Source organism: Chrysemys picta, chromosome 3 (genome assembly GCF_011386835.1).
Source record: "Chrysemys picta bellii isolate R12L10 chromosome 3, ASM1138683v2, whole genome shotgun sequence".
In the NCBI taxonomy this organism is placed as follows: Eukaryota; Metazoa; Chordata; order Testudines; family Emydidae; genus Chrysemys; species Chrysemys picta.
The window spans coordinates 138,503,321-139,080,036 of record NC_088793.1 but is presented as its reverse complement, the minus strand read 5'-3'; the positions used below and the strand labels follow the sequence as shown (position 1 = coordinate 139,080,036).

The 576,716-nt window shown below is 42.4% G+C and overlaps 2 protein-coding genes and 3 non-coding genes across 11 annotated transcripts; 2 read left to right on the top strand and 3 right to left on the bottom strand.

Moving 5' to 3' along the window:
* The first annotated feature begins 3,063 nt into the window (after nucleotides 1-3,063).
* On the top strand, nucleotides 3,064-4,737 carry LOC112059872 (taste receptor type 2 member 10-like). Its single transcript, XM_065589978.1, has one exon. The coding sequence runs from the start codon at nucleotides 3,064-3,066 to the stop codon at nucleotides 3,988-3,990; it is 927 nt and encodes a 308-aa protein (XP_065446050.1). The 3' UTR covers nucleotides 3,991-4,737.
* A 246,971-nt stretch (nucleotides 4,738-251,708) lies between these two features.
* On the top strand, nucleotides 251,709-513,018 carry PLD5 (phospholipase D family member 5). Of its 7 annotated transcripts, XM_042848386.2 has the most exons (11): nucleotides 251,709-251,849; nucleotides 252,710-252,895; nucleotides 358,414-358,550; nucleotides 403,816-403,984; nucleotides 420,843-420,957; nucleotides 453,761-453,888; nucleotides 487,706-487,903; nucleotides 493,640-493,779; nucleotides 496,224-496,389; nucleotides 504,475-504,589; nucleotides 512,659-513,018. In XM_042848386.2, the coding sequence occupies exons 2-11, from the start codon at nucleotides 252,710-252,712 to the stop codon at nucleotides 512,883-512,885; spliced, it is 1,581 nt and encodes a 526-aa protein (XP_042704320.1). In that variant the 5' UTR covers nucleotides 251,709-251,849; the 3' UTR covers nucleotides 512,886-513,018. The 7 variants fall into 7 exon arrangements, with proteins under 7 accessions (XP_042704320.1, XP_008168671.1, XP_008168674.1 ...); XM_008170449.4 differs by lacking the exon at nucleotides 251,709-251,849 and having other exon boundaries at nucleotides 252,293-252,895; XM_008170452.3 differs by lacking the exon at nucleotides 251,709-251,849 and having other exon boundaries at nucleotides 252,687-252,895; nucleotides 420,843-420,932.
* Nucleotides 513,019-558,197: 45,179 nt separating this feature from the next.
* On the bottom strand, nucleotides 558,198-558,280 carry TRNAL-UAG (transfer RNA leucine (anticodon UAG)). The gene has a single exon. It is a non-coding gene; the product is annotated as a tRNA-Leu (tRNA).
* A 664-nt stretch (nucleotides 558,281-558,944) lies between these two features.
* Nucleotides 558,945-559,027, bottom strand: TRNAL-UAG (transfer RNA leucine (anticodon UAG)). Its single transcript has one exon. It is a non-coding gene; the product is annotated as a tRNA-Leu (tRNA).
* Nucleotides 559,028-559,219: 192 nt separating this feature from the next.
* On the bottom strand, nucleotides 559,220-559,302 carry TRNAL-UAG (transfer RNA leucine (anticodon UAG)). Its single transcript has one exon. It is a non-coding gene; the product is annotated as a tRNA-Leu (tRNA).
* Between the last annotated feature and the right edge of the window lie 17,414 nt (nucleotides 559,303-576,716).

Here is a 576,716-nt window from a genome sequence, read left to right as displayed (position 1 = left end):
TGATCCACATTAGGATAGTTAATGTTGACATTGATGTGCCATCATTTGTGTTCAGAGCTGACACTCCAATGAGATTAACAGAGGGTAGGGGGAGTCCATATGTCTGAGCCATTGCTTCAGGGTGTCTTGCAGACTCAGAGAGACATCATGACCTCAGTTTACACTCAGTTTACGTTTGGAAAGTTCTCTCTGAAGCCATGTGAGCAAGAAACTTACTTTTTTCAAAATGAAGCTTAACTGCTGCATAACCTGATTATGTCTAAATATATATGTCATGGAGGTATGTTTGACACCCTTCCCCTACAGGGACCATATATATTTGATCGTTTCATTCTCTCTACCTTTTATAAATGGGTCATCCTAGAGTGTAGGATCTTTGCACTAGGGCATGTCTCTTCTTATAAGTTTATAGCATCTGGCTCAATAATGCTCTGATCCTCAACGAGGCGTCTGAGGGTCACCCATAAAATAAATATTCATTCATCAGACCAATAAGCGGAGTCTAGTCATGTACAATTTAAATCTCTAAATAATAAAACTGATGTGAACCTTTTGACCAACGGTGTGTTTTGTGGAGCAAGTTCTGATTCAGCTGGGCAAAGGCCTGTGGCAGTCACGTACTCTGTGTTGAGCCATTGCTGCAATCTGATTAGATTTAAAGGGCTGCTTGAAACAGCATGAACTGCCCAATCCAGAGTGAAAACAAAAGTGCAAATAATTAAAATAATTATTTTTTCAAAGCTGGAAAAGGAGAAATAAAAAACCCAAACTGAACATGATCACAGGCAGCAAGTTCACAGCAAAGTTGCTAGTGACATTGGCACATCCCCATATAATATAAATAAGAGACTGGAGTAGGTTATTACTGTAATGGAATCTTTGAGATTTGCATCCCAGGGCATGCAGCTGGGCCTAACATGATCCCCAGCTAAACATTTCACTATTTTTTTCAGCTGTGATATACAGGCAGAAGAAAAGGTTGTTTAGATATCAGCGCCTCAGCGTCACAGTGAGACATTTTGCTCTTGGAGCTTCACAAGGGGGGGCAGGGTTAGCAGACGATCGGTTCAGATGTATTTCCTGCACTTGATGAAATCTTTTTGATTATTTCAGCAGCTGAACTCATTGCATTGTTTGTAACAAATGGGTTGATAATAGGTGTGACTTGCACTGAGTGGCTCAAAACCAGAAAATTAACGTTGTGTGACATGATCTTGACTAACTTGAGCATCTTCAGTTTTTCCTACATTGTGCAATATTGATCAATAGTTTCCCCTTTACATTACATCAGATGGTGAGGAGTGCAGAGTGTGAATTATGGAGAGCCATCTTTATGATTTCGTTAGTAAATATTAACCTTTTTAGTCCTAAAAAGCCAGGCTGCACAAGAACAGCTCCTTGCTGGCAGATAGAAAATTGGAGGAAAGAGAAAAAGAAGAAAAGCAAAACAAGGAGTTAAAACAACAAATGGAAGAGGTAATTATTTTAAATACCTCCTTGTCTTGCCATTGGCTGGAGACAAGAAATAAAATTCAAGGATTTCAGGAACAAATTAGTCAGAAAGCTAAAGAGAAGCTATGATGGAAAAAACAGGCCAGGAATCTCAAAACAGGGAGTACAACAACAGGTTACAGAAGGACCAAGGCTGGAGAGGGGAAAAAAATTTGAAGGCACTGTTTGGATGTATCTAACTACTGCCAATCTCTGGGTTGCCACCTGGCTCAGTGTCTTTTACTGCATGAAGATTTCCAACTTCAACTGACCCCTCTTCTTCTGGCTGACGATAAGACTATCAGCTACTGATAGAGCTACTCGTGGTCTCCTTGCAGGCCCACTGAAGGGGGGTTGGGAAGGGGCAATTACCCAGGGGCTCTGAGCCCTGTGCTTTGGGGGGCCCTGCGGGCCAGCGTGATTGGCCAGTGTGGTCGGTCCCAGAACTGACAGGTCAGTCCTGGAAGTGACTGATTCGCCACTTCCGCCTCAGGCCCCACACCCACCTAGGGACGGCCCTGGCCTTGGGGCCCGGAATTGCTGTTTGTGGGCCTGTCTCCTTGCTGGTCTCTTGATCACTCTGTCCCTTCAGCAGGGTGTGTATATAGCCAATATTTACACAGATCAGTAAAAACTACCAGGAAACACCATAGTGGAATGTAGATACAAGGATACTTCCTCCGTTGGCCTCATTATTTCATCCATGCTTGGAACATACATACACTTCATTATATTTTTTTAATTCATCCATACAATTGTTAGTCACTTGTCTGTGCAAACATATCAAGAGGATGGGAAAAAAACACAAGGAGCTCCAGGGAGGCCAGCACTGAGGCTCACGACAGTGCTGTTACATCTCTGAGCTCTTTCCTTTTATTTTATATTGTTTATTTTGTGTCACGAGGTCTATTTCTTTTTAATCAAAAACATTTGCTGACGGCAGCCTTTAATTGATATGGTTCTGTTGAGTGATAATGGCTGCATATCCCTCTGGGCACTCTCTTATCCTGATTTTAGGCAATCTCAAGATGAAGAAAGCAGCAATGAGGGCTCTAAACCATGCCAAATGCAGGCTGACAGAGGAGACTCCATAAAATCTCCCATGACTAGAACCCAGAGAAAGAGAGCCATGGCTGTATTGTGCCATAGGAGCAACTTATGACTGGTATTCTGTGCTGCCTCAAAGAATGAATAGCAGTAGTCCAATCTGAAAATGAAGGCGCAATAATTAAAATCAATAATAATAATAAAAATCAGGAAAGAAGACCAATAGAAAAAAGTCTGTGAAGCTGGTCACAGACAGTCAATGCACAGAAATGAGGAAGTGGATATACAAATAAAAGGCAGGAGAAAGGAGTAGATCATCCCAAATGTAATGGAATCTTTCTGAGATTTGCATCCCAACAAACGCAGGTGAGTCTTCCAAGTTCAATAGCTGAAAACATCTGCGATCTCACTTTCGGCTGTGATACAATGGCAGGACAGCACAGGCCCTGATAAGATACCAGAAGCCTGGCACTTGAGTGGAGAGCTTCAGAAGCTGGACAAGCATTAGTGACCACAGGCAGAACCATGCTTCCTGTAATTATTATTTGTTTGATCATTTTAGGAATTGAATTCATTACAGGGATTATAGCAAACGGATTGATGATCATTGTGAATTGCAGTGAGTGGATCAGAAGCAGAAAACTGACCTGTTGTGACATGATCCTGACTAGCCTGGGCATCTCCAGATTTTTCCTACAGTGGACAATATTCATTAACAATATCCTCTTTGCATTATCTCCAGTGACGAATGGACTGTGTGACATACGGAGAAACCTCTATATTGTTTGGATGTATCTAAATATTCTCAGCCTCTGGTTTGCTACCTGGCTCAGTGTCTTCTACTGTGTGAAGATCGCCAACTTCAGCCAACCTCTCTTCCTCTGGCTGAAGCGGAGAATATCAGGGCTTGTGCCACTGCTACTCATGGGCTCCTTGCTGCTCTCCTTGGTCACCTGTCTCCCTTTAGTCAATTTCATAGAGAGAAAGTACATAAACAATTCAACAAATAATCTGTCAGGAGTGGACTGTAGACATAATATGAATTCATCTCCTGATCTTGTTATTTTGTACATGCTTGGATATTCTTTTCCTTTCTTTATATTTGTTGTTCCTGCTGTACTGTTAATCACTTCTCTGTGGAGACACACCAAGAGGATGGGGAAAAACACAAACATCTCCAGGGACACCATTACTGAGGCTCATGTCAGTGTAATTAAAGGTCTGATTGCTTTCATTTTCTTCTACATTTCTTATTTTGTGGCAATAGTGCTATTTTTATTAAAAATATTTGCCCACAGCAGTCGCTCTTTCATGTGGTTCTGTATAGTGGTAATGGCTGCTTATCCCTCCTGGCACTCTGTTATCCTGATTTTAGGCAATCCCAAGATGAAGAAAGCAGCAATGAGGGCTCTAAACCATGCCAAGTGCAGGCTGTGGGATGAGGCTTCATAAAACCACTCATGATCAAACTCCACAAAAACAGCCCCTTGCTCCCTTCTATTCATGAAATAATTTCCCCCTACCACAGCAAGCACTAAAATTAGAAGATTTCCCTCCAGAGCTTTGCTTCATGTGGATAGCAGTAGAGGACAATGTTAAACTTAGAGTGACATGATTCTTTTTATCTAAATGTCTGTGAATTAATAACTCATAGAAGTCGAGGGCAAACGCCTATAAATTATAAGCTATGTTGCCTGAGACTGAGAAGTGGAAGAATCCTTGAACTGGTGCACATATCCAGTCATGCCAGGGTCCTATGGTGAGAGATATTGACTGGACTGTCCATGGCCAAGCTATGAGATCTGCAGAATACCAGATGCTTGTAAGGACCTCTGATGAAGAACATCACGCTAACAAATGAAAAGATGACCTAGAGGATCTACCCTGTTGTTATGAAAAGTGCTAGAGGCTGCCACCAGGTAAGCCTTTGCTCCAAAGACAATGACAGGCCAAGTTAAAGTCAATGGGTGTGCCAAGCATTCTTTCAACCTCTACAGAAAGAGCATGTAAGTCCCTGTATGTAGTAGAGACAGCTACAAACAATGGAGAGCATGTCCAAGGCACATGGCTGGTCAGAGCTAAACTGCATAGACTGAAGGGCTTCCCGGATTGCAAACACAAGGGTTAGGATATTGGTTTATGTGCTAGGGACACAAAGCCAGGAGAGAGCCTGGAAAAGCAGTTGTGAATATGACCCTGGGAGGAAGCGGATGGACAGTGCTTCTGGGGCACAGCAGTTGGGGTGACAGATTTGGGGAATTTTGAGCCACAAAACTGCCTGAAGTTGTTTATTTCTACTGTGTTCAGGAATTTGTATAAACTTCTGTAAATAAACAAGGTTACACTGAAAAATATCACCCATCTCATATAATCAATTTCTCATTCTAATGGAAACAACCTGGCAAGGCCCTGAATATTGGCTAACTGCTTATGCCAATGGGGCAACACTGGTGTTAGTCGCAGGAGAGAGCTTCCAAAGAGAGAAATTGTGAGCTGGTATTCCTGCTGACCCCCATGGGAACAGATAATAAGGGTGCTCCCAGAAATCAAAGCAAATCAACAGCAAACTGGGATTTAACGTTGGCCAAAAGAAATGAAAACAAAAGCTGGAGATGTCCCAGCAGGAACTAAAAAGACTTAAAGGAAGAGCTAGAGACATTTCAAAAGTAATTAAAGCAACATTTGGAGGTTTCCTAGGAAGGACTGAGGAATAACCAGCAGTCTTCAATAATAAAACTTTGTTGGAACAGCAGCTAGAAGATTCCCAGTCTGGATGTAAGGAACAAAAAAGTAACCTAGGGAAGGAATTAAAAGTGTTGCAGACCCCTGTGGATGTCAGCTTCCTGGCTGAGGAATCAGGGCAGCCAGAGAACTTGGCTAAGACAGAACACTTTACAATACGTTCCCCCCCATTTGTAACCCACAGAGACCCAGCAGGGAGAGGTCAGCTTGTTCCAGCTCAAGTAATACAAATGTCCATTATCTTTGAGGGGGGAAATCCTGGGGGAAGGGGGGAGTTGGCTCAGTTGTACATCACAGCCTAAATGAATGGATGGAGAGATGAAGAGAGCGGCAGCTTTCTGGCAGCCAACTTGAGTGGCCAGCTCTGGTGCTGCAGAATTTACTCCAGAAAACAGACTGTATTGTTCAGATTTGGTACAAGCTCTTGACATGCAGTGTGGAGCCAGCCATCAGTCTGAGCTGGCCAGCTCTTGACAGTATAGAGAATCACAAATGCCTAGTGAAAGTCCTAGTTGACAAATGAGGGAACATCAAGCTGAAGGGGCAAAGCTTGAAGGTACAAGGATCAGCCCTATAGTCTTTGTTTACATCTTGGCAGTTAAACAACAGTAAAAGGAGTTTAGCTATTGAATGCTAAAAAGACCTAAATGGTCTCAAATAGAGACAGGGACTGAGGAACAGGCACCTGTCCAAAAATGGAGAAAACTGGGTTTGAAAAGTAGATCTCTGGAATTGGGCAAGAAGTCTGGGTAGCCAAGATAGCGAATGAGCGAATAAGTGGTTTGGATTCCATTATAGCCAATAACCGCATAAGAAATGCCAAAACAAAAAGTGTGGCCCAGGTGAAACAAATTATTTCTGGACAATGGATTTGCAGTGAACAAGTTATCCTCCTGCCTCCTGGACAACAGCTGCTTGCTGTTTTAGCTTTCCAGCAAGGGAAAGATGGGGAGTGGTTGAAACCCGCTTTGAGACCTAGAGTCTCAGGGGAATTTTAGTTGGTAAAGTTCTTGGGATTTCTGTCTGTTCGCTGAATGTTTCTAACAAACAGCAAATGGTAAAAGCAGGAATTTCAAGTGAAAAAATGGAAATTAGGCTGTGCAGAACTGGCCATCTCCCCAGACACTCACAGATGGGCAGAGTTTTGTGGGGGCTCTGCTGCTGTTATAGAGAGTTGATTTGTGAGTTCACCAATATCGGGAAACATTGCATAGTCTGAGAAACCAAAACCATTTCAGTGGTCGACAGAGTGTGATTTGGCATGTACAGAACTGAAAGGGATCCTTGTGACTGCTCCTCTCTTAGCCTGTTTGTATTTCAAAACCCCTTTCATATTTCACATGGATACTAGTGCTCACAGACTGGCAGTCGTATTGACACAAGAATATAAGGACCATCTGAGAAGGTGCCAGGGGAACAGAATTTCAGCTTGGCTGTCCCAGAGACTGAGAGTGTAGCTGTGGAAGTTGAGGCTGGGAGAATTGTGACACTAATGAATTCCCTATTAGGATAGAATAGGAGAAGTCTGTCACAATTTAGAGACTCCACAGAAATTCATGAAATGCTGAGTCTCCGTCAGGTAATCCATTTAATCTTGTTATTTGTAACCTAGAACTGCTTGTATCCATCTGCCTGCTAAACACTGGCCAGAGGCTTAAGAAAAAATAGTTGATCTGAAACTCCCTCTCATGTTCAGGGTTGTTAGTTGACTAGTTCTGGCTCATTGTATAGCACCTCAACACAGCAATAATTTCTGATCACATCATACTAGCATGGAAAATAGCTTATTTTGCCACTTCATGTAGTGTTTAGTTAGTGAAAGTTTTAATAACAGAACAGTGTTGTGGTTCTCAGAAGTGATGCAGCACATCACACTGATTAGGATTTCTACACAAGATGTTGCTTTATATCTGACATCTCCACTGGATAAGTCTGAATGATTTGCACAACTTAATATCGAAGAATATCAAGCACTTACTCACTCTAGTGACCAATAGTAACAATTGCAGGTTTCTCTTTATAGTGCAGATATTACATTGTGGATGAGACCAAATTTCTGCTCTCAGGTACACTAGTGTAAAGATGGAGTATCTCCACTGAAATCAGTGGAGTTATTCCAGATTTACGTTGATAACTGAAGCAGAATCTGGTTCAATGTCTTTAAACTGGGGACTTTACTGTACTGGTCAAAAGACTATGGTTAATGATTTCTGTATTCTATAACGCAGGAGTCTTCTGGGTACACGTCTGGCTCTGTTGATTTGTTTCTTTATTTCCTTGTGTGGGTATCGTAGTTTTGAGAATGCTTGGTGAAGATCTTGTAGGTGTTGGTCTCTGTCTGAGGGGTTGGAGCAGATGCGATTGTACCTCAGTGCTTGGCTGTAGACGATGGATCGTGTGGTGTGACCGGGGTGGAAGAATTCCACCATGCTTTCAACAGCTTCCACCCCACCATCAACCTCAGCCTGGACCAATCTACACGGGAGGTCCACTTCCTGGACACCACCGTACAAATAAGCGATGGCCACATTAACACCACCCTATACCGAAAACCCACCGACCGCTACGCCTACCTTCATGCCTCCAGCTTCCACCCCGGTCACACCACACGATCCATCGTCTACAGCCAAGCACTGAAGTACAATTGCATCTGCTCCAACCCCTCAGACAGAGACCAACACCTACAAGATCTTCACCAAGCATTCTCAAAACTACGATACCCACACAAGGAAATAAAGAAACAAATCAACAGAGCCAGACGTGTACCCAGAAGACTCCTGCTACAAGACAGGCCCAGAAGAGAAACCAACAGAACTCCACTGGCCATCACCTACAGTCCTCAGCTTAAACCTCTCCAACGCATCATCAGTGATCTACCACCCATCCTGGACAATGATCCCTCACTTTCACAGACCTTGGGAGGCAGGCCAGTCCTCGCCCACAGACAACCTGCCAACCTTAAGCATATTCTCACCAGCAACCACGCATCGCACCATAACAACTCTAACTCAGGAACCAACCCATGCAACAAACCTCGATGCCAACTCTGCCCACATATCTACACCAGCAACACCATCACTGGACCTAACCAGATCAGCTACAACACCACCGGCTCATTCACCTGCACATCCACCAATGTTATATATGCCATCATATGCCAGCAATGCCCCTCTGCTATGTACATTGGCCAAACTGGACAGTCACTACGCAAGAGGATAAATGGACACAAGTCAGATATCAGGAATGGCAATATACAAAAACCTGTAGGAGAACACTTCAACCTCCCTGGCCACACAATAGCAGATGTTAAGGTAGCCATCTTACAGCAAAAAAACTTCAGGACCAGACTCCAAAGAGAAACTGCTGAGCTTCAGTTCATCTGCAAATTTGACACCATCAGATCAGGATTAAACAAAGACTGTGAATGGCTATCCAACTACAGAAACAGTTTCTCCTCCCTTGGTGTTCACACCTCAACTGCTAGCAGAGCACCTCACCCTCCCTGATTGAACTAACCTCGTTATCTCCACACTGATATATACCTGCCTCTGGAGATTTCCATTACTTGCATCTGAAGAAGTGAGGTTCTGACCCACGAAAGCTTATGCTCCCAGTACTTCTGTTAGTCTCAAAGGTGCCACAGGACCCTCTGTTGCTTTTTACAGATTCAGACTAACACGGCTACCCCTCTGATCTGACAGGAAGGGAACTGCTTTATTTCTCCCCCCCCAAAAAAAAATTAATAAGGGGACTATGATTTCTCAGGAAGTTGGAGAACTCATTGACTCTGATGTCACTTCTGTAAGAAGATTGTTAGTATAGAAAAGCAGAAAGAGGAAAATCATTAAAGCTTGTATGATAGTTATATCTTTATCAGCCTTTAACTTCTGGAGGCTCATGCCAGCAGAGGGAGCAAGAAGAGAGCCTATTCTGGGAATAATTATCCATGTTGATGGAAATTCTTCTGGAAAATAGCCTGGAAATTCTGTGTTGCCAACACTCGTGATATTATTGTGAGTATTGCAATGTTGGGCCATTTCTGGGGGTGCTCACAATCTTGCAAACAACTACAGGCATCTCAGGAATTTTGCATGAGTGGGATGCACTTCCACACTTTGGCCTCTAGAGGATGCTGTTAGCACTTGTGCTTCAGTACCAGGGTGCCCCTGTACACTCTGAGCAGGGCAGAGCCACAGAGAAAGTGCAGCACATTAGAGGTGCCCCCCTCCTCAAGTTCATCATCAGCAGACTTGGCCCCTCCTGCCATGGTCCAGGAACCCCCGTGTCTCTGCAGGCTGGAGACAGGTGGCAGCTACAGGAGCCTTCCAGGAGGGAAAGGGGGCTGGGGAAGAGGGCGACTGCTGAGGTGGGGTTATGGGGGAGAGGCTGGGGAAGAGCCAGGGTGCCTGGAATGCTAGGGTGGGGGGAGCTGGGGAACAGACACACAGGGGATCGGGATGGGGTTAGGGAGCAGGGGGCTACATATTTGTACGTGCATGTTCATATGCATTTAGGTTTGAATTGTCACACACACACACGTGGGAAGGGGGATGTACAAAATCCAGACGACAGACTAAACCCACAATTTACTCGTAATTTATAACATCTCATGACTTCTAGGCCAATCTCAATTGTTTTCTGGACTGTGACTCCTGATCTTTGAACTACTCTTAGGATTGACAATACTGTGGGCTAATGGGATGGGAAAAAACAGGATAACTATGGGCCTCTTGGAATTATCATGGCTTCCTTCTCCAGACTCGCTTGGTCTGACGCTCTTATTGGGGACTGAGGCTGTTAGTTCTCCTGGAATTTATTATCCTGTTTTCTAGTTTCTCTGCTGCTGTTGACAAGCTTCTCCATGTGGGATTTTAAGCAGTTACTTCCAATAAAGCACACAACAGAGCTGCTCAAGAAGGCTCCTTCCCCCACATGGTGTTCAAGTCAGCTCCATTATCAGCTCACCAACTGATGTCAAAGTAGATAAAGTTACAGATTCTCCCTGATTCTCTATGAGAAAGAACAGGACTTTCCAGATTTGACGTTCCATGCCTGTGGGTTACACCCCATTCCATCTAATTCTCCATAAGCCTTTACAACTGGACCGGCAAGAAGAGAGAATATAAGATAGTTACATCAAACAATTGAATTTTGTTGAGACGTTAACTGCTTGCTGTGAAACTGTTGTTTGGCATTTTTCCTGGTTTCCAGATATATGTCACTTTCACCAAGAGGCATGATTGTTTCCATAAAGCTCATTAAGATTAATGTTAATTAAAAAAACAAATCTGACTCTCATCATGAATGTCAATTATTCAAGTAATAAAGAATGGTTATTAGTTGGGAAATTACCAAGGAGAATTAATTTAAATTAGTTTGTGACAAGCTTAATACACACCTATAAATAAGTACATCTGATCTCAACACTATAGTGCATGGCACAGTTGTTAAGTGTCTTAAATGTTCTCATGTAAGGCCTGGCTCTGAGAGGTTAAAAACACTCACCATTCCTATCAACTTCACTCAATGCTGTGGGTGCTTGGCACCTGTCAAGAACAAGCCATTAAGGACTCAAACAAGTCAATGTTTCAGTTTTGCTAGTAAATTAGGCAAAATTTTGAAAATCCAGAAGTCAACCATATCCCATTGCAGGAAGTATGAAGCTAGTGCATGAAAAAGAGTTCCAAGTGAACGCTGCTTAAATGTCCTGCATGCTGAAACCTCAGATAAATCTGAACCAGAGCGTGTTTTTGTAAACCTAAATTTGACTATCTGACCACTGCAGCTCACTCATTACTAGCAATGCTAGTTACTGAGGGATTACAGGGTTTTCTCCTCCGTAAGATACAATCACCAGCTATCCTGACAATGGGACTGATGGATCTGGCCTACTGGTGGAAGAAGCCTATAAAAATGGCTGTGGGCATATTGACTAATGAACTACAGCTGCCTTAAACCTGCCCATCCTGAGCCAGGATAAAATCAAGACGGAACATGATGCATGCTGGAATTTATCGTGTTGAGAATTGAATTGGTTGATTTATTACAGACTGTTCCAAGTTGTGTTATTTGATCTGATGTTGCAGCACGGGATGTGACAGGGGACTGTGAAGGCTCCACTGGTCAATATGATCAGGAGGGGTGAATAGGGAGGTGGCTAAATTCATATGTAACCAAAGGGGGGTTGGTAATTCCTCATCTGGATATACGTTAGTGGTCACCTGAGTTATTCAGGGAGGATGGGGTAGTCCTATCTGACAGTGAAGCAGATATATTTTTGTCTTATATTAAGGAAGCAATCAATAAATATCTAGGAACCCAGTGGTGTGGGGTGAGCGGTGGCAGCCAAGCTAAATTCCACGCTCCTTGTGGCAGATGTCCAGTGCAGTACCTGATAAGGCAGGAATATGGTTATTGGATAAAAGGGATTGGAAAAGGAGTTCCAGGATGGCATCCCTTAAGCCAGCTGAGGAAGGGGGTTTTGAGCTCCTATGACTAGTACAGTGGACTCTTTTTTCTAGCCTCCCTCTTAAGGGAGCAAAGGAAGTGGGGTTCAGGCTCCGACATTTGGTACAGCAGGAAGCTGATGCTCCTCTTTTTACTAGCCCCTCTTTAGGGGAGCAGAGGCAGTGGGATTCAGGGTACCCCTTTTATAGCCCCTTTAGCCTCATGCAAGAGGAGGATGCTGAGATTCTAGCAATGGGATGTCTGGGACCAAATTGGAGATTATGTGAAAATAATTATTAAATAATGATGACCTGCACTGTACAATTTATAGCTGGGGACTCCCAGATATTTTAGGTGAATAAAGTTGCGGTCTAATTAAACCACATCCATTGCCTGGCTGGACAATTGCATTGCTTGTTCCTTTTAGATCATTCTGCTGGGTTATCAGTCACTCACCTTTCACCAGCACTAAATTATCTACAAATAGGGTGACCAGACAGCAAGTGTGAAAAATCAGGATGGGGGTGGGGGGGGTAATAAGAGCCTATATAGGAAAAAGACCCAAAAATCGGGACTATCCCTATAAAATCAGGACATCTGGTACCCTATTTACAAAGAGTATAAAAATATTTGCTATAAGGTGGCTCATTTTCAGAGGTGCTGAGCACCCACAACTCCCACTGACTTTAATAGGTGCTGGAGGTAATTAGCACCACTGAAAATTGGCCAATCCTGTTAGATATGCAGATCTTGTGCTGCAGTTTTCCAATTCAAAGTGTTATGCTCTGAAAGGTTTGAACTAAACTTGTCAATTGCAGCTGTAGTATCAATATAAGCCCACATGTGTATTGAGCCTTGTACAAATATTTGTAAAGGTCATCCTGGTCTATTTACAGTGTATGGCCTCTTAGACAATTGCTTTCTTGTTCTCCTGATTCCTGGCAGAGACATTTTCTTGTCTCTCATCAATTCTCGGCACTGCTGATGTGTCCCAAAGCTGCAAGAGGCCGAGTCTTAAAATATTGTAACAGATGCTCAAGAATTCTGTCCTTGACTCTGTCTATTTCTGCTGTGCACAGGCTTTTTCTTCTAGAAACGTTTCCATCTAATTTCTGCACAAATAATTCTGTTTTGTTCACCTTTTATATATCACCAGATGGCAAAATAAGAAGTTTCTGTGTTGGGAAGATACACTCAAATCAATCGAGATTCTCTTAAACATTTGTACTGCTTGAAATGTGGAGAGAATTTTTTTTGCATTGCAAATATGTATAGTGTTTGAACTGTATGTTGAACTTACTGTATGTTGTTCCAAATGCTCCAGCTGTTTTCCTCTCTATTTATAAATTCCAAGGCCAGAAGGGACCATTGTGACCACCTAGTCTGACCTCCTGTATAACACAGCCATAGAACTTCCACAAAATAATTCTTAGAGCATCTCTTTTAGAAAAAACATCCAATCTTGATTTAAAAATTGACACTGATGGAGAATCCACCGTGACCCTTGGTAAATTGTTCCGGTGGTTAATAACTCTCACTGCTAAAAATGTATGCCTTAGTTCCAGTCTGAATTTGTCTAGCTTTGTCTTCCAAACACTGGATCATGTTTTACCTTTCTCTGCTAGACTGAAGAACCCATTACTAAATATTCTCAATGTAGATATTACAGACTGTAATCAAGTCACCCCTTAACCGTCTCTTTGTTAAGCTAACTAGATTGAGCTCCTTGACTCGATCACTATAAGGCATGTTTTCTAATTCTTTAATCAATCTTCTGGCTCGTCTCTGAACCCTCTCCACTTTATCAACATCCTTCTTGAACTGGACACAGTAGGTCAGCAACGGTGGACCAGTGCTAAATACAGAAGTAAAATAACCTCTCTACTCCTACTCAATTCTTGTTTTTGCAGCCTAGAATTGGATTAGCTCTTTTGGCCACAGCATCACGCTGGGAGCTCATGTTCAGCAGATTATTTCCCACAACCCCCAAATCTTATTCAGAGTCATTACCTTCCAGGAGAAAGTCCCCCATCCTATAAGTATGGCCTACATTCTTTGTTCCTAGATGTATACATTTACATTTAACTGTATTGGAATACATATTGTTTGCTTGCGCCAAGTTTACCAGGTGATTCAGATAGCTTTGAATCAGTGAGCTGTCCTCTTCATTATTTATCATTCTCCCAATTTTTGTGTTATCTGCGAACTTTATCAATGATAATATTATGTTTTCTTCCAGGTCACTGATAAAAATGTTAAATAGCATACGGTCAAGAATCGATCCCTGCAGGACTCCACTGAAAACACACCCGCTTGATGATATTTCCCTGTTTACAATGAGAAGGCTTGTACTTCAGTTACCAATTCAAAATGTTATGCTTTGAAGGGTTTGAATTGAACTAGTCAGTTTCAGCTACAATATCAATATTAGCCTACATTGAGCCTTCAACAAACATTTGTAAAGGTCATCCTGGTCAGCCAGTTTTGAATTAATTTAATGATGCCATGTTAATTTTATATCATTCTAGTTTTTTAATCAAAATGTTGTGTGGTATCAAGTCAAACGCCTAATAGAAGTATATTAGGTCAACACTGTAATCTCATAAAAATAAATCAAGTAAATTTGACAGGATCTATTTTCCATAAACCTATGTTGATTTGTATTAATTACATTACCCTCCTTTAATTCTTTATTAAGTAAGTACAAGATCAGCAGGTCCATTATTTTGCCTGGGATTGATATCAGGCTGACAGGCCAATAATTACCAGGTCATCCCGTTTATCCTTTTGAAAAATTAGCACAACATTAGCTTTCATCCAGTCTTCTGGAACTTCCCCAGTGCCCCAAGACGTACGGAAAATCAGCATTAATATTCCAGCTTGCTCTTCAGCAATCTTTTTGAAAAAACTCTTGTATGCACGTTTGCTGATTTAAAAAAGATCCAACTTTAGTAGTTTCTGTTTAATATCTACCAGAGATACTAGTGGAATGAAAAGTGTATTATCAGCACCATATGATGAGACTATATCATCTGTTTTCCCCCAAATATAGAACAGAAATATGTATTGAACTCTTCTACTTTTTGTTCATTATTAGTGATAATTCTACCATTTCTATCTACTAATGGACTAATATAATTGTTTCAGGTTTCTTTTGTTCATAACATCTTTTTTTTAAAAAAACAACCCTCCTTATTTTCCTTAACTCTGCTGGCCATAGATTCTCCTTGTGCCCTTTACTTCCTTTATCAATTTTCTATAATTCCTGACATCTGATTTATATTCATTACTATCAACTTCCCCTTTCTTCCATTTGTTATATATATAAAATCTGCCTTCATTTTCCCTCTAAACCAGGTCAGATTTTTAACTAGTACAACCTTTTCCCTTGATTGTGGGATGGTGGCTTTTTGGGCTTCCTAGTGAGGTGTTATTAAGTTATTTCCATTTATCAGTCACATTTTTCTGATTAACTTCTTCCTTCCTGCTGATTTGGCTCATCATTGTTTTCAGCTTTGTAAAATTGGCCCTACTAAAGCACTAAGTATATATATTACTGGTTTGGACTTTATTCCACTTGCACATTATAAATGTGTTCATATCATGATCACTTGTACCTAAGCTACCATTAATTTTTAGTTCTGTGATCAGTTCCTCTTTATCTGTTAAGACAAGATCTAATAAAGAATACCCCTGTGTTCGCTGTAACATTTTTTGAGTTAGGAAATTATCTATAATGTTTAGAATTCCAAAGATATTTAATAGTGGCAGCATGAGACCTCCGGCATATATCACTCAAATTGAAGTGTCCCATGATCATGCAAGCTTCCCCCCCCCCCCTGCTTTATAGATAGATGTGTAAGGAGGTGGTCATCCTGTTCCCTAGTATGATCTGGTGGTCTGTAGCAGACACCAAATAATACCCCATCTTGTGCTTTATCTGTGAGGAGATTGATCCATAAACATTCAAGATTATTTTCTTCTCAGTTATCGGTGACTCAGAAACAGCTAATGCCATTTTGACATAAGGTAGAACCTCAGAGTTATGAACATCAAAGTTATGAACTGACCAGTCAACCACATGCCTCATTTGGAACTGGCAGTATGCAATCAGGCAGCAGAGACAAAAGAAAGCAAATACTGTGCACATTTAACACAGTATAGTACTGTGTTAAACATAAACTACTAAAAAAATAAAGGGAAAGTTTTAAAAAAAAACAATTTCAGGCAAGAATGTATTGCAGATTCAACAATTATTGCTCTGGTGAGTGACCTCCTCTTTCACACGGTCAAGGTAAGTACTAACCTCTTGCAGAACTAAATGCTTAAGTCAATTCTTCAATTTATCTTGCCTTCATTAATTTCTGCACACTCTCTCTCTCACACATACACAAAATATACCTACACACACACATACAATCATAAATGAGCATTCTTGTAAACTAAACAAGTCATTTTACCTAACCGCCTGTAGCGCAGGAAGAGAGACAGCGATGACTATTGTCCTGTTTCTATTTTTAAATACTTGGGTGGTTCTTGAGGGAGACTATTTAATAACCAAGACAGATAATAAATGCATTTAGAATATTTAGAGAAAGCAAACACAAAAGGGGGACAAGCAAAGACAAAGCAAATTAATTTAAAATGAATAAAAAACAAGAATGCAGCATAGATATGTTTGTCAGCAATTTTATGGCCATAAGAGTGACAGCATTACTACTAGCACAGATGTCAATGTAAAGCCTAAATTCTTGAACCTAGGCCTGCAGAACTGCTAGGTAGCAAACTATGCTGCCACACAGCAGTAGCAATAACTAGCTTGCACTCCACTACCCATGACTTGGTGGACAAAGGCCATGAGAAGTCCCACCTCAAGGGGTATGATAGGCAGCAACCTCATTGCTGCTGATTGGCTCCCTGCCCTATTTAAAGCCAAGGGGCAGTTAAGAAAATGTTCAGGCAGCAGTATGGGTCTTCTGTAGCTGCCATAATCATTCCTGCTTGTGAACTCCTGCCTTTGTCCTTGCCTTGTTTGGGACATCACCGCCTGACCTAGACCCTGAAAGCTGACTTTGATTCTGATCTTTGGTATTGACACTGGCCTGGAACTTCTCCACTACTCAGCCTCAGGTTTGACTCTGCTCTGACCCTTGGCCCTGACTGCCCTTCTCAGGAACCTGACAGTCAAATTGTGAAACACATGGCCATAGACTCCAAAGCCTTTCCTGCATAATAAAAGCAGTGAGATCATGTCTCACTGAAAAGTACACCCAGGTGACAAGAGAAGATACTTTCAGTATTCAGTTTAAAATTGTGGGAAATCCTCCGGAGTTCCTGTACTTGGCTTCCAGGATCACTTGCATTGTCACAAGGTGGCATATTGGTCTAAGTTTTCAGAAAAAATGTTCACACAATTACCATGATTTTGCACACAGTCAAACTGCTCATGCAAATGGTTAGTTACACATGAAACTGGTCATTTGCTCATGTAATTACTGTAATTGTGAGTACAGTCATAGTAATTGACTTGTGTCCAAAAATTAGGTCTACAACTATACATGTATTTTTTGAAAATTTAGCTCCTTGTGTATAATACAGTGGATTGTCTAGTGTTTAGATACTGTGGGGATGGAAGCTATAGAAAAAAATCTAATATGGAGGGAGATGGAAGAGACAGAGAGTTGTCTATGTCTGTGCCAATGTTCCACACTATGAGTCCTTATACTTGAAGTAGGTGAAGGGCAGGATATATGCCTATATCCCAGTACCTTGTTGAACCTACTATCTGGTGCTCCAGAATCTCAGATTTCATTAAAAAACAAAGGAAGTCTCAAGTTGTTACAGTTGTGAAGAAACACTCAGTTTTGAATTTTGAGGTTAACTGACACAGAGACGTATGCTGATAGCCTGGAATGAGAAGTCTTAGAGTGTGAACTGCCCCATTCATCTCAGCAAGGTGTTAACTCAGATACCCAGTGTTGGTAATATTAATATATATGCCAACTTTGTTAAATTTCAAGAATGGAGAGTGTGGCTCACAGTTCCACACAACTCACTGTGTGAGAGATGTCTTATTTTGGTACCACAAATAGATGGTGTGTGGGAGATACCACCACTCATTTCCACACTCCCCCCATTAAGATAGAGCCAAGCCCTACGATCTTATTTTGGGGGAGAAATTTAGAAGAGTACCATGACCATACCCCCATCAATTTGATTCCTGGTGAGGAAAATTCATGAAAGAGACATTCAATAGCACAGTTGAGAAACACTAATCTCCTCCTCACTCATTTCCTTTCTGTTCTCTTTTTTGTTATACTTTTTCTTCATTCTGTGAGGAGGCTGTTGTATGCTGAGACAGTGCCTGGTCCACATTTGGGCAGCCACAGTATGACAGAGTGTACAAACCACACAACTGCCAGACAAGGATTAAGGAACTGCTCCGGGTGAGAGCAGTCCAACCCTGTTGCCCCTGAAAGGCATGTCAGGCCTGGAGGGAGGCTGTAACAAGAAGAAGCCCAGCTCAGTTGGTGGCAAACTGGAGGGAGAGAGCAGGGCTTCAGTCCTCAGCTCCTGGGGAGGACTTGGTAGAAGATAGGAACTGCTTGGGTGATTGCTGCCCATTGGCCCCTCTCCTGAGGGAAAGGAGACCTCCAGTGCTTTCACACTAGTAATAAAAACTTACTTTTGGGAATTGACAGGGCTACAGCCTGCCAGAGACTCCCTGGAGGAAGAGTCCTACCACAAACGTATGTGAGTTCACTTGTGTTTAACTGTGCTCTTGAGCTCTGACAACCCTGGAAGGACTGGGGGAAAGTGAAACAGTGTTGTTTTGAGTGCCATGGACAGCTGGCTCATGGTCTAGAATTCTAGGGATATGACCCATGGTAGAGAGAGGGCACTTGCTGTCCTATGGTGTTGAAAGACCTGCAACCAAGGACAAGCACTCAGAGGAGCTGCACCCTGGGGGAAGGGGGTGAAGTATTGTATGACCCTTCTGATAAAAAAAAAGGGGGGGGGGTGAACATAGCATAGACCTAGGAGAGCAGGTCTGGCCCAAAAAGGATTAAGGTCTCTTTTTTTAGCATAGTCATCTGTTTCATTTGGACTGTTTGATCTGGCTGGTGGGACAAATCACCTGACCAGCCTGAGGTAGACTGTTTAGTGGGTAAACTGAGGCAGCATCCACTACTGTCAGTGGAAAGGTAATCTGCCTTTTCGGTCTTGCATTTCTTGTGTTCCTCAATCTCTTACTGAAATCAGTGGGAGATTTGGGAAGGGGATCCAGGATAAGACATTAAGCTGCACTCTTTCAAATACCATGAAGATATGCAGCACATATTTTTTCTGGGGGTGAAGATTATTTATGGAGAGAGTGGCTATTTTAACTAAGGATTATATTTAACAGAAACCTACATCCTTAAAAATAGAAATCAAACCTGGAAAATGTGAAGGAAAGAAGAAAACTAGAAGCACAATAAAGAAAAAAACCTAATGCCATTATAGAAACTTAAGGTTGAAGAGTTTCTTACTCTTATTTCACACAGTATCTGCATGTTCAGACCTATGGAAGATCTAATCCCTATCTATTAGAGATACTTTAAAATATTGACTGCTTTTGGGGAATTAGTCTGATGTAGAAATAATTGTATAGCTTCACTCCAGTAATACTTATATTGTTGCAATAGTAATGGAAAAATTATTGATCGGCAGTAAAGGTAAATGGTTCTGCTTGAGTAAGACTATAGTGTATAATATCCACCCATCAGGAAGTATTATGCTGGTAGTAAACTCTTTTTTCTGGTTTGGGTAACATGAGCATAAATCATATTTGTTTCAAAAACACACGTCACTGTACTATATTCACTGTTGCCAACACACTCAATTATATTCTCCAGCTCCTGGAAATATGTTAAAAGGTGAGTTTCTCAGTTAGTAGTTTCTCTAAAAAATAAGTTTGTTAGTTCTTGTGTTATGGAGAAAAGCTTAAAAACATGACCCAAAAGCACCCTGAAGTCTCAATCGGGAAGGCAAATAAAAATAATCCAATTTCTTTAACATCTCATGGATTCTTAAGCTAAAAATCATTACTTTTTTTTTAGGGCCTGGCTCCTGATTTTTTTGAACACTTGTGGTTGGGAATGCTGCGTAGTTATATGAGTTATAGGCTGCTTTTTGATTTGGATCAATTGCGTCCAACCTTCTCAGTCTGAGTAGCCAACGTAATATGTCAAAAGGTGAAAGGGTCACAATCAATACTTCAGAGCAGATTTTCGCTCCTATTCCGCTCCTTTTGTGCTGTTCAGGTGGCGCAAAGGAAGTGGAGACTGATACAAGTCCCCTACTGGGGATTCTTCCACCTGGCATCCGCAGCGCCTCACAGCTCCCCACAGCTTGTGATGCAGGGGATATGATGGGTGTGGTCCCTGCTGCGGGCAATCTTGCAATGCTGCAAAAGATTCCAGCCTTCACACAGCTTGGGAGAGGGAGAATCTAGGCAGAAGAGGCATTAAACTGAAAGCCCAGAAACCATGAATTTTAGTCCCAGCTCTTTCACTGACAGTTGTTAGGGGCTGTTAAGCAAAGAAATATTCTGAAGCAAGGCCTCACACTGCAATCCCAGGGGGATGACGATGACTAGCCATTCACTAGCTAAGATAATTGAAAGCTGGCATGATGCCACTTTAGACAGAGCTGGGAATAGAACCTCAGTCTTTAATATACTAAAGCCGACTCTTATCTGCATTATCTCACAGGGGTTTTGTTTGTTTGTTTGTTTGTTTTTTGCAAGTAGCAGCTCAAATTAGGTGCTGCTGTGATTTACACTAAGAGTCTGGTGCTGCGTCACCCTCCAGTGGCTATTACAGACCACATATAATTGCCACTTCTTACATGATAAGGGATCAGGTTGTTTAGCTTGAGTGGTAGTAACTCATACACATTTAATCCCCAAAGGTCACAGGTTGAATCCCCACAAACAAGCCAGATGGGGGAGTTGTTATATTTGATGTCTGTAGCTTCTAGACTACGATCTGCTCCTGGAGCCAGGAAATGAATCAAAGATTCTTGATGCCCGGCATTCCATTACTGCCCCACAAATACTTGTGTAACCCACTAGCAAAGTGTGTGCAGTGTCTCCTGGTAGAGGTTTGTCCTATAACCGAAGTGGCAGAAGTTTGTATGGTGGATCTGCTGCTGATTGACCCATGTGGGGGCAAAAAAATATGTACGGTATGTACGTATAAGAACCCTAGAGTAATTGTTCAAACAATTTTGTAATCACAAAACATTGAACTGAGAGGTGATTTTGGACACTGTTAATATTTGCTTTACTGTTGCATTTTTCAGGTTTGCATTTTGGTTAATGGCAGCTACCCCTTTAAGACCAGGGGCAGACTGCGAATGTGTTTGGAGGATTTTGCCTACGTGTCCCGAGACTAGAAAGACTGCATGTGTCAGCTCCAAAGAGGCCAGAATTGATTTAATAAACCTTGTATCTCCAGAAAACAAGCCTAATTCTCAAAGATGTAACATTAGTGTTCATGGGGCCCGGATACTCCAAGACTGTGCTGATGAGCTTGAGAGCCTTCCAGCTGTAGGAAACCAGCTGAACTGGGCAGGATTAAAAGTTGGTTCCATCTAATGGGTATTTGGTATCTCGTGTATCTGAGTTTGGTGGATCTGTCACAAACTCACCACTACATTTTGCACCAGATTCTAAGTTTTCCAGGATGGATTTGGTACCTCTTATGTGTTTGTATGGTGCCTAGTGCAATGGGACCCCAGTCTTGGCTGGGCCCTCTAGCAAGTGCCAAAATCACCTTTCTAAAGACTTGTGACAATTGGCAACACTGGTCCGAGGAGTTCAGAATTCAGGAGACAGGCCAAAAATCATGATTTAATCTCTTAAATAAAACATCCCATGATTCTTTTCCAATCACGCAATCTTTGTGGGGGAGGTGGGAGGTCTGACCCATGACTTGTGAACTCTTGGGGCTGGTGATGTTGGGGCATATCAAGACAGAGAAATTCCTGGCTCTGACACTATACAAACATATAGTGAGGCACTGGGTTCCAGGTCCCTCTTTAGCCCTCTTTCAAGCTGATTTCTATGGAAGTTGTACTGCTAGGGGTGAGTCCTTTCTCTCAGATGGTAGAGATGGGTAGGTTAATGCTGACTCATGGATCAGTATTAACTTACCCACAGAGTTTCTCTGGCTTGGTGGGGGTATCATGCCATCTCTCTAGCCATTCATTTTAGCCCCATCACTGGCTTGTCTTTATCCACTCTTTCTCAAGTATGAATCTTTAACAATCTCTGCCCTTGCTAAGGCCTGGTGGAGAGAAGTGGAGGAAGAATATCATGCAGACATCTTTTTCCCATGCCCTCTTCCAAACCCATTGGGCTGGGATATGCTGGATTCCTGTATCAGCTGTTCATCGACGAGGAGGGTAAAATATGATCTAAACTCGTTGATTACATTACTAAGCATATATTTATGTGGACAGTGGTGCTGGAACTAGGGGTACTGGGGATGCTGCCATGCCCCCGGGCTTGAAGAAGAATAACAAACACTTTATACATGGTTTCCATCATCAACACCCCCACTATAAAAAAATTTCCAGCATCCCTGGTTATGAACAGCATTTGTTAGTTTCTTTTTACATATCTTTTGATCGACAACAAAATACAGAGAGGAAAGATGGACCGGTGATTAGAATTCTGGCCAGTGACTCAAGTTCAAGTCCCTGCTCCTCCAGACTTCCTGTGTGACCTTGGGCAAGTCACTTGTCTCTCTGTGCCTCAGTTCCCCATCTGTAAAATGGGTATAATAGCACTTCCTTGCCACTTAGGGGTGTTGTAACTTAAGGATCAATTAGTTAAAGATTGTGAAGTACTCTGAGATTATGGTAGTGGGGGGCCATATGTGTGTGTTTGACAGATATCAAAATATTAGAGTTTTTATGTAGAATGTTAAGAAACCATGATGCAGACATGTTTGTTATTGTTTATTCCTCAAATGTTATAAAATCCAAATGTACTATAGGCATTTTCAAGACCTGATTTACTGTAGTTACTCATTCTTGGTATGGACTTGTTAGGCCTGATTCTTTTTTCAGATCTGTTTTCACTGATGTAACTCCACTGGATTGAGAAGATTTACTCCTATCTTAATCTGGTGCAAAGGACTGGAAAATCAAGCCCTCTATCTCACATTAATTAATATGATTTTAAAGATATATTAAAAGTGCAGATGCTTGGGATAGATTTATTTTGCTTTTTAATATACGAATAAATCTAAACAAATAGATTCTTAGTGGACACACAGTCTGCAGTGGGAACCTTCTCCTAATCTCTTTAATAGCAGTAGGTAAGCAGCCTTCAACATTGTTGGCTGCCGGAGTTGACTTCCTGAAACCTCAGCTTCCATCACATCTGCCAAAAATTGGTATCTTCCTTTCTCAACTGAGAACAGCCTTGAATGTAATGGGCCCTTATGCGCATGCACAAAGGGACATCAACAAGGTTTAGGAGGGTGGGGAATGGTGGTGCTTTAATCTCCAGCTTCACAGACCCAAATGCAGAATCTCGGAATTCTCTCTTTGCTGCTCCCAGCGTAGTAGCAGGTTGTCTCTTCTCTGCTACATGAAGAAATGGATTACAAAAATGATTCTGGCCAGAACTCTGAAATGCTAGTTGCTTGATATCTTATCAAATTCACCCTGCTGCTCCACTGAAACAGAATGGAAGAATCTAGAAAAAGTGCCATATGCTGTGCCAGCAAGAATACCCAATTTAACTCCACATTGACAAAATAAGATGTAAAATACCGAAGAGATCTTCATTAACAGGTTTCTATGTTTCCTTTTCATTAATATGCAATGTTCTAAATACCATCCAGAGTCCAGAAAAAACCCTATTTCAGCATGGGTTCTCCATCAGTAGGCTGGTTATTCATTCACAAATGGGAAATGAGTCCCCTAAGGCCAGCCAGATTTTAAGTTTAGCACTATGCTACAATTATTTATTGATGCTCAGTTAAACAAAATTGCAGCGTCACAATATGACCTGCATTTTGTGACATTTTCGGTGACAGCTGATTTAGAAATACAGCTGCTCGGCCACACTTTAACTGCTGATGTTTGGATACAAAATTAATCTTGGCTTTGCTTTGGGCTGTTTGCTACCAGCCAGTCATTATTCACAGATAATGACTGACTTCCTGTGGGCTAATGCTTGAATGTATTCTCCTAAAATTACAAAATAATTTTGTGCTCAGACAAATTCCATATTTTTCACACAGTTGAAAATCAAATGAAAGCAGAGTGTAGAAGTGCACTGTTATTATAAGGCCACTGCTGATATAAGTTTGTTTAATGGCGTTGGCAACTGGAGTACATTAAAGTCCATTAACTGAAAATTTTGGTGCTAACATTCATCTGAGAGTTGCCAGACTACTGCTGTGAATGATTGCATAATTCCATTGGGGAATATTAGTGAAATGCTAGCACCAATCGCATCAAGAAATAACTGATTTGTATTTTAACACTAAGGAACGTGGCATTAAAAAACCCATTAATCCTCATTTAGCAACAAATAAGCCATGAATATTTTATCTATGTCTATATAACAGCGACATTCCATTAATCTTCACTGAACAAATGCAATTATGGCTGTAACAAAAAACAATGGCTATCTTAACCCTAGCCATGTAATCTGATAAGATGGCTTTGGACATACTGATTGCTGAGAGCCATTTGGTGATGATTAAGTTTGTTGATGATGGCGTGGCTCTGTTCAAATTCTCAACCAAGCAACTCTCGCAACTGAAAATTGCAAGAATATCATGATAACCGAAGGGTAACTCTAATTTACAAGGCAATAACTTGAGACAGCCACTCCCCAAAAAGTGATCAGATACAACTGCAGTCCCTGCATGCCCTTGAGCACAAGCACTGCTCCCTGTTAGTGCCCACCACTCCCTCCAGGGCACTAGCCACACCCAAGAAGACAGGGAAAATATAGGACCATGGCTAATCCTCCTTCCAGTGGCTAGCAGAGGCCAAGGCACCTCTGAAAATCAGTGTGTGGTGTGTGTGTTTTCAGATATAGGGTATCTAAGGTTAATATTCATAAAACTACAGAAAGAAGCAGATCTCAAGACTAGTCTATGTTGCAGACATCAAGAAAATTGTAATGGCACCGTGTATCAAAGCAAATCACAAGCTTACTCAGTAACTGGTAAGCGAGGGATTTCACAGGCACTCAAGCAGAATATCATTGGCCACCTGGATCACTTTTATTAATGGAAGCAGATTCTGATTAACCAAGTCAACTAAAATATCTATTGGTCTTAGAATATTAATTTAGTAACAAGGTTATCAAATGGGTCATCATTAGTATAAATATTAACATATAGGAAATATCTGCAATATAGTGCAAGATACAGAGGCAGTTATGATTATTTGGGACCAACTTTGCTTGATCTAAGGCATCTCAACAGCATATGATAGAGAGAGATGCCTGAATGGATTCTGATTTTGCTCAGAGCAGTTTTACGAAGGCGTTTGCTATGGCAAACCTTGAATTTACTGGTATTACACCTGGCTTATGCTCCGATGCAGCAAGGAACTTAAACACATGCCACGGGTCACTTGCTGGCTTGAACAAGAACATCCTTTGTTTTTCTGAGAGCAAGCAGTGCGGGGTTCCACTTCTGAATTCTGTGTTTGGGAATGTCTAGCCTGGAAACAAAATAAACCTAGTAATTGTTCCTGAAATGCAGTGCCAATGTGCTGGAGTTGTTTTGAGTGCTTTGTAATGTCATTTTCATTAGTCCCACAAGAGGCTACACTTCTTGTTGAATATCAATCAACAAACTGTGATGTTAACATTCTTGTCCAGTGGCTGATCTTGAATAATACTGGTTGAATGAATGAATGGCTAATTGTCAGGCTGAAAGCGCATTATGCATTGCAAAATTATTGGTATCTTATTAAGGGGGAGCCAGGACTTCTGTACTCTGATACAAATACTGGCTTGGGGAATTAAGAATAATGGCTTGCTCAGCATCAGTCTAAAATTCTGTTCCTTTCTCTTTTAGCCATACATATTAATACATGTAATCAAAGGGTCCAGTTATAAAAACAATGTTAAGTTTGAGTAAAGGAAATCATCATAGTAGAAAAACATTTTTATTAAGGATAATTCTGGGCTTAGCGCCCAGGGTTATTAAATTAATCAATAGAGTTTCTAGGAACAGCTGGGGAAATAACTGCATCAGGTACACAATTTTTGGAAAGCTTGTTATTTTGACACCACAATACAACATTATGTAAGTACTCAAACTCTCCATGCCCAGATTCTGAAGACAATGAAGATACTCTGGATTTATACCTTTTAGACGTGGTGTTGGAATTCGCCCTGGGAATCGTGCTCAAAGGAAATACTCCTTAGTTTTCAGAGAGATTGAACACCTCAGTTTCTACAATGTCTTCTTTCTAAGGCTGAGCAGGGATTCTAACTTGTACAATCAGCCAGTGTTTTATAGTCTTTCTGGCTCTGTGAGAAGTAGTAAAATGTCACCAAGAGATAAGGACACTTACATTCAGCTCCATCCTCCAGGACTCTCTTGTAGTTTTGGTTTGATTATTCAAGTTCGTACGTGCAGGAGGAAGTGTAGTAGTAGGATTTTATGTTTGTATTTTGTATATTTTAGAATGAAGAAAAAAAATAATGTAGCCTGCATTAAATATATTGATGTCTGATTTGACCACATCTGCCAGTCACCCTTTCTGAAAGCAGAAAGGAATGGCCTAGTGTGCCATCGGTAAAGATGCATCAGCCAGAATCTTGTGTCTGAAGCTGATTTCAAGGCAGTGACAGACCTTTAGGGTCACCACTTTGTTGTAGGTTTAACATTTTGAAATAAGTAAAAGAATGCAATGATTGTTTTCTCCTGCATTGCAATTTGATGTTCCTGTTCAAATGCTCTGTGTAAAGCAATCCTGTTTTGTGTGTGAATGAGGAATGTGTGTGTTAGAAGATAAGTGTGAAGGCCATCACCGGACCAGATGTTCTAGGGAGGAATTGAGGATGGATGTAAAGGCACCAGGAGATTGCAACACGCCCCTATTGAAATGTCAGAGGAGGACAGATTGATGACTTTAAAAGATGAGACAGGCACCAATCAGTGGGGACAAGATAGCTGTGATCAAAACCAGCATGGGGTAATTCCCTGAGAGACTGACGAAAGAACAAGATAAAGGATGAGAAGAACAATCTAAGAAAACAAGCACTCGTCAAACGGCAATTGATTACAGCATAATGGTGCAAAAATCATTGGTGCCAATGAAGGAAGATCACTATATAAACAGGGTGCTTTACCATGATACTTTGGGTTTGTCCTGCTAAGACTTTCCCGAGCACCCTGTTGCAACCAACAGAACCCGGCTCCTCTCTACCTGTGATCAACCTAGCTGGCCACTAGATTGATCTGAACTCTGGACTGGTAACTATAACATCGAATGGCGGGACAGTGTGTGTGTGTGTGTGTGTGTGTGATTGAATGCATATGCTAATTGTTGTATTTTCAGTAAATGCGGCATATTGCCTTTTCCCTTGAAAAAGATCCTGTATGCTTCTTATAAGCATAACAGAAAGGAGGAATCACTTCAGGGCAGTGCCACAATTAGGGACAAAACCATGTTATGCTCCTCCTCCCACCTATCTTCCCCCACATGTTTCCCTACTAGCAGCAATGTGAAATGAGGGTGTGGACAATGCTTAATTTGTGACAGGACTTGCCAGGGCTGAGCCCCGGCACCTCTAGGCTTGGCAGTTCATAGCCCCAGCACCTCTGGGTTTGCTGCATCAGTTATGAATGTAAAAAAAAATTGCTTGAGCCCTGGCACCTAATTACTTGAGCCCTGACACATCTTTCATTACAAATTAAGCAGTGTGTGTGTCAAACCCAACTATTGCCCTCCCTGCATCTTGGCACTGAAACTGTGCATCAGGATCAACATTTTAAACACATAGGAAATTTGTGTTTTGAAATTTTGTAAAGGAGTTTTTGAAGTTCATCTAGAATGCTGTCTCTGGGGGTTCTGTGGTGGTCAATCCTCAGTACGTCTACCCTGTCTTTCACTCTCTCTCGGACAGGGCCGGCTCTGGCTTTTTTGCCGCCCCGGCGGCCGGGGGGAGGGTGGCCGGAGCCCTGGGAAGAGGGCGGTGAGCCCCGACGGGGGCTCCGCTCTTCCCCCGGTGGCCAGAGCGCCGGGGGGAGGGCGGCGAGCCCGGCTGTGGCCCCGCTCTCCCCGCGGGCCAGAGCGCCGTGCCGCCCCCCTCCAGGTGCCGCCCCAAGCACAAGCTTGGTGGGCTGGTACCTGGAGCCGGCCCTGCTCTCGGACATTGAAAATCTTAACATATGTGTTTCCCCCATCCGAGGTAACTTGAGAACAAAAGCATGATGCCTTGAACTTATTCTGCAGGTTTGTGTGCAGCAACTGCTGTGCTTGGGGTACTGTAATATTGAAATTTCCAAAGTTTTAGCAATGCGCTCCTTGGCAGTTTCTTTAGATTCATTGCAACAGATTGGATACTACAGGTCAATACATTTTATTTCATGCTATTGAGATTATTGTATTTATTTTATTGCAGTAACACCTAGGGGCTCCAATCATGTATTAGAGCCCCATTGTGCTAGGTACTGTACAAACACATGACAAAAAGATGGTCCATATCCCAAAGAGTTTACAATATGAGTAAAAGTCAAGAAACAACAGCTGGATACAGCAAACAATCAGGGTATTACAATAGATGCTTTTGTCAGTAACTACACAGGCTAGAAAATTACTATTTTTAAATGAAAGCTGAGATACTCACATAGGATCATAGAAATGTAGGGCTGGAAGGGACCTTGATAGATTTTCTAGTCCAGTCCCCTGCATCAACGCAGGACTAAGTATTATAGACCATTCCTGACAGGTGTTTGTCTAACCTGTTCTTAAATCTCCAGTGATGGATATTCCACAACTTTCCTAGGTAATTTGTTCGAATGCTTAACTATCCTTGCAGGTAGGAAATTTGTCCTAATGCCCAACCTGAATCTCCCTTGCTGCAATTTACTTCTTGTCCTGTCCTCAGTGTATAAGGAGAACAATGTATCACCCTCCTCTTTATAACAATGCCAATGCTTGTAAAGCACACACAGGGAAAACCTGGTGACCAGGAGAGTTGACAGAAAAAATCAAAGTTTATACTCTCAAGCCCGAATACAACCCCTTGCTTAGATGTTTACACCAGTCCATTAAATCAGAATAGAAGCACTTAACATTTACTTTTCATTGGTGTAAATAACTACATAAAGTTCAAGGCAAAGATTAATTGGGTCTTCACTGTTCATCTCGAGAGTAAAAGCCTCCATATAAAACTGATGATGAATGAGGTTAGTGAGTGATCAGCAGTGGGCTTACAAAACTGCATGTTCACCAAAGTCTGATTCGGTTACTTACTTCAATCCTAAATTCCAGAGAAGCCAAAAATCTAAAGGGCATCATTTTTTATCCAGGGGCAATGCATTTTGATTTAGGTTACATTACATGCCTTCTGTGATGGAATAATTTCAAATGCTTGCTAAATTGTGGGGTTTCAGCGTCTTAATCAGCTGGGTACATTAAATGATGATCATGTTTGCATTGGGCTTTAGAGATGTGTGCTATCACTTTGCTTTCTGGCTTCACTCACTCCATATGGCCAAAGGCTATAGCAAGAGTCTGATTTTTCTCACTTATGGTCTGTTGTACCCAGTACAACAACATAGCTGTTAAGCAGTAAATCAAAGCAATGGTTGCTTTGTTCATCTCTTCCTATGATGTATATAGACTTTAGCTAACCCTTTGATTTCAGTGGCCATTTTTCTTCTTTTGAGTTCATTACCTTTTGAAAGGTGCTTTCTTGAGTTAAAATTGCATTATTTGGTGTGATGGTTCAACTGAAATAATAAACCATCTTTGTGAGCGAGGCTGTTGTTTGCTTATGTCAGTCCTAGGTAAAGCGCCTGCTGCCTCCCTCCCAGGAAAACCAAGACAGACATTAAATCTAGAACTAACTCTGCTTCAATATCGTGTTTGATTTTCTCTCTCTTCCCTCATTCTTTATTACTGTATACACACCCTGTATATGCAGGCAGGATGATCATTTCATAAGAGTTCATCTAATCCTCCAGGTTATTGCCCTCCTGAAGTCATAACCTTCTGTGCCGGGTTAGAGTGGTTGGAGAAGAAATTAGCAAAGTTGGAGATAAGCAATGGTTATTGCCAAATTCATATAAGGAGAACAAAGGCTTTGGTTTGCTATGACCATTTGCAGAGCTTGACTTGAGGGATGCTAACAGTGTATACATTTAACAAATAGTACCATTCGGAGGAGGAGAAAGTCAGAGTATAAAACATAAAGTTGCCAGGGAACTGGCAAGATGACCTCATATGATTTCTGGGGAAATAGAGAATGTTATTAGCATAAGTAATGTATCCGTTGCCATAGTTCTCAAACGGAGAGTCATGACCCTCTGGTAGCTCAGGAGAGGATCCTTAACAATATTTCTCAGAAACTGGAGACTAAAAAGCAGGTCTGGAGAACAGAAACATAATCCTAATTAAATTAAGTTGGGGCTGTGGTTAAAACATTACAGTGCAAAGCCACAGCACTTTGCTCCAAAGAGGGAGAAAAGGAGGGGCAGACACTGAAAAGGATAAAAAAGAGGTGGATGGACAGACATAGAATGAAGAAAGGGGAAAGATGGATGGACAACAGTGATTTAAGCAGCTTTCTCTGAAATCTGTATATTAACCACAACATGCTGTGATGCTGGCAGACCAAGTCATGTCAGAGTGTATTCAGGCCAATTCACTTGTGTATTAGTATAGATCAAAGTGATTGTTAAATGTATAAGTATACTGGGTGTTTAAACTATATAAAATTAATGGGATGTTATGTGCATTGTTTTTTCTTCCCGGCTTTCCTTGACTAAATTAATTAAACAGGTGGAGATGTTTCCTCATCTGCACAAGTTATGTTTACCGCCATCTCCCTTTCAAGGTAAGCTTTTAACCTATTGATATGCATTGTTCGCACAGCTCCCCTGACATTGTGTGGAATATTGAGAAGTTGTGACGGGATCCCTGGAGTGCAACCTGGAACTGGGGTATCACTCTTCCCCCTTAACTCTCCAGCCTGGACTGTCGCTCTCAATGCTTTGCTAGTGACAAGCAGCAACCCCCTCCAAGCACTGTTATCACTCAGCACAACAGCATGTGAAGTCCCACACCTAATTGCTCCCAGAGCCACTCACGAATTACACAGAGAAAGGCACCAGCCAATTCCCCCCACCCCCCCCAGCTCCCCAGCCTTGTACCCCAGAGCTATACAGTCTTGCCCTGGTCAGAAACCAGTTTGCCCCTCCCTCAATGTGCAGAGGACATACACAAGCCTTTGTAAACTGAGCTGAGATTTCCCAAGCACTTCAACCAAAACACACTGTTTTAGGTAAAATATAAAACAGATTTATTAACTACAGAAAGATAGATTTTAACAGATTATAAGTGGTAGGCATAAAAGGTCAGAGATAGTTACTAAAGAAAATAAAAGGTAAGCACACAGTCTAAATCTTAAACCTTATTAAACTAGGGAGGCAGTATTTGGATCAAACAGTTTTCTTACTCCACTGGATGTTGCAGTTCTTAATACATAGGCTTCTCTCTCAAGCCTGGGACCAGTCCCCTCAGTTGAAGTCTTTGTCTTTCCGGCATTCTTGATGCTTTCAGCATAAGTGGGGGAGGAGAAAGGCCAAGGCATGATGCCACTGTCCCTTATTTTATACCCTCAGTCCATGTGCCTGGAAAATACTAGCCCAGACATGTCCAGGTGGGCTTTGTGAGTCACAGAATTGAGCAAACCCTCTGATATGGTCTTGTGCAACAGAGTCATAGTGTTGAGCAGTCCCCATTGTGTGGTGCTTGCACAACTGTCATTGAATTGTAAATCCCTTGATTACAGCTTCCCTGCTGATTAATGGTCATTTAACACCCTTCTGGGAGTAGTTTGCCTTCTTTATATGTCACTAGCAAACTTACAACGTATTTCAGTAACAACCATACAGAAAAATCTCATAACTTGGATACACAATAATGATGTATGTATTTTGACAGAAGGGGTTTCAGCAGATCATGACCTTTCATATGATATCTTACATGGCATGCTTTGTACAAAATATATCATAATTATAGGATGGGCTGGATATGGGGGTTCCAGAGTGCTGCTTTGAGGTACAGAGTGCTACAGAAGTGCTAAGCAGACTTTTACCAGTAGATTTTGCTAGCAATTTATGTACTTGCTACAGTATAATTTCTAAACACTAAGCCCCTGCCTTGTAACATTCTTCCTTAATTAATTTCACATACTGCTGCGCAAGCACAGTTAAAATATTTCTTCCTTTTTATTTACAGTGTTTTTGTATGAGCATAGTATCAGATGTATCAAAGGAAGCAAAGTTCTAAGCAAAACTCATCTCATTTCAGCAAATTCAAACCCCATCTGCTTGTTCCCATAAATACTACAATGTTTGGAAAAAATATGAGCCTTTGCAGAATCGAAGGCCATATCTCTGTGTTAATCTTCCAGAAAACCATTCTTGAGAGGAATGCATTTGGGTTCACTAGAGGCTTTTATTAGTTATTTTTAACCTGACATCAGGAACACAGCAATAATTCTTGCTTTTGAATTTCCAAACGGCACCCTGGACCTCAACATAACTATTTCAGCTAATTCATTGGTGACCATGAAAAGTCTGTCTTCTTGAAACAAATGTTAGCCTGTCTTATGCATTTCTTGGTTTGATACACAAAGGTTGAGCTAAATCTTACTTGGAATCACTCACATTGGAAATAACATGTTAAATTATCTAATTATTTAATGGGGAAAATAGAAATATGATAAAAATAGTATTCTCATGAGCCCTGATCCTGCAAATACTTATGCATGTGCTTCACTTTATATGAGTAGTCCTACTGTCTTCAACAGGAATAACAAGCATAAAATTAAACACATGTATAAATTTGTGCAGGATTGGGGCCACAGACATCAGAGCTGGGTTTTGGTCCCATGAAACTGATGGATGCAGGGACTGCCTGATTTCTAGACTATGTAAATGCTACGGCTAATTTAACCTTTCATTTTTTTTTTTTTAAAAAAGAGGCTCTAAATTGAGAAACTGCTTAATCATGTGCTTAATTTTAAGCACCTGCTTCCATCCAATTGATTTCAGCTGTTTGGTTGGGATGAGAAATCTGATGATATGAGTCTGGTATATTTTTTGTTGTAATCTTATTTATTCATAAAAATGCACACAAAATCCAGTTTCCCTCAACATAGTGGAAACAAACAGCAGCTGGTTTCCTCGCTTGGAAATCCCCAAATGCATCATTCCAACCAGCCTCTGTGCCCAAGAAGCTATGCATCTTTTTTTCTTTTCAGGGTTGCACTCGCAGTTTCTTCTGCTTGCTTTTTTCCCCACACATGCAGGCTGAAACTAGTATCTTAGTCCTTGCATTTGTAACCCCAGAGAAACCTCTGTTAAGCCATAAGGCTTAGCTCCCCTGAGGACATGCACCCTAGTGTCTTAGGCAGTAGCCCCCTTTATCTGCAACTGTTTTTACTATGAAAAGGGGATTGATTGCTCCTTCTGTTGACCCTAAAAGAGTGCTTGGCGCACACATTGGATTTAATGATTGTGATTGTCTTTGGATCCAAGAACCCCTGATGGCAGCCATTAGCAAGTTTCTTCATAACAACAAATATAAATGAATCACTAGAATGTAATAACCCCCTTTAGTGACATAGACTCCTTCTATGTATTTTGGTAATGTATTCATCTGTACTGTGTTACTTTCCCTGTCTGTAATGTGAGGATCTAATACATATTTGCCTGTGACTTGGTACTGCACAGCATTTTGATGAAAAAACTAGAACAATGTAAAATTAACACGGCATCCATTAAATGGATTAAAATCTGGCTAACTGATATGTCTCACAATGTAATTGTAAAAGGGGAAACATCACTGAGCAGGTATGTTTCTCATGAGGTACCACAGGAATTGATTCTTGGCCCTATGCTAGTTAACACTTTTATGAATGACCTGGAAGAAATCATAAAATCATCACAGATAAAGTTTTCAAATGATCCAAAATTGGGGGAGTGGTAAATAATGGAAATGACTGGTCACTGATACAGAGTGATCTGGATCACTTGGTAAGCTGGGTGCAAGCAAACAATATGCATTTTAATATGCTAAATATAAATGTATATATCTAAGAACAAAGAATGAAGACCATTCTTACACATTGTGGGTCTCTCTCCTGGGAAGCCGTGACTCTGAAAAAGATTTGGGGGCATGGTGGATAATCAGCTGAACATGAGCTCTGTGTGTGATACTGTGGCCAAAAGAGCTAATGCGATCCTTGGATGTATAACCAGGGGACTCTCAAGCAGTATAAGTAGAGAAGCTAATTTACCTCTCTGTTTGGGACTGGTTTAACTGCTGCTGGAATACTGTGTCTAGCTTTGGTGTCTACAGTTCAAGAAGGATGTTGATAAATTGGAGAGGGCTCAAAGAAGAGCCACAAGAATGATTAAGGATTAGAAAACATGTCTTATAGAGATAAGGCACCCCATTTAGCTTAACAAAGAGAAAGTTAAGGGTGACTTGTTTACAGTCTATAAATACCTACATGGGGAATAAATATTGGATTATGGGCTTTTAAATTAAAAATTAAATTAAATTAATGGAGATATCCCATCTCCTAGAACTGGAAGGGACCTTGCAAGGTCATTGAGTCCAGCCCCCTGCCTTCACTAGCAGGACCAAGTACTGATTTTGCCCCAGATCCCTAAGTGGCCCCCTCAAGGATTGAACTCTCAACCCTGGGTTTAGCAGGCCAATGCTCAAACCACTGAGCTATCCCTCCCCCCAATCTATCAGAGGAAGATACGACATGATTCAATGGCTGGAAGTTGAAGCTAGACAAATTCAGTCTGGAAATAAGGTTTCAATTTTTGACTGAGGTTAATTAACCACTGGAACAATGAATCTATGCATCTCAAAGGAGGTGTTATAACAATTAACTAGCTGAGATTAGTGAAATATTATACAATGGTGGCTGTTAAAAATCTACCCAGTTGCTTGGATAACTGATTTAATACATGCAGTTAAATAACCTGATTATTTGTACAGTTGCCAGGATTAATATTGCAGATAGGTAATTGCATCTATTTATCTTGGGCATAACTGACAGGATATTTATGGGTTCCCATTGTAAGTATTACATATTGTTATTAGATAATCTGAGGAACAAAGAGAGAATAGAAGAAGAGGAGCAGGAGATAATTTATTGTGGGGCAGAGCAAGAGGTGGACATATTGTGGGTGCGGAGAAAATTAAGATATTCTGTTTTTTAGTGAAAGAAGAGTTGAGAAATGTGATTATAAAAGAGTAGACAAAGATGATTTTAAAAAAAGGAAGAGAAATTGGCTAGGGGGATGGATAGTCTGCTTTGGACATGGGAGGAGGGAAGAAGAATATCTGTTCAATTGCATGAGCTTATTTCTTACTAGAACGATATATAGCTAAGATGTAGTTTTACAGATGGTGCCAGAGAGCTCCTCATCCCTACTAGAGGAACCATTACACAGAAAAACAGGCACAATATGCAGGGGGGAAATGTATGCAGTAAGCAATATCACTACCTACTACAGCTGCTCAGAAATATTCCCCGGGAGGGGGAAATTTTTGATGAAAATGGGGAAAAAAAATCTGTTTTCATTGAAATTTTCTGTGGAAAATTTTGACTTTGTCAGAAAAAACAACATTTTTTCATTGTTTGGCTAGAAATTGGCAATTTCTCTGTTTTCAGGTCTTTCAACAAAAAGTCAAAATTTTCTGGTGAAAGCAGATGCTTCTTGTGAAAATTATGTCTTGTCATTAAAAAACTATCTTCTGACAAAAAATAGTTGGAATGATGGAAATTTTTTAATCTAATACCAGTGGTGAAAGGTAACCATACAGTTTAAAGGTTAAAACATTATATAAGGGCTTTGCAAACTTTTTCATAATGGACCACATTTTAATAGCTATCTCCATGGGCTACTTCCACTCTAATTTATCCCTGGCAGATGCTCTCTCTCTCTCTTACCTCCGCCCGCCCCCTCCCCCCCCCGGCCAAGTAAATAAATCTGGTAAGTTGGCTTTGCTCTCTTTAACATTTGTGATACATTACTTTTACTAGAAACTCTGGATTTGGTAAATGGAAAAAGTTCTAAATTCAACAAATACGGACACATGCCCTGGGTGGAAGAGGGCATTAGCAGCATCTTTCATGGACCCCGGCATAAGCAACAGAACCTTGCTTTTCCTACAATGGTGGAGGCTTGTGGCCAGAAGTTCCCCCTTTTTTATATAAAATTAATTAATTTTGGAAAGTGCTTCAAAAATCATCATGCTTGCCCACTGTATAATCCTAAAACAAGACCAATGAGCAGACACATGATCGAGGTAGACAGATAATTGGAAAATTTTGTTTAGTAGGCCATCCCCAAATTCTAAGATCTCTCCTAGATCATCAGCCGGCTATTTATATTCCCACAGCCTCTGGACTTGCTTGGTTTGTAACGCTGTAACCTCATCAGTAAGGGCTGCAGAATCAGGTGATTGGTGGCTAGGAAGTGTCAGGAGTATGTGAAGGCTGAGAGGGAGCCCAGTTACAGGAAGAGGAGAATTCTAGGTGAAGTCCCTCATGATTTCTTTAGTCAGGGCTCCATAGACTAGGATCAACAATGGCCCAAAGGTTCCATTTCATAGACTAGTTCCTGTATGTTTCTAAAAAAAGATAGAGATGCAGTTTTCCCAGTAATAAAGATAAGAATAAAATAATAAAACTCAACAGTAAAAATACAGTTCTTCACTCTACATTTCCTTTTGGTGACAGGTATGCAGAATTCTATACTAAATACTTATTCAAGGAATACACATTAATTTTCTAAGCCAGGGTACTGCAAACATCTGTCCATTGTTGACCATCTGCTTTAGACCTAAATATTGCCTTTGTGATGGGGTGTACCGACCCCATACTGGGCCCAAAGGGGTAAAAGGACAATGGGCTCAGGTCACCCCAACCGTCCAGACCTGCATGCTCCAGTCGGAGAGGAAGCTTAAAAGGTAGCAACTCATCTCAGAAGAAAGAGGCTGGGGAGAAAGACAGACCTACCCTGAGGGCTCCTGATCAAAGCTGCTGAAGAAGCCTCCATGTGAAGCTGCCTGCTGAGCTTGGTTGGGCCTGAAGGTTTAGTTGTCTTTTCTTTTGTTTCTTTTGTTTGACTTGGAGACATGGGGGAAATGGAAGTGAACCAGGGATGCAGTTCCAAGGCCAATTCAGAGTGCTGGACACTGTTGTTTCTCCTAGAGCCCTGGGTCAGAGCCCAGTAGAATGGGAGGGCCCAGGCTCCTCTATCAACTGCTCTTGTTGCAGCAGGGGGGCATACGCCTCACTTCCACCTCCACCCTCCTTAGTAAAGAGAGGATAAGGACGCTGAAAACCTTGAGGTGAAGATAAGACACATACAAGGCTTAGGAGTTGGATTGAAAGCCCTTTCCACTGGGAGGCATGAGACTAGAAAATGGGCATGCTACCCAATAGGCCTCCTGGCCCTCTGAGGACTGTTATATCCTTCACTCAGCCCAGCTGAGAACTACAGAAATTTTTTTTTTCCGGCCAAATTCATTGCTGGTATAACTTCAGTGGAGTAGGAAGGATGAATGTGGCCCAAACTGACTATAATGGCAAAAGACCATTCCTTGTGTTACTGGAATTGGTTCTGCTAGAGATAGAGATTGTTACTTAACAGACTGCTCTTTTTAAAACTCCTCAGGACAAGCATCGTGATAGTTGATAAGAGAACAGTGATAAGTGCAATACAATACAGTGTTCTGGATCGAAATGTACTCTGTGTCAATTACAAAGGGTGGAGGAGACAGGAAGCCTGGAATGTGGAAAAGCTTCACTTATACAATAAGTATTTGATTCATACAAACTCCCATAGTCCTGAGAGAGCCTGATCATTTTCAGCTGATTGGCTATTAAAGTGGAAAGCAGTTTGAAATCTCACTTAATGCCATGGAAAAGTGACTCATTCTGTTCATTTGTGCTAGAAGAAATCTAATGATAAAATGCAGGATACAGAGAAATGGGAATTCATATTTCTTTTGTGGTCAGTAACTTGGTTTTTGTTCTGTTATTGGCCAACCCCATCCAGTGGTAGGTTTTTCACACTGTACACAGAATAATTCCAGTTATTTAAATTCCAATTATCTAAAAATCCTAGTTATCTGAATCCACAGTGTGGTTAATCACTCACTAATAGTTTCTCAGTTAGCCTCTTAGTGCCTATTAGCGCTGTTGGTACCTACTCCTAGAAAACACATTGGCCTATTTCTATGAATGCTATGCCTGTGCGCCGGGCTCCAAAAAGAACACTGAGCACCTGACCTTATTAGCCTGTAGTAATGCCACAGGAGAACCTAAACTACCTCTTCTAGTCATCGGGAAATCTGCTAGCCCCTGCTGTTTTAAGCATGTTAATCTTACCTCCCTTCTTAGGATTTACAGAGCCCAAAGGAGTGCCGGGACAAAAGCTGTGATCTTCCATACCTGGTTTGTTAACTTTGTCTCTGCTGTGCAGTCTTTTCCTTGGTCAAAGGGATTACCCATTCATGGGATCCTTCTGTTCAATAATGCTGGGGCACATACAGACTATGAGTGCTTAGACCAGTTCAATTTTTGTTACTCATTAATGAAATATTATTATTATTATTTTATTAGTGAGGTATTAAGCATGTGTCAGCATTATTCCCTTCATTCCCCTGTATCAGCAAAAGTATCAGAGAGGTAACCATGTTAGTCTGTATCCACAAAAACAATGAGGAGTCGGGTGGTACTTTAAAGACTAACAGATTTATTTGGGCATAAGGTTTTGTCGATTAACCCCCCCCCACTTCTTCAGATGCACCACACAGATTATCCTCTCTCTCTGCTATAATTGAGCCCGTGAGGAGAGGAGAAGATGCCATTACCCTGTGGAGTAAGGGGAAGAAGGGATCCACAAATCTACATCCTGGTGCAGCTGCTTTTTTGCTGGGAGTGAAGATTTGTTCTTCCAGAGATGCATATGGCTGGTGACACCCCTAGTCACAAAGGGTTGAAGAGCAGCCCTGTCATGTCTCTTGCACCAAAATTGAAGGGGTATTTTGTCAGGAGGCAATAGGTGGCTATAGAGAAACTGGGTTTATGAGATGTTGCACTGTATAATGTCTCTTTCCTTGCATACATGCCTCATGGAACATTTGGCCAGGAAGGATGAAATGAGCTCCTGTCAAAGATAAAGAGACACAACTCCTGCATGTTCAACAGGTGATGACATGGAGCAACTGAGATTCAAGCTTCATCTAGGAGCTGAGGGCATAGCACTTCCATTTACAGGTATCCTATGAACAAGTGATGCTGAGGCACAACCCTAATCTCACTAGTTTATGACACCACCCTTCTGCTCTTCAGATGGAAAAATAAATTCATTAATATTCTTCACTTCTTTTTCTCTCAGTTTTAACTCTGTGATCATCAAGCTACTGTTTAATTCCCTTAAGGCCAGGGACTACAGTTGTCCCTGACCCTTGTGTATGAGTGCACATAGTGTGAAGTGGAAGTTTCCTTGTGCCACCTCTCTTCACATGGGCCCAGGACGACAGGTTAATCCCCCCTCTTTAGTGGCTAAAGCATGTGACCAGTGTTAATTTAATACAAGGATCATTTCCATAGCATAGCATGTACATAGTTAATGGGTGTTAAGTTCAACTCTACTGATCATCTGTGTTTGCTCTGACCATCTCCACTAAAAGGTATTGGAGCCTTCTCAGAGCCCTGTTTACTCTTAGAGCTGTGGGATTTTCTCATCTCATGGGTACTGGAAGAGACCTTTGTCTCTACAGTAGCGAGACTTGAGGACAAAATCTCTGAGGTTGTTGACCTGGTCAGAGAGTGAGGTCTTCTTGAGGTGGGTTCCTTAAGAGCGGAATTAGAGTTCTTCTTCTTAGGACCTTTAAGAGGAGGTCTCTGAGGCTTTCCCCATTCTATATGAGTGTTGAGCTGAGGTCAAAGTGGGGCTACAGAATCCTGGGGACTGAGGTATGGTGTGGGGGGTTCTTCTGACTAGGCTCTGAAGCAGGGTGAAGGGAATGCTCCATCATTACAGTTGTGGTTTGATTTTCTGGTTCTTTTGTGCCCTGGGTTTGAGGGCTAAGAAGTAGTTACGCTTCTGTGGGATGTGTGACTCCCCCAGGTAGTGAACGTGCTTAGACGGTCCATTGCTGAACAGGATAGCCTCTCTACACATGAGGCAACGTTTAAACTCTGGTGAACCAGGGAATCCCCCCACAGGGAGTATTTCCCCGGTGGAAATAAAATAATCTTCAATAACCAGTAACTAACTACTACTACTAACTAACTAAACTAAGTAGAACAAACTCAGCAAGTAGTTGTGGCATGCACAATGCAGATGCACTTAGGGTTACCATACGTCCTCTTTTTCCCGGACATGTCCGGCTTTTCGGCACTCAAACCCCCGTCCGGGGGGAATTACCAAAAAGCCGAACATGTCCGGGAAAATGGTGGCTCTGCTCCTCCCCTGACTCTTCGGCTCTGTTTAAGAGCCGAGCTGCCCGAGCGCTATGGGCTTCAGGCAGCCCCCAGCCGCCGGCCGGGCACTTCCCCTCCCAGGCTCCGGAGGCAAGGGGGCTGCCCGAAGCCCAAGCGCTACCGGCTTCACGGTTTGCTGGGCAGCCTCCAGACCCTGCGCCCCCGGCTGGGTGCTTCCCCTCCCGGGCTCCAGCTGCGCTGGGGAAGCGCCGGCCGGGGGCGCAGGGTCTGGGGGCTGCCCGGCAAACCGTGAAGCCGGTAGCGCTCGGGCAGCCCTTTCCGCGTGGCTGGGAGTGGGAGGGAGGAGGGGCGGAGTTAGGGCGGAGTTGGGGCGGGGCTGGGGGTGGGGAATTGGGCGGGGCCAGGGCCCGTGGAGGGTCCTCTTTTTTTATTTGTTAGATATGGTAACCCTAGATGCACTTAGCTCTGTCTCAGGCTGAGGCAATTGAGAAGGAACTGAGGGCAATTTGCCTGGGCAGCCTGATATAGCCTTGGGGCAGAGCACGTGGATATCAGCAGTGCATGCGCAGGCCAAATGGACCATGCTAATGAAAATTTCTCACCAAAGGTGCGTGGGATGCACATGCACCTGAAGTGGGGCACTCATAAGGACACTATTCAAAGAAGAAGTGTTATTTACCTTTTCCCACAATAGAAAAACCAGGAACCACCTGATGAAATTAATAGGAAACAGCTTTAATACAAACAAGAGGAAGCACTTTTTCACACACATACCACACAATTAACCTGTGGAACTCATCACCAGGGGATGTTATGATGGCCAAAAGTATAACTGGGTTCAAAAAAGATCTGGATAAGTTCATGGAGGATAGTTCCATCAGTGGCTATTAGCCAAAATGGTCAGGGATTCAACCCCATGCTTTGGGTGTCCCTAGTCTCCTGACTGCCAGAAGCTGGGAGTGGAAGACATGGGTGGATCACTCCAACTGCCCTGTTCTATACTCTCCCTCTGCAGCTCTGGTACTGGCCATTGTCAGAGACAGGATCCTGGGCTAGATGGACCATTGATCTGACCTAGTATGGCAGCTCTAATGTACTTACACTTTCGCATATCTTGCTATTAATTGGGCTTTTTTTGCATAACCCCTCTCTTCTGACCCTTTGGGATGAGGGTCTACCAATTTATACTCCTTTATATATTCAGAGCTGATATGTAAAGTGTGTGTGTGGGGGGGGGGGGGAGGGGGAAAGAAGGTGGACAACTGGGTGCCAGCTCTCCAGAAACCTTCACTCTTCTCATTAAAATTCTGCAGCTGCTGCTCAGAAAAGGAAATAATATTATCCACATCTTTCTCCTTCCTTTTTTCCCTTTTAGGTCTTCTCATTACTTTCTATTCTTTCTCTCATCTGTGATCTCTATCATTCACCATGAGCGAGTGGGGAGGGAAAGAATATGATTCCACAAAGGATTTTTTTTTAGCACTAGACAGGGACCCATGTAAGCAACTTAGAAGATGAGGCTGATAAATAGGCTTCTTTCACTGTCCAAATATCTGGAGACTGCTACTTGGAGTGCGGTATTTGTAAGCTTTCCCAGCTCAGCTTTCACAGGTGCCAAAAGGTTAACATACTCTTGAAACAAAAGATAGGTATACTCACATACCTGCATATATGCTCCACTACACCATTGCTTTTGTGGTTCATATAACACTTGTGTTGTTCCAAAACACTAACCATAGCATAATAAATCAGCAGTTCATACAGCACAACTAAGCAAGCTGGTATGATTTAGAGCGGTGATACTCAGTCTGAGCCTTGCGAGCCCATGAGTGGGTCTTTAATGTGTCTCCTGCGGCTCTTTGCAGCGCATGATATTAAAACACAGTGTGATTTAATTATTAACCAATCTAAGTTATTAACCAATCAGGATACTTTTACTATTAACCAATTGTAGTTGATAAAATAATAATACTTGGTCTGTCATTTTGCTGTGCGAATAATATATAGTAAATGAAACAATGAATTCCCAGTACTGTGGCTCTTTTGGATAATGATGATTGCTAATTTGAACCACTGAGGTCTGAGAATCGCTGGTTTAGAGGTTAAAGCATGGGTACTGAGAGTTTCTAGTCCACTAAGCCCGTTTTACCCCTTGTTCTCAGGTTCCACATCTGTAAATGGGGGGAATTTGTACCTACCCACTTCACAGAGAAGTTCTGAGAATGAATTGCTTTTTGTAAAGCACTTTGAGGTCTTCAAATTACAGGCAGAGCAGAAGTGCAAAATACTTTTTTTGAAAATCAGAAAGTAAGTCCTTGAGGAAATTAATACAAGATTTAAATTTGGATAGGAAAGGGATAAAATGAATGTAAAAATTGTCAAATTAGGTATAAAACACACCAAAAATCACCCCCAAAATTATTTTTGAAAGAAAAAGATGAATGTATTTTTAATAAGTAAATGGCTGACATTATTTCTGTTCAGAGAGCTCGCTCTTCTAAAACAATGTCAGACACCTCAGCATCTGCTCAGGTGCTGAGCAATCAGAGATGCTAAGCAATCAGAAACCCAGTCTCCAGCCAGAATGTCATGAATATATGAATATGTAATTAGACTCCGATGTGATCCCTGATCTGTTGTTTCCCAATGGAACTTAAAAGGGCTTAACAACCAATGACATTTTTGTGATAGGAAGATTTTTAAAAAGCAAAAACAAACCTAGAGTTGATTTACATGAACTTATTACATCAAATTCATCAGAGGGCCATGCAGACGATGATGCTTTCAACACCTGCATAAAGCAATGAAGTGATTAATGGATATGCATGTACTTTTGAATAATAAGAGTGCTTATATCGTGTGGCCCCAGTTAATACATACACGGTAGAAGGGAATGGTTTAATGAAAGCAAATAAGCAAAATTTTTGGCATGGTGGAATCTTGCCAAATGTCTGATCTTGCTAAACGTGACTGATCTGAACAAATTTAGATTTTGACCTAATTCGTTTCAAGAGTGATATTTGTGGGGTAGGACGAGGGAATAGTGTGTGTTTATTCCAAACATAAATACCATCAAATCGGTATCCAGACATCCCTCAGAGAAGTCCCAGATTGAACAGTAATGGAAATAGTTCTCTGCAAAAAGTAACTCCTCTAAGAGCCACAGTACGAGAACTGGAGACCCAGCTCTATGAATTTGCCAGTTGAATGTTGAAGGTATGTCCCAATCTAAAAGTGACTACCTAGCTTGCATTATGTGTGACAACACGATTGACATCCTTGCTCTGCTCTGCTTTGCAAGAAACACACATCTGCATTCCAGAAGGATCATGCCAGAATACCCTGATACAGGGTTATGGTGTAAACACGCTCCCCAAAGATGACACAGGGACACACTGACCCTTCGTAAGGATGAAGTCTGGATGACAGGGTGACGGACAGACACAGCCATCTGTGATTCCCTGATTGGCTGGCATGCCCCATATAAGCCAGGAAGCCTTTTCTGGGAGTTGTCTGAGCAATCAAGTTACCATGCCTTAGGCCTGGTCTACACTATGACTTTAATTCGGATTTAGCAGCGTTAAATCGAATTAACCCTGCACCCGTCCACACAACGAAGCCATTTATTTCGAAATAAAGGGCTCTTAAAATCGATTTCTGTAATCCACCCAGACGAGCAGAGTAGCGCCAAAATCGATTTTGTCATTTCGAATTAGGGTTAGTGTGGCCGCAATTCGATGGTATTGGCCTCCGGGAGCTATCCCACAGTGCACCATTGTGACTGCTCTGGACAGCAATCTGAACTCGGATGCACTGGCCAGGTAGACAGGAAAAGCCCCATGAACATTTGAATTTCATTTCCTGTTTGCCCAGCGTGGAGAGCACAGGTGACCACAGATAGCTCATCAGCACAGGTAACCATGCAGTCCGAGAATCGAAAAAGAGCACCAGCATGGACCGTACGGGAGGTACTGGATCTGATCGCTATATGGGGAGAGGATTCAGTGCTAGCAGAACTTTGTTCAAAAAGACGAAATGCCAAAACTTTAAAAAAAATCTCCAAGGGCATGATGGAGAGAGGCCACAATAGGGACTCAGATCAGTGCCGCGTGAAAATCAAGGAGCTCAGACAAGCCTATCAAAAAACAAAGGAGGCAAATGGTCGCTCCGGATCAGAGCCGCGGACATGCTGCTTCTACGCCGAGCTGCATGCAGTTTTAGGGGGGGCCGCCACCACTACCCCACCTCTGACCGTGGATTCCGAGGCGGGGATAATCTCATCAGCTACACCTGAGGAGTCTGCGGATGGGGAAGAGGAGGAGGAGGACGACGAGCTTGCAGAGAGCACCCAGCACTCCGTTCTCCCCAACAGCCAGGATCTTTTTCTCAGCCTGACTGAAGGACCCTCCCAACCCAGTATCCAAGACCACGACCCCATGGAAGGGACCTCAGGTGAGTTTACCTTTTAAAATATAAAACTTGTTTTAAAAGCAAGGGTTTTTAATGATTACTTTGCCCTGAGGACTTGGGATGCATTCGCGGCCAGTACAGCTACTGGAAAAGTCTGTTAACATGTCTGGGGATGGAGCGGAAATCCTCCAGGGACATCTCCATGAAGCTCTCCTGGAGGTACTCCAAAAGCCTTGCCACAAGGTTTCTGGGCAGTGCAGCCTTATTCCGTCCTCCATGGTAGGACACTTGACTGCGCCATGCTTGCAGCAAGTAATCTGGTATCATTGCCTGACAAAGCCTGGCAGCGTATGGTCCCGGTGTTTGCTGGCATTCAAGCAACATCCGTTCTTTATCTTGCTGTGTAATCCTCAGGAGAGTGATATTGCTCATGGTAACCTGGTTGAAATACGGGAATTTAATTAAGGGGACAGAGGTGGCTGTTCCTACTGGGCTGTTTGCCTGTGGCTGAAAAGAAATCCTTCACTGCAGTTAGCCAAGCGCATGGGGGAGGGGGGGAATTGGCCCAGAGCTTTTCGCGTTTGGCTAGCAGGGATCTTCCCTGATACCAGCCATACGGTGGGGGGAGGGGTAAAGCGATCATCCCAGAGAATTCATGGCGGGGTGGGGGTGTTAGTTTGGTTCCTGCAGGGATCTTCCCTGATACCAGCCACGTGGTGGGGGGATGGATAAAGCGATCATCCAGAGAATTGGATGGGGGGGGTGGTTAGTTTGTTTTCTGCTGCTGAAGGTTAACAGGAAAACTGCAGCACTCAATGGGCTTTGCTTGGTATGTGGGAAAGGAGGGCGCAGAAGCCAAAAGACAATGGCTTACCATGGCTGCATGCAAGCCGAATTCTGTTGCCCGGACCTGCGTCTGTGATCTCTAGCAGCAAAGCCACAGGCACTCAATATTAAGAGGCAAAATGCGACCTTGCACAGAATTCACATGTGCTATGTAATGTGAATAGTGTTGGTCACCGTGAAAGAGTATAAGCATTGTTCTGCAAAATGTATCTTTTTAAAAAATTCTCTCTTTTTTTCCCTCCCTACAGCAGCTGCAAATTCTTCAAGCCTCCCTCCTCCGTCCCAAAGGCTATTACAGATAAGGCGTCGGAAAAAGAAGACGCGAGACGATATGTTCGCAGAAATCATGGAATCCACCCGCAGTGACAGAGCTCATCTGAATGAGTGGAAGGACACGGTTTCAAAGTATAGGAAAGAAGCCAGTGAACATGAGGACAGGAGGGACCAACGTGAGGACAGGAGGGACCAACGTGAGGACAGGAGGGACGCTCGAGATGAGAGGTGGCGGCAGGAAGATCAGAGGAGGCAGGATGCAACACTGGGGCTGCTGCGTGAGCAAACAGACATGCTCCGGCGTCTGGTGGAGCTTCAGGAACGGCAGCAGGATAACAGAGTGCCGCTACAGCCCCTGTATAACCCCCCTTCCCCCTCACCATGTTCCATAGCCTCCTCACCCAGACGTGTAAGAACGTGGGGGAGGAGGCTCCGTACACCTTCCCATTCCACCCCAGTGGACAGCCCAAGCAAAAGGCTGTCATTTTTTTAACCTTTTTTTAGTGGCCTTTTCCTTCCCGCCAATCCTCCTCCCAACCCCCCCCCCAGGTTCCCTCCCTCTTTTTATAATCTATTAATAAAGAATAAATGATTTTTAAACAATAGTGACTTTATTTGGTTTGAAAGCAAGCTGGGGGAAGGGGGAGGGTGGGTTCCTTACAGAGAATGAGTCAATAAAGGGGGCGGGTTTTCATGAAGGAGAAACAAACAGATATTTCACACTGTAGCCTGGCCAGTCATGAAACTGGTTTTCAAAGCTTCTCTGATGCACAGCGCTTCCTGGTGTGCTCTTCTAATCGCCCTGGTGTCTGGCTGCGCGTAATCAGCAGCCAGGTGATTTGCCTCAGCCTCCCACCCCGCCATAAAGGTCTCCCCCTTACTTTCACAGAGATTGTGGAGCACGCAACAAGGAGAAACAACAATGGGGAGATTGGTTTGGCTGAGGTCTGAGTGAGTCAGTAACAATCGCCAGCGACCTTTTAAACGGCCAAATGCACATTCTACCACCATTCTGCACTTGCTCAGCCTGCAGTTGAACAGCTCCTGACTCCTGTCCAGGCTGCCTGTGTACGGCTTCATGAGCCATGGCATTAAGGGGTAGGCTGGGTCCCCAAGAATAACTCTTGGCATTTCAACATCCCCAACGGTTATTTTCTGGTCCGGAAAGTAAGTCCCTTGCTGCAGCCCTTTAAACAGAGTAGTGTTCCTGAAGACGCGAGCGTCATGAACCCTTCCCGGCCAGCCCACGTTGATGTTGGTGAAACGTCCCTTGTGATCCACAAGTGCTTGCAGCACCATTGAAAAGTACCCCTTGCGGTTTATGTACTGGGTACCCTGGTGCTCCAGTGCCAAGATAGGGATATGGGTTCCATCTATCGCCCTACCACAGTTAGGGAATCCCATTGCAGCAAAGCCATCCATTATGACCTGCACATTTCCCAGAGTCACTACCTTTCGTAGCAGCACCTGAGTGATTGCTTTGGCTACTTGCATCACAGCAGCCCCCACAGTAGATTTGCCCACTCCAAATTGATTCCTGACTGACTGGTAGCTGTCTGGCATTGCAAGCTTCCACAGGGCTATCGCCACTTGTTTCTCAACTGTGAGGGCTGCTCTCATCTTGGTATTCTGGCGTTTCAGGGCAGGGGACAGCAAGTCACAAAGTTCCATGAAAGTGCCCTTACGCATGCGAAAGTTCCGCAGCCTCTGGGAATCATCCCACACCTGCAACACTATGCGGTCCCACCAGTCTGTGCTTGTTTCCCTTGTCCAGAATCGGCGTTCCATGGATAGAACCTGCCCCATTAACAACATGATCTCCAAAGCAGCGGGGCCCGCGCTTTGAGAGAATTCTGTGTCCGTGTCCATGTCCTCATCACACTTGTCGCTGCACTGCCGCCGCCGCTGCCTCCTCACCTCGTTTTTCTGGTCCTGGCTCAGCATAAACTCCACGAGAACGTGCGAGGTGTTTACAATGTTCATGACTGCTGTCTTGAGCTGAGCGGGCTCCATGCTTGTCGTGGTATGGAGTCTGCAGTGTTCACCCAGGAAAAAAGGCGCGAAATGGTTGTCTGCCGTCCGTTGCTTTCATGCAGGGAGGGAGGGACGGGTGAGGCTGTACCCAGAACCACCTGCGACAATGTTTTTTGTTCCATCAGGCACTGGGATCTCAACCCAGAATTCCAATGGGCGGAGGAGACTGTGGGAACTATGGAATAGCTATGGGATAGCTACCCACAGTGCAACGCTCCAGAAATCGACGCTAGCCCCGGTACATGGACGCACACCGCCAAATTAATGTGCTTAGTGTGGCCGCATACATTCGACTTTATACAATCTGTTTCCCAAATTGGAATTATATAAATTCGGATTAATCCCATAGTGTAGACATACCCTTAGTTACTTTTCCTTGCTGTGACTTGCCTTGATCTCAGACTTCTGGCTCTCAGCTTAGGCTTAGCTCCTGACCTTGATCCTGGTTTACTGTCTCTGGCGTAAGACCATTGCTGATTCTGGTGAAAGACCTGGCCCTGCCAAGCCCTGTTCTCACCTCATTTGGTAATGGACTCTGATTCTGAGGTTTTGACTTGGCCTAGTCCTGGATTGATCTCTGACTTTTGGCCCCAATACTGAGCCACTCACTCTGTACCCCCAGGCTGCCCATGACCCAGCTCTGACACTTGAACCCATATCAAGTCCAATAAGAAGTGAATGAACCAATAATTACAGCAGGGATTAATTTATCCTATTGTTTCCTATCGATCTATACTGATGCAGGCAATGCACTCTAAATTAATGAGCACTGAGAGTACTAATACAATTGATATATCTTCTACTGATAGACTGCAATAATACTGTCCCATTTAGATTTATAACATCATTCAGATAAAGTTAACATTACTAAGCTGTCCTGTCCGAATATTGACAATAATTACTATTTAGGCTTTAGAAGAGATTTACTGGGATCAAAATTTCATAATATCTGAGCATACCTAGAGATTCATCATAAATAAAGCATTATAAGCACCTCTGTGGTAATAATGAAGCTATTTATTGGAAAATAAGAAAGGTCTTTAAATGGCAAATGGTAAAATTGCCATCTGCTACAGAGAAGTCTCAGTGAATTTGACTTCATTTACTAATATGCCATTCTTGTTATCCAGCTTATGCTAGAAGTAACATTTCTAAAAGTTCATATAAATGTCACCATTGTAATTTAAGCCTTCCATATAATGAAATTCAGGGGGATTTATATAAATAAAATCCAATATAAGTGATGATATAAAGGATGAAGAAACTGTAACTTTGTTATGCATTCTGAACTTTCATTCATCATCCTTTTTACTAGGAAGGAGCATTAGTTTCTGTTTGCATTAAAAGTTGGGACACTTCTACATTTTGCCACAAGAGGATGAGCTCCACAGTAATAATAGCAAATCATGTTAATTTGTGGCACAACGTGCGTGGCGTCACCACCATACGAGAACAGTCTATTACATAGTGACTGTTTCCTGGAAGAATGCCCTGTGCTGTACTGGGTGAGGTGGGCTGCTTGGAGTGAGGCTGCTCTTGCTGCCTCAGCTGGAAAAATCCTTTTAATAGAATCATAGAATATCAGGGTTGGAAGGGACCTCAGGAGGTCATCTAGTCCAACCCCCTGCTCAAAGCAGGACCAATCCCCAACTAAATCATCCCAGCCAGGGCTTTGTCAAGCCTGACCTTAAAAACCTCTAAGGAAGGAGATTCCACCACCTCCCTAGGTAACCCATTCCAGTGCGTCACCACCCTCCTAGTGAAAAAGATTTCCTAATGTCCAACCTAAACCTCCCCCACTGCAACTTGAGACCATTACTCCTTGTTCTGTCAACTGCTACCACTGAGAACAGTCTAGATCCATCCTCTTTGGAACACCCTTTCAGGTAGTTGAAAGCAGCTATCAAATCCCCCCTCATTCTTCTCTTCTGCAGACTAAATAATCCCAGTTCCCTAAGCCTCTCCTCATAAATCATGTGCTCCAGCCCCCTCATCATTTTTGTTGCCCTCCGCTGGACTCTTTCCAATTTTTCCACATCCTTCTTGTAGTGTGGGGGCCAAAACTGGACACAGTACTCCAGATGAGGCCTCACCAATGTCAAATAGAGGGGACTGATCACGTCCCTCGATCTGTTGGCAATGCCCGTACTTATACAGCCCAAAATGCCATTAGCCTTCTTGTCAACAAGGGCACTGTTGACTCATATCCAGCTTCTCATCCACTCTAACCCCTATGTCTTTTTCTGCAGAACTGCTGCCTAGCCATTCGGTCCCCAGTCTGTAGCAGTGCATGGGATTCTTCCATCCTAAGTGCAGGACTCAGCACTTGTCCTTGTTGAACCTCATCAGATTTCTTTTGGCCAAATCCTCTAATTTGTCTAGATCCCTCTGTATCCTATTCCTACCCTACAGCGTATCTACCACTCCTCCCAGTTTAGTGTCATCTGCAAACTTGCTGAGGGTGCAGTCCACACCATCCTCCAGATCGTTAATGAAGATATTGAACAAAACCGGCCCCAGGACCGAACATTGGGGCACTCCGCTTGATACCGGCTGCCAACTAGACATGGAGCCATTGATCACTACCCGTTGAGCCTGACGATCTAGCCAGCTTCCTATCCACCTTATAGTCCATTCACCCAGCCCATACTTCTTTAACTTGCCGGCAAGAATACTGTGGGAGACCGTATCAAAAGCTTTGCTAAAGTCAAGAAATAACACGTCCACTGCTTTCCCCTCATCCACAGAGCCAGTTATCTCATCATAAAAGGCAATTAAGTTAGTCAGGCATGACTTGCCCTTGGTGAGTCCATGCTGACTGTTCCTGATCACTTTCCTCTCCGCTAAGTGCTTCAGAATTGATTCCTTGAGGACCTGCTGCATGATTTTTCCAGGAACTGAGGTGAGGCTGACTGGCCTGTAGTTCCCCGGATCCTCCTCCTTCCCTTTTTTAAAGATGGGCACTACATTAACCTTTTTCCAGTCATCCGGGACCTCCCCCAATCGCCATGAGTTTTCAAAGATAATGGCCAATGGTTCTGCAATCACATCCACCAACTCCTTTAGCACCCTCGGTTGCAGCGCATCCGGCCCCATGGAGTTGTGTTCGTCCAGCTTTTCTAAATAGTCCTGAACCACTTCTTTCTCCACAGAGGTCTGGTCACCTCTTCCCCATGCTGTGCTGCCCAGTGCAGTAGTCTGGAAGCTGACCTTTTTTGTGAAGACAGAGGCAAAAAAAGCATGGAGTACATTAGCTTTTTCCACATCGTCTGTCACTAGGTTGCCTCCCTCATTCATCTCCTTGACTTTCTTCTTGTTGCTAACATACCTGAAGAAACCCATCTCTTGCTAGCTGCAACTCCAAGTGTGATTTGGCCTTCTTGATTTCACTCCTGCATGCCTGAGCAATATTTTTATACTCCTCCCTGGTCATTTGTCCAATCTTCCACTTCTTGTAAGCGTCTTTTTTTGTGTTTAAGATCAGCAAGGATTTCCCTGTTAAGCCAAGCTGGTCACTTGTCATATTTACTATTCTTTGTACACATCGGAATGGTTTGTTCCTGCAACCTCAATAAGGATTCTTTAAAATACAGCCAGCTCTCCTGGACTCCTTTCCCCCTCATGTTATTCTCCCAGGGGATCCTGCCCGTCAGTTCCCCGAGGGAGTCAAAGTCTGCTTTTCTGAAGTCCAGGGTCCATATTCTGCTGCTCTCCTTTCTTCCTTGTGTCAGGATCCTGAACTCGACCATCTCATGGTCACTGCCTTCCAGCTTCCCATCCACTTTTGCTTCCCCTACTAATTCTTCCCTGTTTGTGAGCAGCAGGTCAAGAAGAGCTCTGCATCTAGTTAGTTCCTCCAGCACTTGCACCAGGAAATTGTCCGCTCCACTTTCCAAAAACTTCCTGGATTGTCCGTGCACCACTGTATTGCTCTCCCAGCAGATATCAGGGTGATTGAAGTCTCCCATGAGAACCAGGGCCTGTGATCTAGTAACTTCTGTTAGTTGCCGGAAGAAAGCCTCGTCCACCTCATCCCCCTCGTCTGGTGGTCTATAGCAGACTCACGACATCACCCTTGTTGCTCACACTTCTAAACTTAATCCAGAGACTCTCAGGTTTTTCTGCAGTTTCACACCGGAGCTCTGAGCAGTCATACTGCTCTTACATACAATGCAACTCCCCCACCTTTTCTGCCCTGTCTGTCCTTCCTGAACAGTTTATATCCATCCATTTCTATTTCTCTGTATTTTATCTTGCTTTTCCTGCCCCTTTCTAATGCTGCTGCTGTGCTCGTTTGGAGGAATAAAGATGCAATAATGGCTGCTCACATTTAAAAAAATATTAAAATATTTTCATTTGTGCAATTGTTGAAGAGATTAATATAAGGCCATTGAGTTCAAAGGGAGTTTTCCACAGCAACGACTGCAGCATAAAGCTCAGACACACGGCCAAATTAGCTTCGTATCAGTAAGTGGTTGTGAGTGAGTCATTGGGCCTAGTTCTAAGGTCCAATAAGGCTGCTTTGTGCCAGGCTTTGTAGCACAAAACAGACTTCAGTGTAATTGTTCAGGGAGGTGGAGGATACCCTCAGGTTGAGGACTCTCTAGGTGGTGAGGCATTTCCATAGTGGTTCTTACTTCACCGAATTACTTCCCAGCCTTGGGGGACGGATCAAAGCTAAAAAGGGGGTAGTAGGGGCATGGTCAGGGCATCAGTGTATACTGATAATCCCTGATTGCTGGAGTGGCTGCTAGCATAATTTAGAACTGCACTGAGAATTGCTTTAAACTTCATCAAAGACGATACTATGATAGATATTGCCCAGGATCAAAGGTGAGGCCACACATAGTTCCCTTTTGCCTCCTATTCAGTTGCGCCCAGCATTCATTGAGTGCTAAGAAGAATCTGGCACTAAATCTGCCAACTTCATTTGCATAAACTCCATTTATTTCAGGGGAGTTTCAGTAAAGATGAGTTTGCCCAGTGAATATAAGGAGGATTAAGCTTGAGGGGCCAGTGGAAGGTGTCAGTTACAGTGATTTAGTCTCCCTTCGACTCAGCTCTGACCTTGGCCCATGACATACAATATAGTTGGGCAATAAAATAAAAATCAAATTAAAATTACAAATGGAAATATGTAAACATGAAGCATGTAAAGTCAAGAGACAAGGTTTAAGTGCTACTCCTGAAAAATTATAAATCTAAAATTGCCAAGAATATCATTATAAATTATGAAATAAGGACCAAAGTGAAGAAATCTCTCATTATACTACTATACTATGTAACATACAAGTAGGTCAAAATATTTCTACAGTGCAATCAATATTAATACAAATTGTCCACAAATAAAAATGAGAGAAAGGATAAAAATATTGATTTTTCAGTATTAAAGTTAAGCCCTGGAAGGAAGGAATTCTGAACTAGATCATCTAAAGGATCATTGATTTCAGCTTGTTTTTCTAGAATACACTCCTTTAGCTTCACTAATTTCCTCCTGCCCTAGTTTAGTCGGTAATGGATTCTATTTTCTGATTCTATTTCTCCTTATAGGCCCCAATCAAGCAAAACTCTTTGTGATGCAATGTATAAACCTCACACTGATTAACCAAGGGCTAACAGAGTTTAAGCCCAATTAGGCCACTGGGTGGCACCTGGAGTGGTGTTAGGCATAATTGGTGGTCAAACCCAAATGTAAAAACTGAAAGGTTTTTTACCTTTAACTCACAGGGGAAAAAACCTCTCAGATATCTCTCTCCTATGTCATTTCCCTTAGCTTCTTCCTTTATAAAGACCAAACACCACTATTGCTAGGATGGTGTTTGGTCTTTATAAAGGAAGAAGCTAAGGGAAATGACATAGGAGAGAGATATCTGAGAGGTTTTTTCCCCCTGTGAGTTAAAGGTAGAGAGATGCCTTAGATCAAAACCAGAGGATGCTGCATAAGGAGAAAATCTGGGAGGTTCGGTGAAAAGCCTAGTGCTAGAGGTGGGTTGTCCTGAGCCATAAGGAAGCTGGAAGCAGTATGGCCTAAGGGACATTTGGATTGTAGTCTGGAGCAGAAAGGGGTTGCAGGGAGAGAGGGCAAACTCTGCAGCAACTCTTGTGGTAGCAGAAAATGGAGAAAGCTGAGGGAAACAGGAAGGCCCCTGCAGAGTTGTCAGGAAGCCTGGTGTGTCAGGAGATCTGTGGAATCCACAGGATTGGAGCAAGCTCCTGTGGCTGACTGCGACATAAGGGTATGAACCAGACCTCCCAGGGTTTCTCTGCAGAGGTGTTGCTTGTTACAAATAGCCCATGAAGGGGCTGGGGGGAAAAGCCTGAAGAAAGCTAGAAGGGAGTCTAGGGACACAGCAGCAAGGTGTCTGACAGGCAGACATTGGCTGCGGGTTATAGGGTCTCTGGCTTGGAATTCAGTGTACAGGGTTCTAATGGGAAGGTGGGAGGAAGATGTAAAGGGATAAGAGCAATTTAAAGCCCTGAGAGGAGGGTGCGAGGACCAGGAGCCCAGAGGTGAGGACTGGACACCAGACATAAGGAGTTGGACTGCTATTTGTTTTATTAAGTGATCGCTCCTGTCATACACTCCTAGCTTCTAGCAGTCAGAGGTTTAGGGCAGGGCCGGCTCCAGGGTTTTGGCCGCCCCAAGCAGCCAAACAAACAAATAAACAAAGAAAAAGTCGCGAGCGCGATCTGCAGCGGCAATTTGGCGGGAGGTCCTTCGCTCCGAGCAGGAGTGAGGGGCCGTTCACCGAATTGCCGCTGAACAGCTGGATGTGCCACCCCTCTCCGAAGTGGCCGCCCCAAAGCACCTGCTTGGTAAGCTGGTGCCTGGAGCCGGCCCTGGTTTAGGGGCACCTTGAGCATGGGGTTGTATCCTGGACCATCTTGGCTAACAGCCATTCATGGACCTATTACCAATGAACTATCAAATTCTTTTTTTGAATACAGTTAGAACTTTTTTCAGAGTAGCAGCCGTGTTAGTCTGTATCCGCAAAAAGAAGAACAGGAGTACTTGTGGCACCTTAGAGACTAACAAATTTATTAGAGCATAAGCTTTCGTGGACTACAGCTTATGCTCTAATAAATTTGTTAGTCTCTAAGGTGCCACAAGTACTCCTGTTCTTCTTTTTAGTTAGAACTTTGGCCTTCATGACATTGCCTGACGAGTTCCACACATTGATGGCATTGTTTGAAGTACTTCCTTTTGTTTGTTTTTAAACATGCTGCCTATTAATTTCACCAGGTGACCCTGATTCATGTATTATGTGAAGATGTAAATAACACTTCCTTATTTACTTTCTCCACACCAGTCATGATTTTATAGACGTCTATCATATCCCCCCTCAGTCATCTCTTTTCCAAGATGAACAGATCCAGTCTTTTTAATCTATAGTCATGGAAGCTGCTCCATACCCCTAATGTTTGTTTTCCCTTGTCTATTCTTTTTCAGTTCTAATAACTTCTTTGAGATGGAGTGACCAAAACTGCATGTAGTATTCAAGGTGTGGGCATACCCTGTGTGATGGGTTCGGTCACAGAGACCCCCTTGGGATTATCACCTGATGTGCTGAAACTACCTGAGCCAGTTTTCTCTGATGGCTTGGGACTCCAGAGCCCTGTCTTGTTGAGCCAGATACGCTAGTCTGCTGCAACCCAGGCCCAAAAACTGCTCAGCAAGTCACCTATCTCCAGCACCCAGTTCCCAATGGGATCCAAACCCCAAATAAATTGGTTTTACTCTGTATAAAGCTTATACAGGGTAAACTCTTAAATTGTCTGCCCTATATAACACTGATAGCAAGAGACGCACAGCTGTTTGCTCCCCCAGATATTGAACACTTACTCTGGGTTTACTAATAAACAAAAGTGATTGAATTAAGTATAAAAGGTAGGATGGAAGTAATAACAGACAGAACAAAGTTAGTTAACAAACAAAACATGCAAGTCTAAGCCTAATACATTTAAGAAACTGAATACAGGTAAATCTTACCCTCAGAGATGTTCCAATAAGCTTCTTTTACAGACTAGACTTCTTCTTAGTTTGGGCCCAATCCTTTCCCCTGGTACAGTTCTTGTTAGTTCCAGCTCAGGTGGTAACTCGGGGATTTCTCATGACTGGCAGCACCCTTTGTTCTGTCCCACCCCTTTTATATCTTTGGCACAAGGAGGGAATCCTTTGTCTCTCTCTGGGTTCCCACCCTTCCTTCTAAATGGAAAAGCACCAAGTTTAAGATGGATTCCAGCATCATGTGACATGTTTACATGTCCTGTGAGACTTCATTACTCACTGGCTGGCACCCGCTATACAGGAAGGCTTACAAGTAAACAAAGCCATTTACAAACAATTGTTCTAGTTAATGGGAGCAATTAAGATTCCAAGCCACCATTAATGGCCCACACTTTGCATAGTTACAATAGGACTTCAGAGTAATACTTCATATTTCTAATTTTAGATACAATAATGATACATACATACAAATAGGATGAACCCACTCAGTACATTATAAGCTTTGTAATGATAGCTTACAAGAGAACTTTTGCATGAAGCATATTCCAGTTACATTATATTCACAAGCATTAGCATATTTTCATAAAACATATGGAGTGCAACATCACACCATAGATTTGTAGAGTGGGATTATATTTTTGGTCTTATTATCTATCCCTTTCCTAATGGTTCTTAATATCCTGTTAGCTTTTTTTTGGAGTGCTGCTGCACATTGAGCTGGTGTTTTCAGAGAACTAACCACAATGACTCCAAGATCTTTCTTGAATGGTAACAACTAGTTTAGACCCCATCATTTTGTACTTCTATATATATTATGTTCACAGCATGCAAACAGGAGTTAAGATAAATATAAAATACTTTCTGGAAGGCTGCAATGTAACACCTTTTATTCTTAGAACCCAGAACAATAAAACACAGTAACCAAAAACAGACACACAAAGCAGGCTGTTTCATAAGGTAGAAAGGCACAACTCACCCTATGTTGCTCCAGTTTGGTTCTTTCCAGACTGACTCTGATAGCACATTTCCCTGCAGAACCTCCTAGCCCATAAGCAGGATCAAGAAACATCCCCACTCTTAGGCTAGGTCTACACTACCCGCCTGAATCGGGTGGTTCACTGCTCCAGGCCAATTGGAGCTGCTGGAAGCGGTGCAGGCCGAGGGACGTACTGGCTGCCGCTTCCTGCAGCTCCCATTGGCCAGGAAATCTAACTCTTACAGAAAAGCATCTAGATGGCAAATGACTTCTTTCTTTCCTTCCTTCAAAAAATTGTGAAACTAACAAGGGTGTCCAAAGTGAGACTAAGTCCTCTTTGAAGTACTTGCTAAAGCTATTTCAATGTTTCAGTATGACACTGAAATGCCTAACTCCATCGAACTCCCACCTTTGTTGAAATATATTCTATAACAAAGTGAATTGTGTCTCTAAACATTGCTAAATCTTGTCATTGAAATGTACTGATAGTAAAATTGTTAAGAGGTCCTTGGCCTAAAGAACATAATCATGAAGCACAGGGTAATCACTAGCACCCAGCATGGATTTATTTAGAACAAATCATGCCAAACCAGCTTGAATTCCTTCTTTGACAGAGTAACTGGTTTGAAGGATAGGGAAAAATTGTGGACGTAATATACCTGGACTTCAGCAAGGCTTTTGACACAGTCCCACGTGACATTCCGATAAGTAAGCTGGAAAAACGTGGACTTGGCAGAACTACTACTAAGTGGATAGATAATTGGTTAAAAATCACAAACAAAGAGTAACTATTAATGGAATTATGTTAGATTGGAGGGAGGTCTCAAGTAGGGTTCCCCAGGGATCTGTCTGGGTCCAGTGTAGCTTAACATCTCTATTAATGACCTGTAGGTATATAGAGCATACTGATCAGATCTGCAGATGACACAAAGCTAGGGGAGGCTGCCAATACTGTGGAGGACAGAGCTAAAATTCAAAGGGATCTTGATAAATCCAAGAACTGGGCTATAGGCCTCAAAATGAAATTCAACAAAGACAAGTGTTGCACTTAGGGAAGAAAAACCAAATGCACAAATACAGAATGGGGATAACTGATTTGGCAGCAGCACTGCTGAGAAGGATCTGGGAGTTGTGGTGGATCACAACCTCAACACGAGTCAACAATGCAATGCAATGCTGTTGCAAAAAAAAGAAAAAGAAAAAAAGAAGCAAATGCAATGTTAGGTTACATTAACTCAGGCATAACATGCAAATCATGGGAGGTGATGGTACCGCTCTACTTGGCGCTGGTTAGGCCTCCACTGGAGAATTGTGTCCAGTTTTGGTCACCAATGTAAAGAAAGGATGTAGAGCAGTGTTTCCCAAACTTGGGACGCCGCTTGTGTAGGGAAAGCCCCTGGCGGGCCAGGCCAGTTTGTTTATCTGCCGCGTCTGCAGGTTCAGCCGATCATGGTTCCCACTGGCTGTGGTTCACTGCTCCAGGCCAATTGGAGCTGCTGGAAGCAGTGCAGGCCGAGGGACGTACTGGCCGCCACTTCCTGCAGCTCCCATTGGCCAGGAGCAGCGAACCGCGCCAGTGGGAGCCGCGATCGGCTGGACCTGCGGACATGGCAGGTAAACAAACCAGCCCAGCCCGCCAGGGGCTTTCCCTACACAAGTGGCGTCCCAAGTGTGGGAAACACTGATGTAGAGAAACCGAACCCTTTGGAAAGGATCCCGAGGTGATGGAATACCAATTTTCTTCAGCCTATTTCTTAGCAAAGAGTTAACAGGGGACTTGGTTAGACTGTATATACCTACATGTGGAACAAATATTCAATAATGGCTTCTTCAATATAGCTGAGAAAGGTATGACATGATCCAATGGATCGAAGCTGAAGCTAGACAAATTTAGACAGTGGGAGTAATTAATCCTTGGAGGAACAATTTACCAATGGTAGTGATGGGTTCTTCATTACAGGCAATTTTAAAATCAAGATTAGATGTTTTCTAAAAGATATTTTCTAAGAATAATTTCAATGAAGTTCTATGGCCTGTATTATACAGGAGGTCAGATTAGATGATCAGTGGTCCCTTCTAGCCTTGGAATCCATTAATCTATGCAGTACCTTCATGTCTGCTGATGCTTGCATGTTAATATCCGAGACTTCTTCATGCACCTGTGACCTCCTTTGTAAAAATGTCAATGCATAGACATACAGTGCATGTGGTCATCTAAAATTGCGTGAGTTGTTACAGCTTTTAGTACATACTTCTGGTATTTAAGTAATAATTAAATAAATGGGCCAGATTCAGGGCCTGGCATGCAACTGGTGACTAAAGATTAAGACTATGTGCATCTCAAAATAGCAATGAGGTTGCACAGTGAGTGGTATTCATTGATGTGACTTATGTGAAATGAGCTAGGCACAGCACTGATGCTTATAGAAGTGTGTGGGGCTTGATTTGTCTAGTCTGCTCAGGGACTGTTTCCTCAGTGTGATCCAGTGAACAAACACCAGTGCAAGAGCAGTGTGTTAGTAGGCTTGATTTTTATTTTGAAAGCTCAAAGACATAGGATTGTTTTGCAGGGTACTACACTGGACTTGTGGTGTCCCTCTCTGCCTAATGTGGGGTTACTGGGCACACTGTCAGTTTATTTTAAGAAAAATCTTCTTAAACCATATCATGCTTGTATCATGGTTGTTGAGAGAACAGTATTCTAATGTAGTCAGCTGCAGGTCCTGGTGTCTGAGTTAGTACAGATGCTACATACTGCATGGCAGTCACCACTACACTAGTGTTAAATTTAAGAGCTTGGGTGGTGGTGGGGGTACTCTAGATTTTTTTTGTGGTTGCTGAACCTTTCATCCATGTACACCACTGCTGGATAACTGTAGTTGTCAAATGTATATTCTCTTCTTTCTGCATCCCTCACTTGGCCTGTATTCTTCCCCATCCATTAGACTACATTTACGTGTGCAAATTATGTGCAAATTACAGTTCCATCTCATTTCCATGCCCCAAGTGAATATTTTGCTCATATCTTAACTCCTAGCCAATGAACTGAGCACAATCTTGTGAGATTCAGAAATCCCACACCAGGATTCTGGCTTGCTGCTAGTTCAGCACAGCATTAGAGCTGCCAAACTTTAAGAGTGGCTTTCTATCTATTTTTGGTGGCTGTTCAGGTGAAAATGTAAGTATTTATTGGGGGTTCTCTGACTTTACTATGGACTATTTAATTAAAGGAAGATCCTCTTGTATGTCACCTCACCTCCTAAAACCACAATCTTGCACTGTTAGCTTATCAAACTGCGTTTTTTTTCTATCTACTGTTGAATGCAGTATTGCCCCAGGATATTAGAGACAAGGAGGGTGAGGTAATATCTTTTATTGGACCAACTTTTCTTTGGTGAGAGAGACAAGCTGTCAAGTTTACAGAGAGCTCTTCTTTAGTTCTGGGAAATGTATTCATTGTCACAGTTAAATACAAGGTTTAGTATAAGGAGTTAACACACATTTTGAGGGACCCATTCAAGGTGAAGTGGCCTATTAACATCCCTCCTGTCATAGGGAGGAAAGGAAGTGTTGGGGAGGGTGGGAGAGGATTAGGCTTATTATAATAATCTATACATGCAGGGTATCAAACATCTACAACTCATACTCTATGGGGACTCCGTTCTGAAAGAAATCTTTCCTGAACCCCCATTTCTGGCCTTTTAAACAACCCCACAAGCTGATCATCAGAAGCAAGCTTCCCACAGACCAAAACACAAACTAACGCAGCATCAGACCCTGCCAGAACAACAGATGCAAAATCTGCAGACATATCTCCACTACTACAATGATCAACAGCCCCCCCCCCCCCCCAACACTCCTTCAAGATCCATGGGTCCTAAACATGCTTATCACAACACGTGGTATACCACATCGAGCACACTAAATGCCCTGATAGCAACTATTGTGGGTAAACCAGACAATCACTACACTCTCTTGAATGAACTTGTGCAGGAAAATAAGACTAATACCACATCACCTGTGGGTGAACACTTTTCACAAAGAGGGCAGATAGAGTGATCAATCAGTCCTCATCCTCAAAGGAAACCTGCACAACACTTTCAAAAGATGAGCCTGAGAGCTTACGTTCAAGACACTAAAACTCATGGACTGAATAGACCCACCGGATTTGTGGCTTATTACAACAATCTGTAACCCACTAACAACCTCCCCTCCCACTTGCTTTTCCCCTCCTTCCTTTCCTTCGTATGAGTGAGGGGGTATTAACGGGCCACTTCACCTTGAATGGGTCCCTCAAGGTGGGCAGTCAGGAAGGACTCTGAGAACCACTCGTGATCCTTGCACAATAGTTTAAGAAATTCTAAAGAAGGGAATAACTATAGTGTCTTGGCCAACTTGCTTTTCCTTCCCTACTAACACAGGCTTAATGTCATGTCCAAGTCTGTGTGTGAGTTATTGATGAACAATAATGGCTGCCACATTTGCCTACAAAGTTACTGCATTGCCAGTATCTCTTTCGTTGCCTTTGGGATACCTGGAAGTGAAAGATGTTACGTGAAAACACATTTTATTGTGGTTTGTTGGATTTTATTTTCACAAGGGCTTTGGCAAAGAAACTGAGATGATAGCTGGAGGCTCACTGCTTTGAGCAAAATGGTTGGTTAACTCATTCAGAAGGCAGTGTGTATAAAATCAATTCAATACGACTGTGGAAGCAAGAAAGGTCAGCGGCTTAGGAATCCACATAGACTTGCAGTCACAGATGAAAGCTGCTCTAAACACCAAAGAAAGCTGCATGTCCTGAGAGAGACTTCTTGTTTCCTCAGCAGTGCAGATCACTAATCTTTCTCTTTTGTTTGCATGTTCTGAAGCTGTTCAAATTATGATATGTAATTAAGTGGTATACAAGATGCTAGCAACTCAGTCTTCATAGCAATACAGGTCAATAATTGGATTGTCATAGTACAGCTATATTTTATCTTAGGTGCAGTACTGTTAGGATGTCTGTCAGTTTCTGAAGCTGTAGACCAAAATATAATCCTAAAACATCAGAATCAGCCCACACAGAATGTAGCTAAATGTAGCTGGTGCAATTTGTGTTTCTCACAATCCTTCTCCGAGGGAATCTGCTGTCCACCCACACACTTGCAATAATCTGACCAGTATTAAAGAAACTATTGCTTGACTCTAGAAATATTACAAACTGTTACCCAGTGTCTAATCTTCCTTTTTCGAAGCAATCTAATAGAGAAATTTAGTAAAAACAGTCTCCAGTGTCAGCTGCCAGGATCCCATGTTCCTCTCAGTCGGGCTTCAGGCCATGGTACAAAGGCGGCAGTTCCCTGGTGGATAACCTTTTTCTGCCCATAATAAAGAGCTTCTATGTTAATTGTGCTGGATCTCGCTGGGCATCTGATGCAGTTGCTCACTATATACTCCTTTCCTGCCACCTTACTGGGTGAATGGAAGCACCCTGAAATGTGAGTTCCCTACGGTTCAGTCTTCTCCCCTGTATTATTCAATCCCCTGAAGCCAAAGGGAGAGCTGGTGAGACAACTGTGGCAGCAGTATTCAGAAAAGCATCCAGCTCCTTATGACCTCATCTTTACGTCAAACATAAACAGCACCATCTCCTAGCTCGCTCCGTGATTAGCCAAAATCAGCAGTTGGGTGAAGAGCAGCTGACTAAAGCTGAACTCAGGCAAGACTAAAATCATATTGGATGACAAATCTTTGAAGAATTGCCTCCTCTTCAACACCCCCTCTAACCCCTCCCAACACCCCCGTTTAAGACCGATGCCCTCAAATTGTTAGATCCGCTGCCTACAGCCTTGTGGTCCCTTTGGATTTCTTTGCCTCTTTGGATGCCCAAATAGCCCAGAGCAGCAATACTGCCTATTTCCAGCTGTGACTGGTAAGAACATTCGATCCTATCCTCTTGAACACAGATCTGACTACCGTTGTTCATATATTTATGGCCTCCAGGCTTGATGATTACAACTCATTCTATATAGGAGTGAAATCATGTGTCCTGGAAAAACTACAACTGCTACAAAACACAGCCACCCATCTGCTTAACAGTACAGCTGTTGATCACAGCTGCCTGAACAGAATACCTCTTTCTCCATGTCCAGGACTTCATACAATGGCTACTTTCCATCTGAACAAAGGAACTGTCAGCCAGCATGGGGGACTCATAACTGTGAGAGAACACTTTCTCAATAGTTGGACCTTCTTTTTTATTGGCTTAAACAGTAGATGTCCAGGTCTAGGTTGGCAGTCCAACTGACTGCTTGGAGACAGGTGATGTAGAATGGAAGGCAGATACACCACTGAGATGATCATTTGGGACATTGGTTGATGAAGTGTTCCACACTTTTAAAAGTCTGTTTCTGCACTCACAAATAGAATAGTCTGCCTCTATCTATGCAGGAGGTAGGTGCATCTGTCATGTGATATGCAGATGCAATTCAAAGTGGACCTTATTTTCCATGGGAGTGAAAAGCCACTGGGATCTTCAGTTGGGTCCTTGATGAGGTGATTGTTTGGGACATGGATGTCCTTCCATCTTGTTTGCCATTGATCTTCGGGGCACAACCATGAGTCTGAGCTCTTGCGCTGCAAGCCAAAATTTTTCTGGATTTGAGTCAGAATCTCCATTACATTACTTAGGTCTTCATGTATTGGAAATTTCTTGTTCCTCTGAATACAGATGCCAAAGAATTCTCCAGATGAATATGGGGTGGGTATGTGTGTGCCAGTACAGGAAGCCACGGTTGTGGCACTGTGGTTTTTATTTTTTTAAATTTTACTCTGCCTATAATCTCCCAGGATAAGTTTAAACACTGACAAGTGGCATGTGGGGAGCTCTCCGTCCAGGTTGGTAACCAGTGTTCTATGGTAGCATAGACAAGGGCCAGTGAGGAGGTCTAGAGTTTTTTCACATCCGTAATTTCTGCCAGTTTCTGGATGAGATTTACACACACCTTTATTTTGTTGTGGATGTTTTTCAGGTGCTGGTGGTATGTGACATTCTGGTCTGTCACACCAAGGCACTTTGGGGTGGGATTGTCTTGTGTGCTGGCCACAAGTCCATGTGCAGTACTGCCCTAAACTTTTGACTGTTTATGTAGCAGGGGATTTGTCCTGCTGTAGTAGGGGAATATGTATATACACAGTACCCTGGCTGAACCAAGGGACAAAATGACCAAAGTCCCTGCCCTGGTTCACTCATGTTGGTACCTGGACAGCTTGACTTTCCTTCCCAGCCCTGCGTGAGCCTGATTTGTACCATACAGGGAGGACTGAGCCCAGGGGTTCCTGGGTGTTTAGCTCAGTCTCTCCATGGGCAACTGTGGGTAGGGACGAGGGTGCATCTACTCCACGATACCCCTAACTTGTTACCCATTAACCCGTAATCACTACAATTCACTTAAACATAGATACAATTTATTCACACCAAAACTTTCTGTGGGATCAAAGAACATGTCACAGCATCAGCACTGTGAGGAAATGGCTTGGGTGAGGTTCAATGCAGCAGTATTTAAAGTGCAATAAACTTCACAGTAACAACAAATTTACAAGTCCGGTGTCGTCTTTGTGGGCCTGGATGTGGAGATGATCCACTGCTGGTGTGGAACTCCCCAGGATGGGTTTGGACTCTGACAGAACCCATTCTCCACCCTCTTGACCTGTGACTTCCCTCTCTCGGTCTGGCACTTAATACCTCCTCAACAGACTTTGGAAAGGGGCCTGTCTCTCTTCCCCCTCTCCCTACACCAGTCACACAACCCTGCTGCAAGAGCGGGAGACTCAGCCTACCGCTTCTGCTCTGGCTTCTTGGCTCTGGCCTTCTGCTCTGGGTGCTGCACTTTCCCCGGCTCTGCCTTATTCTGCCCTGGCAGCCCCAACTCACATGGAGGCTGGGGCCTGGGCCATTAATTCCATCACTGGCCTGCTTGTCCACCCTATCAGCTGATAGAGTACTGGTCTCTCCCTGTTTGGTCCTGAGGACCTGCCAGAATCAGGTTCCTGATTCTTCTTTGGCCCTTCCCCATTCTCGTGGTGCTGGGAGAAGGCCAACCAACCCTCCTCTCCCCCCACCCCACAAGTTTCAGTGAGGGGCCAACAGCCCCCTTACATTTTAGATGAAATGCTGACACAACAGTCCTAGTTGGGTTTGGTTTTAGCTGCCAATATAAGAGCTATTCTTCCATAGTTAAGGTCTTTGGTTTGGCATTGTTCAATAGTACGTAAATCCCATGCCTGTGTAGTCAGACCACAAATAAATTGCCATGATGCTTGTCAGAGAAGGCTGCTGTTGTAGATATTTAAAAAGGATCGTGCAAGGACTGATCCCTGTGGTAGGCCATTGTTAAGAGTGCATGGCCTGCTGACTTGGTTACCAAGGAAAATGTGAAATGTATGGTCAAAACTGGGAAATATTTTATCTGGACCTTATGTTTGGGGCAGGGGAAAATCTTTTGGGACAATGTCCTGTGCCCAGTGGATGCATTGAGGCTAATTTAATCCCCAGTGTACCTCCATTAGCTTTAACAGAGTAACACCAAGAACGAATTTTGTCCCTGTAAACTTGGTAAGAAATTGGACCATCTAACAAATAAGAAATTAAACAATGCTTAAATATACCATGGACTACATCTATTTTTCTGGGATGCACAGAACCCTGATAATCTCTAACTTTTCCCGTTTCCAACACTCTCAAATACCCCAGGTTGCTTAATTATAAACATGAAGTCAGAATAGATTCCATAATGGCCCCTTCTGGGCAATCTGTGTGTATTTAATAAATGTAAAGTCTGTAGACCAGATTCTCAGCTGTTGTAAATCAACATAGCTATGTGAACCGTAGGTAAGCTATGCTGACTTACACCACCTCCTGGCCCTTGTCTTTATCAAGTAATGACTGCTAGATTTAAACAGGATGCATATTAAAGGCTTGATCCTGAAGTCAGTGGGAATTCTGTATGTAAGGAATTGCAGGATCTAGCCCTAGGTTAGGAGTTAAATATGCATTGATAGAAGTAACTACTCTTATGTCAACACAAATGTAATGTTTTGGACTCGATACTCCAATATTTTGAATGCGAATTAAGCTCATGTATAGATTAGCCAATCTTAACTGAGCTACACACTTGCTTTGTCAGCTAAAGTGCATTACTTGTGAAGGCTGTGGCGTTTTAGCGTATCCTGTGGCCACCTCCAATGTTAATACAGATGAAGTCTCAGATTAGAGTCCAGCATGCAACGTGGAGGCTGTTTTGGATCAAGATGGAACAATGTATGCAGAGACATGTCGTCATTTCTGTAGGTGATATTGAAAGCTGTGACTTTAGTCTCTGTGGGATGCAACTCCTTATTGAAGATGAGGGTGGCTGTATTCTGTGTCTACCAAGTAAATGCACCCTTCTGGCTGTTGTCAAATTGCCAATGGTTATCCAAAGATTGGATGCTTTTACTTTTTATGTAAATAGTCAACTTGATTTTTATCTATGCATTTGTAATGTTTAAAACATTAAGTACTGAGATCTAGAAGACTTTTGTACTGAACTTCCTTTACTCTTTAAATAACTAAAAATATAGTAGAAGGTCCATGGTGTGAGGGGGCAAGGGGTCCCTCAAAGCCCCTCCAGACTCCACTGCCAGTCATTTCTGTCATTTCCCTCCATTTGTAGCACATGAGGGGTTTTTAGTTAAACAAACAGATGAGAGGTCCTCTTTCCCTTGAGAGAGGATTCTGGATGGGGAAAAAAGGCAAAGGTGGCTTGTCTCTCAGGCAGTCTTTCTGGATTTAGAATAATACCTCTATTATTCCAGGTAATAGAGCTGGATCTATTACCCCTTAGTGGAGACTACCTTCAGCTCCTCTTCTTGGACTGTACTGCTTTGCAACTGGTCAGTGTAGCTTCAAGAGTGGAGGGGTCTGCGGCTGACTTAGTGTAGGTAGACACCCGGGAGTGTAGGGTTTAGGAGTTGGAGTTGGGTGGGTTAAAGGGGGTGGGGACTGCACCTTACCGGATCTGATCATGAGTCACAAAGTTAAAGTGCTGTGGGGCTGGTGCTCTTCTGTGCCATCGCCCCCACTCTGTGCTAGCACCCTCTGGCAGCTGGGCTGGGCCCTTCACTCAGGCCAGATACCTGGGACTGAGCCAGCCCAGCCCCAACCTGCACTGCCTATAGCATTACTAGTTGATGGCGGCAGTTTAGGCTCCTGGGTGGGGGCTGCACAGTAGTTTAAAAAAAAAAAAACTTGGTGTGGCAATATCATTCTCCATGCTACCATTGGCCTCTCCCCAAACTAGTGTCCCCAGAGCCAGTGGTTTGGCATCCCCTCTTCCCCCAGGGGCAGTGTGTAGGGAGTCCTGGAGAGGTGATGCTGCCCCCACCTGCCGGCAGCAGCCACTGCAGTTCTTTATGGGCAGGGTGAGGAGGCCTGCTGGCTCAGCAGAGTGCTTCCTCTGAGGCCGCGGCAGCACAAACAAAAGCGGGACAAATTTTTATTGAGCATATTGGGAGCGGGAAAGCACCCTTGTCCATCCCTTTGCCTCACGGTGCCCCTGGTTCCTAAACTGGCCAGTTCTGTAGGCTAGTGGGGTTGTGGAGACAGCACAATGTCTTCATCTCCTCCCCACTCTTCCCTGCCAGTGCTCTCTTTGGGTTGTCTTGGCTTAACTGAGTCTTAGTTGAACCTTAATTCATTAAGGTATGTAAGGCACTTTGAGATCCTCTCATGGAAAGTGGTATCCAAATGAAAAGTATGATAATTATTACTACTGGAATCTGACTTTTAGATGTCTATATTGCTGCTGTGGATTTACAGGGTAATTTTGCTTTCCCAGAGAAATATCTGTAAATAATATAGCCTAATTCAGAAAGCAAGTTGCTCAGCACATTGCTTTTAGAACTCAGGTGAATTATTGATACATGTCACATGTGGCAATGGAATGGGATGTGAAAGGTGGCCTGCATGTCACTATATATTGAGTTATTTTAGAAGCAGAATCTTTCTCTTGCAAACAAAAGCAGATTTGTGCAAGCTCAGGGTTTTCTGCAGCTCACATTTTTTTAAAAAGGAAGTTTAAATAGTTTTAAGAAAATCAACGTGCACTTAAAACATGGTTCTACTTTGAAAAGTGACTGTAAATATGGCACAATTTTTTACAGAGCATTTAAAAGCAATTTTAAGACATAGTGGTGAGGAATTGATAAAAACAGATGGCCTGAGTCAAGAAATTCAGATCTGGGTCTGGACCCACACTTTTGCAGACCTCAGGGAGAAAGGGATTCTGTTTGAGGATTCTGGTGTGGGCCAGAGATTTGCATCAGAATCCAGACTTTCCCAAAATTCAGGAGAGTTTGGATTTGGGATTCTGTTCTGAGGCCATCTCTACATAATATGCCAATACAACATATTAGCACTAAGGGCTTTTACATCTTGAAAGTGCTATACAAAGATTGGTTAAGGGGTAGCCCTTTCCTTATGTCCTTGTTTGTGCTTCTAAATTGCTCCCACTTGCATCCTAATTTCATTTGTAGTAATATTCCTCTTATTACGACTACATGGGTCTTCATGTTATAGGTCCGCTTCCTATCAGCTGTGTTCTCCTTAGGTTTACACCTAACTGTTCCGCTACAGCTCCAACGGAATCCACCTCTAAGGTTCAGCAGCAATAATCTGTAAGCAATCTTTGGTCTCATCACTCCATTGCCTTTGGCTCAACAAAGCCATTGGGGGGATTTCTGCAGGCATGCACATCAGTATCTGAGTACGTGTGTGCTTGGGGTAAGCAGTGCTCTTTACACACGGGGTGTGTGTGTGTGTGTGTGTGTGTGTGTGTGTGTGTGTGTGAAATAAAATGCCATTGCAGCACCATCTGAAGTTATTTTACTTGCATCCTTTTCCTATAAGGGGAATGCTTACTCCCAAGACTGGCTGTTCACTGTGTCACAACCATTTCACCCCCTCTACCTGCCAACACTACTATTAAAAAGCACGGGATCTAATTAATATATTATGGCCTCTGGGTATATTCCTCCATTATGTATTTCATTGCATTATTGTATTTCCAAGTGTTTCTGTGGAATAAGACTTTGGCCAAGACTTTTGAGTTGTTTTTAGAGATTCCCGATAAAATATTTATCAAGGTGGAATTCTCTGCACTGAGAATAGGTACTTTTGTTTCCTTGTGTCATTTTAAATAGGCCATTAGTCCAAGTGTTTCTAAAAGCATTTCCCCCCCAGGCTGGTTAAGGTATTGCTTATAGGTGAGTCTGCAACTGCAGTTCACTGTTTCCTTTATTATGGAGTCACGGCACACATAAAACCATAAGGAAAAAAACAGAACAAAATAGCTGAATTGTACACAGAAAAATCTTAGAAATAAGGTTTTCACTGTGTCCTATTAATACTAAATTCTGGGGATGCATATCAATCAAAACCTCAAATGGGTGGTTAATTGAAGGTGGCCTGGGGTAGTCTGCATAGGACCGAGGAAAAAATTCACCAAACAAAACTACATTTTGTAGGAAAAGTAGCCACTTTATGTATATAAAAGAGTTTAAAATGGGTTCCTTGCTGCAGGACAAAACTGAGTTTATAAAGCAGATCAATACAATTTCCTAGTTAAAGAACTTTCCAGTTGAACTCCATTAAGTCAGTTAGGAATGAATGAAATTAAATGGTTGAAGCCATAAAAGATGGAGACCAGAAACAAATACTTCACAGTTGTTCCCTTGATCGCACACAGGGTCCTCTTTAAAGCCAACCCAGATTGAAATAGGCTAGATGGAATCATAGAATATCAGGGTTGGAAGGGACCTCAGGAGGTCATCTAGTCCAACCCCCTGCTCAAAGCAGGACCAATCCCCAGACAGATTTTTGCCCCAGATCCCTAAATGGCCCCCTCAAGGATTGAACTCACAACCCTGGGTTTAGCAGGCCAATGCTCAAACCACTGAGCTATCCCTCCCCCCATGGCATGTGTCTGAACTGTAGGAAATCCTAACAGTGAAGGGACAGTGTTTTTAGCCTCATTAAAATGTCTTTTTAAAAACTGCTGTTTAACTTCTAAATTTCATGTAACAGCACTAGCAGTGGTCTCTGCATCAGCATAGGATTTGCAATGCCAAACACTATACTTCCTATGATATATAGCAAATGAGCTTACAGGGAGCAAAACCAAAATAATCAGATCAGAGACTGCATGCCAGACAGCGTAACTGGCTAAAATGTCTGATATTGGACTTTTTCTGGGTGTTGCATAGTAGATGGAGGGAACATGGGAGAAATGATGGTTTGTTGGTGAGGATATGATAGGAAAAAATTAAGATATTTTGTTTCTTCCCATCTTTACTCCATTGTACTTGGCAAACCTCAGAGTTTTGTGGGAATTTGAGTATTAGGACTCTTTCTGGAATATCATTACTTCTTAGTGGATCGTGCGTGTCTTTATACAGTACCCACTATAGTCAGTGAATACTGACCCATCATGTAACAAGGATCTGGGTTATGTGAGATTATTCTCCTCCATTATGACATCTGCAGCCATGAAAGTGATGTTGATTAGAATAAAAAAAGAATAGAGACATGACTTGCAATAGAATTGGGCCCTCTCCAGGCTAGTTCCAAAGAGAGTTCTTGAGATAAGTTATCATTTACATTCAAAGTAAGGAATTTTTTTCTGACTTTAATACTTACACTTTATTTGGAATATTTCTTCCAAATGGGGAAGTAAAACCAGGCCCGCAGCAAAAGGGAAAACCTGAGCCACCTTTGTTTCCCACAGTGGACAGGAAGCTCCCTATTTCTTTAGAATAACTTCCAACAAGCTAGGTAATCCTTTCCTTATCTCCTGTGTTCTGGATTTTCCCCTGTGGGAACAATTTCTCCTATCAGCACAATCCTGAAAAAATAACGTCAATTGATTATGTAACCACCAGTGCCAAAGATTGAAAAGAAAAGGATTTTATTATCCCATTATGACACTGACAGTAATAGCTTCTTCTGGGTTTTGTTCATTAGATGGAAAGTGTAAAACAAGGCAAGTGGTTATTCAAATAACTACAGAGAAGAGCGACTCCTTTTGGGGGCTGTTTCTGTCATTCTCTGCATGGAGATCCAAAGCCAACCAGTTCTGGCTGATTTGTTCCACACTTGGGTTGACAGCTCTAGTCCCTCTTTCCACCATCTTTTGTTTTGTATCTTTGTCTATTTATGGAACCTCCTTTTCTGACTGAAGTGTAATTTTATTTTCTCCAGTCTTGTTTTGGAGGCTTTTTTGACCAGAGTATCTCTTCCAACTTAAAATTAAGTGGGAGAAACAAACCCTTGTTGCAGAGGGTGAGCCTTATACTGAGGTTAAGTGGGACTTACGTGTTGCATAGGTCTTGTGCTAATTGCCTACAAAAGGATTAATTTCACTCGGTGTACAAACTCTCTAGGAAGTATCAGCCAAAATTCCTTTAGCTGCAAGGCATTCTCAGACCAGGTGAAACATTTTAAGAGGGAACACCAGTTTGCTTCCACTTCAGTCTCAATTTCTTTTTTCCCCTTTTAAAAAGACTTTCAGTAGTCTTTCAGCTTTACAGTACAAGTTCGTTCAGTCTGCACATGTGTTCACACTAGCATCACACTTCATCTGCTCCTGAGTTTGAAGCAGACATGCAGGGTATACAGAACACAAATTGGGGCATGGATGCATTCGTTTGACCTATACTGCACAACCATATGTGGGTTAACCCCTGTGGGGGGTGATCAGGTAAAGATAGTAGGGAAAGTTTATTTAGAATGTCTCGAGTCGGGGATGTTGTCTGAGTGTTTGCCTTTAAAGTACTTAGTTCCAAATATGTACCATCTAAAAATAATTCTTTCAATTTCACCACTTTGCACTGGTACAGCCCCATTTCAGTTTATGGGTCCAAGTGGCAGCAAAACTTGGCCATGTTATCTGAAATCATGGCCACCATAAAATAAGACTGTATAATTAGAATACAAACCTATAATGTAGCTGTGATGAGATACCAGGTGCCATAGTCTGGAAAGGGGCGACAGGTCTCTGGCCTGTCATGTGGCTGCTTGGGGTGGAGTATAAAAGGAAGCTTTTTCTTTTCCCTGACAAGTGAAAATATCTACTAACTTATAGTATCAACATGTGCATAATATTTTACACCGTTGACTAGTTCTTATTGTAGTACTACTAAACAGTTATTTTCATAGTACTGCTTACTGGAAGAAATTCCTGCAGGCTATACTATCCAGAGATATTAATGGAAAATTGGGCATCTGTGTTTGGGGAGTGGGAGGGAAACAGGAAAGAAGATCGTTAACAGTGAATTTCAAGGTCTCTCTCAATTCCTTTTTACTGAAAGAGTATCATGTTTGTATAATAAAGAAGAGTCATCTTTCTCCTACAACATATAGAATACCTTTTTAGGTTGGCTTATTCCTGTAGAGTCAAAATGTGATGTTCACAATGTTATATTAACCATTCTTGCATTCAGCAGCTAGTTTCATAGCTGATGGATGATTCTCCAGCAAGATTCTGTCTGACGGCAGCTTTGAGGGCGGCTCAGTGGTCTGGATTTAAATCTAATTTGTTTTCTGACTGCTATCCTTAAGTAGTTTGACTAATATTTCATTGGAATCTAGATGGTTAATTGACTTGGAAAATGCATGCTGCTCCGTCGTCATCGTCTTTTTAAGCTGGTTGCTACTACCAGGGCTGACAAATCTTCTGTTATTGAAGGAGTAAAACAGTTAGCTCAGCAATATTCAACTCCTCTCTTCAGCACTCATATTGTAACTAGGCCATCACCTACAGTGTAAGATTATTTCACCAGAAAGAATCAGCGCTTAGGCCAAGATGAGCTCAGTATAGCAAGGTTCTCGTACTCATCCATAGAGTGGACCACATCTCAGAGAGTGTACCTCATAGACCAACTCCTCACTCCTCTTCATAGAATTGTAGGACTGGAAGGGACCTTGAGAGGTCATCAAGTCCAGTCCCCGGCACTCATGGCAGGACTAAATATTATATAGACCATCCCTGACAAGTGTTTGTCTAACCTGCTCTTAAAAATCCAATGATGGAGATTCCACAACCTCCCTAGGCAACTTATTCCACTGCTTAACCCCCCTGACAGGAATTTTTTTCCCTATGTCCAACCTAAATCTTCCTTGTTGCAATTTAAGCCGATTGCGTCTTGTCCTATCCGCAGAGGTTAAGAACAATTTTTCTCCATCTTCCTTGTAACAACCTTTTATGTACTTGAAAACTGTTATCATGGCCCCTTTCTGTCTTCTCTTTTCCAGACTAAACAAACCCAGTTTTTTCAATCTTCCCTCATAGGTCATGTTTTCTAGACCTTTAATAATTTTTGTCGTTCATGACTACACAGACTGCTTTCCTTAGCAACCATAGATATCTATGGTTGCTAGATGGGCCGGGACACCATAGGACCTACGAACCTCAGTCTTTAATGTTTTTATTCTTACAACATCCCTGTAAGGGTATCAGAGGGGTAGCCGTGTTAGTCTGGATCTGTAAAAAGCAACAGAGAGTCCTGTGGCACCTTATAAACTAACAGATGTATTGGAGCATAAGCTTTCGTGGGTGAATACCCACTTCGTGAACGACTACTATGTCCATTTCACCGACGGGGAATTCTGGAATAGAGAAGTTGTGACTTGCCCAAGAACATAAAGGGAACTGACTCTAGATCCCTAGTCAATGGATCATCCTTCCCACCTAAAAATTTGTTGTGACAATTGTAATGGTAGCTTCAGTGGAAAAATATTAGGAAGGTATTTAGTGGCTGCTCAACACTTGAAAAAAACAGGTCGCTTATCTCATGAAAGTGGTGTTTCATTTAAAATTTTTTACTGTGGAGTAGTAGTGGACAGGTGGACATGCTGCTTCTTGTCTTCCCTCCAGCACTGAAATTCTTCAGATAGGACCCTCCAACTGTCTTGAGAACCAAAACAATTTGGTATTTGGTGCAACACAGAAAGTGAAATGGCATAATTTCACTTAGTTGTGCTGTTACTATTACTTTCAAAGTTATTGTTTTAGTCCATGTAAATTTCAGTAGACTCCAGCAGCACTAATTGAGTCCTGAAATACACAAGAGACAAGATTCTGTTTTTGTTTAGTGAGACTAATTAAATTCTTCACTTGAATAGCAAACTGGCAATTTACTGGATATTGGCTGAAATTAAAGTCTGGTTTTGATTTAAAACAAAACAAAACAAAACAAAAACAACCAACCCCTTAGCATTGTACTGCAGAAGGCCTAGTTTCCTCTTCCAAACAATCAACACTGATTTTTTTTTAAATCCTACAGAACTGCACATTTTGAAGTCTCTTCTTGGATATTTTTTGGGGCAGTTTGGCTTGGATGCACATGGCACATCTACAGTAGCTGAGTCAGCTGGCAGATGTTGCTGTGTTATAGGGTTTATCTCTGGAATTAGAATCCCACTCTACTATTCTATTCCAGTCTTGGCTTTTCCTTAACAGTCATTGCAGGCCATTGTCTTGGGGTTTTTTTGTTTTTTTGTTTTTTTGTTTTTTGTTTTTTGTTAGCTATGACAAAACGTCCCCTAGTTACAGAAATTAAAGACATTGGCAAAATAGTCTGAGACTACTCCTATGCACTGGGATTCGGACAAAGGGGTAAAAAAATCAGTCTACCCCACTCCTCGGTGTCTTTTCTTTTTTTTAAACAGGAATAAAAAGTAGTTTCATGAGAATTTTTTTAATCATGTCATTTGGTCCTTTCACTAGAGGTGCATAGAATGGAGTCAAATTCTAAATGTTGTGTGTCTTAGGATCTTGTGTGACATGTAATATTAAAGGATGCAGAGTAGTTTATTAACCTCTCTGTGTATTACTTCTCCTAGCCAGTGGAGGAAAGAGCACAGTATTCAGAGAGACATGGTCCCGAGTTCCAATTTTGGTTGTGCCACGTAGTTGCTGTTACCTTGGGCAATTCTCCTCCATCTCAATCTTCTCCAAAAGTAAAGAAATTAATACCAGCTACTTATTTCAGAGATACCCTGAGGATTGATTTAGGTAATGTCCGAACAGTATTTTGATAATGTACAGCACTAGTAATGGTATTGTCACTAAAATAGGGTTAATCCTATTTCATAAACCTCAAACTAGTCAAGTCTTCCTCCTGTCTAGATCACAGCTGAAGCAAAATGTTTTCTAGATGTCCTGAATGAGGTTTTTTCCCCTTTTATTGGATGTTTTACTCTGTACCACAGAGTTCAAATTTCATTGTATGTGGAGTTATATTATTACTAATCATGTTGATTACAGTAGCGCCTAAGAACCACCCAAGAGTGGGGCCAATTGTGCTAGGCACTGTACAAACAAAGTAGCAGATAGTCCCTGACCCATAGAGCTTACAGGCTAAATAGAGTAGACGCAGGGGTGCAGGAGTGACGGAAGCTCTCTAAAAGTGGGGGGCCACGGGTGCCTCTTTCCCCTTGGGTCCTGCCCCCCATCTTTCACCCTTACGGCCGGTAAAAAGTGATGGGGCTATGGCCATCTGCCCCCTCCCGTTCTGGCGCCCTTGCCAGGGTGGGGCGTGGGGGTAGAATGCATAAGCAGAGTGAACAGTGTGGTGACAGCAAATGTCATGTTTAGTTCCACTGTTTTTTGGGGGGGTTAATTAGGAAGGAATCTGCTAAATGGAAAGAAAAGGTACACTGAAGGGAGGGAGGGGTGAAGGGAATGGGGCAGGGGAGAAAAGGGGATGCGTGGGGGGATGGGTAGGGTCGCCCCCTCAGATTTGCTGCTTGGCTTGTACTGAGCATGCTCAGTACCACTGCTGAAGCTGCTGCCCTCATTCTGCGCCCCCCCCCCCCCCCCGCACACACTATCGGCTGGCATGGGTCGCTTGAACAAACTGCCGGTCAGCACAGGGCAGAGAATGTCAGTCAAAACAGTAGAAAGTTCCAAAGGCCCATGCTTTGGCTGCTTCTGCAGCTGCCCCTACGAGCAGGAGTCTCTGGCTGGTCACCCTTCACCTGAGCACAATTGCTATCACTTTCTAAAACATGCTGATTGTTCCAACTTGTTCACTCTCTTCCTTTCCTTCCCTTGCCTATGTTTACTGTTGCTTCCTCTTGCTACTGCCCATGATGCAGCACCAAGATGATAATCGGACAAAGGGAAAGCTGCCCATATTAAGGTAACTGATTTGTATACACTTTTAAACTTGGAAGTATTTAATCTTCAATACACACTTTTCTGGCCTGAGACCTCTAGTGCCTGATCCAATGCCTCTTATACTAGATGGGAGTTTGTCTATTGGCTTCAGTAGCTCATTGGCTTCAGTAATTCATTATTGAATCAGGCCGACAATGAGCCAAACACTTGACCTGAGGCACAGAGAACAATGTGCTAATCCAGGTTCAGGATCCAAGCAGGTTTATTTATTAGCTTTAAATGAGGCATTTGAGGAATAACTAAATCAGACCACTTTTTAAAAAAAGTTCTTCATAGCTCCAGGCAGGTAAAACTTTGAACTAGTGGCCTATCGCTTTCAGGGCACTCAAAGCTGATGGTGAAATATTGTAGCTATTTCTATTGCTGCACAGAATAAGATTCTCTAGCCTTATCAGGCAGATATTGCAATAGTCAGCTACTCTTACCATTCCATTTTTCCTTTTATGTTACAGAATTTAGTGGCATAACTGCTCTATCCATCTCAGGGATACTTTCTGACAAACATAACAAGCTTTAAGGGCAAATGGATCTTATGTTTATAAAAATTACTATTTTTATGCCAACTTCAGGTGTTCAGTACATGACATGCTACGTATGCAGCTGCTGAGTAGAGCTGAAAAACACTTTAAAATACACAAACGTAGAAAAAAAATACATGGCCATCATTAGTGATTCTTCTTAATGCTATAAGCTTATATTATGCCTTCTACCCCCAGAGAAACTGCAGGAGTGAAGTGCCTCTCCCTGCCCAGGCTTAGGCAGAGCCTGTAACACATGGCTGGAGAAATAGGGCAGAGGCTGTGTGGGATGTGTCTGAGGCAGCTGGGCTTGCTTAAGCTTTGAGAGGAGTGGTGATCTGTAGACAAGACCGAAGTGTGTGGATCTTGGGGGATTTACCCTTTCTGCAGCTTGCTGTGTACCCGAGCAAATGGACAATAGGTCTGTTTGGAAGGAACTGTTCTGAGTCACTTGAACTGGCCACTGGTCAGAGTTATCCAGAGTGGAGTGTCTTTCTGTATCAATTGCAGTCAGGCCTGTCATGCTTACACAGTAAGGAGGGTGCCATCCCAGGATCCGGTCTCAGTGGCAGAATCATGGGGCTCCACTCATATGCAAAGGAAGCAGAACCTGTCCCCTGAGGACTGCCCTCGTGAGGGAGTGCAAGGGGGTATATGGCATTGACTGCCCTGTAACCATGGCAGCATGGTGGGGTTAGAGGTTGGTTGTAGCCTGGTGACTCAGCCTAAAGTGGGGTGGAACATGGAGTTCCACTGTAGGAAGAATGCAAGTAGAAGCCTGTCACGTGGAAAAAGTCCATGGGAGAGACTGGGAAAAAGACCACAGGTGCCACTCATCCCAAGCCATCACAGGTTCTACACACAGCACTGTATGCAAATCTTTCCTAGATTAGCAGGAGTCAAATGCTTGCATGGGCTGTACATAAGGCTGATATCATCTAGCCTTGAGCATGGCTGAATATCAGTGTGTTGAAAAAGCACCATGGATGTGCACATTTGGGAGCGTTATACCTGTTTCTAGATGGCAGCCTGATTCTGGCCCAGCCCTACTTACTTCCAGACTTCTCCAAAGAGCAGAAATGCTCGTTCAGGGGAAAAAATAAAACAAACAAACAAACAAACAAAAACACCTCAAACTAAAGCATAGCATCTTTGTCATCTCAGTGAATGGGAATGTGGAGTTTTGTGCTACCACATGGTGCTGCGTGTGACTATATAGCACAACATTCCCAGGACCACTCCTGTGACTCCAGAGTAGGGTCCCCAGTTAGTAAGCAGGAACTGCTGGCTTCTGAATCTAAAGCAGACCAAGAACACTAGGGAAGCACTTCCCAAAGGTAAGTGTGCGCTCACACTTATAGAGTGGTGGGCAGAAAGAGAGGGGACTAACTCTGTAGTGTGTACTCTGAAGCTGTCTTCTCTGTCTGTATTGGGTCAGGAGGGTATCCACCATTATTACGCATGTGGGTTAACCCTTCAGTGTCTGATCCTCCCCTCCGGGGTTCATCTTCCTTAATGGAACATTGTGATGGAGCAATGTACTACTCTTGACAAATCTACAAGTATCCTTCTAAGACTTTCCTAAGAGACTGTAGGGCTTTTTGCTGCTGCTGAAAGCTCAGTGAGTTTTTATACTTAAAATCAAAGCATGAGGACTAAGCTTTTACCAAATGTAGTATTAACCTCTGCTTTTCCTGGCCCTTCTGAGCTACTTCTCTACTCAGGACCTAACATTTTTCCAGAGTTTTAGTCTGAGTGGCTATTTATATTATAGTAGCCTCTAATTCCTCAATCTGTGCCACACTGTCCTAAAGGGTGAGTGTGTGTATATATATGTATATACACATAATTAAGACAGTCCCTGTACCAGAAAGTTTCTAGTCTATACAACAGGTGGATAAAGTAAAAGGAAAGGGCAGATCAAGGTGAACAGTAACTCTCATAGTAAGTAGCAATTTCAGTATACCAATTGCCTAGCCATTGTCAATGTGTCAACCTCGCTCCCCATCTTAGTTTTACAAATCCCATCCTCCTCCTCATTCTCAGAAGACTGAAATTAGTGTTGGCAGCTTTTCTAACTGATTTATAGGTACATCTTAAATTTTACCTGGACACACACTTTTAGAGAGATCAAGTAACTGGTTTCATCAGGAGTGTGGGAAATCACATCACAGCAGAAGTCAAGACCTGCTTTGCATTGTCATTCATTTCAAATCCCAAGGAGAGCCCATTGTTAAAAGAATTTTATACTTTTTATTTGCAGATAACAACAATGTGACTCTCTCCTGTTTAACAAGTGCTATTAAGGATGCTTGACTTCAGCCCAACTTTTCTGCAAACAACAAAGGCACCTCACTACTCCCAGCATTATTTGTGTAATGCTGACTCAGAGGGATAAATATCTACTGAACTTCCCACTCCACTTCCTGGAAGTCTCCCATCTAGGTATTGACCCAATCTGACCTCGATAAATCTGTGGGATGAGAAGATCACAGCCCATGGTGGCATAGCTGCAAGCTGATCTATTTGTTATCTTCAGCATCTTCCAGGTCAGACTGAAGGAAGACAAAATCCCTGACTAGAGGATAGGTAACTGCTGTCTGTATTTCTTGCCGCTTTGCCAAACTGTGCCCAGGCTGTTTGTCTGCTGGTACTCCTGGTGGACCAGTAAATAATTTAGGCATATTCCATTCCATCTGCATGTTTGTTTGTTTGTTTGTAAGCCACAAGAGACTATTTACCCTTAAAAATAGCAAATAGTGTTCTAAAAGTGCCTCACTGTTGCATGTTGTCTCTGTTACTAAACAGATCCAAATGTCAGATGCATTTTTTGCTTTTGAGACACCATACTTGTATTAACCTACAGCAATTTATACGAGAGTTAATGTGATCGGGGTGAACTGTACAGCATTACCAAGCCTGGGATTTCAGCTTTTAATGACCAGTGGCTCGCTCTGGATTTATTCACAGCAGAATACAAATGAGGGTCTTGACAGATGCAGTCCCATTTCTGGTTTGCCAGAGAGACTATTTACCACTCTACTATAATCCCTGTGCCAGAGCATAAAATTATTCACTGTATTGCCCCAGGATTTAAATGTCTGCATGACTGAGTGGATTGCTGATATAACAAAGAATTGTACCTGATTCTCATGGATAACCTGACTTTTTTTATTCTTCTCACAATCTATGAATAAGAAGAACACTTTCTTTGCAAAAAATTTTTCCTGTGAATGATAAGAGGCTTCATATGGGTTGGGTTGCTTGACTTTTGTTTCTTTTACATGGTCTTAGACAGAAGAAACATCTTACTTGAATCCCAGTGTGTTAAATTTAGTATTTCCAGATTTCTAATGAACGACTCAGTGTTTTTTGCTGAGTTTGATTAGGCTCTTCATACTTCTGTCACATGGTGCTAAGAAATGGATCCTGCTACATAATATAATATACTACACAATGAGATGCAATGGAAATTGGAAAACAATCTGGATTTGACTGTTTTACCAATGAATGACTGAAAATATTCAGAGATACTTGATTCAGACTTCTTCCCAAGGTAGCCTTTCTAGCAGTGTCAAGTATCAGAGGGGTAGCCGTGTTAGTCTGAATCTGTAAAAAGCAACAGAGGGTCCTGTGGCACCTTGGAGACTAACAGAAGTATAGGGAGCATAAGCTTTCGTGGGTAAGAACCTCACTTCTTCAGATGCAAGTAATGGAAATCTCCAGAGGCAGGTATAAATCAGTGTGGAGATAACGAGGTTAGTTCAAATCAGGGAGGGTGAGGTGCTCTGCTAGCAGTTGAGGTGTGAACACCAAGGGAGGAGAAACTGCTTCTGTAGTTGGATAGCCATTCACAGTCTTTGTTTAATCCTGATCTGATGGTGTCAAATTTGCAAATGAACTGGAGCTCAGCAGTTTCTCTTTGGAGTCTGGTCCTGAAGTTTTTTTGCTGTAAGATGGCTACCTTTACATCTGCCATTGTGTGGCCAGGGAGGTTGAAGTGTTCTCCTACAGGTTTTTGTATATTGCCATTCCTGATATCTGACTTGTGTCCATTTATCCTCTTGCGTAGTGACTGTCCAGTTTGGCCAATGTACATAGCAGAGGGGCATTGCTGGCATATGATGGCATATATAACATTGGTGGACATGCAGGTGAATGAGCCGGTGATTTCGTAGCTGATCTGGTTAGGTCCAGTGATGGTGTTGCTGGTGTAGATATGTGGGCAGAGTTGGCATCGAAGTTTGTTGCATGGGTTGGTTCCTGAGTTAGAGTTGTTATGGTGCGGTGCGTGGTTGCTGGTGAGAATATGCTTAAGGTTGGCAGGTTGTCTGTGGGTGAGGACTGGCCTGCCTCCCAAGGTCTGTGAAAGTGAGGGATCATTGTCCAGCACCTGTTAGTCTCAAAGGTGCCACAGGACCCTCTGTTGCTTTTTTCTAGCAGTGGTGTATAATGCATCTCTTTATTGAATATCAATTTCTTCTGAGTGAATTTTATGTACTTGTTACTTAGTATTAATATGAGATTGGAGACCTTCTTCACCACAGCTCACTTACTCATTTGAGTCTTTGGTCATAATGCCATATGATTTCACAGTACTGTAATTAAGATGCAGCACGGCAAACCTGGGGTATGAGGAGACTAGAAACAACTTGGCAGTGAGGTTTTTGGGGCCAGATATTCCAAGGTGGGGTGTTGGGGTGTGTGTTTAAGCCCTCAGATAGCTACTATCTGACACTAAATCAGGTATCTGCATGTGTATAAGACGGTTAGCTGCCTGCTGGCCATAGTCATGTGCAAATACCGGATCTGGGCATATGCATAGGTTGGACGTATGCAAATGAATCCAAGTGCCACACTGTAAATCTGTTTTACATAATCTTCCTCTAGTCACTGGGCCTCACAGGTTTGAGTCTGTGTGGCCTTTGAGCTAACATTGGTCTTCTAGTGCAGTCAGTAGAGGATCATGTTTTTAGATTCCGAGGTTCCCAGCTTCAAACCCACCCAGGGGTTTCACACTACACATGCAATTGTGCATTCCTAAATCTGGTAACTTGACATCGATCTCCAGAAGGATTAGGTGGCAATCCATACAGTTTATAGTAACTTGCTCATATGCAACGTACACCAACATTTATTGTTGCTTTGTGGAAAGATACATACGCTTCCTTTAAAAATAAATGACTCACTTAGTACTCCTGGAAGTGCCCAAGAACAAGACCAGCAAGGGCAGAAGCAGTGCAAACTTTCCCTACATTGCCCCACTGATCTGCCATGACATAGATAGCCTCCCAAAATCCCTGTATATCTTAGTGCCCATGCCCTTCCAATACTTGGCCTCTCTTCTATGCTTGCCAACGTGGGGGCCAATCAATGTCAATTATGGGACTGTTTATGTGATGAGAATACCTGTCTATTAGAAACTGGACTAAGACCAACTCATTTCACATAGGTCACAGAACAGACCTAAGCCAGTGATCCAGCGATGAGAGGCATCATATCTCATGACTAATTTTCTGCTTGGGTTTGTTTTGTGGTGGCAGGTGGGTAAGAGGTAAATATGGGCAGAAAATAGCTAGCATTAGAAATGAGTCACTGTAATAGTTAGAGCTATATAGCTCATCCTGAATCAGTGCTTGGAAGAAGTATTGGGTAAGTATTATCTTGTTCAACCAATGTCTGCAAGTAAAATAAAAATTTATTTGCAATCTAGCCTAAAGCAAGGTTAATGAGGGGGAAAAATAGAAGACTGAACATCATTTTATAGAAGTGCTTAGGAAAACAAATGTACCTGACTTGGAGCTCCCTCTGTTGGTAAACTGAAGTCACCAGTGATCCTAAGGCTCTGTCTTTTGTCTGTGGTGACTAAACCCTGTAAAGGAGTGTTAGTGTATTATACCTGTGTGCTGAGCCATCATTCATACCTGTCTTTTCCCTATGCCCTATAATTGGTATCTTACAAGAAACATTTCCATTCTCGTTAGCTGCCCATGTATTGAGGCTTTCTTGTAACATTCACATTTTAGTTTAACCTCTTATGAACAAATTTGCCATCTCATGATTCCTTTGTGTAATCATTTGAGTAATATGCTATCTACAGTAGGTATTCTCTTTGACTATTGCCTCTGGCAACAGATGTGTAAAATTGTCATAATAACTGGAACATCTCTAATAGATCACATTAAAAATTAACCAGTAATTCAGTACTGCAATTGTTGATCTCTCATTACATGACTGAACAGGGCACCTCAGTGTCCTTTAATTTAGTGACAAGAATGAAATTTACCGGACAGCTCCTTGAAGGCGCTCTAGATTGATTAGTGACTGCTGGTGTCTGGTAGCCACAGATGAATGAGATGGAATGTAAATGCTCTTCTCCTCCTCCACAGAGAGGAGACCAAAATGCAGAATCAATGTAGCAGTGAAAATGTATTCAGCATTCCAAGGACTGCGGTAAGTGGAACATCTGAATCCCTCCAGCTGGCTGTGGTAAAACTCTTCTCCCAAATGCTTTTGAGTAAAGAGAGAGAAGTTGACTCACTCAGGCCTGTTGTGTGACCTTGGACAAGTCTCTTCACTACTGAGCCTCTGTTTCCTTAACTGCAAAATGAGGGTAACGATTACCTCCTTGTTCTCTACTGTTTTTTCTGCAGGGTACCATCTATAAACTAGACAAGACGTAGGCTTTTAATGGAAAAATCAAGGAGGAGAAAAGATTCTCTATGAAATACAAAATAAAAATGGCACAAACCCACTTTTTTTTCATGAAGGTCACCTTTAAAGTCTACATGTGCATGTTCTATCCATACCTGAATGCTAGTTGCATGTCCTAGTAGTAACTTGAGTCACGTTAGGTGGGGTGAGCGGGGAGAAGTGCTATTAACTGTATGCACAACCCAATTTACTGCGGGAGGGTGGGGGGGAAGGAGGGGTGTTCCCATAACCTAGGGTAAGTCTGCACAGCAGCTGGGAGGGTGTTTCCCAACCCAGGTAGACAGACATGCGCTAACTCTGCTCAAGCTAGAGAGCTAAAAATAGCAGTGTGGTGACAGGGACACAGGGGGCAGCTTGGGTTATCTGTCCAGGTACTATCCCGCCTGACCCCCTGGTTAAATACTAGGTGGCAAGCCTGAGTGCCAACTTCTACTTTTAGTGTGGTAGTTCGAGCAAAGCTAGTGTGTGGCTGTCTACATACACTGGGAAGTACCCTCCTGGCTGCTGTTGTAGACTTATTTATAGAGACTAAGTTGTACAGAAGCCCTTATGAGAATCTGATTTATGGGGGATGCATATCTCCCTTGGTGAGTTTGCATGGACCTGGCTGTGATCTTGCAACTGCTAGCAGAGGGGTGGATTATGAGGGCGGTGTGGAGTCCCACTGAAAACAGCAGAGTCCCGTGTGGGTGCCACAGTGCACCCACACACAATCAGTTGTAGGAGTGAGGCTTATTACATTAAAGCCTGTTTCTTGTTGCATAGTTTAGACTGTCATAGGTGAGCACAGTGCTTGGACTGAGTATTTAATCAACATCCCTTTGTTAAAGAATTGAAACAATACACAGCATGAAGTCTGAAGCTTCATTGCATGTAGAACTGTGTGTGAAATAAAACACCTTATTTTGTTTGAAGTTTTTAGCTTTTCTATTTCAGTTATTTTATAAGTAACGTTGCCTTGTAATTGCCTTCCAGATCAGCAGGGAGGTGTCCCTTAGCTAGATTCTCTCCTGTAAACAATTTTTTCTAGCTTTCCATTGAGACTCTGTGCAGATTGCTGCACAGTGGGTTCCCTTTATGTTGCATGGAACTACTCAGTACAGACTCTCTTACAAGGATGTTTATCACTTTTTTCCTAGCATGTAATTCTAGATGAGAGTTTCTCTGCTTTCTAAAGAAAAAAGACAGTTGATACAAACACATTCCCACTGACTTGAGTGGAAGTTATTCTGAAGATATTGGGCCCTTCAATCCTATAAAAATATGATATAGCCATTGAGGAATATTTTAAACCATCAATTTCAACAAGTCATGACTAGAGCTAACCTGGTCCCTCTCCGAGGGCGCCATCACTACTACTGGCTTCAGGCAGAGGTGAGGGTGCTCACGATCAAGCCCTGAGAGCTGATAAATCTGCTTACTGGAACTCTGTGGGTGGGGGGAGGCAAGTAAGCCCCTGAGCTCCAAACTTCCATTTTAGTCACTGACAAAAACTTTAACACAGCACAAGACAGCCTTAACTCTATCTTGTGCCCTTCCACAACATAGAACATAAGCAAAACATACGCTTTTGAAAACCAGGAAATTAAGAGTTAATGTAAATATCCATGCAACCTCAACTCTGCCCTTTCTCAGCCAGGCCCCAATATGTCCATAACACACTTGCGTTCTACCTTTGCATTGTACTCAACAGGCGCTACCTGCTCTGCACTCACTCACCTACTCCGTAGAAAGGATACCATATCTGCTAATTTTTACAACCCTTTCACCCATAGGCACACTTCCCTCTATACCATACCTTCCCTTACTCTTCATTAAACCCATAGATCACACTCATCTCACACCTAACTGCTGACAATCCCCATACCCAACTACTGACCCAACCTACACAATGCAGTGCTGAAATGAGGCATACTGGCTCTATCAAGGTACACATGCACCTTTTTATTTTGATCTCTCTCACGCACACGGGTGGTGGTGGTGGGGAATCAAGAGAAGGGCTGTCACACAGCCCCCAATCACCTCCTATCACATGCACAGCTCTGCCAAGCTGCTCCAACTAATCTCTATACCATTCAGTGCAGCTATATCGAATGCTGTGAATGCAGCTGGAGTGCATGTAGATAGTCCCAATGGCTATTGCTAGCTCCTGGAGGGCAGAGTTAAGGTCGTGTGGGTGTTTACTGTAACTCTCCATTTCTTGGTTGTCAGAAGCTTGTGTTTTGCTGAACACTATGTTCTGGAAGGGCACAAGATACTTCCAGGTAACCTTAACTCTGCATTAACTAAGTTAGTGAATTTCTATGGTGGGTTTTTTTTAACAGAAAGAGAAATGTGGTTGGAAGGAGTTGGTGGCCATTTAGGCAGTTGTAACTTATATGGATTTGCAGTTGAGGTGCTTCTGTAATCTTATACAGTGCTCTTACACAGTGCTTTTCATCAGTAGATCTCAGACCTTTAGCGAGGAGGGAAACAAGATTGTGTACATGAGGAAATTAAGCACAAAGAGATGAAGGCCAAGGTCACCCAGTAGGCCAGTGGCAGACCCCAGAATAAAGCCCATGGTTGCTATGTCATTCCTAAGTGCCTCCCCCATTATATTTGGTTAGCATGGAATCGGGGTAATCATGCTTTGAATTGTTTGGAGTGTATAGTGGCTAACAGGGCTGGTGAGAGAAATCTCAGACATGGGTCATGTCTCCAAAACTTGACAATTTTTATTACATGGCAATTACACTAACTTTAAGCACCTGAGAGATGACTGGATTGTTTCTCTCCTCCCCTCCATGCCATCCCCACAACCGATAGCCTGCACCACCACCACCACTATTTCTAACGCCTTCTCTCCTTCCCATCCCATTAAGCCACTAGCTCTTTAGAAGCAAGGTGTGCACACCAAAGTGAGTCAAAACTTTAACTTTAAGAAAAATTCTTTTTTCCAGCAGGCTGTATCTCAGGAACCCCTTGCTGAAATGACCCTAAACTTGTATAACCCTACCCAACACCGCTATGAGGCATACTAAATTTCAAGGCAATCTGAATAACCATGTGTATTTAGAGCACTTAGGGTGTTTCTACACTGCCCCACAGCTCGGATTACGGAGGTGTGAATAGCTGTGCACACCAATGTGCTGTTATATAACTACCCCGTTTGGATGCTGCCAGCACAAACTGAAAGTTTCCTAGTTCGCATTAATGAGGTAGGAACCTATTTGGTTTGCATGCACTCTAAGGAGATGTCTAGACAGCCTGCAGTTCACAACTCCTTAATCTAAGCTGTGCGGCTGTGTAGACATGCCCTTAGAGTGAGAGTCAACCTTCCAACGTGAAGGCACATTCTTAACCTTAACTATTGCAGAGCTGGTGCTCCACTATGATTGTAGTTCGTGGAAAGACTCCTATTGGGTTCAAAGTGACCTGGGATTGGCTCTAACCTTGGTTTTGTTTTACTGGTCTGTCTAAATGGCTAGCCGTTTCCTAACACAGATATATGAATATAATGTAGAAGAAATTTGGTCCAGCTAAGGAATGAGTGCACAGTGCAGCTGAGAATGGGGATGCAAATGCTGAATTTTTGCTCTCCTAGTCTTGAGCCTGCTGTGTGCCGGGTCAGCTCCCAGAGGGCTGCTCTAAGATACACTAGTTGTCAAGAGCTCAGAGAGGCTGATACAACTGGGGATCAGCAGGTTGTATGAGTGTCCCAGCCATGCCCATTTAGTTCTAGCCATACCCCTTTTTGCTGGCAGTAAGAAGGGGAAGAGGTAAGAGCTGTAACACCAAAGGATGCCTCTACACTGGGTGACTCCCAACTTGGGTTGCCAACTCTCCAGGATTGGCCGGAAGTCTCCAGGAATTAAAGATTTATTTTTAATTAAAGATTATGTCATGTGAGGAAATCTCCAGGAATACCGCTGACCAAAATTGGCAACCCTACTTCCAACTGTCAAACAGACCTTCTAGAAAGGCATCAAGTCTGTTTGTAGAGAGCAAGAGACTGAGGCTTGGTCTACAAACTTAGTTGATATAGTGACATAGTTATACTGACCTAACCCCCACGTAGACAGCGCTATGTGGACAGGAGGCTTCTCCCATCAACACAGGTACTGCCTCTTGGGGAGGTGGAGTACCTAGGTCAATGGGAGAAGCTCTCCTGTCGGCATAGGTAGCATCTTCGCTAAGTGCTACAGCAACAAAGCTGCGCTTCTGCAGGCTGTAAGTGTAGACAAGCCCTGAGAATCGACCGTTTTCCTTGGTAGTCTGTTTCAGTGATTAATCCCCCTCACTTAAAAAAAACCAAAAACCTTATTTCTAATTTGAATTGGGGTGGCTTCAGCTTCTGGCCATTGGTCCTTGTTATGCCTTTCTCTGCTAGATTAGACCCCTTTTAGTACCCAGTATTTTCTCCCTGTGAAGATGCTTACAGGCTTCTAATCAAGTCACCTCTCAAACTTCCTTTAGATAAGATTGTGCTTTTTAAGTCTCTTACTGTGTATTTTCTCCAGACCTTGAATAATCGTTGACTCTTTTCTTGCAATTGTCTCTTAGTAATCACATGTCTGAAGACATAACAATTCTGCTGTATGAAATAGTCTTTTTACTACAAATGAAAGGAGAAAAGCATAATAGGAAGACTTCCAGAATCATGAATCAGCCCAATGTTGTTCATCCTTGTGCCTCTTAACCAAGAAGTCCTAAGTTCTCATCACTCAAGTTTCATTTAACCAAAGTAACAAATATTGGTCCCAGTCCTCTGCCCATGGAACTCTTAGTGGAGTTAAATGGGGGCGGGGATGGTGGTCTGCAGGCCTATAGCACACAAGCAGATGTTTAAGATTTTTCCAAAGCTTCCTAGAGGATTTGGTTTCCATTTAAATTAATGGAAACTGGTATCTATATTCCTTGTGCAGTCGGGAAGTGTGACGGGTTCCCCCAGGGGTGCCACTTGGAACTGGGGTACCACTGAGCCTGCCTGACCCACCAGCCGGGGCTCCCTTTCACACTGTGGGGCTGTGATAAGTTGCCAAGCTCTCCAAGCTTGCTCTTTCACAGCATAAACACAGGTAGGGACACACACTTCACACACACATGCTGAGATCAGCTCTGCATGGGAAGGCTCAGCTAAGGCACCTCCCAGTTACTAAGGCATGCACCAACCTCTGGAGTGTAAACCCAAAATTATACCATCTTGCACTGCACAGAGAACTGTGCAGCGTAAGCTTATGAAATTTGCCCCCTCTCTCGATGTGGAGGAAGATATGCAACAACTTTTTGCCCCCCAGTTAGGATTTCCATGCACTAGTTTTTAGACCAAACAAACAAGTTTATTAACTTCAAAAGATAGATTTTAAGTGATTATAAGAGAGAGCAAACAGATCAAAGCAGATAAATAAACAAAACCACAAACTGACCGTAACACACTAGAAAGGTAGGATATAAATTAGCAAATACTCACCCTGAGTGATAAACAGGCTGGCAGATTCTTAAGGCACAAGTTGCCTTGGCTTCCCCAGGTTTTCATACACAGGCTAAAAATCCCTCTAGTCTGGGGCCATCACTTCCCACAGTTCAGTCCTTGCCCCTCAGGTGTTTCCAGGTGTGTTGTTGTAGGGAGAGTGAGGCACCATCATGATATCATTGTCCCACTTTTATGTCTTCTTCCCACTTGCTGGAAAGCTCTTTTGCTGTGATCTGGGTCAAACAATTCCCATTGACTAGTGCTATCTCTGAGCGGTTTCTATTGTACACAGTTCCTGGGGTAATCCTCGTGCTTGTGTGCATTTCCTCAATAAGCCATTAACGTTGTTTGGCATTTTTACCGTTGTACTTGAAAGGCTGCTTGTGGGTGTTTTCAACCTCACATGTTTCAGTAATACATACATAGCCAAACTTCATAACTTCACATATGATGATAACACCTACAATCCAACAAGATCTTACTGTCTAGCAGATCAAGACTTTTAGAATGATACCTCACAAGACATACTTCATACAAAACATATTCTAATTACATGACAGTGGTGAATACTGCCTCATACTGAGAAAGCAGGATGATCAATGAGTTATCTTAAGTGCCTATACGCAAATGCAAGAAGCCTGGGAAACAAGCAGGGAGAACAGGAAGTCCTGGCACAGTCAAGGAATTATGATGTGATTGGAATAACAGAGACTTGGTGGGATAACTCACATGACTCGAGTACTGTCATGGATGAATATAAACTGTTCAGGAAGGACAGACAGGGCAGAAAAGGTGGGGGGAGTTGCATTGTATGTAAGAGAGCGGTATGATTGCTCAGAGCTCTGGTATGAAACTGCAGAAAAACCTGAGAGTATCTGGATTAAGTTTAGAAGTGTGAGCAATGAGAATGATGTCGTGGTGGGAGTGCCGCCGAACCCCCCCAGCCTCCCGCGGAGCGCCGCGCCACCGAACCCCCCCCCACCGAACCTCCCAGCCCCCCGCAGAGTGCCGTGCCACCGAACCCCCCAGCCTCCTGCTGAGCGCTGCGCTGCCCCCCGCCACCACACACACCTCCCACCGAGTGCCGCCAAACACCCCCACCGCCGAGCTGCGCTGCCGAAGCCCCCCCCAGCGCCCCACGCGCGCCCAGCCGCCGAAACAAAAACAACCCACCCCACCCCCAGCGCCGCCCGACCGAACCCCCTCCCCCAAAAAAACCTGAGCGTCCCCCGCCCCCTCCAAGATTGGCCGTCCCTTACCAGGTGCCGCCCCAAGCACGTGCTTGGTCGGCTGGTGCCTGGAGCCGGCCCTGCTCAAGGAATCAATTCTGAAGCACTTAGAGGAGAGGAAAGTGATCAGGAACAGTCAGCATGGATTCACCAAGGGCAAGTCATGCCTGACTAACCTAATTGCCTTCTATGAAAAGATAACTGGCTCTGTGGATGAGGGGAAAGCAGTGGACGTGTTATTCCTTGACTTTAGCAAAGCTTTTGATACGGTCTCCCACAGTATTCTTGCCAGCAAGTTAAAGAAGTATGGGCTCAATGAATGGATTAAAGGTGGATAGAAAGCTGGCTAGATCGTTGGGCTCAACAGGTAGTGATCAATGGCTCCAGGTCTAGTTGGCAGCCGATATCAAGCGGAGTGCCCCAAGGGTCGGTTCTGGGGCCGGTTTTGTTCAATATCTTCATTAATGATGTGGAGGATGGTGTGGACTGCACCCTCAGCAAATTTGCAGATGACACTAAACTGGGAGGAGTGGTAGATATGCTGTAGGGTAGGAATAGGATACAGAGGGACCTAGGTAAATTAGAGGATTTGGCCAAAAGAAATCTGATGAGGTTCAACAAGGATAAGTGCAGAGTCCAGCACTTAGGATGGAAGAATCCCATGCACTGCTACAGACTAGGGACTGAATGGCTAGGCAGCAATTCTGCAGAAAATGACCTAGGGGTTAAAGTGGATGAGAAGCTGGATATGAGTCAACAGTGTGCCCTTGTTGCCAAGAAGGCTAACAGCATTTTGGGCTGTATAAGTAGGGGCATTGCCAGCAGATCGAGGGACGTGATCATTCCCCTCTATTCAACATTGGTGAGGCCTCATCTGGAGTACTGTGTCCAGTTTTGGGCTCCACACTACAAGAAGGATGTGGAAAAATTGGAAAGAGTCCAGCGGAGGGCAACAAAAATGATTAGGGTTCTGGAGCACATGACTTATGAGGAGAGGCTGAGGGGAACTGGAATGATTTAGTCTGCAGAAGAGAAGAATGGGGGGGGGGGATTTAATAGCTGCTTTCAACTACCTGAAGGTGGGTTCCAAAGAGGATGGATCTAGACCGTTCTCAGTGGTAGCAGATGACAGAACAAGGAGTAATGGTCTCAAGTTGTAGTGGGGAAGATTTAGGTTGCATATTAAGAAAAATGTTTTCATGAAGAGGGTGGTGAAGCACTGGAATGGGTTACCTAGGGAGGTGGTGGAATCTCCTTCCATAGAGGTTTTTAAGTTCAGGCTTGACAAAGCCCTGGCTGGGATGATTTAGTTGGGAATTGGTCCTGCTTTGAGCAGGGGGTTGGCCTAGATGACCTCCTGAGGTCCCTTCCAACCCTGATATTCTATGATTCTTGCCAGGGTCACAGGAAGCTTGCCCTTCATTTTTAAGTGTAAGCCATAAAATATATTCATGTGTTATTTACACACACAAGATTATCAGAACAATTAAAGCTTAAGCAATACCCCCAAAAGACTATCGAAAACATCTGAAAACGTTTAAAACTAAAGATACTTTGTTTTATTAGATATGCATTATTTAAATGGGCAAAAGGTCACCATCCTAAATGGTGGTTGGCAGCCCCAGCCTGTGCACCAGTGGCTGAATATGCCACCTCCATCCAAGAAGTGAGCCTGTTTGATCAGTTCTGAGACACGCTGGCGAGGAAACTCACACTGCAACTCCCTGTGTTTTATTCTGTAGGTAGAGGTTGTTAGTAAGTGGATGGCTGACAACCCTGGACATTATCAAAAATTGTCAATCTCACTTAGAGAAATGGCGGAGAATGGTTTTGCATCGATATTATTACAAGTTGGGTTTTTTAGGGGGAGGGGTAGTTGGATGGGGCAGAAATATTTTGGGTTAAAATTAGGGGAGTGAGCTAGAACTATGGACGTTCAGAGAATTTGATAGTGCACTATGGACGCACAAACTCGAGATCAGATGTGATGGGTTGTTACTATTGTAAACTGCCAAATGAGTCTCTACAAACTGAGTTATATTTAACAGGCTTGATCCAAAGCCCACAGAAATAACGTGAAAGATCCTCATTGAGTTCAGTGAGATTTGGATCATGGCCACAGATTAAAGTGAACCTATACCCCAGTTCTAATGAAACGGTCAGTTTTTGTATGGCATCCTTAGAACTTACTTACTTGGGACACCTGACGTATCTTGTATTTTCATGTTCACAATCAAAACATCTTTTTTCATAGAAAAATCTTTGTTAAAGACATATGGCTATGCCAAATAGAACTTGCTCTGTGTTTTGCCAGGAACAAACAGTCCTGTGGAACAAGTATTCATTGTGATGAACAATGTTTGGTGTGAAAAGTCAAGTAATTCAAGATACTATCAAAGCTGCTGTTCTTGCTAAAACCAAAATTTAATGATACTTGTTCAGTGTTTCATGATGAATTAATTCAGAACACTAAGTTCTAAGGGGAAAAAAAAAACTTCAGCTGTGAGAATATGACCACATCACTGCTGTGTCTGAAGCTGGCAGTATGGACACAGCACATTTCTAAGTGTACTTTTATATGACTATTTCATGATTAATGAATCTCATTGCAGTAATGTTCATTGATTTTGAAAATATGGTCATGTAAAGACACACTTTAATTCCTAGACTAGCATTGTAGTGAATACTATGGTGTACCTGATACATTGCTAAGCATTTGAAAATGAAACTGGGACAGAAGCCTTATGGATGTCAAAGAACTGCTTACAGGTAGATTTCTCTAACATTAAGTGACTCAGAAGCAGCCTGACTTGATGAAAAATCAAAAACATACAGAATGCATATTATTTTACACTTCATTTGTTGCACTAGACAGTTCAATTACAACCTGGAAGACTTATAGTCCAATAATTGCACTTATTGTCTGCTTGCTTCGTGGATTTATGCAAAACATCCCTTTTGTTCATAAACTTGTGTGAGAGGTTCTGGAATGTGGTAAAGAACCTTTCATGCCAAATTTTATTCCGTGTATAACTACTCTGACTCCAGTGGTAGTCTGGTCTTTTCTCTGGGTTGTATAATTGTTCCTTAGGATTAGGGTTACCAGATAGCAACTGTGAAAAAACTGGACGGGGGTGTGGAGTAATAGGCGCCTATATAAGAAAAAGTCCCCAAAACGGGACTGTCCCTTGAAAAATGGGACAGATGGTCACCCTACTTAGGATCTCATGAGTATAAAATCACATAACTAATGCTTTTTTTTTTTTTTCAGTGGGAGTAGGATTTTTGAAGCACAGAAGGTGGAAGGTAGGTTTTTAAATGGGTAAATACCCTCTTATAAGACAGCTTTTTTTCCCCTTCACACGCAGCATATCACATATAGGAAAGATCTATAGGGACAGCCCCTATCCATAAACCAGAGTATTCAGTTGTTTAAAATGAGAGGTTTAAACCTAAAAAATCTCTCAAAGGGGACTCAGCTCATCTTCTCTTCTGTATATTTGTTTTCGCTGATTTTGGTTTTGTCTCTTTACTTTGGTTTAGTTTCCTTTAGGTTATGGTTATTGAAACTGTTGAAGCTCAGGCTGTGGTGTTTCTTCAGTGTAGCCAACATATCATGTCTGGTCCAGGATTTAGTTCTCCCTGTTCAGTAGATGCTGGTTCTACTGGCTCCTGCCACTGGGAGAGTAGGGGAAATGTCATCACATTATGGGATTTCAGATGGATCAGAGACTGCCTACCTGAGGAAAGAGCCAAAACTTCAGCCTGAAGCTGACAAGTCACCACCCACGTGCCACTGGACCAGAAAAGGAGCATGTATTCTTTTTCTTTTTTGTTTCAATCCTGTGTGTGTCATGTTAGCTTGGGGAAAACATAAGAATGGCCATATTAGGTCATACGAATGGTCTTTCTTGCCCAGTGCCCTGTCTTCCAACAATGGCCAGTGCCAGATGCTTCAGAGGGAATGAACAGATCAGGTGATCCATCCCCTATCATCCACTCCCAGCTTCTGGTAGTCAGAGGTTATGGCCACCCAGAGCATGGGGTTGCATCCCTGACCACCTTGGCTAATAGCCACTGATGGATCTATCCTCCAGGAACTTATCTAATTCTTTTTGAACCCAGTTATACTATTGGCCTTCACAACATCCCCTGGCAACCAGTTCCACAGGTTGACTGTGCATTGTGTGAAGTACTTCCTTATGTTTGTTTTAAATCTGCTGCCTATTAATATCATTGGGTGATCCCCAGATCTATGTGAAGGGGTAAATAACACTTTCTACACAAAAAGAAGAACAGGAGTACTTGTGGCACCCCATTCATGACTTTACAGAATGCTATCCTATCCCCCTTAGTCATCTCTTTTTTTCCAAGCTGAAAAGTCTGTCTTTTTTTTAATCTCTCCCCCATATGAAAGCTGTTCCATACCCGTAATCATGTTTGTTGCCCTTCTCTCTACCTTTTCCAATACTAATATGTCTTTTTTGAGATGGAGTGACCAGAACTGCATGCAGTATTCAAGGTATGGGTGTACTATGCATTTATATAGTGGTAATATATTTTCTGCCTTATTATCTATTGCTTTCCTAATGGTTCCTAACATTGTTAGCTTTTTTGAGTGCCGCTGCACATTGAGCAGATGGTTTCAGAGAACTATCTACAATGACTCCAAGATCTCTTTCTTGACTGGTAACACCTAATATCAATCTCATTATTTTGTATGTACAATTGGGATTGTTTTCCAATATGCATTACTTTGCATTTATCAGCACTGAATTTCATCTGCAACCTTGTTACCCAATCATCCACTTTTGTGAGATCCCTTTGTAACTCTTTGCAGTCTGCTTTGAACGTAATTATCTTGAGTAATTTTGTATCACCTGGCAAACTTTGCCAGCTCACAGTTTACCCCGTTTTTCAGATCATTTATGAATACGGTCCTAGTTCAGATCCCTGGGGAGGACACCACTATTTACCTCTCTGAAACGGACTAGGCAAAACTTGCAGCTTTTGTAAGCAAGCTGAGAATGTTGACATTGTAGCATTAGAAACAGCACATCATTTAGGGAGGAAAAAGCTGGTTTTGTCAGTTGCAATTTTTCTTCATATTTAAGCTAATGAAACAGAAGGCTTAACATCCTGTGTAGTTATTGAGAAGATGAGCCTCAGATCACCCGAACACTGTGCTGAGCCAAAGAATTCTTAAGTAACAGCTAAATAAATCTGTCACCACAACAGGAGAACTCTGTCTGAGTTAAGGGTTAATAATACTTTCATTCACCGTAGCCTGCACCTGTTCCTTAAAGTCAGTAGAACAGATTCTGTTCTTTTTCTTACTAATAGTTTCTGACATGCAGTTGGCAGCCTTGCCTTTGATAATCTGTCTGTAGCGTTGAGCCAGTTTCAGTCTTGCTATTAATCTTATTTTATCTTTAAAGAAATTCCGTAAAACTTTTAACTTAATGAAATTTTCTCTTTCTAAAGCCAGCATTACAAAAGGTTAAGCACAATATTTGCTGTTTTCTTTTTATTAGGATCCCAAGCTTCTGGTGTCACTCTTCAGTAAGATGGCTGCCAAAAGTAACTGCCTCAAAAATGCCAACTTGAATTCAAAACTTGATTTTCAATTAGAATTCACAGTTTATAGCTGGCGAGACATGCCATTGCCTTTTGAACTTTGCGACCGCTCTGCATATGAAAAGTGAAGTATCGTTGCAGAAAGGTGTTCTCCCCAGAATGGCATTCAGAACTGGCACTGGGGTGGCAGCAAAATGCTGGGTAGTATTTGTGGTCCATGCAAGTTGGTCTTTATTTCACTGTGACTTTACTTTTGAAACTTGGTAGAACTAGAACATAAATTTCAGTAACTTTTTCCACAACTAACTATACAACTAGCATTCAGTCAACTGGGCTGCAATAGCCTCTGAATGTCAGCCAACGTAACTTTTACAGTGATGTCTGATAGATATAGCTTCTACCATACTATCTGTCCCGAGCATCTCGCTGGTAGCTTGTTTACACCTATCAGCTTTCACTGTCTGAGAAAGATAAATACACGATTCAAGAGACTTTCTCAACAGAGATGCTGGTTGGGCATTTAATTACACTCTGATTCACACGACCGTGTGATGTCTGAAAATGACCAATCTCACTATAGTGTTAAACCTGCCTACATTAAGAATTTAGAGGTGAAATGCAAGATAAAGTGTTTACTCCTCTTACTGTCATTTTTTAAATAGTATTTGTGGATTTTCAGCACTTCTGAAAATCAGGTCATCTATATTTAGGTGCCTACATTTTTATTTAATTAGCTTCACTTTAGGCACATACAAAACATTTTCAAAAGTGCCTTATAGCCGGGTTGTTATAAGTATTTAGGTGACTAAAGATGCAGATAGGCACCTTGTAGGATTTTCATATGAGATATGTGACTCATTAGGAGCCTAAATACCTTTAAAATATGTCTCTTAATTTCCTAAATTGACTTTGAAAACTTTACCTATGGACTTGAAAAGTTTAGCCCAAATATGTAGGAATCCCATTCCTCACAGAGATACAGCCACCTCTGGAGAGATGAGTGGCAGCCAATACACAATGTTAGGGAAGTGAAGAGCAATTTCTCCATCTGATGGGGGAATGGAATTGTTTTAAATTGGCTGAATACAATTACTTGAATTAGAATATGGTTTTAAGGCACCAGATTAGCAACCCTAAATCTTGCAGATGCTTTATGGTATCTCCAAGGACCATGAATGATTAGGAGCTCTTTATTGTTCCACAGACACTTTCGTGCTTGGCTGCTGCCATTGTTAGTTTGATTTCAAAATGGCGATTTATGCCCTTGAGACCACCAGATAAATTTATACTACAGTGGTAGACTTCAGCTTTCCTAATAAGAGATTCTGCAGATTCCAACAGAGATGAAATGCAGTTGCAAAGCTTCTCAAAATTGCTCAATATTCAAAGCATATTGCTCTAGTGGCCAAATGTTTCTACAGTCTTCCATTTCAAAGACTGTACTTCTTGCATATAAAGCTTTGGATGTTGTGTCCATTCTGTCTGGAATTACCTTTCTAAAAAAGCTACTATTTTCAATACAGACCCTATAACAGTATGCTGCATGAGCAAACAGGATAAAGTTTTCTGTTTCTCCCCTTAGTTGAATGGATATTGTCTCTTAAAGCATAGGTTGTCCTAAGGAACTCTGACTGTTGCTTATTTTGTATGGATTTTATTTTGTATGTCTCCTGTGGGGTGAGGGAAAACATGGTACGAGAAGCAGAAGTTAGCTTAAATTGGTGAGGGAATAGGATTTATGCAACATCTTGACCTTATAAAATGGAAATAGCAAAACCAGCAATTTTTTTCAAACAATACTGCAATCTATTTCTATTCTATTTTAGGAATAGCAATAACAGCTACGACATGGTATTCTGTTTCCTTTACTTTAGTATGCGCAAATAAATGTTATCACTGAGCAAATAAACCAGTAATCTTAGATAGCCTCTCATGCCACAATTAAAACAGTATTTTTGAGGGATATTTACTAAAGCAGTTATACTAATAGACTTGTAGGATACTTATACCAAACAAAGTCATGGCCCTATGGAGAGGCAGCCATTTACTGCCATTCAAGCATGATCCTATTACAAGGCTTTGTGATTCTCTCCTGTATTTATTTTCTATCAAAGGCATGTTGCAGATTCTAGGTTACAAAATACCTATATCTATCTCCATCGGCTTCTCAGAGCTTTTCAGGGTAGAGAATTTCTGCACTAGCATCTGCGTGATTAAAATCCTTTTTGATATCCTTTTATCCTTTTACTGTTTATCTTTCCTGTTGTTGTTAGGCTGAGGACTGAAAAAATAAGAAGGAATCCTTCTTTTGCCAAGTCTGTCTACTTATAGATGCCTCCAGCATCTACCCTGTCTTGCAGTGTAACAGCTATGGTGCTTTCTATTCTGGTTTGCTTCTGGATCTTCCTGGTTCCAGGAAGTTAACTCCTCACCTAGCACAGGTGCTTGGGGGAAAGTTTTGAGGATGGCTACTTGAGAGACAGAAGTGGGGAATTTAGGCAGAGAAAGGGAACACCTTTTCTTACCTTTGCTGAGTGAACTTAAGGTTGGGGAATCTATTATGTATATTTTCTCTTGTGGTAACCTGTCTTCAGTTGTGATGACAATCAGTAGAAGCAAATCCTTATTTCTTCTGAGTCACCCCAGCAGGTTAATGTGTTCAGCTGTAAACGGTAGGCAATCCAACTTTTGTGCTGAGGGCCTCGAGTTTTACATCGAGGGTATTTGGCAGCTAGCCCCTCCAGGAAGACTTAATTATGGTCCTATTGGGAAATGGTGCTTGAGAAGGGAAGGACCACTTCCCCTTGTTCTTTAAAGCATGCAGCAGGATGAAACTCTTCCAAACTTCTCATTTGCCCTGTTATACTGTCAGCTGACTTAACGTATTACTGGAACATAAAAAGCTTTAGAGTTTGTAGAAATAATACCCAAATAAGGCTGTCTTACAGATGGATGGTAGGATCTTTCTGGTAGTATATCCGTCCTAGCTGACTGCCAAGTCCCAGAATGACCTCTTTATTCCCTATTTGTCTAATTGTCTTCAAGTGGCTCTTATCTACTTTCCCAACCCCTTTTGGTTTATAGTTTATAAATGTTGTACCCCCTTCCACACCATGGCTGTAATTCTTCCCACTTGAGGTTTGTATTGCTGAGTTTGTCAGTTATTTTAAATCAAACCTACTTTAGCAATTTGATATAGGTTTTGGCTCATCAGAACAGAGAATGCTATAAAAGTTTTATATTGTATTGACTGCTTGTCAATATATATTAACTGAAGGATACTGGCACCTTTGGCGCCTCAAATAAAAATATTGGAACTGGCACTCAAAGATTAATGTTTGATCATGGGCTTTCATACAGAAGCCTGAAGGGAAGCCCTTTGGCTTGAAGACAAGGACCTGCTCAGGATTTTGATAATGTTAAAATGCTACTCTAGGATTTATTGGAGGCTTTCTTGGCTTGATTTAACAAGCCACTAATTTAGATTATTAGCAGAGTACTCATTTTGAAAGCCAACTTAAACCTTGTCCTTTGTCCCAGTGCAAATTGTTGTTTAAACTAACCAATTAGGTAATGTGAAATCAACAAGGATATCCTTTTTTTTAAAAGTACATTTGTGTGTGTTTTCCTTCCATTCTCAAACTAAAATTTCAAACACTTGCCCTATTTTTATTACTGTTTTTATAGTAGAGCTCAGGAGCCCTAGATGAAATGGAAGCCCCATTGTGCTAGGTACTCTGCAAACACATAATGAGATAGTCCCTGCCCTCAAGAGTTTACAATCTAAATGAGGAAGACAAAGAGTGGGAGGAAAGGAAGTATTATCCCCATTTTATAGATGAATTGAGGCATAGAGACATGAAATGATTTGTCCAAGGTCACACAAAGTCTGTAGCAGAGCTGGGAATTGATCTCAGGGTCTGGTTCAGTGCCTTAATCACAAGTTTCTACAACTTGCTGTGCACTCTTAGCATACTCCAGGGCCTTTTTTAGCATGTAAGAATGACACGGGGCAGAAAAATTGGCTGACAGAGGATTAGTATACAGTGGCTACCATTTGGAAAACTTAAAATCTACCAACAGTTACTACTTTGTTAAAACACGGTATTTCCCTATACTTAGAATATGAAATTACTAGAGCTAGGGGAATAGTAGGAGAAATATTCACAACAAACTTGTGTGTAGAATTTTGCTTTTCATTCACTTTTAGTGGAGATTCTTTAGAATTGTTGCTCATACAAGTTAATGGAAAGCAAATTTCAGGCCTGTTGCTGAGATTGGGTAATCCATTTACATGTCCCCCCCTCACCCCATGATTAAATTTTGTTTAAGAAGGAAGCAGTTATCTATTCAGAGCTTTATGGGCACTCCATAGGCTGAAATACAATTGCACAAGCATTCATCAAACAATTTTGAATAGTGAAATGATTAGTAACTGCTTTGCTCAGGCAACTCATAAACAGGAAAACGTTATATTTTCTGATTACATTGTTTATTTTTTCCCTAGCTCTAGAAGCAACTGTGGTCTCCCAGCTATGGTGACTACTGATAAATGTTAACTCTTTGTTGGCATTTGATGTCATGCTTTCCATGACTTGAGGTGTTCACTGATGCGTAACTGGACAAATTCTCATTCCTTGTTTGTGAAGCTGAAGAAAACTTTCCTCTACTGACATCTGTTTCACTGTAATCTTCATAAAAATCAAGGTGCTGTTTCTGGGTGTCTTGATCCTTGTGGAAATTACTGTACGAAAAGATGGAGTGTATTGGTGGTGGTGACATTTCTTTTGATGCATCAGAAGCTAATAGGAAGCATAATCCTCTTGCACGATAGTCCTTTATTGAGTACAGGGGTAGTACATTGTTGACTATACATCTGGTTTCTTTTCTGGTACAGCTACCTGGAAAGCAATGATGGATTGTGGCTGGCTTTTCTCCAAATGTCATTGAATCCTTACTGGAGAGAGATGGATGACTGTGGTATTGGTGCAAGGTGGGTGAGGTAATAGGTTTGATTGGATCAACTTCTGCTGGTGAAAGAGACAAGCTCTTGAGCTACACAGAACTCTTCTTCAGGTTAGTATTAGTGCAAGTCACTTAACTTCTCTCTCTTTGTTTAAAATAGGAATAATGTATACTTTATCTACCTCACAGGGGTATTCTGAATGTTCATTGATGGTTGAAAAGTGTAAAGTACCCTATAAGAATTAAGTGTTACTATTCTCTTCTCAGCAGCAGCACCTTTGGAAGTCTTGTTGCTGTTTTGCAAAGTAGATACTATTTTACAATGAGATCCTGATGTGGCTTTATTGCTGAGTTTTCTCTCTCCCGGTGATCTTTCAGGCAAATTCTGTATTTCATTTAACACTGATTTATACCAAAGGTTATATCTCCTAACTGGAGTATAAAAGCAGTTTGGTTCAAACTGATTATTTCTTAAACCCCACAAAAACATAAGTGCTTCACTATCTTTATCTTCGATCTCCTGAATCCTTCCAGTTGTCCCTTAGTGTTCCCAAGTATGCATCACACGTATTCACTACTGTTCTGCCAGTTACCATTAGACATCACATATGGTTTCTCTAGGCACCTGACCAACTCACAGGTTGTAATTGCAGAATGAGACAATATTAGTTGCTTCATTGGCAGCCATTGATCTAACCTCTATATTTGTCCTTAACTCTGACCATGTGAAACTGCATATTACCAGTTTTAACGTCTGCTGCCAAAGACTCAGTTATTGCAGATGTTCACCTACAGCGTGCTTTCCAGAGCAAAATGGGAAACCAGTCTTATTTTATTGAATTCTCCAGGTAGGATTCATATAATTTTGTATTTATTTTTTTAAAAACCACATTTCCAAACTTCTCCTCATTTATACAGTCAGCTGCCTTAATGTGTTCCTGGAACATAAAAAGCTTTAGAGTGTGTAGAAATAACCAAATAAGGCTGTCTTATAGATGGATGGTAGGAACTCTCTGGTAGTATATCCATCCTAGCTGACTGGCAAGTCCCAGAATGACCTCTTCATTCCCTATTTGCCTAACTGTCTTCAAGTGGCTCTTATCTACTTTTCCAACCCTTTTGGCTTTAAAGCTTATAAATTTATATCCCCTTCCCCAACATGGCTGTAATTCTTCCCAGTTGAGGTTTTTGAGCACTGTCAGTTATTTTAAATCAAACCTACTTTAGCAACTTGATTATAGGTTTTGGCTCATCAGCTCAGAGAAACTATAAAAGTTTTATGTTGTATTGGATTGACTGCTTGTCCTATATATTGCCAGTCCCTTGTAAAAGGCCCAGTTAATAGGGAAAATGAGCCCTTGATGGAAAAGCGACTCACCAAACACTCCTTATACCCTGGCTAGTGAGCCAGCCGTTGTTTATGTCCCCCAGGCCTTTCAAATAAATATGTGTTGGGTTTCTCATATCCACAGAACGTTCCTAAGCATGGGGGGCCTTTGCATTAATACATAAATTATCGCTGTCCGCTTAGTGGTGACACTTGAGGAGAGTGAAGCAATTTTTTTGTTCCAACTGAAGGGCAGAGAAATCTGTGTCTTGGAACTGACTTTTATGTAAGATGCGTCAGGATGTTAGAATCTGACTTATGAGCCTATTATGCTGAAACCATCCCTTTTCGAGCAACCAACTCCTTCTAGAGATCCATTTGCGCCAGTACAGAGCAGCAAAAATCTCTATTTTGAATCTGCAGATTTATGTGTTGGCGGCAGTGATGATAATCCTTCATTTCAGTCTCTTACCTTACATCCGTGCTGCAGACCTGATGGAAGGATTTAGCCCCTAGTGATTAAATAGAGAGAAAGAGAGATTGAACTGTAATTACACAAACAAATAACTCTCCCTTCCTAGCACCACTTATTGGCGATACTTTAATACGATCATCTCTCAATGTATTCCTTTTCTTCTAATAATGTCAGAATAAATTTTGCAGTTCCTAGCTGCTAACATTCTATTTCTGGTCTCCAATCAGTTGCTTTTCTGTACCCACATCTTTATTTAATGGTAACACTGCATCCTAACAGTTACATTCCTCTGGCTCTTCATTCCATGTTTGAGCAACTGTTTCCTTTGTCTAACACGGAGTTTCTGTTTTTATTGCAAGAAATGTCACTTTTCCAACAAGGGCTGATTTTCCCTATTAACTGAACCGTTCCAAGGGACAGGCACCGGTGGCAGAGGGAGTTAGGTATGCAGAGGGGCCCTGCTACAGTACAGGTGTTGGAAACATTTTGTTTGTGCAGGATGCTGGCAGGCAGAATGCCTCTGAGGGTGTTGAAGGAGACAGAGGCAATTCTCATTACTATCCTTCCAGAAACGTGATCACTCTGCCATTCCCTCTTCCATACCCCCTCCTTCTCTCCCCCAGACTCCAAGCAACAGTCTGCTAGTTGTATAGAGGAGAGAGAGAGGGGCATGGTCTTGTACCCCATCAACACTCTCTTTGTGCTCTTTGCACCCTTTTTCCACATCCTCCTGTGTACCTGTAAGATAGCAGTTGTGATCAAGTATTAGTATGTTGGGATCTATCCTCTCATCAGTATACAAGAGATTCACACAACAATGAACTGAAATAGTAATAGGAGTCCATTATATATATGAACTGTGAAAAATTTTGATGTGACAAGGATTTGAGCATTTCAGATCAAGTCACCCTGGTTGTTTTCTACAATATCTTATGCACAGACACCAAAAAGCACAGTCCCTCCTAGGCACAAATCCAGGAAACCCACATCAGCTGCTGCTTCTCATCTAGTAACTTAGACTCCATATTTTACTGCCTATTTTCTGAGAGTGAACAACCTATAAACCCTTAAGAGCAGTAGTACATTTCTCCAGAAAGTATAAAAGGAAAATTGTTAATGGTTCATAAGCAGTATAGTCTGTCAGTTCTGCTGTGGTATATAGCTTTCTAGAATGAGATTGCTTCTGCAATGGTTAAGATAACAAGAAAACAATGATACATCCTGTGAATGCTACACTTGTGAGGACAGCCATTTTTTTGATTTATTGTAGTGAGTTATGCCTGGAGCTGGTCAAATAATACATTTTGAAACTATTTATTTAAAATCACAAAATTAATTGAAATTATTCTACAAGGATTTGCTGCTACTATTCACCCAGGATAGGCATCTGGGCAAATCATTTGTGAATGCTTCTGCATATGTATATGCATTTTTTTGGGAAGAATTGTAAGTAAAATATTTACAAATAATGTTTGTCATACTATGTTTCCCCAGCTCGGATTAGCAAATTGTTACCAGTGTTCCAAAAATGATAGGTCCAAACCAAAACTTTGGCACCTCTTCCCCAAGTTTAGCTGGCAAATATTTTGTAGGGGACGCATGAGAGACAGGACACTCTGAAAGGAAGTTTTAACTCCTTAAACTAAATGGAAGAAGCCAAGGCTCAGCTCTGGTCTTGTAGTTGTCATATATACAAAACTCCAATTACAGTCTCTCCTACACTAAATAGGCTGATGCTTTATTTAGATACAAGCAAACAGACAGTAGCTGAAGTCACGAAGGGGTATTTTTTGTTTTTACATATTTCTAATCTTCAATCTGTTGCCTATTTTTGGCTTTCCCTCATTTTGAGTATACACCGTTACTGTATTGCATCAGTAGCATGTACATTTTAACAGCTGAAGAGAGACATAGGTAACTTGAAGTGTTTTTTAAAATGCCACAAAACAATTAGACTGAGGATAAAGAGAATTTGTTTTGGCAAATTTGTAATCAACAATTTTTGATTGGTTCTAGAGTTCAAAAATTAGAACCTCAAAAGTTTTGAATTATAACTTGCTTTGGCAAAAGGCAAGTTCTGACTGAGCTGCTTTTTTTAGTTTGTATTTTCTTGGGACAGCTGGACTCAAGGCATGCACCTGCCGGGGCTCAGGGCTTTAGCTGGAGTGGGGCTGAAACCCTGAGCCCCGGTCAGTGTGCCCCAACTCTTGAACTTGTGAAGATTGTCATATGTAACTCAGTGGGGCATTAAGATTGGCCACCCCATTATAGACAACGAGTAGGGGCCCAGTTCTGCACCATTGAAGTCAGTGGGAGTTTTGCCATTGACTTCAATGGGACGAGGCTCAGGCCTCAGGTGAGGGAAGGTATAAAACCCAGACTGACACTATTTATCCTGATGTCAATGAATTGCATTTTCAGGGAGAGGGACTGGATGATCTCATAGGTCATTTCCCATGTCTAACATCTAGGGCTTAACGAACAATAAATACTGTTTATATGTAATGTCCGGTCCCAGCTGTAATATATTACCCAAGGGCCATAAAAGTCTGAGACTGTGATATAATGCCAAAACCTTTCTCTGGAACATCAATATATCAAAATCAATGTAATTTTTCTATCCCGAGGACCATATTTTACATCACTATTGATCAAAGTATGTCTAGGATTTGGGTTTATGTATTTTTTAAAAAAATATATTTGAAAGCCTTTGGGGAGCCAGGAGCCATGCAGGACTGAAGCCCTAAGCCCCGGTGCTCCCCACAGGCAGAAGCCCTGAGCCCATGGGCAGAATTGGGGGGGCACAAAGGTGTTGGGGTACTTCAGGGCCTTACCCAGAGTGGGGAAGTCAGGGGCAGCGCCACCCCCCCACCTCCTCCTCTGCCCCAGCGCCTCTCAGGACCAGCCCTCTGGCCAGGTTGTAGGTGGGAAGCCAGAGACAGGTAGTGCAGGACAGCTGTTCCTCTGGCTGGTGGTGCCATGGAGTGGGGAGCTGTGGCTTCCCCCGTCTGCTGCTGGTCCTGCAGTTGTGGCTGCTCCCAGCCCTCTTTGACTGCTCACACAGCCGGTAAGAGCCGCCTGGGTGGGGGGACCAAGCTCTGGGGCCAGCAGAGTCCTCGGAGAGCAGCCACTGCAGGAGGAGCCTTCCTGGCACACAGCTGCTACCTATCTTTCTCCCTGCAACCTGAGCTACCTCCCATCCCGCACACAGCACCTAGCTACCCCCTGTCTGCACCCTGAGCTACTCCCCTGTCCACGCGTTCTCTAACTACCCCCTGCCTGCCCTGAGCTACCCTCTCCCTGCACACAGCCTCTAGCTATCCCCTCCCTGCACCCTGAGCTACACAATCACTTCTCAGCTCCTAGATATCCCCTGCCTGCACCCTGAGCAGTTTTAAAACTTTCTGAGATGAGTCCCCCCTTTGAGTTATTTTTTGGTTGTGGCCCTGCACAACGCAGACAGGCTAGGTGGCCTGCTGAGGTGAGTCAGGGGGTGGAGGTGGCGCTCCCTCCTTGGACCCCACTGTGCCCCCCCGCAAATAGAAGTCAAACTATGCCTATGCCCCAGGGTCCCTCCCCAGCCCGGAGCCCAGAGTCCTTCTCCCTCCTCCCCCACCTCCCACTTGGCCCTGGAATTTTTATAGCATGTTGAGGGGGCCTCAGCAAAAAAAAGGTTGATAACCCCTGATCTAGTTGACTAAATTGCACCATTTTTGTATGTCTTAAAGCTAGTAGGACTCCTGCTTTCAAGATGCATATTGACTTTTTTATTACCTTATAAGGCAAAAATGGGATATGCAAAGCCGAAGGTGATAAATATGCTACTGTATTACATTTCCCAGTGTGTATCACACATACCATCCAGCGATATGACCATGGTATGTCCTTCATGCTCTGCCTCTAGCTGCTGTCATAAATATTCCTGCTGAGTGCTAACAGTAAAGAAGCTTGAGAAGGCATCATTACATCTTCCCAGTCAAACAGAGCCAGGAATCTTCAAATTACAGCAATTCCAGTTAGTATCTTAAAACCTCCAGTGTATTTAGTGTAGATATTGTAAACTCTATGCCCAGCTTAGGGTATCAGCTGCATACAGTTAGCTGTGTGGACTCTTATAAACCCAACTAATGTTCAGTAATAATTGAAGACATAATAAAATCTTGCCTTCACTTTGTGAAAGTGCACATTGATTGAGAGCCCTATATAAGCCTGTTACTAGACAGGAAACAACATTTTAGATATTTATTTTTACTAGATGTAGAGCAAAACTGCATTGTCTGCCCACCAATGTTTAGCAAAGGAGAATTTTATTACAAAGTAAGGATGACGTCAACATAAGCAAAACAGGTCAGAATCAGGTCCTTAGATTTTGAACTTTTCAGGGACTGTCTGTTAAGTCTTTCTGCAGCACCTAGCACAGTGGGTCATTGATCCTGATTGGAGTTTCTGGCTGCTACTATGAGACAAGTGACAGCAAACAGCTAAGTGAGTGAGGCATGTCTGGACTCTTCTTTCAAGTCAAAAATTTGGCTGAAAAGATGAGTCATGTGTAACACATTCCTGCTTGGTGTGGCAGTCTGTTCCCCCAGTGGCACCTAAACCATCTAGAGATTGAATCTGCTACAGCCTTGGCTAGGAGCCATGTGGCTTTTAGCTCATGCAGTAGAGGCTCATACACCAGGCTTCAGAGATTCCCAGGTTCAATCCCGTCTGCCAACAACCGGGGTCTGTCGGCATTACATAGCACCATGCTCATGGGAGGGAGGAAGCTCCAAAGGGAGCAAATTCCACAAACCAGGACTATAAACTAAAAGCCCACAGCTTCCAATCTAAACGTCTGCACATAAGACCTGTTAGTTGAATTACCTCAGTTGATACCAACCTTCATGGTGTTGAAGAGTGAGACAGGTAGTCTCTGATGCAAGCAGGTCCCAAAACATTATAACCATATTTTTAACTTTGGCAGGGGAAGAACAACCAACACATTTCAGTTCAATTGGGCTCCTATTTTATGAGTGAGGTGAATGGGAGCAATCCCTATTAAAATACTGTGTAACCTAGGGAAAGATGCATTGAGCTACGAGTCACTAAATCATAAATTCAAATATTTTCTCTTCCATCAACTGCTGTTGATGTTTCCATGTACTTCATAGCCCTTGATGTTGAACAACAAGGTCCTTATGTTTGGCTACAATCCAGTATCAACCACTCCATCTTATAAGTAAGGTAAGAAGGCTGCACCTGCTTATTTCTAGAACTGTGAATATAACTTAGGTCTCTAATATGGCAGATGCTCGTCTTATCCAGTCAGCCATATTGCCTCTGAGAGACAGGCTCCAAAATCTATATGCATAACTATCCTATTGTTAACTACAAACAGTGTTCCAACCACTAGACACACTCCCCTCCCACAGCTGGAATAGAACCCAGGACTCCTGATTTGAAGCAGTCTACTGCTGTATAGCAAATAGTTGTGTGACCAGCTGAAAAAGGTATGTATTGTGTTCTCCCCTAGTGGCTGGTCCTCACAAAGGCTGTTATTCCCATACCTTATGTGGTAGAGGACCGGGGCTCAAACCCTGCTGATGACTGAAGGGTCCCTAGAGTTGCACTTAATTGGAAAAACAATTTTTTTCTTTCCTTTTTAAAAAATATCCTGGTTTATTTAATTCTCACTGTGAGAGGAAAAAATCCTTAACACTTTTGTGTGTGAGAAATCCTTATAATCTGTCAGTTATGGTGAGCCACACAACAAAGTGAAGGTTTGCCACATTTCAGTCATTTGTCATACGTTTTCATGGCTTATGTCAGACATTGGGAGGTACAAAGATTGAGAGGTATGAGGCGAAGACTTTTGTGAAATTTTGGACATCTTCCATGAGGGGCAACCTGAGCATTCAGTCTCAGAAACAATGGGAGATGGAGGCTCTCTTTACTATGGGCATCCTTGTTGCTAGTGATGCAGCGATTAGGTGTACCTCCTATTGACTTCAGTAGGGGCAGGATTTCCTCCATTATGTTTATAAAGGATATTAGCAGCTTCAATCCCAATGGGCAACTTCCATCTCATTGTATGTTGTGGGAAATGGTAGTAGGGTTGAGTAATGGAAAATTGTGAATATAATGGGAAAAATAGGAAAAGTAATTAGCAGCTTTGCAAAATTACTAAATTTGTTCAAATGTACATTGAAAGTAAGTTTAAAAAATGCTTTCAACTCAAACTAATAGATATAGTTGAAAATCCCCAGGAAATTCAATTCTACATGCAGATTTCATGGTGTCAGTTTGAGGAGGATATAATCTATACTTCACAGAAAACAGAGGATGAATCCCTTCTTTAAAGTTCAAATGTGAATCCAATCTTAATAATGGAGGCGGTGTTGCACCTGTTTATAATGAAAATGACGTGGAAAAACACCCACAATAGTTCTGATTCTGCCATTGTTTGTGCAAATTTAAACCTGGAACATCTTCAATGAGAGCAGGAGCTGGCCCAACATATTGGTCTTTCCAAATTTTCTACAAAGTTTGTGGAAATAAGGGAGATTGTATTGTAACACAGAAATAAATGTATAGAGAAATAATTTGAGGATGAAAGCAGAAAAGAAAGTTGAGTAGGGGGATAAGAAAGGAATATTTGCATCATTAGCTAATTATTGCCAAATTCTGTCATGAACTTCATTCCCAAATCTTCTAAAACACTTCCTTTAATGTGAAGAAAGTTGATTTAGAGCTTTGTGGCACATATGATAATGCTGCATCCTTTGTGGGAGTATGTAACACCTCTTAGTCACATCTTTTAATCGGGTTTCTTACTCCCTCCCCTGCTGTAGGTGCTAAACAGACCATCCCTACAGAGAGACATACGTAATACCCCATAAAATTTCTGAGGACTGTGCTAATTGCCACAGTGGAATGTACTTCTCTGGACTTGAAATCTGACACTCTATGAATTTGATGTATAGAATGAGGGCACGTTTCTTTTTGGAAGGAATGACAGAGTTAAGAGGAAGGATGTCTATCGTAATTTTCATTCGGTTATGCACATCAATCAACTTGCACAGTTAGAAGTTGTGAAATGGGAAGAACAGAATAAATCTATACTCTCACTACTGAGAACTTTTTCTCTTCCCAATTTCCAATTCTGCACTTCCTCCCATCCCTGTTTGCTTATAGCACAGCAGAGCATGGTGGTGGTGGTAACCAATGCTAACATGTTTGTAGCACTTTCCATTCAAGTGTCACAGGGTACTTAGCAAATATTAATGAATTTTCATGATCACTCTCACTTTTCAGACGAGAAAGATAAACTACAGAAAAAAGGTAATTTGCCCAGTGTCACACAGGAAATCCTGTGCAGAACTGGCAATTGAATCTTGCTCTTGAGAAACAATTTCTTCCATAGCATGATAATTTTGGGCTAATTAATCTTTGCTGTTATGCCACTGAAATGTGTCAGGGATTATTAATAATAATGTTTATTAAGCCTGCCAATAATGAGGCTCCATTGTGCTAGGCACTGTACAAACAGAGTAGTAGACAGTCCCTGCCCCAAAGAGCTTACAGATTAGACCAGACAGAAAGAGTAGGGACAGGGGAAGATGGGTGGTGGGTAGATAAGGGTTACTTAGGAGGGGTTCTGCTAAAAGGAAGGGAGAAGAGGTGAGGGAGACAGGGCAGGGAAAAAGGTAAGGGGGGAAGGTGTAGAGTGAAGCTGAGTTGATGATCCTGTGATGGCAGGGTAAGGTTGGAGCAAACAGCCAATCAAGATTGGACAGACTGTCTAGTAATGAGTATAGAAAGTTCTCTGCATGTTCAGAGGTCCCTGATTTTGTTGCTTCTGCCCCTCCTGGCTGGAGTCTCTGGCTGGCTCCTCAATGCAGTTTTCCCCCTAGACCACTTGGCAGGGTTAGGGAGGGCACCATCTGGGTCCTATTGTCCACAAAGTGGTGGTGGTGGGTTTCCTCTGCACAATTCTGGGATTGGGGATATGTGCGCTGGTGGATGGGGCAGCTTCAGTTGGGACTTTGACCTCTTCTCCCCCCCACCCCAGTGTAGCAGTCCTGCATTGGCTACTTATACACCTGCTTCAACTACTGAAAGTTTCTGGCTTCAGCCTTTAATGTTAAGTCCCATCCTGCCCCCCCACCTTATTTTAGTTGAAGTTTTGGCAAGATTTTACTGTATGTGTTTATACTATTGCTTTATTCCACTGGTTAAAAGTATTATCTGAACTATGGTTAAAATAGAAACCTTCTGTACCTCGGGTCTGAGGTTAGTCTGCCATGTTTCAAAGAAAGGAAAAATAGGGAAAAAGGTATTGCAAGCTAATTCAATTGTGAGGCGGTTACACAGTGCACACAGAAAGGGAGACTTAACAAGCATTTATAATCTAGGGAGGGATGTTGAGATTCAGTTACAAGTGAATTTCTGCCACAATCTAATTACTTCCCAAAAATCTTCCTCTCTCTATTTTTATGGCTTCAAGATTTGTAATTCAGAACCAGGGATAACTACAGTAGGTGTATGGATAGTGCACCTCCAGTAGTATTGGAAATAAGCCAGAGATTGTGTTCAAATTGCATCCAGAAACCAGCAGTGCTTCACCTGAGTTTTGTTAATGTTCATCAGTTTAAAAATTGTTTTGCATCTTTCTTTCCTTCTCAATCTGAGTACCCATGGACTTTATCAGGCAGCTGTGTCTTATGCATTCTGAGTGTGAAACTGGTTTCTTGGGTGAAGTCAATAGTATTCATCCTCTGTCCTTGATAGAGTATTTGAAATCAATTTAGCCTGAGGTATTGGTTCAGAGCAGCAGCAGCTTTTCTCCGTGGTTTTTTGAAAGAGGGAAAGAATGCATCTTAGGCTTAGCCTACGCTACAGAGAGAGGTCAGTGTACATGCTACATCCTTGGTCCCACTGATGTGAGTGCTGTACTACGCTGACATAATAACTCCACCTCCATGAGAGGCGATACGGTGTCTGTGTAGACCCTGCGGGTTGCTTACATTGGCTGTCATTCTGGTCAATTTCATGGCTCCCTGCTGAATGGTGGAATTGACAAGAAAGCCGGGGCAGGTGTGGGGCTCCAGCTAGAGACCCCTTCCCCAGGCTCCCCACTTCCCACGGGAGCCTGAATGCACTGAGGCTCCACAGGTAGGGAGCCAAGAGTCTGGGCTCTCAGCCCCCCACACTGCTCCTCATAAGTCAGTGGAAGCGCATATACTCACTGCTATTCTAAACCATCACCCCTTCGGGCTCATATAATGCTGTATTGTATGGTAGTTGATAGTACCTCACTGCAATTTCACAATTGAATTGCTTCCTATTTCATAATTGTCTCTCTAATCTTCAGTCTTCCTTTCATTGTCTCAGTTGCTCATGCACGGTGTAAGAACTCACTCATCTATAACAGCATTGATTATAGAAAAACATTAACAGAAAAGTTAACGAAGTACAACCTTACCCTAAGACAAGGTCTTCAGAAGGTCAAGCAGATAAGAAATCCAGTAAGATTCAAAGTCTTGTTAACAAGCAACATTCTAAACTAGCTAAGTGAGAGTTGGTCCCTGGTGCGTGAGAAATATGTTGACAATTATTGTCTGAGAATTAAATTTAACTGTGAGAAGGATAGTTTAATTTAAATGAGAAGGATAGTTTTGTGGCAGGCCTTCTCTCATTGAAATCAAGAACTACAACATAAAAAAAACCTGATAAAATGGCAACTCAAGAGAGCTCAATAACCTCTCCAAGAGGTTTCTTTTACATTTATCCCCTTAGATAGAGAGCCTTGCAAGCCTGAGTTGTCGTAGCATGCTCTGGAGGTCAACAGATTTGAAGTTTGTCAGACTAACAGGAGAAGTAAGCTCTGGAATGGAGAAACCTCTTCTAAGAGCTCTATCTCCCTAAAAGATGTAAGAATCTAGGCACTCTCAGTGACAGCATCTCAGACGATTTCAAGAAGAAAGACAGTTTCTAAAATACCTCAGCCTTAAATCACATAGTGCTTTACCAATCAAATGACATCACATTGAATTCTCTCAATCTGTTAGGGTTCTCTGTAGAATCTCTGATCACACTACATAAAAACCACACCTGGAAATGACAATGGGGGCTGATAGTCAGTGAAGTAGAGGGGTAATATGATCTGTGAGCAGCAACGTTAAGAGAGAAATAAGTGTTATAAGGAAGCTTAAATCCTTTAAAAACAAAAAGCAAAAACAAAAACAAAAAAACCACCTTGGCTTTAATTTTTATGTTTTCATACATGTTCAAAAGAATTTTTTTGTGTGCACAATAAGTGAAGTGGAGTACCCGGCACCAGGATCACAAACACAAATTACTGTTAACATTGTGACAGTAACAGTCCGGATAACTTAAACATTATAACAGTGTACAAACCCCAGTCTGATACTTGCAGTTACATTTACCTTCCTACAGGCACTGTGCATCTAGCAACTGTAGGGAAAATGAACATTAATTGCAGCCTCCTTATAAGGAAAGCTTGCATAGCTTTGGAAACTACATATACTGAAGATTACACAACTTCCTCACACATGTTTGTTTGAAGTATTTTAAATAATTTCACCTTAAAGATACTTAAATCCACACAGAGTCTATTGACTCTACCATTTAAATCAGGGGTTGGCAAACTTTTTGGCCCGAGGGCCACATCTGGGAATAGAGATTATATGAGGGCCATGAATGCTCACAGAGTTGGGGGAGGGGTGGGGCTCGGGATGAGGAGTTTGGGGTGTAGGAGGGTGCTTTGGGCTGGGACCGGGTGGTTTGGAGGGTGAGAAGGGGATCAGGACTGGGGCAGGGGGTTGGGGTGCAGGAAGGGGTGCAGGCTCCAGCTGGGGGTGCAGGCTCTGGGGATGAGGGGTTTGGGGTACAGGAGGGTACTCTGGGCTGGGATCAAGGGGTTCGGAGGGCAGGAGGGGGATCAGGGCTGGGGCAGGGGGTTGGGGAGAGGCTCAGGAGTGCAGGCTCCAGGTGGCGCTTACCTCAAACTGCTCCCAGAAGCAGCAGCGTGTCCCTTCTCTGGTTCCTATGCGGAGGCTCGGCCAGGCGGCTCTGCATACTGCCCCATCCGCAGGCACCGCCCCCGCAGCTCCCATTGGAGCGCATAGGAGCCAGAGTGGGGCCATGCCGCAAATTTCGAGAGCTGCGTGGAGCAGCCCCAACCCTGCTCCCCGGCTGGAGCGCCAGAGCAGGGCAAGCCTCAGATTCCCACCCACCATACTTTAAATGATTAATTTCTTTAACATCTTTGCTTTTTCTGTAATAGCATCACTGTTTGTTATAAGCCTTAGTGAGTATTTCCATTATAATCTCCCTATTTTCAGAGAGCTACACTTTAAACTTAAAATGTTTGCTAGGATTAGACAGAGCTCATTCCCCACAGTTCATGGCTTCAGTGAACAGTACTTGGTGTAATCCCATTGAGTTCAATGGAGTTAAACCAAGTGTGCATATAGGCCATTTATGCCTTTGTTTCATAATAACACAAAGCTGCTCTTTAAAATCTCTTAGTAGAGAGAAGCCTAATTTATCTAAATATGGGCTGTTTTCTCTATGCCAACATTTTCAAAAGTAGCCACAGATTTGGGTGCCTTTGGTTTTGGATGCCCAGTTCAAGACACTTTGGTCCTAATTTTTCAGCATTGAGCTTCTATAACTCTAGTTGAAATTAGTGTGCTCTGTTCACACTAGAGCTGGGTTAAGAATTTATTTTTTTGGGGTGGTGGCCAAACCCAAAATGAACGCTTTTCTGGATACTTTTTTTTTTTTGATCAACCAAAACCAGAAATTTTCTGGTTGGTCTTGCCAAAGCAAAAAATTGAAGAAAATTTAGTTTTTGGGTCCAACAAAATATTTTATTTGACCTGAAAGTAAACTTAGTTTTGGGGAGTTTTTTTACCCCTTTTAAAAAAAGGTTAAATCCTGATAAACCTTTAAATAAAACATTTCGAAACAGGAAGTCTGAAAAAAGTTAAAGAAACATTACGAATATTTTGATCCCACCCCCCATATTTATTTGGCCAAAGCTATTTGCTAGATTCAACTCAAATTTGTGAATGGTTTCAGCTGACCCAAAATTCCATTTTTCAGGGGGGGTGGGGCAGGAAGGGGAATAAATATTTGCCAAAAAAAAATCACTTATTTCTATTCAGCACCTGTATACCAAGCCCAAGGTGTCTCAAGCTGGGCTTCTAAAAATGGAAGCATCCCAAATCTCTGCCTGCTTTGGAAAATGTGGGTCTTAGTTGTTTGGTGGCTGTTTTGTTGTACAAAGAACAAAACAATGAAGGAATGCTGAGGACAAGTTAGAACACATGCTTTGGAAATAGACTGCAGCTCTGTTCAGGGAAGAAGAGATAGAGTATCTATAATAGGCAATCAATCTCTGTAATACAGAATAAAATGATGTAGCATACCTGGGGTGAAAAGTTATTCAGATCATCTGGAAGACATTTGTTTGTCTTCAGCTGAGAGCTCTCTAGAATGCTACGAGTTCTGATTTGACTGAAGGTTAAAGTTAATCTTTTATGGGAGTTTGTTCTGAAGACAGGAAAACCCTTAAAAAATAATACTTTGAATTAAGGTAGCAAATCAGCCCATTACACCATTTGGAAAACCTATCTAGCCTTTCACTTAAAAGAAGTTGTTACAGTATATGCCCTGGAGGCTTAGATTGAAACAAAGTACAGCCAGCATGCATTTTAGAGGCAAATAAAGACACAAATTCTACCTATTTCTGTGTGATTGCTGCAAGTGAAGTGTTCACTAACATACAGTTGGCATCACTAGCCTCAGACTGAAGTAGACCAGCTATTTGTGGATATCATTGGACTCACCAATTAAATGGCTTAAATTGCATTTTGATTCTCTTTCCCCATCTTAGAACTGTACTCTAGCCTTGCCCTTGAATGCTTTATGTACATAGGACTAGGATGAATTTCTAGTCTGCGTAAGTTTTAAAAGAGCAGATCTTTTAAATCCACGCATTTATTCTTGAGTACTTGTATTTGTGAGTATAATAGCATGTGGTTGATAGGAATAGGTTTGTATTTTTAACAAGATCTAGCTTTCTCTTCCTCTGAAACAAATATACCTGCTTTAACCTTCTTAAGTTTTAAAGAGAGTGAAAAGAACATGACAGCTATCTGGAGATGTGATGGCTATGAAAAGTCATATAAGAAAAGAAGTCTGCTATTTAAGAGAGACATCTGGTCTTGACTTGCACCTCTTGGATTTTGTGAGTTATGGCAGAATGTGGCTTTATAAAATCAAGTTAAATGAGACAAATTGGACCAAATTCATCCAGGGTATAAGTTGGCCTCTCCCATAGGGTTTATAAAGGTACATGTGGGAGCTCTGAATTAGGAAGAAGGAAACATAGCTATGTCTTAGTTAAAGCTTTTACAAGTACACCTCTACCCCGATATAACATGACCCGATATAACACAAATTCGGATATAACGTGGTAAAGCAGCATTCTGGGGGGGGGGCGGGGCTGCACACTCCGGAGGATCAAAGCAAGTTTGATATAACGCGGTTTCACCTATAACACGGTAAGATGTTTTGGCTCCCAAGGACAGCGTTATATTGAGATAGAGGTGTATCTTAAAAAGTCATCTATTGTATATTGTGTGGCAAGGCACCTCCTTAGTCTCGCCAGACCAAGCACTTCCCCCTCTGGTGATGGCAGGCTTGGGGTAAATCAGTCCCACCCCACTCTGGGCAGCCTATGTCCTTCCCCCTTCTGTGCTCCTTTGGCCGTATTTCCTGGATAGGCCTACAGGGTGATCCTCCACCAGCGGGGAGGGATAGCACAGTGGTTTGAGCACTGGCCTGCTAAAACCAGGGTTGTGAGTTCAATCCTTGAGGGGGCTACTTGGGGATCTGGGGCAAAAATCAGTACTTGGTCCTGCTAGTGAAGGCAGGGGGCTGGACTCGATGACCTTTCAAGGTCCCTTCCAGTTCTAGGAGATGGGATATCTCCATTAATTAATTAAAAAGGGGAATAGTCCCATAAACACAAAAACAAAGGGTGATACCTTCCCCTACCTCCTCGCTAGGTCTGGGTGTTGCCCTGTAGTTTGCCCCAGGGTGTCAGTCCTTCCCCTGGCAGATGCCTCCCCTCCTGGAGTAGCTTATTTCCTTATTGCTACTAGCCTGGTAACTACTTCTCTCTCTCCCTCCCTCCTGGTTTTAAAAGGTCTCAGGCAGCCCTTAACTGGATCCAGGTGTTCCTAATTGACCTGAGGTAACCCCTTCATATAGGGAAGAGGGCCTTTAACATTCTAGGACTAACATCTGCCTTCCTTCACTCTCTTGTAGCTGTCTGTCCTGACTTTTTCCACAATAGATATGTACATCTTCAAAGTGATGTGCATGCATAAACTAGCTAGTCCTTACATCAGTCTTGGGAGATGTGTAAGTAACCATTACTACATGAAGATTTAATGGTATGAGGTCTTTCTCTTTTTCACTGTGTCCACTGGTATTTTGCAGAGGGGAATCTGCTGTGTTTTTCTCAAGAGACTCAGTTATCCTAAAAAGAATAGTGAGTCTAAGATGGAAGGCAGAGCCCTGCAGTGGGACTGGGATCCTGCAGAACCCCCTGCTATAACAGTGGAAGTGAGAAAATGTACTTCGTTGCAGGTGGGATTGGGTGTACCAAAAAAAAAAGGAAAAAAAAAAAAAGACTGCAGTAATTTGCGGGAAAACACTTTAAAACTTTTAATACTTACATTTAAGCAAGAGATAAAGAGATTGAACTCCTTTTATATAATAGTAAAAATATTTTACATGGTTAAAGTAAGATTTCTTTTACTCCTTTAGTGGTTAAAAATTGTCTGAATTCTGTATGTATGGGTGTGGGTGTGTATTTCTATATATAATATAAACACAAAGTGACTTTTCCTGTTTTGTGTTTTGTTTTTTTAGTAGCAGGGGGGAATTTGTCTCTTGTGGGATCTAAGGTTTTTGCAGGTGGGAGTGGGATACAAATGTAAGAAACAATGCAGGAGTGGGTATTTTGGGGTGGGATGGGAACAGGATTAAAAAAAATAGTCCCACACAGGGTTCTAATGGACGGTAGTCAGGGAGAGTCACTTCTTCCAGTTTAAAATACAAGAGCTCAAGTCTGTTCTACAGATGTGAAAAATATTTCAGAGCTATTGTATATTGGGGAAAATCCTGTCACAGCAAAGGCATGCCAACAAGTCCTTGAAGGAAGGATCATCAATTTTAATAGGGGTGCTTCAATCTGTAAATGGATGAGACGCACAGGAGGCAAGATCCTCGGCTGTGATCCATTCACTTTGCACTGCTCTGGTGATACAAAGGGGCCAGAAAGCAGCTGGATCTCCCAAACTGGCTTGGGGGAGTCTCCAGCTTGCATTGAGCCAGCATAACTGTCTCTGACACCACCATCCCCTACAATCTCAACCTAGGGGATATACTGGGGATTCAGCTAGGGTTACTACCCATCCGGGTTTTACCCAGACAGTCTGGTTTTTGGCTTCTGTGTCAGAGTGCCATTTAGGGTTGCCAGGTGCCTGTTTTTTTAACAGAAATTCTGGTCAAAAGTCTGGTCAAAAAGTGGACCTGGCAGTGTCAGGTCAGATGTACTGACCAGACACCAAAAGTCTGGTGACGGTGAGGTGGGGGAAGGTGCTAGATCATTAACCTGTGCCTGCCCCTGCTTAGCCGGGGCTGCTTCCTACCTTCAGGCAGGCTTTTTTCAGGCTGCAGCAGCTCCCATCCCAGTCCTGGAGCAGAGGAAGTCCAACTTGGGGGGAGGGAGGTGGAGACGATCCAGTGAGTGACAGGGGGATGGGAGAAGAGGAGCAAATGATGGGAGTGGGGTCTTGGAAGAAGTGGGGCTGGGGGCGGGGCCTTGGAGGTCCAGTTACCAGCAATTAGAAAGTGGGGGCCTTAGATGCAGCTGAAGCAATATGGCAGTCCAATGATTCTTAGGTGATATAATGGCATAGTTTGTAGCAACCCCAAAGCTGCTCTAAGCTATATTAGGGCTTGGGACAATCAGGGCCGGCTCCAGCATTTCTGCCGCCCCAAGCAAAAAAAAAAAACCAAAAAACCGCAATCGGCGGCGGCAATTGGGAAAAAAAAAGAAGAAGCCGCGATCGACGGCAGCAGGTCCTTTGCTCCTAGAGGGAGTGAGGGACCTGCCGCCCCCGAATTGCCGCAGGTGCCGCCCCTCTCCCTTGGCCGCCCCAAGCACCTGCTTGTTAAGCTGGTGCCTGGAGCCGGCCCTGGGGACAATATAGAAGCAGCCCCAAAAGCTGGTAACAGCAACCAGCTCCTTTGTGGCTCATTTTCCCCTCAGCTTCACCCAAAAAATACTGGATGCAGCTGAGAATCTGGCCCGAGATATTTAGGTGTTTTGTTCCAGCTCCAAAGCACATGCTCCTTTTCGGTGGATATGCTCATAATATTAATATATTCAAATAAGAGGGAGGGGGAATTTGGTTACCTACATGATTCAGCAATGTGGCTGATGTCAAAATATCTCCTTATATATGGAGACTGGCAATATCACCAGTTTCCAATTACACAGATGTCTACTCAGAAGAGAAACTCTGAATCCCTCTGAGGGAGGAAATAGTTCACAGTCTACCAGCCTGTCATGTTCACAGGAACACCAGAAGAAAGACCAGTGATAATCTAGAGCAATTCCCCTTTACAGCACAGGGCTGAATTGTAATTGAAATTGTTTGAATTCTTGCCAGCGCTTGACTGCCTGTTTCACATCATCTTTTTGGTCCAAGATTTTGGTATTTGCCATTGATCATTTGACGCTTTGGGAAATAATGCACAATGAGATCTAGATGGGCTAAACAGGATATTCAGGGGAAGTGGGCACAGCTGAAAGACAAATCCATGACCTTGGTATAGAAGATTGCCAATCCAAGCTAGACTACTCTGAATAAGAGCTGGCAGGGCAGACATATGAGCCATCAACCGCTGCAAGGATGAATATATATTGGTTTCCTGCTACATGCCATGCTAGTTTAGAAACAACTCTGCAGTTTCCCATTGAATTGTAAATAAATCCCACACACAGTAGCAAATTTCACTGAATATCTAAAAGTGTAACACTCCTGCAGCTTTACTTCTTCCCAGTGACTGACGGGTCAGGTAGCCAAACACACCCTCACAGCTAATCAAACATTGACAAACACAGAGAAAGCTGCTATTATTGAAAAGGCACTGGGCCAAATTCTACTCTCCGTAACACCAGTTGAGATCTGAAATAATGTCCGTTGGCTGAGAGGAGCTACTCCAGACTGACAAGAATTAAAAGCAGAATTTTGCCCATTGATAGGGTTCAATACTGCTCCAATAGAAGTCCATGGTAAAGCTCCCTTTAGCTCTAGTGGGAGCAATATTTGGCCCTTAGCTTATATCAGGATTTTATGGAAACAAAACACTACTACTGGTTGCAAAGAGTAGAAATCATCCACCTGTTCATTGAAGAGCAGAAAAAAGCCTTACACTGTATGTCTGCATTGCAACCAGGGTAGGTAGACAGACTTGCACCAGCTCATCTAGAGCTAACATGCTAAAAGTAGTCATATGGATATTGCTGCTGTCAAGGCTGAATCCTCACTCTGTCACTTTGAGTACAGAAGGTGTGGGGGTGGGGCACAAGGATTTTAAACATTAATACTGGCCACTCCAGGCTTGTATTAAACTCCCAAGGTTACAGCTTTTCTCTCACCTTGGCTTGATAAATGCTGCCACCACCCAAGTACAAAAAACCACCTTGGACCCAGGATGGAGCACTTGGGAATTCCTCCCTGTGGGGTACCCTCAAGCCCTTTTGCCAACCTTACCCTCCCTCGGGGGAAGAGCTGAGAAAGAAAACCCAAGAAATTAGCTGTTGCTACCAGCTAATCAAACAAACTTCTTAGGACACCAAAAAATCCAATCCTGTTCTTAAAAAAGATAAATTTTATTAAAAACAAAAAGGAAGAAAATACATCTGGAACTTAGGCTTTTGCTAGATTTTAAAAGAGCAATTCCAAAAATTAAGCACCCAAAATATCTTTCTTGGGAGTTAGCTTAAATGTTACAAGCAAACAAAAGCATCCAGGGTTAGCACAGAGGAGTCCACAGGTCTTAAAAAATAAACAGAAATAAACCTAATCGTGTCTTTTTAGACATTCCCTAATTTTACATACATATCTGAGGCTTCAGATAAGTAGGTTCGAGGTATGAATTGATAATCTATAATCATATCTGGCTTAAAGCTACTTACAGCATTGCTGCACCGTGTCCCTGCAGCCCAGAGGGAAGAACAGACAAAGGGAAAGTTTCTTTCCCAATTTTAAAAAGTTTTACCTTCCCATTGGCTCTTTAGGTCAGGTGTTCACTTCCTTTTCTTTACGTGTGGGGACTTTTAACTCTTTACAGGTAAAGCAAGCAGAGAACAGCTACCAAGAGAGATTTTATGCCTGTCCATCAAAGGGAGCTACCCCCCCCAAACACTCTCTCTCTCTCTCTTCATTTATCACAGCTGCACAGGTGGAAGCTCAGGCTAGCTGCCTTCGTCCAAGCCTAGCTAGCTCCCTGGGGGTGAGCTTGGGTGGCTAGCCCAAGCAAGCACCTGTGCAGCAATGTTTGTGCTTCTATTTTTAGTGCATTAGCTCAAGCTGAGCTAGTATGAGATTATCTACCAGTCATAGGCGCTGACTCCATGGGTGCTCCCGGGCTCAAGCTCCGGAAAAAATATAGTGGGTGCTCAGTACCCAGGAGTCAGAGCTTGAATATGGAATGTGATGAGTTCTGTGCTGCTAACAACTTCTGCCCTTGGGGTCGGGAGTTTGTTTATAAACAGAGCCAACGTGATTAAGGTAACAAAAGACTTGTCATTAAGTTAAGGCTCCTTAGATGATCCTGAAAGCATTCCCAGGTACTCCAGTGAAAAGACAGGAAACAAAGCATAGGAATAAATGGTCCATTTTCAGATTTGAGAGAATCAAATAGTGTTGTCCCCCAAGGGGCTTGTACTGGTCCAGAAATCTCACAAAACTGGGTGACTTGGGATATTAAAAGTTACTACAGAGAAATTTTTCCAGAGGGTCTGGCTAGAGAATCTTGCCCGCATGCTCGGGGTTCAGCTGATCGCCATATTTGGGGTCGTGAAGGAATTTTCCTCCAGGGTAGATTGGCAGAGGCCTTGGAGGTTTTTCGCCTTCCTCCGCAGCATGGGGCAGGGGTCGCTTGCTGGAGGATTCTCAGCGATTTGAAGTCTTTAAATCATGATTTGGGGACTTCAACAGCTGAGTCAAGGGAGAGAATTCTTCCAGGATTGGGTGGGTCAGCTTTGTGGCCCGCATCATGCGGGAGGTCAGACTAGATGATCATAATGGTCCCTTCTGACCTTAGAGTCTATGAGTCTATGACTTGGCAACAAAATGGCAGATGAAATTAAATGTTAAATACAAAGTAGTGCACATGGCAAAATATAATCCCAACTATACATACAAAATGGTGGTGCCTAAATTAGTTGTTAGCCATGAAGAAAAAGATGTTGGAGTCATTTGCAGTATTCTGGAAGCACTATGTTTCCAGAGTACTGCAAATACATAAGAACCTTTCTGTGATGGGGCGCCTGCCCCACAATGGGCTCTAAGGAGTTAATAGAGCCCTAGGTAGGCTGCATGGGAGGCAGCCAATCAGAGAAGGGCTGAAGGGAGCAGCCAATCAGGGCCAAGCAGGCCCATTTAAAAAGGGAGCTGCAGGGCAGAGAAGGGCTATTCTCTGCTGGGTGCCTAGAGAGAAAGGACTGTGTCTTTGGAATGCTGGGAGAACTATCAGCACCCTGGACAGAGCAGTGCCGCTGGCAGGGACCTGGGACTGATCCTGGCTGGCTGCTGGGGTTTGTAGGCAGGGCAAAGAGGATGCTGGGCCACAAGGAAGTGGCCAGACAATTTGCTGTAGTAGCCACTAAGGGAAGTGGCTGAACAGCAGACCGCAGGTCCCCCAGCAAGGAGGAGCACAGTGTGCAGCACGGCCGGAGGACTATGTCGCTGAAGAGGATGCTGTGGTGCTTAAAGAGACATGGGTCCTAGAGCAGGAGTGATGGTGAGGTATCACCTGATGGGGGTACACTAACATGCAGAGCTAATTCCTATGACAACTGGCAGGAGATGACAGAGTGGTGAGTGAACCCTGTTACACCTTCTCAGTGTTCCTGTATCATTCTGAACTCCTTCTCCAGCTTCAGAAAATTTAAGTTATCTCTAGTTATCAATGGGATGCAACTGAATAATGTAGCTGTCCTTAACGTGTATCAAAACAATACCAGGGAACCTAGATATAAATAAGATTCACTGTAGCTTTCTGGATGAAACTATCAGCAGACATGTCATTAAAATGGGACATTAGTGAAGACAGCTTGTAGGTGATTGCAATGATTTTAATATACTGTAATTCATGATAATGTAATTATGTAGTTCATAACAATTGAATCATTATTAAAATAGCAAAGATACCAATAACTGACATGCAATAACTAAATATGAAAGAAGTGTATAAATAGGCTCCCCCCAAAACTGGCAGAGGGTGCCCCCTCAACACACACACACCTCTTCAAAAGCACCCACCGGCAAAAACAAGTCAGTGCCTATGATTCCAGTACTGAGAATCAAAGCTCCCAGCTGCAATGTAGACGTATCCACAGAGGCTTGAAAACCTTAAAAATAAACAACCGTGGCTAGCAACAGCAACATTCCAGTATGTGGGCCCATTACTGTGGAACAGTATCATTTGGGATTTGGTGGGGGGTTGGATGTGAAGGGGGAGTCCTGGTTTCTTGTTGCCAGGGATGAGAGCAGGAGAATGTTCAGATTCCCACTGTCCCAATTTGTACATTATCAATAGTACAAGAAAAGTTTTTAAAATCCACTTCCAATTCTGCTGAAAGCCATTACTTTTGTGCAGGAGTATAAAAAGCAGCTGCTGTTACATGCTTCAGGGAAGTGTGTGGGAGGGATGAGTTACTCTGCAGCTCCCTGATTACTGTTCTAGTTCCATCTTTTCAGAGTAAAGAGGACGACGACTAGCCATGCTGCACTACAGTTACAGTCCGGGGCTCAGAGTAACCTATGAGAACATAGGAATTACAAATGTTGATTATACAGCTTCCATTCTGAATGGTTTTTCCAGGCTTCATAGCTCATGCATAAACATTTACTCTGGGCTGAAACTCACCAGGTTAGATATCATCTCAGGAAGAATTGGGAGTTGGGGTTGCTTCTTTTTCTTTATGTTACAAATTGTTTGAAGATGTTTTATGTGTATGAAAACTTGTCTTCCCTCACCTTTTGTGTGTGACACTCAAGTCCCTTAAATTTAGCTGATGTAAGGCATTTTTTCACTGTATAAATAAGAAAATTGTCCAGTCACAGTAGAATATGGCTGAATTTGCTTCCACTGTTTTGGAGAAAATATTAAAACCAACATAATCAGGAGAGGGTTAGGACTGTAATATTGGGGTGCTGCACAGACACAAGTTGATATCAAAGTTACAAACCAGATTATAGTTAACTTTTATGTACATATGACTTAATTTTTCCTTTTTCTTGATTGAAAAGTCATATAGAAATGAATATGGTTATTTAGAAATTGAATAGAGTTCTACAGAAATTACTCTACAAACCTATAGTATTGAATAGACAATGAAAAACTCTCTAAGTTTTTGAATTTATATAGAATCGTATAGCAGGGGTATAATTCCATAGCATGGAAGAAAATAATCTCTAGAGAAGTTCTTTCTCTACTCAATTCCCCTGGAGGAATTGTTATAATCAAGGATGCTAAGTTATAATTATAGGTCGGTCTTTTCTTTAAACTGAGAACTTACATAGTCAATTGATGCCTGAAGTTAGTAAAGTTATGTCACCAGCTGAACTGTGTGGAGCTATTTGAATTTTAACTTTTTTAAGTATTAGAGGGGTAGCCGTGTTAGTCTGAATCTGTAAAAAGCAACAGAGGGCCCGATTAACCATTCCTACTTTGGGCTTAGGTATTGCAACCTGATGGCTGGATTGATACCCACTGAAAAATATTTAATTCTAGGGATCTGAGGGCAAAGAGGGCTATACAGAGTGAGCTTGAGTCATTGCTGATCTTGAAATTACCATTATTATTTATTATAGTTATTTTTATTGTGGTAATGTCCAGAGGACCCAACCAGAAACAAGGCCACATTATGCAAGAGGTTGTGCAACTACATAGTACTCGTCTATTCCTCTCCCCATCTACTCAAATGAGAGCTTGAGATGAGATCAGAAGTCTTCTAGGATTATAGTTACCCAGGGCCAAAGACAAACACAAGCCACAGGTGTAATTTAAGCCTCACTGAAGCCCTCAAACTGGGCTTAAATGGGCTTTATGTTATGTCTGGTTCTGGTGCTAGCTCTCTGAACAGGGGTGAATTTCATCTCTGGAGAGTGAGTTTCAAAAGAGAGAGAGTGTGAGAAGCTATAAACAGGTCTCTGAGCCCACAGATGCAGAGACTCAGTTTTGGAGCTGATCAGTCATAGCTGATGGCATGCCTGTTCCCCAGCAATAAAGCAGCGAAAATAAGCTTCTGGTCAACTGCATGTTGCCAGAGTCAATTGTCCTAATCCCTGGCTTTGGTATGGTCAGCTCCTTTCAGAATAGGGGTGTAAAAGTATTCTTTCAGCATGGGGGTGCTGCCCAGGCATTTGGGTGGCCCCAGCTTAAATTAGGTCAGCTGTAAGGAGTGGGTTAGTATAGTAGCTCTACACCACCTTGGTTTTTTAGGGCCACACTGCACTGGGAGGGCAGCATGAGATGGCATCTGGGTAGCTGAGGATCGGTGATCATATCTGATAGTTTGAAGGAATCCATGTGAGCTGGTGTTTCCTATTAGCTAGAATTCCTGGAAAGAGCCAGATGATAGGACATTACTTTGCAAAAAACTATCTGCACCATGTTTCATTAGTCAGTAGAAAACTGTCCAGAAGAGCAGGATGGCTAATGGGAATGAGGAGGATGCTGGCCTCTGTGCTTGTTAGACAAATGTTAAGAGCTTGAGGCACATTAAAATCTTTCTCCTTTTGGTTATATAATGGTTAGGCGTTTTGTTAGGAAAATACAAATAGCGGCTAACGGGGTACAATAATGTTACAAGAAATATGGAATATTTTTTGGATTTCTTTCAGACATGATTAGTCCACATTGTTTTACCATTAAATATGTTTTTATGATGCAAAGCTTTTATCAGTCTGAGAGAGAGACCATATTTACTGTCCTTGCGACAAATACTTTCACACTCACCCAAATTGTCTGACATTTAACATTTCATTTGACCAGTTTTATTATATTGTGGACAGGAGATAGAACCAAAGGACTTTTGCCAATAACATATTTTTTTATTGTTGACCCTACTTGCTGACCTCTGGCTATGCTGCCTGTGATGCTGTTTGATAAGACAAATGATGGAAAGTGAGGACTCACCTCAAGGGCTCTGTTCTCCTCTTGCTGTACACAAATAACATCCAATCATGCTGTTGAGAATTACACTTATGCTTCGAGTGACTAGTGGTGTCCTTAAGTTTTTAATTAACTGTTTCAGTATTTAATGCGCTAGAGCTTACAGCCTCCATCTGCCTAGGAAAAACAGACTGAAGGAAGCAGGTGTTGTATGTGCATATATGAGGGAGAATCTGGTCCAAATTAAACAGCTATTCACATATCAGCTTTCCAGAAGTGCAAGTTTGGGGTGCACTTCCAGCTTTTCCCAAACCCCAATAGTCGAAGGAATGAATTCTGCATTCTACACGCCCCACATTTGCTCACCCTCCAGCTCCGCAATTAATTCTGCATCTCACCAGCCCACCAATAAATTGTGCCCTCCACATTAACTTTGCACAACAGTTCTGCTGCCCCAGCCCCACATCTGTCCCTTCCCCTCAGTGCACCTCTGCTCCTCTTCCAGCTTCAGGGGTTCTTTTCCCCTTCCCTCAGGCCTGGGGGTGAGGATCTGCAGCAGGATCCCCTTACTTTCCTGCCCCCTGCTGGAATTCCAGAGTTATTCCCCTCCTTCTCCCTTCCCAGGCCTGGTTTTGCTGGGATTGAAAGAGGAGGAGCAGGGAGGAGACTGACCCATTGCTTATGGGAAGTGGGGGAGCAGGGAGCGGGGCTCTCACTGCTCCATTTCCTCTATCCCAAAACTGCTCAGACTCCTGAGGGGTGGTGTGGTAGAGGGGAGGAGGGAGAGGAAGAGCGCTGCCTGACTTGTGCCTCAGCTTTGATTGGCTGCTCTTCCCTAAGAGGTAGGACAGGCAGCCAATCAGAGAGGGTTTTCTCCCTGGCAGGGCCAAAAATAGGATGAGGGCTGGAGTTTCTCATCTCATGGCTAGAGTGACACCAGTGGAGGCTACAATCACATTATTCATGATTAAACACTGGTACTACTATAGGAGATGGGAATAGTCCTTGCCTCTCATCACAAGGAGGGAGTGGGAATATAAAGAGCCTGGAAACAGCAGAGATTCTCTCTGGGTGGCCTTGTGCCTCTAGTACCAAAAATAGGGCTTGCAGACTTTATTTCTACATAAATATCTTGTCCACCACTTCTGATGCAGGTGTAGAAGAGTGAAACTCCTACACTGACCTCAGCAAACCTATTTGAAACAACAGTTGGACACTGTAGTTCTCAATATCTTTTCACCGTGGCTGAAGATAGGCCCAAGCCTCAGCCTGTCATGATCTGACCTTTCCCGAAGCAGGGAGAGACTTTGGATTTAGTCTGTTATAGAACTTTTGTCTAATCACAAGATTGGGTCTGAATCTGAACTTTCCCAAAGTTCAGGGGTATCCACATCCAGGATTCTGGTTAATATAAGACTTAATCAGGAGAAATTTTCTCTTAATTTCCTTTACCCTCATTCAGAGGAGTTTGGAGTTTTCCATAGCGGGAGCCTATATCTCAGTATAATTTCTAAATCACCTCTCTTCCCTATTGCCATCTCACAGACCATCCCACTCCTGGTGCTTATCATATGATGTCTATGTGCCAATTATAGTAATTGCTTACATGGAAAAGTAGAAGGAAGTATTTAACAGAGATGGTCAATTTTTTTTAAAATGAACACTTCTTTAGTTGGAAAATGTCTCTTTCAGAATACTAATTTTAGGGGTTCAAGAACTGATGTTTTTAGGCTATTAAATTATAGCTAATTAAAACTCTGATCTGGTAAAACAGTCCCAGATGATTCCACATATAGGACTACATACTTGAATCTGTACAACAAAACTTCAATTTTAAATCAGGCATGAACTAGAAGGCACCATATTTTATACAGGTTTCAGAGTAACAGCCGTGTTAGTCTGTATCCGCAAAAAGAAGAACAGGAGTACTTGTGGCACCTTAGAGACTAACAAATTTATTAGAGCATAAGCTTTCGTGGACTACAGCCCACTTCTTCGGATGCATATAGAATGGAACATATATTGAGGAGATATATATACACACATACAGAGAGCATAAACAGGTGGGAGTTGTCTTACCAACTCTGAGAGGCCAATTAATTAAGAGAAAAAAAACTTTTGAAGTGATAATCAAGCTAGCCGAGTACAGACAGTTTGATAATAAGTGTGAGAGTACTTACAAGGGGAGATAGAGTCAATGTTTGTAATGGCTCAGCCATTCCCAGTCCTTATTCAAACCGGAGTTGATTGTGTCTAGTTTGCATATCAATTCTAGCTCACCAGTCTCTCTTTGGAGTCTGTTTTTGAAGTTTTTCTGTTGTAATATAGCCACCCGCAGGTCTGTCACTGAATGACCAGACAGGTTAAAGTGTTCTCCCACTGGTTTTTGAGTATTTTGATTCCTGATGTCAGATTTGTGTCCATTAATTCTTTTGCGTAGAGACTGTCCGGTTTGGCCAATGTACATGGCAGAGGGGCATTGCTGGCACATGATGGCATAAATCACATTGGTAGATGTGCAGGTGAACGAGCCCCTGATGGTATGGCTGATGTGATTAGGTCCTATGATGATGTCACTTGAATAGATATGTGGACAGAGTTGGCATCGGGGTTTGTTACAAGGATAGGTTCCTGGGTTAGTGGTTTTGTTCAGTGATGTGTGGTTGCTGGTGAGTATTTGCTTTAGGTTGGGGGGTTGTCTGTAAGCGAGGACAGGTCTGTCTCCCAAGATCTGTGAGAGTAAAGGATCATCTTTCAGGATAGGTTGTAGATCTCTGATGATGCGCTGGAGAGGTTTTAGTTGGGGGCTGAAAGTGATAGCTAGTGGTGTTCTGTTATTTTCTTTGTTGGGCCTGTCTTGTAGGAGGTGACTTCTGGGTACTCGTCTGGCTCTGTCAATCTGTTTTTTCACTTCAGCAGGTGGGTATTGTAGTTTTAAGAATGCTTGATAGAGATCTTGTAGGTGCTTGTCTCTATCCGAGGGATTGGAGCAAATGCGGTTATATCTTAGAGCTTGGCTGTAGACAATGGATCGTGTGGTGTGTCCTGGATGGAAGCTGGAGGCATGTAGGTAAGTGTAGCGGTCAGTAGGTTTCCGGTATAGGGTGGTATTGATGTGACCATCGCTTATTAGCACAGTAGTGTCCAGGAAATGGACCGCTTGTGTGGATTGATCTAGGCTGAGGTTGATGGTGGGATGGAAATTATTGAAATCATGGTGAAATTCCTCAAGGGCTTCTTTTCCATGGGTCCAGATGATGAAGATGTCATCAATGTAGCGCAAGTAGAGTAGGGGCGTTAGGGGACGAGAGCTAAGGAAGCGTTGTTCTAAGTCAGCCATAAAAATGTTGGCATATTGTGGGGCCATGCGGGTACCCATAGCAGTGCCACTGACTTGAAGGTATATATTGTCCCCAAATGTGAAATAGTTGTGGGTGAGGACAAAATCACAAAGTTCAGCCACCAGGTTAGCTGTGACATTATCAGGGATACTGTTCCTGATAGCTTGTAGTCCATCTTTGTGTGGAATATTGGTGTAGAGGGCTTCTACGTCCATAGTGGCCAGGATGGTGTTTTCTGGAAGATCACCGATGGATTGTAGTTTCCTCAGGAAGTCAGTGGTATCTCGAAGATAGCTGGGAGTGCTGGTAGCGTAGGGTCTGAGGACAGAGTCTACATAACCAGACAAGCCTGATGTTAGGGTGCCAATGCCTGAGATGATGGGGCGTCCAGGATATCCAGGTTTATGGATCTTGGGTAGCAAATAGAATACCCCTGGTCGGGGTTCTAGGCATGTGTCTGTACGGATTTGTTCCTGTGCTTTGTCAGGGAGTTTTTTTAGCAGATGGTGTAGTTTCTTTAGGTAATCCTCAGTGGGATCAGAGGATAATGGCCTGTAGAATGTGGTGTTAGAGAGCTGTCTAGCAGCCTCCTGGTCATCTACGCAAAAGAATTAATGGACACAAATCTGACATCAGGAATCAAAATACTCAAAAACCAGTGGGAGAACACTTTAACCTGTCTGGTCATTCAGTGACAGACCTGCGGGTGGCTATATTACAATAGAAAAACTTCAAAAACAGACTCCAAAGAGAGACTGGTGAGCTAGAATTGATATGCAAACTAGACACAATCAACTCCGGTTCGAATAAGGACTGGGAATGGCTGAGCCATTACAAACATTGACTCTATCTCCCCTTGTAAGTACTCTCACACTTATTATCAAACTGTCTGTACTCGGCTAGCTTGATTATCACTTCAAAAGTTTTTTTTCTCTTAATTAATTGGCCTCTCAGAGTTGGTAAGACAACTCCCACCTGTTTATGCTCTCTGTATGTGTGTATATATATCTCCTCAATATATGTTCCATTCTATATGCATCCGAAGAAGTGGGCTGTAGTCCACGAAAGCTTATGCTCTAATAAATTTGTTAGTCTCTAAGGTGCCACAAGTACTCCTGTTCTTCTTTTTGCATATTTTATACGTATCTCTGCATGACTGATACCCAAGGGTTCACTATTATAACTCTCTAGATAACTACATATAATCAGAGAGATGAATACATTTTAATCTATCAAATGAAATGACCAATCACAGAACACTTTCCACATGCTATCCTCTTTCTGGCCAGTTTTGGACAGGTGTTAGAATGCTTACACAGCTCTGAATCTCTTGAAGGAAAAGGCATTGCTAGAATGCCAAAGGTTGGAAAGAAGTAATCATTTTATTCCTCACCTAGAAGATTAACCTGATCTCTCTTTACTCTGGGATTACTTAAAGCAGCAGTTCTCAACCTGCAGATGTGCACTACCAGTGGTCTGTGGAGAACTTGCTAGGTCTGTGGAGAGTTGGCTAGTCACATAGTACTGACTGTCTTCCTAAACTGCAAATTGAAAACTGACCTAAAAATCCATTAAATATTAGAACTGGGTGAAAAATGGAAGACTTTTCACACACACAATAAAATAATTCCTGTTCCATATTTTTAAAAAAACAAGCAACCTTTATTTAACTGACTTCCCCCTCCCCTCCCCCCCCAAAAAACCAGAAAATTTGGGGCTGTTCACTTTCAGGGATTTACACCCTAAACTACCCTTTTTCTCTTTTCCTTTTTTCCATCTATTCCCTTTTTTTCCATTTTGCCAATGAAAAGAGAGGATGGGGAAAGAAGAAACTGGAGCAAAAGCAAAAAGCTGACCATTTTCAGGATAAAAAAATCTGAAAACATGAAGCTATTGATTTAGTCTGAATCATACAATTAAATTTAAAACTCTGCAAGCTTCAACGCTGATTACATTTTTCATTTACATAAAGGGGTCATGTAGTTCTTTGTAAAATGACATTTTACAATATCTGAGTACCAAAAGGAAATGTCTCCTCCGTCTAAGATTTTTTTTTTATTAAACTGGAACATCATTATCTTTGGGCAGGTCTACACTACAGCCAGGATCGACGCTCTGAGATTGATCCACCAGCAGCCAATTTAGCGGGTCTAGTAAAGACCCACCAAATCGACTGCAGATCACTCTCCAGTTGACCCCTGTACTCTACCCCCGATGAGAAGAGTAAGGTAAGTCTTCGGGAGATTTTCTCCTGTCAACCCCCAGCGGTGTAGACCCCACAGTAACTCGACCTAAGGTACGTCGACTCCAGCTACATTATTCACGTAGCTGGAGTTGCATAGCATAGGTTGGCTTTCTGCGGTAATGTAGACCTAGCCTTTGAGTGAGGAGAGGATAACTATCCATCTTAATAACAAATAGTACTTAAAGGTCCACTGAAACACACTTACACTCCCAATCCAATCTGGATGTGTGAAATATAAGTCAAAAGCAGGTGATTTGTAGATGTTAAAAGTGGATTTGATTTTTCAAATCAGTCAGATGAAGAGCAACTGGAGTGATAAAGTGTCAAGAGGATTTCTTCCTGGAAGGCACTCTGTTTATTTTGCTCAACTCCCTGGAGCAGTAGTTTCCTTAGCCAAGTATAAATGGTATATATAGAGGAAACTGATCTAGTGGATGAGAGTTGGATTGTATTCCTGATTCTGTCAATGACCTCTGGCAAGTATGGTCACCCTCTGTGCCTTAATTTCTTCAATGGTGGTGATTCATACCCATTGTTGCAAGTGCTTTGAGATGTAAGAATGAAAATGCTACTTGAGGTGTTTGTTACTATATTTATCATAAGTTGTATTTCACACATAGAGTTTTTGTTAATTCTCTTACTTTTCCTTACTTTGATAGAATATATTTTTTGTAATAGTTATTTCCATCAGGTCCATATCACAATGTTTCAGTCCTCAGAAGGGCACTGCGTTCATTAGTGTGCCAGACCCTAAATTGCAGAAAGCCTTTTCCCTCCTGACATCCCCAATTTATGTGGCAGTGCTGTACTCTGAATTATGTGGCAAACGGGGAATTATGCAGCAATGAAATCATAGAGTAGCCTTCACTTTTATTGAGAATTCTAAAATGCACCATCTTATGGAATGCCTCTAAATGCATCTGCCTGTCACAGAACATCCAAAAGAGAAAACAAAATATATATTTGCACCCAAAACTGAGAAAAATGAAATCAATTCATCCAATAACCTTTAGAGCTCATGAGGATTTACTACACACACCTGGACAGCTTGAGAGCTCCAGGTGGCAGCTGCCTCTCCGGTCCTGCCCAGTTCCTAATATGAGGCAGCCAGGGGCATACAGTAGAAGAAACAGCTGAAGCATTGTTTGGGGGACCCATCAGAGGTGGCTGCTATCTGTGGCTTCTGAGGAGTCTTGCACCTGAGGAGCTTGCATTTATCGCTCCTCCAAACCATCTGAGATAATGAAACTGTCAGGCTGGCCTTTTCTACCCAAACCAGAAAGGAATGAATAGGCCCATGTGGCGGGGCAAGTGCCCCACCCCCATGTGAGAGGGGGCTAGAGTAGGTCAGAGAGGCTGCACAGGCTGGCAGCCAATCAGGAAAGGGCTTACTGAGGGCCAATCAGGGCCAAGATTGGAGACAGCCAATCAGGGCTCAGCTTGGCCCTATATAAAGGCTGCCCAGAAGAGCAGCAAGCAGTCTGTCCCAGACCTTCATAGGGGAAGGTCTGTCTCTAGAGCAGGAGACCAGCACCTCGGCCAGAGCAGTGCTGGGCAGGCTCAGGGGGAGCATAGTAGGCTCTAGCCCAATAACTGCCAGACTGTGGGCCCTGAGAGAAAGGGCCTAGAGGGTGCGAGGGGCCAGAGGGGCAAGGGGAGAGAAGGAGGGCAGGGAGGCTGCTACTAGAGGGTCCCTGGGTTGGGACCCAGAGTAGTGGATGGGCCTGGGTCCCTCCCTTTCCCCCTTGTACTACACCTGGCCATGCAGTAGGGTGGCTGAGACAAACTGCAACTGGCCCTAGAGATAAGGGGCTAGACTTTGGAGGTTGTGGTTGGCCACTGAGGCCAGTGCAAGGACTGCTGAACAACCCCAACCCCGGAAGGGGGTGAGGATGGACTAGGGGGAACTGCCAGAGGGCAGTGGCCTGAAGAGGATGCCGCTGAGCGAGGAGCAATGTGGGTCCAGACAACAACAAAGGAGCAGAGGGCGGACGGGACACCACCAGTGGTGGGCGCCCAGCCAAGGACTGAGCTAATTCCCGGAGCAACCAGCGGGAGGCGCCACTGTGTGTGTCCCAACACCGTTACAGGCCACTTTTGGAAAAATAAAGGCATATATTTTAACTCCATAAGGCGGTTTGGAAGGATGACTTAAAAATTAATAAACCTATGATACCATCACCAACAGAAGAGAAATTTTCCCTCTTAAAAAGTGATGACAGACATATCTGAAGAAGAGCTTGGTGGTGCTCGAAGGCTTGTCTCTTTCATCAACAGAAGTTGTTCCCATAAAAGATGTTACTGTGATGGAATACACCCCTGTGTTCACACCGTACACGCTATGGTGGTAATCTTTGTACAAGGAATGCCTTATAAGGTATCATTTGAAAACTCAATTTTCTAGTCAGTATTGTCCTGATAAAATGCATGGCACGTTGTATATGAATTTATAAGAGTCCCCTGCATGGTGGTGTTAATACACATTCCAAACCCCATATTCTTGCCCGGGCAGAAGTCAGGTGTATCCTAAACAAAGGAAGGAACATGTGCTTGATTTAATTTGCATTTAAGCAATAAGCAGTGTCATCAAGCAGGGAGGGGTGGGGGAAGGAAATTCAAACAGCTGGGGAAAAATAGCAGGAAATATCCTGCCACATAGACTCTGTTTCCTGGTTCTCAGCTGGAAATGTTTTTCTAGAGAGGGACTGAAATTGTAAGAGGGAGGGACAAACACCCCAAGACACCCTTCTTTCTCTTCCTGTCCACCTCATTCTTTGCACCTGAGAAGACAAAATAAACCGCTGTTGGACTTGGGGGGGGAAAGGGGAAGGGGGAGAGGTGCTGACCTGGAGAGCTTTGCAAGTAGGATAGTTTAAGTAGATACTAGTAAGCATTTTATCTTGTAACCATTTCAGCCTTTTATGCCTCATTACTTGTACTCAATCTATCTGATGGTAGTTAATAAACTCATTTTACTGTTTTATCTAATCCAGTGTGTTTAAATTGAAGTGTCTGGGTAACGATTTAAGATAAACCAGGAAAAGGTATTCTTCAATGCAATATGTTTCCTTGTATGCAGGGGCACAACTTGTCCAAGCTGAGAGTCCTTGAATGGAGGGAGAGACTGGTTACTCTGGGATCTGTCCACGTTTTGCCATTTTGTCCATATTATACTTCCTCTCTTCCTGCTTTTCTAGGTCCTCTTTCTCTTTCAGCTCCATGGCTCGTTGGTGGGTAGCTTGCTGATTTTGATTCTCATCTGCTTGACACTTTTGGTGTTCACATCCTTTGCAAAGCTAGATATAACATCTGATAGTTTTTCCATGTATTTTCTAGGATATTCCAAATAACAATCTGGAAGATCTCAGTCCCATGATTTAAACCTTTTCCTGTTTGAAGTTCAGCAGACTGGAGATGCAGGATCAGGCCCAAGGTTTGACTTTTATAACTCTTTACCAGGCTGACCAGCCTCCTCACAGAAATTGACACAGCAGGGTTTTCCTCTAAGGGCACGTCTTCACTACCCGCCGGATTGGCGGGTAGTAATCGATCTATTGGGGATCAACTTAGTGAAGATGCGATAAAATCAACCCCTGCTGTTGACTCCAGAAATCCACCGCGGCAAGAGGCGGAGTCGACGGCGGCACGGCAGCCGTCCTCGCAGCCAGGTAAGTCGACCTAAAATACTCAACTTCAGCTACGCTATTCATGTAGCTGAAGTTGTGTATCTTAGGTCGACCCCTGCCACCCCCCGTAGTGTAGACCTAGCCTGAGAAAGAATAGGCCATGCAGGTCATTTGTTGACCTTTGCCTTGAAGTTAATCTTCTAGTTCCTATGAACGGACAGGTAAATTGCCTTATGTAAATGAGCAACTAATTAGCCAGTCCTCTATTATAACAAAGATCGAGAAGCTGAACACCATGTAGATGATAATGTTAGCGTCCTACATTATCTCACATCTTTGATCTTAAGGTTAACTGGACACAGTCCCATACATAATGTAAGGCAATTAAGAGATGAAAAGGCTTTAGCATCTAAAAGCTAATTTGGTTACATTGACAACTTCTAACAGGATATAGGTAGACATAGACAAATACACTTAGCATCTACCCTTGATTTCTATACCTACAAATGAATGGGTTAACAATTTGCTGGTCTTGTACATCTCTTTGAAATTCACATACAAGTGAATTGTCCTGATACAATTGTAATGGTTCTTGTTACATTGTTGTGTTATACACAGGTTGGCTGGTCTGCCAGTGTCACAGATGTCTTGAATAGAGCCTCAATCCCATATTAGGCTCCAAAATCTAGTCAACACACTAATTAGGTTCAAAATTCAGCCCCTTCTTGGGCTTCGGTTTTATTAAAAAGTTAATACAATACAAACAACAAACTCCAGCACAAGCCTTCTACCCAGATTTACCTATTCTGATGGTTCTTCCCTTAGTATACCCTATATTCCTCTGTTCAGATGGCTACATCCACCTTTCTTATATCCAGGGTGGATTTAACAAGCTACAGGCATCACAGTTAGTTATCAGAAAGTGGTTAGTATTTCCATACAGGGTTCCAATACCTGTTAATGGGGTGGGTCCATAGAAGAATCCAGCAAATTTGTTACAAAGAATTAAAGGAAGATATAAAGCCCCCATCAGAATGAAAAAGGTGCATTTAGAAAGCTGCTAACTGATGTGCAGTATGGCTCGCTCTTGTGGCTTTTCCTTCCTTTCCTTTTCTTTGAGTTTTATAATATTTGATGTTTTTGTTAAAGCCCCAGCTTCTAGAGACATGTAATAAAGTGAGGATCTCAGTTTCATTTATAAAAGGAGTAAGTTTCTAGCCCTCATGGTTATGGAGAAAAGCTATAAAAAAGATGATCCATTAAAGGGTCAAAAAGAGGAAAAATTTAAGAACCTTCTCATTGCTGGTGTGGGTTTTTTTTTGTTTGTTTTTAATTATCCCTTGGGGGGGCTTGACTCATTTTTCACTGTTTAAGGCTGGCAAATCTAGATAGATATTTTGGAGACCCAAAGTGAGCTAGATTCAAGGTGTGTGAGACAGTGAGCTACTTCTAAGCTATTTGTTGTCATGTACATCTTAAGGGTGGGCATGAGAAGGTCAAAAATCAAAGACCAAAATATATTTATCGTTTTACAAAGTTCATGAATTTTGGGCCAATGTAATGATTTTGGGGATCTAACATTTTGAACCTTCAGGTTGGCAATACATGGAACTCAAATCCAGTGATTGCACAGAGCACCAAAAGGGGAGGGGTATTCATGGGTTTTTAAAACTATGCAAGTCTACCACTCAGGTCCATTTCTGGCTCCTTGCTTTCAAGATGTTCACCATAATGATGATTTGAATTTCTATGTCTAATAGTGCTGTTATTAGTTATAATGTGTTGCTAAAGAAAACTGCAATAGTGCACTAGTAGTACAATTTTAAAAGCTCAGCGTTAGATAGGCAAAGCCTTGCAGCTCCTCTAAAAGCTTTAAAATAGCAACGATTTGCACTTTCTTGCCACTAATTCAATTTTATTAAGACACTGGGTAGTGAAGTTATAATATTCAAAGCAAAGGTAGCACAAGAGGATATCCTTGCTGTATACTACAGTTATATCTGCAACCAAACTCCATTTGCCTGATGAATGTATGCCTCTATATGTAAGTTTAGAAAAATGATACACTACAGGTTTTTAAGAAGCTCACTTTATCATTTTTCTAAATATCATCTAGAGAGCTGTTTTTATTTATCTCATTTGAGCTTTGCCTACAGTATAATCTCTGTGACCAAGAGTCCGTAATAAAATCTGTCTGATCAGAGTGGAACAGATGTTGTAAAGTTCCATTTGTTTTCACTGAATCATTTCCCACCACCTCCCATAGCTATTTTTAGCAGAACTGTTCATCAAGGAGATAAAGCTCATCAACCAACAGATTGAATATACAGAATTGTTTTAAGCAAACTCTAAATTATAACATGGTAGCCTGCATCTGGATATTCTTCTTTTTTTCAAAATGCGTGAACTGCTACATAACCACCCAAGATGATTTAGTAAGAATACTGAAAATAAAGCCAGTTCAAATAAAATAGCCTGCCTTGGCCAGGTGGAAAGTTCAGATAATTCACCAGTGGCCAAAGTGCAGTCAGTCTGTGGGCTGCATGTAGCCCTTCCAGCTTTCTAATGCAGCTCAGGTGCTGGTAGCAGTACTTTTTTTTTAATGACCTGTTTGCTGGTCCTTGACCCTTCCTGTCCTGTCTGGTTGATGTTCCAGTGAGCCTAGCTGAAAGTGGCTTAGCTGAACATGGTGTCTGCTGTCAATTAGGCACAGTGCTGCTTCATTCACTGCAGGTGGTGCTGCCTCAGTCTGGCTGACTTCTGTCAGCCTGGCTCATCAGTACATCAAACAGATGGGGAGCAGCAAGATAGGCGATGAATGCTGTTGGGGCGGGGGAACAGCAAGGGATTGTGGGGAAGAGGAAGAATAAAAAGGAATGGTGTGGGAAGGAGAAAAGCAAAAAAGGACAGACATCCACACAATCTATGGTTGACATTTTCAAAGTAATCTACAAGGTTTAGAGAGACCATGTGGGTGAAGTAATAGCTTTGAGAAAGACAAGCTTTCAAGCTGACTCAGATCTCTTCTTCAGGTCTTGAGTGTCACTGCTAAATAGAAGCTGGAACAGAAGGTTTAGCATAAGTAGTTAAAAGATATTGCATGAGACCATTCAAGGTGAAGTGGGCAGTTAACACATCTGCAGTCGTAGGACAAAAAAGGAGAGAATTAGTGGTTACAGATTGTTGTAAAGCCATAAATCCAGTATCAATACAGAGTCCATGATTTTTAGTGTCTAGCAAGTTATGGATTTAAGTTCCCAGGCTTGTCTTTTGAAGATGTTGTGCAGGTTTGTGTTGAGGATAAGGACTGAGAGGTCCGATATGGAAAGAGAAAAGTGTTTTTGTCCACAAGTGATATGGTGATTTGGTCTTTTACCATTTTCCTGTGAGTTCATTTGAGAGCATAGTGATGGTCTGGGTTCACCCCTATAATTGTTATTGGGGCATTTAGTGCACTGATGCGGTACACCACATGTTGTGATGGGCATGTGTAGGACCCAGGGATCTTGAAAGGTGTGTTTTTTGGGGGGGCGGTATTAATCATCATAATAGATGTCTACAGATTTCGTATTTGTTCTGTATTTTATACTATTGCAAGTTTGTGTTGTATGTATGAGCAAGAGATCTCTTGCTACCAAACTGCAAGGTAAAATGATGGGGTAAAATGCAGGTCTGAATTTGAATTTGTGAGACCACTTCACCTCATCTTGGGCTTGACCCTGCACAGTGCAGGGGAGGAGCACTACATGTATAAGCCCAAGTTAAAAAGAGACCACAAAAGAACTTGATTCTGCATGAAGGAGAGCACTGCTGCACAGTAGTCACATTACTCCTCTCTAGTAGTGGGGGAGTGTGGCCTAATAGGAAATGCATACCAAATCATTAAATCCACTCTGTGCCGTACGTGCTTCCACATCTGTGGGAGTACACCCACTGTGAACATCCTGCTTTGACTTGCGCTCGGGTAGGACAATGTTGGAAATTGTTGGCTTTCTCCCATTTCTGTTTGTGAAATAAGTTTGGTCCTCCATGGTGGAAGAATTTTAATTCTGTTTATCTTCTTAAGATTCTCATGGGAAAACTTATCTTTGTTAATCATGCAGGTTGCCAAAGGAAAAGAAATGGTAGAATCTGATATTTTGTTTGACGGGCCAGAAGAGGGCTATTTTGATCATCTAGTCTGACCTCCTGCATAACAAAGGCCATACCCATCATCCAGTAATTGAGCTCAAGGCCTAGGAGATATATTTTAGAAAGGCATCCATGCTTGATTTAAAGACTTAATTAGACTTTGTGACGTTGCTCTCCATATTATTCTATGAAAATATGCTAATGAGTGTGAATATAATGTAACTGGAATATGTTTCATGGAAAAAGGTCTCTTGTAAAATATCATTACAAGGCTTATCTACTGTGTGTGGTCATCCTAATTGTAGAATGTATATCATTCTTGTATCTGAAGCTAGAAATATGAAGTATAACTCTGAGGTCCTATTGTAATTGTGCGAAGTGTGGGCCATTAATGGTGGTTTGAAATCCTGATGGCTCCCATCAACTAGGACAATTGGTTGTAAATGGCTCTGTTTACTTGCAAGCCTTCCTGTGAGTCAGGCCAGGAAGAATGAAGGTTTGGGTCTCACAGGACATGTGACCATGTCACCTGGTACTGAAATCCATCTTAAACCTGGTGCTTTTCCATTTAGAAGGAGGGGTGGGGACCCAGAGAGACACAAGATTCCTGCCTTGTGCCAAAGCTATAAAAGGGGGTGGAACAGAACAAAGGAGGCTGCAGTCATGAGAAATCCCCTAGCTACCACCTGAGCTGGAACAAGGACTGTACTGGGGAAAGGATTTGGCCCAGACTAGAAAGGAGTCTAGTCAGTGAACGAAGCTTATTGAAACATCTCTGAGGGTGAGATTTATCTGTAATCAGTTTCTTAATGTATTAGGCTTAGACTTGCATGTTTTTGTTTTATTTTGCTTGGAAATTTACTTTGTCTGTTATTACTTGGAACCACTTAAATCCTACTTTTTATACGTAATAAAATCACTTTTGCTTATTAATTAACCCAGAGTAAGTAATTCCTGGGAGAGCAAACAGCTGTGCATCTCTCTATCAGTGTTATAGAGGGCGGACAATTTGAGTTTACCCTGTATAAGCTTTATACAGAGTAAAACAGATTTATTTGGGGTTTGGATCCCATTGGGAGCTGGGTGTCTGGGTGCTAGAGTCAGGAGCATTTCTTAAACTGTTTTCAGTTAATTCTGCAGTTTTGGGACATAGGTTCAGACCCTGGGTCTGTGTTGGAGCAGACTGGTGTGTCTGGCTCAACAAGGCAGGGTTCTGGAGGCCCAAACTGTCAGGAAAAAAAATAGGCTCAAAGGTAGCCTCAGCACATCAGGTGGCAGTCCCAAGGGGTCTCTGTGACCCAACCCATCACAGACTTCTTGAAAATATATTTCCCTCGGCTGTGAGGAAATGGATACATAAATACTAAATGGTAGCTTCTAGCTTCTGTTTATTTGCCATTATATCTTTCATTAATGAGTCAGTGCAATTTGAATGAGTTACAATCCCTTCTTGGTTTACTTAAAAACTTTTTACAGAAATGCTAATATCCAACAACGATGGTAGTAAATTATAGGAGACTGGATCAAAGTTGGATTCATAAATTAGCACAGTGGTAACCTCAGGTTCGTTTTTATATATGTACTGCCATGCCCCTTGGCGGGGGGGGGGGGGGTTTATAAGCAGCAGACACTGAACCTGTGATCTTGGGATCTTAACACATGAGCCACTACTGCTTGAGCTAGAAAAGTCACCTCTGTTACCAAAGCTTCAGTCAACTCATCAACCTCGATTTGTGGCCAGGCACCTCTAGAGAAGGACAGAGCACTATGCTGAATGGGTTACATATTATAGGATGGGTTGATAACCTTATTAATAGGTGGTGGTTTCTGACATTTCCCATTATAAGACCCTGTTTTCAGTTGCATATAACTTTGCCAGACATTAACAATTTGGGCTGAAATTTTCATGCCAGGTGTCTGCCTCATGCTGAAAAAGTGTGTGTGAGATAGATAGATATAAATTTTTTTTAGCCAAAATGGTTCAGCCATTACTGAGAATGAGATGGTGAATATTAGGTTGTTTGGTCCATGTTAAATTCTGGTGCAATTATGTATGTATATATTTTTGAGATGCTCTAGGGCACTATCCTTTGAAGCAGGGACTTAAAATTTGGCTGCAGGTGGCCTTTGTCATCCTTGTGAAAATTGTCCCAAATCTGGCCAAGTTTTAAATCTTTGAAAAGACTGGCTAGAGCTCTTCAGATAAGTTCCTTGACGAGTCCATCCATGCTGGCCATGGTCCAATCTAGGGCTGCAAGGGGGCAGAGCAGGACTCTCCCTGCAATTGCAGCTATAAGTTACTGGGGTCAGGCATGGAACTAAGAGCAGGGAGCCTCTCTTCTATGCTCTCAATGACCCTCCTCCCCTGCCATAGGGCACAGGCAGCATGGAGGAGGAAGCTGCATGATTCTAATGAAAAAGGGGATCAGAGCCGGATCTGTGTGTAGAGGAGGTGGGGAGGGAGGGAGTGGTAAGGGGTGGGAAGAGTAGATTAAGACCAGAAACCTGCAGGTAGGGGACAGACTTGGAGTGAGGGCTGGGACTGGCTGGGCAAGAAGACTGGAACCAGGAGCTGGGTAGGGAAGCAGGAAGGGGAGACTGGGAGCCACTGATTGGGTGCAGTGCAGACTGAAACTGGATGAGGAGCTGGGAGAATGGAGATTGGGACTGGCTGGGCAGGGTTGGGAGTGGAGACAGAACTGGTGAGGATCCGGGCTGTGGGGAATGACTAGCACTGCTGGAAAGGAGCCCAGATTGGGGTCAATGGATGAATGGGGGAAACCCTAAAATTAGATGAGGCCAGAGATGGAGACTGGGACTTGGAGCCTGTGGAACTATGGGGACAACTGGAGGCCAGAGGATGAGACAGACAGATCAGACAAAGAGCTGGCAGGAGAGAAACTGGGACCAGCTGGGCAAGGATGGGAGGGGAGTGGGTTGGGAATGGTTGGGTGGGGAGACTGGAGGGATGCGACTAGGATTTGCCTGGCAATGAGACTGGAATTGGGATGAGAAACCTGAGGAGGGTACACTGGGGCTGACCAGGTGAGAAGAATGGGACTAGAATGAGGAACCAGGGTAGGGAAGAGACATGACTAGAAGGAGGACAGGTTGGAGGAGATGGGGCAGAAGGAATCATGGTTGGGTGGCAGGGCAGAAGTATCTGTGCCCACTAAAGCGCACACTCCCCTCCAGAGTCTGGAATGTAACCCAAGATTCCTGAGTCTCACTATTCCTTTGATTTAAGCAAATATCTGTTCCATTCCCCTCCAGTGTGGGACAACATAGAGGAAAATGACCTATTACTTCCATCACTTACTACATTAGCTCAAGTGGCAGAGGTCTGTGTTGTGGATCTCAAGGTTCCAACCCTGCCGATGATCCATGTGGGTGTCAATGTGATGCCACATGATGGAACTGCTGTTTTTTCAGTTTGCTTTTTTAAAAACCTGGGAAATTACTTTCTCTCTCTCTCACACACACACACACACACACACACACACACACACACAGAGCGTAATATGTGACTCTAATGCATTCTCCCCCCTTCAACTTTTTGTGTGTGTGTGTGGGGGAGAACTAAGATTACACAGGCAACCTGCCAATCTTCCCTTTGGGAACTATGACCAGTGTATGAATATGGTGACTCAAAACAGCCTTTTCAAAACAAAATATTGTTTAATCTTAACAGCAGGAAGAAAGCATAACAAGAAAAAAGGATTCAAACACCACTAAAGATCTATACACACATCTGATAAACTAAGGTAGGCCTAGCTTATTCTGGATACCCCCACATCTGGGATGGTGGGGACAGTCTGTCCCCCTGCAGTCTGTCTGTATCTCGCTCTCTCTTTCTCATATTCTTTGAGAGTTGTCCTTTTATTCATCTGTGGTTTACTATTGTGTCAGCAACTTGTCAGGCCTGACACACTCACTACACCTAACTCACTGTTATAATCTATATCTCAAAAGTTGTCATGTAAGGTATCACTGGAAAATTAACTCCTAACTGAGAGAGTCAGCCATGGCTGTAAAGGAAAAGATTGGTAAGAAATCTATCTTGAACCAAGGCTGTAGCTTGTTAAGTGTTAGCCACTAGAAAACATATTTACTTTTGTTTGCTTGTAACCATTTTGTCTTTAGCCCTTGTACTTTTGTTAATATCCTATATCTTTTTTGTTTATAAATTTGTTCTACTTTTCATCTGAACAACCCAGTGCCATGCTGGAATTGAAGTGATTGTTCACACCAGTTAAGGCAACAAGCTGCTGTGCTTTTTGTCTCTTTAAAGAAACAATGGACCTTATTAGTCCTCTGAATGCTCCAACTGAGGGCTGAACACTTCAGGGCAGAGGGACGGGGCTGTGTTAGGGTCACTTGTCTAGTAGTAACTAAGGTTGGTGGAGACCAGAGTGTGGCTCCTGCATTGTAGGCAGGCTGCTGGGGTCCGAGTGCTGAACCAGGGCTGTACAGACTCAAGAAACTACATACTTGTCTGCTGGCCACTGGTTTCCAGGTTGAGAGTTACAGCAGCAGACCAGTTAAGGCACCCAGGGTTACAGGATGAGCAGGGACACAACCTCTCTTTGGTCTGGGTTGAACCTCAGAACATGGCACCATACCAAAGTCCTTTGTCTTCCCAGGGTGTCCTAGACCTTGTAAAACTGGATTATGCAGCCCACTTGTGGGTGCGGGGGGAGGTCAGGGACTTGCAAGCAGTTGGTTGTAAGCATTGTCTTTTAATTATCGGTAAACAGAAGCAACCAGAAATGTTTGACCTCTTTCCCATCTACATGCAGCCTTAACCCATGCCTGACTGAACCCTTTGTAATATAGGAAACAACCGCATAGCAAACAAAAATATGAGCATGTAATATTCACAAAACATTGCGAGCATCTCCCGTGACCTTCACAACACTCTCCAGCTATTTCTGAATATTCCTCTTACTTGGGTTTAGCCTTTTCCCTTCATGCTCCCTATATTCCCATAAGGTAAAAATGTTAAAAATCTAGTACATTAACACACCCAGAAAATCATCTAGATAAACTGTTTTTTGCTCACTTACAGTTAAAGAAGCTCTCTTTTTGAGGACATTTTTTTACATCGGTCTAACAGCACTTGGTTTCAGAGAGCTTCCTGCCTGTCTCAGAAGATCTTATATAAACGAGATACATTAACAGGCAGACAAGAGAATGAGGTTTTATGATTAGATTTATGCATTTCCACTTTTGGTTCATATATTCATGATCAATAAGCATACTCAGCCCTACCCTAGAAGTTCTTAGTCTTAATATCTGTTGTAATTATCTTGGTAAAAATCCATCATGATATATTTCAAACACATCGAAATAGGGAGTTATTCAAAACAGCGGCTCCCTGGCAGCCAGTTAATAGCAATATGTTCGAACTCAGAGTTTCCCATTGCTATATTTACTTGTAGGGGCTGTCGTCATAAGACTTTGTGTTGTATTCCAAACAATAGAAGTAGTTACTTTGATTCTACCTTTCTCATGTTTCACTTACCATTTGTTTGGTTTTTTTTTATTATAGTTAGGCTTGGCAGAGCTCTATTTTACATAATTTTGATGGATAATATCGGTGTTGATTTTTAAGCGTTTTAAAAATGTTATTGATTTAAATTTTCACAGTTGTGGGAAACTTATTGGGAGGGCCAGATAGGGAGTCAAACAATTTTGTTAATGACAGTAGAAGTTGAGATTCAAAAAGTTAAAGCCTTATAATCATTAAAACAGTCAACATCACGTCAAACTAAATATCCTTAAACCAAACTTTTATAAGTTCTGAAGAAGTATTTTTCTTACTTTGCCAATCTGTGAATTTTGACTATCAATGGAAGTATCTTTTGCTGGTTTGTGTGTGTGTACAGTGAAATTGAGGTTTACTGACATTTACCAATAAAAATCTAATCCTTCCAAGCCTAATTATAAGCTTTCCAAAGAAATCTATTCTAGTCTTACTGTGATTCAAACCATAAAAACGGAGTAGTACTTGCTCTTTGGTTTGTCAGTGCTAGCTGGAATTCCTAATGGAAAGAGAAGGAACATTTTAGTCCTTGTAGTACAATGGAATGCTCTATCATAGCTGGAAAGATCTGAGAGTTTGTTGGGATCTCTCAAGCATATATGATCAGAAAACAGTTTAAAGCATCTATTTTATATGTGAAAATATTGTAATTTTTAAAATATCTTCAGAAATATTAAGTTTGACTGGTAGCCTATATCACATGCAATCTCCATCACCCATTGTTTTCACTAGAAAAATACCAGGTTCGTATATGAACCCTTGAGATGCCATAATACATGCCTATTGCATTATTATGGGCCTATTTTTTCACACAGGTAAGATTACACAGGCAACACTTGCAAGGAAGGATGTAGGACCATAGCTCTAATAGTGGTGTGCACAGTGTTGAAACTGTAATAGAACTTAATAAATCTGAGACCTGAACACACCAGCAGGCCTGTTGAGGGAAATCTAGGGGCCCTGGTATATCATGTTCAGTTCCTACCCCCATTTCGCTTCATTTACAGACATTACATATGTTTTGGGGGGGACCCAGGGAGCTCAGGGCCCTGATACTCCCTCCGGTCCCCCTTAGTCAGGCCTGAGCACCCCAATGGGATATGCTGGCATGAGGTGTCCTCCTAAGTCTCATTCTGACCCGTGATTGGTCAGTTTTTGGTTGCAGTCTCCTGCACATTCCTCCGTCCTCCTTTGCAGCTATGCTAATAACCTCCCTCTGTCCCTGCTAGCAATCAGCGGAAGGTGCCTCAGTGTGGGTGGGATAATGAGACCTTGTCTCCTTTCCAGGTCTACTATCCTATCTCCATGACCTATCCCTGTTTGGGTCTGTTTGAGGGAGTAGAAAGGGAACCCAATTAGCTGGTAGTTACTGAGGCAAAAAGAGCCTGAAAGGAAGAGGCAGACTCTCCCAGAGAGTGGGGAAAATGTCTGAAGAAATTCCCCTTGTCCCAGTGATAATACAGATTGGGGGAAGCAGAGAGCTGCTCAACAACTGCCTGGTCTCAGTGAGAGAAGCTGCTGGTAGGGAGTGGGGGACAGAAACCCACTCAACAACCTCTCACCTTGCAATGGAAGGTGAGTTCTGGTAGAACTTTCTTTTGCCCATTTCCACCACTGTGGAAGAAAAATTAGCTGAGATTGGTCCTGGAGGCCTAAATCGATTCTCCCTTTATTACCAATGGAGATTTTATGAAAATGTAATCTGTGTGTAAATCTGGGTCCTGGTTGCTTTGCAAGATGTCCAAGGCGAGTTTGTGGTGTTTTTTGAAAGCATGACTCAAATCTAAAAGGGGACAGAGTTTGGAATTCCTAATATATAGTAGCTTTTGCAAAACAAATGACTTTGGCTCTCCCTGCTCCCCTGCCTCACGTGGGAGCATACAAAGCTTCCTGAAAGCACCCATGATATCTAAGAGGTCATTTTGAAAACAGGACATTTTTCAGGTAACTTTTCATCAAGGGATGAAGAAATTTCCATTTCAGAGACTTATTTTAGCCTCACAATAACCCCAGGCAATTCAAGGATTTTAACAAAGGATTTTTTTAAATTGAGCAGAGAATGAGGACCGCAGCAAAGAGATTGTTCTTAGAATTAATGACCTTTTTAATGGATAGTGCCTAAAATACATGATCTTGAATCATGCTTTTATAAGAGGGGGAAGTAAAATCCTTTTTGTGGGTGGAAGCTGCAGACATTTCAGCAGGAGTTGTACTTTACTATGTTCAACCCCAGCCAGAACATGTTACAACATCAATACAGATGAAAGGCACAAAGGTCAAGGGGTAAATTGGAGATGTATATAGTGTTCACCTACTCTTTTATCAGATTTTCATGAGTGGCTCTTTGAAACATGCGTGGTCTCACCATATCCCAAGCTGCAGAACATACATGCATGCATACTTGACATAAATGCAGGTACACCATTCTTTGGCAGCAAAGCCAGATGGACTTTCTTAAGGCTATATAGCAGCTAGGATGCACAGTCACTAGCATTTGCTAGGGAATGCTGCAAAGCATACCCTCTAGCCCCACCCTCTTCCCTGGAAACTTGCAGCAGCATCTGTGTCTGAATATCTATTCCAGCGTCTGAACAACTCAAGTAGTGAGAATTCCTTGTTTTGCTGTACAGCTGGTTAAATCATGGAAAATATTTTTCAGTGGAAAAATGTAAAAATTCACAATGACTATTGGCCAAAATGTATAAATGTGGATTCCTCAAGTTAGGATCCTACCTGTGTGATCTGACTTTTTTCCAGAGGTGCTGACTCTCTGCAGCACCCACTGAGTAAATATGCATTCAGGTGCTTGTGTGTTACCTTAGACTCTCACATTGGAAAACATTGGCCAATATTTGCATTGAATTATTCAAACAACTTTATTTCTGTGAAACTGGATATTCTACAACATTGCCAGCTGAATCACAACATGAGCCAAAATACGGGTGCTTTGGAGTATCTTCCCAGGTAATCGTTGGGACATATTTAATTCTGTTCTGCTTTAGGCATTGAGGCAGTTTGGGTAATTAATAGGTTTCCTGACTGGTGTAATGTATTTATTTTCCAGTTTCTATCTTATATCTGGTATTTATATACTACCAGATGTCGTCATTTCTATGCACTGTAGCTATTTAGAGACAATAAAAATGAATAACCTGAGCCCTGTATATAAATATTATCTGGCTTATTCTGTCTGCAAATGAAAATTGAAAATAGGTTGCAAAAGTAGGGCAGAAGTCAGTCAGACAATAATCATAGTTTGAAAATACATTTCTTTCATTAGATCTTTAAGGTACTATTACAGGAAATTTTATACAGAAATGTCATTGTTTTGGAATGGGAAGATGTCTTCATGGTACAGACTAATGTACATAAAACTATATAAGAAGCCAAATTTCACATTTAGTAACTTGAAGGCACTTCCTGTTTGAGGAATTACACAGGAAAGAGATCTCCGCCATCAACTGGAGGCAAGAAAAGCTATGATTATTGCCACCCAAACTTCAGCAAAAAGCTGACTGATGCTTGTATTAAATAACCAGTCAGGTTGCACTTTTAGATACCTACCTTGCTTTATACTTATGCTTAGCTATTCACTGTCATGCTCTCACGGTCCTCAGATATTAACATTTGCTAGACCCTCTAGACTTGTACACACAAACCCATCCCAGAAAATGTCTGTTCCCAGCACTGTTTATCCAACAGGTTAACAGAAAAAGAAATAACAGAGGAGATGGAGAAGTACAATGGTGGCCATTAAAAACATCTGCCAAAAGGCATCAGGGAGTGCTATCTGAATGTGACCATTTTTACCCCCTATGTTTAAAACAGCAGATGCATGTGGGAACTGTTGGGGTAACAGTTGGCAATGTGTTTTGTTTGTGTTTTTTTTTTTTTAAAAAGCTTCTACTGTAGGTCTCCAAATCCATTTACCCAGTGACGTGGCAATTCCCCACCCTACTTTAAGTAGTACTTGCTCATACCTTCTGTATGTAAATTACACCAACTTGAACTCCCTTACTCATAAGAGGAGTGTGACCGGGGTCCTGGGGAGCCAACCATGGTCACTCAATTAGGGTGAACTGCAAAGAATGGGGCAGACTATCCCCAAAGCTAGTGGATATTCCAATAGTTAGATTTACCAAGCCAGTACAAAACAGCTTCTATAATACCTCACTGATTACCCAATAACACAATTCTCTTAAAGTAACCAAGCCTTAGGCTGCCATCCAGACACCCAAGTCAAATATGATGAGGATTACTGAAAGTCTTATTCATCATATAAAAAAGTTCTACAAATCCCAAAGGATGGGACACATTACCTCCCAGGTTAATCAGTATTTCAGATCTTACCCAAATACATGCTTACAGTCAATTCTTATTAACTAAATTAAAATTTATTAAAAGAGAGGGAATATTGGTTAAAACATCAATGTGTATATATACAGACATGAGCACAATCTTGAGATTTAGTTTCATAGCAGAGATGGTGAGCTGCTTTGTTGCAAAGACTATAAGGTGGATAGAAAGCTGGCTAGATTGTCGGGCTCAACGGGTAGTGATCAATGGCTCCATGTCTAGTTGGCAGCCGAGTGCCCCAAGGGTTGGTCCTGGGGCTGGTTTTGTTCAATATCTTCATTAATGATCTGGAGGATGGCGTGGACTGCACTCTCAGCAAGTTTGCAGATGACACTAAACTGGAAGGAGTGGTAGATATGCTGGAGGGTAGGGATAGGATACAGCGGGACCTAAACAAATTAGAGGATTGGGCCAAAAGAAACCTGATGAGGTTCAACAAGGATAAGTGCAGAGTCCTGCACTTAGGATGGAAGAATCCCATTCACTGTTACAGACTAGGACCAAGTGGCTAGGCAGCAATTCTGCAGAAAAGGACCTCGGGGTTACAGTGGATGAGAAGCTGGATATGAGTCAACAGTGTGCCCTTGTTGCCAAGAAGGCTAACGGCATTTTGGGCTGTATAAGTTAGGGCATTGCCAGCAGATTGAGGGATGTAATCATTCCCCTCTATTCGACAATGGTGAGGCCTCACCTGGAGTACTGTGTGCAGTTTTGGGGCCCACACTACAAGAAGGATGTGGAAAAATTGGAAGGAGTCCAGTGGAGGGCAACAAAAATGATTAGGGGGCTGGAGCACATGACTTATGAGGAGAGGCTGAGGGAACTGGGATTGTTTAGTCTGCAGAAGAGAAGAATGAGGGGGGATTTGATAACTGCTTGGAACTACCTGAAAGGGGGTTCCAAAGCAGATGGATCTAGACTGTTCTCAGTGGTAGCAGATGACAGAACAAGGTGTAATGGTCTCAAGTTGCAGTGGGGGAGGTTTAGGTTGGATATTAGGAAACTTTTTCACTAGGAGGGTGGTGAAGCACTGGAATGGGTTACCTAGGGAGGTGGTGGAATCTCCTTCCTTAGAGGTTTTTAAGGTCAGGCTTGACAAAGCCCTGGCTGGGATGATTTAGTTGGGATTAGGTCCTGCTTTGAGCAGGGGGTTGGACTAGATGACCTCCTGAGGTCCCTTCCAACCCTCATATTCTATGAAAGAGTTCTTTCAGAAATAGTTCAAAGGTTATAATCCAATGTTTATATTCAGGGTGGTCTAGTCAGGACTGGGATCTCCGTCCTTATGGCTTAGGTTTCCCCTGCATGAAGCCTCAAGCAGACCTGCAATAAAAAGGATTGGGACTCATGGGTCTTTTATATAGTTTTCTAGCACCCACTTGACCATACAGTCGTGGGTGAACAATAGGCTTTTGATGTAACCTTCTCTTTCCCAAACATCACTGGTAATTAACTACATGGATTAACATAAAATAACGTATCCATTAGGCAGTCTATCACAAACTTTAAAGAGACATATAGACAATGACATTATTGCCATCGAGATTCATCTAAATGTTAATATTCCCTTTTGATCTCTGGATCAATAGCTATAGTGACACACAATTAGCATCACATCTAATTCTCTAACCATACAGGTTTGCACCTCAAAGTTGTAGCCTATCTAACATGGAATGGCCCTAATTACCATTCACATACTTGCTAACATGTCTTTAATAGTTGGCTTTGGATCATTTAGCCTGCAGGATGCTTAATCCTTTCTGGCCATGTGTTACATTTTTTTGTAGAAGATTCATTGCAATTATATAACAGTGGTAGCAACAATAGTTTGCATGGTTATATTTGAATTAGACCAGGGTAGGCAATCTGTGGCACGCAAGCTGATTTTCAGTGGCACTCACTGGCCGGGTCCTGGCCACCGGTCCGGGGGGCTCTGCATTTTAATTTAATTTTAAATGAAGCTTCTTAAACATTTTAAAAACCTTTATTTACTTTACATACAACAATAGTTTAGTTCTATATTATAGACTTATAGAAAGAGACTGCCTAAAAACGTTAATGTATTACTGGCATACGAAAACTTAAATCTGAGTGAATAAATGAAGACTCGGCACACCACTTCTGAAAGGTTGCCTACCCCTGAGTTAGACAATGTCCCAAGGAGTGAATGAAAGTCTAAGGGAATCTGGGCTGTATTCATTGCTCTGCACCTTATGTAGTCATTTACCTCAGTGTAAATAATAGTAATACTCCGCTCTTACATAGCACGGCTGTTGAACACTCTCATATCAGACTGGTTGCATTTCATACTCATTTTACACTCCTTTTCATATATTCCTAGATTTTTAAGGCAATAAGAGATCATTACAATCTGACCTTCTGCATAACACAGGCTATAGGACTTCCTATGTTAAAGCCCATAGCTTCTGGTTGAGCTAGACCATCAGTATCTTTTTAGAAAGCCATCTAATCTTCAAGTGACTGACAGAGAATCCACCCCATCCCTAAGTAAGTTGTTCCAATGGTTAATTACTCTCACTGTTTAAAAGTTACACCTTTTAGTCTGAATTTGTTTAGCTTCAGCTTGTAGCAATTGGATCTTGTTATGCCTTTGTCTGCTAGACTGAAGAACAACTCTACCATCAGATGGCTTCTCCTCATGTAGGTACTTATACAACATGATCAAGTCAGCTCTTCACTTTCCTTTGGATAAGCTAAACACATTTACCATGGTGAGTCTAAAAATACATACATTAATACATACAAAAGATACATTCTCTGCACTGGTGCAAATGACTACACAGGATTCAGGGCAATGGAGAATCAGGCCATGGCAACTGTAATTAAGGGCCTAAAATTAAAGGGAGTCTAGTTTACAACATCTGAGGCATCACTTCTGATTTTGATCCACAGATTAGTATTGTTTTCTCCTTTATTTAAAATAGGCAATAATATCACTCTATTGCTTGAGTACAACTTGTGATACTTATTGGCAAATGTTGCATTTTGAATTATACTATTATTTGGGGGGAGGGTGGAATCACATATGATGATCAGAGCTGTATGTGTTATGGCAACACCACCCTCAAACAAGGGGCTAATTCTAAATCTGAAACACAGGTCAGATTTCTCAAAAGGCTCATTGACCTTTGTGAAGCTTTTGGTGAAGGTGGGCCAAATTCTGAGCAACCTCAGATCAAATTTTAAACAAACATAGACCCATTTATAGCTAGAGGATGAAACCATTCTTTGCAGTTCATCCTAATTGAGTGACCTTGGTTGGCTCCCCATAGGGTGACCAGACAGCAAGTGTAAAAAATCGGGACAAGGGTGGGGGGTAATAGGCGCCTATATAAGAAAAAGCCCCCCCCAAATTAGGACTGTCCCTATAAAATCAGGACATTTGGTCACCCTAGCTCTCCAGGATCCTGGTCACACTCCTCAATGTAAAATTCAGTAGTCCTCAGAGTTTTTTTTTTTTTCTTGGCATGGAATCAAGCAAAAAACTTGGTAGCTCCACCTGCGTTTCACTTTGAAACTTTTAGTGATTTTAATTTAAACCTGGAACTCATACCAAAAATTGGGGTGCAAATCCATATGAACCAAAGCTAGACACAGTGTTCACACAAACTCCGGTGACCTGAAACTACCAAGTTTTGAATGGCTTGAGTGATGATATCAGAGTGATCCTCACTGTCCTTCAGGGGCGTCAAGAGATGGATTTGATCATTCAGGATCTTCCAAACACCAGCATCTATTGAAATTGACATGGTTGAATGTATGAGTTCCATGCTCAATGTAATACAGTATTTATGTACTGTTTTGTTTTAACTTGAAAATGTTTGAAGTCTTTTTATAGTTTAACTATTTTAACCAATGTTTAACAAAGCAGGCTGGAGAAACTTGGGTTTTAGGGCATTTTTCCCCATTTAAATGTAAACATATGTCATTTTATATCAATAGACCATATTGTGTCATCAGACTTCAAGTGGAACTTGAAATCAGTGGGGACCTTGCTTAAATGCTGATACAATATCACCTAGTGATACTTGTAGTTTATTTGACTAGCATGCCATATGTGTGTATAAAGACAGTACTTTATGATAGTATGGTAGCTGTAAAATATACCTGTGGCATGAATATTAACAATGAAGCAAGTAAATAGAGTGTCATATTACATTTGGAAACAGAGTTTGAAGCTAGTAAGTTTTACACAGTGATTGTAAAATGTGTAAACAGTGATAATCACACACAGCTCTGGATTCAGAGATTCCTAAATTCCAAGGCCAGAAGGGAGCACTGTGATGGTCTAGAATGACCTCCTGCTTAACACAGGAGCTCCCCCAAAATAATTCCTAGGCATATCTTTTAGAAAAACATCCAAACTTGATTTAAAAATGGTCAGTGATGAAGAATCCACCATGACAGTTGGTAAATTGTTTCATATAAAAAAAAATCTGTTAAGACATCTGTTTGTAAGAGCCAGTTTCACAGTTCTTAGTACAATTCCATTTCCTATATGGAAACCATTTTCAATGGTTAATCACCCTCATAATCTCATTGTTAAAAATGTACACCTTTTTTCTAATCTGAATTTGTCTAGCTTCAAACTTCCAGCCACTGGTTCATGTTATCTATCTTTGCAAGACTGAAGAGCGATCATCAAATAGTAGGTACCTATTGAGTATAATCAAGTCACCCCTTAAACTTCTCTTTGTTAAACTGAATAATTGAGCTCCTTGAGTCTTTCAGTATAAGGCATGTTTCCTAATCCTTTAATCATTTTCATAGCTCTTTCCTGAACCCTCTCCAATTTATCAATATCCTTCTTGAATTGTGAATGCCAGAACTGGATGCAGTATTCCGGCAGCAGCTGCACCAGTGCCAAGTGAAGAGATAAAATAACCTCTCTACTCTTATTATACATACATAGGCCACAGCATCGAACTGGGAAATCCTGTTCAGCTGATTATTCACCGTGCCCCCTAAATATTTTACAGAATCCGTTATCCTGTAAGTATTAGCTACGTTCTTTGTTCCCAGATGTACACATTTACATGTAGCCATAGTAAAATATATATCGTTTGCTTGCGCCCAGCTTACCAAGTGCTCCAGATCAGTGACCCGGACTATTCATTATTTACCACTCCTCCAAATTTTGTCATCTGCAAACTTAATCAGTGGTGATTTTATGTTTTCTTCCAGGTGATAGACAAAAAATGTAATTAACACAGGGCCAAGAACTGATCTTTGTGGAACCCTACTAGAAACACACCCATTCAATGATGATTCCCCGTTTAGGTTTTAAGTATGTGAAGGTGTGTATCCCAGACTTTTCCTTTAGAGCATATCCTGTGGTATCCGAGTGCCTGGCTGTAGATAACAGGGTTGAGGTGGAAATCGATGAGGGAGTTTAGTTTCTGTCCAGAAGATGAAAATATCATTAATGTAACAGCTTCATGGTGTATTTTCCCCAAAATTCTTCCTCTAGGTGGCTCATGAAGAGGTTGGCATACTGGGGAACTATCCTTGTACCCACGGCTGTTCCCAAGGTTTGGACAAAGCATTTGTTGTTATGGATGAGGATGAGTGGATGTGTTTATTAACTTTCCATTGTCCTACTACTGCAGAGGTGTTAATTGCCCCTTCATGTTTATTTTAAAAGGTCTCCTGCAACAGGTGTTAACCCCTTATGCTTAACAATTTGTTCCACCTCGTATTTAGCTAGGACTTTCTGGTTGCCTTCTCCAGACCTGAGGAAGAGCTCTGTGAAGCTTGAACACTTGTCCCTCCCACCAGCAAAAGTTGGTCCAATAAAGGATATTCTCACCTACCCTGTCTCTCAAGTGGATTTTGTATCATTCTAGTTCTTATCAAGTCAAACACCTTACAGATGTCTATTTGCATTTCAACAACACTATTACTTTTAGCAACCAGACTTGTTATCTCATTTTAAAAAAAAGAAAGATATCAAGTTAATTTGACAGGATCTATTTTCCATAAACCCATGGTGCTTTGGTATTGATTTGTTGACCAAACTGAACCAAAGTCCAGTAATGCTTTATGGATAGGCCAAAGGTGAAGTAGAAAAACCTTGCCTGAGAAGCTATAGTGCTGATGTAGCACTGACAGTTTCACCATATAGGAAATGGAATTGTACTAAGAACTGTGAAACTGGCTCTTGCAAACAGATGTATTAACCAAAATGTATACAATTACTTCATTGCTATAACTACAAGTGTGATTTGAAGGTGTATTGTGCAATTAAAATAAGATAGTAGCTAAGGGTAAACAAGGTATAGTCTATAGAATACTTTTATATCTATGGATTGTACTCTCAGAATTCTTTATACATTTTGCTGTGGAAACTTACTGGGAGATGAATTGTTGCAATCTCGATCCTGGGTACGTGAAGCTCTGTTTTTGTATATGTAAAATCTATTGGGAAATAAGATGGATATTCTGTTGGGCCTTGTGAAATCAGTCTATCAGGTACAGATGAATTGTATTTGAATATAGCTCTTCTCAGGATACTTTTTATTTATGTTAAGCTGTTTAACAAAGAGGAAATGTGAATTGTTTTAATTTCAGTGGTAAGTGTAGAGATATACCAGGATAAAATAAATGATCTGGTTGATGCTTGACCATCATGGAGGCTGTACCAAGATGCAGATGTCCCTATGTTTTTTCTAGCTTCTAAACTGTCATGTTGAAAATAAAGTGAGGAATTGTTAAGAACTCGTGTGTAAATCTTGGATAATGTTCCATCAATCGTAAACAACCACACTCTAAATATAAATAGGCTTGAATGCAAACCTTGGAAACAGGTCGTCAGTGTGAGGTACAACACTGCAGACTGCTTTCCAAAGAAGGTAGTGTATGACTTCTTTTCGTGTTGTGCTGTTTTGTCTTTGACTAATCAAAGTGATTGAGCCTGGTTAATCAACATCTCATGTTATTAACAAGCACTGAACCCTAACAGATTATTTTACCATTTTAATTCATCATTAATTGAGGGACCGATGTCACACTGACAGGCCTATAATTACCTGAGTCAGTCTGTTTACCCATTTTAAATGTTGGCACAACATTTGCTTTCTTCCAGTCTTTTGGAACTTCTCCAATGTTCCCAGACTTATTGAAAAGCAACATTAATGGTACAGTGAGCTTCTCAGCCAGTTCGTTTAAAATTCTTGGATACAGATTATCTGGTACTGCTGATTTAAAAATGTCTAACTTTAGTAGCTGATGTTTAACATCCTCCTGAGATACTAGTGGAGTGGAAAGAGTATTATCATCATCTGATCTTATGACAGACAACTATCTTTTTTTCCCCAGATACAGAACAAAAATATTTATTGAACACTTGTGCTTTTTTTGCATTATTATTGATAATTCTACCATTTCCATTTGCTAATGGACCAATATCATTGTTAGGATTCTTTTTTGTACCTAATGTTTTTAAAATTCCTCCTTATTCTCCTTAACTCAGTTGCCTTTGCTTCCCTTGCCAATTTTCTACAATTCCTAGCTTCTGATTTATATTCAATACTACCAACTTCCCCTTTTTGCCATTTGTTTTATATATTTTTGTATATCTGTCAAAAACAAGGAGATGCATCTGAAAAAGTGGGTTTTTTACCCATGAAAGCTTATGCCCAAATAAATCTTTTAGTCTTTAAGATGCTACCGAATGGCTCGTTGTTTTTGTGGATACAGACTAACACGGCTACCCCTCTGATACTTGTATATCTATCTCCACTTCACTTCCAAACCTGGTTGGTTTTTAAACCAACATGACCACTTTCCTTGACTGTGGCTTTTTGGGCATCTGGTAAAGTGTTGTTAAATAATTTCCAGTTATCATTCACATTTTTCTAATTAAATTCTTCCTCCCAGCTGATTTGGCTTGTAATTGTTTTCAGCTTTGTGTAATTTACACGTTCAAAGCACCAAGTATATATATTGCTGGTCTGGACTTTATTCTGTTTGCACATTGAGTCATGATCATTTGTACCTAAACTACCATTATCTTTTAGTTCTGTGATCAGTTCCTCTTTATCTGTCAAGAAGAGGTCTAATATAGAATTCCCCTGTGCTGAATGCAATACTTTTTGATTTAAGAAATTGTCATCCATAATATTTAGAAATGCCAAGAATGTTTTTAATACGGTCAGCAAGAGACCTCTGGCATATGTCACTCAAATTGAAATCCCCCATGATCATGCAGCTTTTCCCCCTACACTTTATAGACAGGATGACCAGCTCCTTACGCACCTATTTTTTAGTGTAACTTGGTTTTCTGTAGCAGACAATAGCTAATACTCCATCTTGTGCTTTCTGTTAGGACATTGATCCATAAGCATTCAAGATCATTTTCTTCTGAGTCATCAGTTACTCGGAAACAGATAATGTCATTTTTGATAGTGCCACTCCCCCACCCCTTTTGCTCACTTGAGCCTTCCTAAACAGGTTAAAACCATTGATTTTTAGCACTTCAATCATGCAAATCACCCCACCAGGTTTCAGTAATACCAACTAGATTGAATTTATGTTTCTAAATAAGCAATTCAAATTCCTCTTGTTTGTTACCCAGGCTTATAGTATTGGTGTACTGGCGATCAAAGAATTTCCTCTCTCCATGTCTTTTGGTTAATTTTGTTCTCAACATCTTGATTTTCTGCTAATGGAGTGTTCATATCTTCCCTTATTTTTACTTTCCCCTTTTGTTACTAGTTTAATGCTCTCCTGAATAGCCTAGCGAGCCTGTCCCAGAGGAGATTGGTCCCCCTTCTGCTGAGGCCATCCAAACTAGACAGCCCCCACTCCTCCTAGAAGGTGGGCCAATGTTGCAGAAAACCAAACCCCTTCACCCTCTACCATGTACCTTACCAGTGGTTAGGAGGATAGGTTTTGGTTTTATGGGGAGTTGCTGTCACCTTCATTCTTTAGTTGCATTCTTCTACAAATATAAAAAGCTTCATGTTATACCATGAATACTGAGTGTGTGTATATACATTCATGGAATGATCTTCATTAGCTGGACTTAAGGAAAAACAGGTTATATTTAAGGTTCAGTAGCTGGCGCTATAGAGATCTAACAAATACTGGAGCTAGCTTGGACATATATATATAATAACTTAGCACCTCCCAAAGTGTTTTACAAATGGAGAATGATAACAGTAGAAACTATACACACACATCTCTGTGGCCATGTCTGGGATGAATTGGGGCAACTCTTTAACAGCACACGCAACATTATATAACAGTTTAGGTCAGGAAATGAATATAATCCAATTGAAAACTGAAGGAGAAATTAGGTAAACTATAATTAGCTGAGTTGGAAACTGGTCACTGTGCTTTTTCATTTCGCTCTGCCAGATTATCTAAGAGTGATGTTGCATAATGTCAGGATGTCTTTCAAGATTTTCACATTTCTGAATTTTGCCTCCTGGCCTGCTATTTTTATTCTACATTATTGGGAGCTTGCCTTGAAAAACTTTCCATAAGTTTTTTATTAAAAATTGTCCTGGCTGGGGGCTTACCCTATTCAGTACTTAACTTCTCTCTGTTTAAATTCTTTGCCTTAGTAATTAGCTTTTTTAATTAGCTTCCTAAGGTAGAGTTTTTAGATGGATAAGTTAGCTATTGGCTGTAGTAAAATGTCCACTACCTTGAAAAGAGAAACATTATCAGTGAAAGTCTTCAGAACCTGTTTCAGGTAGATCAACATGGATCTAATCTGATCCGTAAATAAAGAACAATAATCACCCCTACCTTTTAGCAGTGCCTTTGCTCATTAGCTACAGATGGCAAACATCCAATTGAGTGAAAACTGTGCATGATTTTAAACACTGACGTTATATTCCATATCATTGCGAACTTCCAGTCTGTTCTTCACAACAGCATCATGACAGTGTTGTATGTTGTTGATGAAATATTTTGGGAATTAAATAATTCAACTGGGAGTTGTGATAGGCAAAATTCAGACACAGTGAATTGGTGTCAATAGGTACAACGCCATTGCAGTCAATGCAATTATACGAGGACTGAATATAGACAACTGTATTGAATATTTTAATTTCTTCCTCCATTCAATTCTTTTGAGTTTATTAACTACTAATGATATATACTCTACAGAATTTAAGAAGTAAAACACATTATTTATAGATTTTATTTGGCAAACCAATTTAGATAAAATAAAAACTGCCCTGGACCTTTGCTCAAACTGGAATTAAATAAAAGTTGGTGTAAACCTCTGCAGTTGTTGCTTTAGGCTGAGACTGGAAGTAGAAATAATAAAATAGTACACCAAGACTTTCATTAAATATTCCTAGGACATATTATGGAGCTGGAGGCTCCTTTAAAAAAACCTGCCCATTGAAAGATATGGTCAGGTGTGCAGGATTTTTTTAAGGTTGTTGTACTTTCTTGGGGCAAGAACCATCTCTTCTTATGTTTGTGAACTCTTATACAGACCTATATAAATAATAACTGGGGTGTCCTGAATCAGAGCTTCTCCTTTTTCTGATATTTCCTTTTAAGATTTTTCTCATAACTCAATGGATTCTTGTGAAATATAGACCATTTTTAGGATGCTATTTAGCCTGTAAGTGCCTGAGAGCAGACACTTTTTATTCTCTTCTCAAAAACTACGGACATCTAAGGCACTGTATAAAGATGTGAATTAATGAGGAGTAGGAGCATTGAGGGTTTCCACAATATCTCTGCTACAAAATAGAATGTTCTTTGCCCCTTCACTCTAGCATTATTACTTGATTCACAAATGCTTAAGGCCATGAAAGACCAATTTGATTATCTACTCTGATCTCCTGCATAACTGGGGCCCTACCAAATTCAGTCCATTTTGGTCAATTTCACGGTCTTAGGATTTTAAAAATCGTAAATTTTATGATTTCAGCTATTTAAATCTGAAATTTCACAGTGTTGTAATTGTAGGGGTCCTGACCCAAAAAGGAAATGAGTGTGTGTGTGTGTGTGTGTGGGGGGGGTTTGCAAGGTGGTTGCAGGGGGGGGGTTGCAGTACTGCTACCCTTACTTCTGCACTGCTGCTGGCAGTGGCGCTGCCTTCAGAGCTAGGGCAGCTAGACATTGGCGGCTGCTGGCAGGGAGCCCAGCTGTGAAGGTAGAGCCCCCACTAGCAGCAGCACAGAAGTAAGGGTGGCATGGTATGGTATCACCATCCTTACTTCTGCACTGCTGCTGGCAGGGCGATGCCTTCAGAGCTGGGTGCCCGGCCACCCGCTCTGAAGGCACCGCAGAAGTAAGGGTGGCAATACCGTGACCGCCTAAAATAATCTTGTGACACCCCGCCCCCCCCGCAACTCCCTTTTGGATCAGGACCCTCAGTTTGAGAAACGCTGGTCTCCCCCTTGAAATCTGTATAGTATAGGGTAAAAACGCACAAAAAACAGATTTCATGGGGGAAGACCAGATTTCATGGCTGTGATATTTGGTAGGGCCCTATGCAAAACACAGGTCCTAAAACCTCCTTCAATAATTTCTGCATCAAACCCAAAACCTCTGTATTTCAAGACTTAATCTGTGTGTGTGTTATGTAGGTGCTGATTTAAATGTACATGAGAGGTTTCTCCTGTGTAAAGACTGCTCTGGCTCATGAAGTGCAGAGCGAATTTACAACAGTCTCAAAGAAAGAATAGAAACAGTTGGAATATACACCATTCCTAGAGTGGCTCAGGTTTATGATTGGGTGAGTGTTCTCAGGCAACACTAATGGGATACAGCAAAATATTAAAAATCACCCTTCCTCCCCCGCGCCATCTATGCCAATTTTATGGCTTACAAGCTTAACCTTGTTCTTGCATATGCTTGTAAAATAAACAGAACTGTGTTGGGATTTCAGTGTTATGGGATCACTGTATTGCTATTTCTCCATGCCTGGGCTCCACAGACTGTACAGCATTCACTAGGAATCAAGCCTGTTCAATAGACTACTTTGAGTGATCCACATTGGGCAAGTAGATGAAGAAATGTCAGTGCATGCAAATCCACCTTGAAAGCGCTCGTCCAGTGTCTAAATGAGTTCGGCCAGCCACGAAGTAATCAATGCTTTGTTGAAGCAAATGGTTTACTGCAGCAAGTGCAAAAAAGTAGATTTTATTATATGACTTGTAGTTTTTGATCATCTGCTGTCATTCAAGTTGCTCACAAGGCACTGCAAGCCAAAAGGGCCACACTCTCCTCAGCAGCAAAAGTAGTTAGTAACCACTGCAACTTTGGAAATCTGAGAAATAAAAAATTATGGAACAGCATCTGTACCGTTGTCTTGCAAGAGGGCAAAAATGTTGGAAACTCGATTGTGGGAGAGGAAGACAAAAGTGTTTAGTGGCCAACAAAGAGTTTAAAACTGAGCAACTTTGTGTTGTACATGAGGTGTGGAGAGAGAGAACGCTTTCCAGATGAGCCACTTAACTGTAAGCAAAAGTGGTGCCAGCAACTCCCCCCGCCCCCCCCGCAGTTATTAATGCATTAACAAGGGAAATTAAAAAAGGTTTTCTGAGGAAACATTTGTGCTTGCCAAAGTGCAGATGCTGTTCTGGCTTGTGACCCTGTCACAGCTGACAAAGTGCTGGAAATATATGGGAAAATTATAGGAATCAATGCCAGTTTAGCAAAATCTGAAATGCAGATTGCATGTTCTGATATTGACTCTTGTAGAGATGATGTAACATTAGAAAATCTGAAATCCCACATGGAGCAGCCTTGGAATAGCCCAGTTTCTTTAAGCTGGTTAGCAATTATATTCCCTGTTGGCTTAGAAAAGCCTAAAATGTCCTTTGCAGCTATGCGTTCATTTAAAATGCACTTGAGAACATTGAACCAGGAAAGGTTTTTGGCTTTGGCTACTCTGATCTTTGAATATAACATCACCAAAGACATTGATTGTGCAGAATTTGTGAAAATTTGTGCTTCCAGGGCAAACAGACAACTTGTATTGGAATAAGAATATAAGAGCAAGGTTTTTATTATTCATATTCTTGCAAGCTGAATGTGTTTTACTACTGATTTAAGTGGACTAAAAAAAGATAAACAAATTACAGCTAGGGTACGGACAAATGCTGTAGGCAGTAAATCAAACTTTTTTTTTGTATTGTTATTTAGTAGCGGTCCCTTACTTTAATGTGCAGCTTGAATATATATGCTAATATATGCCATTGGTGATAAAACTACTGCTGTAACTATGAACTACACAATGCTGAACACCACATAATGTTCCTGACCATACTAGCTATTAAGTTTTACTGAGTCCTCCCCAAAGAATATTTTCACCCGCTGCCTATGGGTGCCAGTCCTGTACTACCACCCTTTGGAATTTCAATCCAACATGAAGGTAAAGAGGCAACGGAGGAGGTAAAGAACCCCACATCCAAAATGGAACCTTCAGTCTGACACTGATACATATGAAGAGGCCCCAATATCAAACAGAATTCTTAAGTTGTACAGACAGATTCCTCAAATCATCACAAGGGGAAGGGCAGGAGCCAAAGAAGGGGAAAGAATAGGAGTATTGGTGGTGAAAGAGCAATGGCAGGAAGAAGGGTACAATGGCAGGAACTGGGAACAGGAGCAGAGGAATGGGAATGGGGGCAGGAGCTAGAGGAGAAAGTCAGGAACTCGGGAGAGGGTCGATAGGAACAGAAGGGTTTGTAGAGACAAGAATACACTCCTTCCAGAACTTGGAGATAAACACATTATACCTACATTGTTTTGCTGCCCAAGAAATGGCTGTGAAACCCATTGGTAAAGTGTGTCTATTCCCACAGTGGAAGGTCCACACAGAAGTTAACATCTTTCTACTGCTACCAGTTACTGTTAACACAGTTAGTAGAGAGTTGTGCTGCAGAGCTGATGACTCTTGGTGGGGTGGGATGGGGTGTCAGTATGGTACCACAGACAGAATTTCTTGTTTCCAATTTTAAAATTTGTAAATTTTAAGGAAATTACATATAAAAAAATTGACATTAAAAGTTTAAGGTTGCGAAGTCAAGCACTCAAAAGTTAGTTAAAAGTTAATTGCCTATACAACTTTAATTTGCCCCCTCCTTGTGTGTGTGCATTATGATACACTCTTTAATTACATGATCACATAATACCTTTTTCCACAAGACCCCTTCTTCCTCCTTCTCTGCACAGGCTGTACCTGATCTGGGGAATGAATCAGGGCTGTCTAATGAATGAGATTGTTGTCTGTAAAACTCCCTCTTTGTTGCAGAAGCTGGAAGGTGTTTGGTGAACGGTGAGCCAGGGAACTGTACGAAGGATGGTCTCGAGTTTAAGGCAGTTGAATGCTGCCCTGGAAAACTGGATTCTATTCATGTCCCTGCCACAGAATTCCTATGTGATGCTGGGCAAGTCATGTAAATCAACATTTTCATAGGTGACCACTGTGTGCGCCTCATTTTCTGGGTGCACAACTTGAAACCCTGGGGTCTGATTTGCAGAAGTGCTGAGCCATCATAGCTGCAGCTGAAGACAATGGGAGCTCTGCTCTGAACAGGTAAAGTGACATAAAATGCAAAGTAACACGAAAGATGTGGTACTGGGCCTCTCAAATTGGGCACCCAAAATTAGTGAATATTTTTGACTTTAATCTCTCTGTGCCTCCATTCCCCAGCTGTAAAATGGAGATAATCTCACAGCGGCCTTGTGAAAATGAAATCATTAATATTTGTAAAGTGCTCATACACTGTAGTGACGAGCGGCACAGAAAGGCCCAGGAGGAAATTAATAATTCTGACTTCAGAGCAGGGTTTGACTAGTATGCAGTAAATAAGCCCTGGGGCCACACAGTGTACTGCCACATGCCGCTGCCAGTAATAGAGAACCACTGCTACGTTGTTCCTTCTCTTTCACTTCTGTGGTGCTCATTAGTCAATGAAGCCAATGAATCTTAGAATGCCCTAATAGATTACCTAATTGCATTTGGTTCTACTTTTTACAGAGCTGGCACAAAAGCTTCCTCTCAATGATGCCTCCTTCTCTCTTTACAATCCCCCTGCGTCTCCTACATCGGTTTCATCCTTCTGTTTTCTTCTGGATCACAGCTTGAGCGGTATCTTTTCTTCAGAGTTGTAATCCTTTGTTTAACTGCATGTCCTTGCCTTTGTTTCACTGTGTTTATTAAGAACACTATGTCTACGCTACGGACCTTGCAGCAGCATAGCTGTGCTGCTCTCCTGCCGCATTATTAAACCACCCCCGACGAGCAGCATTAGCTATGTCAGCAGGAGAGCCTCTCCTGCCAACATAGCACTGTCCGCACCAGCACTTTTGTCAGTGAAGCTGATGTTGGCCGGGGTGTGTGTTTTTATTCTAACTCCCTTTTAGTAGCCACCACCATTGCCACTCTTACCTGGCTGATCTTGGATCCTTCTCTGTTAATGGGACACACTAGAATAAACCACGGTTTTCAAAACTAGTTGAGGGTATTAGTGGAACCTGGCCACTCGGTCACTTGCAAATTTTCTTCATCACTATAGCATCCCTCCCTGGAATTTCATAAGTCAGTTGAGAATGACTGAAACAGAGGCAGTAACCAATATTAAAAACACTGTGCTTTGCTCTTTCCTGCCGTGACAATGCCTGTTTATTTTCCCAGCTGGCGCTGTGCTTACCATTGTTAGATGCTATTAAGTCAACACTCTGCACCAGACAATTTCCCTCAGATTGAACTGGCTCCTCTGTTAAATCTGGCAGTTCGTCCCCAGTGCAAAGTTTAGAATCAGAGAATGTTTTTTCAACTCGCTATCTGCTCATTGGAAGTTTTTATCTTCCCTTTGTTTAATATGCACCCTATGGATTCTCAACAAAGTGGTGAGCTTTCTGTAATTGAGGTGTGCTAGGTGGAGATGTAGACATGCTGAGAAGATTTCAAGGATCTCTGAACTCAGACATTTAGAAAATGGCTCTTCTTAGCCAATACAAACATTTTACTTCTATGAATCTGGAATAACTTACTGTAACAGGATAGTATATTGACATGATTGAAATGGCTACCCATGAGCATTTAATATACAAATTATAGGACAAAAAATATACATTTGGAAAAATTTGAGCATTTCAATGAAGAAATGACCAGCATAATACACACATTTTGTTCCATTAATTTTAAATAGTGGTAAGGTTTTTGGAGGTGAAGTCTGGTTTGGCGCACTCACAATTAGCTGAACACTCTTCTTTTTCGTATTTATTTGTATTACTGTGCTGCCAAGGAGTCCCAGTTATGGGCCAGAACCCCAGAGTGCTGGGCAGTGCACAAGCACAGAACAAAAGAGGTGGTCCTTGCTCCCGGGAGCTTACAATCTAAGTATAAGACAAGAGACAAGAGATGGAAACAGACAGACTGGGGAGTCCAAGGAAAGTACTGGACAGCATAATAAGTTGCTGGTGTGCAGAGGCCACTGCCCAACTGTTAAGTTTTTATGTAGGCATCACATCAAAGGAGAGTTTTGAGGAGGGATTTGAAGGTGGATAATTAGGTAGCTTTGCAGATGTTTTTGGAGAACACATTCCAAGGGTGTAGGGAAGCAAGGGAGAAAGCACAAAAGTGCTTGTTAGAATATTTAACAAGTGGGCAGTAGAGGTAAGCATTGACAGCCCGTAACTACTGAGAGATGTTAGGCTGGGTGGGGATTGACTATAAAGGAGTTTAAATACAAGCAGCTTAGGTATGATACAATAAGAAGAGTGGGAGTGAGTGGAGGGATTCAAAGAGAGGGATGACCTGGTCAAAATGACAGGCTAGGAAAATGATGTTCACAGCAGCATTCAGGATAGATATGAGTGGGGCAAGATGGCATTTGTCAAGGCCAGAGAGGAGAATGTTGCAGTAATTGAGGTGAGATGATGGGCTTGGATAAGAGCTTTAGCTGTGTGGATAGATAAGAGAGGCTGTATCTTACAGAGATCTCTTATCTACTATTAATAGTTTGTTTACCTCCCTTAATATATTTAGTTGTTTTGGGGTTTTTTTGGTGGCATAAGCAACAAATTTAGGTTTGTTTTGCCATGGACTTCAAAAGGGCCATGATTTCATCCTTGGTATCTCTGAAATGGGAAAATCTGACACTAAATAATATATTAAAAAATAATGCATGTATATTAGACACTGGCATATACACTACTGCAATAAGAGCCCTTTCGGGAAAAGACTATGGATTAATCAGTGGCTATTCTTGGTTAGTTTGGGCTATTCATTTTGCCTGATACTCTAATTCTGCTCTCTGCTACATCTGTGAAACTCTGATAGTGAGAATTTCACAGGTGTATCTGGGAGCAGAGTTTGGCTTCACATCTTTGTGTACATGAGCAATATCTTGTGTGCTGTTTTCCCTTTGTATTTATTTCTTGTGATGGAAGGAATGATAAAAATGACAGAAAAATATTCTTCCTTCAACCTGCAGTTGTCAACACCTGGTAGTATAGTATACAGTGTGACTTGAAAACTTTCCATCAATCCAAACACTTTTCAGGAATGTTGCTACAAATATTTGCCAAGTTACTTTTGTCACATTGTAAGGTGTCTGTGTGGGAGACAAATAGCAAAAGTCTAATCTGACTTTTAGCATGTTTTACAGTGAAAGGGAGAGTAATAAGCATCTCTGGGGAAAACAGCTGACTGAAGTGCATACTGTTTTCCTAACACTTCTTACATCTGCTTCATATAGTATTTCGTCTGTAAATATCAAGTTTAATGAAATTTACTCTGCCAGTTGGAAAGTATAATGAAGTGGGAATAACAATCATCCAAATTCTGACTGATGTGTTTACTATAATAAATGAGCTGGGTGAAAGAAATTTTCCACAGATAAAATCACTAATTCCAATAAATGCCACCTGAAAATTTATAGCCGTCCTGGAGATTCTTACAAATGAAAGGATGGCAATATTAGATCTTATATCTGTTTTAAGTGAATGGATCTAAACTACATAACGCAGAATTAGAGAACATATAATGACATACAATGAACTTTGAGGTATTATTTTACTGAGAGAGAGGTAAATGAGTAGACTGCCTTTCTAAGGTGAGGCATTGGAACTAAATCATATTAATGAGCTAAATCTATCTCTGTTGTAACTCTTCTGAAGTCAATAGTGTTACACAAGGTATTAACTTGATTAATGAATTAAAGTGAAAGTTGGGCAGCTGCAGGGAATTTAAATTAAAAAGATATTTGGTTTCTCCTTCAGAGCTAATACTCTTTCTCAGTCAGGAAGAACCTTTTTAAAATCATATATTTATTCCCCCTCCCCCCCACACAACGGATTGGTTGTTAATTTAGACTAGTTGCTTGCTTGTTATGGAGGGGGGTGTTCTTGCCCTTCCCTGGTACAAAAAGTTATTGTTCATACACTAAAACATTTTAAAGGTATGAAAATGTTTAAGTTGTTTAAAAGTTGAAAGCATTATAGGATAGTCATCATATGTCATGAAACTATTTTAAAAATGAAAGCCTGTGATCTATTTCTAGTCTGACGCTCTACCTAGAGTGAGGTAACAATTTTTTACCAACTAGCTCTTTTTATATATTATATTATATACATGTTATGCTATACAAAGCACACGGGATCTTTTCAGGGGAAATACAATAGTTAGCATATGCTTTTCAGTCTCTCTCTCTCTCTCTCTCTCTCTCCTGCCAGTTGATGTTTATAGTTACCAGTCTGTTGTAGCTGAAGTCAATCTAATAGCCAGTTAGATTGAGCACAATTGAGGAGCTGGGCTCTTGTCGGTTGCGATCCGATGCTCCAAGGCTTTGCAGGACTGAACCCAAAGTTCCAGGGCAAAACACCCCAGCTTTATAGTTATAAATTCCCATTTGAGTCCATGCATTTTGCAATGTCATCCTGTCCTTAAGTGGTGTTAATCTTGGGGTTTTCTTCTGTTATCATTTGATGGTTATTGTCGGGCTTCCCATCGTTATCTCCTATTTGTTGTCTCGCCTTCGGGGGTGCCTGCCTCACCTCTGAGGTTGTCATTGCTGCTAACATGTTTAGCATCGGATACAATGGATGTTTTCTGATTGTCTCCTGGTCTTTCCAAATCTCTCACTTTTTCTTCAAAAAGAAGAACAGGAGTACTTGTGGCACCTTAGAGACTAACAAATTTGTTAGTCTCTAAGGTGCCACAAGTACTCCTGTTCTTCTTTTTGCGGATACAGACTAACACGGCTGTTACTCTGAAACTTGTCACTTTTTCTTGACCATCTGGACATTTGTGATGGCTTTCACACCTTATCTTTTCCTGATGCATGCATTCCTCATTCACACAAACAATCTTTTACAGAAACCTTCAAAGGTATACAGACAGCAGTATTTTATTTTTAGCAGAATACATTGTAAATCAAGCCTTGCTAAATCTTATAACTGAAACAATTCACATTGGGGCTTCAGGCCCTCAGCGTTCCTCTAATCTCCTTAACATAGACACAATACAGGATCCTGTCTCTTACTTTCTAAACCTTAAAACAAAGAAATGTATATTTAACTAGAGTGCCTAATTTGTAATACATATAGGAAACCATAGTAGACATTATAACTTATCTTAAAACAAAAGGGTGACCATAATCAGTCATAAGGATTGTTCTGGTCCGTCATTCCTTTCTGCTATTCAAAAAGGGTGGCTGGCAGGATGAAATCAAATCATACATTAATTATCATAGTACAACTATAAAATCCTGCTCGCGCGCTCTCTCTCTCTCTCTCTCTCTCTCTCTCTCTCTCACACACACACACACTTTTAAAGTGAATTTTGCACTTGTGAAAGTGGCTTGATTGACAGCCGTGGAGGCTGAAGATTATAAATATTGTAGTAAAACCTATTATTGTTAAATTTTTAATTTTTTTTTTTTGTAGTTCAGTGCTAGTAGTGACAGGATAAAGCTGCATTAGGAATAAACCGCTCCTTATGCTTCTTAAACTGCATGTTTTTTCCCCCTCTCACTCTCTAAAGAAAATAATTTATGGAAAAGGTAGCTGCAAAAGAAGTGTTAGATAAAGCACATCTTTTGTTATATAAAACGGCTGCAGTGGGAACTGTATGATGGTGAATCAGAGTGGCTGAGATGAATCCTGTTTTCAGCATTTTTGATAGTGTAAAGTGTAAATTGAAGCCATTGGTGTGTTCTTTAGTCAGCACTGTATTAACTCGGGGAATAAATAATGCATGTGCTTTTCTCTTTAACATCAAACATGGTGGCTAAAAAGGGAAAAGTTCAAACTGTTCCAGGGGTTCTAACGTGTAGAGAATTCTGAATTCCAGTGTTTACTGCAGAAAGGATTTGTCAGCTATAAAGGCTATGGTACAGTAAACAGAGCAAGGAACGAAAATATAAAGATGGCTCTTGCTGATATTATCTTAATAGAACAGGGTGAGAGAAACTGGTACTGTGACAGACCCAGACCAGTGGGGTACAGGAGTCTGGTAGAGGGCAAATATACTGGTCACTGGATGAGTAGTTTTCTGTTCCCTGAGTGACCAGAGCAGGGGCTGCACTAGAGTAATCAGGAACCTGCTAGAACCAGTTAAGGCAGGCAGACTAATTAGGACACCTGGAGCCAATTAAGAAGAAGCTGCTAGAATCAATTAAGGCAGGCTAATCAGGGCACCTGGGTTTTAAAAAGGAGCTCACTTCAGTTTGTGGTGCAAGTGTGAGGAGCTGGGAGCAAGAGGCGCAAGGAGCTGAGAGTCAGAGGGTGTGCTGCTGGAGGACTGAGGAGCGCAAGCGTTATCAGACACCAGGAGGAAGGTCCTGTGGTGAGAATAAGGAACGTGTTTGGAGAGGCCATAGGGAAGTAGCCCAGGGAGTTGTAGCTGTCATGCAGCTGTTACAGGAGGCACTATAGACAGCTGCAGTCCACAGGGCCCTGGGCTGGAACCCGGAGTAGAGGGCAGGCCTGGGTTCCCCCCAAGCCTCCCAATTGACCTGGACTGTGGGTTCTTCCAGAGGGGAAGGTCTCTGGGCTGTTCTCCAACCCACATGGTGAATCTCTGAGGTAAGAAAATCCGCCAATAAGCACAGGACCCACCAAGATAGAGGAGGAACTTTGTCACACAGCATAAAGTGCAGTATCTCTGCTTCTTGTGAAGTAGAAAGAGGAGTGTTTGTTCTTATTCACGTAAATCCATTTTAAGAATAGGGGACATACACTCCAGGGTAGCAGCAATGAATAATAAGCCACATTTAGTTTTACTTCAGAAACTGGTAGACCCAATCCTGGGGCCTTTGAAGTCAATTGACTTCACAGAGAGCAAGTTCAGATGTACAGTATACAGATTAACCAGCAATAATTTTATTTGTTTACAAAAAAAAAATACTTGATGGTGTCTTTATATAACTGTGCATCATGTTATGCTACTTTACAGCAACTATGTGAGACAAAAAAGAGAACCACAGTGAAGTTTCCTTAGCTTCTCATTTCAGTGAATGGAAACCACAATCTCTTATTGTTCATGCTGTTGAATTTTCAGAGTAGTTTCCAAAGCTGATCTTTAAACTGAAGATTTAGGCCCCAATCCACCAAATCATTTAAACACATGCTTAATTTTAATCACATGAGTAGTTCCACTGATTTCACATGCTTAAAGGTAAGCACATACTTTAAGGCTAGCAAAGCACTTAGAGAGAAACCATGTCTCTTATAGGTACAAAAGAACCAGATTATCTCAATATGTGTATGATCCACATAGATTGTTTTGATAGATGACATTTAAAATGGGCACCTCCTTTGAATACTTGAGCATCTTTAGTTTCAGGCCCTGAGGCAAAATATTCAGTCACCTCAGGAGATAAGTAACAATGTGTTAATACTCCCCAAAAAGTATCTCAAGGCACCGAAAGCTATAATAATGTATACAATATATATTGTCATTATCAATATCTTTTTCCAACTAGCCAATTCAATTACTAAGTGTTATATATAAACAGAAAAAAAGTTGTTTGTTTGCTACTAATATTTGGGTATATAGATGTGAATGGGAATTAGTGCTTGAATAAAGAATGTAAGTTCAGGACCTTAAATGTAGTTTATTAATTTAATATTAGTGATTATAGATTTTTTTTTTAAACTGTAGCTCTGCAGAATGAATAAGGATAAAAAGCATATTTGTCACTAAATTAAGAAGATCTGACGCTACATGTTTATAGGGAGCATATCTGCTGAGTAAGGAGGATAAATTTTTATATAGTCTCTCTTCAGGTAAACACTACAAAGTGTACTTTTACTCTATCTATTTATGAGTGCATCCAGGCTGCCATCCAACTATTTTACAAGCCTTCACAGGATCTGATTTCCTTTTTAAAAACATGATGAATACAAATGCAGCTGGATATGTCGGTGTACAGTGTGTTGAAAAAAATGTAGTTGTTTGTAAAAAGAACGAGGAGTACTGGTGGCACCTTAGAGACTAACAAATTTATTTGAGCATAAGCTTTCATGGGCTAAAACCCACTTCATCGGATGCATGCAGTGGAAAATACAGTAGAAAGAGATATACACACAGAGAATATGAAAAAATGGGTGTTCTCATACCAACTGTAATGAGAGTAATCAATTAAAGTGGGCTATTATCAGCAGGAGGAAAAAAAATATTTGTAGTGATAATCAGGATGGCCAATTTCCAGCAGTTAACAAGAAGATGCGAGTAACAGTAGGGGAAATAATTAGAATGGGGAAATAGTTTTTACTTTATGTAATGACCCATCCACTCCCAGTCTTTATTCAAGCCTAATTTAATGGTGTCCAGTTTACCAAGAAACTGCAGAATTGGAATTAATTTGCAGTCTGGTTTTTTTGTTTGTTGGAGTATTGCGACTTTGAGATCTGTAATTGAGTGACCAGGGAGGTTGAAGTGTTCTCCGACTGGTTTTTGAATGTTATAATTCTTGACATCTGATTTGTGTCCATTAATTCTTTTGCGTAGAGACTGTCCGTTATGACCAATGTACATGGCAGAGGGGCATTGCTGGCACATGATGGCATATATCACATTGGTAGTTGTGCAGGTGAACGAGCCTCTGATAGTGTGGCTGATGTGATTAGGTCCTATGATGGTGTCTCCTGAATAGATATGTGGACAGAGTTGGCAACAGGCTTTATTGCAAGGATAGGTTCCTGGGTTAGTGTTTTTGTTGTGTGATTATTTGCTTCAGGTTTGGGGGCTGTCTGTAAGCAAGAACTGGCCTGTTTCCCAAGATCTGTGAGAGTGAGGGATCATCTTTCAGGATAGGTTGTAGATCTTTGATGCACTGGAGAGGTTTTAGTTGGGGGCTGAACGTGACGGCTAGTGGTGTTCTGTTACTTTCTTTGTTGGGCCTGTCCTGTAGTAGGTGACTTCTGGGTACTCTTCTGGCTCTGTCAATCTGTTTCTTCACTTCAGCAGGTGGGTACTGTAGTTGTAAGAATGCTTGATAGAGATCTTGTTAGGTGTTTGTCTCTATTTGAGGGGTTGAAGCAAATGCAATTGTATCTTAGAACTTGGCTGTAGACAACTGATCGAATCTGTTTATGACCCATAACAACTTAACGAAGAGGCATTGAAATGTAATCAAGACAATTTACTTGCATGTGAATTTCAAAGAGATGCACTAGACCAGCAATCCTTAACTCATTCATTTGTAGTAATAGAATTCAAGGCTAGATCCTAAGTGTATTTGTCTGTGTTTACCTATATCCTGTTAGAAGTTTAACAATGTAGCTTGTAGATGCTAATTCCCTTTCATGTCTTAGTCACATATGTAATTAAGGCAATTATGTCCAGTTAACCTTAAGATCAAAGATGTGAGAGATACTGCAGGACACTAATAATATTATCTACGTTGTCGTCAGCTTAACTAATTGCCTTATGTGAATAAATGCAGCTAGTTTACCTGGATATGCATAGGAAATAGAAGATTAGCTTCAAAGATCTATATTTGCCTATTCTTTCTGGGGAGAAGGCCCTACTGTGACAATTGCTATGAGGAGACTTGTCAGTCCCTAGAGAGTTATAATGGAAAGCCTCTGACCTGATCTTTTCATCTCAGGCCTGCTTAAAGTTTAACAGGGAAGGTCAAAGCCATAAAACTCAAGTCTCCAGGTTTACCCTGGATTACCCTGGAATTCTCATGGAAGAATTTGAACAGACTCTACGCCTGGACTGCCTATTGGACTATAACCCTTTAAATTGATTCCAGAAAGACTTTTACAAATCACCAGTCTCACTATCTCTGCTATGAAACTCTGCTAAAGACTTTACACATTTGTATGTATATTGATCTTTTAACCATTTGCAACTCTCCTTTCTTTTTCCTTTTATTATTAGCTCTTTAGTTTGTTACTAGAGGATTGGCATCAGTGTGATTATTGGGTAAGGTCTGAGACTCATATTGACCTGGAGATAAGTGTCTGGTCCTTGGGGATTGGTGAACCTCAAGTATGGTGAATCAAGTTTTTGGTACCACCTCACTATATTAGACTTGGTTGCCCAGATGGGAGCCATGAGCTGGAATGCTAAAGGGGTCTGTGTTTGGCTTCTTATTAACCAGTCTGGTATTGCAGAAACTGTTTTGGCTGGGTGAATCTAAGTATAGAATAAACGACCAGTTCTGGGGATAGTCTGCTCTATTTCTTGAAGTCTGCCCTGAGTGAGGCGTTCTCAGTGATCCATCCAGACACCTGATCACATTGTTTACTAGAAGTTTAGAGATATTAAAAAAAACCAACAACAACAAAAAAAAAAAACTATTGCACTCCAGTGACTCTGCAGTGTTGAGTATCAAGTTCCCTGCTTATACGTTGTCTTTTTCTTTAAATGCTGATCAAGCCTTAACGCTTCAAGCTTTTCAGTCCAACACTGTGGCCCTGACAGCGCTGAGGCACAGCCTTTGAAGCTAAAGATTACCAAAGGCACAGACCAAATCAATATTTTATCAATTCAGTAAGTATTCCCTATCTACAATATCAGAGAGCCTTTTTGTTTTTCATTAAAGGTTCTCAGTGCAAAATTAATCCCTCATTTAGGGTGGTTTTCTCACTGTAACAACTTAATCATTTGTTATGAGGCAGACTGAACTTTTGATTGGGGTGGCCTGGAGAGCAGAATATACCTTATTCTTGGAGAGAGACACTCTGACCCAGTTTTCAACTCAATGAAATTTTCATGCAAAAATAACAGAGGGATTGTGATTACATAACTCTTCATGTTTGTAGTTCTTCTTTTGTGATCCTGCTTTGCCATAGTGCATTCACGCACTCTCAGTATGACATTCAGATGTTCTGATACTCTTCTACATACTAGATTGCTGTTCTTCCCCTGTCCTTTTTTTTTTTTTTTTTTAAAGTATTGACCTCAACCCCCTAAATAAATAGAAATAGACACCTTATTAATGCCACTTAAAGATGAATACTGAGACTGGAAAAAGAAATGTACATTAAACATATTATATCAAAAGGAAGCTTGTGGCAGTCTTTGGTCTGGTGAAATAAGGCCCATCTCTCATAGGCACCAGTCTGTCTCAACTGACACTCAGATCCAAATGTGAACTGCAGAGCTCTGTCATGGACTGAGCCTGTCCTTTGTATTTCTATGGGGGTTTGAAGTTTGTATCTCTGGATGGACTGAACCAAAATCCTATGAATGCTCCTAAACTTTTTTTAAACAAGGGAGGAGGGGTGTTGAAATCCTCTAAACTTTCCAAAATTGTAGGTTGTTTGAATTCAGCTTATTACAGAGGGAGACTGGAACTGCAAACTTGGATTTGAACCCGGATCTGGTCTTTGGTCTATGAATCATTCCATTTGAGGGACGCTGGATAGTGACTAGCAGGGATATTCTAGCATGGACAGGAAAAGGGGTGTTGTGAATTAGGGTAATGGGGTGGTCAGCCAGTGGTCTTCCTATATATCCTCCTATAAAGGGAGGTATGTCACCTCCTCCAGACACCATGCTTATAGATGGAGGCAGAGGGGAGAGACCCTAGTCACATTCCTCAATGTTGCAAATTAACTCTATTAAGAAGTATTGTTTTCAGGATATTATCTAAAGAAGTCAGTCAGAAATCTGAATTCACTTTGTAATGTAGGCCTTCATCAATAGGAACGCAGGTGAGTGGGTGTTGATTATCCAATGGCGCTATGATCAGGTTTGGAAAGGTTATGGATGAAAATTGTTTTCTGTATAAGCATTGTTCTTGTTTGGTACTTTGCATATCACTTTGTTAGATTTTTGTGTTTGTTCCAGATGAGTGATGATAAACAGTGTAACTTTCCAATGATACAGCTTGGCAGTTGGTACCTGCTCCTGCAAACTCTTACACACAAGTAGTCCTGGAAACAGTTATTGGTTTCACAGGGGCTACTCACATGAATAAGAATTTGCAGGCTTGCATCCTTTATTTTGTTATCCAATTAATCATCACAACACTAATGTGAGAGATGCAACTGAGAAAATAGTTACCTAGCTGCAATTACTGAGACACAGAAAGCTTGTGTAAGTGACTTGTCCAAGACCACAACGGGAGTCAGTGTCAGAGACAGGACTAGTGTTCCTGATTTCCAATCCTGGTGCGCAGACTATTGGTTGCACCTATCTAATCACTTAAAACACACACATACTACACTTTTTAAATCTGCATTTTGTTCAGATCCTACCCTTGTTTGATGACTATACTATATGAGCACTGTGTGTTTACAAGCAAAATAGTCATGTTCTTTGTCAAGGGATTATTTTTTCTTACTTCTATGAATATTTAAACCTTATTTTTGTAAGACCTGAGCTGTCAGAGAATAAGTATAAATTTGCAACCAAAACTGTGTATTCTCAAGGGATTCCTTTTTCTATTTACCAGTGTTTAAATATTTGATTTTTTGTTTTGTTTTCCTTTAATAGACTTGAGGTAAAGAAAAACACAATTAAATTTTATTGTAAGATTCTTTTCTGATTTTTAAATTCAGATGACTTTCAGATTTAAACCGATAAAAATCTGTAATGAGTAAAGAGCCCATTTTAGGAGCACCCAAGAGTGTATTCCTGAATTACATAGTCGAAAAGCAAGTAGGTGCCTAAATATTGCTCTTTACTAAGTTATGTTGAAGTAGAGAAGAATATTATATTGGATTCTGAGAGACCGAACTTTTGAGTTTTAACCCTAATTCTGCCAATTATATTCTACATGGTCTTGGGCAACTCATTATCCTCTAGGTGTTGGGTTACTCCTCTGTAAAATGGGGATCATGATACTTAGCCAGCTTTGTAAAACTTTCTGTAGATGAAAAGTAGAATATAAGTGCAAAGTATTATAACAGAGAATTTTCTCCTCACTATCCAGTTTGACTTCTCTATTTGTCATGTTTTGAAGAAAAGTTGTTGCAAAGCTGAATGAAAATTGGAATTTCTGCTCCAGAGCAAATTCTGATATGTTAACATTTCTCAGGATGAAAAGTATGAAAAATATTGATTTCAGAAATGTTTAAACGTTTTATTTTGAGATTTTTTTTTTGACTGAAATGAAATGTTTTGACATTCTTGAAATGGAAGCATTTCCATTTGGAATCGAAAATGAATTGTAATGAGTCAGTCTGACATTAAACAGCATCTGTCTGTGGTGCCTCGTGGGAGTTGTAGTTTGGATGCCTCTTGCCCCCATTCTCCCATATATGCCAGGCTCGTTGGCCAGACTACAGCGCCTCTGGTACACCACATGCCTCAGTCAGATTTTGCAGAAACTGGATTTTCCACTGAAAAATCTCTGAGGTGGAAAATTCCCAACCAGCTTTAGTAACTGCATAGTTGAAATGAAAACTTCAGTCTTGGGGTACTTTAATGATAAGGGTTTCAGTCATCCGGGTGGTGCAGGATGTGGCAGCCTACTAATTAAGCAGTGTGGTGTTTTCCAAAGAAAACTTGTGCTACAGGATCTGCAGTTCTGCCTATTTTTCCCCCCAGGTGAAGTTTAAGATGTAGGTTTTGAGCTGTAAAGCCTCAATGACTTGGGCCCTGCCTGAAATTATACCACTCCCCATATCATATTATTGCAGTTGTGGTCAGAAGACCAACATAATCTGAAGACTCCTTGGTATAAAAGAGAGAATGCAGCCAGCGTTGCATTGTCCAGGAAAGGACTTCAAGCTTCCCTCTCCCCGTCTTCAATGGCCTGAATTAGCTCGGGTTTGTTGATTTCAGGGCATGCTGCTCTACTCACCTATTTACCTGGAATTTGGGGAAATAAGGAGCAGGGTGATATTAAACACTTGTATTACTGAAGCATCTACAGGTCAATGGAAGAGAGTGTGTTTTGTGTGGGGAGGGAAGTATTGTCAGGCCTGAATTTTACTATGGTTGATTGTCCATATTGCCAAAGGTGCCTAGAACGTAGGATCAGTGCTTTTGTGTGTGTCTCTATATAAAATTCTTGTAAAATAATACAATGCTTCTCTAGTTCGTGTCATTTTAAGTCACACTAAAACACATTGTCTTGTGGTGTGTGTGTATATAATATTTAATTGCACAGCAGGCAGGTCCAGTGAAGTGCTTCAATGCCGGAGTACAGTGTTAGTTTTCTGCAGCTGCTGACCTGAAACTAAAAGAGGAGACACCAGCAGATAAAGAACAGAGCGTTAGAAAGGAAGGGAAGGGAGAAAGATACAGAAACACACAAAGAATAGAGATCGGAGGACTCATATTTTCAATAAAATGCAGGCATTGAAAACCATTGTATTGTTCTAGACTGATGATGCTACTATAATGGAGGGTTTTTTGTGGCATATATTGGAAACTGACTGTATGTGGAATTTTATATACTGTAGCCAACTGGTTGGCAAAAGGAATGGATTCCTAGAATACAGACTCCCTTTATCTTTTTGATCCTGGTAAAGGTAATGGGTAATGAACTCTCTGTATACAAGGATTCTCAAACTTTCTCCACTAAAATTGCACCTTTTATTTCCTGCCAGGATCTATTCCAGAATACTTTGCATGTTTACTTCAGGATCCTTTATGCTGTTTCAATTAGGATGACCAGATAGCAAGTGGTAAAAAAATCGGGACAGGGAGTGGGGGAGTAATAGGAGCCTATATAAGAAAAAGACCCCAAAACCGGGATTGTCTCTATAAAATCGGGACATCTGGTCACCCTAGTTTCAATGTTAAAAACAACAACAAAAGACCCCACCCATTAAAATACTGGCAGGGGAGCCCCTACTTGCCTTAGTGGCTGTGCTGGCTGGCAGGTCGGTGATCCGTCCCTTGGGGCAGGCAGGCAAACCGACAGAGAGCTCCTGGCTCCTCCCTAATCAGCCCCCGACTGAGCCAGACTCCCTTCTTTTCTCCCCCTCCAGGCCCGGCATTGGCTGCAGGTATAGCAGGGCTGGGCTCGCTGAACCCGTTCTTTCTTTAACCCTTGCTGTGCCGGACAGCAGTTTCTCTGCTCCCTCACACACTCAAACAAAAATGCAGAGTTTGAAAAAGGCTATGATTGTATGTGTGCAGCAGGGCCCTTTATAGGCAGCTAGAGTGTCTTGCTCCATGGAGGGAAAAAAAGATATTTACATTCAGTACATAAAAATATGATGATTTCACAATTTAAAATATGCCAAAATATATAAGCGATACATTAACGTATTATTGGAAAGGATATAACATATACTAAATAATGCTATTCCATTAAATCATTAAGGTTTTTCTCCCAACCAGAAGGACTGGAACCCTGTTTTTAAATGAAAGCATAGATTATTTAGACAATTGTATGCCCCTAGAAAAAAGCTTGACACCCCACTTGGGGGACATGACCCAAAACTACAGTTAGCTCTATTCTCAGCTAGTTAATTCCCCCCAACACACACTTTGTCTCTCTGCTTAAGAGTAGGAAAGAAATAAAGAGGAAATCAGTAATGTACGTTGCCTCTTTTTCATGTTATTTCTTCGTGTCCTAAAACCTGGTTTCTGCTTGGTTTTAGTTCATTAATAAGCGATACAATGTTCCCACTTTATTTTAGCTCTAGGCTTGAGAGCTGAACAGATGACACAGACTGTATTGTGAATACAGTACGTTAATATTTCAAACACGGACTTGCTGATGAGCCATTCTGAGTTTGATTATGCTAGAAATACCCCGAGTAGCTGGCTGAATCAAGTCTCTCAGTGAATGAAACTCTGTGGCTGGCATAGTGTGCTTTAGTGCTACTCTAATTTCATTTTCAATTTGATTTTCCTCCAATATTGCAACCATCTCCAGGGCTCATATTTTATCCACTAGCAGATAGATGCTACAGCAAAACCTTCTCATCCTCCATCAGAGCCCAATGCTGTATTTAGCAGAGCAGAAGTAGGAGTTAACAGAAGAGCTCAAAGGGACTGAAATAACAATTTCAGAGTAGCAGCCGTGTGACTTCCAAAAGCCTCCGGCTGTATTCTCCGTCTCCTAATGATGTATTAATTGAGTAATGTTTGCCGAGAAGGTAGTATTAAATCCCATTGTATTTACTCTTAGCTCCCTTGTGTTACCTGTTTGAGCCATCCTCCACAGATTCCTGTGTGTAGCCAGATTACATGCTGGAGATGTGTGGATCTCTCCCTCTCCCCTCCCCAATCAAAGAGGAGGTGCCACTTTAACAACATGCTGTCTCTGCTAGGGATCTGCATATTTATATTCTGAGGATCTGGAGATGGTAGGGCAAGGTAATAGGTTAGTCTCTGCCAGATTCTCCCTGCAAACCAATGGGGGAAGCTGTTGTAAACCACTGTAGACAAAATCTGCATTAACTTTTATTGCTCCTTCCTATCCACCTTCTGGACTCCCCTCCCCAACATTCTTGAAGGGGCTTCTTGTCGGAGCCCCAGCAGCATGGCTCCAAAGGCAGCAGTGATCCCAGGGGAGATAAGGGCTGGGCGGCAGAGCAGAGGCAAAGGTCATCCCTTGCTTTTTGTGGATCCCCTGAGATCCATAGGTTTGGGATGGAGCCTCTGGCCTCTTCTGTTGAAGGCTTGGGGGAAGTGGGAGGACAAACCGCACCCACAGATAGAATTCCAGGGAAACTTCATGTTCGACTCAATTTCTACTTCCTACACGGGTTATTTCTACAGAGGTGGGAATAGCGACCTTGTTGTGTTGTCTGTGCTTTCAGAAGGAGCTTATTCTCTTTCCAGTGAAAATCTCTTAACACCGCTATATTTGCTCACCACTTCTTCAACCATTGTTGCTGTATCTTTAAGCTTACTAATTTCTCATGGGGCTAACTAAACACTAGCATATTTGGAGTTACTTGGCTATATCAGGTGCCCACACACACAGGTAGGGAGACAGGAGTTTTAAATGATCTACCTTCATTCATTTGCATTCCCCCTTTGGGGAGAAATAGGATTAAATAGGGAAACTGGATTGTTTAGGGGATTCATAATGGAAGTTTCATCTATATGTCACCAGTTAAATCAGCTGAGTTTGCTAGAGGTCAGAGTGGCCATTTTCTTAATAGTCTGAGTACACAGTTTCTAATGACAGGTGTTCATATTATAAAAATCAGCACCACAGTTGGCACTAATTAGCAAGAATATTGGCAGTCTCAGCAAAGATGCCAAGAATCAAGTGGATGTGAAAACTAAATTATCTCATCTGTTGTGCTGAGTTCAAGTACAGGATGCTGTAGGGAAACTTCTGCTGCTGTCTGTCCTATCTATTCTGTGGATAAATATCTGTCTTTGACAGCCCTGAAGCTCAATCTGGCAACTTTTGTGAGCCATAAATTCACTTAAATAAGAAGATTAAAGCAATAGGATAGGGATAGCCGGTAACTGTTAGAAATGAAGTGAAAATGCCAGTTTGCAAAACCCAGATACAGACTTGGCTCAGAAACTCTAACGTTCTTTATAACTGATGTGGGAGAACGAACAAACAACAAACAGTAAGGAAACCTTCTTACAGATATTCTTCCTACTCTTTTTCCTCTTTGGATGCATACAATTGGTGCTAGAATTAGCCTTTTTTCTGTCTGCAACTCTTTCATGAACTAAATCAGATTTCCACAAATGTATTGGTTATACATAAGTATTTGCTGAATAGTTTAGTGAACAAATTTCACCTGGTGGGTGGGACATGAACTGTTTGCTTTAACTAGCTAAGTAACTATTTCTTGTTTATTATTCGTGATTCGTCCCTTAAGTCACATGATAGAGTATCTGTTCCCCAGCTGGATTTTTTAAAGCAATAATTAATTCTGAATAGCAAATGTCAAATAATTAATGTGAATTTCCAACAAGCTGTTAGCTGAAGTAAGTGAAACTCTCATGCTTTGTGAACATTTTCAATTGCCTTTTAAAATTCCACCTCTTCAAGTGTTGTGTTGGTCTCCTGTACAACTATTATAACCTGTGTGATGCTGGTACACCATGTGCTAGCTCTTACCAAGGCTGTAGATGTCAGCTGGAAACAAATTCATAGCTGGAAACCAGACCACCTCACCAGTATGCTAGTATTCAAGATGCGTGTTAGATTTGTAAGGATGTGTTTAGACTCTCTAAAATGCTTGTAAGTTGCTGCATGCATTAATATTACTTGTAATATCTGTATCCCATGTGATACCAGACACCTCTGTGTTCCTGGGGAACCAGGGTGCAGTATCCAGCCGGACTCATGAAAGACACCCCCCCCCCCCCAAGCCTCTGCTTAAACCAAAACCCATCAGAAAAAGAAAACTTGCAGAGAGCAGTGAAGGGTGTTGGGAGACACACCTAGACCCCTCCTGACAAGGGTGACAAGATTAAGACATTTCCATTCTCCTACAGAATGGAGAGCAAAGACAACTCCCCTAGCCCGCATGAAAGATGGGACAGGAAGACATCTCAATTTACATACAGAATGGAGAACAGAGAACCACATTGAATTCTGGGACCAGAAAAAGCAGGGAAGCACTGCATCCTGGGAATCTCTGCTCCAGATGCTAATGAACCTATGCCTGCACACACACCCAGCTCAGCAGTTATCAGACCAATTCTAGTAATGAATCCTTAATTGATACCCAAATACTGAAGCAGCCTAGTTGCATTGTGAGTTCCCTGGAAGAAAACACCACCCATAGCCAAGAGTGATCAGATCCTATTGTCTAGTCTAAAGAAAACCCTTGTCATCAGTTTACCTATAAACAAATCTAGTGTTCTCCCTTGAACCATTGTATTTTCTCTACAAAAATCCCTACTCACCCTCTAGTCAGGGTTCTGATGCTTAGATCCAAACTATGCATCAGTTCCACTGGAACTCCATCTTCTGACTGATCGTGCTGGGGGCTCTGCCTGTCTCCATCATTCAGGACCCTCAGCTACCACCATCACCTGGGAACCACGACCAGTTCAAGCCTCAAGGAGTGGGTGAGATCCCTCCCCCCCCTCTGTTTTCCTTTCTACCTTAGGTATTAACCTTTTAATCATGTATGTTAGGTTGGTTTAGTCCTCCTTATGTAGTTATCACTATTATTCAATAAATAACTTCTATGGTTAAGTTGGTTGCTTCTCTCTCTTGCTGAACTTTACTCGTTTGTGTTTTTAGCTTCCCTCATTCACTCTACAGCAACGCTTCTTTTACCTAAGCTAAAGATCCCTGCAGTACCCAAAATACTGCGGGGTTTGCTCATTGAGTAGGTTACTGCCAGTACAATTGTGTTGGGGGAGTGAGGATAGGGACGTGCTGAATTTGGGACGCATAAGGGTAACAGCTTGAAAGTGCTGCTTCCTCCAGTCCAGTGAGTCCAGAGACATATAAGGGGTCTGCTTGACAGTGCTGATTGACCCGGTCTGCTCAGACTTGCTCTGTTAATGTATGTGTGGGTGTTCATCCGGTTCTGGGGTGGGAGTAACCCAGCCCTAGGGAGCCTAGGTCCTGCAAGAGAGCTCCATTGGGAGGGGACTTGCAGAAGGGAGAAGTAGAGCTCCATATGTAAACACAAGTGACACAAGCAGTACATTGATAGGATTACAGAACCCCCTTCCCCCCGAATAAATGAGCATACCCCAAAGTAATGGGCAAATCTGGTAACAAATGCTATAAGGCAAGGGTGGCCAAACTGCAGCTCGAGAGCTCTTTTACAGTTAAAGTGCAGCTCGTGGACTTCCCCCATTCCTCTCGCATTCTCCACCTACCAGACTGGAGGGGGGAGGCTCAGGGCTTCTATCCTGCGGTGGGGTGGTGGGGCTAGGGGCTTCTGCCAGAGACTGGTGCCTGCTGAGAGTGGGAAGCTCAATTGAAAGGTTCACCCCCCCCCCCCAACAGCTTGAGTTGTGCCTAGGGAGGGGCAGCAGCAAAGAGCTGGGAGCTGCAGGGAGGGGCCGCTGCTTTAGCTAGGGTTACCATACGTCCGGTTTTTCCCAGACATGTCCGGCTTTTCGGCAATCAAACCCCTATCCAGGGGGAATTGCCAAAAGCCAAACATGTCCGGGAAAAATAGCGGCTGGGCACTTCCCCTCCCGTGGCTGCTCTGCTCCTCCCCGGACTCTGACTTCAGCTCTGTTTAAGAGCGGAGCTGCCCGAGCCAGCGCTACCGGCTTCGGGCAGCCCCCGTGCCTCCGGACCCTGCGCCACCGGAGCAGAGCAGCTGGAGCCGGGGAGGAGAAGTGCCCGGCCGGGGGCGCAGGGTCCAGAGGCATAGGGGCTGCCCGAAGCCCGACTGCTACCGGCTTCATGGTTTGCTGGGCAGCCTCCAGACCCTGCGCCTCCGGCTGGGTGCTTCCCCTCCCGGGCTCCAGCTGTGCTGGGGAAGCGCCGGCCGGGGACGCAGGGTCTGGAGGCTGCCCGGCAAACCATGAAGCCGGTAGCGCTCGGGCAGCCCTTGTCGCGTGGCTGGGAGGGAGGAGGGGGAGTTAGGGCGGGGACTTTGGGGAAGGGGTGGGGAAAGGGCGGAATTGGGGCGGGGCCAGGGGTGGGAAAGGGGCGGGCCTAGGGCCCGTGGAGTGTCCTCTTATTTTTTATTTATTTATTTTTTAAATATGGTAACCGTTTAGGGTTACCATACGTCCTCTTTTTCCCGGACATGTCCGGCTTTTCAGCAATCAAACCCCCGTCCGGGGGGAATTGCTGAAAAGCCACACATGTCCGGGAAAATGGCCGGCACTTCCTCTCCCCCTGTGGCTCTGCTCCACTCCTCCTCTCTCAGATTTACAGAGCCAAGCTGCCCGAGCAAGCGCTACTGGCTTCGGGCAGCCCCCCCCCCCCCCCGCCTCCGGACCCCGAGCCCCCAGCCAGGCACTTCTCCTACCCGGCTCCAGCTGAGCTGCTCCCACGGTGCAAGGTCCAGAGGCAGGGGGGGGGCTGCCCAAAGCCGGTAACGCTGGCTCCTGCAGCTCTGCTCTGTAAGTCTGAGGGGGCGGAGCCGAGCAGCTCAGTTGGAGCCGGGGAAGGGACGTGTCCAGCCAGCTCTGGGTCCTGAGGTAGGGGAGGGCTGCCCGAAGCCAGCAGCTCAGCTCTTACAGTCTGAGCTGGGAGGAGCAGCTCAGCTGGAGCCCAGGTAGGAGAAGTGCCTGAAGCCGGTAGCACTAGGGCAGCTTGGCTCTTAAACAGAGCCGAAGAGTCAGGGAGCAGCAGCAGTCGCCAGAGCCTGCTCTAAGGTAAGCCAGGGATGCCAGCAAAGCTGGGAGTACCATGCGCCGCTGATTGCACAAGTGGGGGGCAGCGCTGGGGGAGCTGCTCCGGGGAGTCGCCAAAAAGCACTGACTGTGGTGGGGGAGGAGGGGAGGGCAGTGTGAAAAAGGCAGGAGTGTGCAGAGGGATCAGAGCTCTGGCTGCGATGGGCATCGGGCTGCCTTGCCTGCAAGTGGATCAGAGCTCCTGGGGCTGGGGTGTGCTGTATGGCACTCAGCTCCCCATTTGTGATGAGACACAGCAGTGTGGTGGATCACTGCGAAATACCTGCCCAATCAGAGCTGCGGGGGCAGGGCTTGCAGGGGCTGGCTCCGACAGCTCCCATTGGAGCTTTTCCCAGCCAATGGGAGCCTCTGAGCTTGGCTTGTGGCGGGCCCAGCACGTGGAGACCCTGGCTGCCCCTGATCCTAGGAGCAAACACAATGCCAAAACGAAAATACAAAGTTCACTACATATAAAGAATTACGTTTTAGAATTAAAGAATTAAATAGCTCAAAATGTCCGGGATTTTACCGGGCAGGGAGGAGAACTGGGTGCTCCAAGGCATCTGGGGAGCTGGGAAACAGAACAGTGTGAGCTGCGTGTCCTGACCGCTCCCAAAAACTGAGCGCCGGGGCAGATCCTCCACTGAGCAGCTTCATTAAAGTCATGGGAGTCTATACTAGTGGAGTGCCTGACTTTAGAATTGGTGCAGCTGTTTCGTGTGGCTGGGAGGGAGGAGGGGGAATGTGGGGTGCTCAGGGGAGGGGGCGGAGACTTTGGGGAAGGGGTTGGAATGGGGGCAGGGAAGGGGCGGAGTTGGGCGGGGCCGGGGGTGGGGAAAGGGGTGGGACCGGGGGAGGGGAAGGGGTGGAGTTGGGGCGGGGCCGGGGCCCCATGGAGTGTCCTCTTTTTTCAATATTCAAATATGGTAACCCTAATAAAGACCGCTGACATGAAAATTCATCATCTCCTTGCTGTTTGGACACTCCCAGGGCTGGAGTTAGGAAACAAAAGCAGAGATTCCCGGGGTCAACCTGCATTAGCCATAAAAGATTTTCAGTGCAGACAGATTACTACAACCCTGTCACCTTTTAGAACCATAGACTGCAACTCATTTGTGTATATATTTGCCTGCTTTAACCTGTAAATAACTCTGATTTCTTTTTCTTAGTTAATAAATACTTAGTTAATTTACTATAAAATTGGCTGCATGCATTGTCTTTGATGTGAGAGCTGAGGTACAAATTGACCCAAGGTAAGTGACTAGCAGTGCTTAATTTGTAATAAAAGAGGTGCCAGGTTGCAAGCATTTTTTTACGTTCATAATTGATGCAGAAAGCCCAGATGTGCCAGGGCCATGAACTGCCAAGCCTAGAGGTGCCGGGGTTCAGCTCTGGCATAAATTAAGGACTGGTGATAGGTCTCTTGGGGCTGGAAGCAACCTGAATCTTTTGTGATCTTTGGTCACCATGGCAACCATTATCAGTAAGCCCAGCTTACCTGGGTGGCAAGATGGACAGTCCCCTGGGGCATTCCAGTCTGTCGCTTCATAGTAAGACTGTTGAAGCGCTTCAGGAATTACACTTGTTACTGGGTTGGTGAAATCCAATTATAGAACATACAACTGGTTTGAGCTGTCTACGTGCTTTTTTTACATGGTTATGAACCACTCCAGACAGTGTGACAACCTGTACCTCAGATTTCAACCCCTAGTAGGAATATTGGCCTTCAGACTAAGAGCAAGCCAGGCCCCAATCACTGCCCTAGATTGGGCTAGGATGGATGGCTGGTGCCTGTGATGAGACACTCCCACTCCCTGCCCTGGCTTGCCATGCCCCTCTACGCTCCCATGAGCAGCTCAATCAGCTCAATACCATGATTTTTCCAGTAGTGGGGAGGCGTAAGCAGGGATGTCCATTTATGTCACCAAGCTGCTGGAAAGTTCACAATTTCTGTGCAACCTATGAAATTGTGATTTTTACATAAGGTCTTATGAATGAGAGATCAAAGACCAACTGCTGAGACAATAGTGACAGAGAAAGGAACCCCGTCCTCCACTGTGACAGAGGAAGGAGCATGCTCCTATTTCCACTGAATTCTAGTGACTGAAGGGCTGATAGTCTTCCCTCCCTCCCGGTTAATTATTTTGTTTTAAAACCCAATTGCTAGGGCAGCGGTTCTCAGACTGTGGGTTGGAATCCTAAAGATGGTCACAACCCTGTTTTTAATGGGGTCGGCGGGGTGGCATTAGACTTGCTGGGGTGGAAGCCAAAGCCCGAGCACTACCGCCCACGGCCCAAGCCCCACCACCCAGGGCCAAAGCCCAAGATCTTCAGACCTTGGGCGGGCTCAGGCTTCTGTCGCCCCTCCTGTAGTCGTGTAGTAATTTTTGTTGTCAGAAGGGGGTTGTGGTGCAATGAAATTTGAGAACCCCTGCCCTTGGATGAACCAGAAAGCATCTCTTTCTGTCAGGTTGCATCGTGCAATCTCTGTGGTTATACGATTATAACAACTCAGATGGGAAAACATAATTTGGGGCTAGTGAGATGAACTCACTGTCCCTCTGTGCCACTCAGCCCCCCAAAATTTGTTTGACTGTAGCCCATTTGAGCACCTTTAAAACCTTTTGTTTGCTGAAATGCTGTCTGTCAGCTTGTAAACAGAAACAAAACTTAATGCAGCTGGTTTTGAATGGGTGACAATAGCAGGCATGATCCAGCACAAAAATAAGTTATCAACATCCCAGATCTGGTCAGTAGCATAGACATGATGCAGGTCTTATTTTGAGGGAGAAAAGATTAATGTGCTGCCTTTTTCTGAATATATAAACCATATTTTCCCTTGTATAAAGCTGAACAAATTAAGCAGAAACAGAGAAGATACAGTGCACTGTAGCGTTACATAAAACTTTGTATCTAGCCTTTCCCTTTGAAACCTATCAGTGTCCACTCCCCATGACTGTATGCTGCATTTTAATAAATATACAGTATTTTGAAAGACCTTTAGCTTTAATACTTTTTCTGAATTATTTCCATCTTTTAAGAGGAAGCAGGAATTGTTTAAAGGGACACTGTCAATTTAAAATCTCAATTCTGTCTAAGTTTTAAAACTACTATAGTGCCAGGTAACACCTAATATTACTATAACTGGGATTTCAACAGGAATTTTTTTTAATTACTCTGTAAATGTAGCTGCCATTTGCATATAGCCAGTTTAATTGTTTCCCCTGGATAGTCCGTTTCCCTTGTTACTCTCTCCTTTGTTGGTGCATGAAAGACCCTCTCAAACATTTTTGAAAAAAATGTGTTTGTAAAACTGCAAGATTTGACAGGGGGACTCAGAGCAGCTGAAATGCTGAAACTTTTTAAACTAATTTTTAAAAAATTGAGTAGAATTGTAAATTAACGGTGCCCATTTTAAATGTGTAGAGCTGTTATTTATTTTGGAAATTACTAAGGCCACGATCCTGCAAACACTTACAGATGTGCCTAACTTTATGAATTTTAGGAATTCCATTGAAGTGAATGAGATCACTCACATGCATAAAGTTAAGCAAGTGTCTAAGGCCTTGTCTACACCAAAAAGTTGTAACAATTTAATTAAATTGGTTTAGAAACAAATGTAGTTGATTTAGTGCCACCTCCTTGTGTGAACACTTACGTCAGTTTAACAGTGTCTTATATCTATTAAGCTTAAAACCCCAATTTCATTAAATTAGTACATTTTTCCCACTTGGACAAGGCCTAAGGATTTGTCTACACTATCATTGTGGGATGTGATTGCAGCTTGTGTAGACATACCTGAACTAGTTTTAATCTAGCTAGCTCAGGTACTGATAGCAGTGAAGCTGTGGTAGCATGCACTTCAATGTGGGCTGTACAAACCTGTCTGGAACCTTCTGATTCCAGGAAGTCTGAGGAGTAATTTTAACCTGATTAATATTTCCAGAATTACACAGATGTGACAATATTGTATTAGGCCCCATTCCTGCAAATCCTTCGGGTATGTCTACATGAGCTGCAATCACGCCCGGGAAATCGGTGTAACCTTTTGGTCACTCCATCTTAAAGATATAGCAGAAATAGAAAGGATTCAAAGACTGAAGAAAATTGTTAGAAGCATTGAAAAGTCTTCTGTATTGGAACAGACCAAAAAGATTGGGACTACTTAGTTTAGAGATGAGATTAATAAGGGAAGCATGTTAAAGGAATTAAAAATGATGAATAGTATAGAGAAGGTGAATTATATGCTCCTATTTACTTGTTCTTATTCTGTGAATGTCCCCTTTTCCCCAATGAAATTGAAATACAAAATACTTAAAGTATTTTCTTTTATCACTTTTACCGCAGTGCACAATTAATATGTGGAATTCATTGCCCAAATTTATCATTGAGGCAACAGTTTAGTAGGATTAAAAAGAAATAGACATTTATATGGAAAAAGTGTATCCACAGTTAGATTATATAGGATATATGTTTTTAATGGGATATAAACCCTCTCACTTCTAGGCATAAGCCAACCACAAACTAACAGGAAATTGGATGATTAAATGCAGGTCTTTATTACCTGTCACCTCTGTCCAATCAACAGGGTTCTTTGGGGGTTTGCTCCAGCCCTGAAAGTAATTCTAAGTGACTAATTCCGTGGTTAGGTATAAGGCTCGGTGTGGCAACTGAAAGCAGCAACATAAGGTGAGGTGCAGTTCAAGTAAATAATCAGCTATTACCTAAAATTACACAGAGGTATATTGGTATGAACTGAAACACTTTACATTTATGTGGGCATGAATCTACTGTCCATGTCAGTACACAAAGGCACAGGTACCACGCTTAATAATTGTATTTATCGTCAGCTTTCTATAGCACAAAGAGAAAATAGGATTTCCAGATACTGAGAGGAAAGCCCTGCAACTTTCACATAACTTCTGCACCAAACAAATGAAACCTCCAACCATTTTAATGCCAGAGAGAGAGAATGTGTTCCTGGATAACCTCTGAAGATCTTTACTGTGTTTCTAGTGGTGATTCACTGCAGCTTTCCCACTCAAGTTTACAGGTTTATAGTTAGTATGAGTGAGAGTGGGCGAGTATGTGTATTGTGTTGGGAGATTTTGTGTTGATTTGTGTGAGGTGCAAAAGAGGGGTGTGTTGTGGTAGTGGGGTTACGTGTTTTTGACATACATTTTGTTACATGGCAAACTGGACCAAGTAATCCACCATCTCCACAGTCTCCCTCATACAACCAGTGAAACTGTTGCATGAAAACTAGCTGTGGAATAAGGATAGAGATTGGTTGAAATATGTCTCCTATCAAAATGGTCTAGGATCCTTGGCATGGCAAAGACCAAAGGTTCTCTAACTATGGGGTGTGCCTCCATGGGGAGGTGCAGGCATGCACCAGGAGAGGTGTCAGTTGCCTGTCTTTTGGCTATCAGTAGGGCCCTACCAGTTCATGGTCCATTTTGGTCAATTTCACAGTCATAGGATCCTGTAAGTGATGCCAGCATCAGGAAACAGGCCATCCTACCTTACCCAGTAGCGTAGTTAGTGGGTGCAGGGGAAGCAGCTGCTTCCCCTCAGCACGTTTTTAAAAAGCGGCATGCCTGCCGGCTGGCGCTGATCTCCTGCAGGCAAGGGCGGGCAGCACGGTTGAAGGAGCTATGGGGAGGGGGCAGCACGACCGGAGGAGTGAGGGGGGCGCAGCAGGGCGGCGGCCAATGGGGGGGGTGGCGGGAGAAGGCAGAGCGAGGGGGGGGGGAGGGGGAGAGGGGACGCAGCATGGCGGCCCGCACAGTGTGGCCAGCAACTGCGGCCAGAGGAGTGGTGGGAGGGGGGGGCGGAGCGCACCAGGGCGGCCGGCAACCGTGGCCGGAGGAGCAAGGGGGGGTGCAGCAGGGTGGCCCGGGCCCTGCGATCGGGGGAGGCGCAGCAGGGCCCCGCAGCCAATGGGCCGGGGCCACAGGCACGGCCCGAGGAGGCAGAGCGAGGAGGGGGGGCGGCGCAGCGAGGGGGGGCGGCGCAGCAAGGCGGCCCGGAGCACGGCCGGCAGCCGTGGACGGAGGAGCGGGGGGGCCCAGCAGGGCAGCCCGGGCCCCGCGGCCGGAGGAGCAAGGGGGGGGGGGGGTGCAGCAGGGCGGCTGGCAGCCAATGTGGGGGGTGTGGCACAGCTGGAGGAGCCAGCCAAGGGGGGATGCAGAGCAGCCAGAGGAGGAGCCAAGGGGAGGTGCCTTTTTTATGTTTGCTCCCCCTGCTCTTGGATCCTGGCTAGGCCACTGACCTTACCATCTATATCTGTTGTCTTTTTTTCAGAGGAAGTTGAATGAGTTAACAGAGCAAAAAAAAAAGATTGTTGAAGAATATAGTACTGTTCATGTGAAAGCTACTGAAGCTTCTTATCTTTGTTTCTTTGCAAATTGCCAAACCACACAACACAGATGAGAAATTACTCCTTCCCACCACAAAGAATCTGTGCTCAGCGATGCAGGGAGAGAAGGCAGCAGCACAGTGATCCCGCTTTCCAAGGACACACTGTCATGTCGTGTTGCAGATATGGCCACTGGTGTAAAAGAGAAGCTCATCCAAAGTTGTTCAGCAGAACTTGAACAATTTCATTCAGACTGATGAATCTGATCCATTGAATGCTGCACACCTACGGGTGTATATTGGTTATGTTCTTCTGAAGGAAGAATTTCTGTTTTGTGTTATACTCCCCACATGAGCAACTGGTGAATAGCTTTTTAAACTATTACATAATTTTGTCCATAACATGAGCTTTGATTGTGGATGTTATTTTGGAATTTGCAGAGATGGCACATGCTGTATGACAGGATGAATCATAGAATATCAGGGTTGGAAGGGACCTTAGGAGGTCATCTAGTCCAACCCCCTGCTCAAAGCAGGATCAGTCCCCAAATTAAATCATCCCAGCCAGGGTTTTGTCAAGCCTGACCTTAAAAATCTCTAAGGAAGGAGATTCCACCACCTACCTAGGTAACCATTCCAATGCTTCACCACCCTCCTAGTGAAAAGTTTTTCCTAATATCCAACCTAAACCTCCCCCACTGCAACTTGAGACCATTACTCCTTGTTCTGTCATCTGCTACCACTGAGAACAGTCTAGATCCATCCTCTTTGGAACCGCCTTTCAGGTAGTTGAAAGCAGCTATCAAATCCCCCCTCATTCTTCTCTTCTGCAGACTAAACAATTCCAGTTCCCTCAGCCTCTCCTCGTAAGTCATGTGCTCCAGCCCCCTAATCATTTTTGTTGCCCTCCGCTGGACTCTTTCCAATTTTTCCACATCCTTCTTGTAGTGTGGGGCCCAAAACTGGACACAGTACTCCAGATGAGGCCTCACCAATGTCAAATAGAGGGGAATGATCACGTCCCTCGATCTGCTTGCAATGCCCCTACTTATACAGCCCAAAATGCTATTAGTCTTCTTGGTAACAAGGACACACTTTCAACTTATATCCTTAGCATAGCAGGCAGGGTGCAGGCAGAGGCCGACGCAGCAGTCTGTAACCATTGTATGATCTCACAGATGTTGGCTGCCAAGAAGATGTCAGAGGAGCTCAGCAATGTCCTTTCTGATGCAGTGAAAACTGAACCTTATAAAGAGCTGGCCAGCTCAAGGGTTTTTGCCATTTTATGCAAATTGCTGGAGGTAGCCTTTACACAAGTGTTACATGCAGAAGTTTGTTGGCTGTCCAGGAAGAAGATACTGATAAAACTGAACTGCACAAGGAAGTCCATATTTCTCTTGCTGATCGTAACTCTCCATTTGTACAGCATTTCAGTGACACTCAACTTGCCTTGTTGGCATACCTAGAATCATAGAAATACTCTCACTGTGTCACTTCAGAGAGGAGATGGAAATATTTTAATTGTTAGCAACCTGAGAGAAGCATGCATGAACAAGCTAGAACTGTGTGCAGCAGGGATCTCCTTGCATGGTTCCAACACTGGAAGACATTGTGTGTCAGTGTAGTAATCGGTCAGTTGACAGTATCAAGGAAGTAATTGCTCAACAGCTCCATGGCCTGCAGGAGCATTTACACAAGTACATTCCTGAAGTTGGCTGGATCAGAAGCCCATTCAATTTTTAAGCCAAACCCTGCAAATAATTTGTCTCCGAAAGGCGAGGAAAGACTTGCTGACCTATCAAGCAACAAGAAACTGTATTTTCACAAATGCCAGTCACAGATTTTTGGTTCAATGGAATGTCAGTTTCTTAAGTTAACTCACTGAACTCTTAGGGTAGGTTTACATTGCAATAAAACACCTGCTGTTGGCCCATGTCAGCTGACTCGGGCTTGGGCTGCAGGGCTATAAAACTGCAGTGTAGACGTTCTAGGTTGGGTTGGAGCCAGGACTTTGAGACCCTCCCCCTTGCATACCCACAAAGTTCTCATTCCTTTTTCTTCACCCTACCTATGTGAATCAGGCCTTTCGGCTTTGGCCTCAATCAAAATTAAGTGTCACATCTGTCTTTCAGTGGAAAATGACTTACGTTTCTATTTTTCTACGCTGCAACCCTGAATTCCACTACTTTGTACATCTAGGAAACACTCACTCCTCCCACTGACAAGGAGGAATGGTGGATACTGCCAAAAGCGATAATTGTTACAAATTCGTAAAATATTATTGTAGTTTTATTTTAGCTGCTGCAATTTCTACTCTTTTTGGGTTGCTGGACTTAAGACCCTGAGCGGATAAGGACACTGCCAAACTTACTTTTGCTCATGGATTGTGTTATAAATCCTGTTTGTGGTGGTTCCCCAACATAATGCCACGTTGTTTCCTTCCTTTATTAAAAGGACTTTGCTACACTCAGACTCCGTGCTTGCGAGAGGGAAGGTATTGCCTCTTAGAGATGCCCAGGTATGTAATTGTCCCAGGTCATTGGGTGGGGGCTTGAGCTGGTTTTGCATTGTGTTTTTGAAACGGAACCCCTAGATACTAAACCCGGCCCTTGTGGCTGCCAACTCAGACGGACAGAAGGGTTACACATGAAAGGTGCTTTATGAAATAAAATTAGTACTTTTGACACATACTCTTATAACTATATTGATCAAAGCCACTCTACTTTATTACTCATATTCTTGCGAAGTATAGGATTTTCAGTTTTTTTGTATTGTAGTAAATTATGCGGAGGCAGAATTGTTTTGGGTTTTTTTCTTAGCTTAAGGAGGCTCACTATGCCAGTGTGAGAACCCCTGGCATAGATACCTGCTTTGCTGTAGCTATACACTGCACAAGTGTAATTTGTAAGGTCAAAATGGCTGAGAACTTTAAAAGGAGATGGTAACAGACCGCGAATGCCAGTGTTGATTGAACCTGGTGACATTCTGAACATCTGAAGATCCCTCAGCCATGCTTGTAGTTGTTTCCATCACACTGACTGAACAGACATTCTAGGCTTCAGAGTGACACACAGGCAGTGACAATCTTGGAATCTAGTGTATAGATATTTTAAGCATGCAACAGTGTGCTTACAAACAGCTGATAAGTTGCTTTAAGAGTCAAACAGTGTTAAGTGATTGCTATTTTAGCTGATAGGATATGCAATAATATGAACATTGGGTCTGATACTAACGTCTTTCCTCAGATAAAACTCCCAGCTGTGGAGTAGTGCCTACATACGTTTATTTACATCACTGTTTTATAATACACTTTTAAATTGCACATGTTAAGAGCTAGCAACAATGCTGTATAAACTGGAATATTGCTGGGATAACTTTTAAAAAACTGGTAGGTAAGAAGGAGCAGGCAGACAACATAATTGCAGGTATTGATGTGTTTTTATAATGCTTTTAATCAATAAGTCTTTTCTTTTCTGCCTAGCTTATTCTGTCATCCATCACAGATAGTGCCAGGTGAATGATCCATATCAAATAATGTATCCAGTGAATTGCCCCTCTTTTCCTATTTGTGAATTGTGCACAAACTGTCTTAAATGTATTGTTTGAAATTATTTGCTGAATAATTTCTGCAAATAATTCTTAGTCTGTTTATGAAAAGGTTAATGCATACATCATGGTAGAATCAGGTTTTCTAGTATATATACACGGCATCATAAATAAATGGGAACCCAACTCAAGGAAAAATAGATTCAAATTATTTTAGGCAGGATAGAAGGTTTACAATAGTTTATTGAAGAGCTGTCCCTTTGAACGTATGTATGTATCACACATGCAATAATGGAAATGTACTGCAGAAGAGAGAACTTATTTTCATACTAGTGTATCAGATTGCAGTGAAATGTTTGTATTCTTTACTGCATGTTGCCAGTCAAAGCTCTCATGTTCTTGCAGGTCCATTTACTCTTTTCTTTAACATGTGGGGTTTTGTTATCAGCCTTGATTATAAAGAGTGTTTCAGGGTAAGTATCTTGTCTCATCTGCAGTACAGGGAGGAGACGACCTGGTGGGGGTGCTTTTAAGTGGAGACAAAAGAGACAGGTTCTCAGGGGGCCCAGTTGGAAGTAGGCATTTGGGAGTCTGCTGTATTTGTGCCTCAGCTGAAGCCAAACCACAGGGTGAAGGCAGCCCTAATCAATACAGGGTTTTATTGCCTGTGATCTCAGCCAACAAGCAAATGATACTGCTCCATCTGGGGGATTACAGTTTTAAAAAAGGCATTAAACTAATCAAAATCATGTCCTTATTATGATGATCTTAATAAGCCAGGGGCTCGATTTAATTAATTAGCTTTAAATCATTTTCTAAAAAGGGATCTTGGGTTTAAATCAAGACCTGAGATGAACTTATTAGCTAATGTTTGCAAAGTGTGTTGAATACATAATGGGAAGGGTGGGCCTATAGTTCAGGTGCTGGACTGGGATTCACTCCTTGGGGAGTGTCGTCTTGTGGCTAGAGCAGGGAAAGTAGGAGTCAATACCCTGGGTTTTAGGCTTGCATCTAGGAGGTTAAAGTAGGGTACAAAGCACTAGAACTGCTTGGTTCTAATCCTGGCTGTGCCACTGACTTGCTGTGTGACCTTGGGCAAGTCTCTTCAGCTCAGTTTGTCCCTCTGTAAAATGGGGGTGTTTGCAAAGCTTACTCTGGGATCATGTGTAATTCCATGGGCAAATTAATGATAGAAAGGTAAGGGAGGTGTCATTTTCTTCATAAAATCCTACAGAATAATCATTTCAGTGGTATTGCCCTCTGTGGGTTGACAGGGGGAACTCACTGCCCTCCCAGGTCCTCTGATTAGTGGAAATTTTGATAATAAATTGTCATCGGAAATGGGTAGAGTTGGGTGTCATTTGAAAGACCTTTCTCCTAAGAATCTCTTTCAGGCCACCTGCAGGTGAATGGCCGTAGGTGTGTGGAGGTACATTATGATGACACATGAAGAACCTTGTGTGATGAAGGCTGGGACTTTGGTGAGATTTCAGGGGCATGGAATTGGCTGTGCTGTGGATCTCCTGTGTTGGCACAAGGAAAGTGGCTTAGTTAATCCACAACTGAGGAAAAATAACCCAGTCAGGCAGCATGGCGCTAGAGAACAGAAGAGTCAGTGAGAGCCTGGGTGTAGGCGGCAGGACAGCAGAAAGTAAAAGACAACAGGGAGGTTGCAAGTTTGGATGGTTGGGATGTCCCTGACATTAGGCAGCAGGAATTAACTTCAATGACTGTTGTTTTTGTCTCCTGTTGCCCCGGTCAATTCAAAAATTTCAGGGAGTGTTCTAGGTATGAATGGAGAGAACCATCATGATTTTGCTGAAAACAGGAAAAACCTGATTTCCACTAATCTCAGTGTTGTTATATAGGCTCTGGATATGGGGTGAGGCAGTCACCGCAGGGTTTGGATGCCAGAAAGTGTCCTCTGCCTGCCAGCAGTATATTGGCATTCTGTGGCTCTGACTTCAGGCTGCTGAAATCCTCTCAGCCTCCACAAACTGGCCAGCCTCCCCCAGCCAGGCCTGTCACCCAACGCTCCAGCCAGTCCCCTCTCCTGCCACAAACTGGGTGTACAACTTGGCCTACATACCAACAAAGAGTATGATCCTCTAATATAGATCGCAAAGGAGCAGAATCTGTCCTCCATGAATGACAGTTTAAAGCCTTGGGAGACCATGATTGTGGCCAGAGGGAATATACCAGAGTGGTGTGCTTAGGTAATGATAACATTTATAGCACACTGTGTAGGATATGTGCCTGGCACTTCATCTAGTGAGATTAAAAAAAAAAAAAAAATTCCTGAGCAATTTACAAGGTGATTCATCAGAATACAGAAGATTGAGAGGCACTGCTGGTGAAAATCAATAGGAAGGACTCCAGGAAGAAATCAATCTGAGGTGGGATTTGAATAAGGAAAGTGTGGGGGTTGCAGCACAGGCAGAGGTGGCTCCAGGCACCAGCGCACCAAGCGTGTGCCTGGGGCGGCAAGCCGCGGGGGAGCGGCCTGCCGGTCGCTGTGAGGGCGGCAGTCAGGCTGCCTTCGGCGGCATGCCTGGGGGAGGTCTGCCGGTCCTGCGGGCATGCCGCAGAATCCGCGTTACCAGCGGCGCTCCCGCAGGCATGCCGTCGAAGACTGACTGACTGCCATGCTTGGGGCGGCAAAATACATAGAGCCACCCCTGAGCACAGGGAAAAGGAGGGTTGCTTCTGATGTAAGAGGATCTATGAAAGATAGCAGGAAGCAGAGAGTTGGAGAAAGGACTGGGAAGAGCAGGGTACATAAAAGAGGGAGTAGGAGCGAATGAGAACAGAGGAGGAGGGGAAGCCAAAATTATTCAGAGCCTTAAAAATGTGAGGACCAGGATAAATAGAAATTTGAGAAGTATGAAACTTCCTCAGCTCTCAGTGGATGACGTGGCAGCTCTTGATAGGCAAATTGCTGCAGAGGATGTTGAAGATATAATTAAGAATTAAAATTCAATAAAACTTCCAGGTCCCAATGGGTTTTCTGGGGGGGGGAATTATAGAGCTTTAAAGTAATTGTTGGTAGTTTAACAGTATTGTTTAATGGTATATTGCAGGGGAATGAGATTCCAGATTCATGGAAAGAGGCAAAATTGTGGTCATTCCTAAAAAAGGAAATGATCTGACCAATTGTGCATCAGACCAATCTATTTATTTAATTAATGTGGATGCTAAAATTCATGCCAAGGTTCTAGCAAATAGATTGAGTCTGAAATCTGGATATGAGGCAGTTCTAGCTAGACCTTTATTCACATTTGAGGAGTTGATCTTGGGAGTAAGCTGGAACAAAAGGTTTGATTTCTAATATATACACAATTTTGATTGAAAAAGATGTTGACAAAAAAACAACTGAGATGAAACGATGGGAGAGGGATTTGGACAAAGAAATTGATCTTCATAAGTGAGTCTCTATATGGGAAAGGGGATAGACACCTTCAATTTGTGTAGCTTATAAAGAAATTTTTTAAAAATTACTTGGTAGGTAGCACTTGACTCCAGTTAAAATCCATCGTATTTTTGCTATTAGGGAATTGATCTTTTGGAAGGGTTGTGGAGAAAGTGGAAAATACTTGTACGTGTGGTGAGAATTAGTGTCTAATAGTTTCTTCTCAAAACTAACTCCTAAAGATTCATCTTATGACAAAATGCCAGCTTCCTACAGATCCCCTGATCTGCTTACTTGCTGTTCAAGAAAAGGATCTGCATTTTAAACAGGATGACAAATTAATTACTTTTTTATTGTTAGCAGCTAGAGTCTATATTGCACATTATTGGAAATGTATGATACCTCCTCCTATGGAATTGTGGTAATGTTTGAATTGTCCTTATGACAGAAAAGCTTTCACACCATGTATGTACACAAGAGAAGCACCAAAAAGAGGATAGATATTTAGAAATTTGATCCTCTAGATCCACAGCAGAGTTTGAAAACCAGTAGTCTAGAAAGAGACATCACGGAGTTGGCAGGTCTGGTCATTGTGTAGCTTTGAGACCATCAGTTTACTCTAGGCAGAGCTGGTAGTGTACCCCTAATAATTATGTTGTTTAACGCTTTATCAACCTTTTTCCAATTTGAAGAAATTTACATACCGCAAGAGTCCAAAAAGTGCCTTTTTTATGCCAGTGAAAGTCCCAGGATTGCATAATCCCAGTATTCCGATGTCATATGTCAAGTCCAAAAAATCATCAGATTGACTTAAGTCATGAGGTGTGTTTTTTTTTTTTTTTTTTTTTTTTAATCCATAGGTTTGGGGTTCTTTGTTTGGCTTCTGGTTTCTGAGCCATTGGTTGCATTCACTTCATGTTTTCAAGCTTTTCTCCACAATTCTGAGATCTAAAAGCTTATTTTAAAAAAAAAAAATGCAAGCTGAGATTCTCATACAATCTTCTGATTCCAGCAGCTAGGGTTTCTTAAGAAAAGTACCAAATATTGTGAGACTTACGATTAAAATCATGAGCGTTGGCAATAGTTAAATCCATGGATATAAAGTGGCCATCAACATGTTTAGGCTTGAAATTAGAGGAAGGTTTCTAACCGTCAGAAGAGTGGAGTTCTGGAACAGCGTTCCAAGGAGAGCAGTGGGTGCAAAAAACCTAACTGGCTTCAGAGAGTGAGCTTGATAAACTTATGGAAGGGATGGTATGATGAGACTGCCTACAATGGCATATAGCTGATCTGGGACTACAAGTAGCAAATATCCACAACGGCTGATGATGGGACACTAAGTGGGGAGGACTCTTACTACAGAGAATTCTTTCTCAGGTGTCTGGTTGTTGGCTCTTGTCAACATGTTCAGAGTCCAACTGACCACCATATTTGCATCTGGAAAGGAATTTTCCCCCAGGTCAGATTAGCAGAGACCCTGGAGATTTTTTGTCTTCCTCTGCAGCATGGGGAATGGGTCATTTCCAGGTTTAAACTAGAGTAAATGGTGGATTCTGTGTAACTGGAAGTCTTTAAATTGTGATTTGAGGACATTAGTAATTCAGCCAGAGGTTATGGGTCTCTTATAGGAGTGGGTGTGGTTTTGTGGCCTGTAATGTGCAGAAGGTCAGATTAGATTATTATGATGGTCCCTTCTGGCACTAAAGTCCGCGAGTCATTCTGAGTTGGCCAAGTTATAAGTAAGAGCGAATTTCGCAGATGTGTTCATACAGTTGTATATTCCATGCAACCTTTACTTCTGTGCTGCTGCTGGCAGCACTACCTTCAGAGCTGGACACTTGACCAGCAGCTGCCACTCTTCCACTGCCCAGCTCTGAAGGTAGTGCCACTGCCAGCCGCAGCACAGAAGTAAGGTGACATGGTATGGTATTGCCGCATTTACTTCTGCACATATTCATGGCATCTTCATCGTAAGGTTCAGAATCCCAGGCTCAATGCAGCCATGCCTTTCTAATTATAAAGATATGGGTTCTTGACTGTGACTACTGGCCAACAAAGCTTCTTCCCTGCTACGTTGAGTTAGAAGTAACCTCTCTCTGCAAATGGTTTAAATTGCAAACTACTGCTATTATAACTGCCTACAAGCAATTATGTCGATGAAGTTGGATGTTGAATCCTTCAAGAATTAAAACCATTGTTGACCTATACAAAAATAATACTAGGCAGCTCTGCCATACAAACTTAATAATAGCTCCTACATGGTCATGACTTCTGATTCCTCGGGTATCTTCACTTATGTTTATAAAACTGCATGGACCTGCATTTCGAGACTAGGACCTCACAAATTATGTTAATACTTGGTTATGCAGTCACCACTCAGCTGAGGATACCAAAACAAGAGTGGCTACACTGACTATGAGCAGTATCATGGACTCACTGTGGGAACTGTTGTGGTGCTTTAGTTTGGGTGAGTAGCTTTTTACTAAAAAGCACCAGAAGGTCCTGTGGCACCTTTAAGTCTAACAGAAGTATTGGGAGCATAAGCTTTCGTGGGTAAGAACCTCACTTCTTCAGATGCAAGAAGTGAGGTTCTTACCCACGAAAGCTTATGCTCCCAATACTTCTGTTAGTCTTAAAGGTGCCACAGGACCCTCTGGTGCTTTTTACAGATTCAGACTAACATGGCTACCCCTCTGATACTTAGCTTTTTACTGTTTCCTTTTAAAATACTATTATAGTCTGAATCCCCTTATCACGGACACATCATGTTTTCAAATTGAGAATCACACTTCTTTTCAAGCTAACCTCATTAAATCTTATGCATTGGTGCCAATCTACCTTTTTCCTAGAAGGTTAATAAGTGGCTGTAAAATATGAATAAAGTTCAAAACCAGTATAAAATACTCTTTTTGGAATCGTAAATGGCTTATTTGAAGTTTACAGAGAATATTAATGTTGTAAAAACGGTATTTTACGTGCCCCCCGTGGCCTTTTGATTAACTACATGTATGCTTTAGATGTGCCTTGCTACTTAGTTTATCGTTTGGCATGTGAAAGCTGAATTACATGTGTTTTATGTTGATACTATATGTGTATTTATTATTAATATGTGAAATCTCATTATTGCTGTTGTGCAGATTTTCAATTGGATAAAATTTTCTGGTAAAGTATTAGGTTTTGAATATGGATGCTTTCTCTTATGGTGAGATCACACATGAGAGATTTAGAAGATTATCTCACATATGTTAGAACTACTAACTTCAGATCGCTTCTATGGGGCTCCGGCACTATATAATTTAGCATTATATGTTATCACTGGTCCTTTCAACTTAAGCCCTAGGGATAATCCGTTATTATTGAAAGCTTCTCTGCTGACTGAACTCCTGTAGACTATTGATTACTACTTATATACCAAAACGTTTACTTTGATAATGAGATGAAAACTAGGAACAGCTAGCTATAGCTTTCATCTTAGTAAAGTTAGACGGTACTGAGGTAATAAAGTAATTACAAGCATGCTAAGTGTATGGAATGATTAAATCAGCTTAGCTACAGTTCCCAGAAAGATAATGAAGCAAATAATTTAAAAAAAAATCAATTTGTAAGCACCTGGAAGAAAATAGGTAATAAGAAACAGTCCACATGGATTTGTCAAGAATAAATCCTGTCAAACCAACCTAACTTTCTTCTTTGACAGGATAATAAGCCTTGTAGATAGGGGGAAGCAGGAGATCTGATACATCTCGACTTTAGTAAGGCTTTTGATACTGTCTCTCATAACCTTCTTATAAACAAACTAGAGAAATATAGCCTAGATCAGGGGTCCCCAATGTGGTGCCCGCGGGTGCCATGGCGTCTAAATGCACCCGCGTACTGGCTGGCGGAAGAGCATCCGTAGAAATGCCACCGACAAGCAGCATCATCCAGAGGCGTCGCCGCCGAAATGCCGCCGATTTTTGGCAGCCACGCCTCTGGATGACACTGCTTGTCGGTGGCGACACCTATTGACGTTGCCGCTTGTCCGCGGCATTTCGGCGGATGCTCGTCCGCCGCCATGGTCCTCCGTGGCTTGTCATCTGGCACCCGCCAGATGAAAAACGTTGGGGACCACTGGCCTAGATGAACCAAGGTGGGTGCACAACTGGCTGGAAAACCATACCTGAAGAGTAGTTATCCATTGTTCACAATCCAGCTGGAAGGGCATCCCACAGGAATCTGTCCTAAGTCTGATTCTATTCAATATCTTCATAAATGACTTGGATAATGACAGAGAGAGTAGACAAAGTTTGCAGACAGTATCAAGCTGGGAAGGGTTGCAAGCACTTTGGGGTACAGAATTAGATCTCAGAATGATCTTGACAAACTGGAGAAATGGTCTGAATGAAATAGGATGAAATTCAATAAGGACAATTGCAAAATATTACACATAGGAAGGAATAATCAAGTGCACAAATACAAAATGGTAAATGACTACCTAGGAAGCAGTACTGCAGAAATGGGTGTGTTATGAAGGAGAGACTCTTCATACACACAGACCAAAGAATGTAACATAAGCAAAAAAAGAGTGACAAGCCAAAAACTTCCCACTCTGCCTATCTTCCCAACTGCCAGAGCATGTGGAGGGAGCCCTTCCTTCTCCCAGACTTTCTCCTTCTTTCTCCTTATATTCCAGGGACTAGGTCAGAGGTGGGCAAACTGCGGCCCGCAGGCCACATCCAGCCCGTGGGAATGTCCTGCCCGAGCTCCTGGCCCGGGAGGCTCGCCCCTGGCCCCTCCCCTGCTGTTCCCCCTCCCTCGCAGCCTCAGCTCGCTCGCTCCTGCACAATGTTCTGGGCAGTGGGGCTGTGAGCTCCTGGGGCAGCACAGCTGCAAAGCCGGGCCTGACCCGGTGCTCTGAGCTGTGTGGTGGTGGCGGTGGCAGTGTGGCCCCACTGTTGCACTGCCAGCCACCAGCGCTCCAAGCAGCACGGTAAGGGAGCAGAGAGTAGGGAGGGCAGGGGAGTTCGGGTTGGTGGTTAGGGGACGGGGGTGTGGATAGGGGTCAGGGTGGTCGGGGCGGAACAGGGGGTTGAATGGGGACGGGGTCCCGGGGGGGCCATTAGGAATGAGAGGAGGGGTTGGATGGGGCAGCGAGGGTCCAGGGGCGGTCAGGGGTCAGGGAGCCGGGGTGCGTGGATGGGGCATTGGTTTCAGAGGTGCTGTCTGGGAACAGGTGGGGTTGGATGGGGCAGGAGTCCCGGAGGGAGCAGATAGGAGGTGGGGGCTGGGCCACAACTCTCTCCCCTAACCGACCCTCCATATAATTTATGAAACCCGATGCAGCCCTCGGGTCAAAAAGTTTGCCCGCCCTTGGACTAGGTAGAGTCCTTGCATATTGTCACATAGATGGCTTATATCCAATCCCTGTAAATTGGACCTTGCAGGGTGCAGATTGAGTATATTACACTACCAAACCCTTTGGGATGCATTCAGTTCTACCTACTATCCCACCCTTATGTCAATGCAGGATAGTCTTAGAATATTATTTTCTAGTGCCCCACATGTTGGACCGCTCTTGTGTTGCTGGGCGGGGGGCTTTCAATCCACAAGCAATATTGTTGCTACAGGTGTATATACTAGGATAACTGTTGTATGATATACAGGTATACCATACCTATGGTTGTATGGTATACAGCAAGTTAATGGGCCTGATTCTCTTTTCACACCAGTTTTACACCATTGTAAATCCATTGGCTTCAGTGGAGTTATTGCTGGCTTACAGTTCTGTAAGGGATCAGCCCCAATGTCTTTTAACACTTTGTCTTTATCCTAATATCACGACTCTCTACTATCAATTTGTTACCTATTTCCCTTAGGTTTAGGATTTTCTGGAAGTGCATCGAAAGGCTTTTATTATATAAGGATTTCGATGCACTTCCAGAAAATCCTAAACCTAAGGGAAATAGGTAACAAATTGATAGTAGAGAGTTGTGATATTAGGATAAAGACAAAGTGTTAAAAGACACAGTCCACAAGGCGTGCTGCATGTTAACCTTGAACTTTAATTTTTTAATTTTAATTGATTTCTAGGTGTTAGAGTTCCAGACAGATATTTTCATCTTGAAATGCACAATTTTTGTGCATATATTATAAACTCCCACCGTTAACATATTTACAGTATTAGTCTGACACTCAGGAAAGAATAATTTAATAAAATGGAAGTAATTAGCTAATATTTTAAATTTCTAGTATCAATTCTGTGAAGCCAACTCAAGACCATTCATCCCCACCAGGCTGCTCCAGTTTCAACCTTCTTGTTGCTTAAGGATTTCTTTAATTATCTTTCCTGTTTCATTCCGGATATGGGTATAACTTTACAGTTCCAGAACCATGGAACTCTTCTTGACTACATACGTGGGATGTGTTATGCCTTCTGCATACAATGGGAGGGATCCTCAGCCGGTGATGCTGGTACTAGTTTCTGAACAGACCTCTATCAAGTCCTCTTTCAGTTCATGCTATGTTTCTTTCATACTTAAAATAAACACAACAATATTCTCTTGGTCAGTTATCCTTACATTATATAAATATTTAAAGAGAGAGAGAATAAAATGCACAAAACTTCCATTTATTGTAGCTATTTACAACTATTTTGAAATGAAGAGAATAACTAAATCATTACATTTTCAATAACCAAAGCAGAGCTTCTTTAGAACCTCATCCAGTGAGATCTAGAGGAGCACTTTAGAACCAGGTTTTCAGATTTTTCACAGACACTCTTACATTAAAGAGTTTAATATCATTTTATATGGTAATTTATTTTGGTTTTGTGGAATGTGTAGCTATGTAACTGTTATGACTGTTTTCCTCTGTATTGGCCCTTTACATTTCTAAGTCTTCCTTTCTGTGAAGCCGGTTTTTATAGAGATGACATTATGTTCTCTGTTGAAGACTTAAGTTTTGTTCTTTCTTATTTTCCTTAATATAAGTCATTATAGACTGCAGGTCGGTTTATGTTTGCTCTTTGTATATGGAAAAACATAATAATTGCCTTTACTAATGTTAAAATAAAGAAGAGAGAGGATTGACTTTAATGATATGTCTGCACAGCCTGTGGAAGTGAGTCTCCCTGCTTGGGTTGGCAGACTTGGGCTAGCAGGGCTCATGCTAACACTTCTAAAAATAGCTATCTAGAAAGCACTTTGCAGTTGCAGCTCAGGCTCTGAAGCCTAGGGTGGGGGATGGATTTCAGAGCCTGACCTGCTGCAACTTCCAAGTACTGTTTATGTAGCTGTTTTTAGCGCGCTAGCGTGAACCCCGTTAGGCCAAGTGTGTTGACCCCATCTGGCTGTGAGGACATATCTTAACAGACAACAGTGAGGTTTTGTTAAACACTAATGATTTCAACAGAATCACTGGGTTTCATAAATTTCCTTTGAATTGATTTAGTTATTCTTGAACACTGAAACAGCCCAATGCTTTGCAGTATATGAAATATTGTGGTTCTTTCCATAAGATAGATATTACCTTACTGGTCTTCTGAGACTGTATTCAATCTATATTGGTTTGCTATAACATGTTTAAACAATTTTATTTCATAAGATTTTCTAAATTAGAAGACCACATTCTGTTCTGTTCACTCAAATAAATAGCCCAGTTGAAGTCAAAGGAATTACTCATTGAATAAGTTGTGCAGGAGTTAGCCCCTAAGCAGGCTTGGAACACAGTGTTTGCATTCAAAAATACATTTAATTTTAAGACCGGGACTGGGGATTTACTACAGCTGAAGGGCAGCCACAGAAGCATGAAAGGTTTATGTCTACAAAAAATACTAGCAAAGAGCTACATCATTGATGAAGATTACAAACCCCAAGAGTGCAAATAATTTGTATATCTAGGGTAGAATTTTTTGTGGGGGAGGAGTTCATATGAGGTCAGGAGATCATACATACTGTTTGTATTATAAGCCAAAATTTTGCTAAAAAAGTGGTTATGGTGTGTCTGTGGAGAGACTGATACTATTTTAGTCTTCTGTTGCCTAATGGCTCATGTCATACTCCCACATAGATTCTTTAATTTGCTTCTCTAGGATGCTTGCAAATATTTTCTCCCAAGAGGTACAATCACTGATACCATACTTTTTTTTCTCTAGATTATATGTGATGTTTTTCACAGGGTATTAGTTCAGGTGTGCCTGGCACAGCTCTGTAAGACAATCTGTTCTCTCTCAGAAGATCTTTGCAGCAACATATTAAAAATACCAGTAAGAAGCAAAACATAATTTCCATTTGACTTTTTGGGAGGAGAGCCAATTGCACTGGAAGTACTCAGAGGCACCAGGACAACTTTTATTCTTCAATTACTTTTTTTCAGTGCATCTTGGAAAAAGTGAGAAGACATGGTTTCAGATGTGTCCAAACTTCATCATAAAGTAGAGTCACAGATGTGGACGTGTTCTTAAGGATCATCAATATATCATCAGAATAATTGTTTACTATGTTTTCTTGCCAATATTTATACCTTCTGTGACATTCTGTACCTTGGGGGAGCATGCTGTAACCCCTATATTCCTCATTTTCATATAATCGTGATCTTACATATAAAGCATGCCTTGTACAGTATCAGGGGAAAGGTTATGATCTGCTGAAAGTCATTTCTCTATCCATATATGTATATCATGAATGCATATGAAGTTATGAGAATTGCGTTGTATGGTTGTCACTAAAACATGTTGTATGTTGGGGGAATCAGCCAGATATTAACTCCCTAGAGGCAACTGAAAGGAAAGTAACCAACGTCTGGGCAGGGTGTAAAACAGCCCATCAACAGCTATTGTCCAGCAAGGGAGCTACAATGCAATGACTGGGGGGAAGGATAGCTCAGTGGTCTGAGCAATGGCCTGCTAAACCCAGGGTTGTGAGTTCAATCCTTGAGGGGGACACTTAGGGATCTAGAGCAAAAATCAGTACTTGGTCCTGCTAGTGAAGGCAGGGGGCTGGACTTGATGACCTTTCAGGGTCCCTTCCAGTTCTATGAGATAGGTATAGCTCCATATATATGTGACTCACCTGCATGAGGCCCCACCAGGGGCATTGCTCAACCTCGCTGGGAGAGACTCATCAATGAAGACTTTGAAATGTGTCAGAGGGTCCCCTTAGGATACCAAGCCTGGTACATATCAATTTATCTGTTAAATTGACAAACTTATATAAGCTTGCAGCATCCAGCGGGCATAACTGGACACTGCAAGACAGAAGCTCCTGGGGTTGTGTCTGGGACCAGAGATATTGGCTAGCGTCATTTGCTTGCAAGTAGCTGGGAGCAGTTTACATGCCAGAGGCTGTGCGTGAACAGCCCAGGAGTGGGGGTTCTCACAGCAGAGCAGGGTAAGGCTGGCTCCCAGAGTCAAGGATTGGAGTGGCCTAGCAGATCACTGGTCCAAACACCACCAGAGGGGAATGTCACATCTTCTACATGAAGATTTTGTCTAATAAGCATAATCAAACACTCCAATGACAAATTAAATAGCAAGTACCTCTGCCAAACTGGAATGTAGTAGACATTAGTATATTTGCTAATACTGAAGTTAAGAGTGAATTAATAGAAATTTTATGCAGTTGGGTGAGGCTAATCCAAAACCAATTATATTCAAAACAGAAAATTAGGTAAAAGTCACTTAATCTTATCAAGTGGTGTCCATCTATCAATTGTAGTGTAATTCATCATTTGAGCTTGACTAAGGTGAACAGTTTCTCTAGTGTTGTCTGCTGTGAGTATCCCTTTCATGAGCACTATTTAACCTTTATGTGGACAGGTATGAGGTCATTAATATTATATTAAGATGTTGCGTTCTATTTTCAGCAAAGATATAGGGCAAGTCTTCACAAGCATGATATAGCTTATCTTTTTAATGTATTACATTATTCAAGGCTGTTCTCCGATGTAGGGGCATGATACCTTTCTAATGTTGTTTTGAAAAATCTCTTTTCAGGATCAGTGATATCTGTTTCTGAAACATTTTATAGAAAATCAGTTGGGAGAAACCTATCTGTTTCAGGGCTTTGCCATGTGCCAAGTCATGAACTGCCTTTTTTAATTCCTGAATTGTTATTGGGTTATAAATAATGTGAGCCTGGTCTGGCAGAAATGTAGTAACTGAGTCATGAATAGGCCAAAACCAGCTGAGTCAAAGTGTCCTTCTGAAGTATAAAGATCGTGATAAAGCTAACTGAATTGATATCTTCAGGATCTATAGAAATCTGGTTATCTCCAGGAGTTAGGGGGTTGGCAGCTTGTTTTTCTTTAATTCTATTTTGTCTGCTGTCTTGCTTTATCTCTCCATTTATAGCACTGTTGCTTAATTCTGAGAATAAATTCAATTTGGCTAAATACGCATTCAGCATTTATATTTAGAGTTGATAAGCAATTGCAGCAATTCCTTATTAGTTGGGTTGTCTTCGTCTCTTTTCCTTTTTCTTGTAACATGCAACTGGATACATCCTTCCAAACTGTAGCTTTCCTAACTTCCTTGCAGGTAGCTCCAGACTCAACTTAAACCATCATTTTCCTTCACAAAGCAAAGTATAATTGTTTCAATTTGAGTACAAAAAGCTGCATCCCTCATAAGAGAGGTTTTAGATTTTTAAATTTAGAAATTCTTGTATGTAGTCTCTAGGGTTAATAAGATTGGGGTATGATCAGAAATTAATGAATAGTCTATTTCGGCATTCAGTCATGAAGGAACTATGAATGTAGCACAAACCACATAACAGTCTGTTCTTGAATATGATGGATGCACATTTCACTAATAAGACTTACATGGTCATTGAGTCATCAAATGTCCTTTTAAATTGTTAAATGTCTTAACAACTTTGGTCCGGTTAAGATCTCTGCTGTTGTTGGATCTTGTAACCTTGGATTTGCCTGAATCCTTATCTGCAACCGAGTTCCATCTCCCTACTGGTGACACTTGGAAATCTTTTTCCAGGGATAAAATTTGAGAAATTTTCTTGACCACCTCAGATTTTGCCATGTGCCCAAAAGGAATTGTTTAGATTATATGGTACCTTTTAGTTATCATATACCTGTCCTCTGAATCATTCCAAGATTACATACATTGAATAGTACCATTTTGTGAATTAAACCAGTAAGATGCAAGGTTCGCCTATCCTACTCAGTTTTTTAAAAAATTCTGTTGGCATGATTTTTCATCAGGTGTGTTTCTTACAGCATTGCAGTTTTGACACTTCATAATTTGAGATATCATAAAACTTCTGCTTTCTGTGGTGGTTCATTAAGGCATGAATTTTCCAGGAATGGTATTTTTAATTAATATTATACTTTTGTGAGTAATATGGATTGAGGTCCTAGAATTGGCCGTTTATTCTGAAAACATAAGTAACTGCATATAACAACTCTATTGATCTGTGCTAGGTCTCCCTATTATACCTGTGACCCTACAGGTTTTAGTAAGAATACTATCTTGATACAAATAATTTTATCTTGAAACAAAAAAGAGAGAGAAAAAGTTTAGCGTAAAGGAATTCAGAGAGTTTGATAAGAGATTCCAACAACCCTTTTTCTCTCCCCAAGACATCTAGGAACATCATACCATACATAAACAAACACAGACTTCAGAATGAAGGCTAGTCAGAAGAACTTTGTAAAACATTCTAATATGAATTAATTATTCTTTAATGAAAAGTGTAGCAATTATATATGGTCTATCCCAGGGTTTCCAAAAGTGTGGAACAGTCCCACTCCCTCCACGCTGCTAAGGAGTTGAGGGACTGCCTAGGGGGCGGGAAGCATGGAAGATGTATCTGCCATGCAAGATGGGTCTGCCTTTAACGACAACATGGCAAAGATGTAAAGGAATGGAGGAGGGAATTCTGATTGCTTTCATTTTCCTGAACGGGGACTCAGCTTTCAAAGGTCTGAGAAATGCAGGTGGGGTCATTTTAATAAAAATTAACCATTCCCTAAAAAAAAAAAAAAAAACATTTATAGTATTTAGCTCTTCCAAAAGTTTTCAAAGAAATAATACTTTATTACCAAATTTTGTTATAAACATTTACATTAACACCAACTGCAAAAAAAAAAAAAAAAAATGGTGGGACACTAAATCATTTACCTCACCGGATAAAGACCAAATAGTTATGACTATATTTACAAACTATCTGTCAAACATATTTAACTGGGGGAACGCTGTTATTCTAATTCATAAATGAGAAATAGGATATCATAAAATGTCACCAGCAACATTTTTCTACTGAGGGGAAAACAAAGCAAGCAAAACTAAAGGCAGTCATCCATTTTAATTCTTACTGCCTGACCAGGGTTTAATTTAGGGAGGCACATGTTGTATTGCTTCTGGTTAATTCAGGACTATGTTTCTGGAATGTGCTTGTTACACTTCATTTGGAGTCTTAAAGGTTTTGGTAGAAAAAAGCCATATCCATGGTGCAGATTGCTGGGTATCTGAGACCAAAAATCAGAACCAGCTCCAGCCCCCTAAATACTGCCCCGTTTCCCCCCTGAGCTCTGCTGAAAAGACTGGAAAGATAGAAATCTTGATCCCATTTTCAAGCTGTGTTCATTATCAAAAACTTAACAGTTTGAGATCTGCTCATGAAAAGAGGTATATAAGAACTAAGTATTATTATTATCACCTGAAGTGCAGACATTCAAATGTTGGCCTTGCACTTAATATGTTCCTGCCTTTTTCACAGACTCCTCTCTCTCTCTCTCTCTCTCTCAGAGGGAAAAGAACAGGGGGGTAAGGTTGCCACCTCCAAGACAGAGGAAAAACCAGTCTCTGGTCATGCCCCCACCCCGTGCCTGACCCTCTTTTTTTCCCTCTCAGTTGCCCCTCCACACGCATCGGCATTTTGACCTCCTTCACCCCCTTCATGCAGGTGGCAGTGAAGGTTAGGGTGGGGGAGTGGTTCATAGCTTCTTTGTCTTTTACCTTTTGTGGCAGTCTGTACTCATAAGTTTACCCCTTTTGTAAGACTGTGTTAAATTTTGTACAAAGCATACTGTGTAAGTAAGATATCCTTTGAAAACTCATGATTTGCTGATCATTATTGTTCTGGAAAAATATGTATGGCAACATTGTATGTACATATATGAGTGCACTGTATGATATTAACAAGACGTGTTCCAACATGTTTTGGAGGGCAGTTGCACAGAAGTTCCCCAGAGACAAAAGGGTAGCCAATACCTCAGCAAGGTGACAATGAGATCAGATGGACCACCACCTGATTAAGTGGCCACTCTTCGGCAGGAGAGGAGGATACTGGCAAAAAAAATCGACATGTTCATAGAATCATAGGACTGGAAGGGACCTCAAGAAGTCATCTTGTCCAATCTCTTCTTTGACAAAGAAGCAGCTTAATGTTCCTGGCCGCACAGATTTTCTGTCTCCTGAACATCAGCTGGAAATGATTATTGCACAAGAGAAAGGAGGAGAATGCAGATGCACCAAATCATCTCTTCCTTGTTCTCTATCCATAGCATTATCAACCCCTGAAGAACAAAGGAAGCAGCACTAGGCTGGGGGAGAGATCCTGACTGAAAGGGTTTCAGCCAGTAAGACTGCTAGAACATGTGGTGAGTGAGACCTTTATTTTGTATTCACTTTGCTTGCTAAGTTAGGTGTTAGTTGCATTTTACCTTTTATTTCCTTGTAACCGATTCTGACTTGTATGCCTCATTACCTGTAATCACTTAAAATCTATCTTTCTGTAGTTAATAAATTTGTTTTGTTGTTTTTACCTAAACCAGTGTGTTTGTTTGGGAAGCTCCATTTGGGATAGCAAGATTTATGAATATCATTTTCTATTAATAAATGATGGACTTTATGAGCTTGTATTGTCCAGGAGGGTGCTGGGCAGTAGAAGACGCACATTTCTGGGGAAAAGTCTAGGACTGGGAGTTTGCTGGTGTTGCCTTGAAAAGCAATTCCTGAGTGGCTGGCTATAGCACTCATACAGTATAGCTGGGAGTGATTTACATGTTGGAGGCTGTGTGAGAGCAGACCAGGACTGGTTGCTGTCACAGAAAAGAGGTGTAAAAGGCAATCCAGGCTGGGAAATTGAAAGGGGACAGCTGTCCATCTGTCTGAATTGTACTCTGGGTAACGTCACACCTTCCCTACCTCCTCACCCCTGTCCATCCAGGGAGGAAGGTGGCTCAGGGCCCTTGTCAAATCCACAGTAGCTGGCAGGGAAGGTGGCCCCACAACAACAACCCTCCCCCCAGGCATTCCTCCTATCAAGATGTCAGCTAAAGAGTCCAGCCAACCCTGGAGTATGCCAGGAAGGAGGGGAAGGAAGCCAAAAAGTCCTTCATGGGAGGCCCAATTCTTAAAGGAATAACCTAATGAAAAGTCCCCACTGAACTTTTCCTCCCCCTTCACTCTCAAGATGGGGGAGCAGGGAGCGCCCCCCCTCCCCCGGTGCATTAAATTTTTTCACTGGCAACCAGTAAGGCAATACAAATGGCCAAAGTAGTTAAAAACCAGCAGTGGGCCTGACTTGGGGAGATTTGGGAGCATTGTCTGAAGAAAAGGGATGATATTTTTACCTTCCCAACCTTTTGTGGTGCTATATATAAAGATTGTTCTTTCTTGACCTGTTTCCCAGACTACATTCTCAGTGTAAAGGAAGTGATTTCCCCCTCTTTTCTTTTGTTTCAATGGCCACTTTCTGTAGATCGTTTTCTGCGCAAGACATTTGGAAACGGACATCAGAAACATGGTTTCTGAGGGAACATATGAATGTCTGTTAAATGTTGTCTAACTTTTCTGTTAGGGTTCCCCTCAGTTCTCTACATCCTATGCTAGGCCTTGCTGCTATGCTTCTGTCACAATGAGGTAAAGTCTGTTTTGGGAGAATTGGGCATCACTCTCTTATTATCTCTTTGTTTGCCATACAAATTAATCTTTTGATACAAAAGGCATCCAGAAAACTTATTTTTCTTATATTTGTGCCTAATGGGGAATTAAAATAGTGATGAATAAATGTATCAAATTTTGAGTTAAACTGCCACCTTTTTCTAGGTACCATGTGCCCACCCCTCCTGCTCAATCAACTCTTTGGATGTAATCTTTAGATGAAGAAACTAGTGTGACCTTCAATTATTATTTGATTAAAGCAAATATTTGTGAGGATTGCCAACCATGTAGCAGAATTAGCAACTACTCTATTACGTGCTCTCGAATCTAGCAGAGAAAGGTATTACACAATCCAATGGCTGGGTCAGATGGGAAATAAGGTGTAAATTTTTAACAGTGAGGGTAATTAACCATTGGAACAATCTACAAAAGGTTGTGGTGGATTCTCCATCACTGGCGATTTTCAAAATCAAGATTAGATTTTTTGCTAAACCGTATACTCTAGGATTATTGTTTTGGGGGAGTTCTATGGCCTGTGTTGTAAAAGGGGGGTCAGACGGGATGATGACAATGGTCCCTTCTGGTCTTGGAATCTATGAATCTCCATAGTCTATGGCTCCTCAGTGGATTTGTGTAGTGAATGCTTATTTATTGAATATATAACATCTCTCCTGTATCTGTAAATAAAATGTGTAGTTAGCAATCTTAATTTACAGTATTAAGAGAATTGTTTCAATTGTTTAGAAATGAATCCTGAAAAGGTCTAAATTAGCATCTGAAAGGGAGGATGTGTATTTAAAGTATTTAAGACATTGGACCAGCACCTCCTGTGTTTCAGGGCACATATTGTGAACAGTTGCCCTTTAGATTTTATCCGAATCTGCAAATCTATAGATATACACTTTTTTTTTATAGTGTGTGTGAATAGCATCTGATGGATGTTGGAAAAGAACATTAAAGCAACCAAGACTGGATATTTTATGAACTCCAGAGAACATCATCTGTCAGTGTTGTGACAGTGTAATGCATTACTTAAGGTAATTGAGGCAATTAACACATTTCAGCGTGATCTTTTCTACAAGGGTAAACTTGTAGAAAAAAAATCTAGAGAAATAGGGTCATTCTTGATGACAGAGAGGTGTTGGATTACACCAGTACTTTGAGGGTAAATAGGAAAAGGCAAGGCATCATTATCAAAGAGCCTGTAAACCTAGGGGTCAGTCTGATCTTTCTTAGTAAAACACAAATAGCTTGGAAATGTGGGTGCAACCCTGGATGCTGTGAGGTAGAACAGTTTACATCATATCATATCATGTCTTTGTGCTTCTGACAAAAATGGGGCCCAATAGAGTCCTAGCATTTAAGGCCAGAAGGGACCATCATCTAGTCTCACTTCCTTTATATCACAAACCACCAGTACCCCAAACTAACTAAAACTAAACTCAACAACTGAAACTAGACCAAAGTGTTATAGCCCACAGGAGACTAGACTATAGAGTTGCCAATCCTCCAGGATTGTCCCAGAGTCTCCAGGAATTAAAGATTAATCTTTAATTAAAGATTGTCATGTGATGAAATCTCCAGGATTATCTCCAGCCAAAATTTGGAAATCCTACTAGACTATTATGTGCCACAGGCTGATAATAGGAGGGATCGAGGTCCCCACGATGGCAGGGAAATGAGTAAGTGAGATATACCTAGATGAGCATGGCAAGTGACCTACACCCACATGAACAGAGAAAGGTGAAAAGACTTGCTATAGCAGTCACTTAGGCAAATTTCCTGTTGTAATCAGTTGACCCAAAATCATAGCTAGATTGTGGCTTTTATGAAAATGCAAGACATAGTAAATTCAGGCTGATTTGCAGAGAATGCTGTATGCACACAAAGACTTTGGTATGAACTAGGGTGGCACGCTTTGTTCAGACTCTGCATTCCTTATTTTCAAATTATTTTTCCATGTAATTCTCCATATATTGTTGCAGTCACTGAACAATAGAAAAGACCTCTGGTTAATGAGAACACCTGTAAATTTCCATGAATGCAACCAAAAACTCTGCAACTGAATGGATTAAATTGCTGTTTCATCATATTTCAAAAGGCATTAAAATTCTGTTAAGGTTATCCTTTTGTTCAAAATTTCTATGAGCTATTTTCCATTCATGCAATTACCAATTAATTAACACTTTTTAATATAGCAATGCTTTTAATTGAGCAAAAAAGGAGGCACAATACATTATACATAATTAATATTGCTGTTGTGAATACATTCACAGCTAGGTCTTAAAGTTCATTCAGATTATAGGAACTATGTAATCATTGCTCAGAATTCAGTCCTCCCGGGCATACATGGACTGCAACTGCATTTATAAATTGCTCCGTGTTGTTCCAGAGAACCTAGCATGTGTGTTAGGATTGGGTTGTGAAAAATGTTTTTCTTGTTCTATAAATGCTATAATACATAATATATAACAACTGTGACTCTATATTGGTGCTCTGTGAATGTCAAACAACAAGCATAACATGAACAATAAAACCTCTGAACAATAAAACAATACTATAAACTTTGGATAGCTCATAGCACATTCATTACCAAGATCAGCTTCAGTAATACAAAAAATAGCCATAGCGTATGCAGGCAAAACTCTGTAGACGTAAGTAGAATTCAGCATGCTTAGACCAGCGCTGAATTTGACCCGAAGTGATTTCCCCGCCCCATCTCTACTACACCAGTGTTGGTCATGCCTGGAAGGAAGCAGTTTTGATTTGCTGGAGGTCGTACAGTAACTGTGCAAACCACATAGGAGTCTATACAGGATGGAAGTTCACGAAGTGAACCACTACATGCTTCAATTTCACAAATGTACAGAAGTTCATTTCATTAATCATGTCTGAAGTTGTGAAATATGTATAGGAAATATAATATTCCTTCACCACCAAAACAAAAAGGGAAAAGAAACCACAAACAGTTAAAACTCAGCTTGGTGTCCAGTCAATCATAGTCATTGTACTCTGTTTTGGTCAATTTGTCAGTGTTCACTTTTGCAGATCCCTGTATGATTCATGCTTTATGAAATCATTCTGATTTGTCTGTATTGGTTAAATATTTTTGGTATTAAAACAATCAATACATGAAAGACTTTAAGAATAACATCTTGTTTTCATCTATCAGACAATTCAGTCCCTTGTGTAGTCCTGTTGTGTCTATTGGTATTGCAAAGACTAATGAAAAGTTGATGATTTAAAAAAAAATTAAAGATCAACCACTAAACTTATTCACCATTGTTTTATGTGGAAGATGTTTATCAGTCAGCCTGGCTCATCCCCTCTGAATTGTCCAATACCCAAACACAGAGATGTTTACAGGTCCAAAGGAAGCCAGTGTAAGCTTGTACTCACTCTATACCTCTGTAAATCAGAGCAAAAGCTTTCAGTAGGGCTAGTATTTAAAAGGGATGGTAGCAATGTAACATTTAATTTACATGATAAATGAGCCCAAATATTACCAGGGATATGGTTCTGCTGAGCTAAATAGTTCCTACAGTTATGGACAAAGGTACAGTCAGAAAATAATGAATTATAGTGTGTGTGTGTAAAAAAAAAAAAAAAAAAAAAAAAAAAAAAAAAAAAAAAAATCCCTGATCAGAGGGAACTGAGAATCATATCCACAATCCTTGGTAAATTGTTCCCCTATTTAATTATTCCCACTGTTAAAAATGTATGCCTTATTTCCAGTCTGAATTTCATGAAGGGATTATCTAGCTCCATGACTTCTGTTTGAGCTCTAGTATATCTTTTAGAAAGACATCCATATGACGGAGACTTTGCCACATTTCCTGATGATCTGTTCCAACGTTGTCACCATTAAAAATGTGTATCTTATTTCTGAGTTTTAACATTGATGACCTTAACTATCTATCTTTGGATTTTAGTAAATCCTTTCCTGTTCTTCTTAATGTTGTTGACCAGTATTAATTCATTGCACTTATGATGTGCCGGGAATAGTGAGAGGGATGATAGGGCCTGGTGGAACCTGAAGGAGACAAGTGCCAAGCTCTGGTGGCATGGTTCTGTCACACCTTTCTCCTTGGTCAATGAGACAAGGGTCTAAGTGAAGCCACAAAGCCTTTTCCTTTCCCACCCTGTGATAAGGGAATCCAGGGAGCAGTAATGGAGGCCTCCACAACCTCTTCCCTCGATGAAGTCAGCATTAACACTTTTAAAAAGTTGGCTAGGGTTTGTGGCATTTTGATACCGTAGAGTGCCAACTGACTCCCCCACAGCCCCTTTCTTCTCCCTCTTGTAGAGTAAACCATACTGCCCTTAGAGGGGTACTGTATCCTTTTCCATGCCCTCTGTCCCCTTGGATTTGTCAGGTTCTTGCTCTTCTGCCTGCAAGGCAAATGGAATGATATAACCCAGAATGCGCTTCTTTCTCTGTATAGGAAACATTATTTAATGGATTTAACCTCACAAATAACGGTGCACCATTGCTCGCTCATATCATGTCTGCTGTTGCTCATCTAATTGTATAAAAATCAGGCCCTAAAATCTGCAGTTTAGGTGGATTCTAATCCAAAGGATTTTTGTTTCCCTTTGTCTGGGTCTCATTTTAAAATGTGTCCTCTCAGGTTACTGATAATGTAGCATCACAAACACATTGCTTGGGGCTTGGCATTTTGTTCCAACATTTAAAAGCATTTAAACCTGAATGCTAATTCATGAGCTGGCCCAAGTTATGCTATTTTCCCATTATTTCTGTTCTGAATAATTCCTTGTGGCAGTTATAGTATGGTGCTGGGTGTTAGAGTGAAAAATGTGCCAATCTTGATTTAGGGGAAACATAAGCACAAGAAGCAATACTTGGATAAAAATTGGTATTGCATTAATGTTCCTGAGTATATTTCCTCAAAATACTATTTGCTAATGTAAAGTTCTTACAGCTAGAAAATAAGGTAGAAATGTTGTTGCCCTGAGGCTTTCTACAGGCTGTAAGAAAGAAGTAGGCCACGGTTTAGTTGCAATAAAAAGAGACAAATGAATCACTCTAGTCAAAAGGTGAAAACCAGAGGGCAATGTAAATGAAGAGAAGGATGGGATATGAGCAGATAAGAAACTTTTTGGTTTCCCAACATGCTTACTACATTGCACCTGTACAGTACATTATTGCCTATAGATTTCTATCATATCAGTTTTCAGAGTAGCAGCCGTGTTAGTCTGTATCCGTAAAAAGAACAGGAGTACTTGTGGCACCTTAGAGACTAACAGAAGTGGGCTGCAGTCCACGAAAGCTTATGCTCTAATAAATTTGTTAGTCTCTAAGGTGCCACAAGTACTTCTGTTCTTTTATCATATCAGTAGCTTCCCTCCCTTCTTGGTGCACCCTCTCCTGAAAAGAAAAACACAAAGTAATTTTCCCTTTTCATGATGGAGTTAAGAAAAATGGAAGCCCTTGTAGTAATTGTGCTCACTGTGACTCAGCTATCTTTGTGGTGCTGTTCTGTCCTCTCCTCTTCTTTGACTTTTGTTCTGATATGTGGTCCCTTTTTTAATGCTGTACCTCTGTTACGTTGGTGTGTGTGTAGCTTGGTTTCAGCATAATAGTCACTCAAAGCATCCAGATATCCTACTGTTTGCTGGTCTGTACGATGAATTAGGGGAGAAGGAAGATTGTGTCTGAGCTCAGATTTCAACGGTGAATTTGGACTTTTGACTTTTTAAGAGAATAACATATGTACACTTTAAAGATGTGGCAGCAGTGATAAAGGCAAAAGAGTCAGTATCAGTTAAAACCCCCGCTTATTCAGTCCTTAGCAATTGAAGATTACTTTTTATGTAAAGATTTCCTGTGATACCATCAAGGTCATTGAGACTCTGGGCTGCCTATCACCTGTGTACCCAATACATAAGTTATAACTTAAGCCTACTTCTGCTTTTTTTTCATTTTCTTGAGATTGTATTTGTGATGCTTTGCCTTTAGGATCCGCTTTGTTAAGGTAGTTGCTAGGTTGATGTTGAATGACCTATCAGAGGCACCCAAATAGTCCCTCCATATCATGTCTTATTAGTTCCATCTTGATAAATTACAAAAGAGACAAAATCACCAGCGCTTCATATGTGCACTACTTAAACACTCAGAACACCATAGGAAAAAGGAGTAGGCTGAGAAACTAAGCAGGAGGATTCATGGAGGTGAGGCCCTTCTAGAAGTGGAAGTAGATGTTCAATTCAAGTACCTATTCCTGCAGCATATATTAAAATTGGTAAATGCAGAGTCTTAGCTCAGCTATGCTAGGCTTGAATAGAGTCCCATGCAATTTCCTGGCCTGCTGAGTGAATTATATTGAATTACACTGATTTTTCTGAGGATGGGGTGGGGAAAGAAACTCAAAGCAGAACCCAAAAACAAATGAATAAAAATAACCCTCACTGCATTCCTGCAGGACAGATGGAATTTTAAGTCCATGTCTGTAGCTTCCAAAATAATTACTCCTGCATCAATTGGCCATATGCATAGAAAGACTCTTCCTCTAGCATCGACATTAGCAGTAAGTCTATAATGAATACACTGCACTGATAACCTGCAACCTCCAGTGTCACAAGGAACTTCATGTTCAGGCTGTGCTAACTCTTGAAGATCCATACTTGATATGTGTGGGCTATGTACCTCCAGACAAATAAGCTTTTCACAAGGAGAGGAGATTTTCAGCAGCTTCAGATACTGTGTTTAGTAATAGGCATGTCCATAGACTGAACAAAAGCTGCCATACAGTGAATGTCTTTTTCTTTAAAAAAAAAGTACGAGATGCCTTTCCATATCACCTACTTTGTTAGTTTCCCTTTCTTCTTCTTACACTTGTCTCATTCACTGATGATTCTGCCCCAACAAAATCCAGTCTTCTACTCAATACAGCTCCGATGAAAGGAGGTGGAGACAAAAGAGGAGTTGCTTTGCCTTTAGAGGACCTATTCATAGTGTATTGACTTGGAACCCACTTCCAGCATCCTGCTTTTCTTCTCCACTTTTACAAACAGCCACAGCACATTTGATCTTGGGTTCTCCAAGGTCAAGCCAGAGTTGACCGAGGAATGTGCCTCACTGGAGGAAGAGTCAGAGCTCACTGAAAGGCTCACTATTTCAGGAAGGCTGATGGTAGGGGGAATGCTCATTTACAAACTCCATGGTCACACTATAAAGATGCATCACAATCTCACCTGTGTTGCATTGTCGTTGTGTTACCATGGCCAGTTCTCTCCCCTCTCCTTTCTCATGAGGCATGAAGGGAATGAACCCTTCTCACCCTTAGTTTTTCAACTGAAAAATAAGTCTATATGGAAATCATTTGAGAGAATAAATATGTAAACCCAAAGAGCCATTTTCAGAATTACCTTTCTGTGAATAACAACTGCAGTTTAACAACTGCTCTTGTATGGAATCTTTTAGCTTTTAATAAGGAGAACTGATAACTTTTTTCTTCAGTTTTCTCTGCTTTCCTCCTTGCACCTTTTGTAGATGTGAATGGCTATAGTGATCAAAGCAGTTAGAGAAAGAAAAGGCTTTTTAAATCATAGTCTGAGAGACCTCTTCAAAAGCAGGAGATACTCCCCCAGACAGACTTTGTTCGATATTGCACTTACACTACACTTGACCATAGGCAAAAGGCCAAGAAGATGTATGTAATATTTCTGCAGCTTTTCCCAATATAGTAATGACAGCCTTAATTATCTTCCTCCTATTGCTTCCAAAGCACACAAAGAACAATAAGTTTAAAGTGTCAATATTTCTACTGACTCTGCAATTAAGGTAGGTTTGCAGGCTCAGGAGCGGAAATTAATTTTTAGTTTCTCTTTGGGTGATTCAGTAAATTAGTTCAGTAGACTTTCTTTTCAGGAAAAAGGGAGGGATAGCTCAGTGGTTTGGCCTACTAAACCCAGGGTTATGAGTTCAATCCTTGAGGGGGCCACTTAGGGATCTGGGGCAAAATCAGTACTTGGTCCTGCTAGTGAAGGCAGGGGGCTGGACTCGATGACCTTTCACGGTCCCTTCCAGTTCTAGGAGATAGGTATATCTCCATATATTAGGAGACCTAGGATTACATCCTGATTTGGAAAATCAGGAGGTCAAAACAACCAAGGAATAGTCATCCCCAAACCAGCAAATCCCAGCTCACAGGCACCAGAGGAACAGGATGAAGAAGCTAAAACTGCTTATTACTTAATCCAATGACTATTCACATATGTGGTGGTGTAAACTCTGATTTTATAGTGTCTCAAACTATTTGGAATATATTTTCTTACAGCTTCAGCTTCTGGAGTCATGTGAATACATGGGAAAATGAATTTTAATTAAAAATAATGTAAATTTCTAGCCTATGATTGTGGAGAAAAGCTTAAAAATATGACCCAACTCCACCATAAAGGTTCAAAACCCAGAAACAATCTCATGATTTTTGGATTCCTGATTCATGATTTTAGACCCCTTGGAGTTTGCAATACTTTGTATGTAAGAGTTGAAGGACTGGGTCTGTGATGGGTTGAGTACTCCACAAAGGCTCTGAATGGATTAATGTGGGCCTGAGAGGCCAGTTACCAGGCTGCATCTGAGAAGTGGACTGGCTTAATGAAAAGGACAATAAATAGAGGAAGTTCAGAGCAGAAGGTGATTGCAGGCCTGGGAAGAAAGGTTGGTTTTGGGATCCTTTCCTAAGTAGAGAAGTCTGGCAAGAGGCCAGGAGAGAAATGAAGCGGCAACTAGGAAGGCAGCGAGCTACATTGTTAAGCCCTGATAAAAGGTCAGGAACTGGATTTCCAGGGGAAAGTCTGGGAGACCTTTCAAAGGGATATAGAGTAAGAGGAAACTAAAAGGGGATAAAAATTCAAGCCCAGGGAGGGCAGGAGTTGGGTTTATGTTTACACTTTTAGTTTGGGATTTTGTTGGGGGATTTCAAGGGAGAGGCCTGAGAGAAAGTTGAACCTAGAAAGTTTGCAGGAGAGAAGGCCTGAGAAAGGCCATAGTAGGAAGAAGCCCAAGGCAGCAGCAGCAAGGAGTTGGACTGAGCAGACCTTGGATGCTGGTGATAGATTTTTGGGGGGTGGGGGGGGCCTGGAATCTGGTGTAGTCGGAGGTCCTGGGTTCCTCTACCAGCCACTGATATGGTGGCATGAGGCCAGAGAAAGGGGCAATGACAACAGAGAATCCTGAGAAAAGGGGGTGAGGACCACAGGGCCCAGAGTCAGGGCTGAAGACTTAATAAAACATCTTGGACACTGGTTTGTTGGACATTTTGTTACCCTGGAAGGGATGGACTTAAATTGTGACCTAGCAGAGAGATGAGTCACAGGAAGAGATGAACAATCAGAGGACCAGAGAGGCTGTCAACAGGAAGCAGCAGACCAGGAGAGAGCTGCTATGCTATGCCTGGCCACAGGAGGCACTCTAGTGGTGAGTCCCCACCTTTACAGGGTCCTTTGAGTTTGTACTGTAAAATATATTAATGGCTTAATAGATACAGATATCTTTTGAGGTACCTGAACACAAAAAAACATATTTGTAAGATTTGCGAGGCCTGATTATTGCCAGTTGTTGAACTGAGCCAATACAAATTGTAGCCCAGCAACTTATACAAAATTCATACTTCCATATAAACCCACAACTTTCCACCTATTATGGTCAGTTAATATTCAGAAGGCTTTCTTCACAATATTCCGCTCTTTTGCTCAGCCTGCAGATAGAAAAAATAGACTCAATATCTGTGACTACTGAAGTACCTCATACATTGTGTGTGTGCCATCTCTGAAGACTAACGATGCTACTTTAAATTCTCTCTTTCACTGTGGATCTTTTTGGCAGGATCATCCAGCTATGTTAGGACTGGAACTGGAGCTGGGATGAATTGCTACCATTCTTTTTCCAGAGTCTGACCCCCTGGTTATTGTTGTATGTGCTGGATTGACGCATGTACTACAGTTATTGCTATAAAGTGACTTATTTGTTGAAAAATAATCAAATAGTTTCTAAATGGAATCTTTCCCAGAAATGATTATTGAAACATCTGTCTTTGTAAACTGTTCTTGCTGCTTACATGCACAACTGTTGGAGATCACTTCAGATAGGCGTAGAAAGTCAATTCAGGATATTTTTTCTGTTATAGCAAGTGAAGTAAACAGTAGGCCAGATTTCACTGGCTCACATTAAAATGATTCCTGTGCATACTTAAAAGATAAGGGCAAACATTAAAAATCCATTCATTACCTTTTTGGCATCATTAATTGCTGCCCAGTACACTCGTACATCAATCTGTTCCACTATAACTTTGAGGAGTAATAATAGGAATATTTTGAAACAGATTCACTTCTGATAATGTGCCTCTGTACCTGTGGTTCAAGCAAAAATTATTGGGCCATATTCATCCTTGTTGCAACTACATTGAAGTCAATGGCATAACAGAGATGAAAAGTGGTGTATTGTCTTTTAGCCTTTATCACAGAGAGCAGTATTTAAGTGTTAATATTAAATGGTGGCATTCTTTAGAAATGCACATTATTGAACTGATTCAAGCTATTTCTCTGACTCTAACAATATTGATCAGCTTGGCTTAATGACAACATGCTCGTTTAAAATGGTTTAAGCTTCCTGTAAAGTTCACTAAGTGCATTTTAAAAGATCTCACTGCTTTAATGCTTATTTCACTGTTTATAATGGTATTCCCACTATTTGTATAGGGCCACGTAGATTGTGAGAAAAACTTCCTTGGCTGCACAAGGGCAGAAAGCCATGCAGGAAACTTCTCCACTCTTGCAAATGCTCAAGGGTCTCCCCTATAGCAGACCCTATTGCTTGCTCCTGCTTCTCCCCAGTGGAATAGGGGACAGAAAAGGGGTACGAGAGAAGACAGGGCTTTGGCTCCACCTGCATCTGCACCAGTCTGCAGAGTTTGGCTGGAGTCCAAGGGGAGCAATCATTAGGATGGAGCAGATAGCTCACCCTTCATGTGCAGAAAGGAACCCCAGAAAGATTGTGCTGCTCTGCTCCCTAGCATAAATGCCAGAATCTAACCCAGAGAGAATCTCTCAGACTAGTAGCATCTTTAAAAATGGTAATAATCACTTCCCACTGTATCTCCAAAATGATTACATTGCATATCCTTTTGACTGGTATGACAGTACTAGACTGATGGAGCTGTGGGCAATAATACAAGGGCACCATGGCTTTTATACTGTATTTAATATTACTTAAACCTGACAAAGAATTCAAGAAAGCAATGTTTCTCTGCTAAAGTATTTATTAATCTGTTCTTAGTTTCTTTACTGAGTGTCTATTACTCCTCTTAAATTGCTTGACACGAAAAATGTCCTTTTTAAATTTTGCCCAAGATGTCACCTGCAGATCTTTGCCTATGTGGAAATGTACACACACAAAGCTTTTTGATTTGGTGTAATGATTGTATTGTCTGACTTTTAAACAAAGAATTACATTGACACCTTAGTTATGTTTTCTCAATATTCTACAGTAACCTAGTTCAAGAACCAAATCATTGTTGTCCAATGTACTTCTAATAGTCTAATACAAAATCACTCTTCAGTGGTGGACAGAACCCCCGCAAGTTAAATTCTGGATTTTTGACATGAGGAAGGCTACCAGGGTGTCATGTTTCTGTAGCTTCCTTTTTAGCGAGGTACACACCAGATGTGTTCATCATGAGATCATTTTAATGCTCTGCCAGGTATGGTTGAGGTTAGCTTAATGAGGTATTTTACATGTATCGCCGCTTAGTGGCTGAATGGCATAATACACTTTAGTATTCCATTACATCTCCTGCTTTAAGTTCTACATTCCTACTGTTCACAAAATGTACAGTATCACTCTCTTTGAAGTTTAGTATGGATAAGTCTGTTAAGTGCCTTTGAATCATACAGGCTTTCTAATTACCTGACTCCAATGCATAACAACTTGGTCATCTCGATATCCATTAGTTGCAACAATTGGCTGTGGTCAGTTTAGAATCCTTGAGTTGTCATCATCTTGATCTATATCTGCCATCTGTAGACTACTTCATAGATTGTTCTTTCTGAGGAATAGACTTTGCTTTGTTGATTGATCTTTCTGAGGAACAAACTGTAGATGATGTTGGTTTCTGTTGAACTCTTCACTGTTGGTCTCAATCACACATGAACTGGGTGCTGAATTCTTTTTCTTTATGACAGCTGGAGTTCTCCATCCAGCTTGACATAAACATGGTCACAGATTCTAGCTCCAGCTGCTCCCTGACTGAGTGACATCGGTTGTAAAAGTGTTCGTAGGCTCGCTTAGCTTTTTTATCCACTTTGGCTATTCTCTTCAAGTTTGGCCACTATGGAGAATAGGTTATTTTCCAAAGTTGGAACCATGGTTCTGAGTTGTCTTCCCATCAGGAGCTGTGCTGGACTATATCCAGAAGCTGCTGCTGTTGTTGGTCTGTAGGCTCAGAAAAGCAAGAAATGGATCTTCCTGCTGTAGGATTTTCTTGGCTGTGTTTACAGCTTTCTCGGCCTCTCCATTTTCTTGTGAGTAATGTGGGCTGCTAGTAATATGATCAAAATCATTTATTCTGGAATGACTTAAATTCTGCTGCAGTGAATTGTGGTCTGTTGTCTGCCACTAGTTGTTCTGGAATATCAATTCAATTTATCGATAACACTGCAACCCACTATGTCTTTTAAGTACATTATTTCTATATACCCGTAAAAATAATCCACAATGACCAAAAATGATGTCCTTTGAATTCACATAAATCTGCAGCTAGTCTCTATAATGGTTTGTCTGGTAGAGGTGTTGTTATTAAAGGTTCTTTGTTGTGTTGGTTTGCTAGTTCTACAATATTCAAATGCAAATACTTTTTATTCTTATGTCCTTGCTGATGCTTGGCCACCATGATAACTGGTTGGCCCCTTCACAGCATTTAATCAATCTTTGATGTCCCTTCACGGTTGAGGTTTAGGATTTCTCCTCTGATTTAATTTTGAATTATGATGTAATTGCTTTTAACTAGCAGTCCATTTGACTCACTCAATTGTCCACACATCGCAAAGTAGTATCGTCACTTCCTTAATGTCTTTTAGATACTTTGGCCAGTCGCCCCTAATGTAACTTAGAACTTCCTGAAGTTGTGTGTCTGTCGTGGTTGCTTTTTGTAGCTGGAGTAGTCTCTTTTCTGACACTGATCTGTATGTGTTCACAGCGTCCATATATGCCTTTATGTCATTGTCAAGCTCCAGAATATCGTCAAGCAATGTTGGGCTCCATGACAGAGCATCTGCTACTATCAGATTTTCCCCAAAAATATATTTAGCAATTAGGTTAAATCACATTAACCTTATCAATGGATGTGGGCATCTCAGTGGTGCTTGATCCAGGTCTTTTCCACTGATGAAGGTTACAAGTGGTGTAAAGTCTGTTATGAGTTTAAATGAATCCAATCAATAAAAATATCTGTAAGAGTTCTCATGGGCCCATATGCTTGCCAGGCACTCCTTTTCAATCAATGCACATTGTTTTTCTGTTTCTGTGAAAGCAAAATGCAACTGTTGTTGCAACAATACACCCCTCAGGCCATAGCTGCTTGCATACACAATGACCATTATGGGTTTGTTCAGATCATAGTACTTGAGAACTGGAGTGGTGGGATCATTTATTTTGTCTTTTTGAAGGCAATTGCTTGATTTGGCCCCCATAGCCGAGATATGTTGAACTTTAACATTTCTTCATTCAGTGGTTTTGTCACTGTAGAAAAGCTTGTAGGTATCAACCAGGGTACTTTACCATCCTCAGAACATGTCTCATTTCTGATACGTTAGTTGATGTATTCAATTATCTAATTGCTTTTACTGTCTCGGAGCTAGGACTGATTCCATCTTTGTTTGTCATCTGTCCAAAAACTCGATTTGTGGTAGGTGTGGAAAATGCATCCTTGTTTAGCTTCAGTCCAGACTTGTGCGTGTAAGCTGGAATTTGTCCCTCTTAGCTTGGGAGTTCTTTCCTTGCCTCGGGGGTTTTATGATAATGACTTTTAACACTCAAATGTGTCCTAAGCTAATTTCAGGTTTTTCAAGTTGCTCCTGCCTTTTGTTCTCTTTCACTAGTTCGGACTGCTTTGCTTTCTGTATAAACTGTGGCTACAGTTAAGTTTGCCTTCCGTTGTGGTTGCTATGAAAGACTTGTATCTGTTAACCCAATAACCAGCCTGTCTCTGATATTTGTATATTTTGCATTCCCAAAATCACAGCTTTCCACCAATGTATGCAGAGCTCTTATAAAACATTCCAACACTTACCCTGGCTCTTGAATTCTCTGGTGAAAACAATACTCTTTCATACACTACATTTCTCTGAGGCATAAAGTGTGCATCACACTGCCAGAAACCTTTTACGGTCATATTTGTGATTGTCTTCAGTAAAGTCAAATGATTTAAAAATATGCTCTTCCTGCTTCCCCATAGCACAAATTAAAGAAGATACCTGTGTATATCTCCAGTTTACTTGTGGAGCTGTCTGCAATGTGAAATCTTGCAAAGTAGTGCTTCCAGCCTGTCCACTGTGAAGGTTTGTCAAAGCTGAAGGTCTCTGTGGCATTGAATACTGGCATGTTAATAAGATCCTGCAACCTTTGTTGCTGTTGTCCTTCTGTTTCTGTTCTCCTCTGGCACTAGTTTTCTTTTCTTTTGACATCATGTCATGTTCCTGTACCAAATATGGACTGACTACAGAGCTTTCTTCTTAGTGAGGTATACATGCGATCATTTCTTTTCAGCTCCTACCTACTTTATCAACTACTATCCTCTGCTCTTTATTAGGATATAGAAAATCCCCATTAATAGATCCTCCCCAAAGGGATGTCTCTTTCTGAACTATGTGCTCCTCCATATAAGTGGGCTTTCCCCCAGCCTTTAGTTTAAGAATTCCTCTACAACCTTTTTAATTTTACATGCCAGCAATCTGGTTTCATTTTGGTTTAAGTGGACCCCGTCCTTCCTGTATAGTCTTCTCTTTTCACAGAAGGTTCCCCAGTTCCAAATAAATCTAAATCTAAATAGTTTGGTAAGTTGGACCTAGTTTTAATTTAAAGTAAAGACATTTGTGTGTCCCCATAAAATAGGTTTTCCAGCCATTTTATTCTTTTCTATTGCTGAATCCTAATAATCCAATCTTGTTGGTCAGGGTTAGAGTCAAGTTTATTACAAGTCAGAGTTAATACACAGGTACTGTGATGACAATTGATAATAGTGCCATCATCTAAAATAACTACTATTCCACTTTACTGAATTTCTTCTTGCTCTTTATTTTTACTTGGTAACAAAGGTAAATGGAGACCTATTCAGAGATCTGGAACTGGATATGAAAATTGAGTACAGACATCCCTTTATTAATTCAAATAAGTTTTTGATATACCGTAATTGAGTGATTAACTTGAATGTATCTTGGCAATATTGCTTTGTTGGAGGAGCGAATGTGTATTTGATTACAACAAACCAAAGACATGCAGGAGATTTTTCCATATACAAATAATTACCAAAAATAATTATCCTAACCCCCATCAATTGATCTTGTTGGCTTAAGGCCATTAGCTCCTACCTACAAAAGTTATTGTACGTCTGACAAACACTCCTCTAATTTCTATTGCTTCATAAATGATGTTGTGGGTTGGATTTACAATATGCTCAGTGTATGGGGAGATGTATAGTTGTTCCAACCAAGGGAGCAGCGCCAGGAAGAAGTCTTACTTCAGAGGCACAATACCTTCCCTTCTTCCCCCTTGCTCCAGGGGTAAACATCTGCTACTGGCCCTTTGCAGAAGCTAACTCCTTTCCCCTCATGCCAGTTCAGCTATGTTTGTCAGTAAAGTAGGGGTGGAGACAAGTCTTTGCACATTCCCATTCTACATGTGTGTAGGGAAGCAGTAGGTGTGCAGACCCTGCTTACCTCTTCCCAGACCCAACTTCTGGGGTGTCTGCATGGGAACATGTGTATGTGGGGCTTCTCCTAGTCAGTTATGCCCCTGTGTAGTCTCACACTTGGGCCATGATCTCGCACTGTATTTTAGGAAATTACCTAAAAAGGCAATACACAGTAAGAAAGATAGACCCTAAGAACACACACACACACACACACACACACACACACACACACACACACACACACACACACACACACACACACACACACACACACACACACACACACACAATAATATAATTAGCCATATAGAAGAAAAACCTGGGCAGTAGGTTAGTGGCTTATTCAGATGAATATCCTATGAAGTCTACTTCAGACAAGGTTATATCTTTTTTTTTCCCCAGTTGGTATGATTAATTTGCAAGTCATCAAATGGCTGAGCCGAAATAGTTCCAAGGTTGTTCAAAGAAATGGTCCAATGGGTTCCCAAAAGTAGGAAAGTTGAGTAGATAATCCTTTTTTAGAGCACATCTTCTGAAATGTATGTTACTTAATGATGAAATCCAGAAGTTAATTGAAAATTTAGACCCATCCGTCCAGTAGTGCATAACTAATTTGAGACGTTATTACCAGAATGTCAATTATCCTTTTAGATATAGAAGGCAGTATGTTCATTTAAAACATTTAGAGTTGAGTGAAAAGACTAATTTTAACAGTATTCCTATCACTTTCTTTTTTTATTATAGAAATTACTTTCTGCTAATGTGGAAAGCAACTGACATTCATCAATCACGTCTTTGAACATTCTGAGAGATATATTTAAAAACCAGTATTATTGACTTCAATGGGAGCACGATTATGCCCGAATTCTACAGAAGGGATATCTGCTTTATGGAAATTGTTAAGAGTGCAACTTACCTAAATACGACATTAAAAGGGGGAAGTTTGGATATTTGATGCAGAATGAGATTTTCATATTTTCTTCCAACTGGTGTAATTTATTTTACTCTGTAAATAATTTACATTACTCTGTAGACTACTTTAGTGCAAACTAGGGACCTTTACATTTGTGCCTACAGCATCTCTATGGGGGAGTTACAGCGCAGCGCTTCAATGTGCACTTTGATGTGCACAGAAATGTGTGTGGAAGCAGAAGACTAAAGAGAAACATCTGTAATTTTTCTTTGTATTTAGTTATAACCCTGAATTTTGTGGGTTTTTTTATTGCTTTAACAAATGTTTCATTTATTTTAATCTAGAAGTGATTGGTTAGAATATTCCTAACCTTATTTGACTCAGGCAGTGGACATAATCTTCAACCAATGTCCTTCAGAAAAAAGAAACTATCAGAAAAAAAAAAGTTCCTGGCCTCTGACTCGATAGGGAGTGAAGACGGACACAGAGAGGAAGGGAATAGACTTGCATTGCACTGCAGGAGTGTCAGTATTCTATTATTGAGACTGGCTGGCTCTGGAGGCTTCACCTTACCCTTGCCCCAGAAAAGAGCAGAGGAGAAGTCCTCCAGGTAGCCTAGAGTGGCTGCAGGCGAGCAACCAATCAGAGAGGATCCTGTAGAGGCCAATCAGGAACCAGAAGGACCCTATAAAAAGGAAGCAGCAGTGGCAGAACAGTTAGTTGTTCCCTGGAGCTTGAAGAGGAAGCACTGGGTGCCTGGCTGGCTGGAAGAACAGCAGGACTGTGGAAAGGTCAGTGAGGGCAGGCTGAGCCCAGAACTTAGCTGGACCAGGCAAGGGTACTGTGATGGGCCCTGTTGGTCTGTTTGAAAATTGAGAGCAGGAAGTGCTGCTGAAAGGACACCAACTGGGGGTACTGAGATAAGCCCCTGTTGGGCTCTTAAAGAAGGCAGTGTCTCCAAGAAGGAAGCTTTGGTGCTCTGGCCCCAGACCAGGACCGTGAGAAAGAATTAGAGACTGTATACCCCAAAAGAATGCAGAACTGCAGAAGTCTCCATCAAGTGATTTTTATTGCTGTGGAGAATTCTGGTCCCTTCAACTTCCCTGTACCAAGCCTATTTACTTGGGTGTGCTGCAGGGACAAGCATTTGGCCCATAACATGGTGCCACAGAATGTAGTATACCATGTGTTTCATAAGAAAATTGTGTTGTGGTAAAGCATAACAAGTGCAGCTACAGAAACCCATTGTGCACAGCCAAAAACCTGGAGAAACAGGTTTGGGTGCCTGCATAGCACAGTGCTCCTACACATGTGCTGCAGCAATAGGTGTCTAGCTATATGTACACACAATAATGACTTAAAAATCCCTTTGCAGTGTAACTGAAAACCCATGAACCCAAAACATTTTCAAATGGCACCTGTGTGCTTAGATATCTGCTAGCACCGCTGAGCCACTTATATATGCAGGATTATGGTCCCTTTCTAGCATCTCAGCTTAATGTACACCCAGAGTCCTGTCTTTCAGAAAGCAATATTCAAAGAACCCTAGTAGCTCCTATATTTATAACACTTCCCCTTGCGCTCTGACTCAGCTCTCAGACTGACACAGAGAGATTCCTGCCCATGATGATGTCTCTCTCTACTGACTTCAAGGGGGACTACTAAGTAGGTTCTGTAAGTAGCTACCACACCCTTCTTCTCGATTATTCTGGCCATTTCTAGCTGTCTCCTGTTCTGCTCTTAGCACATGTACGGCAACACAGATCCCTAAAACCCATGACTCCGCCTTCATGCTGCTCTTCATTTCTCTGTTTTTTGTTTTTTTTAAATCCCACTTCATAAAAGCATGAGAGTTACATTTACCGATATTGGTAGCAAGCTGCTGCTGCCTGGGGCAGCAATAACTTCCAATGTATTTTATGTAGTAGTTACATTTTTATTTCCCAGGGTATCATACATAGTAATTTGACTTTTTCTTGGCTCCTTTCACTCTTCACAAACAGGCTGTTTGTGGTATTTGCTGATCCTTTATTGTTCTCCGTGATACCAATTTTCCTATTAATATCAAGTAGGAGATTGGCAAATGTTGGGCTTTTGAGACTTGCTTTGTGGCAAATGACTCTGTTTTTTGGTCACTCTGCACCAAACCATGGGAGCTGTAGTTATCTATTATAGTCAAGGTCATCCTAGTTGAGTTCTGAGGCCTGATAACAAACAGTTCTGATACTGTGAGTCTTGCTTCCAACGCAGATGCTATGGAGCTGAAGCTCATCACTAGAGCTGCTATCAATGGCTTGACTGAGACAAAAACAAGAAACTTACAATATTTGTCTATTTGGCTGGATAAGGATAATAATCTTGTGGAAATAATAGTATTGCCAGCCTCAAGTGTGCAAAGATCATGAGTCAGGTGCCAAGAAATTATGAGATGAGACTGAAAAATAATACTTTTGGGTTTCTTTCCATTTGAATTTTGGGTTTTGTACTTCTGGGTACTCTTGTGAAATTAAAGTGAAAATTTTCACATGACTCCAGGAGCTGTTTAAAAATATATATATATATATTGTGAGCTTCAAAATGTTCAGAGCTAGCAATAATGTAATAATGAATCAGATACCCATTGATTTCAAGAATTAATTAAAAACTACAATATCTTCTGTGGGATTTGGCTCCCAACTAATTACAAACACCCCAAATCCTGCTCACCTTTCTCATGGGAGAAGATAGTTGTGCTGTCTGAAGGAATAAGGCAAACAAGATTTGGTCCAAAAACAGATTTTGAAGGTTTGGGAATGGATGCACCAGACATGATGCGGCAGGTCTTCATTTAGAATCTGTTCCCACAGCCCTTGTTCAGGAAACAAATCTCCCATTTGCTTCATGGGGAGTTTTGCCCATGCATATACTTCAGGACTAAGCCATTAGTTGGCGTCTGTTATTCAACATACTCAAATGCACTTCTGATATTTTGGCAGAGTAACTGGGCTGGATTTCTGGAGCTTACAAAAATAACCAGACCTTAAATATTAATTACCTGCTTAATAATACTTAGTATTTTTGATGCTAAATAAAATCCCTTATAAATTAATCTCTGGAGTTGGGTTGGACATGGTGGCTGATGGTCTATTAGTAATAACCACCACAATTTCAGAATCTACACTGAGTGGTGGTGAAATAGGATAATATAACTTTACCTGTATCCTTCCCCTTGTCAAAAATCAATGTGATATCAACCACATTTATTGAATTGGGCAAAGTGCCCTAGAATTATTGTGCATGTTGAAGACCATGGGAGCTGATGTCAACAAATGAATAAAATGTTATCCCTAACACATTAAAACTGGTATCTTCATATTTTTTAATGACTAGGACTCTCTTCTCTTGAAAATATTTTTTAATTTGAAATGTTTGTCTAGGGCCCTAAACAAATTGGTCAACATTAAAATGTATCATTAGCCAAAAGTGGTATTTGTAATACATTTCCCTCCCCTTCTGCCCCCATACTTAGAATAGGTATTAATGATGGTACCTGTTGGCAAATATTGACCTGGTAAGTGTGGCCACTCTTCTAGAGATAGTCAGTTCACCTGAAATGTTCCTGCTCTAAGAATTGCCATTGCAGAGCCCCTTGAAGTCCTGACGGTGCTCATACTACGTTAGAAAAATGTCACTTTCTGCAAAAGACTGAACTTGATGGGGAAGGTGAATACAAAACAGTATTGAGCATTATGATTTTATTCTTTTTGTGGTTTTGTTGCATACTAATTACTCAACATTCCATACCAAAATCATTGTAATAGGTGTACTCTTTAAGATATCGACAATCAAACTCTCACACAATTGAATCATTCTTAATTGCTTCTTTGTTTATGTATTATGAATGATGTTTTAAGTGCTATAGTCCAGTATGAGAGAAGGAGCAGGTAGCACTGAAGCAGAGATTAATGATTGAAAATCAGCCAGAGGGAGGGGATTGAAGGAGATTGCTTGGTAAATGAGAAGAGGGAGGTTATTCCAGCCACAAGTGCCTTTAACAAAACCAGGAGAGGGACAAGAGAAAAGGAGTGGACCAAGCAAAAAGGGTACAAGGTGTGAGAATAAGAACACGGGACACAGCTGTGTTGAGCCTTGAAAATGTAGACCGGGTGTCAAATTCACATCTGATGTAAGCTGGTACTGCCAATGGAGTTGCAAAGTTTTAATGGATTTTACTGAAGTCTCTGGAGTCCTGCCAAATTATGCCAGAGATGAATTTGGTCCCTTGAGTTTAAATTGTGTATAAAAGCCAGTGAAGGGATATAAGTTGCAAAAAACGGGCTATGTTTCCTGCAGACTTTTGGATGTATTAGAGAAGACAGAAAGCAGAAGAGAAGGACAATACAGTAGTTGAGATCGTAAAACAATCAAGGAATGAACAATCTATAGCACTAAGAACACTGCCACTCATCCATGTGTGTTTAGCAAATCCCTTTACTTTCTGTGCTTCTGTTTATCCAGCTTAATATGGGGAGAGGGACATAATAATAGTCTTCTCTAAAAAGTGCTTAGACATGCCTACCTGAAACATGCTGTAAGTGGTGATTATTATTATTAATATAACCATGCTAATAATTATAGCAATAATTAAGGTATATTTGATACCTCCACAATTTTTAGTTGCTTAAAATATTTTTTTTTGTCTCAGTCCTGGAGTGTGTAACAACTTGTGGGATGAAGGGGGGAAAAAGGTATAGGTTGACAGCTTTATTAGATATACAAGTGTTTCATTATTAATAACCTAGTATCTGAAGAAATTATTCCATGAGAAATTGTTCAAGGTGGATTCATTTAATTTATTCATAAATATTAAAGCGTAACTTCACTATGTTGCAGGTTTAGAAGAGTAAATAAATTTCTAGAGAAAATTCTGTCCTTTGATTTCTCAGGATGAAGCTAAAAGCTACGAAAACTATATTTTGAAAGAGGCTGCTGTCTTCTACAAAAGAAAATGTAGAGAAGTGAGATATTTCTTACCCAGGGCCGGCTCCAGGGTTTTGGCCGCCCCCAAGCGGCGTGCAAAAAAAAAAAAAAAAAAAGCCGCGACTGCAATTCGGTGGGAGGTCCTTCGCTCCGAGCAGGAGTGAGGGACCGTCCGCCGAATTGCCGCCGAATAGCTGGACCTGCTGCCCCTCTCCAGAGTGGCTGCTGCAAGCACCTGCTTGGCAAGCTGGTGCCTGGCCCTATTCTTACCCCTCTCTGGCTCCTTTACACTAGGTAATGGAGCCCTAAAAGATCCCGCTGCACAGGTACTGTGGAAGACTGCCCTAGGCCCCCCTTGCAAAGCTTGGCCTAAGTAGGGTGGCCACTTCTACACCATGCAGAACATCCGGAACTGCGTAACCTGCCCCTGCCTGCATACCTCCCCACCCCCACATGAATGTGACCAAGTCACACTGCCCGGAGGATGCCATTTTGCAGAGTGCATTGCCCTGCTTCTGTGACCTCAGACGCATGGCATGGAGCAGGTTTATATCCGTACCAGACAAACCCTACAAAGAAAAAATTCATTAAAAATTCCAATTTTGTTGATTTTTTTGTTTGTTTGTTAATATGAACTGCTGAGACTCTATTGCTCCTAAAAGTTAATTTTAAAACAGTTATCATTGCCAGTTCCCTGGGATGCAGCACTTACGTGACAGGTTTTAAGTATACAGCATTTAACAGATCTATGAATAATAGATATGACAGATGATAACACCTAATAGGCCAGATTGTCCATCCCCCCACCCCTAATAGTGCAGGATTATTTTTTGCTGTACATTTTTCAGTGGTTTGATCAGTGTTGTTATTTATTTGGCACGTTTTACCTATTGTACAGAGCCATGAACATATATGGCACAATATAAGTAACAAAAAATATTTGAGCAATTGAACTTCCACTAAGTCTCTTGGGAGACCTGAGAATAGATCTATGAACTGATATCCTAGCACAACAGACACTCAGTAAAGGTATAGGGCCAAATTCTGATCTTACACTATGCACTCCCTTCTTCCTCTTCTACCCCCTCTTCCTTCCCCCCAAGCTTTGTCTATGGAAACTACAATTAGGAAAGTCTTTTCACGATTTCAGCTTACAAGAGAGCTGTATGGCACCCTAGACATGCTCAAACTTAAATTTCTTTTTGGTTTCAAAGCAATAGAGAATATATTGCAGGAAACATTGGTAGACAAATGGGTACCGAGAAGACTGAATAGGCTTTTCCATCTATAACTTCTATGATTCTGTGCTTCAGACATAAACACTATATTAAATAGCTTTGTATTAAAAGAGCATTTTGGTAGGGGCAGTCTCCATACCCAGATCTGACTCTTGTTTCAGAGCAAATGGCAGTACTGGTCCCGATAGGGCTAAAGAAAGTGGGACACTTGGGCTGCTCATTTCTGTGACATTTCCCAAGTACTCACCCAGCTTTTTCAGGACAAGGTTGGTATCTGTGTTCTGGGAACAAACTGAAAACCTTGAATGTGCTAATGAACTCTTATAGTTCTTTTCTGTGTAATTTGACTAAAAGTGGAAGGAAGGTGCTATCACATGAGTCCTCTGTCAGAAGGAGAATTAGTAAACCCCATTGTCTAGGGGTCTGATACATTGAGCCAAATTTATCCTTGATGTACCTTCACTGATGTCAAAAGATTTACATGGGGATGATTTTGGTCCAGTAAATGCATTTTGACTCCTTTCTTGGTAGTTGGATTGTGCTGCTCTGATTAGACAGCTGGTGAGAATTAATTCTCCCTCTGCATATCAGAAACATGTAAAGACCATTCATCATAATTGAATTTTGCTGGATGAGCAGCAGTTTCTGATCCAGTCATATTTCTCATTCTTTTCCTTTTATGGCCCCATTCTTTTATCTGTTCTTTCCCTTGTTCCCTAGTCTGTCTTGCCTTTTTATTTTCCCATTTCTTTCTGCAGGCCTTTAAGTCTTTGAAGGTATTTTTTTTAGCAGTCTTTTCTTTGAGGAAAAAAATGTTTTGGGGGTGCTACGCCTGAGAACTGCTCACTAGCTGCTGCTGTATCAACTCCTACAAATGCTGGCTCTGGATCATGCAGTGCTCTGTTAACACTACCCGACCGTGGTTCTTCACCGTCACTCTCAGTGGTAATGGCAGTTTCTGGATTGTGCTCAGATCTCCATGCTCACCACAGATGCCAGAGTAATGTGTGTTGTTTCAGCAAGCTAAGATGAATCCCCATTCACATCATGGCTTGCGTTATATAGCACGTCAGATTAGATGATGACAATGGTTGATTCTGGCTTTATAATCTGAATCCTTGCCACCACTCTCAGATTTCCCTCACTGGACATAAAGCAGAAAGAGCAGGTGTGTTCTGACTTAATAGTGTCCTGTGACTTAGCTCATGGGGTAGTCTTCAGGGATAAGGGTAAAACGCATTTGTTTAAGAAGGCTTACAAGTGAGCTTTGGGGTTTGTTTTTTTTAAGAAGAGAGGTGTGTCAATTAATAGCTCTAACTCATAACACTAGAGGTGATAGGACCTTGGTATACTGGATGGCAATATTTAATTGTTTTTTTTATATAACGTGCTCTCATGTTATAGAGCTAAATAAATACTATCGATGTAACCCTTCTGCCAGTCAGAGCAGGCAGCAACAAGGGCCAGGTTCAGTATCTAGGGGGTCCTTTTCAACAATACAACGCAAAACTGGCTCGAGCCCTCACCCAGTCACCTGGGACAATTACACAACACCCCCTGGATGCCTCTAAGAGGCAATACTTCCCCTTTCACAAGCACAGAGTCTGAGTGTAGCAAAAACTTTTAATAAAAGGAGGGGAGAAACTCAGCATTAATTTGGGAAAACACCGCAACTAGGGTTCATAAACATAAACCCTGAGCAAAAGACCCACCCCCAAGTAAGTTGGGCAGTGTTCTTTTCCCCTCAGGTTCTTAAGTCCAGCAACCAAAAAGTCCATTTAATGTGACAATCCCTTCTCTGCACCCCACTAACAGTTACTGTCCTTGGTCAGTGTAGCCCCAGAATTCAGAGGTTCATCTGCAGAGTTCACCTCCCAACCTGGGTGAAAGGGGGGTGGTAAGGAAGCACCTTACACGCTCTGCAGCTCAGGCACTCGCTCACCACCGTGCTGGCTGATTGCCTCTGTGGGGCTCTGCTCTGGCCCTCTCCACCAGCTGCCCTGCTGGCTGCTTGCCATGCTTCTCTGCCAGCCACCCTGCTGGCTGAGCCACTCACCACACCTCTCTGCCAGCTGCCCACTCACCAAGATGTCTTCAAGTGTGGGGGTGGTGTTATCCCCATCTTTCAGATAGGGAACTGTGGTACAGAGAAAAGGTCAATAGTGTAATTTTGGGTACTCAATTTCAGACACCTAGGGCCTAATTTTTCAAAGTACTTAACTTTATATAGCACTGTATATGTTCAAAGCATGGTTCCCTTTGCTTCAGTTGCAAGTGCTCAGCCCTTCTTTTCATCAGACCAACAGTCTCAAATCAGTTACCCAGAACTTGAGGAACACACAATTAGTAACCTGTAAAACCTGTAAAAAATTTTGGTTGAAATGACTTGCCAGCATCACATAGAAACTTGGTGGCAGAGTCAGGAATAGAATCCAATTGACCAAGGCAGCATTCAACTGCCTTCACTCTGAGACTGTTCTTTCTCTTCCTGCAATCCCCTGACTCATTCACTACACACCTACTCACTTCTGCAGAAATTGAAGCAGAGGTCCTGCAAACCCCAGTTTCCTTCACTGCACAACCCCTATTCCTTCCTAGAGTACAGTCCATTCTGTGCACTGAATGAAGAAAAGGTCCTGTGGGGGATAAATAGCATATGATCATGTAAACAAAGACTGTATCATAATGCATATATACACTAGTGGGGAGGAGGGAAAGGGGTGGGAGTGGGAAAGAAGATTGCACAGGCAACCTTAATTCTGGCATTTCCTAACTTTTTGAGTGCTTGACTTTGCAATGAGCAACAAGAGTCCTGTGGCACCTTAAAGACCAACAGATGTATTAGAACATAAGCTTTCGTGGGTGAATACCCACTTCGTCAGACGCATGTAATGGAAATTTCAGTCTGGAGATAACGAGATTAGTTTCAATCAGGGAGGATGAGGCCCTCTTCTAGCAGTTGAGGTGTGAACACCAAGGGAGGAGAAACTGCTTTTGTAGTTGGATAGCCATTCACAGTCTTTGTTTAATCCTGATCTGATGATGTCAAATTTGCAAATGAACTGAAGCTCAGCAGTTTATCTTTGAAGTCTGGTCCTGAAGTATTTTTGCTATAAGATGGCTACTTTTACATCTGCTATTGTGTGGCCAGGGAGTTTGAAGTGTTCTCCTACAGGTTTTTGTATATTGCCATTCCTAATATCTGACTTGTGTCCATTTATCCTTTTATGTATCCTTTTATGATATGTACGCCATCATGTGCCAGCAATGCCCCTCTGCTATGTACATCAGCCAAACTGGACAGTCCCTACGTAAAAGGATAAATGGACTCAAGTCAGATATTAGGAATGGCAATATACAAAAACCTGTAGGAGAACACTGTAAAGCATGGTGGTGCTAAAGTGTCTCAAAGAAATAGTCATAAGGATTTTTTAACATGGGCACAACATATTTTCCCCTAGCCTTGTTCTCAACTGTTGTGGCTGAAAGTTTCTAAAAATACTCAGTCAGAGGCAGACACTCAGCATGGAAAATTTCTGCTTTGGCAGAAATGCTTACAGTTTGGCAAAATTTTAAGCAACTGGAAACAGGGTCTTATCAGGGGAAGCGTTAGTAAACCTTAATAATAGTCCACGCTACCAACACCTTGGTTGAGAGGGCCTATTGGAATGCTCATTCTTGGTGGTGGAACAGTAAGGAGCAATGTATTGAGGTAACCTCTGAAAGACGTGACCAGAAATATGTATTTGAGACTTTGAAGGTCCTAACTGGATGTCCATTCTCATGGCTTCCGCCAGTTAAGGACAAAAATGGAAAATACAGCCAGGATACTGATGCACAACTCAATTATTTTTGTGAATTAATTAATAGATCCCCATCAAGCTGTAAAGTACAACTTAATCCAAAAATGAACCTAGCAGAAAACAGGGCATTGACATTAGAGGAAGTGATGCTTGGAGTCAAAAAGTTATGAAATGATAAAACACCTGGTCTTGACAATATTTCTTTAGAATTGGTAACGTGTGGAGGCACAGATTTGGTTCAGTGGCTTCACAGAGTTGTCTTAAGTTTGAGAAACCAATAACATTCCAAAAGATTGGCTGTATCACCCCCTTTTCAGAAAAGGAATGATAGACTTGCTCAAATTATAGGGGAATAACACTGCTGTCAGTCCCAGGGAAGATGTTTACAATCATACTAATGAACCAACCAAAACACTGTCTCAATCCAGAAATGAGAAACACCCTATGTTGTTTCTGTACACGTTGATCTACAATCCACGCTATATCTGCTCAGCAGAATGTTATTGGAAAAACAATTACAGTGATAAAAAGAAGTTAAGTGTGTTTATAGACTTTGAGACTTTTGACTCAGTGCATCAATCAGCAGTGCGGATATGGCTATGCCAGTATGGGTTGCCTGAGGATTTAGTATACCTAGTGGAGGAACTGTACTGTGGTATTTTTAGCTGTGTGAGGATCAATGATTGTATTACAGACTGGTTTTCAGTAGAATCAGGAGTACAGCAGGGATGCATTCTCCTCCTTACATCATTTAATGTTCTAATAGACTATCTGATGACAAAGCTGATTGAGGCCAAAGTAGGAGTTGTGAAATGTAAAGATTCATCTTTAGAAGATCTTGAGTATTTGGATCATGTTGTCTTATTTGGAGAGACTACTGACCATCTACAGCTAATGCTGGAAGATGTGTGGAAAAATTGTAGAATCTATGGGGCTGAAGATCAGTGATGCTAAAACCAAAGCTATGCATGCCTCTTTTAAAAATGGAAATGAATGGTCTGACAACACTGCATGTAGATGGAAAGACATTGAATGGGTGAATAGTTTTATCTATCTGGGCAGTCTGTTGACTTCCCTGACAGCAGGAGGTTCTATAACTGAAGAAGTCAAACCTTGGATCTGCGTTGTGGCAATGGCATGTCAGCATCTTCAGAGGCCTCTGTTTTTGGTGGTGGGATGTCTGTATGACAGCAAAGATCTGACTATTCAAAAAAGTAATGATGACAACCATGTTACATGGAGCAGAAATGTGGCTGTTAAAAACAGCTGAGGAGAGGAAACTAAACAGTTTTCAGTGTCCAAAAGTTAGTATATTTTTAACATCCATTTGTTCAATTTTTTTTTTCTCCCTCACAAATTAGATGATCACAGCAAAAGTTGTAGTCTTGTACGAGCTGAGAACAAGACAACTGCTATGGTGGGGTCACATTGAACGTGAAGAAGGTGATATGCTTTTACAGAAGGTTTATAGAGCTGAGGTTGAAGGACATAGAGCACAAGGCTGACCAGGAATGAGGTTGGAAGATGCAATTGAGGTAAGAAGCCTAAATCCTCCCACACTGACTCTTGCTAAAGTTAGAAGACTTGCAAGGGACCGTTGAAGATGGAAGTCCATTCTACCCAGCACCACAGGCACATCATAGTCCTGTGAATTTGATGCTGCTGTTGTTATCAAACCCACCTATAATAATTGTGCCAGAGCCACCAGTAGCTTGTCCATTTGCTATGGGCTCCAATATGGTTTCCGTGCTATTTCCAATATGCTTTTATATATTCCATTTTAAAGAAAATGATGTTTTATGGGCCAAATTTTCTGCTGGACTAATTCGATTGTCATTCAGTGGAGTTATCCCAGTAGAGAATTTGGCCTTGTGTTTTTAACATTACAAAATTTTTTGCACCCAGATTTGTAATAACTTTACACACACAATTCCTGCTGAAGCCAGCTAAGGCATTTTGAGTGTGGGTGAACTGTAGAAAGAGCATGATTGCTTTAGGTTTACTGAGTTCTATTGTTAATTTCACTTGTTTTATACATACTGAACATATCAATAGCAACATTTTCATAATAAAAAGGAATTAAACATTTTATGGAAAAGAAACAGGATATAATACAGTCATGGGGGTGGGGTGGGGATGAGAAATGTAGGAAATGTAGCTTATATGATACCTTTTCCCAAGGACCAACATAACTGCAAATATTTTCTGAATGAAAAGGTCTGACTGCCTGGATAAAGTGGTACATGTAGATTAGATGCCTGTCTCATAAATGCTGATTTTTAAATCAAGTTTATGCATCAGTGAACTACTTGATGCATACCTCCAGGTTTCATCTGAGTTCACCTCTGCATTTTAGAAAGAAACCATCTGTACCACAGTGTTTTTCAGAAGAGAATATTATAGTTTATCATGAACATCCACAAGCACTTCTAGGCATGCCTAATGAACAATAACCTGCTTTGGCAGAAGTTTATTAACTAGGATTTCATTATGTAGGTATTTATTCTGCTCTGCCTCCAAGGAAAGTTGTGATCTTTCTTTCTTTATAATAAAGTGGATTAGGCAGAGCAGGTAATGCAGTTAATCACTTGTCCTGATACATTAGACCTAATTTAAAAAGTAAAAATGAAAGTTTTCCAGTTTCCTAGGAGTTTTAATTCATACTTTTTCAGACACTCAGATTAGGCCAAGAAAAGGCCTCTTCGTGAAAATTAAGAGTTCCCTTGTGCTAAATGTAAGGAGGATTTTACTAAAGGGAAATGTGCGTGGCCCATGAAATTTACTCAGTTACTTAGCTGAGCAGAAACAAAACTGATGGTGGATTTTTCCTGTACTACATGCTGGATAATAACATGAGAGGACTCCATTTTTATTAAATAAAAATAGCTTTTTAATAAAGCAACTATTTACAGAGTGGTTTCAACTACAGCTTAACATTCTTAGCTATTTGCACAGAGACTGACTTCCTTGTGTCTTCTGAAAACGTTTCCCCTTTGCAATCCATGCTCTTACTTCCACACTCATTCCATGCTGGTTGCTGCTGGGGAAAGTGGCTGGTGGGCCTCTCCTTTTCCCTTCCCCTATGCTTCTGCTGCCTCTAAGTGGATGGGTATATGTATGTAGGCAAAATTCTGGTAGGGCTTTGTGCTTAGATGCCTTCTAGAAAACCCAAGCACAGCAGAAGGAGTGTAAGGAAGACATTTTCTTCCCAGCTGAAGGTGCACCAAAATGCAGGGCTAAGCCACTGCTATCTCTCCATGACAGGAATCAGAGACTGGTGCAAGACACATATTTTCCTCATGCTAATTTGAATTTCCCATATGTCCAAGCCATAGCCACCATGTGCACACAACTCCAAGAGGAATAATCTGTTTATAAAGCAGATTTGACCCAGCAGCATACTGCCATACTTTTGTAGCATGTGTGAATTTATTTGGGAGCCATTATAGTTGGCAGGCACTCCCTTACTATGGCGTATGGGGCTAGCTGTACATCTAGCCAGTATAGAGGAGGTTCTGCCACTGACTGGGAGCACACATGACACATGGCCATATGACACACAGATTGTGGCTGACCCAGCCGGGGATAGAGAGATTGCCCTTTACATGTTAAAAGATGTTGCAGCCTGCATACCTCTCCTGTGCTGCACCAGAGACTTGATGAGGCACAAGCTATCCATGGGAAAGGGCTGCTTCCCTCCATCCCAGCATAGGGCTGTGCCATTAAAAGCATACACTAGGCATTAAATATTTAATTGCATCACAGATGTTCATGGCTGTTTACAGGCACTTAAGACTATCTGCCCTCAGAAACTTACATAAGGCTTAATCCTACAAAGTGCTGTGTACTCTGGCCCTGATCCAGCAAAGCACATAAGCATATGCTTAAAAATTTTGCTTACTAAACAGAGAATTCTGAAAACATCAACACTGACATGGATTATAATCTTATGTTAAAAGGGGGGAAAAGAGAGGCGATGGAGAAAAAGAGACTACCATACGTTTATTTGTCCCTGATTGTGGGGACTTTTATCTGTGTTGTGAAATAACTCCTTCTATTTCTAAGGCTGTGACTCCTGCACCCAGGGCCAGCTCCAGGCACCAGCCCAGCAAGCAGGTGCTTGGGGCGGCCAAGGGGAAGGGATGGCACGTCGGGCTGTTCCGCAGCAATTCGGCGGCAGGTCCCTGTTGGAGGGAGGCACCTGCCGCCAATTCCCGCCGAAGAAGAAAGCGGTGCGGTGGAGCTGCCGCCGGAGTGCCGCCGATTGCAATTGCGATCGCGGCTTTCCCCCCCCCCCCCCGCTGCTTGGGGCAGCAAAAACCCTGGAGCCGGTCCTGCCTGCACCCTCACAGATGGGTGGAAAATGGGTTGGCAGGATATGTTTGGAGTCTTAATTCTGCTCCCTTAATACAGCAGCCAGCATAGGTGAGCCAACGGGAGTAAATGCATGAGGTAAAGTTCTTGAGCAACTTATTTCTTCGGTATTGCCAATGTGTGTGATTTTTATCATGCCTTTTGTGATATTGAGTGTTTTTCTTAAAGCCCCAGCTCTTGGATTACTATGTGAGAGTCTCAACTTTCATTTAAAAACAAAGTAAGTTTCCAGCGCTCATCATGTCATAGAACAGCTTGAGAACCTCACTGAGATGCACCTCAAAAGCACAGAAACCAAAAGACAAGTAAAGGGATCTGTGACGGTGCTGCCTGTGGGAGCCAGCTGAGGTCACTCAATCAGGGTGAACTTCAAACAAATTGGGGCAGACAAACCCCAAAAGCTGGTGGATATTCCAATACTAAGATTTACCAAGCCAGTACAGAACAGCTTCTATAGTACCTCACTGGTTACTTAGAAGTTCAAACAACACAGTTCCCTTAAAGTACCCAGCCTCAGGCCTTCATCCAGACACACCTGTCAGCTATGATGATGATTACTGAAAATCTTCTCTCTCATATAAAAGAAAAGGTTCTTCCAATCCCAAAGGATCAGCCACATACCATCTGAGGCCAAGTCTACACTATGGGCACTACAGCAGCATAACCTATGGTTCTGCAGCTGTGCTTCAGTTGCACCATTGTGTGTGTACACTTCCTACATTGACGGAGGATTTTTCTCTCAATGTAGTTAATCTGCATCTTTAATGGAGGAAGATGGAAATTGATGGAAGATTTTTTCTGTCGATCTAGACATGTCTACACTGGGGTTAGGCTGACCTAACTATGGCACTCAAGGGGGGGGGGGGGATTTTTCACAACCCTGAACAACATAGTGAGGGCTAAGAGTCTAATCTGCTACATAATTAAGCATGTGTTTACGGCCATATAAATCTGGCGACTCTCTCATCAATAGTCGGAGTTACTTGTTTTCTTAAGTGTTTTCTGGATCAAGGCCTAAGAGTGTAAAGCAGTTAAACTAAATCTCATTTCATCTTCCTTTAATCCTGTCGTACCAATAAACTTCTTTATTTGGGTAGTTCTCAGTCACATTAGTAATCTGACACCTATTGTAAAGCATGAAGCGTCTCTTTGGTGAACAAAACTGATACAGCTTTTGTGATGGAAATTGTTGCTTGCTTACTTTTCCTGAATGGAAATATTCTAGTAAATGAACAGTGACATTTTTGCCAGCACTTCTTTGGAAGCTGGTGGCTTGACTTTTACAAATATTTAGGTGTACAGTGTTTGAAGTCATCGTGATATAGTACATGGGAATGCACAAATCAAGATGAACAACTTATCCTTATAAGCTTTATTTTAATTAGAAAACAGTTTGTGTTAAAGCTCCAGATACTCTTACTTCTAAAAGCATGACTAAGCCTACTGATAGGTGTTGTTGAGTTAGTAGTTTTGAAGCAACTTCAGAAGGTCAGTTTGGGATCTTGTTTGTTTTTCAATGTATTCTATAACTATAAAATTAGGTAGGCTGTGTTGCCGGATAGTTTGGTGGTGCATATATTTCTGCACCAAGATCTCTTACAGATATTTCAAAATATGTACTTTTTTTATATTACAGAAGTAAGATCTTATTTAGAAAAACCTACTTGGTGAGCAAGCTCTTTAAAAATCTTTTTGGTCAAGTATTTTTAATTTTGCTAAAATAAGTTACAGCACAATAATAATAATGACCAATTTATAATAGAGTCAGAGAGTGTTGGTTATTTTTAAAAAAAGAAAAAATATCTCTCTGAGCTGTTGTTTGCTCTTTGAAATATGTGGTATCCCAGCTCAGTGCACCAAAGCACAGTGAGAATCTTGGTTTGCCTGGCTTTTTAGAATGAGACCTCTAAAACAAATGCTTTCCCATTTGACCCTACCAGCTACAAATAATGATTCCTGAACCTTTTTTATTTTTCTTGGATTGGTTACAGGTTTTTATTTATCTTCTTTGTTTACCGAACATCACCCATACAAGGCCATTTGTTTTTTGCCTCTCTCCTCCCTTTTTACACTTCACATCATATGACAGTAGGGCACAGGTCCTGTATCATGGGTCATAATTTATACATATATTTAAAATCTCCCTCTGTCTCTGAGATTCCCCACTGCACTGACATAGATCCCGCTTGCCCTCCCTGGTTTCAGTTCCAGTAAAGATACTTTACTGAAAAAAAGTCTTGTCTCTTACAGTGTTTTTTTTTTCTAGGCTGACTTTCACTCCTCTGAAACAATTTTAGCTGCTCCCTTCAGAGCAGGAGCATACCAGAGTGCTCAGATCTTGTCAGCAGTCTGTCTATTACACTGGGCTGAACCGGTTGGATAAACTCAGCACAAAGAAGCAAGGCTGAGATAGACACAGCCCTCACTGGTGACTAGAAAAGTGAGCTAGTGCTTCTCATGCAAGCCTAAAGAGTTTGAATGTTTCTGAGAGGCAGCTTTGCTGCAGATTCATTTAAAAAATATAGGCCAAATTTTGCTCGCAGTTAAACCCTTGCTACACAATTATCATCTCATTGGTCCACTGGGGGTACAGAGATGTAATGGAGGGCAGAATTTGACCCCAATAGTCTTTGCTACTAATTGGAGATATCCTATCTCCTAGAACTGGAAGGGACCTTGAAAGGTCATCAAGTCCCCTGTCTTCACTAGCAGGACCAATTACTGATTTTGCCCTGATCCCTAAGTGGACCCCTAAAGGATTGAACTTACAACCCTGGGCTTAGCGGGCCAATGCTCAAACCACTGAGCTATCCCTCCCTCCTGTTATTGAATGTTATTTGAAGATGCAAGATGGAAATTAATGAAGTCCAGATTTGAAACTGTACTTGGGCATCTTGAGGAGTGGGGGTGGGGAGAAATTAAAGATGATTTTGAGGAGGAAGCAAGATATGCCACATTTTCTGCTCAGGGCTTTTCGTCCAGCCTCTGGCAAAAGTTAATGTATCTCAGTCTGCTCTAACATATGCTCAGTTTCTCAGAGATCCAAAGGTCTGCCGCAGCATCTTAGAATAGTTGGAGTGCAGATTTAACCCAGGTACTCTCCCATGCCAGTAGCTGGGAGGGTGGGGATGGTAGCATGAAAAGCCAAAATCTTGACTGATAGCTCTAAAGTAATCTGAACACTTCATCATATTGGCAGGGTAATATCTGAGTTCAGATTATGAGATTCATTAGATGAATTTTTGGTCTTTTAAAAAAAAATCTATCTGACTCTATGCTCATTTTGAAACACCTAAAGAAGATTCTAAATTATGTAAAAAATGCTAAATTATTTATATCCAAATGACAGTCAGTGCAAGTACCCCAGCTGAGTTCTGACATCTCCTGCCTTACAGTGAAGATAGTTTGATTTCTGAAATGTGTGAAGCTGCTGCCTCTGTTTCCTGATTAACTTGTCTAATTTGTTGGTACTGATATTCTGTTTAATGGGCAATTCTTGCATAATACTAGTTATGCTATATATTGGCCCTGGACCTGAACCACATAGAATATATTTGCAACCTTCTATGTGTCACTCCAATTTTTCCCTTAGACTTTCTTCCACAAGTTGTGTTACAGTTCTAATACAACACATAGCAACTAGAGACATATGACATTCAGGTGGAAGAACTGGTTCTTTTGGTCCCCATTCTGTTTGGCATGCCCAAGTGATGCGGATGGGAGGAAGGGACAATAGGCTGTGTGAAGTATATAGCACATCTAAAAGTGCATGGAAAAGGAGCCAATGTACTGCCTCTTTCCCTTGTATGCTACCAGAGTTAGGGTTTTGCATGGGTTCATGGTGCAGGGAAAAGGAGAGTTCTGTAGGCTACATTGTAATCTCAAAAGATATCTCAGTATGTCTGGGTCATGGGATGAGCCAGTGATTAGGAGAAAATTGTAGGCAAGTGCATGTAAGCATCAACTAAATTATTCTATGACTTGTGACATGAATTCAGTGTTAATGACATTAGTACAATGCTTGTAATGTTAGTCATTTTTGTTGTAGCAGTCAGATGGACATAGATGTGAGGGGTCTTGGCAGGAGCAGATGTATGGGTAATTTTGAAAATTGTTTGAAAAGGAGAGGCAGCAGTTTAATTTGGCTCATACTGTGAACTGGAAATAGTGACCTACTGCAGAACTGATTGATTTAGTAGGAATTTGTCTCAGCTCTAAATTAGGCTGGGTTAGATGGTGGTAGTGGCCTGGACAAGTTAGTTTTCTGTATACAGCAGACTGGCAGTAAAATTAAATGGAGGGCCTGTGTCATAGCCTAGCAGGTCCCTTTAGGTTGGACTGGTGGTGCTTTGAGGGCCTTGTCTTAGTAGGAAAGAAGGTGTGTTCTTAGCTTGAGTGAGCTAACAAGGTAAGACTAGTGAAGACAGGCAGCTTGTAGTTTTCACACAAGTTAGTTGGCTGAGTAAAAGGACTAGACTCTCCCACTAAAAGCCTGTCCTGCCTTGGATTAGGAAGCAGTAACACTTTGTAAGGCCATCATGTATGAAATGTTAAAACTTCTGTTAATGTGTGTGTGTCATAGGAGCTATGTGCCACCATGCAGAAGTGGTAAAAGCAGCACAGGCACGTAAATTACAAATACAGCTAAAGCCTTAGTGCTATTAACACCGCCCCCCCTTTCAGATATTAAAAATCAGGAATAGGGGAAGGGGTGATATTAACATCAAATGAGGGGAAGACACAGAAGCTGGGGTGGAGGGTATCTGGAGGACAGGGGTGTGAAAGTTGGAGCAGGGGAGAATGGAGTGGAAGACGTGGCTGGGGGGGTTGAGACTGTCAGGCAGGGAAGGAAGCAGGAACAGACAGATCCTGTAGACTGGGGACCCAAAGTGTTTGCCAACAATCCAGCTGTTTGAACTGGCTGGAGGAAGGAACTGCAGCTGGCTGGTGAAAAGGGGTGGAGAGAGAAGGAGGCTATTGAGGGGAGAGGGGAGGAAGGAAAGGGAAACGACTGTACAGAAGTTGGCTATAAAGAGGGAGGTCTGAGTGATGTAATCCACTGAAGTACAGTAGCAAGCTGTTCCTGGCATGCCAGTAAAGGGTTTAAAAAGTAACTATGTTGTATGATCCCCATCAGATCACAACCCTGCACAGGTATGAAACAATACCCATGCAAAGATTAGAAGTTAGGGAAAAGCTGAAGTATTTGATATGATGCCTGGGAAACACCATGGAACTTCCTATAGAAAACACATCACAAGACAGGATTGCTGTAGGTAGCAATATAAACATATCAATAGCTGAAGCAGCTCTACCCACAACTAGTGTAGGAGTGTGGCATTTACATGGACCAAAAGGGGATTGGATTGATGGATTGAACAGCAGTGTGGACCAACATGTGTCCCTGTTATCCAGCTGCAGGCACACATGCTGGCCTATATAGGGTCTGCAAGTTTGAGCTTAGCCATACTAACTGTGCTGTGCCACATGTGTGCTGGTCAAAGGGTGTGCTGTGCCATACCCGTGATACGCCATGTATTTACATACTTTTTCATGGATTTCTGCTGCTCCTGGGCTGTCTTCCATGCAATGGCATTGTGTGGTCCTGAACCAATATGTTCCACTCATTATGATTCCATGGGGCCTGGGAGCGTGTGATGGCCAGCTGCTGCTGCATCTTGAAAATACCCACATTTACTGTATTGTCAGGAGAACAGACAGAGAAAGATATAGAGAAGTTCAAACTGTTGGGGAAAGTGGAAATCCTATAAACTTTTGAGTGAAAACGGTTCACCTTCAGCATCTGTATTTTTGGTTGTTACCCAAGTGTCGTCAAAAAAAAAAAAAAAAACACAACCAAACATTATCATGTAACTGTATTTTTGTTACTACTAGAACAAAACACTACATTTTTATATTGTCACCAAACCCCCTTGATATAAATAAAGCTCTGTGTTGTTCTGTGGGTACATCTTTATTTCTCTCTGTATTTCATAAACACTAAGAAAATTGGATCATTGCTTCATAGCTACTTCTATAGTTGGTTTTACTCTTTGAAGTCTTTCTTTCAAAGTTCTCTTTCAGACTGGCATCATCATGATTTAAATGCACCATTGACTTGATCTTACCACCATTGAAATGTACCTATTGACATTGATGGGAGCAGGATTGAGCCCATAGGCACAGTTAATATAGAACTTTTTTAAATGGTCTCATTGTCTAGTCTTACTACTTTTACTATTTGAAAGGGTAGCTTCAGTGAACCTCACAATATCATATTTTAGTTTAATGCCACCTTATTTGTAGAACTACATCAGTTTTAATTCTTTACCAAAACAACTTTTTTAAAGCTCTTCAAAAATGATCTGCCTGCAAACATTCATCAGAAACTGACATGCCATTCTGAGCTACAATCATTATTTCTTAGTGCTGTATGAGGGAGTTGGAATTTCTTGTCTGTGCTTAATATAGTATTGCAGAGTGTGGGCAATTAGTGAGCTGGTTCTGCACACTGACAAAGGAAATTCCTCTTAGTTTATTTCTGTTAAATACTGACATATTTCAACCTGTACTAAAAGAGAGGACAGTGGACAACAGCAAAGAGATCACAATCAAAACAAATGACTCATTTCCTCATAAAAGAACAACAGTACTGAGTATTCTTCACACAATGGCCCAGAACACTTTGGTAATGCCGTTGCAAGCTGTAGCGTTCGAGCCATTATTGTAGATTTCTGTCATGTTTTAAAGCAGTGTAGGTAGGACCTTATAAAGTAACAATGATTGTGTGATGAAGGCATAGGACCTTGAGTCCGAAAATCTGGGTTCTGTGCCTGACCCTGCAGCTGACTATCTGCACAACCTTCCTTAATCACTTAATTTTTGTCTCAGTTTCCCCATTTGTCAAACACGGGTAATAATAGTGATTTCGTTCAAGGGGCACTCTGAGGCTTAATCCATTGATGTCTGTAAACTCTTTGAATGGAAGTTGCTCTATAAACGCATTCCTCTATTGTTTGCATGCATTATTGTATTGTATTATTAGAGTTGTTGAAACAGCTATGAAAAAAACAGCATGCAGAACAAGCAGAAGATTTTCCTTTTTCCCTGAGATTCTTTACCAGCCTTTGTGTTTGTTTGTTTTGTCTTGAACCAGTGCTGCCAGCATGAATTCCTTAGGGTAGTGTCTAACAAAGATCATTCCCCTGGTGGCTCATTTGTCATCCTCTTGGCTACAGTAGGAAGCTTTAGCTCCCACAAAGCCTTGTTTCCCGTGTTCAAACAAAACTGTTTAGGTGCTGATTCTGCCAGCCTGGCCAAGAGTCCAGTCTGTGGAAGTTGGGAGGGGGGCGCCTCGAAGTGCACAGTACCTGAGTGAGTCCTGCTGGCATTCTAACCTGAATGCTGCAAAGAAAGCAGGAAGAAAGCAGAGGGAGAGAAAGCCAGTGACATGAGATGACCGCACCTCGTCCTGCATATAGGCGCGCGGGCTGGGAGAACGAGCTGAGCCCACCCCATAGTGAGTGACCATCCAAGCTCCTTCTCCCCCGCAGGGTGGTCCCAAGGGGGACGTGCGCGCTTGCTTCCCACAGGTGGATGCTCGTGCCGGTGCCTCTGACTCCCAGGTGCGGCAGACGGGGCTGGCGTGGCTCGGGAACTGGCTGGAGCAGGGGGACGCGCGTTCCCTGCTTGGGGAGCCGCTGAAGTTTGGCCAGCCAAGGAAAGGGCCGGTCACAAGGGGAGGGGCCGGGGGAGGTGTCTCCCTCCCGTTAGACAAGCTCGCCTGGATTCAGCAGCCAGCAGCTGTCACCTCCGCTCCTCTGGGGAAGCCGCCTGCACCCCAGGGAGGAGGCAGCGCGGCTCCTGTCCTAGAAGCCACCGTGGGGCTTGTTAAGTGTTCCCCAAAGGTGGCTGCTGGAGAGGAGGCGGAGCTGAACTAATGCCAGGGACCGTGGCGGCGGCGGCAGCAGCTCCAGCCCCTTCACTGCACCAACCTGCGGGCTGGCTGGAGAGAGAGCCCAGCCCCTCCCTCTTCAGCAGCAGCGGAGCAGCCGCCGCTACCACCTCCCCGCCCCGGCTCTCTCCGGCCCAGGGTCCCAGCCAGTGCCGCGAGAAAGCGCCTTGCGCTGCGCCCGCTCCGGACTGCAGCTGCCTGCCGGCGGGGGCAACAAGCCGCAGCTGCATCTTGGAGCATCTGCTGTCCTGAGTCCTCCTGCTCCCCTCCCAGCTCCCCCCTCCACACCTGCAGCTCTTCTTCCCCTCCCCCTCCCTTCTGAATTATTTCTCCTCCTCCCTCTTTTCCTCCCCCCCCACCACCTGGTGCCTCCTAATTCCTTGGTTTCCTCTGGTTTTCCTTGGACTCTGCCTTGTCATGTCAAGATGGAAGTCAGGCATGACTGGCTCGCCTCTTCCCCCCACGAGGGCTTCGAGCAGCTGAGGCTGAAGAGCCGCCCCAAAGAGCCATCCCCGAGCCTCCCCAGAGTAGGTGCCAACTTCTACAGCACTGTCAAGCAGCAGGACTTCAGTGCCAGTGTCTGGCTGAGGAGGAAAGACCAACTGGAGCATGTAAGCCAGCTTCTGATTCCCTTCTTTCCTTTCCCTGCTGGGTCTCCTCCAGCAAAGCCCAGGGAGGAGTGAGGTGTGAGCTTCAGTGATCTGTTGGCGAAATTCCCAAAGGGTAGAGGAGGAAAGAAACTAGCCAAAGGTCCCGAAGCGGCCCACCGAAGTAAACAGCCTGTTGGAATATATTCCCCAAACCGCTGTGTAAAATGTGAGTGGGAAAGTTATGTGGAGCCTGAGAAGTTATTAAACATCCTTGCATTATTTCCCAGCCTCCTACAAACTGAGCACTGAGAGTGGAGATGTATTGGGAAGGTGGCACTGGGGCTCACTGCTGTGTTGGCTTGTAATTGATCTAATATAGACCTAGGACTGTTTAAAAGAAAACATTAGTCTAGATGTGATTTTTCTCTTCCTACGTGGGGCTTTAAAATGTTAACTCTGTGTAGAGTCCAGGAGGTTTCCCTGAAGGATCAATTCCTGCAGCAGTATTATATGACTTAAGGATGTGTCTTTGGGGCCACAGCAGATCTGATGCTGGGGATGGCTGCAGTGAATATTTCATGAGGTTTTGAAGTGCTTGTAAGTAGTGCTGTGATTCATATGTTTTAAAGCAATGTTGTTGTTTTGCTTTATGTAACTTTTAAAAGCAAGGAACGGAGTTGAAATAAATGGCATGCTTTTTAGATGAAGCTCATAGTTAGTATGTAGTACAAGCAAAATAAGGAGATAGACGCATATAGATAGCGAAGCAAAAGAGACTGAATGGGTTTACATATTGCAACAGACTGTAAATTATTCACCAATGGAAAGGATGGGAGACAGTGACATACAGTTAAAAATGACTGAGATACATAGAAAAATATTACATTTGATGTAAGCCATGTTAGGGTTTATTTCAGGTAGAAATCCACTTATTAAAAGCATAACGGACCTATTGTTGCATGAAAATTATAGATAGTACATTAACACCTGTTTAAGATGAAACCTGAAAAACAACTAGTAGATAAGGTGTTAAATTTCCTTTCCACCAAATTGTATAATATAAAAATATTCCTTTTTAAGTACTTGTACCTGTTAATGAAATATTAAATATAGGTTGTGTTTACAATTCTACTAAAATCACAAGAACTGATGAATTGCTGGAAATAGAATTCAATATTTCTCAAAATATTTGAAATGTTCTGCATACCTTACTACACATCTCCCTGATTCTTCACACTAACAACAAGGCTTCACAGTAGTAAGCTAGTAAGCTGAGTGTTTTCCCATTCTGAGTCAAAAAGAAAGGTCATTGCTTTATCTCAGGAGGGCTGAGTGTTAATACATAAAAAGCACAGAAATCTAACTATTGGGTTTGTAACTGGTTTTACATGTAACTGGTTCTACGTGTTGATTGTCTTTTGCCAAGACGTAACACTACTACCCCATCTATAATCAAACAACACATAATTAGACACTGTTCTGGTATCTGAACATTAGCATGCCCAAATATATATAAAATACATTTAAAAAAAATTGTCCCATAGTATGGCCTAGGATGAGCTAAATAGACCTTACTTGTTTGAAAAGAACAAGTGGATAGCCCCCACCCCTTTTTTTGTGTGCTTATTTATTATAAAGTCTGAACTTGGCATAGTAATCTGAAATAGAGCTGCAACATCAATGTGAAAAGGTTTCCTGTAACCATACATATGAATGTATGTCCTTTGGGAGACTACATTCTCATTTGAGCCAGCTATTTCATTCCCAGAGCGCATTTGAACGATGTTAAGAAAAAATAATTGGAACATGGATATTCCTTGCACACAATGAAATATTTGAGTACACATTTAATGGCTATGTTTATTATGAATAGATTGCAGTATACTGTATGTACCAAGTGTATACATGTAAAGTACATACTTTATTTTTATGATTTAGGATAATTTTAACACTCATGAGTGGTGGACTAGAGACTAGGGTGACCAGATGTCCCGATTTTATAGGGACAGTCCCGATTTTTGGGTCTTTTTCTTATATAGGTTCCTATTACCCCCCCACCCCCATCCCGATTTTTCACACTTGCTGTCTGGTCACCCTACTAGAGACACAAATTGTTACATACCTCACCTCAATGAGTATTTAATCCCAAATTCATGTGTTTATTGTTTATAAAATACCTGGTGCCATGTAATTATTGTCTGTTTTTAAAGAGGTGGTTAGTGCTTACTTAGCCTTTTCTGCCCCCCCCTTTTTTTCTTTTTCTTTTTTTTTTTACAAAGGGTAATACTTTGAGTTGCATCATTTTTAATGGCCTGTTCACTCATGTAGTGATGTTTCTGATTGAGATAGGATACTGTAGGTATACATGCTGCATGATGTAGATGGAGAATATATGTAACATTTTAGTTTGCCACTTTCTTCTGATACAATCATGCTATTTAATCTGTGCTAAGAAAATCATTCCATTTAGGAATGAACATACTTATGTAAACCATCTATAGCTTAAAGCAAAATAGATATAAATAAAATTGATACATACAACAATGGCAGATGCAGGTAAAGGAAGATTATATAAACACAGATATGCACACACTCACTCTGGCGACATAACATTTATTTAAATAATGCTTCCAATAGAGTTATAACATTTATTTAAACTGATTTCAATGGAGTTAGGGCAGGGATGAAGTTGTATAATATGTTATACCTTACTTCTAGAAAAATTGCTGTAGATCCCAAGGATATTGTATATTGACTTCTTCGGGTTACCAGCAAGATTTATTGACCAGAGAAGTTTCATTGAAGTCAATATTTATCTTAAGAGGCAGAAAAACAACTTAATGGAATTATGAAGTAAATATATGTGTTACTCAGAAATACTTATAAAACTCTTATGGTTATCAATTTCAAAACTGTAAAAGTTTTTTCTTTTAAACTAAATTGTAAAGTTAGAGGTACAGAAAACAAAATACTATAAATATCCCAAGCTTTATATGGAACTCACGGCAACCCATCAGAAGGTACTCATTTACAGTTCATCTGATTTCTTAAGTGACTTCTTGTTCCATCTCTTACCACTACTGTCTGATCTCCAAGGAGATAAAGCTCTAGAAACATATTGCTGACTTGACTTCTTTTACATTAGTCTGGATTTCCTTCTTCCAAGCTGTAATGATATAGATTATGTTACTGTTAATTTGACAATTTTTCAAGTCACATCAGATTTTAAAACAAGTCACTCATATTCTGTTTCTTGGCTAATGACCAAGTACAGCAAGTACCTCAGCACATGCCTAAATTTAAGCAATTTAAGTCCTATTAAAGCTTAAAGTTAGACTCATGCTGAAGTACCTGGCTGAACTGCGGCCTAAATGCATCAATACACTGCATTTTAATGGGTCAAAATGACATAATGCTAGTTTATAGTTTAAAAGGGGGGATTTTTCCAAATGAAGACTATAATCAAAGAACCTTGTCTTATGGGACAAGGTTCTTAAATCCGTATTAGAGATATTTCAATTCAGAATCAGGGTGTAATGAAATCCCTCACATTCTAAGTATCTGGTTTAGTCATTTTCTAATGCCTCTTGTGAGATTATTGGCCTGGTAAGTGACACAACTGATTGAAGACTTGTCTGAAATCCTTAGATCTCTTCTTTGTATAAGTATTCTTTTTAATGGAAAAGGGTCCCCTTTGCCTCCATCCCCTATTTTATCTTTTCAGTGAGATTTGAGATGGAGTAGGGAGGGGAGGAAGATAAATGTTGTGGGTGACCTCTGAAAGTCCTTAGTTGTGCTGATAACTATCTGCTGTTGGGTTAAGTCATGGCAGTTCTTCATATTCTCTCAGCAACCTGGTTCCCTCGGTAACAACAACAGAATATATTTATGCAGCTCCCTCCATATGGGCATTGCAAGGTGCTTTAGAATAAAACCTGTTTAAAATGATCAATTTTTAAACCAGACAAGAGCAACTTGAAGGAAATGTTTCTTGAATGTTTTTTTAAAATGTGTAACAGATTAGAAACTGAAACTAGAAACGTAGTTCTACAGTTGTGAAGTATTATGGAGTCACCCTAATTAAGGGTGCATCAAGGTTTGCACTTAAAGCAGGGGTTCAACCTCATTGTTTTGTATGATAAATACAGTGTTTCCTTTTTTAAATATACACATGTAATGGTGAACAAAGACTGCATTTTCTAATGATTTAGAAATAAACTTGTTAATTATTTTTTGGGTTAAAATTTAATTAAAAATGGGCCTCAACAGTTTTTGTCTTCAGATTATAACTTTTTTGGGGGGGGCCTGGTAGCTAAAGAGCCATTGTCCCCAGGGAGCCAAAAATCCTCTCTTGCACACACATACATGCATTAACACTACAGCTCTTGATTAAGCTACAATAAAAAACAAAGAACACAAACAACAGCAAAACATTAGGTTGTAATTAAGCAAAGTTAATAACAATGGCTGTATCATCTTTCTACAGTTTTACTCAGAGCTAGATCAGTGGCTCAAGTCATTCTTAAGTTATGTAATTGTGACATCGGAGGTAACTTACCCAATCATCACTATTCCGTTAATTTGCATGCTGCAGTTTTATTGGCTGCAGGGAGGGAATTGTGTGGTAGGTGATGGGCTCAGAGTTCCAACTCGCTAACACTAAGCCTTCAGATGTTTTGCAACACTGTGGCTGAGACATACACACAGAGCTAAGAAACTAATATTTCTCTTAAGTTTCATGGCCATCACAAAATTTAAATACTTTACATTAGGCTACATTTCACCTCTATATTAGTTGAAATTTGACCTTGACAAATTAAATTTTAATGATTGTAAAACTATTTAAAATTTTCTTTTAAGCAACTGTTTGTGTCTAACATCTGTCATTACATAGCAAAGTACATGCAATGGAAAACTAGGCAATTCATAAGCAAACTACTTTGAGAGATCATTAAGATAACATCAACAACACTTATTAAAACACATTCAAATGAATAACAGCATTCTTCATCTAAGGGACCGATGACATATGCATAACAATAACACATCACATGTTAACACATAAGGGGAATGAAGGTCCTAACTCTGATTTCTGAGATATATCACATCACAAAGCAGGAAATTCAGAGCTACAGTAATCCACAATAACTGTGACTAGGACTCAAACAAAGTAAATTCAATACCCAACAATAGATTGTAAAGGTGTCAAAAGAATTCCATGGTTGGTAGTGACAGTGGCTGGAAGGCATAACAAAAGTAAGAATGGTAAAGATCCTGAATCAGCAGAATCCAATAAATCATTACACTCCTTCCCAAAGGAGCTTCTGTGCTGTGGTGAGCTCTACAACGTGACTTGTATTTTACATGAGTTAAATGGAACAAGATGAATTTGTATCAGAATGTAAATTACTTTTTCAAGCACTTTAGATTAAAAAAAATGAAGTGGAAATCAGGCAAATATTAGACAGTTGAGAAAGTTGCAACAAAGGAACTGTTAACGCTTGTATAAGGTTAGGTGGAATATTGCCAGGTTCCAAGGAAGAACTGACTCAGTTGAATAAATGGTATTCAACTAAGAGAGAATTCAGGAAGCTCGTAGACAGTTTTTCTCCCAATATTTGGAGCTTATTCATGAAACAATTGCAGCTCTTATATAGGGTTACCATATTTTGTGCCTCCAAATGGAGGACACTCCAAGGCCCACGGCCCCGCCCCTAGCCCCGCCCACACCCCTGCCCAACCCCGCCCCCTCCCCAAAGTCTCCGCCCCCTCCCCTGCTTCCCGCAAATATTTGATTCCCGGGAAGCCTGAAGCAGGTAAAGGGGGTGTGGGGGGAGGAGGCGCGGCCCAGGCTGGCCCCCCGGCGTTTCCAGCCTGGGTCAGCTCGGGCCCTGGGGTGCCGGCCCCGGCCGACCACCCCCGGCCCGCCCAGCACTGCCGGCCCCCGGCGGCCCGGCAAACCCCCGGCTCCCCGCGGGCCCGGCTGACCCCCGGCTCCCCGCCGGCCCGGCTCCCCGCGGGCCGGCTGATGCGGCTCCCCGCCGGCCGGGGTCCCCGCCGGCCCGGCCGACCCGGCTCCCCGCGGGCCCGGCTCCCCGCCGGCCCGGCCGACCCGGCTCCCCGCCGGCCGGGGTCCCCGCGGGCCCGGCCGACCCGGCTCCCCGCCGGCCCGGCAGACGCGGCTCCCCGCCGGCCGGGGTCCCCGCCGGCCCGGCCGACCCGGCTCCCCGCCGGCCGGGGTCCCCGCGGGCCCGGCCGACCCGGTTCCCCGCCGGCCCGGCCGACCCGGCTCCCCGCCGGCCGGGGTCCCCGCGGGCCCGGCCGACCTGGCTCCCCGCGGGCCCGGCCGACCTGGCTCCCCGCCGGCCCGGCCGACCCGGCTCCCCGCCGGCCGGGGTCCCCCCGGGCCCGGCCGACCCGGCTCCCCGCCGGCCGGGGTCCCCGCGGGCCCGGCCGACCCGGCTCCCCGCCGGCCCGGCCGACCCGGCTCCCCGCCGGCCGGGGTCCCCCCGGGCCCGGCCGACCCGGCTCCCCGCCGGCCGGGGTCCCCGCGGGCCCGGCCGACCCGGCTCCCCGCCGGCCCGGCAGACGCGGCTCCCCGCCGGCCGGGGTCCCCGCGGGCCCGGCCGACCCGGCTCCCCGCCGGCCCGGCAGACGCGGCTCCCCGCCGGCCGGGGTCCCCACGGGCCCGGCAGACGCGGCTCCCCGCCGGCCGGGGTCCCCCCGGGCCCGGCCGACCCGGCTCCCCGCCGGCCGGGGTCCCCCCGGGCCCGGCCGACCCGGCTCCCCGCCGGCCGGGGTCCCCGCGGGCCCGGCCGACCCGGCTCCCCGCCGGCCCGGCAGACGCGGCTCCCCGCCGGCCGGGGTCCCCCCGGGCCCGGCAGACGCGGCTCCCCGCCGGCCGGGGTCCCCCCGGGCCCGGCAGACGCGGCTCCCCGCCGGCCGGGGTCCCCCCGGGCCCGGCAGACGCGGCTCCCCGCCGGCCGGGGTCCCCCCGGGCCCGGCCGACCCGGCTCCCCGCCGGCCGGGGTCCCCGCGGGCCCGGCCGACCCGGCTCCCCGCGGGCCCGGCCGACCCGGCTCCCCGCCAGCCGGGGTCCCCGCGGGCCCGGCCGACCCGGTTCCCCGCCGGCCGGGGTCCCCCCGGGCCCGGCCGACCCGGCTCCCCGCCGGCCGGGGTCCCCCCGGGCCCGGCCGACCCGGCTCCCCGCCGGCCGGGGTCCCCGCGGGCCCGGCCGACCCGGCTCCCCGCCGGCCCGGCCGACGCGGCTCCCCGCCGGCCGGGGTCCCCGCGGGCCCGGCCGACCCGGCTCCCCGCCGGCCGGGGTCCCCCCGGGCCCGGCCGACCCGGCTCCCCGCCGGCCGGGGTCCCCCCGGGCCCGGCCGACCCGGCTCCCCGCCGGCCGGGGTCCCCCCGGGCCCGGCCGACCCGGCTCCCCGCCGGCCCGGCCGACCCGGCTCCCCGCCGGCCGGGGTCCCCGCCGGCCCGGCCGACCCGGCTCCCCGCCGGCCGGGGTCCCCGCCGGCCCGGCCGACCCGGCTCCCCGCCGGCCCGGCTGACCTCCCGATTTTCCGGACGTGCCCGGCTTTTGGGGATTTCCCCCCGGACGGGGATTTGAGCCCCCAAAAGCCGGACATGTCCGGGAAAATCCGGACGTATGGTAACCCTATCTTATAACAAATTTCCATTTAGCATAGGAGCCTGATCAAATGCCCATTGGACTCAGTTGAATGAATTCTATTGACTTCAGTGGGCTTCAGCTCTGCCCTAGAAGACTAGTGTTTTGAAAAAGGGTAATTTGGATGCACCTCTCTACAGCAGTGATACCGGAGAAAGATGCTACCCCTTGATGCTCTTCCCGAAGCAAAGCACATTTGTGCAGTTTTCATACTGCAAAAAGTCTGATTTTTTTAAATTGTTGAATGCTATTTTGCCTCAAGATATCACTCTCTTTGGAGACCACAAAACAGAGGTAACCAAGGAAAGTAATGATGCAGGGAAAAAGCCAAAGAACACAGAAGTATGGTAGCTGTTTAACAGTGCAAGGAAATACTACATAACCTTTTAAGATGGAAAATGGGAAAACTTCTTTATTCAGTTAAAATTGCAGAGCGAATTTAAAGTGATGTCCTTGGGGGGTGGGGGGGAAACGTACTCACTGGAGTAGTTGTTATTCATGCAAGTAGTCCCACTGTTTCAAGTAGTCAGAATATAATTAGCCCGGCTGTCATTTGGTTAGGTTATTCTCCTAGTCTTACAAAAAGTTCCCTGTGATCTTGAAATCACAGTAAAAAGCCTTTAATTTACAATTAAGGTACTACATTGAGATCTGTGGATGTAAAATAACATTGTTAAAATATTGTAGTTATAAAAACAGATGATGTGAGACAGAAAATTCAAAGCTAAAGTTAAACTGTTTGAAAGTCAAGTGATTGTAGTTGTATTTAAAGAAACCTACACATCAAACTGTTTCCAACACCAGCCTTTATTGTTTTCCCCTTTCTGTGGCTTATCCTGCACTTGCTAATGGTAGAACCCTACAAGTTGCCATATAGAAGAAACTTAAGTTCCTAAATTGTAATTAGGTTGTCTTAAAAAGATATCAATGCATAACCTTAATCAGTTATAACAAAGCTCTTAGAAATTAGAGAATTTTCATTCAAAGAAAAGAAAACTACAATTTCTAAAGTGGTGGTTCTATTTTTCCTAATACTAAATTTTTTTCTAACGTTTTTTTTAAAATTAATTTTCAGTATCAATTTTCTTGGAAAAAGTCGTCCGTATAAAGAAAAATCTTAATGCCTTTATTTAGAATGGTTGCCATTAAACAGTCAATATTTAAGTATCAGGGGGTAGCTGTGTTAGTCTGGATCTGTAAAAGCAGCAAAGAGTCCTGTGGCACCTAATAGACTAACAGACATATTGGAGCATAAGCTTTCGTGGGTGAATACCCGCTTCATCGGATGAAGAGGGTATTCACCCACGAAAGCTCATGCTCCAATACGTCTGTTAGTCTATAAGGTGCCACAGGACTCTTTGCTGCTTAGTCAATATTTAGCTACTGTTAACATGTAGTGGTATCTGACACAGTGAAATTATTTCCTATATTAAATAAGGGGGGAAACTGTGGGATCTTGTATCCCACTGTTTTGAAAAATGCTGATTTAAAAAAAAAAATTAACAGTAGTGTCTCTCAATTAATCCACAACTCAACCTGGATGTATTCAATAGCCAATAAAAATGTAAGTAGAATAGACTTACACATGAACATACATGGCTGTAGCAAACTGGAGCCCAAACACCAGGATGTAAAGATGAGCTGCTGGGGAGCATATGAAAAATATGTCATGGTTGCAAAGCTTAGAAGCTCCACTAAGCAGAAGTTCTGACAGCAACCCTGACCCTATAATAGAGTTTACAAACTCTGCAGGGGACTGAGCCTTGACTTTCTGCTTCTGCTCCCTTCTGCTTTTCATCTGATGCCCTTCAGTCAGCATACCAGGTACTAACTCCAGGGCAGAAACATGCTTAAGCAGTAAATTGAGATGAGTATTAACATCTCTGGCATAGTGGACATTAAGGCACTGATCCTGCAAGGGATTTTAGCATGTGCTTTGATCCTGTGAATAAGTAATCCCATTGAAGTTCAGTTAAACAATGTGCATACTGCTGATGTTTTCACAATGTCTTCTGGTCAGAAGTTTTATATGAAAACTCTGTTCCCTTAACTGGTCTTCATTGTATACTGATACAAATACCTTTTCATAGTGAGAGAGGCACAGACGGGGCACCAAGAGAATTTATCAAGAGCGATTACATCAAAGTACAGATGCAGGCTAAACCCTGTTTATGTTGAGCTGATAGGATCATTTCACAAGGTGGAATCACTGCAGGCATGCTAAAATATTTACATAACACTGTACAGAACATTTTGTGTGTTAGTAATGCTACGGAGTCCTAATCTTTTGATACAGTACAGTGTAGTATCATAATTTAGCTCTAGAGATAATACTTGAACAAGTATTTTAATAACATTTCAGTAGTTTACTGTATGTAGATTGATTGATTGATTCATTAATTCCCCTCTGGCAAAGTGTAATTTTATATTGCTGTGCAAAAACATAGCAGTTAGTACCTGAGTCTTTAATCAAAATATTACACCTGTGTTTGAGAATATATGGATTTTTGTCTTCTAAAACTTTAACACTCATTTAACCTCTTAAAGGTCACAATAAATACGCTCATGTTTTTTATACAACATGCAAAAAATTTAAATTCTGTATATGTAAAATATATATGTGTGTATATAGTACACACATGTGAAAGTGTAATGATATTATTTGCAGTGCTGTTATAGCCAGGTTGGTCCCAAGAAATTAAAGACAAGGTGGGTAGCAGTGGATATATGTCTGCAAGTTTTGCACCTTTGTTTTGGTGCCACTTTGAGTTGGTGTGTTCTGGTCTGTGGGGAATAGTGTTGCCAATTTTGGTTGGACTTATTCCTGGAGGTTTCATTACATGATAAACCTTTAATTCCTGGAGGATTGGCAATCCTAGTGGGGAGCTTGTTTTTGAAGATGAACTTGGAGATGTTAGGGGGTTGTCTGAAGGCCAGAAGAGGGGGTTTGGGAAATATTTCCTTCAGTATGTGGTCCCTGTTGAGCATGGTTTGTAATTGTTTAATGGTATCCCATATGGGTTCTAATGTGGGGAGGTAGGTGACAACAAGGGGTGTACAGTCGGACGTTTTTTCCCCCTGTATTGAAGCAGGTTCTCTTGGAGTAGTTAGGTGGCTGTTCCATGATGCAATCTACTTCTCTGGGGGGTGTCCTTGTAAGTGTGTTAAGGTGTATATTGCAGATTTTCTCCTTGGTACATAGTGTGTGGTATTTGAGTGCCTGGCTGTAGATAACTGAGTTCTTGGTGTGTTTGGGATGGTTACTGGACAATACTCAGATATGCCCACCCGCCAAAGTCATCATCAAGCTCGTTCATTTCATCCTCACCCATAAAAATTTTACAATGGGCACTAGGATGGCTCCCCAATATGCCAATCTCTTCATGGGCCACCTTGAGGAAGAATTTCTGGGCAAGTGCATCACAAAACCAGTGATATACCTGAGATACATTGGTTACATTTTCATCCTCTGGACTGACAACCTAAACTCCTTCATAGATTTCCACCACAACTTCAACCATCACCACCCATTCATCAAACAATTTCTAGAACACTCCCATGCCAGCATCAACTTCCTGTACACCACCATCAGCTTCAGCAATGGAAACCTACAGACAACTATACACAAGAAATCCATGGATCACCGCACCTGTCTTCACAGATCCATGGATCCTACACATGTCTGTCGCAACATGGGGTGAACCTCATCCAGTGCACTAAATATTCCAATAACTATGTGGGTGAAACAAGACAATCACTACATCTTCAAATGAATTCACACAGAAAAATTACACAAAACAAAAACACCATATCACCCAGGGGCAAACACTTTTCACAAAACAATCACTCCACATCTGACCTCTCAGTCCTCATCCACAGAGAAAACCCACACAACATCTTCTAAATTCATAATTCTGATAGACACCAAAAATCCTGGACTCAATAAAAACAGTCCTATGACTGCAGAGGTGTTAACTACCCACTTCGCCTTGAATGGTCTTTTGCAACATGTGTTAACTACTTATGGTAAAAAATCTCTTCCACCTTGTATTTAGCTGTTACATTGAGGACTTTTCCTAGATCTGAAGAACTCCATGTAAAACTCAAAAGCTTGTCTGTTTCACCAACAGAAGTTGGTTCAATAGAATTACCTCACCTACCTTGTCTCCCTAATAATATTATGTCTGTAAAGTGGAATATAAATGGACACTTAAATCAGTTGTGCAATTTCCTTGCTAAAAAGCACGAGTTGCAAATATGTTACGGAAGGCCTTATTTCTGGTTTCTGATTGAGCTAAGGCAATGTAATCAACAGCTTGTTTCCTTATTTATGTAGTTATTGTAGATCATAAATATCAATGATGCTATTCTAGTTTCTGTAGCTTTATGCATTTCACTATTTTTCTTTCTATTTACAATAAAAACATTTAATAGAATAATAAAAAACAAAGACTTGCTTCTAATAAGGTGAGGGCAATTCAATAACTTCCTGCCATTCTGATAAATTGGACATTCTGAATTTCTCAAAGGGGCTTTATACGCTATTCAGAGTGGAAATATTAACATATAGTGCTGGGAAGAGGACTGCAATATTAGCTAGTAATGAGTCGATCAGTAACTCGTTTCCTGCACTGATTTGATTTGACATATTTTATGTATCCTTAAATAGTAAGTGGACAGTGGGGGCCTGATCTTGGTTTGGGTCCAGAGGTGCTATGATAATACAAGCTAATAATAATGAACGAATGTGCATTTCTGTTTTTAATACGTGACAGACATACAGTGAATGAGTTAGACATCTCCGTCATCAACTCTTTTAATCATGGTAAAGCCTATCTTTGTAGCACTTTAAATTCATTGCACAGTCACAGGAATCATGCAGCTCTCGAATGGTCCCCCTAAATCTGCTTCTCCCCAAGCAGTATTATTTTGCTTGGGGAGAATGAGTCACTGGGGTCTCTGGTGAGCCATATCCTTTGGCACTTCCTACACTCAGCACTCTGGCCAGTTGCTGACCTGATAGAGCACTATAGAAGGGAGCAATTTGAGAGCAACCTTCCTCAGCTGCCCAGTCACTCATTTCTTGATCCTATACCCATTGAGGTCAAGTGGTGCAAGATTACATTTTCAGAACAGCCCCACAGGAGAAGAGAAGTAGTCATGTGTGCTCATTGAGGGTCTTAGTAGTTCAGCCACTACTGAACTGGGGTAAAGGATGTGGCTGCAGAGTCCAATTGCCTTGAACCAGTGTAAAAGGGATGGGGGAAGAATCCAGCTGACTGAAGTCCTCATCTCTGGCCCTGTTCGGTTCTAGCTTTCTGGACCATCAAGTCAACAACTAGAGTCAGTGGCTTGAGAAGACCTTCTATACCCCACTCCACTGCTTCAGCATTACAGCCTCTCCAGCAAATTATTGTAAGGGATGGGAAGGACCCTAATATGAGGAGCATCAGGTGTAAGTCTGGCAGGCAGGGGCAACATAGAAAATGGAATGGGAACCCAAACAAATTCAGAGGGAGAAGGACAGAGACTCAAATGTCAGGATGGGGGACAGAGAAGAAGGTGGTAGGGAGAAAACTGCTTTATTTTCAGATGGGTACATTTTCATTTCTTTCAGCTGCCATTGCAATTCGCTATCACTGGTAATTAAATTTGTAGCCAAACAAAGCTGAGAAATAAAACCTGACTTGACCATTTTTTTTCACTCCCTTCCCCCACTGAAAAAAAATAATTTCCTATTAGAAAGTGTATTTGGAGAAAAACCTCACCCACCAAAAATTAAATGGGGATTCTTTCTTTCTCTAATTGCTGAATTCTTCCATTTTCATGTTTGATGCTCTTTTAAGTGTAAATGTGCACCTGCTTAAATATTGCTTAAGCCAGAAATCCAAAACAAATAACAGATGCACTATTGTCTCTGGGGGTGAATCAGTTATGTGATCAAATTAAGGAATAAACCTGGATATAGGGGTTTGAATGTGAGTGATGTATTAAACAAAGCTAATGGTATTGCCAAAATCTGTAATTCCAAAAAGGGCAATGCTATAGCATCCCCTTAAGAAACACACTCCATATAGGGTATGTTGTTGGTATCCATTTGCTAAATTGCATTTATCATGTGCACCTCTGGCTGCTTTACCAGTACTCTGCCCATTAATCCATCTCTGCTGGGACTGCAATAATTCAGAGATTTCACACCCTGAGTAGCTTCAAACAGCCATCATACTCTTCTGTGGCAGGCTGAGCTTTTAAAAAAAAAAATTTTTTTTAAGGAAGTGTTGTTCTTTCTCTCAACTGTCTAGTTTCCTCTCTCACATCCAAAATTATATTTGTTCCAAGGCTCATGATAGACAATGGTCAGTCCCAGACCAGTTATGGATTTGAGGTACAATATCTCCTGACCCATGTGGTGCTGGAAATTCTATGGAAAGTCTTTCCAAGGGGAAACACAGCTCTTGCTTCTAGATTTGGTAAGTCATGAGCTCATGAAGTTAATATTTACAACACTGTAAGAGATTTAACTAAAAGTTTTAGAGGGTAATAAAATGTATTATTTTTCCTTTCTCTACCTAGGTCTAGGTTGACTGCATACATTTTCGTAGGAATAAAGGACAATTGTATAAATATCATGGGACAAAGTTCTTTAAACCCTGCAATCTTTTGTCTGTGGTTCCAAATCATCTGGATCAGAGTGTACCATCATGTGTATGATTTTTGCTGAAATATGGGACAAAGAGTGTCCTGTGCTGCTTTGTTACAGGATGCAAGTTATTGGGTACTAGATAAGGCATGTCCCTTAAATAAGACGTTCCTGGCTACCATGTCTGGTGCAGTTTGTAGCCAAAATTTGTGGTTGGGGAATTATAATTTAACAATTTAGCATGCAGGAGACTGAAAGGGTTTAGCCTCCAGATTAGTTACTATATTATGAGTGTTCTCAGGATAAGAGACCTGATAAGCACATGAGAACCAGTTTAGGCTAATCACATTTACTTTAATAATCTGATGAACCCTTGAATACTGCAATATGATGAGGAAAAGAAATATAATACAGAATGTCCAGCACTGGATCCTGAAATAAGTGGTATGACTGATGGTGGGTCAGCAGTCTTTCATGTTCCAGTGCAGGGCCGGCTTTAGGAAGTGCGGGGCCCAATTCAAACATTTTCGGCAGGGCCCCGGCAGGGATGACTAAAAAAAAACCATGTTAAAAAAAGCCTTTCATTTCTTAGCAACCGGTTCCCTATAAAAAGTTCTGATTTAAGGGATGTGCCACAGTATGTATTTTTTGTACCAATAGGGTTACCATACATCCGTATTTTCCCGGGAGGAATTACTGTCCACAGGCTGGGCTCACTCTGGAGCCCGCAGCAGCTGGTCTTGGAGGAGCCGGACCTGGTGATCGAAGTGTCCGGCCGGCGGATCCGAGTCCACAAGTCGGTGCTGGCGGACAACTCCCCGGACATCCTGCGGGTGAAGGGGGTGAGCTACGGGGCGCTGCGCTTGCTCATCGACAGGGCCGGCATGGGCGACATGCGCCAGGACAACCTGGCCGAGGTGGTGAGCGGCGCCCGCATGCTGCAGATGCCTGTGCTCTACACTGTGCGGCTGAGGCCATGCGGGCCCAGCTGCACTTCCACCACTGCTACCAGCCGCTGTGCTGCCCCTGGGAATGTGCCGCCCCAAGCAAGTGCTTGTTTTGCTGGTGCCTAGAGCCGGTCCTGGTTGGCAGGGCTGGAGACAGAAGAGGTGGGACTGGCTGGCTTCAGGCAGAGGGGTGCAGCAGGGGTTGGCCTGAGACAGGGCAGGGGGTGTGGGGCTGGCTGCAGGCAGGGCAGGGGATGCAGGGCTGGTGCGGACAGGAGGGGTGTGGGGCTGGTGTGAGCAGAGGGTGCGGATACAGCCCACCCTGTATGGTAAGTGCCCCCTCCTCCTCCCTCCCCCACCAGGGTAGCAGCAGCAGCCCGGGGCTTGGGGGGCTATTTAAAGGGCCCAGGACTTCCCTGCTTCCACCACCCCAGCCCTTCCAATAGCCGCGGGAGCCCTGGGAAAGCAGCGGGGCTCCAGTGTCTATTTAAAGGGCCGGGGCGGTAGAAGAAATGGGAGCCCCGGACTTTTTAAATAGCCCCCAGAGCCCTGCAGCCCTACCCCAGGGCTCCAGCAGTGGGGCTCTGGTGGCAATTTAAAGGGCCTGGGGCTTCAGCCCCTGATGGGAGCCCAAGGCCCTCTAAATTGCCCCCTGGGGAAGCTGGGCCACCCCGGTACGGTGCACCGGCTCTTGCCGGTACACCGTGCTTGGGCGCGGGGCCCTCTTAGGGGTGGGGCCTGATTCAGGGGAATTGATTGAATTGGCCTAAAGCCGGCCCTGTTCCAGTGTATGCTACATCATATAGGATGCCTCCTGTATTTTATGAATATTCCTATGTGTCTCCGCCTATCTTCTTATTTAAGGTTCTGCACTCTATCTTTTAGGGGTACACACTGTTAATTGGTTACTTGCGTATTTACCCCACTAGCATCTACATCAATTAGTTGCCATGGTATTTCTGTGGTTAATCATACTTCTTAAACTTATCCTAAAATATCAATAATGTGGTATTACTTTTTTGTGTTATCCAAGATTAAAGCAACAGTTAAATACAACTTACCCAGCAATTACCTACATCATTGTTGCCATGTTATTCTTATGTCAAGCTACTTAGGCCTAGATTAGCTAAGCAAATTACCTTACAGGTCATGGGCCTGTTTATTTGCATTGCAGCATTAATCAATACTTATCTTACCTATATCTGTTTATGACAGACTACAAGTTAGAGTGATGGTACTAAGGGAGCAGATGGAGGGATATAAAAATCTGCAGTGATAAAATTCTAATATAATCTTCCTGTATATTATATACAGAATCTGTGATGAGGTATGGTTTTATTGTTGCTTCTTTGACATGACTTCGTAAATTAGCTTATTGCACCAGTCCAGGAAAGAACCAGTGCCACACCCACGTCTTTTCAGGCCATTGCCTCAGGGTACAATTTATTGTTTGAACCCAAACTTGTGAGCAACTTAAAACAAAGCAATTCCCCTGACCAGATGTCCCGATTTTATAGGGACAGTCCTGATTTTTGGGTCTTTTTCTTATATAGGCTCCTATTACCCCCCACCCCTGTCCCGATTTTTCACACTTGCTGTCTGGTCACCCTAGCCTCTAGAGACATTTCCTGGGGATTGAGGCAAGGGAAAGAGGCTTCATGCTTTCTGTAAGTCCCCCGCTGAACCATGTGACACACAAGGAGCCCTTAATTCTTTCCTGGCAGTTTTACTGTGTCACACACTGTGTAATTCACTCTTAGTTTTGCTGCTAGTGAGTAATTCAGCCATACCAGTCATGCTGATAAAATTTTTATACCATGCCATGCTATCATGGATTTTCTATTTATGTGACATGTGGTCTTGAAACCCATAGAATTAAATTCCTTTGTTTCTACAGCATGTGATACCTTAGCAATTGGAACCAAAATGCCCTTCCTTTGGGAAATTCTGACTGGTTCTGAATGGACTCAAAAGCTGAGTTTTGACATTTCCTGCAAAATGAAAATTCAGAAGAACTTGATTTAGGAACATTAAAACAAAGGAATCCAATAACATCAAATTGTTTCAGTAATGTTGAAACATGTTGTTTCGAGAGTGTAAAAATGTGATGATTTGACTTTATCATTTTCATTAATTCTGTTTTTGCCCTTTATATTAAAATATTAAATATGATTGGCTGAGCAAAGTGAGGAGTGAGGCCTAACACTCAGCTTGATAGCATTTCTGTCTGTAACACAACTACTTTTGAAGAGCACACATGATCAATTCAAAAATTTCTAGGTGTCAGTGGGAAGAATCTATTGATTTTGGTGACAGTTGAAAATACAGAACACTTGGAAAAGCCTGATTTCCAAACAGTGCCCATTAGAAGCTGTATGCATAGGAGCACTGGCGGAGGCAACTCAGGGCTTGTCTACAAGTCTTCTTGTTGCCAAGAAGGCTAACGGCATTTTGGGCTGTATAAGTAGGGGCATTGCCAGCAGATTGAGGAACGTGATCGTTCCCCTTTATTCGACATTGGTGAGGCCTCATCTGGAATACTGTGTCCAGTTTTGGGCCCCACACTACAAGAAGGATGTGGAAAAATTGGAAAGAGTCCAACGGAGGGCAACAAAAATGATTAGGGGTCTGGAGCACATGACTTATGAGGAGAGGCTGAGGGAACTGGGATTGTTTAGTCTCCAGAAGAGAAGAATGAGGGGGGATTTGATAGCAGCCTTCAACTACCTGAAGGGGGGTTCCAAAGAGGATGGAGCTCGGCTGTTCTCAGTGGTGGCAGATGACAGAACAAGGAGCAATGGTCTCAAGTTGCAGTGGGGGAGGTCCAGGTTGAATATTAGGAAACACTATTTCATTAGGAGGGTGGTGAAACACTGGAATGCGTTACCTAGGGAGGTGGTGGAGTCTCCTTCCTTGGAGGTTTTTAAGGCCCGGCTTGACAAAGCCCTGGCTGGGATGATTTAGTTGGGAATTGGTCCTGCTTTGAGCAGGGGGTTGGACTAGATGACCTCTTGAGGTCCCTTCCAACCCTGATATTCTATGATTCTATGATACACTTGAAACACTACAGCTATGCTGCTGTGGTGCTTGAGTGTATATGCTACCTATGCCAATGGGAGGGGTTCTCCTGTTGGCGTATTCTTCCCTCAACCTAGCAGTAGAATTCTTCTCTCAACCTAGCACTGACTACAGCGGGGGGGATTTTTCACACCCTTGAATGACGTAGCTGGGTTGACCTAATTGTACAGTGTACTATCGACTCAGGGGTAGAGACTGTTTTCTTGTCCCTCCCATCACCTGCCAGCTTGGCCTACATATGCAATGAAGTATATGACCTGCTAGTATATTATAACATATTATAACATAAAAGTCTCATAGACTTTAAGGCCAGAAGGAGACAGCATGATCCTCCTGGACATTGCAGGCCACAGAACTTTGCCCACCCACTCCTGTAATAGACCCATAAGCTCTTGCTGGGTTACTGAAGTCCTCAAATCTTGATTTTAGCTCTACTGCATTTCCTATGTCTAGAAAATCGGTAAATGAAAAGTCTAAATGAAATTAATCAAAATGATAAAGTCAAAATGAAATATTTTTCCTTTATTGAAATTAATCTTGTTGACTATCAAAATGAAACGAGTCTAAGTGAATTTTCAACTTTTTCCCATTGACAATTTAATTGAAACTGACACATCTTATGAAATGTTTTGACTTTGACAAAATTGCAGTTTTAATCAGCTTTACTTGCAACGAGGAGATAACATATTTGTACCTTTTGTCCACTAATCCCATCTCAGATGAGATTATTGCTAACATTACAAACTTGTGAGCAGTTTCAAGTAGCTACTTCTTCAAAAAAAAAAAAATCTTTGTCACAAAAATATTTTCTTCCTTCTCCCCAAAAGTGAATAACATTTGCTGTCTTCATGCCTGGAGAGAGTTAAGGTCTAGAATTTTGTGAACCACCAGGGCTAGAAATTGTAGCCACATTTTTCAAAGCATGGTTACCTAAAGTTACACGCTGAAATCCCTACATAAACATGTAAATAGAAATGCTGCATGTCTGCTAATTAGACATCAATTAAACCTATACCTGTGTGTCTGTGCATTAGGGCTGGCCAGAAAAGAAGAATTTCGTTTCATGAGCATTTTCGAAGTTTCAACAGTTGGCTCTGTTCTGATACAGAATCAAACCAAGATAGTTCGAAATTTTCCATGGAAAAAATGAGACTCATTCCAGAATAGAATGCACTAGTCCAGTGGCATATTTATTAAACTGTGGGTTATTATTGGGCAACCTAAAGTATAACATGATTTTCATCCCTGCTATGATATGCACTAGGTAATGCATAAAATACCTCTAAATCAAATAGGTGAAATAGGGAGTCTTCACTGGAACTTCCAAGCAGCATGGAATATCTGCACTTGTTGGAGGAGGAGAGGCACAATTTCTTGCCTCAATATTCCTTGTTGAACAATAATACTGAATTGTTCTAATGTGACAATATAGCCATTTTCAGGGATAGAAATTAATTTGTTCTGTGATTTTTTTTTCGCCCTCCTGTTGCACTGGCACCCCTAGGGATTCAAAAGTCAAAACCTGGCCATGAAAATAATGAGATTTAAAAATAACAATAATAAATTTGGTATTCTGTTTATTTGCCTTCTGGTTTTTGAGTCTCTAAGGTAAAGTTAGGTCACATTTTCACACTTTTCATTGCAACCATGAGAGCTGGAACTGTACTTCTCCTTTTTAAACAAATGCTGAGATTCTCACCTAACAATGCATCTCCAGGAGATGGAACTTTAAGAAAAAAACCAAATATAGTAAAACTTGCAATAAAATCATAAGTGTTGTCAACACTGTAATAGAGGCTGCGAACATGACATTCCCTCAACCAAATAATACTACTGCACAGTGAGAGAGCTTCATCAGAGAATTTAATGGCCCACAGAACAGTTCAAAATCCTGGATTCTCTTCCATGCCATTTAGTTTTCCTTTCTCTCTGTTTCCCCTAGTGTCTCACTATCCCCCGCTTTCCCCCTATCCTGCCTCCCTCTCCCCTTTGTTTCCTCCACCCTTCCGCTATTACTTTTCATTCAGTCTCCTTTTCCTTTTCCTTCAGTTTCCTTTCTATCTCCCCCTTTCAAGCCTCTGCCTAGGTCACTGCATCTCCTTCTCCTTGCTTCTGTAGCCCACCATCCTCTTCTCTCTAGCTCTGCCCTTTCCTGTTCCTCTCTCCTTCTCTGATCTGTCACCCCCGCCAGGGCCGGCTCCAGGCACCAGCTTACCAAGCAGATGCTTGGGGCAGCCACTTCGGAGAGGGGTGGCACGTTCAGCTGTTTGGCGGCAATTTGGCGAACGGACCCTCACTCCTGCTTGGAGCGAAGGACCTCCCGTCAAATTGCCGCTGCAGATCGCGATCGTGGCTTTTTTTGTTTCGTTTTTTTGTTTGGCTGCTTGGGGCGGCCAAAACCCTGGAGCCGGCCCTGACCCCCGTGTTCCCGCCAAGCTCTCCACAGCTCTATAGAAGGGAATCTATAAGAAGTTTTGTGTCAAGAACGAAAGCCCACCTGCATGGAGAACTTTTCCTGCTGCTCTGACCCATAAGTGATAGTTTGAACCAGTGTTCCGCTGGCTGTGAAGCATTCTGTATGAGTCATAGGAGGAATGGGGAGCTGAGCACTGATCAGAACAAACTCCCTGGTGTTGGAGCAGCAGGGAGTATTCCCCTCTGTAGGGGAACCTTCTTTACTGCTGCAAGATGCTTCTGAAAGATGTATACAAACCAAAAGAACAGTTTGTTCAATTTCTGTGGCACTATGTGAGGAATAAATTACTTATTCAGTGTAAGAGTGTGGCAGTCTGGCCCAGGGATTATTGGGCCCTCTAAAGCACAAAGACTTTGAGAACCATTGCTCACCCTGTAATGGGGAGGACTGTGATCCTAATGGTCTTTCTTCTATTTAATGCCGTTTGGCACAGGGATAGTTTGAATTAGAGGAACTGGTTTGCAAAAGACAAGTGGAGTGCACAGGAGAACCTGTTCTAGATGACTTGACCAAATATATAAATAACATGCTGTTTTCTGTAGCAGCCCCTGGTATGTGAATCAATGCAATATTCAGTTTGAGGGAAACAAGGGATTAGAAAAGCAGTGCGGTAGAGATTAAAGATAAAGGTATGCAATGTCTGAGTGTCAATCACAGTGAAACATAAGCTTTTTCCCAGGATGACTTCAGGATGCACAGAACAATTCCTAGATTCATCTCTGGGGTTGTGTTGGGGTCATAAATGCAACACCTGTAGCTGTTGTCCTTAAAGGTATTGCTCCCCCAATCACTTTCAGGAACTCAAACACTTCTTCCAGCTCCCAAAATTTCTCCATGGAACCCCTCCCTTCATTCTGGCATGTGACTGGAAGCAGCCCAGGCCCAGCTCCTGACAGGTGAGCTGTCTGCCCAATGCTTTTTGTAATACGTCTGGATAACACTGTCATGCCCCCTGTTGCCAACTTTCCTGATATTTGTTGTTTTTCTTAAAGCCCCAGCTCTTAGCAAACTGATTATGTAAGAATCTCAGCTTACATTTTTAACCCCCTTTCCTACCCTGAAATTTCCAGCCCAGACATTGTTGTGGAGAAAAGCTTGAACTCATGACCGAGGTGTAACCAAAAGGCTAAAAAAAAAAAAAAGAAAGAAAAAGGGGGGAGGGGGGAAATGAACCAAATAACCACAAGGCAAGGTTATAACCTCAGTCACTTGGTCTGCCTGAATCCCACAGAGAGCAAGGCTGATTACACATGGGCTGACACACACTTGGATATCAGGGGCTGGGGGAATGAAGAGAGGTGATGGGGACCAAGAGGCCCTTTCCCACCTTATGTGTTCCTCCCTGCCTGGGTTGATTTCTCTCTCAGCCCTCCAGGGCTGGCTGCTCAGAGGAGGGCGAGAAAGCTGTGAGGAGAGATGTCTACCCGGCCTCTTTCCAGCCTAGTAAGGGGTGCAGTGCATCACATGGCATAAGCAGAGGCTGGGTAGCCTAGTCAGTAGCTGTGGCAGTAGGTTACTAGAGTGTATACCTGCTAGTCTGCATCCTTGATGGAAGGAGGTGGGGGGCAGAGAATGAAAAGTGTGGACCTTCTGCCCCATTATTAGCTGCTTGGCTCCCGAGTTCTGGGCTACCCTGACTGTGGGGAGATGCTGGAGTTCAAGCACAGATCCAGTAAACAATAAAGCAGGGACAAAGCTCCTGCCAGAAACCTCCTCTGGTTAGCATGCAGATAGGAATGGTTCAGAACAATCAAACTTACTACAGTTTGGCTGGTTTGTTTTTAAATCTATTTTCTTTTTAACTTGTTGTGCAAGGGAGGTTGGGTGGATCCTCCATGTGGCCAAACAATCTGTCATGAGAGGAAGGAAGGGCCAATAGTTAGGGTGCTAGCCTGGGACTCAGCTTGAGAATGTTTAAACATTGCAGAATCTTCAGGATATCAGATGAGCATGATCACATAAATCACTTCCTTGTTGGATCTAAATATCAAGAATATTCATAGAGACAAGGTGGGTGAGATAATATCTTGTATTGGACCAACTTCTGTTGATAGAAGAGACAGAGGCCTGGTCTACACTACAAAGTAGTGTTGATGTAAACTGCCTTGCATCCCTAGCTGGGCATATGTCTACACTTAAATTTGTCTCCCCCTGATGTAAGTGCTCCATTACAGCAATGCTGTAATACTACCTCCCTGAGCAGTGTAAAGCCAAGGTTGATGTACTGAGGTTTATGCAGGGCGAGCGTAGACATTTATCTTACTTTTATTGATCCTACCTGCCCTCCAGCAGTTGTCCCATAATAATGCCCAACACTGAGCACTCTGGTCACAATTTTGAACTCCACTACGCAGGGGTCACACAGACTGAAGGTCCCCCTCCCCTTTAAAGCCCTGTGAATTTTTGAAATGCCTTTTTCTGACTGTCCAGCTTGGTGAGCACACCTAGCAGCTCTCCTCTGTTGTGTGCAACTGCCCAGCTGACCATGCTGGTGACATGCTCCAGCTTGGAGTAGACAGAAGATATTGGATCTCCTGGGCCTGTGGGGAGAAGAGGCTTTGCAAGCACAGCTGTGGACCGGCTGTAGAAACATGAACCTCTATGAACAAATTGTGGGGGGAGGAGATGCAAGAGAAGGGATATGACAGGGACCAGCAGCAGTGCCATGTGAAAAGGAAGGAACTGAGTCAGGAATATCAGAAAGCCATGGAGGTGAAAAGTCAATCCAGTGACAAGCCGCTGACCTGCACCTTTACAAAGAGCTGCATACCATACTTGGTGGAGACCCCACTACCACCCTACAGACTACTGTGAATACCTCCGAGAAGCCCAAGTCACAGGCCCCTGGTGTAAATAGCATGGAGGACACGCGACTGGAGGGGGTCCAACTATGATGATAGCCAGAACCTGTTAGAGACTCCACTGCAGTCCTGGCAGTTGAGCGCGGGTGAGCCTGATGTAGGGGAAGGACCCTCAGGTAAGTGTGTAATTGGATTTTCCATTGCAATGATGTACTGGTGGCATCCCCCAACTTAACAGGACACAGCCAGTAGCGTAGCTAGTGGGGTGCAGGGGAAGCAGCCGCTTCCCCTTAGCACATTTTCCAAAAGCGGAGCCCATGCTCCACTCTGAAGCTTGGTCTGCCCGGTGGCACTGGGCTCCTGCAGGCAAGGGAGGGCAGCACGCCTGGAGGAGACATGGGGAGGGGGCGGCACGGCCGGAGGAGCGAGGGGGACGCAGCATGGCGGCCCGCAACTCCCCCTGCCCTGCAGACAACTTTGATGCACTGACTGGGTCCCGGGGCGCCACCGGGGCCGGGAGGGTCTCCCCCGCCTCCTCGCGGCAGCCACACCTGGCGAACCCGCGGCTGGTCACTCCCAGCAGGAGCCTCGGCGCCATCCTCGGCTCACCGGAATAAAGCTCCCCCGAGGAGGGGAGAGCGCTTCCTCCCTCCTGCCGCGGCCTGTCAGCGTGACCCGCCCACAGCCAGGCTCCGCCAGCAGCCCCAGGCAGGGGAGCGCCCCCGGGCTGAGCGGGCAAGCCGAGCTGCAGCTCACTCGGACCGCGCCTGGCGGGGCTCACTGCCTTCTGCCCCCACCCCCCAAGGGGTAGCGCCAGCGCTGAACCTAGGCTGGCGCTGCTTGCAGCGAGCCTCTCTGAGGCAGTGACAGCAGGGTTTGCTGCTCTCTGCTGCTGGCTGGGCCGGGCCTAGCGGCCGGGCCCCGGAAAGAAGCAGCGGAAGGGCAGGCAGTGGACTGCCAGGCTCTCCCGGTCCCGGGGGCAGCTCCAGCCCCCTCTGCACAGAGAGCCCCGGGGACCCCAGCCCACGGCACTCCCATCCCCGGTAACCCCTCCCCAAGCTCCATACCCCGTGTACCCCTCCTATGAACCCCGTGCCCCTGCCTTTGCCTCCCCTTCACCTCCCCTTGTACCCCCGTCCTCTGCCACCCTCCCTACATCCTCCCCTCAAACCCCCTGTCCCCTGCCACCCTCCCTCTACATCCCTCCCCTCCACCTTCCCTCAACCCCCCTGTCCTCTGCTAGCCTTCCTCTACAGCCGTGGGGGGGCAGTGCAGCCGGAGGAGCGAGGGGGGGGCGCAGCATGGCCACAGTGTGGCCGGAGGAGCCAGCCAAGGGGGGGGCACAGCATGGCCGGAGGAGCCAGGGGGCATGGCCAGAGGAGGAGCCAGCGGGGGCGCCTTTTTTATGTTTGCTCCCCCTGCTCTTAGAACCTGGCTACGCCACTGGACACAGCTATCAACTTTTCATTACTTTACTCGTACTAGAAGAGGTAGTTGTAAAACAAAGAAAGGTAGTGTTCTCTGCTTTTCATTTCCCTGCAGAGTTAGGTAAGGGGAGGGGCATGCAGAGCAGTTTGTTAATGTACACAGGGATGTCCCTTGAATCCTTCTAAGAGATCTCGTTTAAACTTTCATGCAGGCACTCTGCGCTCCTCTCCCTTATTTCTTTCTCTGCAGTAGGACACTTTCCCACACCAATCAGTGATAACTTCAGCAGGCCCATTGCAGTACACAGGCTAGCAGTGTATGGGCTTTGCGATGCCAGCAGCAGTTGTGTTCTCTGTGCCTTTGTTACCCTCAGGAGTGAGATATCTGCTAAAATCACCACTGCCTGTGGAAGGGGGTGCCAGTATTCAGTGCCATTGCCCTATACTCATGGTTTCCTGCAACTGAGCAATTCCCTCCTCATTTCCCTCACCCCAGCGGGCCATATGCACCATGGCTCATGCTGTGAGTGGCACTGTGCACAAGCACTGCAACACAGAAGTGTCAATAAACATGTCTTGTTTAAAACTTATGGGGAGCAATGAAAGGGGGAGTGCTGAATCTTAACTTTCTCTTGTGCCTATATTGACAGTGGCATCTGTGTGTTTTATCTGCAGCTGCTGCTGCCTTGAGGGGACTTCCCCTTCGTGCCCATGAAATGCTTGAGGACTCAGGATGACACATTCAATAAGATCATGCAAGCCAATGCTGCATCAGACTGTGAGGAAAGGTCCTGGAGGGTGAACATTGCAGGCAGCCTGGGGAAGAAAAGAGCGGACAAGAGAAAGGACTTGTGAGTCTAGCAAGAAAAGGAGAGGGAGATGCACCAGAACGTAATGGGGCTTCTCTGGCAGCAAACACAGATGCTGCAGGCTCCTGGGGACTTACAGGTTCAACAATAACAGGCTCACCTCCCTTTGCAGTCAATGAAGAATGCCATTACAACACTTCTCTACAAACCCCCTCAGCATGCCATGTGGTATCAGGGACTGCATCCCTACCCCTAGCATTCCATCCTGGGAGACATGGACAACCACAGCATCACATACCCTGATGTGTGAAAGCCATGGTTGCTGTATGTGTAGATTGAAATGGACATGAATGTTCTGTCCCCTTGTTAAGTTCTATTCCATTAATGTATTACTTTTTTAATATATTTGCTTTTCAATTGCATAGATTTTTCTTTGCACTGATTTTATTACTGAATAAAATTCTATTTGGAAAATAATTCATCTTTATCAATTCACAACATATGCTGCAGAGTGCCTTGCAGTTTTGAAAACAATTTGTTAATGCACAGTGTGACACACAAAGTGTAATAATAATAAATATACAACAAGCACCACAAAATTAATAGGTGCATTAATAGTGTTATTTTCATGGAAGTACTCCAAGCACCACACAATTGCTAACTGGCCCACAAACTGCAGGGCCAGTTAGAGCATAGTACACCATAACACATTACTGGCTCAATGTTAAAGTGCTCTTTTAAAGCCTCCATGTTGAGCTCTTCTAATAGTCCTTATTTCTGGCTGGTCAAAGTCAGAAGAGAGCTGCTCCAACTCTGCCCTCCACCCCAGCAGCAACTCTCCCCCCATGCATCTGACGAAGTGGGTATTCACCCACGAAAGCTTATGCTCCAATACATCTTTAAAGTTAGTCTTTATGGTGCCACTGGACTCTTCGTTGCTTTTTACAGATCCAAACTAACATGGCTACGCCTCTGATACCTCTCCCCCATTTGTTTCACAGATATTGTGCAGGACACTGCAGGCAGCTATGGCTGTTGGGATGGGTTTTTTTTCACTGAGGTCCAATTTTGTGAGTAAACAGCACCAGCATCCTTTCAATCTACCAAAAATGCATTCAACTGTTATTCTGTACCTGCTGAGCCAATAGTTGAATCTTTTCTTGGTGATGTTAAGGTGGTCATTGCCAAGCTTCATGAAACAGGGGAGCAAGGGCTAGGCTGAGTCCCCCAAGATCACTACTGACATTTCAACATTCTGAATGGTAATCTGCTGGTCAGAAAAGAAAGTCCCTGCTTGTAGCTTTCTGAACACTGTTCTTAAAGATGCAAGCATTGTGCATCTTCCCTGACCAGCCAACATTGATGTCAGTGAAGCATCCCCAGTGATCCACCAACTCTTGCATAACCATAGTAAAGTAGCTCTTTTGTTGATTTATTCTGTGGCAAGGTGTTGTGATGCCAAAATAGGGATATGCATGCCATCTATTGATTCACTGAAGTTTCAGAATTTCATTGCTGAAAATCCATATGCTACATCCTGCAGATTGCCAAGAGTCACAGTCCTGCATAGAAGAAATGACTAATGGCCCTGCATGCTTCCATGACAGTGGCCTCCATGGTAAATTTTCCAACTCTGAAATGTCTTCCCACTGACAGGTAGCAATCCAGCATTGCAAGTTTCCACAGTGTGACTGGCACTCAATTCTCAGCCGTTCATGCAGCTCTCATTCTGGTGTCTCTGCACTGAGTGTTGGGACGAGCTCAGCACACAGATCCAGGAATGTGGCCCTTCTCATCCAAAAGTTCTACAACTGCTCATTATCCCAAGGCTGCATTATGATGTGATCCCCACAGTCAGTGCTCGTTTCTTGTGCCCAGAAGGTGTGCTCCACCATCTGCAGCTGCTCCAGGAATGCCAACAATAACTTTGAACTGGTTCTCACAGCAATTCAAGAAATTGTCATGTTCTCTGCTGATTTGGTGGTTCTTATAGCTCTGAAAATATTGAAGGATTGTGCATCGCGTACTTGCAACGCTTATGACATTAGTGCAGAGCTATCAGGCTCCATGCTTCTGTCAGAGATGGCAGAGAGTAAGGAGGGCCTTGCAGGTTTGTAGGATTCTTGTAGACAAGGCTTTACTCTGCTGCTGGAAGTACTGTAATTTTCATTCCTATTAACTCTTGGGAATTGAGATACTCCTACATGCAACTTATTTAAAATAAATATAGTATTAAATTAGATGACAACACTTAATTTTTTCCTGATTTGAGTTCTGCAACTAATCAAGAAAGAAAAATATGGAATGAATTGATCCTGTTTCCAGTGACGCTCTGGACAGTATATGGTACAATAAAGCTGATCTGTTTTGGGAGGTGTCCCCTGCAGAGAACTTCTGAAGAAGTTTACCGATAAGGAGAAAAAGGGAAATGACCACATTCTGAAATGGAACTCTCTCTAGAAGATTAAACTGACTACTATGCTTTCACTCCTTGCACCCTGGAGTTCTGCCTCATCTATGGCATCGACTGCACCCTCAGCAAGTTTGCAGATGACACTAAACTTGGAGGAGTGGTAGATAGGCTGGAGGGTAGGTATAGGATACAGAAGGACCTAGACAAATTAGAGGATTGGGCCAAAAGAAATCTGATGCGGTTCAACAAGGACAAGTGCAGAATCCTGCACTTAGGACGGAAGAATCTCATGCACTGCTACAGACTAGGGACCAAGTGGCTAGGCAGCAGTTCTGCAGAAAAGGACCTCGGGGTTACAGTGGACGAGAAGCTGGATATGAGTCAACAGTGTGCCCTTGTTGCCAAGAAGGCTAACGGCATTTTGGGCTGTATAAATAGGGGCATTGCCAGCAGATCGAGGGACATGATCATTCCCCTCTATTTAACACTGGTGAGGCCTCATCTGGAGTACTGTGTCCAGTTTTGGGCCCCACACTACAAGAAGGATGTGGAAAAATTGGAAAGAGTCCAACGGAGGGCAACAAAAATGATTAGGGGGCTGGAGCACATGACTTATGAGGAGAGGCTGAGGGAACTGGAATTGTTTAGTCTGCAGAAGAGAAGAATGGGGGGAATTTGATAGCTGCTTTCAACTACCTGAAAGGGGGTTCCAAAGAGGATGGATCTAGACTGTTTTCAGTGGTAGCAGATGACAGAACAAGGAGTAATGGTCTCAAGTTGCAGTGGGGGAGGTTTAGGTTGGATATTAGGAAAAACTTTTTCGTGAGGAGGGTAGTGAAGCATTGGAATGGGTTACCTAGGGAGGTGGTGGAATCTCCTTCCTTAGAGATTTTTAAGGTCAGGCTTGACAAAGCCCTGGCTGGGATGATTTAGTTAGGGATTGGTCCTGCTTTGAGCAGGGGGTTGGACTAGATGACCTCCTGAGGTCCCTTCCAACCCTGATATTCTGTGGTTATAAGTGACTATCCTCCAGCCCACATCTGGAGTTCCGAAATCCTCCCAAGCTTTGTACATTCAGTAGGGCAGTGTCACAAGATCCATTTATAGAGGAGCCACACTGCCAATGCCTCTAATATGCTTTTGCCCTGGGATCACCCACCAGAGTGGCGAAATCTTTCAAAGTTCATGTTAACAAGTTGGTGTTAACTTATATTGGGAATCTCACAATGCCATTTCCCTTCCCACAAGATGAGAAGCTCCAGTGGGTCCCACAGCTGTCCCAGACCCTGCTGTTCAGGGTCCCTCTGCTTTAGTCAATATACAGAAGAGGGGAGCTCCAGAGTTTGAAAAGGATGTTTTCTTAGTCATTAGAGATAGGGAATATAGGAAAGAATAACTACTCAGCTCTAGTGTGAGTCAATCACTTTTGCCATCTGCTGGACTTTAGATGCAACTTCAGCATAAGTTGCAAGTGGATGTCTGAGACTTATTTTCTTCATATTAAATCACGTATTTGGTGAAAATGCTGAACATTATGTTGTAGCACATTAAAAATAGCAATTACCAAATCAGTGCAAATAGCTGACCAAAAACAGTATTAAAAAAAAAAATCACACCTGATGACATTAGTAGCTCTAATTAAGGAAAATATTTGAAACAAGCAATAACCTTTTGCAAATGTGGTTACTTACAACCTATAGCACATTTCTCCATAACTTTTAAATATTTTCAGCAGGTTACATGCAGAGATACTGAACTTTACAGTATTCTCACAAGGTGTACTTACACTGAACAAGAAATATGCACAGCAGTGAGACATATTTTAGTTGTTTTTTCTTCAGGATTTAAAGGATTGTTAAGAAACAGCTATGATTAAAAAAATACAACATGGACATGTATACTTTTCCTGTTAGTACTTACAAAAAAAGTATATTTAATAATTGAGTCACTGAAATCAGGCCCACATAATATTTAGCTCTGATTAATAAAGCAATATTTAACTATGGAACAAGTTACATATAGATTGTTAGACAAAAAGTAGAAGATGGGGGTTAGTGTACATTGGTGTTAAAGTACTTAGATCCCTGTGTGTGTGTGTGTATATATATACACACACACACACACACACACATAAGATCTAACTACTTTAACACCAATATACACTTATCTTCAATCTTCTTCTTTTTGTGTGATATATATACATTACACACCTCTATCCCAATATAATGTGGTCGTGGGGAGCCAAAAATCCCTACCGCGTTATGGTTGAAACCCCGTTATATCGGGGTAGAGGTGGCAGGGCTCCAGCGGTGATTTAAAGATCTCTGGGTTCCGGCCACTGCGGGGAGCCCGGGCCCTTTAAATTGCCGGCGAGCCCCGCTGCCGCAGCCCTGGGGTAGGGGCGGCAGGGCTCCAGCGGTGATTTAAAGGGCCCGGGCTCCTCGCAGCAGCCGGAGCCCCGGACCCTTTAAAGCACCGCCAGAGCCCCGCTGCTACCGCGCTAAATGCAAACCCGTGTTATATCGGGTCGCGTTATAGCGGGGTAGAGGGGTGTGTGTGTGTGTGTATTTATATATAGATATAGATATAGATATATATAATTTAAATCTTTCCCTTCCTATTGAATATGATTTATCTAGGTTTGTATTGTTACAATTCAATATTAATAATACAGTTCAAGAAACAAAACAGTATTATTTATTTTATGTACTTATAAGTTCCTGTGTATTACTAAGAAGTAACATTTTGCTTTTGATCATACTGGTTAGTCTGCAACTGAGTTAAAAAGTAAATAAAGAAAAGAAAAAGATGTGTCCCTTGCGCACACATGCATTAAAGAATGCAATAGAATAGTGTTAGGACTGTGAAACAAGGCCTATGTGTAAAATAAGTAGTCTGTCATAGAGCATATCATGCCTGCAGTGATTTTTAATATATGCAAATACACCTTTTGCTTCTGTTACCTTGTCTAACTTCCTTGCTTTGAGCTGACTTGGTGACCTAGTGGTAGGATTCAATATTGTGATAACTGTCTTGCTCTCTGTGTCTGCAAGGTTTTGGAGTGCTGCAGAGTAGGCAACAATAGCCTTTGTATGTGAGGAAAAGTTCACATCAGAACGTCCAAGGAACGCTTTTGATGGCCGCACTTTTTTCAGACAGCTAGTTCTGTATCCAGTCAGAAACGCCTCCCAGTAGGAGCAATTGCAGAAGCAGGTAAAGCAGGGACTGCTGCACTGGCAGATGTAAAATGGGGCTCAGCTGGGGCCACTCCTTTCCCCAACACCCCAGGAGCCAGAACTGTTCAGAGGAGAAACACCCCGCCCCATCTGGAGGTACTAGGATCCAGATGGTGCCTCCCCTCCCCCTGCCAGTGTGGCCTTTGGGAAAAAGTGCAGAGAAGAGCCAGGCTGAGACTCCAGCCTGTAAGGGCAGAAGCAGCCAAAGCAGGGACCTCTGGGCATTCAGAACTGGCTACAGTTCTGACTGGACTGTCTCTGCCCTGTGCTGATTGGCTGTTTCCTTGCACCCTTACCCCCAGACTATTCATTTTAGCTTCACTCCACACCTGCCCCTCTTACATTCCCCCAGTCCTTTCCTCTTTTCCCCCATTTAGCTGATCCCCTCCTAACTAACCCCTCCCCAAAATCTATATAAACATGGCACTAATATGAGGTTTCCTGCCGTCACACTGTTGGGCCGTAAACTCTTTGGGGTAGGGACTGTCTGTGACTCTGTACAGCGCCTAGCACCATGGGGCCCCATTCTTGATTGGCCCCTTGGCACTACTGTAAAACATGTATCAGTTGAGCATGTTTTTATCACATTCAGAGTAGCTTGGTCAAAATTTTCCAATAAGCTATGTGCTGAAAAAGCCACTAAGTTGGTAAAAATGGATTTTTACCTAAGGGCAGATATAAAAGAATGGTAGGTCTAACTCGTTAGTAGACTGGGGACTTAATTACCATGTTCTTGCATTCTACTTGCAGAATTGCAAGCTGTTCATTTTGGACAGTGTGTTTGCTATACAGACATAGTAGATTATCTCCCATAGTTATAAATTTTGGCTTAATATGACAGATGCCCAAAGGATAGAGTTACATGAATGTGGAGAAAACCAGGGAAACTGTATCATTAATACAAAGAGAGAGAGAGAGAGGTTGAAACTGCAATTTCAAATAACCATTTCAGCTCCACAGTGGAATACTAGCTAAAAAATCCCTTTGGGTCAGGAAATTAAAATAGCCACTCTAGATCTTAACATTTAATATTTGTGATCTATACTGTACTTTGAAGATGTAAAGCACAATACTGGAGATTATCTGCTGTAATCTCCACAATACCCTTATGAAATCAGTAAGTATTTGTACACTCCTTTGTTGTTGACGATTTTAAACAGATTAGGAAACTAAGAAGTTAAGTCACTTGCCCAAGAATACAGAGGAAGTTAGAGGGAGAGCTGAGATTAGAATTCAGGGTTCCCTAACTCTGGTTCCTAGGGAACTAGACTATGCTATATCCCCGCATGTTCTGGTGGTTTGTTTGTGAGTATTTAGGGAGTGCCCTAGAGTCCCCTACTCAGATCAGGGTCCCATGGTGCTAGGCACTGTACAAATGCAGAGACAGTTCCTGCCCTGAAGAGTTCACAGTCTAAATAGACAAGACCGATGAAGGGCAGGAGGGGAAACAGAGGCACAGAATGGTGAAATATCTTGCTCAAGTTTACACAGTAGGTCAGTAGTTTGGTTGGGAACTGAAACAGTTCTCCTGACTCCCATGTAAGTGCATTAGCCACTGTATTTCCATTTTTGGCCTGTCTTCTGATATGCTGAGTGTCTGTGAGAGGAGAACAGCTTGACACCAACATAGAACTCCTGAAAATACTCTTGTAGTTTAAACAAAGAGTGATGCTCATCAGAGTAACTAGGTAGGTCTAAAGTCTGGTATGCTTAATCCCACCATTGTATTTCATGGAGTTAATCCAGAAAGGGTATTTACAGTATATATAATCATTTTGGCAATGTTCCCTCAGTTCATGGCACTATGGTTGTAGCTTTTAATCTTTTTTTTTCTCACAGTGAGAATTTTCACCAATGTGTTCTGCCTTAATCTTGCCTAGAAATTTTCTAGCAGGTGTTTGTTTCCAGAAGATACGTGATCTCAACTGATGACGTTCTCTTAAATTAGCAAGAGACAATGGCAACTGCAACATTCTTTTTAGCAAAGGATTTTCTTACCTCTGTGAGAAATAAGAATCCAGATCAGGAATAAAAACATTTCATTTCCTTTTACTGTAGGTTTTGAAGGTCACAGGTCATGTCTCCAGTGTCCCCTAAAGCAGCAACAAATGTGCTTTCTGTTTTTTTGCTAATTATTCATTTGCACTGAGATCCAGTGGCCATGTCTCATTCACATATATGCTCCTCAGCCATGTTGCTGTTTAATAAGGATTTTGTGTTGAATCCAATCAGATCTATTCCTTCCACCCCTGCTGAGAATCCATAAATGAAAATGTCTTGGTCATAATTTAATTTTTAGTCATTTTAAGCTTCCAGTGATAGCTGTAAAATATTTAATCACACATACAGAGAAGGCTAGTGTTGCTCTTTTAGTTTCCTTCCCCAGATTCACCTTCAGTTCAGTTTTCTCTGGTTTAGTTTTTCACAAACCTCCTTTCTGTTCAGACCAACCCATTTTACAAAATAGATCAAAATGTATTCTTAAAGGACGACAGAGTCAGCTGCAGCTTGTCCAATATGCTATGCAGAGAGTCCAGTAAAGCTTTTAAAGTTGTCTAATGCCAACAGGCTGAGGAGACTCATGTGGGGAGCTGTCATGTGGCACTGGTGTCAGAAACCATAATGGGGATGGTCAGGCTTAGTGGTCAGAACTGGAATCAGGAGTCCAGAGTGGAGTTGGGGCGTGGCTGGAGTTAGAGCAAGGTTGGAGCAGGACTAGGAACAGGGTGGGAACAAGAGCAAGGCTGGAGCAGGCTGAGGTTTGGGGAATTTGTTGCCACTATCAGGATGGAGAGAGTTCCAAGCCTTGAAGTGACATTGAGCAGGCTGAGCTACTGTTCCACTTGTGAGGTTTGTATACCTGCCCTGAGAGTAACCAGTACAGTTCCTGGCTTATGGGTTGTCTGGAGAATAGCACAGGAGTGTCTCATCACCTTACAGTCAGTACCGTCCTCTTCTGATGCTCTGCTTGTCATGAAGAAAACAATTTTGTCTCTTTTATATTTGCTTTCAGGCATTTTTCACTGCAGTGGTGGAGACAAGTTTAGTGTCAGGCCCTGACTTTCAGTTCCTGGCCTTAAGAAAGCAAAGTTTACTTATTCAAAGGTTTAAGTCCCTTTGAACAGTAGCGGTCAATCTGTGGGACTTGGCCAAGGAGAAGGGTGTCAGAGGGACCTCTGTAGGTTGCACCCCACTGTCTGAGAGGGCATCAAACTTGTGGAATATAGAAGGTCACAATTGGTCACCCACAACTGTGACCAATTGCACCAGAGTTTGAGGGAAACGCAGCTGTTGGCACTACTGTTAGGCTCTACCTACAAATTCTTCAACATTGGATTTCTTTAAACACCGCAAAAATATTGCAAAAGTTGAATCTAGAAACAATTATTTTTTCACAGAACTGTTAAAGAATTTAGAGTGATACAACAAAATTCATGTCCCTGACTAAACTGAAAAAACAAATCCATATTTTCTACAGGTTTGTGTGACTCCAACTAAGTCCATGTCTACACTACAAAATTAAGTCGACCTAACTTATGCCAGCATACAGCTACTGAAGTAATTACATCGTTTGTGCATCTCTACACTTTCACCAGGAACTCTTGTATCAATTGTACTGTCAGTTTGGGGCATTGTGGGACAGCTCATGAATGCCAGTAACAATCAATGTAAGCAACGCAGGGTCTACACTGACAGTGCGTTAACCTCAGCACATTGGCATTGACTCTATGCCACTCATGGAGATAGAGTTATTAAGTCAGTGTAGCTGGGCAGTTACAACGGCGGGAGCGAAATATAAGCATAGACACTTCCATAGTTAGATTGAAGTAAGCTGCCTTGCGTTGACCTAACTCTGTAGTGTAGACAAGACCTAACACAAATGTGGGTCTGTTTCTCATTTGTGGTTAAACCATAGTTAGCAGTTTTTGAGCCTGTTACTGCTTCCAGGTTAGAGGCTCTACTGGCAGAGCTCCATACATCACCATTGCAGGTGTGACCTTGATGCTTTGTTTACAGATAGACACCAACGGGGCCTCACTAGCATGGGGAGCATTGGCTATATATTTTTAGAGGTGTTAAAAAGCACCATTATCTGGAGTCCTTCCCCCAGCACTCAAGAGGCATTATGTTTCACACAGGCATAATGCTTCCTTCCACAACAGTTGGGTGCTGAATTTGAGTCCCTTTTTACTCTTTATTCATAATTTAATCCTTTTTATAAAGTGAATCCATCTACCTAGTCAGGCTTATGCTTCTCAGTAGGCCAAGGGCCAAATTCTCTGCTATGTAAATGGGTGAAATTCCTTTGAAGCCAGTGGAGCTGCTCCCATTTCCACAAGCAGAGAATTTAGATCAGAAAGGATACCTATGGTTTGGACCATCTCCTGGGACTTATTCGAGACACTTCTAAATCACTGGATGATTAAATCATTAATGAACTTGAGCCATATTCTCAGTGGTGCTGAACCAGTGATTAGTTCATTAAGCTATTTGTTATCCTATCCAATATTAAACAACTGAACATTAGCTTTCAGCAACACTGCAAAGAATGTGGCTATTAATATAGTATGGTAAATGACTATGGTAGTCCAGTGCAATTATGCCATACATGCTACACATGAAGACAAAACTGAATTAAAACAACAAGGAGTCTGGTGGCACCTTAAAGACTAACAGATTTATTTGGGCATAAGCTTTCGTGAGTAAAAACCTCACTTTACTCACGAAAGCTTATGCCCAAATAAATCTGTTAGTCTTTAAGGTGCCACCAGACTCCTTGTTGTTTTTGTAGATACAGACTAACACGGCTACCCCCTGATACTTGACACAAAACTGAATTAGTTTCACAAGTCTGATGTTATTAGATGGAGAACCAAAGAATTTAGTAGTAATAGCTGTTTGTAAAAAATAAAAATAAAAAATGCCATTTTCCTTTCTACTGAATTTGTACATATTGTGACAAGCCAGACCAGACAGTTGTAAGAGTGGTCCTGTTAGGTTCAGGTATATCAGCCCTAGAATGGTAAAAAGACCCTTTTCCCCATGAGCTGAAAAGAGGTTACCTTAGGTCAACTAGAGACACCTGAGTGCAATTAAGCATTGCTTGTGACCTTTAACCCCTCAATTCCCCTCCCGCCCCCTTCTGGTGAGAGAGGGAAGAGAGACAAGCTGTAGCAGAGCTAGTGGCTACAGGGAGAAAAGATTTTGCCTGGATAGAACGCTGTTCTCCTCCCTACAGGGGAAACAACCAAGCTAACTGGCTGTTTGGGGAAGGACTGGCACCCCAGAGCCACCATAACAAGGCAACACCCCAGAGAGGGGACAGGGAAAGGTTATGATAATTTAATTTATTTGGTTTGGTTGAAGAGTGCTCCTGGTGCCTATCCTGAGGCCCACCTTGTAAAATAGTGAAAAATAAAACCCGAGTGAGGAAAAAAATTCTCCAGAGTGGGATTGATTTACTCCAGGCCCCCACTGCCCGAGGAGGAAATGCTGAGCCCGGTCAGGAGAAGGAGGTGCCTTCCCACAATATTAAATGCTTTATACATTTTTTAATAAAGAAGATTTTATCAAACAAAAAACAGGTTATTATACCAAATACTGCTTTTGAAAATGTGCAGAGAATAGCATGTTTTGTGGTTCTTTCCTGTGTTTTACCTTGGCTGAATAAACTTATTTCAAGTATTTGTTACAGCTAATCATATACTGCTACTTTTTATATTTACAGTACTGCTAAAGTTAAGAGGTGGGCCCTTGCAAAGATATAACCCCCCCCAGTGGTGAAAAATAGCTTTCATCTGTTTTTTTTTTTTTTTTTATCTGGTAAAACAACCTGAAAGAAAGCAGGGTGGGAGAGAATACAACAAAGGTTGTGCTAGATGATATTGATTTTTATCCCTTACTTTGCTATTCTGAATATAGATAAACTGACAGCCTTTAGGAATAATAGCTACTGGAGGAAGAACAATTGCTATCCATTTTTCTTTGCAATGAAACAAGGCATCCTAGCTGGTGTAGTAATACTTTGATTACATCTAGGTATTTTTTGTTCCCAGTCCTGCTCCCACTGATTTCAGTGGTAATATGCCTATTTATTTCGTTATCTGCAGGATCAGGCTCTTTGTGTTTGGCTTATTTACAGACTTATGTTGAATTATTTTTTCATGAAAAAGTACTTACATTAAATATTAGATATTTTGAACGTTGTAAAATGATGACATTTGAAGGGCCAGACCCTGCCCTTGTACATAGCAATAAGGGGCATGCCGGCTCTGTATTCAGGTAGAGGCGCTATGCACTGGCCTGACCATTCCTCAGCCTCATCTGGCTGGAGAAGAAGTGGGAGTAGAGTGGCTTCTCTCAGGGCTTCAGAGTAGCAGCCGTGTTAGTCTGTATCCGCAAAAAGAAGAACAGGAGGACTTGTGGCACCTTAGAGACTAACAAATTTATTAGAGCATAAGCTTTCGTGGACTACAGCCCACTTCTTCGGATGCATATAGCATCCGAAGAAGTGGGCTGTAGTCCACGAAAGCTTATGCTCTAATAAATTTGTTAGTCTCTAAGGTGCCACAAGTCCTCCTGTTCTTCTTTTTTCTCAGGGCTTGTTTACACTTGAAATGCTACAGTGGCACAGTGACACTGGTGTAGTGTTTCAGCGTAGGCACTAGCTACACCGAAGGGAAGGGTTTCATCCTGTCTCCATTTTGGAGCTGTCAGCTGGCTGTGATATTTGGAGATGCCTCGGATATTTAAGGATCTCTGTGCATGTGGTGCTGGGGAGATTCTGCCTATGTGTAAGTTCGTGTGGGTGGGGTCTAGTTGTTCTACCAGCTCCCGAAGAGAAGACTCCGGGGCTTCTAACTGAGTTACGCAGCTGATGAACAAAAGCTCTCTGCAAGCTGCAGAGCTCAGTGGGGTAGAACTTAATGCATTTTTTTTGCCATTGAAATATTTAACATAATGTTAGGGTTGGCTGATGGTATGTCATTCCTCCTGCAGAATGATGAGTTGAGCAAAACTCAAACTTCTTTATTGCACAGGTGTACAAAGGTTCAGACTTGAAACGTCAGTGGTGGGTTGTTCACCAGAGGCAATGGCATTGGAATATTCCCTCAAACTACCCAGGCAAGTATAAATTGGCTTCATTGAAACCCTTTCATGATTTTTTTTCTTTATTGGCATATGTGCATTGTAATCTTTCCAGACTGTACATATACACAAGCAAGGAAATGAACATTTTCTTAAAAACCATTCACAATCTGGGTCCCCAAAAGACTTCAGTGGGTGCCATGCACTGTTTTGGATAAAATTTGACCGATTTAGACTATTTTGATCTGCATCATATCAATAGTTTTCTCTCTAATTCTGTGCAAAAGGAAAAAACTCACCTAGAAACTTTTTGAAAAAATTATATTTTTCCAGGGCTTATAACTCTGTAACCAGTGGCTCAAATTACCTCAAATTTGGCTCACTAAACCTACTCAACACCCCTGGTAGGCATAGAAAATTTCAAGAAAATCCATGGCAGTGTGCAGGTTTCAGAGAACATGTAGAAGTGTTGTCCTTTTAGGAAGGATGATAGCATGAGTGTGGGAAAAGGCTCCTCTTCACATCCAGATGCAGCATAGCAGGCTCTGAAAGGTGTGAAGTGTACTCCTGAGGGAATTCTGCACCACTATACGTGCGCAGAGTTCATGTCCCCCGCAGATTTCTTGCATTCCCTGCAGAAAAATGACTTTCTGACGGGGAAGCAAAGGGAAACTGCAAGAGTAGTCATGCACCACTCCCTAGCTGTGCAGGTACATTATTTCAGGCATTCGGAGCAGCCAGCAGAGAGGTAAATCACCACAGGGCTGGGGACACCCCAGCCAGTGGTCCCTACCCTGAGCCGGGGTCAGCTGCTAGTCCCAGCTGGGTTGGAGGCAGGAGAGGACAGGACTTCCTCTTCCCCTACAAGGAGTGGCTGGGGCTGTATCAGAATCACCCTCAGAAACCTCCCTCAGCTGCAGGAAGCTCAGCATCCTCCCATGCTTCCTGCCCCCATAGCTCCTCAGCTGAGGAGGGGAGGGCTCACTGTACAGGGAGCTGCTCCCCCATCTGCCCAACCCCCATGCAGCTGGACCTCCCAGACCCAGACACCCCTGCCAAGCCTCACACCATACATCCAGAACCACCTACCCCTCCATACCCAAACCCCACCCCATTGAACCTCAACCTTTGCATCTGGAGCCCCCTGCATCCAGACCCCTTGCCTCAGGACTGCACCTCTGCACCTGGACCACCCCCACTGAGCTCCCTGCACTGAAACCCCCACCCTGATGAGCCCCCCCCCCGCACCACCCTGAGCCCCCACATCCAGACCTGCATGCCACTGACCCCCAACAAGCTGCACCCAGAACCCCACCCCACCAAGCCCCATGCCCCCAGCCCCCAGACCTCCCTGCTGAGACCTCTACACCCAGACCCCTGCGCTGAGCCCCAACCACTTTCACCTGCACAGTCCCATTGCCCCTATATCTGGAACCCCCACACCCAACAAGCCTCTGTGCAACTAGATCCCCCACACACCTAGACCCCCCACTGAGCTGCCTACACCCAGATTGTCCCACACAGAATCCTCTCACCCCACCCCTGGATCCCCCATACTGAGCTTCTCCACACTTGGATCCTGCCTGGTTGAGCCTGCCCATCCACACCTGGTGTGCCTGTGCAGAGGGGCAGGGCCTGGGTCCCCTAGTGTTTCTGGGGCAGGCCCAGGCCTTGTGCTGTGTCAGGGTTGGGTGCAGCCACACCATTGACTCTGTGTCCCGGGGTGGGGAGGCTGCAGGGCAATCTCCTATCTTTGTACAGCCAATGGCCTGTGCTCCTCACTGTTATGCTGGAGCCTCTGAATTTATTTATTGAGTAATACAACTTGCAGAATTTTAATATATTGTGCACAGAATATTTGGTGCAGAATTTTTAATTTTTTGACGCAGAATGCCCTCAGGAGTAGAAGTGGTCCATTCTTTTCAATGCCAAGTTCTCAGCTGAATGAGAACCCCCTTGAACATGAATACAATCTGAAGCAACAGTGATGAGACATGTGAACTGCTCCATTCATCTCAGTTGGTGGCCCCATCTAAACCTGTGATATGCATGAAATATGCCCATCCAAAGGGGCAGGACTTTCCCAGATCCTGGCTCACAGCAGGGAGGGGTCTTCAAACCTTTTGTAAAGCACAAGTCCCCCTGTCCCACAACCCAGCTCACATGAGGAAGGGTGTATGTGGGGTGGGGGGAGGTCCAGCCCCTGTAGATGGCTGTGGACCCCCCCAGATCCTGACACACACAAGGAGCAGCAAGAGGGGCTCATATGAGGAGGGGAACTCAGATCCTCCTGAGGGGCAAGAGCCCCCTAGATCTGCATGGGAGGGGAGAATGTGGGGTTGACAGAAACCCTCCACTCCCCCTAACTCCCATGCCTCCCTCACCTGAGTCTCTAACCTCTCTCCCCTCCCCATAACTCCCACCCTTCGCTGCAGTCTCAAACCTCTCTGCCCCACTGCTCCTCCCCTTAATATCCTTCTCTGCCCAGGAAACACTCACATGTCTAATTTTTTCCCTAAAGACTTTGATTACATTCCCCCCAAAATAAAATTTCCACACACAACTCTGAAATTATAGCAACCTCTGGCTACTCAGGCCAAAATTCCTTTTGTCTTAGGTGGGAATTTGTGATTAATCTAAATTATGTAGACTGAAGGGTGAGTTCACAGCAATCCATATCAATGATATCTGTGATTCATCTAGTCATTAGTACCTTTCAATTTAACACTAAAAGGCAACAGAAGGAAAGTGGTCTTTTGAGAGGTCTCCCCTGAAGCACGCCATATTTCAAAGCATTCCAAGTAATTGTTCAAATTTTCTTCTATCTTTAAAGCATAAAAAATGGTGAGAATGGAAACCCTCTAGACATTTTTCTGTACTAGTGCATGTGCCCTGTAAAAAAAAAAAAAAAGTATATTTTCTTAAATACCCTTCTCAATTTGGGGCCCCAATGATTTAGTGGGGCCATGCATTCCCTGGGTAAAACTCAGTCATTTTGACCCACATCAGAACAATAGTTTGATCTCTAGCCCTTAGGGGGAAAGCCTCCCCTCCCACCTAGAAACTTTTTTTGAAAACTAACTATTTTAAGGGTTTATCTGTCCACAACCCCTAACTCAAATGGCCCCAAATTTGGATGACTAACCCTATTGTGCACCTTCCTGAGCCACATCAAATTTCAAAGGAATCTGACTGAGCATGTCAATTTTAGAGGACTTATTAAGGTCGACCTTTAAACAGAAGTCATGACGCAGCCTTAACTATAGTGGCGCTGCTATGCCACTATAATTTCAGACACATCAGGTAGATGTGAGGGAGTTATCTTTCTCAATGTGATTTCATTTCTTTTTTAATCAGTTTTGCATTTAACTAATTGAAGGGATAATCTCACTGCAGGGTTTTGGGGGGGAAAATCTCCATGAGTCTTGTAGATGACTACAAGTCCCTGACAACTTAGTGGAATCAATTTCTTCTGTGCAGAGGGCCTAATTTCATGTTTAATTATGGTCGATGAGCTGGCATATTAATTATGATCGATGAGCTGGATAAGGCTGCATTCTACCCTCAGTTTACAACACACAGCTCACATATGTCAGTGGGAGGTTTGCTCAAAGACCAAGTATGATCTTTATGTAGTAACTACTTTTTTAGGGCCCCCCTCTTGTTCCTGTTGAGTAGTCTTACTCTGTAAATAGTCTGTTCCGTATAGGTTCTTATACCATGCTCATCACTGTAGTATCAGGGCAGGTCTTCACTACGGCGGCGGGGGGGTCGATTTAAGATACACAAATTCAGCTATTCAAATAGCGTAGCTGAATTCGACGTATCGCAGCCGACTTACCCCGCTGTAGGGACAGTGGCAAAATCGACCTCTGCGGCTTCCCGTCGACGGCGCTTACTCCCACCTCCGCTGGTGGAGTAAGAGCATTGATTCGGGGATCGATTGTCGCGTCCCGATGGGACGCGATAAATCGATCCCCGAGGGGTCGATTTCTACCCGCCGATTCAGGCGGGTAGTGTAGACCTAGCCTTAGAGTGCCTCTTAGTATCGGTGCATAGTCCCATTGATTTAAATAGGAATCCTTGCAGATGAATATTCTACTCAATATGAGAGAGGACTGACAGAATCTAATCCTGATTTCCTATAAAAATGACTCCCTTTCTTACAGAACAGGTGGAGATTTGAGGTTCCGTGGGTGCAGCTGCTTTTCACAACATGTAAGGCTAGACTCCTGAACTCTTACTCACATGGAGTAGTACCATACTCCTTGAGGAGTCTCATTGATTTTGATGTATGAATTGCCTGAGTAAGTATCAGGATGTGGCTCTTAGGTGAGATCTCAGTGGGACTACTTGCGAAGTAAAGTGCTGCTCAATGTAAAGGTGGCAGAATCTGGCCTTTAGTTATTATCATTATTTATTAGTTGCTAAATATTGTATTGTTATGTTCAGCATCACTCAATGGGAAAATATAGTTACAAATTTGGACCATTGCCCTCTACTTTCTCTTCCTTTCTCAGATTCCTTTACTTTGTCTTTGTTTCCCTGTCTTTGTGCCTCTCCCTGCTTCTTCCATCTGCAGTTCCATCTCTGCAGCCAGTTCCCTCTGTAGGCTTTGTTCTCTCTCCATCTCATCTGCTGAACAGATGAGCAATAAAATAGTAACGCTGACATTAAAGTGATGTTGGTAGATTATGGTGGGATTAGGAGTTCTCAGAGCCATTGTTTCAGGCTGTTTGTCTGTACACTCAGAAAGACAGCACTATCTAGATTTACACTTAGATCACATTTAGGAAAATTTCCTCACAACTATAAGGTATAGAGACTTAATTTTTTTAAAATTAAAGTCTAGATTCTACAGAATCTGATTATATCACACTGGCCAAATGAATACAGCAAGCAGTCTGGGTGCATGGGATAGCTTGCCTGAACTAATGCGTGTGGTGATCAATTTAAAGCAAAGAGGGAAAGTGATGTTCAAAAGGATCTTGACATTTATGATGTCAACACGATGTCACAGCAAAACAAAAGTAAGGCATAGCTATTTAGCGTACATAGTTCACTGGGTCCAGTTCTGGAAGTCTCAGATAGGCTTTCATTCAGGAAGGCAGGAATTAAACAAAAACTCACTTCTTTCTATTTCTCTGTGCATTACTGAATTTCCCATTTTGGGAGTTCACAGGACCATTTCCCAGTATGCTGTCCTGATAGCTGGCCCTTTTAAATCTGTAGACACAATTAGCTGTAGTCCTAAGAAGGTCATTTTGCACCCTGCCACAACTCCATCCCTTCCTGCTAGTAAGTATTTAGGGCCAAATTTTTAAAGGTGCTTGGGCATCAACAGATGCAGATAGATGTCTAGTAGGATTTTCAAAAGCATCTAGTTGCCTAAGATGCTTAGGCATTTTTTGAAGTCCTCCTAGATGCCTGTCTGCACTTGTAGGCACCCAAGTACCTTTAAAAATCTGCCCCTTACCTCCATTTGCCTTGTTTTCTGCTGGCTTTCACCTTCACTCATCCCTGAAGAGATGGAACATCCATGTAATGAAAAAATGCAATGGGTAAAATCCTGGCCCCACTGAAGGCAGTGGCAAAACCCCTGTTGACTTCAGCAGAGCCAGGATTTCACTCACTAAACTTACTGGGTGACAGTGAGACCCTGATGTAAGCAGGTGCATGCAGCTAGGATTTCATTGGAATTGCACCTACGTATACTAAGTCTGAATTTGATTGGTTATCTTTTAGCAAGAAATCATAATTCTTTTTTCTCTTTTACTCTTCAGTAATCATTTTATTGTTAAAGAAATGTGTTAGGCTGTTTATAAACACAGAGGAAAACACAATTTCTGCCCCAAAGAGCAAAATACAAATAGTTTAAATGTGTGTTTGATCCATAACTCAGTAAAATTTCCTGTGAATCAGCAAATCTGATCCCTACCCTGCTACACAAAGCCGTATTTTGGCCACTCCATCTGGCACTAAGAGCTATCTGATGATTGAAGGGGATGATGTGATGCAACTTACTACTTAGCTTTTGTGCTGAATCTGTACGAAAGAGGAGCATGTGACCCCTAAGGTGTTCAGGTGCTATGGATAAAATCCTAGCTATAGCGAGAGATGTAATAAATAAAATGTGAAGGGCCATATGATACTATGGGTTTAACCACCACTAGCTGAGATAAGAGGACTTGGGAAAACTCTGCAAGGTTCCCCTCACAGAGTTTCCACTCAATACCTCCCTTAAAGGGAACCAATGGAGCCCAAAAATGGATGGGGAAAAGAAGTTCCAAGCCCATGAATTCTGGATTACTTTGTTTAGAAGGCCTGACTCTCCGTGCAGCTCCTTGGACAGCACCTCCCACTGGTATCCGGTTTTGTAAGAAGCCATGCTGCCACTGGATACCTCTGCCAGTCCTTTGTCATATTCCCCTTCTGTGAGGAGTACACAGCTCATGATTTCTATTTTTTCTGGCGCAGAGCAGCTGCCTAGCTCCACACCATTCTGTCTGAATTCGGGCACTTAAGTGATCCACAGAGTCACAACTCTGCACAGATGTTTCCCTGAGGCTTCTGTTGCTTTCAAGGAAGAAACACTCCATGGAGATGGAACTGCCCCCTTTCAGTTCTGTTCAGGGCTCTCCTCCTTATAGTATTCCTCAGGGGAGAAGTGGTAGCTTGGGGCTAAAGTTATTTGGAAATTGTGATGTTTTCCTTTATACCAAGAGTTTATTGCTGCCTAAAGTTTCTATGGTGCTTTATCTTCCTGCAGCTGACCTCTTCATTAAGAGAAATGTATATTTAAATTAATGCTATAAGTAAAAGATGATGGTCTCATGCTTGTCTTAAGTGGGCATTTGTCTAGATCAAAAAACCATCATGCTGTTTGGCACAGTTAGGAGCCTTGGCTTAGGAAAGGTCCATGTTTGGAATAACAGGGTGTTGCAAGTCAGGATTCAGGTGCCTTGGCAGAGTTGTGTGTGTAATCTGGCATAGTGCCTGTCAGCATTATGCCTAGCTCTAGCTAGCGCTAAAGTTCCTTTTGTGAACAATATATGAATCCCATTTTGTAAGAGAGGAGGAAGAAAGAGGGAGCCCAAGATTTAATTATCATTTAGGAGCTATAAAAACAATGTAGTAGAGGCACAAATAGTTTTTGAACCATGCCATGTGAAAATTCTGAGACTTCTTGTTGCCAACCTCCCTTTTATTGCTTGGATTGGCTGATTTCCAAAGCATCAAGGCTAGCGATTGAGGGACTGAAATATAATCAGTGGTGATACATTTTTACCACATAAAACATTCTCTGCCTCCAAAGCCTCGGGTGTCTCTAGTAAGCAGTGCATCAGCAACAGCTCCTTGCTGCTGGACTTCAGAGGGAAAAAAATTGGATCAGAATGGTAAGAAGCTCTTCAGTTTTCGCCAGATCTAGATTATTACTTTTGAAAAGAATGTGTAGAAGCTGATGGTGAAAATAGTAGGGAGTAGTGTTAAAACCAAACAGCAAGTGACTAGAATGCAGTAGCACTATCAATATTTTGCTGGAAGAGATCAACAAAGCAAGTTGGTGACAAATATCTTTGGCACTGAATATATTGTGCAGCTTAAATAAAATCTTTTAAAATGGTGAATACTACTGACTAAAATTTGATATAGAATGACTGCTGCTGGTTTCAATACAGAAGGATGGGAGTGTGATCTTTTAATATAATTTTGGATTAGTGTAACCACTGAAATTTTTAAACATACAAATATAAACAATGTATACTTACCATATATACAATACATGAATCTATGTTTTCCCTTAGTTTTTAGGGAAAAAGAGAGAGAGATGCTCATTCATGTATATTAACATCTAATAGTCCAAAATCATATATACTTTTTTTTTCTGATTTTTGAATTTGTGTAGTCCAATTGTGTCCAGTATGCTTCTGTCCTGTAGTTGTTAGACTGGAAAAAAATAATTGTGAAAAACTTTTTGGTCAGTTTTTATTCTCCTTAAAAATTAAGTATTCTAAATTAATTAAAGAAAGCAAAGTAGACTATAAAATACATAAATGTAAACCTCTGCAATAATTATTACAAATCAATAACAATGCCTTTTAATACTTTAAAAAATCTTTGGAAATTTCATTTAAATGTTTTTATTTACAAATTAGTAGGCACTTAAACAATTACAAGGGGTGGGGGAGAAGAAGGAATGTCTTGCAAGCATTTACTGTATGCATTGTAGATAATAATCATTGTCAAGATAAAGCTTTCTTGTTGAAATATGCACCAAACCCAATCTCCTGTGTGGGAACTCAGCCATTCATTTAAGTGCATATCAGAGAAAAGGAATAAATTGATAATGAGATTACAGAACATCAGGGAGAAAAGAAAACAAATGCCTAAATAAACCTTGAGAGAAAAGCACTAAAATATGCTTATTTGACCCTTAGCTGATATGTGGAAAATTATTCTCTTTGTTATTCAAAGCAGAGAGGACAATTTAAAAGAATATCTGAGAGCATTTTCAAAAGTATTACAAGGAAACCTCAGAAATTAGAAACTAGGTCTGTTTTAATTTTTTTGATCTAATTTGAATTTTTTTATTGTTGATCTAGAGAAGAAAAACAAGGATATAAACATAAAGTATCAGCAGTGCTTTTTGATTTTTCCCCCCCATCCTAACTGGCTTCAGTTGAGGACAAGAAATGTGATACTGAAGGCAATTATGATAGTGAAGTAAGTTATGTTATCTCAGCCCATATATGCCAAATATCATTCTGAACACACAGAGTGATGCATTAAAGATTTAGACTTTCCTCTTCAATATGCAGCCTATGTAGAGAAATCAATAGCTCTAAAGAAACAAGGCTCTTAGTGTCTTGGAATATTGTTTTGACTGAATCGAGGCACCATGATATTTTCTCCTATACGCTTGGGGGGAAATGACCTATGTGCCGATTATCATGTAAATATTAGAGATTTCATTTTACTGTTGCTTCCTTGTCAGAAAACCATATGCTCACAGTTGGCTTTAACTTATATTTGGAATTATACTTAGTATATGAAAACTCACTGGGGGCAGGGACCTTGTCTTCTACTTCATATTGTACACCATTGAGCTTAACAAATAATAAATGATGATACATATATATCTGCAAGTGTATGAGGTTCCCTCAGTCCCCTGTAATTGCAGTGTAATTATATTTCTGTTACTGCAAATTAAGAAAACTATTGGCTTCTGGAAACACTAACATGTACACACTGTAACCACATGTCCAGTGTGATTAAAGTTTAAGACAAAGTAAACTTGCGAGTGGAGCCGCATAGATTAGATAGTTAGTGTGGGCATTTCACTGGATAGCCATTTCTGTTATTAGTTTGGAGGGTTTGACATGATTACCTTTTTATGATGTTGGAAAAAATAAAGTAGTAACCAGTTTGGTAATAAATACCAATTATTCCAATTATAACAGTCCTTAAGAAATGTAAGTAGTTCAGTGTCTTACAGTGGTCATCCCTAAAAACTAGCCAGGTGCTCAGATAACTAAGTTTCATTATTTCCAGGCTTCCCCCTAGTATATTTAGGGATACTTAGGCAATATTCAAAATAATGTGGTTACCTTACGCAGTTATCTAAGGCAAAATTGGAAATATATAAATGTGATCACTGCACATTAAATCTTAATGAAAGAAGACATCAGGTGTACTAAAATCTGTTTTAAGTGTTTTGCATGCTGATGAAGACAAATAAAAAATAATCCAATAATTGGATTTCAAACTCAGGTTATGTCTCAGGACATATTTACATTTATTACTCTTTTATCCCAATAGCAAAGTAAAAATTTGAATAGTCCAGTATAAAAATGTAATTCTGCATTTAAAGATACACAGTAAATATAAAAATAGTTAGGGGAAGAGATGAGAGGAATGTAGCTCTGTATGTGGTATAAGCTTAATTAAGGACTGGATAACGTGTGTCAAGACTTTGGTAATACTCTGTTGCAAAGATAAAGTTCAGTCCTGCAGCCCTTTCCCAATGAGTAGTTCCATTGGCTTTTCTGGTACTACTCGTGAACAAGGGTTGAAGGATCTGGCCCTTATTCTCCTAGATTTTCAAAGCATTATGAACGAATACAATACAATGTACATTATTTATTCAGAATGTGACTGGATGGTGTAGCAGTTTGAGGCATATGATATCAAAGGAGTACTGCACTGGTGAAATCATAGACGTGATTCACATGTTTTTCAGCTGTGACATTACATACCATGACGAGCTTTGGGCATGGTGTAGTCTAGGTGATATGCTACAGCTGAAAAGCTGGCGCACGACATGTTGAATCATGTATCATAAAGTTCTGCAACCCCCTTACACACTCCGCACATTGATTCTTTTCTATGGTGACCCCTCATACAGGACATCAAAATGAGTGTAAAGAAAACAGCTCCCATTTTGTTCTTCCCCAAAGCAACATATGTCAAAGGGTAGCATTACTTAATACATATTTCTGAGTTTGTTCATACACAAAAGTGCTTGGCTTTTGAAATGTCAGCATCCTGGTTTGTGGTGCTTTCGCTTAGCAAAGCATGACAAATAGAGGAGCAGGATTTATGCCTTTCCCAAACTAACATAATTATTGTATGGAATTAATTTCACCCAGCAGCATCCTTAATCCACACTGAGAGTCAAACTCTGCTCTCTCTCACACCCCTATAATCCCTTGAACTCAGTGCCAGAACCCTGGCAGTATACCATAAAACATGTTGCTTCTAGGAAATTATAAGTTATTTGCTGTGGTGTATATAATATATTAGCTTGCCTGCTACATCCATGCTCCAGAAAGCATTTTATTCCATGGCAGCCCCTCTTCCACATTGCAGATAATTAATGCAGCCATTAAAAAGAGGACATTTTTAGCACAAATTTACACACTAAATCAGATTAATTTCTCTTCTCACACAAACAAAAATGAAGGTTGGTTCAGGTGAAAAAATAAATCACATCTTTAGGTGAAATAAATAACGGCAGCAGCTCCCAGAAAGGTGGCACTACCAGGCTGGTGGCTGGATATATGCATTTTCACATATCTGGATAATGTTTATTTTGGGGCCTTTGTATTAGCTCTTCAAAATGTTGGGCAGAAATTCCATTTTCTCACCCATGTAACTTATGGTTACTATAGAAACATGAACTTGCCCTCACTGCACATACTGTACAACATGTTCAAATCAGTGATACCACAGAAATCTAAGGGTGAAATTTTCTGCCCCACTCTGGCTCCTTTATGATTCATAAAAGGGCCAGAGGGGCATAGAAGCACACTAAAAGCCCTATATCCAGCTGGTGGAGAATTCTCCCAAAGCAGGCATGGCAGAAGACAGTCATAGCTGTCTCCCAAAGACAATTCACAAGCCCTGACGTAGCAGGTGTGCCAGGAGCAGGGCTGGAGCTGAAGTGGTATGTTGGTGTCCGATCCACAGCATGCGTCATGGTAAAAATTCTGGGCAGCAGCATGCCCACAGAGAAGCCTTGGGAGGCTGTTCAGGCCCCCAGACCTGAATAATTTATAGTGGGGTCAGAGCAGCTGAGGGTCAGGAGAGTGCAAAGGTGGATTAAGCTTGGGTGGCGAGTTCAGGGCTGCTCTGTTAGAGGCTCAGGACAGAAGCTCACCCTAAGACTACCCTGAAAGGTACCTTTCTACCCTGAAAGGTGACTCTGTAAAAACAACATTGTGAGAGTTCCATGTTTATGGTCTCTCAGTAAATTCCAGACCAAATCTGAATAGTTTGCAAGTAAAAGGATGTTACTAACTGCCAATTCTAGAACCATGTGGCACCAGCATAATCCCAATGTCTTTATATTCTCCACTGAAATTACATCTGTTGCCCTCTCAATGGTGTCACATAGGTGGAAAGACAGAATTTGGTTCAGCAATTAGAATGTAGATAATAATTCTTATGTCTGAGCCAGAAAGGAATCTAGCTCACTCTCTTATAGCTGTATTGGCAATGCAATGCAAACAGGAGTAAAAGTAGTAAAAATGTATTGTTGCTATGAAAGTGAGCATATGTAACAGTAAATACACACAGGAACCAATCTGTTGAGAATTAAGATTCTGCACTTGATTATAATTTACACCATTCTAGTGTGTAAAAGGCCCCTTCTCCTGCCAGATTCACACTTTAACTTTCTAATTTTCTCTCTTTTGTGCATTTGAATTGATAACCTTAATGCTCCATTAATGTAATTTTTCATTTCTTGTAATAGAAAGTTTGTTATAGAGTACAGTAGAACACCCTGGGAATGGAGATTGTTCGTAATTCTGAAATGTTCATAACTCTGAAGAAAACATTATGGTTGTTCTTTCAGAAGAACAGCTGCACATTGACTTAATACAGCTTTGAAACTTTACTATGCAGAAGAAAAATACTGCTTTTAACCATCGTAATTTAAATGAAACAAGCACAGAAACTGTTTCCTTACCCTGTCAAATCTTTTTTAAAATTCCCTTTATATTTTTAGTAGTTTAGCACAGTACTGTACTGTATTTGCTTTTTTGTTTGTCTCTGCTGCTGCATGATTGCACAATTCCAGTTCCAAATGAGGTGCGTGGTTGACCGATCAGTTCTTAACTAGGGTTACCATTCGTCCGGATTTACCCGGACATGTCCTCCTTTTTGTGCTAAAAATAGCGTCCGGGGGGAATTTGTAAATCACTCAAAATGTCCGGGATTTCCCCCCTCCCCCGGCAGAGCGAGCGAGCGGCTGGGAGGGCTGCAGGAAAGTCACGGGCTGGACTCCGGAGCAGCTGTAGAGGAGTTCCTCCCCCCCCTCCCTGCATTCTGAGCCGGCAGCTCCTCCTCCCTTGCAGCCCAGTGTCCTGGTCCGGCAGCACTGTGCAGGGCCAGGGACCGGGTTTTGTTGTGCTGGGGAGCGCAGCCACGTGTCCGGCTCGCACAGAGCCCAACACCCTGTTCTGAGCAGCAGGGTAAGGGGGCCAGGGGGCAGGAGAAGGGGCAGGGAGGTTCTGGAGGGGGCAGTCAAGAAACGGGGGGGGGGTCGGGAGTTCAGGGGGGGGCTTTTTGGGGGGAGTGGAGAAAGTTTTGGGCAGTCAGAGTACAGGTAGGGGGTAGGGTCCTGGGGGGCAGTTGGGGGGGTCTTAGGAGGGGGCAGTTAGGGGACAAGGAACAGGGAGTCTTAGGTAGGGGGTGGGGTTCTGGAGGGCAGTTAGGAGCAGGGGTCCCAGGAGGGGGCAGTCAGGGGACAAGGAGCGGGGGGGGTGGGGGGCTGGGAGTTCTGGGGGGGAGCTGTCAGGGGGCAGGAGTGGGGAGAGGGATCGGAGCAGTCAGGGGACAGGGAGCAGAGGGGTTTAGATGGGTTGGGAGTTCTGGGGGGGGCTGTCAGGGGGTGGGGAGTGGTTGGATGGGGCGTGGGAGTCCCAGGGGTCTGTCTGGGGGTGGGGGGTGGATAAGGGTTGGGGCAGTCAGGGGACAAGAGGCAGGGAGGCTTAGATAGGGGGTGGAGTCCTGGGGGGCAGTTAGGGGCAGGGGTCCCAGGAGGGGGCAGTCAGGGGACAAGGAACAGGGGGAGGGTTGGAGGTTCTGGGGGGGCGGGAAGTGGGAGGGGCAGGGGTGGGGCTAGGGCGGGGCTCCTCCCGTCCTCTTTTTTGCTTGCTGAAATATGGTAACCCTATCTTAACTCTGGTGTTCGTAACGCTGCTGTTCTACTGGATAGGATTCAAAAATGTAGTACACTGTTTATCTTCTTGAATTTTGGATAGTTATTACCTTTAAACTTCCATTCCTGAATCACTTCACCATTCTCTTGGAAAACCAATATGTAGCCAAAACCCCTCAGTTCGGGAGCTGGCTTCATTAAACAAACAAATAAACATAAGGCTTAGCTCATTGCAGCAGCCAACCTGCTGAATCGGATGTAGTGTTCTCCCAAGGGTGAAATGTTTGGTTGGCCCAAATTACTTACCATAACTCAGTGACCTACTTTTATACTACAATGTCCAGTTCACTGTAAAATACAACCTATCAGGTTATCTCCAGGAAATTCTTCTGCTTGATTACTTAGTTTTCTACTCTTTTTCTTCAAAGAGGTAGAGTTCTGGTAACCTTCGCACTTAAGGGCCAAATTGTACACTCAAGGGAAAAATATACAAGAGGATTGGGAATGTGAATCATCCCATAAGCAGAAATGTGAAATAGGGCCCCAGCCTCCTTCTACACCTTGGGGGTGAAGGATTGTCGACTGCCCAACGCAGAGATGTTCTCAGATTTTGGGGGAAATCCAGCAGATCTTTGATCAGCTGCAGAGACTTGATAATATCTTGTGCTGAGTCCCACTATTCCTCAGGCCCCCATTCCTACAGCATGATGGCTTTCTCAGGAACCAGGTCCTAATTGTTTCTCTGACTTTTTTTTTTTTTTACTGGCCCCCATTGAGAGAGTGGAGTGAGAGACTGAATAAGCTGATGCTGTTTTTGTCAGCATTAGCTAATGTGGGCAAACTCTTGCAGATTTGAAGGGGAATCACTTGGCATTGCTCAGACATGCCCTTCCCTATCACTCTGAAACCACTGGCTACCAAATAACCAGAGAACAAGGCTGTAGGCTTACCAGTTCTTTGGGGGAGGAAGAAATGACGTTTCATTGACTCAACTCACCCCCCTCCAACAAAATTTGGGACAAATGAGATCTATTTCTGCTCCTACCATTCTCTGCACTGGAAAAATGTAAAGGACTATTTGGGTGGCTCATAGGAGAGTATGTTACTCCATGCTGAGATGTGGAATTAAGCACCTCCTTGCCTTTTCAGGACCTTTTCTAAGGGCTTGGCTACACTTGCAGCTGTACAGCGCTGTGAGGTAAACCTGTCTTGTACAGCTGAGTAGGGAAAGCGCTGCAGTCTGTCCACACTGACAGCTGCCAGTGCAGTGGCGTGGCCACACTTGCAACATTTGCAGCTGTGTTGGGAGCGGTGCATTATGGGCAGCTATCTCAGCATTCATGTGGCTGCAACGTGCTTTTCAAACCAGGGGGTGGTGGGGTGGAGTGTGACAGGGAGTGTGGGAGGAAAGAGAGTGCTTTTTGGAGCATGTCAGCACTTTATTTTGCAAGTTCTGAACTCCCGGCCCCCTGCTCATTCATTCACTCACTCAAAGCAAACAGCAAACTGTTTGCTTTCTCTCTGTGGTACGAGCTTTGAAACCGGCACTTCCGCATTCCTGCAGCCAGTCACAACAATGGAGAGGATTGGCCATTTGACAAGGTGATCAGTACAGCGCTGCAGGTTGATTCCTGGTACACACTCACAGGGGACAGTCGTAGCCACTCCGCTGTATATCTTATGCTTCTCGGGGAGGTGGAGTAACTGCAGCGGTGTACCCAGGGAGATACAGCGCTGTGAGTTCCCTGCCAGTGTAGCCGGTCAGTGAGTTACAGCGCTGTGGGCAGCTTTACAGCGCTGTAACTCGCAAGTGTAGCCAAAGTCTAATTGTGCTGAGCTAGCTGTGTGTACTACTGTTAATTGTCATTTTTTTTGGTTTTGTATGACAATCTGGTGTGATGGGCATATATTACAAAACTGCTTTATTTCAGTGATTGTTTCACTGTCCATCTCCAAAAGCTGAATTTGTAGCTAAAGCAGCTTTAACTTTCTGATACCCTGCATGTGCAAGGGAATGGTTGCAGTGGACTGGGGACACAATCCTCCTCCCAATGCAGAGGCCTGGTATATAGGGCACTTGCGCTGTCATGGGCTTGTTGCTACTACAGCGCATGCAAACTGATCTTTAAAATGCCTGTAGAATGCCTACTGCTTTCTCTTGTGCAAAGTTTGTTGCCTGTGATGCCCTGCAGTCCTCCAGAACTCTCTCCCCTGTACTCCCACTGCTGAGATTGAGAACTCTTCATGTATGACCTCTCTGTTTCCAAGTCTTTCACACAGCTGAACCATGATAGCTTTTGCTCAGTTTTGCCCCTTTAGTAGCTGTGGAAGGGCTTGGAAAATGGGCCTTAGAAGAATTTCTCATTCATTCTTGCACTGCTGCCAAATTTGAAGATTAAGGTGTAAAAGTTGGCAGTGAATTTCTTGATCTCTTGGTGCCAGGAAAGGGGCTAGATCAGTGTTTCTCAAACTGGGGTCGCCGCTTGTGTAGGGAAAGCCCCTTGCGGGCCAGGCCGGTTTGTTTACCTGCCCCGTCTGCAGGTCCAGCCGATTGCGGCTCCCACTGGCCACGGTTCACTGCTCCAGGCCAATGGGAGCTGCTGGAAGCGGCGGCCAGTACATCCCTCGGCCCGCGCCGCTTCCAAGAGCTCCCATTGGCCTAGAGCAACAAACCTGCGGATGGGGCAAACCGGCCTGCCAGGGGCTTTCCCTACACAAGCGGCGACCCCAGTTTGAGAAACACTGGGCTAGATATTCTTTTTGGAATAAGTGACTGTTGGGGAAAGAGCTACCAGGAAGATGGAAAAAGCACGACTTTGTATTATAGGAGCTCGCTCGCTCTCTGTGGCTGGATGTAAAATATGTGCTTTGGGGTGATGCCTGCGGCAATATCTCAGCTTCTCTGAGAACAGCTGGGAATCCTAGCAGTGCTATTGTAGGAAAGCTAAAGGGGGGTTGATCTTGCTCCCATAATGCAAGAGCTCCTATTGACGTCACTGGAAGCAGGATTAGTATTGAGGGTCCCAGTGCTCAAAGATTTATGTGCACGCTTAATTTTAAGCATGGGAGTAGTCCCATTGGCTTTAATGACACATTTGTATAGAGTTAAGCATGTGTGTAGAGTTAAGCACTTGCATAAATCTTTGCAGGACTGTATATTAGAGTAGGTGTTGGAGAAAGGAAAGATATTTAACAACAAATTAGGAAAATTATGAAGTTTTTTTGCTAAATAATTTCTGAAATGTTGGTGGGCGCAATGAATTGTAGTCAGTTGAAAGAAACTTATTTTTTATTTGCCAAAGAACATGCAACTTTTTGACTGAATTTATAGGAGGACGTTTACCACAGAATGCTCTAGGATTACATTTTTAAGCATAAGTGAGTTTGAGCTAGAGATTTATATAACTAATTTTTTGTTTCGATTGTGTATAAAAATATTTCTATACATGCTATCCACCTCGGTTATTGTTTTAATACTTAACTTTGTTACACTGTGGGTTAGAATTGTCTTTTTACAGAAGGAAGTGCTTTAATTTACTGTAAGAGAACCAGAGGGGTGATTAAAGGTTAAAAGATTGCTAATGGATGCAGATGTGGAATGACCCTAACAATAATACTATTTATGGCAGACATATGGACTGTCTGACTGTAAGCTAATAGAAGTTGTGCATTTTCATTGGATCACTGCAACAGTCCAAAGAGGGTGAAATGACTTGCTATGATCTGTTTCAGGGGTAGGCAACCTTTCAGAAGTGGTGTGCCAAGTCTTCATTTATTCACTTTAATTTAAGGTTTTGCGTGCCGGTAATACATTTTAACGTTTTTTAGAAGGTCTCTCTCTATAAGTCTATATTATATAACTAAACTATTGTTGTATGTAAAGTAAACAAGGTTTTCAAAATGTTTAAGAAGCTTCATTTAAAATTAAATTAAAATGCTGATCTTACGCCGCCAGCCTGCTCAGCCCACTTCCAGCCTGGGGTTCTGTTCACCTAGGCTGGCAGCGGGCTGAGCAGGGCCTGTGGCCGGGATGCCGGCTGGCAAGGGGCCGGCAGCTGGGACCCCAGACCTGGGGGGGCGGGTCAGGGCAGAGGGCAGTGGGGATGTGGGGGGTTCAGGGCAGAAGGCTGGGGGCGTGGGGGGGATTCAGGGGTCAAGGCAGAGGGCAGTGGAGATGTGGGAGAGTTCAGGGGTCAGGGCAGAGGGCTGGGGTGTGTGGGGGTGTAGGGCAGAAGGCTGGGGTGTGTGTGGAGGTTCAGGGCAGAAGGCTGGGTGTGTGGGGGGTCCAGGACAGAGGGCTGGGGGTGTGTGGGGGTGCAGGGCAGAAGGCTGGGTGTGGGGGGGAGTTCAGGGGTCAGGGCAGAGGGTTGGGATGTGTGTGGAGGTGCAGGGAAGAAGGCTGGGTGTGTGTGGGGGGGTCAGGGCAGAGGGCTGGGGTGCTCAGCTCCTGGGGGTGTTCCCAGCCCCCTGCCTTGAGCAGCTCATGGCAGGGGGCTGGAAGGGATATGCCCTGTTCCACCCCCTTCCCCAAGGCCCCGTCCCTACCTCTTCTCTGCCTGCTCTACAGAGCAGCGAGCACGCTGCCGCTCTGCTCCCCCTCCCCCTCCCAAGGGCCATCAGCTGATTGGCGCAGGGAGAGGGAGGGGGAGGGGCAGGAAAGCACCATGTTGGGGGAAGAAGCGGGGGAGGGGGGAAGCTTGCCTGTCACAGGACCAAGCTTCTGTCTCCTGCCCCTGCAGGGGAGAGCGGTGGGCGGGGGGGCTGAGTGGGGCTGGGGGCCGGGACCCCGCCTCACCTCTCTCCCCTGTGGGGGCAGGAGGCAGAAACTTGGTCCTGTGGCAGCCAAGCTTCCCCCTTCCCCCGCTTCTTCCCCCAGCATGGTGCTTTCCTGCCCCTCCTTCCCTCCTCCTCCTCCTCTCACCAGGCAGGCAGCGTGCCACTCAAAATCAGCTTGCGTGCCATGTTTGGCACGCATGCCATAGGTTGCCGACCCCTGATCTGTTTCAAGGGCAGAAAAAATAAAATAAACTTATATATTATGTCTCTCCAATCAAGGATGACGAGAGAGTAGGAGGATCATTCAGAGAAAGTATAACTTAATGGGTGCAGGGAAAAAGATACATGGAAAATACTTCTTGAGAAACCTTATCAGAAACGGATGCTTATAGGGGAAAATAGAACTTTTGTAAAATAAGAGGGTGCTTGATTCATTTTCTTGTGGTGTAAGGGCTGTCTGAAACAGTTTTTGTTTTCTACATTCAGAGCAGTGTGTGTTCTAATGATCCTTGTTTCTCCAGAAAGAAATTTAATTTTAGGTCATACTGTGTCACTGTCATGCACCACTAGAATTTTGATATCCGATTAATACTGTCAGTTGTTGGCAAGGTTTGCAGCATAAAATTCACTTGCCATTTGCAGAAGTTTAATTACTTACCAAAGTTTTAAGAACTTTATTGATAAACAGCTTTCTATTGGTCTATTTTATTTTTAAAATATATGGCATCGAGTCAAATCATACATAATTTTAAAAGTGGTCAAAATTTGACACAATACTAACCCACTGGACCTCCGGAAAGCAATCAGAAGAACAGGAAATGAAATGACAGTCCTAAGGCCAAATCCTGCAAACATTTACTGTTGGGTGTAGTGTTTTAGTGCCGTGATTGGCTTCAGTGGGACTAATCACAGCCGGAGCTGGTTGGAAAATGTTTTATTTTGTTTCTGTGGAACATTTCACCTTTTTGCCCAAAACCAGAAGAATTTTGGTTTTTGGTTGAAAAGCTTTCAGTGAAAACTCAAAATTATCTGTGGAAAGCCAACCGTACTCATGAAAAAAAAATTTTCAGTCAAGAGTTTTGATGGTAAAATTTTGGCTGTCCCTAGTCACAGCAGTAATCACTGCATACATCACTTAGGGTACGTCTATACTTACCCGCTGGTTCAGCGGCAAGCAATCGATCCCGGAAGTGCTCGCCGTCGACGCCGGTAATCCTGCTCCGCGAGAGGAGTAGGTGGAGTCGACGGGGGAGCCTGCCTGCCGCGTGTGGACCCACAGTAAGTACCTTTAAGTTCGAACTAAGATACTTCAAGTTCGAACTAAGTTGTGTATCTTAGTTCGAACTGGGGGCTTAGTGTGGACCAGCCCTTAGTGTTTAAAAGGCTCGATGTCTTAGTGCAGATCCATCTGGAAGAGGTTGCCCAAAAAAATGAACTGTGCACTATATGCGGAAAACTGCTAGTGGAAGCCTGTTCCATAATGGGGGATCTTCTCTGAGAATGGCCTGTGCACCCGTCCTCAAGAGTGCATAGTAAGAAACGGGGATGGTCAACAGAAGTGCCTCAGCTCATTTAATCTCCAAGATCCCAGACCAAAGCTTGCACTCTGATTTTTATTGGTGGATTTCTTGGCTCTCAGAGAGATCATTATGCTTTGTTTTGCCGCAGGCCTATTTGAAGGAGAACAGAGAGAAGCACTCAGTGAGAATTTACTGCCATAGCAGAATAAAGGGGCATTTATAAGATTTAACTAATGGTTTTGTTTACCTGTTAATATACTTTACAGTTATAAAAATTAATATTGAAATCAATGGGGTTACATTGGTTTACTGAGATCAGCATTGGGCCTATTGTTGTTCTCTATTTTAATGATAGATTTTTTTTTCTTTACTATAAAGCAGGGGGTGCTGAGAGCCATTGAACCCAACTGTAAACCGTGTATATAATGGAAACCACTTTAAGCCGGGGGTGCAGCACCTATGCTAAAAAGTCATTGTTTATTATTTAATGAGAATTGCCTTGGGCTACTTTAGTCATCTTCACTCTGAATACAAGAACATAATCATGTTAACTACAGCTTCAGGTACAATTTACTTAAAATGATCTTTGTCATGTTTTCTATTATAAAGTAAAATATGAAGGAGAAGAGTTTTTCTTGCTCCTGTTTCAATGTGATCGAACACTTAAGTCAAAGTGAAGGATGAAATGAGATGATGTTTAAATAGATAAATACATACTTCTAACTGAAAACCTAAAGAACCACCCTTCAGTGGGAGTTTTGCCTGGGCTAAGGAATGATAAAAAGGTTCTAGCAAAATACAAGAATTGGATTTCAATATTGTTATGCTTCTAAGAAGCACATGGGATTTTTTTCAGGGGAAAAGGCAATACACCATGTTTATTGAAGATACAACAATTGGCATATGCATTCAGTTACACTCTCTCTCTCTCTCTACACCAGTCAATGTTATAGTTACCAGTCCAGAGTCTGGATCAATCTAGTGATCAGCTAGATTGATCACAGGTAGGTAGGAGCTGGGTTCTGTTGGTCACGACACAATGCTCTGGGGAAGTCTTGGCTGGACGAAACAGCTTTGCACCATTAAGCTGTAATTAATTATTGTTTGATGAATGCTTGTTTTTTAAATTGTTTTTTAATTTTTAATTTTGTTTTTTTTTATTAAGTTTTTTAGGGAGTTATTTTATGCTGGTTTTGATTACAGCTATTTTGTTCCCATTGATGGGTGCCTGTTTTATTTTTAGAGTCATTAATTTGCCCTCCTCTGACATTTCAATAGGGGCGTGTTGCAGCCTCCTGGAGCCCTTGTGTTTGTTTTCGGTTCCTTCCTAGAACATCTGGTTGGGTGATGGCCTTCACACTCATCTTCTAACACACACATTCCTTATTCATACACAAAACAGAACTGAGTTACACAGAACATTTTGAACAGAAACATCAAATTGCAATGCAAAACAAAAACAATCATGGCATTCTTTTACTTATTTTAAAATGCTAAACCTACAACAAAGTGGTGACCCTAAAAGGTCTCTTACTGCCTTAAAATTAGCCAGACACAGAATTCTATCTGATGCATTTCTACCAATGGTTTATTAGGCCATTCCTTTTTTGCTATTTAAAAAGGGTGGCTGGCAGGATATGGTCAAATCATACATTAATACATTTAATACATTCTACATTATTATTTTTTATTCTTTACATTTTAAATTATACAAAATACAAACATAAAATCCTACAATTGCAATATTACCAGCATAATTCTCACTTACACTAAGGCCTCTTAATTCTGCAAAAGTGATACAAAGGAGCCTTCGTATAAATGTGACTGATGTCTCTCAAATTCAAGCATAATGTTTGTTTTCTTTTATTAATTTACATGCTAGGACTATAGGGGTCTGTTTCTCTCCTGCAATTTTTCATGAGATTGTAAACACTTAAAGCCACTGCCCAAAGCAGATGGTGGTGTAGCTGGTGATGTCATCCCCATAGTTCTCAGGGCAGCCAACTGAAGAGAGGGATAAATGAGAGAGGGAGGCAGAGGGGGAACGTTCCATCGTTCTATGCCCCAATTTTACAACTATCTACATGAATGTAAGAATTGCAACACCCTGTTCTGCAGTAGGTTTTGATAATGTCATCAAGTCTTCCATGAGAATCATATCAAGAAAGCTGTCAACTTTGGACTTGGGTCTTGGGAGAAAAAAAAATCAGTTTTCTTTAAAATTGTATTTGTTTTAGAGATGGACCTAGACCAAAACTGTGGAACTGAATATTTCCAGGTTTAGGAGTGTTCATAATCTCAACCTGGATACATATCTGACTTTTTAAAATACCCCTTCTTGTTTCAATTGATTGAATGTAGCCCTGATCCCAACACCAAACTTTCAGAATGTGCAAAATTTGTATCCAGATTTTGTCTCTTGGGCCCATATCTAACTAATTTGTAATTTTAATAATGATACATGCATTTTCTGTTAATGGCTTATGTTCATAAACAGCGTGTGTGTGTGTGTTTAAATATAAAGCCTTCTTTTTTACCTTTAAGAATTAAAAATGAATCCTAAACTATCAGAATCTTACAGACCACAATATTTTTTAGTTTCTTTCTAGCTTTATCTCCGGGGATATAGTGAGGAGCATATTATTTATTTTGTTGCATCTTATATCATAGATTCTAAAATAGTTATTTCCCGGAGGAGGGCTGGAATGTACACTGCTGTACCTGACAATTAATTAAAATTCAGTGTTGTTTGTTCTTGCTTAAATTAGTAGAGAATAGCTTCTAGGAAACACCACAGAGAATGTTCTGAAGATTTCAAATTATTTTGAAAGATAAAATTCCCATAGCTCTATCCCTGGAAGAGCTGAGACAGAATTCAGATGCATTTCTACCACCTGCACATTTTTCCATCTTTAGAGTGAGTGTTTTCTGCTGTCTTATAAATTAAAAAAATGACTATGATTATCAGAGAGTTGTTTCCTTATTTCACTAGAATGTTATTTATTGAACTCTACAGTATAAGAGCTGCATGCACACCTCTTTTGTGATAGCATTTTAACCCACAGACCAAATGCATCCTCAGTGTAACTCCAGTCACTATAATAGAGTTACAGTAGGAATCGTGTCATACAGGCTATAGGAAAGCACAGATAACAGGTTTTGTTGTTGTATTATAAGCAATGTAAAATCATCATTTAGCCAGTCAATATCTCTCTCTCTCACACACACACACAAATGCAAGAACCAGTATAAAAATAAGTAAGCATAACGCTATACTAATTAGTTCTCCAGATGTCAATCCTTGCTTTAGAAAACTGCACAAGCACTTATATGCTACTGAAATCAAAATTATTCAGAACAAAAAACTCTTTCATGATGCCCATCTGCCATCATGCATTTCACTTTTCATATGGTAAGTAAGATTTCAAAGTAATTCTTTTAATCATTGCAAGATGGTTTGCTACAAAGATTCTCATGTTTGCTACTAAGACTGACAACTGGAAGTGTAAAAAAAAAAAAAAGGCAAACCTCAGGAGGCGCCCAACCCTCAATTTGCAAGGCAGTATGTTCATTTTCATTGTGAGGAGGAATATTCAGCGGATTCATTCACAGACCCTTGGCTTGCACAATTCCCCATCTCCTCTGTGAAGGGCTGTAGGAATGTATGGAGAGCATCTCTGCAGCCTGGAGGGAGGGGTCAGAGCCCTGCTGTGTGGGGTCTGTGTCACTGCTTCTCCCTATGCAACTGAGATGTGCAGTTTTTAAACTGGCCTTCCACGGGCTGCTTCCAGATATGTCATGCTAGGGTCTCCCTAGATTCAGGGTTATCTTTATCTAGACAAATGTGTCTAATCTTAGTACCTTCATGGTTTTAGGGGGTTGACTTTCAGAGGATCTGAGCAGCCACAGCTCCTAATGACATCAGTGAGTTGTAAATGTTCAGTATTAAAACTGGGCAAATAATTGATTTTTTTTTTTGGTTCAGTGGCAGTTCTGAAATACTGGAAAAAAAATCAGCTTGGGTTGAGTCAAAAATTAAATTTTTTAGTGAATCAGAAAAGTCTACTTTGGCTCTGCTCCAAAGCAGAGTTTCAAACCCGAATCTTAACATTGGACTAATAGTTATAAAGTCTCTCTGCCCCTCCACCAGGAGCACTTCCTCCTCTGTTTCTTTTTCCACTGTTTGTGGACGTCACATTTGTGATTGTGAATAGTTTTGAGTTGGCTTAAACTGCATTTTTTACTGAATAAACTCTTTGAAAAAATTCACACAGCTTTATTCAGTACCTCTGAAAATCAGTGCCTTAGTATACCCAAGTCACAATTCAAAAGAGTGACTGCCTCAATCTAGGCACCAAAATACATGTTAAAGTTCCCAGATAAGTAACCTGTTTTTTTCAGAGGTGCAGTCAGTGGGTGTGTCAGGTTAGCAGGACATCTGGAAATCATGTAACATCTACTTAGGAGCCTAAGTGTAAATTTAGGACTGTAATTTTAAGCACCTAGGTTTGAAAACACTGTTGTTGGGTTCCTAGGAGCCAATTAATTACAGCGCCTTTACTTTAGAACTCTGTGTAAGCGGGGGAATGGTCCCGCTATTGTGGGGAACTTTCCTGGCTTCTGCACTACCCCGGTGAAGTGGGCTAGCGAAAGGATCCGAGTCCTCGCTCCCACTTCCTTTACCCAGAGGCCTCCCTGCCCTTGAGGACTCCCCTTCCACTCTCCTGTCTGGCAGAGTCCTCATAAACCCCGACAAGGCTGGGCCCAGGATTCCTGGGGGGCTCGACCCCCAACCCTGCGGTGGTCACCCAGGACAGGGGCTAGGGTGTCCCCACTCCGGGGTACTCTCTCTGCACTGGGCACCTCCCTGACCCACTGATCATTTCATACAATTTAAAGCAAATACAAGTTGTTTAATTAACAATTAATTTTAAAAAAGAATAAGGAAAAATGGGAAAGGTTAAAGGAAAACACATCACCCCGCTCTGTGGCAGGGAACATTACAAACAGTGTCTCTGGAACGTCAGGGCAGTTCAGTCTGTTCCTTGTAGGTCCCAGGCCTGCTTCTCAGGCCCTGTCTGTGCTGCAGGGACGCTGTGGGTTGGACACTTGCTCCGGTGGTGGCCACACGCTCTCAGGCTCTAGGTGGCAGGACCCTTCTTCCCAGCGTCGCCCCCGCCCGGTCAGGGTTATGATCCCCCTGCAAGTCTGGCTTGCAAGGCCTCTTGGCTGAGGCGTCTCCCTGTGCTGGGCCCACTGCCCAGGGTCCCCCTCACTCTCCCCAGCTGCTCACCGCACTCGGACTGCACACAGCTCCGGACTGCCCCAGCCCCAGCTCCGGACTGCTCCAGCCTCGGCTCCAGCTCCACTCTGCCTCAGCACGGCTGCTGCTGCTGCTGCTCTGCCTTCAGCTCCCTGGGCTGCTTTTCTGGCCTCTCTGGCTCTGGTTGCTGCAGCTCTGCCCCCAGCACAGCTCTGCTCTGCAGGCTGCTTCTGTGACTCTGCTCCCAGCTCTGACCTGCTTCCTGGCTGCTTGTCTGGCCCCTCTGGCTCTGCTTGCTACAGCTCTGTTCCCAGGGCAGCTCTGCTCTCTCTGGGCCGTGCTCTGGCTTTGGGGCCCCTGCTCTCTCCTTAGCTCGGCCCCCACTCTGTCTGACTCAGGCCATTCCAGTTCACACGGAGGACGGGACCCCCTCTGGCCTCCTGACTCTCTGATTAGCCTGCCCGCCCTGTCTATCAGGCTGATCTGGAGCATTGGCCTCTCCCCATTGCCCCTGGGGACTGTCAGTCTCAGGCTCCTGATTTGCCATCGACCCTTCCCCTTTCAGTGCTGGGAGCTAGCAACCAAAACACCCCACTGGATGTTAGTAAGGGGGCAACAGTCCCCTTACATCTGTATACAACTTTTTAAACATTTTAGGGGACGGGGGGAGTTGGGTGAATTTAGTGTTTGTGAAAAATGTTGGCTTAACAGTTCTGGTAGATGATGCCTGCCTGCCCACAGAATAGGTACAGCATAAACAGTGGCAGTTCAAGCTTCCTCATGCTGTTCTGTCAACATGCCACAACCCTGAAGGGGGCACAGGATGACTTGTGCCCATTCAGTCTTTGCCCAGTAAATCTGAAAACATTGTGTCATGAAAAGTGACTTGTGTTTTCCTTCAAGTGCACAAATTAACTCCACTGGAGAACAGGACAAGCCAAAGCCCCTAAACTCTTATCAGCAATGTTCAAACATATTCCAAGAACACAGTTTTGGGCCTACCGCCAGATCACATTTGGTAGTGATCACATAGATATTATATACTAAGCAGAGTTTGCCCTGGTCTGTACTGGGGATGAAAATCTCCCAGGGAGACTCTAGGTACTGCAGTTCCATTTCTGTGTCTGGGACTAAAAGATCAGGAAAGAAACCTGTAAAGCGGGGTTAATAATCTATCAATTTATTTTAAAACTTTAAAATCATAACCTCTCTTGCTTGGGTTTCCAGATGCTGATCAGAACAAACACAATACCTTTTTTCAGTCTTTCTTTGGTGCTGGTCTTTGAGAGCATTCATCCTGCTAGAAGTTAGCTTTGAATCAGGTAAAAGTCCTAGACAATCATTCAGAAACAGTCATTTCAACAGACAGCAGTGTAATTTTGCTTCTGAGTGGGAGAAAAAATTTGTTTGCAGTTCCTGCAGAGATCTAGTTCACCTATCTTGTAATGCAGAAATCGTTAAGGTTATTGAGGAAATCATTGTATTGTTCTTGAACTATCACTGGATTAGCAGATGTATTGGAACTGTATTTTGGTTGGCCGAAAGTAAAAAGGCAAATAAGAATAGAAGCTTTCCCTACTATTGCTTAGTTTAGTGAATCTGTGACTCATTATGGTTAGCATTGGAAGATAGTTTCCATTCTAAGTCCTAAATTCCATCAAACTTTTTTGGGGAAAAAAAATCTCTTTTTGACCGGAAATTTCTCATGTGTAGTTTCTGTTTAATTCAGTGTACAGTGGAGCTTTCTTGTTAAACTCAAAGTTTAATAGTACAATTTTTATGTGACTTGGAAAAAATTGGTTTTAATTTTTGAAAATTGTTCTAACTTGTTTTGACCATTTCCAGTTCAAAAGTGACTTAATATAAAGCCTTAAAACTTCTTTATGCATTAATCTTTATTGAGAAATAGATCAGAGGGCTAATTCTTTATCCAAATTGAAATGCAAAGAGTTAGTTATTAGAGGTTGAATTTTAAACACCTGACAAATCACAAGGGTTTCCACGCGTCTTACTTAATCTGAGAGGTCTAGCTAATGTTACAAATTTGCATTAAAAAAATCTTTCTGTGACGATAGATGCATATGTTTAAAGTTATCACTACGTTTGTTTGAGATCATTCCTGGTTATATTTTGGAACTATCATGATCCCACCCTCATTTCCATTCTCACCTGCCTCTGTTCTGCCGCCAGAATCTAGTAGATCTGCTATTAAGGAAGTAGGTAACTTGGTATGATGTTATGCAAAACAAAATAAATGCATTGTCCGCAGAGTTTTATATTGCTCATTCCAGTGTTCTTAGATTAAGTGCTGATTGCAAATGGTGCCCTATCCCCTCTGAGAGTGTGTATTGCCTAATCAGTCTCAGGAGTGGTGTGCTTTCACTGGGCAGGTGGGGGCAGGGAGCAGTAAGTCCACATTGTTTATGTACTGAGCAAACTCCACCCTAAATGTAGTTGTAAGGGAGTGTGTAACTATGTAATGTGCAACTCTGCAGATCAAGTGGCCTATTCCCTTCCCCTCTCCCAGGAGAGGAATGGTGGTGGGGAGGGAGAAGGATTCAGGAGATGCTGGTTGTGTTCCCGCCTTTCCCCTCCTCCAGCAATTAGAGAATCCCTTGAGTCAAGTTTGTTTGCGTGGGCTTGGCAAGGAGTCTGTGATTTGGCCTGTAAAAGGCAAGAATATTTACGAAGCATAAATTAAAATGACAGCATTACAATTATGGGAGAAGCTGATAGGAAGCAATGGAAGTTATTGTTTAAAGTCTGTTCTCTGGTAGCTAACTCAGATAGCTAAGGAGGCATGTCATTCTTTTAATACTATTTTGGGTCACTGAATCATTTTTCATAACTTGTTCTATCAGGTTTCACTTTGAAATTTATCCCTTGGGTTTCAAGAAAGAGTTGTAAATATCATTTCTTTCCTGCAGAATGTACAGTATGAAGAGACTTCAATTATTGGTGCCATAAACTATAAACCTCTTCAACACATCAAGTTCCATCTCGGCTTTTATCATCCCTCTAAGCAATTCACCATGCATTAATGTAATGGTAATTGCACTACAAACACCGCTTCTACATAGGTGGCATATCCTCTTTAATGGAAGAGAAGCAGAGGAAGTTCATATGCTTAATTCATCATGCATACTGGAATTTATCCTTCCTGTCGTCAGAATCAGTACTTTTGAAAGACAAGTAACCTTAAATTTTGGTTTCATGATGCAAATTAGAAGTGTTTTCATGTTTTAAAACAAATTATTTGGAAAAGTAATTTTAATGGGGTTATTGCATTTGATAAAGATACAGAACAAACTTTTCAAACTTTTCTATAGTTACGCACCTAATTCCAAATGTAGATATCAACATTAGTGGATTGACCCTCAGAGGCTGCTGATCACTACTGCAGCAGCACCCATGGATCTCACTATGGTTTTCTCTAAGTCAGGGGTCTCAAACTCAAATGACCACGAGGGCCACATGAGGTCTAGTGCATTGGCCTGAGGGCCGCATTACTGACACCTCCCGCCCTCGGCCCCGCCCCCACTCCACCCCTTCCATGAGGCCCCGTCCCTGCCCCACCTCTTCCCACCCCTTTCCTGCCCCCATTCCAACACCTTCCCCAAAATCCCCACCCCAACTCTGCCCCCTCCCTGCCCCCAGGAGGTGCAGGAGGAGTGTGGGGTGTGGCAGGGGCTCAGGGCAGGGGGTTGGGGTGCAAGAGGGGTGCGGCAGGGGGCTCAGGGCAGGGGGTCAGGGTGCAGGAGGGATGCAGGGTATGGCAGGGGGTCGGGGTGCAGGAGGGGTGCGGCAAGGGGCTCAGGGCAATGGGTTGGGATGCAGGAGGGGTTCGGGGGGCAGGATCTGGCCCGGCATGTACCGGGGGCAGGGCAGGCTCTCTGCCTGCCTGCCCTGCCCCCGTGTCGCTCCGCTCTGGGAAGATGCTGGAACGTAGGGAAGGGGCTGTGGAAGGCGGAGGGGCTGTGTGTTGCTGTTGCTTCAGGCACCGCCCCCAGCCTGCTCTGCCCCTGGTGCATGTCCGGCCGGAGCCGCTCTAGGTAAACACTGGGGGAGGGCGGGGGGGCTGCGAGGGGTTCGCGGGCTGCAGAAAATAGCCTCGCGGACAGTGTGTTTGAGACCCCGGTTTTAAGTGCTTTGTAAAGACCCTAGTTAGGGTTTAGATGAGAAGGACAAATGGTGCTGAAGCCTGCTAGTGTGAATTGCTGTTTTGTTGTTTATATTCCAGTGCTCTTGGTGCTTCCTGCCTAAATATATGAACACACAATCCTTTCTCCAACAATTAAAAAAAATCACTTGATACCTTTTTAGACTTTTCTCTTTTTTGGCATTTTGAGAGATCTTGAAACTCAAAGTATTTATTAGAATTGCTGTGTTCCCTTTAAGGCTGATCCTGCAGTATATACTCAGGAAAAACTCCTGTTGACTCCAGTGCTCTTAAATTTTCAAAACTGAAACCACAGAGTTGCCACTCACATTCCCAATTCTTGAGTCCCATATTTATCCCTGTGAGTCACCAATAAATCCTGACCACAAATTTGGATGGTTGAGAATTTTGTTAAACCCTCTGCAGGGTTTAACAAAATCCTTGTTTGTATTGTATTACCATAGTGTCTAGGAGTCCTAACTGTGGACCAGCACCACATTGTGTTAAGTGTTGTAGAAACACAGAACAAAAAGATAGTCCCTTATGGAGCTTCCAATCTAGGTGTCAGACAGGGGACAACAGAAGGATACAGATAGTCTCATAGGAGAGTACAAGGAAACAGTGAGATGCTATTTATCAGCATAATAGGCTGTGGTCTCAGCCCAGTAACAACCTAACCAGTGTTAAATTTTTGGTAGGCATCAGGGCAAAGGATAGCTATAAGGAGGGATTTGAAGGAGAACAATGAAGTAGTTTTCCTGAGGTTTACAGGGAGCTCCTCCCAGGCGTGAGGGGCATTGCAACATGATAATGAGGTATCACAATGTCTTGCATTGTGTTATAAGTGTGATGTTGCACCAGATAATGCAAGCATCATCATGTTGCAGTCAACAAATTTGTCCTAGAGGACAAACTGACTAAAAGTGACAAGTGAAAGCTATCAGGAACACAGTACAAACTTTGCAAGTTGGTGCTACCTCAAGTCTAATCTTATTCCACTAACTGCTAGTTCTCCTCCCAAAGCAAGTCATTTCAAGGTTATGTGATATTAGTTTTGATGTGGACAATGGAGTAAACATGAACATGACTGATGTTTGATTTACATGTGGAAGTGTTTGTATACATACACTGATATATAACTGTCTTAAAGAGCGCTGTTGACCAAATCACTTGCACTAGTGTAACACCGGCAAGACCCTGGTGGTTGGTGGGCAGGATCAAACTGGGGACCTCTGGAGCTTAGTGCATGAGCCTCTACAGCATGAGCTAAAAGCCAACTGCCTGTTAGCTAAGGCTGTAGAGCAGACTCATTTAATCTCTCTCTCTAAGTCAGAGGTGGCCACCCTGAGCCTGAGAAGGAGCCAGAATTTACCAATGTACATTGCCAAAGAGCCACAGTAATACTTCAGCAGTCCTCCATCAGCTCCATCCCCCGCTCCCAGTGCCTCCTGCTCACTGGCAGCCCCGCCAATCAGTGCCTCCCCCTCTTTCCCCGTACTTCCCAATCAGCTGTTTCGCGGCGTGCAGGAGGCTCTGGGGGAGAGGGGGAGGAGTAAGGGCATGGCAGGCTCAGGGTAGGGGGCGGGAAGAGGTAGAGTGGGGGCAGGGCCTGTGGCAGAGCCAGGGGTTGAGCAGTGAGCACTCCCTCCCCCCGGCACATTAGAAAGTTGTCGCCTGTAGCTACAGCCCCGGAGTTGGTGCCTATACAAGGAGCTGCATATTAACTTCTGAAGAGCCGCATGTGGCTCTGGAGCCACAGGTTGGCCACCTCTGCTCTAAGTGGTCTCAGTGCCATTAGAGGGACACAGTACCACACCCAGAAGGTGTGTGGGTTACACTAGCAAAACCAAAAACATGCTGATTTAAATTCACCATTACATAGCATGATTGCTGACTCTCTCTAGCATCATGGAAATGGTTTGAGTCTGCTCTAGGATTTTAATCTGAGGCAAATGCAATTGATAGTTTTCCTTAACTTTTTATGCATGTAGAGGCCAATGTACTCCTGGGTCTACACTGGAAGAAGTCAGAATAGATCCTGGCAGAAGGCCTCTGAGATGGGAAGCAGTGTTGTGATATAAAATGGCTGAAACATCCCTTGTGCCATGGGATTACCCAGAGTACCCAGCTCAAAAGTGAGTGGCACGTGCTGGGAGAACGACATGGTTTAGGGTGAGCTAGATTTATGGGGGGTGGAAATGCAAACCCTGTCTGCCATTCCTTGGAGCAAATCCCTCCTGAAGGTACCCTGGTGCTTTACTGTCTCAGGGTTGTGTGATTGACACCTCTCTATGCCAGCTTGAGTGACATCTCTGCGGTACTTTCTTGTGGGATCAAATGGCTTAAGAGATCAGTGGTTGGCACAGAAGGAAGAGTAAGCAAAAAAGGGTAAAGAACATGGGAAGTAGGAGGAGGAGCTTACATTATCAAATTAATTATCTCCAGAAGAGAGTGAATGTGAGTGATCTCTCCCATGCTTTAGTCTCTGACACTCTTGTAAGTCCACGTCTCCCTACCTTACCCTCTCCATTTTAACCAGTCATCACCTGCTTATTCCCCATCTGGGCCACACAACATAGTTGTTTTAAAGAAAAAAAGAGGTTAAACAGATGAGATTCCTGACACAGCTTTAATTTATCATTTTATTGACTACATAATTTTTTAATTGATAGTTTGTTTATTTTACTTGAATAACTCATTTATAAAAAGTACAGACGTGCTAATGTTCCTGGAAGGCTATTAACATCCTTGTGAAGTGTGGAGCTTATTTATCCACAGAAACGATACAGCACTGATGGTGCCAGGCTCCCCAAACTGCTGCCAGTTTGCCTCAGCCCTGAGTGTTCTAGAGAGTGGGGCCTTCTAAGGGACAAGAGAGTAGTTCAGTCTCCTTGGCCATTCAGCCCTTGGCTTCTCTATTGGGACTGCCAGGAAAAGTGGCCATTAGTTCCAGTTGCAATGGAAGATTTGTGTATAGTGACCCATGTCCAGAGACAGCCACTGACTCATTTCAGCTAGACCATTTAGTTATCAGAATATAAGGACTTCTGGTCATTACCAACATAGGCTAGTAAACCTCAGTATTCCAGAGGACAAATCCTGGCCATCTTGGGTCCGATCCAGCTCCCAGTGGCTCAGTGGGGTTCTTTCCATTGACTTTTATGAGGTTTCGTGAGAGTAGTCCCATTAGATTCAGTGGGACTTGCTTGCGTGAATGCGACAAACAGAATTTGGCTCTTTGTGTTGCTGAGACTAATGCAAGTCTTTGATACTTCCATGCAACCCAAGGAGATCAAAATATACTCTTTTAGTTATTTTGCAGTGATGATGAATATCCGTACTCTTTGTAAAAAACCCAAACCATCACCACAACAAAAATCTCCTTAAAAGTGAGCCTTCAAAATCAGGTAAAGCTGAGAGTATTCTATTCTGGGAATCAGGCCCCATTCTCAGTTGGCCCCTAGACACCACTGTAATAAACATGATAAATAATAATACACTTCCGATATTAACTGTGGAAAATAAACAGCATAACTTGCAAAAATACAGTGGCCTTTTGTGTATTCTGTAGCTCAGACTGATTTACATTATTTTATATGTATTGATTTTTCTTATACTGTGTATATTGATTTTTCTTAATACACATCATTCTTAAAAGCAAAATCAAGGGGGAAAAATCAAGTAGACAAGATAGAATTTATCCTCATGAATCTTGTTTCTTGGCTGCTGGTGAGATATGCCTTAACACACAAGGGACTGAGGAGCTCCAAGGTCTTATATTATAATGGGAAAAAAACCCATCCATCCGTGAAGACTGAGATCAATATATTTCTTGGTGGGTTTAGATTGCTGGATTAATTTTATGACAGATTGAATGTTGGATTGGGATGCTGTTTGTTTTATTGTAGATGGTGTTAATGCTAACATTTTTGCACTGCAGTCAGTTTTCTAAAGTTCTCTGAGCAGTGTTTTATATATTGCTGTTGCTGTTTTCATTGTGGTCATTAATTTGAATAAACCATAACAGTGTGAGCATTTTAATACTGCCATAAATCAAAATACCAGTGGCCCTAAATATTTAAAGTTTTTTCTGAAGGAGTGTTAGGTTCATTTATTTTTTTCATGTGCCATGCATAAGGGAAAAAAGCAAATATTACTAAACAATGTGAGGGATGAGATTCTCTTCACTAATATATCTGTTTTCTAATGGCTTCCAGATAAAAAATATAGAGAAATATTAATCCTCACGCACTCCTGCACCTCACACTTGAAAAAATCCTTTAGAATGGTATGTTCCACTAAAGGACCTGAGGCTGTTCTAATTTAGAAAGCTCAATTATGTTGGGGGCTGCTCCAGCCCTCAGAGCTGTCCAGGATCCAAAGGGCACAGTGGTGGTTTAAAGCCACCTTTGCCTTCCTCCCCTTAGGCAATGCATTTTGTGCTGTGTGGTCTCAGAGGCACAGCACAGAATCTCACCCAATTGTTTTTTTTTCCTTTGGCTATAAAACCATCCATGTTGGACATCTCCATACTCAGCAATTTTCTGTCTGAACATAGAATTTTTTAAATTCCTCATATCCTAAAAATGGCTGATCCAATTTTGCTTGATGTTAGAAACCAACCAACCAACCAAAAAAAAAAAAAAAAACCCCACACAAAAATGTCATCTTTATATTGAGAGCAAGGATGGAAATTTTCAGCCCCAAAAGGAACTTGTTTGAGAGAGAGAGGATCTAATGAAAAAGGTGAGGGTTAAAAAGGAAGTTATAGCACTCATTGCTTCCCTCATACTGTGTGCCAGGGTGCATCAGTATTGCATTTACAAAATAATAAAAGAGCCACAGTCATGTTTCTCCTGTGGTCTAACTCATAGAACTCAAATATGATCAGTGGTTAAAGTAGACTGAAACAGTAAGGGGTGCTATCCCTGCACCAGCCAAGGAGGGAAAGATCTCCTAATGCTCACTGAACAGACCCATGGAGTGAAGGGGAGGTCCCAAGGGGAACTCTCACTTTGCTTTCAGCAGAGCAGGGAGATCTTCACTCCATCCCTTACTGGGCTACTTTAACACTGGAATATAGTTGTTAAAGGCTCTACCAATATGGGTGAGGTGAGTTAAGATGTTTTGCTCAGTTTTCCATGTAGCGTCATGATGGATCAGTAAGTCATTCCTTAACTGCTAGAAGCAGTGATACACTGAAGATAGTGAGAGGAAGATTCAAAGGTCCACCAAAACTGAGGTGTGAGTGAACTATGAGTGCCGCGTGTCCTTTACAAAATACACTATCTACAGAAGCACAGAAAATAGATGCATGTTGCTTTTATTTTCAGCACTGTCCCATAATTCTGCAAGGACTTTGGTGTTGTCTGATACTGCTTTCTGCAGACAAAAGCTTTTGCAGAACGTACTGAGGCCTCTGTGGCATTGTAGCACATCGAACACCTCTGCTCAGAGAGTCTAAAGGTACCTTTGTTCTGTAGTGGAAAAATGTCTTTTTTTTTTCAAAGATGAATGCAGGAAACTTGCCAAAACAGAGAGAAGATCAGTCAGTGGTAGCAACAAGATATCACAGCTGCAGAGGAAGAAGAAATGAGAAATACAGTGTCAATGAAATAGAGAAAGCTTGTTTATTTTTCCTTGATATAGCAGACGTTCTGGCTTCTATGATGAAAAATAAATAAAACAAGAAAAAGTGCTTCTAAGAGACTTTCATTGTGATGTCTCAGAAAGGACTCCTGAATTTCAGACTCAGCTTGACAGATGATCTACTGTCCATACCCCTCCCCGGCCCCATGTAGAATGAACACAAGTTCTTCAGCTCCTACTGTATTCCTGAGGCAGTAGCTGTGGAGGAGGAGGAGAAGATCATTCTGTTCCTTTTGGCCCTGCAGGACCCAAACTTTTCTACTTGGGATTGCTGCTTGATTTGCCTCTAAATCAACACCTTTTCTGTGATTCAGTAATTCATTGATTAATACTTTAGCTCTGAACGGTTGAAAAGACAAATTCCCACATTCTACCTTTAATTACCTGAATTATTTAGCTTACTAAGTTATCAGCACTCAGTGTAGGGCTAAACTCCTGTTCTTTCAAGTCTTCCCCATCTCTCACTTTTCTCCAGCTGCATCTCCATCATTCTAGACTGTAGAAATGTTCTTCCTCATAGTGATTGAGAAGAAGCAATAAGATGGCAGCTAGGTGACCACGATCCTTTTTTCTATGGCTCTGTCTACCAGAGGGTTAGCAATGGTGGGAGCCCTAGTGTAGACAGCCTACCATTTTAATGCCAACTCCATTTTAATCTCCATGTTTTAAGTATGTCAAGATTGCAGTAGGGAAAGCTGGCTTTCAACCACTTTTGCAACCTCTTTATCCTTGGCCAGTTCAGCACAATCTCACCGCATGGATTAGAGCAGTCTGACAGCTCCTGCAAACTGTGGTGGCTGCCGACAGCCTCCAGGAGCTGTTCCAGTCTAGGGCAGAGGGCAGAACAGGCTAGGCTTCCTGTTCTCTTGCCATGCTCTTATACTAGGATGCTACAGCAACTCATGACTGTTGAAAGAGGAGTCAGCAATGATGATGCATATCTGATCAATAGTGAAAAATGTGGCATGGTTAATGAGTTTGTATAACTTGAAAGCACAATTAGTGCCCATGGCCAACTCCGTGAGGTGGTGGGAGCAAGAACTGGGAAGGCAAGTGGAGCTTTTTTGACTCTGGCAATAGTCTGGAAAAATTAGAAGATTCACGCAAGAATCAAGATAGTTATACAATGCCATTGTGATACCCACATTGTTACATGCTTCTGAAACGTGGCAAATGCTGGAAACCCACAACAGAAAATGTAACACATTCCATCAGAGATGCTCGCCAACAATACTTGGTGCCCATTGGTGGGATAAAGTAAGCAATGCTGATGTGTTACCAAAAAATGGCCATCAGGCTGGAGAGACAATGATTTGAGATAGAAGGCTGAAGTGGTTTGGACACGTTATACGGATGTTAAAAAAGTTTGCTAGACGAGCCCTTGATTAGATACCACCTGCTGGAAGATGAAAAAGAGGAGGACAACAGATGACAGAAGGAAACCATTAACAAAGATGCTGCTGTCATGGAAATAGACTACAGTACAGCAAGAAATCTGGCATTAGGCAGATGGAAGTGGAAAGACTGGGTTGCCTTGTGTCACAATGTACGAGAGCATCTAATAAATAATAAATAATATAGCAGCTCTATGCTACATAAGGGTTCTACACAGTTGGAATCCTTGATCGGCCAGTTCCATGGCTTTAGGGCAGCTCAGCTCAGGGATACTGGTACACAGTTACTCTAATGGACGGTAACATTGGACCCATCATTTTGTTTTCAGAAAATTACAATGTCCAAACCACAAGATGAAACTTTTAAGAACACTCTCACTGAAAATTGGGTACCTTGCTGCATTTATCTCAGCAAACATAGTTAGAAGTTGACAGTCATATCTTATCAATCCCCGTACATGATTTCTCTTAGGGTTAAAGTGATGTACCAAATAGTTCCATCTGTCTCCCAGGGTTACTATTGCTTTCCATTTGAGTCAAGAAGTATATTGGCATATGCTGTCTTTCTGATTGCCTAGAGGAGGACTGACCATTAGAACTACGCCCCAGCAACAGTTTTAGAGCTACAGAACTAGGTCACCATTTTTCAAAGGTCCCAAATAGGCTCTTAAAGCCTCTGCTCTCACTCTCATATGGTAGAGAGGCAAAGAAATCTGATAAGTTGTCACCTAGAAATTGGCTCGCACTTCTGCAAAACATTATGGGATGAATGTCTTCATTTGTGTAGCTGTTGTGATGGAGACCAAGTCCTCAGAGCAGTCATTGAAAACTGTTTTAAAATATATTTAATGACTTTGCTAAATGGCCTCCATCGATTTGGACTGGTGTTGCTGAAGATCTACACAGACATTTTTCCCCCTCCTATTTGTAAACTTTGTTTCTGTGCTTCGGTTACAGCAATCTGGAGAGCTATCTAAAATGACTAGTGTTCTGTAGTGGTGTTACCAAATAGTTGAGGCTTTTTAGCCTATTTGATAAGGTATTTTTGTCTGTGTGTAGAAAATAAGTAGTATGAAGTAGGGGACAGTGAGTGCAGTTTGTCCTGTCTTCTTTTTCTCTGTACTTCTGTTCTTTTTCTGTAAAGTGTACACTGACCGTTTCACAAGAAAATGAAACACTAGGAAAGGAATGGCTGGCACCTAGGCCTCTTCATCTTTGGGTGGTGCTTCAGCCTATTGATACATTTGGTGGAAGGTCACTTTCTCAGTCACAAGTAGCATAGCTAAAGTACAGAAACCAATGGATTTACACTGATGTAAATCTGAAGTAGTTCAATTAATTCAGTGGGAATATTCCGGATTTAGATTGGTGTGTATGAGTAGTATTTGGTCCCAAGCACGTAGAGAAGCAAAGATGCTATCTGTCTCTTTTGGGAGCAATGCTGGTTTAGTCCAGTTTATTATTCATTTTTTCTCGAGAGTGGGATTAAGTAATTAAGCACTGGACAGAAACAATTAAGGATTAAAAATTCCCAACCCAACCTTTTATCCAAAGTAGACAAAGTGTGGAGATTTACTCTTTTAAATTACCTCTAAAAGGACATAACAGTCATATAAAAAGATAGTCTGGAATCACTGAGAGTCTGGCTGTAGCAGGAGGGGTTTGTTATAAAGGTTAGCAGAAGCAAACAAGCCAAAGAAAACCATAATTCTCTTGAAGTATGTGAAAACAAAGCAAAACTTAAATGTCATATCTTCCTGGTAATATGTGGATTCTTACACGGCTTCAGATGCTTTGAATTATCTGTTAGATTTTGATCAATGCAGTGTAGTTGTAGCCATGTCAGCCCCAGGATATTGGAGACACAAGGTGGGTGAGGTAATATCTTCTATTGGAGCAACTTCTGTTGGGGAGAGAGACAAGCTTTTGAGCCACACAGAAGAAGAGCTATGTGTGGCTTGAAACCTTGTCTCTATCACCAAGAGAAGTTGCTCCAATAAAAGATATTATCTCTCCCATCTTATGTCTTGCTAAGATTTTGATCAAGGCATTTATTTAAATAAAAATCAAATTGATAATTTGTGCCATACCTAACTCATGGTAGAAATCACCTTATTTGCTTACAGGGTTGACCTAATGACCATGTTAAACTAGTGATGTGCCTGAGCCGGAAAGATACCATCGGGATGTGTATTCTGAACACCCCCAAAATCAATAGGGTGTTCAGATCCAGGGTTTTGCTTCAGTGGTAAAATCTGAATCTGAGTTCAGAGCATTGAGTCACATCTGGGTCTTGGCTTGGACCCATCTCTAGTTTTAACTTTCAAATTCTCTAGGAAAATGGAGTTCTCAAAGTCTGACAAATGAACACTGAAGAAAAGAAAAGGCTTTAATAGTTGAAGAACATTTTTCCTTGCAAAAGTTTTGCTGAGCAGGCCGCTGTTAGTGTTTCCTTACAAAGGAAAACTTATAGTTTGGCTATTTGAGAGAAGTTTGTCAAACTTTTACTCCAAGTAGATTCATAGTGCCTGGGGCAAGACAAGTACAATATAATGTATTATTTGAGAAGACGTACACAACCATATAATTAAGCACCGTACTGTAACATATGTCTGCAAGGGGGCAGAATTAAAGTGGTGTGTTCAGCCATAACTTGCATTCTGAGTGCATAACTGCATGTAATGTGGTTGCTGCTCTCTCCCTGACCACGCCCCCTCGCTACAATGCTTCTGGAGCAACTCAGTTCAGGGGGAAATTAGCCAACAGTTAATAGGCCCAAGCCTGCAGTCCAGGCCAGGCAGCAGTTGGATCTGTGAGCCCTGGTCCTCAGCCAGGACAGGGCAGCAAACAGTTAATGGCTCTGGCCTGCAGTCAGGCTGCGCAACACAGCAGTCTAGGGGGATCGGTTCTCTGGTGGGACAGACAGCAAACCGTCTGGCGTCCTAGCTCGGGTGGGTGACAGACCGATGCAGGCCTCTTGGCCTAAAGATGGGGTGGCAGGGAGTAGAGGAATGCAGGCCCACCTGACTCCACTGCATCCCAGCACAGGGCCCCAACAGTGGTGGAATGATCCATCAGTGGGGAAATCCGGCCGCAACATGCTGGACGGCTTGCAGTCAAGTAACACAGCCGTACCCTATTCAGCTTCCCTGGGCTCCTTCCTATACTCGCATTCAGGGCCTGCCTGGGTTCCAGGGTCATCATTAGTTTCGCTGGGATAAACGGCCAGTGGCAACCCCAACAGCTCCTCTGTGTTCCCAGTGCCTGGCAGCTCCCGCAGTTCCTCCGGGTCTTTGGCTCTGTAGCGGCCTCTTTCAGGTCCAAGCTCCAGCAGCAGGGGATAGATGTCCTGCTCCTCTGGCAACTGTCATCCAAGTGAGCTGGAAGGGCTGCCTTTTATATTCCGGTTCCTGTCCTGCCCCTCTGCTTTCAGTGGGGTGGTCACGGGTGTTCCAGCTCTGCCCACCAGAAGGCGGTCGCAACTCTCTCCCCATCTGTCAGGGAGGGAGACCATGCCTCCTTGCTACACACTGCACTGTGGGAAGAGAGCAGCCAGAGGACACAATGTGTAACAATGGTAGAGTGCAAGATGAGGTCTGACAGTGTTGGGAGTAACAAGACTTTAGGTTTAGAGAAGGGACAAACACAGTAGGAGCAGGTGCGATAATGTGCAGGTGGAAGATGAAGGCATCCAAAAACATTGGCTAAATTGCTTCAGTTATGTTCTATCTTCATCTTCTTCAGTGGGATACTGCATTATTGATGGTGTGGGTGAATTCCATCACAGAGGAATGAATGTCCCTTCAGGAGTGATTCATAATGGAAGCACTCTCTAAGTGAACTTATTCTGATGAAGACTCCTATAGAGGAAGGACCTGAAGCAAATGAAGGCACTTAGGGTCCAGTTGAAGAACCAGTTTTGCTATTTGTGCCTCGTTTGTCTTTTTGTTTATGTTAATAAATTAGAACTACTTGAGATGTTGAAGTCCTTGAGTCAGTGCAATTTATGTCAGGAATTCTGGGTATCTTGCTGACTCCGTGTTTCACAAACGATAAGCTAGATCAGTACATCGTGGTATTTGGAAACTAGATTCAGACAGTTCCAGCTACTGGAACCTTGAGGATAAAGCATGGAATCTTCAACAGGTTTAGGTTCTTTCTGCTTTTCTAGAAACTATCATAAAACAAAACCAAAGGGCCCACAGCAGAGGACTAAGATGAGTAGAAGTTCATGAGGTTCCCCATGATAGGTAGCATTTGTGGTGTGGCTGCAGGGAGTGGTAACTCAGAGTTGCTATACCTCCTGCCTAGATTTGTGTGCAAGGTAGGGGCTGGTGCTATGGGGAGTGGCACCTCATCTCTTCTGACCCTAAAGCACCAGGGATCTGACTTCATTTGTAATGCCAGCAGAGAGACATTGAAGTGAGGCAAGGGTAGGAAATGCTGCAAAGGCAGAACTCTTCCCCACATTCCGGATCAATCTAGTGACCAGCTATGTTGATCCCGGGTAGGGAGGAGCCGGGTTCCGTCAGTTGCAACATGATGCTACGGGGAAGTCTTGGCTGGACAAACCCAAAGTTATGGCAAGGCTCCCTGTTTATATAGTGATTTTTTTTTTTACTGGGACCAATGAGTTTTGCACCGTCATGCTGTAATTAATTGTTGTTTGATGAATGCTTGTTTTTTAAATTATTTTTTTATTTTTTTATATTTTTATTACGTTTTTCAGGGAGTTATTTTATGCTGGTTTTGATTACAGCTATTTTGTTTCCATTGATAGGTGCCTGTTTTATTTTTAGAATTGTTAATTTGCCCTTTTTTGACATTTTAATAGGGGGCGTGTTGCAGCCTTTTGCCGCCTTTGCCTTTGTTTTGGGGTTTGTTTGTTTTTTAGAACATTTGGTTCAGTGATGGCTTTTACATTTATTTTTTTAACACACACATTTTTTATTTACATACAAAACGGAACTGATTTACACAGAACGTTTTACACAGGAACATTAAGTTGCAACGCAAAAGAAAAACAGTCATTACATTCTTTTACTTATTTTAAAATGCTACGCCTACAACAAAGTGGTGACCTTAAAAGGTCTGTTCCTGCTTTGAAATCAGCCCAGACAGATTCCAGTTGATGTATTTTTACCAAATGGCCTATTAGGCCATTCCTTTTTGCTATTCAAAAAGGATGTCTGGCAGGATATGATCAAATCATACACCGATACATTTAATACATGCTACATTATTATTCTTTTAAAATGATATAAAATACAAACATAAAATCCTACTACTATATGTCCCCCTTTTGACCCCTCAATTCTTGAGTGGATCATATTTTATACAATTGTTTTATAGCAATATACTGAGAGGCAATTTGAGCTTGTGGTTATAATTTAATAAACATTTTTTTTTGTTTAACAGCACATACAACATATTTTTAGCAAGCAAACACACAGTAATGGGTGACACATAATAGACAATATGCTCTTAGAATTCGGGGACCAGCCTGTAAAAACGTTGTACCAGTGATAGGCGGTTAGGTTTTTTTTAGATTTAGCAATTTTTAGCATGTTTTTATTTGCATGTAATATTTGAATGACACACTTTTTTATATTTTTTTTGTGTTTGTTGTAAAAACTGAGTTATTTTGGTTTTTGACAATGAGTGATTAGTTAGATTGTGCTAATTTAGGCCAAGGGTAACAGAGAAATTAACCGGGGTGGCAATTATAGTGCTTTGTGCTTTTTTTATTTATATTTTATTTATATTGCTAGTATATAATACACAGGCATTACATTTACATTTCTTTATTGGGCGTTGGCTAATACTTGCATTTTTTTAAAAATATTGTTTTTTAGGATGTAACACGTACACATTGTTTGTTGTACAAAACACGTGTCACATTTTTTAGTTTGTTTTATGCACATGTTTTTAATGATGCTACATGGGTTTGTGGTGACAAGCACACCCATTTCTGAGGGCTTTACTTTGTGCACCTTTGGGTGTTTAATAAACCTCTTTTTTTTAGCTCACTGACTCATAACTTGGGGTAGCCAAAAGGATTCCATGGTTAATTTTGGGAGCAGGCTTATTTTTAATATTTTTGTTTTTATAGACTGTTGGTGAGCAATTTTAACAATAATTTTATTTAATAACAAATTAGGCTTAACTGTGATGGAAACATATTGCATTTATTTATATTTGTAGGTGTTAAACAAGGACCTTTTTTGTTGTTTTTTAGGCATACATATTGGTATTTTTTAAGGGTTTTAAGATTTGCCTAATATTTTTATTATACCATTTTAGGAGGATTACCGGATCACAGGTAGGAATTCATAATTGGTTGGTGGGGAGTGAATTATTTTTTAAATATTGGCTTATAAGGAAGGCTGTGGGGTTTTTTTTATGATTGCTCTAATTATTTGGGCACTAAAAGTTTCCAGAAGCAGGTAAAGCCAAACCTTACACTGGAGTTTTATTTTTTGTGGATTAAAATTGTGGTGGTTAAGCAGTGCCTTGTGCTCAAATTCTGGGATGTTCTTGTTTGCAAAGAATTTAAACATTATTATTTATGTAAACAATTTAATTTATGAAACATGTACCCATTTTAGTTTTTTAATATGGTATACCAGTGGGCTAAGGCGGTTCACTATGGAGTAAGGCCCTATTTATTTTTATTTTAGTGATTGACCCCTTTTTCCCATTTTAAGGTACATGACTTGGTCCCCTGTTTCCCACAGGGCTGCTTTTGCGGGCCTTTGTTTTTGAATTTTGTTGTTTATATGTTTGATGGCCTGATTAACCCTATACTGGAGAGTGGTTTTATTTTCTTGTAACTAGTTGAGCCATTGAAAATAATTATGCTGGGTTATATTAGAGCTTTATTTTGATCCTGTACCAGGTAACTAGGATTAATTATTAGGCGCATTGCATGTCCAAACAGAATTTGAAAGGGTTTAATTTTTGTTTATTACTGCTGCAGATAGCAGCCAAAACGAGAGGCAGTTAATTTGGCCAGGTTTTTTGTGTGTGATTTATTACTTTTTGGAGCGCTTCCTTAATAGTGCGATTCATGCGCTCTATTTGGCCTGAGGACTGAGGCCGGTATTGTATCTGGAGCTTTTGTTTAATTCCCAAGGCTAGTATTATTGTTAGAAAGATTTTTTTTTACAAAGGCTCCCCCATTGTTAGAATCTATTATTTCAGAGGTGCCATATTTACATATTACCTTATTAACAAATGTTTTTGCCATTACCCTAGTGCTATTATTTTTAGTAGGACATGCCTTCACTCATCCTGAAAAGGAATTAATTATTACCAATAAATACCGGAATTTTTTCTTACTACTTGGCAATTTATTAATCAAATTAATTTGAACCCTGTGCCATGGCCCAAGCCTTTGTTGGTGCATTATGGGTTGCCAGTGAGGAGGATAGCCTTGACCTGGGTGCACCGCACACAATTTCGCACCCATGTTTTAACATACTTTTTCAAACACTCCCATTTTGCTACTTGCTTTAGCCTTTTAGAAGTTTGTTTCCATTTCTTTATGCATAAACTGATGGGCTACATTAAGTAACTCTTGTCTTTTTATTTTTTTTGGAATTTGGTTAAGGTGGTCTGTAGTGCCATTTGTTGGCTTAGATGTGTCAGCACAGACATTCCTTTTTTGACTTTTGGTTACAACTGCTATGTCATGCTGTCAGGCTATTATATTTACCCGATTATTTTAGGTGGCCTTTATACCCATTTCTTTACTGTGTGCCTTTACATAGAGTCATAGACTTTAAAGTCAGAAGGCACCAATATGATCGTCTAGTCTGACCTCCAACACAACGCAGAATCTCACCCATCCACTCCCGCAACAAACCCCTAACCTATGTCTGAGCCATTGAAGTCCTCAAATCATGGTTTAAAGACTTCAAGGTGCAGAGAATCCTCCAGCAAGTAACCTGTGCCCCACGCTGCAGAGGAAAGCAAAAATAAGAACATAAGAATGGCCGTACCAGGTCAGACCAAAGGTCCATCTAGCCCAGTATCCTGTCTACCGACAGTGGCCAATGCCAGGTGCCCCACAGGGAGTGGACCAACAGGCAATGATCAAGTGATCTCTCTCCTACCATCCATCTCCATCCTCTGACAAACAGGGGCTAGAGACACCATTCCTTACCCATCCTGGCTAATAGCCATTAATGGACTTAACCACCATGAATTTATCCAGTTCTCTTTTAAATACCCCAGGGCCTTTGCCAATCTGCCTGGAGGAAAATTCCTTCCCAACCCCAAATATGGCGATCAGCTAAACCCTGAGCATGTGGGCAAGACTCAGCAGCCAGACACCCAGGAAAGAATTCTCTGTAGAAACTCAGATCCCACCCCATCTAACATCCCATCACAGACCATTGGGCATATTTACCGCTAATAGTCAAAGATCAATTAATTGCCAAAATTATGCTATCCCATCATACCATCCCCTCCAGAAACTTATCAAGCTTAGTCTTGAAGCCAGATATGTCTTTTGCCCCTACTGCTCCCCTTGGAAGGCTGTTCCAGAACTTCACTCCTCTGATGGTTAGAAACCTTCATCTAATTTCAAATCTAAACTTCCTGACGGTCAGTTTATATCCATTTGTTCTTGTGTCCACATTGGTACTGAGCTTAAATAATTCCTCTCCCTCCCTGGTATTTATCCCTCTGATATATTTATAGAGAACAATCATATCTCCCCTCAGCCTTCTTTTGGTTAGGCTAAACAAGCCAAGCTCTTTGAGTCTCCTTTCATAAGACAGGTTTTCCATTCTTTGGATCATCCTAGTAGCCCTTCTCTGTACCAGTTCCAGTTTGAATGAATCCTTCTTAAACATGGGAGACCAGAACTGCACACAGTATTCCACATGAGGTCTCACCAGTGCCTTGTATAACAGTACTAACACCTCCTTATCTCTACTGGAAATACCTCGCCTAATGCATCTCAAGACGGCATTAGCTTTTTTCACGGCCATATCACATTGGCAGCTCATAGTCATTTTGTGATCAACCAATACTCCAAGATCCTTCTCCTCCTCCGTTACTTCTAACTGATGAGCCCCCAGTTTATAACAAAAATTCTTATTAATCCCTAAATGCATGACAAATGGCACTACAGACCACCTTAACCAAATTCAAAAAAAAAAAAAAAAAAAAAAAGACAAGAGTTACTTTATGTTAGGTTAATACACTTTTCACTATTAAATTTCATCCTATTACTATTACTCCAGTTTACAAGGTCATCCAGATATTCCTATATGATATCCTGATCCTTCTCTGTATTGGCAATACCTCCCAGCTCCCATGTCGCATCTTTAACTCTTTAAGGTATTTTATTACCCACCGGTAAATTTATTTTCATTCCTTTGAATATGCAATATTTTTTTAATTTGCTGCTTTTTACCCATTTCTGTACAAATTATGTATTCAAAACTGTATCCCCTTTTACACAAAAATCACTGTTAGCATAAATATACATGGGCTGTGGGAAATTTTTATATTGCCTTAAAACCTGATAAATTCCGTGGAGCTCAGCATGCTGAGATGATCCATGGTCTAAATATCCCTGAATGACTTCCTCTTCTAAGTTAATGGCAGCGTATTTATAAATGTGTGCTTTAAGAAAATTGAATTTTCCTAGGAGATCTCTTAAAGAGTGGGCGTCGGTAGGGGCCGACATTTCTACCAGTGCCCTTACCATTCTTTGACTTACCTGGGTTGTTTTTTTTTTTTTTTTTTTTTTGTTCAGTGACTATGCTCAGGAATGTAACCTGAGGTAGCACCAACTGAGCCTTGTCTAAGGCTATTTTGAACCCCATTTCCTGAATTAGTGCCAAAACTTTTTTCATTAGTGTTTGCACTTGTGCTTTAGTTTCCCCAAATATAAAAATGTTATTTACATATGAAAACACAAAAGGCCTTTTTTGTGGGCTCAACTGATTTAGCATATCCACAAAATGCCAGTGGGCAATAGCTGGGCTGTTGTGATATTTTTGGGGCAACCAACAAGAGGTCCATTGTTGCTTAGGGTTACCATACGTCCGGATTTTCCCAGACATGTCCGGCTTTTGGGGGCTCAAATCCCCGTCCGGGGGGAAATCCCCAAAAGCCGGGCATGTCCGGGAAAATCGGGAGGGAGGGCTCGGCCGGGGCCTCTTTGGCCAGGGCCGGTGCGGTGACGGGCCGGGGTCGCGGGGCCGGGGGCATGGTGCCGGGCCGGGCGGGGAGCCGGGAGCGCGGTGCCGGGGTCGCGGGGGGGTGCGCGGGGCCGGGAGCCGGTCCGGGGTAGCGGGGGGTGCGCTGGGCCGCGGGGCCGGGAGCCGGTCCGGGCCGCCGGGGGGTGCGCTGGGCCGCGGGGCCGGGAGCCGGTCCGGGGTAGCGGGGGGGGGGGGGGGGTGCGCTGGGCCGTGGGGCCGCAGGGCCGCGAGCCGGTCCGGGCCGCCGGGGGGTGCGCTGGGCCGTGGGACCGGGAGCCGCGGGGCCGGGAGCCGGTCCGGGGTCGCGGGGCCGGGGTCGCGGGGCCGGGCCGCCGGGGGGTGCGCTGGGCCGCCGGGGGCCGGCAGTGCTGGGCGGGCCGGGGGTGGTCGGCCGGGGGCCGGGGCCGGCACCCCAGGGCCCGAGCCGACCCAGGCTGGAGCCGCCGGGGGGCCAGCCTGGGCCGCGCCTCCTCCCCCCACACTCCCCCTTACCTGCTTCAGGCTTCCTGCGAATTAAATGTTCGCGGGAAGCAGGGGAGGGGGCGGAGACTTTGGGGAGGGGCGGAGTTGGGGCGGGGGCGTGGGCGGGGCTGGGGGCGGGGCCGGGGCCCCGTGGAGTGTCCTCCATTTGGAGGCACAAAATATGGTAACCCTATTGTTGCTCCTTTATTGTAAAGGCAAACTGAGCTTGTGAGTCCGGATGGAGGGATATGGCAAAGAAACTGTTGGCCAAATCAATAACTGAGAAATATTTAGATGTGGCTTGCACTTTTTGTATGACCTGTGTCATATCAGCCACAATAGGAGCCATAGGAATGGTGCTCTTATTTATTCTTCTATAATTAATGGTTAAACTTCAGGGTTGGCCATTTGCCTTTAGCACTGGCTACACAGGGGAGTTAAAGGGAGTTAAAGGGTGAATACCTTAGTGGTATTTATTTATTATTTAAGAACAAAACAAAACAAAAAACAATTTAAAGAGTTTTATAAGCCAGGAGTTGGTTTAGGTTTTAAACACTTCACATATTTACACAGTATATTTATACACAGCTGAACGTAGATTACATTTGTATACATTTGGGAGCAGTTAAGTTTTAATAGAACCCCTTATGTTTTTTTTTTTTTTTAGCAAATTTGACTAAATTATGTATAGTCAAATGATTTAAATTAGATTTTTTTTTTTTGCCTGGCTTATTTACAGACTCTTTTTTTTTTTTTTTTTTTGGAAAAGGGCCCATTTTCCCTTCAGCATGGCTGCAAAGAAACCAAGAATTTTCTTTCTATAATACTTTTTTAAAAAAAAATAGTTTTACAACGTTTAACTGCTTATTTTTGTTCAGCCTTTGCAGAGTTAACTTTTTACTTTTTTTTTAAATTACTTGCTTATTTCCCAAAATGACACCTTCATTAACTCAGATATTACCATTCCAAGTAGTGTTTCAGGGATTTGAATTCCCCATGCCTGTACTTACTCCTTTCCTTAGTTTTGCCACTATGCCTTTAGGGCTCCCAACCTGTTTTTTAATCTCTGTTGCCTGCCTGCTTGTCTGGGCCCAATCCTGCTTTCCTCGCTGAACCATTCCTTCCACGGACACAGACTTTGTTCCACTACCAATTTAGCAAGGAGGGTGGGTGGGCTTCTTAACTAGCCCCCACACCTCCTGGTCCCTTTTTTTAAACATTTTTTTTTTTAATTGTGAAATCACAACAATATCCCACACTCCTATATCCTTCAGAGTGAGGTCTTACAGAAATCTTCTCCTTATTTGCCCACACTTGTTCTGGGACTTACAAAACACAAAAAGTCTATACACATTAAAAACTCTGCCTGACAGAGCAAGAGGGGGGAACACTAAACCCCCTACCTTGTGGGCTCGATTCTGCTACGATCGAGGGTATATTCACCTATGCAATTTTCCCCTGACAGACGGGTAGGAGCGAGGACTCTAATTCTCCCCCTTATGGCCCGGAAACTCTACGACCGGGAGTGTATATACCTAGACAGTTTGTATATATTTTATTTGTATAGTTTTTCCCGACAGATGGGTCAGAGCGAGGACTCTAATCCTCCCACTATTGCCCGGCACTTCTACGACGTGGGGTGTGCACACCTGAATGATCGATCACTTTATATGTATAGTATACCTTTTATTAGTATTTAGCAGTATTTTCAACAATTACAGTGCATGTCTTCCCCCTTTTGCAATTCTCCACCAAAAAATGTTAAGCTTATAAGAAGCACACGGGATCTTTCTCAGGGGAAAAGGCAATACGCCACGTTTATTGAAGATACTACAGTTAGCATATGCATCAGTCACACCTCTCTCTCTCTCTCTCTCTCTCTCTCTCTCTCTGTGTGTGTCCTGCCAGTTGATGTTATAGTTACCAGTCCAGATCAATCCAGTGGCCAGGTAGGTTGATCACGGGTAGGGAGGAGCCGGGTTCCGTTGGTCGCGACATGATGCTCTGGGAAAGTCTTGGCAGGACGAACCCAAAGTTTAATGGCAAGGCACCATGTTTATATAGTGATTTTCCTTCATTGGAACCAATGAGTTTTCCACCGTCACGCTGTAATTAATTGTTGTTTGACTAGTGCTTGGGTTTTTTTTATTTTTTTTTATTTCGTTTTTTTATTAAGTTTTCCATGCTGGTTTTGATTACAGCTATGTTGTCCCCTTTGATAGGTGCCTGTCTTATTTTTAGAGTAGTTAATTTGCCCTCCTCTAACATTTTAACAGGGACATGTTGCATCCTCCCCGGCGCCCTTGAATCTGTCTTCAGTTCCTCCCTAGAACATTTGGTTCAGTGATGGGTTTTACTTTTATTTTTAACACACACATTTTTTATTTACACACAAAACGGAACTGATTTACACAGAATGTTTTGAACAGGAACATTAAGTTGCAATGCAGAAGAAAAACAATCATTGCATTATTTTGATTATTTTAAAATGCTAAACCTACAACAAAATGGTAACCTTAAAAGGTCTGTTACTGCCTTGAAATCAGCCCAGACGCAGATTCCGGCTGATGTACTTTTACCAAATGGCCTATTAGGCCATTCTTTTTGCTGTTCAAAAAGGATGGCTGGCAGATTATGATCAAATCACACACCAATACATTTAATACATGCTACATTATTATTCTTTATTTTTCATTTTAAATTATATAAAATACAAACATAAAATCATACTACTACAGTAGTATCCAGCCCTTTATCCACTCAATGCTCACGGTAATACAAGATCTGTTGTCCCCAAGGGAAAGTGTATATACCGTCTTGAATAATTCAACTCAGGATTAGCTCCCTGTACAATACCACAGCCCTGTAATATAGTTACAGTGGAAACAATCATAAGTTTATCATCAAAGATCAAGATGCAAGAGTTAATGAATAAGGCTAATTGAAACAGGTTACATCCAAACCAAAATCATAACACAAGTCCTAGAGACTAGATTTAACAGACTGACCTCCTATCTAGATCAGATTTATCTCACCCAAAGCCTTTTGCAGCATTTCCAACCAAGGCTGGTTGTGATCCCATTATTATGAATGTAAACACACTGACCATTTAATTCCTATGTGCAGGATAACAGGGTGCTTTCCTTTCCCTCCCCCCAGTTAGCCTAGTAAACCTCTGAAGTGCACCCTCATATGAAGTTATTTCCCCCGGCTGTTCTTCTCTTCCTGTTAAATCTCACAGTCCTTCATCTGGATTTAGCTCAGATTGGCGATTGTAAAAAAGATGATATTCAATTTACATTTCAACAGCTAGATGGATAAACATCTTTTGGTCTTGCAGGAAACTAGTCTTTCACCTCTGCTGGGGATTTAATGCCTATATACAAACATATTTCCAATATGTCTATATACATAACTCTTTATAAGGATATTCATAACCATTGTGACACTCGCTTTCCTTTGACATCTGACATGATATTCTTTGAAAGAGGATGTACATACCAATTTCTAAAATGTACTATTTGTAATGCAGTAGCGCATTGGAGCCTCAGCCAGGACCAGGGTGCTGTTGTGCCACACACTCTACACATTCATAATAAAAAGATGGTCCTTTCTCTAAAGGGCCCACGGTCGAAGAGGAATACAACAAATATATGGGGGAGCGCAAGGTAACAATGAGACAACACGGGAGGTGTAATAAGGAATGGTCACAGCCTGGCAACTGCCTACCCATAAAAAACAAAACAGAAATGGGCATCTGTGCTCACTGTGTCCTATTTTTCTTGTCAGTCAGTGTATTATCTAACAAATTGAATAACTTTTAGATATAAAAATTACCAACAGTGCTAATTTAATTTTAAATACAAAATTTCATAAGATAAAATACATGGTTACTGAATTACCTCTCCGTTTTTTCTAGTGAAATAAAAGCACAGATCAGATATACATAATCACTATAATTATCTAGTTTACCTTTATTCCCTGGTTAGCTATGGAACAATAAGCTTCTCCTTATTTCCTTTATCTCTCTTTAAAGTAGAATATAATTCATACTGTGAATGTGACATTGGTTATGTTCTCTGTAACAATGGAATTAGATTTGCCACTTAGCCCAGCAAGCTATTATTTCTATGTGAACTCACAATATAGTTAGAAATTCAGTGAGCTAAAAATAAACACCCCATATCTTAGACTGTTTTCATTTCATGAACATGTATCAGTTTATAATCAGGCTAATATGACAGCTTTTCCCCCTTATTGTGCCCTATGTCATCAGGTGAAAAGCAAATAGGTTTTTGAATAATCTGAAAACTCCTTGGGTCCTTGAACTTTTTATACTCCACTATTAAACGGACACTAGCAATTTATAATGTCAATCTAAACAGTGAGTTAAAAGTAGTTGCAAGTACCGTTCTACACCTGCTTCTGAGTCTTCCTGCCAATTTTTATGGACTTGCAAGCACACTCTCATATTTTTAAAATATTTTTTCTTGTTGCTTTGAAAGATTCACATCATCAACAAAGAAAACTGGCTGGAAAAATCTTTAACTGACTCTACAATACTCCAGGCAAACTAAAAATAATGGAGAAAAGTATTATTTTCCCAAATTTCATTTAGTTATACCTAATATTACTAAAACTAACTATATTAGGGAAAATACTTCTGGATAGGAATGTATGAGGTGGGTTGTCAAGCCTGTTCTGCCCTCTGGCACTTCGAGTGCAGAAGGTGGGATCCTAAGGATTCTAAAAATTAATACTGGCCACTCCAGGCTTGTATTCAACTCTCAAGGTCACAGCTTTTCTCTGACCTTGGATGGGTAGATGCTGCCATCACCCAAGTGCAAAAAAACCCCTTTGGGAAACCAGGAAGGCGCACTTGGGAATTCCTTCCTGTGGAGTACCCTCAAGCCCTTTCACCCCCTGTCCGGGGAAGAGTTGAGAAAGAAAACAAAGGAAATCAGCTGTTGCCACCAGCTAATTAAACAACATATGTACAAACCTCTTAGGGACACAAAAATCCAATCCTGTTTTTAAAAAAGGTAAATTTTATTAAAAACAAAAAGAAAGAAAATACATCTGGAATTTAGGCTTTTTGCTAGGTTAAAAAAAACAATTACAAGGATTAAGCATTAAGATAGCTTCTTGAGGTCCAGCTTAAAGGTTACAAGCAAAACAAAAGCACCTTGGGTTAGCACAGCGGAGTCCACAAGCCATAAAGAAATAAGAGATAAACCTAATCGCGTCTTCCTAGACATTTCCTGATCTATTTACATATCTGGGGTTTCAAATGAGTGGTTTCTAGGTATGATCTGATGATTTTTATACTTGGCCCAAACTTTTTCAGCATAGTTCCAGCCCTGTCCCTGCTCTCTGGAAGAACAACACAGAACACAAAGGGGAAGTTTTTTCCCCCAATTTTAAAAAGTTCTAGCCTTCCCATTGGCACTTTTGGTCAGGTGCCCCTCCCTCCCTTTTACCTATGGACTTTTTAACCCTTTACAGGTAAAGCAAGTAGAGAATAGCTACTAACAGGGATTTTATAGCTGGCGGGCTGGGTGCCCATAAAAGGGAGCTATCCCCTCACCCCCTTCATTTATCACAGAAGTGGTTGTTTTTTATGTTGATGCTGTCCTTTTAGCAGGGTTCGTGAATTGTAAGTCTGTCTGTCTCTCTCTCTCTGTCACTTTAATTTAAGGAGGTTTTTCCCACTGTTAAGATGGCAACAAATTACAGTTACCTTTTTTTAAAAAAATAGAGCAGTGGCTTTGCCATATGTCAGTTAAAATTCAAGAGTATAAAATTAGTGTATTTCTCTACGGTTGTGCATAAATGTTGACTTTTTAATGGTGACCAGTCATATCATGCAGTTGTATCTGAGATATCAAGAATTTTCCCCTACTTTAGGAACACTGATACTACTCTGTGGTAATCATAGATTTATGTTTACTCTTAATAACTTCCATTAACTTCAGAAGGCGCAGCATTGTACCTTTGTTCATTATCTTTAACTTCCTTCACTGCTAATCCCACAAAGTAGTGGGCATCCTCTACTTCCACTGACTTCCCTGGGAATTCAGTGAACTGACTTCTGAAGGGATTGGGCCCTTTAGTGCACAAAGCATTCAGGGTCAGGCTTATACAAAGCAATGTAAATGTTGACATTTAGCAAAGAAAAATATCAATTGAAAACATTCCTGTGCCCAATATGGCAAAGCTATTGATCTGTTAAAAAACCTTTTGAATGCCCTGGCTCTTGTGTGTTTAATTTCTCACCCTTACCAAACAACACAAAAGCATAACCTTAGGTGGGGAGGGTCCACAAGTACTCAGTGATGGCTTTACTCTGCTCCTACTCCTCCAGTTCAGAGAAGAGCCATCAGATTGATTAAAGAATTAGAAAACTTGCCCTATAGTGATAGTCTCAAGGGGTTCAATCTACTTAGTTTAACAAAGAGATAGTTAAGGGTGTCTTGATTACAGTCTATAAGTATCTACATGGGGGACAACTATTTGATAATGGGCTCTTCAATCTAGCAGAGAAAGGTATAACTCAAGCCAGTGGCTGGAAGTTGAAGCTAGACAAATCGAGATAGGAAATAAGGCATAAATTTGTAATGGTGAGAGTAATTAATCACTGGAACAGTTTGCCAAGAGTTGTAGTGGATTCTCCATTACTGACAACTTTTAAATCAAGATGGGATATTTTTCTAAGACGTGCCTAGGAATTATTTTGGAAAAGTTCTATGGCCCGTGTTATAGAGGTCAGATTAGATTATCACAATGGTGTCTTCCAACGTTGGAATCTCTGAGTGTTGGACTTTTGAAAATCCCTCTGTAAAGGTGTTGAACGTTGTCTATATAGGTAAAAAGCAATGGAATTACACCAGGGTTTAATTTGGACTAAAGTGCTTAAATTGGCTCAGTGCTAAGGCTAATTTGAAGACTCTTACAACTAAAAGTTAATTATTTCATCCCATCAACAAAGCAGAATTTAGTCCTCTGTGCTCCAGCCTACTTCAGTAAACAGTGAAAACCAAATAGAAAAATAGTTCAGACATGTCTGCAAATATTTTAATTTAAAATATCTTAAATTTAAAACAACTGAACTGATCTAGTTCAAACCTAGGCTGTTTTTACTTCCTTAATGAAAAATTAAAAATGAGACATCTTTGAAATTTCTAGCTTCCCATTTCTGAGTTATGACTACATCTCATCCAGAACATTTGGGATATGTGTAACTGTTTGGGAAACATTTGGGAAATGTGCTCTGTAACTCAAAAATGGCCAGACTAGTTCAGTTTTTAAAAAAAATTCACCATTGGGCTTAAAGCAAACTTTACCTCAAATGTCTGGGCAACTGGAAAAATGAGGATTAAAATGGAAACTGAAACAATCTATGAAAACTATTGGTAGTGAGTTTTAACGTTTATGAAATTGAGATTATTAATCATTGGCAAGAGGCAGCCACAACATGAGAAAGTTACTGCACCAGATGCTAAATCCTGACTTGCAATATTTCTGGTATTCTAGTCTAGGTTTTCCTTAGGATCTAAGACCCTAAAACTCATTTAGTTAGTAACAAACAGAAGACAGATATATACCGGGTCTCTAGAAGAGCAGCATAGCAAGTTCATTTATTTATAACCTGTGATTCTTTCTAATGATACTGCTTGTGGAAAGAATTACTTATCCCCTGTAAGAAATTTTGTGAGCTGCTAACTGGAGATATTCAGCTGATTTTCTGGAAAACCTGAATTACATTTTTAATTAGGGTTAGTGGACCAGGTTTATAAAGCAGGGCTCTAATAAGAACTTTGATTCACAGTTAATAGCTAAGTGTGGCATTGATCATCATGGCGTGAACGGTTTGGTAGAACCATTTTTTAGCTCTGTTAGGTCAAAGTTATTTCTGCTTCTTGTATATCCCTTCACTCTGCATTTTCCTTTTTTTGTCTCCCTTTTGTCTTCTATTTTTTTAGTTCCATCTCTTATACTCTTTCTTTTATTTCTCTCTCACCTCTTCAGTCTTTCTCCCTTTTTTTATTCTTTGCTCTTTCCCTTTTGCTGCTGTTAGATTTTTTTTCCTTTTGTTTTCTTCTCGTTTAGTACCCTTTATCATGTTACCTACCTTTTCTGGTCTCTGCAAGGCAGCAGAAGTGCTTTTCACGGCATATAGTTAGTTCCTCTCAGCAGCCATTTCATGGAAAGCCCTGCTGCCCTCTGAGGAACTGTAACGATGCTGCCTTTGGTGGGACACAACTGAGAGTATCAATTGAGGACAAATTGCTTAGAGCAGAGCAGTTACAGCTGAAGACTGGGTTTCCTTTATTATTAAGGCACACCAAACCAGCCAGACAGAGAGGACTTCGGTCTCACCACGCTGGCTAACCATAAGTCATACAAACAATTCCCTTAGACACTCCAGTTTCCCACTATCACCACCAGTGCCACTCGTTATGGGGATGAATGGTTATGAAAACCAATACCGCAGTAAAAGAAAAACGGTTCTCCCGATCCCAAAGGACCAAGCCCCAGACCCAGGTCAATATACAAGTCAGATCTTACCCACAAATCACACTGTTGCCAATCCTTTAGAATCTAAAAACTAAAGGGTTAATCATAAAAAGAAAGCAATATAAATGACAGCTAAAATTGGTTAAATGGAATCAATTACATACAGTAATGGCAAAGTTCTTGGTTTAGGCTTGTAGCAGTGATGGAATAAACTGCAGGTTCAAATCAAGTCTCTGGAGTACATCCCCAGCTGGGATGGGTCATTCAGTCCTTTGTTCAGAACTTCAGTTTGTAGCAAGGGTCCTCCAGAGGTCAGAAGCAGGATTGAAGACAAAATAGAGATACTGCTGCTGCCTTCTATAGTCCTTTTGCCATGTGGCTTGTGCTTTCTTTGTTCCAACCACAAGCCACCCAGCACATGGCATGGAAAAAAACGTAGAGTTCTGTCCATAGGCATGTCCCTGCATGCCTTGATGAGTCACAAGGGGTATCTGCTTTCTCTCAATGGGTCAGTTGTATAGCTGATGGTCCTTAATGGGCCATCAAGCAGAGTAGGCAGTACTGATGCCACATAGTCTGGAGTGTCACCCAGAAGCATAGCACAAGTTTGAAATACAGACACTATAGAGCCAATACTTATAACTTTAAATACAAAAATGATACATGCATAGAGGTAGCATAATCATAGCCAGCAAATTATAAACTTTTCATAGACATCTCACACGACAACCTTTGTACAATATTTGCTGCAAATATATAACAGTGGTTGCAACAATGATCGATACGGTCACAGTTTATGTCAATAATGTCACAGGAACTTGAAGCTTTTTGTGTGTTCATAGCCAGATTCACTTTCCAGCAGGCTATTGTCTAAAGTGCTAGAATCTGGGGAGTTACTAATCCTCGCCACTTTCCCTTTTATCGTGTGAAGAAGCTCTCTGTCGAAAAGGGAAATTTACTGTAGCCTTTTGTCCTAACAATTGTTACCCTAAACAGTAAATTCCCATTGGGGTGGCTGAATTGATGTTATCACTGTTGAGAGCCCTAGTAGACAGCCTGCAGGATTAATTAATAAGTAGTAAAAATGGGTCTTGCTGTGGAAATCCTCTCTGCACTATGACTCCACTGGTGAGGAATTTGTAGAGTTATTGAGCATACGTATGCTCTAATAATGTGCAATACTAGACAATTGCCCTTTGCAGCAAATGCTGGGCCCGACTATGACCTTACTTCCACAGTGCAATGTGCAAAACACTGGCGTACCATCCAGGGCCTCTTTTGGTAGGGCCAAATTGCAGTAGAATCTTAAATGTAGGTGTATGCTGGATGAAAACATCAGTCTGGTTGGGAATTTAGGGCCCTAATCTAGAGTATACACTGTACCTGCTAAGACTATTCTCCTCCACATTAATTCTAGGTGAGACAGAGTTATGTTAGGGATTATTTTATGTGCTGAACTCCTTGATTTTCTTAATGGATTTTGAACTCTGAATGTTACTAGTTATTTGTAACATGATACATTTTTGTGGAGGAGAAGGTCTCATAACTAACCCTTATTGCCTTGGATGTCTTCCTAAAGAGTTTATTATTCTACTATTTATGGTAAATGTCAGCGTATTATGTGTCTGAACTGTTGGATCAAAGAATAAAGGGCAAGGCTTGGAGCATCAGCTCTGACTTTTTTTCTTCCAAGTGTTAACCATGGCCAAAAGTTACCATGAACCAACTATTTATAGCAGGACATTATTATTCAGATTAGCTCATCATATTAATTCCATAGTATCTGTTTGTTTGGGACTCAGAAGGGGATTACAAAATAATCAGGAATCAATAAATCCTAACTATCTCTCTTAGGTACTTCTCTGGCCCTTCCTACCATAATATCTGAGCACTTCACAATCTTTTAAGGCATTTGACCTCACAACACCCCTATCAGGTAGGGTGTACTCTTATCCCCATTTTATACATGGGGAACTGAGGCACAGAAAGGCTAAGCAACTTGCCTGAAGTCACACAGGAACCCTGTGGTAGAGCAGGCACTTGAAGCCAGGTACCTCATGACCTAGACTAGTACTTCTAACCCAGCACATCCCTGTGGCCCACCGCCTCCTGCAGCTCCCATTGGCTGGGAACGGCAAACCGTGGCCACTGGAAGCTGCAGGGGGCCGTGCCTGCGGACGGTCAACATCTGCAAAATGTCTCGCGGCCTGCAATTAGCTTACCCTAATAGGCGCCGTGCGGCCTGTGGGCCGCAGTTTGCCCACCACTGCCAATCAGTGCAATGAAATGACTCTTGTTTGTAACTTTGATGCTAATCTACATTAATCAACCTACAGGAAGTTTTAGTGCTGCAGCTAGAGAGTAAACTGGATGTAAAGCATCCCAATATTGGAGAATAGTTCTAGAATACTTCTTTTTTCTGTGACAAATGATGATAGAACATCCCCATGAGATCTTAATTTTCCTTTCTGTTCCCTATCTAACTTTAAAGACTTTAGATTGACTTTAGATTGTGTCATTAATATTTAAACAGAATACTTAGGTGTCTGTCTTCACCTCAGTATTCAGACATAACTCAGATGTGATGTAATCACACCCCTTCATGGTGGTGGTGGTGGGGGAAGCAGACTACTGAAGTACAGAAAATATGTTCTACCCATCTCTTATAGTTCTGCATGGCTCTGAGAAACAGATTTCCTTATTAGCATGTTGCATATCACCTCATTCTTTACTCTAGACACTAATATACAAATACAATTATATTTCAAAGTCACAACATATTTGATTACTCTAGGTTCAGTTTTCTCACAACTTTGAATTATACACAACTTTTAATTTCCTACTTCTTATTTACATGGGTGCATATCTATGTATTCCACAGATCACTTCAGAGAGTTCATTTTAAGAGAACTCTGAGTCTATTTTAGGGATAAGTCCTTTAAATTGGATGCATAAATGTTGTGTATAAAGACTAATTAATTGTGCCAGAAGGTTTAACTAATCAGTTATTTAGACTTTTAAAAATACATCCATCAAATATTTCTGGGTACAAGCACAAAATATATCTAATTAAATATTCAAATTGGAATTAATGTCAAAAATGTATTTAAATCTTCCTACGCCTACCAGATACTACCCATGCAATCTTCCGGTGCCTCGCCCCCAACAAAAAAAGCATTGATGTTGGATTAAGGGGGAGTAACTCCTCTAGTGAAAAGACTGTGTGACAGTCAGAAATGCCAATCTGTTGATGTAAGAGCATATGAGGTCTCTGTTAAGGTTTTGCATGACAGCATGAGGTTTTTTTTTGGTGGGGAGGGATACATACTGCTTTTGGTTATCCATTGGAGATGGAAGTGAAAGCCTTATGGAGTATTGTTATTGCCACTGTTATAGACAATATAAAGGTTGAAAAGAATACAGGAGACTCTTCCCTCAACTACTTCTTGCTATACCTTTAAGGTTTTACATGAGGGGGGTGGGTCTTGATGCAACCTTAACTGTCATTAGATGTACTTGTTTATTAATAACAAACTGACAAATACGGTTCTTGTCAGCAGACCATCCTCTCTTCTGATTGGTAGTGCGTTAAGTGACGTGACTCACATCTGTCATGAGTAGTTTGTTCTTTCTGTGGCCTTGGCTACACTGGCAATTCACAGCGCTGCACTTGCTGCGCTCAGGGGTGTAAAAAAACACACACCCCCTGAGCGCAGCGCTGTAAAGCACCTGTGTAATCAGCGCCTGCAGCGCTGCAAGCTATTCCCCTCGGAGAGGTGGAGTACTTGCAGCGCTGCGAGAGAGCTCTCGCAGCGCTGGCGGCGCGACTACGCTCGCGCTTCACAGCGCTGTGAATCCGCGAGTGTAGCCAAGGCCTCTGTCTCTAATCTTCTCCCCAGGGGGAGAACTTTATATGCTGTATGGTCTTTTTGTTTTGGTGGGCTTTTGGTTTTGGGGTTGTTTCTTAAAATGTACAAGCTACTATGAGTTTTAAGTTAGTGAAGGCAGGTTGAAGAAATGCGCCTTGCACTTACAGTGGAAGGTGGCAAGGTCTGTGGTGGTACTTAGATCCTAGGGGAGTTTGTTCCACAATATCAAATAGACCCCCAATAAAGCTCTATCCCCCACACAGGCAAGCTTTTACTCTTATGGTAGAAAGTTCCATTTAATCTGAAGAGCAGAGCTGTCAACCATGGTCCTTATCCCAGAGGATTAATCGATCTTCTGGATATTCTGTGCCAAGGCTATTGTATGCCTTGAAGGTAAGGACTGAGACCTTGAACTTGACTCAATATTCTATGGGAAGCCAGTGTAGCAAGAAGGCTGATATGCTTGTGGTAGCCCATGTTGCTGAAGAAACATGCTTCAGTGTTCTGAATTAGGTGGAGTTTCCTAAAGTCTGATGGCTCCAACCCTGAACTTTGTCTTTATAAATGAGCTGTTCCTACCCATGGACACAGGGATCAGAAGGTCCAAGCCACTACTTTCCCTCCATCCCCTTGGATCTGCATAGCCCTACCTCATGACAGCGTTACTCAACTTTCTTAACTAACCTAGCATTTTGGGACCTTTCCCAAGATCTCCCTCTCCCTTTCTGTGTGAGGGATAGCTCAGTGGTTTGAGCATTAACCTCCTAAACCCAGGATTATGAGTTCAATCCTTGAGGGGGCCACTTAGGGGTCTGGGGCAAAATCAGTACTTGGTCCTGCTAGTGAAGGCAGGGGGCTGGACTCAATGACCTTTCAAGGTCCCTTCCAGTTCTAGGAGATAAGATATCTCCATTCATTAAGTTAAAAAATTAACATGCATTTTTCTCCAGGCATGACCATGATGATCTCTGTGACCATGATAATGACATGAAAACTTAGGGCAGGGGTCGGCAACCTGCGGCACGTGTGCCAAAGACGGCACGCGAGCCAATTTTTGATGGCACGCTGCTGCCTGCCGGGGTCCCGGCCCCACTCAGCCTCCCTGCCCACCGATTTCTCCTGCGGGGGCAGGTGGCAGAAGCTTGGTCATGCTGGCAGCCAAGCTCCCTCCTCCCCCGCTTCTTACCCCAGCGTGGTGCTTTCCTGCCCCTCCCACTCCCTCTCCCTGCTGCCAATCAGCTGATCGCCCTTGCAAGGGGGCGGGAGAGCGGAGCGGAGCCAAGCTTCAGTGTGCTCGTTCCTCTGGGTAGGAAGCAGAGACGACGTAGGGACGGGGCCCAGGGGAAAGAGGTGGGAACGGGGCATATCCCCTCCAGCCCCCTGCCGTGAGAACCCCCAGGAGCCGAGCACCCCAGCCCTCTGCCCTGACCCATGAACCCCCCCCCCACCCAACCCTCTGCCCTGACCCCTGCAGGTGCGTCCCAGGTTCCTTGAAGGTACTGAGGCTCCAGTTCTCCAAATTCCCAGTTTTTAGCTGTTATGCTGTTCTTTTGTCCAGAGAGTTTTCTATGGTGGCCCTTGTTAAGGGCAAAGCTTGATTAATGGAGTGGAGGGTGAGACAAGGGATACACGTGTGCAGAAGGGATAGTCAGTTGTGGTTTCTTTGTTTGTAAGGGGCAGCAGGAGGACAGGAAGCAGCCTTTTCGTTGTGACCCTGGTCTGCCTGTGGTTTGCTACTGTGGTGATAATGCTTACTACTTTGAAGAAGTTGAGTGCAAACATCACAATTGTGTGATAACTAGCTGCCCTAGTGGTACTGAAGATGGGATGGAGCTAGCTGGCCCAGCTCAATAGATGGCAACTGAGCAACTCTATAGATTCTTGGACTAGGAAGTGAGAATATATGGGGCCAAAATCTGCTCTGTTGTACTGTTGTAAATCTGAAACAACTCCAATAATTTAGGGGAGAGACTCCAGATTTACACATGTGAAATGAAGTGTAGAATTAGGGCTATGATTTTTACACGGAGGGCCTCCCTTTAAAGTCAGGGTACCGTTTCCACTGAGCAGGTACTTCTAATTTTCAGATGTCACTGTGCATCTTAGAAAGACGTCAGTGTTCATACTTAATTGAACAAAAACAATGAAATCTATTTTAAATAAGAAAGCAGGGTTTTTATGTCTGTCCCACATCTGAATGACCGATTCATCATTGGGACCTGGGGCTCCCCTTTCCATCAATTCAGAGCCACTATTTAACAACATTTGTCTTTTAATTTCCAGCCAACATACAGCTGCTGCCTCTGGGCCTGGGGGCCAAAATGCAGCCATTATAAATTGTATTGCATAGATTCTCAGCATTCTTGGTATATTGTGTATAATGCATGGCAAACATATTTATAATATAAAACATAGACTTTAAATTTATGAAATTGCCCAGTGTTAATGATGTTTAAAATGTGTGTTGCTTAACACTGTGGGCCCAATATTGTCCTTGGTTGTGGTGGTTGTTGTATTACTTTTATTAATATAAATGACTGACTATGGAGAGAGAATGTACTACCTTTAGACTTGTGCCACAGCTTGTTCAGTTGCAAATATGAGATTACTACTCTTTAAGATTGCTTGATATAATAAATTCTGGTTTGGGTATTTTCTAGGTAAGAAATTACAGTTACAAGGTAATAACTGAAAATTAACAAAATCAGTAACTAGCAGCAGCAGTTTAGTTTTGTTTTCTTTTTCTCTCTATGTTGTGCAATTCTTTTACTGCTAGGAATACATGGTGAAGCTTTAAGGGTAGTGATATCCACATATCGCACATACCTGCACAATTCATTTGTGCAAATAAGATAATTTACACACTTCATTAATCTGTGTACAACACATGTTCATAGGTAACCTTTAAAAAGTTCACATTTACCCATAGTTACTGAACAGTCGTATCTGAGTTACTGCCACAGTATTTTTTACTCTAAGCTTAAGGAAATACACTTCAACATTTTAATTAGGGCTGCCAAACTACTAAAAAAAGTAATCATGAGATTACAAAGAAATCACGATTAATTGCCATTTTAATTGCACGGTTAAACAATAATAGAATAACATTTATTTAAATATTTTTGGATGTTCTCTACATTTTCAAATATATTGATTTAAATTACCACACAGAATACAAAGTGTACAGTGCTCACTTTATATGATTATTTTTATTACAAATATTTGCACTGTAAAAAAGATAAAAGAAATAGTATTTTCATTTCACCTCACAGAAGTACTGTAGTGCAATCTCTTTATCATGAAATGCAACTTACAAATGTAGAATTTTTTTAACATAACTGCACTCAAAAACAAAACAATGTAAAACTTTAGATCCTACAAGCCCACTCAGTCCTACTTCTTGTTCAACCAATCACTAAGACAAACAAGTTTGTTTACATTTAGTGCTGCTTGCTTCTTATTTACAATGTCACCTGAAAGTGAGAACAGGCATTCACATGCCACTGTTGTAGCTGACGTCGCAAGATATCTATGTGACAGATGTGCTAAAGAGTCATATGTCCCTTCATGCTTTGGCCACTATTTGAGAGGACATGCATCCATGCTGATGACAGGTTCTGCTCAATAATGATCCAAAGCAGTGTGAACTGATGCATGTTCATTTTCATCATCTGAGTCAGATGCCACCAACAGAAGGTTGATTTTCTTTTTTGGTGGTTCAGGTTCTATAGTTTCTGCATTGTAGAGTGACCATATTTTCCTATGCTGAATATGGGACACCTGGTAAAAAATTACTCTTGTTCTAGCGCAGGGGTCGGCAACCTTTCAGAAGTGGTGTGCCGAGTCTTCATTTATTCACTCTAATTTAAGGTTTCGCGTGCCAGTAATACATTTTAACATTTTTAGAAGGTCTCTTTCTATAAGTCTATAATATATAACTAACTTATTGTTGTATGCAAAGTAAATAACGTTTATAAAATGTTTAAGAAGCTTCATTTTAAATTAAATTAAAATGCAGAGCCCTTGGACCAGTGGCCAGGACCCGGGCAGTGTGAGTGCCACTGAAAATCAGCTCGCGTGCCGCCTTTGGCACTCGTGCCATAGGTTGCCTACCCCTGTTCTAACGAGTTCAATGGCAATCAATCAGAATTATGTAGTACAAACATTCAAATTAACATCAAGTTGACTGAGCCCCTGTTAGAAAGAAATAGTGTGTAATTGGATTCTTTTTATTTACCTTTTTATCTTTAAGGCTTTAGGGTTCACATGGGGAGGGGTGACACACACACGCCTACACCCCGCCCCAAAGATGGGGAGAGGTCACACACACACACACACACACCCTCTCTCTCTCTCTCTTTCTCTCTCTCTCCCGTACACCTCTCTCACATGAGAGGTGTGTGTGTGTGTGTGTGTGTGTGTGTGTGTGTGTGTGTGTGTGTGTGTGTGTGTGTGTGTGTGTGTGTGTGACTGATCTATCTGACCCTCCCTGCCCAGTACTCTCCACCCTTCATGCTGGGCTGGACCATCGAGGCAGACCTGCCTTTCCTGGTACCTGGCGCCACGTCTTCCAGAGGCAACACATTGGGGGCATGCAGAGTCACGTGCCCCTCTCCCAAGATTTCTGCTAGGGTTCAGACCAGATTGTTGGGGGGAAGGAATGACCTGGCCTGTGTCTTTGTAAAGTTGCTATGTTCTCCCCCCTTCCCCATGTACCTGGAAGCAGCTTGTCCCTTCCTGCCCGCAGAGTGTCGAAAGGCAGCTAACACCTCCAGGCTGCTGCTGGCCACCAGCATAACCCAGTAACCCAGCCTCCTCCTGTCCCCTGGCTACAGTGTGGGCAGGAAGGGTTAAGCTCTAAGGATTCATTCGCTGCAGGGGCTTCAGCGAACCTGGCCAGAGATATGGCTCAGCAGAGGAGGCTGCCTAGGGGACGGAGCAGCCCTGCACTCCCTGGGGACAGGACCCAGGGTGGTGAGGGGTCAGGTGAAGATGGGGCTAAATCACTCCCCCTCCCCCCACTCCAGAGCTTAGCAGATGGGCAGAGAGGCGTCTCCATGCCAGCGCTGTACAGGGCTTTGGCACATGCAGGGCTTTCCTTCTCCTGGTCAGCACCCCAGGCCTGAGGGTCTTGGACTTTCCCAGGGCACTGGCCCAGCCAGAGGCAGTGTGGGAAGGAAGGAGTCTGCCAGCCAGGCTGTTGGTGATCTGAATGCTCCGACCAGGGCTGGTTCTCCACACAGCGCTGGGAGCGAGATACGCCTTGCTGGGGGGAAAATGGAGGAGCAGTGGGGTAGGGGGGGTTGAAGGGGCAAAGCAGAGAGAGGACAGCGAGAAGGGGGGGCACGTAAAGGGCCAATGGGCAGATAGCAAAGGTGACACGCAACTGGCTGCTGCCTGGTGCCTGCCCACACTCACCAGCCACCGCAGCGCGCTGCCAGTGCCAGCCGGAAATGGGGCGGGGGAGGTGGGCCCCTGCTGGCCAAGAGCCAGCACGCAGCAGGGTCTGCACTGATGGACCAGCAGGGGGAACGGCTTGCCCCATGCACTCCATCTTCGCCCCGCCACCAGCCTTTCATACCCGTTCCCATTGTCGGCCACTGGACTCCCCCCACACACTTACTGCTGGTTGGTGGGAAACTGGCGAGCAGGGATCCAGCCAGCATCAGGACCTGCCAGTACTGATGGTGGGAGGAGACAGAAAATATGGGACACTTTGCCCATTTTTAGGAAAAAGTTGGACACCTGTAGGAGGGTTTAAATATGGGACTGTCCCTTTAAAAACAGCACATCTGTTCACCCTACTGCATTGGAGTGTTGCTTTTTTAAGACTTCTGACAGCATGTTTCACACCTCATCCCTCTCAGATTTTGGAAGGCACTTCAGATTCTTAAACCTTAGGTCGAGTCTTGTAGCTATCTTTAGAATTCTCACATTGGTATCTTATTTTCTTTTTGTCAAATATGTAGTGAAAGTGTTCTTAAATCAAACAACATATGCTGGGTCATCATCTGAGACTGCCATAACATGAAATATATGGCAGAAAGTGGGTAAAACCACAGAGTAGGAGACATACAATTCTCCCACAAGGAGTTCAGTAACAAATTTAATTACTGTTTCATTTTTTAAACGAGTTTCATCAGCATGGGAGCATGTCCTCTGGAATGGTGGCAGAAGCATGAACGGGCATACAAATGTTTAGCATATCTGGCATGTAAATACGTTACAATGCTGGCTACAAAAATGCCATGTGGATGCCTGTTCTCACTTTCAGGTGACATTGTAAATAAGAAGCAGACAGCATTATCTCCTGTAAATGTAAACAAACTTGTTTGTCTTAGTGGTTGGCTGAATAAGAAGTAGGACTGAGTGGACTTGTAGGCTCTAAAATTTTACATTGTTTTGTTTTTGAGTGCAGTTATGTAAAAAAAAAAAAACCCTACATTTGTAAGTTCCATTTCATGATAAAGAGAGTGCACTACAATACACCTCTACCCTGATATAACACTGTCCTTGGGAGCCAAAAAATCGTGTCGCGTTATAGGTGAAACCGTGTTATATTGAACTTGCTTTGATCTGCCGGAGTGCGCAGCCCCGCCCCCCCAGAGTGCTGCTTTAACGCGCTATATCCGAATTCATGTTATATTGGGGTAGAGGTGTATTTGTATGAGGTGAAATGAAAAAAATATGATTTCTTTTTTACAGTGCAAATATTTGTAATAAAAAATAATAATATAAAGTGAGCACTGTGCACTTTGTATTCTGTGTTGTAATTTAAATAAATATATTTGAAAATGTGGCAAAAAAGACAAAAATATTTATAATACATTTCAGTTAACCTTCTATTATTCTATTATTGTTTAATAGTGTGATTAAAACTATGATTAATCACGATTAAGTTTTTAAAATCTAGTTAAATTGTTTTGAGTTAATCATTTGAGTTAACTGCAATTAATTGACAGCACTAATTTTCATGTCAACTATCCATTTTGCTCTTCAGCCTTCTTGTGGTGACATGTTTGTTTTCAAGTAAATAAAGAAAAGCTCTCAAGACTTTTGCAATGCCAAACTGTCATATATATCAGATCTATGGTGCCTAATCAGAAATATGTAATTAATGCAGGAATGGCTATTTTATTGGATAATACATTCATCATGATATAAATGAAAACTAGTTCTATAATCCTAATGTTGTTTGTGACATGAATTATTTAACAATAACTTCTACATTTAATGTAAACTTGAAGATGATACTAAAGGATGGTTTGAAAGAATATTTTCATCCCAAAATGTGTTTCATGTTGACAGTTATGTGAGGAGTATATTCAAAATGGTTTTAGATCCTATTGAAAAGTGTTAGAATCTCTGTTCATTGACTAAACGATGCCCACTCCATGAAACTTTTTAAATATATTTATATATATATTTTAATCTTCTTATTCTTTTTCAGTCCCAGCAAAAATGCATTGTGATCTTTGCACTGGTGTGCTGCTTTGCGATTCTGGTTGCACTGATATTTTCTGCAGTGGATATAATGGGAGAAGATGAGGATGGACTCTCAGAAAAGAATTGTCAAAATAACTGTCGGTAAGAGGTAACAAACAAAACTTCTCTTTTGGGGCGGGTGAGGACATCAATGTGTTTATATAATGATGCTTAATAAAAAAGACATTCCCAGTGTGCTATGCTCTTTATTCTATGACATTAAGGTTGGTTTGTTAACTCTGAGGAAATAAAGCAGAATAAGAACTCCTGCAGCTTTCTCTTACCCCTCATACACAGGCAGAATGAATATGAGAGAGCCATAATGTTGTTCTGAAATAGATTATTCTCTTTGGTCATCATCATTGGCATTTTGCAGTTTTGCCATTGACACTATTGTCAGTTTCTCATAATTCTGCAGTGTACCAATCTGCATTATGTTGACTGTAACTATTTTAATGTTGCTTCTCTTGGAGACCCTTCTGGAAGCTAAATTTTATGCTGTGAAGATGTGACTCTTGGCTTTGAGAGTCAGTGGGTTGGCCAATCTGAGCCCATACCTGTGAAAGTTGAGAGAATAGGACACAGCTGCTAGATCTGCATATCCCTCTCCCCTGGACACTTTTGAGCAAGACCGACAACATTTTTGCAGCACTGTTGCCTTCAGTGTAACCGATTGCTGTTCATTACACTCACACCACTGTGCATAGGATTTTGGGGAGGGCAATTGAGATGGTTCTTTGTGATACACTCCAAGCACAGCTGACTCATATAATGAGAACAAGTGTGGTTGAGGGGGTGGTGGCTGTGATGTTTTCAGATCTCACTCAGACTTCTGTTGAAGTGCAGCCCAGTTTCAAATTCCTTTCAACCTGATGATTAGATTAGATAGACAGCTCTCTCTGAAGCCCTCCATTGGCTCCCCATTTTCCAACCCATCCATTTCATGCTTCTTGTCCTCCCCATCAAGGCCCTTCACAACTATCCCCTCTCTACTTATCCACTTTTGTCTTCAGTTGTCTTGCTCAGTGACTCTCCACGGTGACTGATGCCAGTATTTTCAAATCATAATCACCTGCTTCTTCCACAGCTGTCTCCACTCCTCCTTCCATACCCCATCTTACACACAGAACATCCTCTTGGTTCTTAAGAACACTTCCTTCCCCTCTTCAAAACCCCTACCCCGAGACCTACTTCTAACATGATGCCTATAGAAATTAGCCAACTGACAATGGCTAGCTACAGAGCCAGGGGAGGATAATTAATATGTATTTTAAAAATCGGCAAATAAAACATGGGAATATTTTACCCCTTATATCCAGATTTGCCTTTCTTTGCTGTCTTGGGTTGTGAGATCTGTGGGGCAAGGTAAGGTCTCTCTGGAAATGCCTAGCACAGACTGGTCACTGCCATGATATAAATAATAACTGAATTATTATTATTTAGATTGTTTGTTTTTTCACAGTTGTATTTTCAAACAAATGGTGCTAAAAATATACTTTGTGCTTAATCTCTCTTTGTGAATATATTGATCTATGTACTATTCTGTGTTAATTGGTACATACCACCCTTTCTTCCTTCCTGGTCAGAGGGCCAGATTCTAATCTTTGCTGGTGTAAATCCAGTTTAAACCCATTGACTCCTAATATGTTTAAAGTCAATGGGATTTCTCTGCATTTACAGAGATAAAATTGAAATCAGACTTTCTTTCACTGCGTGATCTAACTGCTATTACTTGGCCCAGAAAATGCACTGATGCTGTCTGTATAATTTGCCCAAGGTATTTCTAATCGCATCTGTCACTACAGTATCTAAAGTGCTGACCACCTGCTAACATAGATTGTGAGCCAATTCTCCTGGATGTGATGAAATTAGGCTCCCTTATGTATTTAACATATTGTAGACTTAACTAATGTGGTGCAAGATCAATCACTGTTCCATGGCATATCATTAGTATGTTGGGTAAGCACTTGGAAAAAGTAAGGCAAGAGTTCTTATATTTCAGCTGTCTGAGTACTTTTGCTGAGATTCAGGAGCTGCAGTTTACATGTGCAGGATGTGCTGATGCAAATTGGTGAAAAATCCAAAACTCCCTTTTATAGATGGAATTAATGTGCAGTGTAAGATTGTGTATGTTCTTTGACTCAAGTTTGTCTTTTAAATAGCTCAAGCATCCTAGAGATTGTGTAGGGGACATGTTGCTGTTGCTCAGATGAAAATCTCAAAGTTTTGTTTAAGGCTTGGAAGTCATCTTCAACTTTGAGGTTTTTAGCATAATTCGTCTCGAGAGAATTCTGGTCTTAAAAAAAAGCAAACAAACTCCTCATTCAAAAAAACAACAAAAAACAGCAAAATGAAAACAAAGATTTTTGCCCAGTTTTCTTGGTGTTCGTCTCCTTTTTATAACTACTGAGAGAGATCAGAATATTACCAGTCCCATTTAGGAATGTTTTGTACCATTTATAAATAAGAAGACTAATCAGATCTCTTCTGCAAAAAGCATTTCTATGTAACCTACATAAAATGGCTATTTGTGAATATAAATTCTCTATATAGGATGCTTCCTTCAACATCAGGCATGTCTTCTGTTAATCATTTCATTATTATTGTGCAAAGACATTGAGTACCTTGCCCAAATCGTCTCAGTCGTCACTGCTGTTTGCATTCTTGTTGGGAGTCTGTGTAACAAAACATATGTCAAGAGGGTGATGCAGTATGCTATTAATTTGGTATTTTTAAAGGAATACAGAACAGATTTTGTCCAGCATATTAAAAGGTCACAAAAGAAGCATTTTTGAATGAAACGTGAAATATATAAGACTAATCAGATCTCTTCTGCAAAAAACATTTCTATGTAACCTATATAAAATGGCTATTTGTGAATATAAATTCTCTATATAGGATGCTTCCTTCAACATCAGGCATGTCTTCTGTTAATCATTTCATTATTATTGTGCAAAGACATTGATATTTTTAAAGGAATACAGAACAGATTTTGTCCAACATATTAAAAGGTCACAAAAGAAGCATTTTTGAATGAAATGTGAAATATATATGAGCATATTATTATTTGCATTCTTTGAGCCACCCACTGATGACTGGGATCTTGCAGAAAGTGAGGTCATTCGTGACCCTAGCAACATAGGGTCAGATTGTTACGGGTTGCAAGCCAGTTTCCATTCTGCTGGTTTAGCAATTGGAAAAGGTTTAATGTGTGATATTTTAAAAAATATGTTTAATTTTTAAAACACAGAAGTTCATTTAATTGTTCCTTAATTTCCATACTTCTAAAATGGCCCATTTCTCAAGCCTCTGGATCCATTTGCATCTTTTAAAAAAAAACAGTTAATTAAAAAACACAAGCATCCTGATAACAATTAAGAGAAAAGAGACACTTGCCAAATTAATTACAAACCAGCATCATAAAGAGGAAAAATTGAAAATACCGTCTCCAACCAACTCCAAAATAGCCGTTTTCAGGCACTGTTAATTACAAAAATAAGTATATCCATTTTGCTAAGTGCAGCTTTCTGAAAGTGCTAAGAGAATAAGCACTTCTTGTTGGGCCAAATCCTAGAGATCCTGAGAGCCTGTATCTCCCACTGAAGTCAGTAGACACGAGCATGGAAAGGTGTATTTGGGCTAAGGCCCGATGAACAGATAGGCTATGCACCCTGATCTGAGGATCAATAAACTCAGGCTCTGGCAAACCAATAAAACCAGCTGATTCTGGGGTCATCAGAAATGCCCTGCTGTTGGCTTCAAAGTTTAGATCAGAACAGTTAACAAAAGAACTGCAGCTGAACTCAATTGATAGGTATAACTGTATTAAACCAGATGTAAGACATTCTTTTCCAGTCTCTTCCACTGACTCTCACACTGGCACAGATATACTCTTTATAATTAAAATGATTATTTTCAATTCAATTGGACCTGTTCCGAAGAGGTGCTGAGCACCCACGATTCCTGTTGACTTCAGTGGAAGATGTTGGCTTTCAGAATCTCTAGGATTTGACCCAATGAGACGTACTTGTTTCCTTATGAACTTTCAGGATGCCTTGCTTAGCAAAACAGATATAGTTGTCATTTTAAATCATTTTTATTGAAATTAATAACATGAATTTGCACTTTGAGAGTGGAAAAATAGAAGTCCATTAACAAAATCAGTCACATCAGGTTAGAAGGTTGTTGTAGTTTGCGTGTTGTTTTTGATTACAAATTTTTCTCCAGAGACACAAATGGGAATATCGTCGAGAGGCACTGACAGATGAAACTGGTTAAGAGGAGATGCTTAGCAGTCTGGGAACTCTGCCTATCTTGCTGTGGGTCCATTAAGCAGTGCATCTATAAAATTAGATTATTGTAATTTGAAGATCGTACTCTTTAATGTCAGAACCATAATTAATAAATCTTGGTTAGTTTGTGATGTGCTGTTAGCCAAGACATTACTGCCTTACTGAAACTGGCTGGTAATTCTACAGTAAAATTATCCAGGGGAAAGACAAAGGCAAATCATAATAGCAAAAAATGGTCTTTGTGTCTCAACTGTCTAAACTGAGGTGTCACAAGAAACCTCCATCCAGTCCCTACAGCATCATCTGTTAAATATGACTCATCTTCTCCTCTGTACTGGTGACAGGCTGCTGTGGGCTCCTGCAGGGCATGGGGCAACTTTATCTCTCCAGCAGCAGTTGGCTTAGGTGGCTGACTGCTCCCTTCAGTAGCTCTTTGTAAGCTGGAGGTACAGTTGTGTGGAAGAGAAATATAGTGGAAAATAAGCTATGTGGAGCCTTTGCCCATGTTTCTAAGGGCATGGTGAAGGGGTGTAGTGGTGAATTTTTTGGTTTGTTTGTTTTGAGAGCTCGCCTCTGTGTGTGGTGGGTGGAGGCAAGTGATTTTTGGAAATCTGCCTTTGCGTGGGGGTTTGGTGTGTGTATGTTTTGAAGGAAATTTGCCTCTGTGTTTGTGCTCAGGGGTAGTGCTTTTTAGGATATGTCTACACAGCAGATGGAAGAATGCTGCCCAGAGTGGCTACTGCACAGACACGTGCTAGCTCTGCTTGAGCTAGTGCACTAAAAATAGCAGTATGGCTGTGGTGGCATGGGCAATGGCTCAGGCTAGACACCCAAGCATGTACCTAAGTGGTCAGGCTGGTTTGTACTCAGGGAACTAACCTGAGCCATCATACATGCTGCCAACGCCTCTCTGCTATGGTGTGGTGTTTGAAGAAGATTACTACATTAATGCAAACTAGGAACCTTTTAGTTCACTCCGACACCATCCAGAAGGGGGAGTTTCAGTGATCACTCTGGTGTACACTGCCATTCACAGCCCTGTAGTACAAACTGCAGGGCAGTGTAGACATAGTCTAGGAAGGAGAGGATAGCCTCCTGCCATTTCTCACACTGGCTTTGAAAATTGATGGGCCCATCACTGCATGAGTATTTATATATCCTTTAAATGGTTTGTATCCTTTCAAATGTACCTGTGGATGCACTGAATCTTTGTTGGGATGCTGCTAGGTTCTAGGATTCAATAATATCCTGGAATAGTGAGGTCCATAGCTAAAGTAAAATATATATTGTTTTAAAATTTGATTAATTGTTCTCTTGTTCTTGTATTCTGAGAAGATAAATAGAAGTCCATGACTTGTTTGTCCTCTCTAATATAAACTAAAGCAAGGTTTTATGACATTAAGTGAGCAGAATGTAGTGCTTGCTTGCATGGCTTTGTTTTAAAACTGTTCTATCACCGATAGATTGGGATGATATGGGGAGGGGAATGAGATTTTCTCTAGCACTGCATGAGTTCTACCAGTTTTATGGGGGGGTTATTTATTGGTTTTAAGTTTAACAAACAAAATGTGACAGGCATAATAATAGACTGTCTAAACAGAACAGGGTGTTCATGATTTTGAAAACATGCATGTTAAAGAGCAACTCAAGATTTCTGTTTACCATACACTTAAGCCAATCAGCATAAAAATGCCTTCTCCCATTTTGGGGGATGAGTTGTAGAACTCCTTGTTTTAAAGATTACCCTTATGGCCTGTCATCATCTTTATTTTTGCCCCAGTAACAAAAAGAGTCCTATGGCTTGGATGCTGCAAAGAGCTGGGTGCCTCCTGCAAGCTGGTCAGCATCCCGAGCCCCTCTTGTACTCAAAGGGAGTTGAAGATGCCCAGCTCCTCAGTGGAGGTGGTTTAGAACCTTGCAGGAGTCGAGCAGCAAGCAGCTGCGTTTTTTTATTTTTAAGATGTATGAAAACAGAATGGCTATTGATATTAACGATAATCCTGTAACTTTAGAGTGTACATTGCTGTGTCTTCCCTAGCCATATAATCAAACTCAGGGTATAGGGGTTTCATTTTTCTAGTCCAATCCTATGCAAAAGGAGAAAATAAAAGTAAAAAAGTTTACCAAAGTGCCTGACTCAAGTCCTGATCCAACTCCCATTAATGTCAATAAAAAGACTATCATTGGTTCAATTGTGGGAGCAAGATTGGGCCTTAATTAGTTTTCTCTGAATTCATGAATCACTGTCATCCTCAGAGTCCTTGCTGAACCTAGTGGTCTCCCCTTGAGTTTATTAAGATGAAGTGCTGGTTTAGTGCCTTCCAAAGTGTAGGTTTTTCTTATTATTCAGCACACACCACTTGGCTGGGGACAAAAGGGAAATTTCCATGCTGTTTTCTTGGGACTCTGTTTAAAAAAAAAAAAAAAAAGTGTAAGCAAGATTTGAATGAGCTCTCCCCTGACAACTAGTGGTAAGCTGGGGGGAAAAGGCTTCAGGACCAGACTATATTTATACCTACTCTGCCTAGGTATGAGCAGACAGAGCTATATTGCCCAAGTGATCAATTTTGGCTGATTTGGGGTTACAAATCACTTTAGTGTATTGAATACAGGGGTAATGAAATGTTGTTTTCCTCCTGTGAGTAAAGGGCAACAGAACTATACTTAGCCTGTCCTGATTGAGGGGGGTCATCCTCAACTGACCTGCTGCGGGACAGTGTTTCTGTGGAAGAGATTGCCCAGCCTGTGAGATTCCCTCCCCAGTTGCTGAAATCACTGAGAGCAGGGTGGACCTTCAAGAGAGACCGACTTGCAGAGGCAGATGGCAGCAGGAGGTGATCACGCAGGGCCATTGGTGATGGAGCAGACAATGGGATGGTAGAGTGAACGGTGGCAGAGTGAATGCCGGTGCAGCGGAGGCAGCATGCAACCACGCAGAGTGAATGGCGGCAACCAGGAGCCAATTGCGGTAGCAGCAGTAGATGCATTGTTCAATTTTCCTTCCCCCCTGCCTTGCTGGGTGGGAGGTGAACTCACGTGAATGCACCTGTGAGCTCTGAGTCTTCACTGACCAAGGACAGCAGCTGTGAATGGAGTGTGGGGTGTTATAGGGACATTTGTTTGTTGGACTTTCACATCGCAAGGTGAGAAATGGAGGCAAAGGATACTGCCCAATGTACTCTGGGATGGGAGTTTTGCTCATGGTCAGATGTGTTCAAATCATGGTTGTGGTGTGTTCCCAAATTAATGCCAGGTTCCTTTCCTCTTTTTATTAAGTTTTTCTCTGCTACGCAAGACTCAGTGCATGCGAGTGGTCTAGACAGTATTTGGTCCTGCCATGCGGGCAGGGGACTGGACTCGATGACCTCTCGAGGTCCCTTCCAGTCCTATAATCTATGAAGTATTGCCCCTTAGAGGTGCCCAGGGGTGGTGTTTAATTTTCCCAGATTACTGGGTGGAGGCTCAAGCCAGTTTTGTGTTGTATTAAACTCAGCCCTTGTTGCAGCTGACTCCACCTGAATGAAGGGTTACAACAGTATTTGGTTCACATTCTCTGCTCTGCGTTTATGGACTCTGGGCAGGGGAAAGCTTGTCACCTTGAGAAAGCAGGTCCCTATCTCTTTGTAGATCATGTTCAGTTTATGGGGGTCTTTTTATCCTGCTTTGTGGCCAGTGACCCACTTGTCCATATTAAACTTCCTAGATAAATCTTCAGTATTGTTCTCTAAGGAAATGACATTAGTTGCATTTAAAATTTTGATTAGAATCTTTGAATTTTTGCTCTGCTCCTAGGTTCTTTGATTGTTCAACCAAGGCTTGTTCTTTGCCTATGATTCAAGGCACCATCTGTGCCAATGACACCATTTATTTTAATCACTTCTCCACCCTCAGAGCAATGAATCAAAGAGGCACTTGTCATAGTTTAGATTTAGCCTTGTTTATTGCTCATATAATGAGCTCTGAGTTAATTGTAGGGATAGGCTGTGTCTAATCCCATAATGCTTCCTGGCATTCCCCCTTGAGCAGTGTGCTCCTAAACTAAGCAGAGTTGGATGAAGACAATCCCAGGCCCTAGGCTCATGATGACACAGGGCCTCCTGTGACTGGCTCACTCATCACTTGGAGGGTGGTGCCAAGGGGCTGCCTTCCCAAAGGAGTAGAAGCAGTGTCATGGTGCCCTCCCCCTTCCCCCCCCCCCACCCCCAAAGACTGCTGCCAAAGTCAGAACTAGGAATAATCTAATCAGCAAATTAGCTGGTTTGACAAGGGGCGCAGGTGCACAGACACTTCGCACATCAGCTCTGGTGTTGTGCTATTCCTCAGTGGAATTTTGAGTGGTGTCGTTCACCTCACACTAAATTGGTCAATGTTGAATTGAACTCAACCATCATCGCAAGCATCCTCCATCCCACTCCTGTTCTATCAGCTACCAGATCTGAGCAACACATTCATCACAGGGAGTCTACAACCAGACTGATGGAAAAGTTACATGCCAATCCAGGTCTCCCACTGTACCTGGACACTTTCAGTCACCCCAGAGCACGACTTACATCGAGGCACCTATTGTGGTCTCAACTGCCAGATTGGAATCTGTCAGCAGCAACTCTATGGCGTGATGCGTGGCTGGCTAAAGATGTTTGGAATGGTTTCCTTGTCGCTGATCTGATGGTTCAGCCACCAGGATTTGACTTGCCATATCACCTTTGGACTCTGCTGAAAAGGTTCTGAACTTCTACCCAAGGGGTCTGTGTGATGGCCCACTTTGTCAGTGTGGTATCTGTCAGTCAATGGCACATGTTGTCGATGAATGACAACTAACCAGACTTCATGGTGGCCTTAGGGCCCTTCAATCTGCTGATGAAGTTGCTGTCGGGTGGTTTGGCAAGTACCGCAAATGCGAGAAGAAGACACATCTACTCCATGAGTAGCAGCAGAGTTCCCCTCTCCATTGGAGAGCAAGAATGGTGGCAGGGGGACTTCTATGAGTGATGGGATAAATCCTGGAACATGTATCTGCTTGGTTGGGTGAGCTGGATCCACTGTATCCAGCCTTATCTTCCTGCCACACACACATCCCTCTGTTGGGAGTCTTGGAGTTAACACTCCATTGAGATGCATGGGGCAGTTAGCCCCTCTCAGAGGTGTTGTGTCAGGCTGTCTGCAGATATTTCTGCTTCGGTTACACCCAGGTCACATTTTCAAGCTTTTCTTTGCAGCTATGAGCACTAGGAAATTTCTTTTCTCCCCTTAAATTAAAGTGTGGAATCTGATGTAATTGCCTGACTCCAGGTGCCAGGGCCATAAGCATTAAAGACCAGCACAAAGTACTTAGGAAGGAAAAATCAAATGCAAACTGGAGAATAACTGGCTAGGCGTAATATTGCTGAAAACGACCTAGGGGTTATAGCGGATCACAAATTAAACAAGGCAACAATATGATGCAATTGCAAAAAGGATTAGTACTCTGGGTTGTATTAACAGAAGTGTTGTATGTAAGACATGGGACATAATTGTCCCACTCTACCCCTCACTGGTGAGGCCTCAGATAGAGTACTGCATCCATTTTAAGAAAGATGTGTACAAATTGGAGAGAGTCCAGAGGAGAGCAACAAAAATGATAAAAGATTTAGAGAATCTGACCTATGAGGGAAGGCTAAATAAACTGGATATGTTTATCCTTGGGGAAAAAAAAACTGAGGGAGGACCTGATATTTCTTCAAATATGAGAGCGGCTCCTGTAAAGAGGATATAGTGATCAATTGTTCTCAATTGTCCACTGAAGGTAGGACAAGAGCTAATGGATATAATATGCAGCAAAAAAGATTCAGGTGAGATGTTAGGAAAAACTTTCTAATTGTAAGGATGGATAAACTCTGGAATAGGCTTCCAAGGGAGGTTGTGGCATCCCCATCACTGGAGGTTTTTAAGAACAGGTTAGACAAACACCTGTCAGGAATGGTCTAGGATTACCTGTTCCTGCCAGTGCAGGGGCTTGATTCGATGATCTCTAAAGGTTCCTTCCAGCCCTACATATCTAGGATGCAATGTTTAGTCTAGCCCGGGCACTACCCTCACCAGGGGGCTGTCCCTTAAAGGCATAATCTGGGTCTGCCATCTTGAATGGTTAAAACTCTTAGCCCCCACCTTCTTAAAGCATTTTAAACTAATACTTTTGTTAATTAAAGATAAATTTAGTTGCTACATTCAACCATGCCCTGACACCACTGATCCCTTCTTGTCTTGTCTGTGAAAAAAAGACCATTTAGAGGTCTTGGTCCACTATATTACCAAAACTGTTGTTTTTCCATTTCATCTGGAGCCATTTTTTCCCCCAAATGAAATCTCTTCCTGTCATCCTGACTTTAAAAATATCTTGGTGTTTGCTAGCTAGAATTTCCTATCTGGTGACCACCTCTTTTTTTCCCTCTGTCTAATGACATGTGCTTTCCTGAGATGCTTGGAGTGGCAAAGCTTATCTTTATTGACAACATCATCTCCGATTAGTGTAAAAGTTGGTTTCATTTCTGCACATAGTACTGAAATGGTTCTTCACAGGTCCATTGGTGATTTGACTAGCCTCCAAGAAGAAGGGGAGAACTTACCTTGCCTCTGAGGCTGGCTGTGTGATGGATGTTAAATGGCACTAGCTTGGACTTCTAGGGAAAAGAGCAAGATCTCTTTAACCCTTGCAACTCTCAGGATGAATACACTGCATTCCTATAGGAGCGCAGATGATACTTGGAGCTCTCTTGTCAGTTTGAGTAGACTCTGGCTGGAATGTAGCTAAACTCATCTATCATGTAGCTCGTCTATCTTGATCGATCACTCAGCATCATTCTTTATACTCACTGTTTAGAATTGCTTTACAATATTCTTTGTCACTTGGTGGGTATCTCCTCTTACTGTTTGACTTGAGTCAATGTCTAAAATGATAGGTTTGTTTTTACTGTTTGAGTGCGGGAGAAAAATATTTGAAAACTAATAGCTTAGACATACGAAACGTGCACAAATACTTGCCAAAAGTTTAAATGTAAAGTTATTTATTATAATAGCTAAATCAGAATGTATTATCTATAAATATGAACAATTTAAAGATTTTTGAAGACTCATTTTACACAAATCAGTGCTGTTTATATATACAGTGAACTCTGCCTTTTATGTAATCACTAAAAAGAATGACAAAACTCAGTGAACATGAGACTTGGGAGACCCAGATTCAAGTCCCTGCTTGGCCACAAACTCCCTGTGTGACCTTGGAATAATGTATCCAGTTCTTGTGTCAACAAGAAAGATGTTGATAAACTGGAGAGGGTTTGGAGAAGAGCCACAAGAATGATTAAAGGATTGGAAAAACATGCCTTATAGTCACTGAGCTCTTTGAGTCTATCTGGTTAGCTTAATAAAGAGAAGGTTAAGGGGTGACTTGATCACAGTCTGTAAGTACCTTCATGGGAAATGAGAACTTGATAATGGGCTCTTCAATCTAGCAGACAAAGCTATATCATGATCCCATGGCTGGAGGTTGAAGCTAGACAAATTCAGACTAGAAATAAGGCACACGTTTTTAACAGTGAGGGTAATTAACCAGTGGAGCAATTTACCAGGAGTTGTGGTCGATTCTCCATCACTGGAAATCTTTCAATCACAATTGGATTTTTTCTAAAAGATATGGTCTAGTTCGAACAGGAATTAATTCAGAGAAGTTCTATAGTGTGTGATAGAAAGGAGTCACACTAGATAATCACAGTGGTCTCTTCTGTCCTTAGTCTCCTTGTACCTCATTTTTTCATCTGTAAAATGGGGATGATAGGGAAGTAAGTACTGTTTAATGGGGGTTAGATGAGCATAAATAGCACTGATGTGGGCCATACAGATACCTAAGGTAGATAGAAAAATCAGTTCCATAACAGAGGTGAATGCCTAATAAAGACAGAGTAGAACTGTATTCCGTACATTTGAGGATATTTTTGGCACTGTCTCTAAAGTCAGGAGGTTCCCTGTTAAGATATTTTACAGGTTTCACTGTACAGAGCAGTTATTAGTATCTCAGTTAACATTATTTAATAGACTCTGAAAGAATATTACTGTCCAACTGCTTAGGGCTAAAATCTGGGCCAATAATAGGAATATTAATGATGCCTTTGCAGCATATAGATTATGTGCAACCCTTTAGGGGTGATCATATCACTCTCCCTGCATTGTCCAGAGTTTGACATTGATTCTCTCCTCTCCCTCTCAATTCTTAATGGCATCTAAATCAACATAGACTTGCCTTAATTAATTCCTAATTTTATGAAAAGCATCATTATAGATATTAACTCCTGTAGGTATCAGCACTCTTATGGGCATCAATGTTAGCACTCTTAGGGCATATTGGAGAATTTCCATCACGCTGTGTTTCCGTAATTTGAGTATGGCCTATATCTTTGGGGAATAGATGCTTTGAGAGTACATTATTCCTTTCATTTGTGGATTTTTATTACCATCTTTAGCTACAGTACGTCTGCTGAATCAGCAATGCAGCTTGCAAATAGCTGCTGTCAGAGCTTTTTACCTTTGAATTTTCCTTGATTGTTTTACAAAGTATCTTGTTTGATCTCTGCATGAAGGGCATTAAATTTAAGGGATTGCTGGATTGTATAAATGTTAGCAGCATATAGTGGCCCCTTTGATCCTGTTCTGTGTGGAGTTGGGGGTGGAGGGTTTCTTATTGCAAAGTCTCTCTTTTCGTTAATAGTAATAATAATACAAAAATGTGTGGCTTTCGAGAACAAAAACTATTATTTTTCTTCTTGACAGTGACTGATAGCAAATACAGCCATGTATCAGAGCTCCTACACAAACTGCATCAAGAAACAAAAGTAAATGGTTGAAAGATACATAGATCAAGAAAAGATGCATTAATAAATTGAAAGAAAAATAAATGAGAACATAGGTTGATGGCATGTGTTGTCAGACGCTACCGGTGTGGTGCTCTGCTCTATCCAATGCTGATAACAGTCAGCTGCGTGTGTGTGTTCCCTCAGTGTGCTGCCGTGGCTCTGCAGATCAATGGCACAGCAGACCCTGAGAGAACCCCCAATGACCACAGACTTTAGTAAGGTACGAAGGCACCTGGCCAGGTTTATTGTCGAAAAGAAACACAGTCTCTAGGTCGCCGGATTGGCATCGATGGGTCTGCTAGTACATATGTGCTCCCTGACAATGGACACAGCTCAGTCAGTGGTGAGACTTTCCACTGCCCCCTACACCGGACAAAGATGTCCACTCAGGGATGCATTCTCATACACAGGTACAAACAGGTTACGCATCATTAAACGTACTGAGGTACACCCTGTCTTGGTTGGTTGCTTTCTCACAGGTTGGTTCGAACAAATCTATCCATCATATTCTCTATCCATCATACTGTCTATCCATCGTATTGTCTATTCATCATTGTCTATCTATTATATTGTCCTTTTCTACTGTCTTTAGGCTGGGTCTGCCTGTTCCTTGTTATCTGTGTGGGATGTGTTCGTACCCAGCTGTTCTGGTGCCACTCTGGCACATGTTCATCTTATTAGTGCTTATATATTTAATACATGCTTCTAGCAGCCCTCTTCTTGCCAACTTTTGTGAGTGGGACTTGCCTCTGGCTCACAGCCTAGCTTTGCTTAACAATGTCTTGACTATTACTCTAGTTCAGACCTCAGGCCTCATACTGGGCCTCTGATACAAGATTTTATGTTTCAGGGTCTCATCTTACTACAGCATGATAACTACAATAGTCACATTTCTCATTGTACTGCTATCTGACCATTTATTCCATTAATATTAACTTTATTTATTACATATATTCAGCTAATACATTTTTTTCACATAACATGCTATGGCAAAAGATCATAAGCATATAAAATAGCCCATATGAGATGACAGAAAAATACATCCCAGTTTAAAAAAAAAAATCAACTAATTTTCCTCACTGTCTTGATACTGTATTTCTCAGCAACATTTAGTCCTCACTAAAAAAGTTCTTTGTGGGCTTATCTGAGCACCAATGAAATGTAGAAATAAAATGAAAACAACTAATGAAGTATCAGTTTTCCTATTTACATAATAATACCACTTACGTGGAGCTTTATGAACACTGATGAATCTTCTCAAATACCCAGTGAGATAGTTATGTTAAGATTACTATGTCAGTTTTACAGATGGGGAAACTGAGAATGTGCCTGAAGGATTGATTTTCAGCGGTGCTGGGCACACGCAACTTGGTTCAGAGGTGACTTGTCCAAGGCTTTACAGCGAGTCCCTGGCAAACCCAAGGTTGTAACTCATGAGTTCTAGGCTATCAGTCCCATATAAACATAGATAATGTTGCCTCCAGGAGATCAAGCCTCAAATGCTTTGTAAATTCAATGGAGGAATAGAATACGTACACTTAAAAACAAGAAAGCTGAAACAGTGGCATCAAGAGCTGTCAGAAGAAGCCCAGACAAAAGATATGGCATGGACAAAAAAAAAAAAAAAAGGCACCATTGACTTTTACCCCCACTGGCACTCAAGTACACTGTCTGAGATTGAAGTGTCCTTATGTTCCAGGGCCACCATTAGAAAGGAAGCAATTGTCAATGGATACCAGTTGGTATTTAACTTCCATATTATATATGGCATACCTCCAGGTGCCACTCTGTGGTACCTGTTGGCAAATGCTGACCCTCCAGTGGGAAAATGCTGTATATTTCTGTACCTAGAAAAATATTCTAATAATGTTTATAAGTAGGGCTCTCGATTAATCGCAGTTAATTCACATGATTAACTAAAAAAAAATTATCTCGATTAATCACCGTTTTAATTGCACTGTTAAACAATAGAATACCAATTTAAATTTATTAAATATTTTGGATGTTTTTCTACATTTTCAAATATATTGATTTCAATTACAACACAAGACAAAGTGTACAGTGCTCACTTTATATTATTATTTTTGATTACAAATATTTGCACTGTAAAAATAAACAAAAGAAGTAGTATTTTTCAATTCACCTCATACAAGCATTCACATGGCACTTTTGTAGTGGGCATTGCAAAGTATTTATGTGCCAGATATGCTAAACATTCATATGCACCTTCATGCTTCTGCCACCATTACAGAGGACATGCTTCCATCCTGATGACACTCATTAAAAAATGTGTTAATTTAATTTGTGACTGAACTCCTTGTAGGAGAATGTATGTCTCCTCTGTTTTACTCGCATTCTGCCATATATTTCATGTTATAGTGTCTCGGATGATGACTCAGCACATGTTCATTTTAAGAACACTTAAACTGCAGATCTGACCAAACACAAAGAAGGTACCAATGTGAGATTTCTAAAGGTAGCTACAGCACTCGAACCAAGGTTTAAGAATCTGAAGTGCCTTCCAAAATCTAAGAGGGACGAGGTGTGGAGCATGCTTTCAGGAGTCTTAAAAGAGTAACACTCCGATGCGGAAACTACAGAACCTGAACCACCTAAAAAGAAAATCAACCTTCTGCTGATGGCATCTGACTCAGATGATGAAAATGAACATGCATCAGTCTGCACTGCTTTGGATCTTTATCGAGCAGAACCCATCATCAGCATGGACACATGTCTTCTGGTATGGTGGTTGAAGCATGAAGGGGCATATGAGTCTTTAGAGCATCTGGCACATAAATACCTTGCGACTCTGGCTACAACAGTGCCATCTGAACGCCTCTTCTCACTTTCAGGTGACATTGTAAACAAGAAGCGGGCAGCATTATCTCCTGCAAAAGTAAACAAACTTGTTTGTCTTAGTGATTGGTTGAACAAGAAGTAGGACTGAATGGACTTGGAGGCTCTAAAGTTTTACATTGTTTTGTTTTTGAGTGCAGTTATGTTAAAAAAATTCTACATTTGTAAGTTGCATTTCATGATAAAGAGATTGCACTACAGTACTTGTATTAGGTGAACTGAAAAATACACAGTGCAAATATTTGTAATCATAAATAAAGAGAAGTGAGCACTGTACACTTAGTATTTTGGGTTGTAATTGAAATCAATATATTTGAAAATGTAGAAAACCTCCAAAAATATTTAAATAAATTGTATTCTATTATTTTTTAAAAGCACGATTAATCACACCATTCATTGAGATTAATTTTTAATAGCTTGATAGCCCCATTGATAAATAAATTGGTGAATTTTGAAACTAATATTTTAATTTGGCTCAAAATATAGAATTTGTAAATAGAAAACTAAGATCAGTAGACATAGACTTTTTTTTTAAATCCTGATTGAAACAATGCCAATAAATCACCATGATTAGGTGTATTATACACCTCTAGATAGACAGACAGAAACAAAGAAGCCCAAACACTATGTCAGTGGCCCAGAGGACGTTACATTAGCACTTTGCATTTGATTTAATAAACAGAGTATCAAGGTATACCTCATAGATTAAGTTTAATCAACTGAATTTGTCCATTTTTGTTTCTTTTCCAGCTGAAGCCTCATTTATCTTTGTTGCCTGATCTTTCTTGGTTTTATTAAAATCTCATAGCACGATCTGGAGAACTGAGCATAAAAATATGTTCCATGGAGTTTTCACTCTGAATAGCCATTTGGGACTTTGCCAGTATGTACTCAAAAGTAGATTTCTCAATGTCTAATTTAATCCAGCCTTCTCACCTTTTAATGTAATATCTGAGCACCTATCACTGCAAGGGAGTAAGGCATCCCCAGAAGATGAATGATTAGATCATTGTTTCTAAACTTCATGGGGTGGGCCCATTCTTTCCACTACCAAATACCCTTCAGACACAGGGATTCAGGTCGCTTCTTTTTTTGGTAAAGATTAGGGTGGTTTTCTTTTTTTTTTTTTTTTCTGGAACCATGTTTATCACCTTCGTTACAGGAGGGCCAGGAAAAAGCTAATCTTTATTTACTGATTCCAGTCCCATCTCCCATGATATGGCCTGAGGATTACAAAAGTACAATGCTCCTCTTACATAGCAAGGATCAGAATCTGCTGACTGCATTGAGTCCCAGTCCAGTGTTTTAGCCTTCCCCACTTCAACCTCCTGTTTTCTAGCTTTCCCAGTACAAACAGATGCACGCTCATACATCTAGGAACAAGGAATGTAAGTCACAGTTATCTGATGGGGGCCCTTATCCTGGAAAGGAGTAACTCTGAAAAGAATGTAGGGATTGATGGGCAACCAAAGCTGGAGATGTGATGTATCTGTATTTATGCTGGTTCAGTACAGCTGCACAACTAACTCTGTAACCATGGGGTTTTTTGTACATTTGAGGGCTTTCTGAGAGATTTTGTTCTAGCTGTTATATGTTGCAGGCAGACATCCTAGCTTTTTGGAAATCATTCTTTCCTAAAGTCTGCACAGCTCCCTGCCTCGTCCCTCCCAAATTTAGCCACCAATGCAAAACAAACAAACAAAACACACCCTGAACCCTGCTCAAATGTACATAGAGCCCTGCATCTGATTCTGGGGATTGCAGCGGGGATGCATGGTCGAACAGCCCTCTCTAACCCCCCACCTCACCCCCAGTACACGAAGTAGATTTGACTCTTACTCTGTGCAGGTTTTCCTTTTGCAAGGTAATAAGCCCAAGAATTCTCAGAAAGGCAGGATCAGGCTTGAACAAGTTATACAATACATTATGTGTGGGATGAGGCAATCACGTCCCTGGGTGTTTCTAGAGGCAATGTTACTGCTCTTTGGCCTTAATTCTCTCTTGGCCTGGATGCTCTAATGAGATTTTGCAAGAAGATGGAGTCTTTTGATTGCTCTCTCTTCCCATTTTCCTTTTCATTTATTTTCTTCCCTTCTTCCTTGATACACTTCTCTATCCTTGTTCTCGCTCTCTCTCCCCACCTTCACTTTCTTCTGTTTATGACTTTGTTCGCTCCAGCAGCACACTTGTATTTCATTTAGGATTTCACATGAAGGCTTTTCTGGGTCATATTTAATCAATGGCTTTGTTAGGGGTATAAAATATGGCATTTTTTTCAGAACCTCCAGGCTAAATTATCTTATCTTACACTCAAGAGGTAATGCTAATGCCACTGTTTACAGTCATGCAAATCTGGAATAACTCAATCGAAATCAATTTACATCAGTGTAACTGAAAGCAGAATTTGGCTCATTTACTTTACTGTATGTGTACAGGTGTTACTGAGAGGAGAATGCATCTTATGATGGGTTATCAGATAACTGTGCCTAAAGGATGTTATCTTTGACATAAACTTGGGGGTCATAGAACTTATGCTGTTACATTTCTAATAATGGTTCTTTGCTTGACTGCAGTTAGTGGATTTGATCAGTGGTTCAAGCAGGTTGAAACAGGAAGTGCAGCTCACCCTGCCCCAGCCCAGGAGCAGGGGGAGATGTGGGGAAATTTTGTTTAATGGAGACAAGGTGAGGAGTGATAGCTGTCCCTCTGCTCTAAGCAGAGGAGTGGGATCCATGTTTCCTTCTTCTTGCCTCTTGCTTTAACCCTGTGGCTTAATTTACTCGAGGCAGGCAGGGCCAGTGCTACCATTAAGGCAAACTAGGCAGTTGCCTAGAGTGCCAAGATTTGGGGGCGCCAAAAAGCGGTGCCCCCAATTTTTTTTACAGCGTTCCGGGGCTGGGCTGCCGGCGGTGTGCTGACACGTGTGGCTCAGACTCCCTCTCCCAGCGCAGCGGCCGCTCCATGCAATTATTGTCATTGCTGGTGGGGGCGGTGTACTCGAGGAGGGGGTGTAGCAGAGGTGAGCTGGGGTGGGGATCCCTGCGGCAGCTCCCCACCCCACCCTGAGGCACCCCCCCTGCGGCAGCTCCCCACCCTAGCTCATCTCTGCTACGCCCCCTCCCCGAGCGCGCGGTCGCCGTTCCACTTCTCCCGCCTCCCAGGCTTGCAGCGCCAATCAGCTGTTTGGCGCCACAAGCCTGGGAGGGGAGGAGAATTAGAGCGGGGGCGGCATGCTCAGGGGAGGAGGCGGAGCAGAGGTGAGCTGGGGTGGGGAGCTGCCACACAGCTCCCCGGGGGGGGGTTGCTGCCGCGGGGCGCCTCAGGGCAGGGGAGGGAGCTGCCGCGGGGCGGGGTGCCTCGGGGCGGGGGGGAGATGGGGAGCTGCCGCAGGGCTTGGGGGGGCGCAAGGTGGAAGTTTCGCCTAGGGCGCGAAACTTCCTTGCACCGGCCCTGGAGGCAGGATGTTCAAGCACAGACTCATTCCTTCAGGGAAGAATAGTCAGTGAGAACTCTACTGGGGAATGGTGGCTTTACACTCTGGCTGGGGCCCCATAGGAGCCCTGTGAGGCACTCTTTCTGGGAGATGTGCAGAACATCTCCCAGGCTTCCTGACATCTCTTCATCCCTGGGTGGCTAGCCCTGCTTACTTTGTAGGTTGTGCAACTATCTCCTGTCCCCTGATGGAATAGCAGTTGCAGGCAGCTTGCATTTTTGCAGCCTCCTCCAAAGTAGGCTTCCTGCTAATGTCAGGGTTCTGCCAGCTTCCACCAGTGGAGCTCGTGGAGTTTATTGGATCCAGTATTTCTACATTTTAAAAAGAATTTGCATCTATATTTAGAATATGGGAGATAAAGTTGAAATCGGTAATGCTTTCTCTTTTATACATTTCTGAAAAAGTTACTTCCCATTATTAAGATCAAGCAATGATAGGGATTTTTAATGTTCCTTGCTGCACAGAGCCTATTGGTCATGAAATCACATGTGCTGGTGTCTTTTAATAAAGATTAAATTGATCCACAGAATATTCCCTGGAGTGCAAAGTCTAGTCAGGTCAACTGCCTTCTCTTGACTCATCGACCTATATTCATTTCCAGCCCCCCTCAGCAACCTGCCGTAATAGTCCATTGACCATCTCTAAATCCTCCTTGCCCAGCTGAAAAGCCCATTCAAATATTTTAGTGCTGACAGGCAAAAATGCTGTAAAAATGCAAATTTCCTTCTGCTGAAGGGCAAGAAGCCAAGACATATTTTTAAAAATATTTCCCTGCTGCATGAGAGTTTTGGTGAGCTCTTACAGCTGGAATGCAGAGTTTTGAGCATTTCTGCCTTCTGTAAGATCACTGGTATTTTGATTCTCTGTATATCAGTACTTCATAATTTAGTGCAGAATACTCATTTTCTATACCTTTCCTGGATAATATAGGGCTTAAATGCTTCCCTCTGCTCTGCTGATGAACAAAGACTCCCCAGTGCTCAAGAAAGCACTAGGAGTGGTCCCTGCTACAACTTAGATACCATAGTCTTAGTAAAAAAAAAAAAATCCCTAAGACTGCAAACTAACTGAATACCATGTAAGCCCCACTCAGCAGGGCATGTTAATTGGTGACACCCATTGATTCTTTCCAGAGCATCAGTAAGGTGTAACCCAGATAACATCACACTGGGAGGGGTTGCTAGCACTCTGGAGGACAGGATTAGAATTCAAAACAACCTTGATAAATTGGAAAACTGGTCTGAAATCAAAAGTCTGAACTACACTCTGAAAGAAAAAAATCAACTACGAAATGGGGAATAACTATGTAGGTGGTAGTACTACTGAATAGGATCTAGAAGTTGTAGTGGATCACAAATTGAATATGAAGCAACTGTGTGCTGCTGTTGTGAAAAGGGTAGATGTCATTTTGTGGTGTATTAGTAGGCGTGTCATAGATAAGACACAGGGAGGTAATTGTTCTGCTGTACTTGAAACTGGTGATGCCTCAGCTGGAGTATTGTGTCCAGTTTTGGGCACCACGCTTTAAGAAAGATGTAGACAAACTGGGGAGAGTACAGAAGAGAGCAACAAAAATGATTAAAGGTCTAGAAAACATGACCAATGAAGAAAGATTGAAAAAATTGGGTTTGCTTAATTTGGAGTAGAGAAGACTTGCATGGGCGAGGACATAACAATATTCAAGTATATAAAAGGGTATGAGGAGGAAGGTGAACAATTGTTCTCGTTAACCTTTCAGGATAGGAAAAGAAGCGATAGGCTTAAATTGCAGCAAGGGAAGTTTAGGTTGGACATTAGAAAAACACTTCCTAACTTTCTGGGTAGTTAAACACTGCAACAAATTGCAGCAGAGGGAGGTTGTGGAATCTGTCAATGGAAGTTTTTAAGAACAAGTTAGACAAACACCTGTCAGGAATAATCTAGTTATGGCTTAATCCTGCCATGAGTGCAGAGCACTGGACTAGATGACCTATTGAGGTCCCTTCCAGCCCTACACTTCTATGTTTCTCTGGCCACTGAAGGTAGGACAAGAATAATGGCCTTAATTTGTAGCAATGGAGATTTATGTTAGATGTTAAGAAAAACTTTCTAACTACAAAGATATTTAAATTCTGGAATAGGTATTCAAGGGAGGTTGTAGAATCCCCATCCTTGGAACCGGTTAGACAAACACCTGTTAGTGTCAGGAATGGTCTAGATTTACCTGGTTCTGCCTCAGCACAGGGGGCTGGACTTGATGACCTCTCAAAGTCCCTTTCAGCCCTACATTTCTAGGATTCTAAGATAGCTTATTGCCTTTGGCTTTGCCAGTGGAATACTGGCTTGGTGAAGTTCTTGTGTTTTATTTTTCTTTAAAAGGTGGATGTAAAAAGTGAAATGATGTGAGGATTTTATTTCAAAGGGAATATAAAATTAGCATACTGCTCTGGTTTGGTATAGCCAGCCAAAATCAGAAAATAATACATGATTAAATAGTCATACTGATTTTCTTTTTATCTCTCAGTTCTATAGTTTGAAATAGCACAGTGGCTGTTTATTCGTTTATGCCCAAGACCGTTTCAAAGGATGTTCTACTCTCCCCAAAATCAGGAGTTGAAAAGTAAAGAAAAAAGTGATTGTACTAAACACTCATTCTGCCCCCCCACAATCCCATAATTTCCAACTCCTTGTGTCCACAACCCCAAAATTTCACTAGTTCCCAATCCCCTAAAATGGGACATCCTGCTCAGATATAAAGTGAAGATGACATGTTCTCCGAAGTGCTGTCCTTTACACTAGGTACAGTTAAAACAACATACTTCGTCTCCGCTTTCAGTGTGGATCTTAGACCTCATTTAAGAGATCACATGGGCTTTTGTCAGCTCAGCAAGATGTTACTTTTTCAGATGGCTGTCATCCTGGTTTCCAAAATATAAGCTGTTGTTTAAAAAATAAAGTGACTAGTCCCTATGTCTGAGTCTGCAGACACCCTGAAACAATAGCTCTGAGAAGTGTGAACTGCCTCATTGATCTCAGAGATATGTTAATATGGAAGGAATGAAAGAATGAATCAATTAATATCAACATTAACTACTTCACTTCCAGACAAAGCACACAACAAAGGAGAGGCACAATCATATTCTGAAGATCTGCACAATATACTTGAGTAGCATGTGAGCCACGGCCGGGGGGAGCGGGAAGATGGAGTATGCAGAGTTTAATGAGACATATAAGCAAATACCAATAGAAGCAAAACCCAAGGAATCCAACAGGGCATCCAAGCCCCAGGCAGGTGAACAAAGATTAAAGAGTCCAGTGGGGCATCTGATATCCACAGAGGGACTGCTGAGCCCGAGGAGGCCAGCACAGCATGCACGAGCATATTTTGAATATTTGTACGAGCCACTGTGAGTGTCTTCTCATTTTTTAATCTCAAATGGGTAGCACTTGGTTTGTGGGAAGGGCTTGGAAGTGTTCCACTATCTTTTTTTTAAACACCCAATTTACATCTGCCTCACTTACTACAAAGACAGATCTACAAGGAACCTCCTCCTGCCCCTTGTGTATGCCCACCAAACAGAAATCAGATTTGCCTAAATCTTAAATCACTTTTTTGATAGTGAAAATCTCTAACATCTCACCTTTTATTCTCAGAAACCACCATCAATTATCCACAGTCCTGCTGTAAAACAGAGAGCCCACTTAACCTCATCCACACTACAAAGTATACACACAATAGTAGTCCATTATACTACCTTTATTGTTTCTTAACCCAGAATTGAGAGACAGTACTGTGTGGGTAGATAGTTATTGTTAGGGCTGGTTCAGTAATGTATGATTAATATAGTATGTTTTGGCTTTTTAAATGTGTATATATTGAATGATTTTTCACAATATTTGTCCAGCTACACTTTTGCTGTACATTTGGTGAGCAATGTAATCTCTGATTTTCCACCAGTCCTTGTTATGTACCTTGTATGCCACAAGATAAATGAGCCATTACAGAAATACAGAGTCACAGTTAAAGTTTCGGAGGGGTAGCCGTGTTAGTCTGTTTCAGCAAAAACAACGTGGAGTCTTGTGGCACCTTAAAGACTAACAAATTTCTTCAGATGTATGGAGTGAAAATTACAGTAGGCAGGCATAAATATACAGCACAAGAAAAGATGGGCGTTGCCTTACGAACTGGGTGGTCAATGATTCAGTCAGGGTGGATGTGTCCCATTCCCAACAGTTGACAAGTGAATGTTAACAAAGTAAAAAATACTTTATGTAGTGCTAAGGATGCCAGTTCCATCAGGGTGGATGGCCCATATTCAACAGTTGATGGGAGATTACTTCTTGTAGTGACCCAGCCATTTCCAGTCTTTATTCAGACCTAATTTGAGGGTGTCAAGTTTGGAAATGAATTCCAGTTCTGCAGTTTCTCGTTGACGTCTGTTTTTGAAATTTTGTTGTTGAAGAATGGCCACTTTTAAGTCTGAAATTGAGTGCCCAGGGAGGTTAAAATGCTCTCCCACTGGTTTTTGAATGTTATAATTCTTGACGTCTGCTTTGTGTCCATTTATTCTTTTGCATAGAGATTGTCCAGTTTGGCCAATGTACATGGAAGAGGGGCATTGCTGGTAAATGATGGCATATATTACGTTAGTGAATGTGCAAGTGAACGAGCCCCTTATGGTGTGATTGATGTGGTTAGGTCCTGTGATGGTGTCACTTGAGTAGATATGTGGACAGAATTGGCAACGGGGTTTGTTGCAGGGGATGGTTCCTGGGTTGGTGTTTCTGTTGTGTGGTGTGTGGTTGCTGGTATTTGCCTCAGGTTGGGAGGCTGTCTGTAAGCGAGGACTGGTCTGCCTCCCAAGGTTTTTGAGAGGGAGGAATTGCCTTCCAGGATAGGTTGTAGATCCTTGATGATGTGTTGGAGAGGCTTTAGGTGGGGGCTCCAGGTGATGGCCAGTGGCCTTCTGTTACTTTCTTTGTTGGGCCTGTCCTGTATTAGGTGACTTCTGGGTACCCATCTGGCTCTGTCAATCTGTTTCTTCACTTCTCCAGGTGGGTATTGTAGTTTTAAGAATGCTTGAAAGAGATCCTGAAGGTGTCTGTCCCTGTCTAAGGGGTTGGAGCAAATGAGGTTGTATCTTAGGGTTTGGCTGTAGATGATGGATCATGTGGTGTGTTTTGGATGAAAGCTAGATGCATGTAAGTAAGTATAGTGGTCAGCAGGTTTCGGTATAGGGTAGTGTTTGTGTCCATCCCTTATTTCCACGGTAGTGTCCAGGAAATGGATCTCTTGTGTGGACTGGTCCAGGCTGAGGTTGATGGTGGGGTGGAAATTGTTGAAGTTAAAGTTGTTTGTGGAAACTTTTCTGTGAATTTCTATACTTTTTACAGTCTTGTTTTATTCTCAATTTCTCATCTGTAAATAGGAACAATAATGTCTGCAGATCTTTAAACTCAAAGTTTCCAAACTTTGGAACTTTATTTAAAAATAACATTGAAGTGTATGAACTAGGGTTTTGTTTTGTTTTGACTGACTTAGGGTCTGATTCAAAAGCCCACTGAAGACAATGGAAGACTTTCTATGGACATTTGGGCCTGATCCAAAGCCTGTTAGATGTCTTCACAAGCTAAAAACAAAGGGAGGGGGCTTGTTTTGGTTTTGTCTGGGAATAACTGACCATTTTATGCCCTCTACTTTTTGTTTAAACATTTATTTCACTATCAATTCCTTGACTCCCAGGAAATACACAGTGGTGATGGTGTGTGTAACTTTATTGGTCTTTAAATAAAAAGAAGTCCATTGAACTAATTGGCTAATACTCTGGTAATGAAGACAGATAATGGTTTGATTTATTTCAGCTTGTCTTAATATCTAACTTGCTCTCCTCTGATGCCATCCAGCTGAGACAGACATGAGTGTTAAGTAATAATTGTAGCACAGGGCACTTTCTGGGCATTAATTATGGGTTAGGAAAAGATTATGCCTTTAGCTATGCCTCAGGCTAATTAACTCTGGTTGGTTAAGACTCGTTAATCCCCAGGAAATGCCCTGTGTCTCTGTCATTATCTCTGTTATAAGATAAACAGAGGTAACAAAACTTTTCGAGTCTCCTTGTCCATAGTTTTTTGTTCCATTCTAAATGCACAGTGTGGGTGTTGTCCCATTGTTCGCTGAGTTCTTGAATATCAGTGCATGGTTTGTTAAATAATAAGATCATATTCATTGTTGGTCAGCATTATGCTTAGCTTTGGAGTTGTTTGAATGTAATGGAGTTTAATGTACTTGTAACAAAAATACTGGATCTCTATGTCAGAGACAAAGCAAAGCTCTTTACTGCTATTCATGAAGGTGGATTGTATTTCTGTTGCAAGTTAAAATGCAACTGTCAACACTTTCTTTCACAAAATGTATGAAATTATGACTATATGCCCCTTTCTGTTTAAGGAGCACAAAGTAAAATGCTTTTAGGCAAAGCAATATTCACCCCATTTGGGGGTTGTGTGATACTAACACGATACTGTTCTAAGATCTGATTGAACAGAATTGTACCACCTGAATTGGAACTCATAATTACTAAGAAAAATCATGAGCAGTAATCGTTGTTTACATCAACCATGGACCTTTTAAATTTAATAAAGCCTTTATATTCTATCCGGTAAAGCCACCATCTCCTCCTGAGAGTAACTTCTCAAAACATACCTTTTCCATAATGCATACAGTAAATGGAACCTGATAATGGCTAGGTAGGTGATGAGCTGTGGTTGCTGCTCTGACTAGCCTAAGAGTTGGGCACATCCTATTATTTTTGTTACCCTATCTCCATGCCACACCCCAAGATGCTTGGTTATTTAATTCACCTGTAATATCTTTTCTGTTTTAGACTGCAAGCTTTTGGGGGCAGGGATTATCATGTTTGCACAGTGCCTAGCACAATGGTGTCCCTAATTGGGTACCAGGCCCTACTGTAATATAAATATATAATAATACTGTTAGGAAGTTGACTGTTGAACTGAAGCACAGAGGAGAATCAGTATTAAAAGTTTATAAGCCCAGATCTGTATAATCTTCAGAGATCACTAATGAAGTATCATGTTAGAGCATAGATAGATTCACACCCAGGGCCAATGCAAGGATGTTTCGCGCCCTAGGCGAAACTTCCATCTTGCACCCTCCCCGAGCCCTGCGGTAGCTCCCCGCCCCACCCTGAGGCACTGCCCCCCCCCCGTGGCAGCTCCCCACCCCCACCGGCCCAGGGAGCAGTGCGGCAGCTCCCCACCCCAGCTCACCTCTGCTCCACCCCCTCCCCGAGCCCTGCGGCAGCTCCCCACCCTGAGGCACCTCCCCCGTAGCAGCTCCCCACCCCTCCCTCTGCCCAGAGGCGCCTCCCCCGTGGCAGCTCCCCCACCCACCCGGGGAGCCATGTGGCAGCTCCCCACCCCAGCTCACCTCTGCTCCGCCTCCTCCCCGAGCACGCTGTTGCTGCTCCACTTCTCCCGCCTCCCAGGCTTGCGGCGCCAATCAGCTGTTTGGTGCCGCAAGCCTGGGAGGGAGAGAAGCAGAGCGGGGCGGCGTGCTCAGGGGAGGAGGCGGAGCAGAGGTGAGCTGGGGTGGGGAGTTCCCCTGTGTGCTGCCCCCCCTTACGTGCTGCAGGCGGCACTCCCCGTGCCCTCCTGCCCCAGCTCCCTCCGCCTAAATGCCGGCAGCGACTGGGGCGGCCGAAGATCCGGCCGCTGCAGTCGCTGCCGAAGAAAATGCCGTCCCCCAAATCCTAGCGCCCTAGGCGACCACCTAGGTCGTCTAATAGGTTGCACCGGCCCTGTTCACACCTACTAAGACTCCCCCATTTGAAACGAATCTGAAGGTAGTTTTTCAAAGGATAGCCCTCTTAAAAAGGGGGTGTTGAACAAAACATTCAAGATATCACATAGATTTTTTTTGTTTTCCAAATCTGCCTCATTTGAATTGTGCAGCGTGATTGTCCTGCAAATGACCGGGATTGAGGTGAGTGAATAACTGGGCAGCAAGAGTAGCTCAACAGCAATAAAACGTCTGTGTTCATTGAATCATTGTTTGTTGCCCAAACAAGAAAGGCTACTTTACCCTAGTGTGGTGTTTGGTGTGAGAAATATTCACAACAAATGATAACTCAGATTTCAAGGAGTCACTTTGGCATTCAGTCACAAAATTTCATAACAAAATTCATTGTTTTGTTAAATATGTCAACTTCCAATGAAAATGATCCCATTTCCAAGCATACAGTATTTGAATTGTAATATGTCTATAAAGTTTGAACTTGAAATTTGAAAGGAAAGTCTCTCATGGGTAGACGATCAAAAGCTGGGTGGTGAGAAATTGCCTGAAACAAAGAAGCAAAATAACTGAATAACATTTTGTGGAAAACTTTTCTGCAGTTTCATATGGTTTCACCTGTGATACAGATCCTGAAATCTTTCTCGGCAATTTGGAAGATGGGTAGCTTTGTCGGCATAATCCTGAAATGAAATATCAGAATAGGAAACAAATAACCATAACTTCCAAATCTTTCAACTTTATCGCAGTTCTAGCTGGGACCCATGGTGCTTTTTAACTTGTCTCATGAAAATGTGATGAAAGGCACAAACTCACACATTTGTCCTTATTCAAAATGGGGTATTACTGACAATGGAGCTGAAGCCAGCAAAATAGCTGCCATTTCCCTACACTCTATATGTGGAAGTGAGGCTGCCCTTAATAAAGTTGGCTGCCCTCCCCCCACACACTGTTTTCAATGAGATTGAAGGCATGTCTACAGGGGAAATGGCTGCCAGTCTCATGACCTTTGAAGGTCCAACTCACGATTTTTGATCTCTTGAGGCTGGCAATACTGAGTACCCAATACTCGAAACATGCTTACCTTCAACCAAATACAACTGAATAATAATCACTGTCAGCAGACAACCCTTCCATCGATTTCCTCCTGTCCTCTCATAGCTTCCTGAACCTCTCCTTTCTCTATTCCCCCTCCCCAGTTGCTCTATTTTCCTTATTTACTTTTCCTTAGGCCTTTGGTCCCCTAGCACTCCCCATCCTTCTTTCTTATATCTCTTTGCTCATTCTATACCCTCTACTACTCTGAGTCTCTGTCTCTTCCATTATTTTGCTCCTTCTCTGTATCTCTGAACCTTCCACTTTTGGAAGGAAGAATCAGTCACTTATGGATGCAGAAAAGGCAAAATTAAGGGCTTGTTCACATGGAGACTCGGTGCACAACAAGCTGGGGTGTAAATCTACAGCACTGTAGTCTGCTGCGCACTAAGTCACTGTGTAGACCCTGTTGCCAGGCACAGTAATACATAGGGTGCTTTGACCTATTGCGGTTTATAACAACAGTAGGTCAAAGTGCACTACAGAACTTTTAGTGTGCAGTAGCAGGATCCACATGGCCAGTTACTGTGCAGCAGGCTTGTGTGCTGTAGATTTACACCCCAGTTTGCTGTGCACTAAGGGTGTTTATACTGCAATTAAAAACTCAGACTTGCAGGGTTCAGGCTACAAGGCTCTTTAATTATGGTGTAAACGTTCGGGCTTGGGCTGCAGCCCAGGCTCTAGGACTCTGCAAGGTGGGAGGATTCCAGAGTTTGGGCTGCAGCCCGAGCCCAAACATCTACATTGTAGTTAAACAGTCTCTTAGCCAGAGCCCCATGAGCCCGAGTCAGCTGGCAGGGGCCAGCTGCAGGTGTCTAATTGCAGTGTAGACATACCCTCTGTTTCAGTGTGGACAGCTCCTCAATTACATAGTAGTAGTAGAAGACACTGATATTTTTATTACTAATTGCTAAAAAGACTTTTTTTTAAAAAAAGCAGGAGTGTGGGGTTCTGCTGTAAAACTGGCTGTTACAGTAGCACCTTTTTACTCAACAAACCTGCTTTTTGTGTGCGGGCAGAATCAGAGCTGCTGACAGAATAAATTCTTGATTATTTTAAACTCCTATTAAATCTGCAGAACCAAAACAATGGTGGGAGAAGGAACTGAAATGGATTATGTGGCTTCATTCACAGTAACAGAATGGTTTACAAAGTTCAATCACTTAAATTTGTTGCACATGTCACTGAGGCCCTAATTAGCCTGGCAGAACTGTTATTACTGGCGATGTTAGGTGATAAGGAAAGAGCCCAGCTTGACACTCAGATCCCAGTTCCTCCTTGCAGAGCTCGCAGTTAGAAGAAATGGCCTTTTATTTGTACACTGAAAACACTCGATGAGGAATTCACTGGAAGACTGTAAACATGAATTCACCACCAGACTACAGCTGCTTTTTAAGGTATCACATCTGCAGTACATGATATATTATGGATTATTTCTGAGATAATCTAACAAAATTTTAAAAAGTAAGCTTATATATATGTTCCATTAATTGGGCATGTTCAGTGTTATATTAAAAAGTACTGCATACACATGGACAACTTTCTCTTTAAATTAAGGACATATTATAGAAGCATACTTTTTTCTGCGTCTTTTTTTCTTTTTAAAAGCTTACAATTTTTTTTTTGAAGAAGGAGAAAAGAATATTTCAGCAGTTCATCTTCGCACTGCTGAAGATTGTCACAAAAACGGATCTGAAGCATCCGCTATGGTCTATTACATCAATATAATTGGTATACTAAATAGTTCTTGAGAACTCGTTGGCATGTATAACAGTCTGAGAGCAAAAGCAAACAAAATGCTTTTTAAATATCCAGCATTATAAATTTACATGACTATAAATTTGAAGGACAATTGCAGCCAAATGTTATTTACTGTTGGTATTCTCTTTCACTGAAAGATACCGTCCTTGTCCCACGGAGCTTACAGTCTACCCAAGATTCCTTTGTTCATGCATCCATAAGCTCTTTTGGACCTCATAAGCTTTTTTGGACAGTGTCACACTAGGAGCTAATATTGAATTGATTATCGCCATGACCCTCAAATCTTTTTCAGAGGCACTACTTCCCAGGATAGAGTCCCCCATTCTGTATTTATGGCCTACATTATTTGTTCCTAGATATATGTTTACATTTAGCTGTATTAGAACACACATTGTTTGCTTGCACCCAGATTACCAAATCATCCATATCACTCTGTATCAATGACTCATCCTCTTCATTATTTACCACTTCCCTAATTTTTGCATCGATTGCAAACCTTATCAGTGATGTTTTTGTTTTATGCCAAGTCATTGATAAAAATGTTAAATAGCATAGAGACAAGAACCAATCTCTTCAGGTCCCCACTGGAAATACACCCACTTGATGACAATTCCCTGTTTACAGTTATATTGTGAGGCATATTAGTTGGTGTGACAGGGTGGCCTAGGCTCTGAGGCCCCTTCTGGAGGCCTTGTGGCCCTGCCACACCCCATCCCAGAAAAGAGCAGTAGAGATAGTCCTCCATGCTGTCTAGAGCGGGGGCGTGGGATGCAGCCAATCAGAGAGGGACTGCAGGAAGCAGCCAATCCGGGCCCAGCAGGCCCATATAAAAGAAGCTGCAGTGCAAAAACAGAGTTCAGTTCCTTGCTGGAGCTCGAGGAGCATGGGTGTTGGGGCTGACTGAGGGAGTTATGGACAGAGCAGTGCTGGCAGAGACTGCGGGGAGTGAAAGGGAGATCTGGGCTGGAGGATGGTACTCAACCAGGACAAGGCCCTGAGGTAAGGGTGATGAATGTGCTGGGGCTGTGGAAAAGTGGCCCTGGGAATTGTAGCAGTGACACAGTTTATTTAAATGTGGTGAATGGCTGCTATCTATAGGGTCCATGGACTGGGATCCAGAGTAGTGGGTGGGCCTGGATTCTCCCCTCCCCTATTAGCCATTGGAAAGTTACCTGGACTTTTGATGCATCCCAGAAGGGGGAACTGAACTCTTTTAGTGGCCTATCAGGAAAGCTGGGGCCAGAAAGGCCCTGAAAGGGTGAAGACATTGCCTCCAGGTAGGAGGATCATGGGGCACCACTCTATACGAGAGCTGGGGCCATTTGGGAGAGACTAGAAGGGGCTGAGAGACCGTTCAAATCAGGGTACTGTGATAGGCCCTGCTGGACTGATTGAGGAGTGAGCCCAGGAAGAGGGCTGCAGATAAAGAGATGTTAAAGAGGGCACTGAGATAGGTCTTGTGTTGGACTTGAAGCTTGGAAGGGAGTTACTTTGTATTTCACATACAGATTGTGTGGGCCTTGGCCAGAGGGCTGAGTTGCTGAAGACCCACCACAAACAGAGAGTGAGTACAGGCACTTGCACTCTGACAAGGGAGGTGCTTTCAAGAGGTGAGTGCTACCCCGTTACAGTTGGTCGGATTTTAATCCATTTAATGCCTGCCATATTTTATATCTTTCTAGTTTTTTAATGTTGGGCAGTACCAAGTCAGTCTCCTTACAGAAGCCTTAAATATTTTGCATGGGCACTATTACCTTTATCAACCAAACTTGCGATCTCATTAAAAAAAAAGATATCAAGTTGGTTTAACAAGATCTATTTTCCATAAAGCCAAGTTGACTTGCATTAATTATATTGCCCCCCTTTAATTCTTCTAAAGTCCCATATCATTATCTTGCCTGGGATCAATGCCAGATTGACAGACCTATAAGTAGCCAGGTCATCCCTTTTACCCTTTTTAAAAGTTGGCACAACATTAGCTTTCTTCCAGTCTTCTGGAACTTCCCCAGTGCTCGAAGGCTCTTTGAAAATCAACATTAACAGTCCAGTGACCTCCACAGTCACCTCTTTTGAAACTCTTGGATGCAAGTTATCTGGACTTGCTGACCTTAAAATGTCTGATTTTAGTAGCTTCTATTTAACATCCTCCAGAGATACTAGTGGAAATAGCCTCTATGCTGTTTTTCCTCAAATACAGAACAGAAATATTTATTGACTGTGTCTTCCTTTTCTGCATATTACTGATGATTCTACCATTTCCATCTAATAACATTGGTCTACAATTTTTGAGAAGTTGTCTGCTTCAGAGATAAAATGTGCTATTTATTATGTATTTTGATGTGCTGAATTCAAATATGACAATTAAAACGATTGGCTACTGTTTCTAAGATATTTAAGTTTTTACATTTTATGTCTATGTATATTGTGTAGATAGTAGAGTTTTAATCATAAATTGTAAACCTAGGTCTTTTCATGTGTTTATGTTTGCTTTACATGATAATATTTCACCTGTCCTGTTTATGTAACACTTTAAAAATCAGCAAAAGGGTTATATAAATAAAATTTATTATGAAACAAAAGGCAAAAAACTATTATGTACATAGTTTAGTCCTATTCAGTGTCTACTCGGTGCTTCTTGGCTTGTCTCTTGTATTCATTAAATGGAGCATCTCTTGTCACTGTCCAGCAATAGTCTGCAAGCACTGATGGGCTCCATTTGCCCTGATAGCATTTCTCCATTGTTGCAATGTCCTGGTGAAATCGCTCGCCGTGCTCGTCGCTCACTGCTCCGCAGTTCGTTGGAAAAAATCTAGATGAGAGTGCAAAAAATGTATCTTTAGTGACATGTTGCAACCAAGGCTTTTGTATGCCTTGAGGAGGTTTTCCACCAACAACCTGATTGCATCTGCTGCATCAGGAACCGGCAGCCCTTCTCCATGGGGTACTGGGCGTATAGCTGATGGAATGTTTGGATAATGCACAGTCCACTTTTTCTTCTTTGACACACCTTTCCCAACTGGAGGCACCATGCAGAAGTAACAATTGCTGGTATGATCTGTTGACTCTCTCCAAATCATTGGCACTGCAAAAGGCATAGATTTCCTTTTCCTGTTCAACCACTGGCGAAGATTTGTTGCACAAGTGTTGCAGCATATGTGTGGGGCCCACCTCTTGTCCTGATCTCCAATTTTGCAGCCAAAATAAAGGTGATAGGCTTTCTTAACCATAGTGGTTATACTGAGCTTTTGTGATGCAAAAGTCACTTCACCACAAACATAGCAGAAGTTATCTGCACTGTTCACACAAGTACGAGGCATCTCTGCTCACTTTGGCTAAACAGAAATGTGTCCCTTTGCAAAACCAAACACTGACAAATAAGAGAGCACGACACTGTATGATTTCTAGAGCTGATATAGGACAATTTGTTCAGCAGAGTGATGTAAGCTTCGTTATGATTGCATCATCCATGACTTCTAGGAATAACATGATGCAATTCATATCATGTATGACGTAATACCAGCTTCAGATTGCATCATTCATTGTTTTGCCTAAAAAGCAAGTACTGTCCAAACCCAGTCATAGATTTATTCATAGATCCAGTCAAAGATGCATTTGAGTCATTTCTGGTTTAAATTGAGATCCCTTCCCTTTATAACTCATTTATCCTCCGCCATTCCCAAGTCAAGGGTCGTATATACTGACCCAATAGCATATCTTGAAAACTAGAGCCAATCAACAATTTTAAGCATCATTTTCTTTCTCAGTGACCCAGAATTAGTAAAGTTTGACTACATTTATTTCAGAAGCATTTTGGCTGTAAAGCAGTGTAATGGATTGATACCATTGTGTTTTTCCCCAATATATTTTAATAACTTCTCTTTATTGTGTTTAATTCTGCTGGCCCTAAACTTCTCCTTTGCTTCCTTTATCAATTTTCTACAATTCTTATCTTCTTATTTATGTTCAGTACTATCAAATTCCGTTTCTTCCATTTGTTTTATGTATTTATTTTTTAGAACTACCTTCCCTTCCCTTCCAAGCCAGGTCAGTTTTTTAACAAGCACAGCTGCCTTCTTTGATTGTGGGTTTTGGGGCATCTAGTAAGGTATTCTTAAATGATTCCCAGTCATTCATATTTTTCTGATTAAATTCTTCCTTCTAACAGATTTGGCTCATAATTGTTTTCAGCTTTGTGAATCTGGCCTTTTTAAAGCACCGAGTATTGTGCTTGCATATTATAAATGTGATCAAGTCATGATCAACTATTTTTTAGTTCTGTGATCAGATCCTCCTTATCTGTTAGGACAAAGTCTAAAGAAAAGAATTCTGTCTTGTGTGACAGTGGAAAAGTTACTTAAACTCTCTGGGCTTCAGTTTTCCCCCAAATATAATATGGGGAAAATATTTCTCTACTAAGCCTCACATGGGGGTTAATTAATGTTTACAAGGCATTTTATGATCATTAGATGAAAAACACAACGTACGTGTAAATTAAATTATGTTTTAAAGAGATCATTTATCTTTTAATATGAAAAAACAGTTTGGGCACATTACAGGTATGCTTTTAACCTCAAGTGACTGAGCTGTAATTTTTTTAACTTGATTTCAGCTGTTGGGGCCCTCGCTAAGTTATCTGATTAATGATATAAAATGTGAAGCCATGCAGTATGCTTGTCTTCCGTGCATAGCCTCACAGTCATTACACCTTTAGTTCATGTGCTGTTTGGGGGGTAGGGAGAAGGCAGTGATGTGACTTTTTTTTTTTTTTTTGCTTTAATATTCAAAGATTCTTAAAGCAGAACAACTTCAGCTTCATGAACCTATATAATTGTGGATCAGTGATTTCTCTTATAACTGCAATTTAATTTACAAAGTTGATGATGTAAACAGCACTTCTTTCCTCAGTGCGGACTGGATTAATGAACGGGAATATTTCAAGTTTTAAGAGAGATGGGTTCAAACTACGAAGTCTGTTCTAGCTCTAGATTGCTAAATCATAACAAATAAAAGATAAATGTATATGATCTTTTAAAATAATGCACATGTTGTTTGTTAAATGTCTCCTCCTTCTATCAAAGTTCTCAAAATGGCAAAATACAATAACCAATCACAGATAATTTAAAATACAATAATAATGAACAACATTACCAAAGGAGCAGGACTAGGAAAAAACATAAGAGTATGTCTGTTATAGCTACTGGATTCTAATCCTAGCTGGGCTACTGTCTTGGGTGATATTCGAAAAGTCTCCTAAACACTCTGAGCTTCAGTTTCCCCCGAAGGTAATATGGGGAAAATATTTCTCTATTGTGCCCCATCTCCAAGGGTGCAGAAACTTACTTAATGTTTACAAGGCACTTTGCAATCATCAGCTAAACACTGTAAGTGTAAAGTGCCATTACTAAATTCCTATTCATATGGTAGAGAACTGTTTTGTATTGGAACAATTTTCATTGAAGGGTAAATAAAAGATAAGCTTATATGTTTATTAATCTCATTTTGACATGGCATTCACCCAATACCTCCCTTTCATTACTTTGTTTGTCTTTTGGGCTATCATTATAAGTGTGAGATATAAAGGCCTTTGAGGAAAGCATTCTAAATATATTTGCAATTAATCTGAGTGAGTCGTACAGAAATGCTGCTTTAACTTTGTGCATGAAACGTGACTGCAGTAGCACCAGCTATGCTTGCAACATTTGATTTGTTTAGTAGAGTACAATTATCTGAGTTTCCTTCTTTATAATATTGGCAAACTATTAGTGGGTTTTCTGTGTATAGGTATTAAGCAAAGTGAATTTGTTCTCTGGACAAAATTCAAAAAAGTTTATGGCTTACATGCTTATGACAAAGCTAAATTGAAGTGTTGCAGATCTGTAAAGTGTGTTTTAACCTGTTTTTTGCCTTGAAACATATGACATATTCAAATTCTTCTGTTTGGAGGTATTGCTAACTGTGTTTTCTGAAGATTCCTTTTCAGGTAGAATCTATTTTATAGCAAGCTTAGGGTGAGTCCTCCTCTGTATCATTCTCCCACCCTCTTCTTTGATTTTTGGTTGCCAAATGATCATCGTTATGGGTAGTGTGAGTTTTAAAGTGATGCAAGAATTTTCTTTGGAGTCTATTTGCAGTCATTGAAAAAGGTTTCCTCTACTAATGTAAAATGTACTTAGCGCTTGTATTCTTTTTAAAACTTAAGTACATCTTACTGCTCATCATCTCCACTCTCTTTACCCTGTATCTCCTATTCTTTGTTTTCATTTTGTTTGTGGGAACTTGTTTCCATTGGCAATATGTAGCTAGATTGGCTCCACTTCCAGGTGTCAGTGGTTAAAAGCTCTGTTCCATGTTTGAACATTTCCGTGTCTAATGGCATTCAAGAAAGTGCAATGCCACAAATTCTATGTTCATACTCTTTTCCATTCTTTGTTGTCAATGATCTGCCCTACTCCTCCCTTTTTAGCATCCAACATTTTGCAGCTTTGTTTTCACTTATGCCTTAGAAGTGATATGTTACTTGTTGAATCTTACTGAATTTCATATTGATTTGTGGTTCCTTCTTCCTGGGATAAATACTTAGTAGTTTTTACAATGGTATGACATACATAGTAGTATTTATTTTATTTCATGTATATGTAGGCATTTGAAACTCTTCTGAGCAACAAAAAGCCTTTTTATTTATTTATTTTTGGAAAAAATAGAGTATACCTTTTTTTGGTTTCAATATTACTCACACCGAATAGGTGTTCTGCCCCTTCATCCCCAATATTGGTTTTTAACACAGCCACTTTTAACTTCCTAGTTGCTCAGATACTCAAATATTACTAACTAAAGATTCTAGCATGGCAGCTTCTTCCTTATTTTTGAACACTGTGTATGTGAGAACACAATCTAATATGAAATTGTTCTTCTGGGATGTGACAGGAAGCTGTGGAACTTTGTTACACACCAGCTTTACAACTTCAGTATGACATGGTCTCTGGTATGATACAAAGAGCTAATGGAAGGGTTTTAAAGAAAGCGTACATACTTAGTTGAAGCAGATGGCAATTTCCTTTCACATGCTCTGTCCATTAAATGGATTTCATGCACATCCCCAAGGTTCGTGTCTGTGTTATGCACAAAGAAAGCAGTGTGCATAACATATCATGAGCAACATTTGACCTTTATATTCTTTTATCTTTAATATTTGAGACTCTCTGTTCTAACCCATTCTGATATGAATGATTTGGTATCCATGAGAACAAGACACTTTCTTTACAATAAAGGTGCTTCTGCTCTTTATATGAAAACTTTCAGAGTGTTTCAGACAAACAAGTTTTCACTGAGACAAGGTTATTTTTAAACCTTCAAAAATTTGTTTCTGGTAACAATATATGAATTCTTCAGCTAAAACACTTCGAAAATCAAAGGTTTGTCAACTGATGAGGTATCAGAGGGCCCAATGTGTGGTGGGTTTTTTAACTGATTAGAAATCTTGAAATTTCACTCTCCATCAATACATTGAGAGCGTCTGTTGGGTGCTGTATGAATTTAGTTTAAATTTTGCCTGCTTGACATCTCTAGTGGCCTTATCAGTCAGTCCAGGCACACTTTCATTTTATGTTGAGTTCTGAATGTACTTATTTAGGCATTGAACCTTAGGTCGATTTGAGAGCTTTGGTGCATTACAATTTTGAATGGGTTTTTGAACAGATACACAAGAATTACAGAAGGTGTCAGCAATTTTCTGTCACTATTTCTTTTTAAGCCAGAGAACTCGAAGTTTCATGTCTACTGTCACACTGTCTGGAGTGAATCACCACTGAGAGTGCCTGTCTCAGGGCAGACTGTCAGAAAACAAGGCAGACACCCCAAACTGGTGGTATATTCTATAATTAGATTTCACCAAGCCAGTAACAAATGTGAACTCCTGGATCAGTATACCAGTCTTACCATAGAGTCACAGACAGTTCCCTTAGACTCTCCAGCCTATCTTGCCACCCAGACAAACTGAACTTTGTGATAAAAGGTTACTCATACCTAAAATCACCCCATAGTAGGTTGCTCCGAGTCCCAAAGGACCAGTCACTTACCCCGATCCAAAGATAATACTGGTAGCCAATTCTATAGTAAACTAACTAAAGATTTATTAGGTAAGAAAAAAGAATGAGTTATTGAAAGGTTAAAGCAGGTAAAATATAATAGGCAAATCACAGTTTCATTCATTGTTTCATGGATTAATTGCTTTGAAAATTAGGCCTAAGGCCTTACACTGGCATTGAAAGCTGACTCAGTCAGTGAAGGACTTGAGCATGGGTCTGATGTGTCCACAGTGGCCCAAGTCATTGATAAGGTAGGCAGCCTCCTTCTATGCTAGGTGGAGCCTGTGCATCACAATAAATACAATTTATGCATGGGAGCAATAGTGCGCTACATTTTAAAATAATTACTATGTAGTCATTCTAGTTTGGGTGCCAGAAACATAAGAGCCCAAATGAGCCCAACTTCTATTGATTTCAGAGGAGAAAATGAGGGTTATTAGTACCAGGCTAGATTGGCCTATATGGCTTGGTCATAATTCAACAAAGTTCTTAAGCATGTATTTAACTTGATATATGTGAGAAACCCCATGCATGTCAATAGGATACTCAAGTGCTTAAAGATAAGTGTGCTTTGCTTCAGTACTTTCCTTTTTACTGAAGCCAATATCAATAAAAAATGTTAGCAAAGACAGTTTAGTAACAAGTAAACTACTATAAGCCTCCATCATTTTCCATTTAGTCCTCTGTGTGTGTGTGTGTGTGTGTGTGTTAATATATTTGATGTGGCAGGCGCCCAATATATCTTAGTTTGTTGTAGTGTTAAAACAGTTGTAATCAATGCATACTGAATTTCTTATAAAAGTTCAGATTTGCTTCTGTGAGGGAGGATTGCGTTAGCTCAAAGGAAATTAAATGCCCTCAAGAGGCTGAGATAACATTGTAAAACATAAGGCCAATTCTTTCTCTCCTTGGAATGTAGTTTTGCCTTAACGAATCTTCTTAACAGCCCAAAGTTGCATCTGAAATGCATATTTGTACAAATCATTATCACTTAATACTTTTAATTAGAAATCATACAGTGTTGCACATTCAGTGAATGTATTTTTATATTGGGAGCCTCATTTGACTATAGTCTGTTACAACACAGATATGGTGGTCATCACTTGAGGGAAATTGAACCAGAATGGACTTTTATTGTTGGGTAGATTCTGACAATGATGGCATCATAATTGATAGGATTTTTCCCTCTTCTTTTTAAATTTATGTAATGCTTTGCAGCAATCTCAAACAGATTTAGGGGCCAAAAAAGCTGCTTCTGTAGCTGCTGAACACAAAAGTCTCGTGCTTCTCAGGCTCTGCAGAGGCAGCTCCTTATTCCAAAGGAGAACTTGAAGAAGGCAGTCCAAAACTGATCACTGCCATTCCTTTCTGAGGTAGAGTGTGTTGTCAGATCCTCAGCTAGTATAAAACAGCATAATCTCATTGAGGTAATCAATTAACAGTTTTTAAACCAGCTGAGAACCTGCTATGAGAGACCTTTAGAATATGCCAAGCTTGAGCATTATATATGGTGCCTAGACATTATGGTCACCTTTTAAGTGTGGAAGATTGGATGAATGGATATAGCTGCTAGGTATGTGGGTATGACAATGGGAAACTGACTGAATTTGACTGTAGAAAAAGTTAAAAGTATGGAGTGAATGGGCAGAAGTTAAAGGGAATACAAACAATATATAAAATAATAATGCATATAATATAGATAAAGGCTGAGAGTTGGTGTGACTGGAGTCCCAGGGGAGCCAAGTGATATCACTCAATTAGGGTGAACTGCAAAGAATGGGGAAGACAATCCCTAAAGCTGGTGGATATTCCAATACTTAGATTTACCAAACCAGCACAAAACAGCTTCTGTAATACCTTACTGGTCACCCAGAAGCCAACAGCACAGTTCCCTTAAAGTAACCCAGCCTTAGGCCTCCACCCAGACATCCAAGTCAAATATGGTGAAGATTACTGAAAATCATATTCATCATATACAAAATTCTACCAATCCCAAAGGATCAGACACATTAACTCCCAGGTTAATTTAATATTTCAAATCTTACCCAAATACATGCTCACAGCCAATTCTTATTAACTAAACTAAAATTTCTAAAAAAACAAGAGGGTATTGGTTAAAAGATCTGTATACGTACAGACATGAGTACAGTTCTTGAGATTAAATTCATAGCAGGGATGGTGAGCTTTGTAGTTACAAAGAGTTCTTTCAGAAGTAGTTCATAGGTTATAGTCCAATGTTTATATTCAGGGTGGTCCAGTCAGGACTGGAGATCTCAACCTTTTGATTTAAGCTTCCCCTGCATGAAGCATTAAGCAGGTCTGAGATAAAAAGGATCAGGACCTAAGGGTCTTTTATGCAGTTTTCTAGCAGCCACTTGACCATATAGTCCTTGATGAACAATAGGCTTTTGATGTAACCTTCTGTTTCCCAAATCTCACCGGTAATCAGGGCCGGCTCCAGGCACAAGCCGAGCAAGCTCGTGCTTGGGGCGGCAGATTTCAAAGGGCGGCATTCCATCTAATCTTTTTTTTTTTTTTTTTTTTTTGGTTTTGTTTGGTTTTGCGCTTCACTGCTTTGGCCGCCCCTGCAGGTTTTTTCTTTTTGGTTTACTGCTCCTGCCGCCCTGTAGGAGGCGGAGGAGGGGAAAGCCCTGCATCAAGCCCGGTAGGGCAGCCCGAGTCCTTCCCTGCCTGCCGAACGGAGCGGCGCAGAGTCCTCCCAGCAGGCGGTGCAGCGGGAGGGGCCGCATGGCAAGCACCCCGCTTAAGGAAGCCCTGGCCTCCCTCCTTCTCTTCCCCCCCCCACTAGCCGGGGTGCGCACTTCACTGCCCGGGGTCTGCAGGGTCAGGAGTCCCCCTGCACCCACGCTCCCACCGCCCTGCAGGTATTTTTTGTTTGTTTTTATTTTTTCTTTCCTTCGCCGCTCTGGCAGGTGGGCCAGTTTGTCGTTCCCCCCGCCCGCCGCTCCAGCGGGGGGCAGGTTTGTTCTCCCCCCTCCCCCTTCGCCGCTCCGGCCGGGGGCAGGTTTGTTTCCCGGGCTCCCTCACCCCCCCTTTCACCGCTCCGGCTGGTTTGTTGTCTCCCCCCCCCCCCCGGCTGGGGGCAGGTTTGTTTCCTGCCCCCCCTTTGCTGCTCCAGCCGGCTGGTTTGTTCTTCCCCCCCCGCTTCGCCGCTCCGGCCGGGGGCAGGTTTGTTTCCCGCTCCCCCCTTTGCTGCTCCGGCCGGCTGGTTTGTTCTCCCCCCCCCTTCGCCGCTCCGGCCGGCCGGGTGTTTTTTGCTTTGGGCGGCAAAAAAGCCAGAGCTGGCCCTGCCGGCAATTAACTACATAAATTGACATAAGGCAATTTATCCATTAGGTGGTCTATCACAAACTTTTAAGAGACATACAGACAACATTATTTCATCCAAGATTCATCTAAATGTTAATATGCCCTTTTTGTCTCTGAATCAATAGCTATAGGGACAGACAGGAGCTGTCTATTTACATGACTAGCATTTAACAAAATATGAGTACACACGCAAAACTTTATCACCTCTAATGTCTAACAAGATAGATTTGCATTTCAAAGTTCTAGCCTCTCTACCATGGAATGGCTCTAATTACCATTTGCATACTTTTCTAACATGTCTCTCAAAGTTGACTCTGGGTCATTTAGCCTGCAAGCTACTCAACCCTTTTTGGCCATGTGTCACACTGTTTAAGATTTGTTGTAATTATAGAACAGTGGTAGCAACAATGGTTTGCATGGTCATACTTTAATCAGATAACATCACAGTTGGCCAGCAATAGAATGGGGGCTAATAGATTTAAGTAAAGTATATATTTAGGTCTTTCTCTGCATTGAGCTCAGACTGTAAACTAGGTTCATAGATTATAAAGCCACAAAAGACTATCTAGGCTGACCTCCTGCTTAACAAAGGCCGTAGAATTTCATTCAGTTATCCCTGTATTGAACTCAATAACTTGTTTCACTAAATCAGATCTTCCAGGAAGGCATCCAGTCTTGATCTGAAAACCGCAAGAGATGGGAAATCCGAAGAAGGGTTAAAATAAAAGCAGCTTCGTGGCTTAAAGATAATGTTGTCCTATTCCTCCTACAATCCAAAAATGCTGAGGAAGAGGCACCAGGAAGAGGCTCTAAATATGAAGCCCCAGACCCCAGTGCTAAGTTTCAGCAGGAAGATCTGTATTTAACACCAGAAATCTGAAGATTTCTGGCTGCATTCACTGAAGATCTAATTAGAAGTACCAGCTGAAGCAATCCGTTCAGTTTCATACATTTTTATCTGTGGATCACAGGCTTCAGGCACAAAATACAGAGAACAGACAATCAAATGACTTCTGGGAGGAGGGAAGGGGGGAAATGAAGAGAGAGGGAGAAGGAGGTAGAGAATTCAAAGACTGAGATTATAAATATACAGAGGGCTGCAATACAAACAGCTTGTGGTGGTGTCCAATTGATGGTAATTATATAGCTTCCTTTTTACTTTTACTTTGAGTCCATATACAGTTTAAATTCAGTCTCCACTGTTCCCAAATTCATTTCAAGTAAATTCATGATAATAAATAAATAAAAGTAAATAAAATGATTAAAAATGTGAAAAAATATTTCCCTCATGCAAGAAATGATCAAGTTACTATACAGTTTGTAGTTCATTTAGTAGCTTCTTATATATTGGAGGATTTAGATGTAATTAATTTGGGATGAAATATTGTGGTATATAACATCATAGTTTTGATTTTATTTTTCCTTTATACTGTATATTCTGGTTAATTACTAAACTGTCTATATTCATATTTAGGGACCTGATCTTGCAAACAATGTTCACACCTTTTTACTGATTTTCAGAAATCTCTGCAGTTCCCATTACTTAGCTGGAAAGCTCCTTGGGACAGGGACCATCTTTTTGCGCTGTGTTTGTACAGCACTTAGCACAAAGGGGACCTGGTCCTTGACTACGGATCCCAGTCACCATAATACAGATAGATAAATAAATAAAAACTTAGCAGATAAATCACTTTAAATGTGTTTTATTTGGTCAAAAATGACATGAAGAATAAGAAAGTAGAAATCTAGGGCCCAATCCGCAACACTTACTACTGAGTATAGTGCTAACTCCCATGAGTAATCTCTGCAGTTCAATAGAAATAAAAACCATTAGCTATGTTTCATTTCTTCATTGTCTGATGTGATATCAGTAACAAGATGCCTAGGTGAAAAATGTTTAATGTCATGTCTGTGGACTTTAATCATAAATGAACTCCGATGTCATGGTAACCCTCAAGTACATCAGAACTGGATGTTCTCCAAGATTGAGAGAGGATTTCAGACAAACTGAACTACACACAATTCTTCAGATAATTTCAAATGGAATGAAGACTGGTATACCAATAAAGCTCACCTTTCATAATCATATACTTATTACAAATAAATAGCCAAATTTTTGAGACTAGTTTAAAGAAAAAAAAAACTTTGCAGGGACACACCCATGGTCTGGGAGCACTGTCAGTATCCAAGGCCTGATTCTGATCTTATTAACATGTAAATTAGGAGTATCTGCATTGTTTAGTCCATGATGTAAGTGAGATCAGAATCAGGCCTTCAGGCATTCTTGCCATACAATTATGTCAAAGATCAATGAACAGCCCTGAGACTGGGCTAGACCTCACTGGGAATTAATAAGCATGAGTCATATGGCTAAGCTCAGATTTTTATTAATGAGGTCTAGTTCTGTTCTTTGCCAAGTTTTAAATATGGCTGCATTGATTACTGTATTTTTGCTCCATAACGGGAGTTTGAATCCTGGCTCTGGCACGGACTTAAATTTTCTATTCACTTTTCCCCATCTCTATAAAATTACCTACATGCCTCACAAAGATGTTGTAAAGATTAATCCGATCAAGTATATAAAGAGCATCAAACATGGAAAAAGTGGGCATATCCCACTTTTGGTGTTGTCATCTCCTACTAGTGACATTGTGATCATGAAAGGGTTCATTTTAGCTGAAAGGTTAGACTTAATCTGTTTTACTTTGTTTTTAATATGCTGTTATTGCAGGATTGATTATGCCATCATGTCTGATCTTCCCTTCACCTATGAGAACTTTAAATTAGATTTCTTTCTAAACAATATGCTACAACTCGAACAAAAGTTATGGGCTTGATGAATTAATTATTAGGTGTTTCTATGGCCTGTACTATGCAAGAGGTCAGACTAGATGATCATAAAGGTCTCTTCTCACCTTGTCATCTGAGTCTTAAAATTCCACCCAACCTATTGAAAAATAAATTCAGCACATAATCTAAATCTTTCTAGTGGGAAGAAAAAGACCTGTAGTGAAAACAGAAATATTAGATGGTGGTTTAGGGCTTCCAAACATTAAATATTAATTTCAAATAGGAATGGTTCTATTTCCAATCCAGTCCTGCATAGTTGCCTTAATGAAGTAGGTAATTAACTTAGTATTAATGCTAAAGGTACATGAATGGATCATAATTTTACCAGAATTAACCCATCATTCTTCGTGTCATGGTCTGAGGTGCAGTTCAGACCAGTGAGAGGTTGTCACTGCCTGCTCTGTCACCCTGGGTGCCTTAAATGCTCTGCTGCTGTAGTGTCCAGGCCTGGACGCTTCCAGTCAACAGACAAGCATGCACTGAGTGTCTGTGTGTTAAGCAGCTCTGACTCACGATTCTAATTCCAGCAGCTTGCTTGTTACACCCCAGCCACACTCTGGTTACACCTGGCAAGATGACAGCAACATCTGCCAGTCCCAAGTTTTCCCAAAACCATGTGCTCTGCAATATCTAGTCCTCTCCTGAACCATTCAAAGCGATTCATGTTCGCTTGTTCCTTTAACGATACAGTACCTAGCACCTTGCCATATTGACTGGGGTTAACATTCACTTTAAATCAAACACAGCACTGGGTTGACTTAGATAAAAGGTAAAACAAGTTTATTAGTAGGATTTTATGTGTATTCAGATATAAAGAATAAAGTTAGAACTGGTTACAAGCAATTACAAGTGGAAAAACAATTTCTAGAGACTACGACTTAACAAAACTGGTTAAGTGGTTTTATTAAATGTCTTTTTTTGTCTCCTCTTAGGGTTGCTCTTGTGGAAAACATTCCTGAAGGTATAAACTATTCAGACAGTGCACCATCCCACTTGTCTCTTTTCCAAGGCTGGATGAATTTGCTTAATATGGCTGAAAAGTCTGTTGACATAGTATCTTCCCAATGGGACCTCCATCACAGTCATCCATCTGCATGCCAGGTATGCTTTAGTCTAAACTGTCAGCCCTCTGTTCAGAATCTAGTTTTGTATCTTGCTGCTCATGTTCTTTCTTTGTTGAGCTATGGAGCTGTGTCTTATCAGAGCTGTTTGGCTGAATATTGGGGACGGGGGGAAGAGGGGAATACCTCCTAATTATGTGGTCTATTATAGCAGAGCAGCAGAGTGGGAACTCTGCTATAGTTAAGGTTAAAACCAGCTTTATGTGTAAAGCTCAAACATTCTGTGTTCTAAAATCCATAAGGTTGATTGGATTGCCTGGAAATTTAGTGTGCTTCATGGGAGTTCAGGGAAGGGATAGGGATCCAAATGTGAGGCCATTTGACCAAGAGATTCCCAAGGTACAGCTCCCTGAAATCCTCCCAGCTTTGCTTAAAGTTGACTTGTTCTGGCAACATTTACTGCAGACAGATGATAAAGGTCAAACCAGGGTTCACATCATTGCACGTAGATCTCCATCCCTCACAGGCTACCCCCACGAGAGTGTATGGCACTCACCAGCTTTTTGAGAGAAATCAGATTTAAAAATGTTATTTGAAAGAGAGTTTGTTTTTGCAGTTAGGCACATGATAAGCAGTTCTAAGACTCATGCACAGAGAGAGGCTAACTATCTGGAAAACTACCTCTCCATCACTGGACATGTGTGGCTCTGAGGGAATTTAATGGTCATTAAATCTGGTTCAAAATCAGCCCAGGTCGGGGGTGGGAACCAATAGGCATATTACTCCAATCTGCCCCTTTCAAAAGGGAATTTGTATTTTGAGGAAATGTAATCTGAGTATAGCATAATATTCACAATGTGCTGAAATTATTTTGTGAAAAGAAAATAAATAACACAAACAAAAGCTCAATGTGAAGAGAGGGTGGCTGGGGTGGAAAAGCAGGCAGGAATAGGGAAAAGAGGTTGGGGGATCAGGTAATGGAGATGGGGGGAATGGAAGGGGATACTGGGGTGAGTAACGGGGGACTGGGGGAGAATAGGGACAGGTGAGCTGCTCAGCCCAACATTTTCCGCTCTGTGTGTACCAGAATCTGAGGGGGCAGGGATTACCCATCTCTGCTATGCCTTATGGGAGTGTAGGTAGGGTTAATTATACAAATGTAGGGTTATTTGAACAAGGGGTTCCTGAGACACCCCCCCCAGAAAAAAAAATCTTATCAAGTTCACAGAGTCTAGCAACTTTGAAATCCACATGGGCAGAAATCTGAGAATGAACTATAAACATTTTGGAAAAATCTGTCACTGTCAAGATGTTGTGTGATGTGGCTTTTTTAAGTAATCTGAGTACGGCAGAATATTCAGAAGGTGCTGAAATTATTAGCTTTTCAAAAATAAATTACATGTGTGAATGTTCACTGGGGAGGGGAGGTGTGATTAGGTGGGAATGGGGGAGAGGGGTTTGGGTCTGTAGTAAGGGATGGGGGTATTATGGAGAGGGGATGAATGGAATGGGTGGGAGAGGAGTTGAGGGTCTCAGGTAAGGGGAAGGGATAGGGATTAGGGGAGTGGAAGGGGCGAGGATGGGAGGGATTGGAGAATGTGAGTAATAGCAAAGGAAGTTTGGTGGTTAGGGAGGGTTATAGCCAATAGTAAAAGATACCAGGTATATTTAGGATATAGAGGTGAAATATAAGTATTAATTAATGTTGTAATTCAGGACTTGTAGGCCTGAGGCCTACAAGATATTTAGCTTAGCCAATCAAGGTCTCAGGCCTAAAGATAGGTGACTCATTGGTTAGTTACTCATGTCAGCCTATGTTATGAGATGAAACAATCAAAGGAATAGTTGTGCTAAGTGCTGATATTTAGGAAATATATATTGCAATGTACCAGTTAAAGTCTGATAGAGTATTTTGGGGATTTTTGCAAACATAGGGTGTCAGCAATGTGCTAACCAAGTTGTTACGGTGACTAAGTGACATAAATGTTAATAAGTTAGTCTATAAAAGTGGCCACACCAAACTTAGTGGGCTGTGGAAGTATAAATAAGGAAAAGGAGTTGAAACCTTCATAAATATGTACAAACCCTAGTGGGTGTCAGCATAACACATTATAAAATCTGTATCTGGGCCTGTGTGCCTTCAGAGACACCAGGATGACACCCTCTGGTGAGGAGGAGGAGGAGGCAGATGATGACTGACACTCCAGGGTTTCCCAGCAGGAGAGATGAGTGATGGCAGTCACAAGGCTAACCGCTTTGCACTGTCTCTCTATCTGCTGCTGTACTTCAATGTTGTGGGATTGTTTATTTGCTTAGTGTATTTGTTAATAAAGGAACTTGTGATCAATTTCAGTTGTTTCTTGTGTGCTCCTCATGTCTCTCAATCTAATGATACTGATGATCATTCCTGATTCTGTAGCCACTCAGGAGACTGAACTCTTATTGACCACTGCAGTCTAAGAGATTAATCAATACACAAATCCATCAGTTAAGTTACAGATTTGGCACAACAGATGGGACCAGAAAGAGCACATAGAGAAGAAGGCCACTGTGTAGTGAGACAGAGATAGGTCAAGACCATCCTTGGTGCTAGCCTGGGAATAATATCCTTGTCATAGTCTGACTCTGAGCAGGGCAAACCGCCACGGCTGTGTAATCAACCTGGAATGGCACTTCCACTTCTCAGTTCCTGTTTTTATTCTTGTGCAGTTCTATCTCTTTTTCTTTTGTCATTGTGAAATTATGAGCCCATAAAGAAAATGGTAAGAAAAAGAAAAATAAGAGAAATTAAAGATAAGAAATAAGAGAATGGGTGTGAGTGCCCTCTTGTTTCTCAAGAAGAAACCCAGGTTGGAATTTCTCAAGAAAGGAGTTTGGGGGGGAGACGTCTTGTGTGGGAAAAGTAAATTGTTATGATTAGTCATTTTGCAATTTCGCAAGAAGATAATTATTTTTGTTTTAAATGTACAGATGTTAGTGGGTAGATATTGTGGTATATGAATAGTGGTACCAGATATTAACTGAATAAGCGGTAGTGTTGGGACCCCACAGTTATTTACAGACCAGAGGATCCCTGAAATATAAGACTTCTCTGGACTGTGCCCTGACAGAAGATTAAGGGAAACTCTGTGGGACACCTCGGTGGATATATGTTACCAGCCCATTGTGATCTGAAGGATTTCTGGCCACTAATAGCTGAAGGGGAAGAAAGCACCACAAGTGCTTCCTGGCAGCGAATAGAGAAGGGAGGAAATGACAGACAGTCCCTTTAGTGAATTGTGGAGGATTTTAATGGATTTTGTATAAAAATAACCAGTTGAATAAGAGTGCAAATAAGGATACGAAAGGAATACCATCCTAAAAGTCTCTAAAAGTCCTGGAAGTGGGCTCTATTAATTATAACTTTATTTGGCTTCACTCCTTTAAGGTGTCAGTAATATTTAGTAGGGACATCCTTGCAGGACAAGGTGGAATCCCAAAAAGCTGATTGTAAGAAGCTTAAAAATCAAGTAAAGGAATGGTCAAGTGAGTGGGAGTCTCAAAAGACCAAAAGAAGTAATCTCCATTTATAAGAAAATAATGGAAGCTTAGTTAATCACAGGTCTTAGAGGCCTTGTAACTATCTATTTTATAACCCGGTGGGGGGACTGCCAGCTATAACAAAGGTAGAAACAGTTATGCAAAGTATATGGATGAAATAATTACCTTTTAAAAGATTCCATTAAGTATCTATCCGTTCATCTTAATAATTTATCAAGTAATTATAACATTAAAAATATTAAGTTTGTGCTCTTAATTTGTAATTCCCAGTTAATCTTCATTTAAAAAACAAACAAACTTACAGAAACCAATCAAAAGTCATTAAAAGTCTTTGGCCCAGCAATCAATATGTTGCTGAACACTAAAGGGGAAGTACCTTCCCTAGCAGTTTTGTCTGTATGTAAAAAGAGAAACTGACAAACCAAATTGCTTTTAACATAAATTTGGCTTAAAATTAAATTGGTTGCCTATAAAGTCATGTTAAATTTTTTTTTATTGTTTTAAATTTAGATAATGTATTTTAAAACAAAGCTAATTACCACTATTTGCCTTTGTTTAGGGGTATTTAATGTAGTATTTTAGTAATATAGCAATGATTTATAAAGTTCACCATCTTTTCAAGCAAGGCTATGGCTGATGCAGATGTAAAAGGTAACTTAGGCTATGTCTATACCAGCACTTTTGTCGGTATAAGAAACACACCCCAGAGTGCCATAAGTTACCCGGACAGAAGCACCAGTGCTGTTAGCTCTGTCAGCGGGAGATGACATAGCTACTGCCGCTCATTGGAGGTGGTTTAATTATGCTGACGGGAGAGCTCTCTCCCATTGGCATAGAGTGGCTACCTGTGAGCTGTTACAGCGGCATAGCTGCATCGGTACAGCTGTGCCACTGTTAGGTCTCTAGTATGGGGGGCCTTTTTAGGAGGAGAGTAGACTAGGTGGACCTTGGGGCATGGCTGGAGAAGACTAGAGGAAGCAGAGTCAAGTGTGCCAGCTGGAGGTGGTTAGTTGGAGTGATGAGCCTAGTTCAGTGTACAACTCTGGTTTCATAACCAAGGTAGCATGTAACCCTACAGTAATCTGCTGCCTGTGATATGTGAATGCAGCGGGATATAGAGCAGGAGAGAGCAAGGAGCAGCTTCTTACATGTTAATGGGTTCTACGGTGGCGAAGTTTGGCTTAATGAGATGGGAAAGGGAAGAGGAGCTGGAAATGTTGGTGGGAGCTACATGTTGTGGGGAGGGGTGAAGAAGGGGGTGGAGAAGGAGTGAGACACACCAGTTTTCTCTCTTGCTCGCTTTAAATTACTGTAACCACCATGTAATGAAACTGACATAAACCATGGATGATATTTCTGACACTAAACATTTCAAAGCACCACCATTATTCCCTTTCCACTATAACAAAATGTACAGGAGTGGGGAGGAACACTTAGGAATCACATAGCAAGTGTGTGACCAAGTGGACAGACCGGGACTATTCCTAGCTCTGTTTTTGGCATTCTGGTTGACCTTGGCCAAGTCATTTCCTCACTCTGGGCCTCAGTTTCCCATCTGTAAAATGGGGATAATGATATAAAATTATTTGACACTTACTAATGAAAAGTACTGTATCAAAGCTAGGTATTTTGATTATTACCTGGCAATCAGATAGAGGAACAAGTAGTTAGATTATTTTTGCAGTCAAAATAGGTGGACGAAATTTACACAGAAAAATAGAGGCCATGTCTCATCTCAGAAAGTACGGGGGTACATTTTCATTCTCTGGTTCTATGATATCAAAATCTTTCAAAATAACAAGAGTTCCTTTCTAATGGAGAAAGGGACAAAGATGCTTTCCCCATTATGCTACATCATCAAACACTGAGCATATAAGAACATGTCTCTCGGATAGACTACTAGGATATATTTTTAAATGGACTCACTCTGATGAACTAAGATATTTCAGACCCTAATAAGTAGAGTGCACATCTTCTAGTGCTTACTTTACACTATTTGAGTCTTTGGGGGAAATAGGTTGTTCAGTAAAATTACAGGGAATCAGCTGAAAAATGAATGAGGGGAAACTATTTCAGTTGTAAGGAATCCAACATATTACACTGTCACAAACTGTTTTCTTTCTAGTCCTGTTCACACTACATAGTCAAAATTCCATTTACTGCATAACAGACAACCACCAGTATTCTAAACAAACAAAATATGGTACTTTGGATGGCCAGTATTTTCAGTCATGAACTGGATTCTCCTTCTTCTCAAACAGGAAGTTTATAACCCTCAATAGGACTGCGTATAATTACATTCTTTCCTAAAAACATATAGAAATACATGATGCCCTAAAATGTGCATTTATATATTGATTTAAATGAGTGAAAAACTGAGGTGGGAAGCCAAAGTCACAATTTACCACCACCCCCACTCATCCTTTAAGAATACATCTAAATATTGGAATATAATAAACTCAGTACATGTCAAAACAGTGAGACATTCCACAATGTAATTATTTACATTTATTTTCTAAGATATTTGAAACCCAGGCACTGTCATTCAAGCAGATGAATTTGAAGAGAAAATGTCTTAGATGTTCACAGTTATTAGTATGTGCATGAATTAAAATAAAATTTCATCTGAAAAAACTCAACGTCATTTACTTCTGAACCAGCAGAGCCTAACAAATCCCAAACAGAGAACAAAAATAGCAAACTAAAAAATTGGGAGTTGAACATCAAATTAATTCACTGTGATGCATTCAGATGTAAAGCAAAAATTACAGCTATGGTTGTCATTAGCAGAGTAGGTAAGGTGAGGGACTGGAGGCATTCAGGTTTGTTCCCTCTCCCTCAATGCAAAGTTTAAATAAGCAAAAGTAAATGTATTTTTCATAATGTTCAGCTCTATTTATTCATTTCTGCCTGCTGACAGGTTTATAACAGTGAGTGATTACTTCTACTAAAGACTGCAAAAAATGTCTGCAACTTTCTCAGGGCAAGTCTACACTACAGCGCTACATCAACAAAGCTTACTCCTGGGGGAATTCTGCACCACTGCACGTGCACATAATTAATGAGTCGTGCATATTTTTAATTTTTTGCGCAGAAAAAAAGCTTCTGCTGAAAAGTTGTTGCAGTTCTGCCTTTTGCCCACCAGAGGGCGCTGTGATGATAGAACACAGCAGCTGCTCCCAGCCAGCAAGGGAAGAGAGAGACCCTGTAGTGCCTTCTTCACAGCGCCTGTCAGGCCAAGTCAGGAGACGGGACAATGGGGAGACAGATAGTGTCGGGTGCTGGGGGGGTCAGACAGGGGGTCATAAGGGCTAGTGGGGGAATACAGACTGGGGCAGGGGCTGAATGGGAGTGGAGGCACAGGGCCACATGGTGATGTGGGAGGGGGTGCAGAGCTACATAGGGACAGGGGCGTGGCTGGGTCAGGGCACAGAGACACATAGGAAAACGGGGAGGGGGTGAAAGGACACAGGGACAGGAGAGTGGCTGGGGGCACAGAGTCACATGGGGACAGGGGAAGGGGGAGGGGGTGCAAGGACACATGGATGGGGAGAGTGGGTGTCTGAGTGGGGTTGGAGGGACACATGTACCTGACTGAATGGGAGAGGCTAGCAGTCAGCCAGCGTCTCCATGGTGGAAGCTCCCTAACAGTCATCCCCCTCAAAAAAACAACAACCCTGTTCCATACTTTTCCTACCCATATTTAACCGCCCTCCAAGTGCACACCCAGACTCCTTCCAAGCAATTATTTCCCTCTTCCTCAGCTCCTCCATTACCCCTGACTCCCCCCAACCTTTGCACTACTGCTGGGGACTGCAGGAAATATGGTTCTGTATTGTAGTTTAAATGAATTATTACTCAGAGTACTGTATTAATATTTCTAGTAAGGAATCTATTTGTCAAAAAACATTTTCTGAATCTTTCTTGTCTGTATTGTTACAGACATACTTGCTGACAGTTTTTTAAAATAAATGACCAAAAAATAATTGAAACTGATATGATTATATTGTGTTATTTTGCCAAATAAAATATGCAAAATTTTGCAAAATTTGAAAATATTGTTCACAGAATTTTTAATTTTTTGGTGCAGAATTCCCCCAGGAGTAGAAGCTATACCAATGCAACTGGGCAGTTGTAGCAGGTCTGTTGAGAGTGCTCTCCTGTTGGCATAATTACTCCACCTTGGCAAGAAACATAAGCTATGTCAGTGGGAGAATGTCTCCCACAGACATAGCACTGGTGTGGACAGCGCAAAACTTGCATCTCTTGGAGGGGTGTTTTTTTCACACCTCTGATTGACGTCAGTTAGATTGACTGTACCAGTAGCATAGACCTGCTCTCAGTTGCACAGCAAAGTGAACAGAACAGTCAATAGATCTTTTATCAACCCAATTTTTTCATCCGAAAGGGCTAGTATGCTGAAGAAATCTTCAGAGATGGATTCCAGGCATGATGACACAGTATTCTCCACCCGAAACATGCACCGCAGTTATTGCAGGAAAGGAGAATAAATGAGAGTTTAGCTAAATAAGGCCTAGTCTTCACTTCACTTACTGGTCCGGCGGCACGCCATCGATGTTCTGGGATCGATTTATCGCGTCTGGTTAAGACGCGATAAATCGATCCCGGATCGATCCCGGAAGTGCTCACAGTCGGCGCCGGTACTCCAGCTCGCCGAGAGGAGTACGCGGCGTCGACGGGGGGAGACTTCCGGCCGCGTCTGGACCGCGGTAAGTCCGGACTAAGGTACTTCGAATTCAGCTACGTTATTAACGTAGCTGAATTTGCGTACCTTAGTCCGAAGTCCGGACTAAGTGGGGACCAGGCCTTAGAGTGCTGCATTTTCTTGTTTTGGAAAATCAAAGTTCCTAGTCAAGTGGGAGAGCAATCGCAGAAGTCTGAAATTTTTGACAATTGCAATCTAATAATTCACAAAAGTAAAAGCAAGGTGTCCTCAAGTCTTTGCACATTTGGGTAAACTGAAACTTGCCCAAAACTAGGCAATGGGGAAGAATGAGGACAAAGCAACTAGATCAGAAACTGCCATGTACATAAGATGCTTCATATGTCGTATTGGATTTTTATTGATGCTTCACTGTATGGGTATTTGTTTTATCAGAAACCAAGGGAGGATTGGCCTTCTCCATGAAGGCCCTTATGCTTTGGAACTCACTCACACCCTGCTCTGAAGTAGCCCAAATGTGTTGCTCTTCAGAGCATGCTGCTATGCAAACCTTTCTACAAGGACTTCTGGAGTTTGCTGTTGGATGTCTTTTATTTTGATGTTTGAATGACCACATATGTCTCTGATAGGCACCTTTTTTGGTTTGTTCTTTATAAATTTAAATAAATAAATTCCTACTGATGCCTCGGGTTACAGCGTGCTGCACTCTGAGGTCTAAGAGTATAATGCTGATAGTACGGGGCTGTTCAGCTGTAAAATATGATTCTACAATGTTTAGTGCTGATACAGACTTCTACAACGTAGAAATTCAAGTGAACAAGCATCTTGTGATGAAATGTTGTGTATATTTTTCTTCCGCTGATTCCACCGAACCTTTTCTTTCACCCTCTCAGCAGAAAGCTACATGTTCCTGGGGAGGGGAATGGGCTTGCATTGGTGGTTTTGCATAGTCAGCCTGCATGTGCTCTCAAAATTGAAGTAGATATCCTGGGAGCAGGCAAAAGGTCCTGGACTGCTTCCAAAACCTACCGAACAATAGTTCCTTCCCTGGCCATCTTAGTTATGAGACACAATGGGACTAGAGAGAGGAAACTTTCAGGGGTAGATTCCAGCACATTTTCAGTGGGGAATGGGGCAAAATTTAGGATCATGCCACTTCCCTTACTCCCAGAATTCCTTCCTTCTCTTTCACTTTTCCTTGCTCCATGGACTAATCCGGTCATCAAAAAGGGCTTGCTCATAAATTGGGAACCATTGCTCTAGACTACAGCAATCAGGGTAGATGTAACTTTAGTGACACTAGTGATAGGGTGACCAGATGTCCCGATTTTATAGGGACAGTCCCGATTTTTGGGTCTTTTTCTTATATATGCTCCTATTACCCCCCACCCTCTGTCCCGATTTTTCACATGTGCTGTCTGGTCACCCTAACTAGTGACCATATAAAGCCTATGTTCACAAGTAATCTGCACCCTTGATATTGAGTTTACACACTAGAAACCTGGGCAAATGACACTGTAAAATTCCAGCAAGTAAGCATATTATTCAGTGTGAGGTTAAGTTAGCAGCATCCACTGTTGCATGGTGTTTAACTGGCTCTGTGTTGCCACAGCTTTCCCTGTATGGGTGCTTGTTTTAACACTAACTAGGAGAAGGCTGGAAAGGTGGGAAAGCTGTGCTTTTTGCAACCATCCTCAAGTGAAAGAAGTGGCCAGCCCCACATTTATCAAGCTGATAGGCAAGTCCCAGGACAGGATTAATTTGGTGCGCAAACTCCCCCACTCCACCTCACATTTCCTGCCTGAGCTATTTGTCTAGGCAGGTACCGCAACCTTCGGCGGTGATTTTCCTTGGTACCTTCAACATCCATGCCACATACAGGGCGGTGTCAGGCGGCTTCTTTTCTGACACATTATTTATTTATTTATTTATTTATATGTCTGAAGATGGGCAGGAGAAGGTGATGTCCCAGGTTCTAAACACTCCTGAAAATTATTTATTCATAACAGATAATCAAAAATGTTGGCAGCCACCACCATGTACCTGCAATAACCAGCGAAACCTACCAGCAAAGATTAAAGAGTACTTCACCCTCTCCAAAATACATACACCTCGATGTAATGATTAGAACATGCAGGGGAAGAAACACAAACACCGATGGATTTAAAAGAAGAAGATGGCAATTTCATTAACTTTTAACTTCAAGGGGTAGGCTAGGTCACTCCACTTCCCCAAAGAGCAGGCTTTTATTTGGGTCCTGTGCGGTGTTAAATGGCCTTCAAATAACCAATACTTGGGGTTGGCCCTCTTCAGTTCAACCCTTAGGATACAGCCCACCTCTGAATGCTCTTACCCCCCTCCTGTGAGAGGGAATAAGGGTACACATGAGGGGTGGCTCAGTCTGCAACAGTGTGAGGTCTCCTCTTATTCCTTCAAGCTAACAGGGTCCACTAGTCCTGTTCTAGGTCTCATGTTTACCCATTTGAGCTTCTCGTCCACACTGGACACTGGCTGCAAGTTGTGACAAAATTACAAACTTGCTCACAAATGTATAACTTTAAAATCCTGGCCTTACTCTTTTTATTAACCTAAAACTGGGCCTCCAGGGTGCTTCAAAGAGGGCAGAAAATCCCACCTGACACTTTGTTGGTCTTGCCCTGGAGAAAAAATTCCTTTCTGATCCTGAAAACATTGATGGGTCATTCAGACACACAGCTTCTTGGACACAGAGGTCAAACTATACCTCCAGTATAGTGCAGGGTAGCAACCCCAGCAGAATGGCTAGTGCATGCCCTCAGGTCTTCACATCAAGCAAGGGTAGGGGCAGGAGAGACGTTCTTCTCCACCCTGCTCCCTTTCCCACCCAGGCAGCATTCTGGGACAGGCCACAGAGTAGCCAAGCTTGCCCCTCCCCTACTTCTTACTCTCAGGGGTTGTCTTTCCTCTGCTCATCTGATCAACAGCCCAGCCGCTGGCCCCCATTGACAGGCTGGGGGAGACATTTCTGAGCTCCAGCTGAAGATAGAATCATAGAAGATTAGGGTTGGAAGAGACCTCAGGAGGTCATCTAGTCCAACCCCCTGCTCAAGGCAGGATCAACACCAACTAAATCATCCCAGCCAGGGCTTTGTCAAGCCGGGCCTTAAAAACCTCTAAGGAAGGAGATTCTACCATCTCCCTAAGTAACCCATTCCAGTGCTTCACCACCCTCCAAGTGAAATAGTGTCTTGTAATATCCAACTTAAACCTCCCCCACTGCAACTTGAGATCATTGCTCCTTGTTCTGTCTTCTGCCACCACGGAGAACAGCATAGCTCCATTCTCTTTGGAACCCCCCTTCAGGTAGTTGAAGGCTGCTATCAAATCCCCCCTCACTCTTCTCTTCTGCAGACTAAACGATCCCAGTTCCCTCAGCCTCTCCTCGTAAGTCATGTGCCCCAGCTCCCTGATAATTTTCGTTTCCCTCCGCTGGACTCTCTCCAATTTGTCCACATCCCATCTGTAGTGGGAGGCCCAAAACTGGACGCAATAGTCCAGATGTGGCCTCACCAGTGCCGAATATAGGGGAATAATCACTTCCCTTGATCTGCTGGCAGTGCTCCTACTAATGCAGCCCAATATGCCGTTAGCCTTCTTGGCAACAAGAGCACACTGCTGACTCACATCCAGCTTCTCATCCACTGTAATCCCCAGGTCCTTTTCTGCAGAACTGCTGCTTAACCACTCGGTCCCCAGTGTGTAGCGGTGCATGGGATTCTTCCATCCTAAGTGCGGGACTCTGCACTTGTCCTTGTTGAACCTCATCAGATTTCTTTTGGCCCAATCCTCCAATTTGTATAGGTCCCTCTGGAGCCTATCCCTATCCTCCAGCGTATCTACCTCTCCCCCCAGTTTAGTGTCATCTGCAAACTTGCTGAGGATGCAATCCATCCCATCATCCAGATCACTAATGAAGATGTTGAACAAAACCGGCCCCAGGACCCACCCCTGGGGTACTCTGCTCGATACCGGCTGCCAACTAGACATCGAGCCATTGATCACTACCCATTGAGCCCGACAATCTAGCCAGCTTTCTATCCACCTTATAGACCATTCATCCAATCCATACTTTTTTAACTTGCTGGCAAGAATACTGTGGGAGACTATAGCTTTGCTAAAGTCAAGATGTATCACGTCCACTGCTTTCCCCATATCCACAGAGCCAGTTATCTCATCATAGAAGGCAATCAGGTTGGTCAGGCATGACTTTCCTTTGGTGAATCCATGTTGACTGTTCCTGATCACCTTCCTCTCCTCCAAGTGCTTCAAAATGATTTCCTTGAGGACCTGCTCCATGATTTTTCCAGGGACTGAGGTGAGGCTGACCGGTCTGTAGTTCCCAGATTCTCCTTCTTCCCTTTTTTAAAGATGGGCACTATATTTGCCTTTTTCCAGTTGTCCGGGACCTCCCTGGATCGCCATGAGTTTTCAAAGATAATGGCCAATGGCTCTGCAATCACACCAGCCAAGAAGTGATGCTCACATCTTCGTTTTAGAAGGCTGGAAGATTAGAAGAGTGTGTCTGTTTTACAAGAAGCGTTGGTTGCTGAATTTAGGAAGTTTTTTTCCCCTATTCGCTGCTGCCAGTGTGTTTATGATTTTTTTTTATTATGCTTGATAGCTGTAAATGTACCCAGAGAGTTGGCCATTAGATAAGTATTAACAATACTAACACAGTAAATGAATAAAAATAGCATGAATTAGACTGTCTGCTTTTTCAGAGAGATAAAATTGTAAAGCATTGTCAAAACTTTAGGTACCCAAGTTATTGAAGGGAGAAATAATTCAGTTTCCTGTACTGCTGTAATAAATGTAGTTCTCTGTTCTTGCACTTCCCCTGTTTTATTTTGAATGAGACATGCATGCTTATAAAGATACCAGCAGCAAGGGAAATCAGCTAGTCTAAAATCAGGTCATCTGGTGAGAATGAAGAAATTGGCTTCATTTCTTGACTTTTATTTTTTTAATTCAGTGATGCTTTTAATGCACCCATTTCCTGGGGCATCTATAGCTGGGATTGACCTTGTGGATCATTGGTAATTTAGATCCAAAACTGTCCAGAGAATGACAGTTTGTTCATGTGAAACATACTTTGTTGTATCATACTTTGCCTTTTTCAGAAGGTTGTTTCAATGGGTTGTGCAAAATGCAAGAGAATATAGCCAGCTTCCTAAGAGGCATGGTTTCATAAAGGTTATATAATAGCATGCTGCAATTTCATGGTACTTGGTCTGGTACCTGATTTCTTTTCAAATCTCATAAGCTGACTATGTAAGAAATGATACTGGAGACTGTCGTGTAGTCACATAGCAGTCTGATATTGTCTCACAAATCCCTGAGTTACAGCATGAGGACTCTTATTTGACTGAAACATTTCAAGGCCGCTGACAGCAGTGACAAAACTCTTCAGATCGTCTCCCTGGTCCTTTTGCAGAGAACAATAACAGTAAAATTACAAATAAACATATCAAGAAATATTACCAGCTGGGTCCGAAATATTAAATGGAAAGAAAGCAGGATAGTTTAACCAACACAGTGCATCATTTAAGAGACTTAATCCTGCGTTGTATTAGGAAATATTTGTAAAATTTCCCCTAGTTACTAGTACTAGATGTAAGAGGCTTTAAATACAAAGAGTTCAGTGTTTTTCATAGTTGTTTTGTGAGTCTAAATTCAGCATTGTGTGGGACTGAGCACCTGCCAAGAGCGTAGACCATGCAGTGACAAATAGGAAAAAGGCAAATCTTTTCATTTGTATATCTCCAACAATTCTCAGCACTCTTACTCATAGTGAACACATATTACCACTCTCTCTAGCCACTACATGGCCTTCATTAGCATCATGACCTTGGCTGTTTTATTAAATGTTTTTGGTTTTTATTTAACATTTTCTATATTGAGATTTTCAATGTTTTTACAATTTAAGAATACAAACACCATATTTCGACAAAGAAAACTGTTTTTTCTAGGGTTATATCATTGGTCTGTTGATAGTAAAAATATTGCTCAGGATTTTCAGAGTAGATGCCTGCTTTTGCTATGCACCGGCAGCCATCAGTCAGAAGTTGCAATCTTAAACATCTTTCAGCCCCTAAGGGCTAAGGGACTGATCCACTCCCCACTGAAGACAGCAGAAAGACTCCCACTCATTTCAGTGGGAGTTGGATCATGCCTTTAGTCACAGGTGCCAGCTTCTTCATTTCCCTGGTGGTGCTTGATCCCTGTTCTGCCCCCACTCCACCCCTTCCCTCAAGGCTCCACCCTTGCCTCGCCTTCTCCCACTCACCGCCTTTTCCCACCTCTGCCCTGTCCCCTGATTGTACTACGCCCTTGCTCTGCCCCTCCTCCTGCATGCCGCTGAACAGCTGATCGCGGCGGGCAGGAGGTGCTAGGGGGAGGGGGAGGAGCTGATTGGTGGGGCCTGCCAGCAGGTGGGACACACTGGGAGGGGTGGGAGAGGAGCTGATTCGAGGGGGCTGCTGGTGGGCACTCCAGCCCCAGAGCACCCACAGAGTTGGTGCCTATACCGTTAGTCCTTAGGGAATAAGGAGAGGGGAATATTGTGTGTAGGGCCATCTAGTGATCTTAGGAAAGGCAGAACAGAATTATAGTGAGCAATTTGTAATTTGAATAAAAATGTTTTCTGATTCTCCTATTACATCTAGCTGGTCAGTGACTTCTGCCCTGGAAAAGAGATGAACTGGGCAGCCCCATTAGAAGCTATTTCAGTCGGGGGAGTTTCTGCATTTAAGATGCAGTGGTGCATTCATAGCAGCAGAGCCCAATGGTTTCCTGGAGTTTCTGTGAGCTCTGTGCTGAGACAGGAGCTGGGCGGTGGTTTTGTATGTAACACAAGTAAAAATAAACAATTGTTTACTGTAATAGCAACCCTGTGGCTTCCCTATAATTTGGAGGAAGCATTTCAACTTGTTTTTAAAAGCCTGCTGTTCTTATTTTGCCTTGATGTATACATAGCACATTGAAAATGAATGGTTAGAAATGGAGCCGTATTACAGACAGGTTAAGAGACCTCCTGTACTTCACTTATGCTAAGTATACAATGACATGGGACTCAATAGTGAGATGCCTTTCCTTTCCACACTGTAGAATAAAGGGATGGAAGATGCTCCCTTACTTCCTTGTGCAGACTACGTACACCACAGATGTGTGTGTGGGAGGGAGAGCAGCTGCTGGGGGTTGCTACTCACTCCTGTGCAGATGGGGAGGGACAGGAAGGGGTCTGAGTGGAGCCTTAGCTATGTTAAAACAACATTATTTAGGTGGCAGAGTCAAGCAAAGTTAGGAAATGCTGAATTTAGCTTGCCTGTGCAACCTTAATTCCAGCCCTTTGTGCATATGCATTATGATATTTAATCACATGATCACATACTATTTTTCGCATGAGTCATTTTCCTGGCATGGACCCTATTAAGGCTTTAGTGTGATCAATGTGCTTGGGAAGGGTGCACGTTTTGTGCCGGGAGCTGATTGGCATGGTTCTGTAGATGTTTTTTTCTTGCTGGGGTGGTATAGAATGGTTTGTTTGCAGGTTAATATGATGTGATTCTTGAAAACTTGCTTTTTTTTTTTTCCTTTTAAGTTTTTGTGCTAGATTTTACTCTGGGATGTTCATGCACAGCTCCCACTAACTTTCATGGGAAATGTGTATGTGTATTCTGAGGGTAGACCCTGGCTAAGTCAGTTAAATAAAACCATGACTCCTGCATACTTTTTATTTTATGTTCTTCTAATCATTTATGGCATCTGTATTTAATGAGCTAAAATAGCAGCAATTAAACACAAATCCTCATTATATTGTGATAGCATACCATAGCTAATAGTGAGCTGGACATTATATTCTGGACTCTTCATGTTAGATATTTATAATTTAGCAGCATATTTTGTTTGGATTTAAATATTTCATGCTTGGTCTCAGTCCAATGGTTCCTTTTTTAAAAGTTTAGCCAAAATCCCTTTTAGCTTTTACAATTATATAAGTATTTAAAAATGCATTTTTAACAAAACCTAGAGAATTCCAAAATAGCTTTGTCTTGAAAGATCAGACTTAACATGTATCTTGTCTTCAGTGATTCTTTGCAAAATCTTCAAAATGTGGCTTGAAATAGAAAAGGTCTGAATGTTTGACCAAGACACACTTAAGCATGCACAACTGGCCACTTTCATTACCAGTTTAACTGTGTATATTCAAGAGCAGCAGAAAGACAAACTAGTGCCCAACAGCACCCCCTTAGTACTACTCCTGGACTACCTCCCGAATTGTCAGTACAAAATAAATTCTTTGTCTCTGTTTTATTTAAACCCAGGAAATTAAATCCTAAACTGTTAATGCAGTATTAAGAACTGAGGGCCAAATTTGATCAGTTACACCTGTGCAACACCACTGACCACAATCTAGAATAAGTGAGGGGCAAATTTGATCTTCAAAATGGTTTTTCAAGCAAGGGCTTGGAGGCAGTCTTTAGGCAGATTTCAGCATAGTTGTGGACTAACTGCTGTTTACTCCAGTTACTGTCCAATATAATTTTGCTTTTACGTGTGTCTTTTTTTTTATTGCTGGATAATTCAAACAGTTCTTTATTTTATTAACCTTGCTTTCCTTTGATATTTTCCCCAGGGCCAGCATCTTTTTGAAAAATTGCTAGAACTGGCGTCTCGAAATATTGAGATAAAACTAGTGAGCGATATACTGCCCACCGAATCAAAGGTATTAAACGACTTGAAAACAAAGGGTAAGACCAAGGTCTTTACGTTATTATACCATTGACTGCTATAATAGCATAACTCTCTTCTTTCACTTAAAATGCTGTTACTTCATAGACACAAATGAAATATATGTAAAACTAAACCTATTTGTTTAATGGTGCTACCCTATAATTCTTCAGCTTACCCCGGCTCAGAGTTTTCATTCATCTTCCAAAACTCTTTTATCACTTTAGATGGAGCAGATATTGGCAGTTTGTAAGTGGTAAAAAGGTGGCCATGTGATTACAATTTTAAGTCATCGCAACCATACTAATGGTAGGCAATGCAACCTGAAAGAATTATTGCACTCTGGGATGAGATATTCTTCTCTTTTGGGGAATAGTGAAACAAATAAAATAACATGTCAATGGTATTGACGTAACTTTTGCCAAATCCTGCCATCAATTTCTATGCAAAACCCCAGTGACTTCAGTGGGGGGTCCTCATGCAATTGATGGCAAGATGCAACCTGTTCTATAATGAGCGACTGCTTTGTTATCTGATTTTTTCTGTTAACTGCAATGTATGTTACAATGATCTCTCACATATACATCATGCATTTCATTGTGAAATATTCTAAAGCTCTTTAGAAACTGAAAAGTACACTGTCTTGTCTGAAATCTAGCCAATTTCAAAAATGTAAGTTAAATGTCGCTTCAGGTACTACACCTGTCTCTGAGGCCCTGTTGACCTTTGAGCTTTCGCAATCAGTTTTGTATTTTTAAAAAGTGTTCTGACTAACCAAGCAGGGGCAACTTGCTGACTATTCATGAGAAATAATGAAACTGACTAGATAGAAAATGTCAAATGTACAAATAAACAAACTGGAAAAATAGAGAATGTTTTAAATCTCTTTCAGTTTTAGTAATCTTAGGTGTTACTTGAAGCAAAAGTAGAACAGTGATGTAAAAAAATCTGCTAGAAGTGGTGGGTTTTTTTAAATTTCAGGTATAATTTTAAATTGAAAAGCAAACTCTCTATATGAATCCTATCACCCACCTCTGAAATGCAGAAATCAGCAATTGTTCAAGGCACTAATTTAGCAAAGCGCTTAAGCATATGCTTAAGATTAAGCATGTACTTAAGACTATCCCTGTGTTGTAAGAAAAGAAGTGAAGAATATTTTTCTAACTGAAAACTGTTAATTTGTATTTTATGAAGTTTCTTTTAATCTGATGATTAGATATGGAAAAAGAGAAATATTAATGAAATTCTTGCTTTGCTAAAAGAGATCACTTTTGATCAATTCTGAAGTCTGATTACAATATAATAGCAATTGCAAATATGTCACATTGCCATGATATTTATTCCATTAAGACTGTGAGAAGAATCTGGATGTCAACCAGTGCGAGACTCAGACACTCCCCAAAATATGTTTGCAGCTAGTGAATCAATGGGGTTTCTCTTCTCACAGATTGGAAAAAAAGGGCCCTATATTGTATCATAACTAGCATAGCTCAATAGCTTGAGTGGCAAGAGGGGCTAGTCACCTCGACTCATCCAAGATGCTAGGCATGTATTTGGGAAAGTTAGCCAGTCCTCCTGCTCAGCGTGCGGTCGCTACACCCTGTTTTTAGCACATTAGCTCAATCATAGCTACCACTGGTATGTCTTTTTGAGCTGGGGATTGCACCCCCAGCTCAAAGAGTAGACATACCATTTGAGAGAACGGGTTCATTTCTCCGTGATCAGAATGTCTCAGATTCTTTCAAGCCAGCCAGTCATAGAGATGGAATCTGTACATTTGCATTTAAAATTTTGTCATAATTAGCCAAGAACAGGTATCTCTATGTTGCCCCACCAGAGGATATTTGCAGGAAAGCCCCTAGTAAGTAGGCTGAAGGATCTAGAGTTATATCTAGATCTGTGATTTTTATAATTACATTTGTTTGAGTTACAAAAACTTTGGATTTGGGGATATGGCCACTGCTAATGATGTTGCTGAATGCCTCCTTGCCATACATCCACCAGCAGTGTGGAGGAATAGATTCATAGATTCCAAAGCCACAAGGCACCACTGTGATCATCTACTCTGACCTCCTGCATCACATAGGCTATAGATGTGCCTCACACTAATGCTTGTTTGACAAAGTATATCTGCTAGAAAAACATCCAATCTTGATTTTAAAATTGCCTGTGATGGAGACTGCACTATGACCATTTGGTAGATGATCCTATGACATTTAATTTTGAAGGAATAAAATGGAGTCTGTTGTGAGAACATTCTTCTGGTGGTTTATTCTCTTTGAGGCACCAGGTGATATTAGAATGTAACATCAAAACTGGAACTGTATTCTTTAAATGAACAATTAAAAACTTCAGCAAGGAGGGGAATTTGCAGTAAGGATTTCGTCAAACTGTGTTGCAATCTCATCAGGGCTGCAAGCTTTTCCTAAGTCTAAGGATTTTATAACTTTGCTAGCTTCAGTTTCCTTTGTCTCACTCAGGTTTCTTGGACAGGAATTTTTTAAATATTCTAATCAGTTTGTGGATATGTCAGTTGACTGTTCCTTGGATTCTTTATCATTCAGAAGTCACTTGTATCTGATCATTTTTGTGTATCAAACTACAGTCCTGTGTTTGGAGTGTTGTAAGTGAGGAAGGAAGACATGTCAAGTTTTTTTCTGTCCTTTTCCAAGACATACTAAGGCGTTGTTGGATTTCTCATAATGAAATCTTGTTTTTCTTATTCCATGTTTGGTTTGTTTGTTTCTGCTAAGTTTCAATATCTTTGTGGGAATGTCTTGATTAGGAATCAGTCTGTGGATGTTTTCCAAATGTGCTAATTGGCCATAAAACTGTTTCACTTGTGTCTGGGCTAAATTTTATCTCCAGGAAGCGAGGGAAATCATTTCCTCCTAATTATCACTTCTGCTGCCTCCCAGAGAAGATGTAGGTTAGTTTCTAGAGTGCCATTAATCAGTTATGGTGATTTTTATTGCCTTGTTGAAATTAAAGGATCTTGTATGAACAGGTGATTCATGGTCCATTCAATTCTATATGTACTTCTTGCTCCTATCAACTAGAAGCTAATTGGTACATGAGCAGAAAGAGAGATTTCTCCAGTGCTCTAATGCTTTTAACAAAAGCACAGTGAATGGGAGAAAATATATATATACACATATGTGTGTGTATATGTATATATGTATTCTCCCATTCACTGTGCTTTTGTTTTTATATATATATATATAAACTATTAAATGAACAAATGTTCTGCTGTCCATTGCAGGCACAGGTGTGATTATCTCCTAGTCCTGCCTTAGCAATTTGCTTTGAAAGGCATTTCATTTTTTTCTCTGCCATTTACTCTGCCAGATCTGTCTAAAGGAATTACTAGAATCTCCTCTCGTGATACCCTGGCCAGCTGCATCCCTAGAAATTAGTCAGGTTTGACTCTTTAAAAAGACCTGTGATTGTTCATTTGGAACATATGTATAAGTATAATTTGGTCTATTGTTGTTTTCCCAGCCAGTATAAGAACTCTGTCTTTTGTGTCTAAGGAAGAACACTGCATGGCAGATGGTACTTTTTTGTATTTATAATAATAAATATCCCTCTTGTCTGGAGAGATATAAAGCATTAAATACATCCAAAACCCATCGCTTCCTGAGTTTTTCATCTTCCTTGGAGAATGCTTTAGTCTTGTGTCAAAAGGCAAGATCAGTTTTTAGGGTTTTTTAGATAGGAGAAGGTATGTTTATCTTTGCACAGGATTGACATTCTTTTGACATTAGGGAGAAAATTTTGTAAGACTCCATGAGAATATCAAAAGGGGTAGTTTTGTCCTCCTGTAATATTTGAGATGCAGCACTGATCAGTTTTTAGTTCTGATGGTTTGGAAAATATGTTTTATAGTTTTACTGTTGCATATTTGATAACTACTGCAATCAGATTTGTTTTTCAAAAAATCTTCCCACACTAGTGCTGCTAAATTTTGGAACGAATGTGGATTGTTACCAGATGTTAAATGGTTTATTTATGATGGTGTGTATGTAGGTCATACAAAAAGATTTTGTGTTTATCAGAGTTGTCCAGACAGCCAGATTATGAGTTTCTAACAGAACTGTAACAGATGAACATTTGTCAATAGCTCATATCTACAACAGGGTAGAAAAAAGTTAAAGGGGAATTATAAGAAAATAGGGGCCATGTTTCTTTACAGGCAGACAGTGAGCTGGGTTCAGATTGAAATTTCTAGCCAGAGACATGGACAAGGCAGGTGGAGGCATGTTGGCAAATATAGGAGACAACAGATGTACAGAGGGAAATAAGGGGGAGAGCTGTGTGTTCTCTTCCTGTAGTCTGGGCACTCAGTGCTCTCCCAATCCCTCATGTTTTGCTGGCTGGTGCCTGGGTAGAGGGCCACTCTGCCTCCAGTCCCAGAACATACCTGCTGATGTGCTGCCTGGAAGCAGTTGGAGATGCTGCAGCCAGGGCCTCCCAGCCATCTACAATAGTGCTGCTGTCATTGAGGGTTCACTCTGCCCCTTCAGCAGGGACCCATGAGAAGCAGAGAGAGGTGCTAAACAGCAGGAAGCTGCCAGGCCTCTTCCTGTTCAGTAATAGGGAGAGGTGTGAATTGCTGTGGGGGTGGCTTTGCTGAGCCCTCCCCCAACCCCTGCAGCTTTACCCCAAAACCAGCAGGAGCCCCAGCGTGGACCCCAGCCCATCCAGCCCAGGAGCCTTCCCTCATATCTACCTGATTCCTTGCCAGCTAAGGGGAATTTTGGGAATGAGTTGCCTGGGCCTCTGAAGTAAGCGTATGATGTTGGGAAGGGGAGGAAGAAATGGAATCTGGGGACAGAAGTTAATTGATTGGGTAACAAGAAGCAGAGAATACATGAATGGGAGAGCAGAATTGAACTGACTGAGAGGGAGACCAAATAAAATGATTTCATTTCTTTCCCCCAACCCTTTGTGTGTTACTTAACTTCCCGGACTGCAAACTCCTTGGAAGAGGGTCCGTGCCGTCTTGCTGTCTGATCCTGATTAGTGCTATGGCAATATAAATTACATTAATAAAGCTATGTTAAAAGAACGTTGTTTAGGTTGCAAAGTTAAGCTCTAAAAAGTTCGGAAGTGTCACAATTAAGGTTCTTTATACAATCTTCATTCAGCCTCTTTGTGCATGTGCACTATGATACAGCGTTTAATTACAAGATTACATACTATCTTTTCTGCAGGATCCTGCACCACTGAAGTTAATAGGAGTTTTTCCATTGACTTGAGTGAGAGAAGAATCAAGCCCTCAGTGCACAGAATGGGCAGCATTCCCTCAATGGGCATTCTTTCTTTGGGAAATGTGTAATATTTCTTTTTGTCTTAATTGTTCAATGTGTGACCCCAGGCTTTAATTACCGCACATCATCCAAATTTCACATAGAATACATAATGAATTTCCTCCTGGTGCTCATCATTGTTGGTGCTGAGTGCTTCACAAATGTTAATGAATTCATCTTCACAGCATTCCTGTGTGGTGGGGAAGTACTATTATCCACATTGTACAGGTGGGAAACCGAGGCACATAAACTTAAGGCCAAAGTGACAGTACCAGGCTTGAGACACTGATTTTTCATAGTTCAGCATTCTTATAGCACTTTATATATTCAAAGCAGAGCTCCCATTGGCTTCATTTGCAGCTGAGTTCTCAGCATTTCTGTAAATTAGGTCTTAAGCATAGGTGTTAGCCCTTATTATTTCAACTCCTGATCCAACAAATATCACTGGGAGAGTGGAGAAAAATCCATTATTGAGGAAGTCCCAATAGAGAGAATGAAAGCCATTTGGACTCAACTCATTTATTGTAATTGCCAGAGACCTAGAGAACCCAGGTGTGATGTGGCTTGGAGAAGTGCAGGGACATGAAGTGAAATGAGCTTCCAGTTGGCTCTGATGCTTATGAAAGTGCCTGACATCACAGACTCCTCTTTCACTGTCAGGTGGATTTTGTCCAGTTGCCAAAGAGAGAGGGAGAAATGAGGATTCTGAGCCAAATTCATTCCACTGGCATAAACTTTGAGAATAAACCCGGCCGCCTGCGGCGGCTCGGTGCTCTGGGGCACCCCAGCCACTCGGGACAGCTCAGAGCTCCAGGGTACCCCGGCCACCCGTGGCAGCTCCATAGCTTCCATGGCCTCTGTGACAAAATCATAGCCCTATCAATGATTAATCCAAATTCAGCAATCACCAGAAGTCAAATCAAGGGGTTTTAATTTCAAATGTTCATTCATCAAATGAAAGGTAAATAACCCTAAACATATCTCTGGCAAATATTGCCTAAGTTATTACTGGATGAACAATAACTCATTATACTGTTACGTCAAAACCTGACATTATACAAAGTCCTGGGTTGAAAACCAGGATTATTAACTTGTATGGAATCAGAATTTCACCCCCTTGTTTCTTGTGTCCATGCGCATATATCTCCAGCATGAGTTTCTCCTCTGTGAGCTTAGGCTACACCTGTATCAGGGCCAGAATTTGGCCCACCATTTATATAAATACTTCTTTTCTGTACCTTTTTTGCTTTCTGTCAGTAACTTATTACAGCTTATTTTCAAGGTGGTGCTTTTAGCCTTTTCTTGGCTAGTATGTAATATTTTCAGTCTACTAGACTGAAACATTTCTCTTCTTGTAAACCTCCCACTCCTTGTGCATAATTCTGTACCAGTCTTTGTCCTTCAGTTGTGTAGGTGTATTCTCTGCAATTAGCAGTTTGTTTTGTCAGTTATTACATGTATGAAATCTGAATCCCTTGCTAATTATGATCTTATTGTAGCTGATAGTGACTGTTAATTCTCTTTGAGGGATAGTGGTGGATTTCCTTGCTCAGTTGATCTTACTTTTTTTTTCTTCTGTTTTATTTGCAGTTTCCCTCCTTTCTTACTTTATCAGTTTTCCATGAATTATTTATTATTTGCATATTCACTTTTATTGTATTTATTTATTTTGACTGATGCAGGTATAAATAGGGAACCCTATCCATCTGATAGGCAACACCGACATGAATTACAAGAACAAAATAAATAAATAGCAGTTGAATTTTCACAACAACCAGCACAGCTAGTATGCGATTTATCATATGGCACTATTGAGACTTTGAAATAAAATAAAGTCCCTGTGTTAAGAAACTTGCAGTATAAGGGATGGCTCCTGCAGCCCCTATTCACCTGAATAGCCCCATAGTGTTCAGGGGAACTAAACACTTCAATAAGATTGCATTCTCTGTTGAACGGACACTACAGAGACATCGGGGGGAGATTCATCCCATTGTGGGGAAGAAGGAGGAGAAACGGGAGAGGGCTAGACCAGTAGGGAGAGATGTGTGCACTTTTTGTTTGTTTGTGCTGTTAGAGTTACAGATACTTCAAGACGACATAAGGGCTGTGGATTTAAAAAAAATTGTTACCCCAGGAATGACAATAGAGAGCGCTCTAATGTCTTACAGGTCAAATTAAATTTGGTTAGTACCTTTTTCTACTTCTTTTAGCACACTTCTGGGGTGCTCCACAGGTTACAGCTATCATGCCTGTAGGCGTAGGTGGAGTTTGACTTCTGTATTTGCGGGGTGCAGAGGGCTTAATATGTACAGCTCTGACTTTTGAATTTACTGAATATTCATGGTACATAAATTACAATGCATTTGAAATCATAAATACTGTTTACATTTATTATTTAATCACCTTTCATTTTTTGTTTTGTTTTAATTTTTTGACATGTTTACCAGCTACCACTAAACAGAATCAAGCACTTTCATGTGACTATGAATCATGTCTCACTAGTTTGAAAGATACATAAACATTGGCTTAATATAGACATAGATAAGTCTCTACACGCTCATTTGATATGCTGACAAACAGATATTTCCAGTGCTGTGGGAAGAGTGTGAGCAGCTGGGCCAGACACCCAACAACCCAAGTGTGTTGTGGGCTTGTGAAGGCTCCCAAATGTTTAGGCTATTATTGAAATGTTTAAATGAATAAAACCAATGAGGAGTCCGGTGGCACCTTAAAGACTAACAAATTTATTTGGGCATAAGCTTTCGTGGGTAAACCCCACCTCTCACACACACATGAAAGCTTATGCCAAATAAGATACCACCGGACTCCTTGTTGTTTTTGTGGATACAGACTAATGTGGCTGCCCCTCTGATATTTAAATGAATAGTTGTTATGATAAGATGTTATATGTAATAATAAGGGTAGGGTTTTCAATACCATCCCAAATCAGGCCAAAAAGCTGAAATCTCAACAACAAAAAATTGTAAACCAAACATCTGAAAAAAAATAAAAAATAAAAAAATCCAGTTTGGGGGCAATTGGATTGCTTCATTTTGATCATGTCAAAAATCTTTGTTTCGATTTCAACCTTTTTTCTTCTCTTTTTTACAATTTTAACTTTAAATTAACTTTCATTTAGAAACAAAAAATCATTTTGAACCAAAAAAACCTTCATTTTGAAACTATCAAAACACAGTATTTCAACAATTTTGATTTTTTTCTTAACAGAAAACTCATTGAAACTGACTCTTTCCTGCAAAAAGTTTTGGTTTTGGTGAACTGGTATTTTCCAACAAATATTTATTCGAAAAAACCTCGACCAACTCTACCCTCCTCAGCATTGGCCTAGCTTTGCTCCTTTTCAAGTCAATGAGCAAAAGTATCCAGCATTGGCTTAACTCTGTTCTCATTGATGTTTAGTGCTGAGTACTTTGAAAATCCTGCCCTAAATGGCTGGTCACATTTTATGCTCTTAGTAAAGATGCTCTGACAGGATGTCTCCAGGATGTTCATAGTCCTTAGCATTGCCTTTCATTGATGTTGTGAACTGCTGAACTATGTAATTAATTGACAATACTACAAGAGTGCATGTGTTTGTGACTTTCCTCCTGCATGCTCATTTTCCTATCATTCCATAGCCTAGAGTTGAGCACAGGAGAATGGTGTGACTTTGTTTTATTCTTGAATTGCAGTTTCATTAGTAACAGAATAGTTTACAACACTTGTGCTGTAGTGTTGACTACATCAATAATATCATGTCTAGGGTCATGTTTACACCGCAGAAACTGCCATCTTAGACATAATTGTTTCAATGCTAACTAGATTCAACAGCAGAGAGGGAGTTCTATGTTTGACACCTGATGCCTATTGAAGTCAGTGGCAAAGCTCCCATTGACTTCATTGATTTTAGTGGTGCAAGATTAGGGCACTGATGTTTTCTCTTGAGTTGCAGCTTAAGTCTGTCCACTTTTGTCTTAGCTTCTAGTTCCTGCAATCAAAGATATGCCATTCTTTGTTCATGTTCAAACTGCTGCTTGTTTTCTGCCTTCTGCATTCATAGAATCATAGAATATTAGGGTTGGAAGAGACCTCAGGAGGTCATCTAGTCCAATCCCCTGCTCAAAGTATGACCAACACCAACTAAATCATCCCATCCCGGGCTTTGTAAAGAAGGGCCTTAAAAACCTGTAAGGATGAAGATTCCACCACCTCCCTAGGTAACCCATTCCAGTGCTTCACCACCCTCCTAGTGAAATAGTGTTTCCTAATATCCAACCTAGACCTCCCCCCACTGAAACTTGAGATCATTGCTTCTTGTTCTGTCATCTGCCACCACTGAGAACAGCTGAGCTCCATCCTCTTTAGAACCCCCCTTCAGGTAGTTGAAGGCTGCTATCAAATACCCCCTTACTCTTCTCTTCTGCAGACTAAATAACCCTAGTTCCCTCAGCCTCTCCTTGTAAGCCATGTGCCCCAGCGCCCTAATCATTTTCGTTGCCTCCGCTGGACTCTCTTCAATTTGTCCACATCCCGTCTGTAGTGGGGAGACCAAAACTGGACACAGTACTCCAGGTGTGGCCTCACCAGTCCAAATAGAGGGGAATAATCACTTCCCTCAATCTGCTGTAGATCAATTGCCTTCTGATCACTGGCCACTGATCTTTAACCTTTAAAACTCTCAATATTATATTTCAAATTTTGAATACTGTGGGGTTCTGATCCAAAGCTTAATTGATTTGGTTCTGTGGATCCTAGCCAGACTATGCCACTGTACCCATGCCTTTGTCAGCAGTGGTCAGTTTCTGTAATATAAACAATACCCACAGTATGCGGTAAGGCATGCAAGTTTTTTTAAAAAGTAAAAAAAAAAAAACCTGAATATACTTTCCCTATGAAAGAGATTGTGCAAGCAATGCCTACAAACTAAAAAGTTCTGTGAAAGTAGAAGTGTGGTGGCAGGTTTGTTCAGTTTTTGTTTTTCTTAGGAATCCACAATGAATGTGAAACTCAAACATGAATGAGAAAATATCATGAATGCTGAGAATGAGAATCAAAATCCACAATGTGAATGTGACAATGACAGTTTTATTAAGAATGAGGAAAAGCTAAACTTACTCATTTCTCATGGCATCTTGATATCTGACATGGCCATTGAAGGACTTCACGAAGTAATCAGTGATATTTCAACTTGAAATACACTGCTGCTAGGACAAATTTCCTATTACTCACATGAGAAGTCTGTTTGCAGTGTTGTTGTAGCCATGTTGGTCCCAGGATATTAGAGAGACAAGGTGGGTAAAGTAATATCTTTTATTGGACTAACTTCTGTTGGCGAATGAGACATGCTTGCACAGAGCTCTTCTGCGGGTCTGGGAAAGGTACCTGGGAAAAATACCTTTCCCAGATCTGAAGAAGACAAGCTCTATGTAGCTCAAAAGCTTGTTTTTCATGAACAGAAGTTGATCCCGCAAAAGATATTACCTCACCTACCTTGTCTTAGTGTAAAGATTGTCATTGGTGCAAACCTAGGGGGCTTTTTCCAGGAGGCAAAGGACAGGCCTGTAGCTGATGCTCTCGACTGGGATGCAGTAAAGCTGGGTTCAATTCCCAGCTCTACCACAAACTTCTTGGGCAACCTTGGGTGTGTCACTCAGTCTCCCTCAGTTCCACATCTCAAGGTAGGTGTAATGCTATGTACTTCATCTATCTTGTTTGTTTACATTATTAGTGCTTTAGAGCAAGGACTTCAGCGTGGTGTGGTTTTGTACAGGGCCCAACAGCATGGGGCTCCAATCTCAGTGAGCTGCTAAATGCTACTGTAATACAAATATAAATAATAATGGGACACAGAATAAAGTCTGAGGTGCTTCTCACACATATACCATGAGAGACCAACAAAAGCAGGAGTATGTTGAATTAGGGATGTTCAGCTCTCACTCAAATGATTGCTTTTTTGTGATCCATGATTGTTCTTTGCGTACGATATAAAAATATCATGCTATGTGGAGTGGTGTGCTGTAGGAGATAGGAAGCACTTAACAGAAAATTCAGTGTTTGATCAGTGCTTTTTATATTCAACTCTTGCTGGAGTGTCACTTTTGATATGATTCTTTTTTTTTTTCTTGCCAAACTCCAGCTATGCTTCAGCTGGTTGTGTGCATGCTTCATTTATACATCTGTCTTTCTTTCATTGCATGTTGGTTCCTCCCAAACTTCAGAGCACAGGCAATTTACTGCAAGAAAAAAATTGTATTTTCTGCAAGAAGAAGCATAATGTTCCCAGAGGTGATAAACTGTTAATGAAAAAAAATGGTATACTGCATGTTCATAAATTTAGATGCAACCATACACAGAATTCACAAAAGGAGAAAACCAGCAAAAGAAGACCTGCACCCAGGGCCAGGCTGGCCCATTATTAATAACTCCTTTCCCTAATCAGATAGGCAGTAATTGTGGGAGGGGACGGTTCTCCTCATGTGGCCACAATGGTTATTGTAGTTCCCTGATGGTCACATGCCTGTGAAAGTTTCACCTAACTTTGGATATCCTGTTCTCTCTCCCCCCTCCCCCACAGGAGTTTGCCTGGCTGTGCTCCAAGTGGTGCTTGGGGGAGTGGGAGTGCCCAGCTATGGAAGGGAGACCCGGCTGCCCTCCCCTCCCACTGCACACTGAGGGGACTCGGCTGCAGTGGGCAGATACCGGGCGCATTGCTGCTGAGGGAGGAGTGACTGGCACGTTCCCACAGCTGCCTCCTTCCCTCCCCTTTTCTGTGCAAACTGTGTCCCTCCCCGGTGAACTGACCACAGCAGCTGCAGCCCCAGTGCAGAAGGTGCTCTGCAGTCAGCATAAGCCTCCTGCTGCCTGCGCTGGGACTGGTATACAGGCAATATCCGTACAAGTCCCCTCCCCCTTCCACCTCTACCTGTAGGTTCTTAGCGGGGGGTCATGGCTACCTTCCCTTTCTTTATGTTCAGATGGGAGAACGAGTGCCAAAACTTCTTTCTGTTGTAAACATAGAGTCATGGCGTAGAAAAAGTTGAGAATATCTGCTGTAGGGGGTGTTTCAGTTCTTTTTTTTAACCTGTTGTACCCTGGGATATGATTTGATTTAAGGGTTTCCTAAGAGGTGGCCTTTGTGTGATGCAAAGCCTGAGGCTACAGACCCTCCCATTTGAGGGAAATAGAAATTACAAGATAATCCCAGGGTTTGTTGGTTTTTTGGGGGGCGGGGGGGAGGTTAAAGTAACCCTCCGACCAGGGCTGGCTCCAGGCACCAACCGACCAAGCACGTGCTTGGGGCGGCCAATCTTGGGGTGGCGGGGGGGCTTGGGGTTTTTTGTTTTTTTGGTTCGGTGGGGCGGCACTCAAGGTTTTTTGTTTGTTTGTTTTTGTTTCAGCGGTGCGGCACTGAGGGGGGCGGGAGCTTCGGCGGCGTGGTGCTGGGGGGGGCTTCGGTGGCGCGGTGCTCGGGGTTTGGGTGGCACAGTGTGGCGTGGCGCTCGGGGGGGGGGGGTTCGGCAGCCCGGCGTGGCACTCGGGCGGGAGGGTGTTACGGCAGGGCAGCGCTCTTTTTTTTTGCCTGGGGCAGCAAAAAAGTTGGAGCCGGCCCTGCCTCCGACTCCTGTGCTTGTGCTGAGAGCCTGGAAAACTGATGTCAACTTACTGCAAAGGGTAAAAGGAACAAGCAGTGGGCTCCACTTGTGCAGGAGGAAATTGGAATGAAGGTCCTAAAGACATTTTTTCTCTCTCTCACTCACTCACACACACACACACACACACACACACACACACACACACACACACACACTAAAGTGAGTTACATTTAGTTAAGTTTTGGGGTGTCCTGTGCCTAGTGGTGTGAAGAGTGGAAGGAGGGTAGATGGTGGGTGAAGGGGAATTATGTCACAGGCCTGCCAAAATATTCAAAGGTCAGCTTTTTTCATAGTTGGGGGGAGGTATAGCTCAGTGGTTTGAGCATTGGCCTGCTAAACCCAGGGTTGTGAGTTCAATCCTTGAGGGGGCCACTTAGGGATCTGGGGCAAAAATAGTACTTGGTCCTGCTAGTGAAGGCAGGGGGCTGGACTTGATGACCTTCAAGGTCCCTTCCAGTTAAGAGGTATCCCCAGCTTGAGGGCTTGAAGGCGGGGGGCGGAGGAGGAGGGGGTTAAGTTTGATTTGTCAGGAACTTATTTCCATTTTGTCATTGGACTGGCTCTCTTGCTTAGTTTGTCCCTCTTTTATCTCATTATTATGCCTGGCTTTGCATGTGCTACATGGTATAATGCATCCTCAGTTCAATAAGGGAAGCTTTGAGCTGTGCACAGTACCATTACAACGTCAACATTCAGAATTACGGATGCTCCATGGGAATATGAGTGTTCTTGACAGATGTGGCTCCACTGGTATGGGGGTGAGGCAGATTTAATTCCAGTGCTTTCCTTGTCAGTCCCTCCTGACCCAGGATCAGATGGCAGGGTCTGTAGGGGAGGTTGGGGGGTGCAATGTTGTGAAGGCGCCTGCCCTTTTCAAATTCAGCAGCAGCAGCAGAAACAGGCTCATTTTCTCATTCACTTTGCAGGGAAGAGTGAAACAGGATCCTGTGCTGAGGTGGCCAACAGAATGGGGGTAAGTCATCCTGCAAAGAGGAAATAATGTGGGCATGAAATAAAGAGCTATTTTACAGGGTTACAGAAAACAAGTTGTAAAAGAAGAAAAAATAAATCCCTCCAGTGTCTCCATGGAGCTTCCTTATTTTGAATGTTGACTTTTTAAAAACACAGCTCTAGCCACACTTTAAAACTGGGGGTTTTCAAAAGAGCAGCTAATGGAAGTCACACTGCTAAGCTTTTGACAGTCAGTTTGAGAATACACCATTTGACATTTTGATTTACTGTGACATAGGATTGGTCCTATTTTATTATTTCATAGTCCTCAGATACCCACAATAAAATAGATATTCGCTTTGAATTTATTTTTTATTAGTTTCTGGTGGAAGTTATTGTTTTCATGTATATTTTCTTTACTGGTGTCTCTCAAGGTAGGACTTTTAATCGGTAGCAAATGATCAAAGACTTAGTTCCAAACTGAAAGACTTCCTAACGTCCTGCATCCACCAGAAGACCAGCATGACCGTGGTGAGGGAATAACGTGCTGTGGGAGGTGCAGGGCAAAATTTTCAAAAGTGTCTTAGGAGCCTAAGTAACATTGACTTTCAATGGGACTTAAGTGTGGTCTCTGCAATGTTTTTCTGACATAGCTGTGTCAGTTAGGAGTGTGAAAAAATTACATCCCCAACTGAGGTAACTATGCCAGGCTTAGTGTAGCCTCAGACTGGCCAAAATGTCCTTTTGCCATTGCTTATTTTAGTCTAGCCTCATTCTCAGAAACAGATGAACCCTTTTGGCTGAAAATTTCCAGTAAAATTCATCCTGAGGCAGACATGTGGCATGAGAAATCTCAGCGCAAACAATTAAAGTTTGGAAAAGTTATAATCAACTGAAAACAAGGTTTTATAATAGGAAGTGTTGGGCAGCCTTAATAAAAGGTGGTGCTGCCAGCCTTGCCTATAAGTATTTTCAGTCTGATTTCCTTTTATTTTTTTCATCCTGCAGTTTCCCATACTCTTGCCGATACACTCACTGTGCCTCTTATCATCCCTCACCCAAGCGTACCATCTAAGCCTTCATCTAAGCCTCTACCTCACCCTGTTATGTAGCTTAGTCCTATGTAATCTTCCCTTTTCTCCTGCCTACGCTGATACCCCAGGCCCTCTCTGACTCCTCTTCCCCTCTCAACTGACAAGCTTCCTTTCCTGTGCAAATAGCCTGGTGAATGCTGCTGACATCAAGTGAAAGTGCTTTCTCGTGCAGCTGCTAAGGCATCCAGATGGAGAGTCAGTGCTTCCAGAGAGTATGGGTCCATCCCCAGCCCCACATGGTGCCTTGTGAGCACCTAGGGCCTTAGCATCCCCAGAAATTCCATGCCCTTTGGTGTCCAAACATAAGGGACCCAGATAATGCCCTCTACTCTGTCCCATGGGACAGCTACGAATGCTCTGGACTGGGGAGTATCTGCCTCCCAAGTGCCTGACTCCTCCCCTGGGAGTAGTGAGACATGAGTTCCATACCACACAGTGTGGGAGAAGTAAGAGTGGTGCTGAAGGTCCAATGCTGCCAGTTCCCTGCCTGACCAAGGTCTCAGTGAGGAGGAACTGGTTGGGTCCTCCTTCACCAACCCCCTAGTGCAACTGCTGATGCTCTGAGCTGAGAGATCTGTATTTCCTGAGAGAGTGAGGTGATCACTGGGCTCGGCTCCATTTGAGGCACTGGGAGCCTAGAATAGAATAGAATTCTGTGACAAGACAGGCGCTATGACAGGAAGAGTACAAATTCAGCCTTGTGGGTCTGAATGCCCATATCTTTGAACCTGTATTTCTTTCTTCTGTGAGTTCTTACCATTCAGTGTTTTCTTTCTATTTGTTGCTGTGTGGCTCAAACAGCAGGGTTTAACCTGTGGTTTTGGGGTGTTTTTGTTTCTATTGACAGTACTCTGCATGTTTCCCTCACCTGCCTAATAATAAAGAGATCTTGGACCACTAGTTTTCTAGCCTTTTGTTGTTGACGTTGTGATAGACTGTTTGGATGGAAGTCAAGCTAGGTTAAGAAACCGAGTAATTGATAATGTATTACTTTATATTGATTTGTGTCTCCTGTGTATTTTTTCAAGGATAGAAGCAGCAGAATAATTTTTCTGTGTGCTTTGTTTCTCTCTTCAGTGTATTGCATGCATTTTCCTACTTGTGACACTAAGGCAAGTCCATGTGTTTCTTCATAGTTTCCATTTTGTGTATGTAGTAGCCATGGAGCCAAAACAAAATGTTGACACTCCATAAAATATGTGACAGGCTGATCTGAGCAGTGATAGATCCAGCATGAGACTCTTCATGCTACAGTCAAGTTCAAATATCTGTCTTGCATCGTTTATTTAAAAACAGAAATGACTATAAAAATGTCAGGCCCTTTTAAGGCCCATAAGCCCATGGTAAGACATAAAAGCCCAGCTTCATATATTGTTCAGGCTGAGAGAACATGAGAAACTCCCAGGGCCCACATTTACGGTAGTGGCCAGTGATTTTGTATGCCCAACTTTAGGCACCTTAACCATAAATTTCAGAGATGCCAAGTACCCATATCATCCATTAACTTCTCCTGGAGTGCCGAGAACTTGTGAAAATCAGAACCAAATTGGGCACCCAAAATCAGTGACCATTCTTTGACCCAGATTTTCCTCCAGCCTTATCCCTTCCACAATCCCATTGCCACAGGTTTACAGAATATTATATGCTCCTCAGGGAATCAGCAGCCTGCTACCAACATGGATCATCAACATTTCTGTGCCTGATGATCAGAGGGTTACTTGGGTTTACAGTTTGTGTAAAGGAAAAATATAATATGTGAACAGAAAAATTAGCCATTACTTGCAGTATGTGAAGTAAAAGATTGTTGTAGATATTTCATAGAGGTGGTTGGGGGAATTTTCCATTGAAATTATTTTTGATGGAACATTTTTCACTCGAAAAAGTTGATTTTTGCCACACACACACACAAAAAATCAATTTTTCTGATGGAACATTGAAATGTTTATTTTGTTTATTTCAGGTTGCCCTGAATCATAATATTTCTATTTGTCAGACCAAATTGAAACTTTTAGTTTCAGACTAGTTTCATGTTAATCTGTATTTTCCTGAGCTCCTGCAGTGCATTATAGACATATAATCCAGCCAGGAACGCCTCCCCATAGAGAAGATCTGGTGTATGACATACATGAACAAATACAGCTTCCATGAGGCATCACAGCAACTCGGGGGAGCACAGATCAATGTTAAACTGAAAGGAAACATTTCAATCCAGGAATGTCAAAACATTTCACATCGATCAGGGATGTCTAAATGAAACATTTCAACATTTCCAAAACAAAATTTTTCAGAACTTCCCTTCTGCTGGTGGAGAAAGGAGGACATTTTCACTTTTTGACATGATTTCGGATGAAAACAAATTTTCAAACATTGAAATTTCTTGCGGGACAGAAATTCCAATTTGCAACTGACTCTAACATTTCATTTTTGTTGCTTTGTAATTTTTGACTAATGTACTTAGTAGATTGTCTTCAATAATGTGTACTTGCCGATAATTAAGCTAACTAGCTGAAGGTGGTTGTGCTGCTGAAATTGGCTGACACTCTAGGTCTGCTTCATTCCTGATATAAATCAATTGACTTCAATGGGATTAACACCAGGGGTGAATTAGGGTCAATATCTTATGCTAGTGTGTTGTGAGATTTGGACAAAAACAGTCTATTTTTCTCTTTTAGGGAGGGTGCAATTAGGTATGTATAATAAAATAGTAACCACACCAGTCTTTCAGGATATGGATTAGAGTACAGGCCTCTGACAAAAATGTGAGATCATTCCATCAGTTGAGTACAAAGACATGGTAGGTGAGTGTGGGAGTGAAAGAAGTGGAGTTATTGGGAGAATAAATGAATGAATGTGTGAGAATGAATGAGTCAGTGAATGTGGGTGAATTACGAAACAATGAGTGTGAGAATAATTGGATGGGTGGGGAAGGAAGGAGGAGAGAGTGAAGGAATACATGCTCGGGGTCTTACTGATCGCCATATTTGGGGTCGGGAAGGAATTTTCCTCCAGGGTAGATTGGCTGAGGCCCTGGAGGTTTTTCGCCTTCCTCCGCAGCATGGGGCAGGGGTTCTCGCTAGCAGGAGGGTTCTCTGCCAATTGAAGTCACCAAGACACAGGATTTGGGGACTTCATCAGCAGAGTCAAGGGAAGGGTAGGGACGGTTTTGTGGCCTGCAGCATGCAGGGGGTCAGACCAGATGATCATAATGGTCCCTTCTGACCTTGAAGTCTATGAGTCTATGAATAGGAGGGAAAGTGGGATGGGAAAGGGAGGAGCAAGATACCAGGAACAAAGCAAGCCGAAGGGAGAAAGTGAAAAGCCAACACAGAGATAACTGAAGAAAAAAAATCTAGAATTACCGCAGAAAGAGCAGCAGCTAGTAAAAAGTAGGGCTTCCTCAGTAGGTGTGAGAGAGAGTAGACCGGTGAGGGGGAGAAAAATGAGGAATTGAGGGGGAAGAGGGAGGGCAGGGGTGTGGGTGGGTACCAGAGGAAAGTGGGGAAGACAAGAGGGATAGGGAGACACAAGCAGAAGGGAGAGGAAGAATGGCCATCTGTCTAAAGCACTGGATCGGAGATCTGGGGTCTGTTCCTGGCTCTGCCACTGACTTCCGTGAGCTCATGGGCAAATCCCTTAGTTTCCCTGTGCCCTAGGTTCCCCGTTGTAAAGTGGGGACAATACCACAACAGTGTTCTAAAATCAGTCCATGAATGTTCCTGAGAGGCTCGGTTATTATTGTGATGGGGTCAGGAAGGTACCTACTGAGATAGAAAACAATAAAATGGGAGAAAATTAGAGAGCAGTGAAATGTCATTAAGAGAAAAAGGAGAGACAAAAATAGCAGGAAATTATGCAACCACTTTTTCTTCAAACTTCACCACCCAGCAGCCTCCATGCTCAACTCCACCAAGCTGCACCACTCCAGAGGACCGCTACCAAGCAGCACCAGCCCCCAGCCACCTTATTTGAGCTGAACCCCACAAAATGGTTGAAAAATTAACCCAGGACCAAACCCTTTACACTCAAAGCATGATGAGATATGATAGGTTAGGGATGATGTTTGGCTGGTTTGTGGACCTTGGACTGAAATAATTAGAGAGGCAACCTAGTTTAAAGTATCAGAGGGGTAGCCGTGTTAGTCTGAATCTGTAAAAAGCAACAGAGGGTCCTGTGGCACCTTTGAGACTAACAGAAGTATTGGGAGCATAAGCTTTCGTGGGTAAGAACCTCACTTCTTCAGATGCAAGTAATCTAATAACCTAGTTTAAAGGCATTCATTCGCACCATATTCCTGTAATTTTCTAAGGATTATCCCATGCTATCCAAAGCCCTCCAAAATCTATCTCTAATGTTATTTGCATTGTTGTTATAATCATATCGGTCCCAGAATATTAGAGAGACAAGGTAGGTGAGGTAATACCTTTCATCACCAGAAGCTAGTCCAATAAAAGATATTGCCTCACTAATGTTTAATCTTTAATGTTATGTTTGTTGGGGATATTAACATGTATAAATATTTGTATGAAATTATGTTGATAAATGAAAACAAATAGGAATTTAGCTTCATTTGCATGTAGGAGGTCAGGTTCCTATGTACCGATATGCTGATGAAAACTTGTCCGTGAATTTTAGGATGTTTCAGGAGTTTTACAAAATAATCCAATTCTTCATAATAGTAACCTATAAAAATAGCAAATGCCTATCCATGGAAAAATCAGTGTTTCTAATTCCTTTTACTAATCCCTCTATTATATTTGTAATTGCATAACAGTGTTGAATTTTTTAATACAGAAGAGGGCTATTTTCATTTACAAAGAAAACACAATCTTATTGTACCAATGGTTTTACTGACAATGTAATAAGTCTTTCCTTAAGAAGTAATATGCCTGTCTTCTAAATCATGTGAGGATAAAAAATATTTTTCCCAACCTGTTCAACAATCTTTTTTTAATAGAGGCATTTGCTAAATGAACAGCCTTCCCTCAAATAATAAGGAAGAAAAAAACCCATGGAAAAATTAAAAAACAAAACATCCTTTCCACTAATTTCTGTTGTACAGTCATTATCTACGGTGTCATCAGAATCAGCAATGCATAGCTTTATACTCAGGAAATTTTCTTTAGATGATGACTGGTGCTAAGAGGTTACTAAGTTGTATGATAGAAATAAAATTGGATTTTCAAACTGTGTACTCCATTGAAAGTTGCATTTGAAAACAATTTATTCCCATCAGGTTTCATTATTATGAAATAGTTTTACAACTTTAAATACAATTTCAATGTTCTGATGTTCTGATGACTGGTCATAACTTTGAAGTTTTAAGAACAATCATTAGCAAGTCAAGAAATTTAAAATTAACATTATCCTTAACCATAAAAAAAAGTATGGAAAAGCATAGGCAAGGTCATTTCCGACATCCTGTGCTCATTCCTTCTCACCTCCTGAAATCAGTTAAGATACAGTGCACAAAACTGTGGCGTCTGACCTATCACCTATATAATATAGCTACATTTACCACAGTAGGCTAGTAAGCATTTTTATCCCTATTTTACAGATAGGGAAAATGAGAAACAGGAAGCCTCAGTGACTGTGTGGCAGTCAATGTGGTTTAGTTGATTAGGCATTGGATCAAGGTGAAGTAATTTTCAATCCCTTGATTTAAAAAAAAATGTTTGATTTAAATCAGGCTGAGATGTAAATCTAATGTGAACATTTGTGTTATTGTTATTTTAGATTAAAACTTACAATGAACTAAATTATAAATTCCATTCCTGTTCACTTCTGGTAGGGTATCTTCTTTGAATTTTACAAAACTGCTGTAGGCAAAACAGAGCATTGGAAATTAAGATCCAATTCTTACAGACATTTAAGCAACTTTATTCACATGAATAAAACCCATTAATTTCAGTGGATCTACTTGTACTTATGCATTTGTAGCATCGGGGCTACAATTGTATTTTTATTAAAACTTAGAGGCATAAAATCTTTGTCATTTCACAACAATACCACTTCACTAGCAATAAAAAGTTATTTAGATTTTCAGTACATTAACTAAATTATTGTGAACTCTTATACACATGGGCCAACATTTGCAAAAAATAGTAGCCTAAAGTTCGACTCCTATACTCCATGATTAAGCACCTAAAGATGGGATTTTTCAAAAGCATGTGAGTAATTTAAGATTAGAAATCCAACTGGCTTCAAACTGCAAACCCCTATGGAGAAACATAATGTAGAAGCATTTCAGCATTCTTGACTTGTGCAATATATCAGAACCTGGTTTTGGCTGCAAATGTAGTACAGACTATTTGCTGAGCAATTTTGTGTTTGAGTTTGTGATGTTCTCACAGTAAGGATGTTAATCAGGCCGTGGACATGTCTCTTTCAGCATAGATGAGCATTTAAGTATGAAACTTCTTGTAGAAAAAATACAAAATCTGAAGTGTTGCTAACAATTAGGAAATTAGTTTTTAAAAAGTGCAAAACATCCACTTTATTAATTTAATACTATAAAATGTGAAGAAAGTAAAGAATTAGCAATGTAAAAAATCATGATATAAATAAAAAATGTTTTTTTTTAAATCAATATATTTATCCGCCCTACATTTGACTGAGATACAGGAGACCTGGTATCTAATACTGTATGTAATTCTGTTTTATAACATGAATGAGACTGTATTCATTGTTGTGGTCCTACTTTTGGAATCTTAGGGTTTTGTGACTTTATAGCCAAACTGTCTTAAGCTGGATTAAGAAGCCAAAACTATTGATTGTTTCTGAAACTGAAAAGACACACCATTGCCGCCTCCCATGCCCTCATATGGCAGGTAGCCCTGAGATGACATTATAATCACAGAATTTAGTATGGGAGCAGGGGACGTTTTCAAGTATTACCTCTAAAATTGGGTGCCTGTGTCAATATTCAGGCTTGTAAGCACTGACGTCTGCATCTAACTTCAGGCATCTATGTTTAGAAAGTTGGGCCAGTAGTGATTTCAGAGTTAGTGAAGGCACTTCTCAAGCCAGACCCACAAATATATGGTTTATGTATCTTAAGGTCTCAATTGTGTGACAGTTATGTCAGTTGGTAATAACTTAACTGAGAAGAGTAATCTCTTTGACTTCAATTGACTACCCCTTTGTATAAGTATATAGCTATGTTGCATAATCTAGCCATAAGGGTAGACTGGTGTCATAAATGTCAAATTTTCAGATTCAAATTTCTCCCAGGATTGGGTGTTTCACTTCAGGTCTTTTCTAACGTATAGAGCAGGTGGAAAAATGGGTCCAAATTTTCGCAAAAATTTCATCCTGTTATTGCACTGAAATTTCAAAATCTTTTTTGCAAAATTTGCTACTGTGGATCATAGTTTCAAGGTCAGAAAGGACCATTGCAATCATCTAGTCTGACCTCAGGCCATAGAACTGCCCCAAAATAATTCCTAAATCATATCTTTTACAAAACCATCCAGCCTTGATTTTAAAAGTGTCAGTGATGGAGAATCCACCATGATCGTTGTTAAATTGTTCCAATGGTTAGTTACTCTTGCCGTTAAGTTTACACCTTATTTCCAGTCTGACTTTGTCAATCTCAACTCTGAGCCATTGGATCGTGTTATACTTTTCTCTGTGAAATTGAAGAGCCCGTTATTAAATACTTATTCCCTATGTAGATAATTGTAGTCTGTAATCAAGTCATCCTTTAATTTTCTCTTTGATAGGCTAAACAGATGAAGCTCCTTGAGTTTTTATCGATATAAGGCATTTTTCTAATCCTTTAATCATTCCCATGGCTCTTCTCTGAACCCTCTCCAATTTATCAACATCCTTCTTGAATTATGGCCACCAGAACTGGACACAGTATTCCAGTAGCAGTTGTGCTAGTGCCAAGTATAGAGGTAAAACAACCTCTCTACTCCTACAATTCCACTGTTTATGCATCCCAGGATCACATTAGCTCTTTTGACCATAGTGTCACACTGAGGGTGCACGTTCAGTTGATTATCCATCACAACCCCCAAATCTCTTTCAAGTCACTGCTTCCCAGGATAGATTCCCCCATCCTATAAGTATGGCCTACATTCTTTGTTCCTAGACATATACATTTACATTTAACTGTATTAAAACTCATATTGTTTGTGTGCTCCCAGTTTACCAAGAGATCCAGATCGCTCTGAATCAGTGACCTGTGCTCCTCACTATTTACCACTCCCCCAATTTTTGTATCCTCTTCAAACTTTTATCAGTGATGACAGTGATAATTCAAGTTGGGTGAGGCAAACTGATTAAGATAAAATAAGAACCTGAACCTTTGCTCAGAATTAGAAATGAACCCAATCCAACTTTTTTTTTTAAGACTGAAAACACTGACATACTTTTCTTTTTAATGCAATTATACTTCGTAGTCCCAGGTGGGACCAGAAATGCAAGTGTCAGGACACAACGAGAAAAGCTGCTGTTCTTCTGGCTAAGATGTAAATACTAGAATTGTGAAGTACCAGAAATCTCACAAGATTTCACATGAAAGTTCCTTCATAACTTTTTAGTCCAAAGGACTATGAATAGTTCAGCTAGGAATGCAAACATTGGGCTGGTTACCCTAACTGAATTGTTTAAGATTCACCTATTTTTAGATGCAACATACTCTGCTGACTTACATTGCATCCATTTTAAAGTGTGGCAGATTTTATCCTGCAAAATCCCACAAATCTCACCACAGAGATCAGACACTGTTAAATTCATGGTGTCAAGCTGTCTGGAGTGGTTCACAATCATGAGTGCCAACCTCAGGGGCAGACTGTCAAAAAGCAGGGCAAAACCCCAAACTGGTTGTATGTTCTATAATTAGGTTTTCCCAATGCAGTAACACATGTGAACTTCTAAAGTGCTATAGTAGTCTACCCTCTATGCTCTTATTTTCCAGAGAAGGTCAGGATCTCATGAAGATCCAACAAGTCCAGGTTGATTTTTCTGCTTTTAATCTTTAAGGAACTTCACAAAATAGTTGTTTTGTGGATGATGCATCTTCAACCATTTAGACACTTGAGGTAAATGTACAACTTGGTTTGACTCTCTATCACCTTGACTCAAAGATACAGTAGCTGAGCTGGTTGGCTGGGATTATGCTGTGCTATGGCTAGCTCACACGTGCTTGTCTACACTTGAAATGCTACAGCGGCACAGCGGCAGTGCTTGAGTGTAGACACTATCTGCACCGAAAAGAGGAGTTCTCCTGTTGCTTTAATAGATCCACCTCCCTGAGAGCTGATAACTAGGTTGATGGAAGAATTTTTCCAGCAACCTAGCACTGTCTACATTGGAAGATAGGTTGGCTAAACTATGTTGCTCAGGGGTATGGCTTTCTTACGCTCTTGAATGACATAGCTGGGTCAACCTGACTTTTTAGTATAGACCAGGCCACCAAATGTCTGCAGGAATGTTGCACGTTTTTCATTTGTGTTCTTAATTTTCTCAAGCTTTTACCCTATTTACTTTAGACCAGTTCCCCAGTCTGTCCAGATCATTTTGAATTTTAATCCTATCCTCCAGAGCACTTGCAATCCCTCCCATCTTGGTATTGTCCGCAAACTTTATAAATGTACTCTCTATGCCTTTATATAAATCATTGATGAAAATATTGAACAGAACCAGACCCAGAACTGATCCCTGCGGGACCTCATTCGTTATGTCCTTCCAACAGGACTATGAACCACTGATAACTACTCTCTGGGAATGGTTTTCCAACCAGTTTTACACCCCCTTATAGTAGCGCCATCTAGGTTGCATTTCCCTAGTTTGTTTATGAGAAGGTTACGTGAGACCGTATCAAAGGCTCTACTAAAGTCAAGATGTCTACCTCTTCCACCCATCCACAAGGCTTGTTACCCTGTCAAAGAAAGCTATCGGGTTGGTTTGATATGATTTGTTCCTGACAAATCCATGCTGACTGTTACTTATCATTTTCTAGATGTTTGAAAATCGATTGCTTAATTATTTGCTGTATTATCTTTCGGGGTACAAAAGTTAAGCTGACTGGTCTGTAATTCTCTGGGTTGTCCTTATTTCCCAATGGGCTGGTCTGTCGTAGACCCCTACTATGATATCACCTTTGTTTTTTACTCCTTTTATCCTTACCCAGAGACTTTCAATTAGTTTGTCTCCTATTTCCATCTCAACCTCAGTCCAAGTGTATACATTTATGCAACTTTAACTCTGATTGAACGCATTTTTGTGTGGCAACTGTATAAAAAACAGCAAAAGCAAATGTACTGGGTTTTTTGTTTGTCTGTTGTGATTTGTTTATGCGTAGGGGTTGATAAATGCTACATGGTCCCAGAATAGCAAGTTTCAGCCCAGACAATTTTTAAAAGGGAAGGGGGTTATAATGGAAAAGGGCAACTGATTCTTAACTAAGGCATTGCAGTCAGATGTTCCTCTAAAAGTCCTTAACTGTCCTGTGTTTGAACTAAGTCTGAATTATTAATCCTCTTGGGAACAGACGGGACATTGAAGACTTTAAAATTGTATTCCAAATCCAATATTCCTGAAAGAGGCCATAAAGTAATGGTGTAGTTTAAAAGTTTGTAATTTTATCATTCAGAGTTGTAGTTAAAAGAACATTGTGTTTTGAAGTTAGGCATTCCTCTGCTTTTGCACTTGTCCTCCTTTGAGTGCTGACAGGTCATACTAATGGAGCTTCTGGAACAACTCCAGATCTTTCACAAACAGATAAGAAGGAAATTTAAAAATTGCTGGGGATATAATCCTCTGCCTGAGTCACTGGATTGTGTCTAATATGAGATGGCTACTCTGCCTGTAGTGAATCAGTGTATGGGAGACTCATTTTCTTTCCCCCCTCCTGAGGGAACATTGTTCTGGTAAAATTCTTGAGCAGTTTACATTAAAAAGTTGTCGCCCATGTGGTCATTCTGAAGGATACTTTGTTCTTCTGCCCAAATTAGCATACAACACATAGCTATGCACCAAATGTCTGTCATTGGTAGGGATGGACAAATAGGCTGCTGTTCAGATTTAGGGGGCAGTCCTATTGAAAAGTCACATTATTTGGAAATTGGGAATATCCAGATTGGGGAGGGAAACTACTGTAGAAATAACAAGAGGAGGCACAAATACGTGTCATGATGCTCAGCGGAATGAGGGAACAGAAGCAAGAACAGAAGAAGCAGAGAGAAGAACTGGGCTTTAAAAATTATGATTGTGCCAGCAGTCACAGAAGGGTGGCTGGGAGATGCATAGCAGGTTGGGCACAGGGAAATGGTAATTAAGAAGAAACTGAAAATAAAACTAGAGTTTTTCACACTTCATTACTGGTGGCCAAGCATATTGCACATACCAATGCACCTTGCATCCCTCCATTCCCACTCACAAACACCCTGTGTGTCACCCCCTCTGTCTTGCCACGTCCCTGTGTGCATCCCCATTCCGCCCATTCTCCCTCCATTCCAGGGGCTGCAGGCATCCCCTTGCTCCCCCTACGACCCCATAGCAGGATCGCCCAATCTCTGCCTTGCCAGGGGCTCTGTATGACTCCCCATTCTCTTGCGTGTCAGGGGCTCTGTGTGTGCCTCCTTCTTCCCCCATACCAGGGTCCTCCATCCAAACACAGAAAGGCCATCAAGTTAAATAAAGTCTTTCAAGCATAGCCAATAATTTACTGAAAATCCAAAAGGAGGAGATTGCATTTTTGTGGGGTGGGATTGGGGAGAAATTAGGTACTGGACAATGATACCAACCAGACTGGAATGGGGATGAGACCAGCATGCCCTCGTAATCCTAAATGTACTCTCTGAGGGAACCCTAGCAGTGGGGTGTGCCAGGGAGGGGCTTTACAATCTAACTGTGCTAAAACAAGCCAGTAATGTACTGCAGGAGTGTTACTCTTGAGCTCAGTCAATCAGGGGATTCGATGGATAAGGTGTATGGGCTCAGAAAAGTTGCTCTGGGACTAGATATTTCATAGAAATTACTTGTTTATGTCTTTCTCTGTTCAGCAAGGAGAGGAGACTATGTGGCCTCTCTTCTGTCAGTGCCAGGACAGTTACCTACTCTGCTAGGATTTTTGTTATTTCTGCTACATGGCAGTGGACTCGCATTGGTACTAATGTGGCAAAGGTTCCCGTTGTTTTTCTCATCACTATTCTGCACACTGAGGTTCTGCATTCTGCATTGTTCACTGGGCTCATTCATTGCTGCTGCATCTGTCCCCTTACCTTCTGCTTTCCCCAAATGCCCCTCCTCTCTCTCATCCATTCCCCTGCATTGTGGTACACAGGACTATTGAAATTCCTTAAGCTAAACATACAAAGATGCAGAATGTCTCACTGTGACACTGACAGACTGGTCAACTTGTGTGTGACCCATAATAACTTAACCGGAGGCACTGAAATCAATCAAAACAATCTACTTGTATCTGAGTTTCAAATAAATGTACTAGACTCGAATCTTTAACATGTTTGCTTGAATTGTTAGAGAATCAGGAGTTTATGCTAATTCTATTTGTCTGTGTTTACCTATATCTTATTCGAAGTTTAACAATATGATCTAATTAGCTTGTAGTTGCTAAAATCCTGTTCCTGTCTTTTATTGATTCATTTAATGATTCATTACTGTATTCTGTTGACTCAAAGATCAAAGCTGTAAAATACCATAGGAATTAATAATACTATTTACATTGTCTTCAGCTTAATTCTCTGTGCCATAATGAACTGCCTTGATAGTTTGAATGATTAATTGCTATATGTTAATGAACACAACTACTTACCTGTGTATGTATAGGAAATAGAAGATTAGCTTCAAAACAACAATATACTTTACCTATTCTTCATTTGAGGAAGGCTCTGCTCTGACAATTGCTGTCAAGAGGCTATCTGCGTGCTAGACAAATATAAAGAAAGCTTCGGGCCTGATCCTTTTTGTCTCAGATCTGCCTGACTTTGACAGGGAAAGTCTAAGCCACAAAACTGAGGTCTCCAGGTTTACTCTGGATTCACCATGGAATTCTCATAGAAGGATTTGAAGAAACTGCACCTAGAGTGCCATCTCTGCTATGAAACTAGCCTAAGACGTTACGCACATTTGTATGTATACAGACGCACCCCAGGTTACGCAAACCCGACTTACGCAAATCTGAATTTACGGAAAAAGTTCTGTAAGTTAGTTTTTTTTTGTTTTTTTTTTTTGCGTAATGGTCAGGTATACGTTCCCAAGTTATGCAAGTTATGCAAGTCGTTCCTTGCGTAAGTCATGGAGTGTCTGTATTGATCTCTTAACTATGTATAACTCTCTTTTTTCTTTAATTAATAAATCTTGGGTTTAGTTAATAAGGATTGGCTGTAAGCCTGTATTTGGGTGAAATCTGAAGTATTCATTGACCTGGTGTGCAATGTGTCCAGTGTTTTGGGATTGGTAGAACTTCAAGTATGGTGAATAAACTTTTCAGTAATCTCTCACTATATTAGACTTGGCTGTCTGGACGGGAGTTGAAGGCTGGATTACTTAAAGAGCACTGTGTTTTGGCTTCTTGGTAGCCAGTGTGATATTACAGAAGCTGTTTAAGCTACTGACTTGTTGATTCAAATTATAGAATAAACCACCAGTTTTGGGGATTGTCCGCCCTATTTCTTGCAGTTTGCCCTGAGTAAGCATTTTCAGGGTAGCCCCTAAAGGCACCACCATCACACACACTTAAAGCAAGGATACAGTATTGCTGCAAAGATGGAGAAACAAATTCAGCTGTGGTATAAGCAGATGCAACTTCCATTTAAATCAGTAGGGTTTACATTTGCTTATGGCAGGGCTGAGTTTCACTTTTAGCTAGTGTCAGAAACTTAATCTCAAAGCAGCTGTGATAATAGCAGCCTCAGCAGAAACTCTTTCTGGATCTTCTTTGCAAACAAGACATAGACATAGGTGCTGGAACTGGTTTAACGTGGTTTTCGTTATATACAGGGTTTACAGTTTGGTTCAATGGCTCTCAGCACCCCCACTATAAAAATTGTTCCAGCACCTCTGGGCATAGAAGACTGTGCTATATCCACTACAGGGATGACTTGGCTCAAAGATGCTGCGCTGTTACCGAGTAGTATTCTCATAAACATGGTGGGATTCTAGAACATCCATGAATCTTGCAGTAAGAGACATGGGGGGATGGCTTAGTGCTCCCTATCTGATTTGGTCCTCTGAGCTGTGACGTAGAGCTTGCATTTGCTTGATTGAGCAGATCAGTATAAATGCTGTAGAATTCCATTGTGAACTTATGGTTTATAGCTAATAGTCAGTTGCATGAAGCTAACTTAGATTATAGCTGGCTGCTGGCCTAGATAAAGTGGTGAAGTAGCCACAGGTACTGTGGAAATATTCTCTCTCACAGCATCAGTTCTACTGGATGGCACAAATTACCTCAGAACTGACGGGGTGAGTGACTGAGTCTGGATTAGTGTCCATCATTACCTGCTGAGGCCATTCTGAACTGGCCCATTGCTCCCCTGTCCCACATGACAGCAGAAAAAGGCACAACTTGAGTGGCAGCCATAGTATGCTCCACCCCCTCTATCAAACCCAGGGCTGGGAGGCTTGCTCCCAAATGCAGTGTTGACACATTCACAGAGATCAAACTTTCCAGCATTGTAGACTTTGTAGGAGGTATTCCAGAGGTGGAAGTGGGAAACAGCCATTTGCTGAGAAGTGCTCCTGCAGTGAGCCAACAGAGTTCCTGGTGGAAATCAGCTCAGAAATGAATGCTTGTCCAAGTATTACTTCCCTGCCGTACTTCCTACCTACTCATTAGACAGGGAAGGAAAGCCAATGGCAGAATGGCTACTCTGGGGGCTGGGTTGCCAGGAGACAGAGAAAACCAGGGTCTCCAGAGATGGAGTGTCATTTCCCTGTGTGCACTGCTGGGCTACCAGACTGCGCCACTTATTCCCCCTCTACAGGGTCTAAAACCTCTCTCCCTTGAGGGAAGGGTGTAGTGGAAAATATGTGAGGAAATCTTTGCAGAGTTTCAAACATACCTTGTTCACTTCTGTGGCTTTTTCTTCAAGAGGGGGACAATCTGGCCAAAAGTATCCTATGCAAAATCTTGAGGGATATACAAATCCACCATACTTTTAAGTGACAGCACTGTATGGCTCTCTAGGCACTTGCACTGGTATGTAAGTGTTTGTGACACTGACATTGCAACGGATGCTGTATCTTCAGTGAACTGAGGCTTTTATGATTGACTGTTAGTAGAATGTAGCATTCTCTGTGGGCAATCAACCCTACAAATTCTGTCTTCTGATTAAACTTTGTAGACCCACCAGATTTGATAACAGAGACTGAGGTAGAATACTGAGATCTATTGTGGCTAGCCATATCAATCAGTCCAATTTAATTTCCTCAGGGGACACGGACCATGCCTGGGATGATGGATTTTCTTGAAGACCTGATAAGCCTGCTTTGAGAGAACATCTCAAGGGCTTGTAGAGAACAGGCTATTATCAATACTGATGAATGTTTCCTTTCATCAAAAATTAAGGTCTCATTAGTAGTCCTTGTAGCAGCTGATGATAATAGATGCTTTCAACAGATGACCTTTTTTTTTTTTTTTTTTTTTTTTTAGATTTACTTGGAGATACTGTCTGCTCTGATTATGAGTTGGCTGTTTTCAGTTGAAAGACTCATTGGCAAAATATGGGTTACAGTTTTTTAATAGGATGTATTATCACAGCCCGTCTTATACCACTGCATTCACTGATGAGTCAGTGGTTGCAATTAAAAATGATATTTTAAAGTGATGGGCTCATGCCATCCAATCTTCTTCCAAAATCCAGGGGGATTCAGATCCAGGGTTTTGGCTCAGATCATTACAGAGCTCTAATATTTTATAGCGTTTAGCACAGCTGGTAAGATATTTCCTGTTGTAAACATGGCATGCAAAGCTTCTGCTCAAGATGGAATATTTTTTCAAGCAAGTTTGAAAAAACAATTCATTTGTGAAGAAGTAAATAGCTGCTTCAGACCAGTGTTTCCTCTTCCAGATCAAAAAACATTTCATGTATAACCTTTTTGGTGTGGGTGTCAAGCTATTTACACTGCTACTTAATGTGGGAAATTGGATATATGCTAAGAAAATCTGATTCACTCTAAATTGCTTATGTTAAAATTGATTAGATGAAAACTCCATTTATAATGAAAAATTTCCAAAGTTTTACCACTTTGCAGTGGTGTGTTTCTCTTAGCTAATTGATTGAATCTCTATTTCAGATATAAGAAAGTTATTGTTTTTGTCAGAAACAATTTAACACCTGCCCTATTGCTTTTTGTTTACCCTCTGATTTATACACAGAATTAATTCTACTTGTTAATGCACATACTGAAAGTCAGCAGCATGTTGCAGCTCTTATTCAGATGTATAAAGTAAATTCAGAAAATAACTGTGCTTCCAAGCATAGATGAGAATGAAAGGTGACATGCCTGGAAGTTTCGCAGATGACGTCCAGGTTGCACAAAATGCAATTTTGGTTAGAGAGCCAAATCCTGTAAACTGCTCAAAGCCCAGTGTGAACAACTCTTGTGACTCTATCATGAGTTTTGTCATATTTGGTGTCTTTCTTCATCTCTCAGCTCCTTGAATCATTTAATTAGGTGAGAAATTCAACTGTCATTCCAAAAAATAAGTTTCTAACCCTGATGCATAGAAGTCTAAAAATGTGAAAGGGTCAGAAACCAGAAGTTAAGTGACATTAACCCAATATTTATTATTTTTAAAATATCTCATGATTTCAAAATAGGATGACCAGATGCCCTGATATTAGGGACTTTGTCTTACATAGGACCCTGTTATCTCTCTCCCCTCCTCCCCCGTCCTGATTTTTTGCACTTGCTATCTTGCTCTCTATTTGAAAACAATCTCATGATTTTGGGGGGCCTGATTCATGATTTTTGATTGTTTTGGGTTGTCTGACATTTAGCTGGCAGTTTGTCAAAAGTATATAGATTCTTTAGTTTGATTCAGATTTTGGTTGGAAGTTTTTATGTTGCTTTTTTCTAAGTATTCCTTATCGGGTTGGCTTATCTTCTTTAGAAATGCATTTTTCATCCATGAGACAAGTTTTTTCCACTAACTCTTACACATTTTGCAAAGGTCCACATACTTCTAAGTTGGTACATAAACAAAAATAATAACACGGGTTTTTAGCTTGGGCATGTAATATTAATGAGTGGGTTTTGTTGTGCGCTTTATAAATGTTAATATTATAATTCATAACCTGTATGATTTAAGACATGAAACTTTAAAACTTAAACTGTGTTTGCAAGAGCAGTTTTGGAAAAGCAACATGATATAAGGAAGCCCAATGATCAGTCTCCCCCGCCCCCCAACATACTCTTTAAGGGTAGGTGCAATGTCATGCCTCCAATAGAGTACATGTCTGTGTGCTGCATGGAGCAGGAACTGGCAGCTGTGCACTGTCGGAACTCTATGGAGCTATAACAGGAGACAAAATAGGTAAACAATAGTAATGTGTTGAGATGCCACCTGCTCTTGTTTATTTGGGATATTTGGTAGGTTGAGCCTATGTTCACTGAACTCCTCGATAAGCACGGGAGCAGGTCTAAAAAAATAGGGCAGTAATGTTGTTTAAAATAAAATTTGCAGACTGCTTTAAAAGCGATGATATGTCTAACTGATGTCAGCCAATAGTTTGGTTACTGGAATGCTGAACTGTTACACGTTCCTCTTTGTTGCTTGTTGCATGTACCTTCCATTCTTTTGGACAATGATTAATTGTTGTGTCCTTATTGAACTCCTAGGTGCAGAAGTGCTGTATATGAATATGACTGCTTATAATGAAGGTCGCCTTCAATCATCATTCTGGATTGTTGATAAACAGCATGTGTATATTGGAAGTGCCAGCTTAGACTGGAGGTCATTGGGACAGGTAATTTTACTGATCAATGAAAAATCATATATACTTTATGCTTTTAATGTAGATCTAAACCAAAGAAAACCATAGTAGAAAAATGTAACTTGCTTATTATTTTTAAATATATAACTTTCTTTGGGGTAAGAATAAATAGGTACAATATTGTGGCTATTTTGTCTATATGGAAGACTGTCATTCTTGCTTTAAGTCATACTTCTTTGCACAGTGAAACCTGCCATTAACCGTCACTTAAGGGCAGCAGTTCCTCCTAGAAGAGGCGTAATTAAACCACAAGCACATTAAATCATATTGGAAATCTTGGAGTTACATTGCATCAAGTCTGCAGTCCTTACTCAGATAAAACTCCCACTGATTTCAGTGATGAATTTGACTGAGGAAAGAGTGCAGTACAGGCCCATTCATAAAAAGTTGGAAGATCATCTGTTGGGATTCCCTTTTAAAGTTGACCCATAATGGAAACTCCGCTGTAACATTTCGAGCATGAACCAATTTTGTTTGTTTCTCAAGTCTGCAAACTAGATACAGTAAAACTGAAATTGGGAAGTTCATTCCCAGATAGTGAGTCTAATTCTGAAAAAAATTCAGTGTGTGGAGTTCCTGATGATTTCAGTGGAAGTTACATGCACAGAGGAATTATAGCATGAGACCCAGAGTTTGTATATGTGTTAGAGCCGAACAATACAAAGCTTATAAATCAGCACCTCTTCATCAGTATATCAGTGCTGTGAACTCACTAATTTTGAGAGAGACTCTTTTTTTAAAATTATTTTGAAGCAACATGTTATTTACGTAGCCAATCTGTGTTCTGAAGGTATCTGTAGTAAACTGTTTCTATAGTCCAGCTGTTAATGCAACTTTTTTTTAGTAGTCGTCTGTTGAAATCATAAAAAAGTGGTATATTTTTTTCTGTGTTAATGTGAGTTTTACATGCAAATTCCTGTGTGTCAAGAATAGCAAAAGTGCCAATATTGATTGTGTACCTTTGCCTTTTATTGGTGGAACCAGAATTGCTCAATTGTGCGTGATTGGTCCTGTACTTTTTAAAAGCTAATATAGATTTTCCTTCAGCTCAAGAGATAGGGGACTGTGCTTTTGGAGCTAGGTGGTCTGAATTTATCCCCTGTCATCCTGGAGCTACAGGTAACCATGATGTGCAGCATGGTTTAAACCAGAGGTTCTCAAACTGTGGTCCCTGGACCATCAGTGGTCCGTGAGCTCCATTCAGGTGGTCCGCGGATAGTTCCCTCTAATCTGCACGCCTGGGCAGCCGCACACGAGAGAATGAAAGGCCACCCACCTAATTTGTGGAACCGCGCAGGTGTGGCTCCACTAATTAGGTGCCCGGACCCTGGAGAAGATGCACATGTAAGGTGAGGTGGTGCCCTTGGGGGGAATAGGGGGTAGGTGGGAGGGGGCAGTGGGGTGAGAAGTAGGAGTGGGGGGAATGTGCAGGGCTGCAGTGGCCAGAGAAAGAGGTGACTTTCCCCAGCTCCAGGGCTGTGGCTGCCAGGGAGGGACGGCCCTCCTTCCCAGCCTCAGCTCTGTGGCTGCTGTGGTGGGGGAGAGACATTAGGAAGGTAAGACTACTGATATTAAAATATGAGTTGTGTGCTTTTATTTGTAGAACAAGAAAAGTTGTTTATTACTTTTTTTTTTTAATATAGCACTTTTATCCAAAGTGCTTTACAATAGTTAGCTAACGATACAAACAACATTTGGAAAGATCATGAAGTGGTCTGCAGAGACCCTCAGCAATTTGCAAGTGGTCCGCGGAAAAAAAGTTTGAGAACCACTGGTTTAAACCACAAAGTCCTAGATGGCCATAGATGAGTTATAATAAAATAACTTGCTTTCTAAATATATGAGAGCTTTGCAAATATGTTACTAATTATGGGCATAGTGTGTAACAATATTTGTACGTAAGATTGACTAAACAGTTCATGCTGAAATTTTCCAGGCTTGTTTTGATCTAAGGGGTTGAATGTTTGAACAAAAATAGCTCAGCCACTTGAATAACAAGAGACTGAAGTAAATATACTTTTACCATTATAAAAAAAATGTTTGTAACCTTTATTTTTAAAACAATTATAGTGCATCACAAGTTTGTGGTAGAAACCTTGCCAGAGACTTAATTCCTAGATTGCAGATCTGTCTTTTGGTGGCCCAGTGAAAATTCCAGCCTTGGGGCTGTTGTAAATTATGCCAGCTGGGAACGGCCCCCTTGATGTCAAGATATTAGAGAGAATATCCAGAATATCCCCTTGTGTTGATGTCAAGATATTAGAGAGAATATCCAGAATATAAAGCTTGAAAGCTTGTCTTTTCACCAACACAGAAGTTGGTCCAATAAAAGATATTGCCTCACCCACCTTGTGTCTCTAATTTACTACAGATTTGGTAGTAAATTTCGGATTTAACTCGGTTTTGGGAGGGATTTGGGGTTGTATCTGTCAGTGACTTTAAAAAATGATTTCTGCTGCCCTCTTAGGATGAGAAGTTGGTTCTGAGGCGAAACTTTCACTGTAAAACTGTTGTGCTTCTGTTGAAGCAGCAGTTAATGATAGGCATTAGCTGCTGTATCAATCTAGAACAGGGGTGGGCAAACTTTTTGGCCCGAGGGCCACATTGGGGTTGCAAAAGTGTATGGAGGGCTGGGTAGGGAAAGCTGTGCCTCTCCAAACAGCCTGGCCCCCGACCCCATCTGCCCCTCCCACTTCCAGCCCCCTGACTGCCCCCCCTCAGAACCCCTGGCCCATCCAACTCCCCCTGCTCCTTGTCCCCTAACCGCCCCCTCCTCGGACCCCACTCCCATCCAACCATCCCTGTTCCCCGTCTCCTGACCCCTATCCACACCCCCTGCCTTGACAGGCCCCTGGGACTGCCACGCTTATCCAACCCCTCTCCCGTCCCCTGACTGCCCCCCAGAACCTCCGCCCCATCTAACTGCCCCCTGCTCCCTGTCCCCTGACTGCCCCCCCAACCCCCACCCGCCCCTTATCCAACTCCCCCTCCCCCCTTACCATGCTGCTCAGAGCAGCATGTCTGGCAGCCGCACCGCCGGCCGGAGCCAGACACACTGCCGCTTTGCTCAGCAGGAGCATACAACCTCGCCACCCAGAGCACGGGGGTGTGGCTGCGGGGCAAGGTGGATAGCGGAGGAAGGGCCCGGGGCTAGCCTCCCCGGCCTGGAGCTCAAGGGCCGGGCTGATGCACACATTGTTTAGCCTAGAATCCGGAGATAGCCTGTTGGTTTCTTTGCATTATAAGCCAGATGGAAGAAAAACTGTCATCTACCCTGTGTGTAAAATTTCTTCCTGTGGCTTCCTTTGTTACATGATCTATGAGTTCTTGTTATAATATTTGGTTTAGTTTTGTGTGTCAGCAGTCTGGTGAACCCTTAAACCTTTGGAGAGCAGTAGAGAAATTAACGGGATTAGGAACTCTTTTGAAGTAATTTCCAGTAGTCTGTGATTATGAACAATATTTTTCAAGACAAAATATATTCTAGATTCCCCCAATGGAGCCTAGAGACTAAATTCTGTACATTGATTGTGTGATGAGACAGGTAGTCATTATAGAGGTTTTGGGCAGTTAAATCTTTTATTCTTAGTCTTGAGTCTTTCCCTTGTTATAGAATTTAGGGATTAAAAGAGTAGTTTATGCCCTCCTCTGATCTAGAAGGTGGTAGATCTGAGACCTATAGTCTTCTGCTTGCAAACATGGATTTTCCTTGCAAGATGTGGATTGCAAAATATGGATTTTTTTTTAACCATCCAGTAGGCGCAAGAGGACTTAATTCTTATTCTGCCTCAAACCTGTGCACAGTACAAATCAATAAGAGTGAAATGTGGTTATGAATACAAGAATTGTTGGGACTATTTAGAGTACTTAATGTGGTTATTCCATTAAAAACGAAACTTACTATGATTATATCTGCACATATTGTACTTCTGTCTCTGAGTAAAAAGAACTCTTTTGAAGTCACATGCATACATTCCTGTGTTGGAATTACTATTTATCTACCTACCTAATCAATTCATGTAATGTCTGAGCACCTCACCAATATTTATTAATTTATCCTCACAACACTCCTGTGAGATGGGAAAGTATATGGTTTACTCCTACTTTATAGGTGTGGAACTGAAACTCAGAAAAATTACTTTGTCTAATAAAAAGGGACACCTATCTAAAGGGGTCGGCACCCCGACACAAGTTACGAACACATACATTTTTATACGGCAGCACCAAACTCAAAATTCCTTCTCCCCATGCAGACCCTGTGCACCCTCCACAGCAGCCTGAGTGAATAAATGCATCTTGTAGATCGAGTTACTAGCCAGAGGCCACAGGACCATCCTTTCATTCCATAGCCTCCTGCTGTTGAGCAGAAATCCATCTTTTATTATACGTAGGGCCATAATTCCAGAATCTACACTCTTCCCATCTCTTGCCTACCTGCAGACCAAGAGACCAGACACAGGAATAAGCTTATGTTGCATGTCAGTACAGGGTACTTAACGTGGAGCAGATAAGTGCAGCACAGAACATTTAACAACTAAGGGTGCTGAGCTAGTCCAATTTATAGCTGAATTTTATTGCCATTTTGTTTCTGTGTAACAGGTCTGTTAGCCTATTACCTTCTACCCCCGTCCCGTTTTTTTCACAGTTGCTATCTGGTCATCCTAATTACACTGGTCTACAATTTTTGAGAAGTTGTCTGCTTCAGAGATAAAATGTGCTATTTATTATGTATTTTGATGTGCTGAATTCAAATATGACAATTAAAACGATTGGCTACTGTTTCTAAGATATTTAAGTTTTTACATTTTATGTCTATGTATATTGTGTAGATAGTAGACTTTTAATCATAAATTGTAAACCTAGGTCTTTTCATGTGTTTATGGTTGCTTTACATGATAATATTTCACCTGTCCTGTTTATGTAACACTTTAAAAATCAGCGAAAGGGTTATATAAATAAAATTTATTATGAAACAAAAGGCAAAAAACTATTATGTACATAGTTTAGTCCTATTCAGTGTCTACTCGGCACTTCGTGGCTTGTCTCTTGTATTCATTAAATGGAGCATCTCTTGTCACTGTCCAGCAATAGTCTGCAAGCATTGATGGGCTCCATTTGCCCTGATAGCGTTTCTCCATTGTTGCAATGTCCTGGTGAAGTCGCTCGCCGTGCTCGTCGCTCACTGCTCCGCAGTTCGGTGGAAAAAAATCTAAATGAGGGTGCAAAAAATGTATCTTTAGTGACATGTTGCAACCAAGGCTTTTGTATGCCTTGAGGAGGTTTTCCACCAACAACCTGTAGTTGTCTGCCTTGTTGTTTCTGAGAAAATGTATTGCCACTAACTGGAAGGCTTTCCATGCCGTCTTTTCCTTGCCACGCAGTGCATGGTCAAATGCATCATCTGGAAGAAGTTCACGAATCTGAGGACCAACAAAGACACCTTCCTTTATCTTAGCTTCACTTAACCTTGGAAATTTTCCATGGAGGTACTTGAAAGCTGCTTGTGTTTTGTCAATGGCCTTGACAAAGTTCTTCATCAGACCCAGCTTGATGTGTAAGGGTGGTAAGAAAATCTTCCTTGATTCAACAAGTGGTGGATGCTGAACACTTTTCCTCCCAGACTCCAATGACTGTTGGAGTGGCCAATCTTTCTTGATGTAGTGGGAATCTCTTGCACGACTATCCCATTCGCAGAGAAAACAGCAGTACTTTGAGTATCCAGTCTGCAGACCAAGCAAGAGAGCAACAACCTTCAAATCGTCACAAAGCTGCCACTGATGTTGGTCACAGTTTATGCACCTCAAAAGTTGTTTCATGTTGTCATAGGTTTCCTTCATATGGACTGCATGACCAACTGGAATTGATGGCAAAACATTGCCATTGTGCAGTAAAACAGTTTTAAGACTCGTCTTCGATGAATCAATGAACAGTCTCCACTCATCTGGATCGTGAACGATGTTGAGGGCTGCCATCACACCATCGACCTTGTTGCAGGCTACAAGATCACCTTCCATGAAGAAGAATGGAACAAGATCCTTTTGACGGTCACGGAACATGGAAACCCTAACAACACCTGCCAGGAGATTCCACTGCTGTAGTCTGGAGCCCAACAGCTCTGCCTTACTTTTGGGTAGTTCCAAATCCCTGACAAGGTGATTCAGTTCACCTTGTGTTATGAGGTGTGGTTCAGAGGAGGAGGATGGGAGAAAATGTGGGTCCTGTGACATTGATGGTTCAGGACCAGAAGTTTCATCCTCTTCCTCTTCCTCATCTGACTCAAGTGAGAATGATTCTGGTGCATCAGGAACCGGCAGTCCTTCTCCGTGGGGTACTGGGCGTATAGCTGATGGAATATTTGGAGAATGCACAGTCCATTTTTTCTTCTTTGACACACCTTTCCCAACTGGAGGCACCATGCAGAAGTAACAATTGCTGGTATGATTTGTTGGCTCTCCCCAAATCATTGGCACTGCAAAAGGCATAGATTTCCTTTTCCTGTTCAACCACTGGCGAAGATTTGTTGCACAAGTGTTGCAGTATATGTGTGGGGCCCACCTCTTGTCCTGATCTCCAATTTTGCAGCCAAAATAAAGGTGATAGGCTTTCTTAACCATAGTGGTTATACTGCGCTTTTGTGATGCAAAAGTCACTTCACCACAAACATAGCAGAAGTTATCTGCACTGTTTACACAAGTACGAGGCATCTCTGCTCACTTTGGCTAAACAGAAATGTGTCCCTTTGCAAAATCAAACACTGACAAATAAGAGAGCACGACACTGTATGATTTCTAGAGCTGATATAGGGCAATTTGTTCAGCAGAGTGATGTAAGCTTCGTTCTGATTGCATCATCCATGACTTCTAGGAATGACATGATGCAATTCCTATCATGTATGACGCAATACCAGCTTCAGATTGCATCATTCATTGTTTTTCCTAAAAAGCAATTACTGTCCAAACCCAGTCATAGATTTATTCATAGATCCAGTCAAAGATGTATTTTAGTCATTTCTGGTTTAAATTGAGATCCCTTCCCTTTATAACTCACTTATCCTCCGCCATTCCCAAGTCAAGGGTCATATATACTGACCCAATAGCATATCTTGAAAACTTGAGCCAATCAACAATTTTAAGCATCATTTTCGTTCTCAGTGACCTAGAATTAGTAAAGTTTGACTACATTTATTTCAGAAGCATTTTGGCTGTAGAGCAGTGTTATTTGTCTCTTGGAAGCCAGAGTCTAGAGTTGAAATAATAAATTAACTGCAAATGGCCACTTGGAAATCAGCATGAGGTGTTGTCTTAAATGAACTCTTGTGTTAGATTCATTTTTACATCAACTCTGTAGAGAATTGTTATCCGTGTTTTCAAAGAAGACAGTAGAAATCAATCCTACACATAGAGTTTACTAAGTTTTTTTGCCATTTTTCTTCTCTTGTTGTCCTTGACAAAGATTATGGGTGTTATTTATTTGCATAAAGAGAGGGGGAAAATTTATACCAGGAAGGCATACTTTGTATGCCATGTGCATTAGTTATGGACGAGCATGTAAAGGTTCAGTGATTTGGCTAATGTCTTTACCACCAAAATTTTGCTTCTTGTCTGAATCTCAGCTTCATCTTCATTTTTAACGCTTATGCTAAAACTAAATGCTACTTACCCTAAACCTTAGCTACTCATGGCAGTGGGAAATTTGTCTGAGAAACTGCCTGAAGTTATAGGGGAAACTGGTAGTGCTTTTATATCTTAAAGTTCCCTGAAACTTCCCATTGTATGGCCTCATTTTCAGTTGCTCATATCTTTACCAAACTTGTACTTTTGAAATTTTCCATGTCGGGTATCTGCCTTAGACCAAGTTCATTTTTTTTTTAAATATAGACAAAATGGTTCAGCCATTTCTGAGAATGAAGTTAGGAGAAAATAAGTTGTTTTGCCAATGTTAAAAAAAAAATTCTGGTGACCTTTTCTTTGAACACCTCTAGTACCCTCATCCTTTGGTCACGTACTTGAAATTTGGCAGGAGGTGGCCTTTGTGTCAGGGATATGTCTTTTGCCACACCCAATCACATCATTCTAAATTTGGCCAGGTTATAACCATCTGAAAAATTGCAAGGATGAGGTCCTTTGCATTTGATGGGGAAAGAGACTAGGACTGGGGTGAGAAGCTTGCAGAGTAGAGACTGGGACTGACTTGATGAGGAGAATGGAACTGCGATGAGGAGCCTTTGTTGGGAAAGAGACTGGATGAGGACAGGAACAATTTGGAGGGCTGAAGATGGTGATGGTTGGGGAGAATGACTGCCAGAGCACATTTCTCTCCAGATCCTGGAATGGAACCCAATATTCCTGAGTCGCACCATTTCTCTGCTGTCAGCAAATATTTGTGAAACCCACTGGCAAGGTGTCCTATCTCTTTCTAGTTCTAGTCCACCATATACAGGATGACTACCTACTGCTGCTATCAGTTACTCTGCTAGTTCAAATGCAGAAGTCTTTGTGGTGGATCTAAAGACCAACCCTGCTGATGACCAGTGTGAGTGTCAATATAGTGTCACATGATGGAATTTGATTGGTTTTTTTTTTTCAGTTTATTTTTTTTATAAGCCTAGGAAATTACATACAAAGAATGGTAAAAGAACATTATTAAAATTGCAAAATCAAGAATTCAGGATTAGGAAATGCCAGAATTAAGGTTGCCCGTGCAGCCTAAATTCAGCTCCCCTGTGCATATGTATTATGATACAGTATTTAATTATTTGACCACATCCTAATTTTAAAGGAAACCTTAATCCTTGCATTTGCTTACTTTTGAATACCTGCCTTTTGTAATCTTAATGTTCTTTTAATACAGCCTTTGTGTAATAATATAGAGACTATAAGGAACAATTATTGCCTAACTCCACGACGTGATAAATTTGCATTTGCAACCCAGTAATATATTGTACATTTTTTGCAGTTGAAGGTCCGGTTTCACAAGGCAAGTTGTGACTTGGTGTGAATATCTGAGGGCCAAACTTTTCCCGTATCAGTGTGATCTCAAGTCTAAATAGCTGTTCACTATGATCCTAGATCTCTTTCAGCATCACTGCTTCTTACATTTTTCCAACCAATTGAATATCTGTGTTATAGGTTATTTTTCATCAGATGTATGTGCTTTCCAAATTTAATCTCATTTTACTTTTGCCCATTTATCTAACCTCTCCAGAGGTCCATTTGTATTATCTAGTGTCATGGGCATACATAATGCCACCCAATCTTGCCAATTTCTGCTTGTCAGCACTCGTGTTTCCCTTTTACAAATTTCATTAATGTGTTGTTTATCCTTTTTTTTAAATATTATCAAAAGCGGCTAATACTATGAGCCTGATTATCATGTAAAGGGCCCTTACTCTATCCCTCCCTGGCACTGTATTTTAGGGCCTTATTTACACATGCCACTTCAAGGGCTCTGTGTAATGCCAGAGCAATGTGAAGGAGCCTTGCAATACATGAGACTGTCTCTGTAAATCCAGTTCAATTACCAGTCATCATGACATCACACCATTCACTTCCCCATCTCTATACATGCCATTTCTCACTATCCTTTGCATGTAGTCCTGAGGCAGTTTTCAGCTCATTTGAGATTATTCATATACCACTTTATTTTATTTAATTTTATAAGCTCAAATGGAGACACATTACATCTGTTGCATTCAACTAATTTTGCCATTCTGTCAGAATAAGCTATCAGTGTTTGTCTGGCACAACGTGAACTTCATAAACAAAGCCAATCTGTTTATTGCTAAAGATTCTGTTCTTTTCTAGATACTTATAGATATTTTCTCTCATTTGTTCCATTACTTTTCTAGGGAGTAAATTCAGTAATTGCCAGGATCATTCTTCTTTCCTGATTTAAAAACTGGTACTTTGTTTGCTTCCTCCCCCCCCCCCGTGCTTTTGCTGTACTCAACATTTCAAAGATGATTGTTACTATTATGGTAAATTCATTTGCTAAATCTCTTAATCCCCAAGGATGTTTCTCTTAACTTCTTAATATGTTTGTCATCTGGATGCACTGATGTACATGTTATTGCAAATTGTAATAGTATTTCCTTACCTGAGTTGTAATAAATTTTTAAATAAATCTCTTCTTTATTTTTAGTGTCAAACATTTTTTTAAAAACTAGTACACAATCATTACCATGTTAGAATAATCAATGATTTCATCTCCCCGCCCCCTCTTTCCTTTAGGCCTTGATTCAACAAAGCAGTTAAGGTTGTGCTTAACTTTAAACTTGTTCTCGAGAGCTTTGCTGAAGCAGGGCCTTATTAATGACCTCCTATTGTTACTTTTTCTTTAGTATTTTTTTCACCTGCTATTTCTGTAAAATCCCTTCTTATTCCTGTATCCTCTTTCAGTAAGAAGTACCCATTCTGCAGTTCTTTGTGCCATTATCTACTCTTTTCAAACCTTAATTGACCATGTATTCTTGTTCGGTTGCTTCCCCTTTTTCTATTTCCAGTAAAATGTTCTTTCTTTTAACTTCACTGCTTTAACAGTTCCTTCTATTCTTTTTTTTTTTTTTTTTTTTTGAGAGGAACTGTAGCCTGTTACACTCTAATTATGGTGTCTTTCAATTTTTTCCAGGCTTCTTCACACTAGTGGATTCTAATACTACTTTCAATTGCACATTTCTTTGAGGTTTCATAGGACCATTGTACACCCAACTTTTGTACCAATTTAATTATATTGGTTTAGGGATTGGTATAGGTAAATCTTTGTAGCCCTTTTGGTAAATTCATTTCTAAGCTGATATAGTTACAATGGAACAAAAATTGAATGTAGACAAAGCTCCTGCCACCCCAAAGTTTGCTTTCTTGATATCTAGCACTCTCTGAATCCAGTTCTTCTTATGCTGAATTCAAGTAGCTCTTGATCACTGGTATCTCAAGTTTATCTCAATCTGGGTGGTTTCTCCACTGGTTGTCTTATATAGTTTCTAAATCATAGAATCGTAGGACCTTCAAGAGGTCATCTTGCACAGTCCCCTTCACTTGTGGCAGGACTAAGTATTATGTAGACCAGCGGTTCTCAAACTTTAGCAACCCAAGGACCCCCATTTTGATTTAAAAAATTTTGCGGACCCCCAAGCCCCCTCTCAGCCCCAGGCCCCACCCCCACTCCACTCCTTCAGCAAGATCCCACCCCCACTTCACCTCTTCCTGCCCCTGCTCTACCCTTGTCCCTCCACTTCCCCGCCTCTTTCATCCCCCTCCCCTGAGCCCGCCTTATCCTCGCTCCTCCTCCGAGTGCGCCCCATCCCTGCTCCTCCTCCTCCCTCCCAGCCCCTCCTACACACTGCTGAACAGCTGTTCCCTGGCATGCAGGAGGCACTGAGAGGGAGGGGGAGGAGTTGATCAGTGTGGTTGGCCATGATTCCTCCCCTTACCCTGAGCGTGCCCCGTCCCCGTTCCTCCCCCTCCCCCCCACAGTGCCTCCTGCACGCCACTGAACAGCCGTTTCCAGGCATGCAGGAGGCACTGGGAGGGAGTGGAAGGAGTTGATCAGCAGGGTCCACGGACCCCCTGGAGTACCCTTGTGGACCCCAGTTTCAGAAACGCTGATCTAGACTATCCCTGACAGGTGTTTGTTTAACCTGCTCGTAAATCTCCAGTGATGGAGATTCCACAACCTCCCTAGGCAATTTATTCCAGTACTTAATTACCATGACAATTAGGAAGTTTTCCTTAATGTCCAACCTAAACCTCCCTTGCTGTAATTTAAGCCCGTTGCTTCTTGTCCTATCATCAGAGGTTAACAAGAACAATTTATCTCCCTCCTCTTTGTAACAACTTTTTATGTACTTGAAAACTGTTATCCTGTCTTTCCCTCAGTCTTTTCCAGACTAAACAAACCCAATTTTTTCAATCTTCCCTCATGGGTCATGTTTTCTAGACTTCAATCATTTTTGTTGCTCTTCTCTGGACTTTCTCTAATCTGTCCACATCTTTCCTGAAATGTGGTGCCCAGAACTGGACACACAATACTCCAGTTGAGGCCTAATCAGTACAGAGCAGAGCATGAAACCTTAAGCAGATCTGAGATGACAGAATCAGGACCCAAGGATCTTTTATACAATTTCATGTCCTCTTTAACAAGTTGGAGTTCCTCCAGAAACAAAAAGTAATTAGGATGACTTTGAAGGAGGTCCATCACTGTATTTAGCTGTACAATTTGACATAAGGCAATTGGCTTGTTCCTTCACCATTCACAGATGGAACAGGAGTACTTGTGGCACCTTAGAGACTAACAAATTTATTAGAGCATAAGCTTTTGTGGACTACAGCCCGCTTCTTCGGATGCATATAGAGTGGAACATATATTGAGGAGATATATATACAAACATACAGAGAGCATGAACTGGTGAGAGTTGTCTTACCAACTCTGAGAGGCCAATTAAGTAAGAGAAAAAAACTTTTGAAGTGATAATCAAGATAGCCCAGTACAGTGTGAGAATACTTACAAGGGGAGATAGATTCATGAGATGGCTCATTACAAACATTGAATCTATCTCCCCTTGTAAGTATTCTCACACTTCTTATCAACCTGTCTGTACTGGGCTAGCTTGATTATCACTTCAAACGTTTTTTTTCTCTTACTTAATTGGCTTCTCAGAGTTGGTAAGACAACTCCCACCTGTTCATGCTCTCTGTATGTGTGTGTATATATATCTCCTCAATATATGTTCCATTCTATATGCATCTGAAGAAGTGGGCTGTAGTCCACGAAAGCTTCTGCTCTAATAAATTTGTTAGTCTCTAAGGTGCCACAAGTACTCCTGTTCTTATAGCTGAGACAGAATCAGTTCATTTTCATTTCTGTTAATGACAGTTGCATCTGATCTTTACAGAACTGCATGGCGTGAAAAGAACACTATAATCAATCTCTCCATTTTCTGAGACTTCTTATATCTAAATGAGTCTTTTGAAGTTATGAAATGGTGCATCTGGCCCTTTTATGATAAGACTTCTCTGTCTGGAATTTAGTGGAATTAAATTCTTTCTCTTTCCATCAAGCGAAAGTTAGATTGAGAATATTAATTCTCTCATATTTCCACTGGGTGTAGTGTTATTCTAGAATGAGCTACAATTATGTCCCTGATGTTCTGTTTAAACAGTTGCAAATCTTTGCCATGTCCTACTAATAATTCCCTTTAATTCTTTTTCTATCCCAGATCTGTTCTGTAACTTAGAACTCTTAGTAAAGTGAAGATGAACACAGCATTGAAGTGTCCTGCATACTTGGAAAAATGGTGCTAACCTTGGCCACGCTGAGAGGTTCAGCAAGCACAGAGAGGAGGTCAATATTATCATTCAGATGTAATACACTACAAAAGGCGATCAGTGCCCTTAATGTTAAATCCCATATGCTGTGTTATGTTTACATCTCTATATTAGAATAACATTGCTTTTATATAACATCAATATTCCACATCTAAAAAGCCCTGATAAGAGAGCAGCAAAGAGTCCTGTGGCACCTTATAGACTAACAGATGTTTTGGAGCATGAGCTTTCGTGGGTGAATACCCACTTCTTCGGATTCACCCATGAAAGCTCATGCTCCAAAACGTCTGTTAGTCTATAAGGTGCCACAGGACTTTTTGCTGCTTTTACAGATCCGGACTAACCCGGCTACCCCTTTGATACCTGATAAGAGAGCAGTTATCTTAAATCCTGCAAAAATTTACTCATGTCAGTTATTCCATTGGTTTAATTGGAATTATTCACACACCTAGAGATTATTCCCATGAGTAAGAGTTAAGAGGATTAGGCCATGATTTTTGGGAGCATTTATGAATGATTAATAATAGTTTTTTAAAAACAAGATATCTCAGTGGATATTAGAGAGATGTAATGATGATCTTCCTTTAATGTATTTCTCTTCTAATCATAGAATACACAGAAGGATTATCAAAAATATCCTGTGGTGCTGTTAATATAAGAATTGCCATACTGGGTCAGACCAGCCAGTATCCTGTCCTCTGACAGACAGTGGCTGGTGCCAGATGATTCAGAAGGAATGAACAGAACAGGACAATTATTGAGTAAGCCATCCCCCGTCATCCAGTCCCACCTTCTGGCAGTCAGAGGTTTACAGACACTCCAGAGAATGAAGTTGTGTCCCTGACTATCTTGGCTAATAGCCATTGATGAACCTATCCTCCATGAACTTTTCTCATTCTTTTTTTAACTCAATTATACTTTTGGCTTTACCACATTCCCTGGCAACAAGTTCCACAAGTTGGCTGTGCATTGTATGAAGAAATACTTCCTTATGTTTATTTTAAATGTGCTGCCTATTAATTTCATTGGGTGATCCCAGTTTCTTAACAATAGTGTTAATGTACTTCATTGCAAATAGGAGTCTGAAAATTACTTCTTGTTTTCACTGGGTACCTATGACAAAATCCGGTTTAACCTTTTCAGTGTCTGTATAGTTATCAAGAACTAAACTAATTAACATTTCCTTCCTCTGAGATGGCAGCTTTGGTTTTTGGGCCATGTACAATGTTGTAGGATTTATAGAATTGGTGGAACTCTCGGACTGTTGAAGAAACTGTCCACGTCTTGATACAAGTTAATCAAGACCGCCAAAATCTGCTCTATTACATCAATAAATGAGAGCAAAATTTGACCTAGTAAAACCGCCCTTCCTGAAAATTAATCACTATTGATTGTCTGAAATTTACAAATGAACCTCAGTGACCTCTTCAGATTGTATTGCACCTTCTAGGCACTGCCCTGCACTGTGGGTGGAGGAGTGTGGAAAGCCAGAGACTCCCCGGGGAAGCATGGCTACTGTACTAGCCTTTCCCATGGTGAGATGTGCTCCACTCCACAGCTGCCAATGGCCTCTCTTCCTCCCCACTCCTTTGGGGACCCTATCCACAATCTGTCCTTGTGCTCAGGTGAGTGTAAAAATTGTGATTGTGTACTCTCCCTGCACATGGATCCCAAGAGTGGGGCTTCTTGTGCTCTCCCAGTTTGCTGGTCAGGGCCATCCCTAGACATTGTGGTGCCCTGGGGGGAGGAGAAGAGCTGGCCCCAGGCCTCCACAAGGGAGAGGGGGGCGTGGGGCTGCGCCCAAGGTCTGTGGGGGGCAGGAGCAGGCTTGGGGAGCAAGGGGGAACCACCCCCCAGCACGAGCCGGCAGAGTGGAGCGGGTTGGGGCCGGGTCGTTCCATTTCCTGCCGCTCGGTGATTGCAGGGCGGGCCTGACCCCGCACTCATGGGGCAGCAGGAAGTGGAGTGACCCGGCCCCAGCCCACTCCGCTCTGCTCCCCTGGATCCCAGTCTTGGGACTTGGGGGGCAGGAGAGAACCGCCCCCCAGCACTCACCGGCGGCACGGCTGGGAGCCGGTGGAGTGGCGCTCCACTTCTCGCCGCCCAGTGAGTGCGGGGCCGCCCGACCCCTGCTGTAGTTCCCTGGGACATAGCTCAGGGGAAGGGTGGAGTGGGGGTGAGGCTGGAGCGGAGCAGGGGTGAGAAGAGGCGGAGCGGGGCCTTTGGGGAAGAGGCGGGGCAGAGCGGGGGTGGGGGCAGCTTTCCTGGCCAGCTCATCCAGCCGGGGGGGATCGGGCTGCCTGCTGGAGCAGCAGGTAGCTGCGTTGTTTGCGTATGGGTAAGGATGACCCTGTTGCTGGTCTGTGCAGAGGCAGAACCCAGTGTGACTCAAAACTTCCTGAAAAGCTATTTTAGCTTAATATGTACGTTCTCTATTCTTTTAGTTGCCCAGCCTTTCTAGTGATCTGTTCTAGTCTCACTCACTCCCACGCATCCTTCTTGATTTCAGTAGATTTGCACAGAGTGTACCTGAAAACAGCCTATAGCACAGTGGTTCTCAAACTAGGGCCACCGCTTGTTCAGGGAAAGCCCCTGGTGGGCCAGGCCGGTTTGTTTACCTGCCGCGTCCGCAGGTTCGGCCAATCGCGGCTCCCACTGGCTGTGGTTCGCCGCTTCAGGCCAATGGGGGCTGCAGGAAGCAGTGGCCAGCACGTCCCTTGGCCCGGCAGGTAAACAAACCGGCCCGGCCCACCAGGGGCTTTCCCTGAACAAGCAGTGGCCCAAGTTTGAGAGCTACTGCTATAGCATACACTTTGTTCATGTTTTCAAACTTTTCTCAGCAACTACAAGGGCTAGAAACTTACTTTTTAAAGGAAACCAGGGGTTCTCATGTGATCACAGGACTTCAGGAGCTGGGGGTTTAAGAGAACATCAAATATGACAAGATTGACAATAAAATCATGAGAACTGGCCACATTAGCTAGGGCAGTGATGGATTTTCCATCTCTTAGTGTCTTCAGATGAAAACTTGATACCTTTCTGGAAGATATACTTTAGTCCAAGACAAATTACTGGGCTCAATGCAGGGGTAACTGGGTAAAACTGAAAAAAGAAGAACAGGAGTACTTGTGGCACCTTAGAGACTAACAAATTTATTAGAGCATAAGCTTTCGTGGACTACAGCCCACTTCTTGGGCTGTAGTCCACGAAAGCTTATGCTCTAATAAATTTGTTAGTGGACTACAGCCCACTTCTTGGGCTGTAGTCCACGAAAGCTTATGCTCTAATAAATTTGTTAGTCTCTAAGGTGCCACAAGTACTCCTGTTCTTCTTTTTGCGGATACAGACTAACACAGCTGTTACTCTGAAACCTGGGTAAAACTGAATAGCCTGTGTTATCCAGGATGGTTTCTAATGGTTTCTCAAGGTTTCCAGCTTGGTGTGTGAGATTTTTTTATTTATGATTTCAGCTGTCTAATCATTTTGTTCATTGCTCCATCGCTGACCTGCGTGGTTATACATCCACCATCAAAATTACCTCAGCTCCAGTTGAGTTCCCCAGTGCAACAGCCCAATAGCCTTTCATACTAACACAGGGAAAACAGAATGTTGTGTTGTCTTGTAAGAAGAAACGTATGGTAAATCATACTCAAGTGCAAAGCAGTAGATCTCCATCAGTCACGCTAAGAAAAAAATGAGGCCGGAGATCAGTATAATAGTTCATCTTTCTATATACATAAATCACCAAGCTGAACAAACATATAGTGACTAAATGTTCCCTCCATCTCAATGTGCAGAACTCATGGCACCTCCAGCCCTTTCCAAATTTCAACTCTCTATTAATAAACTTAAGAGGATCCTTTCGAGAGTCATTGTCACCTGTCTTTAATGCTGCTGAGGAGACTACTGCCACCAGCATTTCAAAATCTCTAAGCTGCATCTCTGGGCTAGGTCTTCAGGTTATCACAGCTAAGTCATTTTGCCGAATGAATATGTATTAAGCAGGCAACTAGGTGCAAATCAAAAATATGATGTGTATCTACAAATATGGAGTGAGATGTGAAAACTCCTGCCAGTCAGATTTTTGCAACAAGAAAATTAACTGGGCATTTCTTGCAAGTCTAATTTTATGATAGTCTTAAAACATTTTGGAGCAAACATTTTTGTTTGCTTTTCCATGTAGTTCTGCTGCATATGTGAAGGCCATGAATATATATTAAAAATATATACCCTATTGTATTTTATAGTGTCTGTGTACATTTCCAAGTATCTTTAAATTACATATTTTCTTGTCTTCCCTTCCTTTGAGATTTTGATCATCCAGTATTATTCTTGGAGCTGGTAGCACCACCTATACTTAAGGTTGCCTGACAATTCTCATTATAAAACCCGGGTTTTATTTGTCTATAACAGGGATCGGCAACCTTTGGCCAACGGCCCGCCAGGGTAAGCACTCTGGAGGACCGGGCCGGTTTGTTTACCTGCCGTGTCCACAGGTTCGGCTGATCGTGGCTCCCACTGTTCACAGTTCGCCGCTCCAGGCCAATGGGGGCTGCGGGAAGCGGCGTGGGCCGAGGGATATGCTGGCCGCCCGTCCCGCAGCCCCCATTGGCCTGGAGTGGTGAACCGCAGCCAGTGGGAGCCGCGATCGGCCGAACCTGCGGATGCGGCAGGTAAACAAACCGGCCCAGCCCACCAGGGAGCTTACCCTGGCGGGCCACGTGCCAAAGGTTGTCAATCCCTGGTCTATAAGTTTGCCAAACTTCAATCTTTTGAGCAGAAGTTTTCCAACTGAAATTTTAGTTTTTGTGTGTACCTGTATTGATATTAAGATAGGAAATCTTACCCATTTAGCCTATAGATATTTGAGATTTAAAAAAAGTTAAATCTGTTCTTTCCAATTGTTTTTGTTTAATGTTGAATTTATGTAAAAGCTATGCATGTAGCTGTTATAGCCACTTTTCATTAACTTGTTTAATTTCTGGCATCTTTAGCCTGCAATGCTTCCCTTTTTTTTGCCTATACAATTCTGTAAGTGGGCAAAACATCCTTTTATGTACATAAAAAAGAACATCTGTTATGGCTCAGGAAAACTATAACAGTACCCAGGTAATGATAGTATAGAAGAAAATGTAGTCATTTTCCTATTTTCTGTGATTCAGCAACCTTAGGGAATCACCACTTGGCTATTAATCCATAATCAATTATGTAAAAGGAAATGCCACCATGCTGTGTGGCAGTAGTGTTATCAATAATGCATCATACTAGCCAATCACATGCTGTCACATCTCCATTCAGTCTATAAGTACAAAAAAAAACCCCAGCCCTTGCACTTTGACAGTGGATTGGTACATAAATATTTTCTTTATTCTGAAGTGTTCTGAAGAAAAGTTCCTCTCACATTCTTTTATTATGTTGTACAGCAGGGAAAGTATGGACTGCTGGCCCTTCTGGCATTATTTATGGCAAGGGAAAAAACTCAAAACATTTAAGTGCTCATGCTGTGAGTTCCAACTGAGTGAGGAAGATGTGAGATGTTCTGACAGGCCAGTGTAATAGAATTCCACTATGTAGAGGAAGCATGTGGGTGAGATGGTGGGGGAGGGATGCGAGATTCCAGGTTTTTACAGGAGCAAGTAGAAATTTCAAGCTACTGTTATTCTTCTAGGAATCTACTGATGTAGCAAACTGTTTAATGTCCTGAAAGTGACAATGAAATATGAAATATGATGATGCTCATTAGCAATGAAACAAGAGGCCAGAACAATGTGTTCCTTTGTCTGACTCTTCAGGACAAGCTCTTTTCTTTGACATATATAACAAAAACCAAATTTGAAAACAGAAACAAAATCAAATTAAAGTTCACAGTAATTTGATTTCCTGCAGTAAAACTAAAACTAAATCAAACACCATTGTGGGAGATTTTCTTAAAGGTGCAAGTTTTTTTTTTCCCCTTGGAGAGAAAATTGAAGTAACACTTGTTCCCACTTTTAGAGAATAATGAAAATGTAAACTGAAGACTCATTTGTAAATGATAAATTGAGCTGTGATTATGTTAAGTGGTATTAGTTATGGTATATAGCAGTGAATATAGCTGAGTCAATTCTGCCCTCAGCATCACACTTCTGTTCATTATTCTGCACCATCAACTACAGCAACTGAACTCAGGTTTATCTCCTTATTGCACGGGAGTGTGCATGAATATCAATGGTGTGGCTTTCCTATGTGTGTGATTTAAGATGTTTGTATTGATGTATCTTGTTTACAGTGAGCATTTTTCATATTACTTGGGCAGGTTAATGAAGAAATAATGTATAGTTCAGGGGAAGAAGCAGGGACAGACATCCCCTAATGTATGAAATACTTAAAGGATTCCTTCTATATCAAGGATGCATGATTACGTCATTCCTCTCAAATACTCCTCCTCCTCCTCCTAATTTTTGTTCATTATTATTTTATGGCCTTTTAAAGCAAAACTTCCCGCTTTACTTGTGCTTGACTTCCATTCTGTCTGTGTTGCAGTATTCTTGGGTACAGATGAAGTGCAGAATCATGTTAGCTTGTTCAGTGTACTTTTCTTTTAGTAAATTCCCATGTAAGATTACAGCCGCTGTGCAAAATATGGTGGCTTGTAGTAACCATCTGATCTTTCATTATTTGAGGATGTACTGTGAATTGGAAATAATAGCACATCACTCTTCAGTTTGTTACCCTTGTCCCATAGCACCACCAGGAAAGGTAATGTAGACAGTAGCTTCCAGCATATAATGAATTGTCAGCACCCTAGAGCATCCACCTTACCATATTGTGTTGAGGCAGCTCTTCTACAGTAAGCAGTGGAAATGAAATTACTAAGTTGTGATTCTTGGGGGACTTTAACTGTGCAGGAATTACACATAATACAGCCTCTGTCTAACTACTTACAGAGGATGAGAACTTGAAAACACTGGGGCTGACTGTGGTTAGCACTCCAAATGTAACGGACCAAATCTACAATGGCATCATTGTCCCATTCATATGTCCCCTTTATTCTCTGACTTTCACTCGCCATTAGTCATGGTTTTATACTGAATATCCCTGTAATGTTAGGTCAAATTCAGTTTAAGTGTTATGTGTGCACTGAGTATGGAAAGCACTATCTCACTCTGGTCATGTGCTCCGGGTTTATTTTCAGCACACTGGCTTGAATGATAATCTTCAGAATTCAACATCACTGGGATCTGGTCCAAATCACAGATTCAGACTGCATTTTGATACCAACCAAAACTGCAAAGGAATTTTTTTTCCTGTTCTGGTCCAGCAGAAGCTTAATCTTGTCAGACAGTTGTTTTTACAGAACTTCCAACTTAAATAGTGGAAATCTAACAGGATCACAAGATCTTAAGATTGCAATTTATTAGGAGTGAAATGTTAGGAGAATGGCTTGCAAGTGGTTATATCTATAAGGGCCAAAACATAATTACAGCTGCAACTAAACAACTAGCCAGCTGGGAATGTATCTGAGCCCATCTTCATTCCCCACTGGTAAGTGCTGCAACTAAACTCTTGCCATTTAATATACATGGGATCTCTACAGTAGAAGTTATTATAAGTGGGACTTGTAGCACTGCCTATTATTAAGGTTGCCAGACACTTCCCATTTTCAGACCTTAATTTCAGTTGTTTATAACTTGCCAAACTTTTAACTGTTCAGATTGGAACATTTTGTGGTAGGTGTCTGCCTTAGACTGAATTTTAATGGAAAATTTCAGCCAAAATGGATCTGCTATTTCTGAAAACGAGACTAGTGAAAAAAGACATTGTTTTGCTCAAGCTAAAAAATTCTTGTGACCTTTTCTTTGAATAACCATGACTTGCTGCACAGAGAGACTGGGACGAGAAGCTGGGGGTTGGGGAGAGGCACTGAGATTGGACGAATGGGAGCCAATGGGGAAGGAAAATGTGCGTGTGTCGGGGCGGGGGAGGGGTCAGAACTGGAAGGCTGGGTTGGGAAGAAAGACAGATTGGGTGAGGAGCCAGGAGGGGAGGAACGGGAAGTGGCTGGACAAGGAGACTGTGGACAAAGACCTAAGGGGTTGGGGCTGGGGGGAATGGACGTGTCTGGGCAAGGAGACTGGGCAAGGTGTTGGGGCTGGAATGGGGAGCTAAGAGGGATGAGACTAGGATTTGGTGGGAAAGGAGTCTGGGCTAAGAAGCCTGTAGAGTGGAGACGGGACTCATTAGGTGAGCAAAATGGGACTGGGATGAGAAGCCAGTGGGCGGGGGGAGAGACAGGACTGAGAGGGGGACAGGGTGAAGAGAAAGAAGGGGTTCTACTTACGGCGAGAATAGGCAAAAGTGTCTCTGCCCTCTCCAGAGGCTGGAATGGAACCCAAAATTCCAGAGTCTCACTATTCCTCTGATGTCAATGTGACGGGATCCCCAAGGTGCAACCTGGATTGTGGGACCGCTGAGCTCTTCAAATCCATCAACCCAGGCTGCCTCTCACACTGTGATGCTGATGTCAAGCTACAAACCTCTGATAGGCACTGCACTTACACAGACATCCACAGGCAGGGGTTCACCCAACTATGTTACATGAATGATCTCCCAGCCACTCGTGAACCATCAGTAGAGAGGCTCCAGTCAATTCCGTCCAACTCCCTAGCCTTGCACCCCAGAACTGTACCGTACTGCACTGGTCAGAAGCCCAGCCAGTGTAAGATGATTAAGTAGTTAGTCACTCCCTCAATGTGGAATGGGCACATGCTACTCTTTGTAAACTGAGCTGCGATTTACCAAGCACTTCAACAAAACACGCTGTTTTAGGTATAATATAAAACAGGTTTATTAACTATAGAAAGATAGATTTTAAATTATTATAAGTAGCACACATAGAGATCAGAGCTGATTACTTGCTTACTTACTCTGGTGTCATGTCCCCTCTTTTATATTCTTTTCCAGCTTGCTGGAAAGATCTTTGCTGTCACTTGGAGATCAGGCAGTCCCCACTGGTCAAGCAATCTCCATTGCATATGTGATCTCTCTGAAAAGTCTCTTGGATGGCAGTTGGGAGAGTGGATTTCCTTTAATGGGTCATCAGCACATCTGGCTGGTCCTTTGTTGCAACTGAAAGATTAACTGTGAGCATCAGTAACACATATAAAAATGCTTCAAAGCTTTACATATAATGATAGCACATACAATCCAACAGGATATTAATGTTCAACAGATTAAGACTTTTAAAATGATACCTCACAAGGCATACTTTGTACAATCATGTGACAGTGGTGAATATAGGGGTTCCAGGGTGCTACTTTGAGGCACAGAGTGTCATAGTCAGTAAATATCTGTGAGCTCCTTGTTCCACAGGACTCCTGACTCATTCAATGTACACAATGGATCCACTAGGCCCTATGGGACTGAATCAGGGTTATGTGGTGAAGGAGACTGTGGGATCCCTACTTCATTTTTTGCAGCATTGGAAGGTGTGTAGTGAATGAGGCAACTGATTGCAGGAAGAGAAAAGAAGGTGTCATGGTTAAGGCAGTTGAATGCTGCCCAGGAGAACTGGATTATGTCTGTGCTTCTGCTGCAGATTTCCTTTGCGATGTTGGGCAAGTCACTTAAACCAAACTGTTCACAGATGATCACTAATTCTATGTTCCTTATTTTTTGAATGCCCAATTTGAGACTTATTTGCAGAAGTGCTAAGCACTCACAAGTACAACTGAAGTCATTAGGAGCAGACTTTGAACATATAAAGTGCTATATAATTCTAAGTACTGTGAAAAATCAGGCCATAGGCATCTCAGATTGGGTACCCAACACCAGTGGATATTTTGACCTTAATTTTCTATGTCTCAGCTCCCCAGTAAAACTGGGATGATACCATCTGCTCACCTCACAAGGGTATTGGTTACTTCTCCTGTTGTTGCTTAGACAGAACAAAGGCCATCTAATGTGTTATGCACCTCCATGATGTTCTGTCCTGAGCCAAATCTGGTGCGTTACAGGGTAGAATGCCTGTGAGGGACATGTTTCTGTTGGCACTATCCAGCCATCATGTTTTAGGTCTTCTGGGGGATCTTTTCCATTCTGCTTTCATTGGGTCAAAGTCAAAGATGATTCTTGCATGGAAGTTGGTAGGCATTCAGCGCAGATACCACCATAGAGAGCATTCGGTGATTGTTTAAGAGAGTGGGACTTGTTTAGTTAGAAAAGATCTCTTCATTTTACTTGAATTCATACCATTTTATGTTTTTGGTCATTCAAAGATGCTTCATCTGAATGGTGTACAACTGATTTTCAATCTTGACAGTGAAAGGCCATGTTTCAGTCCCATAGGTCAGAACACTGAACACCAAACCATTATGTATCTTCAGCTTTATCTCTTTACTTATCAGGGCGTTTGGTTTGTGAAAGACATTCTTGATGAGGCATCCCATTACTGACGACACTTTTGTAGTGCAGGTTTCAAGTTCTTTCTTGATGTCCCATGCTACTGACGACAGAGCGGAGGTAGGTGAAATCACCGACAATCTCTGCTGAATGGTCTTCCACTAAGATGTTAGAGCCCCCAGCATGTTCAAAGTAGCCAACCAGAAGAATTTTTCCCCAATTAATTTTCAGACTGACTTTTGCCAGTGAGCTTTCCAGGGCTTCAAGTGTAACAACTAGCTCATCTGTTGATTCATCAACTAGTGCTACGTCATCAGGGAAGTTCTCACCATTAAGGTGCATGCCTAAAATGCATTTATTTAGTGTCTGATCAAGTACAAAGTCTATGATGGTATTGACATGTCTGGGGCTGGCAATGCATCCTTGTTGAACACCTGACCTAATTCAGAAGAAAGCAATTTTTTCCTATTTACAAGTATGCAGCTTGAGGTGTCATCTAATAGGAGATGGAACATTCTAGGGAGCTAGTCAGGGAGGCCTGCAGGTTTCAAGATCAGCCAAAGAGATTCCTTGTCAACAGAGTCAAAGGCAGCCTTGATATCCACAAATGAAGTGTGAACAGGGCGTTTGAATTCTTGTGCCTTCGCAATAAACTGGCACACTTTTATGAAGGTTTGCTCCATTGCGGAAAGGCTGGGATTGATGCCAGCTTGTTGCAGTATTCTCTTGTTCCTTAGGATTCCAGCGGGTTGGGCGCTGTGAAGTCAAATTTTATTAATATTTGTGAAACCGTGAGACACTGTAGTGAAGACTTCAATTAAAAAATGCCACAAGGAAATTAATAATTCTGTCTTCAGAGCAAGGTTTGAATAGTGTTTAGTAAATAATGCCTGGAGCCTGTGATACAGCAGGGACAGAGGGTAGCAGCAGAGTGATAGATGGGTGGTATATAAGCCTCAGGATGATCAGGGCCTTATTCCCTGTGGACTGAGGAGAGGTTACTACAGGTTAATTAAAGTACCTGGAGCCAATTAAGGCCCTGCCAGAGACCTAATAAAAAAAACCCTGCTTCAGTCAGACAGGAGGAGAGAAGGAGAGCTGACCATAGGCGCCGACTTCCCCTGTTCCCGATGAGTGCTCAACCCCCACACTGCCCCTGCCCCGCCCTTGCCCCCTCCCCATTCCACCCCTTCCCCAAAGTCCCCGCCCCTTCCCACCCACATTCCACCCCCTGGCCTACCTCTTCTCTCCCTCCTCCCCTGAGCGTGCCGTGTCCCCGCTCCTCCCCCTTCCTCCCAGAAAGTCCTAAGTGCCACCAAACAGCTGTTAGGCGGCAGGAAGCGCTGGGAGGGAGGGGGAGGAGTGGGGACGCGGCATGCTTGGGGAGGAGAAGGAGGTGAGGAGGGGAGAAGCTTGGCTGCCGGTGGATGCAGAGCACCCACTAATTTTTCCCCATGAGTGCTCCAGCCTGGAGGAAAGAGGGTAAGAAGCCCGAGAAGCTGAAGGGTCTTGGACCCGGAGTAGGGAGCAGACCCGGGTCCCTTCCCCGCTCCCCTTCTCTCTTGCACGAGGGCACTAGCAGAGCCATCAACTCCCAAGAATAGGGGCAAGGGGTGGCACCCTGACCCATCACACCAAGGAAAAGTGTGGAACCCACCATAATAGCGTCGGCCATTTACCACAAGCCACACACTGAAGAACGAGGAGAAAACAAAATATTGCATAGCTGCTCATTCAATGAGCACAGTCCATTATGTGCACTGAATAAGGCCAATAGGCCTGTGGAAAAAATAGTATGTGATCACGCAATTAAAGACACCGTCATAAAGCATACACATAAGGGGGCCAAATTAAGGTTGCACGGGCAACCTGAATTCTGGCATTACCTATCTTTTGAGTGCTTGACTTTGTAACCTTGATAATGGTCTTTTAACATATGCATAATATTGGTATGTGTGTCAACAATATATTCTTTGCTTATTTGGACAGTCTTTCTAAAGGTATGGTACTGGTAAATACATTCATTTGGATAAAAGGAGGGATCTCAGTGCTTCTTAAAAGATTTAAAAAGTGTTCTTCAACCATTTTTTTCAAGCTAGTCTAGGCTCCTGGGGAGGCAAGAATTTGTTCTTTTTGGTGTTGGTGATTAAACAATATACATTTGTATAACTATCATAAATATCTGTAGTTTTGTTAATCTTTTTGTGACTAAAATTCACAACTTGAATGGTGCTGCAGCACTGGGCTCATTTATTCCTGAAATAATGCACATGCTAAAAAATAGTATGCATCTGGTATGGAAAAAACTTCCTGAGAAAAGCTAGCATAGCAACATAATCTGAGCGCTGGAAAATCCCAGAAAAGATCCATGCAGCTTCTGAGAGCAGAGTAGAAGATGTTTCTATTTGTGTGTAGTTATTGTAAGATGTTTCAATGTGGCGTATACGCAATTATAGTGTAGAAGAAAACATTGAAACATTCACTTATTACAAAAAATTATTTTAGGAAATAGTTTGTTTAGCAGGAATATCAAAATGAAAGTAAACCATTTAATCATCAATATTATTAAAAATTAAGATATTTTTGCATCCCTTTATGCCACTTTTGTAGAAATTTTACCAGTTTCCAAAATAAAAAGACTCACGGGTTAAGCTTTATATTTTGTACTGCTGGGGGGGGGGGATACAAAATAAGATCTCCTGTTTACTCAGTCCCAGATACTATGACCTAGTCACTTTCTCTTTTTCCTTTGTTTTACTCACTGACTGAGAGGATAGGCAGCCTTTACTGCTGTGTGTGATTTGTACTCATTTTTTCTAGTCAGTATTTGCCAACAGTAATAAAAGGGAAGAGTTATGAAAGAGAGGCAGCAAAGTGTTAGATTTGATTCCTTTTTGGTTTATTGCTTAGTTTTGTTTTAGTTTTTCTTTAATATAAAGTGGTGAGGAACATCTGCACTGCACACACTCATGTTGGTAAGCCAAGTGGACAGATATTGAGTATATGTTTGTTTGTTTTTACCTCAGGAAGCTCACAGAGATTTCAAATGCCAGCTAAGTGTTAGCTAAGGTACTCTTTAATAGTTTGCAGGAAACTAAAATCTGTAGACGTTACCCGCAGTAAAACCTAAGAAAAGGTTATGCTGGAGCTCTCTTTGCCTCTTCACAGTCTTGACACCTTCTTGTATTTTACATCAAGAAGATGGTTCTGTGCATAAGATATATGATACATGCTGGGTTTGTGATGAGAACCACTCTCTTCTGTAATCCTGTTATAGCGGAGACTGCCACAGTAATCCAGTAATCTTATTAAGAAGAATATTTTACAAGGAAACAAATTTGGCTTTATGGAATCGATCCTCCTATCAATATGTTGGTGAGTGATGCAGGTTCTGTAATTCCTATTAATGCAAACTTCCCTTTCCTCCCACATTATTATTTATTATTACTACAGGCCCCTATTAGCATTGTATCTGTGCCTACAATGGGACAAAAACTTCCTATGTGTTCTGCAGGTTTTGTAATGAGTTGTGTAGAAACCATTCTGTATAGCCCTAGTTAAAACATCCTGGAAACATGGGGCTTTTCTACATGGGGCTTTAATCTGCAGCTTTTTGCTCTGTGCCAGGTAACATGCAGTACACAAGCCACAGTAAAAGTGTGCACATGGGACAGCATGCCCTATGTCGATGCACATTTTTCCGTACACACAATGGTGGTTTGCTGCAAACTGCAGGTGTAGCATTTTTGGCGGTTATTCCATGCTGAGCAGTGTGCATTTGTGGGATTTTTCTCACTATGTATAGTGGAAGTGAAGATAGTTCAGATCTTTTAAAAATCCCATGAATCATCTCTCTCTGCCCTATGCTTCCTTTCTGGGTAGGCTAACACCATTTTCTAATTGCTGTTGGTCAGCATGCACCCAGCAATATCCATGCACTATGCTGGCAATCTCAAATATACAGAGGCTGCTTGGGCGGAATTTCAGCACTCAGAGATGGATGAATTGAACTTGGGACTTTGCCTATCACACCTCTGGGCAGATGATGTGGCAGCAGCAGCTCCTCCAGCAGCACCCGAGTCTTCAGCAGCAATGGAACCGGAACATGGACGAGAAAGAAGAGGAAGACACCAAGCATACTGAGCAGCAATGTGGGCTAACTTCCTGGTTTAAATAGTTGATGTGAACCAGTCAGGTTGCTGCAGGGTTTTGTCACTCTGACCTCTTTGAGCAGGCCTTCCTGTGGTATCTAACACTCCAGGAATGGGTGGGTGGTGCTTCATCTGGCTCAACATGGAGATGATGGTTACCCAGGACACCCCTCCCCAACCCCAAATTCTAGACCGATAGATCCTTACACCAGTAAGCTGTACTGTCCAGGGGGTGCAGGATATGGCTGGGTGTTGGTTTACAGTACTGTATTGCCTGCTGCCTTAATAGTAATATGCACTGCAATAGGGGATTGTAGCTCCAGGAATTGCCTCTGTATCACACTATCTTTGACCATGGCAATGCTTTCCTTGGCCACTGCAACAATCTCCCCTGGAAATCTCCTGATCAGGTTATCCCTCCATCCCCAGATACTGCCTCCATCTCTCTGCATTTTGGGGGGTGTTTGGGGACTCTGTATTGATGTTTGCAATATTTCATCACGAGTTTTCCATTTTCTCCCTTTCATATTTGCCAGACTATCCTTGAGGGTCTGGACAATGCAGGTGCCATAGCTGTGGCGGTATTAAAAATAAAAGACAGGCGGTTATTGTTCAAATGCTAGGGAGCCTGTGCTAGCACTTTTTTAAATGCATGTCTAGCTTTACCTCCCTGAGATTCTTCCCAGTCTTGGGAGAACTTTGGAGATGGTAAGTGGTGTGTGCATGAAGAAGGCTGTATTGGGATTTCTGTCTGTGTTTTGCTTTACAGTTGTCCATAGGGGGAGCATTGGGAATTATGTTCCCTGTTTGGCTTTGCAAGCTTTTTTGTGCCTTGGAGGTGCTTATTTATTGTGGGTGGGATTAGCAGGGTGAATCTGGGGATGAGCTGGTTAGTAATCCTTCCTACATCCCCTTTAGGCTTTCCATGATGTTATACTGAGGCAGGGGATTAGGAGGCAGAGAATGGCCTTGTTCAAAAAGGCAAAGGACAAACTAGCAAGATACCTTGTGAAATTATTCCACAAGAATAACGTCTCCCCAGAAGTGTTCCAGGAGTGGAAGGGAGTCACAAGCTATACTGGGGTAGGGGGATGGCTGTGCAGCTATTTCTCAGAATCTCTGAATCAAAATTGAGCGGTTTCTCAGCCTTAGGTTTTGCTTTATTTCCTCTGAAGACATGTTTAAAGTGCAGAAAAAAATAGATAAGAGTATGTAATGATTACTTGAAGCACCTGCTGTTACCAGTCTGTAAAAATGTGTGTTACTGGACATTTACAGGGGAGCTGTAATCTTTGTAGCTTTTAAGAGCATGCATTGCCCATGTCTACCCAATGTAAAGTGAGAACATTAGGCGAACTTCTTTTCTTGTAGCAAGTGATTTAATATTCTTTGAATTTTAATAATTATTTATGGAGATATCCCATCTCCTAGAACTGGAAGGGACCTTGAAATGTCATCAAGTCCAGCCCCCTGCCTTCGCTAGCAGGACCAAGTACTGATTTTGCCCTAGATCCCCAAGTGGCCCCCTCAAGGATTGAACTCACAACCCTGCGTTTAGCAGGCCAATGCTCAAACCACTGAGCTTTCCTTATTTAAATCTGCCATGGGAGTTGGTGGGATAGAGGCTGCGGACATATAGTGCAGCTGACAGCCATTTTGAGGTGGCGAATGGGGCTTTTGTGGGGTGGGGGAGAAGGGAGGGGTGACATTCGCCAGCAGGACTGCTGAAGGAAGGGAAAAGGAAAAATAAATACATGGGCATGTTCCCTCCATTGTGAGGGCCTGAAAATAATTGGTAGTTGGGGCTTTAGCATGAGACGGAGCTGATTGCTTGGCCGGAGTAGCTGCCATTTTGGAAAGGTGTACATTGGGAAGATGCACAAATGGACAGTATGAGCCAATGGAGGGAGGTGGGGACCTCCAACTCAGAAAGGTTTCTAGCTCACATCCACCTGTAGTAGCTGCAGCTGAGCCACTGGGGCACTTGGAACAGAAGCTAGCATGGGAGTAAAACATCGTCATAATACACTGAAACATAATTATTACCAAAATTATATTAAAAGATTTACATGCTGAGGTTTCCTCCATAGGATCAGCCTCCTTAGTCCTTGTTCCTGGTTGCTGCCTGGGAATCAGGCTCACCTTTCACTTGGTCAGCATCAGTGTCCTAAACCCCAAAGAGATCCTGGCTTTCTGGGGAGATCGCCTAACTTCCCTCTTGGTGCTCATCCTCCGATGAGTCTTGCTGCTCATCCTTGGGAGAGCCAGGCAGAAAGCAGCCACCAGGCTTCACAAGGTGCCTGGGTCGTGTGGTTTGGTAAAATCCTGTTGAGCGCCTCAAAAAATGGACAGGTTACATGTCCCCTGCTGGACTTTTTCCTGTTATCCCTCATTTTAATGTAGGTACTCCTGAGCTGTTTGCTCTTTATCCAGCACTGTTCAGCATCCTGGTTGTGGCCTCTCATGGACATCTGTCTATCAATGTCCACAAAAAAGTCTTTATTCCAGTGGCTGGCTGCAAGAGCTTCCTGCACCAATCAGGGGCGGCTCTAGGCACCAGCAAAACAAGCAGGTGCTTGGGGTGGCAAATTACCAAGGGCGGCACAATGCTGGAGCCCCAGCTCCGACCTGAGGCAGTGTCCTGGGCTGGATCCTAACCGTCCTGTTGTTCCCTGACCGGGTGCCGGTGGGGCTGTGCGGCGGGGCAGGGGGAGCCAGCTCAGTGGGGAGTGTGTCCCTGCCGCTCTCCCACGGGCAGTGGCCAGTCCCCCTCATCTTGTGTCATCCATATGCAAGTGTTTTCAAACTGGATTAATTCCATTTAGTTCTAGAGTGGCATTTAAATATTTTAATTATTATATGATTTCTTATTTACAAGCTGCCAAGGAGCTTAGGTCATTATAGACCGTAGTAATTGATCTATCATGATCTAATGGCTTGTATTACACTCTATCTAGCATGCATTTGGTTTTTGTATTAACCTGCTGTGGTGGTGTTTTGCTTCTGCTTCAGTCATCCATTTGCAATGGGATCTAGTTTCAAACATAGTGGAAGTTATGCACAGCAATGTTTCTAAAAGGCCAGGGTCTAAAAAGTCATATGAATTTGCTAAAAGGTTTTCTTCAGTGCAATAAATGAATGCTGTGGGTGTTATTCCGGAAGATGCCCAGTGTGTTCAGCTCCCCGTACACTTGGAGCTAATGGTAATGAGCAGCTTGCAAGATGTCCATTGCTTTCAGGACTAGGACATTCGTTTCTTTGAGCAAACAGGAGTTTGAACATGTTTTATTATAATGATTTCTCAAGAAGGATCCTAGAGATTCCTGCTACACCCACCACTGGTCACTCTTGTTTTCACTTCAGAAGATTTACTTCCTTCATGCTGTGAGTTCTACTTTTTGTTTCTTCATGCTGTGAGTTTTCTCTAGTCTGTTCTTTAGTGGGGTTTTCCTTAGGATATAAGTATCTTCCAAAATTCAGGCTGAGGAATGTTGCTTCACCCAATCAGCTGTCACCCTGGAGGATTTTACCAGGGCAGTAGATCTCTTAAGATGATGCTTGGCTGCATGTTCCAGTCAGAGCAAGTCACAGGGTAATCCTCAAATAATTATTCTTTCAATATAAATCCCTCTCTTTCTACTTCTCCTCTTAAACTATTTTTTAAAAGTCATGTCTATAACAATAGCAGCCCTCACATTATAACAAGGAAGTATTTTCCCCTTAATTGGGCAACATACTCCTTCATGCAAAATCTGTCATTGGCAGATATCCTTACTGGCCATGCCCTGAAATGCCTGCAGGATCATGGGCTTTGTAATTAATTGGGAAAAGAGCAGCCTCTCCTCACCACAGAGTATTCTGCACATAGCTGTAAAAATAGACTCAATGTAGAGGAAGATGTTTCTGTCACAGGAAAGGATTCTTTGATTGCAGAATTGACTAAAGATGAAGAAACGAGAAGGCTGGCTGCTTGATTGCATACAAACAGGGATTGCTCATAATTGTCTTCTAAAATCTAATCAAGTTTTAAATAATGTTAAAAAAACAAACAATAAATGTAGGTGATAAGCATGCACTCTTGAAATGGTTCAGCTCCAATCTGGAAATTGATTGGTTATCACTGGCATGATTGAGTGATTAGCAGATCCCCTCTATCACAGAGCAGCTTTTCTTTTGTCACCAAGGGTATGTCTACAGTGCAAGTGAAGCTGATAGTAGTGCAGGTAGCCATTTCCCTGCTAGCTTTAATCTAGCTAGCATAGGTAACAATAGCAGGATAGACATGGCAGCATGGGCTTCACCATTGGCTAGTAACCCTTCTGGGGTGCCTGCAAATGTGTTCTGGTTTCTAGCCCCTTCTGAGGTCTATGCTGCCACATCTACATTGTTATTGTTACCTGTGCTACCACTGCTACCGTCACATCTTTACTTGCAATGTAGACACACCCTCAACGACTTGGATGGTTTCCTGTTTTTCCATTTTACAGAACATAAGGGGATCTACAAAAACTATTTATAGAAAATTGGTCACTGTCACCCAGCATCATGTTCATTCTGTCGGACCACGCAGTTGGGGTAGTCCCTGAGTTGTCAGATGGAAAGGAACAGAATCCTCTCTTCTAGTTCCCTGCCAGAGAAATCATTACAATGGCTGCAAGCCTGGCAAAGTGAGGTGTATTCTTAGGACATAATTATGTCCTTGTCATTAATGGGAAGAGGGTGCAGAGTGGAATAGTAAAGAGAGTATTGGTAAAATAAAGGACAGAGAGAGCAAATACCACGAATACAGACAAAGGAAAATTGTAACCATATAACTGAGAGAGAATCGAGAAGTAGTCATGAAAAGCTGGTTAAGTTACACAGTCCTAATGTACAGTATAACATACTGTAAGTGAGTCCATTGCAATGGAGATTAAAAAGAAAGCAGCACTGGCAGCACAAACGTGGGGTTAGAAAATAATTATGTACAGCTAATATAATTTCAGATTGTAAAAAAACATTGAGATAAAACAGAAGGCAGGAGAAATCTCAAACATACAGGTAAGTAGACACAGAGATCAGGGTATAGTTATTATGCCAAAGATTATTTTACTAGAATATGTGCTGCAATTTAGAATAATTTCTTTCTGCATACTGAGACCAAGTTGTTGTTTGTTGACCCACAAAATGAACTGTTATAGTACAGTCTACATTCTAAAATGCTAGTGCCACATTTGTGCGTGTTCACAGAATTATGAAATTTTCCACTTTCTGAATTAAGTTAAAAGCTGTCCGAGTCTTGTTGTTTATACAGTTTGATTAAGTAATGTTCATACACTGAAGCTGACTAATAACTTATTTTTGGAGTGCGACATGTTGAGGCCTGATGCTCCCCCTGTATGTGATTTTTCCAGAATAGGTGCTGGGAAATGTACATTTTCATTCATCAGGTTTATTCTTGTAGTTTTCTATCAGGGTGTTAGGTTTTGTTGTTCCTCTCAGCCCACAGAAATGGAATGAAGATCATGAATTCTATTATTGTAAACAAGCAAAAACAAACTGTAAGAGGAGAAGATCTATAGCAACACCTAAGGAAGAAATAGCCTTTATAAATAAGTGGAGGGCATTTCTGTAACAAGTAGATGTCATTCATCAGAAGTTTCTTCGGTGGTGCATTATATTTTATTATGGTGCACAGTTGAGAAAAAAATACATTGAACTTTTGCACACTGTCATATTTTTGTCTGAATCAAGACTTTAGTGTTAGCCATGTAGTTTATGTATTAGCCTTTAACATACCATTGTTGGTAATGTTCTCCACTGTTCTTGTCTGGTGTATATTTCTCTACAGATACAAGATATACTTATGAAAAATGTATTTTACGTGCCTACTGAATATTTCTAAAGATACATGTGTCAGCCAATACCCTGTTAATGGTATGAACTTTAATTTCACAGATGAAAGAACTTGGTGTCATTGTGTACAACTGCAGCTGCCTCGTCCTAGATTTACAAAGGATATTTGCCTTGTATAGCTCATTAAAATACAAGAATAAAGTGCCTCCAAGTTGGTCTAAGAGATTGTATGGGGTGTATGATACTCAAAAGAAACTGAAGCTGCAGCTGAATGAGACAAAATCAGAAGTCTTTGTGTCGGTGAGTTCTTAAGAGAATGTCTGTTCTTTGCTTGTTTAAGTGAGGGTGGGGGGAATATTATTTAACATTTGAATGTTAATGGGACCGAGAAATTTGGCTTCAGTTGAACCTCCCATTACAACATTGTCTTTACTGCATAACTGAATAGAAACATTGGGTTAGTCTGGTGTTTAATACCATAAATGTCAACTATCACATGTCTCTTCACACACACAAAAAGACAGGACACATGTTGACAGAACATGTGAATAGCTACCATGATGCTGCTTACTCCCTGACAGCAGCTCACTGCTGAAAGAGTCGTCGCTACGTGTGCTTCAGCACTCTTGTGTACCCAATGTTCTCTAGGTATAACCTTTCCATTTTTAGGTTTTTAACACCCTGGAAGCATTCCTATTCAGGAAAGCACTTAAGTCCTTGAGAAATAATGGAACTTAAGCATATGCTCAAGTGCTTCTCTGAAATGTGGCCTAACTTAAGAATATACGCACCAGTACTTTTCAGTCACCAAGATAAGCTGTTGAAATTGAGAGTCATGGCAGTGACTGAAACTGAGCTACAGAGAAAGTACCATAGTTACCAACTATACAAGACAGAAGTGCAAGGGAAATCTATGGTTGCTGACAGACTGGATCACTTTCTCATCGGGGAGAAAATAACCATTTCAATAGGTGTATTGTTTGTGGGGAAAATTTGTAACCAAATGTGGAGAAATTCATAGTTTTTTCTCCACTTTTCACATTACATGGACGCAAAGAATAGTAAATTCACTCTGATTTTCATGACATTTTAACTATATGTAGAGCACTGTCATGAATGTAGAGCTTTGAAAATTAACTTTTGTATTGTTACTCTTTCCTTGTACTGTAATTCTCAATATTTTTTCTTATAGTCAAGGAACAACAGGAGAGCCCTCATGTGGCTAACTTATTACCTGTACATTTCAGCTTAGCAAAGAATTTGTAGCTAAATGGATTAATTTTGTATCTAATATTTTAATTATAGCTAGTCCAAATCCTGTTACATTTTTACTAAAATTAGAGCCCAGTATCTATTTTTTTGCTATGTGACTTTTGGTTGATTAATTATCATAATCATCTTATTAACATAGCACTTCCTTCCCATCCCCATGAATGCATCCAGAGTGCTATATAACAACAGAAACTTTTATTTATAGATCATTTGAGCATATCCGACATTGAAACAACTAAAACTGGTTGAGAATGCCCAGTACCAATAGGAGGAGGGGGGTGGGAAGGGATAGGAGAAAGTAAAAAGGCCCAGCATACTAAAAAGCTGTTTTTTAATGGGGAGAGATGGAAGAATAGAATGAGCTCTTGGACTCCCCACAGCAAAGGCATGATTCCCTGTCCACCTAATGTGCAATGGTTGAATCCCTGAACGGTATGTGACCGCATATACCTATTGAGAAGATGCTCAAGGAAGATCTCAAACAGAGCCAGGGCCTACCCCAGTAAGGACTTTAAAAAATCACCACCACCCTTTAGTCCGTCTGAGACTTTATAAGCAGAAGGCAGAGTGGGTGTAATATGATTTTAGTTGTTCAAAACAATTTGCAAACCTGCTGCCCCATTCTGAACAAATGGTGAGTCCTGGTGAAATCCTTTCTTGGAGGAGAATACAGTAATGAGCTGTAGTCACAGAGAATGTGTTGCTATTATGAGGTTATCATAGGGTGAAGAATGACACAGCCTGAGCAAATGGAGTGTGTGGGGAAAGATACCTTTCATACCACATTTAGCATGGTCGTGAGTGAAAGTGACACCAACCATTTCCAAACAAGTCCTTTTGATAAACGCATGCATGAAAGAAGAGAGGACATCCTCATGCTGCAATCCTTAACCCATCAGTGACTCTCCCCTCTCCCAGGAGCAAATCCGCTTCAACGCGCCCAGCCGCTGTATCATATCAGCATTCCTCCTGGGTGGAGACAGAATGTGTAGGGTCTACAGGACAATTATATATCACCAGACCTACAGTGGATATTGTGCTTCAATTTACTCAGTAAGGCCCCATAATTGATACTGATTGATACTTACCATCTCGTTCTGACTTGAACCATGGAAGGGTAGTTCTACACCCACCTCATCTTCCTTTGCTCCCCCATCCACTGTGCTGCAGTTTCTCCTGATAAATCATCTTTTCCTCGTTTGCTTTTTTTCCTATACCACAAGGTTGTCCAGGAAGTGGGAATGAGAAGGAAAGAAAGATGCAGTTTCCAAAACCAGATTCTTCCCTTCTTGAAAACAGGATTTTCAATATATCATTTCTCACACCGGGCAGCATTGTCTAAGCGTCTAAGAAAGGAACTGCAGAAGAATTCTATAGCCAGTTGAAAGGGCACAGAGACGTTTGCTATTAGTATCTAGTTATCCAAGCTGGAATTTGGCCAGGGCAGCAATCCTAATCCTGAAAAAAAATGCCCTGGGATCTTTAATGACCACAGTTGGTCAGAAATTTATTTATATGTCTCTCCTGTAATTATGTTAACAATGTCGTAATGGACAATTTGCATTTCATATCTGTGCGCTGACGTGAATGTTAGTGATAGTTTTATAATGTTTTTTCCGCAACTGTGCTAATGATGGGAATATAGGAAGGTCAACAAGTCCCTTGCCCTTCTATATCCTCTCCTGTGGAAAATGAATATGGTAGACAAGTCTATTAACTTTACTCTGCCAATTTACCCTGTATTCAAAATGCCTCTGGATCAACAATAGTTATCAAACTGCTTCCAAGAGAGACTGCAGCAGCTCTGGATTCTGTAGCTAGTTTGTCTTTTTGCTGTTAACTTGTACCCCTGAGCATTTCTAGAGAGAGAATAGTCTGTTATCTTTGGAGTAAATTAAATTGTGTATACAGTATGCTGAGAAAACAGATTCAGATAATAAAAATAAATCACCTACGTTATATTTTTTATTTTTTACCTTGCTTCCTGAATCTAAATTAATTGTCTTAAAAATTCTTCTCTTCCAGTCTTTCTTGCTGTGTAAGATATGAACATCACAGTAAATCAATGATTCTCCATTCAGGAATCCTCATATTATAGTTGCTTAGCAACAGTACAGTCTTGCTGAGTGGCTGAGAGAGACAAAAGAAAACGCAGTTGCTTTTTCTGAGAATTCAGGGCTCAATCCTGGGACAGCTTGGATACTCTGAACTGCCAGTGATCTTAATTACTCTATTATGGTTTTTTTATTATTAAAATAACACTTAGGAACACCAATCAAGGATCAGGGCCCCATTGTGCTAGTTACTGTACTGACAAATAAAGAAGAAAGCCTCTATACCAAAGAGACAACAGTAGATTAGTTGTCAGGGTGCAACATGTGGACAAAGCAGACAAAGAGAGTGGGGGAAGGTAGGAAGATGAGGTAACAAAGTAAAGAGTTTAGCATGTTCACCACTTGTCTAACCAATGCCTGATGAGAGTGATTTGTAGACAACATGAATGAGGGAGGTTTTAAAGGTCAGACCCTTACAGAGAAGCAGTATCTTTCACAGACTGTGATTTTCTTAGCAATATGTTACCTTGAATAAAACAGTAAATAGGTTAAGGTCATAAACACTAATTCATAATATTTATGAATGATGTGCCCTGTTAGTGTTGTGGCCTGGATACATCTACTACTTTGTAATGTAACCAGTATTGTGAATCTTTAAAGCAAAATCCTGTGATGTATCATGTAACACCTTCCTCTCAAGTAGAGCTTCTTTGATAGCAATGGCTATTTTTACGATTGACCCCTTTGGAAATCTTCCTATACAACTATAATTCTGTATAATGCTCAAACAGCAATTAGATATCTGATTCCCACGTCATAGATTCATAGATTCTAGGACAGGAAGGGACCTCAAGAGGTCATCGAGTCCAGTCCCCTGCCCGCATGGCAGGACCAAATACTGTCTAGACCATCCCTGATAGACATTTATCTAACCTACTCTTAAATATCTCCAGAGATGGAGATTCCACAACCTCCCTAGGCAATTTATTCCAATGTTTAACCACCCTGACAGTTAGGGTTTAACCACCCTGACTTTTTCCTAATGTCCAACCTAGACCTCCCTTGCTGCAGTTTAAGCCCATTGCTTCTTGTTCTATCCTTAGAGGCTAAGGTGAACAAGTTTTCTCCCTCCTTCTTATGACACACTTTTAGATACCTGAAAACTGCTATCATGTCCCCTCTCAGTCTTCTCTTTTCCAAACTAAACAAACCCAATTCTTTCAGCCTTCCTTCATAGGTCATGTTCTCAAGACCTTTAATCATTCTTGTTGCTCTTCTCTGGACCCTCTCCAGTTTCTCCACATCTTTCTTGAAATGCAGTGCCCAGAACTGGACACAATACTCCAGCTGAGGCCTAACCAGAGCAGAGTAGAGCAGAAGAATGACTTCTTGTGTCTTGCTCACAACATACCTGTTAATACATCCCAGAATCATGTTTGCTTTTTTTGCAGCAGCATCACACTGTTGACTCATATTTAGCTTGTGGTCTACTATAACCCCTAGATCCCTTTCTGCCATATTCCTTCCTAGACAGTCTCTTCCCATTCTGTATGTGTGAAACTGATTTTTTCTTCCTAAGTGGAGCACTTTGCATTTGTCTTTGTTAAACTTCATCCTGTTTAACTCAGACCATTTCTCCAATTTGTCCATATCATTTTGAATTATGACCCTGTCCTCCAAAGCAGTTGCAATCCCTCCCAGTTTGGTATCATCCGCAAACTTAATAAGCGTACTTTCTTTGCCAATATCTAAGTCGTTAATGAAGATATTGAACAGAGCCGGTCCCAAAACAGACCCCTGCAGAACCCCACTTGTTATGCCTTTCCAGCAGGATTGGGAACCATTAATAACAACTCTCTGAGTATGGTTATCCAGCCAGTTATGCACCCACCTTATAGTAGCCCCATCTAAATTGTATTTGCCTAGTTTATCGATAAGAATATCATGCGAGACCGTATCAAATGCCTTACTAAAGTCTAGGTATACCCACATCCACAGCTTCTCCCTTATCCACAAGGCTCGTTATCCTATCAAAGAAAGCTATCAGATTGGTTTGACATGATTTGTTCTTTACAAATCCATGCTGGCTATTCCCTATCACTTTACCACCTTCCAAGTGTTTGCAGATGATTTCCTTAATTACTTGCTCCATTATCTTCCCTGGCACAGAAGTTAAACTAACTGGTCTGTAGTTTCCTGGGTTGTTTTTATTTCCCTTTTTACAGATGGGCACTATATTTGCCCTTTTCCAGTCTTCTGGAATCTCTCCCGTCTCCCATGATTTTCCAAAGATAATAGCTAGAGGCTCAGAGACCTCCTCTATTAGGTCCTTGAATATTCTAGGATGCATTTCATCAGGCCCTGGTGACTTGCAGGCATCTAACTTTTCTAAGTGATTTTTAACTTGTTCTTTTTTTATTTTATCTGCTAAACCTACCCCCTTCCCATTAGCATTCACTATGTTAGGCATTCCTTCAGACTTCTTTGTGAAGACCGAAACAAAGAAGTCATTAAGCATCTCTGCCATTTCCAAGTTTCCTGTTCCAAGTTTCCTGTTCGTACCTTTGAAATTACAGCTGTATAGTTTAACATACCAGTGGTTAATATTCTCCACTATGTTTTGTAATTTTATTTGCAAATCTCACCTCAAGATGACAAAAAACACCTCTTTTTTAATTTAAGTGTAACATTTGACTTTTTGTCTTCACAGAATTCTCCCAAACTCTTTTGTCCAAAAGACCGAGTCTTGGATATTGAAGCTATCTACAATGTTATAGATGATGCCAAACAGTTTGTTTATATAGCTGTCATGGATTACCTCCCTATTGTCTTTGACACAAATGCTAAAAGGTTAGTGAGTGTCCACAATGTATTAGCACAGTGCTGCAATGAGAGAAAGCTCTTGCTGGTGAAAATAAATCACCAGGCATTTAGTTACTTGTTATGGATCAATTTCTTAGGGCCCAATTCTGCTCTCATTCAAATCAATGAGAGTTCTACCATTGACTTAACTGGGAGCACAATTGGGACCTAAGACGGAATTCCTAAGTTCTGGGTTCTAAGCTGTGGATCCCCCTATTGGAAGGAGATCAGAATGTGTCTAGTCTGACCATCTACAAGTGACTGAGACCCAGGAAAACAACAGTAGAGCTCACTTCTGTTTCTTATGTTACTGTATTCAGCGCCTAGATACAATGGCTATTGGCACTCTATGAATACCAGATAGTGTCTGTGTGTGTGAAAGAGAGAGAGAACATATTGAAGGATCTAATACACAGTATGGAAGCTGTCATAATTTTATGTTAAAAAAACAGATCTTTTCAAACTCAGCACAGATTGCACTTCCAGCCATATTACATTATAGCTAGCTCATAGCAAAAAAAGTCAAAAAAGTTTATGCACAATGTATTTTTGGCCTAGATTTTCAAAAGTGCTCAGGACCTACAACTGGAGCCAAATCTTAATAAAATTATTCAGCTCCCCTCCCCCCAGTTGGAGCTGAATAAGTGGTTAAATTGAGAACTGCCAAGTATCCAGTAGCTCTCATTGCTCTCAAAGGCAGGTGCTGGGAGCTGAGCCTTTTGGAAATCTGGCCACTTAATTCAGGTGCCGTAATGATAGCTGTTGGCTGCTGGCTCTTTTGAAAATCTATATTTATGCCTTTTTTCACCCTTGCATAATTGGGGGGAAAAGGGTTATGTGTAACCCTTCCAAAACCAGACGTGAGAAATTTGAGACCCACAAGAACATTTTTGGAGAAAGTTACTGTCTAAAGCTATACTAGTGGTTTAAAATGGAATAGATCTTTTATAACTTTAATTATAGTGTTGCTCTGTTAGGGAGGAGGCAAGGATTTTCCCCGCTCTATAGAGGAACCAGTTGATCTGTCCCCCTAGCCTGATTAATTCAGAGATCCATGTGGATTTGAGGGGAAGATCCACTCGAGACACAGGACCATCTACACCAGGGGTCGGCAACGTTCGGCACACGGCTCGCCAGGGTAAGCACCCTAGTGGGCCGGGCCAGTTTATTTACCTGCTGACGCGGCAGGTTCGGCCGATCGCGGCCCCCACTCGCCGCGGTTCACCGTCCTGGTCCAATGGGGGCGGTGGGGGGCAGCGCGGGTCAAGGGATGTGCTGGCCGCGGCTTCCCGACACCCCCATTGGCCTGGGACGGCGAACCGCGGCCAGTGGGGGCCGCAATCAGCCGAACCTGCCACGGCAGCAGGTAAATAAACTGGCCTGGCCCGCTAGGGTGCTTACCTGGCGAGCCGCGTGCCAAACCCTGATCTACACAGAGAGGTCCCTCACAGTTTTACTGGCAGCTTGGCTTTAAACTTGATGCACTGCCATAGCTTCCCCACCGGCATTATCCTCCAGCTCCCATTAAAGGAGTTTCTTTGGCAATCTCCTTAGATTGATGGTAGAAGGGAGCTGCACATCTCCCTTGGGTTTCTTGCTCCTGGCCTGCTCCTTCTCCAGGAGTGGGATCTCTAGACCCATGTTGAGTGCTCTGGGCCAAGGACAGTAGGAATGGTGCCACAGAGACAGCTGTCATATTTGGGTAAGAATTCACTGACTCCCCAGCAATTGGACAGTGACAGTTGGGGAGAGACAGAGCCCTCATGTGAGCAAACTCCCATCCCACCCAAAGAATATAGGGACCCTGCTCTGGGGTATCTCTCTTCCCCTTCTTCCCCCACCCCCCGGCAGGAACTTCTTGAGATTATTATAGTCCTAGGCCTGAGGTCCCAGAATGGGGGAGAGGCTGACAATCAGGGCTTTAAAAAGTAAGACGTTGATAGCTCCTTCTGCTTAAAACTGAGAGAAGTTCTCGCTCTCTCTCTGGCTTGGTTAAGCAGTGCTTTCTGATAGCTCCCTCTCTACTTCGGAATTGCGAGAGCTGCACTTCCTGTTCCAGTCTGCTTTAACACTGTTGAAGACATGTGCATCACTCCGCTGGGTGTGGGAGGACTAGAAGTTCATTTTGCATGAGTCTTTGCATCCACAGGGGCAGCTCTGCAACCATCTACCCGGGGAAGAGCTCGGGCATATTCACTCACACAGGCCAATAGGGTCTCACTGCCCCCAGGATTGGTTGGTTTTGTGTGAAGCAAGGTGACACAGTGGTAAGAGTCTAGCACAGCTCTTCCTGCCATGTCAGTTTGATTCCCTAGACTGCAGACAAATGCTGTTCATGTTTTGTTTAGTTTTCCCTAGTGGGGCTAGGTCTGCCTTGGTAAAAATCTAATTGATTGCTTTTTCCCTGAATGTATTGTGTGCTTTCTCCACAGGTACTGGCCATATTTGGATGGGAAGATAAGAGAAGCACTAGTGTTACGAAGTATTAAAGTCCGGCTCCTCATAAGTTTCTCAAAAGACACTGATCCCCTTACATTTAACTTTGTTTCATCTCTTAAAGCTATTTGCACTGAGGTTCCCAGCTGTAGTTTAAAAGTTGTAAGTATACACCATATGGTTCAGAATAAGTCTAAGACGTTTTCAGTACACAAAAATATACCAACAATAAGTATATTAAGATTATCTGTGTTACTGTGGAAACCTTAAAGTTTCATTGAAAACCACGTGAAATGCATAATTTGGGGCCAAATTTAGCCCTGGTGTACGCACAACTCTTGACTGCAATAGACTTTAATGAACTAGTAGCAAAGGTAAATGCATCATTAACCCCAATTCAGTTCCCTTCTGCATGTGAAATATTTTGTATTACCCTGCATGGTGTTCACTGTAATTTATGATCATTGTGGCCAAGTTACTAGATAGATTTCAGTGATGTGTTACAAACCCTTACAAGTTTGAATTTGGTCCTCTTTTGTAACAATTCCTTTCATTTTACTGTATTGATTACTGAATGCTCTTCAGTTTTGGTAACAATTGTGCAGAATTTGGATCTCACATGGCAGTGGTAACAACTTACGTGCTATAATCATATAATGCAAGTTCCTGGGGACAGGGACTCTCTCTGTTATTTGTTAGTACAGTGGCACTGTTCTGCTAAACCAAACTGAGGAAGATAGTAATACTTATCACTTACATAGTGTGGTGTTTTTAATCTTCAGAGCACTTTACAAACACTAACCAGTCCTAACACTACCCCCTGTGAGGTAGATCAGTAGGAAGGAAAGTTAAATGACTGGCCCATGACTCCATGTGTCACAGCCAGGGTTAGGATTCAGGAGATCCTGGCTCCCAGTCCTGTGTTCAGAACACTAAATCTGGTCTCTCCTGGAGAAACGTAACCAAATGAGTCACAGTTTTATGTCTTGTTTAAATTGAAGAGAATGTGCCATCACTGGACTGCTTATCTGATTGTGGAATAATGTGATCTGACTGTCAAATACACTAGCGCCTTCTTCCTCTTTATCACAGTAAATAAAATAAATGCAGATTTTACATGGACATTATGCAGTTCATTCAAAGTTATGAATGCAGAACAACTATTTCTTGGCCACATTGCACATGCAGTGTATAAAAAAGTATTTAACACCACATGTGCTGCACTTCACAGAAGCGGGTAGAGTTATGATTGATGTTGCACTAAATTTGACATAGTTGTTCATGAATTAAGGTATTTATGAAATTCAGTGAAAGATACTGGAAGTAAAAAAACAGTCCTCTGAGGCACCCATCCCATTTGAGAAAAATCATCTGCTGAGGTTCTGATTTTTTTTTTTCCAGTAATTCACATAAGATGGTTATTGTTAATTAGACTAATAGCTGCTATGGAAGCCTGGTTACATACATCACTGAATGTATGTACTTTTACACTCAGTAAATAAAGCCAACCAATACTAGATCCATTTTCCCTGTGAGGTCTGAATATACCAATGTCAGACTTTATATGTTTTGGGAACAGTTAACACAGTTAGCACAGCTCCCATTATTTTGAATTCCCCTTAAACCATAGGGAGAAGTTACCCCTGAGTTTTAAACATGCAGAAGGAAGTTGGAGCAAATGAGAGCTTTGGCCTTTTGGCACAAGGACTGTTTTCAGTTCCAAGACGGGTTTGGTATGGTGTTCATATGGCTCCTGTGTGAATTACATAGACCCAAGTCACCTGTCCGAGGCAGAGCCTTCCTGCCTTCATGGCATCAGTCTTCCTCCATTCTCTTTTTTATGTCCATCCTTAACTTTCCACAACTTAAGTTTTCTCCACTCCTTGCTCTACTTCCATCCCCTCCTTCTATTCCTCAGGTAAAGCTGTTAAATAATGTAAATAAAATAAAAACTAAAGAGAAAAGTAAAATAAAGTTCTCCAAGATCAGTTCAGGCATTAGTCATCAATGGCTGCAATTCCCATCCCAATCTGCATTGCCTCCATCCTCTTCTTTCAGGTCCCTACTGAATACATTTCTTCCTCGGGACATACAATTGATACACCTCTCGTCAAAAAGTCTTTTAAAACTAAATAGCATAATAATTCCATTATTGAGCCACACCCTGCTGTCACAGCAACCCTCCTGACAATAGTAGCAAAGTTAAGAAAAAGGCTGAACCATTGGGAGAGTAGAAGTTCCTAGGAGCTAATGTTAGTTAGCCTCCAGGTCTATGAGACACATGCAATTAGTATCAGTAATGTTGTTTGTGGAACCTTATTAATACAATTCTTTTAAATGCTATCTTTTCCAGTGCTCAGCCACTAAGTACTTGAGGGAAAATGTAGGTAATTACTTTTTTCTGAACAATTAGAGCACAGAATAGTGTACAGTGTTTGTTAATTATACACAGCATAGTTCCTGTGTTAGTATATTTCCTCTCTTTCTTAGGAAGGCTAATACAGCCTTAGGGCACGTCTTCACTACCCGCCAGATCGGCGGGTAGCAATCGATCTATTGGGGATTGACTTATCGCGTCTAGTGAAGACGTGATAAAATCGATCCCTGATGGCTCTCCTGTCGACTCTGGAAATCCACCGCGGCAAGAGGCGGAAGTGGCGGCAAGAGGCGGCGTGGCAGCGGTCGACTCGCCGCCGTCCTCACAGCCAGGTAAATCGACCTAAAATACGCAACTTCAGCTACGCTATTCACGTAGCTGAAGTTGCGTATCTTAGGTCGACCCCACCGTAGTGAAGACCTGCCCTAAGTCTCCTTGAGGGGATGGCTTTAGGCCACACCCTTCTCCTCACTATTTCCTGCTGGCTAGCTTAAACAGCTCCCTGCTCAGCATTTAGATTTTATGGATCCAATCCTTAGACGCTTAGCTTTCCACATGCATCGTAGAGGGAGCCTAGGCACCTAACTTGGGCTGTAGATTCCACTGTGTGGAAAGGTGCCCAGAAAAATGTATTGTCACATCCAAGTCCCTTCATGGATCTAGCCCATGGTAATTGTCTAACAGAGTGAAGCATAATAAAATCTTTTCCTAATCCCCAAATGCAAAAATGGCCAAATATAATTTTCCCAAATGTAGACAAAAATTCACCTTTTGGATGAACAACAATGAGGAGATTTAATCTCAGGTGGCAACATTTTTATTTTTAAAGCTATAAACTCTTTAAAGGAGAAATGCCTCCTCAGCTTCAAATAGAGCATTACTAATGCAATGCTTTCACTGAAGGTGTATACTGGAGGATTTAGTGTGTGGTACTGAATGCCTTTGGACAACTGACTTGTTTCAATAACAAAGTTCCAGTTGCATTATTGCTTTTGTGAGAGGAGAGAGATTCTGCGAACCATAGCCAGCATGTCAAAGAGTTAATGAGTTATCTGCTTTGCTTGAAGTACACATTACATTTTCAAGACATCTATATTTGTCCTGCTGGGTTCACAGTTTCCAACCCTGCCTGTGATGCTACACAAGTTGCCTAATACAAGTTTTGTCCAATTCAGCCAGTCTGGACATTGGGCTGAAAATATATTAGTAATTTGGCATTAAGATATTACCTTCAAGGCTGATCTCAGGAAGAGCCCACAATTTGCATGTGATAAGAGGCCGGGTAATTTTACCTTAAGTAACATAACTATGCAAGGAAACAAAAAGCAAAACAAAATTACCAGGCATTCAGATCTTGTCATTTGCTTTTCTTCATGAAATCGTCTTTACAATAGCACTTGTGTTCACATAATGGGATGTGCAGACCTTAGGAGCATTAAAAGGTGTTAACACAGGATATGTCTATATACGTTGATAAATGCACCATCTTGGGCCACGGTTGTATCAGTTAAAGAGTCATTATGGCTGCTCTCCCACTCAGCTCCTCCTTTGTTGTGCAAAGAAAAACCCAAGCCTGTTTTTTTTTGTTTGTTTTTTGTTTTTTTTTCAAGGAGGGAGGGAACGTCGGCATGTTTTGTTTTTTAACCCAAAAGCTCAAAGCAGTTCCATCAGCCTATGGACTCCAAAGATGCAGCTTCCCCTCCCTTGGAGGTGGTGAAGTAGAGACAGTATGGTACAGACACAAGTTGCTCAGTATCAACTCTGTTTCCACCAGGATAGACTGTCTCAGCATCAAACCCTCCTTTATTCTCTTGGCCGGGAAGTGCCCCCGTCTCAATGATCTCATCCCAAAATGACCTTGCCTGCCCCTCAAAGATTGCTGAAACTTTCTAACCATCATCTCTGCTTCCTTACCATTTGAGGTTGCGAAGGAATTCTCTAGTGGATTCTTCTTCAGAATATCTTAGACCAGTTCAGAACCAAATCATCCTCTGGCCAAAGTGTGAATTGGCCCTATAGAGTGTATCACTCTAACTCTGCCTCTCAATCCTTTTACTACATGTGTACCTCCACAGTTAACGTTAGTTGACCACTTTCTTGGTCTGAAGAAATTAAGGTTTGATTTGATCTGTATCAGGCCTGGCCATAGCCAGTATAACCTCTTGTGTCCTGTATTTGTCCTCGAATCTATCTACCTAAAAGACTCCTTGAAAGAACCAAAGATATTGGATACTGCTTTATTATTGTCATATTGAAGTACTAGAGAGACATGGTGGGTGAGGTAATATCTTTTATTTGACCATCTTCTTTCTCAGACATGTGTGGCTCAAAAGCTTGTCTCTCTCATATCTCTTTGATCCAGTAAAAGATATTTCTTTACCCACCTTGTTTCTCTAATATCCCGGGACTGACACAGCTACAACTACACTTCATACTATAATGAAGTATGGCAGATAATTTCTAGAACCTTGCTCGATACAAATATTGCTGAAGTATCTGCCATAGCTGGTCAGATCCCGGCTTCAGGTATCATCTTTAAAGGTTCATTTGGCAGCTAATTGCAACATCCTTTACTATGCAGAGGACTTCATAATCATTATTTGAAGCATTCAAATATTTTCTTCATCTGTATCTTCTGGTGAAATCTATTGTGACTTCTAGGGATCTTAATCTGGCTGTTAGCTCTGAGGTGGCACCAAGCATTCTCTTTATCAAGTGCTTGGCTGATTGGCGCTTGCCCACATGCTCAGGGTCTAACTGATCGCCAAATGTGGGGTTGGGAAGGAATTTCCCCCCCGGAACAGATTGGCAGTGAACCTGAGGTGCGGGGGGGGGGGGGGTTGCTGCCTTCTGCAGTGTGTGGGTGAAGGTCACTTGCCATGATTACCTGACTACATCTCACTAATTTCTTTGTCATTGTCAGAGCCTCGAGCATTGTGCACCTCTGTCCCTCCTATTTTCTCCCTGTGGCACATAAATAGCTTAGTCTACTGAGGGCTATGCTACTTTGGTCTAATTTCAGTTGTTGGGTTTAGTGTGTGGGTGTCTGGTGGTGCCGGTGACCCTTCTGTCCTTAAACTCTGACTTGATGACTCTACCCAGACTGATTCCATTTGTAACCTATGGAGGGATGGTTCTTTGTATGAATGCAGCACACATATAAATACTACAGAGCAGCAATCTTATTTCAAATGAACTGTTTTGCTTATTGATTCTCTTTTCTTCTTTCCATGAAAGTATTCATGGCCATCCGCTTATCACTGGGGGTACAATCCAGGTGTTCCTGATACTGTGTATTCAGAAGGGAGTGCACATTTTTGGTATGACGTACCATGTTGATTAGTAGCTACGTGTGTAATTTTGGCTCAAGTCACTCAGTATGTATAGTAAATAAATTCAGTACAAAACCCCCTTCACTTTTTTTTATGAAATACAAAAAAAGACATACAGATGTAACCAAGAAGATTTTGCAGCTTTGAGGGGTGGGGGCGGAGATAGAAAAATTCTTGGCAGAGTGGGCTAAAAATAGCTATTTGCCTCTCATCCAAAGCTACCTATTTATTGAAGCCAAGTCTATCTATTTGAGCATGTGTTCTCGCAGTTTTTAATGTACTAGAGATATTTACATTACAGTTTGCACAATAAATTTTGCAGTATGTGCTATCCTAAGAAAAAGATTTCCATGAAAGTGGTTTTAACTGTTCTAGATACAACATTTTACATCCAGACTAATGTAAAATGCTCTCCCCTCTCTATGGGCCTGATCCAAAACTCATTAATGTCAGTGGAAAGACACCCATTGTTTTCAGTGGGCTTTGGATCAGGTCCTATAAAGTCTTCATGGGAGCCATATATTTTGCTAGTTTACAAGTAACAAGGGTTCTTTTTCTAGATTCTAGATCTGAATTGTGACAGTCAAACTGGGCCCTTCCCTTCTCAGGATCATCACAAGGAATAAAGATTCTGCAGGCCAACTTCTGTTCTGAGTTATATGTACCTCTGCAGGGTCATTGACAATAGTATTACCGAATAGCTGTAAATGAGAGCAGAACTAGACCATGCAACTGCAACTTAATTATTTTATTAGAACATTAGCCAGAATGGATCCAGTTCATTCTCACACTTTGGTGCTGCCTCTGCAGTACTATATGTAAAAATCAAATGTTATTTTAGTTACTAAAGTTGAGTAAATATAACTTAACTCTTCCACAAAGTTAATTCTCTGACCTCTTTCAGAGCCTTCTGGAAAGCCTGTTTCTACTATGGGGCTTATAAGGGATAGTAGGAAGGATAGTGTAGTGGACAGAGCAGTGGGCTAGGCTTTGGGAAACCCAACTTTGAGGCTGAGTTTGGCTACAGACCACACAGAAAGTATGTGACTTTGTATAAATTGTTTAATCTGCCCTATGCCTGAGTTCTCCATCTGTAAAATAGGGATGATGATACCTTGCAGATGTGTTTGAAGGATAAAATGCATTCATGCTAGTGGGATGTCTAGACATTGTACTGATGAGAGTCATCTAAGAACCTGGATAGATAAAAATTACCAGCTGTTAATGGTTAGGTAAATGGAAAGTAGGGATTATTGATACTAGTTTCATTTATTTGCTACAGTTAAAAAAGAAAAAAACGGATGTGGGCATAGCAAGTCTATATGATCATGTGTTTCTATCACTGTTACTTCTGGTCACTCCAGTTCTTTGGTACACCCATCTTGTTGCATCTTTTCTTAGATGTAAACTCTTTGGGGTGAGGACCATGTCTTCCTGTGTACAGTAGTTAGTGCAGTTCCCAGGAAAACTGGGGATGCCAAAGAGGGTCCTGTGGCACCTTTAAGACTAACAGAAGTATTGGGAGCATAAGCTTTCATGGGTAAGAACCTCACAGATGCAAGGCATCTGAAGAAGTGAGGTTCTTACCCATGAAAGCTTATGCTCCCAATACTTCTGTTAGTCTTAAAGGTGCCACAGGACCCTCTGTTGCTTTTTACAGATTCAGACTAACACGGCTACCACTCTGATACTGGGGATGCCATGTCACTATAAATTACCTTTATCTGTGGGACTTTGTGAGTCAGCATTTATAGAAAAAGCTGCTATCATCTCTGTGTGAACTGAATGTTTCCAGCCCAAACAGGAGTTATTTCCTATGTGTAATGGTCCTTTTCCCTTGGGCTGCTTTTGGCGTTTTGGGCCAGCTATCGGTTTACTTTATGGAACAGAAATAATGCATCTAATGTAGTATTGCAGATTGCATTATGTTTGATATTCAGCTAGATTAAAATAGAAAGCACTTGTAGTACTTCCATAAAACTAACCCTTTCAGACATTCTCCCTTATTGCAAATTACAGATTTAATCTTAAGAAGTTACTGAAATGAGCACATTGCCTGTTATAAACTATGAAACATAAGATAAAAATATTAATTCAGTTTATTGGCATGCCTGACAACCTGTATCCTGAGGCTGACTTCAAATTCCAGTGCCCCTTGATGAATGAGGAAATGAAAATTAAACAAATTTCTGGCTCTCATCTTGTAGAAAAGGATGGATTTTGTGTTCATTGTATTGCCTTTTTTACATGCCATTGCATTGCTGCTATTATACCATAGCCACACATTTTGTATATGTTAATTTTTCTACTGGCTACCAAGGTGTGTGTGGTATCGAGAACAACAGTTTGGGTATAAAACACAGTGTAGAGTTTTACAAGAATGAAACAAATTCCTATAAACCGAAGTGAGTTGTTGTATAGTACTAACTCATTCTCAGTTTAAAATAGGGGGTGGGTTGTAATTTTTCTGTTTCTTCTTCTGCAAAGGTGTGGAGAGGAACTTTCATTAACCTGATTGTCTTTTTTTCTTGACTGCAGAAATTTTTTGATCTTGAAGAGGAGAATGCTTGCTTTCTCAAAGAACAAAAGAATACTTCCCTTCCCAAATTAAACCGGAATAAATATATGGTGACTGATGGAGCTGCTTATATTGGTAAGTAAACCCACATCCCAGTCAGTTCTGATGAGTACATTATAGCTTTGGAGCCCAAAGTCTGAAATAACGATTGTAAGCAGGGTATTAAGTAGCTAAAAACCCCATTCAGTGTCTTTGAAGATTGGACATTAAGTGGAAAATTCCTACTTTCAATACAAAGCTGTTTGTCAGTGCTGGGGTAGAGGAGTTGAATTCCTTCTTTCCAATGGATTGTTTCCCAGGGGAAGTGGTAGTGTTTTAAATTATTAAGAGTAGACTGAAAAAGCAACTATAGAATGTACTTCATGGAACAGTCCTGCATTGGTTTGGGAATAGATTGGATGGTCTAATAGATCTTGTCAATCTCTAATTTCTATGAAGACTGACTAGCCTCACAATTTGCCATGTCATCACTATGTTTGGGGTATCTTCATAAGTATAAGACAAGCTGCCACTCTATTCATCCTTTGCAGTTTACCCCAGGGACACAGCCTGCATTCTGTAGTGCTTGATTTCAGAATACCTGCATTGTACTGTATATGTTTTAGTTCATAATCTGAAGGCGTTGTCCATAGGGTAAGTGCATATTTAAACAATGTCTATATACAGCTAAGTGTAAACGTTTGTTTTAAATAAAATATTTATTAAATGGAGTAGTAAAACGACCCTTTGGAAACTTGAAGCAAAAGCAAGCACTATAACCTATTTAGGATGGAAATTTTCATTCTTGGGTTTATTAAAGTCTCATGAATAAAAATCTATTACTTTTTAATTCGTAGGCAGTTTCCTCACTGCCTAAAAACGCAGAGCACAGCTCAAGTAGCTGAACTGAGAAAGGGGTAGATCAGTGACGTTTCTTTCTCATTCAGGCAGATTGTAGTTGAATCATCTCCTGAAGCTCAACATCAACTAATTTGGCCTAGCTTGACATCCAAAATCCTGCCTGGGCCAGACTTGATGCAGGGCCCTGCCTGTTAAGTCCCTTCCTAAGGATACACATCTGTGAGTCATAAATACGTACAAATTGCCATACCCAAACCAAGCAGCAGTCCATCTAGTCCAGTATCCTATGGACTCTGACAATGGCCAATACCAGCTTCTCGAATTTCAGAGGAAGGATCAGAAAACCCTGCAATAGACATTCATGGAACAATATGCCCGTTCGGGAAAGTTTCTTTGAAATACCCATTCAATCATGAAGGTTTACATCCTTTATAAAACACTTAGTTTATTTCCTTTCATTTTTAAAATCCTTACTCTTATAATTCCATCTATTCTCATTATCATATAAGCATTCACTCTTTTTTGAATCCTGCTAAGCTTTTGGCCCCACTAACATTTTGTGATAATGATTTCCACAGATTACTTATGTGTTTTGTGAAAAAAGTGTATCCTTTTAGTAGTTGTAAATTTTCTGACTTTCAGTTTTATTGACTGTCCCCTTGTTCTTGTATTATAAGTAAGGGTGAATAGAAAGGCCTGATCTACCATCCTATACCTCTTTCCAGAGCTCATTCCCTTCTGTTTGGGTGAGCATAAACATTACCATTCTCCCTATTTCCATTTACCTTTTTGTACAAAAGGCCTGGGGTCAGGTATAGTTGCTGTTGATGTGCCAAGGATGATTAAACTAAATTAAATGATTAAATTAATTTTTTCAATTCAAGGATTTATGTCTATATACAGCACTCAGGGTCCTTTTGGTGATGGATTCTCAACGTACGTTATTTAAAATTAAATGAAAACGCAAACATCAGTGTCACCTGTCTGGAGCTGGAATAAATTATTTTGACCTTTTCACAAAGGTCATTTGTTTTTTCTCCATGGGTTAGCATTATCAGGGATTTGTGGACAGCAAGATGAGGTTATTTCTACATATGTTGTTTACAAAAGTGTGTTGTGAACTGCTAGTCGGATATAGTCCCTTCAAAGGCAAAATGTACAGTATCGATCCTCATTTCCTCACACATGGAGGACCCTACTTGCAGCAAAACTGGTTCATTTCCACTGGGCAGGGTAAGGTAGGAATTGGGGTGTCCAGCCCCTGTCTGCAGCAGAGATCCTATCACTGTGGGCACTACCTGTGTGAAGCCACCACACCAGGGATTTGGGGTTGTAATGAGAGATCCAGCAACCATTCCCTTCACACAGGTGAGGAGTGCAGACATTGCGATGGCTCCTCCGCTTCACCTCTTCGATGAAGCTGTAGCCCCTGAAGAGCTCCTGAGCATACAACCCATTTGCTTGGACTGTACACTGAATTGAAGCTTTGGGCCAGTGTGTAGCGTGCCTTCTTTAAAATTGTTGTCACGGTTACAAGACCATAGCTGAGGGTCAAAAGAACTGATGTTGTGTTATAAACATGTTTCATCATAAATTCTTCATCATGTAAAATATCCTGTATCAGCGGGGTAGCCGTGTTAGTCTGGATCTGTAAAAGCAGCAAAGAGTCCTGACATGCATCCGAAGAAGTGGTATTCACCCACAAAAGCTCATGCTCCAATACGTCTGTTAGTCTATAAGGTGCCACAGGCCTCTTTGCTGCTAAAATATCCTGTGTTCTGTCACTGTATCTTCACCTTCTCCCCTCACATTTGTAATGTCACTAAATTCTGTTGCTTTCAGTGAACATCAGCAAAATACACCCATTGCTCTCATTACCAAAGCCCTCTGTAGATCTTTATTATGTCTCACCTTGAATACTGCAGTCGCTTCCTCTCTGGCCTCTTGCACACCTTTCTTACCCTCTTCAAACTGTCCAAAATGGTGTCCCCTAAATCATCACTCTTTTCTGCATCTCTGACCATGTCCAATCGCTCTTCAGATCCCTGGATCAAATTTCAGCTCCGTGCACTGAAGGTCCTATACAACATGGCTCCGTCTTCTACCACTCTGGTGTTTCTTTCCACTGTCTTCACCCCCTTCACTCTTCTCAAGCCACCCAACTAACTATACCATTGCATCCATTTGTAGTTACAACTGATAGGATTTAGAAAAAAGCAAAAATCAAAAGTGTGGAAGGGATATAAACCTTCATGCTTCAGGGCATGAGCCATCCTCTAACTGAAGGATAAGGAAGAAACTTCCTTTATGGACAAGTTATTCCATAATTGCCCACTTCATAATTCTTGCATCTTCCTCGTACTGGCCATTATCAGAGAAAAGATACTTGTCTGGATTCTAGATAGACCACTGATGTAATCCAGTACAGCAGCTCCTAAATTCCTATATCCTTCTCCGGACCTCCTCCTCTGCTGCTCCACACACCTGGAACTTCCTCCCAGACCCAATCCAAAATTCCTCCATCCTTCCTGAAAACACACTTCTTCACTCCATCCATCCCCACTCCCTTAACATATACAAAATTATAAACAAAACAAAATATACAGAAATAATGAACCAAGATGCATGTTTAACATCCTTCAGCTACATTGCTTTTCAAGAGTTCGCCTTCCCCTCATCCTCCTCTTCTTTCTGTTGTCTTCTTAGATTTTAGGCTATTCAGATATGGACACTATCTTCCTACCTGTTTGTAGAGAACCTAGCCCAGTACTTGGTTCTACACCAAGAATGAATAATAATATGATGGTTTTCAAACAGTGTAGATAATAAATCATGGTGATAAAAATCAAGTCTTACTTGAACCAATTAACAGCACATAACACTGGTCTACAATTTTTGAGAAGTCTTCTGCTTCAGAGATAAAATGTGCTATTTATTATGTATTTTGATGTGCTGAATTCAAATATGACAATTAAAACAACTGATTGGCTACTGTTTCTAAGATATTTAAGTTTTTACATTTTATGTCTATGTATATTTTGTAGATAGTAGAGTTTTAATCATAAATTGTAAACCTAGGTCTTTTCATGTGTTTATGGTTGCTTTACATGATAATATTTCACCTGTCCTGTTTATGTAACACTTTAAAAATCAGCAAAAGGGTTATATAAATTAAATTTATTATGAAACAAAAGGCAAAAAACTATTATGTACATAGTTTAGTCCTATTCAGTGTCTACTCGGCGCTTCTTGGCTTGTCTCTTGTATTCATTAAATGGAGCATCTCTCGTCACTGTCCAGCAATAGTCTGCAAGCATTGATGGGCTCCATTTGCCCTGATAGCGTTTCTCCATTGTTGCAATGTCCTGGTGAAATCGCTCACCGTGCTCATCGCTCACTGCTCTGCAGTTCGGTGGAAAAAAATCTAAATGAGTGTGCAAAAATGTATCTTTAGTGACATGTTGCAACCAAGGCTTTTGTATGCCTTGAGGAGGTTTTCCACCAACAACCTGTAGTTGTCTGCCTTGTTGTTTCCGAGAAAATGTATTGCCACTAACTGGAAGGCTTTCCATGCCGTCTTTTCCTTACCACGCAGTGCATGGTCAAATGCATCATCTGGAAGAAGTTCATGAATCTGAGGACCAACAAAGACACTTTCCTTTATCTTAGCTTCACTTAACCTTGGAAATTTTCCACGGAGGTACTTGAAAGCTGCTTGTGTTTTGTCAGTGGCCTTGACAAAGTTCTTCATCAGACCCAGCTTGATGTGTAAGGGTGGTAAGAAAATCTTCCTTGATTCAACAAGTGGTGGATGCTGAACACTTTTCCTCCCAGGCTCCAATGACTGTCGGAGTGGCCAATCTTTCTTGATGTAGTGGGAATCTCTTGCACGACTATCCCATTCGCAGAGAAAACAGCAGTACGTTGTGTATCCAGTCGGCAGAGAGCAACAACCTTCAAATCGCCACAAAGCTGCCACTGATGTTGGTCATAGTTTATGCACCTCAAAAGTTGTTTCATGTTGTCATAGGTTTCCTTCATATGGACTGCATGACCAACTGGAATTGATGGCAAAACATTGCCATTATGCAGTAAAACAGCTTTAAGACTCGTCTTCAATGAATCAATGAACAGTCTCCACTCATCTGGATCGTGAACGATGTTGAGGGCTGCCATCACACCATCGATGTTGTTGCAGGCTACAAGATCACCTTCCATGAAGAAGAATGGGACAAGATCCTTTTGACGGTCACGGAATATGGAAACCCTAACATCACCTGCCAGGAGATTCCACTGCTGTAGTCTGGAGCCCAACAGCTCTGCCTTACTCTTGGGTAGTTCCAAATCCCTGACAAGGTGGTTCAGTTCACCTTGTGTTATGAGGTGTGGTTCAGAGGAGGAGTATGGGAGAAAATGTGGGCCCTGTGACATTGATGGTTCAGGACCAGAAGTTTCATCCTCTTCCTCTTCCTCGTCTGACTCAAGTGAGAATGATTCTGGTGCATCAGGAACCGGCAGTCCTTCTCCGTGGGGTACTGGGCGTATAGCTGACGGAATGTTTGGATAATGCACAGTCCACTTTTTCTTCTTTGACACACCTTTCCCAACTGGAGGCACCATGCAGCAGTAACAATTGCTGGTATGATCTGTTGGCTCTCTCCAAATCATTGGCACTGCAAAAGGCATAGATTTCCTTTTCCTGTTCAACCACTGGCGAAGATTTGCTGCACAAATGTTGCAGCATATGTATGGGGCCCACCTCTTGTCCTGATCTCCAATTTTGCAGCCAAAATAAAGGTGATAGGCTTTCTTAACCATAGTGGTTATACTGCACTTTTGTGATACAAAAGTCACTTCACCACAAACACAGCAGAAGTTATCTGCACTGTTCACACAAGTACAAGGCATCTCTGCTCACTTTGGCTAAATAGAAATGTGTCCCTTTTCAAAATCAAACACTGACAAATAAGAGAGCACGACACTATATGATTTCTAGAGCTGATATAGGGCAATTTGATCAGCAGAGTGATGTATATTCATTATAATTGCATCATCCATGACTTCTAGGAATAACATGATGCAATTCATATCATGTATGACGCAATACCAACTTCAGATTGCACCATTCATTGTTTTGCCTAAAAAGCAAGTACTGTCCGAACCCAGTCATAGATTTATTCATAGATCCAGTCAAAGATGTATTTTAGTCATTTCTGGTTTAAATTGAGATCCCTTCCCTTTATAACTCACTTATCCTCCGCCATTCCCAAGTCAAGGGTCATATATACTGACCCAATAGCATATCTTGAAAACTAGATCCAATCAACAATTTTAAGCATCATTTTCGTTCTCAGTGACCCAGAATTAATAAAGTTTGACTACATTTATTTCAGAAACATTTTGGCTGTAGAGCAGTGCAATCACAGAGATGATCATGCTACTTTTGTTCTTTCATTGACTTTAAACAAATGAAGGTTGATTGTGCAGTTAAGGATTAGATGTACTGGCATAGTCTGACATTAATTTACCCCGAATTCAGGCATAGCATATGTGCACTCACACACAGTAAAGATAAATGCTAATCACTGACTCTTCTATGCAATGAAAGGAGTTTTTAAGCACAGCAGTAGCAGAAAGCCTGCCAAACAATCAGTGGGGCTACTGGATGATTGAGTTGCTGAAGGAGCACTCAAGGAACACAAGGCCATTGCGGAGAAGCTAAATTAATTCTTTGCATCGGTCTTTACTGCAGAGGATGTGAGGGAGATTCCCACAGCTGAGATATTCTTTTCAGGTGACAAATCTGAGGAACTGTCCCAGATTGAGGTGTCAGTAGAGGAGATTTGGGAACAAATTGATAAATTAAATAGTAATAAATCACCAGGACCAGATGGTATTCACCCAAGGGTTCTGAAGGAACTCAAATATGAAATCGCAGAACTAACAACTGTGATATGTAACCTATCACTTAAATCAGCTTCTGTACCAGATGACTGGAGGATTGCTAATGTAAGGTGAATTTATTAAAAGGACTCCTGATGCAATCCTGGCAATTACAGGCCGATAAGCCTAACTTCAGTACGAGGCAAATTGGTCGACACTATTGTAAAGAACATGATTATCAGACACATAGATGAACATGATTTCTTGGAGAAGAGTCAACACAGCTTTTGTAAAGAGAAATCATGCCGCACAAATGTATCAGAATTCTTTGAGGGGATCAACAAACATGTGGACAAGGGTGCTCCAATGAATATAGTGTACTTGGACTTTAAGGAAGTCTTTGGCAAGGTCCCTCACCAAAGGCTCTTAAGCAAGGTAAGCAGTCATGGGATAAGAAGATCATGGATCAGTAACTGGTTAAAAGACAAGAAACAAATAATAGGAATAAACGGTCAGTTGTCAGAATGGAGGGAGATAAATAGTAGTGTCCCCCCAGCGATCTGTTTTGGGACTAGTGCTGTTCAACATATTCATAAATGATCTGGAAAAAAGGTCTAACAGTGATGTGGCAAAGTCTGCAGCTGATACAAAATAATTCAAGATAGTTAAATCCAAAGTAGTTAAGTAATTCTTAACTGGAAAACAGACGACTAAGGGAGGATATGATAAAGGTCCATAAAATCATGAATGGTGTTGAGAAAGTGAATGAGAAAGTGTTAGTTTTGTGAGATCCCTTTGTAACTCTTGGCAGTCTGTTTTGGAATTCCTCACTCTCAGGCTACGTCCTCACTACGGTCAATTTAAGATACGCAAATAGCGTAGCTGAATTCGACGTATCGGAGCCGACTTACCCCGCTGTGAGGACAGCGGCAAATCAACCTCCGCGGCTCCCCTATTGACGGCGCTTACTCCTACCTCCCCTGGTGGAGTGCAAGTGTCAATTTGGGGATCGAATGTAGCATCGCAACGAAACGCGATAATTCGATCCCCAAGAGATTGATTTCTACCTGCCGATTCAGGCGGGTAGTGTAGACGTAGCCTCAGGGTAGTTAAACACTGGAACAAATTGCTTAGGTTGTGGAATCTCTGTCAGGGGAGAGGGACTTCAATCTTGAGAACAGTAAAATACCTGTTTTGGCTTTCAGACTCAGCAAAAGTGACAAAAATGCAGAAATGAATTGGTGTACTTTAGATAAGTAATTTTTTCCTGAGCTGTCATAGAAAATACATATATTCCTGCAATTGTTCTAGAGAGTGGGGGTAGCAGTGGGAAGAAATACTGTATTCTGTTGGATTGCCCTTGAGAAATTGGCTTTTTTTATGTTGCAGTCTCATTATATATTCTTTTCATTTATTTATAGGTAATTTTGACTGGGTGGGAAATGATTTTACTCAAAACGCGGGAGCTGGCCTCGTTATCAACCAAGAAGACATGGGGAACAACACAAGCATCGTTAAGCAACTTAAAGCCGTGTTTGAAAGGGACTGGTATTCACACTATGCCAAAAGTTTGCAACCAACAAAAATCCCAAACTGCTTAAACTACAAACTTAACAAAGCAGTGGCAAATAAGACTGCCATGAATTAAAAAGACTATTTTACTGTATGATGAATGAAGAAATACATCGGGGCTGCTGTAAGCCTATTTCATATTTACAGATAAAACTACAAAAAGGCAAAAAAAAAATTTTTTTTTTTTTTTTTTTTTTTAGGAAAAAGCACACATATAAAATGTTCTCTAAACTATACTCTCTATATTGAATTATTTACGACTTTTAAATTTGTTACTTCTGACACTGAATGTCATTTATGCTTCGACATTGATTTTTCACATTTGAATTGAAAAGCATACTTTGATTCTTCTCCTTCAATTTTAGAACTTTTTGTACCTCCCATCCTGGCTAGGCAGAACCTTGAGGCAGAACTGAAAATTGAGCTATGAAATGTCATTCTAAGATCAGCTGCTATTGATACATAATGGAGGACAGACTTCCCCCATGCAAAAGATACAAGTTTAAGCAAGTATTCTCCTATGTAAATCATTCCCTCCAAGTATATGGCCATCCAAGCAGATTTTGATAATTTTGAACAGATAGTTTGATACCAATATCTAATTACATTTTCACACCATCCTCAAAATGTATTAAAGCTAGCTGTCAGCTTCCTTGTCATCTCCTAATAATAACATACATTTTCTTTTGTCCAAACAACTTTCACTATAACCTCTCCCCCCCCAAACCTCTTACCTAACACACTTCAAAAAAAATTATTAAATTTAATTCCCTCTACCATCAATGGTTATTCCTTGTTATACCAATGTCTCTTTAATTTTGAAATTCCTGGATTCTGAGGATGTTTTATTATAAAAATCTATTATAAAGATCAAGGGCTGTCTTTTCTTGTCAGCTGTACAATGTGATTTTCCCAATTTGAAGTATTTCTCAAGAGTGAGGCAGCAATTTTGTGTAGCATCATTGTTTGGGGAAAAAACCAAACCCTTAAATGCTACTTTTTGAAAAAGGTGAAGGGCTGTGCAAAGCTGTACAATAACTTTAGTGAAAATTTTCAGTTTTGTTCTCGTTGATTTCTCACCTGGCAAACTTTGCTTTGTTAATTTAAAAACAAAATGAACAAACAAACAAAAAAGTATCCTTTTGTGAAATGGTGTTTTTGTGTCAAAATAGGTCATTCAATCTCTTGCATGTTTTTTTATAACTATAAAAGAAATTGGGACAAATTCATCTCTGGTGTAACTTCATGCCTCAATGACTTCAGCAATTATACCAGCAATGAATTTCATCCAGTATATTCAAAGTTGAAGATCATTTTTTTAAATCAGATCCGTTTATTTGCAAAATGTCACTGAAAGACCAAGAGAAGCTCTAGAGGTGAATAGCTTTCAATCATGTGTCTTGGGATAAACTTAATATTAAGTCCTTACATAAAGGCACAAGAGCCAAAAATTCCAGAGTTTGCAGTTATAGCTTCTGCTAGCAATAGCACATAAAAAGATAAAAATTATTAACCACTGATATATTTCCCTTCCTTGCATTGTTGATACTAGGAATGCATTGAATTTTTAGTACATTTTATACAGATAATGGAAAATGTCAATGGAGCAAAACTTTGTCAAAGGAGAAAGTGATTTCATGTCATTGTTGGGTTGCCACTGACCTTATAATTCTGATACCAAATGAATGACGTAGATGCAGTAGTTTTATCTGATAGATTTTTTTGGAGCAGTAGAGTCACAATTGCTTACTGGTCCATTACGGTATAAGTGGATTCCCATGGGCTAGAAGAACAAATTTGTGTACTTCAGTCATCCAGAGTAGAACTAATACATCAAAGTACAGTGGTTTTTTTTTTAACTATACTGTGTTTTTATGAACCATCTGATTTATGAACAGAAGGGTTTATTTTTAAATAATTTTTATCAGTAAATAGTAGTCAGCCATTCTACAATTAGACTGGCAGGCACAAATTTCATTTGGTATAAAATATGTACTAATGATTTTAATATAGCTGTTTCAAATGACAGCAGCTCCAAAGAAGTGCAGAAGGCTTTTGTATGGTATGTTAGCCAAAAGATAAAGTGCATCCTTGGATTTAAAAAAGAGGATATGGAGTTTAAAAGAAATCTTATTAGTTTTTAGAACACATCAAAGGGGATAATAACCAATCATTCTTTCTGGGTTAGTACTATTATAGTTCAAATAGATCAAATGCAGTGGACCAGGTTCTGATCTCAGTTATGCCAAAGTAAATATGAAGTAACTCCATTAAAGTTAATTTGCACTGGTTCATTTGAGATCAGAACCACTGTTTCCTTTTGCTTTAGCTCTGTAGAGCACCACCACTGCATGGCATGTTTTCAAACTACTATAGGAATTTGCATGTAGTAGTTTCTCACAGACCTCTCAAACAGGATCCAGAAGATGCACTTTCTCTAACTTCCTTCTAACTGGCATTGGTAACTCTGTCATATTACAAAGGTTTTTCTAAAGAGATCAGTTTTATTCTTAAAGAATATAGACTGTAATTGTTGTTTGCTGCAAACATTTACTAGTGCCTTATTCATGCACAAGGTTTTATTTAACTATTTCTCTTGTGAAACCCTGCTAAGATCTTGCGTTTAATACTGAAGCATAAAAACAGCTTGCTAAAAAAGACCTGCATATTGTGAATGTTTAGAATTCAGTACATAGTGATAGTCACAAAAAGACAAAACTGTTGCCAAGAGCTGGGCCCAAATCAAAGCCTTGTATAGGAACACACCTGAACTTTGGGGTGTTTTAAATGCCACCCCAGCTTTGGATCCAAATTTCACAAATTGACCCATCTTTATTATGAGATAATGCAAATCCCAAATCAAAATATTCCTGATTTTGGGGATATTCAAAATCTGCATTCCCCCAATATCAGACTCCAATCAGAAGCAACAATACCATGGCAGTTCCTTCAAGATTGAGGGTGAAGTAAATCCAGACACATGCAATGGCAGATACACAACTACTTTGCATATTTCTTTGCAGTGTTGTAGCCCGGCTAGTCCCAGGATATTAGAGAAACAAAGGTGGATGAGGACCAATTTCTGTTGGTGAAAGAGATCATTCAAGGTGAAGTGGGCAGTTAACACCTCTTCAATCATAGGACAAAGGAAGGTTAGTGGATTACAGATTGTTGTAATGAGCCATAAATCCAGTATCTTTATTGAAACCCTCCTTGAATGGTCTCTTGCAACATGTGTTAATTCCGTAACAATCTGTTCCACCTGGTATTTAGCTGTGATAGGCTGAGTGCCTTTCCCAGACCTGAGGAAGAGCTCTGTGACACTTGAAAGCTTGTCTCTTTCACTAACAGAAATTGGTTAAATAAAAGATATTTATTACTTCAGCCACTTTGTCTCTCTAACATCCTACATAGGAAATAAGTGATCTGGCCTGTCACAGCCCTTTTCTGCCTCCTCTACACACTTCTTTCCTACTGCAGATTTAGCAAATGGGATTATACAGGTGCATAAACCTTAAATAACCCAGTGGAGCATGAGGAAGTTTCCATGGCTACTCTTAGAGCCTGCTTGAATACAAGTCCCATGCTGCTGTAATGGGTATCCTTGCCTGTTCTCTGGCAAGATCAGGCCCAAAGTTCATCTAAATATTTTACAATAAATGCATATTTTTACCATTTTAAGTTTAAAGAGCTCAAATTTGGACCCCATATCATCCATGAGACAGGACCCGATCCTGTTCCCATTGAATTCAGTCTGTATGACAGGCCCAAAGTTTAAGTCTGAGAAACTAGTTTGGAAATCTTAGAATCCTCCTTTTGAGACTTACCCATTTTCTGCATTCCTAATGTATACATAACCTCTGTTAATGTTAACAGGAGTTTTGCATGCGTAAAAACTGCAGGAGTTGGCACTAATTGGAATTTTCTTGCCATTTAGCCCTAACTAAAGAAGAAATCCAGACTTAAGATTTCTAACTTTTTTGAGACTGTAGTGCATACTTCCTCAAATTAGAGCTGCCTTTTTTAATACAGTAATAAGACATCAGCTGGCTATTCTAGTTCTTCAAACTGAAGTCCATAATAAACGTCCTCCTCTGGAGCAATGTTTAATTTACTGTTATCTACACTTGACTTTTAATAACCCTGTGGAGGGAAGTAATTTATCTTAAACCCTGTGGACAACTATTTCATTATAGCCTAAGATGTACTGATAAAATATACATATATTTTCAGATGCTAATTTTTATCACTGTATTTTGCTTCTTCCCTTCCTTCCCTTTTCCTGTAACTTTATTATTTATTTAATCATCATTGCTCTGTTCATTTTAATTTATGTAAAAGTTGAACAAATCCCTGATATAATTTAAATTCAGAGCCTTGCCTCCTGAGTTGAGTGCACCAGTACCTTATTCAATTTTTAATAATATAATGTTTTGTGTTACAGTAGAAAAACTGATATTGTACAATGGTTTCTGGCATTTGACTTTATATTTTATTTTAAATATTGCTGTGTAGTATATATGGATTTTACACTGTCAGATCTAGTTGCTTTTGCATCATCACCTTGCACATATGCCTTAGAAGCTTGCCAGACTAGCATGAGAAAACAACGTATCTTTTCGAAATAGAGTTTAGACAAGTGTAGAAAATACTCATGTAGTATTTGATTATGTTGCATGGGTGTTTGGATTTTTTCAAATTAATGGTAATGTGCGATTACTCTATACAGTGAAACCTGTGCTATGGGCCAATTTCAGCAGATGACCCCCTAACTTAAATGACCACCTTCAATATCCTAGAGGTTTCTTGAAAAATTTTGTTCAAAGTTCATTTAGGGCATGATCCAAAGCCAGTGAAAGTCAGTGAGAGTTTTTTCATTGACTTAAATGAACTTTGGATCAGGCCTAGAGACATCTTATAGAAGGCATCCAGTTGTCCCTTGAGTAGTCCCATAAGAGAGGTTTCAGCCCACCACTTAGCTCAGATTTTTATGTAAGATGCATTTCTACTGCACGTATATGGACTACAACTGCCTTAGAACACTTGAGGTTACATTTGGCCTAAGGTTCAAAATAAAAATAGGGAAAAAAAGTTAATGCTATTTATTTCTCAATGCCATCTTGAATTTGGTTGTAAGTCAGTTTTGATTCTGACTAAGCAAATACAACTCCATTATACTTGATGGAAATTTGTTCTACTTATGCCAACCGTTAATTTTCAGATTTGACTCCTATATTTTAGTGAGCTCAACAGTGTCGACTTTTTAATCCTGTGAAATATGGCACCTGCCAGTCTTCTTCGCTGAGATCAGAAATAAGGCTGATAGCAGATTCATGATTCATGCCACAATACAAAAGAATACTACTAATGTCCTGGGATTATAGAGTTGTGGTGCTGCGGTTTTGTATTTTAGCACAAATGGCTATTTCTATAAGTTTTGTCCATCTATATGAAAAAGTTTCAGATTCCCATGCCCTGATCTTTATTATTAATATTTAATTAGACATCTAAGTGCTGTTGAATGTAAATGGTACTTAGTCCCAGATCCTCAAAGGTATTTACGTGCCTAACTCCCATTGAAAATGACTTACATTCTTAAGACACTTTCGTGCTTTTGAAAATGTTATCCTAAAAATGTTAATGGTAATTGGTATTTATCCTAAAAATGAAATAATATGAACCTCACTTTGCAGATGGCATTTTCTGAGGCAGTCCGCATTCAGAATGTAAGGAGACTTCTCAGCTGACAGTGCTTTCAATGACTGATTAACAAATAACGAAAATAGTTTAATGCATATTTCTATGCTTGGTTATCAGTTTTGTAAATGGGAAATAACCTGGCATTTACTTTTAAATGCAACTGTACTCTGAGATCTTTGGGGGATTTTAAGAAATGTGGCAGAAAATCTGGGTGCCCATGAAGATTACATCAATTTCTTTCTGTGGGCGAGGTGGCTACTCCCCTCTCCTTGCCACCCAAATCTCTCTCACACCCCTCACTCCCCCTAGTGTCCTCCAGGGTTCTGGAGCTCACTTCCTAGCTCCTGAGAAGTTCAGAAGGTTGATTACAGTAATCAGGACCTTACAGTTGTCTGCTCCTTGTGAACACTGCTGTCTGCCCAGCCCACTTTTACTCTCTTGTCAGGGCTAATAATCTATTGTCAGAAGAGCAGAGAAAGCACATGACCTCCCATCCCTTCTGCCAAGGCACCAACGTGTGACAGAGATCCAAAAGGGGGGGGGGGGGGAGATAATGAAAAAATTATTATTCAAGAAACTTACAATCATGTGATGTAAATCTCTCTCTTCCTGGGACCCATTTCTCATGATTCTTCATTTCTGAGGTAAATCATTTTCTACAATACAAGGAGACACCAAACATGTGAAGTGTAGGTAATTCTGGGACCAAACGAGGGATGTTTGAGAGGTATGGTGCCACCCAATCCCATAATTCCTCTCCTTCTCTCCAGTTCAAAATGGAGTGATGGTGGTTCAAGTTCCCTCACTTTGAGAGGAATAGAGCAAAGTGGGAGATGCACGGATCCTGTGCTCCACTCTTCTCCTTCCCAGTGGTGGCTCAAAGTGCTGCAAGGAGTGGTAGGAATGGGCCAGTAGCTCTGCAGGGGGGAGCAAGAGAACTCAGGCCCAAATCCTTAAAGGTACTTGAGTGCCTAAATCCCATTGATTTCAATGGGTGCATAAATACCTTTGAGAATCTGGGCCTGAGTGCTTAGGACCAGCTTCTTTGTAATGAAACTGCTGAGCTCCTGGAAACTTCATTTTTCCTACTCCTCTCCCGAGATGGCTGTCTCCTTTCTCTTAGAGAATGCCCCAGATTCTTTGCGTTTAAGAAATTCCCAACGTAGATGAGGTTTTTATCTTTACCTACCAAAAGAAGGAAATGGCAGAGGGCCAGTCAGGGCCCCCAGATCATTTAACATTAATATGCATTTTAAATCAAGACCAAGAGTGTCTGTGTATTCATTTGCATCATCATTTAAAAAATGAGTTGGGGGGAAAAAAGACCAGCTAACTTTTGCAGATGAATAAAATGTTCATTTGCAGGTAGAAATGGCAGCTATAACATTTGTCTGTAAAACTTTAGGGGAAAATGCCTGGATCTGAAGAAGGTTTCTAACCATCAGAGGAGTGAGATTCTGAAACAGTCTTCCAATAGGAGTTATGGGGGAAAACAACCTAACTAGTTTTCAGAGCAAGCTGGACAAATTTATGAGAGGGAGGGTATGATGGATTGCTTGTGGTGCGAAGGTAAGGCTCAGCAGCTTTGAGAGTCCCTTCTGGATTATGTCTTAAATTCCTACAACTCATGCTTCAAGGTTTCAGCTGGTCACTTGCAGGGGTCAGGAAGGGATTTCCCTCTCTCTCTCACACACACACACAGTGTGGTCAGGGGTTTCTTTTGGTCTTCTTCCTCAGAAGAATCAGAGATGGTTTCAACTGGAGATGGGATATTGGACAGGGTAGGGCTGGGCTCTGAAGTGGCATCAAGTATTCTCTCTCTCAAGTGCGTGGCTGACTAGTTCTTGTTCATTTGCTCAGGGTTTAACTGATTGCCATATATGGGGTCAGGAAGGAACTCTCCCCAAGCCAGATTGGCAGAGACCTTGGAAGTTTTTAGCCTTAGTTTTAGTCTTCAGTGTGTGGGTGCAGGATCATCTGACTATATCTCACATAATCATCTCCCTGCCATCGCAGGGGCCTCAGGCACTCGTGCACTTCAGACCGTATGTTCTCTCCTGTGGCACATAACAGTTTAGTCTCCTGTGGGCTGTAATACTTTGATCTAATTTTGGTCGTTGGGTGCTGGGTGCGGTTGGTAACCTGTGATGTGCAGAAGGACAGACTAAATGATCTGGTGGTCCCTTCTGGCCTTAAATTTTATGAACTGCTTCCAACTAAGTTCCTTGACGTGCAGTAGGCTGTGAGTGAACTGCAAGCTTCAATATGTTGTACAAAGATGGTCATGGTACTAAAAGTTTTAGGTCCATGTATGGATATGTATAGTATAGGAACAACATGAGAGAAAAAGGTGGAGAGGGCCGTGTATGTTTCTATGTGTATTTTATGTATATCCCACTGTCAAGTATTGGTTAAAAAACAGCTCTTTCTCATAGTCTTGATGTTTTCAGAAGGCTACAGATGTGATAAAAGGCCATCAAAGTCTGAGAATAGCATGAAAGCAACATTTACAGCATCAGGCATGCAGCATGCAAACCAGCGAAAGCAGTCTTTGAGCTCACTTTCCAAGCATAGGCATCTAAGTTCCTTGGACTAATAACAGCCCTTAGATGCCCAAATACCCGTTTTATGTGCCCAAGTGCCTATCTGAGGTTCCAAATGTGGAAATGAGACACACACACACACTCACATTTTGGAACTGTGGGAAATAGGGATACCCATGTCAAATGGCTAACACATCGGATACCATCAGTCAGCAATGACTTGCTCCATAGTTGCCTTGTGATTAAATCAGCCTATTAATGGGAAACAAATATTTAATATGCTAAGACAAAAATATTGCTAGAGGACTAGATCTTTCAGACCCCTTGCAGCGGGTGGGGAAAGACCAGGGGTCCCACAGTGAGAGACTCGTAATGAGAGCTATAGTAGAGAACCATTGACCTTGGAGTGAAAATATGACAGACTGAAAATTTGTGCTGCCATAAATTGAGGCCATTTCTCCCCCACAGGACTCAAGAGCTCACATATTCAAACCAAAGGGCAGCGATTTTCCCTGTAAACTAAACATTGCAGGTAGTATAGCGTTTATTTTCCATTTTTTTTTAATGGAGAGAGAACTGCAACCACTGCCTCTAGCACCTCCTCAGCATTCTCACATATCTTGCCTTCAATAAACTTTTTCCTCTCTGTCCATTTGGGTTCTTTTTTTAAAGCTGCTTCCCCCACATTGCTTCTGTTGGAGTTCCCTGTGCCTCCAAGCAAGGTCCTCATCCCCATGGAGGTACATGTAGCCTGAGGCAGGATAACTTCTGCTGGCTTCCCTTCAAGTTCCACAATAGCCATGCCACAAAGATGCCAAATACACATGCTATCTTGGAAGACACAAAAATTAACCCTCTTTAGGAACAACAGGAGTCAGGTCAAAGTAGGGCATAGTAGGTGAAGGAAGAGGAAGAGGAGCTGTAAATGCTCTGGTCTAGAGGCGGGACCAAATCAGAACCTGGAATCCAAACCCCCTGAACTGTGGGGAGAGGTTTGAAATCCAAACTGGGATTAAGTGACTCCTAGATTTATAATGAGCCAAGTCAAAAACCTTGCCGCCAAACTCCTCCTGTGTTGTTGTCCAGGATCCAAATCTGAAATTTCTGGCTTGAACCGCGGGGCTCCCAAACACAATTGGGAGAGACGCAATTAGGTGACCCAATTGCTAGCCTGTCTATTTAAGACATGACTGACAAGTGAACATGTCAATCCGGCTAAGCTATTTGAGGTCACGTGACCGTGTCTCTGACCATTGGGTTGCATTTGTCAATTTAAGGTAATAAGTTTGGATTCCTTTAGAAGATTGTCTAAACACCTTGTAAGCCCATAGTTCTATACCGCAACCACCCTTACAAAACTGTTTTGCCTTTGCTGTAAATCAGGAAGACAAATTCATTGTAATTGTATTTTAAACTGCAGGTGGAAATTGTAACTTGTGTTACTTTTGTTTCACTTATAGCCTCAAAATAATAGGCATCTTCTGTGAACTTTACACTGCAATGATGGTATGTACTGTATAAATAAACCTGCTACTCCACCTACTCTCAAGGACTAGTATACCATACAGTACATTTGTCTAAACTTATTTTGAAAATTGCATGGCTAGCTTATGCAGTAGCTAGATATATGACAAGGCGGCAATGTTAATCTCTAAGGAGAATACAGTAAATATGCTTAAATATTTTATTTACTTAATTGAAGCATTCTGTAGCCTCCAAGCTCTATTGTGAGGAGCAGGAGTAACTTCTCACTGTCTTTCTTACTCCAAACTTAATATCCATCATACACATTTACAGATACATGTACCATATAGATAGTGGCATAGCTTAGGCCTGTTGTATAGGTCAATATCTACAATGCACACACAAGAATATAAAATTTGCCACTGCAAAAGAGCGTAGTTGCAAAATCTATTTTGGATTACCAATTTATATTTGAGGAAACTAATGTGCAGTCATTTCTAGAAACTGTGAACACAAGGCAATTGCTGCATGCTTGTATATTTAATGAGTTTTATTATGATATACTCTTATACGAATGCCTATGCAGTGTAAATGCTTTAATATGAGAATACTGAATGTTTTTTACACTTTATTTTCTAAGAATGCTACGTTTTATTGCATGATTTAACCATTGTTATTTTTTGTGTTTGTATATAAAGTGCAACCGAGAAAACACATGATTTTAATAACTTACTATATAATAACTGCTTAGATCCATTATAGAACATGTTCTTATGTAAACATTTTTAAACTTGGCAAGAAATGTGCTTCCTTCAAACAATGGGCTTGGTTCACAGCAATACCTGTTTAATTAGTGTTTGTATTTGTAACGTCATTGAATCTGTCAATGGGGCTAAACACCTCGTGGAAAACCACTGTCAGTAAGTCCTGTTTTTGTTAAAGAAATAACTCATAATGAAGTTATTAGCGGTAGAAATAGATAAGGCCTGTCGTAACTCAATTTAAATAATAAGGCTCTAATTTATGTTGTTCTGTTGAGAGTCCAAAACTGAGGAGTGTTATGTTTGGTTCAACAGGCTGAAGGGCAGTGTAGCGTTTTTTTTAAATATTTTTTCCCCATAATCTTAATACAATGAGTTGGTGTTATCTGATTGTGAACTTGGCCCATTGTTTACAGCGTTACTGAATGTAACCAAAGTTCAGCATACCTGATTGACTTGAGCTGACATGCTAACTTGAAAGAAGAAAGACTATTTTGGGTGCAGAAGAATCCTGCTGCTGCAGCAGTACATTTGGAACCTGAATATATCACTGGCTAAGTGATTGAGTTGGTCATGGTATTGCGATCAGTGTTTGAAAGTGGGTAATATATTTATACTGCTGCAAACTAAGTTACTAATTATAACACTAAATCAAATTAAAAATAATGCATTGCTTTAAAGATATGTAAATATTGATTTTAATGCTGGGGTATCAAGCCATCATTTTTTCACTGCCTTGATATCCAAGGATTCCTAATATTACATGGAATGTATTTCATCTGGGGTTTTTTTTTTAGAATCAAACGTTTTCATTCAAAGCAAAATATTTACTATTTCTTTGTATTGCACTGAAATAAAAGAATCCTGTTTCAATATATTATGCTTTCCTATTCTTTTCCAAGTTACTAGAGCTGGCACTCACTTAACCTAGCATGGATTCATGTATCTTAGCCATGTGGTTTCCAATCACACACTGGTACTCTTAGTCCAGGTATTTGTGACTGCTACTGGAGGCTTCCCCTTCTTATCTTAGGGCCCAGTTCCTTCAACCACGCTCAGAGTGAGTCGTCTCTCAGTCCATGAGCAGTCTCAATGAAACCAGTGAGAGTAAAGGTGACAGACTCTGACCCTTAATGCTACAGCTCTGCGTTGGGCCTGGCTACATCATTACTACCTTCATCCCATTCATGTATGTGCACTCCGGCTCACAGTGGAACTTAGGCTTCTCTGAGTCTGCCCTGCCAGCCTAGAGAGGACCTGCTTATGGGTAGGACTCTACCAAATTCAGGGTCCATTTTGGTCAATTTCACGACCATAAGATTTTAAAAATCGTAAATTTCATTATGTCAGCTATTTACATCTGAAATTTCATGGTGTTGTAATTGTAGGGGTCCTGACCCAAAAAGGAGTTGTGTGTATGTGTGTGGTGGTGGGGGGGGGAGGTTGCAAAGTTATTGTGGGGGGGGGGGTTGCAGTACTGCAACCCTTTCTTCTGCACTGCTGCTGGTGGTGGTGCTGCCTTCAGAGCTGGGCAGCTGGAAAGCAGTGGCTGCTGGCCAGGAGCCCAGCCCTGAAGGCAGAGCTACTGCCAGCAGCAGTGCAGAAGTAAGGATGGCCTGGTATGGTATTGCTACCTTTACTTTTGCTCTGCTGCTGGTAGGGCACTGCCTTCAGAGCTGGGTGCCCAGCCAAAAGCTATTGCTCTTGTGACTCCCCTGCAACTCCCTTTTGGGTCAGGACCCCCAGTTTAAGAAACTCTGGTCTCCCCTTTGAAATCTGTATAGTAGAGGGTAAAAGCAAACAAAAAACATATTTCACGGGGGGAGACCAGATTTCATGGTCTGTGATGCATTTTTCATGGCCGTGAATTTGGTAGGGCCCTACTTATGGGGGAGGGAGGGCACTGTACCATGGTCCCGCCCCCAGGTGGTCATGTACTGCTTCTCGAAGAAAGTTCATAAAGCTAAAGAGAAAGCATAAGGAAGAAGAGAGGTTCCTCGATTTTAAGGCCAGAAGGGACCACTATGATCATGTACCCCGATCCTCTTGCATAACACAAGCCAAAAAATCCTCACCCAGTAATTTCTGCACAAAGCCCATAATATCAATTTGAGCTCTCACATTCACATCTTTTAGAAAGAGTAAGAGAGAGAAATTTTGTGTGAGTAGAGTCTGGGATTAAAAACTGCAGCATCCTCTGCTGCAGTCTTTTCAATTAAGAAATCATCCAGAGAGCTCCCTTATCAGCATGCCACAAGAAGGTGAAGAAGGGCAACCCAAGCTGAGGACTCAAATTGCTTCACATGCCTCTCTCTTATACAACCTGTCTGACCAGGCTTGTGCTGCATTTCTATATCAGTAGAATTATGCCTCTTGTGCAAAGCAGCTCTCAAATAGACATTTTCTACAGGCTAAGATTGCTTCTTGGAGTATGATTGAAAGTACACAAACAAGATTTGTGGTTCAGAGCAATCTCTGCTCCTACTATGTTTGTTACTACTTTGGAAGCCTGGTTTGAGGACAGAATATATAAATTTGGTTGCCTGTCTAAAGCTTAAGTGGCAGCAAATTCCATTCAAACATGAACTTTTTCAGAGGTTTCAAGCAGTTCCATTAAATGTTTCAGGGGAGAGAGAGATGGGATGGTCCCCCAACATGGGCTCTGCCACCATCTAATGCCACCATCTAATGCTTCTCACCGCTCTCCCCCACTCTCCATAATCTTCCAGTAGTCCCTGCTGACGTCCGCTCCATGACATACCCCTCAGCTGAATTAAAATCTTGTATATTCTGCATGAAGATGCACACTTGTGTGTTTACTGCTTGCGAGCACTTCAAAGGACCATATGGATTGAATACTCCTAGCGTAAGACCGAGGGAAAGAACCGTGGTTTCTCCTGATAATGCTGCTATCCTGGGTGCACTAAGGATCATTAGACCTTGTGAACATTTGGGAAATCTGTCTGTACAATTTATGAATTATGTGTAAGATTATGAACCCAATGCATGTAGCTGTACCAATCTGCAAACTCCATTTTGAATGTGCAGCCCTTTGCCCTCTCTAGTGTCGTCTTACCTCTATGTTGGACTGAAATTACCAAGGGCAGTGTCAATGAGGGCTGACTATAGAGGGTCTAGAGGGTCCTCTATTCAAAATAAAACACCCTGCATAATACAGGAGAACTGGTTTGTCAGGGAGAGGACATCTGGCAACAAAGTCACATGGTAGAACTCTGTGATCTGGGAGTCTCCTGACTAAGGGGCTAAAAGGTTATAAGAGGATTCAACGTGTGGAAGGTTCAGGGAGACACAGGGCGTTTGGGCAGGAGAAGGGAAGGAAACGGACAAGCCAAGTTGGGGGAGAAGGCTCCATGTTTCAGAACTGGAGCCCTGTGAATAGAAGGACCCTGGATGGCCCCAGATGACTCTGACTCCAGCCCAAAGAATGCTCTGGGCTGATGAGGAAACTGAGGCATAGAAAGGGGTGTAGGGTTTATTTTTGTATAGAACTGTGTACTTCTTGTGTTGTTAAAAAAAGCGCAATGGTGTGATAGAAACCTATGCACCATGGCTGTGGGTGTATAACTTACTGTTACTGTGTGGTCCCTTGAAGAGTTACATCAGCAGGCTCACACCTTCAGGTGGAGTTCTGGGAGAGGGTATGGTTAATCTATGGGAGAAGCCTTACATGTCAGCACTGGTTCCAGGGGCTGGGCAATGGGCCATGTGGCCTAAGTGTAACCCACATATTTCCTAGGTGTGGTGTTCTGTCCCATCAATTGGCACCGAGACCGCTTAGAGAGAGAGAGCGAGAGTTAAAGGAGTCTGCTCTACAGTCTTAGCTAACAGCCAGTTGGCTTTTAGCTCATGCAGTAGAGGCTCATGCACTAAGCTCCAGAGGTCCCAAGTTCAATCTTGCCTGCCAACGCCCAGGGTCTGTCGGTGTTCCATAAGCCCTTAGCAGAGGGTGCAGATAGAAGAACTGCACCCCAAGAGTGCGCCCAGAGGCTCTAAATCAGGGAGACTACCTGGGATCCGTTCAGACTGCAGATGCTTAAAACACCTGGAGACCTAGCACAGCTGCTGGTGAGTGGGATCTAGAGGGGGTGCTTGACTGAAGCTGTGACAGGCTTCCCCTGAGAACGCCCGAAGAGCATCCTGATACCTGTAGACTAGGGACTAACATTATAATACCTAGAAGGGCACCTAGATAAAGCCTAAGCTTTCTGGGGTTCATGCATTGTTAAAACATATTTCTATTAGTTACCATTTTGGCCAGCAGATGATTTTAACCCCAATTACTCTTTACGATTGAGCCATCGTAGCTCTTTGATGCTGTTCAAGTTATAGATCCATGTTAAGTATTTTCTGCTGCATGAGCCACCTCTCCTTGTTCTATTAGGGGTGTGTGTGTGTGTGTGTGTGTGTGTGTGTGTGTGTGTGTGTGTGTGTGTGTGTGTGTGACATCATACAAAACCACTGTAAGACCCATCTCCAGGACCTCAACCTGTGTGTGGGCTGTAATAATATCTTGTGGCAAGGTTGTACATACAGTGTGTTTATGAGAACTTGTTTATTATGTCGTTTGTACGTTTGAGAAGTCTAGTGGTTTGAGTACAGCCCAGCGAGCCAGGGATGCCTGAGTTCCGATCCTGACTACCACAGATTCACTGCATGGCTGTAGACAAATCACCTTCCCCTTTCAGTTTTCCCCTTGGTAAAACTAAGGCTAATAATATTTGTCTGCCCATCTGGCAGTGCTCACCACATGCAGTACTCACTGCATGTTATGGCTAATGTTTCCATTGACTTGTTTCTTTTACAAACTCTTTAGTGAAGGTCAGGGTCGATCTTTTCCACAGACTTTCTGGCTCTGAGCACCCCCAGCTCTTGCTGGTGTCAAAGCCAGCAACTGATGTGAGGGCTGCAACATGTGACATCTATGGGATTCCGAGTGGCTCAGCACCCTTCTACTTTCATGCCTAAATATGGATTTAGCAGCACGTTAGGCACCCAAGCTTGAAAATATTGGCCTTAATTATTATATGGAAATGTAAAACACAGTAATAGATGCAGAAGTGAAACATCAATACTGGTATAGAAATCGTTATTCATTAAATTACCAAAATATTTTCATATGTCATAAAAGCTAGAAAAGGAAGAAGAGCACAAGGAGCACAAGGAGCAGAAGGGAAACTGAGGCCGCCCCAATCATTGTTAAGGTTCTTAAAGACCCCGTGGCACTGTTTGCAACAAAGAGTTGTTCACCTGGCCAAATTCCAGCATGGCTTATTCCGTTTCCTTCATTGTTTAACACAAGGCGTGATCATCTGATTCATCCTCTTTACTGAGTCTCAACTGACGGTTCATTTCATCTGAAATTGGGACCTGGCCTATGAAGTTCCTTGTGTTTTAACAGATTACTGGAAGCTATATGGTTTCAGAGTTTAAAGTGGGTTCTAAGCAAGTAACATTCTCTATGACCTTGGGGTGAGTCATTGTGTTCCTGGGCGTTTTAAAAGGAGTGGCATCTTAATGAGGAGTGGGTAGGCAATTGGAAAAAAACAATCATCCTGACAGCAGCATGTGACAAAGAAGAACCCCACTAAAAAGCTCTCCTGGGATGACTGCATTATCTTTGCTCACCACTGTTTGTGTCTATTGGTAAAATACCAAACAGCTTTTACAGAAGGGTTGCTTTTGACTATGCAATCTGTCGTGAGGAAAATTGTAGCTGACTGAAATATGACCCACATCACCTCATGGTTGATACTAATAAAATACCTCAGTAAATTTAATAGTGGGTCCCTGTAGAGTTGGGTACAAAAAGAAAGCACAGATTGCTCTGAAGGAGAGCACTGCCATAAATCTAAAGCTATATATGTCTCCTTTTCATTGCAGCAGTCTCAGAGCAGCTCCCTTTTGCTGTCCTTTCATAAATATTTAGCAAGACGATGATCTTTTACAAACAATACTCGGCCATTCCTAGAGTCCATTCCTATAGGCACTGAGTGCAGTCAGTGCCACTCAGGATTAGCCATCTGTCTATACAGGATCTCAAACTGCTTTTGTCACAAACACATACATTAATTTAGCCTCATAAGATCTGTATGAGTTAGGGAAGTCTTAGTAGCCCTGCTTTACAGATGGGAACTGAAGCACACACAGCTTGAGGATTAACTTTTGTTGCCTGAAGTCACCCAGAAAGTGACCTGGACTTTTCACCACACTCCTGTGTTTTAACATAAGACTATTCTTCTTCCTTAAAATGAGAGGCATCCGCTCTGATCTTCATTTCCAAACTATTGATAAGAATTTCTTAGCGCTGATGAATGGGACTGAAAATTAATTTTTCAGTGTCAAGTAGCTGCTAAAGATCCTTTCTGCTTGGTCACATGGCCCATTCTGTTTATCTTCTTGTCTTTTCTTTTTAAAGGCAGGTGCTTGCAACCACTGCCTAGGGTTCATTATTTACTGTTGCCCTTCAGAGATGTGGAGCGGAGTTGTTTGAAAGACAGGCACTCTGAGATGGAAAGAAAAAGATAGGAAATCGCTGAGTGGACCCGAGCTGACTAGCACACAACATTACAAAATTATAATTATATATTTTACCTATGTATGTAGTGTGATTTCTGCAATCTGCTGTACTTGCTTTTGTGTCTTGCTTTTGTGTAATGGTCTTTTTCAAAACCGCTGCAGCTAATTATAGCAAATGACAGGCAGGGTCACTGATGCTTGGCCATTTGGATCTCTTCCTCCACATTTCATTAATATAGTTTAGATTTCAAACCTAGACACTAATGTAGTAGATCAGGGACACGGTCATTGCAAGCAGTTTTGTAACTGCTACACTATGGCATGCACTGCAAATCAGGACACCAAATGAGGGGCTCCAAACACATTAAAAAAGCTGTTGGATCATCAGAGTGAGTGCCTAGACTCCTAACCATAGGCACTGACTCCAGGCATGCTCTGGGGCTGGAGCACCCACAGAAAAAAAATTGTGGATGTCATAATCGATAAGGTGCTGGACAGGACCAGCTTTATGACCCGAGGGGCCCAATTGGAATACTTGATGGCGGTCCAGGGCTTTGGCAGCATTTCGGCGGTGGGGGGGGTCCGCTCCAGGTTTTCTGTGGCATTGAAGGACCTCCCGCCGCCGAAATGCCGCCAAAGACCCCCGGAGTGGACCCCCCCGATGCTGAAATGCCACCGAAGACCCCCGGAGCAGGGCCCCCTTAGGCGTGGGTGCGGGGCCCTCTTTGGCACGGAGCCCAATTCCAGGGAATTGGGTGAATGGACTTAAAGCTGGCCCTGGTGCTGGAATTGTGCTTGCTCCTGATAAATGGTTGCTACTTGCAGGTACTGTTGCGCCATACCAAAAAAACAGGCTAACGTTGAACTTTGCTAGATGTGGCTCAGGTACAGACTTCACCTCCTACAAGCTGCATGCAGTTTAGCAATACCCATGAATCCTCGCAGACTTCCAAGGGAAGCTGGTAGAAATGCTGGCTCATTAGCATCATTCCTCCTTTCTTGCATCTTTTCAGAAGCATGATCACTTATGTGAGGTGTGTAGAAGACGTGGAAGAAGCCAAACAAAAAGCAGTAAGCTATTTCAGAGTGTTCATGGCAGACTATTGGTGCACTTCAGGAACAGCTCAATTGGCCTTCAGGCTTAGTCCTCTCTGTGATGTTCTGTACCTCAGGGGAATACCCTGCACTTCCATGTTCATCCTTATAATATGACTGTGTTGTATCCAATGCAAAGTTTGTCATGTCAGATGTCTTCAGAAGGCTCATGATGCACTGAGCATTGTTGTTACAGTAATGTTATAGCAATGTTGTAGGTTGTAATTTCATGTATATAGTTATGAGGCTGAAAACGTGTCCTCGTGGCTTAAAACAGGCCCAGGCAAAACTCTCCAAGAGCAGAGGGGCAGTTCACACTCATCAGGGCATGTATGGTACAAACCCAGCCCAGCCTTACAGGACCAAAGGACACTGGCCTAGGCAGCAACAAAGAATCTGTTGGACTCTCGAGTGAGTCACCCCCCTTCCTTTGGTCAGTTTGGGACTACGATGCGGTAATGCTCACCTGACTCTGAAAGGGGGGTGGAGCAAAGCCAAGAGGGAAGAAAGAACATGATAAAAGGAGAGACATTTGCCATGCTCTTCCTCTCTCTTCCACCTACATCTACAGACACCATCACCAAGTGACTGAAGTGCTGATCAAAGGGGAGAGCCTGGCTGAGGAGCGAGCAGCCAGCCTGTGGTGCGAAGCAGCTAAGTCTGTAAGGGCACTGAAAGTGTTAAGATCAGCTTAGAATGTGTTTTGTTTTTATTTCATTTGACCAAATCCGACTTGTTGTGCTTTGACTTGTAATCATTTAAAATCTATCTTTGTAGTTATAAAAAATAAATTTGTTTGTTTATTCTACCTGAAGCAGTGCGTTCGGTTTGAAGCATGTCAGAGACTCCCCTTGGGATAACAAGCCTGGTGCATATCAATTTCTTTGTTAAACTGACAAACTCATACAAGCTTGCAGCAGCCAGCGGGCATAACTGGACACTGCAAGATGGAGGTTCCTAGGGTTGTGTCCGGGACCGGAGATATTGGCTAGCGTCATTCAGCACAGTCCAAGGAGCAGCTTACATGCCAGCGGCTGTGCGTGAACAGCCCAGGAGTGGGGGTTCTCACAGCAGAGCAGGGTAAGGCTGGCCCCCAGAGTCAAGGATTGGAGTGACCTAGCACATCATCGGTCCAGATAACACCAGGGGAACGTCACACTCTCCAAGCACAGACCAGCCGCCTACTAAAGCACACTGTGGTATTGTTTATTGCTATATTTTCCCCTGACATATTGGAAAAATGTATAATGGAACTTGTTTCAGCCCTGTAGTTTAAAATGTGGGTGTGAAGCTTACATAGTGCCATCAGAAATGCTGTTATTTTCCCCATTATCCTAAATAACAGGTAGGTGTTAGCATCAGTCAGTACTTTGGTGACAAAGGTCAGAATAACGTTCCAAAAATCACTGGTTTGTATCCTTATTGCACTTTAGCCAGTATCGAGCCTGCATGAAAACAATTCATTAATCTACTTTCCTGTTGGCGTACATAACATTGCTCAAGATTATGCACTCATTCTGCTGGTTCATTGCTAATGGATATTTTCAAAGGTTTTTTTATATGCTATTAGAAAGGTCACATCTTCTGGAGTAGAACCAGCTTAACAAGAGTTCATTCTGAAGGGCTTGTAAAAGTTTCGAGCATCTCTGCTCATGCAGAGCCAGTTTAATAGTTTGGTCCAAAAATGTTAGCAGAGCTTCTCTGCTTACAAATGAAGGGCCTCGATGCTACCAGAAGTGCCATTTAAATCAATGAGACTGCTCCCTGGAGTATTGAAGGATCGCGCTCTAACACTGTATTGGGCATGCATTCCTATCCATCCAGATGCAGTATATAGTGAGGTAAATCCTCAAAGCTCTTTTATGGATGGCCCATTAAAAATCTATTTATTATGTATGTAGCACCAGCAGCACACTAGATACTTTACAGGCAGGTAAAGTGGCAAGGATCATGCTCCAAGGAGTTTGCAATCCAAGAGCGTGAGCTTGCAAACTTTAACTCATACAAATAGTGCCTTTGGGGCCAACGACTAAGGTTGATATTAGGTTGAAGGATGGGAGATGTAATGCAAAGCAATGCAATTGATTGGTTATAACAGCCTCAAAAAACCACCCTATTCAGTGATGATAATCATAAATTCCCCTAAACTGAGTTTAAAAAAAAAACAATCAAATTTACACAATAAAATTGCCCTTTAAATAATGTTAAAAGTTTATTCGAACCAGGAAGAGTAAAGGGGAAAAAAAGCTGTCTTTCTTAACTTATCCTTGTGTGTCTAGGCATTGCAGGAGTTCCCAAAGCAGAATGCACAGTACCTAATGTGCTTTAATGCTTACAAAGAATGGGACAACTTGTAGAACAAGGGCCAAATTCTGCCATTGATCTGTGTTCCTGGTTGCCATTAAAGTCAGTTGGAGTTGCAGGTGCCCATCCATGGCAAATTTAGCCCCAAGAGCCTATCAATTCTCACCATTGGTGATGTGTGTCAAAATCAACATATCCTATACATTTTTGTTAACCATTGTTAAAGTATCATTTAGTCTTGCAGTCATCGTATCAAATAAATTCTCCCAAACAAGCCAACTCAGAAAAATGAAGTGCTGTAATACGGCCAGAAGTTACACTTTATAGAGTTTTAATCAGTCCCACCTAGGAGTTTATGGAACACAAGTTTCTTGGCTGTAACGACATTTATTCATAATGTTACATGGAGCAAAAAGACAGAGCAGAATCCATTTGCAATTTCTGGCCTGCTAACTAAGGTGAGAGACACCATTTGAAATCTGTCATGAACATCAGGCATAAATAATGCACGTGGCTTTAAATTGATGTTCGAGGTAGACAGGTGAATTGATAAATGATGCAAAGTTATACCAAAAGCAACCCAAAGGACAGTCTGGTGGTGAGTCACTGAAGGAGAAGGAGCTCTGTTCAGTCTTCAGTCCGAATTCTCCACACATCAGATGCTTTCACAGCACTGTATCCAGACCTCCTTCACTTATCCCCTGAGGTGAGCAACCATTATTTATTTACAGAGGACAGCACTCAGATAATGAATTCAGTTGAAAGCTAACAGTAGCAAAAGTTATTGTAGCTATAAACGGGGAGTGGGAGGTTGAAATGAGTTTGGAGGTATAAACCATTCTCTTTGTGAACTGGCGATTGAGAGGCCTTGACACAAGCTGTACATAGTGTTCATGCATTTATAAAATTTATAGGCCAAAAGCTCTGGGGAAAAAGATACATGTGTAGGGTCTCCCACTTTAGCAAGAGGGCTGAGCCCCAAGAGAAGGGACACATGTTCCGAGTCCCCTGGGGAGGGGGCCAGGACATGGATTCCCTGAACAGTAGGAGGGAAGGGGAGTCACCATGACAACCCTCTTCCCTTATCCAATGGGAGGAGGGGAGACAACAGCAATTCTCAGCAGTCATTAAAGGGCAAAAGAGAGTGAGGCAGCATTGCAAGCAGTCGCTGACCCCAGCAAAGCCCCGCCCAGGAAAGCAGGAGGGAGGCTACGAGTAGCCTGGCTTTCCCTGCATGAGGAAAGACCAGCCAGGGAGCATAGGGGCGAGGAGGTCTCCCTGTAGCCTGCCCATACTGCTAGGGTGACCAGATGTTCCGATTTTATAGGGACAGTCCTGATTTTGGGGCCTTTTTCTTATATAGGCTCCTATTATCCCCCACCCCATCCCGATTTTTCACACTTACTGTCTGTTCATCCTACATACAGCACTGCCAGGCCCAGCAACTGGCCTCTTGGTAACTTCAGCCTACAGGAAAGCCTCAGGAGGGGATAGGGTTGCCGGGAATCCAGTTTTCGCCAGGAACACTTGGTCAAAAAGGGACCCTTGGCGGCTCCAATCAGCACCACTGACTGAGCCACTAAAAGTCCAGTCGGCGGTGCAGCGGCCGGGGCTAAAGCAGGCTCTCTGCGGCTCCCGGAAGCAGCCAGCATGTCCACCTCCTAGGCGCAGGGGCGGACACGGAAGTAACGCGGCCAATGGGAGCTACGGGGGTGGTGCCTGCGGCCAGGGCCAGCACACAGAGCTGCCTGGTCGATCCTGCGTCTGGGAGCCAGACATGACGGCTGCTTCCAGGAGCCACCTGAGGTAAGCGCCGCCCGGAGCCCTCCCGCCCCCCTGCCCCAGCCCTGAGCCCTCTCCCACACCTTAATGCCCTCCCAGAGCCTGCACCCTGCACCCCCTCCTACACTCCAACCCCCTGCCCCAGCCCGGTGAAAGTGAGTGGCAGTAGGGAAGAGCAAGTGACAGAGGGAGTGGGATGGAGTGAGTGGCGGGCTCTCAGAGAAAGGGCGGGGCAGGGGTGGGGCCTGGGGGGAGAGGCAGAGCAGGGGGTGGAGTAAGAGTATTTGGTTTTGTGTGATTAGAAAGTTGTCAGCCCTAGGAGGGAACAAACTGCACCTCCAGCCTGCCAGCAACAGGAGGAGACAGCCAGTCTCTCCTGCTGTCACCTGCTGCCCCTGCAGCAGCCCACCCTGGATCCAGGATTTTGGCTCCGGAGACCTGACCTGCTTGCAGAAGCGGATTAAGATTTATTGGGGTCCTGGACATAAAGAACATTTGGGCCCTTCACCCTCCACCACGGGGCCCTGCCCCCTGCTCCTCTCCTTTGCCCAAGCCTCACCCCCTGGCCTGGCTGGAAGCCAGGCCACTGTGGGGAGCCCTGGACCCTCCTCCTATAGAGTGTGGAATGCCCTGGGGGCAAGGACATGGGCTGGGGGCTGATCTCAGGCACCCTGGCACCCTGCCCAGGGCAGGTGGAGGGTCTGGGTCTCCCCACAGCTACCCTGGCTCCATGAGTGACTCTTACTACAGCCTAGGGTGACCATACATCCCATTTTTGGCTGGGACAGTCCCCCTTTTAAGCCCTGCCCTGGACGTCCTGACTTTTTTTGTCAAAACTGGGCATTTGTCCTGTATGCTCTTGCCAACTTGATGATCAGTTGGCAAGAGCATACAGGACAAATGCCCAGTTTTGACAAAAAGGGGCTTGTGTTAGGGGTTGAGCAGCAGGGTTCGGGGGGAGGGAGCCAGAGGCAGGGCTCGGGACAGCCCCATGTGGCGACTGGGGGGATAATCAGCTCTGGGCGTGGGGGGGCGAGCGGGGGGGAAATATGCTCATCATGCTCCAGATTCAAGTCTGGCCAGGGGAAGAGGAGGAGCAGGGGGCGGGGCCATGGACAGAGTTTGACTCCTGTATTTGGGGAGGTTGGATGCGAGCACCAGAAGCTCCCTAGAAGTAGGGGGGAACTGTCGCCCGGATCATAGCCCTGCCCCTTGCTCCACCCCCAAAGCCTGCTCCCACTCAGCCTTCTCCCTCCAAGGCCCCACCCATGCCCCACCCCCTCAGGTCCCACTCCTGCTCAGCCCCCCCATCCCCGAGGCCTCCCACACACACCACCTGCTCAGCTCTGCCCCTGAGGGCCCCCTCCCTCAAGGCCCCCCAGTACCTCACACCTCTCCACCATCTCCCCTGAGCTCCCCCCTGCCTCGGCCACCCCTCGTGCCTGTCTGATCACCCAGGCAGAAAAGAAATCTGAATGAGTACCTGTGTTATCCTCAGAGAGGCAGTTAGGGTTTGATTTTGTATCATTAAGGCACATTGTCTTTGCAACAGGACTTTCATCTACCTGGCTCATCAAGATCCGCACTGCCAAGTCCCAGGATAATAAAGTGTGCATCTAACAGCATCTCCTTACAGGTCTGCACCATCTCTCCATGTGCACCACCTGGGTACGTGAGTCGTGGGGGGACAGAACTGAGGGTCTGACACTTTTGGTTAGGAAAACTGGGGAGTGTGTGGTCATCTGACCTAGTGTGCTTGCCCGCATAGCCTTTAGTAATTATAAATCATTATTAATATCTCCCATCATTTTAATTATTCAGTATTTTTACTGATTGTATATTTCTCTTTAATCAAGGCCTTATGTAAAGCTTATAGTGATTATTTTCAGTTTGTTTGGGTGAGTTTGAATTACTTGTGAGTTCTAGTGCTGTAGCCACTGCCTTAGGGTATGTCCACACTATGAAATTAGGTCGATTTTATAGAAGTCGGTTTTTAGAAATCGATTTTATACAGTTGATTGTGTATGTCCCCACTAAGCGCATTAAGTCGGCATAGTGCATCCTCAGCACCGTGGCTAGCATCAACTCTCGGAGCGGTGCACTGTGGGTAGCTATCCCACAGTTCCTGCAGTCTCTGCTGCCCACTGAAATTCTGGGTTAAGCTCCCAATACCTGATGGGGCAAAAACATTGTCACGGGTGGTTTTGGGTACATGTCGTCAGTCGCCACTCCCTCCCTCCGTGAAAGCAATAGCAGACAATCATTTTGTACCTTTTTTCCTAAGTTACCGGTGCAGACACCATAGCATGGCAAGCATGGAGCCTGCTGAGCTCACTGCTGCTGTTGTGAGCATTGTAAACACCTCACACATTATACTGCAGGATGTGCAGAACCTGGCTAAGAGACAGCAGCACGAGGATGATTGTGAGGAGGACATGGACACAGACATTCCTGAAAGCACAGGCTGTGGCAATTGGGACATCATGGCGGCAGTGGGGCTGGTTGATACAGTGGAATGCCAATTCTGGGCCTGGCAAACAAGCTCAGACTGATGGGACCGCATAGGGATACAGGTCTGGGATGATTCACGGTGGCTGCAAAACTTTCGCATGCGTAAGGCCACTTTCCTGGAACTCCGTGAGTTGCTTTCCCCCACCCTGAAGCACAAGAATACCAAGATGAGAGCTGCCCTGACAGTTGAGAAGCGAGTGTCAATAGCCCTGTGGAAGCTTGCAACTCCTGACTGCTACCGGTCAGTCGGGAATCAATTTGGAGTGGGCAAATCTACTGTGGGGACTGCTGTGATTCAAGTAGCCAATGCAATCACTGATGTTCTGCTATCAAGGGTAGTGACTCTGGGAAACGTGCAGGTCATAGTGGATGGCTTTGCTGCAATGGGGTTCCCTAACTGTGGTGGGGTGATAGACGGAATGCATATCCCTATCTTGGCACCAGACCACCTTGCCAACCAATATGTAAACCGCAAGGGGTACTTCTCAATGGTGTTGCAAGCACTGGTGGATCACAAGGGACGTTTTACCGACATCAACGTGGGATGGCCGGGAAAGGTGCATGATGCTCGCATCTTTAGGAATTCTGGGCTGTTTGAACAGCTGAAGAAGGGACTTACTTCCCAGACCAGAAAAATTACCGTTGGGGATGTTGAAATGCCAATAGTTATCCTTGGAGACCCAGCCTACCCCTTGCTCCCATGGCTCATGAAGCCATACACAGGCAGCCTGGACAGTAGTAAGGAGCAGTTCAACTATAGGCTGAGCAAGTGCAGAATGGTGTTAGAATGTGCCTTTGGACGTTTAAAAGCTTGCTGGCGCTGTTTGCTAACTAAGTTAGACCTCAGCGCAACCAATATTCCCATTTTTTATTGCTGCTTGCTGTGTGCTCCATAATATCTGTGAGAGTAAGGAGGAGACATTTATGGCAGGGTGGGAGGTTGAGGCAAATTGCCTGGCGGCCGATTTTGAGCAGCCAGACACCAGGGCGATTAGAAGAGCACAGCTAGGCATGCTGCACATCAGAGAGACTTTGAAAAGCAGTTTCATGACTGGCCAGGCTACCGTGTGAGCGTTGTGTGTGTTTCTTCTTGATGCAAACCCACCCCCTTTGTTGATTTTAATTCCCTGTAACCAACGACCCTCCCCCCTTTGATCACAGCTGGCAAAGGAAATAAAGTCACTATTGTTATGAAACTATGCATTCTTTCTTTATTAATTAAAAAAAAGTGAGATAACTGACAGGGTAGCCTGGGTGGGGTGGGGTGGGGGAGGAGGGAAGGACAAGGCCACATTATTTATTGTAGCCGCACTACAAATCAAAACTGTTTGAATGACAGCCTTCTTTTGCTTGGGCCATCCTCTGGAGTGGAGTGATTGGGTGCCCGGAGCCTCTGCCCCACGTTCTTGGGTGTCTGGGTGAGCAGGATATGGAACTTGGGGAGGAGGGAAGGCAGTTATACAGTGGATACAGTGGTGATTTGTGCTCTTGTTGGCTTTCCTGCAGCTCCACCAGACGCCTGAGCAGGTCCGTTTGCTCCCCCATTAGCCTCAGCATCGCATCCTGTCTCTTCTCATCACACTCACTTAATGCTTTCCTGGACTCTGCCACTGAATGCCTCCATGCATTCAGCTGTGCCCTATCAGTGCAGGAGGACTGCATGAGATCAGAAAACATGTCATCGTGAGTGCATTTTTTTCGCCTTCTAATCTGCGATAACCTCAGGGACGAAGATGATAGGGGGAGCATAGAAACATTTGCACCTGTGGGGGGATAAAAAGGGAAAGTAAAATTTAAGATAATACATTTCTGAGAACAAAAGGGAGACTCTTTCACAGTGACTCAAGCAATTCACAGCAGACAGCACATGTGCTTTAGGTACAAGGTCGGATTTTGCCTTTTATATTGAGCGCCTGCCGCTATGGTGACACATCACACATGGCTGGGCAACAGAATTCGGTTTCCAGGCAGCCATGGTAAGCCAAAGGGTACGCGGGGTTGGCTTCTAACGCCTTCATGTGGGAATGGTTTCAAACTGCAGTGCCCTCCTTTCTCATAGCATGCAATGCCGGTTGGGTTTGCCATTTAAAAGGGAGGGGCTATGGTTTTTGGGTGAATGTGCAGCACACACTTCCCCCCAACCCACCATGTCGCTATTCTCGGGGATGATCCCTTTTAGCCAAGCGCAAACTGCCCATTATGACCGGGGTCCTTCTACTGTTCCCTTACAAAAATTCCCCTATTTCAACTAGGTGACCATGAATGATATCACTCTCCTGAGACTGACACAGAAAGATATAGACCAAATGTTGCTTGAATGTGACCAAAATCCAGGACCATTTGCTGCCATGATTTGTGCTGCAATGATTCCAGACCACTTGCTACTGGCTTGGCATGGTAAAGTGTCCTACCGTGGAGGACGAAATAAGGCAGCTCTCCCCAGAAACCTTCTGCAAAGGCTTTCAGAGTACCTCCAGGAGAACTTCATGGAGATGGATTCCCGCTCCATCCCCAGACACATTAACATACTTTTCCAGTAGCTGTACTGGTCACGAATGCATTCCAAGTCTTCAGGGCAAATCAAACATTAAACACTATTGCTTTTAAACCCTATACTGTAGTTACAAATGTGCGCTCACTAGAGGGGCCTTCTCTGCCTTCAGGGTCGGGGATCCAGGGAGATGAAAAGGTCCTGGCTGCCAGGGAGAACGGATTCACCACTTTCCTGCTGTGCATTCTCCTCCTCCTCATCCACAAAATCCTCCTCCCTGTTGCGTGATCCTCCCCCCTTGCAGGTGACTACGGACAGTGGTGGGGTACTGGTAGAGTCCCCCCCTAGAATGCCATGCAGCTGATCATACAATCGGCATGTATGGGGCTCTGACCTGAAACGACCATTTGCCTCCTTTGTCTTTTGGTAGGCTTGCCTGGGCTCCTTAACTTTCATGCGGCACTGCTGTGTGTCCCTGTTGTAGCCTCTCTCCACCATGCCCTGTGTGATTTTGGCATATATATTAGCATTTCTTCCTTTTGATCAGAGTTCTGCCTGCACAGATTCTTCTCCCCATACAACAAACAGATCCAGTGTCTCCCGTTCGGTCCATGCTGGAGCTCGTTTGTGATTCTGGGGGGACTGTATGGTCACCTGTGCTGCTGAGCTTGCCACGCTGACCAAACTGGAAATGAAATTCAAAATTTCCCGGGGCTTTTCCTGTGTACCTGGCTAGTACACTGGAGTTGAAAGTGCTGTCCAGAGCGGTCACATGGGAGCACTCTGGGATAGCTCCCGGAGGCCAATAACGTCGAATTGCATCTGCACTACCCCAAATTCGACCCAGCAAGGTCGATTTTAGCGCTACTCCCCTCGCCGGGGAGGACTACAGAAGTTGATTTTAAGATCCCTTTAGGTCGACGGAACTGGGTTGGTTGTGTAGATGCATTCATTATAAAATCGACCTAACCCCATAGACTAGGGCTTAGTGTGGTTCACTTCTCTCACTGGAAGCTGTGCCAAGTAGCTGTATTCTTTAGCACACCAGCAGGAGGAGTCGGGCACCTATCAGCAAGCCCAGGTGACAGAAACTTTGGAACTGTCCAAAGACTGTGAGGTACACATCTCCGTTCACACATCATACGGGCATTAAGCCACTGCCAAAAGGGGAATCACATATTTTCATTGCCATTTGTGCTGTCTCAGCCTCAGCCGAGCTCCCTCACCAGGCTGCTGTGTTTAGGGCTCAACATGCTGGTCCCATATGATTTAAATTTCCTGAGTAAATGTAGGCTTCAACACTATCACTTTCTTTGGCTTCTCTGGCACACTTCCTGGCCATAAACCAGAGGCAATGCGGGGGGAGGGAGGTCACATAAGGTCACAGGCCCCCCCAGATTTCAACCAGGGTTTATATGCCCTGCCCTGAACCCTGCTGCATATCACCAGAACCTTTAAATTATGCCCCCACACTATCAACAGTTACATGTCGTCTCTGACATAAACTCTGTCTGTTACTCCTTCACAGAGTAAAGGAGTACCAGGAGTGCTAGCCACCAGGAGCAGTGCAGACCCTCCCAAGACATCCCAGTAACTTACACACACCCTTTTCCAGAGCACCACCCTTGCGGGCCCTATGGTTTACAGTTTTCCGCTCCAGGGACATCTGATAGTTATAGGGTGACCATGTTTTCCCAAAGAGAAAACTGGACACCCCAGCTGGCTCCAGCCACCCCACTACATGTGGGGACACCCGAGCCCTCCCTGCCTCCTGCCTGCATGGGGCCAGCCTGAGGTCCCCCTGTGACTTATTAACATGAACTATGACCGTATAGATCATTGTTGCAACCACTGTTATATATTTGTGGCAAATATTGTACAAAGGTTGTTGTGTGAGGTGTCTATGAAAAGGTTATGATTTGCTGGTTATGATTATGCTATCTGTATGTGCATATCATTTTTGTAGTTGAAGTTATGAATATTGGCTATGTACTTGTATCTCAATGTGTTTTAATTCTAAGTAGCCTCAGTGAAGCATTTGGTCAGCTTCTTGAGAAAGCACTATTCTCAATAAGTGCCCAGTCAAGAAACACTTGGCTGACAATGAACTTTGAGATACGCCAGTCCACATCTGAGCTTTCCTGGGAACATTCAAACTAATGCATAAACAATGGCATTGGCCTGTAAAGAACTTAGCCATGCATGGACATGTGACTAGCCCATGTGACTCCAGGCTCCATCTAGCTGCTGTGATTCCCACAGTAAGAATGGAGAGGTGTCCTTCCACATGGCAGAGGATATACAAGGCCCTGGAAACCCCTTCATTTTGTCTTCAACCTTTGCTTATGACCTCTAGAGGAACGGTGCTTGAAACTGAAGCTCTGAACAAAGGACTGAATGACCCATCCCAGCTGTGGATGTACTCCAGAGACTTGATTTGTGCCTGCAGTTTATTCCATCACTGCTACAAGCCTGAACCAAGAACTTTGCCATTACTGTATGTAATTGATTCCATTTAACCAATTCTAGCTCTCATCTATATCTTTTTCCTTTTATGAATAAACCTTTAGATTTTAGATTCTAAAGAATTGGCAACAGCGTGATTTGTGGGTAAGATCTGATTTGTATTTTGACCTGGGTCTGGGGCTTGGACCTTTGGGATTGAGAGAACCTTTTTTTCTTTTACTGGGGTATTGGTTTTCATAACCATTTGTCCCCATAACGAGCGGCACCGGTGGTGATACTGGGAAACTGGAGTGTAAGGGAATTGCTTGTATGACTTGTGGTTAGCCAGTGGGATAAAACCAAAGTCCTCTCTGTCTGGCTGGTTTGGTTTGCCTTAGAAGTAGAGAAACCCCAGTCTTGGGCTGTAACTGCCCTCCTCTAAGCAATTTGTCCTGAATTGATACTCTCAGAAGTATCCCGCCAGAGGCAGTATCATTATACCCCCTCCCCACTGGCACCCAGGGCTGTCCTGAGCCCCCCCCCCTCCCTGCCACCCACCTGTGACCCCACTCCTCCTTGCATGCAGGGCTGATCTGAGTCTCCCTGCTGCCCGATTATGCAGGACGCTGGTCCTCTGAGCCTCCCTGCTGCCCACCTGTGACCTCCCCTTCGCCCTGGCAGCCCCTTCCTCCCCCTGCATGCGGGGCTGGTCTGAGCTTCCTTTCCTCCCATGTGCACAAGGTTGGTCCTCCGAGCCCCCCCTGCTGCCTGCCCATTCGGCTGGTGGTCTGAGCCCCCCCCCCACCACACACCCACACACGGGGCCACCCAAGGCCCCCCTCTATGCCCTGTACGTGGGGCAGGCTGGCCAGCCCAAGTCGCTCTTCCTAGTGCTCCCTCCTGCACAGGGCTGGCGTGCCTTCCCCGCCCCTCCCCCCCCTTTCCTCTCATCTCACTTTTTTGACAGCAGTACACAGTAGCAGATAGACAGATTCACCAAATTGCCACGTGTATCAAATATTTACAGCAAATTATTCATGATCAGTCAAAAAAGAGTATAAAAACTCACGCAAAAGATGTGTTAAATCAGTTTGAACAACAAATAAATTTGGGGACATTGGGATATGCTTGTGGGCTTTCTGCAAGAAGAAAGAAGCTAAATTTGGCAAGTAATTGAAGTGTTATGAATTATTTGATCAGCTCTAACATATATTCAGATATACTCACAGAAAGAAATGAGATGGAGAGAGTATTCATCAGCCCAAGAAAGATAAAGTGTTTAAAGTTTCACTTAAGTAACAGAATTACTGTGACATGCTGGAAGCTTAGTTCTAATATGTACTTTTCAATGTCAGCAGATGTAGCTGTAGAGGAGTCTTGCTTTGGGACAATAAAAAAATGTAAGCCTTTGTAATGGACATATTTGTCCATTTGTGATAAACAGCCACATAAAGCTCTGAACTTGTAAGTGTGGGGGATTTTAGTTACTTATCTCTGTATCTGTTGAAAGCTTTTTTTATAAACTTCAGTGTAACCAAACTTGAGAGTATATTCTGTGTCATTTGGAGTGTTAAAACACACCATGAACTGCGAAAGAGGATAGTCCAGCAGTCAGTCAGCTTCTCCAGTTGAGTAACCTTTCATTTATGTACAAAGGGCATAAAGCATCCAGGACATGTGAATGGAGAGAAGCAGTAGGATGTAGAAACGGGAAGGCACAACATACAAATAGGGTGATCACTGTAAAGGGATCTTAAGAAAATATTAAGAAGCTACGTACAGAAACAGTATGGACTGTGTTATGTTCTGATGTAGTTTCAGGGAATTAAGAATTCAAATCTTTCCTGAGCCTTGTAACATAATTGTTGGATCTATATGTGTGTGTGCTCCAGGAGAATTTATAATGCATACTAGGGTTGCCAACGTTAGTTGGACACATTCCTGGAGGTTTCATCACATGACATACTCTTTAATTATAGATTAATCTTTAATTTCTGGAGACTCCAGGACAGTCCTAGAGGGTTGACAACCCTAATACATACCCTAGATTTTAGCAGTTCTTTATTTGGAACTCTTCAACGTTAATCTTGTCTGCACTTGAACGTTAGCACAGATTAAAGTAGGGTGTGAGGAAGGTGTGTAAGATCAACAGCTAATCCTGTATAACTCCGTGTGTTGATAGTCTTAGTCTGGAACAAAAGTGCCTGGTTCCTGGTTAATTTAATCTTCTTTAAGGAACTAGGAACCCTTGATCTGGAAAAAGAGTGTTGACCCATGGAGTTAATCGGGGACAATGCTAAATGTAAACAAACTCTTGCAACTCTGACAACTCTAAAGTGCAAGTGTAAATTGTAGCAGCCCTTTGGACCCTTGCATTTATTTATTTATTTTATTTCGGAAAAGAGACAAAAATAGATTTATGTGCACATGTGGCTTCTGATCAATGTCATTTATTCGACCAATCACAACTAACCAGCTGCGGAAAACTGATCAATCCACAGACTTAAACCGTCGACCAAATATAACTGTCAAATATTTTTGAATAACAAAAAAAATAAAATGAGTAAATTGTGATCTGCTCATGGATATTTCACCAGCAGAAAAAGAGGCTGTGCTTGTTGGATAAATGATTCCTTGTGAATTAGTCATTCAGATCGAATTGTCTAGTACTCTTAACTAAAACTAATTTCAGTGATCTAGGTTTAGTATGAGGGAAAGGCCAAAGGGAATTAACTTCTCTATTTAAATTCTAAGCCTACCTGCAATAATACCAAAAATAAATCACCTTTAAGATAATGAAACCTTTATACATTGAAATACTTTTTTAAAATACTGGACTTGTCTCTAGTGATTGTTTTGAAATTATTTGTCTTTAAAGAGTCAATCTAAGACCCAGTACAATTGAAGAAAGGTATGTAGAATAAGAAAATATGTTTTGTAAAAAATTTTTTACTGTGACTCTAAAGTAACAATGTTAATTAGAACAATTTCAAAATAAATAATAATGACAAGTAAAATACAAAAACTAGGTGTGATGTTTAGTACCTACAGTCTATATTGTCATGAACGGAGGACTGCTGGCTTTACAAGCAGACAAATTAGCATTTTCTTATGTAAGCCCCAGGCCTAAAATATTTAGAGGGACAGAGCTCTCTGCACCTGCTATTGGGGAGAAGAGGAAAAGCTAGCCCTGGGCAGACTCATTTACATAAATTATAATGTTGTTTACCCATAATTCCACCTTCTGCATTTTGTTGTTTTGGCTGCAATTTGTTTGTTTTGATAAGTATGTGATAATGGATTACTATAATTACTGCACTCATGAATGGGCGAAGAATTGTTCAGGATATATACCATCGGTGAGGGGTCATCCTGACAAAACAAATAATGGACTTTGATTGGGTAGTAATGTTCAGGCTGATTACAAAGACAGGGAAAGGGCTCTGACCTGGAAATGAAATGTGCTGTTTAAGGATAGCAATCCTGTCCAGGGATCATATTTTGGTCTGGTTTCCATACTTGGGAATTTTCTGTTGTGTGTGAAAGAACCTGTTGAGCTGCAGAAGCAGATTCCACAGTGACTAAAACAGCATGTGGTGGCAGTAGTGGAATCAGTAGCTAAATTTATCCCACAGAGCGGACTGGCAATACAGAGCTAACTTCACTGCATTCCATACACCTGGCCAGTGGGAGCAGCGCTGTCAACACAGCTCTTGATTTAAATCCACCACCATGCTCGGTAAATTATTCCAGTGGTTAATTATTGTCCACATTAAAAATGTATGCCTTATTTCCTATCTCAATTTGTCTAGCTTCAACCTCCAGCCGTTGTGTAAGGGGAGTGTTGACCCCTTGCTGAAACTTAGTGGGGGGGTTTCGGTTGGCCCTCTCCCAATGCCAAAAGAAAGGGGAAGGGCCGATGAGAAATGAGGACCTTGAGACTGACAGTTCCCAGGGACAATGGGGAGAGGCCAATGCTCCAGGTCAGCCCAATAGACAGGGCAGGCAGGCTAATGAGGGAGTCAGGAGCTTGGGGTCTCATCCTGCGTGTGAGCTGGAGCCAAAGTAGGGCAGAGCTAAGGAGAGAGCAGCAGCCCAAGTTGAGCTGGAGGTAGAGCAGCAGCAGCCAGACCCAGAGGGGCCAGAGAAGCAGCCCAGCTAGGGTTGCCAGGTGTCGGTTTTCTACCAGAATACCTGGTCAAAAAGGGATCCTGGCGGCTGTGGTCAGCACCTCTGACTGGGTCATTTAAAGTCTGGTTGCAGTGCAGTGGGGCTGGCAGGCTCCCTACGCAGCTCCTGGAAGTGGCAACATTTCCCTCTGGCTCCTAAGCAGATGCTGGGGTGGCCAGGGGGCTCTGTGTGCTGCCCCTGAGTGCCAGCTCCGCAGCTCCCATTGGCCAGGAATGTGACCAATGGGAGCTGTGGGGTTGGCACCTGTAGGTGGAGGCAGTGTGAGGAGCCCCCTGGCTACTCTGGCATCCACTTAGATTCTGGAGGGACATGTCACTGATTCCGGGAGCTCCTGAGCACCACCTGGAGCGCGCTCCCTGAACCCCCTGCTGTGCCCCAACCCCATTCCCCAAGCCCCGAGCCCCCTCATGGACCCAAAATCCTTCCCAGATCCCATATCCCCTCCCACATCCCAACCCCTTTCTTCAGCCCTGAGCTCCCTCACACACTCTGAACCCCTCAGCCCCAGCCCAGAGCCCCCTCCTGCACCCCAAACCCCTGATCCCTGGCCCCAGCCCAGAGCCTTCACCCCATCCCGCACCCCACCTCCCTGCCCCAACCCAGAGCCCTGGCCCACACCCTGAATCCCCCCATTTCTGGCCCCACTCTGGAGCCCCCAGCCCAGAGCCTGTACCCCCTTCCACACCCCAACTGCCTGCCCCAGCCCGGAAAAATGAGCGAGTGAGTGAAGGTGGGGAAGGGTGAGCAAAGGAGGGCGGGGGATGGAATGCGTAGGGAGTGGGGCCTTGGAGAAGGGATGGTGAAAGGGTGGAGCCTTGGGGAAAGGGCAGGGCAGGGGGCGGAGCAAGTGTGTTTTGTTTTCTGCAAATAGAAAGTTGGCAACACTAAGCCCAGTAGCCAGAGATGGGCTGGATGCAGAGCCGGGAAGCTGGAACTGGAGCAGCCCAGAGTAAAGAGATGGAGCAGCACAGACCTGCTATGCCAATGGTGAGCCAGGGCTGAGCTACAGTGAGGAGCTACAGGTCCAGAGCTGGGGAGCAGACACCCACTGTGTCACAAGTAACACTGGAGCCGAATGCAGTAAGCAGTTAGCGAGAGTGGGGGGGGGGGACGTTGGGCAGAGAGGGACAAAAGCAGGGAGCCATCATGAGACAAGAGGTCTTGCAGGCTGGATTAAGGAGGGGAGCGTGATGACCAATGCTGGAGATGGCCAATGCTGGGGAGAAGGGTCCTGCCATCTGGAGCCTGAGGGCATGTGGCCACCGCCAGAAGAGGTATCTGACCTGCAGTAGCACTGCAGTGCAACCAGGGCCTGGGAAGAAGGCCTGGGACATGTGAGGAACAGATTGTCAACTTTCCTTACGTCCCAGAGACTGCTGTTTGTGATTTCCCCATGCCCACAGGGCGGGGTTCATTGTTTCCTTTAACCTTTTCTATTTTTTCCTTATTTTTCTTACCATTGTTGCTTAATAAATTGTATTTGGTTTGAACTTAATGTAATGATCCAGGGGTCAAGGAAACAGATAGTGAGGTGAGAGCACCCCAGAGTGGGGAAGCCCTAGCCCCCGTTCTAAGTGACCATGACAAAACTGGGGGTCAAGCCTCACAGGGATCCTGGGCCCAGACATGTTGGGGTTACGAGAGAGAGGAAGAGGCAGGCATCTGGGTGAAGGGAGTTGGGGTGGGGACTCAGATCCTTTTGGTAATCAATTCCACCAGGGTAGTGCATAAGCCAGGAAAGTTCCCCACAGTACTGGGACCTTTCCCCTGCTTACAATTGAATCATGTTATACCTGTCTCTGTCAGACTGAAGAGCCCATTGGGGATGGACTAGAAGGGGCCCAAAAAGCATTTTTCATCCATGATGCTGTAGTAACCCGTCTCCCAGGTATTGTTGGCAGCAACAAGGACTGAGTTCAAATAGATCAGAGTGTCTCTTAAAACTAACCATCACCACAGGCTCGCTCCCCTAGCCAGAGATTTTGGGATCACTAGCTACCTTCCTGGGTGTCCTTACTAGGCAATATTTCCTCTGTCACAAGCCCTGAGGAAAGCTTCACTGGGGGGAAAGGGAACACAGTAAGTAAAACACGTCTTTAGCCTTAGTCCATTACCTTGGTTCCCTTCCTGCTGGTGTGAACTTCCAATAGGCAAATGTCTCTTTACCACATCATTTCCCCTTCTTCAGCCACTAAACCGCACTCTTGCTTTGGTGTCAGTGGGCAGCACAGTCGCAGTCCTGCGGTGCACTCGAGCAGGCCCATCTCCAATCCCCTGGGAAGTGCTGCCTAGTCCTGTCCTGAGTCTCCACAACCTAACCAGCTACAACGAGTTCCCCTTTATTTTGTGGGTGGGCAAGAGGGGCTGCTGCTGCCACCACCCCCATGGACATCCGTGAAGAGCCCTTTCTGCACTGCACCCTGTCAAAGAGCTGCTTCCACATCATCTGCTGACAGAGGCCCCCCAACAGCGTAGGAGCACTAGCATGCAGGACCTTTGAGTAACTCTCACCACAAAGGAGACTTTTTCCTCCCTCTCAGTTCAGTCCCACTAGCCAACCAATTCTGAGCTTGTAGACCCATAGCTCAGTGGTTTAAGCATTGGTCTGCTAAACCCAGGGTTGTGAGTTCAATCCTTGAGGGGCCCATTTAGGGATCTGGAGCAAAATCAGTACTTGGTCCTGCTAGTAAAGGCAGGGGCTGGACTCAATGACCTTTTGCGGTCCCTTCCAGTTCTATGAGATAGGTATATCTCCATATATTAATAGACTTTAAGCCCAGAAGGGACCATCATGATCCTTTAGTCTGACCTCTTGCACATTGCAAACCACAGAACCTCATCCACCTCCTTCTGTAATAGACACATAACCTGTGGCTGTGTTACTGAAGTCCTCAAATCATGGTTTTAAGACTTCAAGTTACAAATAATTCACTATTTACGCTAGTTTAAATCAGCAAGTGACCCATGCCCCATGGTGCAGAGTAAGGTGAACTCCTCCCCCCCACCCCGCCCCTCAGGGTTTCGGCCAATCTGACCCAGGGGAAAATTTCTTCCTGACCAGAAATATGGCAATCAGTTGGACCCTGAGCATGTTGGCAGGACCCCCGGAGCCAGACACCTAGGAAAGAATTGTCTGTAGCAACTCAGAGCCCTCCCCCATCTAGTGTCCCATCTCCAGCCAATGGGGATAGTTGCGACTAGCAGTCACAGATGGGCCACAGGTCTTTGTCACAGATGGGCCACAAGTCTTACTAAACCATTCCCTCCATAAGCTTATCAAGCTCAGTCTTGAAGCCAGTTAGTTTTTTTGCCCCCATACTACCTTTGGAAGGCTGTTCGGAACGTCACTCATCTGATGATTAGAAATCTTTGCCTAACTTTGAGCCTAAACTTGTTGATGGCCAGTTTGTATCCTTTTGTTCTTGTGTCCGCATTGTCGCTTAACTTAAATAATTCCTCTCCTTCCCTGGTATTTATCCCTCTGATGTATTTATAGAGAGCAATCTTCCCTCAGCCTTCATTTGGTTAGGCTAAACAAGCCAAGCTCCTTGAGTCTCCTCTCATAAGGTAAGTTTTGCATTCCTCGGATCATCCTAGTAGCCCTCTCTGAACCTGTTCCAATTTGAATTCGTCATTCTTAAACATGGGAGACCAGAATTACAAACAGTATTCCATATGAACTCTTACCTTTGCCTTGTATAATGGCAATAACATTTCCCTATCTCTACTGGAAATACCTTGCCTGATGCATCCTAGGATTGCATTAGCCTTTTTCATGACCACATCACATTCACAGCTCATAGACATCCTGTGATCAACCGATACACCCAGGTCTTTTTCCTCTTCTGTCACTTTCAACTAAGTCCCCAGCTTACAGTAAAAATTCTTGCTATTAGTCCCTAAATGCATGACCTTGCACGTTGAACTATTAAATTTCATCCCATTTCTATTACTCCAGTTTTCAAGGTCCTCCAGATCTTCTTATATGATATTCTGCTCCTCCTCCTCCATTTTGGCAATACCTCCCAACTTTGTGTCATCTGTAAATTTTATTAGCATACTCCAACTTTTTGTGCAACATTCACAAATGAAAAAGTTAAATAAGATTGATCCCAAGATCGATCCCTGAGGAAAACTCCACTAATAACCTCTTTCCAGCCTCACAGTTCATCTTTCATTATGACCTGTTGTAGTCTCCCCTTTAACCAGTTCCTTATCCACCTTTCAAGTCTCATATTAATCCCTATCTTCTCCAATTTAACTAATAATTTCCCATATGGAACTGTACGGATGCCTTACTGAAATCCAGGTAAATTAGAGCTATTGCATTTCCTTTCTCTAAAAAAATCAGTTATTGTCTCAGTTAGATTCTGCAACTTTGACTTAAAGTAATACCAAGCCTCCTCCACATTCAGCCTCGAGTTCTTCAGTCCAGTCTACTTCTTTAACTAATTCCCTTAATGTTTTAAAGTTTGCCCTTTTGAAATCAAGGACCATAGCTGAAGACCTATTTTTCTTTATTCTTGCAGTTAGTTAGTTAGGTAGAGGGCTGGTGGCTCCCAAAATATCACCAGAAAAATTCTGAGTAGAAAGCTGTAACGTTATTGACATGAACTGTGACCGTATAGATCATTGTTGCAACCAAGGTCCTATAGTTGCACCAAATCTTGTACAAAGGAGGTCAAGTAAGGTATCTATGAAAAGGTTGTAATTTGCTGGTTATGATCATGCTGTTTGTATGTGTGTATCATTTTTGTATTTGAAGTTATGAATATTGGCTATATACTTGTATCCCAATGTGTTTGGTTCTAAGTAGCACTAGTGAATCATTTGGCCATCTTATTCATTCATAGATTATAGATTAATAGATTCTAGGACTGGAAGGGACCTCGAGAGGTCATCGAGTCCAGTCCCCTGCCCGCATGGCAAGACCAAATACTGTCTAGACCAGGCCTGCACAACATGCGGCCCGGGGGCCGTATGCGGCCCGCATGGACTCACTGTGCGGCCCGCGGGGGTTGAGTAGGTGGGCTCACTGTGCGGCCCGCAGGGGGGTGAGTAGGCAAGCGGTGGGTGAAGGGGGGGGGCTGAGTAGGCAAGCAGGCGGGGAGTGAGTAGGCGAGCAGGCGGGGAGTGAGTCGGCGAGCCAGGGGAGGGGGACTGAGGAGGCAAGCGGTGAATCGGTGGCTGACCTGTTCTACTGATCTGGTCTGGCTCCCATCCCCTCTCCCAGGGCCAGCTCCAGGCACCAGCAAAACAAGCAGGTGCGTGGGGCGGCATATTTCTAGGGGCAGCATTCTGGCGCCGGCCATCATAGGCGCCAGCTCCGAGGCATGGGGAAGAAGTGCCCCCGCCACCCCAGCTCGCCTCCGCTTGCTCCCCTGAGCATGCCGCCCCACTCCGCTTCTCCCCCTTCCCTCCCAGGCTTGCCGCACATGAAACAGCTGTTTCACGCAGCAAGGCTGGGAGGGAGGACAAGCCGAGCGGCGGGGCACTCGGGGGAGGCAGCGGTGGTGGTGGAGCGGAGGTGAGCTGGAGCGGGGAGTGGTTCCTCTACCCCCCGTTACTTCCTGCGCCCCCCACCCTAGCTCACCTCTGCTCCGCTTGCTCCCCTGAACGCACCGCTGCTCCGCTTCTCCGCCCTCCCTCGCCTGAGAGGGAGGGGGGAGAAGCGGAGTGGCAGCACACCCGTGGGAGCGGGTGGAGCAGAGGTGAGCTAGGGTGGGAGGTCGCGGAGGGCCTGCAGGAAGCAATGGTGTGGGGGGGGGGAAATGCGGTACGCCGGGGGAGGAAGTGGGGCTGGGGATTTGGAGAAGGGGTTCGGAAGGGGTGGAGTTGGGTCGGGGGCAGAGGGGCATGAAAAAAAGGGGGGGGCGGCCAAAATTTTTTTTGCTTGGGGTGGCAAAAATCCTACAGCCGGCCCTGCCCTCTCCAAGAGTTGCAGCTGTCTGGAGGTGCCTGCATTCCACGCCTTCCTCATTCACACCTCATTCATTCAACAGGGCAATTGATTACAAAGTGGGGGGAAGATCTTATTCTACTTCTAGCAAAAAGACATTTTTCTTTTACCTTAATTATACTACCTTAGGGGCCCGCTATAACAAATTACTGAGGTTCAATACTGCTGTTTCGGTGGGGTGGCGCTGGGGAAGGAGGGTTTGTTTCCACGGGGCAGGTGGCGCTGTGTTTCGGCAGCGCTGGGGGGGTTGTTTCCGTGTGGTGTGTGGCGCCGGTGGGGTGTTGTGTTTCGGGGGGGCTGGGTGGCACTGGGGAGGGGGATTTGGCAGCGCTTGGGGGGTTTCGGCCCTCAGCTGTTTTCTTTGGAGTAATATGGCCCTCGCCGCTTTACGAATTGTGCAGGCCTGGTCTAGACCATCCCTGATAGACATTTATCTAACCTACTCTTAAATATCTCCAGAGATGGAGATTCCACAACCTCCCTAGGCAATTTATTCCAATGTTTAACCACCCTGACAGTTTTTCCTAATGTCCAACCTAGACCTCCCTTGCTGCAGTTTAAGCCCATTGCTTCTTGTTCTATCCTTAGAGGCTAAGGTGAACAAGTTTTCTCCCTCCTCCTTATGACACCCTTTTAGATACCTGAAAACTGCTATCATGTCCCCTCTCAGTCTTCTCTTTTCCAAACTAAACAAACCCAATTCTTTCAGCCTTCCTTCAAAGGTCATGTTCTCAAGACCTTTAATCATTCTTGTTGCTCTTCTCTGGATCCTCTCCAGTTTCTCCACATCTTTCTTGAAATGCGGTGCCCAGAACTGGACACAATACTCCAGCTGAGGCCTAACCAGAGCAGAGTAGAGCGGAAGAATGCCTTCTCGTGTCTTGCTCACAACACACCTGTTAATATATCCCAGAATCATGTTTGCTTTTTTTGCAACAGCATCACACTGTTGACTCATATTTAGCTTGTGGTCCACTATAACCCCTAGATCCCTTTCTGCCGTACTCCTTCCTAGACAGTCTCTTCCCATTCTGTATGTGTGAAACTGATTTTTTCTTCCTAAGTGGAGCACTTTGCATTTGTCTTTGTTAAACTTCATCCCGTTCAACTCAGACCATTTCTCCAATTTGTCCAGATCATTTTGAATTATGACCCTGTCCTCCAAAGCAGTTGCAATCCCTCCCAGTTTGGTATCATCCGCAAACTTAATAACCGTACTTTCTATGCCAATATCTGAGTCGTTAATGAAGATATTGAACAGAGCCGGTCCCAAAACAGACCCCTGCGGAACCCCACTTGTTATACCTTTCCAGCAGGATTGGGAACCATTAATAACAACTCTCTGAGTACGGTTATCCAGCCAGTTATGGATATTGAAAAGGGACTCTTCAGCTTAAGTGCCCAATCAAGAAACACTTAACTGACAATGGACCTTAGGAGACTCCAATCCACATATGAGTAGCCTCCCTGGGAACGTTCAAACTAATATGTAAACAATGGTGTCAGCCTGTAAAGAACTGAGTCATGCATGGACATATGACTTCCCCAGGTGACTCCAAACTCCACATTGCTGCTGTGATTTTCTACAGTAAGAACAAAGGGGTCCTTCCACATGGCAAAAGGACTATAAAAGGCAGCTTCATCATCTTCATTTTGTCTTCAATCCTACTTCTTACCTTTGGAAGAACTTTGCTACAAACTAAAGCTCTGCACAAAGGACGGAATAACCCATCCAAACCTTTGTATGTACCCCAGAGACTTGATTTGAACCTGCAGTTTATTCCATCACTGCTACAAGCCTGAACCAAGAACTTTCCCATTACTGTATGTAATTGATTCAATTTAACTGATTTTAGCTTTCATCTATATTTCTTTTTATGAATAAACCTTTAGATGTTAGATTCTAAAGGATCGGCAACAGCGTGATTTGTGGGTAAGATCTGACTTGTATATTGACCTGAGTCTGGGACTTGGACCTTTGCGATTGAGAGAATCTTTTTTTTTTTCTTTTACTGGGGTATTGGTTTTCATAACCATTTGTCCCCATAACGAGTGGCACGTGGTGATACTGGGAAACTGGAGTATCTGTGAGAATTGCTTGTATGACCTGGTTAGCCAGTGTGGTAAAACAGAAGTCCTTTCTGTTTGGCATGCCTTAATCAGCAGTGGCTCCAGGCACCAGCGCTCCAAGTGCGTGCCTGGGGCGGCAAGACGCAGGGGGTGCCCTGCCGGTCTCTGCGAGGGCAGCAGTCAGGCAGCATTCGGAGGCGTGCCTGCGGGAGGTCTGCCGGACCCACGGATTCAGCGGCAATTCGGCAGCGGGTACGCCAAAGCCGCGGGACCGGGGACCTCCCACAGGCATGCCACTGAAGGTGCTTGGGGTGGCAAAAAAGCTAGCGCTGCCCCTGGCCTTAATAGTAAAGGAACTTCACTCAAATTTAAGGTTTCATGTGCCGGTAATACATTTTAACGTTTTTAGATGGTCTCTTTCTCTAAGTCTATATTATATAATTAAACTATTGTTGTATGTAAAGTAAATAAGGTTTTTAAAATGTTTAAGAAGCTTCTTTTAAAATTAAATTAAAAGGCCGAGCCCCCCGGACTGTTGGCCGGGACCTGGGCAGTGTGAGTGCCACTGAAAATCAGCTTGCGTGCCGTCTTCGGCACACGTGCCATAGGTTGCCTACCCCTGCCCTAGAGCTTCAGGCCACATGGATTTACACTGGGCATAACAATACAGAAAAAATTATGTTAAACACCTGACTACTGTTTGCATGTGACATGCTACCTTGGCTAGACTGTTTCTTTGCTGGAAATTCTTCATAAGATCTTCTTTGCTCCTCAGTGTGATGCAGCTACTGTCTCCAAAAATACAAGATTAGCAGCTTGCAGCTATCCTCTAATTAGGTTATAGGCTCCATAAAAATGTAAGGTTTTTTTTTTTTGTAAGGCACATTGCCATAAAAGCAATGACAGTTAGTCACCCATACTTAGTTGCAGTAGCTGTTATTCTTGGCATCTGTTTTCTGCAGATAAGTGTTAAACAACAGCTGTCTCACATTAAGGAGCTTAAAAAAAAAGTACAACATCTCATTAATTGCTATTTCACTCTTTCTTAACAGACCCACTTTAGAGACCTTTAGTTAGCAGCTCTTGCTGTTCATGCTGAGTGGAACTCATTTCCATTGCTATTAGGATCATTTGGAGAGTGTTACCCATCACATAGCTCAAGTTTATTGGGAACATTCTGAAATCACAATTTCTGTTTAGGATGCTCCACATCACATTGTTGATGAAGCTATCTGCATCTATGAACTTGGAAGCACATGGTGTAAAATCAGAATATTAAATGAATAATCTATTATCGTGTAGCCTTAGGGCAACCTATTCCCCTTTAATTCATCCAATAACTGTGAACCCCAACATTCTGCTTTCCTTCCATGCATGGAACTCCCAGGAATCCCATTCCCAGTGGGAAAGGAGTTCCACACATGAAAGGAGAGTGAAATCTAGGAAATTAAATCTGAAAGAATTTTTCTCTAAGGTAGGAAATGTCACAGTCTGAATGCCTTTATACAGAAGCATTATAGCATGTAGCTACAGGGGACCGCAAACAGGGGAGTTTGAGAGAGGGCGAAGGAGATCGCCTGCTGAACAAACAAGGTGTGAGTACTAACTTTGGGGTGAGTGAGTTTGTTTGGCTGTTTGCGTTTTTCTTTTTTCTTTCTTTCAGGTTATTTCAGTTACAGGGTCAATTGGGTCAATTGGGATTGTGTGCTGGGAACAGTTTGAGCCTTTGTTCCCTTGATCATCCATGATCAGCTTCAATCAGCCTTGTGAGCACATACTCCCTGTGTGATTAACGAGGGGGTAGGGCTGACCTAGGAGGGAAGGCCTTAAAAGTCAGAGACTAAGGGCATGGTTACACTTGCAGATGTAGAGCGCTTTGAGTTAAACCAGCCTTTGTAGAGCACAGTAGGGAAGGCGCTGTAGTTTGTCCCCACTGACAGCTGACAGCGCACTGGCATGGCCACATTAGCAGCTTTTGCAACAGCCACAGAGAGCAGTGCATTGTGGTCACTATCCGAGCATGCAAGTGGCTGCAACGTGCTTTTCAAATGGGGTGTGGTGGAGTGTTACAAGGAGTGTGTTGTGTGTATGTGGGGGGGGGGAGAGAGAGTGGGTTTTTGGGGGGGCTGATAGCAGGTCACCATACTGTCTTGTAAGTTCAGATAGCAGCAGACCTCCCGCTCCCGGCCTCTCTCTCTCACCCACAGCATTCCACAGTAACAGCTTGTATGCCAGCTGTCAGAAATGGAGCTTTGAAAGGGCATTTCCTCATTCCTACAGGAGGTCAAAGCAATGACAACAGTGGCCACTTGACTTAAAGGGATTATGGAATGTTTCCAGAGGCCAATCAGAGCGCACTAATGCAACACCTCGTTCACACCGTGCGTTGTAGTCAAGGCGCAGCAAACGTTATTCCTCTCGCCGAGGTGGATTACCAGGAGCACTCTAGCTGCGGAGTCAGAGCGCTCTACATGCCTTGCCAGTGTGGACAGGGAGTGAGCTAGTGCACACGGGGCTCCTTTATTGCGCACTAAGTCACAAGTGTAGCCAAGCCCTAAGGCACCAAGGGGAGCTTGCAAACAGGGGAGTTTGGGAAAGGGAGTCATACTATAATCCTTAAGGTTAGGAAGGGCCTCATCACCAGTGCCAACACTGCTCCTGTCTCCTCAACCTGCACCTTTATCCAGACAGAGAACCTAACTATGAAAGCCTCTACGCAGATCCTGGTGTGGTTTTGCAGAGACTGTGGCCTGCATTTCCCACTGACAGAAAGACAGGCTGAAGGGACCATCCAGTGTCAGAGGTGCCTACTGGTGGACTCTCTCAGGAAGAAGGTGGAAGAGCAACAGGAGGTGGCTAGGCTGAGGAGAATCCATGCACATAAGGAAATCATTGACAGTATTCATCGGGTGATTCCCAAGGTTGAGGATATCCAGCTAGAGAGAACTGTGGTCACGCCCCCGGGGGAAGAGGATAAGGCTCTGGTACAGGGAGGACACTGGTTGCTGGTTATTTCTGGCAGCAGGCGGTGCACCTACCCTAATCCCAAACCACCCACCATGGTGATGGAGAACTGATATCCTGCCCTGGCAATGAGCAAGAAGGACTCACCCCCAAAGATGGAGGAGGAGAACCCATGTACCACAAGGCTGAGAGAATCACAGCCAGCACTCAAAGGAGGAAACGAGAGTAGTAGTGGTAAGAGACTGTATTCAGAGCGGGACGGAGGCACCCTGGCGACCTGAAATGGCATCCAAGAAGGTATGCGGTCTACCGCGGCGTGTCCCGAGATGATACGGCAGGATTGGGGAGGACCACCCACCCACTCACCACTACCCCATGCTACACATCCACGTGGGCACTATGAGGTATGTCACTCTCTGGCTTCGAGGGGGCGCAGGCCAGCGGGGCGGCACCTTTTCCCCGAAACCCCAGGAGAGGAAGTGGGAAGTCCGCCTCTGACGAGATCCACAGCAACCGCCCGCCCCAAAAGGACCGAAGGCAGCCCCAACGAAACAAAAGGCTGGCAACCGGCTGTCAGGAGTGGGATTTGAACCCACGCCTCTGGAGAAGACTGCAGCCTAAACGCAGCGCCTTGGACCACTCGGCCACCCTGACCAAGCTGGGAGGGGTCCCTTTAGGTGGGAGTCAAAGAAAAAGCACCGCAGAGCAGCACCGCCACAGGAGGTGGAAACAGAGGGCTTGTCAGGGGTGGGATTCAAACCCATGCCTCCGGGGGAAACTGTGACCTGAACGCAGCGCCTTAGACCGCTCGGCCACCCTGACAGCCTGCGGGAGGTCCCGCCGCTAGCTGTCGGCCAGGAGGCCAACGCTCAGGCGCACCGGAAGTGGAGGCCCGCTCCGGCGGCCCCTTACCTAGCGCCAAGAAAAGGGCCCATGGCTCCCAGCCACCAAAAGGCAGGTGGGGAACGCCTACCGGCACGGCAGGCAGAGAGGAGCCTGTCAGGGGTAGGATTCGAAACCCACGCCTCCGGGGAGACTGCGACCTGAATGCAGCGCCTTGGACCGCTCAGCCACCCTGACGGGCAAGGGCAGCTTGCTGCCGGCGCTCTCTTACCTGCCCCTTGCGGCGGCGGCAGGTGCACGCCACCCACCAGAGTCCCTCTCTGGCTTCGACGGGGCGCAGGCCAGCGTGGTGACACCTTTTCCCCGAAACCCCAGGAGAGGAAGTGGGAAGTCCGCCTCTGACGAGATCCACAGCAACCGCCTGCCCCAAAAGGACCGAAGGCAGCCCCAACGAAACAAAAGGCTGGCAAGCGGCTGTCAGGAGTGGGATTTGAACCCATGCCTCTGGAGGAGACTGCGGCCTAAACGCAGTGCCTTGGACCACTCGGCCACCCTGACCAAGCTGGGAGGGGCCCCTTTAGGTGGGAGTCAAAGAAAAAGCACCGCAGAGCAGCACTGCCACAGGCCCGAGAGGGTGGAAAGAGAGGGCTTGTCAGGGGTGGGATTTGAACCCATGCCTCTGGGGGAGACTGCGACCTGAACGCAGTGCCTTAGACTGCTTGGCCACCCTGACGGGCAGGGGCAGTTTGCTGCCAGGAGTGGGATTTGAACCCATGCCTCTGGAGGAGACTGCGGCCTAAACGCAGTGCCTTGGACCACTCGGCCACCCTGACCAAGCTGGGAGGGGCCCCTTTAGGTGGGAGTCAAAGAAAAAGCACCGCAGAGCAGCACTGCCACAGGCCCGAGAGGGTGGAAAGAGAGGGCTTGTCAGGGGTGGGATTTGAACCCATGCCTCTGGGGGAGACTGCGATCTGAACGCAGTGCCTTAGACTGCTTGGCCACCCTGACGGGCAGGGGCAGTTTGCTGCCGGCACTCTCTTACCCGCCCCTTGCGGCAGCCGCGGTGGCAGGTGCACGCCACCCACCAGAGTCCCTCTCTGGCTTCGACGGGGCGCAGGCCAGCATGCAAAGAAGTTTTATCTTTTTCTTTTTTGTTGTTATGTGATGTGATGGACTTTTATAGAGTGTAGAAGGCAGTAGCCAATCTTTGTTTTCAGGTGTCTGTTGTTCATGCGAATGTTTGGCCTGCTGTTCGCTGGAGTTTGAAATTTGTGAATGTTTTCCATGTATGTCACATGTGTGGGGTGGGGCTAATCTGTGCTGTGTGGTATATAGACCCATGTGGCTGGCGAAGTCCTGAACTGGCGAACAGGAGCGGCAAACCGGGGCGTTTCAGAGGGAATTCTTGGGGGAGGGAGTGTACATAGGTAAACCACAACAGGTGCCCCAAGTACCCCCTAGAGTATTGAGAGAATGGAGGGTCTGTTCCCTAGGAGAAGACTGGAAGCATTAGGGGTATACAGTCGCGGATACAAAAGTCAGAGAGGGGACATGAGTGCACTCAGGAATGGGTGTGATGTTATTGACATAATCTGGGACCATATAGAACATGGTTGCAACCAAAGTCCTGTACTGGCACCAAATCTTGTATATAGGGGGTCAAATGAGGTGTCTAAGACAAGGCTACAGTTGTCTTGTTATAATCATTCTGTCTATATGTGTGTATCAATGTGGTAGTTGAAGTTATGAATATTGGCTCTATACTATCTGTATTTCAAAATTCTGCTATGCTTCTGGGGAACATCCCAGACAAGTTGGTGTTAGCTTTGCCTAGCCTGCTTGATGGCCCATTAAGGACCATCAGCTGTACAACTGACCCATTGAGAGAGTTACCCTTGTAACTAGCGAAGTATGCAGAAACTTGCTCATGTAACTCCAGACTCCATTTTGCTGTAATTTTCCACAGTAAGAACAAAGAGGTGTTCCTACACCTGAAAAAGACTATATAAGGCTGATGCCTCATCACCATCTTGTCTTCAATCCTGCTTCTTACCTCTGCAGGGACTTTGCTACAAACAGAAGCTCTACACAAAGGACTGAATGACCTATCCCAGCTGTGGATGTACTCCAGAGACTTGATTTGAACCTGCAGTTTATTCTATCACTGCTGCAAGCCTGGACCAAGAACTTTGCCATTACTGCATGTAATTGATTCCATTTAACCAATTCTAGCTCTCATCTATATCTTTTTCCTTTTATGAATAAACCTTTGCATTTTAGATTTGTGGGTAAGATCTGATTTCTATATTGACCTGGGTCTGGGTCTTGGTCCTTTGGGATTGGGAGAACCTTTTTTCTTTTACTGGGAGACTGGTTTTCATAACCATTTGTCCCCATAACGAGTGACACTGGTGGTGATACTGGGAAACTGGAGTATCTAAGGGAATTGCTTGTATAACTTGTGGTTAGCCAGTGGGGTGAGACCAAAGTCCTCTTTGGCTGGCTGGTTTGGTTTGCCTTAGAGGTGGAAAAACCACAGCCTCTGGCTCTAACTGCCCTGTTTTAAGTGATTTGTCCTGAATTTGTAGAACCAATGTGAATGAAATTGTTTTTAGTTATTCACTGTACCATTGTAACTTCTGTTCACCATTTCATTACACTTGCCATTTTGCCTACATTGTAACTTCTGTGCAATATTGTAATTCAAAACCCATTTTAAAATGCTGACTCCATTTTGTAGAAGGCTTGTGCTGCAGCCTCCATTTTTGCAAGCCATATTGCAATTTTATTAGTCTAGTTGAGATGTGTGAATGAGGTATGTATGGGTGATAGAATCAACCTCCAGCACCAGCCCGTCCTGATGAGATAAAGTTCAAATACCAATGGCTGAAGAACTAGACAACAGCCCTAACTCAAGCAAGAAGCATCCACCCTAAAAAGAAAAAACAACAGAAGGAAGATCAAAGCCAGGTCCCAGGCTGACAGTCACGCCTGCAATTGACAGGTGATCAAGCACCAAACCCAGAGGCGGCGTGACACAGCGAGACCTAAAGACTTTGAATCCAAACTAAAAGCCTATAAAAAAAGGAAGGGTGAGATGAGAGATTTTGGGTAACGTTCTGCTATCAACATCAAGGAGCATTGGTGCGTGCCTGACAGAGACCCAGCTCCTCCTCGTGCTCAGCTTTCCTGGCCAGTTAGCTGCAACGAGCTACGATCCCAAGCTGTGAACTCAAACTACAATCAGGACTGGTAACTATCCAGCAGCTGCAGAACATTTTGGTGTGTGTGAGTGTATGTGTATAAGCATTGAGGTATTTGCTAATAGTTACAGATTAATAATAAATGTGGCATCTTTGTCTTGACCCCTTAAACTATCCTGTATAAGTTTGTAGGACAACAAATTGGCATTCTCAGTTGGTTCCCGCCAGAACCAGCATCATTACACCTGTGTCATGTTCTGTTTTGTGAGAGTGACTAGAACCTTCAGGATGAGGATTTGGGGGCAAATTCTGGGCTGGAAGTGTTCTACAGTCAGCCTGCAAGGAGTATCCAAGTTGGGCAAAGCCAGGGTGAGGGTTGTGAGTGCTGGTAAGCTATGGGTTCAGAGTCCTGAACCAAAGTTGCACAGCCACAAGACACCCAGAGTTACAAGGCAGATATTGACTGAACACCTTACTGGCCTGGGTGGAATTTAGGACTGCCAGGTGGCCTGGAGTTGCCACATCTTTAGTGCAGAAGTGCAGCCCATAAAACCTATAGTTCCCAGCGAATATTTCAGCCAGGCTGTCCTGATGAAGATGAATCATTATCTACTGGGACTTGCATACTGCCCAGGCTAAACATCCATTGTAAAAATTTAAGCTGGCTGCCAGCTGACCTATTTTCTACAATTTAGGGATGAACAGGAGGACTTGTGGCACCTTAGAGACTAACAAATTTATTAGAGCATAAGCTTTCGTGGACTACAGCCCACTTCTTCGGATGTTATGCATCCGAAGAAGTGGGCTGTAGTCCACGAAAGCTTATGCTCTAATAAATTTGTTAGTCTCTAAGGTGCCACAAGTCCTCCTGTTCTTCTTTTTGCGGATACAGACTAACACGGCTGCTACTCTGAAAATTTAGGGATGGTTTTCCTTCACTCCAGTGCTAAGAATCACAATTTGCTTTTCCTCCAATGATCTCCAAGTGCTTTATAAAGGTTCAGAGAGGAAAACTGAGGTGTGAAAGGGCTAAGAAACTTGCTTTCAGTTATCTAATGAGTATGTTAGGAGTAGAACCAGGTCAGCCAGTCCCTAGGCCTGTGCTCTTAAAATTATTGTCTATGCTTTAGTAAGTGACAGGGGAATTGGAATATGAAAAGCCACCCAGAAAAAGAAAAGGTATTTCAATATAATTGATCTGTTTGGCCAGAATACTGACTGTGGGGGAACAGAGAGAGATAAGGCTAACTGTGGCTCATTGCACAGCAATGTGGGTCTGTAGCCTGCTATGTTGTATGCGCTGCTCCATTATTGCATATTTATGTATTTAGGAAAACTAGAAAACTGGTGTGTAACTAACGATTCTTGGTATTTAACTTGCCTGATGTGTGTTGCTTTTGTAGGCGTGACGTAACTAATATTGGTGATCATCATCGTCCAAATACATTGCCCAAGTAAGAGCTCCCTGATCTGTCTCCCCTCTATTCCCAAAATGTTTAGCACCCGCTTCACTTTTTTTGCTCCTTCTATTACCCAGGAAACCCATCTGGTTCATATTTAATAAGTTTTCTATGTAAAGGAATGTGACACAAATTATAAAGCTCAAATACAGTTGTGTTACGGAGTACATACATGCCACAGATATTTGGAATGTAAATTAAAACAAAAACTAGGTCAACCTTGTCTTACATGCCAGGTGTTCAATAAAAGAAATTTATTCTAGACATTTCTGTTGAAAGAGTTCATCTCAATTTTACAGTAAACTACTAGGTATGTTGTGCCACCTACTGGCAAAATGTACAAATTACAATGACTTAAGAATTGGGTTTGAAGCAGAATCTATCAGTCCTAATGTGAATTGACTTTCTTCCAGTAAAGTACTGGAGGAGGCTCCTACATAGGAATGGTCATACTGGGTCAGACCAACGGTCCATCTAGCCCAGTATCCTGTCTTCAGACAGTGGCCAGTGCCAGGTGCCCCAGAGGGAATGAACAGAACAGGTAATCATCAAGTGATCCATCCCCTGTCGCCCATTCCCAGCTTCTGGCAAACAGAGACTAGGGACACCATCCCTGCCCATCCTGGTTAATAGCTGTTGATGGACCTATCCTCCATGCACTTATCTAGTTCTTTCTTGAACCCGGATATAGTCTTGTCCTTCACAATAGCTTCTGGCAAAGAGTTCCACAGTTGACTGTGTGTTGTGTGAAGAAATACTTCCTTTTGTTTGTCTTAAACCTGATGTCTATTAATTTCATTTGGTGACCCCTAGTTTTTGTATTATGAGAAGGAGTAAAATGCACTTCCTTATTCACTTTCTCTACGTCAGACATGCTTTTATAGACCTCTATCATATCTCTCTTCTCCCCCTCCCCCGCCGTTGTCTCTTTTCTAAGCTGAAAAGTCTCAGTCTTATCAATCTCTCTTCATATGGAAGCTGTTCCATACACCTAATTTTTTTTCTTTTGCCCTTTTCTGTACCTTTTCCAATTCTAATGCATCTTTTTTGAGATGGGGCGACCAGATCTGCACACAGTATTCAAGATGTGAGCGTACCATGGATTTACAGAGAGGCAATATGTTATTTTCTGTCTTATTATCTGTCCCTTTTCTAAGAATTCCCAACATTGTTAGCTTTTTTGACTGCTGCTGCACGTTGAGTGGAGGTTTTTAAGGAGAGAACTATCTACAATGACCAAAATAATACTTTTTTTTCAGCACTAACAGCTAATTTAGACACCATCATTTTATATGTATAGTTGGGATTATGTTTTCCAATGTGCATTACTTTGCATTTATCATTATTGAATTTCATTTGCCATTTTGTTACCCAGTCACCCAGTTTTATGACATCCCTTTGTAACTCTTCACAGTCTCCTTTGGACTTAATTATTTTGAGTAGTTTTGTATCATCTGCAAATTTTACACTTCACTGTTTACCCCTTTTTCCAGATTATTTGTGAATATGTTGAATAAGACTGGTCTTAGTACACATCCCTGTGGGACACCACTATTTACCTCTCTCCATTCTGAAAACTGAACATTTATTCCTACCCTTATTTTCTATCTTTTAATCACTTACAGCTCCATGTGAGGACCTTCCCTCTTATCCCATGACTGCTTACTTTGCTTAAAAGCTTTCGGTGAGGGACCTTGTCAAAGGCTTTCTGAAAATCTAGGTACACTATATCCACTGGATCCCCCTTGTTCACATGCTTGCTGACCCCTTCAAAGAATTCTAGTGAGACACAATTTCCCTTTACAAAAAACATGTTGGCTCTTCTTGTTTCAACCAGTTTGCCTGATATTGAAGTTAGGCTCACTGGCCTGTAATTGCCAGGATCGCCTCTGGAGACTTTTTTATTTATTTATTTATTTTTTTATAGAATGGTGTTACATTAGCTTACCTCCAGTCATCTGGCACAGAAGCTGATTTAAATGATAGGTTACATATCACAGTTATTAGTTCAGCAATTTCACGTTTGAGTTCCTGCATTCCTTGGGTGAATATCATCTGGTCCTGGTGACTTATTACTGTTTAATTTATCGATTTACCATCCCCCCTGGGAGGGTTTCCAGGAACTCAGTATTAAAATTCCACCACTAAATTGAAAAGGGGGTTACAAGAATTTCTCTGCTTCTGACAAAGCTCACCTGCCTTTCAAATACTGTTGTATCAGCCATGCCAGACAGGTCCAGACCTGTGTTATTGGGTGGGGAAGGAATAGGTTATTCCAGTTTTTTCAACGGTAAGTAGATGGGACATGGCTTGCTAACCTGCAACCCCAGGTCCTTACAGACCAGTGGATGCAACAGCTGTTAAAAGTTGTTGCTAGTACTCATAGCCAGGTTGCTGTGGCCCTAGGAGCCAATGTTTGAAAAATGGATCAGAGAATGGGTCTAATCTTGAATCTCCAGGAGTAGCAGAGAGGGGATACAGTTATGTAGCAACTGGTTAAAGAGAGAGCCCCCACCCCCACCCCCGCTCTAACTCCAGCCTAGGCAGGACCTGTGAAAATTTGCAATAAAGCAAGTCCCACTGTTTATCGGCTAGAAATCTGGTTGGGGAAGAAAACCACATTGAAATGGTTTCACTCCACACAGCTGAAATGCTGGACAGGGGATAGCCCTGAACAACTCCAAACAAATTAAGATCATTGCACATGCTGAAGCCCAAGAGAGTGCTCGGAGCACAGTGAGACGTTCAAGGGCCCATTCCCAAGAAGGGGGTGAAACTCAAGTCCAGCTGGATCTGAGGACAAGTTAATAAGTTTAGTTTAAATGTTAATGTATAACCCCCAGTATATAGGGAGGGCAAAAGTTTTGCTTTGCTTTGCATTTCAGATTACTAATTGCGTGGATGCTGGAAGATTTTGGAGACGATGCACTCCCATGTGCTGTTTTTGCTGGCGTTTGGATTGCAGACCTCCTTCTTTGGTGGTGTGAATCCAGAACCTGTTGTGTTCGAGGCGTGGGGAGACTCCCCGTGGATGACAGTGTAATGTAAAATGAACAATACCCTCAACATTACTACTGATCCCAACATCCCAGGAGAACTAATCACTCTTTTAGGCCCCTTGGATGGATATGATCCCACTTTAGTAAAACTGAAACTGAAAGGCATGGACTTGGACAAAGTAAATAGTAGTGTGGGAATGAGCAAAAACTGGCAATATATCATGGTTTGGATTGCAAAGGAAGTAAAATGGTGACTACAGAATCTATATCACTGCGGTGGCAACATCACCATCCTAATGTATACACGGAGGAGATGGGAGAGTGAACTTATTAGTGGGAGGAATAAAAGTCTACCCAGGTGAATACAGTTGTTGCTGGGTGGCAACGGACAGTCTGCTATTTAATTGTAGTAAGCCCAAGTGCGTTCACTTGTGGAATGACATGCCTAAGCGGATAGCTCCAGGGGAAAAGACAATTCATTTTAGGCTGAAACACTCCCTTTTGTTCCGATATGCTGGACAAGAAGATTTGGGGGAGGCAAAACTACAGTTAGTGACACCAGGAGGGCAATGGGAAATTCACTTGGGAGGCCCCGGGGGTCTCAGGAAATTTACAAGAGGGATAAAGGATGTTTTAATAAAAGGGTGGTTAAATGGTACCTTGGTAAAATGGTTATTAATATGCAGCTCATTATGACAAGAAAAGGGCCCCTTCGGGGACCCTGTAGAGTCAAAGGAATAGAAGTGTGAATGTTGGAACCACCTGTAATTTGATTGGAGCATATGTGGTTCAAACCAATGTAAAAAACAATGGGTGATTGATCCAACCCACATGGCTGGTCTCTGCTGCTCCAGCTCTGGGCTCCTGCTCTGGCTCCCCCAGCTCTGAGCTGTGGCGCTCTCCCTGGCTCTGCCTTACTCTGCCCTGGCAGCCCCAGCTCACATAGAGGACAGGTCCTAGGCTCTCAACTCCCTCATTGGCCTGCCCACCCTATCAACCCGGCTGACTTAGCGTGCTGGCCTCTCCCAATTGGCCCTCTAGACCTATCGCTCCCAGCATCCAGACTCCTCTTTGGCCCTTCCCCTTTCTCCTCGTACTGGGAGAAGAACAACCAAAAAACCACTAGGGCTAGGTCTACACTACCACTTATGTTGGTATAACTTATGTCATGCAGGGGTGTGAATAAGCCAAGCCCCTGAGCAACGTAGGTTACGCTGACCTAAGTGCCAGTGTGGACAGCGAAATGCCGACAGGAGAGCTTCTCCCGCCAGCATACCTACTGCCCCATGTTGGGGGTGGATTAATTATGTCGATGGGAGAGCTCTCTCTCATTGGCATAGAGCGGCTACATGATCTTACAGTGATGCAGCTGCATCAGTACAGCTGTACTGCTGTAAACTCTCTAGTGTAGACATAGCCTCAGTTTCAGTAAGGGCCAACGGCCCCCTTCAATTGGCTTCCTGGTCAGGTGTGCTGGAAGGTGTTGTGTACACCTTGTGCACAGTAGGTTGCAGGGCTGCTACTAGCAGGTCACGCTCCTGTAGCAGGTATGGACTAGCTACACAGCTCCATTCTCGCAGAGATACACCAGAAATGTGTCTTCCGTAAAATCCTAGGATTAGGATCCTACCAAATTCATGGTCCATTTTGGTAAATTTCATGGTCATAGGATTTTAAAAATCTTAAATTTCATGGCTTCAGATATTTACATCTGAAATTTCATGGTGGTGTAACCGTGGAGGTCTCGACTCAAAAGGGAGTCATGGGAGAGGGGGTTGTAATATTGCCACCACTGCTGGTGGCAGCGCAGCCTTCAGAGCTGGGCGGCTGGAGAGCAGCAGCTGCTGGCTGGCAGCCCAGCTCTGAAGGCAGAGCCACCACTAGCAGCAGCGCAGAAGTGAGGGTGGTATGGTATGGTATTGCTGCCATTACTGCTGCGCTGCTGGTGGAGATGCGTCTGACCTGGCCCTGGGAGTGGCCTGTGCAGCAGAAGAGGAAGTCCTGACCCTCCTCAGCCTGGCCGGGACTAGCAGCTGGAACCTGGTTCATGGTAGGAACCCCCGGCCAGCGTGCCCCCCAACCCCGCCCCTTCCCAGAGCTTGTGTGTTAAAGGGGCCTTGGGCTGCCTGTGTGTGTGTGTGTGTGTGTGTGTGTGTGTGCGCGGGGGGGATAACAACAGTGCCCCCTGACCATGGCACCCTGGGCAGCCACCCAAGTCACCCACTTATAAGACCATCCCAGCTCCCCCCCAAAAAAGTGACAACTGCCCCCATATGATGCCACCATCACTTTTGCACTGCTGCTGGCAGTGATGCTGCCTTCAGAGCTGGGTGCCTGTCCAGCAGCCACCGCTCTCTGGCCACTGGCTCTGAAGGTGGTGCAGAAGTCAGGGTAGCAATACCGCAAATCCCCTCCAAAATAGCCAGATTTCATGGTTTGTGAAGCATTTTTCATGCCCGTGAATTTGGTAAGGCCCTATCTATGATGTACTGCCAGGAACGGCTGTTGTGAGATCCTTAAATACAGGTCTGTCACATCTTACGCTGGGGTTACGTTCCGCAGTCAGCGCATAAAGCGAAAGTTTGCTTATAGTCAAAATTACATTGAGTGTAATGGTAGGCGGAATCGCCCGCACTACAGGTACAGTATTAAAATTATTTTTTTCTCTCTTTTTTTTTTTTGCCAACCACATAAAGCTGAAATCACGCATGTTAACTGCGTGTAAGATGCGACGGACCTGTATGTTATGCACAGCACCACCTAGTGCCTGAACAGTATCATACGGCTTAATATTCCATTACAGGAGAGCTGGTGAAGCACTAAGCTGATCTCCAGTAAAAACAGCCACTGCCACCACAAGGGGGATGCTTACAAACCAGTGAGAGGAGCCCAAGCCCAAGCAGGAGGGGAAATTGTCTGGGGTGGAAGGTGGGCTGTGGGTATGTGAACAGAAGTGCAACTGCAACAACTTTATTAGCACTGTGACCAGGTCAGTGTGGCAAAGTTATGCTGTATTTCCTGTGTCAGTAAATTAATGGGGACTGGGGGAAGAACAAACAGGGAAGGAACACAGTGGCTTCCAAGATAAAAACATTTAGGAAAGGGGCCTTCCCAGAGCCAGGGTGTGGTAAGAGTTAGGGAAAGGAAGGCATTGCATTTAGGCTAGTTTAGTGCTTTGGATGTTTTCTCTGCAATGCTTTTGCTCTAAATAAATAATATTTTACTTTAAGGAAGCTGTTTGGTTACTCATATCTCTGGCCTAGCCCCAAAGGGAACAGAACTGCAGGATGTGAGTGTAAGAAAGACCTGTCAAGGTGATCATGGCTGAGCAGTAGAGGACTGCTACCCAGTACCCAGTCTGAGAACAGGAGACTGTCCTGATTACATCCTGCAAGACAAGTGACAGCCAGAGTCATAGAGGGGAGCGCACTCAGCAAGAACAAGGGGTGGGGCAGATGTGTAGCTTGGCCAGTCACTGACAATGGGGAACAGATGAACCACTGAAGGGAGTTCTAGCAACTTCCGGGGGCCAAGGAGTAGGTGAACTCCAGCACTGACCTCCATGGCTGGAACAGTGCCCAGAGGAAGAGATGGGGGGTGGAGCAGTACAGCTCAAAGTTCTGACTTTTGGGTATTGTCTAGCATAGACTATTGATTCACATAGTCCTTGAACAGAGGTTGCCACAAAAACTACACAAGCACTTAGACGTCTCAGCCCAAAGACCAATGTCTGCTTCCCAGGAAGCCAGTCTGCACCTTACGCTTTGACTCAGAGTGATTAAGGCAGAGAGGAAATTTGTGCTGTTTGGAACAGCTCCCCACAAGAAAACTGTATCATAAACATCCCTCCTCCCCCAGCACTACAGCATTTCTGAGAAAGACTGGCCACTTCTCACATGTTTTGAGACAGAACTTGAAAGATTATGGGAAACGGCTAAGAGCGTCATCTGATGACCACTGCCATAACATGCATCCCAGAGTCCTAATGACCTCATAAACCCTGTGATCTCACTCTGCTATTATAATGTCCTCGGAGTTTGTGTTTGAAATAAAGAAACGTGCTAAACAGAGGCAGCTTCTAACCCTCTCTCTTACTGGGAAAATTAGAGGAAAACAAAGGGTTGGGGAAACAGGTACTGACACATTTTATAATGAAATAGTCTATCTGTCTGGTAAGTTTCCCTTTACAGCTGAGAGATACCCTGACTGCATAGTAGATTGCTTCTGAACAACGCAGCATAAGCTAGGCAGGTAGCAGTAACATTTGATCTTCAGAAAGCCAGAGTTCTCTCCGGCGATACTCCTTCCCTGGTTATTTTATGCTCTATGATGGGAAATATTTGGTATCATATGGATTTAAACAATTTAGAGCTGGTTAGCTAAAGCTTTCTAAGGTTCTTATATTGATAGATTTCATCACATTTTTCCCGTTAATTCACTCTTCCAGTGTTCACAGAGCATATTTTTATTAAAAACCAGGCCAAAGATTTAGTACTCCTTTTGCAGTTTTGCTTCATTAATATTTCCCCTAAGATCTTTCACTGCTCCCCTCAAAACACCGGAGCAAAGAACTGAACATTTCTGAAGAAGCCACATTCGACTTTGATTCACACATATCAAATTTCCATTGTAAGGGTTGGCTAGCTGCTTGAATACCTGTGTGCATGGGAGGTGGGAGTGAGAAATGGTATGTGATCGTGTAACTGAAGACCATATCATAATAGATAGACACAAGGTAAAGGTAATATGGTTGCCCAGGCAGCCTTATTTCCAGTATTTCCTAAGATTGAGTGCCTTGCTTTGCAGCTTTAACTTTTTAATTTAGGTTTTCTATAGAATTAGTTGGGTTTCTTTTAAATGGAAAAACAAAGAAATTCCACCCTGTGCAAATGTGATGACTCTCTGCAAGAATCTGAACCAGGGCCTGACAGGTCCCCAGCACAGGTCTCAATCACATGAGCTAAAGGAGTAATTCAGCTGATAGGAGGAATAGGCTGTTATGGCTGTTCCTCAGCTACCAGTGTGAGCTTCATCCACCCTTTGCCAGTAAGGCCCATTTTACACTTTGTAATTAGATCAGCCTAGCTATCTTGCTCAGGGCTGTGGAAAAATTGTGCAGCCTGTGTGACATAGGCCTTGTTTACACTATGCAATTAAGGTTATATCTACACTAGCACTTTTGTCGGTAAACCTTATGTCGCTCAGGGGTGTGAAAAAACACCCCCCGGACAGACATAAGTTACACTGACAGAAGCGCTGGTGTGGACAGCGCTATGTTGGCAGGAGAGGCTCTCTCATCAACATAGGTACCGCTGCTAGTTGGGGGTAGTTTAATCTGCCGACACATTCCTAGAAAGCAAACACAGGACAATATTAACACTCCTAGTAATGGGTGAAACATAATGCACAATATGCCCTTAGAAGTCGGGGACCACCCTGTAATAATGTCGTACCAGTGATAGCCTGATGAACTGACAGCCTCTCTCATGTACAGTTTGTTTTAAAGACAGAAAACATGTTAGAGAGAGACATTTTCTCAGGAGGTCACTAAACCTCAGTCTCATTGTCTTCTGGACTCTTCCCAGATGAGAGTTATTGTGATAGGCACAGAATTTTTGAGTGTCCAGTCAGTGACTGCCCTGCAATTAAAGTTGGTTTTGGGCTGTTAAAATGTCCAGGTTAAGGCTTCCCAGACTTTGAGGAGTTTGATTTTGGGACTCTTTCTACTTTGATACAAATTCTAACACCTATAAATGAAAGTGATATATATATCAGGATCCTATTGTGTTAGACCAAATACACATGAGTTAACAGGATATTTCCTGCTCTGAGTAGTTTACAGTCTTCTATATGGTGAGACACGTGTAGGAACAAGCCCCCTTGTAGCTATGAGAAACAAGTAGGATAGGAGGGCTTACCATAGATTTCTCTGGTTCTCAGAGGCTTTGACCCATCTCTGTGGTGGTAAATAGGGTTGACTCACTTGTCCGGTGAAAACCCTAATACTGAATTTCTTGACTTTAGTACAACTTAAAACTTCAACCTTAACATTGCATTAATATGTTATTTGCACTGAGGCAGGGATGTCTAGCTCTCTGACACTCTTACTAAGCTGTTTAGTTCAATGTTCAATTCTAGAAGCTAATATATGTTGCATAAGTGATTTGAGACAGAATCTCCCTTTTTCCAACACTGATCACTTCCTCTTGCAGCATGGTTCATGCCCTTTTTGACTCTCTCACTGTGCTGTCATTAGGAACGATTTTCCAAGCCACGGCAAGTATATTTTCTCCCCAAAAGCTTCCTTCCACCATGGGAAGAGCTACTTTTACCTTCTAGCCAATCTTCCTTATTCTCTCTAGAGAGCTAACAAATCATGGAACAAGGTGGTGTTCGGCTCAGCTGTGGGCATTCACTTTCATGCAAGAGTAGGAATTTTCTTCTTACTGCTTCCTGAACAGTAGCAGAAATGAATAATACACTGGATTCACCAAGTCACACTAGGGAACAGGATGATGGGCTCCTTACACACCGATCTATAATGTTTAGTGGAGAAAAAGCCTTATCATAGGGGACTTCACTTTGAGTGACATATGCTGGCGGTCTCATTCTGCCAGTACTAAAACGTGCTTGGAATTTCTAAACAGAGATGACAATTTCCTAACTCAAAAAAAGTGTTGCAGCTAATGTGGAGGAATTCTTTATTAGATCTTGTCTTTCAGATAAAGAAGAACTGAACACAGACCTAAAATGTAATGGTAGCTTAGGTACAAGTGATCATGAGTAGATCACATTTATAATGTGCAAGCAGAATAAAATCCAGACCAGTTTATGTTTTTTATGCACACACACACTGCTTTAATAGGGCCAGTTTCACAAAGCTGAAAATAATTATGAGCCAAATCAGCTTGGAGGAAGAATTTAATAAGAAAAATGTGAATGATCATTTAAGAACAGGGTGATGGATTTTCCAGGGTGTAACCTGAACTGTGGGACCTCTGAGCCCTCTTTCCTACCAACCTGGGCTCCCTCTCACACTGTGATACTGTTGCTAAGCCACAAACCTCTGCCAGGTACTGAACTTACACAGACATCGACACACCCAGCTGAGTTACATGAATGCTTCTCCTAACCACTCATGAACCAACAATAAAAAGGCTCCTGCCAATCGCCACAGCTCCCCAGCCTTGCACCCCAGAACTATACCGTCTGGCACTAGTCAGAAGCCTGGGCAGTGTAAGTTCATTAAGTTTTCCACTTCTACAAAAGAAAGTGGACATGCACCAGCCTATGTAACCTGAGCAGATTTCCCAAGCATTTCAACCAAAACACGCTGTTTTAGGTAAAATATAAAACAGATGCATTAACTACAGAAAGATAGATTTTAAGTGATTATAAATAGTAAACAGATCAAAGTTGGTTACCTAAGAAATAAAATAAATTTGCAGTCTGAAGTGCTATAAACTAAACAGGCTTTGAATGAAGCAGTGTCTCACCTTAATAGTACAAACAGGTTACAGATCTTCAATACACAAGTTGGAACTCTCCTTCAGCCCGGGACCACCGGCACTGTACTATTTGTAAAAGTACAAATATTTGTAAAGGTCATCCAGGTCAAGGCTCAAAAAACACTTATGGGCTAACATTGATACTACAGCTGCATCTGACTAGTTTAATTCAAACCCCTCAGAGCATAACACTTAGAATTAGTAAACTGCAGCACAAGCCCTGTGTATCTAACAGGATTGGCCCAATTTTCAGTGGTGCTAATTACCTCCAGCGCCTATTAACGTCAGTGGGAGTTGGGAGTGCTCAGCACCCCAGAAAATGAGCCACCTTATAGCAAGTTTCTTTATATTCTTTTTAGAGAGTTTAGTGCTGGTGAAAGGTGAGAGACTTGTAACCCAGCAGCATGATCCTCTGTGTAGCCACCTAAAAGGAACAAGCAACGCAGTTGTCTGGCAACACTGGAAGAAAGACAGCAGGCAATGGATGTGGTGTAACTAGGCTGCAATTTTATTCACTTAAAATATCTGGGACTACCCAGCAATAAATTGTACAGTGCATATCATCATAATTATTAATTATTTCCACATACTTCCATCTCTGGTCTAAGACATCTCATTGTTGGGACCCCACTGTTCTCCTCTTGTATGAGGTTAAAAGGGGCTATAAGAGTGGTACCAGGTATAGGAGACCCAAACCTTACTTCCCCTTCTCCCTTAAAGAGGGGCTAGAAGAAAGAGGGCGTGGCTCCCTGCTGTGCCAAACAGATGCCCCAAACCTCCCTTCCTCAGCTCTCTTAAGGGGTGCCATCCTTGAAATCCGTTTCCATTCTTTTATCCAATAACCATACCCCTTCCATGCCACGTACCTGCACTGGACATCTGCCACAAGTTTCACATACAGAATTGCTATATTATAATTTAACCCCCTACCCTAGCCCATCAGGTCCCAGCCCAGGTGTGTAGAAGGTGAAAAACATCCACCCTCACCTCAGCTAATCCAGCAGTGAGGGGAAAAATTCCTTCCCAGCCCCCAAGGAGAAAAGGGTGACTAGCATAATCCCCACAGCAGGTCATGAGAAAATCCAGCCCAATACTGATAAAAAAGGGCTTCTCCAGAACACCTTAGTCCAACTGCTTCCTGCTCTTCCCAGCACGTCCCTATAAACGTCCCCCTTTCATCACCTGTTGTAAAGGAGAGCTCTATAAGGGCAGGAACCCCTTTTCCTCCAGCCAGCAGAGAAAGGACACAACATCTTGAGCTGGGGTGAGCACATTGTCTGGCTGCACTGGAAGAAAGCAGGAGGCAATGGACATGGTTTCAATAAGCAGCAACTTTATTCACTTAAAATATCCGGAGTCACGCCCCAGCAATACATTGTACAGTGGAGGTCATCATGATTTCCTTAATCATTTCCACATAATTTCAAACTAGGTCCCAGCCACACAGTTTGCTGGGACCCCTCTGTCCTTCCCTCCTCTGAGCTTAAAAGGGGCTATAAACTGGGGGATGGGAGAATCAGCTCTCTGCTGTAACAGACACAGGAGTCTTGAATCCCACTTCCTCCACTTCCATAGAAGGTCTAGAAAAAGAGGGGGGGAGGTCACCTCCCCACTGTACTAGACCCTCCTCCCCCTGCTCACTTAAGGGATGCCGTCCTTAAAATCCTTCTTCAATCCCTTTTATCCAGTAACCGTGTTCTTGCCATAGCCAGTACCTGCACTAGGCATCTGCCACAAGGTGGCACAAGCATTTTAGCTTGGCTGCCTCCCACTTCCCCTCTCCTGGGTTCTTAGATATTTACCGATTCCTTCAGCCAAAAATATATCCACTTCCCTGTCAGATAGGTGTACCTCATCCTCCCTGAGTAACTCAGGTGCCCAGAAAGATATGTGCAGAAGAGGAATTTACCAAATCCTCTAGATTATATATTTGTGACCAGGATCCCGAGGATGGCACACTGAGATTGCTTAAATCAGGGCAAACTGCAAAGAATGGGGCAGACAATCCCCAAAGCTGGTGGTTATTCCAATACTTAGATCCATCAAGCGAGCCACAAAACAGCTTCTATAATCGCTTGTTGGCTACACAGAAGCCAAAACCCAGCTCCCTTGAAAGCAACTCAGCCTTTGGGCTCCCTCCCAGATGGCCAAATCAAATATGAAAGTTCCACCAATCCCAAAGGATCGGACACATTACCTCCCAGGTTAATGAATATTTCAGATCTTACCCAAATACATGCTTACAGCCAATTCTTATTAACTAAACTAAAATTTATTAAAAAAGAAAAGAGTATTGGTTAGAAGATTATTATACATACAGACATGACTGCAGTTTGAGATCAGTTTTATAGTAGAGATGGGGAGCTTTGGTGTTGCAAAGAATTCTTTCAGAATTAGTCTGTAGGTTATAGTCCAATGTTCATATCCAGGGTGATCCAGGTGGGACTGGAAATCTCAATCTTACGACTCAAGCTTCCCCTGAATAAACCGCAAGCAGATCTGAAGATGAAAAGATCAGGTCCCAAGAGTTTTTATACAGTTTTCTGGTAGGCTATGATAGCATCTTTACAGCAAGGGTTCCTAGGGCACAGAATAGGAGCTTTTAAGTAGAACTACCTATTATGTATGCATACCCAAGTAACTTCATCATTACTTGGGTTCATCAACATCAGGTAATTATCCATTAAGCAGTTTATAGACTATTTACCACCAACTTCCAAGTGAAATATAGACAATGACATTATCACATGAACATTTAATCTAAATGTTAATATTTCCTTTTGATCTCTGAATCAATTGCTATATAATAGACAGGAACTGTCTGTTTACATGGCTAACATCTAACAAGATATAAGTAAACACATACACGTAGCATTACCTCTAATTCTCTAACAATACACCTTTGCATTTCAAATCTCTAGTCCATTTAACATAGCTATGTTAACTATTTCTTAGGAATAGCCCTAGTTACCATTTACATACTTTTCTAACATGTTGCTAAAGGTTGAATTTGGGTCCCTGCTGGTAGCTTAATCCTTTCTGGCCCCACATCACAATATTAATTTAGCTATTTTTCT

Coding starts and splice junctions, on each gene's coding strand:
- LOC112059872 (XM_065589978.1), top strand. CDS start 3,064: ATGCTTCCTGTAATTATTATTTGTTTGATCATTTTAGGAATTGAATTC.
- PLD5 (XM_042848386.2), top strand. CDS start 252,710: ATGGAAGTCAGGCATGACTGGCTCGCCTCTTCCCCCCACGAGGGCTTC. Junction 403,985..420,842: donor GTCATCCATCTGCATGCCAG/GTATGCTTTAGT, acceptor TATTTTCCCCAG/GGCCAGCATCTTTTTGAAAA. Junction 487,904..493,639: donor AATCAGAAGTCTTTGTGTCG/GTGAGTTCTTAA, acceptor TTGTCTTCACAG/AATTCTCCCAAACTCTTTTG.